A 554824-nucleotide genomic window follows, 5' to 3' on the forward strand; every position below is an offset into this window, starting at 1 on the left:
GCCATGTTGGCCAGGCTGGTCTTGAACTCCTGGCCTCAAGTGATCTTCCAGCCTTGGCCTCCCAAAATGCTGGAATTACAGGCGTGAGCCGCTGTGCCCAGACGAATTGATCCTTTTATCATGATAAAATGTTTCTTTTCATCTCTAGTAACTTTTTTGTTGTTGTTTTAAAGTCTATTTTATCCACTATGAATACAGCCTTTCTTTCTTATTAGTATTTATATGATAACTTTTCCATCCTTTTACTTTCAGGCGTGGGCTATGAGTATGCATTTTACCTGGACCCTGGCTACAGATGATTGGGCCAGAGACTGCCTAATGGAGTCATTCAGAGTCGAGTCCAAAAATTATTAGCCAGCCTAGTGAGATCCCCACTGCTTAGGTGGGTAATAGTGAGGGAGAGAAAAGGATGCCATGCAGGAGGCCATGTGGGCCATGAAAGATGGAAGAGACAGTGGCCAGTTCCCAGCCAACCTCAAATTGTGAGATTTTCAGTTCCAGCCCACCTATATCCTTACAGTATATCCAAGTCCCTTTTCTCCCTAAAATTTGCAGAGGTAGCCCTTGTTTCTTGCAAATGAAATACCAGACTACTCTAATAGACACAGAATTCTATTCCAGGAGTGGGGTTGTAAGCAACAGAATCTCCGAAGAGGCGTGGAATCTTCTTGGTAACACAGAGCAGTGGGAGTCTAAGATGATCTCCATGTCCCTGAATGGGAAGTTAGAAGTCCATGGATTGAAAAAACAGTTAATAAAGTCTTAGTGGCTAGGCGTGGTGGCTCATGCCTATAATCCCAACACTTTGGGAGGCCGAGGCAGGTGGATCTTCTGAGGTCAGGAGTTCAAGATCAGCCTGGCCAATGTGGTGAAACCCTGTCTCTACCAAAAAAAATGCAAAAATTAGTCTGGGCATGGTGGCTCACGCCTGCAATCCTAGCAATTTGGGAGGCCAATGTGGGTGGATCACCTGAGGTCAGGATTTCAAGATCAGTCTGGCCATCGTGGTGAAACCCCATCTTTTATAAATTTAATTTTTTAAAAAATACAAAAATCAGCTGGACTTGGTGGCAGGCACCTGTAATCCCAGCTACTCAGGAGGCTTAGGTAAGAGAATTGCTTAAACCTGGGAGGTGGAGGTTGCAGGGAGCTGCGATGGGGCCACTGCACTCCAGCCTGGGCGACAGAGCAACACTCTGTCTCTAAATAAATAAATAGGCCGGGTGCGGTGGCTCACGCCTATAATCCCAGCACTTTGGGAGGCCGAGGCGGGTGGATCACGAGGTCAAGAGATCGAGACCATTCTGGTCAACATGGTGAAACCCCATCTCTACTAAAAATACAAAAACTAGCTGGGCATGGTGGCGCACGCCTGTAGTCCCAGCTATTCGGGAGGCTGAGGCAGGAGAACTGCTTGAACCCAGGAGGCGGAGGTTGCGGTGAGCCGAGATCGCGCCATTACACTCCAGCCTGGGTAACAAGAGCAAAACTCCGTCTCAAAAATAAATAAATAAATAAATAAATAAATAAATAAATAAAGGCTCAGTACTCAGATACTATGTCCTATGAAGTAAAGCTTTGGTGGATTTTATTGCTGCTCCTTTAGAGCACATGAGAACAACGTGGAGAACTTTAAAAAGCATGGCTGTCTGGGTTGTATCCCCGGAGGCTGTGATTTAATTGTTCTGGGGCAGGGCCAGGGCAGCAGGATTTTTCAGATCTTCCTGGTTGACCCTAAACTACATCAAAGTTGAGAACCACTAACTGAAGAGGCATTCTAAAGAAATAAGGATAAAGATGGAGTTATATGGGCATTTTTCAAAACATGGGATTTGCCTCAAGACGGGATACATTTTTTTTTTTTTTTTTATGACGGTGAGCTAGAGTTCAAAAATAAGGAAAAAAGGACAGGTGTGATGCCTCAGGCCTGTAATCCCAGCACTTTGGGAGGCTGAGAGGGGAGCATTGCTTGAGGCCAGGAGCTTGAGATCAGGCTGGGCAACATAGTGAGACCCTATCACTACAATTTTTTAAAAATTAGATGGGCGTGGCGGCACACACCTGTGGTCCCAGTACTCAAGAGGCTAAGGTGGGAGGATCACATGAGCCTGGGAGGTCGAGGCGGCAGTAAGCCCTGATCATGCCACTGCACTTCAGCCTGGATGACAGAGTGAGACCTTGAAAGAAAAGAAAAAGGAAGAAAGGAAGGAAGGAGGGAAAGGAATGAAAAAAAAGAGGAACTAGGATGACTGGGTAGAATCAGAAAACAACATTCAGCCAGGAGACCCAGTGTTAAAAAAAAGAAAGAGGAGAAAGAGAGAAAGAAAGAGAAAAAAGGAATAAAAAAAGGAACAAAGATGACTGAACGACATTCAAGGCCACTCCGTACCAGCAACACCAGCAACAAGAAATACATTTTTGTTGTTGTTTTGCCCTTTAAAATTTTTTTTTTCAAGATAGATTCTAACTTGTCACCCAGGCTGGGGAGCAGTGGCTCGACCACAGTTCACTGCAGCCTCTTCCTCCTGGGCTCAAGGGATCCTCCCACCTCAGCTTCCAAAGTATTAGGGACTACAGGCACATGTTACCATGCCTGGCTAATTTTTTATTTCTTTGTAGAGTCAAGATCTTGTTATGTTGCCCAGGCTGGTCTTGAACTCCTGGCCTCTGGTGATCCTCCCGACCTTGGCATTCCAAAGTCCTGGGCTTACAGACATGAGCCACTGTACCTGACCAAAAAACACATTTTACTACTATCAGCTAGTGATTGGAAACTACTAAAAATTAGATCTCCATAGTGAATATTGATTACATTCTACTTCTTTTTTTTTTTTTTTTTTTTTGAGACAGAGTCTCGCACTGTTGCCTAGGCTGTAGTGCAGTGGCGCGATCTCAGCTCACTGCAATCTCCACCTCCTGGGTTCAAGTGATTCTCCTGCCTCAGCCTCCCAAGTAGCTGGGACTACAGGAGTGCACCACCACACCCAGCTAACTTTTTTGTATTTTTAGTAGCGATGGGGTTTCACCATGTTGACCAGGATGGTCTTGATCTCCTGGCCTTGTGATCTGCCCACATTGGCCTCTCAAAGTGCTGGGATTACAGGCATGAGCCACCGTGCCTGGCCTCCTTTCTACTTCTTAAATTGAGTGGTAGGTTTACCAGTGTTTATATTTTATTTATTTAGAGACAGAGTCTCCGTCTGTCACCCATGCTAGAGTGCAGTGGCTCAATCTCAGCTCACTGCAACCTCTGCCTCCCACGTTCAAGCGATTCTCCTGCCTCAGCCTCCTGAGTAGCTGGGATTACAGACTCCTGCCACCAAGCCCAGCTAATTTTTGTATTTTTTTTTTTTTTTAAGAGGCTTTCGCCTTGTTGGCCAGGCTGGTCTTGAACTCTTGAGGTCTCGAGCTCTCGTTCTGCCTGCCTTAGCCCCCAAAGTGCTGAGATTACTGGCATGAGTCACCACCTCAAGCCTTTCCTGGATCATTTTTATTTCCTTCTCTATTCTTTTCAATATTTTTACTTTTCTTTTTCTGAGAAAACTTGGGAACCATTTTTCAATATTTTTAAAGAAGGCATTTTATTTTATTTTATTTTATTTATTTTTTTTTGAAAGAGAAAAAGAATAATAAGAAAAAGAATAAAGAAGAGGAAGAAAGAGAAAGAGGAAGAGGGAGAGAGGATGGGGGTATTGCTTTGCTGCCCAGGCTAGAATGCAGTCTAAATATGGGTATGCCTATAATTGTCCTTAATAATGGAGACATGAAAGAAAATGAGGGAAGAGAGTAACAAACAAGGAGCCAACCAACATTTCGTTTAAACTTCTAAGTTGATATGATGTGGTACTGATAAGAGTGTATATTTTGTGTAAAGTGGAGAGTTCTATAAATGTTAATTACGTTTACTTGTTCCAGATCTGAGTTCAAGTCCTGGATATCGTTGTTAATTTTCTGTCTCATTGATCTGTCTAATATTAATGTTGAAGTCTCCCACTATTACTGTGTGGGAGTCTAAGTCTCTTTATAAGTCTTGTATGTCTGGGTATTCCTGTATTGGGTGCGTATATATTTAGGACCTTTAACTCTTCTTGTTGTTGGATTGATTCTTATATCATTATATAATGTCCTTCTTTGCTTCTTTTGATCTTTGTTGCTTTAAATACTATTTTATCAGAGGCAAAAATTTGTAACTTCTGCTTTTTATTTATTTATTTTTGCTCTCTGGTTGGTTGGTAAGTCTCTCTCCATCCCTTGTTTTGAGTCTTTGTGTATCCTTGAATGTGAGATGGGTCTGGATGCAGCATACAGTTTTAGTTTTTTGTCCAAATTGCCTGTCTGTCTTTGAATTGGGGAATTTAGTCCATTTAAATTTAGAATTAATAATGATATATGTGAGTTTAATACTGCCATTTAATATTAGCTGGCTATTTTGCCCATTAGTTGATGTAAATTCTTCATTATATTGATGTTCTTTACTTTTTGGTATTTTTAGAAAGGCTGATACTGTTTGTTCCTTTCTATGTTGAGTTTTGACCTGCCTTACTAGGTTAGGGAAGTTTTCCTGAATAATATCCTGAAGCATATTTTCCAGCTTGGATTCATTCTCTTCGTCACATTCAGGTACACCTATCAAGCGTAGATTAGGTCTTTTCACATAGTCCCATATTTCTTGGAGACTTTGCTCATTCCTTTTTATCCTTTTTTCTCTAATCTTGTCTTCTTGTTTTATTTCATTGAGTTGGTCTTCGACCTCTGATATCCTTTCTTCTGCTTGATCAATTCGGCTGTTAAAACTTGTGCATACTTCACGTAGTTCTCGTATTGTGTTTTTCAGTTCCATCAATTCACTTATTTTCCTCTCTAAATTTTGTATTCTTGTTGACATTTCGTCAAACCTTTTTTCAAAGTTCTTAGTTTCTTTAGATTGTATTAGAACAAGTTCTTTTAATTCACAGAAGTTTCTTATTATCCACGTTTTGAAGCCTGCTTCTGTAATTGGAACACACTCGTTCTCCATCAAGCCTTGTTTCGTTGCTGATGAGGAACTGGGATCCCCTGCTGAGGAAGAGGCGTTTTGATCTTGGGCATTCTCAGCCTTTTTTGACTGTTTTCTTCCCTTCGTTGTAGATTTATCCATCTGTGGTCTTTATAATTACCGTCTTTGTAATTGGGTTTCTGAGTGGACGTCCAACTTATTGATTCTCAGCGCCGAAATCTGAGCAACCCACTGCACTGACTAAATCAGCGGCGTTAAGATTGATGGTGCTTTTCTGACTCTGCACCAAGAACCGACGCTCTGAGGTGCCGACAAAACTGCCTCGCCGATCACAAGAGTCGCGCTGGTGACCCGTGGGGCTCCTCCGCTGGGAATCTCCTGGTGCGTGAGCAACAAGAATTCATGTGAAGGTGTGGCGTCCTCTCGTTCTTTGCGTTTTCAGTGGGAGCTACAATCCCGAGCTGCTAGTGATCAGCCATCTTGGATCTCTCTCCAATTTTTGTATTTTCAGTAGAGATAGGGTTTCACCATGCTGGACAGGCTGGTCTTGACTTCCTGACTTCAAGTGATCTGACCACTTCGGTCTCCCAAAGTGCTGGGATTATAGGCGTGAGCCACTGTGCCTGGCCAGTGTTCATTTATTTTTATGCATCATAATCAGCAGGCATAATATAGAGTATTTGTATATTTTAAAGTATATTATAAAATTTACCTGCCAAATATTCGATAATAAAAAAGTGTCACAGTAAATTGCCAAATCGCAGCATTTGCTAAGTTCACAACTGCGTTGGCGCTCTGTAGTTAACATTAAGATCCTGATGATCAAAGACTGAAATCCTGGAAGTTGGATGAGCAATATCTTGAGGGGATGGGGCTTCCCAGTCCCCTGGGCCCCTCCAAGTAATTTCTCTGGTATTCACGATGGCCAAGTGAATGTGATGAGTCACTTCCTAACGAGGAACATCTGGTCACAGGAGTTTGGAAATATCATGAAACCATGGATGGTGTGCAAAATCCAAGCAGGGAAAAGAGGAATAAGAGGCTAATTTTCTAGGGAGCTGTTGCAGGAGCAACTATGTGACTCGAGTCCTGTGGGGTTTTAATCAAGGAGGACAGCATAAATCAAGGATAGAACGTTCGTTTCCTTCCTCCCTCTTCCTTCCCTTCATTTCTCTCTCTGTCTCTCTCCCTCTTTCCACCCCCATCCCCTCAGTTCCCTTATCCTCCTGTACATGGCCTGGTTGATCATTCTTTTTTTTTTTTTTTGGAGATGGAATCTCACTCACTCTGTCACCCAGGTTGGAGTGCAGTGGCCCAACCTTGGCTCACTGCAACCTCTACCTCCTGGGGTCAAGCAATTCTCCTGCCTCAGCTTCCCAAATAGCTAGGATTACAGGCACTGGCCACCATGCCTGGCTAATTTTTGTATTTTTTAATAGAGATGGGGTTTCACCGTGTCGGCCAGGCTGGTCTCCAACTCCTGACTGACCTCAAGTGATCTGCCTGCCTGGGCCTCCCAAAGTGCTGTGATTACAGACATGAGCCATCATGCCCTGCCGATACTGATTGAAATACTCAAAAGCTTTCCTAGCAGTTGGTAAATTGCTGCTAAAACACTCCTGAGTTCTCCACACCCATCCACTTGCCTTTAGGCCCCCAGACTTCCCTCTCTTTATTTATTTATTTTTTTTGAGACAGAGTCCCGCTCTGCCATCTAGGCTGGAGTGTAGTGGCAAGGCCCACTGCAATCTCTGCTTCCTGAGTTCAAGCGATTCTCCTGCCTCAGCCTTCCAAGTAGCTGGGATTATAGGCACACCCCACTGTGCCTGGATAATTTTTGTATTTTTAGTAGAGATGTGGTTTCACCATGTTGGCCAGGCTGGTCTCGAACTCCTGACCTCAAGTGATCAGCCCCCCGTCTGCCTCTCAAAGTGCTGGGATTACAGGCAGGAGCCACTGTGCCTGGCCAGATCTCCCTCTCTTTCAGCAACTAAAGCGTTAACCACCAGCATAGCTGTTGATCTCCAGGAATTGGACTCAGTGCTAAAGTCAGTGTCTGTTCTAAGTGGCTGCCGGCCATGTGGTAACCAGCTGTGAAATATTTTGAATATCACCCCTGGCTGTGGCCACAAAAAGGCAAAAGCCAAGTAGGTGTGGTAAATTTGCTGCAAGAAATGGCCTAACACAGAGTTGAGGTTTTGGCTTCTGTTTGAAGTAGTGGCAGGAACAGAGCAGATGGGCGGGCCTGGGTTCAGCTTGGTTTGTAAAGCATGATAATTCCTTAGCTTAATGAACAAAGATCTAAGTCAAGCCAGCATACTACATAGTCACAGTCCCTCTAGCCTTAACCATCCCTGAGTAAGTTTCTTTCTTTCTTTCTTCTTTTTTTTTTTTTGTAGAGATGGGATCTCACTATGTTACCCAGGCTGGTCTCCTCCTGCCTTGACCTCCCAAAGTGTTGGGATTACGAGTGTGAGCCACTATGCCTGGCCCTGAATACATTTCTTGACCAAGGCCAGGTAGGGTGGCTCACACCTGTAATCCTAGCACTTTGGGAGGCTGAGCCAGGAGGATCATGAGGTCAGGAGTTCAAGACCAGGAGGCCTGACCAACATGGTGAAACCCCATCTCCACTAAAAATACAAAATTAGCTGGATGTGGTGGTGAATGCCTGTAATCCCAGCTACTTGGGAGGCTGAGGCAGAGAATCGCTTGAACCCGGGAGGCAGAGGTTTCAGTGAGCCAAGATTGCGCCACTGCACTACAGCCTGGGCGACAGAATGAGATTCTGTCTCAAAAAAAAAAAAAAAAAAAAAAGTTTCTTGACCCAGAGTTCCTGAAGAGGTAGATGGGAACCTTGTTCGCTGTTTCTCCAGACTGGTTAGTACCAAAATTGACAGAACTTGAAAAATAATGGAGGATTACCTTGAGCTTAATTGTGAGTACTTGATATACTGTCTTCGATTTAGAGAAGGGGTCTCACCCTGTTGGAGTGCAGTGGCACAACCGAAGCTCACCACAGCCTCAAACCTACAGGCACAACAGTCACAGTGGCTCATGCCTGTAATCCTAGGACTTTGGGAGGCCAAGGTGGGTGGATCACCTGAGGTCAAGAGTTCAAGACCTGCCTGAACAACATGGTGAAACCCGTCTCTACTAGAAACATACAAAAATTAGGGTGTGGTGGCGGGCACCTGTAATCCCAGCTACTTAGAAGGCTGAGGCAGGAGAATCACTTGAATGCAGGAGGCAGAGGTTGCAGTGAACAAAGACTGTGACACTGCACTCCAGCCTGGGCAATGGAGAGAGACCCCATCTCAAAACAAAACAAACAAACAAAAAACTACAGGCACATGCCACTGCACCTGGCTAATTTTTTTTAGTTTTTTTTTTTTTTTTTTTTTTAAAGAGATGGGGTCTCACTATGTGGCCCAGACTGGTCTTCAACTCCAGGCCCCGAGCAATTCTCCCTCCTTAGTTTCCCAAAGCGCTGGGATTATAGGCATCAGCCATTGCACCTGGCCTCGGTTTCTCTTTACCCATCCTAGCTATTATCTTCACCTGGAAGGGGTAACAGTATGCCTCCAGAGGGACCTAGTTCACTTTAACAACCATCTAGGTTTGCCTGGAACTGTTATTCAGGCACTGAAAGTTCTGCATCCTAAGAAACCCCAAGATCCCTGGCAAACTGAGATGGTTGATCACACTAACTGACTCCTCTGTAGGATGTCACCCTGATCTTCATTGACGATATCATGCTGATTTGCCTTGAACTTGAGGAAGTATCAAGGATCCTCCAGGTCTTCCTGAGACATAAATGTAATGGGGTTGCGAGAGAAAACTGGCAGAAATGCAAGGAACTGCCACATCAGTAGAGTTCTTAGAAAATCACTAGTAATGAATAATAACTTGTAATGAATATTCATTAGTCATGAATAATAATTAGCAATGAATATTCCTTAGTACTAGAAGATCTCCTTCAAAATGTGGGAGTAGGGGGACAGAGAATGAGGGTAAATGGCTACATTTTATTTATTTTATTTTTTGAGACCGGGTCTTGCTCTGTCATCCGAGCTGGAGTGCAGTGGCATGATCATGGCTTACTGCTCCCTCGACCTGCAGGGCTCAAGTGATCTCCCATCTCAGCCTCCAGAGTAGCTGGGACCACAGGTATGCACCTCCACACCCAGCTAATTTTTTTTTTTTTTTGAGATGGGTTTCGCTCTTGTTGCCCAGGCTGGAGTGCAATGGCACAATCTCAGCTCACCGTAACCTCCACCTCCCGGGTCCAAGCAATTCTCCTGCCTCAGCCTCCCAAGTAGCTGGGATTACAGGCATGCGCCACCACGCCTGGCTAATTTAATTATTTTAAGTAGAAACGGGGTTTCCCCATGTTGGTCAGGCTGGTATCAAACACCCGACCTCAGGTGATCTGCCCACCTCGGCCTCCCAAAGTGCTGGGATTACAGGTGTGAGCCACCTCACTTGGCCTGTCACAATCGCATTATTTTTTAATTATTTGTAGAGATGTGGGTGTCACTATGTTGCCCACACTGGTCTTGAACTCCTGAGCTCAAGTGATCCTGCCTCAGTAGTTCCAAGGGGCTGGAACTACAGGAATGAGCCACTGCACCAGGCCAACTTGCTACATTTTATATACCCTTTCGACTAATAAGGAAGTCTGGAAGCAGTATCTACCTCAATTTTAGCAGGGGCTTTTTTCCCTCCAAGAAGCAAAAGTTCACTCAACAAAGCTCAAGTAAGAAAAAGAGATAGATAAGAGAGACCAGCTTTCTTAGAACTAAGCCATAGCGGGATCAGAATTCATGTAGGTTGAAACCCAAGGAAGTTCTGAGTCCACAAAAACTCTAGGTGCTTCACAATAGGAATTGGTGAATGTTCTCCCTCCAAGTGTCAATGTGATTTAGCCACTACCTACCATGTGTTAGCGTTTGTCTCCTACCTAATTCCACATTTCTCACCTAAAAGGCCCAAGAAAGAAAATCTGATTAATATACCTTGTCACTTGTTTTTTGAGACGGAGTTTTGCTCTTGTTACCCAGGCTGGAGTGCAATGGCACGATCGCAGCTCACTGCAACCTCTACCTCCGGGTTCAAGTGATTTTCCTGCCTCCATCTCCTGAGTAGCTGAGATTACACGCATGCACCACCACACCTGGCTAATTTTGTGTTTTCAGTTGAGACGGGGTTTCTTTCTTTCTTTTTTTTTTTGTTTTTTTGAGATGGAGTCTCACTCTGTTGACAGGCTAGAGTGCAGTGGCGTGATCTTGGCTTACTGCAACCTCCGCCTCCCGGGTTCAAGGGATTCTTCTGCTTCAGCCTCCGAGTAGCTGGGATTACATGCGTGCACCACCAAGCTCAGCTAACTTTTGTATTTTTTTTTAACTTTTGTATTTTTAATAGAGATGGGGTTTCACCATGTTGGTCAGGCTGGTCTCGATCTCTTGACCTCATGGTCCACCCGCCTCAGCCTCCCAAAGTGCTGAGATTACAGGCGTGAGCTGCCGAGCTCTGGGCTTACTTAATGATTTTCTTGACTTTACAATGTTAATCAGGACACAGTCCCATTATAAGTCAGGGAGTTAGGATGGTTTGACTTAAGAATTTTCTTGGCTGGATTCAGTGGCTCATGCCCTTAATCCCAGCAATTTGAGAGGCCTGAGACAGGTGGATCATCAGGTCAGGAGTTCAAGACCAGCCTGGCCAAGATGGTGAAAACCTGTCTCTACTAAAAATACAAAAATTAGAGAGGTGTGGTAGCGGTCACCTGTAATCCCATCTACTTGGGAGGCTGAGACAAAGAATTGCTTGAACCTGGGAGGCGAAGGTTGCAGTGAGCTGAGATCACACCACTGCACTCCAGCCTGGGTGACAGAGCGAGACTATGTCTCAAAAAGAAAAAAAAAAAAAGAATTTTCTTGATTTTACAATGAATTAATCAGGACACAGTTCCATCATAAGTCAGGGGACATCTGCATTTGTTTGTCATTTTAGTTAGATAGACATTTAGGGTTATATTTTTGTAAGTATATACATGCTTAATTCATAATTGAGCCATTTGTTTCTCTTGGAGTTAATAATTGCCTTATCTTTTGGTTTGCCTACTTTTGTAGGTATTAATCCTAACTGAATCCCTGCTGTAAAATAAAAGTCTTCTCATTCGGTTCAAATGTATAGAGTAGATTGATGCAGGGCAGTGAAGGCATATTGCTGCACCAGCCAGGTGAAGGTAAATTATTATTATTATTATTATTTGAGAAGGAGTTTCACTCTTGTCACCCAGGCTGGAGTGCAATGGCGCCATCTCAGCTTACTGCAACCTCCACCTCCAGGGTTCAAGCAATTCCCCTGTTTCAGCCTCCCGGGTAGCTGGGATTACAGGCACCTGCCACCACACCTGACTAATTTATTAGGTCTTCAGTCAATTTCATCTTCATGAAGAAATCCCTCAAAGAACCTTATGATCTTTTATTTTTCTTTTTAAAAATTTTATTGCCTGGTCTCTGTGAATCTACCTTCTTATCTTCTCTACTTTGGACTAGCTGCTTTGTAGGCCAGCAACTCAGCTGTCATTTTGGAGTCTCCTCTCACTATCCCCTAAGGATTCCTTTCATCCTTTTTTTCCGGAGACAGAGTCTTGCTCTGTCACCCAGCTTGGAGTGCAGTGATGCGATCATGGCTCACTACAACCTCTGCCTCCCGGATTTAAGCAATTCTACTGCCTCAGCCTCGAGAGTAGCTGGGAATACAGACGTGCGCCACCACGCCCAGCTAATTTTTGCACTTTTAGTAGAGGTGGTGTTTCACCATGTTGGCCAGGCTGGTCTCAAACTCCTGACTTCATGATTTGCCCACCTTAGCCTCCCAAAGTGCTGGGATTACAGGCATGAGCCACCGTGCCCGGCCCCATCTTCCATTTGTTTTATTTTGTTTTTGTTTTTTGAAAGGGAGTCTTGCTCTGTCATTAGGCTGGAGTGCAGTGGCGGGATCTCGGCTCACTGCAACCTCCACCCCTCTCCGCTGGGTTCAAGCGATCCTCCTGCCTCAGCTTTCCGAGTAGTTAGGACTAGTGTGTGCCACCATGCCCAAATTTTTTTGTATGTGTGTGTGTGTGTTTTTTTTTTTTTTTTTTTTAGTAGAGACAGAGTTTCACCATGTTTACCAGGATGGTCTTGATCTCTTGATCTCATGATCTGCCTGCCTCAGTCTCCCAAAGTGCTAGGATTAGAGGCGTGAGAGCCACCACGCCCAGCCTTCTTTCTTGAATTGGATATCCTTACTCATGGATCCCAAGTCATCTTCTTTCTTGCTTTATTCCTTTATGTAGATGGTGTACTCTACCAATAGCTTCCTGAGAATGTTCAGGAAATGTTCAAGACTGTGTAGCAGAGAATGTTACTAATTCCATCAATATACTTCCATTCTTCCATAGTAACAGAGTTTTTACCTAGGCACAAAACCATCCGAAGGCCAGGCACTATGATGGGTCACACCTGTAATCCCAGCACTTTGGGAAGCCAAGGCGGTAGGATCACTTGATCCCCAGGAGTTCAAGACCAGCTTGGACAACATAGGGAGACCCCATCTCTAAAAAAAAAAAAAGGTTAGCTGGGCATGGTGGCATGTGCCTATAGTCTCAGCTACTCAAGAAGCTGATGTGAAAGGATCAGCTTGAACCCAGGAGGTTGAAGCTGCAGTAAATTATGATCAAGCCACTGTACTCCAGCCTGAGCAACACAGCGAGACCCTGTCTCAAAAAATAAAATCATTCAAAATGAAGTCCATATTTATGCATTTTCCAGCCTACTTTGTAGTTTGGTGTTGCCATGTGACCAAATTCTGACCAATGGGATGCAAGGAGAAGTAAAAATTCTCTGCAAGAACTTTCTGAAGAAATAGCTGGCACATACCCCTGGTGCCTTTTTCATCATCTCTTCTACCATCTGGTGTCTGGTACTCACATGCTGCCGTCCTAGACTGTGAAGCTGAGGGCCGCACCCTGGGTGTTGCTGAGCTGGAACTGGAATGAACTTGGATTGCTGAGTGTTTCATGGAACAGAGCCACTAGACTGACCTAGATTTTTTTTCTGAGATGGAGTCTTGCTCTGTCACCCAGGCTGGAGTGCAGTGGCACGATCTTGGCTCACTGCAACCTCAGCCTCCCGGGTTCAAGCAATTCTCCTGCCTCAGTCTCCCTAGTAGCTGGGACTACAGGTGCACGCCACCACGCCTGGCAATTTTTTTGTATTTTTATTAGAGATGGGGTTTTACTGGGTTAGGATGGTCTTAATCTCCTGATCTCATGATCCACCCGTCTCAGCCTCCCAAAGTGCTGGGATTACAGGTATGAGCCACCACGCCCGGCCACTGACCTAGATATTTATGTGAGAGAGAAAGAAAATTGTAACTATTGTTTTAGGTTTTCTGTACTTGCATCTGAACCTTGAATTACTGAAAATGTCCTTATTCTAGAATAATTCATAATTGTAGATTGGCTATGTATGGAATTACTGGTTGAAAATTATTTCCTTCAAATCTTTTTTTGTTTTTTAGAGAGAATCTCAAAATGTTGCCAAGGCTAGTCTTGAACTCCTACCTCAATCTCCAAAGTTCCAGGATTACAGGCATGGGCCACCATACCTGGCCTTTCCTGTAAGATTTAGAGTGCAACGCACCTTGTCCATCTACCTTCCAGGGTTGCTATTATAAATCCTAACATAGATCATTGGTTTGTACCCTTAGTAACTTGTAATAAGATTTTTTTATCTCCACCATTCTAAATTTTGTTGTTGTTGTTTTTGAGATGGAGTCTTACTCTGTTGCCAGGCTGGAGTGCCTTGGTGTGATCTTCGCTCACTGCACCCTCCAGCTCTTGGGTACAAGCCATTCTCCTGCCTCAGCCTCCTGAGTAGCTGGGGTTATAGGCACGTGCCACCACGCCCAGCTAATTTTTGTATTTTTAGTAGAGACGGGGTTTTACCGTATTGGCCAGGATGGTCTTGATCTCCTGACCTCATGATCCACCCACCTCAGCCTCCCAAAGTGTTGGAATTACAGGTATGAGCCATCACACACAGCTTGAATATTTATTTTAAAAGAGCGTCCTGTGGAATTGCTTGAATCCGGGAGGCGGAGGTTGCGGTAAGCTGAGATCGCACCATTGCACTCCAGCCTGGGCAACAAAAGCAAAATTTTGTCTCAAAAAAAATAATAATAGGCTGGGTACGGTGGTTCAAGCCTGTAATCCCAGCACTTTGGGAGGCCGAGGCGGGTGGATCACAAGGTCAAGAGATTGAGACCATCCTGGCCAACACGGTGAAACCCCGTCTCTACTAAAAATACAAAAATTAGCTGGGCGTGGTGGCGTGTGCCTGTAATCCCAGCTACTCAGGAGGCTGAAGCAGGAGAATTGCCTGAACCCAGGAGGCGGAGGTTGCGGTGAGCCGAGATCGCTCCATTGCACTCCAGCCTGGGTAACAAGAGCAAAACTCTGTCTCAAAAAAATAAATAGATAAATAAATAAATAAATAAAATAATAAAAGAGCATCCTGTCTATGTTTCAGGAATATGGTATCTTATCTCTCCAAGGATATTAATTATAGTGGTTTTTTGGGTAAACTTTTCTTTTTTTTACATAGTACTAGTTTCTTTCCAGTTGCTTTTCTTTGTTTTTGTTTATCTTTTTAATGCAGGCTCTTGCTTTATTGCCCAAGCCGGAGTGCAACCTCCACTTCCATGGTTCAAGCAATTCTCCTGCCTCAGCCTCCCGAGTAGCTGGGACTACAGGCGCACATCACCATGCCCAGCTAATTTTTTCTGTATTTTTAGTAGAGCTGGAGTTTCACCTTGCTAGCCAGACCGATCTTGAGCTCCTGACCTCAAGCAATCTGCCTGCCTTGGCCTCCCAAAGTTCTGGGATTACAAGTGTGAGCCAGTGCGCCCAGCCTCTATATTTAACTTTTTTTTTTTTCTCCTTTTTTGAGACAGGGTCTCACTGTATTGCCCAGGCTGGAGTACAATGGTGTGATCTCCGCTCACCAATACCTCTGCCTCCCAGGTTCAAGCGATTCTCCTGACTCAGCTTCCCGAGTTGCTGGGATTAGAAGCTTGTGCCACCACACCCGGCTAATTTTGTATTTTTAGTAGAGTCGGGGTTTCTCCTTGTTTGTCAGGCTGGTGTCAAACTCCCGACCTCAGGTGATCCTCCCACCTCGGCCTCCCAAAGTACTGGAATTATAGACATGAGCCACCGCACTCGGCCTCTATATTTAACTATTTGAAGAACTGGGAAACTTTTCCATGGCAGCTGCACCATTTTTCATTTCCAAAGGCAATGTATGAGGGTTCCAATTTCTCTACATCTTCACCAACAATTGTTAAGTTTCTCCTTTTTTGATTACAGCGATCCTAGTGAATGTGAAGTGCTGTCTCATCCATGGCCTTGATTGCATTTCCTAACGACTAATGATGCTGAGCATCTTTTCGTGTGCTTATTGGCCATTTGTATATCTTCTCTGAAGAAATATCTGTTCAAGTCGTTTGTCCCTAACTCCCGCTTTGTTCAGGGTCAACTGTAATTGCAAAATCCAGTGTCATAAAGCTCTTTCCCTATGGTTTATTCTAAAACTTTCTTAGTTTTAGGTCTGACATTTAGGTCATTTATCTATTTTGAGTTAAATTTTTGTATATGGTGTTAGGTAAGGGTTCAGCTTCATTCTTTTGCATGTAGACATGCAGTCATCCCAACACCATTTGTTGAAAAGACAGTTCTTTTTTTTTTTTTTTTTTGAGATGAAGTCTCGCTCTGTCACCCAGGCTGGAATGTACTGGTACAATCTAGGCTGACTGCAACCTCCCCCTCCCGGGTTCAAGTGATTCTTCTGCCTCAGCCTCCCAAGTAGCTGGGAAGACAGGCACATGCCACCACACATGGCTAACTTTTGTATATATGTTTTCTTTTAGTAGAGATGGGGTTTCATGGGGTTTCATCATGTTGGCCAGGCTGGTCTTGAACTCCTGACCTCAAATGATCCACCCACCTCGGCCTCCTAAAGTGCTGGGATTATAGGCATGAGCCGCTGCACCTTTCCAAAAAGATTGTTCTTTCCCTCATTGAATGGTCTTGGCATCCTTGTGAAAATAATTTGATCAAGCTGGACATAGTGACTCAGACCTGTAATCCCAGCATTGGTAGGCCCAGGCAGGAGGATCACTCGAGCCCAGGAGTTTGAGACCAGACTGGGCAACATAGTGAGACCCTGTCTCTACAAATAATTAAAAAATTAGCTGGGCATGGTGGGTATGCTCATAATCCCATCTACTAGGGAGGCTGAGGTAGGTGGATCTTCTCTTGAGCCCAGGAGTTCAAGGCTGCAGTGAGCTATGATCATGCCAGTTCACTCCAGCCTGGGCAACAGAGTGAGAACCTGTTTCCAAAAATAAATAAATAAATAAATGAAATAAAATAATTATACCTGTTGCCACCAATTCTGAGGGGGCCACTTGAAATTTTCTCACAGCTCACTGATGTTCTGTTCTTCCGTGGGTTTTGTTTTTTTATTAGTCTTTTTTCATTATTGTATTATTTTTTCTTTTTTATTCTTTGTAAGGTTTAGTTCAGGTATTCGTTTTTAAAAAAACACAGGCAGGGGCTGGGTGCAGTGGCTCACCCCTGTAATCCCCGCACTTTGGGAGGCCGAGGCGGGCGGATCACGAGGTCAAGATATCGAGATCATCCTGGCCAACATGGTGAAACCCCGTTTCTACTAAAAAATACAAAAAAATTATCTGGGTGTGGTGGCGTACGCCTGTAATCCCAGCTACTTGGGAGGCTGAGGCAGGAGAATTGCTTGAACCCAGGAGGCGGAGATTGAAGTCAGCCAAGATTGTGCTACTGCACTCCAGCCTGGCGCCAGAGCAAGACTCCGTCTCAAAAAAAAAAAAAAAAAAAAAAAAAAAAAAAAAAAAAAAAAATAGAGACAGGGTCTCGCTATGTTGCCTAGGCTGGTCTCATGCTCCTGAGCTCAATTGATCCTCCAGCCTCAGCCTCCCAAGTAGCTGGGATTATAGGTGCACACCACTGTGCCCAGCTCTATAAATCGTTTTTATACGTTCCATTGTTATGTTTTCAAGTTCAGCATACTGTCTTCTGTAGTATCTAACCTGCTGTTAGTCCCATCCACTGTCCTTTTCATCTCAGATATTCCAGATTTCATTTCTGGAGGTTAGACTTGGGTATTTTTATTTTTTATTTTATTTTATTTTATTTTGAGACAGAGTCTCTCTCTGTCACACAGGCTGGAGTGTAGTGGGGTGATCTTGGCTCACTGCAACCTCCACCTCACTGATTCAAGTGATTCTCGTGCCTCAACCTCCTGAGTAGCTAAGATTACAGGCGTGTGCCACCATGCTCGGAAAATTTTTGTATTTTTAGTAGAGAAGGGGTTTTTCCATGTTGACCCGGCTGGTCTTAAACTCCTGGCCTCAAGTGATTCTTCATTCTTGGCTTAGAATCCCAAAGTGTTGGGATTATGGCATGAGCCATCAGGGCTGGCTGGGCATTTTTAATATCCTGTTTATCTCCCCTCATCATGCTCCTACTTTCCTCTATCATCTTCAACATATGAAGCTTATTATTATTATTTTTTTGAGATATGGAGTCTCACTCAGTCGCACAGGTTGGAGTGCAGTGGCACGATCTAGGCTTACTGCAACCTCTGCCTCCCAAGTTCAAGTGGTTCTTCACCTTAGCCTTCTGAGTAGCTGGAATTGCAGGTGCACACCACCATGCCTGGCTAATTTTTGTATTTTTTTAGTAGAGACAGGGTTTCGCCAGGCGTGGTGGCTCACGCCTGTAATCTCGGTGCTTTGAGAGGCTGAGGCAGCAGGATCACGAGGTCAAGAGATTGAGACCATCCTCGCCAACATAGTGAAACTCCATCTCCACAAAAATACAAAAATTAGCCGGGCGTGTTGGTGCGTGCCTGTAGTCCCAGCTACTCGGGAGGCTGAGGCAGGAGAATTGCTTGAACCTGGGAGGCGGAGGTTGCAGTGAGCCGATATCACACCACTGCACTCCAGCCTGGCGCCTGGCGACAAAGTGAGACTCTGTCTCAAAAAAAAAAAAAAAAAAAAAAAAAAAAAGAAAAGAAAAGAAAAGAGACAGGGTTTCACCATGTTGGTCAGGCTGGTCTGGAATTCCTGACCTCATGATCTGTTGCCTCAGCCTCCCAAAGAGCTAGGATTACAGGTGTGAGCCGTCGCACCCAGCCTTGAAATCTTTTTTTTTTTTTTTTTTTTTTCAGTACAGTGGTTGACCTCAGCTTAGTGCAACCTCTGCCTCCCGAGTTCAAGAGATTCTCCTGCTTCAGCCTCCCAAGTAGCTGGGACTACAGGTGCGTGCCACCACACTCGGCTAATTTTTTATTTTTAGTAGAGATGGGGTTTCACCGTGTTGGCCTGGTTGGTCTTGAACTCCTGATCTTGGAAGTTGTGGTGAGCCAAGATCACACCATTTTACTCCAGCCTGGGAAACGAGTCAAACTCCATCTGAAAAAGAAAGAAAGAGAGAGAGAGAGAGAGAGAGAGAGAGAGAGAGAAAGAGAGAAAGAGAGAAAGAGAGAAAGAGAGAAAGAGAGAAAGAGAGAAAGAAAGAAAGAAAGAAAAAGAAAGAAAGAAAGGCAATGACTGAGACCACAAGTATTGCCAAGGAAGAAGGCTTTAATTGGCTGCTGCAGCCAAGGAGATGGGAGCTCAGTGTCAAATCCTTGTCCTTGTTGGACCAAAACTAGAGGTTTATTTAGCAGGGAAGAAATGTAACAATGTGTAAGAAAACAAGAACTAGGGAAGGACAAGGAAGAGATCATGATGAATGAGGGACCCAGCATCTCATTGTCTGGATACAGTGATCTGGTGAGTTTCAGTTCTTTGACAATTTTTTTTTTTTTTTAAAAGAGGTCTGAAGTTCCTTTCCTGAGGAAGAAACTCAAATAAAACAAATGTAAGGTTCAAGCCTTAAGACCAGAAATGTCAATTTCTATTTTTATTCAAAAAAGTACTGTCTATGGGACTATTGGGTCTGTTTCACTTTGAGTATTCTTGACCTCTATTTTGCAATGAAATTAGCTATTTGGAAAGTTTGTCTTTTCTTTCTCAAGGCTTGCTTTTAAGCCTTGCCAGGAGGGGCCAAGGCAGCCTTTAGTCTAGGGCTACATCTGTCTGTACTACTGAGGCATACTTTCAACGCCTTGTGTATTATGAGGTTTCACTCTTCTGACTCTTAGGAATGTGAACTATTTCCAGCCATGTGTGATCTCCAGAAATTGTTTTACCTGTTCATTTCTGATGGTTCCTTATCTGAACCTCCCTAGTTTCTTATCTGGACCTCAGTAGTACTTATCTGCAGATAAGTAGTCAGCTAAACACTCAAGAGCACTCTGAGGCCAGGCACAGTGGCTCACACCTGTAACCCCAGCACTTTGGGAGGGCAAGGTGGGCAGATTGCCTGAGTCCAGGAGTTTGAGACCAGCTTAGGCAATGATTCGGGAGTGCTAGAAAGGGAAGAGTGTGGTTCCTTTAAATAAATAATGCAGAAGTTGGGAAGGGAAGTGCTGGGTAGAGGAGGGCGTGGTCCTTGGCTAGGGTTCCACCCCCATGGACCTAGGTGAGAACAGGCATTTCCTGCCCAAATATTACATTTCTCAAGACCACCCTGGCCTGCCATGCCCCCTTTCCAGGCCTATAAAAACCCAAGTCCCTAGCAGGCAGACACACAGAAGCTGCTGGAATTTGAGAGACATGTGGGTGGAAGAAGACACAAGTGGCTGGTCATCAGGAGGCCACCAGTGGAAAGAGCATGACCAAAAGGTACCAGCAGGGCAGCAGGCTGTCAACCAGTGGGACAAGGCGGATTTTGGCTGGGGCAGTTGGAGAGCAGGGGTCACCCATCGGCCTGACTCCAGGGGAAAACCTTCTCCTCTCTGGCTCCCCATAGGCAGAGAGCTACTTCCACTCAGTGAAACTTTGCACTCATTCCTCATGCCCATGTGTGATCTGATTCTTCCGGTACACCAAAGCAAGAAACCCTTGGATACAGAAAGCCCTCTGCCTTTGCGACCAAGTAGAGGGTTTAATTGAGCTGGTTAACACAGCCGCCTACAGACAGCAAACTAAGAGCATCCTGTAACAAACGCCCACTGGGGCTTCAGGAGCTGTAAACATTCACCCCTAGACACTGTCTTGGGGTTGGAGCCCCACAGCCTGCCCATCTGAATTCTCCCCAGAGGTCTGGACAGTGCAGCACTGAAGAAGTGAGCCACACCCCCATTGCACACCCCTCGAGGGGGAAAAGGGAGCCTTTCCTGTTTCTGCAACAGGGCAAAACCCTATCTCTACAAAAAATACAAAAATTAGCCAGTCATGGCAGCTCATGCCTGTAGTCCCAGAAACTCTGGATGCTGAGGTGGGCGGATTGAGCCCAGTTCAAGACAACCAGCCTGGACAACATAGCAAGACCCCATTTCTACAAAAAATACTAAAGTTAGCTGAGCACGGTGGTGCATGGCTGCGGTGACAGCCACTCGAGGATCACTTGAGCCCAGGAATTTGAGGCTGCAGTGGGCTGTGATCACACCTCTACACTCCAGCCCAGGTGACAGGGCTTTTATCTCAACGAAAGCAAAAACAAAAGCAAAACAAAACAAATGAAAACAAGAAGAACCCTCTGAGATCTCAGGACTTCTCTCTCTCTCTCCAATACCTTGCCCTGTAAACTAAAGCTGTCTTAGCCTCGTTGAATTTCCAGCTCTATCTCCAACTCAGGGGACCCAGTGGGCCCTGTGTGGGTTTCCCTTTCTTGCACTGCACTCCCCCAGGCAGTAAGCTGGGCCAACAGTAGGGCCGACTTCACTCTTTTCCTTTTCTCAGGGCTCACTGTCCTGTGCTACCCATTGTCTAATGTCCAAGAACAATTGTTTTATATACTTTGTTCATGTTTTAGTTGTTTAACATGGGAGGGTGAATGTAGTCCCTGTTATTCCATCATGGGCAGACACTGATGTCTCCTTGCTTGTCTCTTCACATCAGACAACTTTTTTTTTTTGTTTTCAAGACAGGGACTCACTCTAGTGGGACAAGAGTGGGACTAGGGACTCCAGTGATTCTCTCCACTCAGTCTCCCAAGTCTGGTACTTAAGACTCGGACCACTAGGCCTGGCTAGTTTTTCTTTTCTTTTTTTTTTTTTTTGGCAGAGATGAGGTCTCCCTATGCTGCCCAGGCTTGTCTCAAATTCCTGTTTGAGGGCTCAAGAGATCCTCCTACCTTGGCCTCCCAAAGTGCTGGGATTGCAGGGGTGAGCCACCACACCTGGCCACATCAGACAACTTTAAAGGCCATGAGCCATCCTATGATTTATCTTTCTTATGATCATGTGTCTTCCCAGTGTTCAATCAGCTGTGGCCAGGGACACTCAGTACAAAATTCTGCTACTACAGTGGTGACATAGTTAGGCTTGTGTCCCCACCCAAATCTCATCTTAAATTGTAATCTCCATAATTCCCATAATCCCCATGTGTCAAGGGAGAAACCAGGTGAGGTAACTGAATTACGGAGGCAGTTTCTCCATGCTGTTCTCAAGATAGTGAGTGCTTTTGAGATCGGTTGGTTTTATAAGGCACTCTTGCCACTTCGCTCAGCACTTCCTCCTGCTGGCTTGTAAAGAAGGTGCCTTGTTTCCCCTTCACCTTCCATCATGATTGTGAGTTTCTTTTTTTTTTTTTTTTTTTTTTTTTGAGACGGAGTTTCGCTCTTGTTGCCCAGGCTGGAGTGCAATGGCGCGATCTCGGCTCACCGCAACCTCCGCCTCCTGGGTTCAGGCAATTCTCCTGCCTCAGCCTCCTGAGTAGCTGGGATTACAGGCACGCGCCACCATGCCCAGCTGATTTTTTGTATTTTTAGTAGAGACAGGGTTTCACCATGTTGACCAGGATGGTCTCGATCTCTTGACCTCGTGATCCACCCGCCTCGGCCTCCCAACGTGCTGGGATTACAGGCTTGAGCCACCGCGCCCGGCCTATGATTGTGAGTTTCTTAAGGCCTCCTCAGCCATGCAGAACTGTGAGTCAATTAAATCTCTTTCCTTTATAAATTACCCAGTCTCGGCTGGGTATAGTAGCTCATGCCCGTAATTCCAGCACTTTGGGAACCTGAGGCGGGTGGATCACAAGGTCAGGAGTTTGAGACCAGCCTGGCCAACATGGTGAAACCCTGTCTCTATTAAAAATACAAAAATTAGCTGGAGGTGGTGGCATGTTCCTGTAATCCCAGCTACTGAGGAGGTTTCCCTTATGAGGAGGACCATCACCCTTGAGGTTGAACTATCAGATACGATAGAAAATGTAAAGGCCAAGATCCAGGATAAGGAAGGAATCCCTCCTGATCAGCAAAGACTGATCTTTGCTGGCAAGCAACTGGAAGATGGACGTACTTTGTCTGACTACAACATTCAAAAGGAGTCTACTCTTTTTCTTGTGTTGAGGCTTCCCACAGTGACTGAGCTGGGCGTGGTGGTATGCACCTGTAATCCCAGCTACTTGGGAGGCGTAGGTGGGAGAATCACTTGAACCTGGGAGGCGGAAGTTGCATTAAGCTGACATCTCGTCATGGCACTCCAGCCTGGGCCTCAGAACAAGACTCCGTCTCAAAACAAAAACAAAACAAAACAAAACAAACAAACAAACAAACAAACAAACAAAAAGCCAGGAGTGGTGGTGCGGGCCTATGATCCCAGCTACTCAGGAGACTGAGGCATGAGAATTGCTTGAACCTGGGAGGCAGATGTTGCAGTGAGCCAAGATCGTTCCACTGCACTCCAGCCTGGGCAACAGACTGAGACTTCATCTCAAAAAAATAAAATAAAATTAAAAATAAAAATCATCCAAAAAAGTCATTCTCTTTTCTGAGACCTGATTTTAATTCTCTGCATAGGCTTTATCACTAACCAGTGATTCTTTAATTTGTGTGTTGTCTGCTTCCCCCTACTAGAATGTAAGCTCTACAAGGATATTTTGTTTGATTGCTTCGCTGCTGTATTCTAGTCTCAGTGTTTAGACCGTGCCAGAAACCTAACAGACACTCAGTGTTTGTTTAATGAACAATCGAATACTAGTCCGCCTAATAGGAGGGTTAAAAACAGGGTTTCTAAAGTTGGAAGACCCAGATTGGAATCCTGGGCCATGTACTCGTGTGATCTGCCGCAAGCTGTTGAACCTAAGGCTGAAAAACGGGGATTCCAGCTATGGGATAGGCAGAGTGAATGAAATGACATTTATAAAGCCCTCCTTTGGCTCCGTAGCTCAGGAATTAGAGCACTGATATTGTAAAGCACTCTTGCTCCCTCTCCCTCCCTCCCCTATGCGCTCTCTTCTTCCCCCTCCTGCTCAGCCCCTCGCATGGCCACTTCTCTCCGGCTTTGCGTAACACAAGTCTACAGAGTCTAGAATAAGCCTTTGAAATTTGCCGGGAATTAACGTCATCAATTGGGAGAACGACAGCTGCGCACGCGCGGGGCACCTCCTCTGTCTCGCGTGCTAACTTTGTAGCCCCGCCAGCCAATCAGAGTTAGCATCGGAGCTCAAGGGCCAAGGACTCACCAATCGGAACTAGGAGGAGGGCCGCGGTGGAGGCAGTGGCGAGAGTAGGCGGGGACAAGGAGACGGCACGCACAGTTCTCGCGGCCGGGGTCTCCGCCGGCCAATGGGAGAGGCCCGAGGCCTGACGGCAGTGGGGCGTGGCATTGGCGGCTCCAACAACCAGAGGCCGTCCCAGAGCAGACCAATCGGATTGAGGAGGTGGGAGAAATCTAGCCAATCAGCGCACAGGACGGGCAAGGAGCGTCGGGGGCGGTGTAGTCTCCCGCGGACGCCGCCCGCTCCCTAGCTTCAGTCAAAGGAGCTGGGCGTGCGGAGGTGGCTGAGGAGGCGGGAAGGCGGCAGTGGTTGAAGGGGGCGATTGCTAACTAGCGGGGAGGGAGTGGGCAGGGATGGTAATGGCGACGAAGAAGGGCCCGGGCCCGGGCGGCGGGGTCAGCGGGGGCAAGGCGGAGGCGGAGGCGGCCTCGGAGGTGTGGTGCCGTCGGGTGCGGGAGCTGGGCGGCTGCAGTCAGGCCGGGAACCGCCACTGCTTTGAGTGCGCCCAGCGCGGGGTCACCTACGTGGATATCACTGTGGGCAGCTTCGTGTGCACCACCTGCTCCGGCCTCCTGTGAGTGACCGGGAGGGGGTGGCGGAGGTTGGCGTTGGAGGGGGGAACCCCGAGAACCTGGGAACGGGGTGAGGAGGCTGGGGCTCCGGAGCGCGAGGGAGGGGGGCCGAGGTAAGGGGCAGCGGGGAGGCCAGGAGACGAGCCGGCTACAGAGACTGGGTCGTCTGCTGCAGCGGTGTCGTGGGGAGGGGAAAGGGCAGGGGAGAGGAAGCGAGGCCGGAGTCGCGCTGCGGAGGGACAGGTGGGGGTGCAGAAGGACGCCCGAAGAGGGACCAAGAAATTCCCTGAGCGGGCGAGGCGAGCTGCGCTCGTGGAGAGGGAGAAAGTGCGGAGGATGGAAGGGAACTCAGGGTGGGATGGGGTGTCAGGACTTAAATAACCAGAAAATGACATGCACCTTGAGAGGGAACTTCATGCAAGTGGAAAACAAAAAGGAAAAAGGTGGGGAAAGCCGGCCTGGAGATGGAAAAGCACCTTTCTTCCTTCGGGCTTGTGTCCCTGCTGGAGTGTGAGATGCAGAAGCCAGTTGAAACTTGGTTGAAACTCCTATGACTAGAGTACAAGATTTAAAAAAAAAAAAAAATTTTTTTTTTTTTTTTTTAAATAGGTGAATTAACCCAGATTGACAGCCTAGGGATAGTGGCTGGAAGAGAGCCATGGTCCAGAGTTCAGGTGTAGTTACGAATCTTAGCAGGGCTTTGGAATGCTACCCAGAGGATAAAACTCTTGTGAAATCTAAGAGATGAGAGCCAGTGGGTTACCTTGGTAGAGAGCTTAGATTTTTCAAACGTTTGCACATCTAGGTGAGCCATCCTGAAGGGTAATCATTTACCCCTTTAAGCTCCCTGTTGCCACGGCTGGATCCAGGAAACTCTTCCTAGATTTTGGGGGGCTTCTTTGCATTACCTAAATGCTACTCTTAGCATTGGTGCTGTTCGGTAACGCCAGTGAATTGACAGCCAGAGTTCTAGCCTAGATTTATGGTTATATAGTAACCATCCCTCCACACCCTTCTCCACTCCCCTACCCCCGAATTAAGATATTTTTTGATTAGATGTATGATTAACATCTGATATCAGGCCTGGATCTCTGTTTTTTATGTTTGTTAAGGGATTTGTTTTGACTATTTTTTAGCCTTATTTTAAGACATTTTGTTTTGTTTTGTTTTTTAAAAAGATATGCTTTCCGGTAGGGGCGCCGTGGCTCACGCTTGTAATCCCAGCACTTTGGGAGGCCGAGATGGCAGATCACAAGGTCAAGAAATCGAGACCATCCTGGCCAACATGGTGAAACCCCGTCTGTGCTAAAAATACAAAAATTAACTGGGTGTGGTGGCGCATGCCTGTAGTCCCAGCTACTTGGGAGGCTGAGGCAGGAGAATCACTTGAACCCTGGAGGCAGAGGTTGCAGTGAGCCAAGATTGTGCTACTGCACTCCTGCACTCCAGCCTGGCAACAGAGCAAGACTTCATCTCAAAAAAAACAAAAAAAAAAAAACCAAAAAAAAAACAAACAAAAAAACTGCTTTCCCTGGCTTGATACCTTTAGGAGCCAGGGAGTGAGCAGTATTGTTCTTGCAAGACAGATGGGAGAACAGAAGCAAAGAGAGGTTTTGTAACTTAATCCAATGCCATATGGGGGTTGCTGTTTCCAACATTTGTTGTTTGATATTAGTGATGATCATGGCAGACCAGAAATGAGAGTTTAGTTCTCCCAAGATTACAGTCTGGAATTACTTCGTTTTAACCTGCTTTGCTTATAAACTTCTCTCTGGGTTCTGATCAACCTCATTTGTGGGTTGTAAGGATGAACTCAACTTTGATCTAAGTAAAAGCCATCGTGGCTCTTGGGATAATGATTGAGAACCCAAACAGTAATGTGTCATAAACTGAGATAGACTCAAATGTAGCAAGAGGATAGAGACTTGAGAGCAGATAAAGTACCCTGGGGAGAGATGGAGCAACCTTTAGGATTATGTACAAGGGGCCAGGCTCGGTGGCTCACGCCTGTAATCCCAGTACTTTGGGAGGCAGAGGCGGGTAGATTGCTTGAGGTCAGGAGTTTGAGACCAGGCTGGCCAACATGGTGAAACCTCATCTCTACTAAAAATACAAAAATTAGCCCGGCTGGGCGCGGTGGCTCATGCCTATAATCCCAGCACTCTGGGAGGCTGAGGCGGGTGGATCACGAGGTCAAGAGATCGAGACCATCCTGGTCAACAAGGTGAAACCCCCGTCTCTACTAAAAATACAAAAATTAGCTGGGCATAGTGGCGTGCGCCTCTAGTCCCAGCTACTCGGGAGGCTGAGGCAGGAGAATTGCTTGAACCCAGGAGGCAGAGGTTGCAGTGAGCCGAGATTGTGCCATTGCACTCCAGTCTGGGTAACAACAGTGAAACTCCGTCTCAAAAAAAAAAAAAAAAAAAAAAAATTAGCCCTGCATGGTGGAAGGCACCTGTAATCCCAGCTACTCAGGAGGGTGAGGCAGGAGAATCACTTGAACCTGAGAGAGAGGCAGAGGTTGCAGTGAGCCGAGATTATGCCAGTACACTCTCCAGCCTGGGTGACAGAGCAAGACTGTCTCAAAAAAAAAAAAAAAAAATACGTATCAGGTAAAGTCGAAAGAGAAAGAGCTGATCCTGAAAATCCTACTATGAAAAGAGAAATCTCATTAAAGTCTGAAGAGAACTAAAGAGAAGCAGGATGAAACTGATGGATAAAACTGAATAACTGGGAAATGCTGATGTTGTTATCATTATTTTGTAGATATTTCTTAAAGTATACCACAGATAACATGTCCCTTTTATAATACTCCTGAATCAGGACACAAAGAAAGCTAACGTATCTGGGACACATTAAAAACCTGGTTTCTTCTTCTTCTTTTTTTTTTGAGATGGAGTCTCATTCTGTCACTTAGGCTGAAGTGCAATGGCGCGACCTTGGCTCACTGCAACTTCTGCCTCCTGGGTTTAAGCAATTTTGCCTCAGCCTCCTGAGTAGCCGGGACTACAGGCACCTGCCATGACATCTGGCTAATTTTTGTATTTTTAGTAGAGACAGGGTTTCACCATGTTGGCCAGGCTGGTCTTGAACTCCTGACCTCAGGTGATCCACCTGCCTCAGCCACCCAAAGCACTGGGATTACAGGTGTGAGCCACGGCACCCAGCCTGCTTAGGTTTTTGATAAAGCATTATGAGACTAAATAAGGGAGTGATTCTCAAGGTGGTGGATTTAGAGAGCATATTTTGGTGTTCGGGAAATAAGACGCTAGACCAACCCTTTGTTAGGAGGAAATGAGAGTGGAGTGAAAGATCAAGACGCTGGGCCAGTAAATGAAGCCGAGTGGAAGGCATGTTGAGATTCTAAGGAGAGAAATATCAGGAGAAACTGCAAGAAAGCTGGAGTTTCCCTGTAATTAGCATGACAAGGGCAAGGCATATAATCCTTGTAAAGGCTGCTAGTCTTAACACAGTATATTACCTATGTCCCTTTGATGTGCTGTAGGAAGGACTGGGAGCTGGCAGGTGGGCATAAGGCAGAATGTGAGGCAGAGGATGCTTATTTCTGGAGGCATGGCTCCATGGTGGCACAGAAACCAATTAGCATCTTAAATTAGGGTTTTGTGGTGGTGGAAAGTGAACATTGTGGTAGGCTGACAGCCTGTGTGTTCATTCATTTTATCAGTCAACACATACTCAGTGCCTATCAAGCCCCAGACAGTTTTAGGCATTGGAGATAGAGTAGTGATAAGGGTTCCCATCTTCACAGAGCTGACATCCTAGTGGAAACCATGGACTATAAAGAAATCATTCTGTATTGCTAAGAGCTATGAAGTAAAATAAAGTTCTGTGGGTTAGAGATGATACCAAACTGAGATATGATGCAGAGAGAATTATTATTATTTTGAGACGGAGTCTCGCTCTGTTACCAGGCTGGCGCGATCTTGGCTCACTGCAATCTCCACCTCCTAGGTTCAATGGATTCTTCTGTCTCAGTCTCCCAAATAGCTGGGACTACAGGTGTGTGCCACCATGCCCAGCTAATTTTTGTGTATTTTTAGTTGAGATGGGGTTTTATCATGTTGGCCAGGATGGTCTCGATCATTTGGTCTTGTGATCTGCCTGCCTTGGCCTCCCAAAGTGCTGATATTGTAGGGTTGAGCCACTGCACCCACCTATTAGTATTTTTTAGATTGAGTCTCTGTCGCCCAGGCTGGACTGCAGTAGTATTATATCGGCTCACTGCAACCTCCATCTCCTGGGTTCAAGTGATTCTCATGCCTCAGCTTCCTCAAGTAGCTGGGATGACAGGCACATACCACCATACCCAACTAATTTTTGTATTTTTAGTAGAGACGGGGTTTCATCATGTTGGCCAGGCTGGTTCTCAAACTAATGATCTCAGGTGATCCACCTGCCAAAATGCTGGGATTACAGGTGTGAGCTACCGTGCTTGGCCTCAGGGAGAAATATTCTTTGTTAAAAGAAGAGGATATTAAGGGGAGAAATAGAAGTACCACACTTAGCACCATAGCCAGAGAAATCCATAGCCAGAGAAAGCCATAGCAGGATGACATTTTAAAGGCCAGTTTTCTGTTCAGTGTGTTACAAATTTGTCGTCTTCTTAAAGGGACAGAGTTGTCTGGGGGCAGTGAGCAAAATTACTAGAATTCCCAGCTGGCTGGATTGGCCCATGGAACATGACTGTTTCAGCCAAAGTTGAATTTCCTAAGATCTGAAGAAAAACACACATTTTAATATTGGTGGGTGGGTATGACTCTGCCTGCATCCCTGTATTTATGAGCTCATTCTTGTTCTCTTTGTTAATGAGAGATATTTTCTCAGCTGTAGCAAAAACCTACAGCGTTGGTGTGAGGGCTTGAGAGAGAGGCTGCTAGTTTCTGCTGTTCCTAAATTTACATACATACTGCCACAATTGTAGGTCCCACACCTGACCTAGTTTTATTCATTTGGTTTTCTTCCAGTACCTAATTTCCTTAACCTAGATGTGGATCTGTTTAATTTCCCCAACATACACATATGCTTGTTTGTTTAGTTACATTTCTAACTCTTGGAGGATGAATCTGTCATTTGAAGCTTAAGATGGGGTAAAAATTGCTGCTAAAAAGCATCTATTTGCAAAGCAGTGCTTTAAATGTTCTTTCTTGTTCTGGTTTGCCTGAATGCTTCTGTGGATAAACCACTGTTGCTCAGAAAGAAAAGGATGTTGAGGCCTTAGTCGCATTGACATAAGAATGGACACTATCTTTGACACCCAATTTTTTTAGTAAAGTATAACATGTTTCCTTGATGCGGCTGTTTGGGTCCATCTTCAATCCATCCTTCTTCAGGCCTTGATAATAGATACTTATCTCTTCTACTTCTGCCCAACTTTACCGTGATAACAGGAGTCAGAATTAAGGTGGGCAGAGCTCTAGGCTGGGTGTCAAGAATGTACTTAACAGCTTTTTATTTGTGACAAGTTCCTACCCTCCTTGTGCCTTACTTTCCCTGTCTGGCTTGCTAGTGGTTCTTAGCTGGAGCATTTTAATCTCCATTTGAGGAAAGGTATAGTATGTTGTTCAATAATTCAGTACTTTTCCATCTGTCTGGGTTGGAGAGGTACATATGTGCCTTGCCCCTGTTTTAGTCCCATTCCTTTATCCCTTCTTCTGTCACCTTTCATGTTCACTTCTGCTGGGCAGAGGTGGGTGGACCACTTGAGGTCAGGAATTCGAGACCAGCCTGACCAACATGGAGAAACCCTGTCTCTACTAAAAATACAAAATTAGCCAGGTGTGGTAGCACATGCCTGTAATCCCAGCTACTCGGGAGGCTGAGGCAGGAGAATCGCTTGAACCCGGGAGGTGGAGTTTGTGGTGAGCCGAGATCATGCCATTGCACTCCAGCCTGGGCAACAAGAGTGAAACTCTGTCTCAAAAAAAAAAAAAAGAAAAAGAAAAGAAAAGAAAAAGAAAAGCCCCTAAGGAAGTAATAAATTACTAAAGGGATGAGAAGAAGCTTGAGGGCGGGTGGTGAGAGAGGTAAGGGCTGAAGGGAGAAATTGAAATGGAGCCTAAAGGGAAGGGCGGCTGGATGCTATTTGGAGTCTACCTGGCTCTAATCAACAGGGCAGCTGTTTGTCATTGCTGCTGAGGAGGAACAAAGGAAATGGGTTGAAGCGGAATTTAGTCAGAAGAGGTTTCCTAAAATTAGTGAAGCTGACCCTGGAGAAGGTAATGAGAGGGCCTTCCTTTTAGGGACTATTGAAAATTCCTAACAGGGACTCTTTTTTTTTAAAATAAAGATGGGGTTTCACCGTGATGGCCAGGCTCGTCTTGAACTCCTAACCTCAGGTGATCCACCCACCTCGGCCTCCCAAAGTGCTAGAATTACAGGCATGAGCCACTGCGCCTGGCCCTAACAGGGACTCTATGGTGTTGTTTGCATCCACCATAAGAGCTAAACAAGTTTAGTTGTACCCTGTTCAGAAGCAGAGGAGTAAAATCCCAGAGCAAAGAAACACGATCTGGAGTGTATGAATCTGAACACAAATGTTCAAAGGCAAGGATTTCCCAAGTCCAAATTTGGCACAAATAAAAAAGAACTTGGGTGCTGTGTGGAACTGGTTTTTTTCCATTGTTGACCTGGCAGAACCTTCTTAACCGAACAGCTGAGCAAGTTTGATGCTTTTATGAAGCAAGATAGAAGCAAAAATATGGGCCAGCATGAGGGTGATGATCACAGAAAAACAAAAGGCGTGGTACTTGCGGAAGTAGTACTCTGCTTAATGGAATCGGGAGAGGGGAGGGGGAAAGAGAGGACTGGGCGGACATTGGCATCTACACATACAAGTGGCTTCAGCTGCCAAGTAATTCAGAATACTTCAAATGCCCTTTAGGTGCCCTGTGAAAAAGAAACTGAAGTGGATAAAGACAACCTGACTGGCTGGAGGCTTGAGTCCTAGTAATAATGTACTTTCAATTGGAAAAACTTACTCTATTCTGAGAAGAAAAATTGATCTCCATTCCTCCCTAGCACTTCCTGGTTAGAAATAGAATGAATTTGCTGTGATTACTTCTTTTGGGAGGAACCTGAGAGTTATGTTGGGGAGCTGGGTGCAAGTAGGAGAGTTGGGCCTGTTTAATTCCAGGCCAGTGACTCGCATCTGGTCCGCTGCATGACCCTGGATGTACCCAGTGCAATGCAGCACACCTAGATCACGTGATTTTAGCTACCAGGAGGAGGGGGCTCTCGTTTCTAAATTGCTTCTCTCGGCCAGCAGTGGCCTCTCTGTGATTCAGAAAGAAAAACTCTGACTCATAGGCCCTGTAACTAGGCCCCCTTCCTGGGCTGCAGCGTTGCCTTGTAGAGAATTCTCCCTGCCCCCAGACTGTGGCTTCGGTTGTACAAAAGCCAGTCTACAGACATCAAGGTCAGAGCAATGCTTTTTGTACTGTGCTATGGAAACATCCTGTTCTATCAGATTCATTTAGCCCAAAGCACCTAAATCATTTCTTATTTTCTCTGCCTTCCCATCATCCTATCACCTCTGCTGCCTGCTCCCACTCAAAAATAAAACAAAACAAAACTCTTCCAGTCCAGGCTCAGCCATAAGAAGTTCTGTTGTTCCAAGCATCCCATCTTGATTGATGGCTAGGTTGAGTCACGCCTCCTCCCCCTAACAAGGAAGTGTACCTCCCTGTTTACAGTTAGCTAACAGTTCCTGGTTATTCATTCAGGAAATGTCAATGACCTTTTTGTGATAGGCTTAGAATCTGTTTTTCTTGGTGTAAACATAATAGGTTTTACCTTCCCCATGACCATTTCTCTTCCTTCCGCATCCTGGAGTCACATTCTCCCTGATCCATCAGTGCCTAACTGAATAGTATCCTACTGCAGTGAGAAGTATGTTTGTCCAGGCGTCCTGGATTCTTGTGAGCTCCTGGTGATAAGAGAGCGCCGTCCTATAATTTTTGTATCCCCCACAGTGCCTCCTATAATGCCTTGTGTTTTGGCAAAGTAAATTTTGTTTGTAGGAGGTGAAGGAGAAGACCTCTGAGATCACAGGGACAGTGAGGTCTGGCTAGACTTCAGAAAGTCCTGACATTCTGAAGGGGAAGGGCCTAGTGGTTAAGGTGAGAAAGAGTGTAAAAGCAGCCTGGCTAGAATTAAAAGCAAAACCGAACCAAACCAAACCATTAGGAAGAGAGGCCTTAGGAGAGAAAACGGGACTATGTCTGAAATGTGATACGAAGACAGTCTTCAGGGCAGATCAAGTTGAAGAGCTATTGTTTGATATGTAATAACAAAGCCTTGCTTTTGTTTTTCCCTGAGCTTAGCTTTCCTTGGGGGCATCAGTCCTCTTTGATATTGCTTGTCTTTTATGAGAGTATTTTTGAGACCCTTTTATACCTAAAGGTCTAGCAGCAGAATTGCTGCACACAGCCTCAACTGGAGCTTCCAGTGTCCTATCCTTTGTTAGAATCTCATAATGAGTAATTTATCATCTGCAGGGTGGCCGCCCTTCACTGTTCACTCTGTACTGAGTCCGCCCACTCCCTGCCCCCGCTTTTGCTTACATGTTCGCTGCCATTCTCTCATACTTGGCAGGAGCGCTTAGATTCTGTATGTGCACCTGTTAGTGTGAGTGTATGTTTTCCCCTCCTTCTTTATGAATTTTCAGGATTTTCAGCTGTTAAATATTTTTGTCTCTTTCTCCCTTTGCCTTCCTGAGGACGTCAGCTAGGACCCTATTCTAGATTTTTATTTGAACAACTTGATTTGCCCATCTTTTTTTTGAGATGGATTCTTGTTCTGTCTCCCAGGCTGGAGTGCAGTGGCATGATCTTGGCTCACTGCAACCTCTGCCTCCTGAGGCAAGGCGCACGCTGCCATGCCCAGCTAATTTTTTGTGTTTTTTTTTTTTTAGTAGATATGGGGTTTCACCGTTTTGCCCAGGCTGGTCTCGAACTCCTGAGCTCAGGCAGTCTGCCAGCTTTGGCCTCCCAAAGTGCATGCTTGGCCATGATTTGCCCATTTATTGTTCATAAGATTAGTAGTCTAAAAAGGCCTTATCTGCTGAGACTGCTTCCCTCTTGGTCCCAGAGTCCATCTTGTTTTGGTTTGGGCAGTTTTGTTTTAATCCAATGAGTAGTAGGCCGAGACCAGAATAAAATTTAAGGTGCAAGGACAGGGGAATCTATGAAGCCCGGCCTGGCTTAGCCCCAGGTTTCCTGTGTTAGCACACTGCAGAGACCAGTTGAGTGGGGATAAGGAAGGCTTCTCTTCTCTTATAATCTCCGCAGGTTTCTAGAGGCAGAACTGGATTCCCAGGGAGTTAACAGAACATACAGAGGAGGCACAAAAGCATTGCCACAGGATACATATTCCTCGCCCATGCCAGCCTCATAGCTCATGGTTGAACTTGACTTCTTCCTGCTTTATTAAAAGATCTAGAAATAAGAAAGTCAAATATTTATTTTCCCTGAGATGCTTCCGGAAAGAGAGGGACCCTATCCATCCCATTACCACTCCACCCTTCTGTGTAGATACAAGGAGGGCCAGCTGGGGCTAGAGACTCTTTTTTGTCACCAAATCCTGTTTTTGTTAGCATTATCAAGAATAGTCCTGGGCCTTCATTTTTGCCTTCCCTCATGCTTGAGGGATTTGTGTTTTTGTGGGCTCTGGGATGTTGGGGGTGGGCTGCAGGTCTAAATGATAATGCAGGAAATGGGAAGTGGTCACTCATCTGAGTTCACAGGAGTACCCCCCTTGGCCTACAGGTTGAACACTGAAACTGTTGGGATCTGAGTCAGGCTAGAGGATGCTTCTGGATGGGCAGGCTCTGCCTTTCCTCTCCAGAGCGACTAGGCTCACAGGATGTTCCTGACTCTCTTCCCTGTCTCTTTGGAGACTTCTTTTTTTTTTTTTTTATGGGGCGGGGGGTGGGGGGTTGGCAGGGACAGAGTCTTGCTCTGTCACCCAGGCTGGAGTGCAGTGGCATGATTTTGGCTCACTGCAGCCTCTGCCTCCTGGGTTCAAGCGATTCTCATGCCTCAGCCTCCTGAGTAGCTGGGATTACAGCCGTGCACCACTACCCCGGGGTAATTTTTGTATTTTTAGTAGAGACGGGGTTTCATCATGTTGGCCAGGCTGGTCTTGAACTCCTGGCCTCACGTGATCCACCTGCCTCGGCCTTCTAAAGTGCTGGGATTACAGGTGTGAGTCACTATGCCTGGCCTCTCTTTGGAGATTTGTCTCCAAATATTTCCTTTGTTTCCTGGAATTAAGCAGTAGTGTCAGGTGTGGGGGGTGTTCTATCTGAGCTTAGTTTATGTGCTATTGTTTCACCCTTTCTCCCTCCTCCTCCCATGAGCAGCCTGCCATGCTAACTTCATTATTATTCTCTCTCTTCCTGTTTTCTCTCCCGAAGGAGAGGGCTGAACCCCCCTCATCGTGTCAAGTCAATCTCCATGACAACTTTCACTGAGCCTGAAGTAGTTTTCCTACAATCCCGTGGAAATGAGGTGAGCTGCCACCAATGGAGTGGTGAGAAGGTCACCCTATCTGCAGGCGGGGCTTTGCCTCAAGACTGTAGGGAAACCTTACGGTTTCTCTTAATTTTTTCATATGTATGATTTCTTTTCTTAGGTGCATTTGTATATTTACGGAACCTTAGTTGTACAAATTGTGGTTTGTATAGGCCCCTTTTTCTGTAGTCAGGGGAAGTAGCAATTTCTTTGTAGGATGTGGTACCTGGGCAATGGAGGAGTAGAATGATCGGAGCTCTGGGGCTTGAGCACTCAGAGTTGACCAGGCCAGCCCTCTGAGGAAGCTCTCCTGGGGCCAGCTCTGCTGCCTTAAGCTTTGACAACCTGTATTTAAATGCATGTCTTTTACTTGAAAGTGACTTAAATCTCTTCCCCAGCTAAATTTACTGATCAGAAGTTGCCATCCTTGGCGTTAGCAGTACCCCCAGATTATGGGTGATTGGTTTACTTACAGGGTGTCATCAAGGGCTTCTGGAGGTGTCCTGGAAGCCAGGGCTCTGAAAATTGTCCCTGATCCTACCCTTGTCAAATTCAGTTCTCCATAATTCTCATGGCCCTCTGTTTTCCCTTTTTCAATACATGTCACAAAATGTGACTATAACTTTAGTTTTATTTATCTAAGACATGACCACCCCATTAGATTATAAACGCTGCAAGGATAGAAATCATGTCTGGTTTGTAGGTAAACCCAGATCCTAGCACTGTGTCCATGCTCTATCTATCTATCTATCTATCTGAGACAAGGTCTCGCTCTGTCACCCAGGCTGGAGTATAGTGTCACGATCTTGGCTCACTGCAACCTAAACCTCCTGGGCTCAAATGATCCTCCCACCTCTGCCTCCTGAGTAGCTGGAACTACAGGCATGTGCCACCATGCTCCACTAAGTTTTGTATTTTTTTGTAGAGAAGGGGTTTCGCTATGTTGCCCAGGCTGCTCTTGAACTCCCGTACTCAAGTGATCCATCCACTTCGGCCTCCCAAAGTACTGAGATTACAGGTGTCAGCCACCACACCTAGCCAATGTATAGTTACTGATGAATAAATAGAAGTGGTGGCCAGGTGTGGCGGCTCACGCCTGTAATCCCAGCATTTTGGGAGATGGTGGTGGGCGGATCATGAGGTCAAGAGATCAAGACCAGCCTGGTCAATATAATGACACCTCGTCTCTACCAACAATACAAAAAATTAGCCAGGCATGGTGGCAGGTGCCTATAATCCCAGCTACACGAGAGGCTGAGGCAGGAGAATTGCTTAAACCTGGGAGGTGGAGGCTTCAGTGAGCAGAGATCACATCATTGCACTCCAGCGAGACTCTGTCTCAAAAAAAAAAGAGATCAAGACCATCCTGGCCAACACAATGAAACCTGTGTGGTGGTGCACGCCTGTAGTCCTAGCTACTCGGAGGCTGAGGCAAGGGAATCACTTGAACCTGGGAGGCAGACGTTGGAGGGAGGCGGTATCCCACCACTGCACTCCAGCCTGGTGACAGAGCACGACTCCGTCTAAAAAAAAATAAAAAGGGAAGTGGTATCTTTTGTATTTCATGCTTTCTGCTCCAACTCCTCTGACACCTTCATTCTTTTAGGTTTGCCGGAAGATTTGGCTAGGTCTGTTTGATGCTCGGACATCTTTAGTACCAGATTCCAGGGATCCTCAGAAAGTAAAGGAGTTTCTCCAGGAAAAATATGAGAAGAAGAGATGGTAAGGAGTAGGAAAGAGGTTGCTACGGAAACGTGTGCAAGACATTCTTCATCTGACAGTCCAGTTTCTAGAGTTGTATTTGGCCTTCTCACAAAGGACAGACTTGGGTTGATTCTGTTCCGCTCACATTCATAGTTAAGGCTAAAATAAATCTACATGAAAGGACAACTTGTTCTCAGTCACTAACCCTGCAGATTTTGTGTTCTCTCTTTTGGAGAGATAGTAGACTGATTGGAGTCAGGAGGTAGGCCTGTGGGATTTCATTTTTATAGCTCAGCTGATCTTGTATATGGGGAGAGATGGCTGGAAGCACACACCTTATAGTTTTATTCCTTTAATCCATTGTTTCTTTCTTTCTTTTTTTTTTTTTTGAGACAAGGTCTCACTCTGTTGCCCAGGCTAGAGCACAGTGGGACAATCACAGCTTACTGTAGCCTCAGCTTCTCGGGCCCAGGTGATCCTTATACCTCATCCTCCCCAGTGGCTGGGACTACAGGTGTGTGCCACCATGCCTGGCTACTTTTTATATTTTTTGTAGAAATGGGATTTCACCATCTGACCCAGGCTGGTCTCAAACTCCTGGGCTCAAGTGATCTGCCCGCATTGGCCTCCCAACGTGCTGGGATTACAGGTGTAAGCCACGGAGCCCGTTTCATGATTTATATGTACAGCCAGCCCTCTGTAGCTTCTGTATGTATGAATCCAATCAACCTTACATCAAAACATTTGTGAAAACAGGCCAGGCGTGGTGGCTCACGGGTATAATTCCAGTACTTTGGGAGGCTGAGGTGGGGAGACAACTTGAGGTCAGGAGTTCGAGACCAGCCTGGCCAACATGGTGAAACCCCATCCCTACTAAAAATACAAAAGCATTAGCTGGGCATGGTGGTGGGCACCTGTAATTGCAGCTACTTGGGAGGCTAAGGCAGGAGAATTGCTTGAACCCAGGAGGCGGAAGTTGCAGGGAGCTGAGATTGTACCATTGCACTCCAGCCTGGGCACAGAGAGAGACACCATCTCAAAAAAAAAAAAAAAAAAAAAAATTGGGAAAACAAAAAATAACAATACAAAAATAATACAAATGAAAAGCAATACAGTATAGCAATGATTTGCATGGCATTTACATTGTATCAGGTATTATAAGTAATCTAGAGATGATTTAAAGTATATTAGAGGATGCACATATTTGATATGCAAATATTTCACCATTTTATTTAAGAGACTTGAGCATCCCGTTCTCTGATTATGGTGTCAGGGCATCCTGGAACCAGTTCCCTGAGGATACCATGGGACAACTGTATTTTGTCCTCCTGATGAAGAAAACAGCATCTCTATTCTTCCTTACCTGTCCTCTCCCCTGGTATCACTTCCTCTTGTGGGATCTCTGGGGTGTGTGCATGTTGGGAGGTAACTGTAGGTGGAGAAGAGAATGCAGAGAACAGAGATTGAGGTGGATGAGACTACACTGTGGAGCCCCTCCTAGGGATGTCCTCAGGATTAAGATGACACGTACAGAGTAGGGGCCACATACACTGCAGTGGATGGGAATTGTCTCAGCAGTAGCAGGAGCTGGCAGGATAGAAGTGTGGATTGTGAGTACCTAGAGGATGAGACGGCAGGCAGCTTTTCTGTGGAACTGAGAAGGACTCTGAAGAAACACCCAGGAAATAAAAGAGGGGGACCTTTGCCAGGGGCGGTGGCTCACATCTATGATCCCAGAACTTTGGAGGCTGAGGCAGGAGAATCACTTGAGGCCAAGAGGTTGAGACCAGCCTGGACAAAATAGCAAGACCTTGTCTCTACAAATAATTAAAATATTAGCCAGGCATAGTAGCATGTACTTGTAGTCCCAGCTACTTGGGAGGCTGAGGCAGGAGGTTCACTTGAGCCTGGGCAGTTGAGGCTGCAGTGAGCCAAGAGGGCCCCATTGCACTCCAGCCCGGGCGATAGTGAGACCCTGTCTCAAAAAAAAAAGATGGGCCGGGCCCTGTGACTCACGTCTGTTTTCCCAGCACTTTGGGAGGCTGAGGTGGGTGAATCACCAGGGAGTTCGAGACCAGCCTGGCCAAAAGGGTAAAACCCTGTCTCTATTAAAAATACAAAACATTAGCTGGGCATAGTGGTGAGCGGCTGTAATCCCAGCTACTCGGGAGGCTGAGGCAGGAGAATTGCTTGAACCTGGGTGGCAGAGGTTGCAGTGAGCCGAGATTGTGCCACTGCACTCCAGCCTGGGTGACAGAGTGAGACTCCGTCTCAAAAAAACAAGAAGATGTTTAAGGGGATGCTCAAGATAGGCAGAACTTTGCTGAGTTGTTCAGTTCCCTTCAAAAAAGGGAATCAGAGAAAAATGAAAATAGACTTTGACTCCTGTTACCTGTGTCTTCCCAAACACTTAAACTGAGCATGGTCCAGTTTTATCCCTCTCTTTACAGCCTAACTATTCTTTTTCAAAGGTATGTCCCCCCAGACCAAGTCAAGGGGCCCGCTTACACCAAAGGCAGTGCTTCCACCCCTGTGCAGGGCTCCATTCCAGAAGGGAAGCCCCTTCGGACACTTCTGGGTGATCCTGCACCATCTCTCTCAGCTGCTGCCTCCACCTCGAGCCAGGTAACTCTCAGATCTACTCTTCATGTTTCTGTTGATTTGGGAGACAAGAGCGTCCGTTTCCTGAATCAGATTCCCCAGACCTAGCACACAACAGTGCAGGAGCTGTGAGTTGGTTCTTGGTCCTGCTATTAACCTGTATCTTGTATTTATCACCTTCTGGACCTCATATCTTTTGGAAGTCAGAACCCAACAGGAAGTGGTATTTAGGGAAGTCAGAGTATCAGCTCCTATTCCATCAAAGAAACACAGAAGGAGCCAGGACACGGTGTCCAATACCTGGAAAAGTTGAGGAGTAACAGCCCCAGGGGCACTGTTGGGCAACATTCCTGTGTATCTCAGGGTTACCTTGGCTTATGTGCTATAAAATGCATGGTTCTTAGGCCAGGTGGGGTGGCTCACACCTGTAATCCCAGCACTGTGGGAGCCCAAGGTGGGTGGATCACCTGAGGTCAGGAGTTCAAGACCAGCCTGACCAACATGGAGAAACCTCATCTCCATTAAAAATACAAAATTAGCCAGGTGTGGTGGTGCATGCCTGTAATCCCAGCTACTCAGGAGGCTGAGGCAAGAGAATCACTTGAACCTGGGAGGCAGAGGTTGTGGTGAGCCAAGATCACACCTTTGCACTCCGGCCTGGGTAACAGAAGTGAAACTCCTAGCACATTGGTTAGGTGATGAAAGAGAAAATAAAAATGAAACTCCATCTAAAAAAACAAGTGTGGTTCTTGGAGCAGGTATACTGAGAAGATGAGGATGATATGAACTGTGAGAGGGGCTAAGGCAACTCTTGCCCAGGAAACTTCTAAGTTGAGGGCAGTTGCTTACTGTCTTCCCTCTGTACCTGCCTATCTGAGGGGAGCCAGGGGAAGGCCTGGGGTATGTCTGCGATTCTAAGGGGTATATGCAAATTCCTTTTCCTCCAAGTCTGTCACTCAGTCTCAGGCTCGGATATCCCAGGCCCGGAGCACTCAGCCACCTCCCCACTCCTCTGTCAAGAAAGCCAGTACTGATCTGCTGGCTGACATCGGTGGAGACCCCTTTGCTGCTCCCCACACGGCACCAGCTTTTGCTGCATTCCCTGCCTTTGGGGGTAAGTGGGACTTGGGATGGGACCCTCCCTATAGCATCTATACTTACAATACAAGAAATCCAGACCCTGGAGGAGACCATGGCTCTAGATCGCCTCATGCAAACAAATGTGAAGGTCACTCTGAAGCAGTGAGGCTGGGAGGATTGGGGTCAAGTGAATACAGCCGGGATTATGTTTGGGAGTTTGATCCTAAAACATTACAGTGAGGGCTCCTAGCACTTCGTTTTAGAACACTGGAGATAGCCTTTTTTATTTTCTCTATTAAAATGGGAGGAAGGGGATTATCATGTTCCATTTCCCCAAAGATTCTTCTTCACCAAAATCAGCAATAGCCAGTAGAGGGCTAAGCAGCGTAGAATGTGTTTTCCTTTTTTAAAAATTTTCAAGCTCTTTCCTCCATGAAAAAAAAATTTCATGCCCCCAACTAGGCCCTGACAAAAATATTAATGCCTCATGGAGTAAGGACAGAAGAGGGCAGGGAGTGAACCTGGAGGCCCTGAGTGCCCCTGCCTCCCTGTGTGGGTGTGGCTCTGGGCCCCAGGCCCCTCCCATTTCCCTCTGAAGAGGACCCTGTGGAAAGGCAGATGTCCCATAAGAGTGGCCTTTGGCCTTTAGAATTAGTAGATATATTACATAGATAAGCATATACATTTTCTTTTTTATATACATTTTCTTTTTTCTTTTCTTTTTTTTTTGAGACAGAGTCTTGTTTTGCCACCCAGGCTGGAGTAGAGTGGTGCAATCTTGGCTCACTGTACCTTCTACGTCCCAGGTTTCACCAATTCTTGTGCCTCAGACTCCCAGGTAGCTGGGATTACAGATGTCTACCACCACACCCAGCTAATTTTTGTATCTTTAGTAGAGATGGGGTTTCACCATGTTGGCCAGGCTAGTCTTGAACTCCTGACCTCAAGTGATCTGCCTGCCTCAGCCTCCCAAAGTGTTGGGATTACAGGTGTGAGCCACCACGCCTGACAATTTTCTATATAACCTTTATGTGTCTTTCACCTACAGGCCAGACACCTTCCCACGGGGGCTTTGCCAACTTTGATGCCTTCAGCAGTGGCCCCAGCTCTTCTGTGTTTGGAAGCCTCCCTCCGGCTGGTCAAGCTCCGTTCCAGGCCCAGCCAACTCCTGCAGGTAAACTCTGCCCCACTGGCTTCCTTTCTCTTCCAATCATGTCCAGTCGTTCACATCCATAAATCACCCTTCATTCACATCTTCACTATCCTAAAGAAGTGTGCAAAGCAGCAAAGCACAAAGCAGCAGCTCCAGGAGAGGATGAGAGTGTCCAACACGTGATTGTCAGGGAGAGGGGGTCTACTGTTCTGCTTTTTCATGCAAGGAAAATAACCAAGATTGCAGCAGGAATTGTGTGGGTTATACACTAGGAAGCTTCTCACTAGGAAGTATGGAAGACCTGAGTCCTAGAAAAACTGAAGATGGATGTGACTTTTTCTCTAAGATGCTCTTGTCTGCATAGTACACTGACCCAAAGGGTCAAGGGTCAAGATAGTCTCCAGAAGTCCTCATCCATCCCTCTAAGACCAAAGGCCGGTAAACTCTATGTTGCTGCAGCCACAATGGCTCACGCCTGTAATTCCAACACTTTGGGAGGCTGAGGTGGGAGGATTATTTGAGCCCAGGAGTTCGAGGCTGCAGTAAGTGATTATTGTGCCATTGCACTCCAGCCTGGGTGACAGAGCGAGACCCTGTCTCAAAACAGATGAACAGACAAACCCCAAAAATATGTTATTTAGCCATTGAAGAGACTGTGCAGGCCTTCTGAAAGCATTCTGCTCCTTCCTAAGCTCTAGACGTCGAGTCTTCATAGCATTTGTGCTGCCTTCTGCCTTTTGACATCCTGGACACATGGGAGGATGCTTCAGTGTTCCCTATCAGGCCCAGATGTCTGGGAAAATCCAGTGATGTACATTTTCTTTCTCCCTTCCTCTACCCATCCTTCTCTTCTCCACCCTCACTGTCAGCCAGTCAGATGCTAACTGAACGTTACAGCTTTGGTAAGTTATTCTCCCCACTCCAGAGCCTACCCAAGCACCTCTGATCATAGAGTTTTGAGGGCTGGAAGGAACCCTTACAAATTGGCCATCTGACAGATGAGGCTATTAAGCAGTTTCCCTAGTCATGCAGCCCACAGAGTGATTGAGCTGAGCCCAGAGCCCAGACTTCTTAACTCATGCTCTGCCCACAGCCTTCTCACTGTGCCACTATGAGCTGATTAGCTGCTTTTGTTTTTATCTTATTTTATTGTTTTGGAGGGGGGACAAGAAGAAACATTTTATGTTGATAAAAGTTGGCTGGGCATGGTGGCTCACACTTGTTATCCCAACACTTTGGGAGGCCCAGGCAGGCGGATCACCTGAGATCAGGAGTTCAAGACCAGCCTGGCCAATATGGTGAAACCCTATCCCTACTAAAAATACAAAAATTAGCCAGGTATGGTGGCGCACACATGTAATCCCGGCTACTCGGGAGGCTGAGGCAGGAACATCTCTTGAACCTGGGAGGCAGAGGCTGGAGTGAGCTGAGATCAAGCCACTGCACTCCAGCCTAAGAGACAGAGTGAGACTGTCTCAAAACAAACAAACAAACAAAAACCATATACTTAAAATAACTAATCATATACCTGTGAGATTCATGAAGCAAAAACTGTTAGACACAATCAGAATTTAATAAGCCAATGGAATAGGAGACTGTAATATGCTTTCCCACATGATTAACAGACAGATAAGAAACTATAGGAAGCAAAATCTCCATAAATTCTAACAAATAGAAATCACATAGGTCACATTCTGGTTTTTGTTGCTGTTTTTGTTTTTGTGTGTGTGTGTGTGTGGTTTTTTTTTGAGACGGAGTTTCACTCTTGTTACCTAGGCTGGAGTGCAATGGCGCGATCTCGGCTCACCGCAACCTCCGCCTCCTGGGTTCAAGCAATTCTCCTGCCTCAGCCTCCTGAGTAGCTGGGACTACAGGCATGCGCCACCATGCCCAGCTAACTTTTTGTATTTTTATAGGAGACGGGGTTTCACCATGTTGACCAGGATGGTCTCAATCTCTTGACCTTGTGATCCACCCGCCTTGGCCTCCCAAAGTGCTGGGATTACAGGCTTGAGCCACCGCGCCCGGCCTTTTGTGTGTGTTTTTTGAGACAGAGTTTTACTCTGTTGCCCAGGCTGGAGTGCAGTGGGATGAACAGTCTCAGCTCACTGCAATCTCTACCTTCCGGGTTCAAGCGATTCTCCTGCCTCAGCCTCCTGGTAGCTGGGATTACATGCACATACCCAACTAATTTTTTGTATTTTCAGTAGAGATGGGGTTTCACCATGTTGGCCAGGCTGGTCTCAAACTCCTGACCTCAAGTAATCCGCCTGCCTTGGCCTCCCAAAGTGCTGGGATTACAAGTGTAGGCCACTGTGCCTGGCCATAGGTCACATTCTGTATGATAAAAGATGACCTAAACAGAGCTTAAAGGCATGAAACAGATGGGAAAAGATACAACATGGAAAACAGAAGTTAGTATCCATAAAGTATTTTTAAAACTTCTGTGAATATGAAAATAGAATAATGGATAAGGGTAACACCCAGAAAAAAAATATGAAAATAGGCTGGGCTTGGTGGCTCACACCTGTAATCTCAGCACTTTGGGAGGCTGAGGCATGTGGATCACCTGAGGTCAGGAGTTCAAGACCATCCTTGCCAACAAACGTGGTGAAACCCTGTCTCTATTAAAAATACAAAATTAGCCAGGCGTGGTGGAAGGCACCTGTGATCCCAGCTACTTGTGAGGCTGAGGCAGGAGAATGGCTTGAACCCAAAACACGGAGATTACAGTGAGCCTAGATTGCACCATTGCACTCAAGCCTGAGTGATGAGAGTGAAATTCTGTCTTAAAAAAAAAAAAGGAAAAATATTCTCAACCTAACCAGAGAAATGCAAACTAGGATAAGATAGCTTTGCACATCATATTGGCAAAAGTTTTAAAGATTGATAATGGCCAGTATTATGTAGGGAAAAGGACCTTCTGTGGGCTGTTGGCAGAAGTGTAAATTGGTGCAAGAATATCCAGTTTAGTAAGAAAAGTGTGCTCCTAGGAATGGGAGCACTTGAGGAAACAGCCTGTGTAAAGTTGTCATAGATGGGTCCCTTCTGAAATGCCTTCCCAGCAAAACTGATTGCTCTAAAGACAGAGTTTTTGAGGCAGACTCAAGAGAAGGAAAGCCTCAGCCCCACAGATGTCCCAAGGATTAAACCTTTCGTCCACTATCTGGCTGTCTCAAAAAGCAGTTGCTGGACGCGGTGGCACATGCCTGTAATCCCAGCACTTTGGGAGGCTGAGACCGGTGTATCACTTGAGGTTAGAAGTTTGAAACCAGCCTGGCCGACGTGGCGAAACTCCCTCTCTGCCAAAATACAAAAATTAGCAGGGCATGGTGGTGCACACCTGTAATTCCAGCTACTGAGAGGCTAAGGTAGCAGTGAGCAGAGACTGTACCACTGCACTCTAACCTGGCTACAGAGCAAGACTGTCTCAAATAAAACAAAACAAAACAACAAAAACAGTCAATCTACAGCCAAACCCAGAGCCAACGAACATTTACGAGGATCCTGACATCACTGGGCACTTTCGTGCATTATGTCCATGAGAAAAGAAAGAGCCTCCCTTTGCAGGCAACTAGCTCAACTTGGCCCAGATCTAATGCTGTTAAGTGGCAGAACCCCTTCCCACCACACCATGATCATGCAGGTGTTCCTTGTGAGTGTGACTTAGCTATTGGGTGTGAACTGAGAGAGGAGATTTTGAGAGGTGGGTGTCTCTTCTGACAAGCTTTCTTTATTTTTATATTTCTGAGGGGGAGTATGGATAGAGGGGAGGTTTTCAAAACTGCTTCTTTCCCTCAAACTGCATTAAAGCATGGTAGAAATCTAGCTACGTGGTATAAGAAGTGCATGAGAGCCAGGTGTGGTGGCTCATGCCCGTAATCGCATTACTTTGGGAGGCTGAGGTAGGCAGATCACTTGAGCTCACAAGTTCGAGACAAGCCTGGGCAATATAGCAAAACCTCATCTCTACCCAAAATGCAAATAATTAGCTAGGCATGGTAGTGTGAGCCTGTAGTCCCAGCTACTCAGGAGGCTGAGGTGGGAGAATCAGCTGAGCCCTGAAGGTCAAGGCTACAGTGAGCCGAGATCGTGCTACTGCACTCCAGCCTCAGCAACCGGAATGAGACACTGTCTCAACAACAACAGAAAAGAAGTGCATGAAATGAAAAGCAAACAGGAGCGCAGGTGTCCCTTGGTCCACCGCCTCCTTTGTGAGAATGCAACCTCTGTGCGAAGGGCCAATGTCGCCTGGGCTAGGGACTGTTCTGCCCCCTAGTGTCCACAGAGAGAAACAGCATGGCTTGCAGCCTTGGAGAAGCAGCCTCTCTTCCCAGCCTGGTTCTCACTAGAGGAAACTCCTGGAACTTGAAGGACCACAGCAGTACGAAAAGTCAGCCATCCGAGGAGAGGGCGCCGTGCTCACATGGAAATTCCACACACCGTACTCAGAGGCAGGCAAGCAAGGAAAGGCCTTGGCGGGGAGAGTCAGTAGAAGATCCAGTACCACACGGCTGGCTTTTTTTCAGAGTCTTCCTCTGTTGCCCAGGCTGGAGTGCAGCGGCTCGATCTTGGCTTACTGCAATCTCCCTCTTCTAGGTTCAAGTGATTCTAGTGCCTCAGCCTCTCGATTGCCTGGGATTACAGGCATGTGCTGATTTTCATGCTTTTAAGTAGAGACAGGGTTTTGCCATGTTGGCCAGGCTGGTCTTGAACTCCTGACTTCAAGCGATCTGTTTGCCTCAGCCTCCCAAAGTGCCGGGACTGCAGGCGTGAGCCACTGGCCCCAGCCCCACCCATTTGGCTTTCTAGACTGACTTACATCCTGTGGATTAGAAAGGATTGGTGACCAAGTATACACAGTGGCATTGTATCCTTGCCCAGGAGGAAGCTGGCAGCCAGCACTTGTTCATCTAGAAAGCCCAGGCATTTAGGAAAGAGGTGGAAACACGAGCACTGTCTTACAAGCACTGACACTCAGAGGGAGTGGGGCTTTGGGACCTGGCAGCAGGTAGGCACTGGGCACTTCAGCTCCCCTGCTAGATTCTCAGCTACTCCAACTTAGGGCCTGGGTCACTGTTATTTATGCATAGTGCGTGGCACGTGGTAGATTCTCTCTCCCCCCACCCCCAACTTTTTTTGGGACGGAGTTTCACTCTTGTTGCCCACGGTGGAGTGCAATGGCACGACCTCAGCTCACTGCAACCTCTGCCTCCCAGGTTCAAGCAATTCTCCTGCCTTAGCCTCCCGAGTAGCTAGGATTACAGGCGCCCACTACCATGCTTGGCTAATTTTTGTATTTTTAGTAGAGATGGGGTTTCACCATGTTGACCAGGCTGGTCTTGAACTCCTGACCTCAGTCTACTCACCTCAGCCTCTGAAAGTGCTAGGATTCCAGGTGTGAGCCACCGTGTCTGACCAATAAAGCCTTTTTCCATCTGGGCTCTCCTTTTACATTCACAACAGCCCAGAATGGTCAACAGGGTCCCAAGATAGAGAGGAGACTTTGATGCCCAGAGAGGAGGCTTTCTTAAAATGACAGGGACTGGGTGTCTTCCCCTGAGACAAGATTGCCTGGAATTTTCCAGACTCTTGGCCCTCAGCTGTTTTGTAAGATTTCCACGTGGGCCTTGCCCTCTGTGCTTTTTCTTTTTGGCTGTGAAGAGGAGGGAAGGCTGGAGAACCCGGCAGCAGGGCTGGCCCTGAGCAGTGTGTCCAGGCTCAGGGCATTAGGGTGGCCTCCCGAGAGGAGGTGGCTGAATGGGGAAGGGACAGTGCTGAAGGCTGCACAGGCCAGGAACCTCCTGAGTGTGATGGGACTTGCTGTCCTCCATGGCACCTCTGCCTGCCCCTCCCTGCCACGTTCTGATAGATAGAAATTCGGGTTGAAGAAAGAACAGGCTTTTCCATCTCTTGAGGGAAAAGTGGGACATGAAAGGCAAACTGGAGCAGGAGGAGGACAGCCTGACCCGAGGATGAGCTGCTCTCCTCTCCGAAGTGCAGCTTTGAGCACAGGGGACATGGAGAAGGGCTGGGCTGTCACCTTGCCCAGAACTCTCTGTGGGAGACAAGACCTCCTGAACTGGGTGGTCCCTGGGAAAATGGGCTGGCTCAGAGAACCCAGCGGGTGCCTGTCATGCCGCGACTCCACTTCTCCACCACCACCTGCATCTCCTCTCCTGCCCCTCCCTCCCTGTCTCAGCCCTTCCTATTGTATTTCCTACGACTACCCAGGGACTCTGTTCGGTGCCACTCCCCTGGCACCCGCCAGTCAGCCAAACACCCTCGCGGATGTGGGCAGCTTCCTGGGACCCGGAATGCCAGCTGCAAGTGTTCCTAGCAGGTAGGTATGGACATCAGGCAGTCTTCCTTAGGGCAGGAGAGCTGCCTGAAGCCTGGCCTTGCCCCTCCCAGCCCCACTGGCATCTCCTGGCCACTCTCCCCTCTCCTCCCCTTCCTTGGTCAACCTGGAGAGCAGGGTGGGTTGGGGTCTCCTGGCTCCTTGCTCAGGTTTGATCGGCTCTGGCAGCTGGGCATGACTTCTCTCTCTGTGTTACAGCCTCTTTGGGATGGCTGGCCAGGTCACCCCGCTCCAGTCTGCCACGACGGGCGGCAGCGGCAGCACAGGGCTGGCCTTTGGAGGTGAGTCCTGCCTGTAGAGTTCCAGGGGAGGGAGCCTGAGACCAGGAGGAGCCTGGGGACTCTGGACTGCGTGGGAAAGGGAGAGATTAAGAGGAATGCTCAGGCATCACAGGATGAAGCACATGAGAAAAAAAAAATAACCATCTCTCTGTCCCGCCACTCCCCATTCCACTTGGGCAGCCTTCACCAACCCTTTCGCAGCCCCTACCACGCAGCCCCCGCTGGCTTCCACCAACCCGTTCCAGCCCAACGGCTTGACGCCAGGTAAGCCTCCAGCATGGTCCCTTGCCCTGACCATCTGAGACTCCCAGGGTGCACACTACCCTGCAGCCTCTCCCTTAACCCTTCGTCTTATGCTGTTAGGAGAAGCAGACAGCCTGGTCCTTCCCCTGCCCACACGGTGCCAGGCCCCTGAGCACCCAGGTCACAGAGCCAGATTTTAGAATTAGAAGCACACAGGCAGCTACTTACTGGAGATGGCATTGAAGACTGTTTTAAAGTTGCAGTGGCAATGAATCTCCTCTCTCCAGCCCTCAGCAGTGTCCCTTCAGGCACCCATCCTCAGTCCCTTTTGTGCCCTGAAGCTTAAGCCACCTAAAACATTCACGCTATTCCTGGCTTCCATCAGCTTCAGGCTCTTTCACCCTGGCCCTTCCCAGCCTCTGCTGCTCTCCCTGCAGCCTCGTGCTGGCTGAAACCTCACGGCCAGAGAGAGAGGAATAAGAGCGAGCACAGCAGAGCTGTGTGGTGGGCCCGCTGCTGAGGGCTTCATGGCCCTGATTTAATCTTCACAGCAGCCCTAGGAGATGGACTGTCCCCATTTTAGAGTTGAGAAAACTGAGGCATTGACAGCATTAGAAGTTTGCGCCATTTTTGCAGTTTAGCAGGTAGTGGGAGGCTGGCCCAGTCCTGTACCATGCCCGTTCCTGGAACCACTGTGCCCCACGTGCCCACAGAGCAGGGAGACGGCAGGGTCGTTTGGTGGTGTGAGAAGCAAAAGAGTTCTATGGCTGGTTAAGGGTATTTCCGCTGGGTACCTCCTGTCAGGGGAAAACTATATCCCACTTTCCCATCTTGGAGGGACTTAGGAAAAACAGTTCTCCAGCTCACCTTCCAGTAGTTTGCCTGAGCCGCCTGTCTCTCATTCCATAGGGCCTAGCTTTGGGATGAGCAGTGGTGGACCTGGCTTCCCCCAGGCGATGCCACCCACCGGGCCCTTTGCCAGCTCCTTCCCAGCACCGCTGTTCCCCCCACAGACCCCGCTGACTCAGCAGCAGAATGGTAAGAGTTGCAGAGGTACAGGCCCCTTTCACCCCATCCCCTCTCTGCATAGAGATCGGTGGTCCCTTGGACCTCATCAGAGCCCTTGCAGTGCTCCTTCTGACCAGCAGGGGGCGGGGACTAGAGAAACACCAGACTTTGACCGGGGAACTACCACTACTCCATTCCCTTACTCCTGAAATTTATTAGCAAGGTGCCCCCTTGCTGTCCGCCTGCAGGAAAGCGGGCTGGTGTCAGCTGTGTTACTGCTTTTGGACCCCCAGGCTCTTCCTTCGGGGGCTTAGGATCAGCCAAGTTGGGGCAGAGGCCACTGGGCCAGCCAGCTGGGATGTCCACCAACCCCTTCATGGTGAGTGCCTCAGCAGGGGTGCTGTGGTGTGGGTCGTGGGCTTTCCCTCTGGGACAGTACTTCCAAAAGAGGCTGATGTGAGGTGGCCCCCCCTGCTCCTTCCTCATGTAAGTCTGTGTTGTCCAAGCCAGGGCTGAGCTTAGGCCTCAGCTTTTTTTTTTTTTTTTTTTGAGACAGTCTTGCTCTGTCTCCCAGGCTACAGTTCAGTGGCCTGATTTTGGCTCATTGCAACCTCCCCCTCCTGGGTTCAGGCAGTTCTCCTGCCTCAGCCTCCTGAGTAGCAGGGACTACAGGTGTGCACCACCACACCCAGCTAATTTTTACATTTTTAGTAGAGATGGGATTTTCCCATGTTGGCCAGGCTGGTCTTGAAATCCTGACCTCAGGTGATCAGCCTGCCTCAGTCTCCCAAAGTGCTGGGATTACAGGTGTGAGCCACCACCCCGGCCTCTTCTCTCACACTTTCCCACTACCCTCAGCACAGCAATTTTTTAAGAGAAAAGACTCCTGGCTGCCTTTCTTCTTGGCTTCCAGCTCTACTCCCCTAACCGGAAAATGTGTTGTTCTTTCTTTCCAGACTGGACCCTCATCAAGCCCGTTCGCCTCCAAGCCTCCAACCACCAACCCCTTCTTGTAGCACTGTGTTTTTTAGGGGGCCTCTTCCCTGCCTTCTGGGGTCCCTCTGCTCCCTAGAGCTCTCATGACCATTTGCCTGTGGGCGTTTCTGTGGGCCTTGGGGATAATGGAGGTGCTAATGCTTTGCTTGGGGCCTGCAGGTGAAAGGTAGCTGTCCTCAGATTCCACAAGGCCTCTGCCCCTCCCTTCTCCCACCCCCACCCAAGCAGGAAGCCCAGGAGGAGTGGGGGCAGGGCCTGGCCGGGAGGAGTGATGGGGGGATTTTTTTCAAACGATCAGTTAGAGTAGCCCTCCTCCTCCCCTGCCATCGCAGCACTGTGCTCCCCTGCTCCCAGTCCTGTGGGCAGAAGATGTTGTGGACACAGACTGGCCAGCCTTCCCCTGTGGGAATAGCTCTTCCCTGGGCCCCTGTGCTCCTTGTGGATGGGAGCTCAGTGGGGAGGGTGGGGGAAAGACGAGACACTATTGATGGGGCAGTGACCAGACAGTACTGAGACCCAGAAGGCCTGGGTGGCCCAAGTGCTCTTGGTGGCCCAGCTTGGCCAGCACACCCTTTCCTCCTGTCCCCACCCCCTACTGAAGGGGTCCCCCATTGTTTTGCTTCCCCAGCGCCCCTCCCTCATCCTGGGCGTCCGGGATGAGCAGTTTACCTTCGAACTCACCCAGGCCCGGCAGTCCTGTCAAGCACTTTAGTTAGCCGTTGGTGTCATGTTTGGATACCAGTGTTTTATATTTATATAGAGAGAAGATTTTCTAATATAGCCTATTATATATAAATAGATCTATCTATATGCACATACATACATATATATATATACACACCCAGCCGATCTCCCTCTCCCAGACAGCTCTTGTATGTGGGAAATGGGATGAATCCCCATCTGTGCCTCGACCATCAAAGCCAGAGCTCCATGGCTGGAGGGGGGCAGCCATGTGTCTGGGCCCCCACCAGCCCCAGAGCCTGGGTTTTCCAGGGAAAGGCTTTGTGCAATTGCCTGGTCTTTTTTGTTTTTCTCCACGTGCCTCCCCTGTCCCCAGATCTCTGCACCAAAGCTCATTGCAGGTAATGCTGGAAAATAACTGCATTTGAACGAAAGAGAAAACGGCTCTCATGGTTTTGCTTCGGGCCAGTTTGAGGGGCTGCAGGTCAGTCAACATGACGGATCCTTGACCTGGCTCTGCTGGGTTGGACTGCCTGGGCCAGTGATGTCACTGCCATTGACCAGAGACAGGGCAGAGCCAGTCCCTGTCTGGACCAGAGTCCTGCATTAGCAATGGGAAGAAGCGTGGCAGGAGAGGGGCCGCCACTGCCGGGGACTGGAGTTTGATGTGAGTGGGCGTGCCCACTGGGGCCAGGGTGGGCAAAGGAGGTTGGTGCCAGTGTGGAGGTGGAAGTAGACCCCTCCTGGGCCTGGGACATTCTCTGCCCCGGGCTCTTTCCACCTGAGAATGTTGTGGCAACAGCCACGGTGCCTGGGCTATTTGTGTGGTGACAAGACAGATCTGGTCAGGGGTGGGTGGCAAATACCTCACCTGACTGGGCAGAGGCCACCTTGCTGTTTGGCCCAAGGCCAGGAGAGGCCCCTCCCTTTCCACCATTGCCCTGGCCCCGTGGCCGTTCATTCTTGAGGTTTGGGTCTTCTACGGAGAGAGAGCAGCAAGGAGATGTGGGAATTGGGTAATTGGAGTATTTACTTTGCAGATTTTTCGGGAAATACCTCTAGCTGCTGCTATTTGCAGGGCCGGCCATGGCCTCCATGTCTTTTCTGAGAATCAGCACCCGGCCTGTCTGTTCCTATTCTCCTAGCCTCTGCCCTCCTTCGGTCTCCTGGGTGGTCCCCTGGGTCCCCCAGCATACTTCGCTCTCCGGCCTTTGTGTGTTCCAGCTCTTCTCCTCCTCTGCCACCCTAGGTTAGTATCTCTGTGTACCTCGACCTCATCCTCTTACCAGTTCTTTCTGCTTAGAGCAGGAGGGAGGGAAGCTGTAATCTGTTGTGGTGTGTTAGGAGGAGCCTTTCTGTTCTTTCCCCCCAGCCTCCGTCAAGCTACCCTTAAGCCAGGAACACTGAGCTTTGGAACTGAGGCCGAACCAAAGGGCCTTCCCCTGTTTCCATCACCCATGCTGTCTCCCGGCGTCTCCTCGCTGTCTGGGTCCAGTCCCGGATCCTCCCTGCAGACTCCCTCCCCTCTGTCCCACAAAGATTCCAGCCTGCTCACTGGCCAGAGCCAGGTGACCAGTCGGAAGTTACACCAGGTTAGCCTGAGGCCCCGGTTTCCCTGGGCACAGGCTGACACTAGGAGCTGCCCTCCTTGGCCGCGGACAGCCCAGCACCTCAGGCTCCAGCCCTCCAATGAGCTGTCTCTCCTGGAGAGTAGCAAAGAATGGAGAAGCCCTGGCCTGATAGGAAAGGTAGAAATCATTGCCTGGCAGCTGCAAATTCAAGCCCAACGTACACACCACAGGGCTGGAGTGACTCGCCTGGGCTCACGCCAGACTTCTAGCCAACTCAGGTACCATGCTCTGCAGACAGCAGTCCTCTAGCATGGCCCCAGCATTCAGCCAGTCACCTGCGGGCCATCCCTCTGGGTGAGGAAGCAGGAGCCAGCCCCCAGGGGTCTCCACGTTGGAGCTTCCAGGTCAGACCTGCAGGCCAGGGGATGGAGCAGGGCTGAGGGTAGGGGCTGAATGTGTGGCTCTGTTCCTGCATCACCTTCCACAGAGGAGCAAGGGCTCCGACTGGGGAGGGAAAGGCACGCTGGAACAGCCTAGTTTCCCCCATGAATCCCCCCAACCCCATGACATTCCTCCACAGCAGCAGAGAACACAGTGACCTGTCCCTAACAGGGATGAAAGGTGGACCCCTCAGGTTGGGAGAGGCAGAGCCGAGGTTCTGCCACTTTCTGTCCCTGGGGAGTCACTCAAGTTACCAGGGCTACCGGCTGAAATAAATCTTGTTGGGGTAGGGCTGCAGAGGGCAGCATGTTGCCAGGGCAACTAATGTAGGCCAGTTGCGTCAGTCCAGGCTTGTCCTGGTACTCAGTGGGCCCAGTCACCAGGCACTGATCACCTGGCATTGATCAGCACCCACCCCTGAGGCTTACCCGGGCCCTCAGATCCCTGCCTTTCCTGCCTGTGCACACCCAGCACCCAAGGTTCAGTGACACAGTGGTTTGGAGCTGTTTGCTGTCACAGCAGCTGTGATTTTACAAGGAAGGGTGCTGCAGGCGGACTTGGTTGATGGGGATTGGGAAGGGCAAGCCATAAAGAGATCTTCCTTGGGTAGCTTCAAGCCTTGGGGAGTCAAAAAGTCTCCTGGGATGGGAGTGCAGCAGGGACAGGGGCCCTTTGGTGGCCTGCTCCTTGAGGCAGCAGCAAAACTGGGAGGGGGAGGGGTGTGCACGTGATATCATTTGTGTCCCTGCCCCTTTGTACATACATGGTGCCTGTATCAAGGCCCTTGGCCACATGGGGCTATGGCCTTGAACACAGCCTGGTTTTGGTGGCCACTTACAGAGCCATTGCCTCTCCCGGGCTAATACCCACCACTGGGCGGTAGCCAAGCCCTGTCCCATGCCCCCCACCACCCCGCACCACCTGAACTTTGAGGCTCTTCTGCACCCCAGTGGGGCTTTGGCTAACCAGGTTCACCTGGAGCAGACCCTGGGTCCCACCTACCTGCTGACTGGGTGCTGGCTGCTTCCCTGCATCTCTCTCTCAACGTGACCTTTGAAAAGGTGTGCCAGGACCCCAGCTCCATGCACAAGGCACTCGGCTCCTGTATTCCCACTCACACCGGGTCCCTTCCCCAGGAGGCAAGAAGCGTGGTGGGAAGCCCTGCCCACCCTGCTCAGCCTGCCCTGGCCCTTGGACTAGGTCTGGGTCCTTGCTTCTGTTCTCCTTATGTCTTTGTCGTATCTTGCCCCTTCCCTGGGGGAGCGCCTCCCTGAATGCCATCTTTACTGGGGCTGCATGTTGGTCTCGCCTCCCTGACTCTCAGCTTCCTCCTTTAGGCACCTTACTTACCTTGGGTGATATCCCAGGGTCCTCTAAGATACTACCAGGTCACCTGCTGGTTTGTCTTGTGCACTTTCACCCCCATTCCAGTGGGGGTCAGTGGTCCTTGGATCAGAACTGAGTGCAACAATGTTCAATCCCCAGCCCAGTCGCAATTTTTCCAAGAAGGAAAGGGCACCTCCACCAGGAAGTCCACGGTCAGAGCCTTCAGGTGGTCCCAGGGTGGCGTTTTTGGGCAGAGCATTTGGTGGTGAGGAGGGGCCCAGAGAAATGGGGTAGTCTGAGAGGGTCTTGCGAGATGGCCTCTTCCTCTGAGGTCTACTTCAGCGGCCATTTGACTGGGTTCCAGCGGGTATAGGCTGTGCACAGGGATTACCCCTTAAGCTTATTCCAAGACACCTATCACCCCAAACCTTCAAGAAACTGAATCTCCAGCTTAGAGATAATCACATGCAGTGCTTAGCCACGGTGGCTCCTAGGGTTACTTGGAAGGACACAAGACCACTCCTGGACGGGAAGGGGGTACATGAGGGAAGAATATCTATAGACCAAGGTGGGTGCAGCAAGAGCCAGCAGGGTGCACGGAGGCCCCTGCTGCATAGGGACCCTGCTACGCCACCCTCTAATAGCCCACGCCACCACTGCTGCCACAAATCCAATCACACTGGCCTCACACCAAGGCTTTCTCGGTTGCCCCGACGTCCCTGTTGCAGTCAGCTAATTTGTAGAGATGCCCCCACGCTCCCTAATCCTATAAAGGCTCAGTCTCGGGGTTGAAGCCGCCTCTCCTGGACCTCCCTACTCAAATTCCAGCGCCAGGGTACCTGAGGTTTAGCCTCGTGGAGTGGAGGTTACGGAGTGGTGGGTCCAGGCCACGGGCAGCAACCACCGGGACACCAGCTGTGTGCGGAGCCCTTGCCCCAAACTCAGTCGGGAGCCCGGGAGAGGCGCTGGGCATCAAGACGGGTGGCAGCCTGCCTAGCTGCTGCTCCCAGTCCACCGGGTTTGCCACTTCACCCCCACCCCTACTGGCCTCTCCCCGCGCCCAGGACGGGAAACACAGCCATCTCTACCCTTCCTGTGGCTACTTTACTGCCTTCGAGCCTGGATGAAGCCTGCAGGCGGTGGCCCCGGGGCAAGCCCGGAGTCCCAATAGGCGGCTGTGCCCCTCAGCCCGCCGCTGCCCTGGGCCTGCCTGGCCGATGTCCGGTTCTGCGGCCACTTGCGCACAGACCGGCCGCGTCCCGAGTATTCCGAGAGCGAGCAGAAGCTCAGAGTGTTCCGAGCGCGGCCTCAGCGCAGCCTGAGCCCGGCGGGCGCGTGCACTACCAGCAAGTGCGCAGATGCACGCCAGCGCCGCGTGATCGTCTACACCCGCGACAGCAGCCTGTGCGTAGCTGCAGCCAGCGAGGCGGAGGAGCAGGCGTGGTACAACGCCCTGCTCGAGGCACTAGGCGCCGCCAGTGAGGCCCGAGCCTGGGGCTGCCAGAGCCTCCGGGCGCTTGTGGCTGTGGTTTCTCTGAGGCTCGCCCCTCCCCCAGGTCACCGAAAGTTCAAACATTAAAGGATTTGCAGGTTTAGAGTTCTCCCGCATAGGCCAGGCGCCGCGACTCACGTCGGTAATCTCAGCACTTTGGGAGGCCGAGGCGGGCATATCGCCTGAAGTCAAGAGTTGAAGACTAGCCTGGCCAACATGGCGAATCCCAGTTTCTACTAAAAATACAAAAATTAACCGGGTGTGGTGGCGGGCGCCTGTAATCCCAGCTGCTCGGGAGGCTGAGGCGTAAGATTCGTTTGTAAAGGGCAAGCGGAGGTTGCAGTGAGCCAAGATGGCGCCACTAGACTCCTGGCTAACAGCTGGATCCTCGCTCCGTTCCAGGTGGTCTGGCTCCTGACGCTGCGGCCCAAGTTGCTGGGTGGCGGCTACCGCCTGTGCTTGGGCTCCACGGCAGAGGTTCCCTGGATGCCCGGCACCTGCCCCTGCTCAGTGAGCGGGGCTGCAACCACAGGGACTGTCTTCTTCCTGGAGCTCGGTTGCTCGGCCACTCCGGGGGAGCTGTGGCTGCAGAAGCCCGACACGTGGCTATGGCCCAAAGCATTCACGAGACCATCCTGGTGGCCATAAAGTGACTCGGGGTCGGTGGAGTCGCTGGCAGAGCTGAGTCACTGCCCAGAGACCATGCGATGAGCGCCTTCAGACTCCCTGTCCCCCATCCCTGAGACCTCGGCTTTTGCGGGCTAGTCAAGTGGCCTGAGCCATTGGGGGTGTCTGGGAGAGGGAACCCAGCAAGCAGTCCTGAAGATCTTGGCAAAGCTGTGAGGGGCAACCTTGTACCCCAAGGGGCGGGGTGGGGGCTACATAACCAAGGGAGTGGGTAGTGACTACAAGCCCACAGGAACTATCCCTACAAGTCCGAGTCGGGGAGTTTGGACCCAGGCCCAGGGGCGCCCATCGTGATGCAGGGGGTGGCTGGGGACGGGTGGGGGCTCAGCACTGCTCCTATCCCGCTTCGAGCTGGCTGGGGAGTTAAGTGTGCATCAAATTTGCAGCCCCGGAGAGCCTGGGAACATGTACCACCAGGCTGGAGCCCCTGACAGCTGCCTCAGTTACGTGGACCTGGACCTGGCCCCTTCTCTGGGGGCACTCTGCGAAGTCCCCGGGGCCCTGAACACTCTGCCTGCACAGCTACACGGCATTGCATTCTAAAGCTCCTGGGAGGCACCAGTGAGGAGACCTGAGACCTGGGTATCTCTCCCGCTGACTGATGTTGAGGGTTGACAGAAAGACGGGAGGGAAGGGCACTGTAATGTCCCCCCACAACTCCCCATCATGGGAGGGGCTCTAAGGCCCAGATGCCACCTAGGACATGTGACTGGCAGGGCAACAAGCTGGGGCCTGTGCCCCTTCTGTCCCTTCCAGCTGTGGCTCCTAAGTCTTGAGTAGGAGGTTCTCCAAGAAGTTGGGACTATTTTATGGGAGAAAATTCTAGAACCCATCCCTGCCCAAACCACTGAAACGACCCACTTCTGGGCTTTCTCAGCTGAAGCCCTGGTCCTCTCTGTTTCCCTGCAGAGTTGGTGCAAGAATCTTGGGTCTGAGGTCGGCTGTGGCAGGGCTGCTTTCCACCAGTGATGACATTCACGTGTACCGTCACCCTCCCCCACACACCTGCAGTGCATTCTTTGGCCTCCTCTGAGCCAAACAACCACCCCACCCAGCCAAGAACTGAACTCCCAGGGCCCCAGCACAAGAGGTGTGGGAGTGCCAGAGATCTTACTGCCAGTGTGCCCTAAAAGTGAGTTGCCCCTACTTCCCCGCCTGGCAGTTTAAGACTCCTTGCTTCCTATACAATCAGCCCTGCACTGCCATGCAGACCACCCACCCACTCATTAAAGGGGCTCTGCCCGGTTAGCCCAGAAACAACTTAGGTCATGGATACCCCTGCCCTCCACCTAACACAGCAGGGGGTGGCCTGCAGTGGGACAGAAAGAGACCCCACTCCTGCTTCTATGCCCTCCTCTGCTCCTGGCCACACAGAGCCTGTTTTGCAAACCAACACTTTTATTGTCAACACAACCAGCCCACCCTGCTCCAAGAAGGCTATGAACAGTGGGCGTCTGGGGTCTGTGGGAGAGAGGGGTCAGCACTGTGAGAACTGCTGGGGCCACCACAGGGACTGGTTGGGTCAGAGGCAGGGTCTGGGGGGCCAGCAGTGGGTGTGGCAGCCACAGAGGAGCTGGGCCTGGGCTCCCCCTGGCTCATCTGCAGCAGGCCAGTGAGAGCTATCAGCTCTGGCCCACTGAGCAAGGCGGTGGAGCGGCCTGGGGAGGGCGACAGGCTGGGGAAGACCCAGGGGGACATTATTGGGGGTGGCGGCAGCAGCTTCAGGGAGCCCATCACCTGAGGAGAGAGAATGGGATGTGTTTCTTGCCAGGCCTGCCTGGAGGCTGGGGTGAGGCCAGGGAGGGGAAAGGGCTCTCACCTGCTGGGGGGCCTCGGAAAGGTACAGGGGGACGCGCTGTCCCTGGGGCAGCAGAGGGTCTGAGAAGAAGACGTCTTCACGGCACATCACTGGGAACCCTGGGGAGGAGACACCACTAGGGTGGCGGGCTAGGGGCTCCCACCCCTGGACGCTGCTTCCCGGAGGAGTTGGGGCAGCCTTGCACCCTGGTGGACTGAGGGAGGTACCTGCATCTGGGTGCACCTGCTGTCCATTCTGATGCCCTGTGGCAAGGGCCGCGGGCTGGGGACCCCTGCCCGAGGCTGCCTCATACAGCGGCCAGAACGAGGGGTGACATAGAGTCCGGCCTGAGAAGGAGGCTCCTGAGCTACAGTTGGCCCCCTGGTGGGAGAACAAAGCACTAGAGCCTCAGGCCACCTCAAGGTGTCCCTGCGTGCCCCAGCTGGCCCCACAGGTTTGCCTCCAACTCACCCACACCAGCCGAGGCCCTGCTTTGGCTTCGTACTTGGGGTCCCAGGGTGCTAGAGGGGTCGTCCTCGAGGGGGCTTCCTCCCAGGCCATCTGGGGGTGAAGGGGAACTGGAAGGACACTTGGGGATTACAACAGGCTGAGAGTCAGTGAGAGAGGCTCTTAGGGGCAGTGGAGGCAGCAGGGCCAGTCCTACCTGGGGCTCCGAGGGGTTGCTCAGTGGCCGGACCTGGCGGATGTTGGGGCAGCAGCAGCTGCTCTCTCTGGGTCCAGGAATGTCTGCGGGGTGGGGGCTGTGGGCTGGAGGGGCAGGGACTGAAGCTGCAACCACCCTGCCCCCATGCACATTCCCCTGTAGCCCAAGGGTGCCTGGTGCAAAGGAGGCCAACAGACCCAATCTTCGGCAGGGACAATGGAGACGCCTCCGTAGAGCGCGGGCGAAGGCATGGAGGCCCCAGTCGCTGTCCCCCCCGCCCCGTGGCTCCGACCAAGCCCCTCACCTGTCCCGTGGGGGTGTCCCCAGTTCCCTGGGGGCGTCCGCTCCTGAGCGCCAGGCCTCACCCTGGTCCCTGCCCGCGGTGGGGCCTGGTCCCTCGGGCGTCTCTTCCGGGCCCGCGCCCCACCTCCGTGGCGACCAGGGCAACATGCCGTATCCCTGCCGGCCGTCCCACTCAGCCTCCCTCCGCGGCGTGGCGTGAACTGGCCCGCGTGGCGAGCTCACGCCTGAGACCTCGCGGCGACGCCGCGCCGTGTGCGTCTCCCGACCACGTGGCGCGTGCCCCCGCTGGGCTACCGCAGCGCCCCCTGGCGACGGGGCGGAGAATCCCCGACACAGAGGTTACCCCGCCCCCGAGACGCGCGTGCTCAGACACAGTCACACCTGAGGGCCACCCAGAGGACTTCTGGCTTGTTTATTGCAGTTGAAACGACACCTGCGACACCCGTGGGCCTTCCACCCCCAGCGACGGCCAAGCCTGAAGGCCGAGGGGCCCCATGTCTCAGAGCATGGAGCCCAGGTGCATCTTCTACTTCCCGGGTCCTAGGCGGGGTGGGCCCTGTGCCCCCACCTTCACCCCTAAGGCCGGTCTAGCAGGGCGTGGACGACAGCAGCGATGTAAGGGAGGCCCCTTCCCGAGGCCCCCTCCTCCTCCAGGATGTGGTGGGGCTGGCACAGGGACTCCTGGGGGAAGGGGCCAGGTTAGCTTCCCCACAGTGCCCCCGACGACTTCCCACCCATGGCAGGGGGTCGGGGGCAGGCCCGGGCATTCTGGGAGACACCGTGCACTCGGGGCTTGGTGACAAATGAGACCGAAGAAAGCTGTCAGCAGTAACAGAAAGGAGAATGACACAGGGGCTGAGGCTCTGGGAGCATGAGGCCGGCATCTCCAGAGGGAGGTGCTGGGAGACACAGAGCAACGGCCATGGCCACTGCCACCACCATGGAGAGCAGACGTGTTCGCACACATGCGCAGATGCGTTCGCGCGCACACACACGCAGACCAGACATGCTCATGAACACACACACACACACACAGGCAAGGCAGCCACGGTCTGTACAGTTTATACACAGAGATAGGAACCCGGACGGGGCCCCACACCCCTACAAATATAGATCCTTTCTACAAAATAAGAGATAATTTAGCCTCCCATAGCAGCTGGCGGGGGAGTAGGGCATAAAAAGAAGGGGGCGACTTCAGCTCCTGCCGCCCCCCAGGGGGCACAGAGGGCAGGGGCAGGGCCAGCGGGGGCATGAAGGCATCGTCAACACTGAGAGGTGGGGACTCATGGGGCTACCGGAGGGAGGCCAGAGGCTGGGGGCCCAGGGTCTGGGGGCACCAGAGTGGGGCCTCTGAGGTCAGTGTCTGTGAAGGGCTGCACTAGTGTCTTTGGTTGGGGCTGAAGGCACCGAAGGTGGGGTCAGGTGGAGCAGGGGCCTTATAAATAGAAGGGGGGAGGGAAAGGGGTGAAGGAGGGCTGATCTGGGGTCCTAGGAACCCAGGAGCCGAGTGTAGGCGACACAGAGCAGCAGCATGAGGACCACGTAGAAGACTATGAAGCCGCCCAGACCAGAGGGGGGCCAGAGGGGCGGCAGGGCCTTGCCCCCCACCCGCTTCACAGCCTCCAACACAGTCCGCAGCCCCCGGGTGGTGCCCTGGAGGAGATCCGAGGGCGAGCACAGGTCGGCCTGAGGGAAGAGGAGAGCAAGTGGACAAGGACAAGGGACAGACATCAGCAGCAGCAGCAGGACGGTCCCTCCCACCCCTGCCCTCACGTGCTGGGGCCAGAGCCACGCCCACATGCTGACGTGCAGGACAGGGAGTACAGGGCAGGGGTCGTGCTGGGCAGGTGACATGCAGAACAAGATGGGGCATGCAGGGCAGGGGACATATAGGACAGATGACATGCAGGGCAGGGGGCATGCCGGGCAGGGCAGGGGCCTCCGCTTGAGAGCAGACACCAGCTTCAATGGAAGCCCGCCATCCATACCACATGCTTGGCTGAGCCAGGGATGCCACCACTATTTAGAAAGCAGCCCCCATACCTCAGGCACCCCCATTTTTCGACAGGCTTCTAGGAAACTCTCCACGTTCTTCCGAGCCTTGAGGGCACTGAGTTTTGGCTAGGGTGGGTAAAAGAAGAAAATGTGGTAAGGGAAAGTCCACAGGTGCCCCTGGTCCATCCCCTGCCCCCTCCACTGACCCCAACTGACCACAGCAGGGGAGGGCACATGGATGAAGGGCACGGAGCGAGGCCGTAACTGGTTGGCCAGCTGGCACAGGATGACCCCGCTGGCCAGAGCCTCGGCCAGGTCCTCAGGCAGGGGCCGCTGCAGCCGGGACTCAAGGACCTGGGAGTGTAGATGACAGAGCAGGAGTGAGGGAAGGAGAGGCATCTGAGAGGCAGGCAGAGCGGGGAGCTCAGAGCCAGTAGGGAACTTGTGCCTGCCCCTTTCTATTCTCAGGGGAGGTGCCAGAGTGGGTACAGAGAGTATGGAGGGAAGCTGGGTCCCAAGGACAGCAACACAAGGAGGTGCCAGGCCTAGGCCCCTGCCCACACAGCCCCCGCCTCTGCTCACCTGGCGCAGCTGAGTCAGTAAGTCCTTCTCGTCTGGAACCTGGGGGGTCTGCCGAGGTCTCAGGACAGAGTCTGGTGAGGAAGGGCCTAGGAGAAAAAGGGGGGCATGGGGCTGCCTCCACTGCTCACCACTGACTCCGTAGCTGGGTCCCGGTGGCCTGGCACCCACACCTCCCACCTCTCTGCTTGTGGGATTTTCTTTTTCTTTTTCATGGAGATGGCATCTCACTATGTTGCCCAGGCTAGTCCTGAACTCCTGGGCTCAAGCAATCCTCCCATCCTGGCCTCCTAAAGTGCTGTGATTACAGTTGTGAGCCACTGTGCCCGGCCTGCTTGTGGGATTTTCAACACAAAGGGACAACAGACCCAGAGGGCTCCCAGGGCAGAGGGTGAGGTAGTGGCTGGTGCTGGTGAACACTGGGTCAGCACTGGGGAGGGTGGAGACACGAACCTGAGCCACTCTGAGAGGAGGAACGGAAGAGGAAGCTGTTTGGTCTCTGAATGGAGCCAAGCGGCCGAGGAACAGGTGCTGTCGCTGGGGCCAGAACCAGGGACACAGTGACAGGAGTGGGTGACATAGCCATCCCCTCTGTGTCCCACTCTCCCAACCAGCCCTCACCGACACAGGCCCCTGTCCTCCTCCCAAAGTCCCTGTCCCACCTGGTCCAGCTATGGGAAGGGGCTCCTGGGACACAGAGACAGGGCTGGGGGCTCCCTGTCCTGCTGCAGGCCCCAGCTGGGAGGCACTGGTCTTAGGTGGGCTGCTGAGGAGAGACAGAAGGGAGTTAGAGGGGTGGTCATGGGAAGAGTGGGGAGGGGACGCTGGCAGGAAACCTACTTGTGTGTGGCTTGAGTGGATGCAGCAGCGGCCCCTCCTGCAGCAGCCCTGAGCCCCAGCTTCAAGACGCTGGAACAAGGAGAGGTGGGGTCAGCCAGCCCCAAGGCAGAACCACTCAGGGGAGCTCGGCAGCCCCATTTCCAGGGCTCAGTGTCCAGCAACAGCCCGGAGCAGCCCTGGGTCCCACCTATCCTTCCTGGGGGCCCCCCATGCCCCGCTCTGCTGCTGCTGCTGCTGCTGCTGCCGACGCTCCCGCTCCTGCCACAGCTGCAAGGTATCCGGACGCCGCCGCTCCTCCCCTGCCGGTTCCTCCCGCCTGAGGGGCCAAGACAGGGCGAGAGGGGCCAACCCCAGGGTCAGGGGAGGAGGGGCTGTGGGATGGGAGGATCAGGCAGAGGTGTCGGCTCAGGGGCTCAGGGTACCTGCTGCTTGGTGCCCTTTCCCTGTCCCCTGCCCCGGAGCTTAATTCAGGTGGTTGCTGCTCCTGAGGAGAGAACAGGAGAGCAGCTGAGGGTGGGCCTGTGCCCACGCCTGCCCTGTCCCCTCCTCCAGCTCCCCTCCCTCGGGAGAGGCACGGCTGGGCCCTCACCTCCGCAGTGCCTCGCTCTTCATCCTCCCCAGGGACATGGCTGTCGATGAAGTCAATCTGCTCGGGGTCTCCGTCCGCTGGGGAGGCGAGCACGTCAGCAAGCAGGTGGGGACCCAGGCCCTGGTCCAGCCCAGCTCCCTGCCAGCCCTGCTACTCACCTGAGCCATCCTCCCTGCGTTCTCTAGGCCCCCGGGGCTCCCGGGCCAGCTCGGAGATCCGGAATGACAGCTCTGAAAATTCATCTGTTGACTGTAAAGGCAGAGGCAGAGGCAGAGGCAGAGATGGGAGATGGCCTCTCTACACATGGGGGCTTGGGGCCTCTGGGAGGCCTGTGAGGGACTGAGCCCAGGGTCTCTGCTAAGCCAGCCCTTTCTCAGGATGCTGGGGAGAGGGAAGGAAGATAGCTCCAGCCTCTGTCTGGCACCCTGCAATTTTGAGGTCCCCATTTCAATGGTGTTCTCTCAGGGCTGACACCCCCAATCTCCCATGGACAAGATGCCATTACCTCATTTCCAGACCACCTCTTGCTGCCGCTATCAACACTGTGGAAGCCTGAGTCCAGTCCACCATCGTACCGACGTCCCGGAAATAGATCCTCTGCAGGGCTGGGGCCAGCCAGGGAGATCTGGTCAGTCTGATGCTGGACAGCAGCCCCCCATCCTCCCGCCAGAAAGCAGGTGGTGCCTGGGGCCGGGAAGGGGGATGAAGTATCCCAGGGCTTCCTTCCTTCCCACGTAGGACTTACCAGGGACTGAAACTTGGGGGCCGGGAAGGGGCCAGGTCCCCCAGGGCCAACCCGCGTTGCCCGGCCTCTGTGGACAAGTACTTGAAGATGTGAAGTTTCCCCTTCAGGCAGACCTGTGTGCGGGCAGCACATGTTGGGGAGTTGGGAGAGAGGGTGGCTCCCCAGATCCTGCTCAGCTACCCAAGGGGACCTACCCCACTCCTGCCCAGCTGCACCCCTGTCCCCATAGCCCCCCGCCTCACCTGGGCAGGTGGGCTCTGCAGGGGGTTGCTGTCCAGCAGAATGACCTGCAGGTGCCTGAGTCGGCAGAAGGAGACTGGGATTCGGGAGATGCGGTTACAGGAGAAATCCAGGCGGACCAGAGGGAGGTCCCCCAGCTCTGGGCAAGGAAAAAGTCAGAAGCGTGCTTAGGGCTGGGGCCTCACGCTCCTTTCCTCACCCCTGGCTCTGGCTGGCCAGTCATCCTGGGCCCAGCACAGCCTCTCCCCTGGGTGGCTCAAGTCATTCCCCAGAAACAACCTCCTTGCCCCTCTCCCCATGAGTCTGGTCCACGGTCTAAGCGAGCCCCCTTGAGAGGGCCCATCCGGACATCAGTCAGCTCAGCCTCCCCAGGAAGGCCCATCCAGATGTCGGCTCCCACTCAGCCTTGTCTGTCCCTCCTCGTCTCCTTGCCTGCCCACCACGCACTTGAACCCACCTTTCATTCTCAAATGATCAGCACAAGACACAAACTCTGCTCAAACACCTCCTGTGACGTGCAGCCAGGGTTGCCAGTGTAGAGTGGGTTGTGCCCACCTGAGAGTCCCCTCTCCCCAGCATGGGCCCAGCCTTTACCAGGCTGGAGTGCAGTGCTGCAATCTCGGCTCACTGCAACCTCCGCCTCCGGGGTTCAAGCAGTTCTCTGCCACAGCCTCCCAAATAGCTGAGATTACAGGCGCCTGCCACCATGCCCAGCTAATTTTTGTATTTTTAGTAGAGACAAGGTTTTGCCATGTTAGCCAGGCTGCTTTTGAACTCCTGACCTCAGGTGATCCACCCACCTCGGCCTCCCAAAGTGCTGGGATTACAGGCGTGAGCAACCGCGCCTGGTCTTGCTCATTCTTAAAAAGGCATATTCTGGGCCGGGCGCGGTGGCTCACGCCTGTAATCCCAGCACTTTGAGAGGCCGAGGTGGGCGGACCACGAGGTCGAGAGATCGAGACCATCCTGGTCAACATGGTGAAACCCTGTCTCTACTAAAAATACAAAAAGATTGATGGTTGCCCTAGGCATAGAATAAAAACCACAGCTCCCTAACCCAGCATGAGCAAGGCTTCCATGACCTGGCTCCACGCACATTTCCCATCTCACTGTCTACCCCTCTGGGCCCTCAGCTTCTGAGCCTTCCCAGGTGCTGTTTGCCCCTGTCCAATTTCCTGTCCACGCATCTTTTGAGGTGCAGCTCAAGCGTCACCGCCTCAGTGGATCTTTCCAGACATCCCAGATTCATGGAATTCACTGCTCCTGCCTCTGTGTCCCCAGGGTATCTTGCTTGGATTTCTTTTTATGACCCAGAAAGAACCCTACTCCTTCTGACTGGGAAGGAAGAGGGCAGGTGCAGAAAGAATCAGGCAGTGGAGACAGTGAAAACGGATGACCACCTCACTCCCTTTTTGTTCTTCAAATCCAAGTTCACACTAGAGCAAAGCACAGGCCCTTCCTGCTAAGCCAAGCTTGCCTTCCTAGCCCCACGCTTTGCACATGCTGGGTCCTCTGCCTGGATGCAGAAGGCTGGGGAATTCTCCTTCAATGGCCAGCTCCCGCTGCTCCTGCCCCTGCGCTGAAGTCTTCCCCAGGCCCCACAAGCAGAGTCCCCACCGGCCCCCATCCAGGCATCCTGCCTGGGGGACTTCCCTATGACTATCTGTCTCTCCTCCTGAAGCCATTAAATCCCTAAAAGATGGCCTTAGATCTTAAGACACAAGACCTGCATCTACCTGGTCCCAACCTAAAACACAGGAAACACACATACACAGAGACACAACACACACACACGGAGACACAAACAACACACACACAAAACACATCACACACACACAAAACACAGACATAAACCCACACACACACAAACCCACACACAACACACACACATACAAACAACACACACACACACAACACACAGACACGAAAACACGCTGCCTGCTGAATCAAAGGCACGCCTGCTTTGAAGTGGAGGCAATGAGTGCATCACAATGAGCTCAGTAAAGGGCCGTGTGGGCCCCGGAATCTCTGGGAGGAATGGCAGAGCATCCCAACTCAGGTGTTTGAGAGTCCCTGCTGGGGTGAGCAGGGATGCTGGGTGACCTTGAAGGCCCCTTCCGACCTTGCCAGTCTACCCAGAGCTGATGCACTCACCAGCTCCCGTTCTGTGCCTGTGCCCACATTTCTAACAGAGCTGCTCATCCGCGCCCTGCCAGCCTCAGAGGGTTGCTAGGTCAAGATCAAATCAGATCATTTACAGTTTGTTTTATATACTGCAAAAGCCTAGGCAGTGAAGGCGTAATTCTTCTCTGAAGCTTCCTGGCCTGTAACTTCTCTAAAGTACATACACTGTTCTGGACTGAATGTGTCTCCCTTAAAAGTCCTATGCCGAAATCCTAACCCCAAAAGTGATGGGATTAGGAGGTAAAGCCTTAGGGAAGGAATTTAGGTCATGAGGGTGGAGCCCTCGTTAGATTTGTGCCCCTTTATCAAAGAGGCCCCAGAGGGCTGTCTCTGCTCTCCACTATCGGAGAGTACCACTAGGAGCCAGCACTGTGTAACCTGGAAGAGCGCCCTGCCAGAAGCTGACCGTGGAAGCACCCGGATCTTGAACTTCAGCTTCCAGAACTGTGAGAAATGAATGGCTGCTATGAATAAGCCACCAGGCCTTCAATGTTTCTGTTACCGCAGCCTGAGCTAACTGGGATGCACACACCATTACCTCCTCTGTGGTTCTTCATTCCTCTCACCTTCGGGCAGTGTGCTGAGCTGGTTCCTCCGGACATTGAGGTCCCGCAGGGAAGAGAGGCCACACAGCTCTGCAGGCAGGGACTGTAGCTCATTGCTGCTCACATCCTGGTATCAGGAAGGCAGTGGGAAGGGGCCATGAGACCAGGCTGAGCACAAATCCGCCCTCCGGACTCTGTCTTTGGTCCAAGCCTTCCCCAACCTCCCCGCAGAAGGTCCCTGTTGCCTAGCTCAGGGGTCCCTCTTCTGGCCCTGTCCCCATCCTCACAAGCTGTCGCAGGCTTCCCAGGGCACCAATATCAGGGGGCAGGGCTCCCAGCTTGTTGTTGCTGACAATGAGGACCCTCAGGGGCAGCTGGCAGATGTAGGGTGGCAGCGTCGACAGCTGGTTTCGGCTGTAGAAGGGAGAAAGGCAGTGGGCTGGCTCCCCAGGCATGGCATCCCAGCAGTGCCATCCTCTCAGGGTCACCGGGAGGGTCACCAAGTAGTACTTGAGGCTGAGAAGGACACACTCCCATGGATTCCTGGCTCAGGCTCCCTACCTGAGGTTGAGGTAGGTGAGGGCTGTGAGATTCCCCAAGGCTGGGTTCAGGCATCTCAGGCAATTGTGGTAGAGGCTCAGGCCCTCCAGGGACACTAGCTGGCATGCCGCCTCGGGCACCTCGGGAAACCGGTTCCGGGACAGGTCTAGGGAAAGCAGGTGTCAGGGGAGAGTTTCAGAAAGGCCAGCCCTGGACAAGACCTTGAATCTCCCCAGAGCCGGCTGCCCACTCCCTAACCTCCAGACCTAAAGATTCAAGGCCATAAATGTGGCCTCCCAGGAGAGATAACAAAGCCTTCTGCCAATAGGAGCACATTCCAGGCTTGAACAGAGTGGCATAGGGAAGGCAAAGGCCTTAGTGTCACTGGGCTGGAGAAGCCCAGACTGGGGGTATTGGGGAATGCTTCGATGTCAATGGCAAGCTATCCTGGAGAGCAGCTGGAGTCTCTAACTCCTGTGGTTCCTGTTCGGAGATGTCAGGTGAGGTGGAAGACAGAAGGGCAGAGGAGGGGTCAGTGCTCAAGGGAAAACAATGAGGTGAGGAGCTGGGGGGATTCCAGGAGGGAATATGGGAAGCCCCTGGGGAAAACTGCAGGGAGAGCCCATCACTCCTCGGGACCCTTCCTCCCTACTCCCGTGTTTTCAACGGGGGAGAAACCACAGGCCACTCTCTCTCAGCTCTAGAGATTAAGTCCCTGACACTGGATGAGTTTTCCGCCAGCCTTAACGAACAGCAAGCCAGGTCCAAAGGACTCTAAAGTTACCAGTTCCCAAGGGTTAGAAGGGAAGGGCAAGAAGACCTGGTTGGAGACGGGAGCATGGAGTTCCCAGACCCTTCCCATCTGCGCTCTCCTGGCCCAGGGCAGGCCTCCTTCCCACCCTCTGCCAGCTCCAGGAGCCTGGCTCTGCTTCCTCTCTTACTGACACAGACTTCAAGAGGTCAGGAACTGTGTGAGCATCTCGGGCATGGCAAGGGTGGAGAGTATGGGAAGGGCTGGGGTCTACTATCACCATCTTATCTGGAGCACTACCTTGCTATCCAGAGGCCAGCAGCCTCGGATTCCTTTAGCACAGAGCCACTAACCACTTAGACCTGGAGAAGCCTGCCTTTCTGTTTCCTCAGCCAGCCGGTCCTGGGAGGGGCCCAGGGCCTGTGAGGGGAAGTCCCAGGCCACAGACCTGGTGAGCGTCTTCAAGGGCCCTTTTTAGGCAGGGGCAGGCCAGCAAAAGCAAGCTGAGCGGAGGAGAAGCTGGGTATATCCCCCAAGGAAATGAGTCTTGTGACAGGAAATGAAGCAGAAACAATCTGTCAGGTTCTGTCTATGGTAGGCCCTGTGTTTACCAGGGTGGATGACAGCATGATGCCTTGGGACCCCTGTCTTCCTCTCTGCCCAGCCCTGGTACACAGAGGCCCTGGGCTGGGAGATAACTGTTCTGGAGAGGGCGAGGGGGACGGCATCTGCCCCTTCCAGCCACACCTCCACCTGCCTGCTTTCTCTGCATCTGCAAGTGTGTTTGTGTGAGTGCATGTGGATGAAGTGGGTAGAGACCGAGTTCTCAGAGATCTGATGGGGTAAGCAGTGGAGGGGACAAGAGCTAGGAGCGGAAGGGAGCTCAGGCAGGAGGCAGGGCACAGGGGGCACAGGATGTGGTCTGGGAGAGAATGAGCTGCACTTCTCCTTTGCAAGATGGCCCCTCCCGCCACCTCTGGATTCTTCTCACTATCGCCCCAGGGAGCCTAGTCCAAGGGAGATCAAAGTCCCCTGCCATAGGGAAGACGCAGGGAAGACACTCAAAAAGAGATGGGAAACAGGAGGGGAAGGCTAAAGCTAGTCCAGGCAGCAGAGCATTGATGCTTTTTGTCTGCTTGGAGGGTGAGGAGAGACGGAGGGCAGGGTGCAGGCAACTCTATGCTTTTGTCACTTCCTCTTTCTGCCCTAGCCTCCCTAGCACCCTGCTTGGGGAGAGGGGACAGAGGACAGAGTTCTGGACAAGAGGGACCCCACTTGGCCTAGAACCTGGGCCCTGGAAGGACTGAGGATTCCTGCATGGAGAGTGGGGCAGAGGGGGGTTCTCCGGAAGCTTGGATTTTCCCCGAAAGCTCATAGGAGCTTGGCTGCACCCTAAGCGGGAATGCTGGGGGAGGAGGGGGCAGGGGGCGGGAGCTGGGAGGGGCTGGGGAGCTTCGGGTAGTTTTCCCCAAGAGTCCACGCAGGGAGAGACAGCCTAAGGAAGTAAAGAATAACATTTGGTCTTTGTCAAAAAACAAGCAAGGGGGAGGGGAAGGGAACAGACTGCAAGTGTCACACAGCTGCTGAGGTCAATCTGGAGCGTGGGGTTAGGTGGGGGTGGGAGCGAACCGGGCTCTAAGGGGTGGGAATGGCTCCTGGGGCTCACTCATTCCCGATCTCATGATCTCACCCATGGCAGAGCAGGCGAGATCAGTGTGGATAACCACTGGTTCTCCCAAGAAGAGGAGAGAGAGCAAGTACCAGTGCCAGCCTGAGTGTTCCAAGGCGAGCAGGCACCTGCTTAGGGAGAAATACGCACTTTCCTCCAGCTCTGTACCCCACCCTGCAGATGAGAGGAGGAGGAGGCCTGAGCTGGGGTGAGGCTTCGGGAATGCAGTCCTCCTCCCGGCTCCTGATCCCCACCCGCAACTGCCAGCCCAAGGTCACAGGCTGCCTCCTAAGCAGCTGAGGCCTGACTCACCTGTCACAGTTAAGTCCCCCACCCCCTACCGTCCACAGACACCGGGGTGGAGGGTGGATGGTTGGGCAGATCCTGCGGGTGGAGGCGTGGAAGGATAGTCTCTAGTTGGCCAGCACTCCCAGCTAAGAGATAAGATTTCCTTCCCTCCAGCAATGGCCTCAAGTCCCTCCCCTGGGGGAAAGCAGAAACTGAAATGGGAATTATAGGGTCCCTATGAGGTCACAGGCTCCACAGTGACCTCACAGACTTAAAGGAGGAGGAGGAGTCTCAGATAAGGAGGTTGGGGATAATAGGCGGAAGCGCTCGGGGAGAGAAGAGTGAGGGAGGTAGAGATTTACTTCTTTCCCATAGGCTGGAGGGCTGCGTGGACAGTGGAGAGGGCCAGGACCTTGGGGGGCGGGGTTACAGCACAGAAAGCAGGAACGTTGGGAGTAGGGGCCAGTCCCTGGGAAGGGGGTGCCAGTCCCTGGGAAGGGGGTGCCTGGGACTGCTCCGATCTTGGCGGGACGGGGGTTAAGAGATGTAGATGAAGAGGAGGGAGAGAAAGTAGTGATTAGAGGAGCTCGTGGGAACTGCTTCATGGACTGATCGAAGCTGAGGTTAAGAGGTCAAGTAAATGATCCAACCAGGTGAGGGGCGGGACCATCCTACAGGTGCGCAGCTATGCAAATAAAGAGAAAGGAGGAATCACTCCCAACGCTCGGAGGCGCCGGGCGTTCTGTGCAAACCAGAAGCATTATCTAGGAATTCTCAAAGATGGGAGGTGGTGGCTGCAGGTTTATGGCAATCTGGAGTGGCAGCAACTCTGGCCGCCAGGTGAAGGGGCGGGCCCGACTCCCAGGCTGGGCGGGGATTCGGGGCGGGGCTATGCAAATGAGGGCCCCGGTCGGGCCTGGGTCCCGGGGCCCGGCTGCACTCACCAGCCTGGGTGATGTCTGACAGGTCGTAGCTGCGGGCCGCACCTCGGGGGAAGTGCTTCAAGCGCCGGTTAGATAGGTTCAGGGTCCCGGTGGCCACGGCCTCCTCTAGGGCCCGCTCTGCAGTGCGGCTCCCGGGCAGACCCGGAGACCCGGGTACGGAGGTCGCGGCCGCCGCCTCCTCACCCCCAGCGGCGAGTGGACCCACTACGGCCGCCGCCATCCGCTCCCGGCGGCTCCCGCTGCCTGACTGACGGGACTAGCCGTCCCTCCTTCTCCCACCCCCCTCCTTGGAGCCGCCGTAGTTGCCTCAAGAGGGAGGGAGTGCTGTCCGGGACCTGACGGACCAATCGTGGTCCCGAGACGCGTCAGGAGCGACCAATCAAAGCCCGCCAGTGGGGTGGAGCCTCCGGCGCTGGAGTCTGACGAGAGAAGGGAGGGGAAAGAGTATAGAGCGCCCGCCAACGGCCGACGCTCCAAGCCGTCCCGCCCAGCGCAGCCGCACCCAATCACAATGCTCAAATCTGGAGGTGGGGCCAATCAGGTTCAACCAAGAGGAGGGGACACCGGCGCTCAACTAGTAGTGAAACGGGCCGAGAGAGCGCAAGCAAGGGGCGCCTAGTCCTCGTCCCACAAGGGCCAATCGTAAGCCAGATACGAGCGAGTGACTGTCAAGAAGGCCAATTAGATCCTCCTTAGGGAATCTGGACCGGCCTCTTCTCTGAGGGACGGCTCTACCTGCCAATAGCATGGGCGAGAAGGCGGTCTCTTTGCTAAGGAGGAGGCGGGTGAGCTAGAACTTTTAAGTCTGAGGTTAAGAATGCGGAGCCCGGGGCCGCCTGAATGCAGTGCGCGGTTGCAGCGGCGAGTCTGAGCTGGACATGTTAGTGGGTAGCCGGCGTCAACGGCTGGAAGGGAGTTGGGCGACTGCTAGAGGCCAGTGCGCTGGCAGTTGTCGCAGCCGACGGGACGGCGTGGGGGACCTCCGGCTGTGGAGGCTCTGCAGGGGTCTCAGGACTCCTGGGCTGGGGCGGGCGGGGGCTTCCCAGAGCCTGGAGACGCCCAGCTGGAGGAGGGAGGGTGTAGGTGCATCGTTGCGTGGTCTGCCGTCTCTCCCGAGGAGTTCCCCTGGACAGGAATGGAGAAGGGACCAGACCTGGGGATTTTAGAGGCTTAGAAAGGACAACGCCTAGAACACACCCTTGGTGCTACGAATGCAGAAACTGAGGCAGAGGGAAGTTGATGCGTTAGCAAGAGCGAACAGCAAATCCTGACAGCTGGCCATAGAAACCGGGTCTCTGGAACCTCCATGCACAGCCCTTTCCCGCTCCCTCAGTTTTCACACAGGATTTTTTTTTTTTTTTTTTTTACCTCCCTCCCTTCCTCTCTCCCTTCCTCCCTTCCTTCCTTCTTCCTCCCTCCCTCTTCCTTTTTTCCTTTCTTCTCTTCCTTTTTTTCTTTCTCTCTTTTTTTAAATTAAAAAGGTCTGGTTCTGTTGCCCAGGGTGGAGTGCAGTCGTGCAATGATGGCTCACTGCAGCTTTGAATTCCTGGGCTCAAGGGATCCTCCCGTCTTAGCCTCCCAAGTAACTGGGACCACAGGCGGCACCACCGCGCCTGGCTAATTTATTTTTAATTTTTGTAGAGATGGGGTTTTGCTATGTTGCCCAAGCTGGTCTCAAACTCTTGGCCTCAAGTGATCGCCTGCCTCTGCCTCCCAAAGTACTGGGATCACAGGCGTGAGCCACCACTCCCGGCTGTCCGTGGACTTTTTCTTTCTTTCTTCCTTTTTTTTTTTTTTTTTTTTTGAGACGGAGTTTCGCTCTTGTTACCCAGGCTGGAGTGCGATGGCGCAATCTCGGCTCACCGCAACCTCCGCCTCTTGGGTTCAAGCAATTCTCCTGCCTCAGCCTCCTGAGTAGCTGGGATTACAGGCACGCGCCACCATGCCCAGCTAATTTTTTGTATTTTTAGTAGAGACGGGGTTTCACCATGTTGACCAGGGTGGTCTCGATCTCTCGACCTTGTGATCCACCCGCGTCGGTCTCCCAAAGTGCTGGGATTACAGGCTTGAGCCACCGCACCCGGCCGATGACTTTTTCTTTCTTTTGAGACAGAGTTGCTTTGTTGCCCAGGCTGGAGTGCATTGGCTCCATCATGGCTCACTGCAGTCTCAACCTCCCACCTCAGCCTCTGAGTAACTGGGACTACAGACATGCACCACCATGCTGGCTAATTTTTGTATTTTTTGTAGAGACAGGGTCCTACTATGTTGCCCAGGCTGGTCTCAAACTCCTGGGCTTAAGCAGCCCTCCCACCTCGGCCTCCCAAAGTGCTGGGATTATAGGTGTGAGCCACCACATCTGGCCCACAGTGGCCTTTTTCTGTTCACAACCTCTCGTTTGCCTCCTGGGGTGAAATGGAGTGGATAAAGGGGACCCAAACACAAGAGGAATGAAAAATACCTTTCTGTCTACTTGGAGATCTTAACTTCCTTTCAGGTGGCATAAGTTCCTAATGCAGTCGCCTTCCTATGTGGTGGGTTGCCCAGAAACAAGTCACTGAAGTTGCTTTCACCTACGTTTATATCTCAGAGGTTGATATTCCTGAATAGTTGTTGAGTTATTAAAATTCCATCTTAGGCATCCCAGCCTAGCTATGGCTAGGCACCATACATAAGGGAATTTGGGTGGTCAGTCTGGTGCAGTCAATGAATGGGCTGTGACGCTGTGCAGTGAGGGCTGGTGAGGTCCGGCAGGACAGGACTCCTTTGAGACCCTGCAAGAGCCAGCCACTCCTTGGATTTCTTGGTGTAGATCTGACCCAATCTGGACAGACACAATCCCAGCCCCTGCCATTTCTCCTCATAAATGTCACCTCACGTAAGACAAAGCTAGTATCAGAGACCCTGGGAGAAATCCCAAGCTTTCAGTGGAAATCCATCCCTTTCTCCCACGTTAATAGGTTGTTCTTTATACATGCAATGATGTTACTGTCCCCATGAAAGCAAAAGCAGTCTGCTTTTCTTTGTTTCTTTTCTTTTTTGAGACAGAGTTTTGTACTTGTTGGTTAAGCTGAAGTGCAATAGTGCGATCTTGGCCCACTGCAACCTCTGCCTCCTGGATTCAAGCAATTTTCCTGCCTCAGCCTCCCCAATACCTGGGATTACAGGCATGCACCACCATGCCCGGCTAATTTTATATTTTTAGTAGAGACAGGGTTTCTCCAAGTTGGTCAGGGTGGTCTAGAACTCCTGACCTCAGGTGATCCACCTGTCTCAGCCTCCCAAAGTGCTGGGATTACAGACGTTAGCCACTGTACTGGGCCTTTTTTTTTTTGTATTTTTGTTTTGAAACTGGGTCTCATTCTCACCCAGGCTAGAGCATGGTGCATGGTGGTCCTATCATAGCTCACTGCTGCCTTGAACTCCTGGGCTCAAGCAATCCTCCTGCCTCAGCCTCCTGAGTAGCTGGAACTACAGCGGTGCACCACCATGCCTGGCTAATTTTTAAGTTGTTTTTTTTAATAGAGATAGGGTCTCTCTATGTTGCCCAGATTGGTCTTGAACCCCTGGCCTCAAGCCATCCTCGCACTGTGGCCATCCAAAAGTGCTGGAATTTCAGGCATGAGCCACTGGCACCCAGCCGCGGTCTCCTTTTGAATATGTTTTTCACGAGGCTAAAAAGTCTGCTGAGGCCGGGCGCAGCGGCTCAAGTCTGTAATCCCAGCACTTTGGGAGGCCGAGGCGGGTGGATCACGAGGTCAAGAGATCGAGACCATCGTGGTCAACATGGTGAAACCCCGTCTCTACTAAAAATACAAAAAAATTAGCTGGGCATGGTGGCACGTGCCTGTAATCCCAGCTACTCAGGAGGCTGAGGCAGGAGAATTGCCCGAACCCAGGAGGTGGAGGTTGCAGTGAGCCGAGAGCGCACCATTGCACTCCAGCCTGGGTAACAAGAGCAAAACTCCATCTCAAAAAAAAAAAAATAAAAATAAAAATAAAAAGTCTGCTGAATCATTTGTGAGCTAAACAATTATTAGCAGAGTCTCCATCTCACCTGTCAAACTGGGTTTATAGTTTTTTGAGTTTATACTCTTGAGCTACCTACCAATCCCTGGAGGCCTTGGCCTGCTGAGATGTGAAGAATTCTCCAGTGTTCTCTACAGAGTTAGTACTAAAAGGGCCTCAAGTGGAAAAACCTCTTGCTCCCTGAAATAAAGATGCCATCTACCAATAATTCACAGTGTATTTCTCCAGTAAAATGCATTTCCCTTGAGCCATTGATGGCTAGAACTGAGCTAGAACCCAGGAGCTGTTAAGAAATGGGCCCTGGGCAAGATTAAGGGGAATAGGTCACAGTGGCTGAACAGTGAGGTCACAGAGAGGTTTGTTGGCCACAGACTCCATGGGGGAGGGGCCTAGGAGGCAGAGGGGCCCCAGAGGTCCCCTAAGCCTAGGCAGGGGACATGGTGTGGGAAAGCCAGCAGGAACAGGGGGCCAAGGGCCTAGGAGACAGGAGGGCAGGAGCAGGGAGAGGGCAGCCAGGATGATGAGGAGGAGCCAGAGACGGAGGCTGCAGAAATTCACCGGGCTATGCAGACGGGAGGAGGGGCTCTGGGTGAGGGGGGCTGGCCGCAGGAGATCGGGAGGTTTTATTTGAAGAAGTTAGGGATGGGTCTGGGGAGAGACTGAGGACATGACTGCACCAAGCTGGAGTGAGATGAGCCCCAAGATAGGAAGAGAGAAGGGAGAAAAAGATGTGGGACCTTCACGGGACCCTATGCACCCCTTCTCGGGTAGGTGAAAAGAAGCTGCCCTTCTTGTGGCCCGGAGCTTGGGGATGAAGAGAAGAAGGGGAGAGGAAACCCGATTTCTGTCCAGTTGTTCCCCCCAGAGCTGGTGAGTCCCTGGGGAGGCGGGTTGAGAATACTAGGATTGGAGACCAGACCACCAAGGGGCCACCGATGATCCTCCCTCACCGCTTCTTCTCTCCTCCTTCCCAGGTGGAACATATCATCTCATTCCTCCCAGTCAGAGACCTTGTCGCCCTTGGCCAGACCTGCCGTTACTTCCATGAAGTGTGCGATGCGGAGGGGGTGTGGAGACTCATCTGTCGCAGGCTGAGTCCGCGCCTCCGAGATCAGGGTTCTGGAGTCCGGCCCTGGAAGAGAGCTGCCATTCTGAACTGTACACCTTCCCCAGAACCTCCCATTCTCCTTGCCTCTGTCCTGCCTTAGCCCTCCTACTCTTAAAGTCCCCCGATGACCTCTACACTCCTAAAAGTGCTTCCAGGGCTAGTTTCTCCAGAAGAAACGGGTCCAGTTCAAACATTTTCCCTTGAGTACTTCCTCCAAGTCTTCAGAATCCACCCACAGTTCCCATTAGCAGCCTTCCTGCCAAGTCTCTCTGTACACAGACACTTCCCGCTCTTTCCCTAGAGGCATCCTCACTCCCCAAACCTGGAGTTTTCTCTTCTCTAACCCAAGGCTTCAGAACTCACTATTGATATTTTGGGCCAAATAATTCCTTGTGGGGGCTCTCCTCTGCATTGTAGGATGTTTAAGCAGGGACTCTGGCCTCCATCCATCAGATGGCCAGCAGCACCCCCCTTAATTGTGACAACCAATGTTCCTGAAGGACAGAATCGCCCCCAGCCTGAGAAGCATGCCCTAAACCCTCTTCCCCTTCAGGGATCCTCTATGCAGTTACTTCTTACATCCATTGGAAGATTAGGGGGACCCAGAAAGTTGATCCAAAGCTGGGGTGAGGGAGGGTGACCAGCCTTCGTCCATCATTCCTTTTCACTCCTTTTTCTGCCTCTTTTCTGTCTTTTTTTTCCTTCCTTCCTTTCTTGAGACAAGGTCTTGCTCTGTCACCCACGTTGGAGCACCCATGTGATCTTGGCTCACTGCAACCTCTGCCTCCTGGGTTCAAGTGATTCTCAAGCCTCAGCCTCCCAAGTACCCAAGTAGCTGGGATTATAGGCGCCCGCACCCACACCCAGCTTATTTTTGTATTTTTAGTAGAGCTGGGGTTTAGACATATTGCCCACGCTGGTCCCAAACTCCTGGGCTCAAGCGAACCACCTACCTCAGCCACCAAAGTGCTGGGATTACAGGCATGCAAAAATTCACAGGGCTGTGAGGGTGGGAAGAGGGGCTCAAGGTGAGGGGGATGCTGCACCCATCCTCTGTGTCTTTATTCTTATAGTTTTTCTTGACATCACTGATGCAAGGTTGTGCCAAAGAATTGCTCATTAAGAAGCACATGTTTGACCCTGGGCTGAGGTGGGGTGGAGACTGAAGTTCATATGTTTGGTATAATCTAAGCTTATTTTCCACATCTCCTTTATAAGGGGTCTGTTCCCCTATCCTGGGGATAGGGAGGAGCTACAAACCAGGGTGTCTGAGAAATCTACACAAGCTCTGACTCATCGCCCTGGTGTCATCCCATCCCTTGAATCTTCAATCTGCTTCCCTCCTCCAGACACGAAGGGCCTGTATTTTCAGGCATTTGGAGGCCGCCGCCGATGTCTCAGCAAGAGCGTAGCCCCCCTGCTAGCCCATGGCTACCGCCGCTTCTTGCCCACCAAGGACCACGTCTTCATTCTTGACTATGTGGGAACCCTCTTCTTCCTCAAAAATGCCCTAGTCTCCTCCACCCTCGGCCAGATGCAGTGGAAGCGGGCCTGTCGCTATGTTGTGTTGTGTCGTGGAGCCAAGGATGTGAGTAGCAGAACCCTGGTAGCTGAGGGCCCACCTGTATTCCATTTTCATGCTGCTATAAAGATGTACCTGAGGCCAGGTGCAGTGGCTCATGCCTGTAATCCCAGCACTTTGGGAGACGGAGGTGGGAGGATCACCTGAGTCCAGGAGTTTGAGACCTGCCTGGCCAACATTGGGAAAACCCGTCTCTACTAAAAATACAAAAAATTAGCTGGGTGTGGTGGCGGGTGCCTATAGTCCCAGGTACTTGGGAGGCTGAGGCGGGAGAATCACTTGAACCTGGGAGGCAGAGTCTGCAGTGAGCCGAGATCACTCCATTGCACTCCAGCCTGGGCAGGAAGAGCAAAACTCCGTTTCAAAAAAAAGACATACCTGAGACAGGGTAATTTATAAAGCAGAGGTTTAATCGACTCATAGTTCTGCATGACTGGGAGGTCTCAGGAAACTTACACTCATGGCTGAAGGAGAAGAGGCACGTCTTACATGACAGCAGGCAAGAGTGCACAAGCAAGAGCAGGGAAAACTGTCTTAAAAACCCATAAGACCTCATGAGAACTCACTATCACAAGAACAGCATGTGGGAAACCACCCCCATGATCCAATCACCTCCCACCTGGGGATTACAATGCCAGATGAGATTTGGGTGGGGACACAGAGCCTAACCATATCGCCACCCGTCTTTTGGGGGCCTAGGTCCCCATCAGTCCCTAGGTATCTTTCCTATGACCTCTGCCCTTCCACATAGGAACTTTAAAGCAAGGGCTTATTTCTCAACCCTGGATCCAAGCATCTCACCTTCCACTCTAGGATCCGGCTGCCCCAGCGTCATCCGGTTTTGAAATCCTAGATCCCAGACACCCTTCATCTTTTCCCCTAGTTTGCCTCAGACCCAAGGTGTGACACAGCTTACCGAAAATACCTCTACGTCTTGGCCACTCGGGAACAGCAGGGAGTGGTGGGTGTCACCAGCAGCCGGGCCTGTGACTGCGTGGAGGTCTACCTGCAGTCTAGTGGGCAGCGGGTCTTCAAGATGACATTCCACCACTCCATGAGCTTCAAGCAGATCGTGCTGGTTGGTCAGGAGACCCAGCGGGCTCTACTGCTCCTCACAGGTGTGGTCCAAAGCAGTGGCTTTTGCAAACTGTTTCCTGCAGACTCCCCAGGCCCTGCTGCAGGGGAGTGGGAGGGAGGCCCCTCAGAGCGGGTTCCATAAGCCACCTTATCCTCGTCTCCATCCAAACAGCTCTGCTTTTCTCTGTCTCACAGCCTAGGATTCTGCTTAATATTTTACATGAATAAAAGGCCCAGTCTGGGCACGGTGGCTCATGCCTGTAATCCCAGCACTTTGGGAGGCTGAGGCAGGCAAATCACCTGAGGTCTGGAGTTTGAGACCAGCCTGGCCAACATGGTGAAACCCCATCTCTACTAAAAATACAGAAATTAGGTTGGGTACAGTGGCTCGCACCTGTAATCCTAGCACTTTGGGATGCCAAGGTGGAGGGATGCTGAGTTCAAGAGATCGAGACCAACATGGTGAAACCCCATCTCTACTTTAAAAACAAAGATCAGGCTGGGTGTAGTGGCTCACGCCTGTAATCCTAGCACTTTGGGAGGCCGAGGCAGGTGGATCACCTGAGGTCAGAAGTTTGAGACCAGCCAGGCCAACATGGCGAAACCCCTAGTAAAAATATAACTATTACCCAGGTGTGGTGGTGTGCACCTGTAATCCCAGTTACTCAGAAGGCTGAGGCAAGAGAATCACTTGAACCCAGGAGGTGCGGAGGTTGCAGTGAGCTGAGACTGTGCCATTGCACTCCAGCCTGGGTGACAGAGTGAGACTCTGTCTCAAAAAAAAAAAATTAGCCGGGTGTGGTGGCACACGCCTGTAGTCCCAGCTACTTGGGAACCTGAGGCAGGAGAATCGATTGAACCCAGGAAGTGGAGGTTTCAGTGAGCCGAGACTGTGACAATGCCTTCCAGCCTGGGGGACAGAACAAGACTCTGTCTCCAAAAAATAGCAAGAAAAAGGCCCTGCTGCCAAAAACCAGTTTGCAAACCACTATTCTAGTGAACACCTGATTTTAAAAAGTTTGATCTTGGGCCGGGCGCAGTGGCTCATGCCTGTAATCCCAGCACTTTGGGAGGCTGAGGCGGGTGGAACATGAGGTTAGGAGGTTGAGACCATTCTGGCCGACATGGTGAAACCCCGTCTCTACTAAAAATACAGAAATTAGCTGGGTGTGGTGGTAGGTGCCTGTAATCCCAGCTATTTGGAGGCTGAGGCAGGAGAATGGCTTGAACCCAGGAGATGGAGATTGCAGTGAGGTGAGATCGTACCACTGCACTCCAGCCTAAAGAGAGAGTGGGACTCCATCTCAAACAAAACAAAACAAAAACAAAGAGTCTGATCTTGGCAGCACATGGTGGCTCACACCTGTAATCCCAGCAGTTTGGGAGGCCGAGACAGGCGGATCACTTGAGGTCAGGAGTTCAAGACCAGACTGGACATGATGGTGAAAACTCGCCACTACTAAAAATATACACACACACACACACACACACATATATATATATGTGTGTATATATATGTGTGTGTGTGTGTGTGTGTGTATATATATATATATATATATATATATATATATATTATCTGGGCATGGTGGCGGGCACCTATAGTCCCAGCTACCAGCTACTCAGGAGGCTAAGGACTGAGGGCTGAGACAGGAGAATCACTTGAACCTGGGAGGGAGAGGTTGCAGTGAACTGAGATTGTGCCACTGCACTCCGGCCATAGGTGATAGAGCCAGACTCCATCTCAAAAAACAAAAATAAGCAGGGCATGGTGGCCCACGCCTGTAATCCCAGCACTTTGGGAGGCCGAGGCGGGCAGATTATGAGGTCAAGAGATCGAGACCATCTGGCCAACATGGTAAGAACCCCATCTCTACTAAAAACACAAAAATTAGCTGGGCATAGTGGCACATGCCTTGTAGTCCCAGCTACTCAGAAGGCTGAGGCAGGAGAATTGCTTGAATGCAGGAGGTGGAGGTTGCAGTGAGCCAAGATTGTGCCACTTCACTCCAGTCTGGTGACGGAGTAAGACTCCCTCTCAAAAAAGAAAGAAAGAAAAATCCAATCTCTCCAGCTTCTATGCCAAGCACCTCATTCATTGTACTCCAAACAGCTCCCTACTTTCCCAGTGTCCTCTATAATTAGCCCTAGGCCTGAGATCCTCTAGACTTTTTCTTTTCTTTTTTTTCTCGGGATGGGACTGAACCTGACAAGGCTGCAGGGCTTCAAGGCCGTGCCCCACAAGACGTTTTCTTAAAAAAATTTTTTTGGAGGCCGGGCGCAGTGGCTCAAGCCTGTAATCTCAGCACTTTGGGAGGCCGAGGCGGGTGGATCACGAGGTCAAGAGATCGAGACCATCGTGGTCAACATGGTGAAACCCCGTCTCTACTAAAAATACAAAAAATTAGCTGGGCATGTTGGCACATGCCTGTAATCCCAGCTACTCAGGAGGCTGAGGCAGGAGAATTGCCTGAACCCAGGAGGCGGAGGTTGCGGTGAGCCGAGATCGCGCCATTGCACTCCAGCCCAGGTAACGAGAGAAACTCCGTCTCAAAAAAAAAAAAAAAAAAATTTTTGGAAGCGGGTAGAGATGGGGGTCTTGCTATCTTGCTGTGTGGCCCAGGCTGGTCTCGAACTCCCAGCTTTAAGTGATCCTCCTTGGCCTTCCACAGTGCTGGGATTACAGACGTGAGCCACCACACTTGACCACTTCTAAACTTCTGAATACCAGGCAGGGCCCTCAATCCCCAGACCTCTCACTCAAATTGGATTCTACCAAATCTGCTAGATTTTTCTCTCCACTTGTCTCTCATGCTGAAGTACTTCCCTGACTTATTGTGGAGGCTGGAGTCTGGGGGGCTTGGGGTCTCTCTTCCCTTATTTCTTTCTTGCCCTTTTTCTCCCAGCACCACTCTAGGGCAGTAAATGTGTCACCTGTATGGTTTAGGGCAGGCGTCCCCAAACTGCGGCCCCCTGAAGCCATTTATCTGGCCCCCCACCGCACTTCAGGAAGGGGCACCTCTTTCATTGGTGGTCAGTGAGAGGAGCACAGTATGTGGCGGCCCTCCAACGGTCTGAAGGACAGTGAACTGGCCCCCTGTGTAAAAAGTTTGGGGACACCTGGTTTAGGGAGTCTCTTGGGATGTTTATGCGGCTATTGGAGAATCCTCTCCCCAGCTAACTGTCTCCCTCCCCTACCCCCAGAGGAAGGAAAGATCTACTCTTTGGTAGTGAATGAGACCCAGCTGGACCAGCCACGCTCCTACACGGTTCAGCTGGCCCTGAGGAAGGTGTCCCACTGCCTGCCTCACCTGCGCGTGGCCTGCATGACTTCCAACCAAAGCAGCACGCTCTACATCACTGGTATGGATCCCCACCACACCGAAAGCCCCCAACCTTGGTTAGACCCTCCAAACACCAACACCCCTCACCCTTACTCCAGCTGGATGATGAACCCCTGAGGGCATCCTAGTGAAAAGATGTGTTTAGGGCTGGGTTCGGTGGCTCACACCTGTAATCTCAGCACTTTGCGAAGCTGAGGCAGGCAGATCATCTGAGGCCCAGAGTTCATAACCAGCCTGGCCAACATGGCGAAACCTCATCTCTACTAAAAGTACAAAAATTAGCTGGGTGTGGTGGCAGGTGCTTGTAATCCCAGCTACACCAGAGGCTGAGGCAGGAGAATCACTTGAACCGGGAGGTAGAGTTTGCAGTGACCTGAGATCATATCACTTCGCTCCAGCCTGGGCAACTGAGTGAGACTCGGTCTCAAGCCACTGCGCCCGGCCTCGGTCTCAAAAATAAAAGATGTTTTCAGTTCCCAGACATCATGGCTGATGCATTCCAAGTGGGTGTGAGGACTCCCAGGCTCCTGTAGCTTTCATCCAGGTGGGGCCTTATCCCTAGGAAATGGGTGCCCAAAGCTGCTGAGCTGAAGGCTCCTGACCCCCCAGAACAGGGGGGAGTGTATTTTGAGGTGCATACCCCAGGGGTGTATCGAGATCTCTTTGGGACCCTTCAAGCCTTTGACCCCCTGGACCAGCAGATGCCGCTTGCTCTCTCACTGCCTGCCAAGGTAGGCTCCTGGAGGGATGGGGCAAAGCAGAGGGGCGGGACCATAGGGCACGGAAGATCTGAAACATGAGCAGGAATCAAATGATTGATCCAAAGGGACAGGGGACCCCTGGGGAGAGGGCCATGCAAAAAGAGATCAGCTTGGGGCTGGGCACAGAGAGAGGCTGAGGAGGGAGGATCACTTGAGCCCAGGAGTTCTAGGCAGACTGGGCAACATAGTGAGACCCCATCTCTTAGATAGATAGATAGATAGATAGATAGATAGATAGATAGATAGATAAATAAATCAGCTGGGGATGCCAGGTTAGTGGTTGGGAGACTCTGGAGCTCAGAGTTCCTCTGCAGAGAAGAGAACGCCTATCTCCCCTTTCTGTCTTGCACTCTAGATCCTGTTCTGTGCTCTTGGCTACAATCACCTTGGCCTGGTGGATGAATTTGGCCGAATCTTTATGCAAGGAAATAACAGATATGGGCAGCTAGGAACAGGGGACAAAATGGACCGAGGGGAACCCACACAGGTGAGATTGTTTTCCAGCAATTCTTCCCAATCCACTTGCTCCAATCCCCTAACCCCCAGATCTGTCCACTTCTCCAGCTTCCATAGAATCAGTTTCTGCTCCTCTGAGAAATTAAGCCAATCAGTATGTAATGCCAGTGGTTACTGGCCCATGTCTTACCCAGGGTTGGCACTATGAGGTCTATTCTCTGCACTGTAAATGTAATAGAAATTTAGTGAAGGGGTAGAGTGGGTGACCTGAGTGAGCTAGAGTAACTTCTAGAAGAGGTATAAGCAGGGGTCGGGTGTTGTGGCTCATGCCTGTAATCCCAGCACTTAGGGAGGCTGAGGTGGATAGATTACTTGAGGTCAGGAGTTCGAGAACAGCCTGGACAACATGGTGAAACCCTGTCTCTACTAAAAATATAAAAAATTATCTGGGTGTCAAGGTTTGGTGGTGGCCAACACCTGTAACCCCAGCAGTTTGGGTGGCCAAGGTGGGTGGATCACTTGAGGTCAGGAATTCAAGACCAGCCTGGCCAAGATGGTGAAACCCTATCTCTACTAAAAATACAAAAATTAGCTGGGTGTGGTGGCAGGCACCTGTAATCCCAGTTACTCAGGAGGCTGAGGCAGAGAATTGCTTGAATCCAGGAAGCGGAGGTTGCAGTGAGCTGAGATCATACCACATCACTCCAGCCTGGGTGACAGAGCAAGATTCTGTCTAAAAAAAAAAAAAGAAAGAAAAAAAAATTAGCTGGCACGTGCCTGTAATCCCAGCTACTCGGGAGGCTGAGGCAGGAGAATTGCCTGAACCTGGGAGGCTGAGGTTGCAGTGAGCCAAAATCGTGCCACTGCACTCCAGCCTGAGTATCAGAACGAGACTCCGTCTCAAAAAAAAAAAAAAAAAGGCAGGGCCTCGTAAGTTACATAAGACTTAGGTATGGGTAGAAAAGGCATTCTGTGTGATGAGGAGGGGGATAGGCACACAACCTGCACATACCTGGGACAGTGACAAGATGAGTCACATTAAAGCACAGAAGGCATTGGGAATCACTGAGATATAAGGTGGTACAGGTGGGCACAAGTCTGGAGAGGTGTAGATTTGGGGAAGAGTCACTGCAGGTTCTGGAATGGGAAAAGGCAATCCGTAAGAGGTAAAAGAACATGTCAGCCAGCCTTGTGCAGAGGAGGCCAAGGTGGGGAGCCTGCCAGGAGGCTGTCGAGTGACAAAGGCCTGGCGCTGCAGCGAGAATGGGAAGGAATGGATATAGGAGATATTTGGGAAGAAAATGAATAGACCCTTGAAACTGTTTAGATGTAGAAGAGTGAGGTATAAGACAGAGGTGGCTCTGGAAGAAAGGTGATACCTCCCACCTGTAATTCCAGCACTTTGGGAGACTGATGCAGGCAAATCACTTGAGCCCAGGAGTACGAGATCAGCCAGGACAACATGGTGAAATCCTGTCTCTAGAAAAAATACAAAAATTAACCAGGCCTGGTGGCATGCACCTGTAGTCCAAGCTACTCGTAAGGCTATGGGGTGGGAGGATCACTTGAGTCCAGGAAGTAGAGATTGCAGGGAGCTGAGATTATGCCATGGCACTCCAGCCTGGGCAACAGAGAGATCCTATCTCAAAAAGAAAAAGACGAGAAAGGAAGATGGTATTACCAACAAAGTGAGAGTTAAAAAGGAATACTGGTTTAAGGAAGAAGACAGTGTGAACACGGACCTCTTGCAGTGAGAGTAGAACACTCAACTGGAGGCTGGGCAGGGAGGCTTATGCCTGGAATCCCAGCACTTTGGGAGGCCAAGGTGAGCTGATCGCTTGAGGTCAGGAGTTTGAGACCAGCCTGGTCAACATGGCAAATTCCTGTCTCTACTAAAAATACAAAAATTAGCCAGGTGTGGTGGCGTGCACCTGTAATCCCAGCTACTTGGGAGGCAGAGGCATAAGAATTGCTTGAACCTGGGAGGCGGAGGTTGTAGTGAGCCAAGATCGCACCACTGCACTCCAGCATGGGCAACAGAGCGAGACTCAGTCTCAAAACAAAACAAAAACCCACACTCAATTGGAAACGTCTAGCTGGCAATTACATTCTACCTGGGAACATGGTTGAACGGACAGAAGTAGAGACTGAGAAGCATCTCTGGGAAGCAGGCCCCGTGGTAGGCAGGGGTTGAAGAAGAGGTGCCTCTGAGACAGGCCATGCACCCCTCTAACAGCTGTCCCAGAAGCCACGGGAGAAGGAAGTTTCACATGGGATGGGTGGCAGGGTGGTTAATGGTGATGGTGTGACAATGTACTCACATTGTCAAAGATACATTTAGTACTGACATGGAAAAGATTTCATAAATTTTTTTTAAGTTAAAAAAATTTATGAAATAGTTTACATTGTACCATTTATTTTTATTTTTATTTTTATTTTCAAGACATAGTCTCTCTCCATCTCCCAGGCTGGAGTGTAGTGGCATGTCTTGGCCCACTGCAACCTCTGCCTATCAGGTTCCAGTGATTTTCCTGCCTCAGCCTCCTGAGTTGCTGGGACTACAGGTGTAGCCACCATGCCTAGTTAATTTTTGTATTTTTAGTAGAGACAGGGTTTCACCATGTTGGCCAGGCTGGTCTCAAACTCCTTACCTCAGGTAAGCCACCTGCCTTGGCCTCCCAAAGTGCTGGGATTACAGGCGTGAGCCACCGCACCTAGCCACTTTTTATTTTTATTATTATGTTTTTGAGACAGGGTCTCACTGCTTCCCAAGCTAAAGTGTAGTGGCATGATCATAGTTCACTGCAGCTTCCAACTCCCCCGCCTCAACCTCCCAAGTAGCTAGGACTACAGGAATATGCCACTATGCCTGGATAATTTTTTTTTTTTTTTTTTTTTTGAGGCAGAGTTTTGCTCTTGTTACCCAGGCTGGATTGCAATGGTGCGATCTCGGCTCACCGCAACCTCCGCCTCCTGGGTTCAGGCAATTCTCCTGCCTCAGCCTCCTGAGTAGCTGGGATTACAGGCACGCGCCACCATGCCCAGCTAATTTTTTGTATTTTTAGTAGAGACGGGATTTCACCATGTTGACCAGGATGGTCTTGATCTCTTGACCTCGTGATCCACCTGCCTCAGCCTCCCAAAGTGCTGGGATTACAGGCGTGAGCCACCGCGCCTGGCCGATAATTTTTTTTTTTTTAATAGACAATGTCTTGCTCTGTTGCCCAGGCTTATATTGAACTAATGGCTTTAAGCAGTCCTCCCACCTCAGACTCCCAGAGTGCTGGGATTACAGATGTGAGCCACCACACCTAGCACTATCTCATTTTTTGTTTAAAAATAAATAAATAAATACACAACTTGCCCATACTGGTGGCTAGCATCTGTAATCCCAGCTACTAAGGAGGCTGAGGCAAGGGGACTGCTTGAGGCCAGGAGTTAGAGGCCGCAGTGAGCTGTGGTCACACCACTGTACTACAGCCTGGGTGACACTGACACCCTCCCTCTAAAACAATATACAACTTATGTATATTTATTTGTTTAGCTAACAGTAAAGAATATCTAGCAAGATGTTAATAGTGGGTGATGGGATTTCCAGTGATTTTAAAACTAATTTTTGCTTGACAATGTTTCACAATTTTTCTAGGATGACCATAAATTACTTACCAGTGTCTTTAGAATTAAAGCACTAACAGGCTCAGGAGAAGGAGCAGGCAGAAGAGGCCCTGGGATTTAGCTGCTGAGAGGCCAAGTGCCTTTAGAGATAGCATGTCAGTAGTGTAACAGAGAAGCCAGATCCCTGGGAGTTACTGGAAGGACTCGCTGTGGGAAGGAACAACAATGTGGTCAAGCTCAGATTGGTCATGTAACCAACTCTGCTGCTTGAGAGAGAGAGAGAGAGGCAGGAAGTGGCAGGAAGCAAGTAGAAGCGTTTTTTTCAAAAACAGGGTGGCCATTTTGGAAAACTATGTGATAAGTTGAAAATACTAGGCTGGGTGTGGAGGCTCATGCCTGTAATCCTTCACTTTGGGAGGCCGTGAAGACCAGCCTGGCCAACATGGTGAAACCTTGTCTCTACTAAAAATACAAAAATTAGCTGAGCATGGTGGTGCATGCCTGTAATCCCAGCTACTTGGGAGGCTGAGGCAGGAGAATCACTTGAACCTGGGAGATGGAGGTTGCAGTGAGCTGAGATCGTGCCACTGCATTCCAGCCTGGGCATCAGAGTGAGACTCCATCTCAAAAAAAAGAAAATGAAAATGCTAGAGTGCTGGCTGGGCATGGTAGCCCACGCCCGTAACCCCAGCACTTTGGGAGGTTAAGGCAGGTGGATCACCTGAGGTCAGGAGTCTGAGACCAACATGGTGAAACCCTGTCTCCACTAAAAATACAAAAACTAGCTGGGCGTGGTGGCAGGGACCTGTAGCCCCAGCTACTTGGGAGGCTGAGGTGGGAGGATCATTTGAACCCAGGAGATCGTGCCATTGCACTCCAGCCTGAGCAACACAGTCAGACTTCATCTCAAAAAAAAGAAGAAAGAGAAAAAAGAAAATACTAGAGCAGAAGGGAGGGACAGTGGAAGGAAAGTCCTTCCTTGGGATGGCGTGGCAGGCTACCCTGGAATTGCACAAGGAGCAGGTCTCCCTGAGGCTGGACTGGCACAGACGTGTGGGCTGACAATGAGAGGTACATAGCAGGCCCAGGGCTCAGGCAAGGAGCTGGTTTTCTGGGGGGCATAGATGAGGTGCCAACAGAAGAACAAGACCCCATGTGACTAGTTAGAGTATGGGGGCTGCAGGGGTCAGTAGGGCAGATCTAGGGTGCAGGGCAGTGCTGGCTCCCATTTCGTCATCCCCATTTCACATTCTGCCAGAGCCTTCCAGTCAACCTTTTCCCACCCCAGCCCCCGAGTCCCCCGGTGCTCCCCGCTCAGGGCCCCTGGCCATGTGTCCCCAGGTTCGTTACCTGCAGCGGCCCATCGCACTGTGGTGTGGCCTCAACCACTCCCTAGTGCTGAGCCAGAGCTCGGACTTCAGCAAGGAGCTGCTGGGCTGCGGCTGCGGGGCTGGGGGCCGCCTCCCCGGCTGGCCCAAGGGGAGTGCCTCCTTTGTCAAGCTCCAAGTCAAGGTCAGATCGGGGTCAGGGGAGCGGGCACCCAGGGAGGACGAGAGCCCTGAGCCAGGAAGCCCACAAGACTGTAGCTGGAGCTTTTGCAGGGACACAGGGAGTCCCATTTCCCCAGCACCACCCCACCTACTTCCTCTGCCACATAACATGCACTCTGCTCTGTCCCTTAGCAGACTGTGCTGGCCACAACACCCCTGGGACTTAGCAGGCTCAGGGCTGGTGTGAGAGGGAAGAACACAATAGGCAGATCAGCCCGGGCTCCCTGGGAACCCCTGCAAGGAAAGCACCACTCAGCCCCGCCCCTGTCTTGCCTCCTCCAAGGTCCCTCTGTGTGCCTGTGCCCTCTGCGCCACCAGGGACTGTCTCTACATGCTATCCAGCCATGACATTGAGGAGCACACCTCCTATCGTGACTTGCCAGCCAGCAGGGTGGTGGGGACGCCCGAGCCCAGCCTAGGGGCCGGAGCACCCCAGGACCCTGGGGGGACGGCCCGGGCCTGCGAGGAGTACCTCAGCCAGATCCACAGTTGCCACACATTGCAGGACCGCATGGAGAAGATGAAGGAGATCATAGGGTGGATGCCCCTGATGGCCGCACAGAAGGACTTCTTCTGGGAGGCCCTGGACATGCTGCAGAGGGATGTGGGAGGCGGGGGTGGTGGCCCCCAGCCCCTGAGAGCTAATCCCCCTCATGCTAGCCCAACTCCTGGAGAGAGTCCGCCCCAGCCAGGGGCTAAGGAGCAATGACCACTCTGCGCATTCGTGTGGGATGGGGTTGCTACGGGCTGTGGACCACTAGCCAGGGTAGGGCAGGGAATTGTTTTGTAAAAATGTTCAGGGGGCTGTCCAGGAGGGGCCTCCAACCTGACTATCATGGACAAGAAATTTGATGGATAGAATAAAAGGCTGCAGCGAGGCCTGGCGTGGAAGCCTGGGGGGCTGGAGGGCCAGGGGCAGGGATGGAGGCCTGCTGCCCAGCTCAGTGGGTATGGGAGGGCAGGAGCCCAAGCAGGGGAAGGCAGCACAAGCAGCTCCAGGTCTCAGGTGCTGCAGAGCTGATGGCGTCCGAAGCCATCACGTTGCTGTCCACTCCCTACTCCCGAGAGCCTACCCAGTTGTTGGAACTGGGAAGTCCCAGCCCACCTTCTGGAACAGCTCTGCACAGATGCTCTTGGCTATCCTACTGAGATCCCCTGTCTACCAAACTTATCCCCATCGTGGGGCAGCAGGTTCCTCCTGACCCTCGAAAACTTCCCACCCATCTCCCTTTGACCTGAAGCCAGCCCTTCCTCTCTTCCTGCTGTTTACCTCCTGGGTCTGGGCTCATTCGTTCTTTTCCCCCTATTTTCTACTCTTTGCACCTCTTCCTCAGTAATAGAGACACTCCCTTTGTCCACACCCCACGCCTCCTGTCTCGCTTCCTGTACCTTCAAGTATTTGGAAGAGGTCATTTGGAAGAATTCCTCCTCCTTGGCCTAGCTTGGCCTAGGTCTGGAGAGAAGGCAGTAGAGAGTTGAAGTGAAGGCCTGGCTCAGTGGCTACACCTATAATCCCAGCACTTTGGGAGGCCAAGGCAGGTGGATCATGAGATCAGGAGTTCAAGACCAGCCTGACCAAGATGGTAAAACATCATTTCTACTAAAAACATAAAAATTAGCTGGGTGCCTGTAATCCCAGATACTTGGGAGGCTGAGGCTGGAGAATTGCTTGAACCCAGGAGGCAGAGGTTGCAGTGTGCCTAGATCTCACCACTACACTCTAGCCTGGGCACAGAGCAAGATTCTGTCTCAAAAAAAAAAAAAAAAAAAAAAAAAATTAGCCAGACGTGGTGGTATATTCCCCTGTAATCCCAGCTACTTGGGAGGCTGAGGCACAAGAACTGCTTGAACCTAGGAGGTGGAGGTTGCAGTGACCCAAGATCGCACCACTGCACTCTAGCCTGGGTCACAGAATGAGACTCTGTCTAAAAAAAGAAAAAAAAATTTGAGTGGAAAATGAGCTAGCAGGGGTGGTCAGGCAGGGGGTGAGCAATGAGGGCTCCTGAGCTGAGGAAGCAGGGGCTGGGGGTTGATGGGGGATAGAGACTCCTCAGAAGGTTCCCCAAGATGCCCCCTCACTGGATAGAGTGAGATTCCCGATGACATTACTTGAGGCCTGGGTGATGGCCTCTGCCCCTCACTACTGCTCCTCCTTCTTAGGTCAATATTTATGTGTCCTAGACCTAGAGAGGTCCCAGGACGCTCCACTGTCCCGCCTTCCCCACTGCCCGCCCCACTGGCCAGTCCCCACGCCCACACACCCGAGGCTGCCCCATCTGGCGCTGATCATCTTGCTGCTGCTGCTGCCGCCACTGCTGCTCTGCAAAATTCAGCTGCTGCTTCTGTCTCGAGGACCCCACCGCCTTTCCCCGGGGCGATGCTCCCTGCAGCCACAGCCTCCCTCCTGGGGCCCCTCCTCACTGCCTGTGCCCTGCTGCCTTTTGCCCAGGGCCAGACCCCCAACTACACCAGGTAGGTCTCTTGGCATCTTCCAGACAGCTCCAGTGAACTTCAGACTCCCCATTACTGGGGGTTATGCCTGGGGATATTTTGGGTTCTGTGGCTGACATACCACTCCCCAGATTCCCCACCACCTCACCCTTCTCTGGCCCCCAACTGCTCCACATCTGCTGCAAGACCTTGGTCTCCCACAGGCCATCACTGCTCCCATTCCCCCACTTTCGTCCTCTGGTCGCTTTAGTCTCCCCACCCATCCAGATCCTTGGCTCCCCACAGAACTCAAGAGAGAGCCCAGTTCCTGAACTTGTCTGGTAGCTGGATTCCAGGAAGGGATTAGAGACGTATTGTAGGGGGAGGAGAGGGCAGCGAGTGGAGATGTGGGAGTCAGATTCTGAAGTACTAGTTAGGAACAGGGGCAGGGCTAAGGTTACCAGCTCCGGGAGCCTGGCCTCCAGGCTCACTGTGAGGGCCATCGCCACTGCTGCTGCCTCCGTCTCCCCGCCCCCGCCATAGCCTCGTGGCTGTCTCCACATCTGGAAGTAGTTAGGCGGCTCCTGTCCCCGGACTGCCAGGCAGACTGAGGGGGGAGTCAGGAAGGGGGGCCGAGGAGGATTCCGGGAATTCCTGTTGGGGTGGGGGTGGGGTTGCAGGGATGGTCGAGTTACCAAACCCACTTTTCCCTTATCTTCTGTTGGAGTCTGGGACACCCCAGCCCTGTCCTGGCCGGTGGAAGCTGCCCAGGTCTCTCAAGTCTTTCCATTTCGTCCTCTGGCTTCCCTCCCTGGAGTTTCATCCTCATGACCCCATCCCCTCTCGTCCCTACCTTTCCCTGCTTTTTTTTTTTTTTTTTTTTTTTTTTTTTTTTTTGAGACGGAGTCTTGCTCTGTTGCCCAGGCAGGAGTGGTGAGTGGTGCAATCTCAGCTCACTGCACCTCCACCTCCCAGGTTCAAGCAATTCTTCCAATCTCAGCCTCCTGAGTAGCTGGGACTACAGGTGTGCACCACCACACTGGGCTAATTTTTGTATTTTTAGCCAGGCGCAGTGGTTCACGCCTGTAATCCCAGCACTTTGGGAGGCTGAGGTGGGTGGATCGCCTGAGGTCGGAGTTCGAGACCATCCTGACCAACATGGCAAAATCCCCTCTCTACTAAAAATACAAAAAATTAATCAGGCATGGTGGCAGGTGCCTGTAGTCTCAGCTACTCAGGAGGCTGAGGCAGAATTGCTCGAACCCAGGAGATGGAGGTTGCAGTGAGCCAATTGCACTCCAGCCTGGGTGACAGAGTGAGACTCTGTCTCCAAAAGCAAATTGTATTTTTAGCAAGACATGGGCTTTCATTATGTTGGCCAGGATGGACTTGAACTCCTGACCTCAGGTGATCTGCTCACCTCAGTCTTCCAAAGTGCTGAGATTATAGGCGTGATCCACTGTGACCCGCCCTGCTCCAGGTCTCTTAAGGCCTTTCCATTTAGTTCCCTGGCCTTCCTCCCTGGAGTTTCATCCTCATCACCCCATTCACATCTTGCCATTGCTCCCCCATCCCAACCGTCCCTGCTCTTTTCTGACCTCTCTTCTGTTCTCCAGACCTGTGTTCCTGTGCGGAGGGGATGTGAAGGGGGAATCAGGTTACGTGGCAAGTGAGGGGTTCCCCAATCTCTACCCACCCAATAAGGAGTGCATCTGGACCATAACGGTGAGAAGCCCCTCTGGGCACTATCCCTTGTCAAAGGGGCAAAGGTCTGACTGTGAAGGGACCCCCACCTTCCCCAGCACCACCTTCTCAACCTGGGGCAGCTCCCTTCCCTCTGTCACTGAAAGCATCATTCCCAAGCAACAAGCACTCTTTAACCATTCCCTCAAATTCTCATTCTCCAGCCCAACGCTCCCTCCTCTTCCAAAGCCTCAGCTCTTGTCCCCTGCACAGGCCACCAGCAGAGCTGTAGAGACCAGGCCCTCTGCCCTGCACTCACATGCATGTCCCTTCCTGTTCAGTCCGATTCCGCAAGAAACGCTTGGGCAGAGGAGCTGCCCTCTGGCTGGGTTGTGTGTGGCCTGACCCTGGGTCCCCACCTCTGTCCCCGCCATCAGGTCCCCGAGGGCCAGACTGTGTCCCTCTCATTCCGAGTCTTCGACTTGGAGCTACACCCTGCCTGCCGCTACGATGCTGTGGAGGTCTTCGCTGGGTCTGGGACTTCGGGCCAGCGGCTCGGACGCTTTTGCGGGACGTTCCGGCCTGCGCCCCTAGTCGCCCCCGGCAACCAGGTGACCCTGAGGATGACGGCAGACGAGGGCACAGGAGGACGAGGCTTCCTGCTCTGGTACAGCGGGCGGGCCACTTCGAGCACTGGTGAGACCTCCCTCACCTCCGCCTTCCCCCCTCCAGGCCCCGCCCCGGGCGCAGCCCTGCCCCCAGCCCTAACCTCCGCCCCGCCCACCCCGCGCCCCAGCGCCTAGGGCCCCTTACCTCCCTGACCCATTTTCCTCACTAACCGCCCCTTCAGTCCCTCCTCCCCGTCTTCTCTCCCTCCTCCCGCACCCACCCATCCCCTCTTCCAGGCCCCCCCCCAGGCGCGAGGCGGAAATGGGTCACCGACCCGCGGGTGGAATGGGCGGCCTGGGGTTACTGGGACGGTGAGTAACTGCCCGCCCCCGTCCGCAATCGGGCTCCCTCCGACGGGCGCGAGGGGGCACCCCAGGGCTGGGGGACTAGGTTCCTCCGACCCGAGGGGGGGCTCCCTCTACACCCAGCACTGGGCTCCCGATTGCGGTCCCATCACCCACTCCTGGCGGCAGAAGTTTCCCTTGCAATGTTTCAGGCGGGGACCTCCGCGAAGGGGGCCTCGGGGGCTGTGCTCCAAGTCGACGACACCCTCTTCAGCCTGAAAGGGGACTCTGCTGCCGGGCCGGGGAGATGGGATCTCCTAGGGGAAGAGGCGCGGTGCGGCCGCGGGTCGGGGAGGGACCAGAAGGGGGCGTCCAGCCAGTTCCTCCTACCGCTTCCACCGCTGGCCTGTGCGCCCTGCAGCCCCAAATTTCCCAGAGCCGCGCTCCTCCCGGCCACTCTCTGCTAACCTGCCCCCATCTTACCTCCCCTTCTTCTCGTCCCCTCATCCTTAGCCCCAGACATTCAAACTGCCTGCCGGGGCTCCCAGCCTGGAGCTCTCCTAGAGCTGACCGAGGGTCTCCACCGCCCCCCACCCCCGCTCCTCTCTCCCCTCCCCAGAGCACCAATTTTGCGGGGGGCGGCTGGAGAAGGCCCAGGGAACCCTGACCACGCCCAACTGGCCCGAGTCCGATTACCCCCCGGGCATCAGCTGTTCCTGGCACATCATCGCGCCCCGGGACCAGGTACCGACCCTCCTCCCCGGGCTGCCCTCGGGGACCCAAACGGCGCCCTCCGGCTTGCAGCCAGCAAAGATTTATTGAACTGCGCTTGCGCTGGTGGGATCCCCAAACTGCCCCAGCCCCTGCGTGCACGCAAACAAAAATATAAAAATTGCAACTGAGACAAGTCTCAGGAGAGGGAGGTACAGGGTGCTGGTATATAACACGCGGGTCTGTCCCTTGTGAGTGCGCCAGGACTTGACCTTGCCAACGACGACGACCGACGCCCCTGCAGGGTCCCATGGGTGTGTGGTCCTCCTTGCTGTGGTGTGAACGCCTTCAGGAGGGGGCCCAGGGGACGCAGGAGGTGGGAATGGGGGCTGCTGCAGGCACCCAGTAGGAGGTGAGGTGCCGGCGCCGAGGGGCGTCCAGCCTCACAGCCCCCGCCTCCGCCCGCCACCAGGTCATCGCGCTAACCTTCGAGAAGTTTGACCTGGAGCCGGACACCTACTGCCGCTACGACTCGGTCAGCGTGTTCAACGGAGCCGTGAGCGACGACGCCCGGAGGCTGGGGAAGTTCTGCGGCGATGCGGTCCCGGGGTGAGGGGCGGGACCAGGGTGGACGGCGAATCCGGGTGAGAGAGTGGGTGGGTGGCGGGAATCGCGCAAGCGGCTGTTTGGAGGGGGCGGGGCTCAGCTAACGGGATGGGATCTGAACCCCAGGGCTCCAAACCGGTGAGGGGAGCAGGTTCGAGGCCTGGCAAAGAGGAGGTTTGGCCCTGGAGCTGGGGTCTGCGGATAGAGAGGCAAGTCGGGCTCTGCGAAGTTGGGATGAAGTGAAAAGGCTACCGAGCCAGGCGTAGTGGCTTATGCCTGTAATCATAGCACTTTGGAAGGATGAAGCGGGAGGATCGACGGAACTCTGGAGTTCGAAACCAGCCTGGGCAACATAGCGCAACCCTGTCTCTACTAAAAATACAAAGTAATTAGTTGGGTGTGGTGGTGTGCCTGTAGTTCCAGCAACTTGGGGAGCTGAGGCAGAAGGATTGCTTAAGTCCAGGAGGTTGAGGCTGCAGTGAGCCTAGATCGAGCCACTGCACTCAAGCCTGGGGGACAAAGTGAGACCCTGTCTCAAACAAACAAGGTCACAGGGCTGGGTAGGGAGTGCGATGCACACCCCGTCCTGACATGCTTAGTGGCCACCTGCAGCTCCATCTCCTCCGAAGGGAATGAACTCCTCGTCCAGTTTGTCTCAGATCTCAGCGTCACCGCTGACGGCTTCTCAGCCTCCTACAAGACCCTGCCTCGGGGCGCTGCCAAAGAAGGGCCAGGCCCCAGCCCCAAACCGGGAACTGAGCCCAAAGTCAAGCCACCTCCCAAGCCCCAACCTCCAGAGAAAACTCCCATTGCCCCTGGTGAGTCTGGGATGGGGGAGAAGGGGAAAGAGACGAAAGGATCCAATTCAAAAAGTTCTGACCTGTGCTGGGGCTCACGCCTATAATCTCAGCATTTTGGGAGGCCCAGGCAGGAAGATTGATTAAGTCTAGGAGTTCAAAATAAAAAAGTAGGACGAGCTGGTGGCTCACACCTGTAATCCCAGCACTTTAGGAGGCCAAGGTGGGCGGATCACCTGAGGTCAGGAGTTTGAAACCAGCCTGGCCAACCCCATCTCTACTAAAAATACAAAACTCTTTGTTGCTGGGGCTGGAGTGCAATGGCACGATCTCAGCTCACTATAACCTCCATCTACCGGGTTCAAGTGATGCTCCTGCCTCAGCTTCCTGAGTGGCTGGGACTACAGGTGTCCCCCACCACGCCTGGCTAATTTTTTTGTATTTTTAATACAGATGGGATTTCACTATGTTGGCCAGGCTTGTCTCAAACTCCTGAGCTCGTGATCCACCCACCTCAGCCTCCCAAAGAGCTGGGATTATAGGCGTGGGCAAAAAATTAGCCAGGCATGGTGATGCACACCTGTAACCCCAACTACTTGGGAGGCTGAGGCAAGAGAATCAATTGAACCTGGGAGGCGGAGGTTGCAGTGAGCCGAGATTGCACCTGGGCAACTGAGTGAGACTGTCTAAAAAAAAAAAAAAAGAAAAAAGAAAAAAGAAAAAAAAAATTAGCCAGGTGTGTGGTCATAGCTACTTGTGAGGCTGAGGTGGGAGGATCACTTGAGCTGGGGAGGTTGAGGCTTCAGTGAGCCTTGACAGTGCCCCTGCATTCCAGCCTGGGCAACAAAGCAAGACTCAATCTTACACAAACAAACAACTTCTTCCTTGGTTACATTCACTTATTGATTCATCTGATACTCACTGGTGCCTCCTTCCTGCCAATGGCCCTTACTGGGTGCTGGGACCAGAAGCCGACAGAGCTCTGAACAGTTTAAGACAATGAGACTGTTATGGAGACAATGCTTCCTCCTACCTGCTGAACAGGTCACTCTCCCCCCTCCCTCCTAGATGCACCCACTGTCACCTGCCCGAAGCAGTGCCGCCGGACAGGCACGTTGCAGAGCAACTTTTGTGCCAGCAGCCTGGGTAAGAACACCCCCGCAACCCCGGTCCAGCTCCTCAAACCACCTTCTGGTTCCAGTCCTGCCATCTGGAACCTCCCATCTCCTCATCTCTCACTCCCATTCTCCCACAGTGGTGACTGCAACAGTGAAGTCCATGGTTCGGGGCCCAGGAGAGGGCCTCACCGTCACTGTTAGTCTTATTGGTGCTTACAAAACTGGAGGACTGGACCTACCTTCTCCACCCACTGGTGCCTCCCTGAAGTTTTACGTGCCTTGCAAGCAGTGCCCCCCCATGAAGAAAGGTAACAGAGATGTGGGGAAATGGGGATGGGGCGAGCTAAGCCACACTGAAATGATCAAGGTGTGGAATCTGAGTGAGAGGGCGTGCTGACAGGTGTCAAGAATATGAGATCTTAACCCCTCCTTCCCCTTCCTGTTCCAGGAGCCAGTTATCTGCTGATGGGCCAGGTGGAAGAGAACAGAGGTCCCGTCCTTCCTCCAGAGAGCTTCGTGGTTCTCCACCGGCCCAACCAGGACCAGATCCTCACCAACCTAAGCAAGAGGAAGTGCCTCTCCTAACCTGTGTAGGCTGCCTAGTCCCAGGCCTGAAACACACGCCAGCCCTGGCCCCCAGCCCTCAGGCCTTCTTTTTTATCCAAATAAATGTTTCTTAACTGAGGAAGGGGTCAGATCTTCATTTTTATGGTATTGAGTCCATCTGGAGGATTTCTTTTCATTCATTCATTTCGTTCATTCATTCAACATATATTTACTATACAGAATAATCTTTTAAGAAGTGTACCAGGTGTAGTGACTCACAACTGTAATCAGGACTTTGGGAGGCTGAGTCAGGAGGGCTGCAGAGCTCAGGAGTTCCAAGACCAGCCTGGGCAACATGGTAAAACCCCCCTCTACAAAAAGTACAAAAATTAGCCAGACATGGTGGTGCACACCTGTAGTCCCAGCTACTTAGGTTGAGATGGGAGGACTGCTTGATCCTGGGGAGGCAGAGACTGCAGTGAGCTGTGATCATGCCACTGTACTCCACCCGAGGAACAGAGTAAGACCCTGTCTAAAAAAAAAAAAAAAAAAAAAAAAATGATGTAAATCACGGGCCAGGCACAATGGCTGATACCTGTAATCCCAGCACTTATTTTTTTTTGAGACAGAGTCTTGCTCTGTCACCAGGTGCCAGGCTGCGCAGTTGCGTGATCTCGGCTCACTGCAACCTCCACCGCCTGGGTTCAAGCAATTCTCTTGCCTCAGTTTCCTGAGTAGCTGGGACTACAGGCACCTGCCACCATGCCTAGCTAATTTTTGTATTGTTTAGTAGAGGCAGGGTTTCACCATGTTGGCCAGGATGGTCTCGATCTCTTGAACTCATGATCTGCCCACCTCGGCCTCCCAAAGTGCTGGGATTACAGGTGTGAGCCACTGTGCCCAGCAGTCCCAGCACTTGAGGTCCGAAGTTTGAGACCAGCCTGGGCAACATGGCCAAATTCTGTCTTTACAGAAGATAATTAGCTGAGCATAGTGGTACTCACCTGTGGACCCAGCTACTCAGGAGGCTGATGTGGGAGGCTTGCCTGAGCCCAGGAGTCTGAGGCTGCAGTGAGCTATGATCACACCGTTGTAATCTAGCCTGGACAACAGAGTAAGACCCTGTCTCTAAAAAACTAAAAAGAAAAGAAAAGAAATTTAAAAAAAAAAAGTGAAAAGAAAATATGTCTTGGCTGGGCTTGGTGGCTCATGCCTGTAATCCCAGCACTTTGAGAGGCCAAGGCAGATCACTGGAGGTCAGGAGTTTGAGACCAGCCTGGCCAACACGGTGAAACCCTGTCTCTACTAAAAATACAAAAAAATTAGCTGGGTGTGGTGGTGGGTGCCTGTAATCCCAGCTACGTGGGAGGCTGAGGCAGGAGAATCTCTTGAACTCAAGAGGTGGAGATTGCAATGAGCCGAGATTGTGCCACTGCACTCCAACCTGGGTAACAGAGCAAGACTCTGTCTCAAAACATATAAAAAAGAAAAGAAAATATGTCACATCTTTGTTTTTTGAGATGGAGTTTTGCTCTTGTTGCCCAGGCTGCAGGGCAATGGCACAATCTTGGTTCGTGACAACCTCCATCTCCTGGGTTCAAGTGATTCTCCTGCCTCAGTCTCTTGAATAGCTGGGATTATAGGCATGTACCACCGCACCTGGCTAATTTTGTATTTTTAGTAGAGACCGGGTTTCTCCATGTTGGTCAGGCTGGTCTTAAACTCCCAACCTCAGGTGATCTGCCCACCTCTGCCTTCCAAAGTGCTGGGATTACAGGCCTTGAGCCGCCATGCCCAACTGATATGTCACATCTTGTCCTTTACTCAAAACTTTCCTGTAGTTTCCCAAGTCTTACCAAGGGTTCAAGACTGTACATCATCTGCATTCTCTCTCCTGCCTTGTAGCTTCATGTCTACCGTCTCCCATGTACCATCGGTTCCAGTCACATTGGCAGCTTGTTGCCCATTTCTAGTGCACTTCTGTTTTAGCCCTTTGCTGTTTCCTCTACCCAGAATTCTCTCCCACAGATATATCTCACAGCTCACTTCCTAAATCCAGTCAGATCTCTGCTCAAAGTTCATCCTAGTCACTCATTCATTTGTTCATTCCAAATGGCAGGCACTGTCATAAGTGCTAAAGATACAATAGAAAACTAAACAAAGTCCCTGCTCTTGTGGAAAAGAAAGAACATTCTACTGGAGGAGAGAGAAACAATAAAATAGGAGGCCAAGTATCACTATAAGTGCTATAAAAAAAACAAACGCAATTTGCTGGGTGTGGAGGTGCGTGCCTGTGGCACCAGCTACTCAGAAGGCTGAGGCAGGAGGATTGCTTGAGCCCAATCAAGCCGGTGGAGGCTGCAGTGAGTTATGATTGAACCACTGCCCTCCAGCCTGGGTGACAGAGCAAGACTGTCTCCATTAAAAAAAAAAAAAAAAAAAAAAAAAGCACAGGGGGATTCTATGTAAGATGTTCAGAGGAGACTTTCAGAAAAGATCGATTTTGTCTTTGCTCCATTGCTAACAGGGAGCCCTAAGATAAGATTCTTCACCTTATCCAGGCTATAAAAGGAGTTGAAGATTCAATGCATTTAAAGTGGCAGGGTTTAGCAAATCCTTTTTGAAAATATATAATTAGTCAAACAACGTGGGTTTGAAATTAGCAAATCTTAATTCCCTGTGCAAATGTGAGTGATTTCCCACGTCCCTTACAGGAAAGTAAGAAACAGAAGGCAAGACTCAGGCTGGAGTCCCAGATGGGTGGAACCTCCAACCAGTGCCATAGAAAACAGACTCTGAGCCTGGGGGAGGGACAGTGGCTCATGCACTTTCGGAGGCTTAAGTGGGAGGATCGCTTGAGCCCAGGAGTTCCAGACCAGCCTGCACAACATAGCGAGATCATCTCTACAAAAAGTTAAAAAACTTAGCCAGGCATGGTGGTGCACGCCTGTAATCCCAGCTACTCGGGAGGCTGAGGCAGGAAACTAGCTTGAACCCAGGAGTTGGAGGCTGCAGTGAGCAATGACCACACCATTGCACTCCAGCCTGGGCAACAGAGTGAGACTCTCTCTACAAAAGCAAAAAAGAGGCTGGACATGGTGGCTCACGCCTGTTATCTCAGCATTTTGGGAGGCTGAGGCGAGTACGGTCAGGAGTTCGAGACCAGCCTAACCAACCAAGGTGAAACCGTGTCTCTACTAATTCTACAAAGAATTAGCCGGGCGTGGTTGCGCACGCTTGTAATCCCAGCTGAGACGGGAGAATCGCTTGAACCCGGGAGGCGGAGGTTGCAGTGACTTAATATCCGTGCCATTGCACTCTAGCCTGGGCGACAGAGCGAGACTTAAGTCTCAAAAAAAAGCAGAGAAGAACACAGGCTTTGATTCCTGCAGAGGCTTCTAAGGTAGCCTGGAATTGAAGAGAAGGAAAACGACTTCCCGGTGGGAGATTGACTTGGACGGTTTGAGAATAGGGAGAAAAAACAAAGCCCAATTCGAAGCCACGCCCCCGTTTCTCTGAATTACTTCAGGGCTCGAGTTCGAGCCAGTAAAATTGTTACGTCACCGGAATTCAGCCAATCGCAGACGAAAGAAGGAGGGCGTTCTGTTTGGTCTTTCAGCGCACCAATCGGCGTATAGTTGTGGCGGAAACAAAGATGCTCTGGCCAATAACAGAAGCCGTACGGCGGAAGTGCAGAAAGGGACTCCCGAGAATATGGCATCCTTAGTCTGACCACAAGCTGACTGGCAGGTGCTTCGAACACAAGGCGGGCATCCTAGCGCGAGCGGCCGTTTCTAGGCAGAAGCCCGATCGGGCCCGCGTCCGATCTTAGGGAGGAGCCGGAGACGCAAACACAGGTCTCCCGGGAAGCAGGAGGCGTCAGAGGTTGCTCCGCTAGCGGCCGCTGCAGTGGGCGGAGTCTGGCCGAAGAGAGGAGGCAGGCGTCCGGAAACGCCCGGAAGGGGCGAGGCCAGCGGCGGGGCGGGGCTTATGGAGATCGCGAGCCGGGCCTGAGGATAAGGCCGGGTTGGGAACTGCGAGGGGCCGGGTTTAGCGGAGTGGGCGTGGCTGTCGAGGTGGGGCTTCGCGGGTCCAAAGGAACCTGGGGCAGAGCTGGAAGAGGGAAGGGCTTGGGGGCCCTGGGCCTGGATCTGCGGGAGCCCCATCTAGCGGGGTTTCGAGGCGGCAGCGGCGGCGTCAGTCCAGGCCCTGCCCCGGGAGCTCATCTTGTCCCCTTTTACCCCTCACGCCCCCCAGCTCTCGACTCCAGGCCCTGTCCCCTGAGCTCTGCCCTCGGATGTCCAACCGCCCAGAGCCTGCATGCGCCGTGGGGCGCCCCAGGACCAGGAGCTGGTGGGTCCGGGGCCCCCTGGGCGGGGGTCCCGGGGCGCCCCTCCTCCCTTGGGACCCGTTGTCCCGGTCCTGGTCTTTCCCCCGGATCTAGTATTCAGGGCGGACCAGCGGAGCGGACCCCGACAGCTGCTGACCCTCTATAACCCCACAGGAACAGCGCTTCGCTTCCGAGGTAAAGGGATCGGCGCCTCGTGCAAGGGGTCTGGGGGCTGGCGGCCGGACATTGGGGGGCTGTGTTGGTTGGAGGAGTCAGATGGGTAGGGTCGGACGTCCAGCTTTGGCGGATTGGGAAAGTCTTGTCCAGCCTCGGGGGCAGAAGGTAGAGGGGACCCAAATGACCCAGATGGCAAGGAATGTCTGTGTGTGTCTCTATCCCCCAGTCCTGTGCACAGCACCTGCCAAATACACGGTGTTTGACGCAGAGGGATATGTGAAGCCTCAGTCTTGCATTGACATGTGAGTGAGCTGGGAGGATGGGGATGCTGATGGAAGCCAGGGGTCGCTGCCACCTGTTGTCTTAGGTCTGAGACCTTGCCCTCTTTAACCTGTTTTCCCTACCCTATGTCTGTGCTCCTAAGGGAGAGACTTCTGGGGGGAGGCCCGGATTTCCTTGGATTACTGCCTCTTACTCACTTCACCCCAATGGGCTTCTGTCTTACCTTGGGACCAGTGTGATTCGCCACGTGGCACCCATTCCCAGCCACTATGATGTCCAGGACCGCTTCCGCATTGAGCTGTCTGAGGAAGGAGCTGAGGGCCGAGTGGTGGGACGAAAGGACATTACCTCGGTTCTGAGAGCCCCAGCGTACCCCCTTGAGCTTCAGGGACAGCCGGACCCACCGCCCCAGCCAGGGCCTCCTACTGGGACACCACCACCTATGGCCAGACACTTCCAGGAGCGTGAGTTGGGAGATAGGGATCTTGAGTTCTGTAGGGAGGGAGGAAGTAGCATTTCCCTAGAGATGAGCTAAATTGGATTTGAAGAAGCCTCCTGGTTTAGTCTTTTGCCTTTTGGTGGAAGCATTCCTAGAAGTTGAGATTTTATATCAGATGAGGGGGAAAAAAGACTTTACAAGTTTCCGGGTTTCTGACTTCTACTTAGAGGAAAAAGTTCTTCCTTGACTCTAACCACAGTACTTCCTATCATGTGGTAGCTCAGTTCAGTTCAATAAGAAACCTGTATTGAGCAATTAACCCTGTACCAAGTTTCGTGTTGGGTATGGAAGGAAGAGAGGGCCCTGCCTGTCAGATAGGTCCACAGAAGAGAGAAAATGAATGCTGAGGGACTGGAGAAGAGTTTCTTTCTTTCTTTTTTTTTTTTTTTTTTTGAGATAGAGTTTCATGCTTGTTGCCCAGGCTGAAGTGGAATGGCAGGATCTCAGCTCACCACAACCTCCTCCTCACAGGTTCAAGCAATTCTCCTGCCTCAGCCTCCTGAGAAGCTGGGATTATAGGAATGCACCACCACACCTGGCTAATTTTGTAGTTTTAGTAGAGACAGGGTTTCTCCGTGTTCATTAGGCTGGTCTCAAACTCCCAACCTCAGGTGATCCTCCTGTTTCAGCCTTCCAAAGTGTTGGGACTACAGGTGTGTGCCACCGTGCCTGGCCTGAGAGTTTCTTGTGCTGGTGGGGACAGAGGCTCTGGGAAGAATGCAGTGTAGCCCCGGAGGGCAATATAAAGTAGATACAGGGCACAGTGGCTCACACCTGTAATCCAAGTGCTTTGGGAGGCTGAGGTGGGCAGATCACCTGAGGCCAGGAGTTCAAGACCAGCCTGGCCAACATGGTGAAACCCCGTCTCTACTATACGTGGTGGCCCACACCTGTAATCCAAGCTACTTGGGAGGCTAAGACAGGAGAAATACTTGAATCCAGGAGGTGGAGGCTGCAGTGAGTCGGGATCATGTGGCTGCACTCCAGCCTGGGCAAAACAGAGCGAGACTCTTTCTCAAAAAAAAGTAGATGTAGATACAGGGTGTGGTGGCTCACGCCTATAATCCCAGTGCTTTGGGAGGCTGAGGTTGGGGGAGGATTGCTTGAGACCAAGAGTTCAGGATCAGCTTGGGTGGGCAACATAGTAAGACCCTCTACAAACAATTTAAAAATTAGCCAGGCATGGTAGCATGAACCCATAGTCCTAGCTACTTAGGAGGCTGAGGCAGGAGAATTACTTGAGGCCAGGAGTTCCAGACCAGCCTGGGCAACGTAGTGAGACTCCATGTCTACAAAAAATAAAAAATGGCCGGGCGCGGTGGCTCACACCTGTAATCCCAGCACTTTGGGAGGCCGAGCAGGGTGGATCACGAGGTCAGGAGTTCAAGACCAGCCTGGTGAAACCCCGTCTCTACTAAAAATACAAAAATTAGCTGAGCATGGTGGCTCATGCCTGTAATCCGAGCTACTCAGGGGGCTGAGGCAGGAGAATCGCTTAAACCCAGGAGGCGGAGGTTGCAGTGAGCCGAGATTGTGCCATTGCGCTCCAGCCTGGGCAACAAGAGCAAAAACTCTGTCTCAAGATAATAATAATAATAAATAATTAAAAAAAAAAAGTAGATACATCTCCCGTGTTTAGGCTTCTCCCTGGAGGACCCGGGCTGGGCAGGAGTTGGGGCTACAGCATCTGACAAGTCTTGTTTCTCAGACCCCCGCCAGCAACTGGCCACCAGCTCCTTTCTCCTCTTCTTGCTGACGGGGATTGTCTCTGTGGCCTTCCTGCTGCTCCCACTCCAGGACGAGCTTGGCAGCCAACTGCCTCAAGTCCTACACGTCTCCCTGGGACAAAAGTTGGTGGCCGCCTACGTCTTGGGTGAGGACACTAGTGGCCAGAGATCCAGGCCCCAGGAAAAAGGGAGAAGGGACGGGAGGAAGGCTAACAGAGCCCCAGGGCTGCTCATGCGACCCTGTTCTTTCTTTGTCCCCTCTCCAGGCCTGCTCACCATGGTGTTCCTCCGTACCTGAGCTCCCTGCTCAACCCCCAGCCTACCCTACCCTCCCTGGGCAGGGTCTTGAGGCAGCCACTGTGATGCTCATACCTTACCTTGCCTCCTACCCTCTTCTCTTTCCTGCCTACTCTCCCCTCCTCCCCCCCCCCCAAATACCCAGGGATTTGTACTCATTTTCCAAGTCAAATAAAATAAATTTTTAAAATGAAAATGAGAGATGTAGGGGACTTGCCCCTGTCTTCCCACTTCTTTCTTGGTACTCAAGACATCCTCCAGTTCCTCCTTCCCCTGTTCCCTTTTCTTGTTTGTTTGTTTGTTTGTTTGTTTTTTGTTGTTGTTGGAATAAGATCTTGTCTCTAAGCCAATGTACCCAACCTAAAAAGAAATGAACAAAAAGACCACCTAATCCTGCCTGCGGTAGAACTCCTGTCTCGTCATCTGGAGGCAACAAAGCCTCTTGCCAGGGTTGCCTGGGTGTTTACAACCCCTAGAATCCTTTTCTGCTTTTTGGACCCTCTGCTGTTTTCCTCTGTTTCTTCTTTAAGACTTCAACTCCTTTGGCCGGGTGTGGTGGCTCAGGCCTGTAATCACAGCACTTTGGGAGGCCAAGGCAGGTGGATCACTTAAGGCCAGGAGTTCGAGACCAGCCTGGCCAATATGGTGAAACTCTGTCTCTACTAAAAATACAAAAATTAGTTGGACATGGTAGTGGGCACCTGTAATCCCAGTTACTCGGGAGGCTGAGGTAAGAGAATTGTTTTAACCTGGGAGGCAGAGGCTGCAGTGAGCCAAGATTGTGCCACTGCACTCCAGCCTGGGAAACAGAGCAAGACTCCAGCAAAAAAAAAAAAAAAAAAGACTTTGCCTGACACAACCTCACCTTACCAGGCAAAAAGCTAGGGCACAGGCAAAGAATAACATTCACAAAACAGGGAGAGTGGTTCAGCTCAGTGGCTTGCATCTGTAATTCCAGTGCTTTGAGAGGCCAAGGTGGGAGGATCATGAGCTAAAGAGTTCAAGAACAGCCTGGACAACATAGCAAGACCCTTCTACAAAAAAATTAAAATTAAGAGTGAGAGCCAGTGACACTGGGCAGATGGTTGACTGGGAACAAAGATCGGTAAGATAATATTAAGACAGGCATGTAGTCTTCGGCCCCAATTTCTACATGCACCAGAAGACGGAGGTCCTGTTTCCTTGCCTAATGCAGCCATGGTTGGTGGTCCCGAGAAGCATCTGAAGTGGGCAGTAGCTCCAAAGCATTGGATTCTGGATAAATGGACCAGTGTGCTTGCTCCTTGTCCATCCGCCAGTCCTCACAAGTTGAGAGAGTGTCCCCATCATGAATTTCCTAAGGAATAGACTTAAGTATGCCCTGACAGGAGATGAAGTAAAGATTTGCATGTAGCGGTTCATTAAGATCAAAGGCAAGGTCCGAACTGATAGAACTTACCCTGCCAGATTCATGGATGTCATCCGCATTGACAAGACAGGAGAGAATTTCCGTCTTATCTGTGACACCAAGGGTCGCTTTGCAGTACATCTTATTACACCTGAGGAGGCCAAGTACAAGTTGTGCGAAGAGAAAAATCTTTGTGGCCACAAAAGGAATCCCGTATCTGGTGACTCATGATGCTCTCACCATCCGATACTCTGATCCCCTCATCAGGTGGGGATACCACTCAGATTGTTTTGGAAACTGGCAAGATTACTGATTTCATCAAGTTTGACACTGGTAACCTGTGTATGGTGACTGGAGGTGCTAATCTGGGAAGAACTGGTGTCATTACCAACAGGTAAGTCTCGTAGGATCCAGAGAGGAGCACCCTGGATCATTTGATGTGGTTCACAAGAAAGATGCTAATGGCAACAGCTTTGCCACTTGACTTTCCAACATTTTTGTTATTGGCAAAGGGCAGCAAACCATGGATTTCTCTTCCACTAGGAAAGGGTATTTGCCTCACCAATGCTGAAGACAGAGACTAAAGACTGGTGGCGAAACAGAGCAGTGGGTGAAATGGTCCCTGGGTGACATGTTAAATTTTTGTACATAATTTAAAATAAAGTGTCCAGGCGCAGTAGCTCACGCCTGTAATCCCAGTACTTTGGGAGGGCGAGGTGGGCAGATCACCTGAGGTCGAGGTTTCGAGACCAGCCTGACCTACATGGAGAAACCTCGTCTCTACTAAAAATACAAAATTAGCTGGGTGTGGCCATGCATGCCTGCAATCTCAGCTATTTTGGGAGGCTGAGACAGGCGAATTGCTTGAACCCGGGCAGAGGCAGAGATTGCGGTGAACCCAGATCATGCCATTCCACTCCAACCTGGACAACAAGAGTAAAACTCTGTCTCAAAAAAAAAAAAAAAAAAAAGTAGCATGATTAATAGCAACAACAACAACAACAAAAGACAGACCTGGCCTGTCGCAGCAGTGGAAGGTTATCAGTTTCAGCTTTACCTTGGGGGCATTTGGACCTGCTCCACTACCCTGGGGGTCTTCTCGCTCTCGTTCCCAGAGCTGGCCCCAGTGGGGTGTGGCCCTGATACTGCATGGAGAATGACTGTGTAGTTTGTGTCCAGGGACAGCTCTTGCCACAGCCCAGCAAACCGCTTTGCCAAATGACATAGGTATGAAGGATCACCATTCACACCTGGATGCACCCAGGTCCCCAAAAGGAATTTCAGATGCCACATAGGTTAATGGTCCTGTGAGTACTTGTGAAAAGACCTTGTTACTGGTGTGGTCAAGAAGGCTTTCTGAGGGGCTGAGTGCAGGGGCTCATGCCTGTAATCCCAGTACTTGGAGAGGCCAGAGCAGGAGAAGAGCTTGAGGCCAGAAGTTCAACACTAGCCTGGACAATATCGAAAGATCCTCTCTCAAAAACTTTTTTTCTTTTTCTTTTTTTGAGATGGAGTCTTGCTCTGTCGCCCAGGCTGGAGTGCAGTGGTGCAATCTCAGCTCACTGCAACTTCCACCTCCCGGGTTCAAGCGATTCTGCCTCAGCCTCCCTTGTAGTTGGGACTACAGATATGCACCACCATGCCTGGCTTATTTTTATATTATTAGTAGAGGCAGGGTTTCACCATGTTGGCCAGGCCGATCTCAAACTCCTGACCTCGGGCCTGCCTCGGCCTCCCAAAGTGCTGGGATTATAGGCATGAGCCACCACGCCCAGCAAAAAAATTTTTTTAATTAGCTGGGCATGGTGGCTCACATTTGCTGTCCCAGCTACTCAGGAGGCTGAGGTGGGAGGATCTCTCAAGCCCAGAAGTTCAAGCCTGAAATAAGCTATGATTGCAGCACTGTAGATGTGCCTGAGCCACATATCGAGACTCTGTCTCTACAAAACACAAACTTAGCTGGGCATGGTGGCTCCTGTCTGCAGTCCCAGCTACTCTGGAGGCTGAAGAAGAAGGATCTATCGCTTGAGCCCAGGAGTTGGAGGCTGCAGTGAGCCGTGATCACATTAGTGGGCCACAGAGCAAGACCCTGACTCAAAAAAAAAAAAGATTCTTTTTTTAAAAACTTAAATGCAAATTTAAAATTTCCCATAAGTAAGGAAACAAACAAAAAGATTCTTAATTTACCCATGTCAAGATCACATCTGCAATGTGTGTTTTGGGAGTCTTCTCAGGTTTCAGGGATTAGAATGTGGACATCTTTGTCCAGATCATTCTGTCTACCACAGGGAGCAACAGACAGAGCGAAAAAGAGAAGGTGTTTTGGGACACTTGTCTGGACTGTATGTCAGGGAAGCAAATGGCTCAGGAGGTTTCTGACTCTAATTCAGGGTTCTGAGAACCCAACAAGTCAAGCTTAGGGGGCTAAGGAGGGGACAGTTTCATTCTGAAACCCAGGGCCCTGTGGCATCCCAAGCCTTAGACCAAGAGGATTTTACTTCCCCGTGTCTTAAAGAGCTGTCAGGACCACAGCCTCCTGAGGCTGTGATTAAAGGTACATGGTGTCAGCAGCACTTAGAATTCCCCGCCTCGGGTAGCTTACACTTCAGTGTCTCTACCCTCACTGGACAAAGACCGGTAAAAGGGGATCCTGAAGAATGTTCCAGGCAGGGCCAATCTAATGTGTGTAACCATGGTTGCAGTCTTACAGGGCCCCAAGCTCAGGAAGGGGTTCTGTGCTTGGGTTTTAATGCTTTGAGGTTGTCATTTTGAAATTCTTTTTCTGTTTTTTTCTTTGAGACAGGATCCCACTCTCCCACTCTGTCTGTCACCCACGCTGGAGTGCAGTGGCACGATCTCGGCTTACTGTAACTTCCCAGGCTCAAGTGATTCTTCTACCTCAGCCCCCTGGGGTACTTGGCACTACAGGTGTGTGCCACCATACCCGGCTAATTTTTTAACTTTTTATAGAGGCAAGGTTTCCACATATTGCTCAGGCTGCTCTGGAACTCCTGTGCTCAAGCAATCTGCTTTCCTTGGCTTCCCAAAGTACTGGGATTACAGGTGTGAGCCACTGCGCTGGCCTTGAAATTCTTAATAATTTTTTTTTCCTCCAAGACAGAGTCTTGCTCTGTTGCCTAGGCTGGAGTGCAGTGGTGCAATCTCGGCTCACTGCAACCTCTGCCTCCGGAGTTCAAGCATGAATTTATGTTTTGAAAGTGTGTCCCCATGCCCAAGGGAGTGCAACATTAAATAGCAAATAAAAGAATACCACAACAGGTTGAGAAATTGTAGCAAACAAAAACAAAAAATGCTTTGTTCCTGCTTTTTTTTTTTTTTTACGAAGTCTCACTCTGTTGCCCAGGCTGGAGTGCAGTGGCATGATCTCTGCTTACTGTAACCTCTGCCTCCCAGGTTCAAGCGATTCTCTGCCTCAGCCTCCTCAGTAGCTGGGATTACAGGCACACGCCACCACACCTGGCTAATTTTTGTATTTTTAGTAGAGACGGGGTTTCACCATCTTGGCCAGGCTGGTCTTGAACTCCTGACCTCATGATCCACCTGCCTCAGCCTCCCAAAGTGCTGGGATTACAGGCGTGAGCCCCCACACCTGGCCCCCTGCCTCTTTTTTTTTTTTTTTTTTTGAGACAAGGTCTCATTCTGAAACTCCTGGGCTCAAACGATCCCTGCCTTGACTCAGCCTCCTGCGTAGCTGGGACTGCAGGTACACACTACCACACCCAGCTAAAGTTTTTCACTATTTGTAGAGACAGGGTCTCACTATGTTGTCCTGGCTGGTCTTGAACTCCTGGCTTTGAATGACTTTTCCACCTCAGCCTCCCAAAGCACTGTGATTATAGGCATGGGCCACCAAGCTCAGCTTGTTTTTGCTTTTGAACAAGGGCACTGCATTTTCATTTTGCAGCAGGACTTGCAAATTATGTAGTCATTCTTCATCCCAGGATAAGATATGGGTTGAGTGTGATGGCTCACACCTGTAATCCCAGCACTTTGGGAGGTCAAGGCGGGCAGATCACCTGAGCTCAGGAGTTTGAGACCACCCTGGGCAACATGATGAATTAAAATCTCTATTAAAATACAAAAAAATTTAGATGGGCGTGGTGGCATGCACCTGTAGTCCCAGCTACTCAGGAGGCTGAGGCAGGAGAATCTTTTGAGCCTGGGAGGTAGATGTTGCAGTGAGCTGAGATTATACCATTTTTTTTTTAAAGATGGGGTTTCACCATGATGGCCAGGCTGGTCTTGAACTCCTGGCCTCAGGTGATCCACCCACCTCGGCCTTCCAAAGTGCTAGGATTACAGGCGTGAGCCACGGCGCCCTGTCTGAGATTGCACCACTGCACTCCAACTTGAGTTACAGAGTGAGACTCATCTCAAAAAAAAAAAAAAAAAAACGAAAACAAAAAACAAAACAAACCCACCTGCTTTATGGTGGTCTTTGGAGAACGGTCTATGGCGGTTTCCTTAGGTGATAAAAACAGCCCAGTTTTCCCCGTGGAGAGAGCGTTCCTGTGAGCATCCTCTCTGATCCCTTCTGTCCAATCCTTCCCTAGGTCTCCAGGAAGGGATGATGGGATGGGATTGGGATGAGGAAGAAGCATGAAGGCGCTTATTGATAACAGATGTCACCAGGTGGTTTATTGACATCAGGTGGTTTATTGACATTGAAATTCTATGCTCCTTCCACCACAGACCACCTGTTGGCCATAAGGCTGTGGTGCCAGCGATCTTTCCCACTAAGAGAGCTGGCCAGGTCCCAGAGCCTAGCAAACCTCCCTGAGTGGTTTCTAGGTATACAGGGCCCCAGAAAGGGGAGGGGGCTGTGATTTACTGAAAGGATGCGGCTGTCTGATTAACTGACAGTATGGCCGTCACATTAGTGTCAGCTACACTGCAGGGTTGGGGTGTGCGGATATCTGTTCTAGGATCTGGGCCCCATGGAGAGATGTGTAGGGGTAGTGAGAAGTCGATCAGCAATAAGACGTGGACTCTGAGCCACCTCCCTGACCCTGAATCATTCAAGCGAGGAGCAGAGGCGTTCCCGACAAGGGGACGGGGCATGTGAGGGTCTCCAGGGCCTCAGAAGTTGTTATCAATGTTCCAAACGTCCCCACTGAGCGCATTGGCCGCCCCCTGTAGCGTCCAGGTGAGCAGGGCTAGCTGCCGCCGGAAGCGGCTCTCCTGGAAGCCGGCGGCGGAGGGGGCCCCGGGGGTCCGGGAGCTGTTGGAGCGCAGCAGCCGTAGGTGGTCCAGCAGGGCGCCCAGCGTGTGGTCTCCGCGGCCCAAGAAGATGTGGCGGAACGGGGAGTCGGCCGGCGACACGTACTGGGAAAGGAAGTAGAACTCCACCTGCTCAGAGAGGGGGATCAGGTCAGGGTGCGGCGGTGGGGGGGCTCTGGCTCGGGAGCAAATGCCTGGATCATCCTTGGCGCCCACCGGCCTTTTTCTTTCTTTTCTTTTCTTTCTTTCTTTTTTTTTTTTTTTTTTTTTTGATACAGAGTCTCGCTGTGTCACCCTGGCTGGAGTGCAGTGGCATAATCTCGGCTCACTGCAACCTCTGCCTCCCGGGTTCAGGCGATTCTCAGCTTCCCAAGTAGCTGGGACTACAGGCGCGTGCCACCACACCCGACTAATTTTTGCATTTTTAGTAGAGACCGTGTTTCACCATGTTGGCCAGAATGGTCTCGATCTGTTGGCCTCGTGATACGCCCGCCTACAGGCGATTTTCTAATCCACCTTGAGACCGACTGCCTACTCAATAAACACGAGTTGAAGCTCCCTGAAGTCCCACCTCCCTTTGGTTGCCCAATCAGGAATAGCTATCCTGTGACGTCATGAGTAGCTGGGTAGGATACGTTAACCAGCTGTGCTCTTTTGTTTTTCTTTTCGTGTTTGCTTTATTTGCATAATTACTAATCCGGTAACAAAACAGCACCAGCTATACTTCTTCTTCTTTTTTTCTTTTTTTTTTGAGACAGTGTCTCGCTCTGTCGCCCAGGCTGGAGAGCAGTGGTGTAATCATGGCTCACTGCAACCTCCACCTCCAGGGTGCAAGCGATTCTCTGCCTCAGCCTCCCAAGTAGCTGGTGCACAGACGTGCACCACCACGCTCAGCTAATTTTTGTATTTTTAGTAGAGACGGGATTTCACCATGTTGCCCAGGCTGGTCTCAAACTCCCAACCTCAGGTGATCCACCTGCCTCAGCCTCCCAACGTGCTGGGATTCCAGGCATGAGCCACCGCACCCGGCCTCCCCTTCTTTCTATGTCTAGAATCCGCAAGCCTGCATCTAGGTCTCCTGAGTCTTCCTTCCTCACCCATTCAGAGATGCCCAAAGCCTCAAAGAACAATCTACTGCCCTGCTATTCCTCTTCTTAACACCAGACCTCCCTACACCGAGTCATTCTCCTCCCCCTCTGCCAGTGTCCACAGCCCAGAGACAAAGGTCAGAGGACAGCCCGTCCTCATGAAGAGCCTGGTTCTCTTCCTTCTGACGCAGCTGCTGTTCCTTCTTTCCTGAGACAGCTTTGCTCCTGACCTAGTTTCCTCCCTCCTTTCTGCCAGCCTCTCTGATTTCTTCTGCATCCACCTGTGGGCAGTCTCAACGTTCCCCCTCCCTCTTCTCAGTACCTATTAAATTATCATTGCCTGGGCACCACCCCAGTAAAATCAAAATCTCTAGGGTTAGTCAGATGCTCACTTCTTTTTAGAGACAAGTTCTCACTGTCACCCAGGCTGGAGTGCAGTGGTGCAATAGCAGCTCACTGCAGCCCACACCCCTGAGGTCAAGTGATCCTCCTGCCTCAGCCTCCTGAGTAGCTAGGAGTGCAGGCACGTGCCACCATGCCCAGCTAATTTGCAGATGCTCACATCTTTTTAAGGCCTCCATCATTCACTCACAGAGCTCATCTGGGCTCCTGATGTCAACAGGACCTCTTCAGGGACAGATGCCAAATCTCCTTACCCAATGACCCACTGGATTCCTGTCCTCCAGCCATCTGGACCTCCCTGCTGGGTGTGGGAGCACCTGGACATGTCAGTACCAATCTCTTCCCAAGCCTAGGCTTTGGGCCCACACTCATGAGGCCCATGACCTTCCACAGGTGCCAAGCTCTCATCCTCAAAGGGCAGTGAGCATGGGGTGAGTAGAGGCTTTGAGGGCAGACTACCTGGCCTCTAATTTCGGCCCTTCCACTTATTAACTATATGATTTCAGGTAAATTACTTAGCCTTTCCTGGCCCCAGTTTCTGCAGATAATATAGCAACCTCACAGTGCTGGGGGGAGTCCTATCAGAGCAAATGAAGTAAGTTCCCTAGCACGTGGTAGCCTTCTATAATGGCAACTGTGGCTGGGCACAGTGGCTCATGCCTGTAATCCCAGCATTTTGGGAGGCTGAGGTGGGTGGATCACCTGAGGTTAGGAGTTCAAGACCAGCCTGGGCAACATGGTGAAAACCTGTCTCTACTAAAAATACAAAATATTTCGCCAAGGTGTGGTGGTGTGCCCCTGTAGTCCCAGCTACTCGGGAGGCTGAGGCACAAGAATTGCTTAAACTTGAGAGGCAGGGGTTGCAGTGAGTCAAGATGGTGCCACTGCACTCCTGCCTGGGCGACAGAGCGAGACTCCATCTCAAAAAAAAAAAAAAAAAAAAAGGCAACTGCCATTTTATTATTCTTCTATGACAACTATCATTATTATTCTCCTCCTCTTCCCTTAAACACACACACACACACACACACACACACACACACACACAAACACACACGGCAACTGTTATTTTATTCTTCTATTCTATGACAACTATCATTATTATTCGCCTCCTCTTCCCTCAACACCAAATCTGTCCATTTCTCTTCCAAATGCCTAACGTTGGTCCAGTCCCCACCTACGAGCCTCTGCTGCTACCTGCCACTCTCAAGACATTTGCAATCTGACTAAAATCACTCCTAAAATCTCCACTTTGTTATCGAGCACAGTAGCTCATTGCATGTAATCCCAGCACTTTGGGAGGCCAAAGGTAGGAGGGTCACTTGAGCTCAAGAGTTTGAGACCAGCTTGGGGAACATAGGGAGACCCTTGTCTCTACGAAAATAAAAATAAAAAATTAGTTGGGTGTGGTGCTGTGTGCCTATAGTCCCAGCTACTCAGGAGGCCAAGGTAGAAGGATCACTTGAGCCCAGGAGTTCAATACCATTCTGGGCAACACAGTGAGACCCCAGTTCAAAAACAGAAACTCCCAGCCAGGCACAGTGACTCATGCCTGTAATCCCAGCACTTTGAGAGGCTGAGGTGAGCAGATCAGTTGAAGTCAGGAGTTTGAGACCAGCCTGGCCAACATGATGAAACCTCTTCTCTACCAAAAAAAAAAAAAAAAAAAAAAAAAAAAAAAAAAAAAAAAAAAAATTAGCCAGGCATGGTTGTGGGCGCCTATAGTCTCAGCTACTCAGGAAGCTGAAATGGGAGAATCACTTGAACCCGACAGGCAGAGGTTGCAGTGAGCCTGAATCGCACCACTGTACTCCAGTCTGGGTGACAGTGAGACCCTGTCTCCAAAAATAAATAAATAAAAATAAAAACTCCCCTTTGCTTACATCACCTCTCTGCTCAAAAACCTCCCTAATTTCCTTGATGCCAAGACTCTCTTTTTTTAAAGACGGGGTTTCAACATATTGGTCAGGCTGGTCTCAAACTCCTGACCTCAGGTGATCCGCCTGCCTCAGCCTCCCAAAGAGTTGGGATTACAGGCGTGAGCCACCATGCCCGGATGCCAAGACTCTTAACATCCAAACTTCTAATGCTGGTGTTCAAGGCTCCCCCTGGCTGATTGATAACCCCCTTTGGTGCTCTCCTCCCCTCTGCCTCTCCATGGGGCCCCTATTCTGGCTCTACTGGTCCACACCCTGCTTCCAAGTAAAACCAGACTGATTTCACTACCACACCCGAATTCTGGGTCTCTCCACCCTGAAATGTCCTCTTTACTTTGCATTAACCCATGTCCTGCCTGTTCTTTAAGATCCAAGTCACAATCTAAAGCCGAGGTCAGCCAACTTTTTCTGTAAAATGCCAGTTAGTAAATATTTCAGGCTTTACCGGCCATGCTGCTTTTATTACTACTTAATGCTGCTATTACACAAAAGCAGCCATAGAGAGCATGAAAACCAATTAACATGGCTCTGTTCCAATAAAACTTAATTTACAAAAACAGGCAGCAGCCAAGTATGGTGGCTCAAGTCTGTAGTCCCAGCACTTTGGGAGGCCAAGACGGGCAGATCACGAAGTCAGGAGTTTGAGACCAGCCTGGCCAGCATGGTGAAACTGTGTCTTTACCAAAAATACAAAAAATTAGCTGGGTATGGTGGCACACACCTGTAGTCCCAGCTACTTAGGAGGCTGAGGCCAGAGAATTGCTTGAACCTGGCAGGTGAAGGTTGCATTGAGCTGAGCCACTGCACTCCAGTCTGGGCGACATAGCAAGACTCCGTCTCAACAAAACAAAACAAAACAAAACAAAACAACAGGCAGCAAAGCCTCATGCCTGTAATTCCAGCACTTTGGGAAGCTGAGGTGGGAAAGTCGCTTCAGCCCAGGATTTCAAGACCAGTCTGGACAATGTAATGAGATCCCATCTCTACAAAAAATTTAAAAATCAGCCAAGTGTGGTGGTGTGTCCTCATAGTCCCAGCTACTTGGGAGGCTGAGGTGAGGTGAGAGGATTGCTTGAGCTTGGGAAGTGGAGGTTGCAGTGAGCCCAGATTGTGCTACTGCACTCCAGCCTGGGCAACAGAGCGAGACCCTGTCCAAAAAAAAAAAAAAAAAAAAAAAAAGAAAAGAAAAGAAAAAAGAAAGAAAATAAAAGAAAAAACAAAAACAAACGAACAAGTTTGAATTTGGCCCATGGGCATTAGTTCACCTCTGCTCTACAGCCACAAAATTCACCGGGTCTGGCCCAACCCTGCATTGCAGGCTCTGAAGTCCCGAGTCTTTCCCTCTCCATCCCTGAGCCTGAGTCATGCGTCTTACACACAGGCCCCTTTTATCCCTGGTGGGGACAGGGGTATGGCAACTTTGAAAGTGTCTTTTTATATTCTGGACCCTGACTGACATAGCTGAGGTTAAACCAAGATCCGTGAATGAGAATGAACGGTGCCCAACCTATTGCCTCACCCCAGTCACCCGTGTCGCAGTAGAGAAGACAAAGGGAAAAGGAGAATGAAAGGGGAAAGTGAAACAAGAAGGAGCCGGGCACGGTGGCTCAAGCCTGTAATCCCAGCACTTTGGGAGGCCGAGGCGGGTGGATCACGAGGTCGAGAGATCGAGACCATCCTGGTCAACATGGTGAAACCCCATCTCTACCAAAAATACAAAAAAATCAGCTGGGCATGGTGGCGTGTGCCTGTAATCCCAGCTACTCAGGAGGCTGAGGCAGGAGAATTGCCTGAACCCAGGAGGCGGAGGTTGCGGTGAGCCGAGATCGCGCCATTGCACTCCAGCCTGGGTAACAAGAGCGAAACTCCATCTCAAAAAAAAAAAAAAAAAAAAAAAAAAAAAGAGAGAGAAACAAGAAGGACAGGAGAAGGCCGGGTGCAGTGGCTCACGCCTGTAATACCAGCAATTTGGGAGGCCAAGGCGAGAGGATCACTTGAGCCTAGGAGTTTTGAGACCAGCCTGGGCAACATGGAAAACACTGTCTCTACAAAAAATACAAAAATTAGCCAGGTGAGGTGGCACATGCCTGTACTCCCAGCTACTAGGGAGGTTGAGGTGGGAGGCTGGCTTGAGCCCAGGAGGTGGAAGCTGCAGTGAGCAGAGATGGAGCCACGGCACTCTAGGTGAGGGAGGAAAAGCAAGAGCAACAGGTTTGGAAACAGAAAGAAGGAATGGGTAATACCAAGGAGGATAGGCAGAGGGCGCAAGCAGGAAAATGAGAGGAGGAGGAAGAACAGGAGCCTCAGTCTAAGGGATAACCGTGCTCACTCTGAAAGCCATGAGTCTGTGTGCACACGTGGCTGTGTATACACTGCAGTTCCCAGCTCATCCCACACTCACTGAGGACGATCTTGTTTACTATTTTGCCCTGCAGACCTTTCCCCATGGCCACAGTCCCTACTCAACCATTTCCTGAGATCAAAGGGTTGAGGGGTAGAGTTCTTGGAGTGAGGAAATGGAAGGAAGAGGAGTTGGAACTGGAGGTGGGGTGCGGGCTACAGCTGCAAAGATTTCAAAGCTAAGCAGAAAGGATTGGTGAGGGAATAAGCTCCTGTTTTTCATGCGACACCCCTTCCAGGCAGCCTTTCTAGATTTCACCCATTTAATTACCAGAAGGAAATAACTTCTTTATACTCTGAATATCTTTAGCCTTTTGCACTTCCCAGGCTGTAACCTTGTATGGTGGACCAGTGTGGACATGCTTTTTCTTTCCAGAAGGGTTGGGGAGGCAGTGGGAGCTATAGGAGGGGAGCCAGCAGGGAGGGGTGGAGGAGGGTGGGTTGTCCCAGTTCTGCCAGGTGTAAGCCAGGTGACTATGGCCAAGGGGCTGGCCTTCCCTGTCCATTTCATCACTTTGATCACTCGGGTCCTCCAGCCTGACCAATCTATGAGCATCGTGTGTCCAGGACCGGGAAGAGAGCACCCAGAGGACTGGGACTGTGTAGGCGGGGAGAGAGAGGAGAGCGCAGGTGGGGCCAGGGCCGAGGAGCAGATCCCCAGGGTGAGGTGGGGTACCAGGGGCGGGGCCTCACCCGCATGATGCGCACGTTGTACATGCGTGTCAGTCGCTCGTCTCTTTCCTCTGAGCTGTAGATCTCCTGCCGCAGCTTCTCCGCCGCCCGGATGTAGTCCCCCCGTGCCGAGTACACCCACTGCAGGGTCAGCCCGCGGGCCTGGGGGCAAAGGCGCAGGCTGGGGCCAGTGGCAGGGGCCAGGACCCCCGCCTACTATGGGGACAAGGGCCCTGCCTAGAAGACCCTGCACCTGCCAGGTTGGGAGATGGCACGTGTTGGGGGCTTGGGAGGGTACCAGCTGGATCTTGGGGGCTTAGGAGACTGGAGGCAGGGGGGTCAAAGGGCTGGATTGCCAGAGAGGACCCAGATCTCAGGGATTTTGGAGAGAAGGGGCCGGACCCCCTGGCCTGGGCAGCAACCCCCCACTCCCAGAGGCCAAGAGCCGGGTGGGCCTCTTGAACCTTGAGTTCCCCAGAGAACTCGTTGAGGTTCCCGATGTGCCTGAGGACGACGTCCCCGTAGCGGCCAAAGTCAAGGGGCAGCAGGCGATCGTGGCTGAGCCGGATGAGGAGCTGTCCTGCGAGCTGGGCCACAGCCTGGGCCACTGCGGGCAGGCGGCCTTGCAGCACCTCGTGCAGTTTCTCGTAAGTGTCCTCCTTTGTGTGCAGGAATGGGTAGGCCTGGTCCTCCTGCCGGGACAGGGTTGGCGCTGGGGCGAGGACAGACAGGCTAAGGGACTAGCGCTGTGTCTGGGGCAGGAGGAGGACGTCTCACCTCCATGAAGGAGAACTCAACAGCAGGGACCCCGGCAAAGGCGGTAAAAGAATAGGCACTGCTGTCCATGGGTAGGGGCCGAATCCTGGGGGCAGACGGATTGGAGGGATCTGTGGGTTCAGGCTCACCCATATCCCTCCCCAACTCTCCTCATCCCCGCAACTTACACCTCAGCATCCCAGATGGGATTGGTGAACACCACCTGTTCATAGAGCGTCTGCCCGCTGTGGTTGGGTGAATCCACCTGGGGGCAGGGTGGGAGGCACTGGTCAGGCTCTGCTCCTCCCCCTACTCACTCCATTGCACCCCCGACTCCTGGAGTGCTCTTGCCTGCTTCAGGACACTCTCAATGAGGCTGGTCAGAAGGGGGCTGGTCTTGGCATGAAACTTGTCATCCCCTGGAAAAAGGGGAAGGGAGGAATGGCAGGCTCAGGGCTTAGCCCCAGAGGCAAGGGTGGACCCCAGGGGACCAGGTGGTGGCACTGCCCCGGCTCACCCAGCACTGCGTTGTCCAGGCTCACGTAGACTACAGCTTTGAGGTGCAGCACGCTGAGGTAGCCCTGCGGGTGGGTGACCAGGGTGGAGTAAGAACCCCCCGCCCTCACCTCTCCCCACTGCCTAACGACCTGCCCGGGACCCCACGTCACCTCTAGCCACTCCATGGAGCCCACACTCCCAAAGTCACCGCCATCCCAGCTGATGAAGAGGAGACTTCTGCGGGGCCGGAAGCCTGGGGACAGAGGGGAAGGAGGACAGGCTCAGCAGGGGCCAAGCAAAGACCCCCCGCCTTGTCTTCTTCTGCCCTGGTCCCCCAGAGTCTCTGCTCCTCTTTCTCTCTCCCTCTCTGAGACAGGGTCTGGCTCTCTCACCCAGGCTGGAATGCAGTGGTGCAATCACAGCTCAGTGCAGCCGTGACCTCTCAGGCTCAAGCAATCCTCCTGCCTCAGCCTCCCATGTAGTTGGGATTACAGGTACTCTCCACCAGGCCCAGCTAATTTTTGTATTTTTAGTAAAGACGGGGTTTCACCATGTTGGCCAGGCTGGTCTACAACTCCTGACCTCAGGTGATCCGCTGGCCTCGGCCTCCCAAAGCACTGGGATTACAGGCATGAGCCACTGCACACGGCATTACTTTCATTTTTAGGTGGGGAAATAGAGGTGAAGTGACTGGCCCAGGGCCACTCAGGTTCCATGTGGATGCCGAGTCCAAGTGACCACTCTTCAGTCTGTTCCTCACTGCCTCTCTGCCCTATCCTCCTCGGGCTACAGGGCCAACACTGCCTAGCCCAGGCCCAGGCCCTGACCTTACCGTTGTTCACCATGGAGGCAAAGGTCCGGACCAGCTCCAGGAGTATGGCTGTCCCCACAGCAGATTTAGCTGCTCCTGGGCCCCACGCATCCCTCTGGGCTCCGATGACAACGTAGTGATCTGGGGAGGGGATGTTTGGGGCCCACTTCTGACACTGGCAGTCCCCAGAGTCTCCCCCCTGCACCCTGGGGCAGCCTCCATCAGCCTCTATCTCTCAGCCCTTCACACTGGGGCAGCCCCACCCCTGCAGTCCCTCCTGTCCCTAAAGAGAGCTCCCCTCCCCATGTGGCTCTCCCTGGATGATGTGCTCCTTCAGCTAGGTGCCTGGGGTCATTCTGGACTTACAGGGTTTCTGACACTCCGGCTGGAGTGTGCAGCGGTGCGTTCATAGCTCACTGCAGCCTCAAACTCCCCGGCTCAAGCCATCCTTTTGCCTCAGCCTTCCAAGTAGCTGGGACCACAGATGTGTGGCACAATATTTGGCTAATTTCTTTGATTTTTAAATTTTTTGTAGAGACAGAGTCTTGCTATGTTGCACCATCTGTCAATTACCTACTTTGATTCCCCACTGCCATTCATGTCTAGCTATGCTTGAAAAAGGGCCGTTTATCCATCTATCTAAGCTGATCTCTCTCTCTCATGCTTGAGTTTCTTTCTCTTTTTTTTTTTTTTTTTTTTTTTTTTTTGAGACGGAGTTTCGCTCTTGTTACCCAGGCTGGAGTGCAATGGCACGATCTCGGCTCACCACAACCTCCGCCTCCTGGGTTCAGGCAATTCTCCTGCCTCAGCCTCCTGAGTAGCTGGGATTACAGGCACGCGCCACCATGCCCAGCTAATTTTTTGTATTTTGAGTAGAGACGGGGTTTCACCATGTTGACCAGGATGGTCTCGATCTCTCGACCTCGTGATCCACCTGCCTCGGCCTCCCAAAGTGCTGGGATTACAGGCTTGAGCCACCGCGCCCGGCCCTTTTTTTTTTTTTTTTTTTTTTTTTGAGACTAAGTCTTGCTCTGTTGCCCAGGCTGAAGTGCAATGGTATGATCTTGGCTCACTGCAACCTCCACCTCCCGGGTTGAAGCAAGTCTCCTGTCTATATCTCCCGAGTAGCTGGGATTACAGGCATGTGGCACTACACCCACTAATTTTTGTATTTTTAGTAGAGACGCAGTTTCTCATGTTGACCAAGCTGTTCTCAAACTCCTGACCTCAAATGATCTATCTGTCTCGGCCTCCCAAAGTGCTGGGATTACAGGTGTGAGCCACCACTCCAGGCCAATGCTTGAGTTTCTATTACAACACCATCCAATTTAGGCTTGCTTAGTTCCAGTGCTGGGGAACTCACTGCTGGGTAACAACCCCCTTGCGTCACTGGAAGGCTGGAAGATGAGGTCTCTTCACTGCTGCCACCATCAGACCCAGTTCAGCCTCAACTTGCCAGCCTCCCTCCTCTGGGCACCACTCCTGTCCCTTCTCTGGGGCCTCCTGCATGAGCCTTCTGTCTTCCCAGTGTATATGGGCAAAAATTCCTCCCCATCCACCACAAGCTGTGAGTGATACTGGACACACAGCCCACCTGGCTCTGAGCGGCCTTCAATGCAGCCAAAGATGTTGTTGATGGGGGTGGAGGTCCTGTGGTTGTTGACCTCTAGCCGCATGCCTGGCCCAGGGCCCAGGTGATAAGGGGCGCCTAGGAGGCGCCCCTGCCATTCCTGGGAGGCCACAGGGCCTTTGAGCTTCCTGGAGATAAGGCAGATAGAAAGAGTTAGAAGTTGCAGAGAGACCCAGAAGAGCCCAAATCACTCTCTTCCTTCTTTCTTTCCCTCCCACCATTTCTGGCTCCAGATCGCTGCCTCTGCACCCCCTGCCTAGGTGGGGCAGTGCAGTCAGAGCTGCCTTGGACGGCTGTGCTGGTTGTGTACTGCTCAAAGGTTCTCAGCTGAGGTAGGTGTGCAATCCGGTCACCAGGCAGTGGACCCTGGAGAGAGCCTGTGTCCACCCGGAAGAGTCACTTTTTTTTTTTTTTTTTTTTTTGAGATGGATTCTCACTCTGTCGCCCAGGCTGGAGTGCAGTGGCTGAATCTTAGCTCACTGCAACCTCTGCCTCCTGGGTTCAAGCAATTCTCCTGCCTCAGCCTCCCAAGTTGCTGGGACTACAAGCACCCGCCACCATGCACAGCTAATTTTTGTATTTTTAGTATAGACAGGGTTTCACCGTGTTAGCCAAGATGGTCTTGATCTCCTGACCTTGTGATCTACCCGTCTCGGCCTCCCAAAGTGTTGGGATTACAGGCGTGAGCCACTGTGCCGGCCTTTTTTTTTTTTTTTTTTTAAATACAGAGTCTTGTTCTGTTGCCAGGTGCCAGGCTGGAGTGCAGTGGCGGAATCCCTGCTCACTGCAACCTCCTCCTCCTGGGTTCAAGCAATTCTCCTGCCTCAGCCTCCCCAGTGGCCAGGACTACAGGAGCATGCCACCACACCCAGCTAATTTTTGTATTTTTTAGTAGAGACGGAGTTTCACCATGTTGGCCAGGATGGTCTTGATCTCTTGACCTCATGATCCACCTGCCTCGGTCTCCCAAAGTGTCAGGATTACAGGCGTTAGCCACGGTGCCCGACCCCCGCCTTTTTTTAAGACAGGGTCTCGGCCAGGCAGGTGGCTTCCACCTGCAATCCCAGCACTTTGGGAGGCTGAGATGGGCGGATCATGAAGTCAGAAATTCAAAACCAGTCTGACCAACATGGTGAAACCCCGTCTCTACCAAAAATACAAAAATTAGGCTGGGCGAAGTGACTCACCCCTGTAATCCCAGCACTTTGGAAGGCCAAAGCGGGCAGATCACGAAGTCAGGAGATTGACCCCATCCTGGCCAACATGGTGAAACCCTGTCTCTACTAAAATATAAAAAATTAGCCAGGTGTGGTGTCTTGCGCCTGTAGTCCCAGCTACTTGGGAGGCTGAGGCAGGGGAATTGCTTCAATTGGGAGGTGGAAGTTGCAGTGAGCCGAGATCACACCACTGTACTCCATCCCAGTGACAGAGCAAGACTCCATCTCAAAACAAAATAAAACAAAAATTAGCTGGCCGTGGTGGCACACACCTGTGGTCCTAGCTACTTGGGAGGCTGAGGCAGGAGAATCACTTGAACCTGGGAGGTGGAGGTTGCAGTAAGTTGAGATGGACCCACTGTACTCCAGCCTGGGTGAGAGAGCAAGACTCTGTCTCAAGGGAAAAAACAAACAAACAAACAAAAAAAAACGAGTCAGGGTCTCTCTCTGTCTCCCACGCTGGAGTGCAGTGGTGTGATCATGGCTCACTGCAGCCTTAAACAAGAGTCACCTTTTTCTAGTTCGCCCACAGGCACCCTGGGGCCTAGCTGCAGCCTCCCTCTCTCCGCCTCCTCTTCTCCTGGTCCCCAACACTCCCCTCACCTCAGCAGGCAGGACGCAATGTCTGCACTGATGGGCTGGGCTGGGATGCTGGGAAGGCCTGATGATGCGGCTGGAGGGAACTGGGTTTGATTGAAGGAAGGGAAGCCAGGCGTGTAGGGGTCTCCGGTTCCCAGGTGCACCTTTGGGGAAAGTGATGCCCATATGAAGCTGCAAGCTGGGCTTCCAGGAAAAACGTGCCAGCCCCAACTGAGCAAGATGGTGTGACCCTGGGACCTGGGAATGGCATGGCCAGCCTCCCCGGACTCACATGTCCATACACAGCCTGCTGGCTGGACAGGCTCGGCTTGTGTGGGTCCTGGGAGAAGTCCGCTGGCTCCGGGTATATGAGCACTCCTTGAGCCCCGAAATCCTGAGCATTGGTCACCTGGGGAGGAAAGTGACTAGAGGACTCCTCCCAGAAAAAAACCCGATTCATTAAGGGCAGGAGAAACCGGGAAAAGTGAAATGGCAAGTCCTTTGCTTGCAACTGTCCATCCCACAGAGAGGGTGTGGGGGCACCACCTGGCCTGTTTCTTCCCAACCTCAGCAGCTCCTGGGCAGCCCTCAAACCCCACAGGGCCCCATGGTACCCCATGTTTCTGTTCCCTTCCCCATCTGATTTCCCCCAACCTCCAATTTGTTCCCAGCCAACCTCTTCCTATCTTCCTTCCTTCCTTCCTTCTTCTCTCCCTCCCTTCCTCCCTGCTTGTCTCCCTTCTCTCTTTCTCTTCTTCTTCTTTTTTTTTCTTTTTGAGATAGATCTCTGTTTGTTGCCCAGGCTGGAGTGCAGTGGTTCGATCATAGCTCACTGCAGCCTGGAACTCCTGGGCTCAAGTAATCCTCCCACCTGAGCCTCTGGAGTAGCTGGGACCACAGGTGCATGCCATCTGCCCAACTAACTTAATTTTTTTTTTTTTTAAATTAGTAGAGGGGTGATCTCACCACGCTACCCTTTAACTCCTGGCCTCAGGCGATCCTCCTGTTTTGGACTCCAAGTTGGGGGATTGCGGGTGAGAGCCTTTGTGCTTAGCTTATATTTTCTTACCATCCACAGGGTTCTTTCCTGTCTTCCTCTCACAGCCCCCTGGACGATTCCCACTGGCAGTTCGACTCTCCGGTTCCCCAGCCCACGCCCTCCCTCTATCCAGGGGCACCTACCTTCTGGGCAAAGCTGATCAGCCCCACGCGCACCAGCAGCAGGCGGCCCGCCGGGTTCACGCCCCTGGCCCGCAGCTCCTGCAGGTCTTCAGGCCGCCCGTAGTGGGCGTACACCAGCTCTCCCTAGGGACACGAGGACGGTGGGGTGCACTCCTCGCGTCCGTCCTCCAAGACCCAGGAAAGGGCTCATGCCTCGCCTCACCCTAGGAGCAGGCAGGGGGCGCTCACCGTGACGTTGCCGATGGCGCTGTAGGGGCAGTAGACGTCGGGGTCCTCCAGCGGCAGCTGCTCTCCGACCTTCCCGGCCTCATCGACCCAGTGCAGGGTGTTGGGGTGAGCACTGAGGAGCGGGGCTGGTGAGCACCCCAAGCCGCGCCCCCCGTCCCGCGAGGCCCCCGCGCTGCCCGCCCGCGCGCGCACTCACGGGTCCGGGAACTGCAGCCCGACGTAGTGCGTGTCGGTCCACACGTGGTCCAGCTTCTGGCGGGAGAACGCCACGCGGATGTCCTGAGTCAGAGCGGCCATCCCGGCCGAGCCTGCCACCCGTTCCCGAAGGCTGGTTTGCCTGAGTGGGAAGAGGTGGAGATTTTTCTGGGTGCTCCCCCCAAAAAAGGATACCAAACACCTGGGGTCGCCCGCGGCAGGGGCAGCTTGCTCCCCATGGCCTTTTTTTTTTTTTTTTGAGACAGAGTCTCGCTTTGTCGCCCAGGCTGGAGTGCAGTGGCTCAATCTCAGCTCACTGCAACCTCTGCCTCCCAGGTTCAAGCGATTCTCCTTCGCCGGCCTCCCGCGTAGCTGGGATTACAGGCACGTGCCACCACGCCCGGCTAATTTTTGTATTTTTAATAGAGACAGGGTTTCACCATGACACCAGGCTGGTGTCAAACTCCTGACCTCAGGTGATCCACCCGTCTCGGCCTCCCAAAGTGCTAGAAATATGGGCCTGAGCCACCGTGCTCTGCCCTCTGTGGATTCATTTTCTCCCATCACCACCAGGGCGGTGCCCGAGGGTCTCAGGATCTCCCTCTGCTTAAAACCTGAGTTTGCAATGCTAGGGGTCCTTCCCATCATCCTGTAGGTTCTTCCTGGCTCAAACCAAACTCTCTCCCCCAACCCCATTCCCCCGACATCAACACACACACACATCAGGCACCCAAACACTTTTCTTCCAAAGAGCTAAGTGGGCAGGCAGCAGACCCTCCCCATCTCCCCCATCCTCCACGTGGGCCTCCTGGAGACACTTTACACCAAGGTACCCAGGGGAATCACTGGTTCCTGGGCTCAAGCCATCCTCCCGCCTCAGCCTCCTGGGCAGCTGGGGCTATAGGTGTATGCCACCAACTGGTGATGTTTTAAAATGTTTTTTTGTGGAGAGGAAGTCTCCATGTATTGCCCAAGCGGGTCTTGAACTCCTGGCCTGAAGCGATTCTCCTGCCTTGGCCTCTCAAAGTGCTGGCACTACAGGCATGAACCACAGTGACCTGCCCTACATATGTATTAAAGGCACATATCAAGAGCGTGAGATGAGGTGCTTATAGGGAGGGGAGTGGGGAGGATCACTCAGAGATGACAGGGAAATTAAATGGGAAAGGAAGGTACTTTCACTGTACTATAGTCTCAGGAGTATGATCAACTCCATTCTTTACACCCAACCTTAAAAAAAAAAAAAATCCCCCCAATCTAATAATGATTCTCTATTGTTCAAAACACTTCAGGCCTCTCTTTTTCCTCTTAGAATGAAATACAAGTGGCCAGGCACAGTGGGTGGCTCACGCCTGTAATCCCAGCACTTTGGGAAGCTGAGGCTGGCAGATCATGAGGTCAAGAGATCGAGACCATCCTGGCCAACCTGAGGAAACACCGTCTCTACTAAAAATACAAAAATTAGCAGAGTGTGGTGGCACGTGCCTGTAATCCTAGCTACTCAGGAGGCTGAGGCAGGAGAATCGCTTGAACCTGGGAGGCGGAGATTGCAGTGAGCCAAGATCACACCACTGCACTCCAGCGTGGCAACAGAGCAAGAGTCCATCCCCGCCCCCCTCCAAAAAAGAGAATGAAATTCAAAATAGTTTAAGTAGCCAGTAAGGCCCTGTAGAGCCTGAGCTATATCCACCTCACAGGCCACATGGACCATCTTTCCCTTCCTCCAAGAGACTACCATCTTCACATTTCAGACCCTTTGCAAGTGGTGACTCCTGGCCTGAATGCTTTTCCTCAGTCTCTTTGCCTGGCAGACTACTCATCCCGTCAGTCTTGACTTGTCAGTTCCTCAAGGAAGCCTTCCCTGAACTACAATCTAAAGCAGGCCCTCTGGTTATAGTCTTTCCATGTACCCTTTTTTTCTTTTCTTTTCTTCTCCCTTCCCTCCCCTCCCCTCCCTCTCTCCTTCCTTTCCTTCCTGTGTCTTTCTTTCTTTCTTTTCTTTCTCTCTCTTTTTGTTTTTGGACGGAGTCTTCCTCTGTTGCCCAGGCTGGAATGAAGTGCTGCAATCTCAGCTCACTGCAACCTCTTCCTCCTGGGTTCAAGTGATCAAGTGATTCTCCTGCCTCAGCCTCCCAAGTAGCTGGGACAACAGGTGTCCACCACCATCCTCAGCTAGTTTTTCTACTTTTTTTTTTGTTTTGTTTTGTTTTTTTTGTTGTTGTTTTTTTGTTTTTTTTTTGAGACGGAGTTTCGCTCTTGTTACCCAGGCTGGAGTGCAATGGCGCGATCTCGGCTCACCGCAACCTCCGCCTCCTGGGTTCAGGCAATTCTCCGGCCTCAGCCTCCTGAGTAGCTTGGATTACAGGCATATGCCACCATGCCCAGCTACTTTTTTTTGTATTTTTAGTAGAGACGGGGTTTCACCATGTTGACCAGGATGGTCTCGATCTCTTGACCTCATGATCCACCCGCCTCGGCCTCCCAAAGTGCTGGGATTACGGGCTTGAGCCACCACGCCCGGCATTTTTTTTTTTTTTTTTTTTTAAGTAGAGATGGTTTCACTGTGTTAACCAGGCTGATCTGCAACTCTGGGCCTCAGGCGATCTGCCCACCTCAGCTTCCCCAAATCCTGGGATTACAGGTGTGAGCCACGGTGCCTGGACCCTTTTTTCTTTTCTTTTTTTAGAGATAGGGACTTGCTCTGTCACCCAGCCTAGAGTGCAGTGGCATGACCATAGCTCGCTGCATGCAACCTTCAACTCCTGAGCTCAAGTCATCCTCCTGCCTCGGCCTCCTGGATAGCCAGGACTCTAGGCAATGCACCATCACACCAGGCTAATTTTTTATTTTTATTTTTTTAAATTATTATTATTATTATTTTTGACATGCAGTTTCAATCTTGTTGCCCAAGCTGGAGTGCAATGGCACAATCTCATCTCACTGCAACCTCCACCTCCCAGGTTCAAGTGATTCTCCTACCTCAGCCTGCTGAGTAGCTGGGATTATAGGCACCTGCCACCATGACCAGCTAATTTTTTTGGGATTTTTAGTAGAGACGGGGTTTCACCATGTTGACCAGGATGGTCTCGATCTCTTGACCTCGTGATCCACCCGCCTCGGCCTCCCAAAGTGCTGGGATTACAGGCTTGAGCCACCGCGCCCAGCCCAAAAAAATAATTTTCAAAAAAGAAAAAAGAAAAATTAGCTGGGAGTGGTGGCACCTGCCTGTAGTCCCAGCTACTTGGGAGGCTGAGATGGGAGAATCACCTGAGCCTGGGAAATCGAGGCTGCAATGAGCACAGATTGCCTTACTGCATTCTAGCCTGAATGACAGAGCAAGGCCCCGTCTCAAAAAATATTAATATAATTTAGTTTAAAAGCCCTGAACAGGCTGGGTGTGGTGCCTTATGCCTGTAATCCCAGCATTTTGGGAGGCTGAGGTGGGAGGATTGTTTGAGGCCAGGAGTCTGAGACCACCCTGGACAACATAGGGAGACCTCATTTCTACTAAAACATAAAAAAATTAGGCTGAACTCGGTGGCTTACACTGTAATCCCTGCACTTTAAGTGGGTGGATCACCTGAGGTCAGGAGTTTGAGACCAGCCTGACCAACATAGAGAAACCCTGTCTCTAACAGAAAATTAGCTGGGCGTGGTGGCGGGTGCCTGTAATCTCAACTACTTGTGAGACTGAGGCAGGAGAATCGCTTGAACCTGGGAAGTGGAGTCTGCGTTGAGCCGAGATTGCACCACTGCACTCCAGCCTGGCAACAAGAGTGAAACTCCGTCTCAAATAATAATAATAATAATAACAATTAGTTGGGCACAGTGGCGCACATCAGTAGTCACAGCTACTTAAAAGGCTAAGGCGGGAGGATCACTTGAGTCCAGGAGTTGGAGGCTGCAGTGAGGTACCATCTTGCCACTGTCTGAGTGACAGAGTGAAGCCCTATCTCAAAAAAATAAAGCGCTGGCTGGGAGAGGTGGCTCACATCTGTGATCCCAGCAGTTTGGGAGGCTGAGGCAGGTGAATCACGAGGTTGGGAGTTTGAGAGCCTGGCCAAAATAGTGAAACCCTGTCTCTACTAAAAATACAAACATTAGCTGGGCATGACGGCATATGCCTGTAATCTCAGCTACTTGGGAAGCTGAGGCAGAAGAATTGCTTGAACCCAGGAGGCAGAGGTTGCAGTGAGCTGAGATTGTGCCACTGCACTCCAGCCTGGGTGACAGAGTGAGACTTCATCTAAAATAATAATAGTAATAATAATAAAGCACTGCCGGGCGCGGTGACTCAAGCCTGTAATCCCAGCACTTTGGGAGGCCGAGGCGGGTGGATCACGAGGTCAAGAGATCGAGACCATCCTGGTCAACATAGTGAAACCCCGTCTCTACTAAAAATACAAAAAATTAGCTGGGCATGGTGGCACGTGCCTGTGATCTCAGCTACTCAGGAGGCTGAGGCAGGAGAATTGCCTGAGCCCAGGAGGCGGAGGTTGCGGTGAGCCGAGATCGCGCCATTGCACTCCAGCCTGGGTAACAAGAGCGAAACTCCGTCTCAAAAAAAAAAAAAATAATAATAATAATAATAAAGCACTAAACCTCGCTGATTCCACAGATTTAAGGTCTTTCAGCAGGTGAACCAGCAACATATCAAAAGAGTAATCCTACACCTTGATCAAGGTTGGCGTTGAGCTCATGAAGATAAGGAAATCTATGAACACAAATTACTATATAAACATTAAAGAAGAGGCCAGGCTCAGCGGCTCAGGCCTGTAATCCCAGCACTTTGGGAAGCAGAAGTGGGCAGATCGCTTGAGCTCAGGAGTTGGAGACCAGCCTGGGCAACATGGCGAAACCCTATGTCTACTAAAAATACAAAAATTAGCCAAGCATGACGGTGCACGCCTGTAATCCCAGCTACCTGGGTGGCTGAGGCATGAGAATTGCTTGAACCCAGGAGGCAGAGCCTGTAGTGAGCCAAGATTGCACCACTGCACTCCAGCCTGGGCGACAGAGCAAGACTCTATCTCAAAAAAAAAAAAAAAAAAATATATATATATATATATATATATATATATATATATATAAATTTTTAAAAGTCTCAGTAAGCTAGGAATAGAAGGAAACTTCCTTAAGTCAATTTGAAAAATCTGTTTGAAGCATAGCAAAGTTCGTTTAATCGCAAAGCATTATAAAAGAATTGCTATTAAAGTCAGGACATAGGCAAGGATACTGCTACTGTTAACCTTAAGTTCATGTGCTCTCAGATGCAATAAGAAAAAAAACTTAGAAGGTATAAGCATTGGAAAAGAGACTGTCCATCTCCTACTATCTGTAGCTTAGCTGATTACCTACTTAGAAAAGCCAGGCAAATCCACTGAAAAACTACTCCTGTCTAAAAAGAGCGCTATGGGTGGACCTAGCTTCTGGACAGGTCTGAGCAGCTTCTTCCTAGTAGAAGGCAACTTCAGCAGGATGACAGACACAAGCCTGTGTGTGTCTAGCTAGCATCCTCATGATGCAGATGTGTGTGTGTGTGGCGGGGGTGGGGATGGGGTGGGGGGGTGGTTCTGCACCCACAAAGCATTTGCTTGCTTGTTTTTCTTTTTCTTTTGTTTTTGAGACAGGGTCTTGCTTTCTCTCCCAGGCAGGAGTGCAGTGGTGCGATATTAGCTCACAGAAACCTCTGCCTCCCAAAGTAACTGGGTTATCCTCCCCTGTGAATCTACCAAATAACTGGGACTACAGGTGCTCGCCATCAGGCCCAGCTAATTTTTTTTTTTTTTTTGAGATGGCTTTGTCGCCAGGCTGGAGTACAGTGGCGCAATCTCGGCTCACTGCAACCTCCGTCTCCCAGGTTCAATGAATTCTCCTGCCTCAGCCTCCCGAGGAGCTGGGACTACAGGTGTGCGCCACCACGCCCAGCTACTTTTTACAGTTTTTAGTAGAGACGGGTTTTCATCATGTTGGCCAGGATGGTCTTGATCTCTTGACCTCGTGATCTGCCCGCCTCAGCCTCCCAAAGTGCTGGGATTACAGGTGTGATCCACTGCACCTGGCCTTGTATTTTCTTTAGTATAGACAGGGTTTTGCTGTGTTGCCCAGGCTTGCTTGCTTGTTTTTCTGATTCCCTAGAATGTGCCTTCTCAGAACCCCTCAGCGCGCTCCCTGCTGCTGCCCCAGGTCCAAATCTAGGCACCTGGGTGCAGCATTCAAGGCTTTTCTGGGTCTACTGTTGGATGCTGGACCCCTCTAATCTCGGTCAGTTCCCTCACGTCCCAAATATGCCACCCTCAGAGACCCAGTCTCCTGGAACCTCAGCTCCGAATGCTTGCCACCCTTCCCAGGACCGCTGAACAGGGGGTTCAGGAAGGCAGATGGGGGGACTCAGGAGGGGGACCGAACACCAGCAGCCAGGGCGAGGAGGCAGGGAGGCCCAGTCTGAGCAGATTAGGGGAGGGACACTTGAGGCCAGGATGGGGGCAGGGCCATCCCTACCTGATGGTGTCTTCCAGGCGCCCCTCCCCCAGGAACCGCAGGAACATGGCCCGGAGGTCATTCCAGTACAGTGTGCCCCCGTGGGAATCCAGGCCGGTCTCATAGTTGACATCCTCACTGACCACCAACACGGAGTCCCCGCACGTCTGGCAGGACCCTCGGAAGGCGACATAGCCCAGAAGGAAGGCTGGCGGGTGGCAAGATAGGGATTCTCTTTGTGCCCACCTCTGGACCCCAGAAATCTCCCCCAGCCCAGGCCCTTCACTTTGAGGGAGGGGGAAGTCTCTCACCCCCAGTGAAGATCAGTAGGGCCGTCAGGACCAGGTAGGGGGCAGCCCTCCGTGCTGCTGCCGCCCAGGGAATGAGGTTTGGCTGCCCAGGTCTAGAGCCCAGGGACTCAGGGCCCTTCAACTCCATGGGGCAGAAGTGGGCCAGTGTCTCCGCCCCCTCCTCCCCGTCTTCCTCTTCCTCCTCCAGGCGCCCCTTCCGGGGGCCTTCCACACGCTGGTAGACGGTCTGAGAGGATGTTGGGGACAGTTGTTGCTGTGTAGGCGGGGTGGGCATGAGATTAGGGCAAGAGGACTGGGGGGTGGGGAGGCATCTGGCAATAATGAGGTCAGTGACTTGGGGGTGGGGATGTGGGGGAGGGACTGGGGGGGCTGGTTGGTGGGGACAAGCAGGGGTGGGAAGAGGTGAGGTCAGGACATGGGCCAGGAGGGGCCAGCCTCAGGGGCTTGGGAGGGGGCTGAGGGACTTAGAGAGAAGGCCTAAGGGGTCCTCCCAATCCCACTGGTCTTACCGCTCTCTGGAGTAGACCCCAAAGCCGCTCCATGCTTGCGCCCCCTCCTGATGCCTGCAGGCTGTCCCCCAGCGATAAACCGTTTGTGGGAGCCCCAGAAGGGCCCCTTATCATCCCAGACAGGCAGCCTGAGCCCAGGCTGGTCCTCACCACCCCCAAGGGTCTGGGCACAGTCCTGGCCTGGCCTCAGTCCAGCCTTCCAGATGCGGCCCCCCCAGCCCAGGCCAGAGCACAAGGAGGTGCTCTTCCCTGCCAGTCCCTCCACAGCCCCTCACCTGCCTTCTCCCTGCAAAACAATCAGTTTTTTGACCTTGGGGCGGACTTTGGCCTCCTAGTTCCCATCAGGAGTGGGGGAAGGGGACTGATAGTGGGGGAGGGCAGAGACACTTGAAAGGTGGTTCTCAGACTGCCGATGGCTGCTGGAGAGGTAGGGGCACGGGTGGAAGCACCTGTTCAGATGAGGCCACTGAGTGCTTCCTGATAGGGGTCCTGGGATCAGGGATCTGTGTGGGTCAGGAATCTATGGGTCAGTGGAGAGGAGTGATCATAGTCCCTGCCAAGGTGTGGGCAGAGCTAGGTGACCTTGGACAAAGTTATGGTTCTCCCTGGGCACCGGCACCTGTCTGGTCACCAAAGGACTTGGATTATGTGGGTTTCTACTTCTTTGGGGTCTGAGGCCCTCTGAGAGTCTGATGAAAAGCCACATCACAGGCATAAACTGCTGAACAGGCAAGGGGCGCAGCTTCCCAAGCCCTTCCGAGGGGCCCAGGACAAGTAGCTCTGAAGAGGAGGGTCCAGGGTCCCACCAAGTTCCCCTTTGGGGGTTTCTCCTGGGAAACCTCAGCTCCTACTCAGGTCCAGAGAAGTTCTGAGCTGCTGGGATGCACCAGTGTCCTAGTCCCTGCCCCATGCCTGTCACCACCAAGAGCCCCAGGAAGGAAGGCACAGCGCAGCTCACCTGAGCGCAAGTCCTGGGGTGCTCAGGCGCGCTGCTCCTCTGAGACCCCAGGCCCACGCTGAGGCCCCGCCCACCAAGCCCCACCTCCTGCCCCGCTCAACCAGGCTCCACCCCCTACCCCGCCCAACTTCTGCCCCACTCACCCAAGGCCCCGCCCCTCCGCTGCACCCTGCAGCTCCTCCAGAGTCCCACCACAACTCTGTTTCCCCCTAGCAACTCCCCATCGCCCCCGGTCTTCGTCGCGTGGTCCTCCCTGGATCACAACCCCTCGAAAACCGGAGGAATCGATGGCCCCTGGGGCTGTGTCCCGTGGGATCGGCGTAAGTGTAGAAGTGACCCTCCCCTTCCCTCACCTCGCTCCAGCTGCCTGCGCCCACTCCCCACCCCACGGAGGCCAAACGCTTTTTTTCTTAAAACGTTTTTACTTCTTTCAACCCACAACATCACCATTTACGAGGACAAGAGGGAAGGAGGGGAGTGATGTGGCATGGGGGTTAAGGAGCTGAGCCTGGGGGCAGGTGTGTGGGGAGGGTTGCCATCAGGGGCACTTTCGCTCCACGCATTGCTTCCCGCCCTCCTCGTATTCCTGCTTGGAGATCCACATCTGCTGGAAAGTGCCCTGGGTGGAGGAGGCAACATGAGGATCAGGGTGGCCTTGGAGGGGGGTGTGGATGGGCAGGTGCAGCCCCTGGGAACCCTCCAACAGGCCGCAATGGCCCCTCGGGTCCACATCCCTCTGAAACCCCTCCCCACCTCAGGGGGAGTGTATCTTCTTCATACCATTCAATCATTCATTCATTCAAGTATTTATTGAACAGCAGTCTCTGCCTTGAGCTAAACCCTGTTCCTGAGCTGGGGGATGGCACACATAGCCCCCAGGCCAGCCAACGTGCACCCAGCACCCAACACCCACTACGCACACACAGCCCTCCCCCAAGGTGTCCTCTCCCCACTCCATCAGGGCTACCAAACACCAAAAGCATCCCTTCTTTTGAAGGAGGATATTCCCTCCACCTCACCATTCCGACACTGTGGCACCCCATCTGCAGCCTTCACCATTACAACATGCCTGTGAGTATTCCTGCAATGAGCATGTCAATGTTCCTTCTCTCTCTCTCTCTCTCTTTTTTTTTTTTTCTTTGAGATGGAGTCTCACTCTGTCACCCAGACTGGAGGGCTGGAGTGCAGTGGTGCGATCTTGGCTCACTGCAACCTCCACTTCCCAGGTTCAAGCAATTCTCCTGCCTCAGCCTCCCAAGTAGCTGGGACTACAGGTACCTGTAACCACATCTGGCTAATTTTTATTTTTTATTTTTAGTAGAGACAGGGTTTCAGTTTGTTGGCCAGGCTGGTTTTGAACTCTTGACCTCGTAATCCACCTGCCTCGGCCTCCCAAAGTGCTGGGATTACAGGTGTGAACCACAGCTCCCAGCCCTCTCTACTTTTTTAATCTTTATTTTTTGTAGAGATGAGGGTCTCGCTATGTTGCCCAGGCTGGTATCAAACTCCTGGGCTCAAGTGATCATTCCACCTTAGCCCCCCACAATGTTGGGATTACAGGCATGAGCCACCCCACCTGGCCAGGAATATTATTAATACTTAATTTTGAGCTGGGTGCGGTGGCTCATGCCTATAATCCCAGCACTTTGGGAGGCCAAGATAAGTGGGTCACTTGAGGTCAGGAGTTTGAGACCAGCCTGGCCAACATGGCAAAACCTCATCTCTACTAAAAATCCAAAAATTAGCCAGGCATGGTGGTGCACGTAGGTAATCCCAGCTAGTCAGGAGGCTGATGCAGAAGAATCACTTAAACCCAGCAGGTGGAGCCAAGATTGCTGCACTGCACTCTAGCCTGGGCAACAGAGTGAGACTCTCTAAAAAAAAAAAAAAAAGAACTGTGTGGCTGACAGGCTCCAGCCCTGAGATAAGTTCCAACTGCCAGCCTCTGTCCTTCTGACCCTGGTTTCTGTCTCCCCGGGCGACTTCCCTTCTTGTGAATGTCCTCCTTGTCTGTCATAGCCTCACTGTCCCCTCTGTGTGGCTAATACCCTCCAGAAGCAGTTTGCAACTCCAGCTCCCTGCTCAGTACCTTCCTTTGACCTCAGCAACAGATCCAGACTGAACTCACCACCTCCTTCCCCAGAGCCAATCTGTCTGCCTCTTTTGCTAGTTACCGCTTGCTATCCACCCAATTCCCACTGCTATCCATGCTATGACTCCAGGACAATCGAAACAGCCTCCTTGCAAGGTCCCCTTGACCCCAGCTCACACCTTGATCCCAAAGACTCATACCTGGCAGTATTCCCAATGCCTACATTGCCACATCACTCCCTTGCATCAAACCATCAGGGTCTCTCTGATGACTAAGCACAGTAGATGTCTCGCCAAAATCTCATCCTGACCTCGTATCTCCAGCTACCTGTCCCCCTACTCCCATTTTTTTTTTTTTTTTTTTTGAGACAAAGATTCTCGCTCTGTCACCCAGGCTAGAGTGTAGTGGAGTGATCTTGGCTCACTGCAATCTCTGTCTGCTGGGTTCAAGAGATTCTCATGCCTCAGCCTCCTGAGTAGCTGGGATTACAGGCATGTGCCACCATGCCTTGCTAATTTTTGTATTTTTAGTAGAGACAGGGTTTTACCATGTTGGCCAGGTGGGTCTCAAACTCCTGACCTCAAGTAATCTGCCCACCTAAGCCTCCCAAAGTGCAGGGATTACAAGTGTGAGCCACCATGACCAGCCTCTTCTCTCCAATTTGTAAAAGTAGAGATGGGTCTTGCTGTTTCCCTGCTGGGTCTTGAACTCCTGGCCTCAAGTTATCCTCCTACTTTAGTTTCCCAAAGTGGTGGGATGACAGGTATGGACCACTGTACTGGGCCCCTGCTCCCCAATTTGTGTCCTGTTCATCCTTCTGGGAACACTTATTGACCTTTCTCAAAAATAAATGTTGAATGAATGAATAAGTGAGTGAATGAATGAAGCAGACAAAGTGGTGGGCGCTGTCTGGGTCTCCCCTCTCCCCGACAGTCAGTGCTAGGCCAGGTCCCCTTCCTCTCACCAGTGAGGCAAGGATGGAACCCCCGATCCAGGGGCTGAACTTGCGCTCCATGGTGCTGTTGCTGGCGATGAGTTTCAGTCGCATGCTCTGGGGGTGAAAAGGGGCTGGGGGAAGCAGACACCTAGGTTCTGGGAAGGGGCAGGGCTTGGTGGGGACAGGGGAAGACTTGGGAAGCCACAGGGGCAGGGGTGCTGCTCTGGTGGCCAGAACAGGAGGATGTGGGAAGGATGAAGGGACCCAGTCCTGGGCAGCTGAGCCAGGATGGGCGTCCAGGGCCCTGGGTCAGGGGTGGTCTCCTACCGGTGGGGTCTTCTGGGAAAGCTCTCGATTGAGCCTGTCAGTGAAGCCCTGCAGCAGTGTGTTCCCGCCAGTGACAATGACACTTCCGTACAGGCCCTGAGAGCAGGGAGAAGGAGTGAGCCGTCGGGGGACAGCCCCCTCATCCTGCCTCCCCACTTTTCCTGGGCCCCTTTGCCCAGCCTCAGCCCCAGCCGGCCTCACCGGGCGAATGTCAATGTCACACATGCCGATGCTGGTGGTCACCACGTGGCCCACGCCCAACATGGTGTTTCCCGACAGGCCCTGCAGAGACAGGTGACTGGGCTGTGGGATCTCTGCCCCTTCCCCCTAGACCCTTGCAATCCTCCCCAGCCTACCCCATGCCCCAGGATCCAGGGACTCCATTCAGCGCCCGCCCCATTCCTTGCCACCTGGCCAAACCTTGACGTTTGAGGGATCAAACAGGCCCTCAGGGATGCGGAGTCGCTCGGCGCCGTAGTCTGTGTTGTAGCCATTGGGCATCTCGTAGTGCACTGTGGGCATTTGCGCAGCCACCCTGCCCAGAAGGGAACAGGCCTCTGCTTGGAGCGCTCAAGAAGGATCAGTGGGTGGCCAGCACCGGAGCCCCCCAGCCCACCCCCAGAGTCCTGGTTCTGCCCTCTCTCCCACCCCGCAGCCCCGAGCCACACTCACTGTTCATCGTAGGGGGAGTCTGAGACCTGGAGCACAGAGGCCTGGAAGTCCTGGATCACCTCCTAAAATTCCAGCGGGGGTGGTGAGGGCCTTGCTTCCTCCTGAGCAACACCTCCCCCACTCACTCTTCATATGCAGGGCCTCTGCCCGACCCCCATTCATGGCAGGGGAGAGTGGTTTCAGGGGGCCCTCTCCAGAGGCTCACGTTACACATGTAGTTATGCCAGGACTTGGAGACCTGGGGTAGCTTCTCCTTCTTCTTCCAGTTTGGGGGGGCTCCCTCCCGGACAGGCTCCTGTGGGGGGCACAGCATAGGAACACCCTTTCCCAGCCCACCCTGGCCACCCGCCCCCTCCCACCTTCCTGGCACTGTTCCCGGCTCTGTAGCTAACTGGAACTGGAGGCTGTGCTGTGCTGCCTGCAAGAGGGGTTTCTCACCCTTCCCTGATGGAGAGGAGAGAGAATGGGGCATGCCTCTCTCCCTGTGTGTCCTTCACATGGTGGGTGCAGCTGATCTGAAGACCACGGGGAATACGGTAGAGACAGAACCTCAAGTGAATGGCCTCCTAGGGGGCCATGCTCCATGTGAGGGCCCAGGACAGAGCTGAGCACGCGGTGTCACTTCATACTCACAGCACCCTGGCTACTGCCTACTGCCGTTCCACTCCACAGAAGAGGAAACGGAGGCCCACGGAGCTTTGACATCATGCTGTTGCTCACACAGCTCTTCTTTTTTTTCAGACATAGTCTCACTGTCGCCCAGGCTGGAGTGCAGTGGCACAATCTCGGCTCACTGCAACCTCTGCCTCCCGGGTTCAGGCGATTCTCCAGTCTCAGCCTCCCAAGTAGCTGGGATTACAGGCGTGCACCACCACACTCGGCTAGTTTTTGTATTTTTAGTAATGACATGATTTCACCATGTTGCCAAGGCTGATCTCAAAGTGAGCTCAAAGTGATCTGCCTGCTTCAGCCTCCTAAAGTGCTGGGATTACAGGCATGAGCCACCTGCCTCCTAAAGTGCTGGGATTACAGGCATGAGCCACCTGCCTACTACTGGTCGGTCCCACAGCTCTTGGGTGGCAGAGGCAGAACTTGAACCTGGGTCTGTATTGGACCTCAGAACCCACCACACTGGCCCTTACACATCCCACTGTCTGCCAGCTGGTTCCATGACCTCAGTGTTTCCCTCAGCCTGTCTGGATTTTGGCTGCCTCGATTATAAAAGGAGAAACTGAGGCCGGGCACGGTGGCTCCTGCATGTAATCCCAGGACTTTGGGGAGGCCAAGGTGGGCAGATCTCGAGCTCAGGAATTCGAGACCAGCCTGGCCAATATGGTGAAACCCCGTCCCTACCAAAAATACAAAAATTAGCCAGGCACCTGGTGGCGTGCACCTGTAATCACAGCTACTCAGGAGGCTGAGGCAGAAGAATCACTTGAACCTGGGAGATGGAGGTTGCAGTGAGCCAAGATCACATCACTGCACTCCAGTTTGGGTGACAGAGCGAGACTGTCTCAAAAAAAAAAAAAAAAAAAAAAAAAAAAGGAGAAACGGAAGCCAGGATCCACTGGGGAGTCTGCTGCTCTCTGCTCTGATATCTCATGTGTCAGTGGGTTGAAGGCCATGGGGCGAGTGGCCAGGACTCTAGTGGCAGCTCCATATCCCCAGAGACCCCACCTTGGCTGCGATCATGTAAGGTGGGATGATGTCGATGGCCATCTCCTGGAACAGCTCCCGGCACTGCATGGAGATGAAGTCCCCTGCCAGAGGGGACTTGACAATGCCTGGAAAGGGAGGCACTGTCAGGACCTGGTCCTCCTGGAGTGCCCCCGCCCCCTGCTGAGGCCCCACCTTGCTGCAGGACGTAGCCATCATGTACTGGAATGGCCGTGGTGTGGGTGGCCCCGCTATCCAGCACGAGGCCCGTGGAGCGCCCATTTGCAAAGCTGGCATCGGATGGGTAAGTCAAAGAGACAGCAGCGGCAAGTGAGGGGCCTGGGACTCCCTCTGCTCTGGCCACTCTCTGCTCTGCCATCTCCAGTCTGCAAATCTCTCCTCCTGGTGAGGACCCATGTCCTGAAGAAAGGCTCTGAGACCCCAGTTACTTCTTTGCTAATATACATTTTTTGAAACGGAGTATCGCGCTATCACCCAGGCTGAAGTGCAATCACGTGATCTCAGCTCACTGCAATCTCCACCTCCAGGTTCAAGGGATTCTCCTGCCTCAGCCTCTCAAATACTTGGGACTACAGGCACGCACCACCATGCCAGGCTAATTTTTGTATTTTTTTTTTGAGACAGAGTTTCTCTCTTGTTACCCAGGCTGGAGTGCAATGGCGCGATCTCGGCTCACCGCAACCTCCGCCTCCTGGGTTCAGGCAATTCTCCTGCCTCAGCCTCCCGAGTAGCTGGGATTATAGGCACACACCACCATGCCCAGCTAATTTTTTGTATTTTTAGTAGAGACGGGGTTTCACCATGTTGACCAGGTTGGTCTCGATCTCTCGACCTTGTGATCCACCCGCCTCGGCCTCCCAAAGTGCTGGGATTACAGGCTTGAGCCACTGTGCCCGGCCTAATTTTTGTATTTTTAGTAGAGATGGGGTTTTGCAGTGTTGGCCAGACTAGTCTCGAACTCCTGACTTCAAGTGATCTGCCCACCTTGGCCTCCCAAAGTGTTGGGATTACAGGTGTGAGCCACTGCACTTGGCCAGCCACAGTGCCCAGTCCCTGTATTTTTGGTTGTGTCTTACAGACTCCCTGAAATTAGGGGTTGCTATCACTCCACGGCGTAGCACAGGGTTCAATGTAAGGCAGATCCTTTAAAAATTCAATGTTTAAAGGGGTTCTTGGGAAGGGACTGCTGCAGCGTTCTACACGTCTCCCTCCTCTGTCCAGCTCCAGCCCCTGGCCCAGCTCACTGTCTGCTCAGCCTGATCCAGGGAATGGAAAGGGGCCACTGATCTGGCCACCCCAGGGTCGGAGGTGCTCAGCCCACTGGGCCTTCTGCACTAGTGGGGTGGAGGGAGGCGTCTGCCCATTCAGATACTGATCTTCAGAGAACCAGGCCTGGGCCCCCCAGCTGAGCTCAGCTGCGGCTCATCACAGGCCCCACCCGGGGCCCTCCACCCAGTCAGAGCAGCTCAGCCCAGAGGATACGCGGTGAGCACGGCCGTCTTGCATAAGAAGAAAGCAGGAATGTTGTACTGCTCGAACATCAGCTCTGTCAGCTTCTCCCGCTTGGCCCGTGTGTTCCACTGTGGAGAAAGTGCAGGAGGGGAGGATTCAGGGAGAGGCACAGACCCACACACTTGCAACACAAACACGCATACACTCACTGTTGCACACATGCATTCAAACACTTGCACACACACACACGCTCAAACACACATATACGCTCATACAGATACACACATAAACACACACTCATACATTCACACTACGCATATATTCAGTTACACACACATGCATTCAAACATACTTTGACACTCACAAATACACATACATACACACACAAACTCACTCTTGCACATACACATATATTCACCTGATAATCACACACACACATGCATTCAAAACACTTGCACGGGCCGGGCACCATTGCTCATGCCTAATCCCAGCACATTGGGAGGCCGAAGTGGGAGGATTGCTTGAGCCTAGGAGTTTGAAACTAGCCCGGACAGCATAGTGAGATGCTGTCTCATTAAAAAGAAAATGTTTTTAAGTAAAGAGCTTATGGGAATTAAAACTACATGAACAGAAATGAAAGACTCAGTAGGATTGGAACATAAAGTGGAGGGACTATCTTGGAAATGATATTTCCAAGTGTGAGACTCTGTCTCAAAGGAAAAAAAAATGTGAACACAGGTTTTTTGTTTTGTTTTGTTTTTTCTTTCCAGTTCTAGGAAAACAAAACGTTGCACAAGAAAGGAAAAGTAATAATAGTGTAGCTCCTGCATCAGGCCTGATTAGTGTACATAGTAATAAGAGTATAAATATTGGGCTGGGCACAGTGACTCATGCCTGTAATTCCAGCAATTTGTAAATTGAGGTAGAAGGATCGCTTAAGCACAGGAGTTTGAAGCCAGCCTGGGCAATACAACAAGATCCCATCTTTACAAACTATTCTCTTAAAATTCTTTCCAATTTAAAAAGAGTCTAAATACTGAATACTGATTTCTTTTAAAGTCTAAAATACAACCAGTCTGGGTGCGGTGGATCTCACCTATAATCTCAGCAATTTGGGAGGCTGAGGCAGGCAGGTTGCTTGAATTCAAGACCAGCCTGGACAACACGGTGAAACCCTGCCTCTACAAAAAAATTAAAAAATCAGCTGGGCTTGGTGGCTCATGCCTGTAGTTCCAGCTGCTCTGGAGGCTGAAATGAGAGGGTCACTTGAGCCCAGGAGGTCAAGGCTGCAGAATCGTGCTGCTGCACTCCAGCCTGGTTGACAAAGTGAGAGCCTGTCTCAAAAACAAACAACAGAACCCCAAACAACCACAACAGAACCCACTATGCTTAAAGGTGGGTGATGAGAAATATGTGTGGTATAGGCTGGGGAGGAAAAGAGAGCTAAGTGATCATTTTCTAAAGCGGAGAATTCATAGATAATACCTAAAACAAAAATCTCCACAGGCTGCAATTTAAGTGTGATATTAGAGATCTGGAAGAAAATACTCCAAAAATTAGCTAAAAAGGGAGAAAAAAGGTGGCTTTTATACAGGGGGAAATATAAGGAGGCAGGTAAGAACATTTTTAAAAATGCAGTTGTTTTTGTTGTTGTTTTGAGATGGAGTTTCGCTCTGTCTCCCAGGCTGGAGTGCAGTGGCACGATCTCAGCTCACCACAACCTCTGCCTCCTAGGTTCAAGTGAGTCTCCTGCCTCAGCCTCCTGAGTAGCTGGGATTACAGGTGGATGCCACCACATCCAACTATTTTTTGTATTTTTAATAGAGATGGGGTTTCACCACATTGGTTAGGCTGGTCTAGAATTCCTGACCTTGTGATCCGTCCACCTTGGCCTCCCAAAGTGCTGGGACTAAAGGCGTGAGCCACTGTGCCCGGCCTAAACTGCAGTTTTTAAAATTTATATTGTTTTAATAAAAGTGAAGGAGTCTTACCATATTGCCTAGGGTGGTCTCAAACTCCTGGGTTCAAATGATCCTCCCATCTTGGCATCCCAAAGTGCTAGGATTACAGGTGTGAGCCCACATCCCTAGCCTACCAATTTTGATCCAAATAATAAGTTAAAAGGTCAAAAAAGGACTTGGAGGCTGGGTGCAGTGGCTCATGCTTGCAATCCCAGCACTTCAGAAGGCCAAGGCAGATGGATCACCTGAGGTCAGAAGTTCCACACCAGCCTGGCCAACATGACGAAACCCCATCTCTACTGGCACCCACCTTCATGCCTGGCGAATTTTTTGTAAAAATACAAAAAATTAGGCATGGTGGCGGGTGCCGGTAATCCCAGCCACTTGGCAGGCTGAGGCAAGAGAATTCCTTGAACCCAGGAGACAGAGGCTGAGATCTCACGATTGCACTCCAGCCTGGGCAACAGAGCAAGATTCTGTCTCAAAAGATTAAAAATTTAGGCCGGGTGCGGTGGCTCAAGCCTGTAATCCCAGCACTTTGGGAGGCCGAGGCGGGTGGATCACGAGATCAAGAGATCAAGACCATTCTGGTCAACATGGTGAAACCCCATCTCTACTAAAAATACAAAAAATTAGCTGGGCATGGTGGCGCGTGCCTGTAATCCCAGCTACTCAGGAGGCTGAGACAGGAGAATTGCCTGAACCCAGGAGGCGGAGGTTGCGGTGAGCTGAGATCGCGTGATTGCACTCCAGCCTGGGTAACAAGAGTGAAACTCCGTCTCAAAAAAAAAATTAAAAATTAAAAATTAAAAATTTAAAAAGGACTTGGAGACAGAGAAGGGCAGCAAAGTAGATAGAGCAGGAAGAGAGCAGGAGGGCTGGAGATTTAGCCACGAAGGAAAGAAAGTGGTGAAGATGGATGAGGTGAGTCTGAAAAGGGAGGTTAAGTGGCCGAGAGTGGTCAAGGGAGGTCAAGTGGCTTGAGGGGAGAGGAGAAGTGGATGGTGGGAATGAGGTTCGGTGGAGATCAGGGCTGGACGTGGACGTATGGAGTAGGCATAGGCACTCACCGGAGCCTCGGACATGAGCACTGGGTGCAGGTTTGGCTCAGACTTGACGTGTTTGCTGTAGGTGTGATCCAGGATGGCTCGGAAGCACTCCCAGTCCTCAACTGGGGCCAGAAGAGCAGCACGGAGACGCAAGAGGGCAGGCAGGGGTCAGGGACAGGAGAAAAAGGAGGGAGGAAGGCCAAGCCCAAAGGAAGGTCAGTGAGTCCAGCTCCAGGGGAACACCCTCCTTCCCAGAAACCTGATGGGCCACTGGGATGGGAACCAGGCAGTTCGGGGAGGCAGTGAGAAGAATCCTGGGACTGCAAGGAAGAATCCGTGGGGAGTTGGGGCTGCTATGTCCCAGATCGTGGAGACTGAGCTCCCTGTCTCTGTCAGGAGGTGATGGGTGAGGGCCCCTTACTCATGCCATTCTTCAGGGGCGACATGACCTCCGCTCCATCCCGAGGCACGTGCAGGGCATTGGTGTCGATGTGAAAGATCTTCCCTTTCTTCTCTTTGTCCCCCTCCAGCTCCAGCCCGCCCCCCTCCTCCGCGGCCAGCAGCCCCACCGTGGTGGGGAAGTCAGCCTGGTGGGGAAGGGTTGGGGAGGATCGGCAGGAAGAGGGGTCACCTTCTTGCCCCTGTCCAGCCCCACAGCGGGGTCCTCATCCCGCCCCTGGGTTTATTCCCACATTCCCGCTCAGCAGAGCTTCTGGGCAATCTGGGAGAGCCCTGGGTCACTGGAAAGCCTGAATAAGGGTTCAGAGCCCCTAGGATTTGGGGAGGAGACTGAAAGGCTCACCTTGGGGCAGTCCTCCCCAGCGTACCCAGCTCGGACTGAGAAGGAGCCAATGTCAAAGACCAGCGCCCCCACCTCATCTGTGCAGGGAGACAGGCCTGTAAGGGGACTTCCCCCGAACTGTCTCCCGCTAGGTAGCTCCGAGAGGAAGTCAGGGCAGAGCCACAGTCTCACTACTTTCATCACCATTCTGGGGCAGGTGGGACTGGAGTCCGAGGTCCTGGGACTGGGGGCAGGGGCATCACACTGCCAGGGTCCCTGCTTGCCCAGTGGCCTTGCTCACGTAGCCCTCCCGACGGGAAAGGAAGGGGCCGGGGAACAGGTGAAGGTGGGTTGCAAGGTAGAGAGGTTGGTCCAGGTGCGCGCGAGGTGTGCAGGGAGGACCGAGCGCAGGAGTGGCGGGAGACCCAAGCCTGGGACCGGACCCATTCGTGCACGGAGGTGACAGGCCCCGGGGTGCCCAGAGCTCAGATCGATGGTGCGGGTTCGGAACGCAGGGCTGCGGGAGCCCAGGGCCCAAGGCTTGCTCACCTCCGCCGTAGACACCCCCGCTCATAGTGCCCTCTGCGCGGCTCGCGGCCCGTGGGCGGCGGCGGGATCAGCACCGAGGCGGCCGGACAGCTCCCGGGATCCCGGGCGGGGCGGGGCGCGAGGCGGCCAATCCGGAGGCCGGATCCCCCGCCCCCAACGGCGCCGCCGATTGGCTGCCAGGAGAGACAATGACCCGGACGGGGGCCGCTGCTTTAAAGGGAAAGACGTCCCCGGTTAGGCGGCCGGGAGGAGATGGGGCAGGGGGCGCCCAGGAGGGACTTAACGGTCCCTAAGGAACGCGTGGCAGAGAGGAGAGCAGGAAAGAGGAGGAGACCAAGACTCTGTAGGACGACTGATGAGGTCCTTACCCCCTTGCTTTTTAGTTTTATTATTTTAATTTTTTTGGTAGAGATGGAGGTCTTGTTATTTCGCCCAGGCTGGTTTCGATCTCCTGAGCTCAAGCGATCTTCCTCAGCCTCCCAAGTAGCTGGGATTATAGGCAGGTGCCAGCACGCCTGGCTAATTAAAAAATACATATATTTTTTGTAGAGATGGGATCTTGCTCTGTTGCCCAGGTTGAGCTCTAACTCCTGGCCTCAAGCGAGCCTCCCACCTCAACCTCCCAAGGTGCTGGAATTACAGGCATGAGCCACCTCGCCCCTCCTCTATCCCCTTACCTTTTAAAGCAGGGTTGGGAGAGAGCTCCAGTATCCAGAAGGGTCATCTATCTTCAGGCTGCTCTGAGCCCGGTTCTGACAAACCCAGGCCTAAATGGAATGACTGAGAGAGGGAGGGAAGGGAAGATTGAGAGAGGGACCAGAGGGGGTGTGTCTCCATCTCTCCCTGTTTTTCCCTCCTTTTTTTTTTTGAGATGGACTCTTACTGTGTCGCCCAGGATCACTGCAACCTCCGCCTCCTGGGTGTTCACATGACTCTCCTGTCACAGCCTCCTAAGTAGCTGGGACTACAGGCGCATGCCACCACGCCCGGCTGATTTTTTGTATTTTTAGTGGACACCAGGTTTCACCGTGTTAGCCAGGATGGTCTTGATCTCCTGACCTCGTGATTTGCCCACCTCAGCCTCCCAAAGTGCTGGGATTACAGGCGTGAGCCACCAAGCCTGGCCTCTCTTTTTTGTTTTTAGGAGATTGGGTCTTGCTACATTGCCCAGGCTGGTCTTGAACTCCTGGCCTCAACGTCTCAAAGTGCTGGGATTAAAAGCATTAGCCACCATGCCCAATTGCCCTCTTTTCTTTCTGCTGGCCCCTCTTGCTCCACACCCCCCGCCCCAGTACCTGGGTCTTATACATGTGTACTCATGCGTACACATGTGTACATACATTCACACAGCAGCATTCAGCTCACCTTGCTTCAGCTTCCTTTCTCCATCTCTCTCTCTCTTCAGCCCCTGTTCTCCTGAGGAGGCATTTATCAACAAGAGGGTTTTTGTTTCTTATATTTTTGAGTTGGGATCTTCTATGATTGTGCAGTGGCGTGACCATAGCTCACTGTAAACTCGAACTCCTGTAACCTGCAACATCCTGGGTTCAAGTGATCCTCTCGCCTCAGCCTCCTGAGTAGCTGGGACTTACAGGTGCACACCACCACACTTGGCTCTTTTTTTTTTTTTTTTTCTTTTTTCTTTTTTGAGCCAGAGTCTCACTCTGTCACCCAGGCTGGAGTGCAGTGGTATGATCTCAGCTCACTGCAACCTCCACCTGCTGGGTCCAGGTTCAAGGAATTCTCTTCCTGAATAGCTGGGACTGCAGGCACACGACACCACACCTGGCTAATATATATATTTGTATTTTTAGTAGAAATGGGATTTCACCGTATTGGCCAGGCTGGTCTCGATCTCCTGACTTCATGATCCGCTTGCCTTCGCCTCCCAAAGTGCTGAGATTACAGCCATAAGCCACTGCGCCCAGCCTTTTTTTTTTTTTTTCCCAAGACACGGGCCCTCACTGTGTTGCCCAATTTGGTCTCGAACTCCCGGCCTCAAGCGATCCTCCCGCCTTGGCTTCCTGAGTCATTGGGATTACAGGTGTCAGCCACAGTGCCAGACTAACAAATGATTTTCTACTGCTTGGATCCCAGGTTCTTCTGGGCTCCTGGCACCACAGTTTTGATGGCAAAGACGAAGAAGCAGCTCTGACACCTTGGGATAGCTGAGGGACCCTTCTGTGAGGGTGTGTGTGTCTGTCTGTATGTGTCTATGTGTGTTGGAGTGTGTGTGCATGTGTGTACATATGCACATCTGAATGCTTGTGTGTGCTGAGAATGTGCCCGTCTACTTGTTTGGGGGTGAAGGAGCTTTGAGACCAGAGATGGCACAGGAAGAGGGTACTTTGTGAGGTCAACATGCCCCTGAAGGTTCTCTGCTCACCACATGCCCACCCTGGAAGAGACTCCACCCCTCCCCGGCCAAAGGACAGACGGCTTGAGCTGGCTCATGGCTTACCTACTGATGACCATGACATTTCAATGCCTAGGGCTGGTTCTGAGTTCAGACTTAGCTTCTAAGACTGAAAGGGTCCAGGTTTCAGCGGGAGGGGTGAGCTGTAGGGGAGAGGGCTCACTCAGGAGGTGGGAGAGTGAGATTTTCCAGAGTGACCCTAGGTCAGTCCATTCGAGGCTGGAGGAATTGAGTGGATCTCTTAAAGTGCTTACGTTTCTTTTTCTTTTTTTCTTCTTTTTATTTATTTATTATATATTTTTTAAATTGCGTTTTCGGGTTTGGGGTACATGTGAAGAACATGTAAGATGGTTGCGTAGGTGCACACATGGCAGTGTGGTTTGCTGCCTTTCTCCCCATGCTATCCCTCCCCAACTCCCCACCCCCCGCTGTCCCTCCCCTATTTCCCCCTCAACAGACCCCAGTGTATGATACTCCCCTCCCTGTGTCCATGTGTCCATGTGTCCATGTGTTCTCATTGTTCAACACTTGCCTGTGAGTGAGAACATGCAGTGTTTGATTTTCTGTTCTTTTTTTTTTTTTTTTTGAGCTAGAGTTTCACTCTGTTGCCCAGGCTGGAGTACAATGGCACAATCTTGACTCACTGCAGCATCTGCCTCCAGGTTCAAGCAATTCTTCAATCTTGACTCACTGCAACATCCGCCTCCAGGTTCAAGCAATTATTCTGCCTCAGCCTCCTGAGTAGCTGGGGTTACGGGCACATGCCACCACTCCCAGCTAATTGAGTTATTTTATTATTATTTTTATTATTATTTTGGGACGGAATCTCACTCTGTCACTCAGGCTGGAGTGCAGTGGCACGATCGCGGCTCACTGCAACCTCCGCCTCCCAGGTTCGAGCAATTCACCTGCCTCTGCCTCCGGAGTAGCTGGGATTACAGGCACCTGCCACCAAGCCGGGCTAATCTTGGCTCAATCACTCTGCCTCCTGGGTTTGAGTGATTCTCCTGCCTCAGCCTCCTGAGTAGCGACTACAGGCACCTGGCACCACACCCAGCGAATGTTTTGTATTTCTAGTGGAGACAGGGTTTCATCATGTTAGCCAAGATGGTCTTGATCTCTTGCCCTTGTGATCTGCCTGCCTTGGCCTCCCAAAGTGCTGAGATTACAGACGTGAGCCACCATACCTGGCCTTGTATTATTTTTAGTAGAGACGGGGTTTCACCATGTTGGCTAGGCGGGTCTGGAACTTCTGACCTCAGGTGATCTGCCAACCTCAGCCTTCCAAAGTGTTGGTATCACAGGCACGAGCCATCATGCCCAGCCAAGTGCTTGCATTTATTATTGTTTAAAATGCTGAGGTGAGGATGAAAAGAATGCTGGGGTGGAAGGTGAGTCTATTCATGTTATCCCTCTCCTTTTGTTGACATTTAATAATGTTGCCTCACTCTGAAGTTCACCTTGCCAATTCCTACTACCGCTTCTTTCCTCTCCACCACCCCAACCATCTCAGATTTAGAAGACTTGCCCGGGCAGGGCATGCAGTGGCTCACACCTATAGTTGCAGCACTTAGGGAGGCCAAGGTGGGAGGATCGCTTGAGGCCAGGAGTTTGAGACCAGCCTGGGCAACACAGAGACCCCATCTCTCAGAAGAAGAAGAAGGACGGAAGAAGGAAGAAGACAAATAAGAAGGAAGAGGAGGAGGAATAAGAAGAAGAAAGAGGACTGGGTCTTGCTACATCACGTCAGGAGTTCAAGACCAGCCTGACCAATATGGTGAAACCCCATCTCTACTAAAAATACAAAAAATTAGCTGGATGTGGTGGCATGTGCCTATAATCCCAGCTACTCGGGAGGCTGAGGCAGGAGAATTGCTTGAACCTAGGAGGCGGTGAGCCAAGATCACGCCACTGCACTCCTGCCTGAGTGACAGAGTGAGACTCTGCCTCAAAAAAAAAAAAAAAAAAAAAAAAAAAAAATCCTGGAGGAGGGAGGGCCTACCCGTCTCTCAGAATCCAGGAAGGCTTTCAGAAGTGAAGTTGGAGTTTCACCACGTTGACCAGGATGGTCTCGATCTCTTGACCTCATGATCCACCCACCTCGGCCTCCCAAAGTGCTGGGATTAAAAAATACAAAAAATTAGCTGGGCGTGGTGGCGCACGCCTGTAATCCCAGCTACTCAGGAGACTGAGGCAAGAGAATTGCCTGAACCCAGGAGGCGGAGGTTGCAGTGAGCCGAGATTTCGCCATTGCACTTCAGCCTGGGTAACAAGAGTGAAACTCTTGTCTCAAAAATAAAAATAAAATAAAATAAAAAATGAAAAAGAAGTGAAGTTGGAGCTAAACTGTGAAGGATGAAGCCAGGCACTGTGGCTCACGCCTGTAATCACAGCACTTTGGGAGCCCAAGGCAGGTGGATCATCTGACATCAGAGTTCAAGACCAGCCTGGCCAACATGGCGAAACCCTATCTCTACTAAAAATACAAAAAGTTAGCTGGGTGTAACAGTGGGTGCCTGTAGTCCCAGCTACTTGGGAGGCTGAGGCAGGTAAATCACTTCAACCCGGGAGGCAGAGGTCGCAGTGAGCTGAGATCGCGCCACTGCACTCCAGCCTGGGCAACAAGAGTGGAACTCTGTCTCAAATACAAACGAACAAAAACTGTGAAGGCGGAATAAGAGCTTATAGGTGAAGAAGGTGGGAAAGATAGTTCACAAAGAGAACAGCATGGACAGAGGTCTAGGGATACAAAAACTGGAATATGTAAAAACAGGAGTTCAGTTTAGAAGGAGGGTTGGACATGAGCTGCTGACAGGGGTCGGTGTCAGCAGGAGCTGAGACTGGAAGTAATTAATGACCAACTGGAGGAGGCTGAGGCTGCGGTGAGCTATGATCACACCACTGCCGCCTGGGAGACAGACAGACACTGTCTCTTAAAAATAAAATAAGACCAATGGGTTCATGCCTATAACTGTTTTTGTTTGTTTTTCTTTTTCTTTTTAGAGAGAGTCTTGCTGTGTCACCCAAGCTGGAGTGCAGTGATGCACTACTGCAACCTCAAACTCCCGGGCTCAGATGACCCTCCCACTTGGGCTTCCTGAGTAGCTGGGACCACAGGCAAGAGCCACCATGACTGGCTAATTTCTTTTCTTTCGTTCCTTCTTTCTTTCCTTTTTTTTTTTTTTTTTTTTTGGTAGAAACCGGGTCTTGCGGTTGCTCAGACTGTATTTTTTTGAGACAGAGTCTTGCTTTGTCTCCCAGGCTGTAGGACAGTGGTGCAATCTCGGCTCACTGCAACCTCTGTCTCCTGGGTTCAAGTGATTCTCCTGCCTCAGTCTCCTGAGTAGCTGGGATTACAGGCATACACCACCGTGCCCAGCTAATTTTTTGTATTTTTAGTGGAGACGGGGTTTCACCATGTTGGCCATGCTGATCTTGAACTCCTGACCTCAAGTGATTTACCCACCTCGGCTTCCCAAAGTGCTGGGATTACAGGTATGAGCCACTGGGCCCAGCCTCAAACTGTCTTTTTTTTTTTTTTTTTTTTTTTTTTTGAGACAGAGTCTCACTCTGTTACCCAGGCTGGAGTGCAGTGGCATGATCTCAGCTCACTGCAACATCTACCTCCTGTATTTAAGCAATTCAACGTCCACCTCCTATATTCAAGTAAATCCCTGCCTCAGCCTCCTGAGTAGCTGGGATTACAGGTGCCCGCCACCACACCTGGCTAATTTTTGTATTTATAGTAGAGACGGGTTTCACTGTATTTGCCAAGCTGGTCTTGAACTCCTGACCTCAGGTGATCTGCCCACCTTGGCCTCCCAAAGTGCTGGGATTACAGGCATGAGCCACCGCACCTGGCCTCAAACTGTCTATTTTTATTTAACAGACCCAAAGTCTCTACTGTGTGCCAGGCACTGTTATGAATGCTTTACATACATCACCTCATTTAATCCTTCTAACAACCGGATTATTATCCCCATTTTGCAGGGGAAACAAAGGCATGGACAGATTGAGAAACTTGCCCAAAGTCACTCAGCTGATAAATGACAGAGCTGAGATTTGAACCAAAGTATGTGAAAAGTGCTGATCCCGGGTCAAATGTCAAGTTTTCATTCATTCTGAAAATGTTCTCTATGTGCCTGATAGACACTGGGAATAAAATGGCTCACGGAACTTGATGCGATTCTCACAGAATTTAATATCTATCTCAGAAGATGGATGATTAAACAATTCATTCAATAAAGTGATCTGGAGAGCCTCACATTGCATGGCCACGTTCAGGTTGGCCAAACTTGAGCCTGGTGGTGATGTCCGAGGCACCACAGTCCCCACATCTTGGAAATGAATTGGCATTTTGTGAGAGTCTGTTCCTTGGTCCTGTTCTCAGCCTTCTATTTTTTTTTTTTTTTTTTTTTTTTTGAGACAGAGTTTGCACTGTCACTGGGGGTTAATGCAATGGCGCGATCTCGGCTCACTGCATCCTCTGCCTTCTGAGTTCACGTGATTCTCCTGCCTCAGCCTCCCGAGTAGCTGGCATTACAGGTGCACACCATCACACCCGGCTAATATTTTGAATTTTTAGAAGAGACAGGCTTTCACTATGATGGCGAGACTGGTCTCAAACTCCTGACCTGGTGATCCGCCCACCTCGGTCTCCCAAAGTGCTGTGATTACAGGCATGAGCCATCTTACCTGGCCTCAGCCTTCTTTTAATTGTTTTCTTTTCTTTCGTCTTTTTTTTTGAGGCAGGATCTCACTCTGTCATGCTGGCTGGAATGCAGTGGCTTGAGCACAGCTCACTGCAGCCTCAACCTACCAAAGTCAAGCAATCCTTTTGCCTCAGTCTCCTGAGCAGCTGGTACCACAGGCACATGTCACAACACTCAACTGATATCTTTATCTTTTTCTTGAGACATAGTGTTGCTCTGTTGCCCAGGCTGGAATGAGGTGGCGTGATCTTGGCTCACTGCAGCCACTGCCTTCCAGGTTCAAGCGATTCTCCTGTCTCAGCCTCCTGAGTAGATGGGACTACAGGCAGGCACCACCACGCCCAGCTTATTTTTTATATTTTTAGTAGAGATGGGCTTCTGCCATGTTGGCCAGCCTGGTCTCCAACTCCTGACCTCAGGTGATCCACCTACCTTGGACTTCCAAAGTGAGCCGCCACGTCTGGCCCTTTTTTTTTTTTTTTTTTTTTGCATTCTTTGCAGAGTTGTGGCTTTGCCACATTGCCCAGGCTAGTCTTGAACTCCTGGCCTCAAGCAATCCTCCTGCCTCAGCCTCAAAAGGTGCTGGGATCGCAGGCCTAAGCCACTGTACCTGGCCTTCACCCAGTCTTCTGCCAGATAAACCAAGTGCCTTGGCTTCACAGGGAGCCCCGGGCCCAGGGCGGATGGCAAGTGCCCAGAAACAAACAGTCCAGTGAAGGCTTCAACAGGAATGGAGCCAGCATTGCAGTGGGGCACAAACAACACTGTGGTCAGGGAAGCAATATTTAAACTAAGCCCCAGGAAACGGCCTGGATTTTTCTGGCAGACAAGGAAGTAAAGCTGGAGGAGGGGTGAAAGGCATCCTGAGTTGAGGGGACAAGACCTGGCCTTTTCGTCATGCAAAGAAGTTGGCTCTTCTCCTGGAGTCCACTGGGAGCTACTGCAAGATTTTGAACAGGAGGGTTATTGATCCAATTGGTGTTTTAGAAAGATGTCTCTGGCAACTGTTTAGTAGACTGATTAAAAAGGAACTAAGCTAGAGGCCAGGAAATGAGCAGGAATCAAGGTAATGGTAACTGGCACACATAAAAGGGCTGGATTTAAGCAGTATTCAACAGATAGCATTGGGCTGGACATGGTGGCTCATGCCTGTAATCCCAGCACTTTGGGAGGCTGAGGCAGGATGATCACTTGAGGCCAGTGTTGGAGACCACTCTAGGCAATGTGTTGAGACCCTATATCTTAAAAAAGTATATATATGTATTTTTAATTAGCCAGTCGTGGTGGTGCATGCCTGTAGTTCCAGCTTCTGAGGAGGCTGAGGCAGGAGGATCACTTAAGCCCAGGAGATTGAGGCTGTCAAGAAAATTAAAAAAAAAAATAAGAGATGTTGACATGATGAATACACCAGGCATAGACTGCTACTGCTACTCTCATACCACTTCTCATTGCCCTGCATTATTATTATAATCATCAATTATTTTTTATTTTTCTGAGACAGGGTCTCACTGTCACCCAGGCTGGAATGTAGTGGTGCAATCATAGCTCACTGCTGCTTCAATTCCCTGGGCTCAGAGAATCATCCCACCTCAGCCTCCTGAGTTGCTGGGACTACAGTCACCAGCCACCACATATGACTATTTATTTCTTTTTACTTTAGTAAAGACTAAGCCTTACTATGTTGCCCAGGCTGGTTTTAAATTCCTGAGCTCAAGCAATCTTTCTCCCTCGGCCTCCCAAAGTGCTGAGATCACGGGTGTGAGTCACCATCCCCAGCCTATTTTATAATTTTTTTGTTTTTTATCGAAATAAGATCTCACTATGTTGCCCAGGTTGGTCTCGAACTCCTCCTGCCTCAGCCTCTTAAACTGCCTTCTTTGTTTATTAATAATGTTTTAGGCCGGCACTTTGAGAGGCTGAGGCAGGTAGATCACAAGGTGCGGAGATCAAGACCATCTTGGCTAACATGGTGAAACCCTGTCTCTACTAAAAATATACAGAATTGGGCCAGGCGCGGTGAGTCATGCCTGTAATCCCAGCACTTTGGGAGGCCGAGGTGGGTGGATCATGAGGTCAAGAGATCGAGACTATCCTGGTCAACATTGTGAAACCCCGTCTCTACTAAAAATACAAAAAATTAGCTGGGCGTGGTGGCGCGTGCCTGTAATCCCAGCTACTCAGGAGGCTGAGGCAGGAGAATTGCTTGGACCCGGGAGGCAGAGATTGCAGTGAGCCGAGGTCACACCACTGCACTCCAGCCTGGTGATAGAGCGAGACTTCATCTCAAAATAATAATAATAATAATAATAATAATAATAATAATAATAATAATGTTTTAGCTGGGTATATGGATAGAAACTACATTTCCCTGCCTTCCTTGCATCTGACCAAATTCTTGTTTTCATTTTAATTTATTTTTTGTAAGAAATTTAAATAATAGAGATGGGGGTCTCACTATGTTGACCAGGCTGGTCTTGAACTCCTGGCCTAAAGCAATCCTTCCATCCTGGCCTCCCAAAGTACTGGGATTACAGGTGTGAGCCACTGTTTCCAGCTACATCCAGACAACTTCTGAGCAGGTTAGTGGTGTCCTTAATCAGGAAAGGACCTGTGTTTCCCACTTTACCTCCCTTCCCACACTCAGATACAATGGTGATTTCTGCCTAGGCCCCATGGAACAGAGAGATGGAAGCCACATGTTTAAGATGGCAGAGACTGGCAGTGGCTCATGCCTGTAATCCCAGCACTTTGGGAGGCCAAGGTGGGCAGATCACCTGAGGTCAGGAATTCGAGACCAGCCTGGCCAACATGGTGAAACCCTGTCTCTACTAAAAATACAAAAATTAACCAGGTGGGCCGGGCACGGTGGCTCATGCCTGTAATCCTGGCACTTTAGGAGGCCAAGGTGGGTGGATCACCTGAGGTCAGGAGTTCAAGACCAGCCTGGGCATCATGGTGAAACCCCATCTTAAAAAAAAAAAAAAAAATTGCCGAGTGCGGTGGCTCAAGCCTGTAATCCCAGCACTCTGGGAGGCCGAGGCGGGTGGATCACGAGGTCGAGAGATCGAGACCATCTCGGTCAACATGGTGAAACCCCCGTCTCTACTAAAAATACAAAAAACTAGCTGGGCGTGGTGGCGCGTGCCTGTAATCCCAGCTACTCAGGAGGCTGAGGCAGGAGAATTGCCTGAGCCCAGGAGGCGGAGGTTGCGGTGAGCCGAGATCGCGCCATTGCACTCCAGCCTGGGTAACAAGAGCGAAACTCCGTCTTATAAAAAAAAAAAAAAATTAACCAGGTGTAGTGTCACACACCTGTAGTCCCAGCTACTCAGGGGGGTGAGACAGGAAAATCACTTGAACCTGGGAGGCCGAGGTTGCAGTGAGCCGAGATTGCACCACTGCACTCCAGCCTGTGTGATGAAGTGAGACTCTGTCTCAAAAAAGAAAAAAAAAAAAAAAATAGCGGCTGGGCACAGTGGCTCACTTTGGGAGGCCAAGGCAACCGAATCACCTGAGGTTAGGAGATCCAGACCAGCCTGGCCAACGTGGTGAAACACCATCTCTACTAAAAATACAAAAATTAGCCAGGCGTGGTGGCTCGTGCCTGTAATCCCAGCTACTTGAGGCCAAAGTGGGTGGATCACCTGAGGTCCGGAGTTCAAGACCAGCCTAGCCAACGTGGTGAAACCCTGTCTCTACTAAAAATAGCAAAATTAGTTGGGCGTGGTGGCGCATGCCTGTAATCTCAGCTACTTGGGAGACTGATGCAGGAGAATAGCTTGAACACAGGAAGTGGAAGTTACAGTCAGCTGAGATCATGGTGTGCCACTTTACTACAGCCCGGGTGACAGTGAAACTCTGTTTAAAAAGAAAAAAAAACATTATTTTTAAATTTTTCTGTAGAGACAGGGTCTCTACAATTTTTTTGTAGAGATGGGATCTTGCTATGTTGCCCAAGCTGGCCTCAAACTCCTGGCCTCAAGCGATTCTCTGGCCTCAGCCTCCTGAGTAGCTGGTATCACAGGCGTGCACCACCATGCCCGGCTAACTTTTTGTATTTTTAGTAGAGACAGGGTTTCACCATGTTAGCCAGGCTGGTCTCAAACTCCTGACTGCAAGCGATCCTCTGGCCTCAGCCTCCCAAAAATGCTGGGATGACAGGCATGAGCCACCACGCCCAGCCTAAAAAACTCCAACTATCTTGATTCCGCTTCCTCTTCTCATTGCTGTGCCAGCTTTCTACATGGCCCCCCGCCAAGGCGAGATACCCAAAGTCTGGTCCACGTTGTTTTTCTCCACTGCCTTATTCTCGCTCACCCATTGCAAACGCCCGAAGCAAAGCCAGCAGTGGCTTCTTCCCAGTCCTCTTGCTTCATTTCTCTGCAGCATTCAGCACAGTTTCCCATTCCTTTTTTGGAACACTCTTTTCTTTTGGTTCCAGAAATCCACATCCTCCTGACTTTCTTCTTAGTTCACCGGCTTCTTTGGCAACTTGTTCTCCACCTAACCTCTGAATGTCAGAGTTCCTCAGAGCTTGGTCTTCAGCCATCTTGTCTTTCCCCCCACACCTCTTTATGACGTCATCGGCTAGAATGTGCCACTCACTCTTGGGGCTCTATTCCAACCTAGATTTCTCTGCTGAACTCCAGAACTATGTCTACAGCTGCCTATTAAACGTTTCTCCTGGATTTCTCAAAGAACTAAAAATAGAACTATAATTTGACCCAGCAATCCCATTATTGGATATGTACCCCACAGAAAAATAATCATCCTACCAAAAAGAAATACACGCTCATATGTTCCTTGCAGCATTATTTGCAATAGCAAAGACATGGAATCAACTTAGGCACCCATCAGCAGTGGACTGGATAAAGAAAATGCGGTACATATATGTCATGGAATACTATGTAGCCATGAAAAGAAAGAAAATCATGTTATTTGCAGCAACATGGATGCAGCTGGAGTCCATTATCTTAAATGAATTAGAGCAGAAACAGAAAACCAAATACCAGATGTTCTCACTTGTAAATGGGAGCTAAACATTAGGTACTCATCGACATAAAGATGGCAACAATAGACACTGCGGACTACTGGGGGGAAGAGGAAAGAAGAGGGGCCAAGGTTGAAAAACTATGAATACCTATTGGGCCAGGCACGGTAGTTCATGCCTATAATCCCAGCACTTTGGGAGGCTGAGGCAGGCAGATCATTTGAGGCCAAGAGTTCAAGACCAGCCTGGCCAACATGACAAAACCCCGTCTCTACTAAAAATAGAAAAATTAGCCAGGCATGGTGGCATGCACCTGTAATCCTAGGTACTCAGGAGGCTGAGGCCGGAGAATCGCTTGAACTCAAGTGGCAGGTAGTGGCGCACGACTGTAATCCCAGCTACTTGGGAGGCTGAGGGAGAATCGCTTGAACCCAGGAGGCAGAGGTTGCAGTGAGCTGAGATCATTCAACTGCACTCTAGCCTGGGCAACAGAGTGAGACCCTGTCTCAGAGAAAAAAAAAAGACAAAAACAAAAAGAAAAGCTACCTATTGGGTACTATGCTCACTACATGAGTGATGGGATTAATTGTATTCAAACCCTGGTGTCACACAATTTACCCATGTGACAAACCTGCACATGGGTACATTTTAGATGTACCCTGTGAATCTAAAATAAAAGTTGGAAAAATAAAAGGGACAAATGTGGTGGCTTACACCCATAATTCCAGCACTTTGGGAGGCTGAGGCTGGAGGATCACTTGAGGCCAGTTTGAGACCAGCCTGGGCAACATGGCAAAACACTGTCTCTACAAAAAAAAAAAAAAAAAAAAAAAAAAATACAAAAAATTAGCGAGGCATGGTGGTGTGCACCATTAGTCCCAGCTACTGGGGAGGCTGAGGTGGGAGGATCATCTGAGCCCAGGAGGTTGAGGCTGCAGTGGGCTGTGATTGCACCACTGCACTCCAGCCTCAGTGACAGAGTGAGACCCTGTCTCAAAAAAACAAAAACAAAAACACCAAAAAAATGTTCTCCATAGGCACTTCAAACCTAAAACTTCCCAATCTTAAATTCTTGATCTTCCTCCCAAAATGTGTCCTATCGCAAATGTTCTGCTTGAAGTAAATGGTACCTCCAGGTCATCGGCACTAACTGTTATTTCTCGTTTCTTGTTTATTTATTTATTTTGTTTTATTATTATTTTTTTTTAGATGGAATCTCGCTCTGTAGCCCAGGCTGGAGTGCAGTGGCAAGATTTCAGCACACTGCAACCTTCGGGTCTGGTTCAAGCAATTCCCCGCTCTCAGCCTCCCAAGTAGCTGGGATTACAGGCATGAGCCACCATGCCCAGCTAATTTTTGTATATTTTACTAGAGACAGGGTTTCAACTTGTTGGCCAGTCTGATCTTTAACTCCTGACCTGGTGATCCTCCTGCCTTGGCCTTCCAAAGTGCTGGGATCACAGGCGTGAGCCACCGCACCTGGCCTATTTAATTTATTATGATTACTTTTTGAGATGGAAACTCGCTCTGTTTCCGGGCTGGAGTGCAGTGGCACTATCTCAGATCACTTCAACCTCTGCCTCCTGGGTTCAAACGATTCTCCGGCCTCAGCCTCCTGAGTAGCTGGGACTACAGGCTCGCACCACTATGCCCAGCTAATGTTTCTATTTTTAGTAGAGACGAGCTTTCACTATTTTGGCCAGGATGGTCTGAATCTCTTGAGCTCATGATCCGCCCACCGTGGCCTCCCAAAGTGCTGGGATTACAGGCATGAGCCACTGCGCCTCACCTGGCCTGTTTTTTGTTTTTGAGACAGGGTCTGGCTCCATTACCCAGGCTGGAGTGCAATGGTACAGACTCACTGTAATCTCCGCCTCAGGTGATCTCTTCACCTTAGCCTCCCAAGTAGCTGGCACTACAGGCGCATGCCATGTTTTTTTTTTGTTGTTTTTTTTTTTTGGTAGGTTTGACAAGGTCTTGCTATGTTGCCCAGGCTGATCTCAAACTCCTGGACTTAAGTGATCCACCCACCTCAGCCTCCCAAAATGCTGGGATTACAGGTATGAGCCACCACACCTGGCCCTAATCCTTATTTCAATGTCCATCTGCTTCCTCTGTAGACTGCAAGCTCCAGGAGGAGGATGCAACTGTCATTCATGGTTACATCCTCATTGCCTAGGGCAGTGCCATCATCCGGCTTCGTAAATATCAATGAGTTAAAACAGGAAAGCTTATTAGCACAGAAACCAAAGCAGAGGAAGCAGCACAGATGCTCTTTCGAGACTGACAAAATTGGGCTGTAATGGTCTAAGTGATTTTAGGGAAGTCACCGTGGCCATCTACAGATTGAGGAAATTGACATAATTATCGCTGAGGTCCCTCCCAAATTCTAATGTCTAGTTGACATCTATTATCTATTGCTTATATGTCACTGAATTGGTAGGTACTCATAAATAGAATTTGTGCCGGGCGCGGTGGCTCAAGCCTGTAATCCCAGCACTTTGGGAGGCCAAGGCGGGTGGATCACGAGGTCGAGAGATCGAGACCATCCTGGTCAACATGGTGAAACCCCGTCTCTACTAAAAGTGCAAAAAATTAGCTGGGCATGGTGGCGCGTGCCTGTAATCCCAGCTACTCAGGAGGCTGAGGCAGGAGAATTGCCTGAGCCCAGGAGGCGGAGGTTGCGGTGAGCCGAGATCGCGCCATTGCAATCCAGCCTGGGTAACAAGAGTGAAACTCCGTCTCAAAAAAAAAAAAAAAAAAAAAAAAAGAATTTGTGCCTAACTACAAATGTGATTGTTTATATTTTCTTTTTAAAAAAAAACTGTGCTTTTAGCTTTGCGTAGTGGTAATATTGTAGCCATTGAGGTTTATCCAAGGCGCGATTATTGCTAATTGAAAACTTTTCCCAATACCCCGCTGTGACAACTTGCAATACAGTCGGCACTGGCAATTTTTGAAAGTCTCTTCGGAGACTGATTGATTAAAAAAAAAAATTGTGCTTTCGTTTCTCATATTGAGAGCTCTGTCATGCCACTGTTGAATTTTTCCCAGGATTTTCCCCCAGCCCACCTTCAAACTCTGCTTCCTTGGACTGATTTGGCAATAGCTTTCTAAGTGATGTGGACATAATTGCCTACAATAATGAAAACCTACAGGATTCCTTTTTCATTTTCCTTTTGGCATGTTTAGCATTTCCCCTCCCCACCAGGCAGCTCACTCTGAGTGTGTGTACACATTACAAAGACAACAACCATGTTAATAACATACTCAATCTGAAAAAAAAAATTGCCTTTGAAAAACAATTTGTAATGCCTTTCACAGAGACTAAATGAAGAGTCTGTTTCCATACTTGAAAAAAATTTCATCTTTTTAGATTCAGATTCATGTGCACATGGGTATATCTCGTGATGCTGAAGTCTGGGATACAATTGATGCCGACACCCAGATAGTGGGTACAGTACTCCATAGGTAGTGTTTCAACCCTTTCGCCCTACCTTCCCCCTGTGCCTATTGTTCCTATCTTTTTGTTTATGAGTACCCAACGTTTAGCTCCTACTTATAAGTTAGAACATGCAGCATTTGGTTTTCTGTTCCCGCATTAATCCACTTAGGATAAAAGCCTCTAGGCGCTTCCATTTTGCTGCAAAGGATATGATTTCTCTCTCTTCTCTTCTTTTCTTACCTCCCTCCCTCCCTTCTTCTTTCTTTCTCCTTCCTTCCTTCTTTCTCCCTCCCCTCCCTTTTCCTTCCTTCTCTCTCTTCTTTCTTTCCTTTTTCTCTTTCTTTCTTCTCTATTTCTCTCTCTTTCTCTCTCTCTTTTTAATTTGAAATGGAGTCTTGCTTTGTCGCCCAGGGTGGAGTGCAGTGAGTGGTGCGATCTCAGCTCACTGCAACCTCTGCCTCCCGGATTCAAATGATTCTCCTGCCTCAGCCTGCATGCACCACCACGCCCAACTAATGTTTGTACTTTTAGTAGAGACAGGATTTCACCATGTCAGCCAGGCTGGTCTCAAACTCCTGACCACAAGTGATCCACCTGCCCCAGCCTCCCACAGTGCTGGGATTACAGGCATGAGCCCTGTTTCGTTCTTTCTTATGGCTGCATGTTTTAATACTTTTAATTTACAACAACTCAGTGAAGGCTATTTGTTGACTTGAACATTCCAACAAATTTCCACAATCAATGGGGTTCTCAGTAAGAATTCGAGACTTGGCTGGGCACCGTGGCTCACCCCTGTAACCCCAGCACTTTGGGAGGCCAAGCTGGGCGGATCACGAGTCAGGAGATCAAGACCATGGTGACCAACTTGGTGAAACGCAGTCTCTATCAAAATATAAAAAATTAGCCGGATGTGGTGGCGCAGGCCTGTAGTCTCAGCTGCTCGGGAGGCTGAGACAGGGGAATCGCTTGAACCCGGGAGGTGGAGGTTGCAGTGAGCTGAGATCGAGCCACTGCACTCCAGCCTGGTGAGAGAACAACACTCTGTCTCAAAAAACAAACAAACAAACAAAACCCACCAAAAAACCAAAAACCAAGCAAAAAAAACTAAGAATCTGAAACTGCAGGGTAGAAGGCTGTCAACACCCCCATTTAACAGATGTGGAAACTGAGGCCTATACCTACATTCTTGTCCCTTTCCCTTTACAGGAAAGGTCCCTGAAGGAGGGGGGTTCATCTAGAGGCTCCTACAGATATACTGGAATGCACAGTAAAGTTTTGGCTGCCTGGGTTCATATCTAAACTCTGCAGTCTCAGGTCTCTTTCCACTACTAGAAAATGGGGAGAAGGCTGGGTGCGGTGACTCACACCCGTAATCCTAGCACTTTGGGAAGCTGAGGCGGACGGATCACCTGAGGTCAGGAGTTCGAGACCAGCCTGGCTGACATGGCAAACCCCATCTTTACTAAAAATACACACACACACACACACACACACACACACACACACACACAAAAGGCCAGGCATGGTGGTGGGCGCCTGTAATCCCAGCTACTCTGGAGTCTGAGGCAGGAGAATCGCTTGAACCCAGGAGGTGGAGGTTGCAGTGAGCCGAGATCGTGGCCCTGCACTCCAGCCTGGGCGACAGAGTGAGACCCTGTCTCTCTCCACCACCAAAAAAAAGAAAATGGGGAGAATGGCTGAGTGCGGTGGCTCACGTTTATAATCCCAGCACTTTGGGAGGCCAATGCGGGCGGACCGTGAGGTCAGGAGTTTGAGACCAATCTGGCCAACACAGTGAAACCCTGTCTCTACGAAAAATACAAAAATTAGCTGGGCATGGTGGTGGGCGCCTGTAATCCCAGCTACTGGGGAGGCTGAGGCAGGAGAATCGGGAGAACCTGTGAGGTGGAGGTTACAGTGAGTCGAGATTGCGCCACTGCACTCCAGCCTGGGCGACAGAGCAAGACCCTGTCTCAAAAAAAAAAGAAAGAAAATGGGGAGAATGTTAGCACTTAACTTCCCAGTACTGTGAGACTTAACATATGTCAGTCTAGACAGCATAGCAAGACCCCATCTCTACTAAAAATCTGAAACTTAGCTGGGCATGGTGGCTGTAGCAAGCCTGTAGTCCCAGCTACTAGGGAGCCTGAGGTAGAAAGATTGCTTGAGCCCAGGAGGTTGAGGTGGCAGTGAGTTACAATCATATCACTGCACTCGAATTTAAAAATAAGTGTGGCTGGCCGCGGTGGCTCACGCCTGTAATCCTAGCACTTTGGGAGGCCGAGGTGGGTGGATCACCTGAGGTCAGGAGTTCAAGACCAGCCTGACCATCATGGAGAAACTCCATCTTTATAAAAAAAAAAATTTAAAAATAAGTGTGGAACTCAAAAAATATGAGTTGTTATTACAGTGGCAAGCCCTGAAAGGGGGACAACGGAAGCCTAGTGGGCGAGGCTGAGGAACTGCCTGGACATGACCCTTCTCATGGCATTGCCAAGGGCGCCCGCATCAGACCCTAACCACTCCCGCTCCAAGACTTTCTCGGAATCGCGCCCCTTCTTCCAGACGCCTCGGGCAGGCCCAGTCCAGGTCACTTTAGCTCCGCCCCCCAGTAGGGGCGTGGCCTCATCAGGGCCGGGGCGTGGCCCAACCGGGAACTGGGGCGTCGAACTCTCCTTCCCAGTCTGGAGCCACCCAATCCGGACGTGGCGGGAGGTCGATCACGTGACCAGCGAGCGCCTCGGCCTCCCAATGTGCCAGTACCATCTCCGCCAGTCCCAGAGGGGGAATATATTACTCCTTCCGGGAGGCAAACTTATATTTGAGTCCTGTTTGCATCCACATGCCGTGTGGTGAGATCCTGCGGGATACTGGGCCCGTCTTTGGCCCCTCGGTGGAGTTTTGTCCCCTTGCTTGCCCCCCGCGTGAGGCAGTTGGTCTCGCCCAGCTGGGTCTTGGGCGCGGCGGCACCAGCCGCGTCACTGGCGGGCGGGATCCCTCCGCTCTGGGGAGGCAGCGCTGGCGGCGGGGCTGGGGCCACTGAGGAAATCCATCCGCGCCGCCGCCGCCGCCTCCGCCGCGGAGGAAGACAGCGCCGCCCGCGCGCCGCCAGCGACCCCCGCCGCAGAGTCCCACCGCCACAGGTACCTCCGCTGGCAAAAGGAGTCCTCGCGCCCCCCCACCCCCAATTTCCCCTTGGGGAACCTCTCTTCCTTCTGTCTCCCCGGGCTGGCCTCCTGGGAGCGGACGTAACTCCCCAGACCTCCCCTCCCTTCCTCTCTGGCCCCGACGCTCCCAAACCCGGAAGGGAACTGCGGGGACCCTCGCCCCACGCCGTGCGTGCGGCACCATCAGCGAAGTTTTTGCCTGATTTCGGACCCCAGCCCAGCCCCGCCTGCCTCTTGCTCCCATGGAAGTTGGGGGTCTAAATTCCGGGCTTCCTCTAGGCCCCGCCCCGCCCCCTTTCCCCACCGCCACCCTCCCGCCTGCCCCCTGGGAGCACCCCTCGGGTCCTCCACTGTCGCACCCTTGCCGGCGCTCGCCTTGCAAAACTCCAAAATCAGGGAGAAGCAGGCAAGGCCGTGAGGCCACCCTTCCCTTCGTCTCCACCCTATCCCCTCATTTGGGTTCTGTCCGTGGTTTCTGGCCCCACTCCCCGAGACCGGAGCCCTCGGTACCCTATTCCCTTTACAAATCCTCACCCCAAGCCCAGCTCCCAGGCGCCCGCCCCCCGCCCAGCTTTCTTTTGGGCAAAATGAAGGTCGTGGGGGCTGGAGGGCCAGGCCCACAGCGCTTCGCAGCGCCGCACCAGCCCGCGCTGCACCAGCTGCCAGATCCGGGGACCCTCCCGTCACCTCTCCTGTGCCCCGCCAGACCTGCGGAGGCGGCGGCACCCCCATTTCTCTATGGAGCCTTGGCTGCTATATCCCCAGAATCTAGGGGCTGCCGAGGGCACTGGGGGGTGATGGGGACCGAGGGCTGAGAGCGTCTCCCCCGCCCCCAGTGGCTTCCTCCTCCTGCCCTGCTTCCTTCTGCCCCGGGCCTCCGGCGGTGCCTCCAGACCTGGGCTGCTGGTAGCTGGACCAGGCTTTGTGCGGGCCTGGGGGATGGGTGGAGTAAGGAGTTCTACCCGCGCCCCCCACTCCCGGATTTTGTGGAGCACCCCCTGGCACTGGCGTAGAAAGCTGAGGAGGGGAAATGTCAGTGGGAAAGAGGAACCTGGGGGAAGTGGGAGCTGGGTGGGGGACGCCTGGGCCGGCCCAGTGCAGTGTGCGTGGCCGTATCACACAGGTGTCCCGCGGGGATGGGGGGGTAACAGGACTCTGGCGCCTGGAGCGGAGCAAGCCAGGTCCCTGGGGCCCCGGCGCCGAGCCCGCGGGCTGGGCCCTTCGGGTGTCCAGGGCGCTGGGGCCCGGCCGCCTGGGGCCGCCTGCCCGCGCCTGGGAGAGAGCAGCTCCGCGCCTCGGGGCCGGGGACCTCGCTGCGGAGCCGTAATTACTCGAGAGCGGCCCCCACGGGCTTTCTGTGGGCGCGGCGGAGCGGGCGGCCTCGGCGCTGGAGGGAACAACCGCTCCGGGCTGCCTTCCCCGCCGCTGTCGCCCCCACCCGCGGCGGACGGCTAATGGGGCGCAGCCGGACCGGGGATTATCCGGGGTGAGCCGTCCAGAACCTATTAGCGCCCAATCGGCTTTTCCCAAATCCTGTAAACAGCCACCCGGGCCGGTTCTGGGGAGGGGCGGGAGGCTGGGTCGGGCGGGGGCGATGGGGCCGGGGGTGGGGTCACCCACCCTACAGGTCTCTGCCGTGGATGCGGTTGCCTTAGTAACGGGGCTAGGGTGGGGGCATTTCACCAATGAGGTGCTCTCGGTCCGGGTGACGGTTGCCTAGGCAACCCCACGAACAGCCCAGCTTTCCCCTCTGGTCTTCCCCCCCCCACCCGCCACTGTCGAAGCTGGGGGTGTGTGTGGAGGGTGTGCGGCGTGTGGGGGTGAATTTCAAGAGGCACCGCCCCTTTTAAAATTAGGTGCTTGGAGGGCGGTGCCTGTGCGGGCTGGGGCAGACGCCAGGTCTGTTTTCGAAGGGATACCCCCCCCCCCCAGTTCCTGCCGCGGGTGTCCCGCCAGGGCTGTGTCCGAGGGAGGGGTTTCCCCTGCGCTTCCTCTTGCACTTCCCGCTCCGTTTCCGGGGGGCGGGAGGAAGATTGGGGAAGTCGGCTCTTACTCTTCGACGTCTCCGGTGCCGGAGACCCTGGTTGTGCCCCTGGACCCGGCCGCGCCGCCCCTTCCCCCTCCCCGTGCTTACCCCTTCCGGGCCGCGCTGCAACCCCGCCTTTCCCCCCACTTCCCCGGCGGCCTCGGGCCTGACGTCAGCCCTGCATCCCCCAGGCCTCGGGCCAGCGGCCAGGAGCTGCCTCCCCCAGCCCCCGTCCCGCGGCCCCCAGCCGCCCCCAACCCCGCCCCACGGGCCCGGCGCCATGAGTGAGCTGGAGCAATTGAGACAGGAGGCCGAGCAGCTCCGGAACCAGATCCGGGTGAGGGCCTGGCGCAGGGGTGGGTGGTTTATGTGTATCCCACCGGGTGCCCTGGGCTGGGCTGGGTTTGGGTTTTTCTGGGGGTTGGTGGGGGGCAGGGGGAGGGAGGCTTTAATGGCTCAGCACCTGACCCTGCCCACTCCTGTCTTCTGTTCTCTTCCCTTCTTCCCTTTCCAACCTGCCTTCTCTCGCGTCTCTCTGGCTCTGCCACCTTCTACAGGATGCCCGAAAAGCATGTGGGGACTCAACACTGACCCAGGTGAGGGCACTCAGTTGGGGGGGGTGACTGGGGGTTGTAGGGGTGAGGATTGGAGGGCGCTGCTCTCTGCAGTCCTGCTGCCTGGGCCTCCCCGAGCCCATTTTGTCTCCACCTCCAGATCACAGCTGGGCTGGACCCAGTGGGGAGAATCCAGATGAGGACCCGGAGGACCCTCCGTGGGCATCTGGCAAAGATCTATGCCATGCACTGGGGGACCGACTCAAGGTGTGTGTGTGTAGGGGGGCGGTGGGATACGGGCTGGTGCTGTGAGCTGGCTTTGGTAGCAGGCTGTGGGGGCAGCCTCAGATCTGGTGGGGTGAGCAGGCTGCCAGAATAGCCAGAATGTGTCTGGAAAGATGGTGACTCCCAGACATGCCTGCCAGACCTGGATAGGCAGGATCATTTCAGAACTTGTGGGGTGCAGCCAGAGATTGTCTCTCAGGTGACTCACACCCGTAATCCCAGCAGTTTGGGAGGCCAGGGCAGGATTGCTTGAACCCAGGAGTTTGAGATCAGCCTTGTAGTCCCAGCTATGTTGCGGAGGCTGAGGTGGGGGGATTGTTTGAATTTAGGAGTTCCAGGTTGCAGTGAGCTCTGATGGCACCACTGTACTCTAGCCTGGGCAACAGAGAAAGACCCTACCTCCTCCCACCCAATGGGAGGGAGGTGTGTCTTGCTTTCAAGCCACAACCCTCTGCTTTCCCCGAACTGTTTCCCACCAGGCTGCTGGTCAGCGCCTCCCAGGATGGGAAGCTCATCATCTGGGACAGCTACACCACCAACAAAGTAGGGTGGCACGGGCTGCTGGGCGGGGTGGGGGCGCAGGGCCCTGGCTGGCTCTGACTTGGGCGCTGCTCCTGCTCCGCAGGTCCACGCCATCCCGCTACGCTCCTCCTGGGTCATGACCTGTGCCTACGCGCCCTCAGGGAACTTTGTGGCCTGTGGGGGTTTGGACAACATCTGCTCCATCTACAGCCTCAAGACCCGAGAGGGCAATGTCAGGGTCAGCCGGGAGCTGCCTGGCCACACTGGTGAGGGGCCTGACCTGGCTCGGGCCCTTTTTGGGGTCGGTGGGGGGTACACTGCCTTCCGTGTGGAGACCTGGCTGACTAGCTCCTTCCCCAGGGTACCTGTCGTGCTGCCGCTTCCTGGATGACAACCAAATCATCACCAGCTCTGGGGATACCACCTGGTGAGGCTCTGCCAGGGCTGGGCAGTCTGGGGGAACCCACACTTCCTGCCTCGGGGGCCACTGTCCCAGTGCTCAGCACACAGCTTGCACCGTAGCCTCCCTCTCCTGGTGGGCAATAAGGGGGTCAGGGAGGGATGCATCCCCCGCACCTAAGGCTCTGACAAGAGCCTCCTTGGATCCTTCCACAGGACTGGGCTCATGTGGTGGGGCGGGGAGAGCAGGGACTCTGTCCTTTGCTCTGTCTCTTATCTTTTCCTTCTTCCTATCACCTCTCCAGTGCCCTGTGGGACATTGAGACAGGCCAGCAGACAGTGGGTTTTGCTGGACACAGTGGGGATGTGATGTCCCTGTCCCTGGCCCCTGACGGCCGCACGTTTGTGTCAGGCGCCTGTGACGCCTCTATCAAGCTGTGGGACGTTCGGGATTCCATGTGCCGACAGACTTTCATCGGCCACGAATCTGACATCAACGCGGTGGCTGTGAGTTCCAGGGCGCGCTGGGCCAGGCCTTCCCCAGCAGGCTCCCAGCCCTGCTCCTTGCCCTCACCCCACCCTGGTCCTGTGTCCTGCAGTTCTTCCCCAACGGCTACGCCTTTACCACTGGCTCTGATGACGCCACGTGCCGCCTCTTCGACCTGCGGGCCGATCAGGAGCTCCTCATGTACTCCCACGACAACATCATCTGTGGCATCACCTCTGTTGCCTTCTCTCGCAGCGGCCGGCTGCTGCTCGCTGGCTACGATGACTTCAACTGCAACATCTGGGATGCCATGAAGGGCGACCGTGCAGGTGAGAGCTGGGGTCCCAGACTGATAGGCAGGGACCTGGAGCCTGTGCCAAATTGGTTCTGACATCTCCTTCCTCCCTCACAGGGGTCCTAGCTGGCCACGACAACCGTGTGAGCTGCCTCGGGGTCACCGATGACGGCATGGCTGTGGCCACGGGCTCCTGGGACTCCTTCCTCAAGATCTGGAACTAGTGGCCCCACCCCTGCTGGGCCCAGGCCAGGAGGGACCCTGCCCACGCCCACACTACACTCCGGGGCTGTGGGGCTGGGGGCACTCCCAGCCCCCTTCCCTGGGCCACGGGGCCTTGGGTCCCTGCCCTCCCACCCAAGTTTGGTTCCTCCCGGGGCCCCCACTATGGAGATAAGGGGATGGAATGGGAGAAGAGGAGGGGCAGGAGGCCCTCATCCTTCTGCTGCCCTGGGGTTAGGGCCTCACCCCTCTGGAGGGCCAGAGGCAGGAGGTAAAAACCCCAGGGGCTGGCTTTTTTAAAACTGGTTTTATTTTAATTTTTATTATATTTTCAGTTTTTCCATAAAGGAGCCAATTCCAACTCTGTACCTGGTCTCTGCCCTTGCCGTGTCCTCCTTGCTTCTGGTCTTTGCTGGTTGAGGGCTGCCAGGGGTGGGTAAACCAAGCAGCTTCGGGGAGGGGTTGGTCTGAGTCTCTCTCAGAGCAAAGCTAAATCCCCAGGCCAGAGACTCCCAGAGATAAGCAGCCCGTGTGGGCCCTGCTCGGAGCTCCTAGTTCCCCATTCCCCTCCCCATAGAAGGAGCAGTGGAGGCACAACGGGAGAACACACACCGAGTTTTATTGGGAGAAGGGAGTATTTACAGGAGCAGGTAAAAGACAGGGAAGTCACACAGGGTGGAGAGGGGGTGGGGAGACGGGGGTACAAGGCAGACAGGGAACACAGTGACCCCTGCACCCACCCCAACCCCAGGAAGGGCAGGGGAGCAGCGAGGGCCCAGGAAGACCAGGGCTGGGAAGGACAGCAACAGAGTCTGAGTCCCTGGGCAGGGGGGCTCAGGGGCTTGTAAACATTGACCACTCTCAGAAGGGGATGGGGGTGGGAGAGGGCTCCCCCTATTCTTCCTCACAGGGTTAAGGCCTCTCCAGGCTCATGGGCCCCCTAAGTCCAAAGTCTCTTTAGCTGGGGAGAAGGGGCAGGAAGAGACAGGAAGAGTGCCCCCGCTTCCCCTGCATTGGCTGTGGCAGGGGCGGGGGGCTTACATTCAGTCACAACAGGAGTCTCCCCCACACCTGGCAAGAGGGAAGGGGAGCTGGGGGCCAGCAGCAGCAGACACTCCCCCCGGCCCGTCACCCCTTATTGCTTTAGAGAATATTGTCTTTTCAGGGACGCTAACACTGTGGGAACCAGGGAGAGGCAGGTGGGGGCCCCCCACCCTGAGGCCAGCTTGATCCCCCAACACTGACCCAGTTGCCACTTTGGTGCAAAAAAAAAAAAAAAAAAAAAAAAAAAAAAGCAACAAAAAAACCAAACACCATCATCTTTCTGGGGCTAGATGGGGAAAGAAATGGGCCACTCCCCATGTCCCCAGGGCAGGAGGAAGAAATACATTCATGGAGGGAGGCAGCGGCGGAACCTTGCCCTAATACTGCACTCTGAGCAATGAGGTCAATGGGAGGAACTGGATGAGAAACCCAAAAGACAAAACTTAAAATCCAAAATGGGTGGAGACGAACCCAACTAGTGGACCAGGAATAAGAAGTCCGTGAGCAACAGAAGGGGCAGCCTCCCCTGACCCAGGAGCCGCACGCTTCTCTTCACCCCAACCTTAACCCAACGGTAAAAAGCGCATCGCATCAGACCAGGGAGACCGTCCATTCCTCTCCCATTTGGTCAGTAGAGGGATCAGATGCAGAACTGGGTGGTCCACACCCCATGAGCTGGCTACAGGTTGGAGCCCCGGGTGGCAGCCCCTCCACTGCAACCCTAAGCCCAAAGCCACCCACTCCTTGCCTTCGAGGCCCCTCCTGCCCCCTTCACTGGAGGAACAGCTCAGCCTTCTCTCGGCAGCCTCCGGAGCAATCATCCACCCCCGCCGCTCGCAGGGGTGAGGCAGAAGCCAGGCAGGGGTGAGGCGGGGGCTTGTGGCCCAAAGAATACATTCACGTGGCAAGGCAGAGAGCTGGGGCTTTCAGGTTCAAACACAGGGCATCCCCCAAAATGGCAGCGGTGGGGGACGCCCCTCACCAGGACCACAGTCAAGAATCCTGCAGCCCCACCCTGCCAGCCAGAGGTTGGCACGGCCTGTCCCCTCCTATCCCTCAGCCAGCACAGGATGGTAGCCTGGGGAACTGGGGCTGCTCTTCCAATTTGTGCAACTGTCCCCCAAAGCAGCAAAGCCAAGGGGCTACTTTGGCCCCACCCCGGACACCTCGGCCAGCCCCAGCTACGGAAGCTGCTCACAGCGGGTCTGGCAGGCAGAGCTCAGACAGGCCTCCTGTGCAAACTGCTGGCCCCGAGCTTCCAGTTACCCCATGGCCCGCCTTCTGGTGGGGGGTAAGTGTGGCCTTGGGGGCCAGGCAAGACAGGTCCACAGGGCCTGTATCCCCAACTGCCCCAAAATAACAGTGTGTTTTTTCTTTCAGCCTAATAATTTTTTTTTCATTTTTCCTTTTTTCTTAAAAAAAAAACAAAAAACAAAAAAAACAAAAACCCTCTGTGGACCTTCCATTGTCACACCCACTATCCCCGCAGCGGGAAGGGGTGTTTAGAGTCTAGTTAACAATATTTTTGCTTCTACATTTTCTTCAAAGTCGTTTAAAATTAAAAAAAAAAAAAATTAAAAAAAACCCCTCCCCCAGTCTGTAAAGTGCCTCGTGGTGGGTGAGTTAAGGTGCATCGTGTGTTTGTAACAAGTGCTGGGGACCCCGCCCCTGCCTCCTCCTCTGCTCCCTGCAGGAAGCCTGCAGGCTGCGACCCTCAGGTCCACGCCTCCGCTGCCGGCCCTGGCCTACAGCCCAGGGGCTGGGGGTCCGGGCTGGTCAGTAGTCATCCACGCTCTCGATCTCACCAGAAGATCCGTGCAGGGAGTACCCTGAAGCCGGGAAGAAGCTGGGTCTGAGCTCTCTCCTGGGCTCCTCCTGCCCTGGGCCAAGGAAGTCCCGCTCCTGCCCCAGCCCAGCTCACCCAGGATGCTGGGGTCTGAGTGCAGCATCAGCGCCCGCCTCTTGGCCTTGCTGCCCTCTCCAGGGCCGAGTTTGGTGCTGTGGTTGGCCTGGAAGGCCGTCTGCAGGGAGGCGCTGCTCAGCCACGCCTCCTAAGGCAGTGGAGAGGAGGGCGAAGGTCAGGAGGCGCCAGGCAAGCCCACCCCAGCAGCCAGCACCAGGGCCTCACCTGCTGCTGCTGCCGCTGCTGGCTGGCTTTCTGCTTGGCCCTCCGCTCCAGGAATTGTTTGGCAAATTCTTTGGCTTCCAGCGTGTCCCCCAGGCAGGAACGGATATAGTCGTGGACATCATAGGGCGATTCCACCTCCTTGAGGATCGCTACAGCCATGGGCACTGTGGGATGGGTGAAGGCTGTCAGGGCTCCCTGGCCGGGTTAGAAGCCCCAGGCCCCGCCCAACTCCTGGGAGCCTGGCTCGCACCGTCCAGGCTGCCCGTGGCGCTCAGCGTGTGCAGCATCTGCTCGCACCACTGGGTGAAGCCGTCCTGGGGCCTGGGGATGCCCTGCAGCAGCTTCAGCAGCTTCTCTTCTTCCTCTGTCTTTTTGCGAACGGGCCGACCCGACAGGTGACTGTACGAGTCGCTGAAGGGGGTGGGTTGAGTTAGGGTCGGAAATCAGCTGGGGGGAAAGGGGGCAGGGGGCGGAGATCTGCCACCTTCTGCCCCAGGCCCGCCGTGGAGCCTCCAGGTGCCATGCCCACCTGAGAGATGGGCTGCTCCGGCTGTTCTTCATGCCGAGGCCTCGGACCAGGCTCCCGCCACTCTTGGGGGTGTCCTCCCAGAGCCCCAGGCTGCTGCCGCCGCCCCCACTCTTGTCTGGTCCGCCCCACAGCGGCCCAGCCTCAGACACCCACTGGTTCAGGGGGGCAGTGCCCAGGCCCCCAAGCTGCTACAGATGGCAGAAAGTCAGACTAGTTCAAACAAAGGCACCCCAGAAAAGCAGATGGGGAGGCTTGTTTAGATGGCAAACGGAGAGGGGCGAGGCAGGGGCCACAAGAGCCGTCGCCATCACAGGAGGGGCTGGGGCTTGGGCTGCACAAGTCTGGGCTCAGCAATCCCCTCCCTGTGTCATGCTGGAAACCGCATGGGGGGGCCCAGGAGGTTCCTGGCCTGCTCACCACTCGGTGGTTGGGGGCCTGGGCCCGAGCTGGCTCCCGAGGCGGGGGCTGCTTGTGCAGCTGCCGCTCGCCCTCCAGCTGCAACTCCAGCAGCGTCTTCATGGACAGCCCCTGCTTGGCCAGGCCAGCCCAGAGCGGGGGCGGGGAGCTGGGCGCAGGGGGCACGGGGACTGACTGCTGCTGCTGTAACAATTTCAGCAGCAGCTCCTGCTGCCGCACCTAAGAGGGGGACATGGTCAGGGTACACAGTGAGGAGACCCGGCAAGGGCTCTCGCCCTAACCAGCCGAGGCTGGGCAGCACCCACCTGCTTGCGCCGAAACAGCTCTTCCTCCTCCTGCCGCCGCTTCTGCTCCTCCTGCTGCTGGCGGCGCTTCTCCTCCCGGCGCTTACGCTCCTCCTCCTCCCGCTTCGCCCTGAGCTCCACTTCTCTGCGCTCCTGGAACTGAGACCAGTGGCCGATCAAAGGGGAGAGCTGTGGGGACAGACTGGGGACCCTCCTTGGTCCGCCCTTCACTCCCAGGGCCTCAGCCCCAGGACACCTACTCACTTTATGTTGCAGCTGGAGTTGTTCTAGAATTGGACCCTGAGTCGAAGAGTTAATTGGTATGTCCCAAAGACTGGCCTCACCACCTGCAGGGGGCAGGGAGCAGAGGCAGCTGCAGGTGGGCACTGAGGCCCACTGATCCTATCCAGCCACAGCAGTGGCCTCCCCAGCCAGAATGGCGGCTAGGGCACATGCGAGGGTGGGGAGCAGACCCTGCGCCCCAGTTCACCCAAAGACTGCCTGGGCGTTGGGGGCCAGGAAGACCACACACCTGACTGTGATGAGGCTGAGGTATGTATGTCCCAGAGGCGGCCTGAATCCGGCACCGACAAGGACCGGCTTATCGTCGGGAGCAGGTTCTGGTCCCCGCCTCTGAGGAGCAAATCATGGATGCTTAGGACCCCACATGGATCTCTGGTCCGCCCCTGTCCCCCCGCCCTGTATCCTGAGAGTTTGCATGGCCACGCACCTGGGGGGTTTGAGCGCCTGCTGCAGGAACGCCGTGAGCTGCTGCTGCGGTGGCGTCAGGTCCCCCAGAGCTGCCTTTTCCCGGAGCGTGCACTGTGGGAGCTGGCGGCTGCCAACAGGACAGCAGGGGTGATGGGCCACAGAGCCAGTGCCTGGCCCTCCCCCAGCCCACCCCGGGCCCCCATACCTGCTGACCAGCTGGAGAAACTGCTGGTGCTGCAGCTGCTGGTACAAGGCCGCCGCAGCCAGCTCCTGCTGCTGCTTCTTCAGCCGCTCCTGGTCCATGTTGCCCTGCTCAGGCGATAGCTGAGCCAGTGCCTGAGGCACGGAGGAGGGGGCTCCGCTGGGCTCCTGCCCGCCCCCCCACCACAGCCCATCCCTTCATGCAGCGGAGAAACGGCTCACCAGCAGTGGGGGTGGCGAGGGCCCTGGGGCAAAGGGCACGCGGCCCCACATTTTGATCACCTCGCCCAGCGGCTGGAAGCCCTCATCACAGCCCCGCTTCACCAGCAGCGACATGGAGAAGTAGCCGGCCTGGAACCACTCTGCCATCTCCTGTGTTGTGAACGGGCCTGGACAGAGAGTGAGGGAGCGGGAGAATCACTGGGGTCACAGGGTACACCAGAGACACCCTGAACCAGAACGGCCCTAAGCAGTACTCCTGCCCCACACAGGTACCTTGGATCTCGCCCTGTGGATCCTTGTAGAACCACTTCCTGGCAGCTCCGTGGCTGAGCGGGAGGGCAGTGGCGGCTGCAGAGTGGCGCAGGCCCTGGGTCTGCATGGCAGCTGTGAACTGCTCCTCCTCCAAGGAGCTGTCCTGCAGGGAGGCCACCAGCTTCTCCGCCTCCTGGTAGCCCAGGAAGAGAAGCAAGGTTCAGCTGCCAATCTCAGCAAGATCAGGATGGGGATGGGGATGAGAAGGAGCCAGAGCCAGGCAGTTTGGAAGGTCAGGAGCAGTGGGAAGGGTCCCTCCAGCTTTCTCAGCCCCACACCTGCTGCAGGTGCTTCAAGCCTTCATCATCCTCCAGATCTCCGGGTGGGCCAGTGGGGGAGCCCACCCTGGGACTCAGCTGGATCCCCCGAATATCATCTGGAAGGCGTGAAAACAGGAGGTGGAAGGGAAGGCAGGGAGGAGACAAGACAGCCCCCACCCACCCTTACTCCAGAACACCATGCTCTTGCCATGGCTCCTCAATGTAAATGCCCTGTGTGCCCACCCCCATGGGAGGGGAGCGCCTTCTTGTGCAGCCCCAGGGTACCCGGGAGGTAAGCCATCCTCCCTTCCTACCATCGGCTGCTGTGGGGTCTTTCTCCACAACTTCGTCCCCATCCCCGTTTGTCCCCCAGAGTGGGCCCAAGGTGGGCAGCGGGGACGGGGAACCGGGCTTCTCCTCCCGAGGAGGCAGTGAGGTCAGCTCCTTCCCACCTAGAAGACCGAGATGACCAGAATTCAGAAACAAGGGCTGGGCCTGCCACACGAGTTAGCACAAGCCCTCGAGTGTGGCTGGAAGGGACTCACAGTCCCCTGGGCCAAGTCTGCCACTTCACTGGAGTCAACTAGTAGCGGAGCGGGAATGCGGTGCCCCGCCCCTCACCTCCATGCCGCCAGATATGGCAGAACACATCACAGCACTGCACAACACCACACAGCACTGCAGACTTCACCTCAAGTTCTACAGCTTTTTCTTTTTCAAGAGTCAGGGTTTCACCATGTTGGTCAGGCTGGTCTCGAACTCCTGACCTCAGGTGATCCGCCCGCCTCGGCCTCCCAAAGTGCTGGGATTACAGGCGTGAGCCACTGTGCCTGGCCTTCAAGGGATGTTCAAAGGTCATTTTGATTATGCCTGATTTTTATCTGGCACACTGCCTTGAAGACAGGGCTCTGCTGTCCCCTGCTCCTCTCCACCTCTCAGCACTATTATTCCGCTTCAAAGCAGCCTGGCCTGGTTCTACAGGTAAGGTAGGTGGGGAGCCAGCACCCAACCTAGCAAAGAACCCAGGTGCCCACCCGGCCCGGCCCAGCCCAGCCCCAGGCCCAACGGCCGCCCTGAAGGCTCACCCGCCTCAGACCCTTCCTCCTCTAGCCCTTCGGAAGGCTGCTCCTCCTCCTCCTCCTCCAGCCCCTGGAAGTCCAGCTCCTGCTCCTCAGGAATGGGCTCCTTGGGGCCTTTCTGCATGGGGCAGGGAGGGGTCAGAGAACAGCTGGGTGGGCAGGGAGGCAGAGGACCCGGAAGGGCCGGCTCCCACCCTCACCTCTTCACAGATACCTTGAGAGGCAAGAAGGCCCCAGAAGCATCAAAGGTGCCCATTTCTTCATCCTCATCGTCCAGGCACCACTCTGGGAGCCCATCCTTGTCCTCCTCAAAGCCGTCAGTCGCTCGGCACCGCCGCGGGTGAGAGCTGCCTCCCCCTCCCCGCCCCTCCTCTTCACCACACCCTCCTCGATCCCCTCGCAAATCAAATTCAAACTTGCGCCTCCGTTCCCCATGCTCCCGCCAGCCAGCAGAGCGGGGACCACCATCTGCGCAGGAAGAGTTGGAGAGGAGAGTGGGCACCCGAGTGAGGCCGGCGGCCCCTCCCGTGCAGCTCACCAGGTGCCCCAGGAACTACCCGCACCTCCAGGACTGCTCTCCTGGCCACTCCACACCAGCCAGCCTCTGCTCCCTATCTCCCTCCCCACAGGAGCCCACCCTCTCATGACAGTTCCTGGCCCCCACTGCCCCCACCGAAGCCACCAGGCCCCAAGCTTACCAGGGCTGGTGGAGCGCCAGCGGTCACCATCTCGCCGGGGCCCTGCCCCAAGCCTCCAGCTGCCCTCCTCCTCCTCCTCCTGCTCCTCCCGTAGGGAGCGCCAGTTCTCGCTGTCTGAGCGGGCATGCTCCTTCCTTGGGCCAGACCCTCCCTCCTCAAACCCACATCGTGCTGGGGACAGGGGAGAGAGAAGCAGTTATCAGAAAGACAGTGCAGCACCTGGAAGACCCTTAGGAAACATGGGGGGCCAGCTCCAGGCCCTCCTGCCCCAGCACCTCCCGAAATAAACACCTCCCGACTGGGCCCCCCATCTTGGTCATCCCTGCTGCCCTGGCCGCTGCCCTCAGCAGCCTCGTACCTCCATCCCTCCTTGCTGACTTCTCAAACCGCCTCTCGCCTCTGCAGCAGGGAAAGGTGTGGGTCAAAAACAGTACAGCCTCCCCCCAACCCTGCACAACCACTGTGCGCCTTGTCCATTGTGCCCTGAGGCAGCAGAGGGAGGGAGGGAGGGGGAAACTTAAGAAATCAGGGGTCCTCAGGAGCAGAGGGATCTTTGACAGGGCTTATCTGGTGGGCCTCTGTTAACCCTCCAGCGAAAGGACCCAGGCCTCCCTCCATGGCCTGCCCTGCTCTGCGCCGCGCCCCGTCCTGGCCCCACCTGTCATCCCAGCTCTGGCTGCGCTGTATCTCCCGGGGGCTTCGTCCAAAGGCCCCATCGCCTTCTTCGATGCTTCTTTGGTAAAAGCAGCTGTCGCCGCGGCCACGGCCTAGAGAAAGGGTGAGACGCACATTGAAACCTGCTGCACACCCTTGAAGCCGGGGACCCGGATCTCCCCACCCCCAGGACACGCCATCAGCCCTTTACCTCGGCTCCGAGTACTGCCCCTGCCTCGGGAGGTGCCAGCCAGGGGGGGCCCAGCCCCTTTCCCCATCAGCCTCAGCACAGCCACGCTGTTCACTGACAGGGAGAAGTTTCTCTGAGGAGGGAGCCGGGGCAGGAGTGAGGACCCAGACACCCCACCACGCCCTCTCCCACCCCACAGCACCCTCCTGGCCTACCTCCCCAGTGCTGGCCCCTCTCCTAGCCCCATCCATGACCTCCCCGCCTGGCCCGCATGGCCTCAGCTCCTGGCCCGGCCCCACCTGCTCCTCCTCAGTCAGCGGCTCCAGGGCCAGGGGCTGCAGCGGCTCATCCTGCAGCACTGCAGCAAACTCCTTGTCCTGCAGCTCTTCAGGGACCTGGCAGTGGGGTGGGATGGCCAAGACACCACATGCTGCTGGGTCCCCTCCATGGGCCACGGCCATCACAGCCAACCCCCTTCACCCGTGCACCCACCTTGTTCTCCTTGACATAGAGGGCCAGCATCTCCTCTCGCCCGTAGCGGTAGTCAGCCAACTTGTACTTGGGCATGGCAGGGGACGAGGGAGGGGAGGCCACACTGCCGCCCCCAGACAGGGCCCTGAGCCTGGACATGTCACAGAGGGAAAAGGACAGAGATCAGGGCAGCCTGACTGTGCTTCCCCGAGTCTCCATGGCAGCCGAGGCACACGTCACTCACCACTCAGGTCCAAAGTTGAGCGTCTCTGCTGCCATCGTGGGGCTGGGCGTGTTTCCGAGGCCGGGGGTGGGCAGGAGGGGGCCTGGCTTTCTCTCTCCAAACACCTGTCAGGAAACAGGGGCCAGGGAGAATCAAACACTCAGGAGACCTCTACGGCGCGGCGGTGACACCCTGGGGGATATGCTGGTGGGCATGGCAATGGGCCCCGGACAAGCCAGTGAGTTACCTGGGGTCTAAAAGAACTCACCTGAGCCAGCCACACGGCCACTCACACCATGAGTTACCCAGAGACGAGTCCGGACGAGGAAAGACCTGGGGAGGCGAGGAGACGGGCAGCTCGAGTCCTTCCAGCCTCCACGGGGTGACCTCCCTCGGCCGGGGGCTCACCTGGCAGCCTGGCCCGGGAAGCAGGAGGGCAGGCACTGGTGCTGGAGTAAACGAGGGTTCCCAAGCCACTGGGAATTGGTCTGGCCTCAGTAGAGCCCAGGAGGGACCTTCACATCTGGGAAAGACCCTTAAGGAGAGCAGGGGGAGAAGGTGGGGTTCAGGTCATGGCTCTGCCAGCAGTCCTGCCCTGCCCTGCATGACAGAGAGGTCTATGTGCCAAGGGTGGTTTCCGGGCATCAGCACCCTCTCTGGGAGGCTGAGACAGGAGGCCCGACACAGAACTTGGGGAGGGAGGTGGCCAAGGCCAGGATGGACATTCAGGGCAAAAATAAAGCAAAACCAAGCGAGCGGGCACAAACCACTGGGGCCACAGACAGCACAGAGAAAGGCCGGTTACGGAGAGAAAAATCAGAAATAAATTAGGGAGCAAAATTCTTTCTCATAAAAAAATCACAGTTGGCTGCTCAGAGACTCAAATCCAGGGGCTTGGTCTGGGGAAAAACCCGGTGAAAAGGAGCAGGATGTGACTCCAGGGCCATACACGCGTACACACCAAGGACTCCAGGCAGGCGAGCCTGGGCCAGGGCACCTCAGGCTGGTTTCCCCCACAGGAATCACACCCAGACCACCGCCCCCAATCCAGAATGGAGGCTCAAGTAACCAAGCCACCAAGGGAACAAGGATCTTAGGATACCGGCTGGGAAGCAGCCTCTGGCACCATCAGGTGGAAATAAGGTCAGGGTAACGGAGGCTGGTGGGAGCTCGGTGGCAGCCTGTTCCTCTAAGGGATGAAGGAGGGGACTCTCAGGAGGAGGCGCATTCCTGGGGCCCAGGGCAGAGGACACGGGCAGATGGGCTGGGTCCAGGTGCTGCAGAGGTGGAGTCACTGGCTGGGAGGGAGGCTGGCCTGGCACGGTGCTGCAGCTCCCATCAACTCCAGGACGCCGCAGTCTGGGAAAGAAGAGGAAGCGGGTTCCACTAGAGGCAAAAGACGTCACCTCGGCTGAAGCCGAAGCCCACGACAGGCTGAGGCCTGCTCAGAGTCCCAGCAGCCCTGGGGGAGTCACAGCGCTCAGAGGCACCCCAGGCCAAGCTGGCCTCCCCCAGGACCTCTCCCTCCTCAGCCTCCGCTGGACGCCGTGGTGGAGGTGTGCTTCATGCCAGGCAAAGCCACCAGCCTGACACTGACTGCAGGTGGCCTCCTTGAGCAATCTGGGGACTGGATAAGCCTTGCGGAAGTGACGCTAAGTGAAACAGGCCAGCCACAGAAGGAGAGCTACCCCTTACTTCTATTTTGTGAGGTCTCTAGAGCAGTCACACCCATTGCAGGTGGAAGGTAGAAGGGTGGCTGTCAGGGGCTGAGAGGACAGGGAGCGGCTGCTGAAGGGTCCAGAGCGTCAACTGAGGAGGGGAACCGGGGGCCACTGGGGGTCCTGGCTACACTACAGTGTGAGTGTGCTCAGTGCCACAGAGCAGCATCGTTAGAGATAAAATCTCCAAATTTTGTTGCGTATTTTACCACAATAATCACTTTTATAAAAGCTCTAAGGAATAAAAGGTATCTGGAGATAACCAGTGCATACTTAAATTTTCCCCACTCCAAGAAAAACACCCCACATTCCTTCACACCAGCCTCAGGAGAGGCCATTTTGAGCCTCCTCCAGTTCATTCCTTCTAGAAGGCCAGAGTCTGTCCTGGAGTCATGAAGGTGGAAGAGGGCAGAACAGAAAAAGGACTGCCTGGCCAGCACAATGGCTTATGCCTATAATACCAGCACTGTGGGAGGCTTGAAGAGAGGAGTTCGACACCAGCCTGAGTAACAGAGCAAGACCACCACTCTACAGAAACAATTCTAAACATTTCTTGAAAGAGAAAAAGTGGCTGGGCACGGTAGCTCAGGCTTGTAATCCCAGCACTTTGGGAGGCCGAGGCAGGCGATCACCTGAGGTCAGGCATTTGAGACCAGCCTGGCCAATGTGGCAAAACAAAATTTTGCTAAAATACAAAAATTAGTCGGGCATGGTAGCGGGTACCTGTAATCCCAGCTACTCAGAAAGCTGAGGCAGAATTGCTTTGACCTGGCAGGCGGAGGTCGCAGTGAGTCCCTGCACTCCAGCCTGGGCGACAGAGCAAGGCTCTGCCTCAAAAATATTTTTTTTTATTAAAGTGATGGCCTCACCCCCCAACCCACCACCAGGCGCAGCGAGGGCAGCTCTCCTGGGTGCCCTGGGCTTCTCAAGTCACCCATCTGTGTCTTGGCTGCAAGGGGCACACAAAGGGAGAGTGGATCATACAGCCTGAGTACGGCAACACCAAGACAAGGGAGAAGCAGGCAGGGAGAGCAGGCGGAGGGCAGGAAGAAGCCCACACCGCCCGCCTTCTCGGGAAGAAACAAGGAAAATGAGGGTAAGTTTCTGCCCCACTCCCACCCCCAACAGCAGGGCCTGGTGCCAGAAGCTGGTGGTGCCTGGGCCCTTCCTTGGACTAAAGGAAATAGGGATGTCGATATAGGCCACCATGGGGCTCCCACCCTCCAAAAGGTTCTGGACTTGGGGCCCTTCTGCTCCTCAGGGGGCTTCTGGCCAAGTCTGGAGACTTTCTGGGCTGTCACGACTAGCCGAGGTACACAGGGCAGCCCTACAGCCAAGAGCTATGTGACTCCAGACACCAAGTGCGCCAGTGCTGAGGTGCCCGCCTCTGCGCCACGAGCAGGGGCAGGGCCCACTGGGGTCAATGGGGCCAAGGGGAAGGTAAGGGAAGCCGTGTGTGTGTGTGTGTGTGTGTGTGTGTGTGTGTGTGTGTGTGTGTGTGTGCTGGGTCATTCTCCTCTCTGAACAGCAGGGACACCATTCCCTAATTACACTGTCCCACAAGGGGAATCTGAATCCTACTAAGAGTAAATCTTTGAGAAAATCATAGATTTCTTTGTTTCCAAGAAAACCTGCCAAAGTTTGTCTGTCACAAACTCTAAAAGCCAGGCATCTGATCCCTGTCTACGGCAAGAGCTGAAGGTGGTGGGGCTGGGGGACTGGCACCTGCCCGCCTCAGCTTTCCTCGATGGGCTTTCCCCGCTCCAGGCCTCCTCCTCACAGGCCCCTTCCAGCCCATCTCCTGCCCTGGCCCTGCCCAGAGTCTCGGCCTACCTTGGCTCCCCGTCCCCTCCCTACCTTCTCTTTCTCTGGCCTGTCTACCCTCACTCCCCAAGCATCTGAATCAATGCTTTTGAAAGACTGCCCCCTGCCGGAGACAAGGGACAAGGACACACTGGGCCCCAGTGCTCCAACAGGCGCCAGGGAGGCCAGGGAGCGGGAAGAGAGCCTGCTCTCCGGGGCTCAGAACTCAAGCGAGAAGGAAAAGACCGAGAACAGGCGGGCCCAGTGCACATTCAGCTAAGAACAGTATCTCCTCACTCCATCACCCCTAAAATTAGCTCCAGCACGGGGCACTGTGCCTTGGCACAGAAGAGCGCCACTTCTTCACAGAAGCAGAGTCCCCAATTCCCCAACACTGGAGTGACCGCCCAGCCCCAGGCCTGCTGGAGGGGACTTGGCCCTTTCTCAGGATGGAGAGTCTCCAAGCGTGGTAGGGTGAGGACGCTGAGGCTTAAAAAAGAGATGCAAGCCCGCATTCCTAGAGGCTGGTCAGTTATCCCAGCTCTCTCCTCTCTGAGCCATCTAAGCAAATCACACCACCACTTGGCAATTGTCTACAAGTTGACCGTTTTCAAAGAATTTTCACTCTTTACGTCCTGTGATTCCCTTTTGCCCACCTGCCCAGCCTTGGGCTCTAGCCAGGGAAAACAAGGAAGGGAAGCTGTTCCGACAGTGTGCCGCGACTTCCCTGACACTCTATTCAAGTCTGGAGAAGGTACACACGGTAGCAGTAATCACCCCAAACTCTCAAAGCATTATTTTCTAAGTCTGAAGCCATTTTACATTTGTTAGACTTTCAACATCCTTCACCTAGCCTCCTCTTCTCACCTTCTCTCCTCTAAAGTGGGGCTTTTTTTTTTTTTTTGTAAATTCCTTCTCCCTTGAGTTCTGAGCCCCAAACTCCAACCGCAGATATAAAAGTTAGGACTAACCCATCAGACCACATACAAGACCAATGGGTCCAACAGCTGAAAAACTCAGTCCAAGAAGTTTAAGCAGATGGTCCACTTGACTAACCACCACATGGGACCTTCAGGGCCCCTGGTCCCCAGGCAATGGCAGGGACACAAAGTCCAGGTCTACTCCCAAATCCTTCCCAATGGCATGACAGACTGCCAAGGGACCAAGACCTACAATCTAAGAAAAGCAGACTGGAGCTGGCTAGTCTGCTGGAGGGCGGCTAGCCTGGGTCTGCAAAGGGCACAGGAGAGACGGGAAGGAGACGGACCCCAAATCCTCCACGTAGGCAGCAAAGGAGAGACCCTTACTGGCACCACCGATGGTGTTTCCATGCCAGGAGTTGGCGGGGGTCTAAGTTGAAACTGCTATGTGGACCCGGAGGGCAGTGCAGAGAGGATGAGAAAGCTGATGATCTTCCAGAAGGACACTTTGAGAGGCAGGAGGGAAGGAAGGCTGGGTGGCTGGAAAAAAAAAAATCCAATCCAGCCAACAAGTCTTTATGGAGCATCGCCCAGTGCCGGGCCCTGGGATGCAACAGACCTGGAGGCTGACGGGGAATTCGAGTAATGACAGCACAGCGGAGGAGACGGCCGAGGGGCTTTTAAAAAGTTACTTGGAAATTGTTTTCTCTTTTAAAGGGAAAGCGTGAGCGCTGTGGCCAAGGAGCTGCTGCACGGAGGGGCACGAGCTGGAAAGGGCCTGGCCTGGGGACGGGGAGAGCAAGCAGCCCCTGCCAAGGAAGGTGTTTCCCGCGGCCCGGCAACTGCGAAGAGGGAGACCCCAATGACCCAGCACTAAGGTCGCCGGAGGGAAAGGAAACAGAGGCGAGGAGGACCCAGACGAGGTGCCTGGGTGGAGGGGAAGGCTTCCATGTTGGCCAAAGTCGTGGAACGCTTGGACTTGGGGACCCGCAAGGCCCAGCACGTTCCGAGGGGAACGCAGAGACGCGCTGGGGAGACCTCCAGCGCACGCCGGGCCCAGCCACCCCGGGCCGCTGGGGTCAGGGGCCCCCAGGCGGGCGGGAGCGGCCACGGGCAGAGCTTGGCAGGGGGCCGGGGGCGACCGTTAGGAGCGCGGGGGTGGAAGGCGGCGGGCCGGCCCCGGAGGACGGCGTGCCCTTCAGGAAGGGGCGCCAGGTGCGCGGGGGGCCGGCGGTTGCCCCCCAAGCCGGGCGCCGGCCTCCCGGGGCCTCCCCGAGGCTAGCCGGCTCTAAGGGAGGGTCCGGAGGCGGGGAGGGGCCGGAGCGGGCGGGAGGGCGGGCGGACGCACCAGGCGGCGGCGGCGGGCGGCCTCGGGGAGGAGACGGGGGAGGGTCCTCGCCAGCGGCCCGCGCGCTGGCTCAGGCGCTTCGCTCGCTCGCGGGCTCGGCGCGGCCGCCGCGGCGTCGGGGGCGGGCCTGCCCCGGGGCCGGCTGCGGGCCGGGGGCCGCGGGGCCGCCGGGCGCTTACCGCGGGCGGCGCGAGGGTCAGGTCCCGGGGCGTGGGCGGCGCGCGGCGGGCGGGGGCCGGGGGCAGCGGCGGCGGCGGCGGCGGGGGAGGGGGCGCTGGCGCTCCCGCGGCGGCCGCTCCTCTGTGTTTGTGTTTGTAGCAAGATGGCTGCCCGCCTCGCACCACGTGATGCGGACGCGGGGCCGCCCCCTCCGCCAACGCCGCCGCCGCTGCCGCTGTTGCCGCCGCCGCCGCCGCCGCCTCCCTCCGCCGCTCCGGCCCGCTCCGCCTCGCCTCGTGCGCTCCTCGCGTGCCCCGCTCGCCGCGGCCGGGACACCCGTCGCCCACGACAGCACCCCGCTTCCCGCCCGGGCACGTGACCCGGGCGCCCGGCTGGTCACGTGACGGGGGGGCCCCCAGATGCGGGCGGAGTCGGCCCGGTCGGCCCCGGAGCGGCCCCCTCTCCCCCACCTCCACCGGCCCCGCGACGCGCGACCCTCGGGACGGAGGCCGAGGCCTCCCTGGTGGTCGGCTTCCTCCAGGAAGCCCCCTTGGATGGCAGGAGACAATAAAATCCAGAACTCTTCATCAGGCTTCCTGGGATGTGTGAAATAAGTGGCTCAGGCGGATGAGTTGCCTCTCACGAGCCTCTTTAGTTTTATTATTTTTTAAATTATTGAGACAGAGTATCGCTCTGTCGCCCAGGCTGGAGTGGCGGTGGTGCGATCTCGGCTCACTGCCATCTCTGCCTCCCGGTTTCAAGTGACTCAAGTGATTCTCGTGAGTAGCTGGGTTACAGGCGCATACCACTACGTTCGGCTAATTGTATTATTAGTAGAGACGGGGTTTGCCATGTTGGCCAGACTGGTCTAGAACTCTTGACCTCAAGTGATCCGCCTGCCTCCCCCTCCCAAAGTGCTGGGATTATAGGCGTGAGCCAGCATGCCCAGCCCCTGTTTGTTTATTTTTTTGAAGCAGGATCTCACTCTTGCCCAGCTGCAGTGCACTAGCTCCATCTCGGCCCACAGCAGCCTCCAACTCCAGTGTTTCAAGCGATTCTCCCATCTCAGCCTCCCGAATTGATGGAACTATAGGTGTTCACCACCGTGCCCAGATAACTTTTTTATTCCACGTAAAGATGGTGGTGGAGGGGGGTGTCTCATGACATCGCCCAGGCTGGTTTTGAACTCCTGGCCTGAAGCGATCCTCCTGCCACAGCCTCCTGAGTAGCTGGGACTACAGCTGTGCACCAGCACACTCTAATTTTTAAAATTTACTGTATTTTTTGTTTGTTTTCCAAGACACAGTCTTAGTCGCCCAGGCTGGAGTGCAGTGGTGCCATCAGAGTTCACTGCATCCTCTATCTCCTGGGCTCAAGTAATCCTCCTGCCTCAAGCACCCTGAATAGCTACGACTATTGGGGCACACCACCACGCCCAGCTAATTTTTGTAATTGTTTTGTAGAGACAGAGTTTCCCCCATGTTGCCGAGGCTGGTCTTGAACTCCTGAACTCGAGGGATTCTCCTGTGTCAGCTTCCCAAAGTGCTGAGATTACAGGCGTGAGACACCACACCCGGCCCCATTTTTTTTCTTAATGGCAGATTCCTCTCCAGTGTTTTACTCGGATGAAATGCAAGGAGAGGGTCAGGTGCAGTGGCTTCAAGCACTTTGGGAGGCCAAAGAGGATGGATCACCTGAGAGACCACTCTGGCCAACATGGTGAAACCCCGTGTCTACTAAAAATATAAAAAATTAGCCGGGATTGGTGGAGGGCGCCTGTAATTCCAGCTACTCAGGAGGCTGCAGCAGAAAATTGCTTCAACTGGGAGGCAGAGGTTGCAGAGAGCTGAGATCGTGCCACTGCACTCCAGCCTAGGTGACAGAGCAAGCCTTCTTGTCAAAAAGAAAGAAATGCAAGGAGATAAGGACTGTCTTGTCAGATTGGTTTATTATGGAGCTTGTCTTCACCCACCTAAGTTTCGAGCCTTAATATTTATCTGGATATCAGAGTTTGCAAAACATATTTTAGGTACCACAAAAAGAGACACGACCTGAGTAATGAAGTGATAGCTCATAAACCGTGCTTATTGTTTGTTTTGTTTTGTTTTGTTTTGTTTTGTTTGAGACGGAGTTTTCGCTCGTTACCCAGGCTGGAGTGCAATGGCGCGATCTCGGCTCACCGCAACCTCCACCTCCTGGGTTCAGGCAATTCTCCTGCCTCAGCCTCCTGAGTAGCTGGGATTACAGGCACGCGCCACCATGCCCAGCTAATTTTTTGTATTTTGAGTAGAGACGGGGTTTCACCATGTTGACCAGGATGGTCTCGATCTCTTGACCTCGTGATCCACCCGCCTCGGCCTCCCAAAGTGCTGGGATTACAGGCTTGAGCCACCGCGCCCGGCAGTGCTTATTGTTAATTATCAGACATAATGGGCCTTAATTTATTGCATTCAGAATTTACTTTCGGCCCTGAGCTAAGTTCTTTGCTCAACCAAATATAACTGCGTTTTAAGTCACCAATGACCTCCACATTGTGAAATCTACTGGTCCATTATCTTATATGACCTGTCACCAGCCAGTGACACAGACGGTCGCTCCCTCCGGAAATGCCGTCTTCACCTGGCTCTCAGGACACTATACTCTGTTGGTTTTCTTCCCACCTCACTAGGTGCTATTTCTCAGACTGTGACTGATTCCTCCTCTTCTCCCCATCCTCCCAGAGCTCAGTCCTTCAACACCTCCCCATTGGGACAGGCTATGGGTTGGGTACAGTGGCTCACATCTGTAAACCCAGCACTTTGGGAGGCCAAAGCAGGAGGACTGCTTGAGTCCAGGAATTCAAGAGCAGCCTGCACAACATGGTGAAACCCCATTTCTACAAAAAATGCAAAATTAGTCAGGCGTGGTGGTGTGTGCATGTAGTCCCAGGTACTTGGGAGGCTGAGGTGGGAGGATTGCTTAAGCCAGGGAGGCGGAGGTTGCAGTAAGTGGAGATCAAGCCACTGCACTCTAGCCTGGGTGGCAGAGCCAGACCCTGTCTCAAAAAAAAAAAAAAAAAAAAAGGGAACAGCCTGGGTGCAGTGGCTCACACCTGTAATCCCAGCACTTTGGGAGTCTGAGGCAGGTGGATCACAAGGTCAGGAGTTCAAGACCAGCCTGACCAACAGGGTGAAACCTCATCTCTACTAAAATACAAAAATTAGCCAGGTGTGGTGACGGGCACCTGTAATCTCAGCTATTCAGGAGACAGGCCTGAACCCGAGAGTCGGAGGTTTCAGTGAACCGAGATCATACCACTGCACTCCAGCCTGGGTGACAGAGCAAGACTCCGTCTCAAAAAAAGGAAACAGGACATGAGACCCACTGCTAAACATTCCTGTCTCTACCCAACCATTACTTCCTCTGGGAAAACCTTGATCCCTCAAGATGATATTGGCTGTCTCTTCTTGGGGATCCATCCAATCCTATTCATGTCCCCTCCCTTGGCACAGCTCACGCGGTCATGCTCATCTTGTCGTGCACACTGTGAGCAGTTTAGCACAGTATTATGTAATCTAACTGGTATGCTAGCAGCCTAACATGTCACCTTGATCCATTCCTTATAGCTGTGTAATATTCCATGGGATGGATGTGCCATAGACCGTTTACCATGCACTGATTGAAAGTTATCTGGAGGCCAGTGGCTCAGGCCTGCAGTCCCAGCACTTTGGGAGGCTGAGGCGGGAGGAATAAGTACAGGAGTTTGAGACCAGCCTGGGCAACATAGGGAGATCCCTATCTCTACATAATAAATTAATATGAAAAGAAAGCCGTCTGAGTTGCTTCCAGTTTGAGCTATTACAAATAAAAACACTGCTGGGCGAGGTGGCTCACACCTGTAATCCCAGCACTTTGGGAGGCCAAGGCAGGCGGATCATGAGGTCAGAAGATAGAGACCATCCTGGCTGACATGGTGAAACCCCATCTCTACTAAAAATACAAAAAATTAGTCAGGCATGGTGGCGTGCACCTGTAGTCCCAGCTACTCAGGAGGCTGAGGCGGGAGAATCACTTGAGCCCTAGAGGCCGAGGTTGTAGTGAGCCAAGATCACACCACTGCACTCCAGCCTGGGGAACAGAGCAAGACTCTATCTTAAAAAAAATAAATGCTATGGACGTTTATGTACAGGTTTTTAAATGCCAAGAAATATTCTTGTTGGGTCATGTGGTAAGTGTACATTTAATTTTAGAAGGAACTGCCAAACTGTTTTCTAGGATGACTGTATGATTTTACACTTCCACAAGCAGCGGATGAGAGATCCAGTTTCCCTGCATTCTCATCCACACTTGGTATTGTCAGGATTTTGTATTTCAGCCATTTCAATACCTGTTATTTGTAGCTCCTCATGGTTTTCCTGTGTATTTCCTTAATAGCCAGTGATATTGAACATCTTATGATGACTTATTTACCATTCTTATACTCTCACTGAAATATCCGTTCAAGATTTGCCCATTTTTTCTTTCTTTCTTTTTTTCTTCTTTCTTCTTCTTTTTTTTTTTTTTTTACTTGAGACAGAGTTTTGCTCTGTTGCCTAGGCTGGAGTATAATCGTATGATCTCAGCTCACTGCAACCTCTGCCTTCTGAGTTCAAGTGATTTTCATGTCTCAGCTTCCCAAGGAGCTGGGATTACAGGCATCCACCACCACACCCAGCTAATTTTTGTATTTTTAGTTGAGACAGGGTTTCACCATGTTGGCCAGGCTGGTTTTGAATTCTTAGCCTCAAGTGATCTGCCCACCTCGGCCTCCCAAAGTGCTGGGATTACAGGTAAGAGCCACCGTGTCTTTCTTTTCCTTTTTTTCCTTTCCTTCCTCTCTCTCTCCCTTTCTTTCTTTCGCTCACCCTTTTTCTTTTCCCTACCTCCGTCCCTCTTTCCTTTCCTCTCCTTTTCTTTTCTTTTCTTTTTTTTTTTTTTTTGAGGCGGAGTTTCGCTCTTGTTACCCAGGCTGGAGTGCAATGGCGCGATCTCGGCTCACCGCAACCTCCGCCTCCTGGGTTCAGGCAATTCTCCTGCCTCAGCCTCCTGAGTAGCTGGGATTACAGGCACGCGCCACCATGCCCAGCTAATTTTTTGTATTTTTAGTAGAGACGGGGTTTCACCATGTTGACCAGGATGGTCTCGATCTCTCGACCTCGTGATCCACCTGCCTCGGCCTCCCAAAGTGCTGGGATTACAGGCGTGAGCCACCGCGCCCGGCCCTCTCTCTTCTTTTCTTTCCTTTCTGTCTTACTTTGTCACCCAGGCTGGAGTGCAGTGGTATGACCACAGCTCACTGCAGAGTCATCCTCCTGGGCTCAAGCAGTCCTCCTGCCCCAGCCTCCTGAGTAGCTGGGACTATAGGGACACACCACCATGCCTGGCTAATTTTTAAATTTTTCGTAGAGACAGGATCTCACTATACTGCCCAGGCTGGATTTGCTCATTTTCTAATTGGGTTGTTTGGTTTCTACCTCTTGAGCTTAGAGAATGCTTTTTACATGTTGGACACAAGTCCTTTGTTGGATATATGATTTGCAAATATTTTCTCCCAGTCTGTAGCTTCTCCTTTCATCTCACTAATGTGGCCTTTCACCCAGCAAATGCTTAAAATTGTGATGAAGTGCAGTTTATCAATTGTCTTTCTTTTATGGATTGTGCTTTTGAAGTCATGTCTAAGAACTCTTCGCCTGACCCTACATCATAGATGTTTCTTCCTAGATCTACTATCCATTTTGTATTAACTTTTTGCATAGGGCTGAGGCTCATTTATTTATGTGTTTGTCCAGTTGTTTCAGCACCACTTGAAAAGATCGTCCTTTCCCCATTGAATTTCTTTTGTACCTTTGTCAAAAGTGAGTTGGATGGCAGTGGCTCACACCTGTAATCTCAGCACTTTGAAGGGGCTGAGGCAGGAAGATTGCTCGAGTCCAGGAGTTCAAGACCACCTGGTCAACCTAGGGAGACCTTGTCTCTACAAAAAATAAACAGGGCCAGGCGCGGTAGCTCACGCCTGTAATCCCAGCACTTTGGGAGGCTGAGGCGGGTGGATCATGAGGTCATGAGATCAAGATCATCCTGGCCAACATGGTGAAACCCCGTCTCTACTAATAAATACAAAAATTAGCTGGGCATGGTGGTGCACGCCTGTAGTCCCAGGTACTCAGGAGGCTGAGGCAGGGGAATTGCTTGAACCCGGGAGGCGGAGGTTGCAGTGAAATGAGATCATGCCACTGCACTGCAGCCTGGCGCCTGGAGACAGAGCCAGACTCTGTCTAAATAAATAAACAAACAAACAAACAAACAAAATTAGCTGGGCATCTTGGCATGTGCTGACAGTCCCAGCTACTTGGGAGGCTGAGGTGGGAGGATGACTTGAGCCAGGGAGATTGAGGCTGCAGTGAGCCAAGATTGTGCCACTGCACTCCAGCCTGGGTGACAGAGTGAGACTCTGTCTTATAAACAACAACAAATTTCTTTTAAAAGAAAGAGAGAGTTGGCTGTACTTATGTACATAAGTCTATTTCTGAGCTCTCAATTCCATTCTGTTGACTTCTGTGTCTATCTCACTGGGGAGACCATACTTTCTTGATACCTGTATTTATATATTAAGTCTTAAAATTAGGTAGTGTGATTCCAGCAACTTTTTCAAAGTGGTTTTAACCATTCTACTTCTTTCCATATATATTTTAAAATAAACATCTATATTTAATACAAAAAATTATTGCTGGAATTTTTGTAGGAATTGCATTATGCCTATAGACCAATTTGGGTTTTTGTTGTTGTATGAGCTAGAGTTCTCTCTGTTGCCCAGGCTGGAGTGCAGTGGCATGATCTCAGCTCACTGCAACCTCTGCCTCCTGGGTTCCAGCTATTCTTCTGCCTCAGCCTCCTCAGTAGCTGGGATTACTACCAGGCCCCTGCCACCACACCCGGCTAATTCTGTATTTTTAGCAGACATGAGGTTTTACCATGTTGGCCAAGCTGATCTTGAACTCCTAACCTCAAGTGATCCACCCACATTGGCCTCCCAAAGTGCTGGGATTAAAGGTGTGAGCCACCTCACCCGGCCCCTATAGATTAATTTGAAGAGAACTGGTATCTTTACTGTATGTTGGACCTTCCAATTCAACCCCAATCTTGTGGTTAATGAAATAATCTGAAGTAAAGGAAAGAAACACAGGATTGAAATGGTGCTAGGAGCAAATTTCTCTGGAATCTGAACTCTCTTCAACCTTTGATCAAATGGGGTCAGACTCCATCCTAGGCAACTGAGAAGCACCTAGGAGACATAAATATGCCAACTCATCTGTGTAGGTTTACAGTTTACACGGTTACCTTGGGTTTCACAACTCAACTACAAGACAGGAATTAGCATCCCCTGCCCTTTTTTTTTTTTTTGACATGGAGTTTCCCTCTTGTTGCCCAGGCTGGAGTGCAATGGCTCGATCTCTGCTCACTGCAACCTCTGCCTCCCAGGTTCAAGTGATTCTCGTGCCTCAGCCTCCCCAGTAGCTGGGGTTACAGGCATGTACCACCATGCCTGGCTTATTTTTGTATTCGTAGAGATGGGGTTTCTCCATGTTGGTCAGGCTGGTCTCGAACTTCTGACATCAAGTGAACCGCCTCTTCCATCTTAGCCTCCCAGAGTGCTGGGATTATAGGTATGAACCACGGAGCCCAGCCTTTTTTTTTTTTTTTTTTTTTTTGAGATGTAGTTTTACTCTTGTTGCCCAGGCTGCAGCGCAATGGTGCTATCTCAGCTCATTAGCTCATTGCAACCTCTGCCTACCAGGTTCAAGCAATTCTCCTGCCTCAGCTTCCCAAGTAGCTGAGATTACAGACATGCGCCGCCATGCCCAGGTAATTTTTTGTATTTAATAGAGACAGGGTTTAACCATGTTGGTCAGACCAGTCTGAAACTCCTGACCTCAGGGGGTCCACCCACCTCAGCTTCCCAGAGTGCTGGGATTACAGGCATGCACCACCACGCCTGGCCAGTATCCCCATTTTTTTTTTAAACCAGTGTTTTGATATCCTTTATTCACAAGTTAGTATATTTGTCTTTTTTTTTTTAGTCTCTGTGGAGACTGTCAAAAATTGCCAATGCCGACTATATTGCAAGTCATCATGGCAGGGTATTGGGAAAAGTTTTCAATTAGCCATAATCGTGCCTCAGATAAACCTCACTGGCTATGATACTGCCACTGTGCAAAGCTATACTTGCCCATTTGAATGTTATGTGTATGATAAAACAGATTATGAAAAGTATACTTACAATGAGAACATGTTGTTTTATATAACTGATCATTGAATATGCCACCTCTTGCAACAACAACCTAATGAACTCAACTCTACCCTCCAAATGGACAAATTTTATGATTCTCCTAAAAAGTTTTGAGTTGGGTACAGTTTCTTGTTGCTTCTTCCTGTGATCCAAGGCTTAAAATGAGGCTGGGCACAATGGCTCACGCCTGTCATCCCAGCCCTTTGGGAGGCCAAGGCAGGCAGATCACTTGAGATCAGGAGTTTGAGACCAGCCTGGCCAACATGGTGAAACCCTGTCTCTACTAAAAATATAAAAATTAGCCAGGTGTGGTGGGTATATGCCTGTAGTCCCAGCTACTTGGTAGGATGAGGCAGGAGAATCGCTTTAATCTGAGAAGGGGAGGTTGCAGTGAGCTGAGATCGCACCTCTGCACTCCAGCCTGGGTGATGGAGTGAGACTCTGTCGCAAAAAAAAAAAAAAGAAAAGAATGAATCTCTGGGGCCGGGTGCAGTGGCTCATGCCTGTAATCCCAGCACTTTGGGAGGCCAAGGCGGGTGGATCACGAGGTCAAGAGATCGAGACCATCCTTGTCAACATGGTGAAACCCCATCTCTACTAAAAATACAAAAACATTAGCTGGGCACGGTGGCACGTGCCTGTAATCCCAGCTACTCAGGAGGCTGAGGCAGAAGAATTGCCTGAACCCAGGAGGTGGAGGTTGCAGTGAGCCGAGATCGCGCCATTGCACTCCAGCCTGGGTAACAAGAGCGAAACTCCGTCTCGGAAAAAAAAAAAAAAAAAAAAAAAAGAATGAATCTCTGGAAACCAGCAATTAGAGCCAGACCTCCCCAGGATCAAGGAGACAGGAATCAGGGGAAAGGACACTACAGATGATGCCCCCAGTCTCAAGCACTGGGCCATATGCTTGACTTGAGAGCATTCCAGCACCCAAGGTCAAGTGTGGAGCCATCTATATATCCTGTCATTGCAAATGCCCACGACTGCTATCATTAACAGGGTACGGGAGAAAGGAGGCACATCATGTGTGGAGGAATGAATCAGTCTCAACAATTATATGAGTATTTCGAAAATTTCAATACCAAGGATTAACTTCTAAAACACAACTTATTACATGCTGGTGCATGCCTACAGTCCTAGCTATTCAGGAGGCTGGGGTGGGAGGATCACTTGAGCCCAGGAGGTTGAGGCTGCAGTGGGCTGTGATCACACCACTGCATTCCAGACTGGGCAACAGACTGAGACTCTGCTTCAAAAAAAAAAAAAAAAAAAAAAACAACGACAAGTTTAGGCTGAGCACAGTGGCTCGCACCTGTAATCCCAGCACTTTGGGAGGCCAAGGTGAGAGGATTGCTTGAGCCCAGGAGTTTGTAACCAGCCTGGGCCACAAAGTGAGACTCCATCTCTACCCAAAAATATAAAAAATAAAATAAAATAAAATTAGCTGTGCATTATAGCACACACCTATGGTCTCAACTACACAGGAAGCTGACACAGGATGATGGCTTGAGCTCAGGATTTCAAGGCTGCAGTGAGCCGTGTTCGCGCCACTGCACTCCAGCCTGGGTGACAGAGTAAGACCCTGTCTCAAAAAAATGAAATAAACTGGCCAGGCGCAGTAGTGAGTAGCCTGTAATCCCAGCTACTCAGGAGACTGAGGCACAAGGATCGCTTGAACCTAGTAGGCAGAGGTTGCAGTGAGTTGTGATCATACCACTGCAATCCAGCCTGGGCAACAGATGGACAGACTGAGACCCTGTCTTAAAAAAAAAGTTTAGGCTGAGCACTGTGGTTTACACCTGTAATCTCAGCACTTTGGGAGGCTAAGGTGGGAGGAGCGCTCGAACCCAGGAGTTCTAAACGAGACTGAGCCACAAAGCGAGACTCCTCTACAAAAAAAATTTTTTTAAATCAGCCACGCATTGTGGCGCACACCTGTGGTCCCAGCTACACAGGAAGCTGACACAGGATGATCTCTTGATCCCAGGAGTTCAGGGCTTCGGTGAGCCGCATTCACGCCACTGCACTCCAGGCTGGGCAACAGAGTAAGACCGTGTCTCAAAAAAATGAAATAAATTGGCCTAGTGCAGTAGCATGCACCTGTAATCCCAGCTACTCAGGAGGCTGAGGCACAAGAATCGCTTGAACCTAGTAGGCAGAGGTTGCAGTGAGCAGAGATCATGCCACCGCAGTCCAGCCTGGGCGATCGAGTGAGACCCTGTCTCAAAAATAAATAAATTCTCAAGTTTATAGTCAGAGGCTATACAACTAGCTATTCAATAAAATGCATATGCAATACGGTGGAGGAGCTTGTGACCATCCCTATTTGAATGCTGGGGAAACAAACAGGGTCATTCAAGGTCCCCAGTGCAGCAGCATCTACTCATTTCAGAAGGGAACTCTGCCGAAACTGTGCCAGTCTGGGCAGAGCCCCCTCTCCACTGGTCTGGAGAGCCACGAATCCGGCGCGCGTCCTCCCCACCTTGCTCGCCAGGGGGCGCCAAACCTCTGCTCCCCGGTCGTGGGCTGCAGAGCTAGTGGGTGGTGGCTGAGGGGCATGGGAGCGTCAGCGTTCTTTGGCGACCCGTGAAGCCTGGGCTTAGAGCTCACAGCGTGGGTCACCAGCAGAGACAGAGGAGGCGAACAGCTTCCCGTGAACTGCAGGGGAGTCCTGGGACGCTGTCCTCAAGCGAGGTGGAAACCGGCCATGTCCCTCAGTTCCCCCTCCGGTCCTCGGGCCACGGGGACCTCAGACTGGGGGTTAGCTCTGCCAGCCCTGCCCAGGCCTCTTCTGACCAGAAGAGCTGCGACGGACGCGGAGTCCAAGCTGGGGTTCAGGCCCCTTGGCGACTGCGGCCTCCTGAGCTTGACCCCCTCCCTGCTCCCATGGGGAAGTCCCTCGCCCCTAGAACAGTCTCCCCTCCCAGTGTCTCCCCTTCGGGACCCCTCCGCGGGCCGGGGACTTCGCCAGGCCTAGGGAGACCGACCCTACCCCTTTTAGGTCCTCCCCTGCTCCGACCTGGTCCCCGCCCTCGGCCGCCCGCCAGTCCCCGAGGCGTACACGTGGTAGATCCCGTCACGCCCGGAAGTCTCGCGTTACTCAAACGCCTCGCGCAGTCGCACTTGCGCTCAGGGAAGGAGGGGGGGCGAACGGAAGCCGGGAAGGCGATTCGTGGTTCGCGGGGTACGGGCGCGCGTGCGCATTCCTCAGCCCGTTCAGGACCCCGGCGCCGCAGGGCGCCCACGAGCCAACGAACGGGTGGCGCCCTCTTTCCTTCTCTTCCCTTCCCCGGACCTGGAGTCGCGGTTACTTGGGCTGGCAGGCGAACCCTTGAGTGACGTGGCGTGGAGCGGGCCTGGTGCGCCTGGAGGGCCTTGTGGAGCGGAGAGTAGGCACGGGAGGGGCGCGAGGTTGGGGGCGACGCGAAGAATGAATTGGAACGCGGGGCGGGGAGACGCGGGAGCTGGGGGTGAGTGGGAGGGGACGAGGGGCCGGAAGGAAACATGTAAGTCCTCTCTCCGGTACGCCCTTTGGGCTTTTTGTTTTTTGTTTTTGTTTTTGAAACGGCGTGTTGCTCTGTCTCCGAGGCTAGATAAGAGTGCAGTGGCGCGATCACGGCTCACTGCAGTCTCGAACTCGCGGGCTCAAGCGATCCTCCGCCTTAGCCTCCCAACTAGCTGGGATTGCAGGCGGGCACCACCAGGCCCGCCTAGTTTTTAAAAAGTATCTTAAGACAGGGGCTCGCTAGGTTGCCCAGGCTGGTCTCAAACACCCGGGCTCCAGCGATCCTTCCGCCTCGGCCTCCCAAAGTGCTGAGGTTACAGGCTTGAGCCACTCCCCGGCTGGGTGTACCCTTTGTACAGGAAAAGGGTAGGAAAGGCTTCGAGGTCACTGTGATCCCTCTGATCGCATCCCTTTCCCACGCCAGGGCTTACAGCATGGCAGAAAACCGAGAGCTCCGCGGTACCGTGGAGGCTGAACTGGATCCGGTGGAGTACACCCTTAGGAAGAGGCTTCCCAACCGCTTGCCCCGGCGGCCCAATGACATTTATGTCAACATGAAGACTGACTTTAAGGCGCAACTGGCCCGCTGCCAGAAGCTGCTGGACGGAGGGGCCCGGGGTCAGAATGCGTGCTCTGAGATCTACATTCACGGCTTGGGCTTGGCCATCAACCGAGCCATCAACATCGCGCTGCAGCTGCAGGCGGGCAGCTTTGGGTCCTTGCAGGTGGCTGCCAATACCTCCACCGTGGAGCTTGCTGATGAGCTGGAGCCGGAGACGGATGCACGGGAGCCGCTGACTCGGATCCGAAACAACTCAGCCATCCACATCCGAGTCTTCAGAGTCACACCCAAGTAATTGAAACGGCACTCCCCCACTTAACACCTCCACGGTGTGGCTCTTCTCATACTGGACCTTGAACCAGAGCCATGGAAGAAAAGGCCTGTTCCCTTGAAACCCCAAGGACTCCGTATTGAGGTTGGGGATAATTGTCCCAGTGGGCCCAGTTAGTGGGTCTTCCTGAGAGAGTGTGTGTCTGTGGTAACTATTATCATGTAAATAAAAAATACTGTTGTACTAGTGTCCTGCCACCCCACTGCCACTGACTCTTCCCTGTGTAAATTCTGTATGTGCTTGAATAAGGAGGGTAGGAGACGCCACAAGTATCTAGGTGAAAGGGAACCCTAGTGTTCCTTGCCTCTGTCGAGACCTTAGATTATCTTGTGAACAGTGTAACAAAACAGTTAGTACGATGCAGAAGCCTGGTTATCCCAATGTTCGCTTTAGAGATTCTCATTTTCTAGTTGGGTGCGATGGCTGCAGCCTGTAGTCCCAGCTATTGGTGGAGGCTGAGGTGGAAGATCGCTTGAGCCCAGGGGTTTGAAAGTGCTCTCCAGTCTAAGTGATAACGCTGAGACCCTGTCTGTGCAAAAAAAAAAAAAAAAACATTTTTCTGAGATGGACTCTCCCTGTCACCCAGGCTGGAGTGCAGTGGTGCAATCTTGGCTCACTTCGATGTCTGTCTCCTGGGTTCAAGCGATTCTCCTGCCTCATCCTCCCCAGTAGCTGGGATTACAGGCGAGTGCCAACCACGCTAATTATTTTTGTGTTTTTAGTAGAGACCAGTTTCACCATGCTGGCTAGGTTGTTCTCGAACTCCTGACCCCAAGTGATCTGCCCTCCTCAACCTCCCAAGTGCAAAAAAATCTAGATGGGTGTAGTTGCTTGCACCTATAATCCCAGCTACCTCATTAGCTAAGGCAGGAGCCACAGAGTTCCAGGCTGCAGTTAGCTGTGATCACTGCAATACACTCCAGCCTGGGTGACAGAGCAAGATCATATCTCAAAAAATAAAAATAAAAAAAAGGGAAGCAAACCAAGACTTCAGGACCTTTTTAGTGTCAGGCTCTGTGGTAAAGACTGACAAGTGGCTTCATTTAATTCCTGGACCTGCAGGGCCTGCCTAATGACACCCCAGCTTTCAGGTACAGGGCTCTTCAGACCCTTTTTTTTTTTTTTTTTGAGAGTTTTACTTTGTCATCTTCATCCAGGCTAGAGGGGAGTGGTGCGATCTCAGCTACCTACAACCTCCACCACCTGGGTGAAGGGGTTCTGCCTCAGCCTCCCGAGTAGCTGGGACTGAGTCTCACACTGTTGCCCCGGCTGGAATGTAATGGTGTAATCTCAGCTCACTGCAACCTCCACCTCCCAGGTTCAAGAGATTCTCCTGCCTCAGCCTCTCGAGTAGCAGGGATTGCAGGTGCCTGCCACCACACCCGGATGATTTTTTTGTATTTTTAGTAGAGATGGGGTTTCACTATGTTGGCCAGACTGGTCTCGAACTCCTAACCTCGTGATTCACCTGCCTAGGACTCCTAAAGTGTTGGGATAACAAGTGTGAGCCACCACGTCCAGCCTGTTTTTTGTATTTTTAGTAGAGAAGGGGTTTCACTATGTCAGCCAGGCTGGGCTCAAACTTCTGACCCCAGGCATTCTGCCCTCCTCGGCCACCCACAGTGCTGGGATTACAGGTGTGAGCCGTAATCCCAGCACTGTGCCTGGCCTTCAGACCCTTCTGACTGGGCTGCTCCAGTGGCAAAGGGACTCCCCAAATAATTACTGGGCACACAGGTAATAATACTTTCTGGGTATTTGTGGGGTGACCTGATTTTTCATATTTATCAAACTAGAGTCAACTAAAGCAATGTTTATCAAAGCCGGTCGTGACCCATTTGTAGGCCTTTAGATCAATGTACTGGATCACAACTTCTTTAACAAAAAAAACAAGGCTGTGTGCAGTGGCTCACGCCTATAATCCCAGCACTTCGGAAGGCTGAGACAGGCTCATCTCTTGAGCCCAGGAGTTTGAGACCAGCCTAGGCAACATGGTGAAACCCCATCTCTACAAAAAATACTAAGAATTATCCAGGCATGGTGGCACAATCCTGTAGTCCCAGCTACTTGGGAAGCTGAGATGGGAAGATCACCTGAACCCAGGAGGCAGAGGTTGCAGTGAGCTGAGATCACACCACTGCACTCCAACCTGGACGACAGAGCAAGACCCTGTCAAAAAAACAGGAAAGAAAAAGGGAAAAAAAAACAAACCTGAGTCTTTTTTTTTTTTTTAAGTGCAACTTAAATGGTGCTTTATTGCAGTTTTTTTTTTGTTTTTTTTGAGGTGGAGTCTCTCTGTCACTAGGCTAGAATTGAGTAGGGCATTCTTGGCTCACTGCAACCTCCACCTCCCAGGTTCAAGCAGTTCTGCCTCAGCCTCCTGAGTAGCTGGTATTACAGGTGTGTGCCACCATGCCCAGCTAATTTTTGTATTTTAGTAGAGATGGGTTTTTGTCATTGTTGTCCAGGTTGGTCTCAGGCTCCTGACTTCAGATGATCAACCTGCCTCAGATTCCCAAAATGCTGGGATTACGAGCATGAGCCACCAGGCCTGGCCAGCAAATTTTTCAGTTAGATATGTGTATGTACACACGTGTATGTACATATGTGTACTGTTGTACTGGCCTGAGCATAGAAAGTTGACCAAGACAAAAGTATGTCAAATTCCAGGGTCTTTATTGCCGGCGGCCACAGAGGACTCGAGTCTCTCCAACCCGTGGCCCCGAAAGGAGGGTGTCAAGACCTTTTGTACCCGTAAAACCACCTCAGGAGTGAGGGTGGGGGCAGGGGTGGGGGTGAGGGGCTTCAGATGTTCTGAGGGCTAGTGGATTCTGTAAATCACCTCCTGGGCGGAGATGAGGGTGAGGGGCTCCAGACACTCCGAGGGCCAGGGGACTTTTGACATTCTGATTGTTACTTAAGTGGTTGACAAAAGTCAAGATTAGCATTTGTGCCAGGCGCGATGGCTCAAGCCTGTAATCCCAGCACTTTGGGAGGCCGAGGCGGGTGGATCACGAGGTCGAGAGATCGAGACCATCCTGGTCAACATGGTGAAACCCCGTCTCTACTAAAAGTGCAAAAAATTAGCTGGGCATGGTGGCACGTGCCTGTAATCCCAGCTACTCAGGAGGCTGAGGCAGGAGAACTGCCTGAGCCCAGGAGGCGGAGGTTGCGGTGAGCTGAGATCACGCCACTGCACTCCAGCCTGGGTAACAAGGGCGAAACTCCGTCTCAAAAAAAAAAAAAAAAAAAAAAAAAGATTAGCATTTGTTTACACATTGTCTGGGTAGGGTGGAAATTACAATCCTTAATTACTTATTACAAGTCGCAGGGGCCAAGGTGGCCTGGGTTTGGACGGCTTGCCTGTCACGTTTGGGTTACAGAGAGCAGTTTCAGTAGAAAGCTGAGGTATGGCTGAGGTGTGCAGGTTTACGGGGCTTTTACCATGTCACACACTATGATAGGATATAAACTGTTTTTACTGCTTGAGGTCTGTGCCATGTGGTTTGTTCTGGTAGTTCCTCTGATTGATGGGTTAAGAGCCTCTGATTTATGGGTTAGGAACAGAATTTCACTCTAATTCAAGTGAAGATGGTTTGGTTTGGAGGTCCAAAGATCAGGCTTCTAATTCACCAAAATCCGCGTCTCTGGCATCCACATATGAAATGGTCCCTACTTTGAAGGAGATCGCCATCTAATTGGGATGGTGGACACATCATTTTTTGTGAATGAGTAAGATATGTAAGACATAACAGTAGCAACGATAAGGAAATGTGGAGATGGAAAGGGCTCGTAGATTCCTGGTGGGAGACAAAATGGTTTCACTCACCTTGGATCTGGGTGTTGAAGGATGAATAGGAGTTTGCTAGGGAAGACTGCATATTTGGCAGAGAGATCACAGTAGGGTGGGGAGGTTGGTGGATTTGGCTGGGAATGGTGGCTAATGCCTGTAATCCCAGCACTTTGGAAGGCTGAAGAGAGAAAATTGCTTGAGCTCAGGGATTTGAGACCAGCCTGAGCAATAGAGTGAGACTTTGTCTCTATAAAAAATTTAAAAATGAGCTGGGCATTGTAGGAAGTAAAAGTTCCTTTTTAAAGTTTCCTTTCCTCTTAAAGAATAAATCACAAGTATGGTAATAACTCTTTGTTAAGCCCTATCCTAGGTAGCTATTAGACATGTTCACAGGCACATAGTACATTCTGTGTCCTCATACTTTAACTAAAATATCTGTGCTGGACGTGCTCACAGGCATGTTCCAGCTCACAGCCTATGCCCCTTCCTTATTTAAACTTCTCTATTACTGTTACCCGATTAGAAAAGTTTTAAGTTGTTAGCCAATTGAGTTTTAGTTTAGATTGTGAGGTCTGCCTACAGACAACAGAGATCAGACACAGCAGTAAGGACGACCCCAAATGCACAAGAGATAAATATGTCTGCTTTTCCTTTGTTCATTGTACTCTTGTGGCAAAATGGCTAGTGAGGGTATCCTTCCTGCAGGAAGTAAAAATTGCTTTGCTGAGAAATCCTTTGTCTCAGTGCTGATTTTTCTTTGCAGCACTGAACATCTGTTTCAACAGCGTGGTGGTATATGCCTATGATCCCAATACTCAGGAGGCTAAGGGGGAGGATTGCTTGAGGCCAGGAGGTTGAGGCTGCAGTGAGCCATGCCTGAGGGCTTGTGATGCAGCAAGACCCTGTCTCAAAAAATAATGGGCCAGGAGGGGATTAATGAATAGGTGCTGCATTCTGGGACTGGAGGGACTCGAGGTGGCTGGAAAGCAGGAGGTACTGGGACTCAAGGTTGTGGACATTTCTCTCTCTCTCTCTCTCTCTCTCTCTCTCTCTCTCTGTGTGTGTGTGTGTGTGTGTGTATGTGTGTGTGAGAGAGAGAGAGAGAGAGACAGAAAGAGAGAGAGAAAGAGAGAGAAAGAGAGAAAGAGAGAGAGAGAAAGAGAGAGAGAAAGAGAGAGAGAGAGAGAGACTCACTCTGTTGCCCAGGCTGGAGCACAATGGTGCAATCTTGATTCACAGCAACCTCTACCTCCCAGGTTCAAGCCATTGTCCTGCCTCAGCCTCCTAAGTAACTGAGATTACAGGCATCTACCACCATGCCCAGCTAATGTCTGTGTTTTCAGTAAAGACAAGGTTTCACCCTGTTGGCCACGTTGGTCTCGAACTCCTGACCTCAAATGATCTGCCTGCCTCGGCCTCTCCAAGTGCTGGGATTGCAGGCGTGAGTCACTATGCCCAGTGGCTGCAGACGTTTCTCTCGGGCCACATCCCTTCCATCAGCCTGACTGCAAGGCTCCCTTGCCTGGGAGCCCCCCGGTAGCTGAGCGGGAGCCGGCAGGAAGCTAGATGGAAGTGTGTCTCCCTGCACGTATGTGCTCCGGGCCTGAGCCCAGCAGAGGTGGTGGCAGGCAGCCTGTCCCATGTGGTTTGTTTTGGCTGTTCCCTCCTGCAGCCTATTTGTTTGTTGTTTCTACTCCATGTTTTCTCACTGCTTGCCAGCGAGGCTTCCCTCAGTGGTAGTTCTGCAGAAACAGACCTAGATGTTGCCACCGAAGCAAGAGCGGGGCCTGAGGCTCACCTTTTGTGTGTGGGGAGCCTGAGCCAGGCTCCTATATCTGCTAGAGTCCATGTACTGTAGGTAGGGCAGGGAACCCTGCCTGCAGGCCCCTCTGCAGGGAGGCTGGCTCCAGCCTCTGTTCTCCTCCCTCTACTGGCTTTCCAAAGTGACTTCCATCAAAGTTTGGGAGGCTAGGAACAGTGGCTCATGCCTGTAAGCCCAGCACTTTGGGAGGCTGAGGCAGGCGGATGACCTGAGGTTAGGAGTTCAAGACCACCAGCCTGGCCAACATGGTGAAGCCTGTCTCTACTAAAAATACAAAAATTAGCCGGGCATGGTGGCACGTGCCTGTAGTTCCCGCTACTCAGGAGGCTGAGGCAGGAGAATCACTTGAACCTGAGAGGCAGAGATTGCAGTGAGCCAAGATTGCACCACTGCACTCAGCCTGGGCAATGGAGTGAAACTGTGTTTCAAAAAAAAGACCGGCCAGGTGTGGTGGTGCACACCTGTAATCCCAGCACGCTGGGAGGCTGAGGTGGGTGGATCCCTTGAGGTCAGGAGTTTGAAAACAGCTTGGCCAACATGGTGAAACCCCATCTCAAAAAAAGAAAGAAAGAAAAGAACAGAAAAACCCCGGGAAACGGGGGAGAGGGGTGAGGAGATGGGGTTAGAAGATATGTGCAAATGCAGTGCCCCGCCCTCCTTCTTACATTTTATTATATTTATGTACTTATTTTAGAGAAGGGTCTTGCTTTGTAGCCTAGGCTGGAGTGCAATGGTGCAATCACAGCTCACTGCAACCTCAAACTTCTGGGCTCAATCCTCCTGCCTCAGCCTCCCAAGTTAGGACTACATGCTCAAAAAAAAACAAAAAAAAAACAAAAAAAAAACAAAAAAAAAACAAAAAAAAAACCTACTGTTTTCTATGTTTGTTTGCTTTGCCCAGGCTGGCGTGCAATGGTGCAATCTCAGCTCACTGCAACCTCCACCTCCTGGGTTCAAGCAAGTCTCCTGCCTCAGCCTCCAGAGTAGCTGGGACTACAGGCACCTGCCACCACACCCAGATAATTTTTGTATTTTTAGTAGAGACAGGGTTTCACCATGTTGGCCAGGCTGGTCTTGAACTCCTGACCTCAGGTGATCCTCCTGCTTCAGCCTCCCAAAGTTTTGGGATTACAGGCGTGAGCCACCACACCCAGCCAAGAGCTACTATTATTTAGTATGAAGCCATTTTGCTAAGAAATGGTTTTATGCTTCTTAATAGGAATGAGGAGATGTGAAGGAAGGCAATTTTGTGTGTGTTTAATTCACAAGTCTGAGTAATTAGTTCCTCCAGACTTTCAGCTGAGGTTCACATAGCAGGGAAAAGGACAGCCTTCGACATGTTAAGTGGTTTGGTTGGGTTGATGATCTTGATAGAGAGACCCAGCACTTTGTCCCAGGTGAGTTTCTGGTACTTGATCAGGAGTTGGGGGAAGAATGGTGTCTCACAAACCCTCAAACCACTAGAGAAGTTGGACAAGAACATGTCAATTGCAGTCCCGTAGGAAACAGATGTCCAGCTGCACAAGAGATTTGGGATGAGGCAAAAGTCATCCTACCAGAAAGAAGTCTGTGAAAATGGCCAGTTAAGGTCTCATCTTCCTAATGACATTATGGGCGTTTTTCAGCTTATGTGTTTGAGTTTAGCACTGTTTTCTTAAAAGTTCATTACAAAAGTTTTATAAAGCCTATTCCTGACCAATCTTTTGTTCTCTAGGTAAGGTGATCAGGAGTTAGTTATCAAACTGATAAGGGGCCAGGCGAAGTGGCTCACACCTATAATCCCAGCACTTCGGAAAGCTGAGATGGGAGGATCCTTTGAGGCCAGGAGTTCAAGACCAGCCTGGGCAACACAGTGAACCCTGTCTCTACAAAAAATAAAGACGTTAATCAGGCATAGTGGTGCATGCTTGTAGTCACAGCTACTTGGGAGGCTGAGGCAGGATGATCGTTTGAACCCAGGAGGCTGAGGTTGCAGTGAGCTATGATCATGCCACTGCACTCAAGCCTGGGCAATGGAGCAAGACCTCATCTCTAAATAAATAAAAATAAAACTGATAAGATACCTCAAGAAGTGATTTTATCGCTCAATCCAGTATCTAATAAATATCTGATGAATAAATGGGTCCACGCAAACATGAATGGTGCAGAGGAGAATGGCTTGCTGTCTCCTCTGTAACAAGCTCCTGCTCCCTTAAGAAACAGCAAACGTCTTGTTACTGGAAGTATGCAAACAGAGGGTGGACTTTCACCTTCACCGGACCTGCTACATTCCTTCCAACTCTATTAGTCTTGTTTGCTATAAGACAAATATACTTCCTGAAAAGGGAAAAATTATTTGCTGGTTGATGAACTAAGACTTGAGCAGAATTGCTAACTTAACCCAGGCGAAGCGGCTCATGCCTGTAATCCCAGCACTTTGGGAGGCCGAGGCAGGGGGATCGACTGAGGTCAGGAGTTCGAGACCAGCCTGACCAATATGGTGAAACCCCATCTATACTAAAAAAATACAAAATTAGCCAGATATGGTGGTGTACGCCTGTAATCCCAACTACTTAGGAGGCTGAGGCAGTAGAATCACTCGAACCTGGGAGGTGGAGGTTGCAGTGAGCCAAGATCTCGCCATTGCACTCCAGCCTGGGTGACAGGGTGAAACTCCAACTAAAAAAAAAAAAAAAAAAAAAAAAAAAAAAAAAGATTTAATTTAATTTAAAAAATATATAGACACCCAGAGACACCTCTCTCTGCCCCACTATTCTGAAAGCTCTTTTTCAGTGAGTTGCATGGTAGGGACAGCTATAATACAATACCCAGGGTAAAGTGCCACGATCTGTCCCTGCCTCCCCAGAGAAACAGGAGACGATGCTGGAGGAAGGCAAAGGAATACACTGGGCATTTGGTCTTCACGCCTCCCAAGAAACGACAATAGGATAAATAAAAAAGTGGGGAGTAGGGCAATAACAGCTAGCGTTTATCGATTACCATGTGCCAGGAGTTACATAATCCCACCACCGCTGTGGGAGGCCACCACGATCATTTCCACCTCCCCCACTCTGCAAAAAAGGCTCAGAGATAAAGTCACCTGCCCAAGTTAGGCACCTGGCAAATCAGTGGCAGAATTCATGCCACCAGGTCTGGCGTGGTGGCTCATGCCTGTAATCCCAGCACTTTGGGAGGCTGAGGTGAGTGGATCACGAGGTCAGGAGTTCAAGACCAGCCTAACCAAGATAGTTAAACCCTGTCTCTACCAAAAATACAAAAATTAGCTGGGTGTGGTGGCACGTGCCTGTAATCCCAGCTACTCAGGAGGCTGAGGCAGGAGAATCCCTTGAATCTGGGAGGTGGAGGTTGCAGTGAACCAAGATCGTGCCACGGCACTCCAGCCTGGGCAACAGAGCAAGACTCCATCTCCAAAAAACAACAACAACAAAAATTCAAGCCACCAATCTGAGCACTCCTGATTACCAGAAAAGCAACTCCTTGAAGCCACCAGGCCACAGATCTGTTTGCTAGAACTGAAACCCGGATGTCTGGTTCTATTGATGATTTTCTGGACAAGCAAGTAGCCCTTACCTCAAGGTCTCCGAATTGACTTTGGCGAAGGATTGTGCTTTGGTTCTCCAGCAGGAATCTCTTCTTCAGCATTTTTTTTTTTTTTTTTAAGAAAGAATGTTGTTCTATTGTCCCGACTGGAGTGTACTGGCATGATCATAGCTCACTGCAGCCTCCAACTCCTGGGCTCAAGCAATCCTCCCACCTCAGCCTCCCAAGTAGCCGGGACTTCAGGCATGTGCCAGCACACCTGACTAATTTTTTGTAGAGACAGGTCTCACTATGTTGCCCAGGTTGGTCTCAAACTCCCGGGCTCAAGGGATCCTCCCTCCTTGGCCTCCCAAAGTGCTGGGATTTTAGGCACAAGCCACCACTCCCAGTCTTCCAGCATTCTTGCTTCCTTCCCAGTTCCCCAGAGGCCACCCAGCAAGGTCCCCAGCCACCTCCCCTCCCAGCACGGAAGGTCTTCTGGGCCTCTGGCTGAACTCAGGCTGAGCTGAGAAGCCATTGCTTGGAAATGAAGAGCAAAAGAGAAGGCGGGAGGCCCCCCCCCTCCAAGTCTGACTCCGGGCAGCTGGGGCTTCGTGCTGCCGGGGGTCTGGTAAAGCTCAGGGGGGCTGTAAATTTGCTTCTTCTTGGAATTCCAATCTGAATCAGCTGCCAGGAGGAATCTGTGAAGCAGAGCCTGCCTCCACCCCCGCCATCCTCCTGTCACAAATGGACCTTTTCAAACCCTGCCTCAATGTCTGCCTGCTCAGGAAGTGCATGGAAGCTTCGAATGCCCCAGGATCCCAGGGAGCTGGATGGACCAGGGACGGCTTAGTGGCCCCTCTAGGCTGGCCCTTCTCCAAGCATGTAGTGGAGGGACCACCTAACGCAATCCACACATGGATAGTGACCACAGAAAAGCAATATGCTGGACACTTGGTAGACACAAAAGTGCATGAGACCTTCCATATGCAGCTCTCTTCACTGTCTTTGATGATCAGGGCACCTGCACTGCATGACTCCAGATGGCAGCATTTCCATCAGAGTCTCTGTGGACACCCCCGGGAGTTGTGCAGTGCTCAACTTTGACAGCTGTCCATGGTAGCCCTGCCAGTGAGATGCCTAAGACATATACATAAATGATGGCAGTGCTGGGAAAGGAGATGATTTCCTGCTGGGAGATCAGGAAAGGCTTTATGGAGAAGGTGATGCACAGATTTGGGCTTTGAAGAAAAGGGGGAGATGGTGTGGGAGGGTAATCCAGGATGAGCCGAGGGCAGGAAGGCACAAACCATCTCCTGTGGTGAACGGAGTGGGAGTGAGAAAAGTGGGAGAACAGGCTGGAATGTGAGGTGGATGGTGGACCTTGGAGGGTCTCAGTTCTGAGACAAAAGGGAGCCATGGCGGGGTCCTGCTCAGAGAATTGGCATCAATGGGGCTGTTCAATGGGAAAGTTAATTGAGCAGCAGGGTTAGGGATTAACTGGAGGTGTCAGTGAGGAGACTCTCTGCAGCGGTCCTGGGCCTGGGGGTCAGCATCATGCTAGAAGATGAAGAGCAGGCAGATGGTAGCGGTGGAGGACACTGGGCAGGGGCATGGTGGGCATTGGATGGGGAGCCCCAAAGAGCTTCTCGTTTTCTTCCTGTTCCTCAAGGACAGATGAATGGACCCTGCTGTGTGCAGCATCCAAGAGGCTTTGGGCTCCAAACCAGCCTCTTCCCTCTTAGCAGAGTTACTATGACTTCAGGCTAGGTGCAGTGGCTGATGCCTGTAATCCCAGTGCTATGGGAGGCCGAGGAGAGCAGATCACTTGAGATTGGGAGTTCGAGACCAACCTGACCAACATGGCGAAACCCCGTCTCTACTAAAAACTACAAAAATTACCCGGGCGTGTTGACAGGCGCCTGTAGTCCCAGCTACTCGGGAGGCTGAGGCAGTGGAATCACTTGAACCAGGGAGGTGGGGGTTGCAGTGAGCTGAGATCACAGCGTGCCTGCACTCCAGCCTGGGCAATAGAGTAAGACTTCATCTCAAAAAGAGAATTACTGTGGCTTCAGATTGGGTGCAAGGCGGACCAAGAATCTTTCCTCCCTCCCAAGCTGCAATGACAGCTCTTTCTCCAAAAGTCCCAGGGGACAAGGCAGTCACCACTCCTATCCAGCAGGTCCCAGCATTTAGAGGTTGGTGCCCCTGGCCATCTCCCTCTCCTCCTCTACTGCAGACAAGGATGTAGAGACCCCCGAGAAGCTGTGTGAGAGGAGGGGCATGTCCCTCAGCCCAAAAGGCTCCTCCTTCTCCAGCTGTGTTCATCCCACCCCCCAATCTGTCCCCTGTCCCCTCTCGATGGTTAGGTCAGGGCATTGACGCAGGAGTCAGGGGCCTGGGAGAGCAGAGGCTGGGGAAGGGGGCCAGCCAAGACAGAACGCACGTGTGGCTGTGTAAGGATGTGAGTGTGTATATGCACGTCCCAGGACTCTGGAAAGAAGCAGAATCAGGAGCTGAGTGGGGCCGTGGGAGCCTGGATAGCAGGTCTGGGAAGGCTCAAGGTGAGCTGCGGATACAGGTGAGATGAGTCTGAGGGAATCGGGCCAGCCAGAAGCATACCAGCCTCTGTCTTCTGACCCCCACCCATCCATCTTGCCACACCACTCTTATTTACTTATTTACTGACACAGGGTCTCCCTCTGTTGTCCAGTCTGAGAGCAGTGACATGATCATAGCTCACTGCAGCCTCGACCTCCTGGGCTCAAGGGATCCTCCTACCTCAGCCTCCTGAGTAGCTAGGACTACAGGTGTGCACCACCATGACCAGCTAGTTAAAAAAAAAATTATAGACGTGGGATCTCACTATGTTGCCCAGACTCCTGGCCTCAAGCAATCCTCTTGCTTCAGCCTCCCAAAATGTTGGGATTACAGGTGTGAGCCACCACACCCGACCCACCACACCCTCATGGTCCCTCACTCCTGACAGGTCTTTATTCAAGTCTGGTGTCTCTCACTATCTTGCCTCTGCCTTTTCTCCTTCGTTCTTCTGGCTGTTTGAAATCCTCTATCTTTTTTTTTTTTTTTTTTTTTTTTTTTTTTTTTTTAAGATAGGGTCTCACTCTTGTTGCCCAGACTGGAGTGCAGTGGCGCAACCCCAGCTCACTGCAGCCTCAACTTCCTGGGCTCAAGTGATCCTCCCATCTCAGCCTCCCAAGTAACTGGGGCCACAAGTACATGCTCTCAAGCCCAGCTAATTATTATTATTATTATTATTATTATTATTATTTTTGTAGAGATGGGGTTTCACTATGTTGCCCATGCTGGTTAAGCCAACTCCTGGGCTCAAGTGATCCTCATGCCTCAGTTTCCCAAAGTGCTGGGATTACAGGCATGAGCCACCTCACCTGGCCGAAATCCTCTGTCTCGTACTCATTTTTGTGTTCATCACCAGCAACCCCACTAGAATATCAGCTCCAGCAGGACAGGCATCCCTGGCTGAGTCATTCGCTGCTCTATCCCTAAGTCCTTGGCCAAGGGCAGATAGGAAGTCCACAAATACCTTTTGAATGAATGAGTGAATGTTTCCCATTCTTTCTAAACAAAATCCAATTTCTTTAGACTGGCATTCAAGGCCCTAGACATCCTGGCTCCTCCGTAACCAGCACCGTGGCCTCCTCGTCTACCTCTCTCTTCTCCACTCTCCCTCGGCACACCTGGCTCTCCATTTGCTTTGCCAAATTGACAATCCCCCAGCCAACTCACACCTCTTCGCATTGATGACCTACCCCTCCTTCAAGGCTGAAGTCATTATCACCTCCTCCATCAAATCCTTCTTGATTTCTCCCAGCTCGCAGTGAGCTCTCCCTCTTCCAAACTCTTACAGCTCAGATCTGCACATTCCAATCTTTTTTTATTTTTATTTTCTGAGACAGAGTTTCACTCTTGTTGCCCAAGCTGGAGTGCAATGGCACAATCTTGTCTCATGACAATCTCTGCCTCTTGGATTCAAGTAATTCTCCTGCCTCAGCCTCCCAAGTAGCTGAGATTACAGGCGCCTGCCACCATACCCGGCTAATTTTTGCATTTTTAGTAGAGATGGGGTTTCACCGTCTTGGCCAGCCTGGTCTCAAATTCCTGACCTCATGATCCACCTGCCTCGGCCTCCCAAAGTGCTGGGATTATAGGCTTGAGGCGCCATGCCAGGCCTCATTTTTTATTTTTGAGACACGGTCTCACTCTGTTGCCCAGGCTGCAGTGCAGCGGCGTGATCATGACTCATTGCAGCCTCGACCTCCTGGGTTCAGGTTGTCCTCCTGCCTTAGCCTTCTGCACATTTTGGACTACAGGTGTGAGCCACTACGCCTGGCTAATTTTTGTTTTTTGTTTTTGTTTTTTGGTAGAGATAAGGTCTGACCATGTTGTCCAGGCTGATCTTGAATTCCTGGGCTCAAAGGATCCTCCTGCCTTGGCCTCCCAAAGTGCTGGGATTATAGGTGTAAGCTGCCCTGCCTGGCCCTTTCCTGTTTTATGAAACCTTAGTGAGGTAGGCTGGTAGTTTCATCCCACCCATTTGACAGATGAGGACATTGAGGGCTCAAGGACAAGGTCACTTTCTAAGGTGCAAGAGGCCAGCTAGCCTTGGTCTCCTGCTCTGGGAATCTCACCCGTCTGTTGCAGGGCTTCTAGAAACCATAAAACCTTAGCTGTAAATCCCAGCCCCCATCACTCTTGGTGTTAGCTGTATTTCAGCGTTCTTAAGAACTCGGCCATGCAGCCTGGCTAACCTACACCACAGGTCAAATAAACAGATGTCAAGGTGCATGTGTGTCCTGCACAATGGACTGTGTGCTCTGTGCACTAAAAGGTAAGTGTCTGGGGTGGGGGCTGGGGGCGGTGGCTCACGCCTGTAATCCCAGCACTTTGGGAGGCTGAGGAGGGAGGATAATCTGAAATCAAGAGTTCAAGACCAGTCTGGCCAACATGGCAAAACCCTATCTCTAATAAACATGCAAAAAATAGCTGGGTGTAAAGGTGCATCTGTAGTCCCATCTACTTGGGAGTCTGAGGCAGAAGAATTGCTTGAACCCAGGAGGTGGAGGTTGTAGTCAGCTGAGATTCCACCATTGTATTTCAGCCTGGGTGACAGAGCGAGGCTATGTCTCAAAAAAAAAAAAAAAAAAAAAAAAAAAGTTAAGTGTTTGAGTTTGCAGAGTCCAAGACAGTGAGGAGTGGAGTGGGGAGGAAGAACTCTAAATGTCTTGCCCTATTTGCCCCCATCAAATTCCTCAATATGGTCAACGTCGTTTCTAAAACCTGTCCTGGGATTGTGGGAAGGGAGGCCACCCATATGTCCCTCCCTGAAGCTTCTGGGCCTCCAGACCCAGCTACTTCGTGGGAATCCGGCAACCCAGGTATCTCTGAGTCTCCGCCCAAGACCGGATGCCCGCCAGGAGAAGTGTCCGGGAGCCCAGTCTTGCCCAGATAACACACTCCGCCCGTCCCTCGGGTGCGCACTCCCCTCTCGGGCTCCGGGGCCCCAGGGCAGCCCCCATGACCCGCACGCGCGCCTACAGCAGTCCCGCTCCCTCCCCGACGAGCCTCGACCCAGGCGTCCTGCCCCCTGCTCTGACCCCGGGTGGCCCCTACCCTGGCGACCCCTCACGCACACAGCTTCTCCCCCACCCCCACCCGCGCACGCACACATGCAGATAACAGCCCCGACCCCCGGCCGGAGCCGCAGAGTCCCTGGGCCACCCCGGCCGCTCGCAGCGCTGCGCCGCGCTGAGCCGTCCTCCCGGAGCCGGACCGGGGCCACAGCTCCCGCTCCGCTCCAACCCCGCGCCCACTGGACAGCCGCCCTCTCTTCCAGGCCCGTAGGGCTGGCCCTGCCCCGCCGAGCTTCCCGGGATGAGGGCTCCCGGTGTGGTCATCGGGCGCACCTCAGGTTGCTGAGGGACCCCGGCCAGGCGCAGAAATGGGGGCGCGCGGTGAGTACTCGCTGGCTGTGCGCTCCCGCCCTCCCGGTCCCCGTTTGAGCGGGGATTTAGCGCCCGGGCTATTGGCCGGGAGGTGGCCGGGTTCAAGGACCAGCGACTTGTCGAGGACCCCGGAGGGGAGGGGGGTGGGACAGCCTCCACGTGCCAGTGAGGACTTGGGGGAGTCTCTGGGGATGGTAAAAACCTGACCTGTGACGGGGACAAAGTTTGGGGGTTGAGGGGAAGAAAGTTTGGGGGTTCTGCTGTGCTGGTGGGCTGGGAGGAAGCTGACAAGCTGATAACCTGGGCTCTGGAGCCACCACGGATCTGCCAGAGGGGAAGCCTCTGTCACACCAGGATTGAAGTTTGGCCGGAGAAGTGGATGCTGGTAGCTGGGGGGTGGGGTGTGCGCACGGCAGCAGGATTGACTGGAGGCCAGGCAGGCAGCACCTGAGTGCTTCCACGGCTGGGGATGGGAAAGATGAGCTTGGGCAGAGGTGGCGGGGGTGAAGGAAGCTGTCTTCCCACAGCCACCCTTCTCCTCCCTCCCCACCTGACTCTCAGCCTGACTCTGTCTTCTAGAATGTCCTGCCTGGCTGTGGCTTCTCCTGTCCCTGCTGTGGCTCCCTCTGGGCCTCCCAGTCCTGGGTGCCCCCCTACACCTCATCTGTGACAGTGGAGTCCTGGAGCGGTACGCCTTGGAGGGCAAGGAGGCCGAGAATGTCACGGTGAGACCCCTTCCCCAGCACACACCACAGAACTCATGCTCAAGGCCAAGGGGGCTCCTCCAAGATCCAGGAACCTGGCACTTGGTCTGGGGTAGAGGTGGGAAGCTTGACACTGCACCCCTACGTAAAAATAAGGCTGGTGGCCCCCAAACCATATCTGGAAACTAGGCAAGGAGCAAAGCCAGGGGGTCTTACTGCCTGTGGGCCAGGGGCAAAGCCCTCGGGGACCCTTGACTCCCCTGGTTGTGTGCATTTCAGATGGGCTGTGCCGAAAGCTGCAGCTTGAATGAGAATATCACCGTCCCAGACACCAAAGTTAACTTCTACGCCTGGAAGAAGATGGAGGTGATTTCCTTTCTTATTTTTCTTTTCTTTTGGGGAATCTCATTTTGGGAGCCTGATAGGATGGAAGCAAGAATGATCCAGGGAGAGGTAAATGGAGCAGCAGAGATGAGGCTGCCTGGGTGCGGAGTCTATGCCTGTAATCCCAGGACTTTGGGAGGCCAAGACAGGAGGATTGCTTAAGCCATGGAGTTCCAGACCAGCCTGGGCAGCATAGTGAGATCCCCCATCTCTGTACAGACATTTTAAAAAATTAGACAGTTGAGGTGGTACCTGGCGGTAGTTCCGGATACTAGGGAGGCTGAGGTGAGAGGATCACTTGAACCCAGGAATTCGAGGTTGCAGTGAGCTGTGATTGCACCACTGCACTCCAGCCTCAGTGACAGGGTGAGACCCTGTCTCGAAAAAAAGAAAGGTATGAGGACTGTATGGAATACATTTATTCATTCACTCATTCATTCATTCAACAAACCTTATTGCATATCTGCTGTTTGCTCAGCTTGGTGCTTGGGGCTGCTGAGGGGCAGGAGGGAGAGGGTGGCATGGGCCACTGATCCCAGAGTCCCTTCCCTCTAGTTTGGGCAGCAGGCTATCGACGTCTGGCAGGGTCTGACCCTGCTCTCAGAAGCTGTCCTTCGGGGCCAGGCCCTGTTGGCCAACTCCTCCCAGCCAAGGGAGCCCCTGCAGCTGCACTTCGATAGAGCTGTCCGTGGTCTTCGCAGCCTCACCACTCTGCTTCGGGCGCTGGGAGCCCAGGTGAGTAGGAGCGGACACTTCGCTTGCCCTTTCTGTAAGAAGGGGGAAAGGGTCTTGCTAAGGAGCACAGGAACTGCCCCATCCCTTCCCGTCTGTGCCACTGCAGTGACCTCCTGTTCTGTCCTTGGCAGAAGGAAGCCACCACCCCTCCAGATGCAGCCCTCTCGGCTGTTCCACTCCGAACCATCACTGCTGACACTTTCAGCAAACTCTTCCAAGTCTACTCCAATTTTATCCGGGGAAAGCTGAAGCTGTACGCAGGAGAGGCCTGCAGAACAGGGGACAGGTGACCAGGTGCATCCAGCCGGGCACATCCACCACCTCCCTCACCAACATCGCCCATGCCACACCCTCCCCCACCACTCCCAACCCCCATCAAGCGGCTCTCAGCTCAGCACCAGCCTGTCCCACGGACACTCCAGTGCCAGCGATGACATCTCAGAGGCCAAAGGAACTGTCCAGAGCACAACTCTGAGATCTAAGGATGTCACAGGGCCAGCTTGAGGGCCCAGAGCAGGAAGCATTTAGAGAGCAACTTTAAACTCAGGGACAGAGCCATGCTGGGGAGATGCCTGTGCTCACTGGGTGCCCTGCAAAATTTGATGCCAGGACACGCTTTGGAGGCAATTTACCTGTTTTTGCGCCTACCATCATTGATGGGATGACCTAGAGAATTTAGGTGGCAAGGGGTGACTTTTCCAGGTCTCACGGGCACTCCCTTGGCGACAAGAGCCCCCTGGACACTGGGGTGGTCGGAACCGTGAAGATGGGATGGGGGCTGCGCTCTGGCTATCATGGGGTCCAAGTTTTGTGTATTCTTCAATCTCATTAGCAAGAACTGAAACCATCGATATGTCTCTTGGCTTTTCTGTGTTCCTGGGACCCTCCAAATCCCCTGGCTCTGCCCCACTCTTGGCAGCAGTGTAGCAGGTCCGGGAAACGAGGGGTGGAGGGGGTTGGGCCCTACGTGCTGCCTCACACAGCCTGTCTGACCTCTTGACCCTCCCGGGCCTGAGGCCACAAGCTCTGCCCACGCTGGTCAATAAGGTGGCTCCATTCAAGGCCTCACCGAAGTACGGCAGCTGCCAACCCTGCCCAGGGCAAGCCTACAGTGTGCCGAGATTGCCATCAAGGAGAGGGAGCCCAGAGGACGGGCCTCACCGGGGGCTCTGGGAGCTGGTAGCAGCTGCCAACCCTGGTGACTGGGTCCTTGTTAATTTCTGCCTCTTCTTTGGTCTCTTCGGCTGATGCCACACTCCCAGCATCAGCCTCCCGCCTCAATACACATCGCCTCTAAGTCCAGCTGCCTCCTTTACTCACCTGGGTACTGTTACCATGAATGCTCTCCTCTGAAATTCACAAAAGGGGCAGTAGACACAGGTGAAGTTGGAGCCAGCTAATAGGCAGCATCTGCTCAGGGACAAGTGCCACTCTCGGTGGTTCACTTATATATTCATGGGTTTTTTTTTTTTTGGAGACGGAGTTTTGCTCTTGTTACCCAGGCTGGAGTGCAATGGCGCAATCTCGGCTCACCGCAACCTCCGCCTCCTGGGTTCAGGCAATTCTCCTGCCTCAGCCTCCTGAGTAGCTGGGATTACAGGCACGTGCCACCATGCCCAGCTAATTTTTTTGTATTTTAGTAGAGACGGGGTTTCACCATGTTGACCAGGATGGTCTCGATCCCTTGACCTCGTGATCCACCCGCCTCGGCCTCCCAAAGTGCTGGGATTACAGGCTTGAGCCACCGCGCCCGGCCGAAGTTTTTTGGTTTTTTTTGAGGCAGAGTCTTACTCTGTCTTCCAGGCTGCAGTGCAGTGGCGCAATCTCAGCTCACTGCAACCTCCACCTCCTGGGTTCAAGCAATTCTTCTGCCTCAGCCTCCCAAGTAGCTGCGACTACAGGTGCACGCCACCATGCCCGGATAATTTCTTGTATTTTAGTAGAGACAGGGTTTTGGGCTGGTCGCAAACTCCTGAGCTCAGGCAATCTGCCAGCCTTGGCCTCCCAAAGTGCTGGAATTATAGGTGTCACTCACCACGCCCGGCTGGATTCGTTTTGTTTTGTTTTTAGAGACAGTGTCTTGCTCTGTTGCCCAGATTGGAGTGCAGTGGTGCACTCATGGCTCAGTGCAGCCTCGAACTTTTGGGCTCAAGTGATCCTCCTGTCCCAGCCTCCCGAGTAGACATGACTATAGGCACACATCGCCATGCTCTGCTAATTTTTTAGTTATTTTGCTTTTTTTAGAGATGGGGTTTTTGCTATGTTGCCCAGGTTTATCTCAAACTCCGGGGCTCCAGTGATCCTCCTCAGCCTCCCCAAGTGCTGGGACTACAGGTGTGAGCCATTGCTCTTGGTTTATTCCTTCTACCTAATCCCTACCTGCCCCCTTGCTCCCTGGGGTGGGGGCCATGGAACAAATGAACTCTACTTCCACTCTTGATTTCTCCTTCTCATTTTCTGCTTTACTCTGACCACAACCTCAGATTCCTTCTCAGAAATAATGGTTCAGCTGGAAAGCACCACCCAGGACGGACCTGTGCAGACAGGAAAAGTTGTCATAAAACTGCATGGGAGGCCAGCCGTGGTGGCTCAAACTGGTAATCCCAGCACTTTGGGAGGCCGAGGCAGGTGGATCACCTGTGGTCAGGAGTTCGAGACCAGCCTGGCCAACGTGGTCAAACCCCACGTCTACTAAAAATACAAAAAAGATTAGCCTGATGTGGTGGTGGGCGCCTGTAATCCCAGCTATTCCAGAGGCTGAGGCAGGAGAATCACTGAACCTGGGACCCAGAGGTTGCAGCGAGCCGAGGTCGTGCCACTGCACTCCAGCCTGGGCGATAAGAGCAAAACTCCGTCTCAAACACACACACACACCCCAACAACTGTATGGGATCCCTATCCTGGTTATCCCATATGTGGGGGCGAGTCTTTGTGCTTGTATCATCAAATGTAAAGAAGTCAGCCTGTGTTCCCCTGCACATATGCAAACGGGAGAGAATGTTCTGAAATCTGCAGCAGGAAAAATGACGGCAGATATTGGAGGTTGGAGGGTACTTGACCGGTGTGTGGGGAGCCGGGAGGTAGGGGAGGAGCTGGGATGCAAGGCGTCGCCAAAGAGGAGGACACAAGAGAAATTTCCCTCTGTTCTAACCGGCTCCTGTGCTACAGTGCCCTCTTCAGGTCTTATTAGGAACTGCGATGGAGTCTCACTCTGTCACCTAGGCTGGAGTGCAGTGGCACGATCTTAGCTAAGGGCAACCTCTGCCTCCCGGGTTCAGGCGATTTTCCTGCCTCAGCTTCCTGGGTAGCTGGGACCACACATGCCTGCCACCACACTTGACTAAGTTTCTGTATTTTGGTAGAGATAGGAGTTTCACCATGTTGGCCAGGCTGGTCTCGAATTTCTGAGCTCAGATGATCTGCCTGCCTTGGCCTCCCAAAGTGCTGGGTTTATAGGTGTGAGCCTCTGAGCCTGGCCGTGACCTTGTACATTTCAATACACATTTGTATTGTGGTTTCCACAGGTGGCATTTGATTCTTGCACCACAAGTGCTGTGAGTCAGTAAAGGAGAAATATCCCTCTTAGGCTGCTGACATTGGTGCTAAGAGGCTTGTTCTTAAGCCTAAGGAATCTGGCTAATAAGAGACCGAGCTAGGACCTGAGCACAAGATTTAGGACTCGTAACCCCAAAGCCCGTCCACCTCTTAGCCTGATTTGTAGCCTAAGGCTCAGACAGCTCAGCAATGAGTAATTCGTGTTTTCCTCCCTCGTCCCGCTCTGCAGGAGTCAGGGCCACTCATCTTATTCCTCAACTCTCTTCAGACTTCTTACTGCTTTCGGTTTCTAAAAAATAAAAAGAAAAAAGTAGTAGTTATTAGCCACGTATGGTGGCTCATGCCTGTAATCTCAGCACTTTGGGAAAGCAAGGTGGGAGGATACCTTGAGCTCAGGAGTTTGAGACAACCCTGGGCAACATAGTGAGACCCCCATTTCTACAAAAAATTTAAAACAATTAGCTGGATGTAGTGGCATGCACCTGTAGTCCCAGCTACTCAGGACTCTGAGGTGGGAGAATCACTTGAGCCTGGGAGGTTGAGGCTGCAGTGAGCTGTGATCACACCACTGCACTCCAGCCTGGGACACAGAGCAGGATCCCATCTCCACCCCCACAAAAAGAGTGGTCATCAAACTGAACTGTCTGACCATTCCTGAGACAGATGTGAGAGGTGAGTATCTTGGGAATATTTAAAACATTATTGATTCCAAGTTTATCGGATGGCTACTGTGTACCAAGCCTTTGCTTTCAGTGCTGGGGGAAATGAAATGACACTCATGACCCCTGAGGGCAAAAAGACAGACACACATTAATTCATTTAATTTAATTAATTTATTTATATTTTTTAGACAAACAGCTTTATTTGAAAGATGGGAACAGCCGAATCCCCTTGACCTTGAAGTCCTGGCCACGTCAGTCTCAGGTGTGGGAGAACCGGTGTTCCTGGGTAGAGAGACTATTTTTTGAGACAGGGTCTTGCTTTGCCACCCAGGCTGGAGGGCAGTGGCACAATTTCGGCTCACAGCAAACTCCACCTCCTGGATTCAAACAATTCCTGTGCCTCTGCCTCCTGAGTAGCTTAGATTACAGGCACATGCCATCACACCAGGCTAACATTTTTGTGGGGTTTTTGTTTTGTTTTGTTTTTTGTTTTTGGTAGAGATGGGGTTTTGCCATGTTGACCAGGCTGGTTTGAACTCCTGACCTCAGGTGATCCGCCCGCCTTGGCCTCCCAAAGTGCTGGGATTACAGGCGTGAGTAACCGCACCTGGCCTTGACACATATTAATTCAGACAGTCATTTTGGTATGGGATGGAGTGCTAAGCTGTGCAGTGCCAAGCGTCTGGGGAAGGGAAGAACCGCAGCACTTAGAAGAACTAAATGAGGCCCAGAGTCTGTGCTGAGAAACAGATTCTTAAGGAGAGTGCTGCCAGATTTTGGAGGTTCTTTGAGTGCTGTCCAGGAATGGGAACTTTCCTCTGAGCTATGATTATGGTAATAATTAACAACACATTCAATCTCTGACATCTGGGATTCTCACCCAAACTCCACGAAGCAGGAGTACAATGAGTATCATCCCCATTTGTCAGACGGGGAACTAAGTTCTGCTGGGAAGTGACAGAGTCAACTCTTTGTTTTGAGACGGAGTCTTGCTCTGTCACCCAGGCTGGAGTATAGTAGCGTGCCACCTCGGCTCACTGCAACCTCTGCCTCCTGGGTTCAAGCGATTCTCCTGCTTCAGCTTCCCAAGTAGCTGGGACTACAGGCCCCCATTACCACGTCCCGCTAAATTTTTGTATTTTAGTAGAGATGGGGTTTCACCGTGTTAGCCAGAATGGTCTCAATCTCCTGACCTGGTGATCGACCCTCCTTGGCCTCCCAAAGTGCTGGGATGACAGGCCTGAGCCATCTGCACTGGCCAGAGCCAACTCTTTGGACTTTCTGTGGGGGGACAGAAACCAGCAAAGCCCAATTCTGAGTCAGGGGATTACATAATTGTTTAAAGATGATTGATGCCTTCTGCTTGTGGAGAGCTTGGCTATTGACATGAAAAGCATGTGATTTCCTGGGCATGCTTTTCATTTGCTCTCCTAACCCCAAGAGGAAGGCAGGGATGGTAGAGGGTTCCCATTTTGCAGAGGAGGAAACTGAGGCCCAGAGAGATTATGGGCCTTGCCCAGGTCATAAAACACAGATTATGGGCTGGACAAAGTGGCTCATACTGGTAATCCCAGCACTTTGGTAGGCTGAGGCAGGAGGATAGCTTGAGCACAAGAGTTCGAGACTGGCCCCAGAAACATAGGGAGACCCTGTCTCAAAAAAATTTTAAAGTAGTGAGGCGTGATAGTGTGCACCTGTAGTCCCAGCTACTGTAGAGGCAGAAGTGGAGGGATCACTTGAACCCAGGGATTTGAGACTGCAGTGAGCGATGACTGCAGCACTGCACTCCAGCCTGGGTGACAGAGCAAGACCCTGTCTCAAACGAAAAAACAAGAAGTCTAGGTGGGGTGGCTCAGGTCTGTCATCCCAGCACTTTGGGAGGCTGAGATGGGTAGATCATTTGAGGTCAAGAGTGTGAGACCAACCTGGCCAACTGGTGAAACCCCGTCTACACTAAAGATTAGCTGAGTTGGTGGTGGTACGCACCTGTAATCCCAGCTACTCAGGAGGCAGAGGCACGAGGATTGCTTAAACCTGGGAGGCAGAGGTTGCAATGAGCTGAGATGGAGTCACTGTACTCCATCCTGGGCAACAAGAGACGCCGTGTCCAAAAAAAAAAAAAAACAAAAATAAAAACAAAATAGGGTCCCTTTTCTTTTTTTTTTTTGAGACGGCGTTTCGCTCTTGTTACCCAGGCTGGAGTGCAATGGCGTGATCTTGGCTCACCGCAACCTCCGCCTCCTGGGTTTAGGCAATTCTCCTGTCTCAGCCTCCTGAGTAGCTGGGATTACAGGCACGCACCACCACGCCCAGCTAATTTTTTGCATCTTTAGTAGAGACAGGGTTTCACCATGTTGACCAGGTTGGTCTCGATCTCTTGACTTCATGATCCACCTGCCTCCGCCTCCCAAAGTGTTGGGATTACAGGCGTGAGCCACCGCGCCCGGCTATAGAGTCCCTTTTCTGACACAGGATCACCAGGGAGAGGAAAGAGGAGAGATGGAGTGGACAGGACAGCTGTGGTCAGCAAGGCCTGTCCATCTTCTGCTACCCGCTCCTTCCCACTCAATCCCTTGCAGCGTCAGGCTGAACACAGACCTGTCCCCACCTCACAGGTCACCTAGGATTCTACTGGAACTACTGAGCCTGGTGATCTCGCCACAGGAGGGCTTGCTGCTGGAGTTGCGTCAGCTAAACAGGGTCTTACAGACACTGGAATCTAAGCTGGATGCTAATTATATTATTTCAAGCTGGTCAACGCTAACTCTACTAAAATTCCATCATAATAAAACTGTGGCATTGTGAACGATGTTGGCAACAAAAAAATAGACAATAGCATAGTTTCCCAACTTATGGGAGTCATGCCCAAATGCCTCTTTTTTTTTTTTTTTTCCGAGACACAGTCTTGCTCTGTTGTCCAGGCTGGAGTGCAATGGAGCAATCTCAGCTCATTACAACCTCCACCTCCCAGGCTCAAGTAATTCCCCAGCCTCAGCCTCCTGAGTAGCTGGGAGTACAGGCACGCGCCACCAAGCCCGGGGAGTTTTTGTATTCTTGGTAGAGATGGGGTTTCACCACGTTGGTCCAGCTAGTCTCGAACTCCTGACCGCCCACCTTGGCCTCTGCCCACCTTCGCCTCCAAAGTGCTGGGATTAGAGACGTGAGCCACCGCGCCCGACCTAAAATCCCTTTTTATAAAAAAAAAAATTGATTATTAAAAATGGCCAGGCCGGGCACGGTGGCTCAAGCCTGTAATCCCAGCACTTTGGGAGGCGATGGTGGGCACACGCCAAGGTGGGCGTTCAGGAGTTCGAGACTGATTCTCCCCGGGGCCTGAAAGCTTGGGGGCATGAATAACTCCTCCCTTCCGCCAGCAGCGTGCGTCATCAAGACGGCAGAACCCGGAACAGACCTGGCCGGAGGACTCGTCCGCCCTGCAGATGGAGAGATAGGCCGGAAGACACGTGCCCCCTGAAGATCTAGAGAGAGGCCAGGAGACATGCACCCCCTGAAGGTGTAGAGGCTGGAAGACACGTACCCCGTGAAGGTCGACGTAGCCGTTACATCAGGCTGGGACGCTTCCTGTTTACAGGAGTGCAAAGCGCCTCGGCCTCCTGAGTCGCTGGGACTGCAGGTGCGCACCACCGGCTGATTTTATAGTTCTTTGCTATAAAACCCCTGCCCCGTCCTCACTTGGGGCTGACGCCGTTTTGGGCCCCAGCCCGTCTGTACCCAGGCGCTCATTAAAACAGCGAGTTGTTCCTTGGCGCGCTCTCAGGATTCGAACCGATAATAGAGCCTTGCAGAGACCAGGCTGACCAACGTGGGGAAACCCGGTCTCTACTGAAAATACAAAAACTAGCTGGGTGTGGTGGTGGGCACCTGTGATCTCAGCTAGTCGGGAGACTGAGGCAGGAGAATCGCTTGAACCCGGGAGGCGGGCGTTGCAGTGAGCCAAGATCACGCCATTGCACTCCAGCCTGGGCAGCAAGGGCAAAACAAGTACAACGACAAAAGTTCCGTGACCCGGCACGGTGGTGCCCCTGTAATCCCAGCACTGTGGGAGGCCAAGGTGGGAGGATCGCTTGAGGCTGGTAGTTCGAGACCAGCCTAGTCAACGTAGTGTGAGACCCTGTATCCATAAAAAATGTTTTTAAAACTTAGCTGAGCTACTAAAAAGTAGGCTGTCGTTCCAGCTACTTGGGAGGCTGAGGCTCTAGTGATCTAGGATCGCGCCACTGCACTCCAGCCTGGGTAATGGAGGCAGACACTGTCTCAAAAAAAAAAAAAAAAAAAAAAAAAAAGTGACTGCCACACATAGATTTCTATTTATTTCTTCTTTTATTATTATATTTTGAAACCACTCTGTTGCCCAGGCTGGAAGGCAGTGGTGTGATCTCAGCTCACTGCAGCCTCTACCTCCAGGATTCACGTGATTCTTCTGCCCCAGCCTCCTGAATAGCTGGGACTACACAGCAAATTTAGGACTGAGCTCCAGTTCTCGCCAGGGGTTTTCCACATCTCAAGGTGTCGCACACGTGTTCCTGGAGCTGCCAGTCTTGTCAGGTTGCCAGTGTCTGGGATCTTGCTGGTTCCTGGCTCCCTAAAATACGGGCCCTAATGGTCCTGCCCCACCTTCTTGTCCTGCCTTGAGCTCCCCACCCCCACCTGCAGATGGACTGGGAGCTGTGACCCCAGCTCTGTGGTCCCAAAGGGAGGTCAGCAAAAGCAGCCGTCAGGGGATTTATTGTCCAGCAGGAAGGGCTGTGACCAGTGTCTTCTGCTGCTCTTCCCTGGGTCAACCGTTGCCTGGCCCTGGCCCCTTTGTTGATTCCTCTGCTAACCTGGTGTGGAGGAGGGGTGGACAAGGGCCTGGGATGGAGCCCCTTGATGCCCCCAGCTCTGACATAAACAGGCAGAGGGGCTCTCTGACCTCAGATGTGACCCGTGCCTGGGCTCTGTTGGCATTCCATGGTGAGGCCCTTCAGCCTCATTTGGGCAGAAGGTGTCCTGGGGACTGCAAAGGGCTTTCTTTTTCTTTTCTTTTCTTTTCTTTTTTTTTTTGAGACAGAGTTTGGCACTGTTGCCCAGGCTGGAGTGTAATGGCGCAATCTCAGCTCACTGTAACCTCTGCCTCCTGGGTTCAAGCAATTCTCCTGCCCAGTCCTTCCAAGTAGCTGGGATTACAGGTGCACATCACCACACCCACCTAATTTTTTGTATTTTTAGGAGAGATGGGATTTCACTATGTTGACCAGATCGGTCTTGAACTCCTGACCTTGTCATCCACTTGCCTCGGCCTCACAAAGTGCTGGGATGACAGGCATGAGCCATCTGCACTGGCCAGAGCCAACTCTTTGGACTTTCTGTGGGGGGACAGAAACCAGCAAAGCCCAATTCTGAGTCAGGGGATTACATAATTGTTTAAAGATGATGCCTTCTGCTTGTGGAGAGCCTGGCTGTTTACATGAAAAGCATGTGATTTCCTGGGCATGCTTTTCATTTGCTCTCCTAACCCCAAGAGGAAGGCAGGGATGGTAGAGGGTTCCCATTTTGCAGAGGAGGAAACTGAGGCCCAGAGAGATTATGGGCCTTGCCCAGGTCATAAAACACAGATTATGGGCTGGACAAAGTGGCTCATACTGGTAATCCCAGCACTTTGGTAGGCTGAGGCAGGAGGATAGCTTGAGCACAAGAGTTCGAGACTGGCCCCAGAAACATAGGGAGACCCTGTCTCAAAAAAATTTTAAAGTAGTGAGGCGTGATGGTGTGCACCTGTAGTCCCAGCTACTGTAGAGGCAGAGGTGGAGGGATCACTTGAACCCAGGGATTTGAGACTGCAGTGAGTGATGACTGCAGCACTGCACTCCAGCCTGGGTGACAGAGCAAGACCCTGTCTCAAACGAAAAAACAAGAAGTCTAGGTGGGGTGGCTCAGGTCTGTCATCCCAGCACTTTGGGAGGCTGAGATGGGTAGATCATTTGAGGTCAAGAGTGTGAGACCAACCTGGCCAACTGGTGAAACCCCGTCTACACTAAAGATTAGCTGAGTCGGTGGTGGTACGCATCTGTAATCCCAGCTACTCAGGAGGCAGAGGCACAAGGATTGCTTAAACCTGGGAGGCAGAGGTTGCAATGAGCTGAGATGGAGTCACTGTACTCCATCCTGGGCAACAAGAGTGAGACGCCGTGTCCAAAAAAAACAAAAACAAAAACAAAATAGAGTCCCTTTTCTGACACAGGATCACCAGGGAGAGGAAAGAGGAGAGATGGAGTGGACGGGACAGCTGTGGTCAGCAAGGCCTGTCCATCTTCTGCTACCCGCTCCTTCCCACTCAATCCCCTGCAGCGTCAGGCTGAACACAGACCTGTCCCCACCTCACAGGTCACCTAGGATTCTACTGGAACTACTGAGCCTGGTGATCTCGCCACAGGAGGGCTTGCTGCTGGAGTTGCGTCAGCTAAACAGGGTCTTACAGACACTGGAATCTAAGCTGGATGCTAATTATATTATTTCAAGCTGATCAACGCTAGCTCTACTAAAATTCCATCATAATAAAACTGTGGCATTGTGAACGATGTTGGCAACAAAAAAAGGTAGACAGTAGTATAGTTTCCCAACTTACGGGAGTCATGCTCAAACGTCTCTCATTTTTTTGAGACAGTCTGCTTCCGTTGCCCAGGCTGGAGTGCTATGGCTCAATCTCAGCTTAGTGCAACCTCCGCTTTTCAGGTTCAAGCTATTGTCTTGCCTCAGCCTCTTGAGTAGCAGGGATTACAGGCAGGCACCACTACGCCAGGGTAGTTTTTGGATTTTCAGTAGAGATGGGGTTTCACCATTTTGGTCCGGCTAGTCTCGAACTTCTGACCTGGTGATCTGCCCACTTCGGCCTCCCAAAGTGCTGGGATTACAGACCTGAGCCACCATGCCCGGCCTAAACTCCCTTCTTTATTAAAAAATACTGATTATTAAAAATGGCAGAGCTGGGCGCGATGGCTCACGCCTGTTATCCCAGCTCTTTGGGAGGCGAATGTGGGTGGAGGCCAAGGTGGGCGGAAGCCAAGGTAGGCGTTCAGGAGTTCGAGACTGATTCTCCCCGGGGCCTGAAAGCTTGGGGGGATGAGTAACTCCTCCCTTCCGCCAGCAGCGTGCGTCATCAAGACGGCAGAACCCGGAACAGACCTGGCCAGAAGACTCGTCCGCCCTGCAGATGGAGAGATAGGCTGGAAGACACGTGCCCCCTGAAGATCTAGAGAGAGGCCAGGAGACATGCACCCCCTGAAGGTGTAGAGGCTGGAAGACACGTACCCCGTGAAGGTCGACGTAGCCGTTACATCAGGCTGGGACGCTTCCTGTTTACAGGAGTGCAAAGCGCCTCGGCCTCCTGAGTCGCTGGGACTGCAGGTGCGCACCACCGGCTGATTTTATAGTTCTTTGCTATAAAACCCCTGCCCCGTCCTCACTTGGGGCTGACGCCGTTTTGGGCCCCAGCCCGTCTGTACCCAGGCGCTCATTAAAACAGCGAGTTGTTGTGCCGGGCGCGGTGGCTCAAGCCTGTAATCCCAGCACTTTGGGAGGCCGAGGCGGGTGGATCACGAGGTCGAGAGATCGAGACCATCCTGGTCAACATGGTGAAACCCCGTCTCTACTAAAAATACAAAAACTAGCTGGGCGTGGTGGCACATGCCTGTAATCCCAGCTACTTAGGAGGCTGAGGCAGGAGAATTGCCTGAGCCCAGGAGGCGGAGGTTGCGGTGAGCCAAGATCGCGCCATTGCACTCTAGCCTGGGTAACAAGAGCGAAACTCCGTCTCAAAAAAAAAAAAAAAAAAAACAGCGAGTTGTTCAGGATTCGAACCGATAATAGAGCCTTGCAGAGACCAGGCTGACCAACGTGGGGAAACCCGGTCTCTACTGAAAATACAAAAACTAGCTGGGTGTGGTGGTGGGCACCTGTGATCTCAGCTAGTCGGGAGACTGAGGCAGGAGAATCGCTTGAACCCGGGAGGCGGGCGTTGCAGTGAGCCAAGATCACGCCATTGCACTCCAGCCTGGGCAGCAAGGGCAAAACAAGTACAACGACAAAAGTTCCGTGACCCGGCACGGTGGTGCCCCTGTAATCCCAGCACTGTGGGAGGCCAAGGTGGGAGGATCGCTTGAGGCTGGTAGTTCGAGACCAGCCTAGTCAACGTAGTGTGAGACCCTGTATCCATAAAAAATGTTTTTAAAACTTAGCTGAGCTACTAAAAAGTAGGCTGTCGTTCCAGCTACTTGGGAGGCTGAGGCTCTAGTGATCTAGGATCGCGCCACTGCACTCCAGCCTGGGTAATGGAGGCAGACACTGTCTCAAAAAAAAAAAAAAAAAAAAAAAAAAAAAGTGACTGCCACACATAGATTTCTATTTATTTCTTCTTTTATTATTATATTTTGAAACCACTCTGTTGCCCAGGCTGGAAGGCAGTGGTGTGATCTCAGCTCACTGCAGCCTCTACCTCCAGGATTCACGTGATTCTTCTGCCCCAGCCTCCTGAATAGCTGGGACTACACAGCAAATTTAGGACTGAGCTCCAGTTCTCGCCAGGGGTTTTCCACATCTCAAGGTGTCGCACACGTGTTCCTGGAGCTGCCAGTCTTGTCAGGTTGCCAGTGTCTGGGATCTTGCTGGTTCCTGGCTCCCTAAAATACGGGCCCCAATGGTCCTGCCCCACCTTCTTGTCCTGCCTTGAGCTCCCCACCCCCACCTGCAGATGGACTGGGAGCTGTGACCCCAGCTCTGTGGTCCCAAAGGGAGGTCAGCAAAAGCAGCCGTCAGGGGATTTATTGTCCAGCAGGAAGGGCTGTGACCAGTGTCTTCTGCTGCTCTTCCCTGGGTCAACCGTTGCCTGGCCCTGGCCCCTTTGTTGATTCCTCTGCTAACCTGGTGTGGAGGAGGGGTGGACAAGGGCCTGGGATGGAGCCCCTTGATGCCCCCAGCTCTGACATAAACAGGCAGAGGGGCTCTCTGACCTCAGATGTGACCCGTGCCTGGGCTCTGTTGGCATTCCATGGTGAGGCCCTTCAGCCTCATTTGGGCAGAAGGTGTCCTGGGGACTGCAAAGGGCTTTCTTTCTTTTTTTTTTTTTTTTTTTTTTTTTGATAGAGACAGGGTTTCACTATGTTGGCCAGGTTGGTCTTGGACTGCTGACCTCGGGTAATCACCCACCTCGGCCTCCCAAAGTGCTGGGATTACAAGCGTGAGCCACCGCGCCCAGCCTCTTTTCTTTTTTTTTTCTGAGACAGTCTTACACTGTTGCCCAGGCTGGCGTGTAATGGCACGATCTTGGCTCACTGCAACCTCTGCCTCCCCAGTTCATTAGATTCTCCTGCCTAGGTCTCCCAAATAGCTGGGATTACATGTGCTCACCACCGAACCTGGCAAATTTTTTTGTATTTTTAATAGAGATGGGGTTTCACTATGTTGGCCAGACTGGTCTCGAACTCATGACCTTGTTATCCACCTGCCTCGGCCTCCCTGAGTGCTGGGATTACAGGCATGAGTCACTGCGCTCTTCTTTTATTTATTTGTTTTTAGAAACAGGATCTCCTTGTGTCGCCCACGCTGGAGTGCAGTGGTGCAATCATAGCTCACTGCAGCCTTGAACTCCTGAGCTCAGGCGACCCTCCCACCTCAGCCTCCTGAGTAGCTGGAACTACAGGTGCACACCACCATGCTTAGATAATTTTTGTATTTTTAGTAGAGAAGGGGGGTTTCGCTATGTTGCCCAAGCTGGTTTTGAACTCCTGGGTTCAAGTAATCCTCCTGCCTTGGGCTTCCAAAGTACTGAGATTACAGGCGTGAGCCACCATGCCCAACCGTATGTCTTAATATGATCCAATCCCATGCCTACTGATAAATAGTTATCATGATAACTTTTCCTGTTGTAAACAATGTTGCAGTTAACATCTTTAGATAGGCACAATTTTGTGCAAAGTGCGCGTATTTCTGTAGCAAGATTCCTAGAAAGGAAGTGGTAGGTCAAAGATAGACACATTTGACAGTTCAATGGTCATTGTCAAATGCCTTCTAAGAAGTTTTCTGGGGGTGGGTGCAGTGGCTCACACCTGTAATCCCAGCACTTTGGGAGGCCGAGGCGGGTGGATCACCTGAAGTCAGGAGTTTGAGACCAGCCTGACCAACATGGAGAAACCCTGTCTCTACTAAAAATACAAAAATTATCTGGGTGTGGTGGCACATGCCTGTGATCTCAGCTACTCAGGGGTCTGAGGCAGAATTGCTTGAACCCAGGAGGCAGAGGTTGCAGTGAGCTGAGATCGCGCCATTGCACTCCAGCCTGGGCAACAAGAGTGAAACTCCATCTCAACCACAACAACAACAACCACAACAAAGAAGAAGAAGACGTCAAGTTTTCTGGCCAGGCACGGTGGCTCATGCCTGTAATCCTGACACTTTGGGAGGCCAAGGCAGGTGGATCACCTGGCATCAGAAGTTTGAGACCAACCTGACCAACACGATGAAACCCTGTCTCTACTAAAAATACAAAATTAGCCAGGTGTGCCAGGCGCGGTGGCTCAAGCCTGTAATCCCAGCACTTTGGGAGGCCGAGGCGGGTGGATCACGAGGTCAAGAGAGCGAGACCATCCTGGCCAACATGGTGAAACCCCGTCTCTACTAAAAATACAAAAAATTAGATGGGCGTGGTGGCACGTGCCTGTAATCCCAGCTACTCAGGAGGCTGAGGCAGGAGAATTGCCTGAGCCCAGGAGGCGGAGGTTGCGGTGAGCGGAGATCACGTCATTGCACTCCAGCCTGGGTAACAAGAGTGAAACTCCGTCTCAAAAAAAAAAAAAAAAAAAAAATTAGCCAGGTGGGGTGGTACATGCCTTTAAATCCCAGCTACTCGGGAGGCTGAGGCAAGAGAATCGCTTGAACCCGGGAGGCAGAGATTGCAGTGAGCCCAGATTGTGCCATTGCTGTCCAGCCTGGGTGACAGAGCAAGAGTCCTCCTCAAACAAACAAAACAAAAAAGCAGAAAACAAATGCCTTTTAAGAAGTTTTCACTGGCAGGGCACAGTGGCTCATGTTTGTAATCTCAGCACTTTGGGAGGCTGAGGCAAGTGGATTACTGTAGCCCATGAGTTTGAGACCAGCCTGGGCAACATAGTAAGACCCTGTCTCTAAAAAAAAAAAATAGAAAAATTAGCTAGCCTGGTGGCTTATCCTTGTAATCCCAGCTGCCCCAGGAGGCTGAGGTGGGAGGATTGCTTGAGCCCGGGAGGTTGAGACTGCAGAAAGCTGTGACGGTGCCACTGCACTCCAGCCTGTGAACGGAGTGAGACTGTCTGAAAAAAAAAAAAAAAAAAGGTTTTCACCAACATTCTTTTTTTGTTTTGTTTTGAGACAGGGTCTCGCTCTGTTGCTCAGGCCGGGGTGCAGTGGCTTGATCATATCTCACTGCAGCCTCAAACGCCTGGGTCTTTCCGCCCCAACCTCCCAACTAGCTGGGACCTATGGGCGCATACTGCCATGCTTGGTTAATTTTTTTTTTTTTTTTTGCCAGGCACAGTAGCCTGTGCCTGTAGTCTCAGCTGTTTGGGTTGCTGAGGCAGGACAATCCCTTGAGCGAAGAAGTTGCAGGTTGCAATAAGCTATGAAGGCACCACTGCACTTTAGCCTAGATGACAGATTGAGACCCGGTCTCAAACACACACAAAACAAAAAGATAAGAGAGACAGAACACATGCACGTGAGCAAATAATGTAGACAAGTGCTTCGCAGAGTCTGTCGTGAAGGACCACTTTTTTCCCCCGATAATTTGTAAGCGACACTTGTGAAATAAAAAATGTGCTTGACTCTAGTGGCAATATCAAATTATTTTAAATATTTCTAAATGTGTTTGGTGGTGGTTGCTGTTACTTTTTTGGGGGGTGGGGGAGGGAGGCGTGGGGTGGGGCGGGGGAGGGCCACAAAGAGAAAAAGGCGGAGAGAGAACAGGAGTCTTGCTCAATTGCCCAGGCTGGAATGCCATCTAAAAATAGGTATTAAAAACCTCTTTTATGCCGATAATTGTACTTAACAGTTGAGACAGGAAGGAATAAGGGAAGAAAGTAACAAACAAACAGCCAACCAATATTTCATTTAAATCCGCGAAATGCTATGCAAATGCTATGCAAATGCTGAAGAGTGATTTACTTTCATTTATGTGGTCACTTTCAAAAATAGGTATAATCAAGAGCGGAAAATCAAACACTGCATGTTCTCACTCATAGGCGGGTGTTGAACAAGGAGAACACATGGACACAGGGAGGGGAGCACTACACACTGGGGTCTGTTGGGGGGGAATGGGGGAGGGACGGGGGGTGGGGAGGTGGGAAGAGGTAGCATGGGGAGAAATGACAGATACAGGTGAGGGGAAGGAAGGCAGCAAACCACACTGCCAAGTGTGTACCTATGCAACAATCTTGCATGTCCTTCACATGTACCCCCAAACCTAAAATGCAATAAAAAAAAAATTGTGTACTGAAAAACAAAAAAAACAAAAATAGGTGTAATGTGATACTGAAAAAAATGTATGTTCTGTGGACCTGGGGTGAATAATTCTATAAATCTTCACTGAGTTTACTTGTTCCAGGTCTGAGTTCAAATAATAAATGTCCCTGTTAATTTTCTATTTCGTTGATCCGTCAAATATTAACAACGTGGTGTCAGAGTCTCCCGCTATTACTGTGCGGGAGTTCAAGTCTCTTTATAAGTCATTAAGAACTTGTCTTACTTACCTGGGTGCTCCTATATTGGGTGCATATATATTTATGATCATTGACTCCTGCTGTTGCATTGATCCTTTTACCATTATGGAATGTCCTCCTTTGTTTCTTTTAGTCTTTGTTACTATTAAAGCTTATTTTGTCAGAGATGAAAGTTTTTTTTTTTTTTTTTTTTTTTTTTTTTTTGAGACAGAGTTTCGCCCTTGTTACCCAGGCTGGAGTGCAATGGCGCATTCTCGGCTCACCGCAACCTCCGCCTCCTGGGTTCAGGCAATTCTCCTGCCTCAGCCTCCTGAGTAGCTGGGATTACAGGCACGCACCACCATGCCCAGCTAATTTTTTGCACTTTTAGTAGAGACGGGGTTTCACCATGTTGACCAGGATGGTCTCGATCTCTCGACCTCGTGATCCACCCGCCTCGGCCTCCCAAAGTGCTGGGATTACAGGCTTGAGCCACCGCGCCCGGCGTTTTTTTTTTTTTTTGCTCTCCATTTGGTTGGTGAGTCTTCCTCCAACCATTTGTTTTGAGGGTTTGTGTGTCCTTGCTTATGAGACGGATCTGGATACATCGTGCCCGACGGGTTTTGACTTTTTATTCAATTTGCGTGTCTGTGTCTTTGATTGGGGCGTTTAATCCATTTAAATTTAGGATTAATAGTGATATTTGTGAGTTTAATATTGTCATTTAATGCTAGCTGGCTATTTTGCACATTAGTTGATACAGATTGTTCATTATGAAGATACTCTTTACCTTTTGGTAAGTTTTTGGGATGACTGATACTGGTTGTTCCTTTCTGTGTGTAGTGGTTCTTTCAGAAGCTCTTGTAAAGCAGGCCTGGTGGTGATGAAATCTCTGAGTGCTTGCTTGTTCGCGAAAAATTTTACTTTTCCTTCATTTATGAAGCTTGGTTTGGCTGGATGTGAGATTCTGGGTTGAAAATTCTTTTCTTTGAGGATATTGAATATTAACCCCCACTCTCTTCTAGTTTGTAGGGTTTCTGCTGAGAGATCTGCTGTGAGTCTGATAGGCTTCCCTTTATGGGTAACCTGACCTTTCTCTCTAGCTGCCCTTAGAATTTTCTCCTTTATTTCAACCCTGGTGAATCTAACGATTATGTGTCTTGGGGTTGCTCTTCTTGAGGAATATCTTTGTGGTGTTCTCTGTATTACTGGAGTTGAGTTTTGACCTGCCTTACTAGGTTAGGGAAGTTTTCCTGAATAATATCCTGAAGAATATTTTCCAGCTTGGATTCATTCTCTTCATGACATTCAGGTACACCTATCAAACGCAAATTAGGTCTTTTCACATAGTCCCATATTTCTTGGAGACTTTGCTCATTCCTTTTTTCTTTTTCTTCTCAAATCTTGTCTTCTCGTTTCATTTCATTAAGTTGGTCTTCGACCTCTGATATCCTTTCTTCTGCTTGATCAATCTGAGTGTTAAAACCTGTGCATACTTCACGGAGTTCTCGTATTGTATTCTTCAGTTCCATTAATTCACTTATATTCATCTCTAAATTGTCTATTCTTGTTAGGATTTCGTCAAACCTTTTTTCAAGGTTGTTAGTTTCTTTACATAGGGCTAGAACATGTTCTTTTAACTCACAGAAGTTTCTTATTATCCACCTTCTGAAGCCTAATTCTGTTGTTGGAACGCACTTGTTCTCCATCAGGCCTTGTTCCCTTGTTGATGAGGAACTGTGATCCCCTGTAGAGGGAGAGGCATTCTGATTTTGAGTATTCTCAGCCTTTTTAGCTGGTTTCTTCCCATCATTGTAAATTTTATCCACCTGTCATCTTTGTAATTACCAACTTTCAAATTAGGTCTCTGAGTGGACGTCCAACTTGTTGATTCCCAGCGCCGAAATCTGAGCAACCCACTGTGCCGGCTAAAACAGCGGCATTAAGATTCTTGGTGCTTTTGTGCCCAGGAATCTCTGGTCTGGCTTCCCTCTTGAGTGCCTTTTTCAATCAGCTGAATGGGCGACTCTGCCTTCCCGGAGCTCCAAACATCGACCGAAAGGGGACCCAGTCCCGTTTACTCCGCACCGAGAACTGCTGTGCCGGCCACAAGAGTCGCGCTGGCGACCCGTGGGGCTCCTCCACCGGGAATCTCCTGATCCGTAAGCAACAAAAATTCATCTGAAAGCGTGGCGTCCTCTCTTTCTCTGTGCTTTCACTGCGAGCTACAATCCTGAGCTGCTAGTAATCAGCCATCTTGGATCTCTCCTCCAATTTTTAAATTTTTTTGTAGAGACAGGGTCTCACTGTTTTGCCCAGGCTGGTCTCTAGTCTCAAGCAGTCCTACCATCTTGGCCTCCAAAAAGCACTTGGGATTACCAGCCACTGCACCTGGCCACCAACCTGCAGTCTTATCATCACTGAGTTCGTGTCTACCTGCATCCTGGCCAATACTCCGTACCACCAATCTTTCACATTTTTCTTGGGTGGGCACAGTGGCTCACACCTATAATTCCAGCACATTGGAAGGCCAAGGCAGGCAGATCACTTGAGCCCAGGAGTTTGAGACCAGCCTGGGCAAACGTTATATAAACACTATACAAAAATTAGCTGGGCTTGGTGGCACGTACCGGTAGTCCCAGCTACTCCAGAGGCAAAGGTGGGAAGGTCACCTGAGCCCGGGAGGTTGAGGCTGCAGTGAGCCAAAATTGTGCAGCTGCGTTCCAGCCTGGCTGACAGAATGAGACCCTGTCTCAAAACAATTCTTTTTTTTTTTTTTTGGTCAATATTTGAGTCATAGTTTTGGTTAGCATTTCCCTTATTACTAGTGAAGCAGAACATGTTTTGAAATGTTTGCTGGCTGTTTGTGTCTCTTCCTCTGTGACCTGTCTTTCTCAGTGATTTGCCAATAGGCATTTGCAGTTCATTTGTTCGTTCTTTCGTTCTTTTTTTTTTTTTTTTTTTTTTTTTTTGAGACGGAGTTTCGCTCTTGTTACCCAGGCTGGAGTGCAATGGAGCGATCTCGGCTCACCGCAACCTCCGCCTCCTGGGTTCAGGCAATTCTCCTGCCTCAGCCTCCTGAGTAGCTGGGATTACAGGCACGTGCCACCATGCCCAGCTAATTTTTTGCACTTTTAGTAGAGACGGGGTTTCACCATGTTGACCAGGATGGTCTTGATCTCTCGACCTCGTGATCCACCCGCCTCGGCCTCCCAAAGTGCTGGGATTACAGGCTTGAGCCACCGCGCCCGGCTCTTTCGTTCTTTCTTTCCTTCTTTTTCTTTCTTTTTTAAATTTTCTTTCCTTTTTTTTTTTTTTTTTTTTCATGGAGTCTCTGACACCCAGACTGGTGTGCAGAGGCACGATCTCGGTTCACTGCAACCTCCTCCTACCAGGTTCAAGCCATTCTCGTGCCTCCGCCTCCTGAGTAGCTGAGATTATGAGTACGTGCCACCACACCTGCCTAATTTTTTGTATTTTTAGTAGAGATGGGGTTTCACCATGTTGGCCAGGCCCGTCTCAAACTCCTGACTTAAAGTGATTACAGGTGTGAGCCACCACATCCAGCCATTTGCAGTCCATTTGCAGCCATTTGCAGTCCTTCACCTAACTCTCCAGTTGCCATTGTTGCCAGTTATAGAATTTTAGGTTTGAAATGGTTTTCTGTTGGAATTCTGTAGACAATGTTCCACTGCCTCTGAGACTCCATGGTTGCTAGTGAAAAGCCAGGTGCCATCTTGATTTCTGATCCTTAGTATATGACCTGTTATTTTCTTTCTGAAATTGTGTCAGATCTTCTCTTCGCCCCTGATATTCTGAAATCCAGTCATTCCATGGGTCTCTGTGCATTGACCATCCTAGATACCTTTTTAATCTAGAGACTCATATATTTCAGTTCTGGATGTTTTCTTGTTTTTCTTTTTAAAATAATAATTTCTTCCCCTTTGTTCTCTGTTTTTGAACTTTTGTTTGAGGTTAGACTCCCTAGATTGATCCTCCAAACGTGTTTGTTTTTCTTTCTTTCTCTCTTTTCTTTCCTTTGCTCTAGTTTATTTCCCTTGATTTCAATCTAAGACGCTTCTACTGGAAGGTAAATTTCAGCTGTTATAGTTTTAATTTCCCAGAGCTTTCTGTGTTTCTCTGGAAGGATGCCAAGCTAGGGAGGTCAGGGGCATATAAAAGTGGTCTGGACTCCTGATCGTCTCCTTCCTTTTTCTCTGAGAGCTACCGCTGAGGTTCCTCATGGTTCCTCCAGTCTGGACTCTGGTGCTATTGGTGGGGGCTGCCTGGGGCCAGGGCCACATGCCTGCCCCTCTCAGGTAAGCTGGGCCTAGGGGGTAATGATAAACCGGGGTAAGTTGAGAGTGGCTCTAAAGAATATGGAAGGGCAGAACTGGAGGGGCGAGCAGACTAACTACAAAAGACCTGGAGAGTGGCCGGGCGCGGTGGCTCATGCCCGCAGTCCCAGCACCTTGGGAGGCCAAGGCAGGCAGATCATGAGGTCAAGAGATTGAGACCGTCCTGGCCAACATGGTGAAAACCCGTCTCTATGAAAAATACAAAAATTAGCCAGGCATGGTGGCTTACACCTGTAATCCCAGCACTTTGGGAGGCCAAGGCAGATGGATCATGAGGTCAGGAGTTTGAGACCAGCCACGAGCTCAGGAGTTTGAGACCAGCCTGGCCAACATGGTGAAAGCCTGCCTCTACTAAAAATACAAAAATTAGCTGGGCGTGGTGGTGCACACCTGTAATCCCAGCTACTGGGGAGGCTGAGGCAGGAGAATCGCTTGAACTCAGGAGGCAGAGGTTGTAGTGAGCTGAGATCATGCCATGGCACTCCAGCCTGGGTGACAGAGCAAGACTCTGACTCAAAAAAATACAAAAATTAGCTGGGCGTGGTGGTGCATGCTGTAGTCCCAGCTACTCGGGAGGCTGAGGCAGGAAAATCACTTGAACCTGGAGATGGAGGTTGCACGGAGCTGAGATCGTGCCACTACACTCCAGCCTGGCCTGGAGACACAGCAAGGCTCCATCTCAAAAAAAAAAAAAAAAAGACCTGGAGAGGAAGGTGGGAGCCTAGTGGGATGGAAAGAGGTTGATCTTGACCGATGAACAGGAATGGGGAGAACTGCACAGCCCCAGAGCCTGGAATTAAGGAATGGGTTCTGGGAGCAGGATAGGGCTACAATGTGAGGAGGGACAAGGGAGGTGTAGAACTGGAAGACAGATCTAAGGCTGGGAGAGAAGGATACGAGGGTCAGGCCCTCAGGAAATGGGCAAGACCCAGGGTAGACCCAGCTGATGAGAGAGACTTCAAGTACAAGGCAGCAAAGAAATAATGATGTCAGGCCAGGCATGGTGGCTCAGGCCAGGCACAGTGGCTCATGCCAGTAATCCCAGCACTTTGGGAGGCCTAGATGGGCAGATTACCTGAGGTCGGGAGTTCAAGACCAGCCTGACCAACATGGTGAAACCCCATCTCTACTAAAAATACAAAAGTAGCTGGGCATGGTAGCTCATGCCTGTAATCCCAGCTATTTGGGAGGCTGAGGCAGGAGAATCACTTGAACCTGGAAGGCGGAGGTTGCAGTGAGCTGAGACCACATCATTGCACTCCAGCCTGGTCAACCAGAGCAAAACTTGGTCTCAAAAGAAAAAACTGATGGATGCCTTGGTGTCCTGTACTGTGTTTGGAAGGATTTAAACAAGTAGAACTTCAACAACAAAAATAGAAAGGCTGTGCGCGGTGGCTCTCACCTGTAATCCCAGCCGTCTGGGAGGAGGATCGCATGAGGCCAGGCATTCAAGATTAGTCTGCACAACATAGAAAGACCCCGTCTCTACAAAAACTAAAACTAAATTAGCTGGGCGTGGTGGCATGCTCCTGTAGCCCCAGCTACTTGGGAGGTGGGAGGGTTGTTGGAGTTCAGAGGTTTGAGGCTGCAGTGAGCTGTGATTGCACTACTGCACTCCGGTCTGGGTGCTGGGGGAAGAAAAAAAGAGAAAAAGTCAAGTTACATACATTCACTGCATAAACACTGGCCATCCTTATGTGACCACTCAGAAAACTTAAAATCATTGAGTCTTATAATTTTTGATAATGACAAAGGTTGCATGTTTGCTTTCTCCCAACCACCCCTAAGGAGAGAGAAGCCTCCGGACCAGCAGCTGGTCATTCACAGCTCTAGGGACAAGGGTGAGTTGGAAACCAGGAGTGCTAAGATTTCTTCTCCCTCCTCAGAACCCACGTTCTGCCACCAGAACGCCAGTCCCTGAGTTCCTAGCCCAGGAGCGGCCATTTCCAGTCTCCTGCGAGCATCAGCCAGAACTACAGAACGGGTCCTGCCAGGCCAAGTCCAATCCTCCTCCAACCCCTGACCTTATTTCATCCATTCTCCCAGTCCCGAATTTCTCCTAAAAGATTCTTTCAAATTTCTGCCTGGACCGGGCACTGTGGCTCATACCTGTAATCCCAACACTTAGGGAGGCCGAGGTGGGAGGATGGCTTGAGGCCAGGAGTTTGAGAGCAGCCTGGGCAACACAGTGAGACCTCGTCTCTACAAAAAACGAACCGTCTCTGTTCTGGACTCCAAGTCCAGAGACAGCGTTTTCTTTTGTTTTCTTTTTTTTGAAACGGAGTCTCCCTCTTTCACCCAGGCTGAAGTGCAGTGGCATGATCTCGGCTCACTGCAATCTTCGCCTCCTGGATTCAAGCAATTCTCCTGCCTCAGCCTCCTGGGTAGCTGGGATTATGCGTGTACATCACCACACTGGGCTAATTTTTGTATTTTTTATATGTATTTAAAAAAAACATGGAATGCTTCACGAATTTGCATGTCATCCTTGCACAGGGGCCATGCTACTCTTCTCTGTATTGTTCTAATTTTACTATATGTGCTGCCGAAGTGAGCACTAATTTTTGTATTTTTAGTAGACATGGCATTTCACTGTGTTGGTCAGGCTGATCTCAAACTCCTGACCTCGTGATCCACCTGCCTTGGCCTCCCAAAGTTCGGGGATTACAGGTGTGAGCCACCGCACCCGGCCTTTTCTCTCTCTCTCTCTCTTTTTTTTTTGAGATGGAGTCTCAATCTGTTGCCCAGGTTGGAGGTCAGTGGCTCGATCTTGGCTCACTGCAACCTCTGCCTTCCAGGTTCAAGTGATTCTCCTGCCTCAGCCTCCCGAGTAGCTGAGATTATAGGTGTGCGCCACCACACCCAGCTAATTTTGTGGTAGCTTTCTCTAAGCTTAGCAATCTTGCTACTTCCATCTCCCCATGTGACTCTGGGCCCTGCCCCTGCCCTCTCTGAAACCTCAGTGACCCATTCTTCCTAGACATCCTTACCCAGTGTGATTTTGAAGATGACACCAAACCCCTCTGTGACTGGTCCCAAGTGTCTGCAGATGATGGAGACTGGGTTCGAGCCAGTGGGCCCTCTCCTGCCGGCACCACTGGGCCCCCCGGGGGGTACCCCAATGGAGGTGAGGTGCTCGGGTCAGTGAGCAGGGAGGTGGCTGGGAGGTAGGGGTGGCAAGAGAAGTGGATAGGTGGGGGCAGCCCTCGGGGGCGGCTGGGCCTTAGGGTCATGGGCTCTGCCTCCCACAGAGGGCAGCTATCTGCATATGGAATCGAACAACTTTCACCGGGGTGGAGTGGCCCGCCTGCGCAGCCCTGACCTGTGGGAGCAAGGACCTCTCTGCGTGAGCTTCGCCTACCGCATGTTCGGGCTGTCTTGGGGTGCCCAGCTCAGGCTGCTGCAGCTCTTGAGTGAACAGGGCCACCGCCCCCACGTGCTTTGGAAACACAGGAACACCGAGAGACCCTCCTGGATGCCCACTAGTGTCACTGTGCCTGCAGGGTTCACCCTGCCCACCCGGGTAAGGCCAGGGGCAAATCATGGGATCTTGGCGGGAATCTGGGTGTTGGGGAGTCTGGGGCTGGGGATGTGGCAGAAGGGGATTGTGGGGGCCAGGCCATCTGAATTCAGGAAGGAAACTAGGGGCCAGGGTCCCCTTACCCTCCTCTTACAGCTGATGTTTGAAGGAACACGGGGTAACACTGCCTACCTGGACATCGCCCTGGACAGCCTCTCTATCCGCCGGGGCTCCTGCAACCGCGGTGAGTCCCTGTCCCTCCTCCTCCCACCTGCCCTTGGACCCTTTTCTCTCCACCCTTGCACAACCCAGAGTGGCAGGAGCCGCTCATGGGCCAGGATTCTGGTTGCTTCCTCTGCCTCCGCCCTCCACAACTTTAACTCTGGAAACAGCCACGCCTAAAGAGAAAGAGATCTCGGCCCAGCACAGTGGCTCAGGCCTGGAATCCCAGCACCTTAGGGGGCCTGGGTGGGAGCATGGCCTGAGGCCAGGAGTTTGAGATCATCAGTCTAGGCAACAGTGAGACTCCCCATCTCTACAAAATACATACATACATACATACATATATATATATATATATATATATATATGTGTGTGTGTGTGTGTGTGTGTGTGTGTGTGTAATTTTTTTTTTTTTTTTTTTGAGATGGAGTTTTGCTCTCGTCAGCCAGGCTGGAGCGGAACGCGGTGGCGCGATCTCGGCTCACTGCAACCTTCGCTTCTCGGGTTCAAGTGGTTCTCTTGCCTCAGCCTCCCAAGTAGCTGGGATTATAGGCACCTGCAACCACGCCCAGCTAATTTTTGTATATTTAGTAGAGGTGGGGTCTCGCTGTGTTGGCAAGGCTGGTCTAGAACTCCTGACTTTACGTGATCCGCCCACCTCAGCCTCCCAAAGTGCTGAGATTACAGGCATGAGTCACTGTGCCTGGCCGAAAAATTTTAAAATTACCTGGGCATGGTGGTGCACACCTGTAGTCCCAGCTACTTGGGAGACTGAAGTGGAGGGATTACTTGAGCCCAAGAATTCGAGCTGCAGTGAGCTATGATCACACTACTGCACTCTAGCCTGGGTGACAGAGACCCTGTCTCTAAAAAAGAAAAAAATACATATCTTCCCTTCTTTCTTTCCTCTCAGTCTGTATGATGCAAACATGCAGCTTTGACATTCTAAATGACCTCTGTGGCTGGACCTGGATCCCAACTGCCTCCGGGGCCAAGTGGACTCAGAAGAAGGGGCCGTCGGGAAAGCCAGGAGTGGGGCCTGATGGCGACTTCTCTAGCCCTGGCAGTGAGTAGCAGCCATGCTTCTGTCCCTTGACTTTCTGAGTGCCACACGCCCTGCCATAATTGCCCTGGGACAGTCTGGCATGAACTCCTACAGCTTCAAGCCTCTTACCAGCTCATGTTTCACTCAGGAAGCTGATTCCAGGCACCCAGCCAACCTCCCCAGTCACCATCCTGCAAGCTCTACCTAGCAGACCCAACACAGCCAGTCGCTCATCTCCTTTCCCTGGTGCCTTTCCTCCTCCTCCTCTTCCTCCTCCTCGTCCTCCTCTTCCTCCTCCTCGTCCTCCTCCTCGTCCTCCTCCTCGTCCTCCTCTTCCAACTCCTCCTCCTTTTTCTGAGGCAGAGTCTTACTCTGTCGTTCAAGCTGGAGTGGAGTGGCACGATCTTGGCTCACTGCAACCTCTGCCTCCGGGGTTTAAGCACTCCTACTGCCTCAGCCTCCTGAGTAGCTGGGACTGCACGTGTATACCGCCACACCTGGCTAATTTGTATAGTTTTGGGAGAGACTGGGTTTCATCACGTTGGCCAGGCTGGTCTGAAACTCCTGACCTCAAGTGATCCACCTTCCTCAGCCTCCCAAAGGGCTGGGATTACAGGCATGAGCCACCACCTCCGGCCCCTTTCATTCTTCATTCATTCAAGAAATACTGAGTGCCCGCAGTGTGCCAGGTGCTGTCCTAGGCACCTGACATACACCAGCGTACAAAACAGACGAGGAGTAGGGCAGGGTAGCGGGGGACAGTTACCAAAACAAATAAGTAAATATGGTGATAAGGTGAGCGGTGCTCTTGGGAAAATAGAAAGTTGAACAAAGTTGGAGCCCAGTGCAGTGGCTCACACCTGTAATCGCAGTCCGTTGGGAAGCTGAGTCGGGAGGATCACCTCAAGTGATCTGCCCACTTTGGCCTCCCAAAGTGCTGGGATTACAGGCATGAGCCACTGCCCCCAGCCGCGAGTTATCAATTATTATTTTTTTTTTTTGAGACAGAGTCTTGCTTTGTCACCCAGGCTGGAGTACAGTGGCTCAGTCTTGGCTAACTGAGACCTCCACTGCCCAGGTACAATTGATTCTCCTACCTCAGCCTCCTGAGTAACTGGGACTACAGGTGTGTGCCACCACGCCCAGCTAATTTTTTTTATTTTAAGTAGAGACGGGGTTTCACCATGTTGGCAAGGCTGGTCCAGAACTTCCGACCTCAGGTGATCTGCCCACCTCAGCCTCCCCAAGTGCTGGGATTACAAGTGTTGAGTCACTGTACCTGGGCAAGTTATCAATTTTAAATAGGCTGGTCAGAGTAGGTCACATTCAGGACACATTTGAGCAGGAACTTCGAGGAGGTGAGGGAGTGAGGCCTGAAAATTATTGGGGGTAGCGGAGGACATTCCAGGGCAAGGAGTCAGCTGTGCAAAGGCCCTGAGGTAGCAGTGGGGCTGTTGAGGAAGGATGGGATTGAGGCACAGCAAAGAGTCACGTGGCCGGGATGAAGAGGATGAGCTGAGACCCACATGAGAGGCAGATCACACAGAGCCTTGAAGTCCCTTGTCAGGACTGTGGCTTTTCTATTCTGTGTAAGTGGGGAGCCTTTACAGGATTTTGAGCAGTGACTTGATCTGACTTTTTTTTTTTTTTTTTTTTTGAGACGGAATCTTGCTCTGTCTCCCAGGCTGGAGTGCAGTGGTGTAATCTCGGCTCGTTGCAACCTCCACCTCCTGGGTTCAAGCAATTCTCCTGCCTTAGCCTCTCGAGTAGCAGGGATTACAGTCACCCACCACCACACCGAGCTAATTTTTATATTTTTAGTAGAGATAGAGTTTCACCATGTTGGCCAGGCTGCTCTTGAACTCCTGACCTCAGGTGATCCACCCACCCCGGCCTTCCAAAGTGTAGGATTACAGGTGTGAGCTACCATGCCCAGCGGATCTGACTTATTTTAAAAGGATTTTTTGTGTGTGTTGAGGATCCAATCAGGAGAACAGGCAAGGGTCAGTGCAGAGAGGCTGTTGCAAAAATCCAGGCGACATTCTTTCCTTCCTTCCCTCCTTCCCTCCCTCCCGCTTTCATTTTCTTTTCTTTTCTTTTTTCTTCCTTTCTTCCTTCCTTCCTTCCTTCCCTCCTCCCTCCCTTCCCTGCCCTTCCTTCCCTTCTTTTTCTTTCTTTCTTTTTGATGGAATCTCTCTCTGTGGCCAGGCTGGAGTGCAGTGACGCGATCTCGGCTCACTGCAACCTCCACCTCCTGGGTTCAGGCAATTCTCCTGCCTCAGCCTCCTGAGTAGCTGGGATTACGGGCATGCACCACCAAGCCTGGCTAATTTTTATTTATTTTTCTAATTTTTAGTAGAGATGGGGTTTCACCATGTTGGCCACGCTGGTCTCGATCTTCTGACCTTGTGATCTACCCACTTTGGCCTCCCAAAGTGCTGGGATTACAGGCGTGAGCCACTCCACCCGGCTGATGCTCTTTCTTTCTGTGCACTAAAATCTGTCTCCAGCTGCTTCCCACCACCTCCCTGTGCTCTCAGCTGAGCTTCTCTTTCTGCTGTTGACTTCTTCCTTTTGCCTCTCACGCGGCATTCACATTCTCTCTCAATCTTCTCCACACACCCCACATTTCCAGCCCTCACTGAGCCAAGCATTGTAGGTCAAGCATAGAGGGTCCTGCTCCCTAATTTCCTTTCTGAGTTTATACTTCTTATTTTTGAATTTAAAAAAAAATGTTTTAAAAATTAGGCCAGGTGCGGTGGCTCATGCCTGTAATCCCAGCACTTTGAGAGGCCGAGGTGGGTAGATCACTTGAAGCCAGGAATTCAAGACCAGCCTGGGACATACAGTGAGCTCTCGTCTCTACAAAAATTGCAAAATTAGCCCGGTGTGGTGGTGCACACCTGTAGTCCCAGCTACTCAATAGGCTGAGGCGGGAGGATCAACTGAGCCTGGGGAGGTTGAGGCTGCAATGAGCCATGATTGCGCCGCTGCACTCCAGCCTGGGCGACGGAGTGAGACTCCCCAAAACAAAAACAACAACAACGAGTTAGCACCCAAAGGACAGAGTTCTAGTTGCTGCTTTGGAGAGGGTGCCCGGCGCTTTCCATGGCAGTGCCGAGTCCTTACCCAGCCCAGGCATTTCTGGGAAAGTTGAAGACCTCAATCTGTTTGGACAGGACCACCTCGGTGCTGCCTGATTGTAGGCTGCTGTTTGGGCTCCCCGGGGACAGGTCCCCAGCCTCCTCAGGGCCCTATCTCTGCTGCCATCTTCCCTTAGTTCCCTCCACCCCAGTTCTCCGGCCTTTTCCCTCACAGGTGGCTACTATATGCTCCTGGACCCAAGGAATGCAAGAGCTGGGCAGAAAGCCATCCTCCTGAGTCCCGTGAGCCCGTCCTCTGGCTGTCTGAGCCTTTCCTTCCACTACGTCCTCCGGGGCCAGTCTCCTGGCGCAGCACTCCACGTTTACGCTTCAGTCTTAGGTTAGAGCAGATAATTGGTGGGATTTACACTGAGCTGCCTACATCTCCCAGGGTTGGCTTGTTGCGAAAACATGGGGCATCCCTCAGGGTCTAGGGAGGTCTGGAATATGTGCGAGATTATTCCATGATTTATTCCATGAAGTGGAAATCATGACTGGGAGGGTGCAGAATTCTAGAAAAATAGATACGTAGGTTGTGCTGGCCCGGCACGGTGGCTCACGCCTGTAATCCCAGCACTTTGGGAGGTTGAGGCGGGTAGATCACCTGAGGTCAGGAGTTCGAGACCAGCCTGGCCAACATGGAGAAACCCTGTCTCTGCTAAAAATACAAAAATTAGCCGGGCATGGTGGCACACACTTGTCATCTCAACTACTCAGGAGGCTGAGGCAGGACAATCACTTGAACCTGGGAGATGGAAGTTGCAGTGAGCCGAGATTGCACCACTGCACTTCAGCCTGGGCAACAAAGCAAGACTCCATCTGAAAAAAATAAATAAGTAAAATAAAAAGGAAGGTTGTGCTTTCAGTTGGTTTTACTATTCCCCAACTATACCTTCTCATCCTCATCCTCCTGGGTGTAGTTCGAAGCCACTTCCCGGTCCTGTTCAGCTCACTTCTCTCCGATTCTTTCACTGCAGGGAGCATCCGGAAACACACTCTCTTCTCAGGACATCCTGGACCCAACTGGCAAGCTGTTTCTGTCAATTACACAACTGTGGGACGGATACAGGTATGGAGAAGCAAGGGGTCGGGTCCTTGCACATGGTAGGCACCCCACTGTTGAAATAAATTGAGGGGTCCAGCGCTGTGGCTCATGCCTGTACTCCCAATGCTTTTGGAGGCTGAGGAGGGAGGATTGCTTCACGGCAGGAGTTCAAGATCAGCCTGGGCGACATAGCAAGACCCCATCTCTTAAAAAAAAATATATGAAAATTGGGCAGGCTTATGATGTGCACCTGTAGTCCGAGCTACTCAGAAGGCTGAGGTGGGAGGATCACTTGAGATCTGGAGGTCAAGGGTGCAGTGAGCTATGATCGTACCACTGCACTCCAGCCTGGGCAACAGAGCAAGACCCTGTCTCGAAAAAAGAAAGAAAGAAAGAAATGAATTGAGGCTCTGGGCACAGGGAGTAGGGGTTCTGGGACCTGAAATGGATTCGAGTCACGTCAGGGGTTTGGGGGTGTGGGGTGTATGTTCACTCCTGGCCTACTCTCCGTTTCTCTCCAGTTCATCGTGGTGGGCATTTTTGGAAAGATCCCAGAGCCAGCTGTGGCAGTCGATGCAGTCAGCATCACTCCGTGTGGGGGTGAGAGTGGGCCCTGAGAGGCCCGGATCTCAGAATCTGGGGTGGGCTCGGGGAGGGCTGGAGAGCATCAGTCAACTTGCTCAAATCTCCTATTTTGATCCCCCAGAGGGCTTTCCTCAGTGTGACTTTGAAGATAGCGCCCATCCCTTCTGTGACTGGGTCCAGACTTCCAAGGATGGTGGACATTGGGTCCTTGGACATAAAAACATATCCATCCACGGCATGGGCCCCTCGGGAGATTTCCCTAGTACAGGTAAGGAGATTGAGGAGCACTCACGCCAAGGAATTCACTGAATCTGCTCCCAGGGAGGGGGCTGGCTGCTGTGATTGATGGGAGAAGTTGTTTCAGTTGGTGGGATGATTAGTCCACAGGTGTTTATTCGGAAGCTGCCATGAGTGGGGACTATGGAGATAGCAGAGTAACTTAAGGATTCTCAAGGCTGTGAGGTCACTGAAATTCCTGAGAAAACCCAGGCATTTCGCTTCATGGAGCCCCAGGCTTCAAAACCCACCACCTCAGTTTCAGTCTAGACATTTATGAGGGGCCTATGCCTGCAATTCCAGCAATTTGGGAGGCTGAGGCAGGAGGACTGCTTGAGCCCAGGAGTTTGAGCCCACCCTGGGCAACAGTGAGAACTGCATCTCTACAAAAAAAAGTTTTTTGAAAAAATTGTTATTTATTTATTTCTTTTGAGACAGAGTCTCACTTCATCGCCAGGCGCCAGGCTAGACTGCAGTGGCGTGATCTCGGTTCACTGCAACCTCTGCCTCCGGGGTTCAAGCAATTCTCTTACCTCAGCCTCCTGAGTAGCTGGGACTACGGGCACGCGCCACCATGCCAAGCTAATTTTTTAAAAAAAGTTTTAAAAAAATTAGCCAGATGTGGCTGGGTGCAGTGGCTCACGCCTATAATCCCAGCACTTTGAGAGTCCTGGGCGGGCAGATCACGGTATCAAGAGATTGGGACCATTCTGGCCAACATGGTGAAATCCCATTTCTACTAAAAAATAAAAAAAATTGGCCAGGCGCGGTGGCTCACACCTGTAATCCTAGCACTTTGGGAGGCCAAGGCAGGCAGATCATGCAGTCAGGAGTTCCAGAACAGTCTGACCAACATAGTGAAACCCCATCTCTACTAAAAATAGAAAAAATTAGCCGCGTGTGGTGGTATGCACATGTAATCCCAGCTACTTGGGCGGCTGAGGCAGGAGAATTGTGTGAACCCAGGAGGCAGAGGGTGCAGTGACTGAGAGCACACCATTGCACTCCAGCCCAGGCAAGAGTGTGAGACTCTGTCTCAAAAGAAAAAGAAAATTACAAAAATTAGCCGGGCGTGTTGGCATGTACTTGTCATCCCAGCTACTCAGGAGGCTGAGGCAAGAGAATCACTTGAACCCTGGAGGTGGAGGTTGCAGTGAGCCGAAATCATGCTGCTGCACTCCAGCCTGGTGACAGACCAAAACTCCGTCTGAAAAAAAAAAAAAAAAAAATTAACCAGATGTGGTGGCATGTGTTTGCGGTCCCAGCTACTTGTGAGGCTGATGTGGGAGGATTGCTTGAGCTCAGGACACGGAGGCTGCAGTGAGCTGTGACTGAACCAATGCACTCCAGCCTGGGCAATAGAGTGAGACATTGTCTCTTAAAAAAAAATAGGCCAGGCATGGTGGCTTATGCCTTTAATCTTAGCATTTTGGGAAGCCAAGGCAGGTGGATCACTTGAGGTCAGGAGTTTGTGACTACCCTGGCCAACATGGGAAAACCTTGACTCAACTGAAAAAAAAATACACAAATTAGCTGGGAGTGGTGGTACGCATGTGTAGTCTCAGCTACTTGGGTGGCTGAGGCAGGAGAATCTCTTGAACCTGAGAGGCAGAGACTGCAGTGAGCTCAGATCACACCACTGTACTCTAGCCTGGGCAACAGAATGAGATTCTGTCTTAAAAATATATAAAATAAAAAGCTAAATAATTTTTTTTTAACGACAATAATGGGGGCAGGGTGAAGTGGCTCACGCCTGTAATCTTAGTGCTTTGGGAGGCTGAGGTGGGTGGATCACTTGAGGCCAGGAGTTCAAGACTAGCCTGGCTAACATGGTGGGACCCTCTCTCTACTAAAAACATGAAAATTAGCTGGGCGTGGTGGCACACGCCCGTAATCCCAGCTACTTGGGAGGCTGAGGCAGGAGAATTGGTTGAACCTGAGAGGCGGAGGTTGCAGTGAACCGAGATCACAGCACTGCACTCCAGCCTGGGCAACAGAGCGAGACTGCATCTCAAACACACACACACACACACACACACACACACACACGATATTAACAAATGCAGTCGGCAGTGGAGTCTAGGTTGCTGGTTTGTGTTTCCCTTTCTCACCTCACCTTCTTTAGCTAGATGTCTAAAATGAGCAGAAGAAATAATGCTACGACCTGGAGAATTTGAGTGTTTGCTCAGACCCCCGCTTGGAAAGCAAAGCATTGCTAAAGCAGCCGCTGGTGTGTCCTGTGCAGGCTTCTCATCTTGCACATTCGCTTCCTTTTCCCAGGTGGTCACTATATCTACCTTGAGACTGACAAATTCTCCCGGGCGGGGCAGTCAGTCAGACTGGTGAGCCGGCCCTTCTGCGCTCCGGGTGACATCTGTGTGGATTTCGCATACCACATGTATGGCCTTGGGGAGGGTACTACGCTCAAGCTCCTCCTGGGAAGTCCTGCAGGGAGCCGCCCGATTCCTCTCTGGAAATGCGTGGGGTCCCAGAGCCCTTATTGGCAGAATACCTCTGTCACCATCCCTTCAGGACATCAACAGCCCATGCAGGTGAGAGATGGAGACGGGGGCCCTGACTGTGTGGGGTAAGGGGCACTGGCTGGGGTCTGGGGGGACCACCAGGGCTGAAGGGGTAGAAAGCTGGAAAGAGAGCTGAGAAAAGGGCAACTTTCTGTTACGGAAAACGAGAGAAGGGGTTGGAACGGGGCTGGACCGTTGAGGCTGGAGAGGGCAGACTCTACGCCCAGCAGTCAGAGAGTTGCTGGAGATTCATTTTTGTTTCTCTCTCCGTCTCTCTCCCTTGTCGCCTTCAGCTGATTTTTAAGGCCATCCGGGGCAGCAACACAGCCTTTGTGGTTGCTCTGGGTTTCATCTTGATCAATCCTGGGACTTGTCCAGGTAAGCCCAAAGCCAAGGCTTCAGGAAGGAGGCCACGCCCTGAGATCACCATCCCCCGGGGTTCTCTCTATGCACTGCTGAAAATGCAAATCCTCCCTGGAGCCTGAAAGCCTGAATTCTCAGCCAGCTGGCCTTGTTTTCCATCTTCTTTTTTTATTATTATTATTATTATTATTATTTTTATTTTGAGATGGAGTCTCACTCTGTCGCCAGGCTAGAGGGTGCAGTGGCTGAATCTCAGCTCACTGCAACCTCTGCCTCCTGGGTTCAAGCGATTTCTCCTGCCTCAGCCTCCCGAGTAGCTGGGACTACAGACATGTGCCACCACGCCCAGCTAATTTTTATATTTTTAGTAGAGGGGTGTTTCACCATGTTGGCCAGGATGGTCTTAAACTCCTGACCTCAAGTGATCCGCCCTCCTCGGCCTCCCAAGGTGCTGGGATGACAGGTGTGAGCCACTGCATCTGGCCTGCTTTCTGTCTTCTACCTACCTGTCCCTTCTCTATACTTTGGGATGTTTGCCTGGGTGAATGTGGCTTGGATACCATGGATTTTGGGGGCTCATCCAGAACCCCTTTCCCTGTAATCTCAAAGGCAGGACCCATACCCTTTTCATTTCTGGGTTTCTCTTACCTGGTACAATATCTGACATGTAGTAGTGTCTGTTGAATGAATAAAGGTTGGGGGTTGGAAGTAGAAAGAGAGGTGTGAATAAGTCGCCCCTTGGAGCCAATTAGATGGTAGGGAAGACGATGGCGGATGGTTTCGGCTAAACTCCAGGGATTCTTTTTCCTTTGCAGTGAAAGTGCTACCAGTGCTTCCTCCCGCATCTCCAGCTTCTTCCGCCGTCCCTGCCAAAACCACTGGCCTCACAGAAAACCCTGCAATCTCCACACAAAACCCCACAGTTTCCACAGAAAAGCCCACAGTCCCCAAAGAAAACCCCACCATTCCCACGGAAAAACCCAGCATCCCTACTGAAAAGCCCTCTATCCCCACTGAAAAACCCACCATTGCCACAGAAAAGCCCACTGTCCCCACAGAAGAGCCCAGCACCCCCACTGAGGAGACCACCATCTCCACACAAGAGCCTGCCATCCCCACAGAGAAACCCAGTGTTCCCACGGAAAAACCCACCCTCCCCACTGAAGAAGCCACCACTTCCATTGAAGAGACCACCGTCTCCACCGAAGAGCCCACCATCCCCACAGAAAAACCCACCATCCCTACGGAAAAGCCCATCATCTCCACGGAAAAACCCATCTCCACAGAAAAACCCATCATCTCCACTGAAGAAACCACCATCCCCACTGAAGAGACCACTGTCCCCACTGAAAAACCAACTGTCTCCACGGAAATACCTACCATTCCCACTGAGATAACTGCCGTCCCCACAGAAAATCTGACTTTTCCCACTGTAGAGCCCACCACTCCCACTGGAGAGACCACCACCTCCACAGAAGAGTCCACCATCCCCACTGAAGAGACCACCGTCCCCACTGAAAAACCCACCATCCCCACTGAAGAGACCACCGTCCCCACTGAAGAGACCACCGTGTCCACTGAAGAGACCACCGTGTTCACTGAAGAGACCACTGTCCCCACTGAAGAGACCACTGTCCCCACTGAAAAACCCACTGTCCCCACTGAAAAACCCACTGTCCCCACTGAAGAGACCACTGTCCCCACTGAAGAGACCACTGTCCCCACTGAAAAACCCACTGTCCCCACTGAAAAACCCACTGTCCCCACTGAAGAGACCACTGTCCCCACTGAAAAACCCACTGTCCTCACTGAAGAGACCACTGTCCCCACTGAAAAACCCACTGTCCCCACTGAAAAACCCACCGTCCCCACTGAAGAGACCACTGTCGCCACTGAAAAACCCACCGTCCCTGCTGAAAAACCCACTGTCCCCACTGAAGAGACCACTGTCGCCACTGAAAAACCCACCGTCCCCACTGAAGAGACCACCGTGTCCACTGAAGAGACCACTGTCCCCACTGAAAAACCCACCATCCCCACTGAAGAGACCACTATCACCCCTGAAAAACCCACTGTCCCCACTGAAGAGACCACCATCCCCACTGAAGATACCACCGTCCCCACTGAAGAGACTACTGTCCCCACAGAAAAGCTCACAGCCCCGATGCCACAGCATCCCAGTCCCACAGCCATTGGACTGGCAGCCTCATTGATGTCTCCACAAGTTCCACGCGCCTCTGTGGCCAGTGTGATCCTGGGCACTACCACAAGCCCCAGACCCACTCCAGGTATGAGGCGGATGGAGCATGGGCCGAGGCTGGTGGAGACTGATTAGGAGAGAGTGGGAAAGGGATGCTTCCGGTTATCTCAGGGGACAGCTGAAGCAGTCCATAGTGACTTTGGAGGAAATGGGAGGACTGCCCAGAGCGAGCGGGATGGCAGGCTTGGAGTGGGTGGGGGTGTTGGGACCCAACTATGAGGCTTGCTTCACCTTGTTCGTTATTGAGATATAATCCGTATTTCATAAAATTCATGCTTTTTTTAAAGTGTATGCAATTCTAGGTTGGGCACGGTGGCTCATGCCTGGAATCCCAGCACTTTGGGAGGCCAAGGCAGGAGGGTTGCTTGAGCTTGGGAGTTTGAGACCAGCCTGGGGAACATAGCAAGACCTCCGTCTCTATTTTAAAGCACACACACACACACACACACACACACACACACACACACACAAATTAGCTGTGGGTGTGGTGGTGCACGCCTGTAGTCTCAGCTACTCGGAGGGCTGAGGTGGGAGGATCACTTGAGCCTGGGAGATTGAGGCTGTATTGAGCCATGATTGCATTGCTGTACTTCAGCCTGGGTGACAGAGTGAGACCCTGTCTCAAAAAAAAAAAAGCAATTCTGTGGTTTTTAGTATATTCCCAAGGTTGTACAACCATCATCTCTTTCTAATCCAAACATTTTCATCACTCCAAAAAGAAACCCTGTACCTATTAGCAGCCACTCCCCTCTGCCTTCCCCCACCCCCTGGCAACCACAAATTTCTTTCCTATATCCATGGATTTGCCAGCTCTGGAGAGTTCATACAAATGGAATCACACAATATGTGGGCCTTTGTGTCTGACTTCTTTCACAGAGTGTAATGTTTTCCAGGCCTTTCAAACTGTGCATGCATCAGGATGTCATTCCTTTAAAAAAATCATTTCTTATATTTTTGAGACCACACTGGAGTGCAGTGGCACGATCTTGGCTCACTGCAACCTCCGCCTCCCTGGGTCAAGCGACTATCCTGCCTCAGCCTCCTGAGTAGCTGGGGCTACAGGCCTGAGCCACCATGCCCAGCTAATTTTTGTATTTTTAGTAGACGCGGGGTTTTGCCCTGTTGGCCAGACTGCTTTTGAACTCCTGGCCTCAAGTGATCCACCCGCCCACCTCGGCTTCCCAAAGTGCTGGGATTACAGGCATGAGCCACCGCACGCGGCCTGACATTTTTTTAATTTTCAAATTGTTTTGTAGTGATGGGATCTCACTGTGTTGCCCAGGTCAGTCTCAAACTCCTGGCATCAAACTGCCCTCCCGCCTCAGCCTCCCAAAGTGCTAGGACAGGCGTCCCCAAACTACGGCCCGCAGGCCGCATGCGGCCCCCGGAGGCCATTTATCCGCCCCCCCCGCCCCGCACTTCAGGAAGGGGCACCTCTTTCATTGGTGGTCAGTGAGAGGAGCACAGTATGTGGCGGCCCTCCAACGGTCTGAGGGACAGTGAACTGCCCCCTGTGTAAAAAGTTTGGGGTCACCTGTGCTGGGATTACAGATGTGAGCCACCGTGCCCAGCCTTCAGGCCATTTTCTTCCCCCTTGCCATATTTAAGCTAATTCAGACCATTTTGTGGCTGAAAAATATGGTCCTGTTTCCTCGAGAAGAACTTGAGTTTGGGGGTAGAGGAGAGACGGGGAGGCCCCCCGTGAAAGTGTGACAAAGGCCGTTTTCCCCTTAGAGCGCTGCCCCCCAAATGCTCACTACGAATCCTGTGCTTGTCCCGCTTCGTGCGGGAGCCCAAGGCCTCGCTGCGGGTCCCTCTGTCGCGGGGGCTGTGTCTGCGACCCAGGCTTTTTGTTTACTGACAACCTCTGCATCCAGGCCTCTTCCTGCAATTGCTTCTACAACAATAATTACTATGAGGTAAGCCCCCTGGGGTGCCGGGGTCCCGCGAGCGGGATTCATGACAACACCCGGGTTCCAGCTCCATCTGCTCCCCAGGTGAAGCAAACTGAGATCACTGGATAGGCCCAGTGGGTCAGCTGAGACGCAGCGGTTACACAGTGTCTAAGTGACTCATTCAATCTTCTGTTTGTTTGTTTTTGAGATGGAGTCTTGCTCTGCTGCCCAGGCTAGAGTGCAGTGGTGTGATCTCAGCTCACTGCAACCTCCGCCTCCCGGGTTCAAGTGATTCTCCTGCCTCAGCCTCCCAAGTAGCTGGGATTACAGGTGCCCCCCACCACACCTGGCTAATTTTTTGTATTTTTAGTAGAGGCGGGGTTTCACCATGTTACCAGGACGGTCTCCATCTCCTGACCTCAGGTGATCCATCCGCCTTGGCTTCCCAAAGTGCTGGGATTATAGGCGTGAGCCACCGTGCCTAGCCACTCTCCCAGTCGCTCAGGCTGGAGTGCAGTGGTGCAGTAGCGGCTCACTGCAGCCTCCACTTCCTGGACTCTGGTGATGCTCCCACTTCAGCCTCTCTAGCAGCTGGGACTACAGGTACCTGCTACCATGCCCAGCTAATTTTTGTATTTGTGGTATGTTTCCCGGGCTGGTCTCCATATCCAGAGTTCAAGCGATCCTCCTGCCTCAGCCTCCCAAAGTGCTGGGTAGGCGTAAGACACCGTGCCTGGCTGGGTACATTCCTTTGCCTCTTTAAATCTTTTTTCCATATTTATAAAGTATACACAATAAGATTTTCTACCTCATATCAGATTATCGTAAGGATGAAATTAGGTCCTGACACATATAAGTACTTAATGCGTATTATTATCATTAGCATCTTATGATAAATATATGCGACCTACTAATTACAAGTGCATTAAAAAGCCTGGCGTGGTGACTCATACCTCTAATCCCAACACTTTAGGGGCCGAAGTGGAAGGATTGCTTGAGCCCAGGAATTTGAGGCTACAATGAGCTAGGATTGTACCACTGCACTCCAGCCTGGGCAATGGAGTGAGACCCCGTCTAAAAAACAAAGTGCATGAAGCTATTCATTAATGTCCAGTGCCTCTTAGCTTCAGGCGTTCTTCTCACTGACATCAGAGCTTCTGTGTGTCTCTTTTGGGGCTATTATTTCTTTCTCCAGCCCCCTTTAACCAGTCTCCTGGGTCTCCCTGAGTTGCTACTGAGATTAGCTTCAGCCACACCCTGAGCAGAAAGATCTGTCAAAGGCACCAAGAATCTCTTCCCCCTGCTCTGAAAGGCATGTATTCACTTCTGATAGATTCATTTATGCATTCAACAAATGTTTATTTAGTACGTTTCACAGTAAAAAGATTTTTGTTTTGTTTTGTGGAGACGAGGTTTTGCCATGTTGGTAGATTGGTCTTGAGCTCCTGGGCTCAACCCATTCTCCCACCTCGGCCTCCCAAAGTGCCAGGATTACAGTTGTGAGCCGCCACACCCAGCCTTTTTTGTACTTTCTACTCTCCTGGCATTGGGGTCACCATGAATAGGTCATGCTTCTTGCCTTCATAATGCTCTCAGATTCAGAGAGACACATGGGCTCTTGGTTTATTCCTTCATTCAGCAAGTATTTATTGAATGAGAGTGCTCATGGGAGGGCTAAGATATTGGGTAAAGACAGACATTGGCTGGGCGATGTCTCATGGTGGCTCATGGTTGTAATCCCAGTACTTTGGGAAGTTGAGTTGGGCAGATCACCTGAGGTCAGGAATTCGAGACCAACCTGGCCAACATGGCAAAACCCCATCTCTACCAAAAATACAAAAATTAGTCAGGCATGATGGTGGGCACCTGTAATTCCAGCTACTTGGCAGGCTGAGGCATGAGAATGACTTGAACCCGGGAGGCGGAGGTTGCAGTGAGCTGATATTGTACCACTTCACTCCAGCTTGGAAAACAGATTGAGATTCCGTAAAAAACAAACAAACAAACAAACAAACAAACAAACAGACATAAGGCTGTATGCGGTGGCTCACACCCGTAATCTCAGCACTTTGGGAGGCCAAGGTGGGAGGATCACTTGAGCTCAGGAGTTCAACGACAGACAGCCTAGACAACATAGCAAGACTCCGTCTCTAAAACACATTTTAAAAAAATAGGCATGGTGGAGTGCACCTGTAGTCCCAGATACTTGGGAGTTGAGGTGGGAGGATGGTTTTAGCCCAAGTATCAAGGCTATAGCGAGCTATGACTGTGCCACTGCACTCCAGCCTGGGCAACGGAGACCCTGTCTCTTAAAAAAAAAAAGTGGGAGGAGAGAAGAGCACCTGCAAATGTGAATATCAGGTAGGTGGCGGGGAGAGGCGTCCCACGAAGGAGGTCAGGTCTGCATGGGAGAGCAGCCTCTTTCCCGGGCACGGCAGAGGGAAAGGGAGAACAGCCAGGCACAGTGGCTCACGCCTGTAATCCCAGCACTTTAGGAGTCCAAGGTGGGCAGATCACCTGAGGTCAGGAGTTCGAGACCAGCCTGGCCAATATGGTGAAACCCCATCTCCATTAAAAATACAAAAAAATTAGCTGGGTGTGATGGCGGGTGCCTATAATCCCAGCTACTTGGGAGGCTGAGGCACGAGAATCACTTGAATCTGGGAGGCAGAGACTGTAGCAAGCTGAGACCACACCATTGCCCTTCAGCCTGGGTGACAAAGTGAGACTCCATCTCAAAAAAAAAAAAAAAGAAAGTAAGTAAGAAAAGGCCAGGCATGGTGGCTCACGCCTATAATCCAAGACTTAGGGAAGCTGAGGCAGGCGGATCACCTGAGGTCAGGAGTTTGAGACCAGCCTGGACAACATGGAGAAACCCTATCTCTACAAAAAATACAAAAAATTAGCCGGGGATGGTACCATGCACCTGTAGTCCCAGCTGCTTGGGAGGCTGAGGCAGGAGACTCGCTGGAGCTTGGGAGGTGGAAGTTGCAGTGAGCCGAGATCGTGCTACTGCACTCCAGCCTGGGCGACAGAACTAGACTCCATCTCAAAAAAAGAAATGAAAAGGGAAAAGGGAGGACTCTTAAGAGCTATGTGATCGTGTGACCTCAGATTCCTTTCTCCCAGCCTGGCTCAGAGTGGTTCAGCCCCAACTGCACAGAACGTTGCCGATGCTGGCCAGGCAGTCGGGTCGAGTGCCAGATCTCTCAGTGTGGGACACACACCGTGTGCCAGCTTAAGAATGGCCAGTACGGATGCCACCCCTACGGTGAGGGCTTCTCCCCATGCTGTCCCTGACTGCCATTCTGTCGGAGTGGATGTGACGCCAGAATCCCAGTCTCTCACTTGAGCAGAGGAATAGGGACCTGCCACTGGGCAACGGGTGGGCCGCTGTCCGGGGTCCCTGGAAGGGCCACAGAGCAGCTTTTCCTGTTCTTTTCCTCTCCCAGCAGGCACTGCCACCTGCTTGGTCTACGGAGACCCTCATTATGTCACCTTTGACGGGAGGCACTTTGGCTTCATGGGCAGGTGCGCTTACATCTTGGCCCAGCCCTGTGGCAACTCGACAGGTAGGCCCTGGAGATGCCACCACAGCCTGCGGGAAGGGTCTGTGGGCAGCACTGCTGGGCGTGGGGGAACCATGGGTGGGAGGAAGGGGCAGGGTGCAGATGGGGGAAGAGGCAGAGTAGGAACAAGTTCTTCTGTAAGGTGAGGTTTGAAGGCCAGGCCCAGTGGCTCACACTGGTACCTCTACACTTTGGGAGGCTGAGGCAGGAGGATCGCTTGAGCCCAGAAGTTTGAGAGCAGTTTGGGCAACATAGCAAGACCTCATCTCCATGAAAAAAAGAAAATTAAAAATCAGGCTGGGCGCAGTGGCCCAAGCCTGTAATCCCAGCACTTTGGGAGGCTGAGGTGGGTGGATCAACTGAGAAAAGGAGTTCAAGACCAGTTTGGTCAACATGGTGAAACCCCGTCTCTACTAAAAGTATAAAAAATTAGCCGGCCATGGTGACGGGTGCCTGGAATCCCAGCTACTCAGGAGGCTGAGGCAGAATTGCTTGAACCCGGGAGGTAGAGGTTGCAGTGAGCCAGGATCGAGTCACTGCATTCCAGCCTGGGCAACAAGAGTGAAACTCCATCTCAAGAAATAAATAAGTAAATAAATAATCAGCCAGGTGTGGTGGAACACACCTATAGTCCCAGCTACTTGGGAGGCTGAGGTGGGAGGATCACTGGAGCACGAGAGTTGGAGGCGGCAGTGAGCTATGATCACACCATTGCACTCCAGCCAGGTAAAGCGAGACACTGTGTAAAAAAATATGTACGTACATACATACATACATACATACATACATAAAGTTTTAAAAAAAAAGAAGGCAGTGGTTAGGGAGCACGAATGCCTGGAATATGTTCGGTCACTCAACAGAGACAGACATGCGGCAGTCGCAGGCTCTTCTGGAAGAGGCAGTCTTGGTCTGCTCCAGTGTGGGTCTGGCCTCCCTTACTGGACTTTGGGGCTGGTGTGTCTTGGCCCTCATCTATTCCTGCGATGCTGAGCTCAGGGCACTGCTCACGGCGGATGTTCAGAAATGAGCCACTGGGCTCTCTTCATTCCTCTCCCCACCCAGACCCATTCTTCAGGGTGACAGCCAAGAATAAGGAGCAGGGACTAGAAGGTGTGTCCTGCCTGAGCAAAGTCTACGTGACCCTGCCCGAGACCACCGTCACCCTGCTCAAGGGCAGACGCACGCTGGTGAGCCCCATTCTACCTCCACCACCCTCGCAGAGTCTGACTGTGTGTCCTGGCCGGCCCCTCCAGGCCCAGAACCCTTCCACGGACGGGATTGAACAAGACAGTGGCCTGCAATCCCAATTCTTCAGGAACCTAAAGTGGGAGGATTGTGTGAGGCCAGGAGTTTGAGGCCAGCCTGGGCAATAGAGCAAGACGCTGTCTTTTAACAAATAGAAAAAATTAGCCTGGTGTGGTGGCACTTGCCTGTGGTCCCCTCTACTCCAGAGGCTGAGGTGGGAGGATTGCCAGAGCCTGGGAGGCCGAGGGTGCAGTGAGCTGCAATTGCACCATTGCACTCCAGACAGGGCAACAGATTAAGACCCTGTCTCTTACAGGAACAGAAACAACGAAACAGTGGTGGGGAGGCTCCAGTCCACTCCTGGTGGATGAGATTGTTAGGCCGCTGTGGATGGTGTCCTGCCTTCCAGCCCTGGAAATGGAAGTCTACTGGGGTCCTCCTTGACCCCCAGATCTGTCTCTCTGTGTCTTGCCTCTGCCCTGCCTTCCAGGTTGGGGGTCAGCGAGTTACCCTCCCAGCCATACCCTCCAAAGGCGTCTTCCTAGGTGCAAGTGGGCGATTTGTGGAGCTGCAGACGGATTTCGGTTTGCGGGTGAGATGGGATGGTGACCAGCAGCTGTATGTGACTGTGCCCAGGTAAGGTGGTGTCCCGGCCAGGCAGCTGCCACTTCTTCCTGCTCTCTGCCCCGCCCACTCCCCTTCCATCCCTGGCACCACTACTTGATCACTGATGGGTGGGAAGCACCCTGCTTAGGTGGTAGGGCTTCCTTTGGACCAGGAGAAGGAGAAAATGGTTTTGGGGCACATGATAGTAGGATGGATGTACATGCTTTGGGAATGTGCTAGAAGGAGGCACTAGTGAGCTCTGGAGGCTTTCAAAAGGGCAGTCACTTGGTCCCATTCTTGAAGGAAGAGTGGCTCCCCAGATGGACAAAACAAGGGAAAGAAAGCCTTTTTTTTTTTTTTTTTTTTTTTTTGAGACAGAGTCTCGCTCTGTTGCCCTGGCTGGAGTGCAGTGGCATGATCTTAGCTCACTGCAACCTCCACCTCCTGAGTTCAAGTGATTTTCCTGCCTCAGCCTCCCAAGTAGGTGGGATTACAGGCATGTGCCACCACACCCAGCTAATGTTTGTATTTATATTTGTATTTATTTATTTATTTTTTGAGATAGAGTCTTGCTCTGTCACCCAGGCTGGAGTGCGGTGGCACGATCTCAGCTCACTGCAGCCTCTACCCCCTGGATTCTAGTGATTCTCTTGCTGCAGCCTCCTGGGTAGCTGGGATTATAGGTGCATGCCACGACACCTGGCTAATTTTTGTATTTTTAGTAGAGACAGGGTTTTGCCATGTTGGCCAGGATGATCTTGAACTCCTGACCTCAGGTGATCCACCCGCCTTGGCCTCCCAAAGGGCGGTGATTACAGGCATGAGCCACCGTGCCTGGCCTAATTTTTGTATTTTTAGTAGAGATGAGGTTGCACCATGTTGGCCAGGCGGGTCTCAAACTCCTGACCTCAGGTGATCCTCCTGCTTCGGTCTCCCAAGTTTTGGGATTACAGGTGTGAGCCACTATGCCTGGTAAAAGAAAGACTTTATAGAAATACTTTATAGAGAGTGGGTGCAGGGGGTCCTGCCTATAGCCCTGAACTCTGAGAGGCCCAGGCAGGAGAATCCCTTGGGGGCAGGCATTCCACACCAGCCTGGGTAACACAGTGAGACCCTATCTCTACCAAAAAGTTTAAACATTAGCCAGGCATAGAGGCCTGCACCTATAATCTCAGCACGTTGGAAGGCTGAGGCAACAGGATCGCTTGAACCCAGGACTTCTGGACCTGCCTGGACAATGTAGTGAGATCCTATCTCTTTTTTTTTTTTTTTTTTTTTTGAGACGGAGTTTCGCTCTTGTTACCCAGGCTGGAGTGCAATGGCGCGATCTCGGCTCACCGCAACCTCCGCCTCCTGGGTTCAGGCAATTCTCCTGCCTCAGCCTCCTGAGTAGCTGGGATTACAGGCACGTGCCACCATGCCCAGCTAATGTTTTTTGTATTTTTAGTAGAGACGGGGTTTCACCATGTTGACCAGGATGGTCTCGACCTCTCTACCTCGTGATCCACCTGCCTCGGCCTCCCAGAGTGCTGGGATTACAGGCGTGAGCCACCGCGCCCGGCCGAGATCCTATCTCTTAAAAAAAAATTTGCCAGGTGGTACGCACCTGTAGTCTCAGCTACTCAGGAGGCTGAGGGAAGGATCATTTGAGCTCAGAAGTTGGAGGCTGCAGTGAGCTGATCACATCACTGCACTTCAGCCTGAGCCACAGAGGGTGACCCTATCTCTAAAATAAATAAATAATTTAAAAATTTGGCCAGGCAAGATGGCTAACACCTGTGATCCTAGCACTTTGGGAGGCCGAGGCAGGCAGACTATCTGAGATCAGGAGTTCGAGACCAGCCTGGCAAACACAGTGAAACCCCGTCTATACTAAAAATATAAAAAATTAGCTGCACGTGGTGGTGCATGCATGTAATCCCAGCTACTCAGGAGTCTGAGGCAGGAGAATTGCCTGAACCCAGGAGGCAGAGGTTGCAGTGAGCCAAGATCGTGCAACTGCCCTCTAGCCTGGGTAACAGAGACTCCATCTCAAAAAAAAAAAAAAAATATATATATATATATATATATATATATATATAAAGCAGGAGTGTTTTAGGGCCAGCAAGGGGTTTGCTGTGGCTGGACAATGAACAGAGGGGAAGGAGGCTCGGGGGAGGGCCGTGGGGTGCTCTTGTCCAGTCCGCACCTCTTCATCTTCCTCATGCCCTTTGCTTTGGGACGCCAGCTCCTTGCCTTCTCTGCCACTGCCCCTCAAGGACCGAGGCTCCTTCTTTCCATTAATGCCAGCTTCTCTCCCATTCCCCCAGCATCTACTCTGGTAAACTCTGTGGTTTGTGTGGAAACTATGATGGCAGCAGTGACAATGACAACCTGAAGTCGGATGGCAGCCCGACAGCAGACCAGGAGGAGCTGGGGAAGAGCTGGGAGACGGATGAGGACGAGGACCAGGAGTGAGCAAGGAGCCCTCCCACTGGGGCTCCGGGAGGGTCCTGTCCCCTTCCTGGCGCTCTCTCTTTTTTTTTCCGAAAGGGAGTTTTGCTCTTGTTGCCCAGGCTAGAGCGCAATGGTGTGATCTCAGCTCGCCGCAAGCTCTGCCTCCCAAGTTCAAGCGATTCTCCAGCTTCAGTCTCCCAAGTAGCTGAGATTACAGGCATACGCCACTATGCCCAGCAACTTTTGTATTTTTAGTAGAGACAGTGTTTCTCCATGTTGGTCAGGCTGGTCTTGAACTCCCAACCTCAGGTGATCCACCCACTTTGGCCTCCCAAAGTGCTAGGATTACAGGCGTGAGCCACCACACCAGTCTGGGCCCTCCCTTTAAAAAATGATTGGTATTGCCCCTTTCTCGTCTCTATCCTGGAGACTTCAAGTTGTTCTTTCAATTGCTCAATGTCCTTTTTTTTGTTTATTTGTTTTTAGAGACAGGGTCTTGCTCTGTCACCCAGGTTGGAGTGCAGTGGTGCAATCACAACTCACTGCAGCCTCCAACTCCTGGGCTCAAGTGATCCTCCCACCTCAGCCTCCTGAGTAGCTGGGACTATGGATGTACACCACCAAACCCAGCTAATTTCATATTTTTTTCTGAAGAAATGGGATCTCACTGAGTTGCCGCTGGGCTGGGACTCCTGAGCTCAAGCCATTCTCCCAGCCTCAGCCTTCCACAGTGCTTGGCCAGGGATCAGTGTTCAAGCATCCTCTGGGAGGGGTTTCACGGCCTGCCAGCCTTGCTGCCTGCTGGGCGAGGGCTGAGCTGGATTCAAGCCTTTGTCCTTAGGGCATTTGGGGTGGGTCTCTTGCAGGTGTCAGAAGAACCAGGTGGTGAATCCCCCGTCTTGTGATTCATCCCTGCAGAGCAGCATGTCGGGGCCAAGGTTCTGTGGACGGCTGGTTGACACCCGTGGCCCGTTTGAGTATGAAGGAGGGCAGGCAGGGTCACATGCACGGGGCGCTGCTTGGTACCTGGGGTCCCCCAAGGCTCTGTCCCCACTCGGCCATTCCCCCTGACCTGGTCTCTCCCCTCAGGACATGCCTGCTGCACATGAAGGCCACCTCCTTCTTCAACAGCTGCATGTTTGATATGTGCAACTTCCAGGGACTGCAGCACGTGCTGTGCACACACATGTCCACCATGACCACCGCCTGCCAGGATGCGGGCTACGCCGTGAAGCCCTGGAGGGAACTCCAATTCTGCCGTGAGTTGCAGGGGAGAGGCTGGACATGGTGGCTCAGGCCTGTAATCCCAGCACTTTGGGAGGCTGAGACAGGTGGATCAACTTGAGGTCAGGCATTCAAGACCAGCCTGGCCAACATGGCAAAACCTCGTCTCAACTAAAAATACAAAAATTAGCCGGGCATGGTGGCAGCATACACCTGTAATCCTAGCTACTCTGGAGGCTGAGGCAGGAGAATCACTTGAACCCAGGAGGTGGAGGTTGCAGTGAGCCAAGATCACGCCACTACGCTCCAGCCTGGGTGACAGAGTGAGACTTCATCTCAAATAATAATAAATAAATAAATAGAAGAAATAAATAAAAATAGAAAAATTAGCTGGGCATGGAGGTTGGCTCCTGTAATCCCAGCTACTCAGGAGGCCAAGGCAGGAGAATCGCTTGAACCCGGGAGGTGGAGGTCACAGTAAGCTGAGATCATGCCACTACACTAGCCTGGGCCAGAGTGAGACTCCTTTTTTTTTTTTTTTTTTTTTTTTAAGTGTTTCTGTGCAGCCCAGGTCATCACATGTGGGCACATGGTACAGGCCCTAGGCAGGGGAGGCGACAAGTTTGCCTCCCAGCTCCTGGTGTGGCCCAGCTGTTTGGGGAAGCTGTTTAGGGTAGGTCTATACCCTGAATCAGACCTCACAGGTGGCCCCAGTCCCCTGCGGGCCAACAGCTCACCTGGGGCATGTCTACACAGCAGTGCTGCCAGTGGTGAGTGATGGATCCATCTGCTCCTGCCAGCCAGGCTCCTTGGGGAAGCTTTTCGCAGTCACTCTCTCTTCTGGAGATTGGCCAGAAGCCTGGAGCTGGGGCCTGTCCTTCCTGTTTCTCACCCAGCCCTGTGGCTTGTTGATTTCCTTCTCACCCAAGCTTCTCCCTCCACCAGCAATGGCCTGCCCGCCCAACAGCAGGTACTCCCTGTGTGCCAAGCCGTGCCCTGACACCTGCCATTCAGGATTCTCCGGCATGTTCTGCTCAGACCGGTGCGTGGAGGCCTGTGAATGCAATCCGGGCTTCGTCCTCAGCGGCCTCGAGTGCGTGCCTCGCTCCCAGTGTGGGTGCCTCCATCCTGTAGGCAGCTACTTCCAGGTGAGTGGCTGCGTGAACCTCTCAGCCCTGCAGCCAGAAAGGGCCTGCCCTCTGCTGTCACATCCCCTGCAGGCTCTATCTTTTCTTTTTCTTTTTTGTTTGAAATGGAGTGTTGCTCTGTTGCCAGGCTAGAGTGCAGTGGCATGGTCTTGGCTCACTGCAAACTCTGCCTCCCAGGTTCAAGTGATTCTCCTGCCTCAGTCTCCCGAGTAGCTGGGACTACAGGCGCATGCCACCATGCCCAGCTAAATTTTGTATTTTTAGTAGAGATGGAGGGGTTTCACCATGTTGGCCAGGATGGTCTTGATCTCTTGACCTCATGATCTACCTGCCTTGGCCTCCTAAAGTTCTGGGATTATAGGTGTGAGCTACTGCACCCAGCCTCTTTCTTTTTTTTTTTTCTATCTTTCTCTTTTTTGGGGGGTGTGCATCTGGCACCCAGGCTGGAGTGTAGTGGCGCGATCTCGGCTCACTGCAACCTCTGCCTCCCAGGTTCAGGTGATTCTCCTACCTCAGCCCCTGAGTAGCTGGGATTACAGGCATGCACCACCATACCAGGCTTATTTTTGTATTTTTAGTACAGATGGGGTTTCTCCATGTTGGCCAGGTTGGTCTCAAACTCCTGACCTCAAGTGATCTGCCTGTCTTGGCCTCCCAAAATGCTGGGATTACAGGCGTGAGCCACCACACCTGGCCTCAGACAGATCAGTTTTGGCTGAAGCGATGAACAGACGCAGAAGTGATGGAGTGACTGAAGCAGTGAATGGATGCTGAGCTTTTGCAGTGAATCTTGGAGCTGCTGGAAGAGAGGCTGTCTCCCCACAATTTGCCAGTGATCTGAACAGCTCTGGTGGGCTCTGGTGTCAGATCTGGGAAAAAAAAAAAAAAAGCCAAACACTTGTCGTGTGCAGTGGCTCACACCTGTAATCCCAGCACTTCAGGAGGCCGAGGTTGGAGAATCACCTGAGGTCTGGAGCTTGAGACCAGCCTAGGCAACATGATGAAACCCCATCTCTACTAAAAACACAAAAATTAGCTGGACATGGTGGTGGGTACCTGTAATCCCAGCTACTTGGGAGGCTGAAGCAGGAGAATTGCTTGAACCTGGGAGGCAGAAGTTGCAGTGAGCCAAAATTGTGCCATTGCACTCCAGCCTGGTCAACAGAGCAAGACTCCGTCTCAAAAAGAAAAAAAAACAAAAACACTTTCTCTTCCTTTCCTGCTGTCTTCCCCCAGGCAGGGGAGCAGTGGTATAAGCCAGGTTGCAGAGAGCTGTGCGTCTGTGAAAGCAACAACAGAATTCGCTGTCAGCCCTGGAGGTGTAAGGCCCAGGAGTTCTGTGGTCAACAGGATGGCGTCTATGGCTGCCATGCCCAAGGTGAGCTGTCAGGGTGGAAGGTGAGCCGGGAGCTGCCCAGGGAACCCCAGGCAAGGTGATGGGTCATGCCCAAAGCAGCTTCCCCAGACAGCTGAGTCTCCACCAGGGCCTGGGAGTGGGCGGCATTTTCAAGGACCCAGGGCGTGAGGTTGGGGACAGCAGTGCTTCTCTTCGGCACCTCCAAGCCAGGCCAACCACACTTTCTAGGGAAACACCACGTCTGTGGGTGGGCCGTGGGGACCAGGCCAATGTGGCCTAACCAGGATGGCAGCTCTGGGTCAGAGCTTCCAGGGCATGGAGCAGTGAGACTGTGAACTCCGTCTTCTCCTCGAAGGTGCCGCCACCTGCGCGGCCTCAGGTGACCCCCACTACCTGACCTTCGACGGGGCCCTGCACCACTTCATGGGCACCTGCACGTATGTCCTGACCCGGCCTTGCTGGTCCAGGTCCCAAGACAAATATTTTGTTGTGAGCGCCACCAACGAGAACCGCGGGGGGAACGTGGAGGTCTCCTACATCAAAGCCGTCCACGTGGCGGTGTTTGACCTCAGCATCTCACTGCTCAGAGGCCGCAAGGTCTTGGTATGTGTCTTCCTCCTGCCTCCTGGACCCTGAACACCTAGCCTGTCTGCTTCTTTCCTGGGCCCCACCTTGCCTACATACCCACCTCTCTGGCTCCTTGGAATACCCGGGAGGCACCTGCAGCTGACCCGGACCCTTTTCCTTGCACCCCTCCTCCCTCTGAAATACTGACCAGCACCAGCCCCTCCAGCTCTCAGCTTTTTGCCCTCGTCCCTTTTTTAATTAATTAATTTATTTATTTTTTATTTTGAGACAAGGTCTTGCTCTGTCACCCAGGCTGGAGTACAGTGGTGCAGTCATAGCTCACTGCAGCCTTGACCCCTTAGGCTCAAGGGATCCTCCTGACTCGGCCTCCCAGATAGCTGGAACTACAGACGTGTACCACCACGCGCGGCTAATTTCTTTTAATTTTTGTAGAGACAGGGTTTCTCTATGTTGCCCAGGCTGATCTTGAAATCCTGGCCTCAAGTGATCCTCCCACCTTGGCCTCTCAAAGTGCTGGGATTGCAGGAGCGAGCCCCTGTTCTTGTCTCTGTCCCGAGTTCCTTCTTGACTCTCCTTTCTACGTCCTCCCTGCCTCTGCAGCTGAATGGCCATCGGGTGGCCCTACCTGCGTGGCCTGCAAGAGGCCAGGTGACCATAAGACTCAGCAGCTCCTTTGTTCTCCTCTACACGAACTTTGGGCTCCAGGTTCGCTACGACGGGAGCCACTTGGTTGAAGTGACAGTCCCCTCCTCCTATGGCGGCCAGCTCTGTGGGCTGTGTGGTGAGCTTCCTGGGCACCTGCTGGAAAACCTGGGACAATGAGTAGGAGTATGACCTGGTCCCAGTTCCCCCCACATCTCTGTGAGGTGTTCTAAATGCTTGTTTTTTTCTTTTTTCTTTTCTTTTCTTTTTTTTTTGAGGCGGAGTTTCGCTCTTGTTGCCCAGGCTAGAGTGCAATGGCACGATCTCGGCTCACTGCAACCTCCGTCTCCTGGGTTCAAGCAATTCTCCTGCCTCAGCCTCCCAAGTAACTGGGATTATAGGCATGTGCCACCATGCCCAGCTAATTTTTTGTATTTTTAGTAGAGACGGGATTTCTTCGTGTTGGTCAGGCTGGTCTCGAACTCCCAATCTCAGGTGATTCCACCCACCTCGGCCTGCCAAAGTGCTGGGATTACCGGTGTGAGCCACCGTGCCTGGCCTTCTAAGTGCTTGTTAACTGACTAATTGATTGAGGACATTAGGCATGAAGGTAGGTGTTAAGGGAAGATGGAGATGAAGAGACAGAAAGGGGTGGGGGGCGGTGGCTCAAGCCTGTAAATGCAGCCCTTTGAGAGCCCAAGGAGGGTAGCTCACCTGATGTCAGGAGTTCGAGACCAGCCTGGCCGACATGATGAAACCTCATATACTAAAAAATACAAAATTTAGCCAGGTGTGGTGGTACATGCCTATAATCCTAGCTACTCAGGAGGCTGAGGCAGGACAATTGTTTGAACCCAGGAGGCAGAGGTTGCAGTGAGCTGAGATTGTGCCACTGCACTCCAGCCTGGGCTACAGAGCAAGACGCCTATCTCAAAAAAGAAGAAAAGAGGCCAGGAACAGTGGCCCAGGCTTGTAATCCCAGCACTTTGGGAGGCTGAGGCGGGTGGATCATGAGATCAGGAGTTCGGGACCAGTCTGGCCAACATAATGATATCCCATCTTTACCAAAAACAGAAAAATGAGCTGGGTCTGGTAGCACACGCTAGTAGTCCCAGCTACTTGGGAGGCTGAGGCAGGAGAATCGCTTGAACCCAGGAGGCAGAGGTTGCAGTGAGCTGAGACCATGCCATGGCACTCCAGCCTTGGTGACAGAGTGAGACTCGGTCTCAAAAATAAATAAATAGAAAGAGTTGACCTTGCTATGTAGAGTGAAGAGTGGGGATGCCTCTTCTGGTTAGGAGGATGGTGGCCCTGGGGCCTGGCCTGCTGGAGGGCCCCTTGTTGCCTGGCTGAACGATTCCCTCCTCCAGGAAACTACAACAACAACAGCTTGGATGACATCCTGCTCCCCGACGGAAAGCTCGCAGGCGATTCTGTGCAGCTGGGGGCGGCCTGGAAGTTACCCGAATCCTCTGAACCTGGGTGAGCTGGGGGTGGGGGAGCCAGGCGGGAGGAGCTGGGCCTGTGAGGGCAGCTTGGAGGTGTCCTCCGTGTGTCCCCTCTTCCCCTTGCTGTACCTCCCTACTGGCAGAAACCGGCCAATCTCTCCCATTTAGTCTCTCCGAGATAGGAGTTGGTAAGAAGTTGTTCTGACATCCCACACCCACGCCTGCTGATTTCTCTCATGTTTAGTGATCCCTTTGGAGGGCCCATTTGGGAAGTCCATCCTGAGGTCTAGCCTTTTTCCTTCCTGCTGCATCTCCTGGCCTTCCTACTTGGGGGCACCATTTTGTCCTCTGCCCCGGCATCCCTCTCTGTACCTGTCCACTTTTTGTTTTTGTTCTGTTGTGTTTGAGGCCGTCTTGCTCTGTCACCCAGGTGGCGGTGCAGCGGTATGATCTCAGCTGACCAGGTTCAAGTGATTCTCCTGCCTCAGCCTCCTGAGGAGCTGGGATTAATGGGCGCCTGCCACCACGCCCAGCTAATTTTTGTATTTTTAGTAGAGATGAGAGTCACCGTATTGGCCAGGCTGGTCTCAAACTCCTGACCTCAGGTGATCTGCCCGCCGTGGCCTCCCAAAATGCTGGAATTACAGGTGAGAGCCACTGTGCCAGGCCCCTGTCCGCTTTTGTTTTGGTTTGGGAGACAGTTCCTCAGGCCCTCAGTCTTTTCTTTGAGACAGAGTCTTGCTCTGTTGCCCAGACTGGAGGGCAGTGGTGCAGTCATAGCTCACCGGAGCCTCCCAACTGCTGGGCTCAAGCCATCCTCCCACCACAGCCTCCCAAGTAGCTGGGACTACAGGCACATGCCACCATGCCTGGCTAATTTTTTTTCTTTTTTCTTTTTTTTTTTTTTTGAGACGGAGTTTCGCTCTTGTTACCCAGGCTGGAGTGCAATGGCGCGATCTCGGCTCACCGCAACCTCCGCCTCCCGGGTTCAGGCAATTCTCCTGCCTCAGCCTCCTGAGTAGCTGGGATTACAGGCACGTGCCACCATGCCCAGCTAATTTTTTGTATTTTTAGTAGAGACGGGGTTTCACCATATTAACCAGGATGGTCTTGATCTCTCAACCTCGTGATCCACCCGCCTCAGCCTCCCAAAGTGCTGGGATTACAAGCTTGAGCCACCGCGCCCGGCCAATTTTTTTTTCTTTGAGGCAGAGTCTTTCTCTGTTGCCCAGACTGGAGTGCAGTGGTGAGATCTTGGCTTACCACAACCTCTGCCTCCTGGGTTCAAGCGATTCTCCTGCCTCATTCTCCTGAATAGCCGAAATTATAGGCATGTGCCACCATGCCCAGCTAATTTTTGAATTTTTAGTAGAGATAGGGGTTTCACCATGTTGGTCAGGCTGGTCTCAAACTTGTGACCTCACGATTCACTCACCTTGGCCTCCCAAAGTGCTGGGATTACGGGCATGAGTCACCATGCCCAGCTGTAGTTTGGCTAATTTTTAAAAATTGGCCGGGCGCGGTGGCTCAAGCCTGTAATCCCAGCACTTTGGGAGGCCGAGGCGGGTGGATCACAAGGTCAAGAGATTGAGACCATCCTGGTCAACAAGGTGAAACCCCGTCTCTACTAAAAATACAAAAAATTAGCTGGGCATGGTGGTGCGTGCCTGTAATCTCAGCTACTCAGGAGGCTGAGGCAGGAAAATTGCCTGAACCAGGAGGCAGAGGTTGCGGTGAGCCGAGATCGCGCCATTGCACTCCAGCCTGGATAACAAGAGCGAAAGTCCATCTCAAAAAAAAAAAAAAAAAAAAAAAAAAAAATTTGTATAGAGTCCTTCAGCGCTGCCTTGAAAAAAAAAATTGTGTAGAGATGGGATCCGGGGTTGGGGGACTAGGGTGGGGATAGCATTAGGAGAAATACCTAATGTAGATGATGGGGTGATGGATGCAGCCAACCACCATGGCACGTGTATACCTATGTAACAAACTTGGAGGTTCTGCACATGTACCCCAGAACTTAAAGTACAATAAAACATTTTTTTGTGTAGAAATGGGATCTCACTATGTTGCCCAGGCTGGTGTTGAACTCCTGGTCTCAAGCAGTTCTCCTGCCTTGGCCTCCTGAAGTGCTGGGATTACAAGCGTGAGCCACTGCGCCCAGCCTGTGGCCCTCAGTTTGTATCCTCTCCACATTCAGCTGTTTCCCTGTGGGTGGCAAGCCCTCCAGCTGCCAGGAGAACAGCATGGCAGACGCCTGGAGCAAGAACTGTGCGATCTTAATAAACCCTCAGGGTAAGACATGTCCCCGTTGGTCCTTTTTCCTCCCTGAGGGATGGGAGGCCAGGGAGGGAGTCTGGTCAGGGAGGGAGAAACAGGACCAGAAAGAGAGAGGAAGGCAAATGGGAACACAGGGCCAGCCAGCGGTCACCTTCTTGGAACCTACGACTGACTGGTCTTTGTGTCTCAGGCAGTAGATAAATCTGGGATTTTTTTTTTTTTTTTTTTTTTTTAACATGGAGTCTCGCTCTGTCACCCAGGCTGGAGTGCAGTGGCGCAATCTTGGCTCACTGCGATCTTGGCTTCCGGGGTTCAAGCCATTCTCCTGCCTCAGACTCCTGAGTAGCTGGGACTACAGGTGTGCACTACCATGCCCAGCTAATTTTTATATTTTTAGTAGAGATGGGGTTTCAGCATATTGGCCAGGCTGGTCTTGAACTCCTGACCTCGTCATCTTCCACTTTGGCCTCCCAAAGTGCTGGGATTACAGGTGCAAGTCACCACACTCTGCGGTTTTTTTTTGTATTTAAAATGTTTTAATAGAGATGGAGGAGTCTCACTATGTAGCCCAGGCTGGTCTGGAACTACGGACCTCAAGGGATCCTCTCACCTCAGCCTCCCAGGTAGTTGGGATGACAGGCATCATGTGCCACCATGCCTGGCTGTTTTTTCTTTTTTCTTGTTTTTTTAGAGACAAGGTCTCACTCTGTCGCCCAGGCTGGAATGTAGTCGTATGATCACAGCTCACTGCAGGCTTGAAATCCTGGGTCAAGTAGTCCTCCTGCCTCAGCCTTTGGAGTAGCTGGGAACACAGGCATGCACCACCATGCCCAACTAATGTTTTTTTTTTTTTTTTTTTTTTTTTTTTTGAGACAGGAGTCTAGCTCTGTTACCCAGGCTGGAGTGCAATGGCATGATCTTGGCTCACTGCAACCTCTGGCTCTTGGGTTCAAGCTATTCTCCCACCTCAGGTTCCTGAGTAGCTGGGACTACAGGCACATGCCACCATGCCCAGCTAATTTTTATATTTTTAGTAGAGACGGGGTTTCACCATGTTGGCCAGTGTGGTCTTGAGCACCTGACCTCAAATGATCTGCCTGCCTTGGCCTCCCAAAGTGCTGGGATTACAGGCGTGAGCCACTGTGCCTGGCCTAATTTTTTTTTTTTTTTTTTTTTTTTTTTGAGACGGAGTTTAGCTCTTGTTACCCAGGCAGGAGTGCAATGGCGCGATCTCGGCTCACCGCAACCTCCGCCTCCTGGGTTCAGGCAATTCTCCTGCCTCAGCCTCCTGAGTAGCTGGGATTACAGGCACACGCCACCATGCCCAGCTAATTTTTTGTATTTTTAGTAGAGATGGGGTTTCACCATGTTGACCAGGATGGTCTCGATCTCTTGACCTCGTGATCCACCCGTCTCAGCCTCCCAAAGTGCTGGGATTACAGGCTTGAGCCACCGCGCCCGGCCTCTTTTTTTTTTTTTTCTTCAAAGTGCATGAAGTGAACTAAGTTTTTAATATTTTGTACAGATGAGGACATGCTGTGCTGCCCTGGCTGGTCTCGAACTCCTGGGCGCAAGTGATTCTCCTGTTTTGCTCTCTTAAAGTGCTGAGGTTACAGGCGGGAGCCACCACACAAATCTGGGCTTTGTTTGTTTGTTTTGTTTTTATTCAGAAGGGTCGTACTCTGTCGCCTAGGTTGGAGTGCAGTGGCACAATGATAGCTCATTCTACTGCCTCGGCCTTCTGAGTAGGGGGCTACAGGTGTGCACCACCATCCTTGGCTAATTTTCATATTTTTTGTAGAGACAGAGTTTCACCGTGTTGCCCAGGCTGGAAAATCCAGGGTTTTTTTGTTTGTTTGTTTTGAGACGGAGTCTCGCTCTGTGGCCCAGGCTGGAGTGCGGTGGCGCAATCGCAGCTCACTGCCACCTTTGCCTCCCAGATTCAAGAACTTCTCCTGTCTCAACCTCCCGAGTAGCCTGGACTACAGGTGCGGGCCACCATGCCCCCCTAATTTTTATATTTTTAGTAGAGATTGGGTTTTGATATGTTGGTCGGGTGAGTCTCGACCTCCTGACCTCAAGTGATCTACCCACCGTGGCCTCCCAGAGTGCTGGCGTTGCAGCTGTGAGCCACTGCGCCTGGCGGGAAAATTCAGGTTTTGAGTGAAGTGGATGTCCAGTCAGCCCCGGGGAAGCCACATGGCCCCGCTCCTTCCCGGCCCCTCCCCTGGCTCACCTGCCTTCTCTTCTCCTGCAGGACCCTTCTCTCAGTGTCATCAGGCGGTGCCCCCTCAGTCCATCTTCGCCAGTTGCGTGCAAGGCCAGTGTGGGACCAATGGTGACACCACGGCCCTGTGCCATTCCCTGCAGGCCTACGCGTCCCTGTGTGCCCGGGCTGGCCAGGCCCCTGCCTGGCGGAACAGAACCTTCTGCCGTGAGTGAGCTGGCCGCCTGTCCCCACAGCCCAGAGGAACCCTCCAGAACCCTGCACTCCCTTTCTTCCTCCAAATTCTTTTTCTTTTTGAGACGGAGTCTCTCTCTGTTGCCCAGGCTAGAGTGCAGTGGCGTAATCTCGGCTCACTGCAACCTCCACCTCCTGTGTTTAAGCAGTTCTCCCACCTCAGCCTCCCGAGTAGCTCGGATTACAGGCATCCCCCACCACACCCGGCTAATTTTGGTATTTTTAGGGGACACAGGATTTCACTATGTCGTCCAGGCTGGTCTCAAACTCCTGACCTCGTGATCCGCCACCTTGGCCTCCCAAGGTGCTGAGATTATAGGCGTGAGTCAGTGCGCCCAGCTTCTTCCTCTGAATTCTGCACCTCTGCCCTTCTCTGCACAGCCTGGCTCTCAGTGGACACATTTTGCTTCCTCCGTCCCCCATTCCAGCCTTTCTGCAAGCCCAACGCCATCTTCTCTGGCTATCCCAGGGCCCTCCATTGCATTCTCACCTTCCCCAAAGTTCTGCCTTTATTTGGTTAATGTCTCCTTCTGCTTTTACCTGGGCTGGCCTTGTTCCCTTCCTTTCTTAACCAGGAACTCCTTTTTTTTTTCTTCAAAGTTGTGGTAAATTTGGGAGGCTGAGGCAGGAGGATCACTTGAGTCTAGGAGTTCAAGACCAGCCTGAGAAACACAACAACATCCTCATCTCTACAAAAAAATTAAGGAATTTGGCCAGGCTCAGTGGTTCATGCCTATAATCCTAGCACTTTGGGAGGTCAAGGTGGGCGGATCACTTGAGGTCAGGAGTTGGAGATCATCCTGGCTAACATGATGAAACCATGTCTCCACTAAAAATACAAAAAATTAGCTGGGCATGGTGGTGGGTGCCTGTAATCCCAGTTAAGCAGGAGACTGAGGCAGGGAAATTGCTTAAACAGGAGGCAGAGGTTGTGGTGAGGCAAGGTCAGATCAGTGTACTCCAGCCAGGGTGACAAGAGTGAAAAACCAAACCAAACCAAAAGCTGTGAATGGATGATGGTAATAGCTGCCCAGCAACGTGAACGTACTTAGTGCTGTTGAAGTGTACATGTAAAAATAGTTGGCCAGGTGTGGTGGCTGGCTCACGCCTGTTCATCCCAGCACTTTGGGAGGCCGAGGCGGGCGGACCACCTAAGGTCAGGAGTTCAAAACAAGCCTGACCAACATGGAGAAACCCTATCTCTACTAAAAAAAATACAAAATTAGGGCATGGTGGTGCATGTCTGTAGTCCCAGCTACTCAGGTGGCTGAGGCAAGAGAATCACTTGAACCCAGGAGGTGGAGGTTGTGGTAAGCCAAGATCCTGCCATTGCACTCCAACCTGGGCAACAAGAGCGAGACTCCATCTCAAAAAATAAAAAAATAAAAAAAAAAGAAGAAATAAATAAAAATGGTTAAAATGGTAAATTTTACGTCTGTTTGTTTGTGAGAGTCTTGCTGTCCCCAAGGCTGGAGTGGAGTGGTCTGACCTCACTCGCCTCACTGTAACTTCTGCCTCCCAGGTTCAAGTGATTCTCATGCCTCAGCCACCTGAGTAGCTGGGACTACAGGCATGTGCACCACACCCAGCTAAGTTCTGTATTTTTAGTAGAGATGGTTTTTTACCATATTGGCCAGCCTGGTCTCAAACTCCCAACCTCAGGTGATCCGCCTGCCTTGACCTCCCAAAGTGCTGGGATTACAGGCATGAGCCACGTGCCCAGCCACTACTAAGAGCTTTTGATGCCCTAAGGTTTGGGGGCTGAAGATGTCCCCCCCACTCTTCCTAATGCTCTTATTTTCCTTAGCTATGAGGTGCCCACCTGGCAGCAGCTACAGCCCCTGTGCCAGCCCCTGCCCAGCCACCTGCAACAGCATAAACACCCCTAGGGACTGCCCCAAAGCACTGCCCTGTGCTGAGGGCTGCGAATGTCAGAGAGACCACATCTTGAGCGGAACTTCATGCGTGCCCCTCGGCCAGTGTGGCTGCACCGACCCAGCGGGCTCCTACCACCCGGTGAGAGGCCAGCTAGCAGGGGCCCTGCCCTTTCCAGATCCACACGTTTAGGGTCAGGACAAGCTCAGGAGAGGCAGGAGGAAGGCTCAGACCCTGGGAGGGGCAGGGCTGGCCAATGCCTGGGGGCAAGGAGGAAGGTCAGATGCTGCAGTCAGCTTTGACCTGGGCATCAGCCCATCTCCTGATTCCAAGTTTCTGTTGGCTCTGCCAATCCCTGTGGCCCACAGGTCGGGGAGCGCTGGTACACAGAGAACACCTGCACCAGGCTCTGCACCTGCTCCATCCACAACAACATCACCTGCGTCCAAAGCACCTGCAAACCCAACCAGATATGCTGGGCCCTGGATGGGCTGCTCCGTTGTCGGGCCTCAGGTAAGAGAACCATGGTGATGGGGGGACCCCAGTGATCGGGGGACCCCACAGCCCTGAGGCCAGCTCTCTCAACTCCCCAACAGACTCCCTGCTGCCTGTGGCACTCAGATTCAGGTTTTGGCTGGTAACTCTGCTGTAGTGAAGAGCTTCGGGTGGGAAAGGTGACCTCCAACTGCTGAGAAGGGGGCCTCAGGGTTCACCCAACCTTCCCCTGTAGCTGCCACCAACTTAGACAGGGTATTACAAATCCTTTCTGGGCCAGACGCGGTGGTTCACACTTGTAATCGCAGCACTTTGGAAGGACAAGCCAGGTGGGTCGATTGAGACTGGGAGTTTGAGGCCAGCCTGGCCAACATGGCCAACATGGCTAAACCCCATCTCTACTAAAAATACAAAAATTAGCCAAGCACTGTGGCGGGTGCCTGTAATCCCAGCTACTCGAGAGGCTGAGGCAGGAGAATCCTTGAAACCAGGAGGCGGAGATTGTAGTGAGTGGAGATCGCACCATTGAACTCCAGCCTGGGCGACAAAACTCCATCTCTAAATAAATAAATGAATAAATAAATCCTTCCCTGGAGGCTGGGCATGGTGCTTACGCCTTTAATCCCAGTGCTTTGGGAAGCTGATGTGGGATCACTTGAGGCCAAGAGTTCAAGACCAACCTGGGCAACACAGCAAGACCCCATCTCTACAAAAAATAAAAACTAAAAAATTAAAAATAAAAAAGACATCACACCTGTAGTCTCAGCTCCTTGGGAGGCTGAGGTAGGAGGATCTCTTGAGCTCAGGAATTAGAGTTTGCAGTGCACTATGATCTTGCCACTGCACTCCAGCCTGGGTAACAGAAGACCTGTCTCTTAAAAAAAAGGTTTTTTAAAAATTAGTTGAACAGGGTACTTCATGCCTGTAGTCCCAGCTACTCTGGAGACTGAGGTAGGAAGGTTGCTTGAGCCCAGGAGTTTGAGGCTACAGTGAGCTATGATCATGCCACTGCATTCCACCCCGGGTGACAGAGAGAGACAGTGTCTCAAAAAAAATAATAATCATTCCTCCGAAGAATCGTGCTCCCCTCCACCCATAAACTTCATGCCTCTCAGCCCTGGCCCCAGGGTTTTTTTTTTTTTTTTTTTTGAGACAGAGTCTCTGGTGCTCAGGCTGGATGCAGTGGCACAATCTTGGCTCACTGCAACCTCCATCTCCCTGGTTCAAGTGATTCTCCTGCCTCAGCCTCCCAAGTAGCTGGGATTACAGGTGCACTTCACCACACCCTAGTTTTTCTGCATTTTTAAAGTAGAGATGGGGTTTCACCATGTTGGTCAGACTGGTCTCAGACCAGCCCTCCTGGGCCTCCCAAAGTGCTGGGATTACAGGCATGAGCCACTGGGCATGGCCAGACCTGGGGTCTTGACACTTTTCTGGAAGGCAGGGGAACCCAGGTCTGGTTTCCCAGGGACCCTGTACCTGCCAGAGGGAGGGCCATAGCCCAGCTGTCTCTCTGTCCTCCCAGGTATGGGAGCGTGTCAGCTCCCAGGGGAGTCCCACTATGTGAGCTTTGATGGTAGTAACCATTCCATCCCCGATGCCTGCACTCACATCCTGGTGAAAGTCTGCCACCCCGCCATGGACTTGCCCTTCTTCAAGATCAGTGCAAAGCATGAGAAGGAGGAAGGTGGGACTGAGTCTTTCCGCCTTCACGAGGTCTACATTGACATCTACGATGCCCGGGTCACCCTAAAGAAGGGCCACCATGTGCTGGTGAGCAGGGTGTGGTGGCCGGGGTTGGGAGGGAGTGTTGGGGAGAGGACTCCAGTCCCTCCTCCTACTCACTGTCACTGCCCTTCTGTTTAGATCAACAGCAAACAGGTCACCCTTCCCGTGATCTCCCAGATCCCCGGGGTCAGCATCAAGTCCAGCAGCATCTACACGATAGTTAACTTCAAGATTGGCGTGCAGGTCAAGTTTGATGGGAATCATCTCTTAGAGATTGAAATCCCCACAACCTACTATGGAAAGGTGAGGAAAACATCTGGCTCTGTTCACAGGGTAGGCAGCACCAGGAAGACTGATGGGTGGCAGGGGTGGGAGGCAGTGTTCACATCCTGCCTGCCCAAAGAGGACACTCTTAAGGATGGAGCAGGGCAGCAGAGGAGTGTGCCTTTCTGTGTAGGATGGATGAGGATGTTCCCAGGAAAAACCACTCTCAGCTGGGTGCAGTGGCTCATGCCTGTAATCTCAGTACTTTGGGAGGCTGAGGCAGGTGGATCATCTGAGGTCAGGAGTTCAAGACCAGCCTGGCCAACATGGTGAAACGCTGTCTCTACTAGAAATAATAATTTTTAAAAATTAGCCAGGCACAGTGGTGTATGCTTGCAATCCCAGCTACTTGGGAGGCTGAGGTAGGAGAATCACTTGAACCCCAGAGGTGGACGTTGAAGTGATCCAAGATTGTGCCACTGCCCTCCAGCCTGGGCAACAAGAGCAAAACTCCATCTCAAAAAAAAAAAAAAAAAAAAAAAAAAAAAAAAAAAAAAAAAAAAAAAAGAAAAGAAAGGAAAAGAAGAAAGAAAAACAGCTCTCATGCTTCCCCAGCACTGAAAAAGCACTCTGCCCACCCAGGTCTGCGGCGTGTGTGGGAACTTCAATGATGAGGAAGAGGATGAACTAATGATGCCCAGCGACGAACTAGCCCAGAGTGACAGTGAATTCGTGAACAGTTGGAAAGATAAGGACATTGACCCAAGGTAGTGGTCCCCTGAGACCCTCTAGCTTTTCTCTTTTCCATCCCTTCTCCCTTCCCCCTGCCTTCTTTCACTGAGATGGTTTCACTCTGTCACCCAGGCTGGAATGCAGTGGCATGATCTTGGCTCACTGCAACCTCTACCTCCGGGTTCAAGCGATTCTCCTACCTCAGCCTCCTGAGTAGCTGGGATTGCAGGCACCTGCCACCATGCCTGGCTAATTTTTGTATTTCACAGTAGAGACGGGGTTTCACAATTGTTAGCCAGGCTGGTCTCAAACTCCTGATCTAAGGCAATGTGCCCGCCTCAGCCTCCCGAAGTGCTGGGATTATAGACGTGAGCCAACCCTTCTAGCTTTTCTTTTTCATTTTTTTCTTTTCTTTTCTTCTTCTTTTTTATTTTTGAGATGGAGTCTTGCTCTATAAGCCAGGCCGGAGTGCAGTGCCACAATCTCGGCTCACTGCAACCTCCACTTCCTGGGTTCAAGCAATTCTTGTAGCTCTACCTCCCGAGTAGCTGGGATTACAGGTGCATACCACTATGCCCCATGCTCGGCTAGGCTAATTTTTGTATTTTAGGTAGAGAAGGGGTTTCACTACGTCCAGGCTGGTCTCAAACTCCTGAGCTCCAGTGATCTGCCCACCTCAGCCTCCCAAAGTGCTAGGATTACAGGCTAGAGCCACCTCGCCTGGTGACTCCTCTAGCCTTTCATAGCGACATGACATGGGAAGCTAGACTGTAGGGTGCAGCTGGGGCAGGAAGACCAGAATGTTTATTTTTTCTTCATCTTCAATTTTTTTTTTGTTTGTGTGTTTTGAGACAGAGTCTTGCTCTGCCACCCAGGCTACAGTGCAATGGCATGATCTCAGCTTACTGCAACCTCTGCCTCTTGGGTTCAAGCGATTCTCCTGCCTTAACCTCCCGAGTAGCTGGGATTACAGGCATGAGCCACCACGTCTGGCTAATTTTTTAATTTTTAGTAGAGATGGAGTTTCACCATATTAGCCAGGCTGGTCTCGAATTCCTTGACCTCAAGTGATCCACCCACAATGGCCTCCCAAAGTGCTGGGATTACAGGCCAGAATGTTGCTTTGTGTGTCTGATTTGAGGGTGATGGCTTCTGGACATTTTGGGGTGATGTGTGTAATTGATCCACCTCAAGGCTGCTAGAACCCAGTTAGAGAAATATGAAAGTCTTCCTTTCCTTACTTAGAAACCTTGGAGGTGGGGGCAGGAGCAGTGACTTATGCCTGTAATTCCAGCACTTTGGGAGGCCGAGACTGGAGGACCACTTGAGGCCAGGAGTTTGAGACTAGCCTAGGCAACATAGCAAGACCCCCATCTCTACAAAAAAAAATTAAAAACAAAAATTAGCCAGGCAAGGTGGCACATGCCTGTAGTCTCAGCTATTCAGGAGGCTTTAGGAGGAAGAATGCTTGAGTCCAAGATTTGAAGGCTGCAGTGAGCTATGATTGCATCACTGCACTCCAGCCTGGATGACAGAGCAAGACTCTGTCTTAAAGAGTTTAAAAACGGGCCAGGTGCCGTGGCTCACGCCTGTAATCCCAGCACTTTGGGAGGCCGAGGCAGGCAGATCACAAGGTCAGGAGTTTGAGACCAGCCTGACCAACAAGGTGAAACCCATCTCCACTAAAAGTCCAAAAAGTAGCCTGGTATGGTGGCAGGCACCTGTAATCCCAGCTACTCAGGAGGCTGAGGCAGGAGACTTGTTTGAACCCAGGAGGCAGAGGTTTCAGTGAGCTGAGATCTCACCATTGCACTCCAGCCTGGGCAACAGAGCGACACTCTGCCTTAAAAAAAGAAAAGAAAAAGTTTAAAAATGGCTGGGTGCAGAGGTTCATGCCTGTACTCCTGATACTTTATGAGGCTGATGTGGGAGGATTGCTTGAGCCTGAGAGTTTGAGACCAGCCTGGGCAACGTAGCAAGACCCCATCGCTACAGAAAAAAAGAAAGGAAAAGAAAAATAGCCAGGTGTGGTTAGTCCTAGCTACTCACGAGGCTGATGCAGGAGGTTCCTCTGGGCCTGGGAGATTGAAACTGCAGTGAGCCTTGGTCACGACGCTGCACTCCAGCCTGGGCAACAGAGCGGGAAGGAGAAAAGAAAAGGGAACGTAGAAGGAGCCAAGGCCAATGGCAGGTTGGCCAAAGCTCAGAGCAGCCTCCCTGTGAACACAGAGGGATTGGGAGGCCGAGGAGGCCCTGAGAGCTCTCTCTGGGTCATTTGGGAGCACCAGATCATTATCATGGGGCCAGGCATGGCAGCTCAGGCCTATAATTTCAGCACTTTGGGAGGCTGAGGCGGGTAGATCACTTGAGGTCAGGAGTTCAAGACCAGCCTGGCCAATACAGTGAAACCCCATCTCTATTAAAAATACAAAAATTACCTTGGCTTGGTGGTGGGCGCCTGTAATCCCAGCTGCTCGGGAAGCTAAGGCATGAGAATCACCTTAACCTGAGATGTAGAGGTTGCAGTGAGCCAAGATTGCACCACTGTACTCCAGCCTGGGCCACAGAGTGAGTTTCTGTCTCCAAGAAAAACCAAAAACAAAAACATGGGCCAGGTGTGGTGGCGGGTGCCTGTAGTCCCAGCTACTCAGGAGGCTGAGGCAGAATAGCTTGAACCTGGGAGGGGAGATGGAGGTTGCAGTGAGCCGAGATCACACCGCTGCACTCCAGTTAGCCTGGGCGACAGAGCAAGACTCCCTCTCAAAAAAGAAAAAAAAAAAAAAAAATCATGTTGTAGCAGGGGGACAGCTGTCCCTAGGCTGATTCCTTTCTTTTTCCTTCCCAGTTGTCAGACACTCCTGGTGGATGAGCAGCAGATCCTAGCGGAGCAGCTGGAGAACCGGAGTGGAAACTGCAGAGCAGCAGACCTCCGCAGGGCTCGGGAAAAGTGTGAGGCAGTGCTGCGGGCTCCCGCGTGGGCGCAGTGCGCCTCCCGCATAGACCTCACAGCCTTCCTGGTGGGCTGTACGAACACCCTCTGTGAGTTTGGAGGTCTCCACCACGCCCTCTGCGACGCTCTGCAAGCCTTCGGGGCCGCCTGCCAGAGCCAGGGGCTCAAGCCCCCACTCTGGAGAAACAGCAGCTTCTGCCGTGAGTGTGCCCTGCTGTAACCCCCAAACCACTCCCAAACCCCATTTCCCTCTCTGTTTCCCTGAGAACTCCCTCACCCTCCTTCCCATTTCCTCCTGATTCAGCCCTCATTGACTCTCTGATGAGAACTGTTTTTTAATTTATTATTTATTGATTGATGTAAATTTTTTTTGCTGGATGTGGTGGCTCACACTGGTAATCCCAGCACTTTGGGAAGCCGAGGCAGGTGGATCACAAGATCAGGAGATCGAGACCATCCTGGCTAATATGGTGAATCCCTATTTGTACCACAAGCACAAGAGAAACAGCTGGGTGTGGTGGAGAGCGTCTGTAGTCCCAGCTACTCGGGAGGCTGAGGCAGAGAATCTCTTGAACCCGGGAGGCTGAGGTTGCAGTGAGCTGAGATCATGCCGCTGCACTCCAGCCTGGCAACAGAGGGAGACTGTCTCTCAAAAAAAAGAAAATTTGCTGGGCGAAGTGGTTCATGCCTGTAATCTTAGCACTTTGGGGGCCAAAGTGGGTGGATCACCTGAGATCAGGAGTTCAAGACTAACCTTGCCAACATAGTAAAACCCTGTCTCTATAAAAACACAAAATTGGCTGGGCGGGGTGGTTCACACCTGTAATCCCAGCACTTTGTGAGGCTGAGGCAGGCGGATCACGAGGTCAAGAGATCGAGACCATCCTGGCCAACACGGTGAAACCCCGTCTCTACGAAAAACACACAAAAATTAGCCGGGCGTGGTGGCGCGTGCCTCTGGTCCCAGCTACTCGGGAGGCTGAGGTGGAAGAATCGCTTGAACCCAGGAGGCAGAGGTTGCAGTGAGCCGAGATTGTGCCAATGTGCTTCAGTCTGGGTGACAGAGCAAGACTCCGTCTCAAAACACAAACACACATACACACACACACACACACACACACAAACACACACACACACACACAATTAGGCTGGGCGAGGTGGCTTATGCCTGTAATACCAGCACTTTGGGAGGCCGAGGCAGGCAGATTATGAGGTCAATAAACCAAGACCACCCTGGCCAACATGGTGAAACCCTCGTCTCTACTAAAATACAAAAATTAGCTGGGCATGGTGGCACGTGCCTGTAGTCCCAGCTACTTGGAGGCTGAAGCAGGAGAATTGCTTGAACCCAGGAGGCAGAGGCTGCAGTGAGCCAAGATCCCACCACTGCACTCCAGCCTAGTGCCTGGCGACAGAGCGAGGCTCTGTCTCAAAAAAAACCACACACACACACACACACACACACACACACACACGAAATTAGCTGGGTGTGGTGGCCCATGCCTGTAGTCCCGGTTACTTGGGAGGCTGAGGCATGAGAATGGCTTGAACCTGGCAGGTGAAGGTTGCAGTGAGTCTTGGCCCTCCAAAGTGCTGGGACTACAGGCATAAACCACCTCACCTGGCTTTTGAGATGGAATCTCCCTCTGTCACCAGGCTCAAGTGCCGTGGCAAGATCTCAGCACTGCAACCTCCACCTCCTGGGTTCAAGCCATTCTCGTGTCTCAGCCTCCCAAGTAGCTAGAACTACAGGCATAGGCCACCACACCCGGGTAATTTTTGTGTTTTTTATGGAGATGGGGTTTCACCATGTTGGCCAGGGTGGTCGGAAAGCTTTCTTCTTTCCTCCTGGCAGACAACTGGGCAAACTTCTGTAGCATTTTACTTTAAAAAAAAAATTACTGAGATTATTCCCATAGCATACTATTCACTCTTTTAAAAGTGTCTTTTAGCTGGGTGCAGTGGCTCACGCCTGTAATCCCAGTACTTTGGGAGGCCGAGATGGGTGTTGAAAACTACCCTGGCCAACATGGCGAAACCCCATCTCTACTGAAAATACAAAATGTTAGCTGGGAATGGTGGAGGGCGCCTGTAATTCCAACTACTCAGGAGGCTGAGGCAGGAGAATCACTTGGACTTGGGAGGCAGAGGTTGCAGTCAGCTGAGGTCACACCACTGCACTCCAGCCTGGGCAGCAAGAGTGAAACTCCATCTCAAAAAATACATAAATAGTCTTCTAGTATCTTCATAAAGTTGTGCAACTATCACTACTATATAATTCCAGATCCTTTTACAATTTAAAACAGGAATTTTGTAGAGATTTTTAAATATGTAACACATTCACAGGATTCAAAAACTTATAAAGGATTAAAAAAAAAATTTAATAGTTTTAAAGTATTAAAAAACAGCCAGTTGGTCGGGTGCGGTGGCTCATGCCTGTAATTCCAGCAATTTGGGAGACTGGGGTAGGTGGGTAGATTGCTTGAACCCAACAGTTTGAGACCAGCCTGGGTAACATAGTGATAACCCATGTCTACAAAAAATTACCAAACTAGCCAAGTATGGTGGTTCATGCCTGCGGTCCCAGCTACTTGGAGGGCTGAGGTGGGAGGATCACTTGAGCCCGGGAGGTCGAGGCTTCAGTGAACCATGATTACACCACTGCACTCAAGTCTGGGTGACAGAGTAAGACCCTATGTCAGAAAAAAAAAAAAAAATCTCCCCGCAAAAAACAAAAAAAAAGATAACCAGTGTATGGTCTCCCTCCCACCCTCACCCCATGGGCCTGATTCACATTTCAGTATTTTTCTCCAAGACCATTTATTTATGCATATACAAACAAATTCAAATTTATATTTTTGACTCACACCATAATCCAAGTACTTTGGGAGGCCAAGAGGCTTGAGGCCAGGAGTTTGAGATCAACCTGGGCAGTATAGTGAGACCCCTGCCTCTCTATTAAAAAAAAAAAAATTAGGCCAGGCACTGTGGCTCAAGCCTGTAATCCCAGCACTTTGGGAGGCCGAGGTGGGTGGATCACGAGGTCGAGAGATCGAGACCATCCTGGTCAACATGGTGAAACCCCGTCTCTACTAAAAATACAAAAAATTAGCTGGGCATGGTGGCTCGTGCCTGTAATCCCAGCTGCTCAGGAGGCTGAGGCAGGAGAATTGCCTGAACCCAGGAGGCGGAGGTTGCAGTGAGCCGAGATCGCATCATTGCACTCCAGCCTGGGTAACAAGAGCGAAACTCCGTCTCAAAAAAAAAAAAAAAAAAAAAAATTAAAAAACAAAAGACAAGAAAGCTGTATGCTTTGTGCTTTTGGAGTTTTGCCAATCTGAGAAGTGAAGAACAAGTCTTTTTTTTTTTTTTCTTTTTGAGATAGAGTCTTACTCTGTCGTCCAGGCTGGAGTGCAGTGGCATGATCTTAGCTCATTGCAACCTCTGCCTCCCAGGTTCCAGTGGTTTTCCTGCCTCAGTCTCCGACTAGCTGGGATTACAGGCATGTGCCACCATGCCTGGCTAATTTTTGTATTTTCAGTAGAGACAGGGGTTTACCATATTGGCTAGGCTGGTCTTGAACTCCTGACCTCAGGTGATCCACCTGCCTCAACCCTCCCAAAGTGCTGGGATTACAGGCGTGAGCCACCTCGCCCAGTCATGGAAAGTAACAAGTCTTAATTTGAGTTATTATTATAAATGAAGTTGGACATTTTCCATGTGCTTAGGAACGCTTTGAATTTCCCTTTCTGTAAACTATCTGCTTATATCCGGTTGCCGTTTTTCCATTGAGTCGTTGGTCTTTATTGAACTATTTAATGAAAGCCCTTTATCTATTATGGAAAATAGACCTTTATTAGCGATCCAGGTTACACGAATTTTTCCAGTCCTTTTGTTTCTGTCTTTTGACTTTTTTTGTCATGCAGGAAAAAACATGTTATGGGGTCAAATATGTTAATCTTGTTCTGCGTCTTCTCCATCTTGAGCAATAGCTATAAATGCTAGCCCCACAGAAGCTACAAAAAAGTTTGCTGATTCTTTGCTCTAGAAATGTTGTTTGTTTGTTTGTTTGAGACAGTCTCACTCTGTGACCCAGGCTCCAGTGGCTCGATCTCAGCTTGCTGCAACCTCTGCCTCCTGGGTTCAAGCAATTCTCCTGCCTTAGCTTCCTGAGTAGGTGGGATTACAGGCACGCACCACCACCCCTGGCTAATTTTTTTGTATTTTTAGTAGAGACGGGGTTTCACTATGTTGACCAGGATGGTCTCGATCTCTTGACCTCGTGATCCACCCGCCTCAGCCTCCCAAAGTGCTGGGATTATAGGTGTGAGCCACCGCGCCCGGCCTATTCCAACATTATTAAATGACAAATCTGTCTTTGCCCAGGGACTGAGATGCCACAATTTATCATATACTAAATTCCTGTATATATTTGGATCCATATCTGACTTTCTCCTCTGTTCTGTCTGTCCATCTGTATCTGCACATAGCAGTAATACAAAGTTGTAATCATTGAGAGGTTAAAATGAGCTTTGGGCCCAGCGCAGTGGCTCACACCTATAATCTCAGCACCTGGGGAGGCTGAGGCGGATCTCAAGACCAGCCTGGCCAACATGGTGAAACCCCATCTCTACTAAAACTACAAAAATTATCTGGCATGGTGATGTGCACCTGTAATCCCAGGTATTCAGGAGGCTGAGGCAGGAGAATCACATGAACCCAGGAGGTGGAGGTTGCAGTGAACCGAGATCATGCCATCGCACTCCAGCCTGAGCAACAAGAGCAAAACTCTCTCTAAATAAAATAAAATAAGTGTTGACTTATGGTCGGGACATTCACTACTCATGGCTCTTGTTTTTAAGGGATTTCCTGGCTTTTTTGGTTTGCTTATATCTTCAGCTCAACTTTGAAATCATCTTGTCCTGTTAAAAGCACACACTCATAGAAAATACTTTTGTGGCTGGGTGCGGTGGCTCATGCCTGTAATCCTAGCACTTTGGGAGGCCTAGGTGGGAGGATCCCTGAGGTCGGGAGTTTGAGACTGGCCTGGCCAACATGGTGAAATACTGTCGCTATTAAAAATATAAAAATTAGCCAGGCATGGTAGCATGTGCCTATAATCCCAGCTACCTAGGAGGCTGAGGCAGGAGAATCACTGGAACCCGGGAGGAGGCGGCTGCAGTGAGCCAAGATCACTCCTGGGCATCAGAGAGAGGCTCCATCCTCCCCACCAAAAAAAATACTTTTGGTATATTTTATTGAGATCACATTAAATGTGTACATTGACTAAGGGAGAAATAGTATCACTGTGTTGCTGAACCTTCCTATCTGGGAACATGGTATGCATTTCCATTTGTTCACACTACTTTTGCTTAAGGGCCTTTCTTTAACTCCCCCAACAGAATTAATACCTCCCTGCTCTGTGCCTCCATCACACCTTGTATACTCTTACCTGTGAACCCACCTACTGATCATGCACATCAAGGTCATGCTGCAGCTGTTGTGTGACCTCTGTCCCCCATGCTTACTTGGGAGAGTCATTCTTGTTCCTTTCTTTATTTTTTAATTTATTATTATTTTTTATTTTTTTTAAAGATGGGGTTTCACCATGATGGCCATGCTGGTCTTGAACTCCTGATCTCAGGTGATCCACCCACCTCAGCCTCCCAAAGTGCTAGGATTACAGGCGTGAGCTACCGTGCCCCACCATTCTTGTTCCTTTCTTTACCCAAAGCCTGGCCACAATCCACACTCAGTAAATGTTTGCTAAATGAATAACAAAAGAAAAAAAAATCTCCCCAAGCCTTGCTGGTCATCCATCCATAGCCTGGTTTCTACAGCCCCTGCCTACAAGATCCAGCCCTATAGGGTTCTGTGAGCCCCTCCCTGTTGGTGCGGAGACAAGAACTAGAAATAAAAGACATAGACACAGAGATAGAGAATAGAGAATTTGGGCCCGGGGGGTCCACTGCCAACCAAAGCACAGAGACCTGCAGCGGCACTGAGTGCCTGGACACTCTGAGTTTTATTGAGTACAAAGCAGTGGGCAGGGAAGGTAGGGTGAGGTAATGGTGGTCAGCGTTAGGATCAGGTAAATCACGTGTCTTGAAGATAGGGGGCCCAATACTTTAAAGTAGCCGAGGCGAGGAGAAAACCTAATGCATCAGCGCTCTTCGCATATTTGTCAGAAATGTCAAGGACACCAAGATTATGTTACTATTACTAATTCTTATTTTTTAAGAAAAAGAGAAACCAGGTACAGATGCAGGCCATGAGAGTAGACATGGACGTGACCACTGAAGCGCAGCATCACGTAGGGACAGTCAAACCCCCGACGTCTGCAGGGTTTCCTGACAGCTGTCAGGCCTACCGCAAGAGCTTGGAGAAGCGGAGTTTTCTCCTAACTTCCCCAGGAAGGAGATGTCTCGGTCATTTTGGACGTCTCTTTCCCTAGCTGGCTGAACGGTGGGCGCTTTCCCGGTGCTGGTGCTGCCGCACAGCCGAGGCGCCCTCCAGCAGCCCTTATGTGGGCGGGACAGAGGGCTTAGAGCATCTTGCCTTAGGATCACTTTGTTCACAATGTCACCTCAGTTCCATGCTTCATAACTCGATAATCATTAGGAAAATAAAGGTTATATTGAGTATACATTTTTATGATTATAAGTAACTGTAAGATTATATATGATTATATAAAGGAATAACTATGTGCCTACATTTCTAATTCTTTTCTAAATCGGTATTTATATGGGAACAGACTGAAGCTTCAGACCCTTGCCCCGGCACTTGCGGGGTTTCCCCCCTACACCTGCCCACCGTGGCCCCCTCTGACCCTCTCCACTGACCCACTGTCTCCTTCACCCACAGCTCTGGAATGCCCTGCCTACAGCAGCTACACCAGCTGCCTTCCCTCCTGCTCACCTTCCTGCTGGGACCTGGATGGCCAGTGTGAGGGCGCCAGAGTCCCCTCTGCCTGTGCGGAGGGGTGCATTTGTCAGCCTGGCTATGTCCTGAATGAGGACAAGTGTGTCCCCAGAAGTCAGTGCAGCTGCAAGGATGCCCATGGTGGCTCGATCCCTGTGAGTAGGGATGGGAAATGGGAGGACTAGAGGCAACGCACCTGGAAGGTGGTGCTCTGTCCTTTTCCCCGCCTCTCTCACCCTGGGACACCCATGACTTGACAGCTGGCCTTGGGGTGCGAAGGCTGCTGTGGGTGGCACATTGATCTCCTGCCGGGTCTGGGCTGATGGCGCATGGCTTGGGTGGATCTGAGGAATCCAAACAAGCAGCACATGGCATGGTATAGTGGAAGGACTATGGCCTCATTTTAGGCTGACCTAAGATCGAATCCTGATGGTGCCACTGATGAGTCAGATGACCTCTATTATCTCAGTGTCCTCACCTGTAAAATGGGTTTGTAGTGTCTCTTTCACAACATATGTAAGACACCAAGCATAGTGGGTTTTTGTTTTTGTTTGTTTGAGGCAGAGTCTCCCTCTGTGACCCAGGCTGGAGTGCAGTGGCATGATCTCTGCTCACTGCAACCTCTCTCTCCCAGGTTCAAGCGATTCTTCTGCCTCAGTCTCCTGTGTAGCTGAGATGACAGGCAAGCACCACCAAGCCTGGCTAATTTTTGTATTTTTAGTAGAGACAGGGTTTCCCCATGTTGGCCAGGCTGGTCTTGAACTCCTGACCTCAAGTGATCTGCCCGATTTGGCCTCCCAAAGTCCTGGGATTATAGGCGTGAGCCACCACACTTGCCCCGCACAGTGTCTTTTGGGTGTCCACTTGGCATTGTGCCTGCCTCTGGCCAGCATCAGTTAAGCCATTCATATGGTGGACTAGGCTGCTGGGGTAAGAGGAAGGAGAACCAGCCCTTCTCTCCTCACTTGCTCTTTTTGTTGAGACAGAGTCTTGCTCTGTCACCCAGTCTGGAGTGCAGTGGCGTCATCTTGGCTCACTGCAACCTCCACCTCCTGGGTTCAAGCAGTGCTCCTGCCTCAGCCTCCTGAGTAGCTGGAATTATAGGCATGTGCCACCACGCCCAGCTAATTTTTGTATTTTTAGTAGAGACAGGGTTCACCATGTTGTCCAAGCTGGTTTCGAACTTCTGACCTCAGGTGATCCATCCATCTTGGCTTCCCAAAGTGCTGGGATTACAGGCGTGAGCCACCACACCTGGCCCCTTTCTTACGCTCTTTCTCTTCTGGTGACTTCTACAGCCGAACAAGAGCTGGGTCTCCAGTGGTTGCACAGAGAAGTGTGTTTGCACAGGAGGAGCCATGCAGTGCAGGGACTTCCGATGCCCCTCTGGATCCCACTGCCAGCTCAGTTCTGACAACATCAACAGCAACTGTGTCTCAGACAGTAAGGGGAGCGACCAGGGCGGGTGGAGAGGGGAGCACCTGGGGCTAGGGCAGAGCTGGGGGAAGAGGCAGGGCGGGAAGGGGCTTAGCCGGAACCCGCGCACACGCAGGGGTTGGGGCAGGCGACTGAATCAGGAGGTCTGGTCTCCAATCTGGCTTTTGCCAACTCTGTGGCCATGTGCCAGGTCCTGATCCCCTCTAGGACCCTGCACCTGTAGGGCAAAAAGAGGGGACTGGTCATGGAGATCCTCCAAGGTTTTTGTTTACTTGTTTGGTTGGGTTTTTTTGGTTTTTTGTTTGTTTGTTTGTTTGAGCGAAGTCTCACTCTGTCGCCAGGCTGGAGTGCAGTGGCATGATCTTGACTCACTGCAAATTTCGACCCTCTGGTTCAAGCAATTCCCCTGCCTCAGACTCCCAAGTAGCTGGGATTACAGGCACTCACCCCCATGCCCAGCTAATTTTTTATTTTTAGTAGACATGGGGTTTCACCATGTTGGCCAGGATGGTCTCGATCTCTTGACCACTGAGCTGGGGGAAGAGGCAGGGCGGGAAGGGGTTTAGCCGGAACCCGCGCACAGGCAGGGGTTGGGGCGGGCAACTGAATCAGGAGCTCTGGTCTCCAATCTGGCTTTTGTCAACTCTGTGGCCATGTGCCAGGTCCTGATCCCCTCTGGGACCCTGCCGGCCTTGACCTCCCAAAGTGCTGGGATTCCAGGCGTGAGCCACTGTGCCTGGCTGCTTGTTTGTTTTTTGAGACTGGGTAGGTCTTGCTCTGCTGTCCATGCTGGAGTGCACTGGCACCATCATATAGCTCGCTGTAACCTCAAATCCCTTGAATCAAGTGACCCTCACATCTCAGCCTCCCAAGTAGCTGGAACTGCAGGCATGCACCACCACACCCAGCCAATTTTTCTATTTTTTTTTTTTTAGAGATGGGGTCTTGCTATGTTGCCCAGGATGGACTTGAACCCATCTCAAGTGTTCCTCCTGCCTCAGCCTCCCAAAGTGTTGGGATTACAGGCATGAGCCACTGTGCCCGGCCTCTCTAAGGTTTTTAATCAGGCCAGGAGAGGGAGCAAGTTGAAGATCAAGGATCCGGGGAGGCTGGGCATGGTGGTTCATGCCTGTAATCCCAGTACTTGGAAGGGCGAGGTGGAAGGGTCACCTCAGTGCAGGAGTTCAGCGCCAGCCTGGCCAACATAGAAAGACCCTGTCTCTACAAAACATTTTAAAATATTAAAAAATTAGCCAGGTGTAGTGGCTGGTGACTATAGTCCCAGCTACTCAGGAGACTGAAGCAGGAGAATTGCCTGAGCTCAGGAGTTTGAGGCTGCAGTGAGCTATGATTGTACCACTGCACTCCGGCCTGGGAGACAGAGTAAGACCCTGTCCGGGAAAAAAAAAAAAAAAATCGGCTTTTAATTGAGTGTCACTAGGTATTGGGGGGGGGGAAGAAAAAAAAGCTCAGGCACCAGGCACGGTAGTTTATGCCTGTAATCCCAGCACTTTGGAGGCCAAGCTGGGAGGATTTCTTGAGGCCAGGAGTTCAAGACCAGCCTGGGCAACATAGTGTGACTCCCATCTCTAAAAAAAAGGAAAATTAGCTAGGGGTGGTGGTGTTCTCCTGAAGTTCCAGTTATTCAGGAGGCTGAGGCAGGAGGATTGCTTGAGCCCAGGAGTTAGAGGCTGCAGTGAGCTGTGATTATGCCACTGCACTTCAGTCTGAGTGACAGAAAGAGACCCTGTCTCAAAAAAAGAAAAAAGCAAATAAAAAAGAGAAAAGAAAGGATCCAGGGAGCCTAAGAGGATGGCCACAGGGGACGTCACCATGGGGGAGTGACTTTGGGGACCATTACACCTGGGCAGGGTTCCTTCTCACTGTTTTGTTTGTTTTTTTTGGGTTTTTTTTGAGATGAAGGCTCCCTCTATCACCCAGGCTGAAGGGCAGTAGCGTGATCTTGGCACTCACTGCAACCTCTGCCTCCTAGGTTCAAGCAATTCTCCTGTCTCAGCCTCCCAAGTAGCTGGAATTACAGGCACACACCACCATACCTGGTTAGTTTTTGTATTTTTAGTAGAGATGAGATTTCTCCACGTTGGCCAGGCTGTTCTCGAACTCCTGACCTCAGGTGATCCACCCATCTCTGCCTCCCAAAGTCCCGGGCTTACAGGCCTGAGCCACCACACCCAGCCCCTTCTCACTGTTTGACTTCTTTCTTGGCAGAGTCTGAACAATGCTCAATCTACGGGGACCCCCGTTACTTCACGTTTGACGGCTTCAACTACCACTTCCGGGGCCGCATGACCTATGTCCTGATCAAGACTGTGGACATGCTGCCTGACGGGGTGGAGGCCCTGCTTGTGGAGGGACGCAACAAGATGTCTCCACCCGGGAGCTCCATCTTCTTGCACGAGGTGATTACCACCGTCTATGGCTATAAAGTGCAGTTCCAAGCTGGTCTGGAGCTTGTGGTAAGTGCTGGGCCTGGGCCTGGTGGGTGTGGGGAGGCAGCTGGACCAGGTAGGCCGCCTGGAGAAGGAGAAGTCAGGGGTCCCTGTTCCCTGGGACATTGGTGGCAGGGGCAGGTGGGTTGTAAAATGGGAGTCAGCAGGACGCAGTGGTCACGCCTGTAATCTCAGCCGCTCAGGAGGCTAACACAGGAGGATCACTTGAGCCCAGAAGTTGAAGACCAGCCTGGGCAACATGGCAAGATCCTACATCTCTGCAAAAAATTTAAAATGAGCTGGGTATGGGGGTACACCCCTGTAGTCCCAGCTATTGGACAGTCTGAGGCTGGAGGATTGCTTAAGCCCAGGAGTTTGAGGCTGCAGTGAGCCAAGATCTTGCTACTGCACTTTAGCCTGGGTGACAGAGAGAAACGGTCTCAAAACCAAAAACAAATCCAACAGCAAGCTCGCTGCATGTGGGGAGGCAGTCGAGGCTGGCAAGAGACAAGAGGAAGAGAGGAGGTGGAGGAGGGCAGAGCGTGAGGTGTGAAGGTCAATCCCAGGCTGAAGGATCAATGGCATTCCCCACACCAATGTGGTTTTATTTTGTTTTGTTTGGTTTTGTTTTGTTGAGACAGAGTCTTACTCTGTGACCCAGGCTGGAGTGCAGTGGCAGGCACCATCTCAGCTCACTGCAACCTCCACCCCCTAGATTCAAATGATTCTCCTGCCTCAGCCTCTCGAGTAGCTGGGATTACAGGCGCGCGCCATCACACCTGGTTAATTTTTGTATTTTTAGTAGAGACCAGGTTTCCCCATGTTGGTCAGGCCGATCTCGAACTCCTGGCCTCAAGTGATCCACTCGTCTCGGCCTCCCAAAGTGTTGGGATTACAGGTGTGAGCCACTGTGCGCAGCCTCACTGCACCAATTTTTTGCAAGGAAGGACTTGGGCTGGGAAGAGGGCGGACCTCACAGAGGCTTCTGCCACGTGGAATAGCAAAGCCCCCACTTGGGTATCTCATTCCCCTGTCGTCACGGAGATGGAGACGTATGGACGTGCCTGGGAAAAGCAAAGCCCAGGCAGGAAAGGTGCCAGGTCAGGCAGATTCAGCCCTCCCTGCAGCTGCTGTCTTCCCTCTTTAGGTCAACAACCAGAAGATGGCCGTCCCCTACAGGCCGGATGAGCACCTGCATGTCACCCTGCGGGGCCAACGACTCTACCTGGTCACCGACTTTGAGCTGGTCGTCAGCTTCGGTGGAAGGAAAAATGCAGGTAGCGGAAACAGGGAAAAGAAGAGCAGGAAGGGCCATTTCTGAGAAGGGGTAGGGAAAATCCTGTCTAAGACAGACAAATCCTGGGGAGAGGACTTCCGCCCGGATGTGGTCCTGGCTCCAGAGGAGGACCAGGAGGAGGCGGAGTGAGGCCGGTTGGAGAGCAGAGGGCAGAGCCTCGGTTGGGTGCTGTGGCACCAGCCTGTAATCCCAGCACTCTGGGAAACTGAGACACGAGGATCGCTTAAGGCCAGAAGCTCGAGACCAGCCTGGAGAACATAGTGAGACCCCCGTCTCAACAAAAAAAATTTTTTAAGGCCGGGTGTATGGCTCACACCTGCAATCCCAGCATTTTGGGAGGCCTAGGCAGGCAGATCACCTAAGGTCAGGAGTTCGAGACCAGCCTAACCAACATGGGGAAACCCCATCTCTACTAAAAATACAAAAATTAGCTGGCTGTGGTGGCGAGCGCCTCTAATCCCAGCTACTTGGGAGACTGAGGCAGAAGACTCAATTGAACCCAGGAGGTGGAAGTTGCAGTGAGCTGAGATGGTACTATTGCACTCCAGCCTGGCAACAGGAGCAACTCTGTCTCAAAAAAAAAAAAAAAAAAAAAAATTAAAATTAGCCAGGTGTGATGGTGTGTGCCTGTAATCCCAGCATCTGGAACTGGAGAGGCAGAGACGGGCGGATCGCGTGAGCCAGGCATTCGGGACCAGTCTGGCAACATAGGAAGACCCTGTCTCTACAAAAAATAAAACTAAAAAATTAGCTGGGTGTGGTGGTGCATACCTGTAGTCCCAGCTTCTGGAGAGGCCAAGGAGAAAGGATTACTTGAGCCCAAGATTTGGAGGCTGCAGTGAGCCATGATCGTGTCACTGTACTCCAGCCTGGGCACCAGAGCAAGACCCCGCTTTAAAAAAAAACAAAAAAAAGTGAGGGCCGGGCTTGGTGGCTCATGTCTGTAATCCCTGAACTTTGGGAGCCCAAGGTAGGCGGATCACTTCAGGTCAGGAGTTCTAGACCAGTCTGGGCAACAGGGTGAAACACTATCTCTACTAAAAATACAAAATTAGCCGGGCATGGTGGCATGTGCCTGTAGTCCCAGTGACTCAGAGGCTGAGGCACGAGAATCACTTGAATCTGGGAGGTGGAGGTTGCAGTGAGCTAAGATTGTGCCACTGCACTCCAGCCTGGGCCACAGAGTGCGACTGTGTCTCAAAAAAAAAAAAAAAAAAAAAAAGAGTGAGGAGTCTCACTTCTGGGGGCCCCTTCCTCCCACAGTGATCTCCCTACCCAGCATCTACAGGGGACTCGTGCGTGGCCTATGTGGAAACTACGATGGAAACCGCAGGAATGAGATGCTGCTGCCCAGCGGCGCCCTGACCCAGAACCTCAACACCTTCGGCAACAGCTGGGAGGTGAAGACGGAGGACGCCCTCCTCCGGTTCCCCAGGTGCGTGGCCTGGAAGGGACGAGGCCGGGGATGAACAACCCTGCGCCCAGTGGCTGCTGGCCCTCCTGTCCTCTGCAGAGGATGAAACTCCAGGGAGAGGGTACAGAGAGACCTGGGTCCTCCCGATTCTGTCATTCCCTCTCACCCGACTGTGGGGGCACCACTCAGTGGAAATCCCAGTCTGTGCCCCGACCCTACCCTCAGCCTGCCTTCCCAGTTCTTCTTTTTCTAAAAATCTTTTTTCGAGCCAGGGTCTTGCTCTGTCACCTAGGCTGGAGTGCAGTGGTGTGATCCCAGCTCACGGCAACCTCTGCCTCCCAGTTTCAAGTGATTCTGCTGCCTCAGCCTCCCGAGTATCTGGGACTACAGGTGCCCACCACCATGCCCGGCTAATTTTTAGATTTTTAGTAGAGATGGGGTTTCACCATGTTGGGCAGACTGGTCTCCAACTCCTGACCTCAAGGGATCCACCCACCTCAGCTTTGGCCTCCCAAAGTGCTGAGATGCCAGGTTTGAGCCCCAGTTGTTCTTCTTTCTTTTTTAGAAAAAATCTTTTTTAGAGACAAGGTCTTCCTCTCTTGCCCAAGCTGGAGTGCAGTGGCGTGACCTCGGCTCGCTGCAGCCTCTGTCTCCCGGGCCAAAGTCATCCTGCTGCCTCAGCCTCCCGAGTAGCTGGGATTACAGGCAGACACCACCACGCCCAGCTAAGCGGTTCCTCTTCCCTCACGTCACCGTCATTGTGGCCTCACCTGACCCCGTGGCTGTCTCTGCTGCAGGGCTGTACCATCGGAGGAGGAGGGTCGAGGGGCGGAACTGGGCCTCCATGTGTCTGAATGTAGCCCGGAGCAGCTGGCGAGCAACGGCACCCAGGCCTGTAGGGTGCTGGCGGACCCCCAAGGCCCCTTTGCTGCCTGTCACCAGACGGTGGCCCCAGAGCCCTTCCAGGAGTGAGTCATGGGCCCAGGACTTGCGGGAAGGGTCCAGGTGCCTGCTCTGATCTTTCCCTCGGGCCTCCTGCCAGCTTCCTGACCCAAGCTCTGTCTGGTCCACTCCTCCGCTCTCCCTGTGGCCTCGTTTCCTTGTGACTCTCCCTGGACACTGACTGATGTCTTTCTGTTTGGGGTTCCAGGCTCTCTTTTGCAGGGGTGGGTCTCCTAGCCTCCCCAAACCTGACTGTGCCCTTTCTGTCCCCTCTCCACCCCAGGCACTGCGTGCTGGATCTGTGCTCTGCCCAGGACCCCAGAGAGCAAGAGGAGCTGCGTTGCCAGGTCCTCAGCGGGTACGCCATCCTCTGCCAGGAGGCGGGCGCTGCCCTGGCCAGCTGGCGGGACCACACCCTCTGCGGTGAGGCACTGCCCCTCCCCTCTGCCATCCACCTCTGCTGAACTCTCTTCCCACCATTGCCTCATCTCCAGCTCTTAGTACCATGTCCAAGTCAGTACAACCTGCAGCCTGACTCCTTCTCTGACCCCACCTGGGAGCCTCCCGACCCCATCCCCCATCCCGCTGTTTCCTGCCAGGGTCCACCTTTGCTTAGCCAGTTCCTTCAAATGCTCTAATGTTGCAGACAAAAAGGCCCTGGATAGGCTGGGCATGGTGGCTCATACCTGTAATCCCAGTGCTTTGGGAGGCCGAGGCTTGAGGATGGCCTGAGCCCAGGAGTTCGAGGCTACAGTTCGAGGCCATGACTGCACCACTGCACTCCTGGGCAGCAGAGCAACTGATCCTGTCTCAAAAAAAAAAAAAAAAAAAAAAAAAAAAGGCCAGGCACGGTGGCTCACACCTGTAATCCCAGCACTTAGGGAGGCTGAGATGGGCAAACCACGAGGTCAGGAGTTTGAGACCAGCCTTGCCAACATAGTGAAACCCACTCTCTACTAAAAATACAAAAAATTAGCTGGACATAGTGGCGAATGCCTGTAGTCCCAGCTACTCGAGGGACTGAGGCAGGAGAATTGCTTCAACCCAGGAGGTGGAGGTTGCAATGAGCCAAGATTGCACCACTGCAGTCCAGTCTGGGTGACAGAGTGAGACTCCGTTAAAAAAAAAAAAAAAAAAGAGAGAGAGGCCGGGCGCGGTGGCTCAAGCCTGTAATCCCAGCACTTTGGGAGGCCGAGGCGGGTGGATCACGAGGTCAAGAGATCGAGACCATCCTGGTCAACATGGTGAAACCCCGTCTCTACTAAAAATACAAAAAATTAGCTGGGCATGGTGGCACGTGCCTGTAATCCCAGCTACTCAGGAGGCTGAGGCAGGAGAATTGCCTGAACCCAGGAGGCGGAGGTTGCAGTGAGCCGAGATCGCGCCATTGCACTCCAGCCTGGGTAACAAGAGCGAAACTCCATCTCAAAAAAAAAAAAAGAGAGAGAGAAAGGAAAGAAAGAGAAAGAAAGAACAAGAAAAGGAAAGAAAGAGAAAGAAAAGAAGAAAAGACGAGACAGGCTGGGTGTGGTAGCTCACACCTGTAGTCCCACCACTTAGGGAAAGTGAGGCAGGAGCATGAGTTGAAGCCAAGGGTTTGAGACCAGGCTGGGCAACATAGTGAGACCCCATCTCTATAAAAATTTCAAACAAATTAGCTGGGTGTGGTGGTGCATGCCTGTAGCTCTAGTCACTGGGGAGGCTGAGGTAGGAGGATCACTGGAACTCAGGAGCTGGAGGCTGCAGTAAGCTGTGATCACACCACTGCACTCCAGCCTGGGCAACAGAGTGAGACTCCATCTCTAAACAAAAAAAAAAAAAAAAAAGGAAAAAAAAGACCCTAGATGAAGCCGTGACGTGTTCTGGCTTCCCGCCTGTAAGCAGCTCTGAGTTTTATTGGGTGATCTTGCCCCTGTTTGGCCTGCCCAGCCCCAGCTAGCTTCTGACCGTGACTCTCCCCCCAGCCATGGAGTGCCCAGCAGGTACCATGTATCAGAGCTGTATGACACCCTGCCCAGCATCCTGTGCCCACCTAATGGACTCTGGGGACTGCGAGGGCCCCTGCGTGGAAGGCTGCGCCAGCATCCCAGGCTACGCCTACAGCGGCACCCAGAGCCTCCCGCTGGCTGACTGTGGCTGCACCAGCAATGGCATCTACTACCAGGTCCGGGCTGGCAGCGGGAGGCCCCGGGGAGCAGAGGTGCCAAGGGGAGCCAGACCAGGGATGGATCCGGAGCATCTCCTCCTGGCCCTTCCCTTTTCTAGCTGGGCGACATCTTCGTGACTGAGGACTGCTCTCAGCGCTGCACCTGCACCAGCTCTCGGATCCTGCTTTGCGAACCCTTCAGCTGCAGAGAGGGGGAGATCTGCACTCTGGGGAACCACACCCGAGGCTGCTTCCCAGGTGAACCTGCACCCATGCTCGCTTCCAAGCTGCCCCACGCCCTGGGGTGTCCATGCACCAAGGATTGTCCCCTCTCTGTCCTTGGGACTCTTCCACATTGATTTCAGGATGTCTGTCCCTGCCTTTGTGGAGAGGGACAAAGGACAAAGATCTCCCGTTTCCTGAGTATCCATGAGCTACTGGATCTTTTCCTAGCCTTCCTTCCTGTTCCTTCTTCAGTCCTCACTTCAGTCCTGGTGGTTAGCACAGCACTCCTATTTTATATGTAACAAACATGGAGTGCAGCGAGGTTCAGCCGTGTCCTGCCGGGTGTAGGGGACTCATACCTGTAATCCTGGCATTTTGGGAGGTGAGGTGGGAGAATTGCTTTGAGCTCAGGAGTTCAAGATCAGCCCGGGCAACAGAGGGAAACATTGTCTCTACTAAAAATTAAAGAAAAAAAAAGCTGGGTGTGATGGTGCATACCTGTAGTCTCAACTACTTGGGAGGCTGAGGTGGGAAAATCGCCTGAGCCCAAGAGATTGAGGCTACAGTGAGCCATAATTGTGCCACTGCACTCCAGCCTGACGACAGAGTGAGATCCTGTCTCAAAAAAAAAAAGGAGAAGATGCCGGGCAAGGTGGCTTACACCTGTAATCCCAGTACTTTGGGAAGCTGAGGCAGGTGGATCACAAGGTCAGGAGTTCGAGACCAGCCTGACCAACATGGTGAACCCTGTCTCTACTAAAAATACAAAATTAGCCCGGCATGGTGGCACATGCCTGTAATTCCAGCTACTCAGCTACTTGAGAGGCTGAGACAGGAGAATTGTTTGAACCTGGGAGGTGGAGGTTGTGGTGAGCCAAGATCCCGCCATGGCACTCCAGCCTGGGCAACAAGAGTGAAACTGAAACTCCCTCACAAAAAAAAAAAAAGAAAGAGAATGAAGAGAAGGGAGAGGGGAGGAGAGGGAAGGAAGGAAGGGAAGGGAAGGGAGAGGAAAGGAGAGGAGGGGAGAAGGCCAGAGGAAGGGAGGGAGGGAGGGAGGGAGGGAGGGAGGAGTTTTGAAGGAAAGAAGTTTCCCCAAAACCCAGGGGTAGTGAGGCAGGGTTGGGAGCCAGGCTGGCTGGCTCCTGGCCAGTCTCTGGCAGCTGCTGCTTTCTCCCCTGGCGTCCGAGCCCCCAGTCAGTCCTCCCCTGAGCTGGGAGTGTCCTGTCGGGGCCCCTCCCACAACCCTCTCTGTCCTGCAGAAAGCCCTTGTCTGCAGAACCCCTGTCGGAATGACGGGAAATGTCGGGAGCAGGGAGCCACCTTCACCTGCAAGTGTGAAGTTGGTTACGGAGGAGACCTCTGTACAGAGCCTCGAGATGTGCCACCTCCCAGAAAACCAGGTGAGGGCATCATCCAACGCCCTGTACCCTCACAGCCTGTCAACCTGTCAGCCAGGCCGTCAGCCACCACAGAACGATTCTATGTGTATTATATTCACATATAGAATGATATCTATTATATGTTATAGATACTATATATTATTAAGTAGCTATATTAATATGTTATATATTATGTATCATAATTATATATTATATATTTTATAGATATAAATATGGATATATGTTATAAATATATCAATTTATAGATATAAGGGACAATATATTATTAATATATTGTTATATATTAATATATGTTTATATATTATATTATTATAGTAGAAATCATGTTATAATATAATCCCTAGAAATTAGCAGAACAAACATCCTCAAAAAACCAGTCCGGGCCAGGTGCAGTGGCCCTCGCCTGTAATCTCAGCATTCTGGGAGGCCAAGGTGGGCGGATCACCTGAGGTCAGGAGTTCAACAGAGCCTGATCAATATGGTAAAACCCCGTCTCTACTAAAAATACAAAATTTAGCTGGCTGTGGTGGTGCACACCTGTAATCCCAGCTACTCTGCAGGCTGAGACAGAAGAATCGCTTGAACCTGAGAGATGGAGATTGCAGTGAGCCGAGATTGTGCCACTGCGCTCCAGCCTAGGCGACCTAGTGAGACTCCATCTCCCCTCACCAAAAAAAAATCACAAAAATTAACTGGGTTCACACCCAGTCCCTATAGTCCCAACAACCTGGAAGGGAGGCTGAGGCGGGAGGATCGCTTGAGCCCAGGAGTTCAAGGCTGCAGAGGGTTATGATCACACCACTGCACTCCAGCCTGGGCAGCAGAGCCAGACCCTGTCTAAAAAGGCTTATGGGAAACAAAACATTGCAAGAGGTGGGGGTGGCACTAAGGCCTTGGAGTCCTTGGAGGTGAGAGCCTCCTGGAGGGAGAAGCGGACACACCTCTCTATTTAGAGAGAAGAGGTCCCTTTGGGTAGCAAGCGATGTCCAAAAGGGAGTGTCCTGAGTCCCTGCCCTTCCTGTCTCACATCCCCGAGTCTCTTCCCTGCACCCAGAAGCATCTAACCTGGTGGCCATCCTGTTGACGCTGCTGGTGCCTGTGGTGGTTGTAGTACCAGCCGTGACCAGAGAGTGCATTTCCAGAAGGAGGAGGAAGAGGTGAGATCTGGGAAGGGAAGAGGAAGGGCAGGTAGGACGTGCAAACGGGGGAGCAGCTGGGCCCTAAAGGGCTACTCGGGGACCCGTGTCTCTTCCCCAACTCCTTCTAGAGAGAAAACGCAGAGCCAGGAGGGAGACGGACTGGCCAGGCCGGTGGACGCAGGTGAGAACCAACCCCACAGCCTGGAACGCTGGGGCCTGGCGTCTCCTCTCCTCTCATACATGGTTGTCTTGCTTTCTCCTCAGATATTGCTCCAGACTGTATCTTTTAAATTGCTCAGTTTTGAATTGTCTTCAAACAAGAAGATTAAATAAATGTATGTATTTGTTTATTTGAGACAGGGTCTTGCTCTGTTGCTCAGGCTGGAGTGAAATGGTGCGATCAAAGGTCACTGCAGCCTCGACCTTCTGAACCTCCTGCCCCAGCATCCCGGCTAGCTGGGACTACAGATATACGTCACCATGAGAGCTAAACTTGATTTTTTTGTTTTTGTAGAGATGAATGGGGGTCTCACTGTGTTGCCCAGGCTGATCTCAAACTCTTGGCCTCCAGCAATCATCCCGCCTTGGCCTCCCAGAGTGCTGGGGTTTACAGGCATGAGCCACAGCATCTGGCCAAAATTATTTATTTTTGTTTTGATTTTTTGTTGAGATGGAGTTTGCTCTGCCACCCAGACTGGAATACAGTGGTGTGATCTCTGCTCACTGCAATCTCCGCCACCTGGGTTCAAGCAATTCTCCTGCCTCAGCCTCCCGAGTAGATGGGATTAGCCTCACCTAGCTAATTTTTGTATTTTTAGTAGAGACAGTGTTTTGCCATGTTGGCCAAACTGGCCTCAAACTCCTGACCTCAAGTGATCCGCCTGCCTTGGCCTCCCAAAGTGCTGGGATTATAGGCATGAGGCACCGTGCCCAGCCCAGAATTATTTATTTTTGAGATGTGAATGTCTACATGATCATGGTGGAGGAGGTTGGGTCTTGGAGGGAGGAAAACGAGGGAGAAAGTCACGTGGAGGGCTAGATGGGCTGGGTTCTGTGCAAAATGAGGGGAGAGGAGCCTAGGTTTGAGGTGAGGGTGTTGTCCTTAAGAGAAAGCCACATGGGGGTGGCCTGTTCAGTCCTGCTGACATCACTAGAGGAGACAGGAGGAGCAGGGAAGCAGAGGAATGGAGGGTGGGAAGCAGCCCCAGACCCTTGGCTTCTGATTTAGGAGAAGACTTCACCCCAGGAATCCGAGTTCTTAGAGAACGTGCCCTCTGGCTTTCCACCAAGGTGATCCTGAGAACTCGTACGTGTCAAGCGGAGGCTGAGGCTGGGGAATGTGGCTTTCTCCTTCTTTGCTTTTCCTTTCGTTTCTCTTTCTTTCTTCCATTCTTTCCTCCCTTCCTTCCTTAGTGTCTCCTCCTTTCTTTTTTCTTTCTCTCTTTTCTTTTCCTTCTTTTCTTTCCTTCTTCTTTTCAGGGTCTTGCTCCGTTGCCCAGGCTGGAGTGCAGTGGTACACTCATCGCCTGCGGCAGCCTTGACCCCCGGGCCTCCAGTGATCCTCGCACCTCAGCCTCCTGACTAGCTGGGACTACAGGCATGCACCACTACACCTGGCTAATTTTCAGATCTTTTTGGAAGAGAGGGGGTCTCTAGTACTATGTTGCCCAGGCTGGTCTTAAACTCCTGGGCTCAAAGAAATCATCCTGCTTCCACCTCCCAAAGCACTGGGAATGCACGGGAGCCACCCCGCCCAGCCCGATGCGGCCCTTCCTTCCTTCCTTTTCCCCTCTCTGCCTTCCTCCCTCCTTACCTCCCTCCCTTCCTTCCTTCCTTCCTTTTTTAGAGACAGGTGCTTCCTCTGTTACCCAGGCTGGAGTGCAGTGGTGCAATCATAGCTCACCCCCCAAGTCCCTCCCACACCTCCTCGTGGGCACAATATATGGGTGATGTATCGCCAGGGGAAGAGGGGACAGAGGACTCAAGAGCCCGAGGGACTCCAGAAGTGGGCTGTAGAGGTGGGAAACTGAGGATGAGACTCCCTGGGCCCAAGCTGTGATTTGGGATCCAGCACTGACCCAAACATGACAACAGGGGGCGTCTGAGGTGCAGGAAGCAGGTTGGGCGCAGTGATTCAAGCCTGAAATCCTGGCGCCTTGGGAGACTGAGACAGGAGGATTGCTTGCGGCCAGGACTTTGAGATCAGCCTGGGGAACATTATGAGACCCCTGTCTCTACAAAAAATAAAAAATCAGTGGGCATGGTGGTATGCGCTTGGAGGATTCCCAGGTTCTCAGGAGGCTGAGACAGGAGCTCGAACTCCTGGCCTCAAGCCTCAGCCTCTCAAGTAGCCAGGACTACAGGTGCACGTCACCCTTTGGCTGGGCACAGTGGCTCATGTCTATAATCCTAGCACTTTGGGAGGCCGAGTCAGGCAGATAACTTGAGGTCAGGAGTTTGAGACCAGCCTGACCAACATGGTGAAACCCCGTCTCTATAAAAATACAAAAATTAGCCAGTGTCACGGTGGCGACCTGTAATCCCAGCTGCTTGGGAGGCTGAGGCAGGAGAATCACTTGAACCCAGGAGGCAGAGGTTGTAGTCAGCTGAGATTGCACCACTGCACTCTAGCCTGGGTGACAGATTGAGACCCTATCTCAAAAAAAAAAAAAAAAAGCAAACAAACAAACAAAATGTGGCATTTTCCAAAAAAGCTAATCAACCTGTGACCCTCTGGGGAGGCCCCCACCCTCGGCATTCTTCCATTTCCCAAAAGGGGATAAGGGTTGCCATGGGAACTGAGGAGGTGAGGGGAGAGGGAGTCTGTGGTCTGGGTTGCTGAAGAATTCTTACCTCCATCGTAGTAGGAGTGACCCACTCACCCCAGCCTGAGGCCAAGGTGCAAATATCCTGCCCTCTCCCTCAGGGCTCCTGCCTCCCATGAGGCAGGTCCTTGCTTGGAAGATAGGGCTGGGACATCCAGCTTGGGCTCTAAGAAGGAAAGGACGGCCGAGTGCGGTGGCTCAAGCCTGTAATCCCAGCACTTTGGGAGGCCGAGGTGGGTGGATCACAAGGTCGAGAGATCGAGACCATCCTGGTCAACATGGTGAAACCCCGTCTCTACTAAAAATACAAAAAATCAGCTGGGCATGGTGGCGCGTGCCTGTAATCCCAGCTACTCAGGAGGCTGAGGCAGGAGAACTGCCTGAACCCAGGAGGCGGAGGTTGCGGTGAGCCGAGATCGCGCCATTGCACTCCAGCCTGGGTAACAAGAGTGAAACTCCGTCTCAAAAAAAAAAAAAAAAAAAAGAAGGAAAGGGCAGCTTGCTGGGCTCAGTGGTTCACACCTGTAATCCCAGCACTTTGGGAAGCCAAGGCAGACAGATCATTTGGGGGCAAGTTCGAGCCCAGCTTGGCCAACATGGTGAAACCCCGTCTCTACTAAAAATACAAAAATTAGCCGGGCATGGTGGTGCATGCCTGTAGTCTCAGCTACTCAGGAGGCTGAAGTGGGATCGTTTGAACCCGGGAGGCCAAGGTTGCATTGAGCAAAGATTGCGCCACTGCACTCCAGTCTGGGTGACAGAGCAAGACTTTTTTTTTTTTTTTTTTTTGAGACAGAGTTTCGCTCTTGTTACCCAGGCTGGAGTGCAATGGCGCGATCTCGGCTCACCACAACCTCCGCCTCCTGGGTTCAGGCAATTCTCCTGCCTCAGCCTCCTGAGTAGCTGGGATTACAGGCACACGCCACCATGCCCAGCTAATTTTTTGTATTTTTAGTAGAGACGGGGTTTCACCATGTTGACCAGGATGGTCTTGATCTCTCGACCTCGTGATTCACCCGCCTCGGCCTCCCAAAGTGCTGGGATTACAGGCTTGAGCCACCGCGCCCGGCAGAGCAAGACTTTTTTAAAAAAAAAGAAGAAAGAAAGGCAGGCTGCCAGCTGGACGCCAGGAGGATCGGTATGTAGGACCCCAAAGGGGATTTGGGTTTGAGGATGTCCAAACAGGGAGGATAGGCTGGGTGTGGTGGCTTATGCCTATAATCCCAGTGCTTTGGGAGGCTGAGGAGGGAGAATTGCTTGAGGTCAGGAGCTGGAGACCAGCCTGAGCAACATAGTGAGTCCCTTCTGTCTCTACAAAAATATAAAACATTCTTGGGTGCTTGAGGCAGGAGGATTGCTTAAGCTCAGGAGTTTTTTTTGTTTTTTTTTTTTTTTTTTGAGACAGAGTTTCACTCTCGTTACCCAGGCTGGAGTGCAATGGCACGATCTTGGCTCACTGCAACCTCTGCCTCCTGGGTTCAAGCAATTCTCCTGCCTCAGACTCCTGAGTAGCTGGGACTACAGGTGTGCGCCACCATGCCCAGCTAATTTTTGTATTTTTAGTAGAAACAGGGTTTCACCATGTTGACTAGGATGGTCTTGATCTCTTGACCTGGTGATCCACCTGCGTTGGCCTCCCAAAGTGCTGGGATTATAGGCGTGAGCCACTGCGCCCAGCCCCAGCCCAGGAGTTCTAAGCTGCAGTGAGCTATGATCGCACCACTGCACTCCAGCCTGGGCAAGAGAACAAGACCCTGTCTCTAAAAAAAAACAAACCAACCAACCAGGGAGAATTCTGAGTTCTAGAAATATGGTGTTTTTATTTTTTTATTTTTATTTTTGAAACAGAGTCTGGCTCTGTTGCCCAGGCTAGAGTGCAGTGGTGCAATCTCAGCTCACTGCAACCTCCGCCTCCTGGGTTCAAGTGATTCTCCTGCCTCAGCCTCCTGACTAGCTGGGATTTCAGGTGTGCGCCACCATGCCCGGCTAATTTTTTTTCTTTGCATTTTTAGTAGAGACAGGGTTTTACCATCTTGGTCAGGCTGGTCTCAAACCAGGTGATTCCCTCTGCCTTGGCCTCCCAAAGTGCTGGGATTACAGGCGTGAGCCACCAAGCCCGGCTTAGAAATGTATTATACTCTATGATCATCCTCTGGGATGACCAGCCCTTAGGGTCCCGCCTTCCTGGAAGGAAGCAAGACCCAGCCTGGGTAAGGAAAGGGCCCCAAGAAGGGAGAGTCCTGCCCAGCGAGACTCTCCCTTGCCCTAGCAGGGTGAGCACTCGCACTGGAGGGCTGGATGTGACAGGAAAGCTCAGGGCAGCCTGGAGCTGGGCTGGATCTCAGGGGGTTCCCGCAGCCCCCTGCCGTGACCTCTGCTCCCTGCACTGGGTCTTCACTCTTGGCCTCTCTGCAGTGCTCCTTAAGTTCTTCCAGCTGTCAGCTCTCTAAGACATGCTATCCAGCCCGGATGTCTGGTTGGGAGGGGAAGAGGGTGGGTCTGGGCAGCATCCTCTGGATGGACCCCCAAATCCCTCCCACCCTCCTTGAGGGTACGAAACATGGGTGATGTGTCACCAGGGGAAGTGGGGACAGAGGACTCAAGAGCTGGAGGAACTCCAGAAGAGGGTTGTAGAGGTGGGAAATTGAGGACAAGCCTCCCTGGGCCGGGAAGGGTCCAAGCTGATTTGGGATCCAGCACTGACCCATACATGTCAACAGGGGGCGACTGAAGTGCAGAAATGGCAAAGGCAGATTGGGCCTGTAATCCCAGCGCCTGGGAGGCTGAGGTGGGACGATCCCTCGCCCCAGGAGTTCAAGTCATTCCACTGCATTCCAGCCGGAGACAAAGGGAGACCCTGTCTAAAAAAAAAAAAAGAAATGGACCAGGCTAAACCAGCCTGATCCTTGTCAAGACCAGCCACTGCAGGTCTCGGCGGGGGAGGCCAGGAAGATCCCCAGAGGAAAGGACACAAAAAATAGCGAGAAAGAAAAGAAATCGGGGTCTTTAGAGCGGGGACTGACCCTGTCCTCTTCCTGTTGGGAAGAAGTTGGGGAAAAACACGAGGTTCCCCCTCCCCTTCCCAAGAGGCTGGGAGAACCTGCCTGGGCAGCATCTTGAATGGGAGAATTGTCCTCAGTCCAGCCGCGTGTGTGCGCCCGCGCGAATGCATGCGCCTGTGTGCACAAGTGGGGGGGGGGTCCCTTCTTCCCTTGCCCCACAGCCAATGCAGACACTCTCCCCAAACTGCCTCTAAATCTATGTCAGCTGTCAACATCTGGCCCCCATCTGTCTCCTTCAGCCAACCAGACCCCCTGCTCCAGCTCCTGCCGCTTCCTCCCTCTCCAGGGGCTGCGGGGCAGGCTGTGGGCTCAAGGCTTCCCTCCCTCCCACCGCCGCCCCCGGCCAGGTTGAGGAACCAGGACAGGGAAGGGAGGGGACAGCCCCACCCCGGAGGTGCCCCAGGCTCTTGGCAGAGCCAGCTGGAGCCGTTGGAAGCAGCTGCGAATGACTCATCTTGCTCAGCCCCCACCCCACCACCTCAAACACATCCTGGAGCTGAGAACCAAGCTCCAGCCCCCCAATAGTCCTGCAGCCTCCAGACCTCTGACCCCACTCAGCCAACCACAAAGCCCTCCCTACCCAGCCCCACTCTCCTGAGAAATCTAGTCCATCACCTCCCATCACCCCCGGAGCTGGGACTCATCCCGTTTTCTTTTATTTATACAAAAAGTTATTTTTTTAAATATAATTTAAGAACCCCCTCCAAGCACCAGCGTCAGCTTCTGGATTCCACCACCACCTACCACCCCCGTTCACTGCCTCAGCCCGCACCCCCTCATGGACACAGCCTGGGGGTCCCGGGGAGGTGGCATGATCGAGGCACTCTTTCGGAAACAGACAAGATGGGTCCCTGTTTCAACGTGGGCAAAGGAGGCGACGGTGAAACAGGTGCCCTGCGACACAGAGTTACGACAAGGACCGTAGAAAAATGCAACGAGAAAACAAAAAGGGACAGGAAGAAAAATGAAGACCAAAAACAAAACTCGAAAAACCTTCAATATGAAGGCGGCAGCTGGGGGAGCGGCATTTACAAGGGAGAAAAAATGATTGTTTGGTGGTGACAGCAGCAAGCGGGGACTAGAAACCCCAATGATTTTGTCACTGGGGCCTGACCCCCCTTCTTGCCCCTGGGACAGCCCCCAACTCTGGAGCTGGCGAGGGAGTCACGCTCTTTGGTCTGTGGGAACACACCCGTCAAGGTGAGTGGGGGGGCACCTGGGGAGGCCGGGAGATGATGGGTGTTCCTTTTCCCTCCGGTCACACCCAGTCCCGAGGGAAAGGCGCCCTCACCCTTGGTCTGGAGCTCCCCAAGGGATATGAGGGGTGATGTTCCATTCCAGTATGGCAGAACCCCCAAATCCTGTCTCTCCAAATTGCCAACTCCCCACCCCCACGGGTTCAAAGTGCAATCCAGCGGGGCGCAGGGCTGGGGCCTCTAGGAGTCCCCATTGTGCCCCAGAAAGATGGGGAGGCTGCGTCCTTGGGGTGGGGAGTTCCTGCAGGTCAGTACTGCGGGGCTGGTCCTCCTGTCCCACCCGGGGCTCCCGGCTTGGCCTGGGACTTCATGTGCTGGACACTGGCCAGTATTTTCTTCTGGTGGCCTGCCAGAGTGACTCCGATTCGGAGCAGGTCCCTGTGGAAGGAAAGGAGAGCTTGGTGAGACCCTGGGGGTCCCCGTGGACACTCTCCGCGCTTGGCTCCTGAGCGGGTCCCAGCCTCAGGATTGTCAGCCCACCAGAAAAGCCAGCGCAGGAGGGAGAGCCGATGCCAACCATCGCCTGGCAGTTTTAGGCGCCAGGCAGCTGTCCTTTGCGCAGCCGCAGTAAAGGGTGAGGCTGGAGGCCAGCGGTGGGGGCTTTGGCTTGCGTGCCCGGGAAGGAAGGGAAAAGGGAGAAAAGCCTGAAAAATAAGACTGGGGGAAGAGGCCACATAGATCGCCGTAGAGGGGAATAGAGACGTAGAGGGGAATGGAGGCGTGAGAAAGGCCAAACTGGGAGAGGAAGAGCTGGGTGGAGAGGAAGAGGAGATTGCTGTGGCTGGAGGCTGAGATAGGAGAAAAAAAGGGAGGCGGCCCCCTGGGTCAGAGAGAGGCTGGAAAGACTTAGGGAGGGATGTGCCCAGGCCCCACGTGGCAGGGGCAGACTGGCCCGGGACCCTCTGGCTCTAGCCTCCCGAGTAGCTGGAACCACAGGCATGCAAGACATGCCCAGCTAATTTTTTTTTTTTTTTTTTTTTTGGTAGATAGGAAGTTTGGCTGTGTTGCCCAGGCTGCTCTCAAACTCCTGGGCTTCAGCCAGGGAAGCCAGGCCCACCTTGGCCTCTTTAAGTACTGGGATGACAGGCATGAGCCACCGCCCAGCCTTCAGATTTCTTTTTTTTTTTTTTTTTTTTTTTTTTGAGATAGAGTTTCACTCTGTCGTCCAGGCTGGAGTGCAGTGGCTCAATCTCGGCTCACTGCAACCTCCACCTCCCAGGTTCAGGTGATCCTCCTGCCTCAGCTTCCTGAGTAGCTGGTATCACAGGCAAGCACTATCATACCCAGCTCATTTTTGTATTTTTAGTAGAGATGAGGTTTCACCAAGTTGCCCATAACGGTCTCGAACCCCTGACCTCAAGTGATCCGCCCGCTTTGGCCTCCTGAAGTGCTGGGATTACAGGCATGAGCCACCGTGCCTAGTCTTTATTTCTATTCCTTCTATTTCTGTTATTCAGCCTGGGGTGAGAGGAGACCTTGGGAGAGAAACGGGAAGGCAGGAAGGGGGAGTAACAGACAGGCCAAGTGGGGATACGCTGCCTTTGGGAGGCAAGCAGTCATAAAACCATTTCACATAAAAGCTGGAGAGGAGCTCCAAAACCTAGCCCAATCTTCTCCTTTTATGGGTGGAAACAGAGAACCCGAGTTGACACGTTGTTACTGCGAGAGCCGGGCCTGGAATGCAGATAGATGTACAGATAGACAGGGAATGAGAGGCGGAAGCGCGACGGCCCAGGGCCGTGATGGCAGGAGATGAGACGGGCAGGCTGGCCCCAGAGAGCCCTTGGGTCCTCGGCTCCAGGGCCTGTTACTACTCCTCTGGGACCCTTCTACGCACGGCATGAACATAGTGCGAGAAGACAGCGCCGGCACCCAAAGCTGACCCCCAAAGCCCCTGCAGACCCTGTGGGCCTGACGCCAGCCACCAGCTGCCCTGCCCTCCCTGCCCTACCTGCCCCACTCCAGTTCCTGCTGCCACTTACTCGGCAGAGATCTGGCTAACCAGCTCGAAGGAGCCAAAGCCAGCGGCTGCGAAACTTTCTTCGTATCTTCCCATCTTGATGGCCCGAAGCCACTCGCCCACAGAACCAAAAGCTGAGTAGTGAGGCTGCCGCTGGTCCAGGAGAGGGTGTGAGGCCCTGGGGGGGGGCAAGGATGGGGAGGAATGCTGAGTACCAGGCCCGGGTCAGGGTGAGGGGATGAAGCCTACCCTTGAAGAGGTCGACAGAGACCCTCCCACCCAACACCAAGGGATGGACCCTTCTGAGCAAGGAGTGGGAGCAGAGAGCAGGAAGAAGGGCCCATTCCCTCCCATCCTCACCCGCCGTTCTCCCGGGCCACGATTTTGAGGCTGGCAGGGTTCCGGATCATCTTGTCCAGGGCACTGACCACCTGGGGGAAGCGGGGCCGGGCATTCCGATCTTTCTGCCAACAGTCCAGCATGAGCTGGTGGAGGGAGGTGGGACAGTCTGGGGGTGGGGGCAGCCGGTAGTCCTGTTCGATAGCATTGATCACCTGGAAAGAGAGGAGGAAGCTCTAGTGAGGCTGTCCAGGGAGAGCAGAGACACTAACAGGCCCAGGAAATGGTGACTTGGCAGATGGCAGGATAGGAGCCACAGACCCCCCGCCAAAAAAAAATCACAGATCCAGGAGTCTTACTAGCCAGAGCTGAGGCTGTCTGTGGCTAGAGGTCCCAGTAGCTCTGGGGCTATGATATAGGCATGTTACCTTCCAACCATGCCCTCCATCTCTGCAACCTTCTGCAACCCAAATATGCTGTATCCAACTCTTTAAAATTTATTTGTAGAATAGTAGGAGCTGGCCATGTTGCCCAGGCTGGTCTCAACTCCTGAGTTCAACTGATCCCCCCTCCTCAGTCCCCCAAAGTGCTGGGATTACAGGCATGAGCCACCGGGCCTGGCCCTGTATCCCAGGCTCTTTGATACAAAGATCGCTTCTTCTCTTTGTCATCTCCATGGTCTCAAGGACCCAGCAGTGATGACTCTCTGTGAACCCACCCTTCACCCCAAATTCCAGGTGAGAGAACGTTCCAGGAAAGCCTGGTACCACCATGGGGCACTCACGTCCTGATTGCTCATGTCCCAGTACGGCCTCTCCCCAAATGACATCACCTCCCACATCACAATGCCATAACTCCAGGCATCACTGGCGGAAGTGAACTTCCGGAATGCTATGGCTTCCGGGGCTGTCCATCGGATGGGAATCTTTCCTCCCTGCAGAAGGAGAAAGGTGAGCTGAGGGACTCACTGAGGAACTCACCAGACCCAGCACACTGGCCCCCCAACCTCTCACCCACCTCTGCTTTTTCCCCCCTAGCTCAGGCCCCAAGCTTCCTACTCTCCAACTCTGTTTTTTATTTTATTTTTATTTATTTTAAGATGGGGTTTTTATTTATTTATTTTTTTTGAGATGGAATTTTGCTCGTTACCCAGGCTGGAGTGCAATGACGCGATCTCGGCTCACCGCAACCTCCGCCTCCCGGGTTCAGGCAATTCTCCTGCCTCAGCCTCCTGAGTAGCTGGGATTACAGGCACGTGCCACCATGCCCAGCTCGTTTTTTGTATTTTTAGTAGAGACGGGGTTTCACCATGTTGACCAGGATGGTCTCGATCACTCGACCTCGTGATCCACCCGCCTCGGCCTCCCAAAGTGCTGGGATTACAGGCTTGAGCCACCGCGCCCGGCCCTAAGATGGGGTTTTACCTTGATGGCCAGACTGGTCTTGAACTCCTGACCTCAGGTGATCCACCCACCTCGGCCTCCCAAAGTGCTAGGATTACAGGCGTGAGCCACCGAGCCTGGCCTTTTTTTTTTAAGTTGGAGTTTCACTCTTTTTACCCAGGCTGGAAGGAGTACAGTAGCGAGATCTTGGCTCACTGAAACCTCCACCTCCTGGGTTCAAGCGAATCTCCTGCCTCAGCCTCCTGAGTAGCTGAAATTACAGGCTTGTGACACCATGCCTGGCTAATTTTTTATTTTTAGTAGAGACAGGGTTTTATCAGTTTGCCAGGCTGATCTCGAACTCCCGACCTCAGGTGATCCATCCACCTCAGCTCCAACTGTTATTTTCCTAGACACCCGGAAGTCAGCTTTCTGGAGCTGACTGTCCCCCGCCCACAGCCTGCTCCTGTATCCTCTCCCTGGAGCAGGGCTGCCAATTGCTCAGCCTCCCACCTTTCCAACCTGCCCTCCCCACGTGGCCCTAAGAGACTCACACCCCTAGTCCCCAGTGTTACCAGAGAGCTCGTGTAGGTGGGGTCGGAAGAGTTCTCCTCCAAGAATCGGGAAAGGCCAAAGTCAGATACTTTGCAGACGAGGTTGCTGTTGACTAGGATGTTGCGGGCAGCCAGGTCTCGGTGCACGTAGCTCATCTCGGCAAGGTACCGCATGCCCGAGGCGATGCCCCGCAGCATGCCCACGAGCTGGATGACTGTGAACTGTCCGTCGTTTAGCTACAGAGCAGAAGGAGTGGGGGCTTGGCGAGAACAGCCCACCCACCGTTCCCCCTCCCGTCCACTTCTTGTTTTAGAGACAAGGTCTTGTTCTGTAGCCCAGGCTGGAGTGCAGTGGTGCTGTGATAGCTCACTGTAGCCTCAACCTCCTGGGCTCAAGCGATCCTCTTGCCTCAGCCTCCTGAGTAGCTGGGACAATAGGCACATGCCACTATACCTGAGGTTTTTTTTTTTTTTTTTGGGATGAGTTTTGCTCATTGCCCAGGCTGGAGTGCAATGGCACTATCTCGGCTCACTGCAACCTCTGACTCCCAGGTTCAAGCGATTCTCCTGCCTCAGCCTTCTGAGGAGCTGGGATTACAGGCACGCGCCACCACACTGGCTAATTTTTAGTAGAGACAGGGTTTCTCCATGTTGGTCAGACTGGTCTCGAACTCCTGACCTCAGGTGATCCACCCACCTTGGCCTCCCAAAGTGCTGGAATTACAGGCATGAGCCACTGAGCCCAGACTAATTTTTAAATTTTTAGTAGAGATTAGGTTCTCACCATGATGCCCAGACTGGTCTTAAACTCCCGGCCTGAAACCATCCTTCTGCTTGGGTCTCCCAAAGCTCTGGGATTGCAGGTGTGAGCCACCGCACCCAGCCTGCCATCCGCTTCCTAAACTGTATCTGGTCACTTCCAGACCCACCTCACAGCTCACCTGCAGGGCAAGCCGCCCAACTCTCCCAGGTGAGCCCTCCTTCTTTTCCTTTTTCCAAGTTTTGTCAGCTCTTGCTACAGTATCATAACACACTGCTTACAGTGGTTCCTGTTTCAATGATAAGCATTCAATCTCTCCCAATTAGATTACCATTTGAAAACCTATTTCAACTTTTCCTTCTGTTTAACCTGGTATACTGCTTTACACCCAGTAAATACTCAACAAATGCTTTTCTGCTTTTTAGTTTTTTAGACACAGGGTATCTTTCTTTCCCCTAGGTTGGAGTGTAGTGGCATGATCATAGTTCACTGCAGCCTTAAACTCCTGGGCTCAAAATGATCCTTCTGCCTCAGTCTCCTTAAGTAGCTGGGATTACAGGTACACACCACTGCACCTGGCTACTTAAAAAAAAATTTGGCCAGGCATGGTGGCTAACACCTGTAATTCCAGCACTTTGGGAGTTCGAGGTGGGCAGATCATGAGGTCAGGAGTTCGAGACCAGCCTGACCAACATGGAGAAACCGTGTCTCTACTAAAAATACAAAAATTAGCCCAGCATGGTGTAATCCCAGCTACTTGGGAGGCTCAGGGAGAATTGCTTGAACCTGGGAAGCGCAGGTTGCAGTGATCTGAGACTACACCATTGCACTCCACACTGGGTCATGGAGCAAGACTCTCACAAAAAAAAAAAAAATTTCATGTACAGATGGGGTCTCGCTGTGTTTCTCAGGCTGGTCTTGAACTCCTGGCCTCACATGATCTTCCCAACTTGGCTCCCAAGGTGCTGGGATTAGAGGAAACGGTTACCTGAGCGACCTATCTGTCTGCAGGTGGAGATGCATTGGTGCTGTTCCAACCACAAAATGGTTCAGCCCTCTTGGATTAGCTGTGTGTGGATTTTGCAAGAGACCAGTGAGGAACTGGAGTATGACCAATGATCAGTGCAAAATCCAAGGTCTGAAGCCCAACCTTGGCCTTTAAAGAGTTTGCTCTCACCAGGGAAACCAACAAGTCACAGACAGTAAACAAATCCCATCTTCTGGGTTCAGCTAAGTTTTGGGAGACTGTCTGCAGTCCTGCACAGTCAGGAACAGACAGTCCAAAAACTGAATTTGGAATCCATTGCCCAGATCTGCAGCTGCCCTGGAAATCCCCCCAGTTCATGGCAACACCACTACTTGCCAGATAGTCAGCATACAGACCTCAGAGTCTCCTGTGACCCCCTTTTCTCCCTCACCAGCCACTTATAATCCATCAGCAAATTCTGCTGGTGATGCTTCCAAGGTATGTCCCAAATCCAAACCCTTCCCTTCACCCCACGACCTAGATGCTGGCAACAGGCTTCTGCTGCAGGCTTTTCCAAGCTCCTGCTCTCGTTCCCCAGCACCCAGCAAAGAGGTTTGTTTTTTTTTATTGAAACAAGTCTCGCTCTGTTGCCCAGGCTGGAGTGCAGTGGTGTGATCTTGACTCACTGCAACCTCTGCCTCCCAGGTTCAAGTGATTCTCCTTAGTCTCCTGAGTAGCTGGGATTATAGGTGTGCACCACCATGCCTAATTTTTGTGTTTTTAGTAGGGGTTTCACCATGTTGGCCAGGCTGGTCTCGAACTCCTGAGCTCAAGTGATCCAGCCTGCCTCGGCCTCCCCAAAGTGCTGGGATTATAGGTGTGTGCCACCGTGCCCCACCGGGACCCTCTTAAACCACTCTCCTGCCCAAGCCGTCCAGTGGGTTCCCATCACATTACCCAGTGCAGGGTCTACCATCTCTCCTCTGTTCACCAGGTTCACCGGCGCTGGCCTTTCCGTCTCTCTTTTTTTTTTTTTTTTTGAGATGGAGTTTCGCTCTTGCCCAGGCTGTAGTACAGTGCCACGATCTTGGCTCACTGCAAACTCCACCTCCAGAGTTCAAGCGATTCTCTTGCTTCAGCCTCCCAAGTAGCTGGGATTAGAGGCATGCCCCACCATGCCCAGCTAATTTTGCATTTTCATTAGAGATGGGGTTTCGCCATGTTGGCCATGCTGGTCTCGAACTCCTGACCTCAGGTGACCCACCGCTTTGGCCTCCCAAAGTGCCGGGATTACAAGCGTAAGCCACTGCACTCGGCCCCTTCTCTCTCTTCTTTAAGAGATGGGGTCACCTAGGCTGGAGTGCAGTGGTGCATGATGTTTCACTGCAGCCCTGATCTCCCAGGCTTAAGTAATCCTCCCACCTCAGCCTCTTGAGTAGCTGGGACTACAGATGTGCACCATCACGTTCTGCTCATTTTTGTACTTTTTTTGGCCTAAGATTTCACCATGTTGCCCAGGTTGATCTCGAACAACTGACCTCAAGCGATCTGCCAGCCTCGGCCTCCCAAAGTGCTGGGATCACAGGTATGAATCAGGGCACCCTTTTTTTTTTTTTTTTTTTTGAGATGGGAGTCTCGATATGAGTCCAGGATGGAGTGTAGTGTTGTGATCTCAGCTCACTGCAGCCTCCGCCTCCCGGGCCCTGGTTCAAGCAATTCTGCCTCAGCCTCCCAAATAGCTGGGATTACAGGCACGAGCCACCATGCCCGCTAATTTTTGTATTTTATAGTGGAGGTGGGGGTTCACCATGTTGGCCACTCTGGTCTTGAACACAATCCGCCCACCTTGGCCTCCCAAAGTGCTGGGATTACAGGCGTGAGCCACTGCGCCCGACCAAGCTAGGGCACCTTTAAGACCCTTTCTGTCTCTTTGGCCGGGCATGGTGGCTCATGCCTTTAATCCCAGCACTTTAGAGGCCAAGACAGGTGGATCTCTTGAGGCCAGGGTTTTGAGATCAGCCTGGCCAACATGGCGAAACCCCGTCTCTACTAAAAATACAAAAATTAGCCTGGCATGGTGGCGGGCACCTGTAATCCCAGCTACTTGGGAGGCTGACGCAGGAGAATCATGAACCTGGGAGGTGGAAGTTGCAGTGAGCTGAGAGCATGCCACTGCACTCCATTCTGGGCAACAGAGACTCCATCTCAAAAAAAAAAAAGAGAAGAAAAAAGAAAAACGCTTTCTGTCTCTTAAACATGCTGAGTTCCTGCCCACTCTGGGTCTCTACTTTGCTCCAAACATACTGTCTTCTCATAAAGGGCTCTTTCTCATCTACCCAAATGTCATCGCTTCTCCCCACTCCCTGCAACTGGACCTCTGTGCAGACTCCTGCGTCCGCAAGGCTATCCCCATGTAACTCCGGGGTCCGCGTCAGCACCACTCACGGCGGCAGACCGACAGTGTGTGTCTACAGATGGCATCTGCCTGAGGAACGTAGCACCTGCCATGTAGTCTAGTGACAAACGCTGAATTTTGGATTCAACAAAATACCAAATAGTTTCAGGTGATGGTTACCCTAAAGCCCTGACCCGACCACTGTGCTATCTACGCATGTAACAAAATTGCACTCATACCCCATCATTGTTCTGGGTCAGAGTCTTGCTCTGTCTCCCAGGGTGGAGTGCAGTGGTGAGATATTGGCTCAGTGCAAACCTCCACCTCCTGGGTACAAGTGATTCTCCCGCTGCAACCTCCTGAGTAGCTGGGATTACAGGTGCCCCCCCACCACCACACCCACCGAATTTTTTTTTTTTTTTTTTTTTTTGAGACGGAGTTTCGCTCTTGTTACCCAGGCTGGAGTGCAATGGCACAATCTCGGCTCACCGCAACCTCCGCCTCCTGGGTTCAGGCAATTCTCCTGCCTCAGACTCCTGAGTAGCTGGCATTACAGGCACACGCCACCATGCCCAGCTAATTTGTTGTATTTTAGTAGAGACGGAGTTTCACCATGTTGACCAGGATGGTCTTGATCTCTTGACCTCGTGATCCAACCGCCTCGGCCTCCCAAAGTGCTGGGATTACAGGCTTGAGCCACCGCGCCCGGCCTAATTTTTATATTTATAGTAGAGATGGGGTTTCACCATGTTGGCCAGGTTGGTCTCGAGCTCCTGACCTGGTCATACCCCGTAAATTTATACCCAATAAGTGATTTAAAACAAACACATCAGGCTGGGAGTGGTGGCTCATGCCTGTAACCCTAGCATTTTGGGAGGCCAAGGCAGGCAGATCACTTGAAGTCAGGAGTTTGAAACCAGCCTGGCCATTGTGATCCCACAAGAAGAATCTCATAAATCCAGAAAACAAGCCATTCAGGGGAACAAGGGACCCAACCCCTCAGCATGTCAGTGTCATAAGGAACTTCACAGGATTTAGAGAAGCTTGAAAATATAATAACCAGCAGGCCGGGGTGGCTCATGCCTGTAATCCCAGTACTTTCGGAGGTTGAGGAGGGAGGATTGCTTGAATCCAGAAGTTTGAGACCAGCCTGGCAACATAGCAAGACCCCATCTCCACAAAAAATTTTAAAATTAGCCAGGTGTTAGCTGAGTGTGGTGGCTCATGCCTGTAATCCCAGCACTTTGAGAGGCCGAGGCAGGCGGATCATCTTACGTCAGGAGTTCAAGACCAGACTGGCCAACATGGTGAAACCCCATCTCTACAAAAGTACAAATACAAAAAATTTAGCCCGGCATGACGATGGGTGCCTGTAATCCCAGCTTCTTGGGAGGCTGAGGCAGGAGAATCGCTTGAACTTGGGAATCAGAGGTTGTAGTGAGCTAAGATCACGCCACTGCACTCCAGCCTGGACAACAGAGCAAGACTCTGTCTCAAAAAAAAAAAAAAAAAAAAGAAAAAAAAAAAAAGCCAGGTGTGGTGGTGTGCACCTGAAATTCCAGCTACCCAGGAAGCTGAGGCAGGAGGATCACCTGAGCCAAGGAGTTTGGAGGCTGCAGTGAGCTATGATCGCATCACTGCACTCCAAATCAGGCAACTGGGTGAGACCCTGTTTCTAAAATAAATAAATAAAATATATAATAACTAGGTACAATGCCTGGTCCTGAACTGGATCCTGGTTGGAATAACGCAGCAGAAAAGGACATTTTTGGAACAACTAAAGAAACGTGAAAATCAACTGGGTATTCAGTGACGCTAGGGAATCACTGTAGTTCTGTTCAATGCAATGTTATTTAGTTACATAGGAAAATGTTTTGATTTTTTTAAAAACATGCCTAGGCTGGACGCGGTGGCTCACCCAACACTTTGGCAGGCTGAGGTGGGTGGATCACTTGAGCCTAGGAGTTCAAAACCAGCCTGGGCAACATGGTGAAACCCTGTCTCTACTAAAAATACAAAAATTAGTAGGGCATGGTGGTTCGTGCCTATAGTACCAGCTACTTGGGAGACTAAGGCAGGAGAATTGCTTGAACCCTGGAGGCAGAGATGGCAATGAGGTGAGACTGCACCATTCCAGCCTGGGCAACAGAGCGAGACTCCATCCCCCCAAAAATAAAAAAAAATTTAAAAAAGGCAGAGGAGTAGGGCTTAGCCCGAGAGGAAAAGGACGGAGGAGATGACATGGGACCCACTGTCTGCCCTGGCTTCTTAGCCCAAGTGGCCTCTGGGTATAGGTGGCGGCAGAAACCAGGGTGGGCACTCACCCGCAGGAAGGAGTCCAGGGCACCATTCTCCATGAACTCCGTGAGAATCATGACGGGCATGCTGTTGGTGACCACACCCTCCAGGCGGATGATATTGGGGTGCTCAAACTGGCCCATGATGGAGGCCTCACTCAGGAACTCCCGCCGCTGCCGCTCCGTGTAGCCGCCCTTCAGGGTCTTGATGGCCACACAGCTCTCCTTCTTCCCCGGGGCCTTGAGCCGCCCCCGGCACACCTCACCAAACTCACCTTCAAACAAGGAGACGGAGGTCATCAGCCCTCCTGCCTGCCCACCCCCACTTCATTCCCAGGTGCCTGGGCAGCCTTGTGCTCTCACCTGCGCCAATCACCTCTTCAATCTTAACGTAGGAGACGTCGATCTCTTTTGCAAATTCCCTCACAGCCTCATTAGGGTCTTCGTAAGTGAAGGGGTCGATGTAGACCTTAGTACCTGAGAATCAGGCAGGGCCTCATTAGCCGGGAATTAACTCTCAGGTGACTCGGAGGCTACGCTCACAGGTCTTGCCTCGCAGCTCCTAATTCTTTCTTTTTTCTTTGAGATGGAGTCTTGCTCTGTCACTCAGGCTGGAGTGCAGTGGCATGATCTTGGCTCACTGCAACCTCCACCTCCCGGGTTCAAGCGATTCTCCTGCCTCATCCTCCCCAGTAGCTGGGATTACAGGTGCCCACCACGCCTGGCTAATTTTTGTATTCTTAGTAGAGAAAGGGTTTCACCATGTTAGCCAAGCTGGTCTCAAACCCCTAACTTCAAGTGATCTGCCCACCGACACCTCCCAGGTTCAAGCGATTCTCCTGCCTCAGCCTCCTGAGTAGCTGGGATTGCAGGTGCCCAGCACCATGTCCGGCTAATTATATTTTTGGTAGACAAGGGTTTCACCATGTTGGCCAGGCTGATCTCACACTCCTGACCTCAGGTGATCTGCCCACCTCTGCCTCCCAAAGTGTTGGGTTTATAGGCGTGAGCCACCGCACCCAGCCCCAATCCCCTATTTCCATCAACTTAGGGCAACCCACCGTGCCCGATGAGATACTGTCCGTGTTTGTCCGAATATTCTGCTTCTCTCCCGCTGCTCTGCTTCCTGTAGCCAAGGGGAAAGGAGCAAAAGGTAAACTGAGTCACATACCTCTATGAGGCACACAGTGAAGGGAGGAGCAGGAATTGGAGAAGATTCCAAGTAAAAAGAGGCTGGGGGCACCTAGAAAGGCTTGCCCTGTAGCAACCAGGCAACTGGTCATCAGCTCAGGCTTTCTGAGGCCTCTGGGTGTCAGAGTCCTTACCTGAGGCAGAGAACAGCGACCACAATAACCACCAGGACCAGCACCACACCCACGACCGCCGTGCCCGCGATCAGGGCCAGCTGTTCCCGCCAGCCCTCGCTCTCTGCGGGAGGAAACGTTGCTGATCAGGAGAAACTGACAGCCGTGTACGAGGCCCCAGACCCGGCTTTGAGCAGTGAGCTGTGATCTCCTGAGAACAGGTCCCCAGTACAGGGGACAGGTGGAGGGAGAGGACACAGGCAGGCAAGGTCAGGGAACAAACAGTGGGTTTCAAACTGTCCTCCAGGGGCCAGCAGGCTCCTCTGAAGTCCCTCAGGGCAAGGAAGGAAGTTTCTCAATCTTTTTACTGCTGACGTAGTTTTTTGTTTGTTTGTTGAGACAGAGTCCCTGTCACCCAGGCTGGAATGCAGTGGCACAATCTCAGCTCACTGCAACCTCCACCTCCCTGGTTTGAACAATTCTCCTGCCTCCACCTCCTGAGTAGCTGGGATTACAGGTGTGCACCACCGTGCTCAACTAATTTGTATATATTTAGTAGAGATGGGGTTCCACTGTGTTGGCCAGGCTGGTCTTGAACTCCTGGCCTCAGGTGATCTACTCATCTCAGCCCCGCAAAGTGCTGGGATTATGGGCATGAGCCACCGTGCCCAGCCGCCAGAGTGGTTTTGATTTGGTTCTAGCATAAATACAAGAGTCCACAAAAAAATCTCCTTTGAATGAAGTGTTCTAAAGATAAAAACACTTTCAGGTTTTTATCCAAAAAGTAGAAACAACTGAAATGTTTACCAATAAATAAAAGAATGTACAAAATCAGCTACTTCCACACAGCTGATTATTACGTTTACAGAAAAGGAAATGAAATAATGGCCAGGTGCAGTGGCTCAAAATGCCTGTAATCCCAGCACTTTGAGAGGCTGAAGTGGGAGGATTGTTTGAGGCCAGGTGTTCAAGACCAGCTTGGGCAAAATAGCAAGACCCCATCTCTACAAAATAATAATAATAATTAGCCAGGCATGGTGGTGAGCACATGTGGTCCCAGCTACTCAGGAGGCTGCGGTGAGAGAACTGCTTGAACCCAGGAGTTTGAGGCTGCAATGTCCTGTGATCACATCACTATACTCCAGCCTGGGTGACAGAGCAAACCCTTATCTAAAATAATAATAATAACTTAAAAAAACAGCAGGCTGGCTGCAGTGGCTCATGCCTGTAATGGCAGCACTTCGGGAGGCTGAAGTAGGCAGACTGCCTGAGCTCAGGAGTTTAAGACCAGCCTGGGCAACATGGTGAAAACCTGTCTTTACAAAAAATACAAAAAAAAAATTTTAAAAAGAAAAATAAGCCAGGTATGGTGGCTCACACCTGCAGTCTCAGCTACTGGGGAGGCTGAGGTGTGAGGATCACCTGAGCCCTGGAGGCTGAGGCTGCAGTGAGCTGTAATTGAACCATTACACTCAAACCTGGGTGACAGAGCAAGATCCTGCTTCCAAAACAAACAAAAAACAAAACACAACCAAAAACCCCACAGATATATACCACAACATGCATAAACCTTGATAACATTCTGCTTGGTGAACAGTCACAAAAGACCACAATGGAGGATTTCATTTCTATGAAATACCCAGAACGGGCAAATCTGTAAAGACAGGAATTGGACTAGTGCTTGCCAGGGGCTGAGGCCACAGAAGGACCTGTGTCAGGGTGATGGCTAAGGGCTATAGGGTCGCCTTTGAGGGAGCTGAAATTTCCCAGAATTACTTGTGGTGGTGACTGCACAATTCTGTGAATGTATAAAAGCCATCGATAGTATACTTTGAACGGGTGAACTGTATGGCAGCAACTCTATCTCAGTAAAGCTATTACAGAAAATTACAAGGTTTAGAAAGCCGCTGGTACAAAGCTGGGTGCGGTAGCTCATGCCTGTAATTCCAGCACTTTGGGAGGCTGATGTGGGAGGATTGCTTCAGGCCAGGAATTCGAGACCAGCCTGAGCAATATAGGGAACCATAGAGCTCAACAAAAATTTTTAAAAATTAGCTGAGCACGGTGGCACACGGCTATAGTCCCAGTTACTTGGGAGGCTGAGATGGAAGGATTGCTTGAGCTCGGGAGTTGGGAGGCTGCAGTGAGCCATGATGGTGCCATTGCACTCCAGCCTGGGCAATAGAGGGAGACAGTCTCTTAAAAAACAAAGTTAAAAAAAAAAAAAAAAGCAGCAACCCACTGGCCCAGCATTTTAAAAATAATCTGTTACCTCGAATCCTCAAAGTCCTGCAGGAAGGTTCATGATATTCCCATTTCACTGGATGAGGAAATGGGGGCGCAGGGGTCAGGTTGTTGCTAAATGTTGAGCCTGCAGTGAGCTGTTTTGTTTTGTTTTTTGAGACAGAGCCTTGCTCTGTCACCCAGGCTGGAGTGCAGTAACACAGTCTCAGTTCACTGCAACCTCCACCTCCCAGGTTCAACCAATTCTCCTGCCTCAGCCTCCTGAGTAGCTGGGATTACAGGCATGTGCCACCACACACAGCTAACTTTTGTATTTTTAGTAGAGATGAGATTTCACCATGCTGGCCAGGGTGATCTTCAACTCTTTTATTTATTTGTATTTCTTTCTTTCTTTCTTTATAATAGAGACGGGGTTTCACCTTGCTGGTCAGGGTGGTTTCGAACTCCTGACTCAGGTGATCCACCCACCTCAGCCTCCCAAAGTGCTGGGATTTCAGGCATGAGCCACCACGCCCAGCCAGATCTTGAACACTTAACCTCAAATGATCCTCCTGAGTGGGCCTCCCAAAGTGCTGGGATTACAGGGTGAGCCACTGCACCCGGCCATGCAGTGAGCTTTGATCACGCCGCTACTCCAGCCTGAGGGGGACAGAGTGAACCAGGCCAGACTTCACACTCAGCTGTTGGTTTTAGCGTCGACATCCTACGTTCCCTCCTCTTTAGGGTGTGCCATGTGATTGACAGAAAGGAGGACATGAAGATGGGACTTTGGCCGGGCACGGTGGCTCATGCCTGTAATCCCAGCACTTTGGGAGGCCAAGGCGGGCTAATCATGAGGTGAAACCTGGTCTCTACTAAAAATACAAAAAATTAGCTGGGCGTGGTGGCGCACACCTGTAATCCGAGCTACTCGGGAGGCTGAGTCAGGAGAATCGCTTGAACCCAGAAGGCAGAGGTTGCAGTGAGCCGAGATCGCGCCACTATACTCCAGCCCGTGCAAGACTCCGTCTCAAAAAAAAAAAAAAAGATGGCACTTTGGGGTCTTTCCAGCAACTTTGGGGGTCTTTCCAACCCCCCACCCTCACCCCCTTCCCCAGGCTCACCATCCACTTGGGTCTGGCTGTGATGCTCCTGGCTGAAGGGCCCGTAGCCGGCCTCAGAGCGTGCCCGCACCTGCACCAGGTAGCTGGCTCCCTGCTTCAGGCCCTGCAGCTCTGCCCGGTTTTCTGATGTCTTCAGGAACCGCACGCTGCTGGGACCCTCGGCGCCCTGTCCAGGAGGAGGGGACTGGCTGTCACCCGAGGCCCAAGTTCCTGCTGCTCTTCTCGCCTCCTCCCCTCACCCTGCGCTCGCATCACTAGCCTGCCTGGCAGCTGGCGAGGCCTTTGGGAGAACTTACGTGTGCAAGCCATGTGCTGTGCATTCATATCTTTTTTTTTTTAAGACAAGTCCCACTCTGTCACTGCGGCTGGAGTGCAGTGACCCAAACACAGCTCACGGCAGCCTCAACCTCCTGGGCTCAAGTGATATTCCCACCTCAGCCTCCTGAGTAGCTGGGACCACAGGCACATGCCACCATGCCTGGCTAATTTTTTTTTGGGACAGAGCCTCACTCTGTTGCCCAGGCTGGAGTGCAATGGTGCAACCTTGGCTCACTGAAACCTCTGCCTCTTTTGTTCAAGTGATTCTCCTGCCTCAGCTTCCTAAGTAGCTGGGATTACAGGGACCCACCAGTGTACCTGGCTAATTTCGGTATTTTTTGTAGAGATGGGATTTCACCCCCGTCTCTACTAAAAATACAAAAAATTAGCTGGGCATGGTGGCACGTGCCTGTAATCCCAGCTACTCAGGAGGCTGAGGCAGGAGAATTGCCTGAACCCAGGAGGCGGAGGTTGCGGTGAGCCGAGATCGTGCCATTGCACTCAAGCCTGGGTAACGAGAGCGAAACTCTGTCTCAAAAAAAAAAAAAAAAAAGAGATGGGGTTTCACCATGTTTGCCAGGCTGGTCTCAAACTCCTGACCCCAGGTGTTCTACCTGCCTCGGCCTCCCAAAGTGCTGGGATTACAGGTGTGAGTCACTGTGCCCAGTCTAATTTTTTTTTCATTTTAAATTTTTTATAGACACGAGGTTTCACCATGTTGCCCAGGCTGGCCTCAAACTCCTAGGCTCAAGCAGTTTGCCTGTCTTGGCCTCTCAAAGTGCTGGGTATTACAGGTGTGGCTACCACACATGACCTGAGCCACTGTGCTGGCCATGTGTGCCTGGTACTGTTACAGTAACTATTATGTAGATGAGGTGTCTGAGGCTCAGATAGGCCAAGGGGCTTACTCAAGGCAGCCCAGAGAATCCATAGCAGAGCTGGAATTCAAATGTCTGCCAGGTATCTGCAACACAGATATCCCAGCCGGGAGAGCACAGCCCACTGCCCACCCACTGCCAGGGGCATGGGTTGGCCTCACCTTCTCATGGTACTTGACCTCGTAGTCCAGCACAGCTCCACTGGGGGCTCGGGGAACAGCCCACGCCAAGCTCAAGCTGGTGGGTGAGGACCGCGTCACCCGGATGTCAGACACTGCAGGGGGTACTGTGAGAGGCAGAGACACAGGGAACCCTTATGCATGCACGTCTGTCCTTTATCTTTTTAAATTTTCGTTTTCTTTTTTTTTCGAGACAGGGTCTTGCTCTGCCACCCAGGCTGGAATGCAGTGGCACAATCTTGGCTCACTGCAACCTCCACCTCCCAGGTTCAAGCAGTTCTTCTGCTTCAGCCTCCCAAGTGGATTACAGGCATCCACAACCACACCTGGCTAATTTTATTTTTAGAAGAAATAGGGTTTCACCGTGTTGGCTAGGTTGGTCTTGAATTCCTGACCTCAGGTGATCCACCCACCTTGGCCTCCCAAAGTGCTGGGATTACAAGCGTGAGCCACTACGCCCAGCCCTCATTTTTTTATTTTTAGTAGAGACAGGGTTTCACCATGTTGGCCAGGCTGGTCTTGAACTGCTGACCTCCTGATCAACCTGGCCATGTCCTTTATCTTTTCCAGCACTTGCTCTGCTGGATATGCTTGTCTGTTTCCCCCTGGCTGTTTCAAGAATTTCTTTTGATTCTCTCTGCCCCCAGTCCCATTTGCAGAACTCTCCTGCCCACCCTTCCGTCCTCCTACCCTCTCTTTTCTTATTCGTTTATTTTGAGAGAGGGTCTCACTCTGCACCAGGCTGGAGTGCAGTGGTGGGATCATAGCTCACTGCAGCCTCCAACTCCCGGGACTCAAGTGACCCTCTCTCATCTCAACCTCTTGAGTAGCTGGGACCACAGGTATGGGTTGCCTCACCTGGGTCATATTTTTATTTTTTGTAGAGACAAGATTTTCCTATGTTGCCCAGGCTAATCTTGAACTCCAGGACTCAAGTGATCCAGAGCCGGGATTACAGGAGTGAGTCACTATGCCCACCCCTTGCCCTCTTTCTGCCTCTTGCCCCCAAAGCCTTGACTGCTCACATTTCCTTGGGAACCCCACTTCACAGCTCCTGCCTTTCCCTTTCAGGCTTTCAGTGACATCCCTCCCGCCGGACCACCAGCTGCCCCAGCCCCCAAGTCTCACCTTCTCGGTCCGTGGTGACGTTGACAGGCTCAAATGGGACGGGCCCTGTGGCTAAGGAGGACACCCCGTTCAACGCAGTGACCTCAAAGGCATAGGTGAAGTCAGGACGCAGGCCTCGAACCATCACCCAGGGCTCCACCAGGTCCCGGGGACTGGGATCGAAGGTCAGATCTCCCCCACAGGGTGCGCAGGAGCCTCCGGGTCGGCACTCCCGACAGCGGAGGGTGTAGGTGAGGTCTTCTCGGCCGCCTGACTCGAGGGGCGCGCTCCACTCCAGGTGCAGGGAGGAGCCGTTCAGGTGGGAAACCACGCTCCGTGGAGCCGAGGGAGGGGCTGCGGGAGAGCGGGGGGTCAGGCCGAGGCTGACCTGCTCCATGGCAGTGGGGAGAGCGCAGTGGAGGGGCCAGCACCCATGCTGGCCTCTTGCCTTGGAGACAGCGGGCTTCACCTTGGAGCTAGGGAGCAGCATGCCAGGGGCAAAGGGAGGAAGTCCAGGGAGGATGGGGGCCATGTCGGGGGCTGCCTCAGGGGTCTCTGATCCCTCCCCACTGAATTGCACCTGGGTGCTGGTCACTTACTGGTGCAGGGCGCACCCCGGGCGTCTGTGCGTGCCCGGAAGTACCCAATGCGGCACTGGCAGACAGCTGATCCGATGGTGTTAGAATGGCTGTTGGCTGGGCATGGCTGGCAGGACCCTTCTCCGGACAGGGGCTTGAAGGTGCCCTGGGCACAGGCTGAGAGAGAGAGAGAGAGAAAGAGAGAGAGAGAGAGAGAGAGAGAAAGCATTCATCAACAGTATGCACAAAAACATCCATCTGCACGGTGGGCCTGGTGGCACAAGCCTGTAATGCCAGCATTTTGGGAGGCCAAGGCTGGAGGATCACTTGAGCCAAGGGGTTCAAGACCAGCCTGGGCAAGGGTCAGGCGCAGTGGCTCACACCTGTAATCTCAGCACTTTGGGAGGCCAAGGTGGGTGGATCATGAGGTCAGGAGATCAAGACCATCCTGGCTAACACGGTGAAACCCCATCTCTACTAATACAAAAAATTGGGTGTGGTGGTGGGTGCTGGTAGTACCAGCTACTTGGGAGGCTGAGACAGGAAAATTGTTTGAACCAGGAAGCGGAGTTGCAGTGAGCAGAGATGGCGCCACTGCACTTCAGCCTGGGTGACAGAGTGAGATTCCATCTCTTAAAAAAAAGAAAAATCCAGCTACTTTTAAGGCTGATGAAGTGCTAAGGTGGGAAAATGGAAGAAAGATCTCAAAACCTCACCTCTTAAGAGGAGAAAGGAGACTCTCTCCCCAGAGAAGCGGTCCTAACCTTTTTTGACCCTGATCTTGGCAGTCTGGTGAAGCTCACAGAAAGACCTCTACTCCAAATTATGACTTCAAACGTACACCACAAAATACATAGCAATACCAGGGAAACCAATTAAGCCGAAATGCAATGATTGAAACATGAAGAAAAAAGTGTGGGCTACAACAACATTTGTGTTTCTTTATTAAGATGTAGCAGCAGGTCTCCTACCTCTGTAGTACTGAAGTCATCATGAACAAAAACAATGTTTTGAGATTCTCGAGGCACTTGGAATGGGCTGTAAATACCTGTGATTTTTTTTTTTTTTTTTCCTAAGGAGGAGGCTGAGGTGGGCAGATCACTTGAGGTCAGGAGTTCAAGATCTACCTGGCCAACATGGTGAAACCCTATCTCTACTAAAAATACAAAATTAGCTGGGCATCGTAATGCACTCCTGTAATCCCAGCTATTCGGGAGATTGAGGCAGGACAATCACTTGAACCTGGGAGGCAGAGGCTGCAGTGAGCTGAGATTGTGCCACTCACTGCACACTAGCCTGGGCGACAGGGCAAGACTCTGTCTCAAAAAAAAAGAAGTCATTTTTTTTTTGTTGTTGTTCTACCAAAACTCACAGATTCCCTAGAAAACCAGAGTAAGAAGCCCTTGTCTAGAGGGAAGGCTATGTGAGAATTCAGTATCAGCAAATTAGAGGAGACTCACAATGAACAAGTGGGGAGAACCTGATGGCTTTGTCCGGACACCAAGGTCCCCCGCCAGGACAGTCCTGCCGCCCAGACCAGCCTCCCATGGTCGGCAAGCAGGGAAGTTGGCCAGGCTTCCAGAGAAGTCTGGAAATGAGAAAGAGCCCAGAAAACAGATCCACCCTCTAGTAATCTCAGGAGAGGGAAGAGCATTTAAAACGGAAACTTGGCGAGGTGTCGGCTCACGCCTGTAATCTCACTGGGAGGCCGAGGCGGGCAGATCCCAAGGTCAGGAGTTCGAGACTAGCCTGCTTAACATGGTGAACCCAGTCTCTACTAAAAATACAAAATTAGCCGGGCGTGGTGGTGTGGACCTGTAATCCCAGCTGCTCTGGAGGCTGAGGCAGGAGAATCGCCTGAACCTGGTTGCAGTGAGCCAAGGTCGCTCCACTGTACTCCAGCCTAGGTGACAGAGGGAAACTATCTCAAAAACTAACTAAACTAACGAAATAAATAAAATGGAAACTTAAGAAATGGGTCTGGGCTAGGCATGGTGGCTCATGCCTGTAATCCCAGCACTTCAGGAGGCCGAGGTGGGTGGATCACGAGGTCAGGGGTTTGAGACCAGCCTGGCCAACCTGGTGAAACCCTGTCTCTACTAAAAATACAAAATTAGCCGGGCATGGTGGTGGGTGCCTGTAATCCCAGCTGCTCGGGAGGCTGAGGCAGGAGAATTGCTTGAACCGGGGAGGCAGATGATGCAGTGAGCCTAAACTATGCCACTGCATTTCAGCCTGGGCGACAGAGCAAGACACGGTCTCCAAAAAACAAACAAACATGGGTCCAAGAGTGGAGTTCATGGCGTTCGTTCAGGACCCTCCCCCTGGATGAGCAGCACGCTCAGGGGAAGCTCCAGCTCTCACCTCGGCACTTGGTGTTCCCCTCAGCCGCCTCGAACCCCGGAGCACAGCTGCAGCCCGTGACCGGCTGCTCGGCCCACTGGCCGTCCTCACGGCAGTAGAGGCTGGGACTGGGGCCAGGGGCAGGGACGGCGTCCACCACGCAGCTCCCTGCCACGGGCACGACCAGCTCCCGAGGCACGGTCTCTGGGAAGCGGGTCAGGTTCACAGTCAGCTGGGCACACTTCTTGTAGAAGAGGTGCAGGGACAGCAGGGCCATGCAGGCGCCCTGGTCCTGGAAGGCCAGGTAGAAGCCGGCCTTGCTGAGCGGTCCCAGGCGCAGCGTCTTCACGTTCACCTTCCCGGTGGCCTCGGCCCCAGGGCGCTTCCGGGTGAGATGCTCGGCGGCCACCGTGTCCACCTGCCAGGATAGGGGAGACACACTGCTGCTGTCCCACTCCCTGAGGACCCAGTGGACTGTCATGCGCTTCCCACCTCACCCTCCCAGACCTCTTCCATTCCTGTTCCAGAACCTTCCCCCACCTACCCCAGGACACACTTTCTGCAGATCCCCACACTGTCCTTTCATCCTTGCAAAGCTCCCGCAATGTGCCCAACCTCCAGCCTGCCCCCTGCCCTTTTCAGTCACTTGTTCTACAAACATTTACTGACACTGACGCCATGCCAGGCTTTGACCTCAGAGTCAAGGAGACGGAAATAAATGAATCCTAGGGAAGTTATAAAGTATCCTGAGGCCGGGCGTGGTGCCTCAGGCCTGTAATCCTTTGGGAGGCCGAGGCAGGAGAATCGCTTGAGCCCAGGAGTTCGATACCAGCCTGGGCAACATAACAAGATCTCATTTTAAAAATATAGATATAGCCGGGCACGGTGGCTCAAGCCTGTAATCCCAGCACTTTGGGAGGCCGAGGCGGGTGGATCACGAGGTCGAGAGATCGAGACCATCCTGGTCAACATGGTGAAACCCTGTCTCTACTAAAAATACAAAAAATTAGCTGGGCATGGTGGCTCGTGCCTGTAATCCCAGCTACTCAGGAGGCTGAGACAGGAGAATTGCCTGAACCCAGGAGGCGGAGGTTGCGGTGAGCCGAGATCGCGCCATTGCGCTCCAGCCTGGGTAACAAGAGCGAAACCCCATCTCAAAAATAAATAAATAAATAAATAATAAAAATAAAAATAAAAATATAGATATAAAATAAAAATAAACAGGTGGGGCACGGTGGCTCATGTCTGTAATCCCAGCACTTTGGGAGGCCGAGGCGGGTGGATCATCTGAGGTCAGGAGTTCAAGACCAATCTGGCCAAGACAGTGAAACCCCATTTCTAATAAAAATACAAAAAAGAATTAGTGGGGTGTGGTGGTGTGCACCTGTAATCTCAGTGGGGCTGAGGCAGAGAACTGCTTGAAAGGAGAAGGGAGGTGGAGGTTGCAGTGAGCCAACACTGAGACACTGCACTCCAGCCTGGGTAACAGTGAGACTCCGTCTCAAAAATTAAAAATGAAGTTAATAAAGTGAAGAGTGCCGAGACCGACAGGTGGGCAGAGCTCTGCAGGACCGCAGGGAAGAATCTGCCAAGGCGGCACAGGCAAGATCGCGGAGCTGGAACCTGGAGGACAAGCAGGGGTGTGAGAGGTAGAGAAGAGGCCCCTAGGCGGAGGCTGCTGCAAAGTCCGGAGCTGGAAACCAGCCAGGTGCAGTCAGGGAACGAGCAGCTCAGCGTGGCTGGAGCATCGTGGGGTAGGGTGGCCGAGGTGACCGGAGGCCTCAGGACTGGGTCTCCCTGGGGGCCTGGCCAGGCAGCCCCCAGATATTCTGCTGCTCCACCCACAAGACCACCTGCTTCCCTCCCCATAGCTCAGCCTCCTGCTTCCAGTCCCCAGCGCCCTGACCAGAGGCCTGGGAACCGCATTGGCTGCCCTCTAGGCCATGGGCCTGCTCGCTAGGAATCCCGCCTTGGTTGTGGCTGAGCTCCAGGGGCACCCGGGTACCTTGATGTAGGGGTTCTCCATCCAGGCGGGCGTGAGGGCCGTGGCCGTGTCCGCGTCGCTCTCATAGTAGAAGACAGTGAAAGTCTCTTTGCAAGATCGCCCGGCCCGAGGCAGGGAGAGACACTCCAGCATGGTGAAGCGCAGTGTGGCATACACGTGGACGGCGCCCCGCCGCGGGACCCAGCCCGTGCGGAGCCAGTGGGCCTGGCCCGGGGGCCGTTGCACGTCACACACCTCATAGGTGCGCACGCTGTGCTGCTCCTCATCCAGGCCGCTGAGCTCCTCCCACTGCAGAGAAGGGGGTCAGGTCGGGGGCCCGCCAGGGAGAAGGCTGCATGGAGTGAACCCCATAAAGTGAGAGGGACTGAGAAAGGGGCCACTGGTACTGTTCAGAGGGCGCCTCTGAGGGCAAGGGCTCAGATGACACTGCTTGGGCCTCTGTCATCTGGGGGACAGGGGTGAGGAGTGGCACACAGAAAGCAGGCGGCAAGGGCACCCCCTCTTCCCTTAGTTTCCTCCAGCGCTCCAGCTCCTGGGCCCAGCTCTCACCTGCCCATCCACCTGAGGGAACGTCACCCACTTCAGATCAGCAGTTTCCAATTTTGTATTCAGCAGGGTCTCTGAGACAGAGAGAGAGAGGCAAAGTCAGTGCTTGGGTGGGGGAGGGAGGTCAGGAACACCAGATCCCTGGAAACCGAGGCAGGTGGATCCTCTTAGCTCTGAGCTGGGGTTACGGGTGGGGAGAGGGGAGCAAGCCCTGCCCTCTACACTGGACTCTGATTTCTGGCCTCTTTTGCTAAGTGCCAACCCCAACCCCGACATCTGGCACACATGGGGGTCCCTTGGGATACCCCAGATCTAAGCTTCCCTGGAAGAGGAAGGGAGAACAAAATGCACTGGGAGAAGGGGCGGCAGCTCAGAAAAGGTTAAAATGGGAGCCCTGCCCAGGTCCTGACCCCCACGAGCAGAGGCTGCTGGCGCTGGCGTGGGAGGCCCCGAAACTTCACTCCCTGTCCAAGACCCCTCCCTGCTCTCAGACCAAACACCTCATCCTTCTCTCCTGGAAGGGGGTGCTCCTGCCTGGGGCATAGCCCTGACCCCCACCCCAGCACCTCCTTCCCTGCCAGTGCCAAGGGCAGGAGGCGCTGGAGGGAGGGAAGCTAGGTTCCCACTGCGGCTCCCGCAGAGGCCTCACATCTGGATTTGGTTATGGGAAAGCAAAGGGGAGGAGATTCTGGGGGGGGGGCGGTGTGAAGGGGAGGGATGAACACACCTGGCTTGGCTCAAATCATCAGGGGAGGGGACAGGCACTGGAGGAAGGGAGGAGGATTAGGAAAAACTGCACAGCCCCTGGCAGTGGAGAGAGGAGGAGGGAGGGCAGGGGAATCCCCTTGGGGGCCGCCAATGTGGGGGGCAGCGGGCGCTGCGAAGGGCGGAGAGGGGAGCCAGGAGAACACCTGGAACCGCCTCCCACCCCACGGGGGATGCAGGACAGAAGGGAAAGAGGGTGGGTGAGGCAGCCTCTTCCCGGGAACCAAATGATGTCCTCCTGCCAGGGGTCAGATGGGAACCCAGCCAGCTTGAGGTGAGAGGTGCAGGGTCCCCACGGATGGCAAGAGACAGCCCTGCTCACTGGGGACAGGATGCCCGGGTTCTGGGAAGGGGGTGGATAGAGGCTGCCGTCTCCACCCTCCATTGTTCCAGCCAGGATAGTGTTTTCCTGTCTCCAATTTACACACTGTCTCTGCCTCGGGTAGTCCACAGCCCGGAGCAAGCGCCGGCTCCCTCCGAATCCCAGCGCGGCCCAGCGCGGCCGCAGCACGCTTTGATCTGTCAGTTCTCGGTCTCTCACCTCTCTCTCCCTCACTCTCTGTCCACCTCCATTTCTCTTTCTGACAGTCACTGTCTCTCCTTCTCTTTCTGCCTCCACTGCTCGGCGTTCCTCGGGGCACAGGGTCTTGGATAAACTAACCTTAACTAAGCCCCAGCCTCCTCCTCTGAAAACTGGGGCCAATGACAGCGCCCCCACTCAGTGTTGCTGGAGAGGTGAAATTAACCTTTGTAAGGTGCTCAGCATAGGCAGGAGGCTTGCCAGCGCTCGGGTAATAGGTGTCACAATCACCATTTTCTCTTTGCCTGTGTCTTTTCTTCTCACCACACCTTGTCCTCGTGGTTTTCCCACCTCTTCCTCTTCGCCTCTTCCTTCACGTTTCCCCCCCTCCCCTTCTCCTTTCTCTGAGCTGGCAAGCCTCCCCTCACTCCCACCCCACACCCAGCCTTTGATCCTCAGCCCAGAGCAGTCCTCCCCAGCCTGGGGGAGAGGGTTTTTCCAACACCGCTGAATCCTTCCTTTCAGGAGCCCCCCCATAGCCTATCCCCCGCCAGAGACCCCTTTCATACCAGATAGCGAAAGGAGGTGTTGGCAGCTTACTTAAGGGAGATTAGGGACATAGAAGGAGGGTTTCCAGGGCTCTTGGCTCCCCTCTAGGAGCCAGGAGGGACAGCGACCCATGGCCGAGGAAACACTTGGAGACCAGGAGGCTGGAGTTAGGCTGGGTTAGGGCGACGTGGGGGCCGTGTGGGTCAGTTTCTACTGGCTCCTAGGTCTCCAGGGAAGCCCGGGGCTCACCTGAGGCGGGGGTCTAGACGGCATTTAAAGGGATGGGGTGCAGCCTGTAGAAACCAAGGGGCCATCTAGCAGGGGCGGGGCACTGGGCTGCAGAGCAGTTTGGGTGTTTGGGGTGTGAATGCAAAGGAGGCCATCCTGTTGCAGGAGTGTGGAACTGTAGGACCAAAGTGTGATCGCTAAGGAATTAGCGGCGGGGGTCATTTTAGGGCCCAGCACCAAGTTCTGCCTTGTCTGCTGTTGCTCCTCCAGAAACGTTCCGTCACGTAGGGCGGGAGGTGGGAGTGGGTCAGAAACTTTGCAGTAGTTTTGAACAGTGGGGTAGGGAAGAAAGAAAAGGCTGCCAGGGGCGTCTGGAGTCAGCAGTGAGAGTTTGGGGAGCCCGGGTAGGGGAATGTCCCGGGTCGCAGCCAGACTCCATCTCTTTCCCAAACAAAAGAAAACTCCACTCCCCGCCGGGCGCCTCTTCCCCGCCCCCCTCCCGTTCCAGCACTATTGGTTCGAAGTGCTTGGGATTGGGGTGCCGGGGTAGAGGTAGACAGAGGATGGCCCCTCCACTCCGAGGCCCAGATGTGGGGGAGAGGTCCCAGGAGTGACGGGGTGCCCCCCAAGGAAACTCACCTTCCAAAGCAGCGGCCAGAGAAGCCCAACAGAGCAGGACCCGGAGTTCCATGGCGCCACCTCACTCGTTTAGGGTCCGATCCGAGTTTGGGGGGCCCTCGCCCCCCCAGCTCTGATTCTCCCTGGGCGGGTGGATGCAGATTCTCTGCTCGGGACTTTCCGTCGGGGCCCTCAGCGCGGGCCCATGCGAGCGCGCGGGGCACCGGGCGAGGCGCCCAAGTGTGGCCCCGCGGCTGCGCCGCGCACACCGGCGGCGGGCCCGGGGCGTGCTGGCAGTGGCCACGCCGGGCCGGCGCGCAGCGAGACGTGGCTGGAGTTGGGGTCCCTCCGGGGCCTCAGGGTCCCGCCCCGGCTGGCGGGGGCTGAGCCGGCCGCTCGCGGTCTCCCCCCCTCCCAGCAGTGGCGCTGTTCGCGCCGCCGGGCCGAGTGCTCTCCTCGCGCGCGGGGAGGGTGGGAGCCCGAGCGGGGACAGAGCGGGAGGGAGGGAGACTGCGGCGCGGGGCCGGGCGGGCCGGGCCGGGGCTGAGCAGCGCGGGGACTGGGCCGGGCGGCGCCGGGCATGGGAGGGAGGGAACCGCGGGGGGCGGGGGCAGCTCCCCCTACGCCGGGGCTCGGCGAGGGGGCCCGGGGCGCGCTGATTGGAGCTCACGCTGCTGAATAATTCATGAGGGAAGCGGAGAGGGGCGCCGAGCGGAGCAGGTCGGGAAGTTGGGAGAAAGTTTGCAGAAGGGGGAGGGGCGGCGGGCGTGGAACCCCGAGACCGCCCAGATGTGCGCCGAGGCCGTGCGCCCTGTCCCGGACGCAGCCTGTTCAGGCTGGGGCCTAGGGACCCCCGGGACAGGCCCGAACCCGGCTGGCACCAGAGAGCAGAGAAAATACACACCCAGCAGCAACACAGGGGGCCGCCCAGGCGTGCGGGTAGATGGTCACCGCGCTCACAAAGCCCGCTCTGACCTTGCTGCGGACTCCAGATGCCGCTCTTGGATGCGCCCACCACCCTCTAGTGGGCGCAGGGACTGCGTTTGGGGGGGAAAGGGAAGGAAAAGGGGGCCGAAGCTTTGGAGAATGGAGGGGCTGCCCAGGGGGTCCGAAGGAGGAATCCAAGTTTGGAAAACCTTGCAGTGAACGTTCACACAGTCACCCCGTAAACATTAAGTGTTGGGGACCTACTGCGCGCGCAACGGAGCCCTTAAAACTGTCCAGAGGGGGCGCGCATTGAGCTGACCTGGGGATAAATAGAGAAAAATCGAGGAAACAACGGTAAAGAAAAGGTAGGTGTGGCCTGGGGGCGATGGCGCACACCTGTAATCCCAGCACTTTGGGAGGCCAAGGCAGGCGGATCACGAGGTCAGGAGTTCAAGACTAGCCTGGCCAAGATGGTGAAACCTGGACTCTACTAAAAATACAAAAATTAGCTGGACATGGTTGCGCGCGCCTGTAATCCAATTTACTGGGGAGGCTGAGGCAGGAGAATCGCTTGAACCCGGGAGGCGGAGGTTGCAGTGAGTCGCCCCCACTGCATTCCATCCTTGGCTACAGAGCGAGACTCCCTCTCAAAAACAAAACAACAATAAAAAGAAAAAGAAAGAAAGTGGGTGTGTCCGAGAGGGTGAGGGGTCCCGGTAGATCTCCAAATAGCCCTTCTCACTCTCACTCTCGTGTTTTGGGGGGGCTTCCCCCGCCGCCTGCAGCCACGACCCCTGAGGCTGGGGCTGCGGCGGCTGCTGCTGTCTTTCCTGAGCTGTTTCCTGTCTGGCTCCTGGGGGCCCTCGGGATGGCTGGGAGGGGCCCTTCCTCTCATTGCCAGCTCCCCCCACCCTCCCATCAGTTAGCGGGGAGGGTCCAGCACAGCAGTGCTCCTCCCACCAACCCCCCCCACCTCCCCACCCCACCCCACTCCCCCACCCTACCCCCGCCGTCTAAGGGTTACTGGGTGGATGGATTGGAGGAGGTGCTGCTCCAGGAGTCAACCCCTGCAAGGAGCAGAAGAAAAGGGCTCCAAAAGGAATTAACGAGACAAAATCGATCTCTATCTCGCTTTTTTTTTTTTTTTTGAGATGGAGTTTCTGTTGCCCAGGCTGGGGTGCAGTGGCACGATCTCAGCTCACTGCAATCTCCTCCTCCCGGGTTCAAGCCATTCCCCTGCCTCAGCCTCCCAACTAGCTGGCATTACAGACGGCTGCCACCACGCCTGGCTAGTTTTTCTATTTTTAATAGAGACAGGGTTTTGCCATGTTGGCCAAGCTGGTCTTGAACTCCTGACCTCAAGTGATCCACCCACCTTGGCCTCCCACAGTACTGGAATTACAGACGTGAGCCACCACCCTCCGCTGGGAGACAGAATCTTGAAGAGCCCAGCAAGAGAGACGCCGGAGTCCAGGATGTCTAGGGGGCTGCCAGGGCCCTTACGTCCCAGAGGGGACAGCGGGCCTGTGATAACCTCTTGTCCCAGCTTACTTATCTTCCTGCTGCAAGAGGTGTTCCCCACACCACTGCCCTTCCTCGCCGTTCTGCCTGGGTCCTTGGCCAGGGTTGGGGTGGGTCACTGAGGGCAGGAAACAGCCGGCTTCGCTGGAGCCAGGCAGATCAGGCTGGAGCTGGGAATTCCCTCCTCCCTCCCCATGCAGGCCTAGTCTCCCCTCCTCTTATTCAGCTTTTCCCTTGGGGTTCTCTGCAACCCGCTCCCAAACTGCCCTGCCTTTTGCTGCTGTCACTTCCGTACCCAGATCCTGAAGCCTCTAAAAGTTATGTCTTCTAGCTGGATGCAGTAGCTCAGGTCCAAAATCTCAGCACTTTGGGAGGCCAAGGTGGGCAGATCACCTGAGGTCAGAAGTTCAAGACCAGCCTGGCCAACATGTTGAATCAAACCCCTTCTCTACTGAAACACAAAAATCAGCTGGGCGTGGTGGTGCACACCTGTAGTCCCAGCTTCTAGGAAGCTGAGGCCCAAGAATTGCTTGAACCCAGGAGGTGGAGGTTGCAGTGAGCAGAGACTGTACCACTGTGCTCTAACTTGGGAGACAGAGCAAGACTCTCTCAAAAAGATATATAAAGTAAATAAGCATTCCCTGGGGAGTACAAAGAAAAATAAAGAAAAAAAAGTAAATAAATAAATAGCCTGGGCGCGGTGGCTCATGCCTGTAATCCCAACACTTTTTTTTTTAACCTTTGGTCTTTGAAATCCCAACACTTTGGGAGGCCGAGGCAAACAGATCACCTAAGGTCAGGAGTTTGAGACAGTGAAACCCTGTCTCTAATGAAAATACAAAAATTAGCCAGGCGTGGTTTTGCAGGCCTGTAGTTTCAGCTATTCGGGAGGCTGAGGCAGAAGAATTTCTTGAACCCCGGGAGGCGGAGGTTACAGTGAACCAATATCATGTCATTGCACTCCAGCCTGGGCAACAGTGAGACTCTGTCTCAAAATAAATAAATTAATTAATTTTTTAAAAAAATAGAAAACACTCATCTCAGTGGGCACAGTGACTTACACCTGTAATGCCAGTATTTTGGTAGGACTGTCTGAGCCCAGGAGTTTGAGACCAGCCTGGACAACATAGCAAGACCCTGTCTGGCTGGGTGCGGTGGCTCAAGCCTGTAATCCCAGCACTTTGGGAGGCTGAGGCGGGTGGATCACGAGGTCAAGAGATCGAGACCATCCTGGTCAACATGGGGAAACCCCGTCTCTACTAAAAATATAAAAATTAGCTGGGCATGGTGGCGCGTGCCTGTAATCCCAGCTACTAAGGAGGCTGAGGCAGGAGAATTGCCTGAACCCAGGAGGCGGAGGTTGCGGTGAGCCGAGATCGCGCCATTGCACTCCAGCCTGGGTAACAAGAGTGAAACTCCGTCCCAAAAAAAAAAAAAAAAAAAAAGAAATAACAAGGAACAAATCATCCCGTTCTCTGTAAATTGTTGAACTTCTCATACTTTTCCACGTCCCAGTCTCCCCTCTTCTGGGCCACCTAACTATGTCAGGTCCAAAGTTCACGAAGTTTAAACCTCAGCACCTCTCACCTGCCTGGCTTCTTCCACAGCCCTGGTTAATAAGTGCCATCCATTTAAACAGTTTTGAAAGTGAGAACACTTGAAATGACCTGACATCTTACAGCTCTGTTATGAAAGGAATTTGATAGAGCTTTCAACAATACCAACAGAGTTGTGAAGCTCAAATAAATGTGTATAAACAATAATGAAATTTTAAAAACTTACCCAGGCTACTTGGGAGGCTGAGGCAGAAGAATCACTTGAACCCAAGAGGCAGAGGTGTAGTGAGCCAGGATTGAGCCACTGCATTCCAGCCTGGTGACAGAGCGAGACTCCGCCCCCCTCCCCAAACAAACAAACAAAAGAATTTAGCCAGGCACTGCGGCTCACACCTGTAATTCCAGCACTTTGGGAAGCCAAGTCGGGAGGATTGCTTGAGTCCTGGAGTTTGAGACCAGCCTGGGCAACAAAGTGAGACCCCTGTCTCTATCAAAAAATTGGCTGGGCGTGGTGGCACGTAGCTGTTGTCTCAGCCACTGGGGAGGCTGAGGTGCAAGGACCACTTGAGCCTGGGAGGTCCAGGCTGCACAGAGCCTTGATTGCACCACTGCATTCCAACCTGGGCAACAGAGTGAGACTCCATCTCAAAGAAACAAATTAACTAGCCATCCTAGAGGAAAGACTGAGGAAGAATAGAAAATAACATTACAAAATCATCATATGAAGAAATGGTCAAAGAGTAACATATACATATAAGAAAAAAAGTAGGAAATGCAAGTATTCCAGCACTACATCAGCCGTATTTACTATAAATATTGTGATTTTTCTAGACTGTGTAATATTTATAATATTTGTCATATTTTAAACATTTGAGGTCAGCTGCAGTGTCTTTTCTTTGTTTTTTGAGATGGAGTCTCCCTCTATTGCCTAGGCTGGAGTGCAGCGGTGAAATCTCGGCTCACTGCAACCTCCACCTCCTGGGTTCAAGTAATTCTTCTGTCTCAGCCTCCTGAGTAGCTGGGACTACAGGCTTGAGCCACCATGCCTGGCTAGCTTTTTTGTATTTTTAGTAGAGATGGCGTTTCACCATATTGGCCAGGCTGGTCTCGAACTCCTGACCTCGTGATTCACCTGCCTCGACTTCCCAGAGTGCTGGGATTAAAGGTGTGAGCTACTGCGCCTGGCCATCAGTTGTTTCTTTTTCCAATACAAGACATTAATTTTTACACCTAATTTTTTTTTTTTTTTAAGAGACAAGATCTCCCTTTATCACCCATGCTGAAGTTCAGTGGCATGATTGTGGCTCACTGCAGCCTCGAACTCCCAGACTCAGAGATCTTCCTGCTTCATTCAGCCTCCCAAGTAGCTGAGACTACAGGCAAACGCCACCATCCCTAGCTAATGTTGTTAAAGTTTGTAGAGATGGAGTCTCACTATGTTGCCCAGGCTAGTCTTGAACTCCCGACCTCAAGTGGTCTAGCCTCAACCTCCCAAGGTCCTATGATTATAGGCGTGAGCCACTGCACCTGGCCTGGCTAATTTATTTTATTTTAATTTTTTGTAGAGATAAGGTCTTAGGTCTTTCTGTGTTGTCCAGGTTGGTCTCAAATTCTTACCTAATTCCAGCACTTTGTGAGGCCAAAAAAAAAAAAAAGTTAAAACATGGGCGTGGTGCCTCATGCCTGTAATCCCAGCACTTTGGGAGGGCAAGGCAGGAGGGTTGCCCGAGGTCGGGAGTTCCAGACCAGCCTGGCCAGCATGGTGAAACCCCGTCTCTATTTAAAAAAATACAAGGCCGGGCGCGGTGGCTCAAGCCTGTAATCCCAGCACTTTGGGAGGCCGAGGCGGGTGGATCACGAGGTCGAGAGATCGAGACCATCCTGGTCAACATGGTGAAACCCCGTCTCTACTAAAATTACAAAAAACTAGCTGGGCATGGTGGCGCGTGCCTGTAATCCCAGCTACTTAGGAGGCTGAGGCAGGAGAATTGCCTGAGCCCAGGAGGCGGAGGTTGCGGTGAGCCGAGATCGCGCCATTGCACTCCAGCCTGGGTAACAAGAGCGAAACTCTGTCTCAAAAAAAAAAAAAAAAAAAAAAAATACAAAACTTAGTTGGGTATTGTCGCAGGCACCTGCAATCCCAGCTACTCAAGAAGCTGAGGCAGGAGAATTGCTTGAAATCGGAGACGGAGGTTGCAGTGAGCCAAGATCACGCCATTGCACTCCAGCCTGGGCAATAGAGCGAGACTCCATCTCAAAAAAAAAAGTTTTTTCCAGCTAATTTTTTGTATTTTTAGTAGAGACGGGGTTTTACCATGTTGACCAGGATGGTCTCGATCTCTCGACCTCGTGATCCACCCGCCTCGGCCTCCCAAAGTGCTGGGATTACAGGCTTAAGCCACCGCGCCCGGCCAAAAAAAAAGTTTTAAAAAGGCTAGGTGTGGTGGCTTACGTGAGCCTGTAATCCCAGCACTCTGGGAGGCCAAGGCACGCATATTACCTGAAGTTGGGAGTTCATGACCAGCCTGGCCAACGTGATGAAACCCTATCTCTACTAAAAATACAAAAAATTAGCTGGGTGCAGTGGCACGTGCCTGGAGTCCCAGCTACTCAGAAGGCTGAGGCACAAAAATAACTTGAACCTGGGAGGTGAGGGTTGTAGTGAGCCAAGATCGAGGCACTGCACTACAGGCTGGGCAACAGAACGAGACTCCATCTCAAAAACAAAACAAAAGAAAAAACAGGCAAGGTATAGTGGCGCTTGCCTGTAATCATAGCACTTTGGGAGGCCAAGGTGGGAAGATTGCTTGAGCTCAGGAGTTCCAGGCCAGCCTGGGCAACATAGTGAGACCCCCATCTCTAAAAACAAAAAATAAAATTAAATTAAAATTGAAAACGGAGGGCACCAAGTCATTCTCTACCTTCCAGGATTAGACAGGTCAGGGGCAGAAACAGCCACGGACCTTACCAGCATCCAGGTGGCTCAGCGCCGAGCATACGTGGTGGTATACAGAAGACCCTACAGGACCACGCAGGAAGCACAGCTGATGCAGGTTTCAGGTGAGCTTTCTGCAGCAGGTCACGCTGCCTGAGTGAGTCCTAGAAGAGATGCGCAGGAAAGGAGTTTCAAGGCAGAGTTGTGGCTGGGCATGGTTGCTCATGCCTGTAATCCCAGCATTTTGGGAGGCTGAGGTGGGAGGATCATGAGGTCAGGGGATCGAGACCATCTTGGCTAACACAGAGAAACCCTGTCTCTACTAAAAATACAAAAAAATTATCCAGGTGTGGTGGCAACTGCCTGTAATCCCAACTACTTGGGAGGTTGACGCAGGAGAATCACTTGAACCTGGGAGATGGAGGTTGCAGCGAGCCGAGATCGTGCCACTGCACTCCAACCGGGGCAACAGAGTGAGACTCCATCTCAAAACAAACAAACAAACAAACAAAGAAAAAGAGGCAGAGTTGCCGACATGATGAGACTGCCCCATTTGGAGAGCTGTCAGAGTTCACAACGCCAGGTCAGAGAAGGCACGGACAGCGACCATGGGTGAGCTGGAGAGGTGCCTTAGGACCAGCCTCAGGTCATTAGGGGTGTTTGTAGGACTGTCCTGAGGAGCTGGTGAAGGGTTTTAGGCCAAGAAGCAACACTGTATGGATTGTAGAGAAAGATCCCAAGTGCATAGCTCTGGGGAATGGACTGAAAGGAATCAAGACTGAAGGCGAGTAAACCAGTGCAGTAACCAAGTGAATACGTGGGCTTGACCCCAAATAGACGTGTGTGTGTATGTGTGTGTCTGTGTGTGTGTGTGTGTGTGTGTGTGTGTGAGAGAGAGAGAGAGAGAGAGAGAGAGAGAAAGACAGAGACACTGTTGTGGGGATGGAGCCAGGGGAGGATTCAGGAGATGTTAAGGGTTGGGCACTTGGGAGGCTGAGGCTGGTGGATCACTTGAGACCAGGAGTACAAGACCAGCCTGGGCAACACGGTGAATCCCTGTCTGTACAAAAATTAGCCAGGCGTGGTGGCATGCACCTGTGGTCTCAGTTATTCGGAGGTGCTGAGGTAAGAGGATCACCTGAGCCCAGGAGGCAGAGATTGTAGTGAAGATCGCACCACTGCACTCCAGCTTGGGCGACAGAGCAAGACTCTGTCTCAAAAATAAAAATAATAGGCTGGGTGCAGTGGCCCATGCCTGTAATCCCAACTATACAGGAGGCTGAGATGGGAGGATCACTTGATCCCAGGAGGTGGAGGCTGCAGTGAGCCGAGATTTTGCCACTGCACTCCAGCCTGGGCAACAGAGTAAGACCCTGTCTCAAAAAAAAAAAAAAAATTAAACAAACAAAAGGGTATGATTGGCTGGGTGCAATGGCTCAAGTCTGTAATCCCAGCACTTTGGGAGGCTGAGGCGGGAGGATCACCTGAGGTCAGGAGTTGGAGACCAGCCTGACCAACACAGAGAAACCCCGTCTCTACTAAAAATAAAAAAATTAGCCAGGTGTGGTGGCGCATGCCTGTAATCCCAGCTACTCAGGAGGCTGAGGCAGGAGAATCGCTTGAACCCAGGAGGCGGAGGTTGCAGTGAGCTGAGATTGCGCCGTGGCACTCCAGCCTTGCAGAAAAGAGCAGAAACTCCGTCTCAAAAAACAACAAAAAAATTTCAAACACCAGTCTGGAAAAAAAAAAAAAGGAAAAAAAAAAAAAGTGTGATTGTATGGTTGACCCTTTCACATTTCATGCAGACTTTCCCATCCTGCTCCCTGCCTTAGTGCTGGGGTTAGAGGCAGGGCTGTTGAGTGCTGTTGGAAGAGCTGGAGGCTCAGAGAAATAGCAAGAAATGGCAGTGAGCCTCAGTGAGCTGATAGAAATGAGAGGAGAAGGGCAGTTTGCAGCCGAGGCCAGGGATGCCAGAGGGCATGGAGGTGGAGGAGAGAGGGGCTAAGGGGCTGGGGCCGGAGCTAAGAAGGCCGGTTGCGGGGGTTGGAAAGCTAGTGGGGAGTGGGAGGATTGGGGAGAGGTAGTGGGAGGGTCATTGTCCCAGCAGGGGGAAGTCTTTTGTTTCCTCCTTCCCCTGACAGCCTGGCAGGATATGAAGCCAGGTCCCCCATGCCAGCATCCCCGCACCCACCAGACGGCACTGTGGCCCTCCCCTGACTATTGTGTCCTGGCCGGGAATGGGGGCAAGGGAAAGCGGGAGGCTGGCTCCACGACTATTTGTGGCACGAGGTTAGGATACCGGGGTCGGGAAGGGACCAGTAGCCCTTGGGCTGGTTAGGGGAGCTTGGCACAGAAAGATGTGTGGGGAGGAGCAGGAAGCCAGGCCGGGTGGGGCCAGCACGGAGGGTAGCAGGTCGAGCCAGGGGAAGGTAGGCTGAGCCCCAGAGGAGATGACGCAGGGCCTCAGGCCTCTCCCAACCCCCTCTTCCAGCCTGGGGACCAGAGCACTCACCTGAACCCCAGAGAACCCACCACCCCCTCCATTCCCTAAGGCTGACATCACCCCATGCGGCACAGCCCAGCAACCTATCTGGCCAGAGCCTTTCACATCCAGCTGCTGCCTGGGTACCCTCCCTCCCCAGGACCCAGGAGTCCAGCCTTGCACTGCTGCCCTCCTGGAACGCTGGAAATTCATCCCTCCCCTTGGCTCACTCCTGGGCCGTTTTGCCCCATCAGCTGTTCTTGCAGGAAGGGCGCCCTGCTCGGCTCGCCTCTCTTCCCGAGAGCCTTTTGTTTGCTGGGTCTGCAGGAAATTGGAGGGGCGGTGGCCAAGGGCTCATCTGCCCCAGGGACTTGGGGGAGGGGGGCCCAGATTCACCAGACTTAATCCTGGGGAGTTCACAGCAGGAATGGGGTGGGGTGGGGTGGGCGGATCTCCAGGAAATTAGCATTTAAGGCCAACTCTGAGAGTGCCATTGGATCTGCTTGTCCCGAAGGGGCGGACGGGGCGTGTGTGTTCCAGGGTCCGGGATCCCTGGAAGTGAGGGCTGGGAGGACACGCTGTGGTCACCTAATAGGTTGACAGGGTCATTGACAGCACGGGAGAAAATCCCAGATTCGGAATCCCATCATTTTCTTTCTTACTTTTGTTTTGTTTGTTTGTTTTTTTTTGTTTTGAGACGGAGTCTTGCTCTGCCACCCAGGCTGGAGTGCGATGGTGCGATCTCGGCTCACGGCAACCTCCGCCTCCCGGTTCAAGCGATTCTCGTGCCGCAGCCTCCGCAGTAGCTAGGACTACAGGTGCGCGCCATCACACGTGGCTCACTTTTTAATCTATACGCCATTTTAAAACTAGAGATGGGGGCTCGCTATGTTGCCCAGGCTGGTCTCGAAGTCCTGGGCTCAACGATCCTCTCGCCTTGGCCCCGCAAAGCGCTGGGATTACAGGCATGAGCCACCGCGCCTAGCCCCATAATCCCGTCTTTTACACGCCTTGGATCCTGGGGATGCCAAGAGGTGGGGAGGCAGGTCAGACTAAACCGTCTTTGAGAATTATTTTTTCCATCAAAAAAAATGGTGGAGAGGAGGACCCGCACGTAGCCCCAGAATTCGCGCCTTCCCAGGACGCAATCGCAGAAAAGGCGGCGGCGTGGACGCTCTGGCGAGCCGGCGTCCTCTCGTTGGTTGCCCTCTCTCTGAAGCCATCACGCGCGCCGCCATCTTTCCTTCCTGGGCGGCAGTCACGTGAACAGCAAGTCGCAGGTCTCCAACCGCTGGCGGGTTGGTGGGGCTGGATCCCGGACGGTTCCTGCAGCTACCGTGAATGTTTGGTTGTTCCAGGCTCAGGAGAGCAGCGAAGAAAACAGAAGCTCCTGTTTCGTGGAGCTTAACGTTCTTACTTTTTTGAGACAGGATGTCGCTCTGTTGCCTAGGCTGAGTGCATGGGCGCGATCATAGCTCATCGCGGTCTCCAGCTCCTGACCGCCAGTGATCCTCCACCCTCGGCCTCCCCAAAGTGTTGGGCTGTGAGAGGCCTGAGCCACCGAGCCTGTCCTGAGCTTAACTTTCTATTGGGAGTAGGCGGTCAACGAACAAGATACATACGCAATATATATCAGTTAGATGATGCTAAGTGCTATGGAGAGAAAAATAGGAAAAGGGGAGGAGGTATGGTTTAATTTTATTTATTTATTTTTGAGACGGAGTCTCACACTGTTGCCCAGGCTGGAGTGCAGTGGCGCGATCGCGGCTCACTGCAACCTTCACCTCCCGAGTTCAATCGATTCTCCTGCCTCAGCCTCCAAAGTAGATGGGATTACAGACGCACGCCACCACGCCCGGCTAATTTTCATATTTTTAGTAAAGATGAGGTTTCACCATGTTGGCCAGGCTGGTTTCAAACTCCTGACCTCAGGTGATTCGCCTGCCGTGGCCTCCCAAAGTGCTGGGATTACAGGCGTGAGCCACCATGCTTGGCCAATTTTATTTCATTTATTTATCTAAAATGTATTTCTATTTTTAAAATTTTTTGTGGAGACAGCATCTTGCTATGTTGCCCAGGCTGATCTAACACTCCTGGGCTCAAGTGATTCTCCTGCCTTTGCCTCCCAAAGCATTGGTTCAATTTTAAATGGGATTGGCAAGGAAAATTTCACTAAGAAGATAATATTTGAGCCGGGCACGGTGGCTCAAGCCTGTAATCCCAGCACTTTGGGAGGCCGAGGCGGGTGGATCACGAGGTCAAGAGATCGAGACCATCCTGGTCAACATGGTGAAACCCCGTCTCTACTAAAAATACAAAAAGTTAGCTGGGCATGGTGGCGCGTGCCTGTAATCCCAGCTACTCAGGAGGCTGAGGCAGGAGAATTGCCTGAACCCAGGAGGCGGAGGTTGCGGTGAGCCGAGATCACGCCATTGCACTCCAGCCTGGGTAACAAGAGCGAAACTCCGTCTCAAACAACAACAACAACAACAAAAACAAACAAACAAAAAAAGAGTATTACAGTATAATCCCAGGTTTCCGGGCTGAGTGGCGGGAGAGAGGAGAGGACCACAAGAGGAGCAGGTGGCAGGAGTTTGAGTATTTGGTTTTGGAAATACCAAGTTTGAGTTGCCCATTTGATGTCCAAGCAGAGATTGTGGGGAGGGGGGGGGGTACTGTGGTTCACGCCTGTAATCTCAACACTTTAGAAAACGGAGTTGGGGCTGGGCGCGGTGGCTCAAGCCTGTAATCCCAGCACTTTGGGAGGCCGAGGTGGGTGGATCACGAGGTCAAGAGATCGAGACCATCCTGGTCAACATGGTGAAACCCCGTCTCTACTAAAAATACAAAAAATTAGCTGGGCATGGTGGCGCGTGTCTGTAATCCCAGCTACTCAGGAAGCTGAGGCAGGAGAATTGCCTGAGCCCAGGAGGCGGAGGTTGCAGAGAGCCGAGATTGCGCCATTGCACTCCAGCCTGGGTAACAAGAGTGAAACTCCGTCTCAAAAAAAAAAGAAAGCGGAGTTGGGTGGATCACATGAGGTTGGGAGTTCAAGACCAGCCTGGTCAACATGGTGAAACCCTATCTCTACTAAAAATACAAAAATTAGCTGGGTGTGGTGGCAGGCTCCTGTAATCCCAGCTGCTGGAGTGGCTGAGGCAGAATTCCTTGAACTGGGGAGGCAGAGGTTGCAGTGAGCTGAGATCACACCACTGTACTCCAGCCTGGGCGACAGTGTGATTCCCTCTCAAGACAACAACAACAACAGAAGATGGTATTAGAGTGTTGGCTATCCAGTCTGAAGTTCAGGGTAGAGGTCTGGGCTGGAGGTATATCCTTGGGGGCACTATTATATAGATGGTATTAAAACTGAGATTGGGGGCCGGGCGCGGTGGCTCAAGCCTGTAATCCCAGCACTTTGGGAGGCCGAGGCGGGTGGATCACGAGGTCAAGAGATCGAGACCATCCTGGTCAACACGGTGAAACCCCGTCTCTACTAAAAATACAAAAAATTAGCTGGGCGTGGTGGCACGTGCTTGTAATCCCAGCTACTCGGGAGGCTGAGGCAGGAGAATTGCCTGAACCCAGGAGGCGGAGGTTGCGGTGAGCCGAGATCGCGCCATTGCACTCCAGCCTGGGTAACAAGAGTGAAACTCTGTCTCAAAAAAAAAAAAAAAAAAAAAAAAAAAAAAAAAAAAAAACTGAGATTGGGCCGGGTGCTGTGGTTTACGCCTGTAATCCCAACATTTTGGTAGGGCAAGGTGGGAGGATTACTTGAGCCCAGGAATTCAACACCAGCCTGGGCAACATAGTGAGAACCTGTCTCTACAAAAAATAAAAAATTAGCTGGACATGGGTGCATGTGCCTGCAGCTACTCAGGAGGCTGAGGCAGGAGGATTGCTTGAGCTCAGGAGATAGAGGTTGTTGTGAGCTATGATGGTGCCACTATATTTCTAGGCGACAGAGTGAGACGCAGTCTCAAATATAAATAATAAATAAAAACAGAAAAAAATAGAACTATGAGACTGAAGAGGTCGTGAAGGGAGAGTGGATATAAGCGGTTTTTTTTTTTCAATGATTATGCCATGGGTGTTTTTTTTTAAAGGCAATCTTGCTCTGTCACCCCGGCTGGAGTGTAGTGGCGGATCTTGGCTCACTACAACCTCTGGCTCCCTGGTTTAAGCGATTCTTCCACCCCAGCCTCTCGAGTAGCTGGGACAGGTGCGTGCCACCACACCCAGCCAATTTTTGTATTTTTCATAGAGGCAGGGTTACACCATGTTGGCCAGGATGGTCTTGATCTATTGACTGTGTGATCTTCCCGCCTTGACCTCCTTAATTGCTGGGATTACAGGTGTGAGCCACTGCGCCCAGCCAAGGGAGTGGGTACAAGTGTTGAAAAGAGTCTGAAGACCAAGCTTCACGCCTCAACAGAGCTTCCATCCCACCATGGCCTCTTGGCTGTTCCTACAACACCCACAGGTGCTCCAAGGTTAACACGAGATATGAGGAAGAACCATCAGAGCCGACGGAGCAAGAGGAGTTTTGGATCTGAGAGGCCAAATGAGGAAAGTGTTCTAAGGGGAAGGCAGTCGGTCAAATAACGCTGGTAGGTTAGTAAAATGAAGACTGGCGCAGAGGCCATTGCATTGACCAAGCGGACGGCACGGGTGACTTGGTGAGTACTTTCCATTTTGCAGAAGGGCAAAAGCCCAAAGTGCAGTGAGTTTAAGAAAAAGTGAGAGTTAGCCGGGCGCGGTGGCTCACGCCTGTAATCCCAGCACTTTGGGAGGCCGAGGCGGGCGGATCACGAGGGCAAGAGATCGAGACCATCCTGGTCAACATGGTGAAACCCCGTCTCTACTAAAAATACAAAAAATTAGCTGGGCATGGTGGCGTGTGCCTGTAATCCCAGCTACTCAGGAGGCTGAGGCAGGAGAATTGCCTGAGCCCAGGAGGCGGAGGTTGCGGTGAGCCGAGATCGCGCCATTGCACTCCAGCCTGGGTAACAAGAGCGAAACTCCGTCTCAAAAAAAAAAAAAAAAAAAAAAAAGAATAGTATAGTGGTACCTACCTCTGAGAGTGGCTAATTTAATGCAGTGCTATTTGGAAGGGATGATTTATTGAGCCTTTAGGTGTTGTTCTAAAGTGCTTAGGCCGGGCGCCGTGGCACACGCCTGTAATCCCAGCAGATCACCTGAGGTCGGGAGTTTAAGACCAGCCTGACCAACATGGAGAAACCCTGTTTTTACTAAAAGTACAAAATTAGGCGTGGTGGCGCATGCCTACAATCCCAGCTACTCGGGAGGCTTTGGCAGAAGAATCACTTGAACCCAGGAGGCGGAGGTTACGGTGAGCCGAGATGGCAGCATTTCACTCCAGCCTGGGCCACAAGGGCAAACTCTTATCTCAAAAATAAATAAATAAATAAAATAAGATAAAGTCTATTAGCCCACTGGACTCACAGGAGGGAGGTTCGAGTCTATGCCCATTTTACACCTGAGGACGCGTTGACAGGCGGTACTGCTGTTGATGGGATCTGTAAAGAGTGAAGAAGGAGTCTCAGCTCTCAGTAGGGTTCACAGGCTCTAGCAGGCGTCCCCAAGCTACGGCCCGCGGGCTCCATGCGGCCCCCTGAGGCCATTTATCCGGCCCCCCGGCCGCACTTCAGGAAGGGGCACCTCTTTCATTGGTGGTGAGAGGAGCACAGTATGTGGCGACCCTCCAACGGTCTGAGGGACAGTGAACTGGCCCCCTGTGTAAAAAGTTTGGGGACGCCTGGTAGGATTTCTGCTGGAGGTGAGAACACTACAGCGGGGCACGAAAGCGGGCATCAGACGGAGCAAAGCGACCCTGGACCCACATCGGTGGCCAATGGCTCCCTCCGGTGGCCGAAGCGAAGAGCGCAGCTGGATCGGGCGCAAGAAAGGATCCCCGCAGGGGTGAGGGGCGAGGCTGGGACCCCGCGGAGGTTCCAGGGCTTTGAGAGGTTGGAGGACTAGGACTCCAGAAATCCCGAACGAAGGGGGCCGGAGTCCCCGAGACGCACCTGGCCCAGGTGTGGCAGCCCCGCCCACCTCCCGGCCGCCTTCGGCCGTCCTCACACGCCCACTTGAGCGGGGTAGCAGCTCCCGGCACCAAGGAGCTCGGACTGGGGTCCCGCCCCCGCGGCGGCGATTGTGTGCACCAAAATGCTGGGGGCTCCGACACCCGCGGCCCATATCCTGTCGGAGACGCCAGTCTTCAGGGAGACCAGGGCTGCAGGGCAATCCTCGGGTGCACGTGGAGCTGGAACTGAAACCTGGCAGGCCGGGGAACGCAGAGGGGGCGGAGCTTCCCCGGGCACGCCCGCGAGGCGGGGCCGGGGACCGGGACCAATGGCGCGCGCGTGCTCGTGGGGGTGGGGACAGGCTCCGGGCCTGGCATCCCGGTAGCCGCGGCTGTCTTTTCCGGCCCGCGTCCGCTCTCCGCCCGAGGCGGAGCCCCCAGGCTCGCGGGGATTGCCCCCGAGCGCTGCGTCCTGCGGGTGGGTGAGCGAGTGCCCTGCGGCCCACCGAGCTGTGGGGGTGCAGCTGGCCGGGAGGGAGATCCTGGCCCCCTTGCACCCTAGCAGGCGCAAAGGAGCAGGAGCCCGGGTGCGGGGGGGAGGACCCGGGGACCTTGAGTTGTTCGGTGGGAGCTGGCCTGTGTTTCCATTTTCCTGGTCGAGGGGTGTGTTTGGGTTGGTAGAGTTTGGAGTGGGGATGGGAGGAATCTGGGGAGGCTCGTTTGGATGGGACGAATCTGAGGAAGCTAAGGGGAGGAGGAGGGGCTTTGAGATGGATTGAGGGAGAGGATTGACGGAGGGTGTGGCTTTGGAAGAGTTGGAAGTTTCTTGCTGCCTGTGGGTGCAGTGATTGCATGGGGGACTTGGTAGGGACAGCTCGGGACACCGAAGGAGGAGATGGGGAAGGCTCTTCTGCACGCAACTTACTTCCCTTTTGGGAGATTTGCTTCCTCTTGCAATGCTGGTTAAAGGAAGGAGAGGCTGGAGAAGCCTGTGCTGTCAGAGAAACTTTGCCTTTTTCCAGACCCGGTGCCATCCCTAGTGTCAGGAACATAAGGGAAGGAGTGGCCCCCAGCAGCCGGGAGGGGCCCTGAAACCCCTGCTGACGGGTTTGGGGTACCACTTCTTTGTGGAGGAGTGGCTGGTACCATTTGCAGCCTCACCGGCTCTTTTGAGTTGCTGGTAAGCAGGGTGTGGGGGCATTCCTGTTTCCTTGAGGTTGTCTTTTTTTGTTTCTTGAGACAGGGTCTCACTCTGTCAGCCAGGCTGGAGTGCAGTGGCTCAATCTGGGCTCACTGCAGCCCTATGCCTCCAGGGCTCAAGCAATTCTTGTGCCTCAGCCTCCCGAGTAGTTGCAATGACAGGTGTGCACCGTCACGCCTGGCTTTTTTTTTTTTTTTTTTTTGAGACAGAGCCTCACTCTGTTGCCCAGACTGGAGCGCAGTGGTACAGTGTCGGCTTACTGCAACCTGTGCCTCCTGGGTTCAAGTGATTCTCATGTCTCAGTCTCCCAAGTAGCCAAGACTACAGGCGTAAGCCACCGCACCCGGCTAATTTTTGTATTTTTAGTAGAGATGAGGGTTTCACCATTTGACCAGGCTGGTCTCGAACTCCTGACCTCAGGTGGTCCACCCGCCTCCTCCTCCCAAAGTGCTGAGATTACAGGTGTGAACAACTGAGCCCAGCCACTTTTTGTGTTTTTAGTAGTGAGCAGCTTTCTCTTTTGGGGAGGCTTCTGGGTGTTTGGTTAGTGGTGTTTGGGGGTGGGTGGGCTCTGTAGCGCTGCCTCTGATGCAACATAATCTCCTTTGCAGGTCACCTAACCCGTTTGTGGTTTCCCCTGCCTGTGCGCAGCCATGGCCAGCGAGAGCTCACCTCTGCTGGCCTACCGGCTCCTGGGGGAGGAGGGGGCTGCCCTCCCTGCTAATGGGGCTGGGAGTCCTGGAGGGGCGTCTGCCCGGAAGCTGTCCACCTTCCTGGGTGTGGTGGTGCCTACTGTCCTGTCCATGTTTAGCATAGTTGTTTTTCTGAGGATTGGTGAGTGGGCCCTGGACGGGAAGGGCTGAGGGGACATGATGGGGAGGGGTGGGAGTGGGATGACATTAGGAAGCGGCCCTGGGGGAAGTGGGTGGCTGAAGGGCTTGGGGAGGGCTCCCTGTGAGCTCGCATTTAGCTCCACCCTGGACCGCTGCAGACCCAGTGGGTAGGGGATTTGGGGTGTGAGTCCCCATGACCTGACTTGCTGCTCCTGCCTCAGGGTTCGTGGTGGGTCACGCTGGGCTGCTGCAGGCCCTGGCCATGCTCCTTGTTGCCTACTTCATCCTGGCACTCACCGTCCTCTCTGTCTGTGCCATCGCCACCAATGGAGCCGTGCAGGGGGGCGGAGCCTACTGTATCCTCCAACATCAATGGACTGGGGTCTGGGCTGGGGTCTAGGCTGCTCAGCCTGCTAGGGAGGGTGGGGAAGGGGCCATTACCTTTGTTGGCTCAGGGGCAAGACAAGTGGGTTATTTTTTTTTTTTTTCATTCTTAAAATTTTTTTAGGCTGGGTGCAGTGGTTCACGCCTATCCCAGCACTTTGGGAGGCCCAGGTGGGAGGATCACTTGAGGCCAGGAGTTTGAGACCATCCTGGCCAACATGGTGAAACCCCATCTCCACTAAAAATACAAAAATTAGCTGGTCATGGTGGCATCTGCCTGTGATTGCAGCTACTTGGGAGGCTAAGGCAGGAGAATCGCTTGAATCAGCTACTTGGGAGGCAGAGGTTGCAGTGTATCAAGATCGAATCACTGCACTCCGACCTGGGCAACAGAGCAAGACTCTGACTCCCAGGCTGGAGTGCTGTGGCGCCATCATAGCTCACTGCAGTCTCGACTTCCTGGGCTCAAGTGATCCTCCTGCCTCAGCCTCCTGAGTAGCTGGGACTATAGGCAGGTACCACCACCCCTGTTTAATTTTTAAATTTTTATTATTTTTTGAGACAGAGTCTCACTCTTGTCGCCAGACTGGAGTGCAATGGCGCGATCCCAGCTCACTGCAACCTCTGGCCTCCCAGGTTCAAGTGATTCTTCTGCCTCAGCCTCCTCCCAAGTAGCTGGGACTACAGGTGAGTGCCACTACGCCCAGCTGATTTTTGTATTTTTAGTAGAGACAAGGTTCCACCATGTTGGCCAGGATGGTCTTGATCTCTTGACCTGGTGATCTGCCTGCCTCGGCCTCCCAAAGTGCTGGGATTATAGGCGTGAGCCACCACGCCAGGCCAATTTTAAAATTTTTTTGTAGAGAGGGAGTCTTGCTATGTTTCCCAGGCTGGTTTTGAATTCCTGGCCTCAAGTGATCTTCCTGCCTCAGCCTCCCAAAATGCTGGGATTACAGGCATCAGCCACTGTGCCTGGCAGGGCAAGTTTTAATGAATGTGCAGCAGGCAGGCTGGTATAGTGAAGAAGATCAATATTGCCCTACACGTTAATGCCAGTTTCTAGTCTAACAATCTTGTCTGTTAGGCAGTGATTTTTTTTTTTTTTTTTTTTTTTTTGAGACGGAGTCTCGCTCTGTCGCCAGGCTGGAATGCGGTGGGGTTTCACCATGTTGGTTGGGATGGTCTCAACTTCATCTCGTGATCCGCCCGCCTCAGCCTCCCAAAGTGCTGGGATTACAGGCGTGAGCCACCGAGCCTGGCCTAAGCAGTGATTGTTTTACAGATGCAGAAACTGGCACTCAGAGGTTATGAGCGACTTGTGCAAAGCCACATGGCTGGGACTGGCTGCCCTTGGGTGAAGTGCTTCGAGCTGTGGCGCCTTCCTCACGCCCATTTCAGTTTTTTTTCCCTTAATGCTCACCCCTGCTTCCACTTTCAGTCATGATCAGCCGGACACTGGGGCCCGAAGTCGGTGGCAGCATTGGCCTCATGTTCTACCTGGCTAACGTCTGTGGCTGTGCCGTCTCCCTGCTGGGGCTGGTGGAGTCTGTGCTTGACGTCTTCGGGGCCGGTCTGTGCTTTGTCGGCTCTGGGCATTTCTGCGGGTTTGCAGGGTCTGGGAGTGTGCGATCATGAAGGAGAAGGTCCTTTCTAGGCGAGGGACAGAGTGAGCCACTACCTTGACTTTCTGGAGCTCCTGCTGTGTGGCCAGCATCATGCAAGAGATGTGACATCCCGATATTGTCCTTGCCTGTCAGGAGCTAACCAGTCAGAGAGACTGGGCTGAGATTCTTGAAATTGACGAGACCACCAGGGAGAGCTAAGATGCTGGGTTAGAGCTAAGAGGGAAGTGGGGAAAGTGGTCTCTCTGACAGCAGGTGGGCAGAGGGGGGCTTGTCTTGCTTTGGGTCATGGTTGGGACTGGGTCCTTTCTTTTTTTTTTTTTTTGAAATGGAGTGCTTTGTTGCCCAGGCTCGAGTGCAGTAGTGTGATCTCCACTCACTGCAACTTCTGCCTCCCAGGTTCAAGTGATTCTCCTGCCTTAACCTCCTGAGTGGCAGAGATTATAGGCACCCACCACCACGCCTGGCCAATTTTTATAATTTTTAGTAGAGACAGGGTTTCGCCATGTTGGCCAGGCTGGTCTTGAACTCCTGATCTCAAGTGACCTACCTGCCTCGGCCTCTCAAAGTGTTGAGATTACAGGCGTGAGCCATGGTGCTTGGTTCCCCCCTCCCACCTTTTTTTTTCTTGAGACAAGGTCTCACTCTGTCATCCAGGCTGGAGTGCAGTGGTACGATCTTGGCGCAGTTCAACTTCTGCCTTCCAGGCTCAAGCGATTGTCCCGCCTCAGCCTCCCAGTAGCTGGGTCTACAGGCGCACATCACCATGCCTGGCTAATTTTTGCAGTTTTTGTGGAGTTGGGGTTTCGCTGTGTTGCCCAGGCCGGTCTTAAACCTGAACTCAAGCAATCCTCCCACCTTGGCCTCCCAAAATGCTGGAATTGCAGGCATGAGCCACCCACCTTACCCAGCCGGAGGAGCGCATTAGGATCAGGCCTTCTAACTCTGTCCCTACCTCTCTCCAGATGCCACAGGGCCCAGTGGCCTCCACGTCCTGCCCCAGGGCTACGGCTGGAATCTGCTGTACGGCTCCCTGCTGCTGGGCCTTGTGGGCGGGGTCTGCACCCTGGGAGCCGACCTCTACGCCCGGGCCTCCTTCCTCACATTCCTGCTGGTTTCTGGCTCCCTGACCTCTGTGCTCATCAGCTTTGTGGCTGTGGGGCCAAGGGCCATCCCCTTGACTCCTCGGCCTGGCCGCAATGGCTCCTCCCTGCTGCCTCGATTTGGCCACTTCACCGGCTTCAACAGCAGTACCCTGAAGGACAACTTAGGTGGTGAGCGAGGCCCTGTGGTGGCCGGGATCTCGGGGTGAGGAGTGGGCAGGCATTGGGGCCGGACCCTTAGAATCCCTGGATGAGTAGAGGTGTCAGAGGGAATGTAGGGCAGGAGGTCTGGAGCGCAGAACAGTGCAGCTTCATTCAGGCCTGTCCAGTGTGTGTTTGGCCTTTGGGGCAGGAGGGAGCCTACAAGACAGTCCCTGCTTTAAAGGAACTTGCGTTCTAGCTGGGGAAAGATGGGTATTCAGGAATCAGTTCCATAGCACAGTAAGGCCCAGCATGACTTACACAGATCAGGATCGCCCAGGAGTGGAGAGAAGGGAGGCCTGACTATGGGCTGGGAAGGGCAGGAGCCGTGGAGCTGGAGGTGGCCTGAGATAGACGGGTGGAGCTGAGAGCAGGGAGGGAACGCATCTCAGGAAAGAGCTTGAGACCTGGTGTGGTGGCTCAGGCCTGTAATCCTCAGCATGCTGAGGCAGGAGGATCACCTGAGGTCACGAGTTTGAGACCAGTCTGGCCAACCCTGTCTCTACTAAAAATACAAAAATGATCTCAGTCAGCATTCTTGGGAAGAAAAAGAAAAAAAGATACAGAAATTAGCTGGGTACAGTGGCAGGCACCTGTAGTCCTAGATACTCGGGAGGCTGAGGCAGAATTGCTTGAACCCGGGAGGCAGAGTTTGCAGTGAGCCAAGAATTCGCCACTGCACTGCAGCCTGGGTGACAAGAGGGAGACTTTGTCTCCAAAAAATAATAATAATAATAATAAAAAGATACAAAAATTATCCAGGCATAGTGGTACATGCCTGTAGTCCCAGCTATTCAGGAGGCTGAGGCATGAGAATCACTTGAACTCGGGAGGGGGAGGCTGCAGTGAGCTAAGATCTCCACCTCTGCACTCCAGCCTGGGCTTCAGAACAAGACTCTGTATGAAAAAGTAAATAGGCCAGGTACAGTGGCTCATGTCACCCCAATCCCAGCACTTTGGGAGGCCAAGGAGGGTGGATCACCTGATGCCAGGAGTTTGAGACCAGCCTGACCAACATGGTGAAACCTCATCTGTACTGAAAATACAAAAATTAGCCAGGTGTGCTGGTGGGCACCTGTAATCCCAGCTACTTGGGAGGCTGAGGAAGGAGAATCACTTGAACTGGGGAGGTGGAGGTTGCAATGAGCTGAGATCACACCATTGCACTCCAACCTGGGTGATAGAGCAAGACTCCTCTCAAAATAAATAAATAAAAATTAAAAAGTTAGTTGGGCATGGTGGTGCATACCTGTAGTCCCAGCTACTTGACAGGCTTGAGCCCAGGAGGTAGAGGTTGCAGTGAGCTATGAGGGTGCCACCGCAGTCCAACCTGGGTGACAGAGCAAGATCATGTCTCTAAAAAATAAAAAAATAAAAAAATAATAAAGAGTGTGAGGCCGGGCGCGGTGGCTCAAGCCTGTAATCCCAGCACTTTGGGAGGCCGAGGCGGGTGGATCACAAGGTCGAGAGATCGAGACCAACCTGGTCAACATGGTGAAACCCCGTCTCTACTAAAAATACAAAACATTAGCTGGGCATGGTGGCGCGTGCCTATAATCCCAGCTACTCAGGAGGCTGAGGCAGGAGAATTGCCTGAACCCAGGAGGCGGAGGTTGTGGTGAGCCGAGATCGCGCCATTGCACTCCAGCCTGGGTAACAAGAGCGAAACTCCGTCTCAAAAAAAAAAAAAAAAAGAGTGTGGATTAGGGCCTGGAGGGAGGAATATCAGAGCATTTCGGGGATGTGGCAGTGTGTCTGACTGACCCAAGGCCAGTGCAGGGGCAGGCTGGGGTCTTGGTGAAGGCAGTCAGGGGAGGTGGCGGGGTGGGGGGGGCTGTGGAATGTGTGGAAAGGGTGGCTGAGAGGCCTGGATCCCTGAGGGGGATGCTGACGTCCTCTCCCTCCTGGGAGCATCCTCCTAGCTGGCTATGCTGAGGACTATACCACAGGAGCCATGATGAATTTTGCCAGCGTCTTTGCTGTCCTCTTCAATGGCTGTACAGGCATCATGGCTGGGGCCAACATGTCGGGTGAGAGTTCCTGCCTGCCGCCTCCTGGGGGTGTGGGGCTGCCACCATGAGGGACGCAGGGGGACGGCGGGAGGGCTGACCTCGCCCCTCCTGCTCCCCTCCCCGCAGGGGAGCTGAAGGACCCCAGCCGGGCCATCCCTCTGGGCACCATCATCGCCGTCGCCTACACCCTGTTCGTCTATGTCCTGCTTTTCTTCCTCTCCAGCTTCACCTGTGACAGGTACCTAGGGAGGGATGGGGGTGGAGTGTCAGTATCAAACAAGGTTGCTGCACCTGGGTCACCAAGGGAAATACAGGCTGAGGGACTGGGGAGCAGAAACCCAGCTTGTTGGGGTGGAGGGAAAATAGGGGAAGGCTAGCTGCTGGGGATTGATAGCCCATGGCCAGCGGCTGCCATGGACCTGGTACTGTTGCAGGCACTTAGCTTGGGAGCGAGGGTGGGCAGTGGCTTTCTACTAAGTTTGCATTTCGATAAATATTTGGCCTCTTGTGCATATACCATTAGGTGTGACAGCCGGGTGTGGCGGCTCACACCTGTAATCCCAGCACTTTGGGAGGCTGAGGCAGGAGGATCGATAAAGCCTAGGAGTTCCAGACTAGCCTGGACAACATAGCAAGACCTTCCTCTCAAATACAAAAATTAGTGAGGCGTGATGGCACCTGCTTGTAGTCCTAGCTACTTGGGAGGCTGCGATGGGAGAACTGCTTGAGCCCAAGAGGTCGAGGCTGCAGTGAGCTATGATTGCAGCACTGCACTGCAGCCTGGGGATTGGAGTGAGACCTTGTCTCTTAAAAAAAAAGAAAGGAGTGCGCTCGGTGGCTCATGTCTGCAATGCCAGCACTTTGGGAGGCTGAGGTGGGTGAATCACTTGAGGTCAGGAGTTCGAGACCAGCCTGGCCAACGTGGTGAAACCCTCTCTCTACTACAAATACAAAAAATTAGCCGGGTGTGTTGGTGGGCACCTGTAATCCCAGCTACTCAGGAGGCTGAGGCAGGAGAATCACTTGAACCCCGGAGGCGGAGGTTGCAGCGAGTGGAAATCGAGCTACTACACTCCAGCCTGGGCCACAAAAGTGCAACTCAGTCTCAAAAAAAAAAAAAAAAAAAAGAGAAAGGAATGACCCCTGAGTGATTAAATCCAAGGCTGCCCAGTGAATACCAGGCGTATCCCTTTAGCACATTTGATATCTGAGTCTGATCCTTAAGATCAGGGCTGGGGGTTTTCCCAACCTATGATGCATGATCCATGTCCTCCTTTGCCCGCCTCCTAGGACCCTGCTGCAGGAGGACTATGGGTTCTTCCGCGCCATCAGCCTGTGGCCCCCGCTGGTGTTGATCGGAATCTATGCCACCGCACTCTCAGCGTCCATGAGCTCACTCATCGGTGCCTCCCGCATTCTCCATGCCCTGGCCCGGGATGACCTCTTTGGTGGGTTCTCTGGCTGCTTGCTGGCTCAGAGCATGCCCTCCCTTGTCTCTTCTGTGTACCCCTTAGGCCCCGGCTGATGTGTCTGCTGTGGATTCTGTTTTTCTAGGAGTGATCTTGGCGCCGGCCAAGATTGTGTCCCGAGGGGGAAACCCCTGGGGAGCTGTACTGTATTCTTGGGGTCTGGTGCAGGTGAGACTTCTTCAGCGGGCCCTTTCCTCACCCCACCAGCTGGCAGGATGGGGGTGCAGTTAGATGCGGGCTGGGAGACAAATCAAAGGCAAATGCATTTGCACTTGGGGTGCACTGGGACTCTGTAGGGTTCACTGGCACTTTGTGCGGTTCACCAGCGCTTTGCAGGGTTCACTGGCACCCTGGGGGGGTTTGCTAGCACTTTCTGGCGTGCGCTGGCATTTTGAAGGGTTCACTGACACTTTATGGGGTACACTAGTATTTTTCAGGGTTCACTGGTACTTTGTGGAGTACCTCAGCACTTTGAGGGGTTTGCTGGCACTCTGGGATGTACCAACACTTTGTGGGGGTTTGCTGATACTTTGGAGGTTCAGTGGCTCTCGGGGGGGGTACACTGGTATTCTCTGGGGTTCATTGACACTTTAGGGGGTGGATTGGCACTTTGGAGGGCTCACTGGCACTTTTCAGCATTCATTGACACTTTGGGGTGCACTGGCACTTTCCGGGGTTTGGGGGTACACTGGCACTTTCTGGGGCTCACTGAAACTTTGGGGGTACACTGGCACTTTTGGGGGTTGACACTTTTGGGGCATACTGGCACTTTACAGGGTTCACTGGCACTTTCTGGGGCTCATTGACACCTTGGGGGTGCAATGGCAGTCTTTGGGACGTACTGGCACTTTCGGGGTACACCGTAACTTTGGATCAACGGCATACCTCTTGGCCCCTGCCCAGCTGGTGCTTCTGGCCGGGAAGCTGAACACGATAGCCGCTGTAGTCACCGTCTTCTACCTGGTGGCCTATGCTGCTGTGGACCTGTCCTGCCTGAGCCTGGAGTGGGCCTCGGCCCCCAACTTCCGGTGAGAGACTCAGAGGCCCGTGTCCCCCGAGAGGGAGAGCAGAAGGGAGGAATGGGAAAATGCGGAGGACTCTGGCCCAGGCGTGGAGCTGGGGACCGCAGCCTGGCACGCGGCCGACCCTGAGTTTCCGTCCCTCCTCCCCTCCGTGTTCCCACAGCCCCACCTTCAGCCTGTTCTCCTGGCATACCTGCCTGCTGGGGGTGGCCTCCTGCCTGCTTATGATGTTCCTCATCAGCCCCGGCGCGGCCGGGGGCTCCCTGCTCCTCATGGGCCTGCTGGCTGCGCTGCTCACTGCGCGAGGAGGCCCCAGCAGTTGGGGCTATGTCAGTCAGGCCTTGCTTTTCCACCAGGTACGGGGAGCTGGGGGCGGTGGGGAGGGGAGAGGGAGGCGGTCAGGGAACCCCTTCTCCCTCCCTTTAGCTGGAGTTGGTGTTTCCATCCAAGAGGTTCCAAACGGGGCTGTGTGTTTGATCATGCCACTTCCCCACCACCTCCCGCTGTACCCAGGTGCGTAAGTATCTGCTCCGGCTGGACGTCCGGAAGGACCACGTGAAGTTCTGGCGGCCCCAGCTGTTGCTGCTGGTGGGGAACCCCAGGGGCGCCCTGCCTCTGCTGCGACTGGCCAACCAGCTTAAGAAGGGGGGGCTTTACGTGCTGGGCCACGTCACCCTGGGAGACCTCGGTGAGCTGCCCTCCCACTCATTCACTCACTTACATCCTTCTCTTACCTTACCGTTTTTTGTTTGTTTTTTTGGAGACAGAGTCTCGCTTTGTTGCCCAAGCTGGAGTGCAGTGGGACGATCTCAGCTCACTGCAGCCTCCACCTCCCGGGTTCAATTGATCCTCCTGCCTTAGCCTCCTGAGCTGGGATTACAGGCGCACACCACCATGCCGGGCTAGTTTTTGTATTTTTAGTAGAGATGGGGTTTCACCATGTTGGCCAAGTTGGTCTCAAACTCCTGACCTCAAGTGATCTGCCCACCTTGGCCTCCCAAAGTGCTGAGATTGTAGGTGTGAGCCACCATGGCCAGTCACCCACCCCCCCTTTTTTTTTTTGAGACAAGGTGTTGCTCTGTCACCCAGGCTGGAGGGCAGGGGTGCCATCATAGCTCACTGCAGCTTCAACTTCTTGGGCTCAAGCGATCCTCCTGCCTCAGCCTCCTGCGTAGCTGGGACTACAAGTGTGTGCCACCAGGCCTGGCTACTTTGTAGAGATGAGGTCTCTTTATGTTTCCCAGGCTGGTCCACAACTCCTGGCTCAAGCAACCCTTGCACCGTGGCCTCCCAGAGTGCAGGGATTACAGGCATGAGCCATGACACCTGCCCCTTTCCCCCTTTTATCTCCTTCCTAGTAAATTCTCCAACCAGCCATAGCCCTGCCCGGGCCCATCTGTGATTTGGACTCTAGGAGTAGACGTTGAACTTGGCCGACACTGGCTGCCTTCCTTTCCTTATCTTCTCTGTAGACTCCCTGCCCTCGGACCCAGTACAGCCTCAGTATGGGGCATGGCTGAGCCTGGTAGACCGGGCCCAGGTGAAGGCTTTTGTGGATCTAACCCTCTCGCCCTCCGTGCGCCAGGGGGCTCAGCATCTGCTGCGAATCTCGGGCCTCGGTGAGATGCTCCTCCCTGGATCCCCTCAGCCTTCCCCTGTGGCTACTTCAAATCTCTGCTCCCCTCCCCTAGAGTCAGCCACATATTGCAAACTGCAAGCTATAGTCAGGAGCAGATAAGACAGTGCTCAAAGATAATAGCCGCAGACAGTGTGCGATAGGAGACGCTGGGGACTAGCAATGGGGCGGGCGATGCTGTTGCAGTTTTTTCCTTCTCCTTTTTTTAAAGACAGAGTTTTGCTCTGTCTTGCCCAGGCTGGAGTGGTGCGGTGGTGCGATCTCGCCTCACTGCAGCCTCCGCCTCCCGGGTTCTAGTGATTCTCCTGTCTTAGTCTCCCGAGTAGGGAGTGTGCTACACTTGTGTGCTACCATGCCCGGCTAATTTTTGTATTTTTAGTAGAGATGAGGTTTCACCATGTTGCCCAGGCTGGTCTTGAGCTCCTGACCTCAGGTGATCCACCCGCCTCGGCCTCCCAAAGTGCTGGGATTACAGGTGTCTGCCACTGTGTCTGGCCGGCCTTTCTTTTTTTTTCTGACCCAAAAATTGGAGCATAGGCACTGAAGAGTGCATTTTGAGGGACAGTGGAGCATTATTTGAATCTCCAGCTGCCTCATCAGATCAGATGGTTATTTTGTTTATTCGTCTTTGAGTTGGAGTTTTGATCTTGTTGCCCAGGCTGGAGTGCAATGGCGCGATCTCGGCTAACCGCAACCTCCGCCTTCTGGGTTCAAGCAAGTCTCCTGCCTCAGCCTCCTGAGTAGCTGGGATTACAGGCACGTGCCACCATGCCCAGCTAATTTTTTGTATTTTAGTAGAGACGGGGTTTCACCATGTTGACCAGGATAGTCTCGATCTCTCGACCTCGTGATCCACCCGCCTCGGCCTCCCAAAGTGCTGGGATTACAGGCTTGAGCCACTGCGCCCGGCCAATTTCATATTTTTAGTAGAGGTGGGGTTTCTCCATGTTGGTCAGGCTGGTCTTGAACTTCCGACCTCAGGTGATCTGTCCTCCTTGGCCTCCCAAAGTGCTGGGATTACAGGTGTGAACCACTGCACCCAACCCCGAGATGGTTTTTAGCCACCAGCGTTCAGAGGAAGGAAGGCCAGCCAGTATATAGCCAGCAAAGGTTTTGTGGAGAGATGGTAATTCAGCCAGGCTTTGAAAGGGGTTGGGAAGTAGGAGATGTAACATGCCCCACCCTCGACCCCCAAGCCACAAAGGATGCCGGAGGCTGTGTGGGGCTGAGCGGGGCTGACGCTTGTGGATGGAGCAGTGAATTCTCAGCTTTTTTTTTTTTGAGAAGGAGTTTCGCTCTTGTTACCCAGGCTGGAGTGCAATGGCACGATCACAGCTCACCACAACCTCCGCCTCCTGGGTTCAGGCAATTCTCCTGCCTCAGCCTCCTGAGTAGCTGGGATTACAGGCACACGCCACCATGCCCAGCTAATTTTTTGTATTTTTAGTAGAGACGGGGTTTCACCATGTTGACCAGGATGGTCTCGATCTCTTGACCTCGTGATCCACCCGCCTCAGCCTCCCAAAGTGCTGGGATTACAGGCGTGAGCCACCGCGCCCGGCGAATTCTCAGCTTTTAGCGCTGAGGCCACCAGGGTCATCCATGCTCAGTCACTGCCTTCTCCTTTAATCCTGGACCAGCGCCTGTCACCAAAGCGCATGCTTCCTTCTCTATTCAGAGTCTGGCTGAAGTTCAACTGTGTTGGACATTGCCCCGTTCAGTGCAAATCAGACCCTGGGATATACTCAGGAGGGGGCGTGACTAGTTTATTTTGTAAGATCAGCTGGAGTTCACACCTGCCCAGATGTTTTAGGGTGTTGGCAAGCATCACTGACCCACAGAGCATCTGAGAGCCTGGTCTTCACCTTTTGTGCAGAGACTACTGTGCTCATGAAATGTATCCTGTGGAAATATTAGGTTGGTGCAAAAGCAGTTGTGGTTTTTGCTCTTATTTTTGGACAGGATCTCACTTTGTCGCCCAGGCTGGAGTGCAGTGGCGTGATCTCAGCTCACTGCAACCTCTGCTTCCTGGGTTCAAGTGATTCTCCCATCTCAGTCTCCTGAGTAGCTGGGACTGCAGGTGCCTGCCAGCACGCTGGCTAATTTTTGTATATTTTTGGTAGAGACGGGGTTTTGCCACGTTGCCCAGGCTGGTCTCAAACTTCCGACCTCAGGTGATCCGCCCGCCTAAGCCTCCCAAAGTGCTGGAATTACAGGCGTGAACCACCGCACTGGCCTGTTTTTGCCATTTTAATGGGGAAAAAACGCAATGACTTTTGCATCAACCTACTCCAATAAAAGGAAAAGTATTTCCTTTAAATGGTGGATTCTCCTGTCATGGAGAATTTGATGTATGGGTTGAGCAGTGTTTGTTTCATGAGAAGGGGTCTTAGAGAGGTCTCTGAGTCTCGCTGTAAACTCAGCCTGGTTCAAGGGGGGGAATTACCCGATTCCACGTGGGTCGTTCAAAAATTAAGAACCAGGAGCTTGTAGGCAGGGACTTGGGGTTTTGTGGTTGGCACGTGCCCAGCTTGGTGTCTCAGAGTGTGGCCTCTCATGCTGGGTGGAGGCAGCGTGTGTTGACCTACCTGCTCCAGTACCTGCCAGCCGTGAGCCTGTGGGTGAATGACTTCATCGCTTGGTGCTTCGGGTTCCTTATCAGTAAAAAGAGGAGACTAAATAGTACCTACCTCATAGTGTTGCTTCAAGGTTCAAATGAGTTAAAATACAAAGTGTTTTCTATAGGACACAGCCCCTGGTAAGCGAATACCATGCTATACCACCACAATTAGGGTTTTGCAGTCATAGAAACATACTGACATACTGGGTAGCCCTGTGCCTTCCACAATGCCCTGTTAATTTTTTTTTTTTTTTTTTTTTTTTTTTGAGACGGAGTTTCGCTCTTGTTACCCAGGCTGGAGTGCAATGGCGCGATCTCGGCTCACCGCAACCTCTGCCTCCTGGGTTCAGGCAATTCTCCTGCCTCAGCCTCCTGAGTAGCTGGGATTACAGGCACGCGCCACCACGCCCAGCTAATTTTTTGTATTTTTAGCAGAGACGGGGTTTCACCATGTTGACCAGGATGGTCTCGATCTCGACCTCGTGATCCACCCGCCTTGGCCTCCCAAAGTGCTGGGATTACAGGCTTGAGCCACCGCGCCCGGCCGCCCTGTTAATTTTTGTATTTTAATTTTTTTTGAGACGGAGTTTCACTTTAGTTGCCCAGGCTGGAGTGCAATGGCGGGGTCTCGGCTCACCACAACCTCCACCTCCTGGGTTCAAGTGATTCTCCTGCCTCAGCCTCCTGAGTAGCTGGGATTACAGGCATGCGCCACCATGCCCAGTTAATTTTATATTTTTAGTAGAGACGGGGTTTCTCCATGTTGGTTAGGCTGGTCTCAAACTGCTGACCTCAGGTGATCTGCCCGTCTCAACCCCCAAAAGTGCTGGGATTACAGGGGTGAGCCACCGTGCCCAGCCCAGTCCATTTTCTCATCTTCCCCTAGCAGGGTCTGGGGTGCTGTTCCCCTGGGGATTCAGGCCATGAGCTTGGCTGATCAGGGTGTCTGGTTTGAATGACGGAGTTCAACTCACATCTCCTACCATGAACCAGATGCCCTGCTAGAAGCTGGGAGCAGACAGTGTCCTACTCTCGCGATAGAATTGGAGTGCTCATTCGTGGCAAGCATCCTAATGCGAACTTTGTCTGTTTAAGTGGAGGAGATTAGTCACTGAGATAATAAAATAAGTGCATGTGAAAGTGTTTAGGAAAAATGAAAAGTCATTATGCAAATGCGCAGAATGTTGCTGTAAGAGCCTGTACACAGTGGGAATGTCATAGCTTATGGCTGACACATATTGCTGTCAGCGCGTGGGAGCGTGATGTAAACTTAGCCTGTGAGCCTGACTCCTGTCTGTTCCTGCCTCCCCCTCTCTGCCCTCAGGTGGCATGAAGCCCAACACGCTGGTCCTGGGTTTCTACGATGACGCCCCACCACAGGACCATTTCCTGACGGACCCGGCTTTCTCCGAGCCTGTGGACAGCACCAGAGGGGGTGGTTCCCCGGCTCTCAGCACCCTGTTCCCTCCTCCCCGGGCTCCTGGGAGCCCTCGGGCTCTCAGTCCCCAGGACTATGTGGCCACGGTGGCCGATGCCCTCAAGATGAACAAGAACGTGGTGCTAGCCCGGGCCAGTGGGGCCTTGCCCCCAGAGCGGCTGAGCCGGGGGTCCGGGGGCACCTCTCAGCTGCACCACGTGGATGTGTGGCCCCTCAACCTGCTGCGGCCCCGGGGTGGGCCCGGCTACGTGGATGTCTGTGGCCTTTTCCTGCTGCAGATGGCAACCATCTTGGGCATGGTGCCCGCTTGGCACAGTGCCCGGCTCCGGATCTTCCTGTGCCTGGGGCCTCGGGAGGCGCCTGGGGCGGCCGAGGGGCGGCTGCGGGTGCTGCTGAGCCAACTGAGGATCCGGGCTGAGGTGCAGGAGGTGGTGTGGGGCGAGGGGGCTGAGGCTGGGGAACCTGAGGCGGAGGAGGAAGGGGACTTCGTGAACAGTAGGCAGGGAGACGCGGAGGCAGAGGCCCTGGCACGCAGCGCCAACGCCCTGGTTCGGGCCCAGCAGGGGCGTGGCACGGGAGGAGGGCCGGGTGGGCCGGAGGGTGGGGATGCCGAGGGCGCCACCACAGCCCTCACCTTCCTGTACTTGCCTCGGCCGCCCGCCGACCCCGCCCGCTACCACCGCTACCTGGCGCTATTGGAGACTCTAAGCCGAGACCTGGGCCCCACGCTGCTGGTTCACGGCGTCACCCCGGTCACCTGCACTGATCTCTGATGCCCCTGCCTCCAGGGCTGGGTAGAGAGGGCCCAGGCAGGCGGCCCATCCTGATCCTTGGAGGAGGAGGGAAGCGCTGTCCTGTGGTCCTGCCCCTGGGACCTGGAGCCCAGGGGAGGTTTTAAGGGGGTTCCGGGCTTGGGTGTCACACCCACCTCCTTTGGCAGAGGGACCCCAGCACAGTAACTCCGGGTGGCCGTCCCCACCGTTCAGGGGACGGAGTCCACAGCCTCCCTTCACTGGTGCCTTGATGCTAGGGGCTGGCCCTCCTCCTAACTCTGGGCTACCTCAGTTTCCTCATCCTGGCCAGACTCACTGGCCCACTGGGGTGGTGATGTTTTCATTCTGTTTTATTTTTCTAACTCTGCTGACCGTGAATAAAAGACCGAAACACTACAGGCTGGCTGAGCCGCGCTGGTGGGGAGGTGAGAGGGAGGGGATGGGAAAGGAGAGCTCTGCAGAGGGGTGGAGATCGGAGCTTCAGCCTCCGGCAGCGAGGCTGCCACGTGCAGGGCTGGGGCGCGGGGCCCAGCGGGTATCGGTGGACTTGGAGGCTGGCCCGGACCCCCACCTCCCATCCCCAGCTGCCCACAGCCCCCAGTGACTCGGGCTCCCCCGGAGAGCCCTTCCCTCTCGGCGGGAGGGGGCCGACTCAGAGAAATGGCAGTTTAGGGCCTAGGGGGCCACGTGACCCTCCCCCAGGAATGTGGTGACGTCATCGGGGGCGTGGCCATCCCCAAAATTAGGGAGGAAGAGGAAAAAAAAGCCAGAAAAAGTTTTTTTCTGGAGTCCCGAACGCGGCAGGACGGAAGAGGGGGTAAAGGCCCGAGGCTCCGGGCTTCAAGACCGCTGTCCAGAGTTCCCCATTCTAGACCATGTCGGGGCCTACCTGGCTGCCCCCGAAGCAGCCGGAGCCCACCAGAGCCCCTCAGGGGAGGGCGATCCCCCGAGGCGTCCCGGGGCCACCACCAGCCCACGGAGCAGGTAAGGCAGCCTTCCTGAGACAGAGGAGCCACCCCGCTCTGGCGCTCACCTCTGTCCTCCAGCTCCAGCCTCCCGCCCTGCCGGCTTCCTCCTGCCCCTTCCCCAAGCCGGTGGGAACAGCTGCCCGAGATCTCTTGGGACCTTAGATTCGGGGGAGAGGTAAGAGGGGCGGAGAGGGCAGCTCCCCAAATGCACACCCCTCCGGTCCTCAGCCACCCTACCTTTGATCTCTCTTCCCTCAACCCAGCACTCCAGCCCCACCCCAGGGGCAATTTTTGCCCCCTCCCATCAGAGCAGTGTTACCAGGCCCCAGGGGCACCGGAGGATCGGGGGCCGGCCTGGGTGGGGTCCCATGGAGTGCCCCAGCGCACGCAGGTGAGAACTGGGATTGCTGGGTGGGACGTGCGGGGTCCCCTAGAACCCACTGTCAGAGAACCAGGGCAGAAGAGGGCCATGGCGATCTGCATTCTCTCTGCTCCGGCTCCATCCTCAGGGGCTCCCTGCAGACAGAAGTGCCCTGCGCCCCGGCAGCCTGGACGCTGAGATAGACTTGCTGAGCAGCACGCTGGCCGAGCTGAATGGGGGTCGGGGTCACGCGCCACGACGACCAGAGCGACAGGTGACTCCCCGGTCCTGCCTCTCCTCCCCGTCTGCAGCCTCCTGCTTCTCTGGACTCACAGCCCCAGTCCACCCCATCATGTGTGTGCTGTGCACCCCAGCATGGAGGAAGTGTGGCTGCAAGTACCAACATGTCAGCCACCTGAGGACGGGACCTTGTCAAATGCAAACACCCGTGCTGCCCCACACCCGGGGTCATTTCCACAAATGTGGGTCCCAGAGTGGGGGCTTCGCTTAGGCTTCTGGTCTGCGTTTCTCCTTAGGCATATGAGCCCCCGCCACCTCCTGCCTACCGCACTGGCTCCCTAAAGCTGAACACAGCCTCACCGCTCCCAGCGTCTCCCTATGGGGGCCCCACTCCAGCCTCTTATGCTACTGCCAGCACCCCAGCTGGCCCTGCCTTCCCTGTGCAAGTGAAGGTGGCACAGCCAGTGAGGGGCTGTGGCCCGCCCCGACGGGGGGCCTCTCAGGCCTCTGGGCCCCTCCCAGGCCCCCACTTTCCTCTCCCAGGCCGAGGTGAAGTCTGGGGTCCTGGCTATAGGAGCCAGAGAGAGCCGGGGCCGGGGGCCAAAGAGGAGGCTGCTGGGGTCTCTGGCCCTGTAGGAGGAGGAAGAGGAGGCGAGCACGGGCCCCAGGTAAGCCCTGGGAAACTGGGATGCCAGGTCTTAGAGGCAATGGGACACTGAGTAGTGGGGAGGCTGGTGTTCTAGGGCCCTGGTTTTTTTTTTTTTTTTTTTTTTTTCTTTTGAGAGGGAGTTTTGCTCTTCTTTCCCAGGCTGGGGTGCAATGGCGTGATCTCGGCTCACTGCAACCTCCACCTCCTAGGTTCAAGTGAGTCTCCGGCTTCAGCCTTCCGAGTAGCTGGGATTACAGGCACATGCCACTATGCCCAGATAATTTTTGTATTTTTAGTAGGGATGGAGTTTCACCATGTTGGCCAGGCTGGTCTCGAACTCCTGACCTCAGGTGATCCACTGCCTCAGCCTCCCAAAGTGCTGGGACTGCAGGCGTGAGACACTGTGCCTGGCCAGGGGGTTGGTTTTGGAACAGTCAGAGGTCTGGGATGTGGAGCCAGTCAGGAAATACAGGGCGGGCGGTGCAGGGGACCCGGCACAGTGGCTCAGGCCTGTAATTCCAGCACTTTGGGAGGCCAAGACGGGTGGATCGCCTGAGGTCGGGAGTTCGAGACCAGCCTGAGCAACATGGAGAAACCCTGTCTTTACTAAAAATACAAAATTAGCTGGGCATGGTGGCTCATGCCTGTAATCCCAGCTACTAGGGCGGCTGAGGCAGGATAATTGCTTGAACCCGGGAGGCAGAGGTTTTGGTGAGCCGAGATTGTGCCATTGCCCTCCAGCCTGAGTGACAAGACGAAACTGCGTCTCAAACAAAAAACAAAAAATAACTGGCCCCTGGGCTGAGGTGTTCTCAAATGAGCTTTCCAGCTGGAACTGCCTGGCCATCTTCAGGGACATACAGCAGTCCCCAACCTTTTTGGCACCAGGGACCAGTTTCATGGAGGACAATTTTTCCATGGACTGGGGCAGGGGATGGTTTTGGGATGATTCAAGCGCATTACGTACATTCATTGTGCACTTTATTTCTATGATAACACTAATAGAATATGTATAACATGTATAATTGTTTCATTATAATATATAATGATAATATATAGTGAAATGATAGAATTATAATATATAATGAAGCAATTCTACAACTCACCATCATGTAGAATTAGTGTGAGCCCTGAGCTCGTTTTCCTGCCACTAGATGGTCCCATCTGGTGGTGATGGGAGACAGTGACAGATCATCAGGCCTTAGATTCTCATAAGAAACACGCAACCTAGATCCCTCGAATGCACATGTGATTCCGTGAAGGCTTTCTATGAGAGTCTAATGCTGCTGCTGATCTGACAGGAGACAGTGCTGGGGCGGTCATGCGGGTGACTGGGAGCGGCTGTAGATACAGATGAGCTTTGCTTGCCCATTGCTCACCTCCTGCTGTGTGGCCCCAGCCTGGGGGTTGAGGACCCCTGTATCACAGCATCAGGAGCTAGAGTAGGACTGAACCCCTGATTCCCACCTTCCAGGTGTCCCTGAGCCAGCCTCCGGAGGATGAGCTGGACAGGCTGACCAAGAAGCTGGTGCACGACATGAACCACCCGCCCAGTGGGGAATACTTTGGTGAGCTGAGGCTGTGGGGCAGGTAGAAAGCGGGAGGGGAGGCTGGGAGACAGAAGGGACAGTGGCTTTCTGGGTTCGTGCAGACTGGTGTTGTTTCTGCCTGTCCTCAGGCCGGTGTGGTGGCTGTGGAGAAGATGTGGTCGGGGATGGGGCCGGGGTTGTGGCCCTCGATCGCGTCTTTCACGTGGGCTGCTTTGTGTGTTCTACGTGCCGGGCCCAGCTTCGGGGCCAGCATTTCTACGCCGTGGAGAGGAGGGCGTATTGCGAGGGCTGCTATGTGGTGAGTGGCTGGGGCTGGGGGGCCTCCATCCAAGGTGGGAGCTAGGACGTCCAAGCCCAGAGGAGGAACGGTGCTAGAAGCCGGGCCACTGGAAGTGGTGTACAAACAGGAAGGAATTCTGCAAATATCAAGCAAGTAGCTCAGCACTGGTGGCTGGAGGGAAGGACGCAGCTCTTAACAAGCGTGGGGCGTCTTACAGTTAAAGAGAATGTGTTAGATTCCCACGACACCCATGAGGCAGGTATTACTACTGACTCCTGTTTTTCTTTTTTGAAACAGAGTCTTGTTCTGTCGCCCAGGCTGGAGTGCAGTGGTGCAATCTCGGCTCATTGCAACCTCTGCCTCCCCTGGTTCAAGTGATTCTCGTGCCTCAGCCTCCCGAGTAGCTGGGATTGCAGGCGCCCGCCAGCACACCTGGCTTATTTTTGTATTGTTAGTAGAGACAGGGTTTCGCCCTGTTGGCCAGGCTGTTCTCGAACTCCTGGCCTCAAGCAATCTGCCCACTCCGGCCTCCCGACGTGCTGGCATTATAGGCGTGAGCCACTCCGGCCCGATTGCTGCTTTTCTCAGAGTGGTTAAATACCTTGTATAGTGCTGGGATCTGAATTCAGATCTGCTCAAGTCAGTTTTTTCACCGAATCACATGCAGGAGGCTGCAGAAACAGATGCCTAGCCTGTTGGGGTGCCTGGTGGGCTGCCATGGCTCCCACTGGCTGCCAGATTTCCCTGCTTTCTTTCCCAACAGGCCACCCTGGAGAAATGCGCCACGTGCTCCCAGCCCATCCTGGACCGGATCCTGCGGGCTATGGGAAAGGCCTACCACCCTGGCTGCTTCACCTGCGTGGTGTGTCACCGCGGCCTCGATGGCATCCCTTTCACAGTGGATGCTACCAGCCAGATCCACTGCATCGAGGACTTTCACAGGTCAGGCCCGGCCTCCACCTCGTCTCACAAGGTCTGACCTTTCCTGTCTCTCTCATCTCCCTTTCATGCCCCAGGACTGTCTCTTCCTGTTTCCAGCCCCTGGCCCTCCTTCATTCTTTGCTATTACTATTTTTTAGAGACAGAGTCTTACTCTGTTGCTCAGGCTGGAGTGCAATGGTGTGATGATAGCTCACTGCAGCCTCCAACTCCGGGGCTCAAGTGATCCTCCTGCCCCAGCCTCCCATGTAGCTGGGGCTACAGGTACGCATGCCACCATGCCTGGCTAGTTTTCTTCGTTTTTTCTTTTGACATGGAGTCTCACTCTGTCACCCAGGCTGGAGTGTAGTGGCACGATCTCAGCTCACTGCAACCTCTGTCTCCAGGGTTCAAGTGATTCTCCTGCCTCAGCCTCCCAAGTAGCTGGGATTACAGGCACGTGCCACCATGCCCAGCCAGGTTTTTTTTTTTTTGTATTTTTAGTAGAGACAGGGTTTCATCATGCTGGCCAGGCTAGTCTCAAACTCCTGGGCTCAAGCGCTCTACCTACCTCAGCCTTCCAAAGTGCAGGGATTGCAGGCATGAGCCACTGCACCTGGCCTTCTTTGTTTTTTAATAAAGATAGGGTCTTCCTCTGTTGCCCAGGGTGGTCTTGAAAACCTGGCCTCAAGTGATCCTCCTGCCTTGGCCTCCCAAAGTGCTGGGATTACAGGCCAGAGCCACTGCACCCAGCCTCTCTCATTCTCTTTGACATCATCCCTTCCCCAGACCTAAGGCCACACCTCTGGCCTCTGATTCCCTCCAGTGCCCCACCTTCTCTGGGTCCCATTGTTGGTGCCCTGCAACCCCAGGGCTTGATGGCCTTCTTGGTTCTCTGCCCCTCCAGGAAGTTTGCCCCAAGATGCTCAGTGTGTGGTGGGGCCATCATGCCTGAGCCAGGTCAGGAGGAGACAGTGAGAATTGTTGCTCTGGATCGAAGTTTTCACATTGGCTGTTACAAGTGCGAGGTCAGGGGGCCCCAGCATGTGCAAGGGGTTGGCAGCGTCTGGGGTGCTGGGTAGAGCACGAGGGAGGGGGAACACAGAGGTCTCCAGTAGACAGAAATCTGTTTTTTTTTTTTTTTTTGAGTTGAAGTCTTGCTCTGTTGCCCAGGCTGGAATGCAATGGCGTGATCTCGGCTCACTGCAACCTCCGCTTCCTGGGTTCAAGCGATTCTCCTGCCTCCCGGGTAGCTGGGATTACAGGCACCCGCCACCATGCCCAGCTAATTGTTGCTTCTTTTTCAACAGGAGTGTGGGCTGCTGCTCTCCTCTGAGGGCGAGTGTCAGGGTTGCTACCCGCTGGATGGGCACATCTTGTGCAAGGCCTGCAGTGCCTGGCGCATCCAGGAGCTCTCAGCCACTGTCACCACTGACTGCTGAGTCTTCCTAAAAGTACCTGCTGGGTTCTCAGTTCCAGTTCCCATCCAATGATTGATCACCCTCCCTGACATCTACCTGTATGACTTTGTCACCAAATGCTGGCTCCTCTTTCTCCAATCACGAAATAATAATCCCTCCAGTTTACAAAGCACTTTCAAGTCTGTCATCTCGTCTGATTCTCCCAGTAGCTCATTACAAGCCCAGTCGCTGTTACTGTCTGTATTTTTACATGTGAGGATGCCAGAGCTGAGAGGTGACTCCCCCAGATTGCATTTTTTTTTTTTTTTTTTGTTGTTGTTGTTGTTGTTGGAGTCTTGCTCTTGTTGCCCAGGCTGGAGTGCAATGGTGTGATTTTGGCTTGCTGCAACCTCTGCCTCGTGGGTTCAAGTGATTCTCCTGCCTCAGCCTCCCAAGTAGCCAGAATTATAAGCACCCGCCACCATGTCCAGCTAATTTTTGTATTTTTAGTAAAGACAGGGTTTCACTGTGTTGGCCAGGCTGGTCTCGAACTCCTGACCTCAGGTGATCCACCCGCCTTGGCTTCCCAAAGTGCTAGGATTATGGGCATGAGCCACTGCACCTGGACTGCATGGTTCTTAAATGGTAGAACCTGGGTCTTTTTGGCTCATTCGTTTGGTTTTTGGCAACTCTTGTAATGTATCCCTACCCTCCTCTCAGTGCTATGAGCAAGCGTGCCTCAGGGAGGAGGCACCTTTTCTATATATATTTATATTTTGAGACAGGGTCTCACTCTATTCCCCAGGTTAGAGTGCAGTGGTGCAGTCAAGGCTCACTGCAGCCTTGAACTCTTGGGCTCAAACATTCCTCCTGGCTTAGCCTCCCCAGTAGCTAGGACCACAGGGAGATCCCACCAAGTTCAGTTATTTTTTGTGTGGAGATGGGGTCTTGCTTTGTTGCCCAGGTTAGTCCTGAACTCCTGGGCTCAAGTCTTCCCTCATCAACATTCCCACGTTCTGGGATTGCAGGTATGAGCCACTGTGCCTGGCCCTAACTATTCTGTAAAAATGGGGGACTTGCCATGTTGCCCAAGCAGGTCTCCCGACTCAAGCGATCCTCCCACCTCGGCCTCCCAAAGTGCTGGGTTTGCAGGCGTGAGGCACCTCAGCTGGGCTTCCTAGGAAGTCTTACACTCAATTCACTGAGAGGGGACTTGAATCTGGGCGGTCCATACTCTGTTGTTTAGGGCGTTAACTTACAGCCTATCTCATCCAACTACTGAGTGGGGTTAAAACTTATTATCTGCCACTTTTACTTAAACATGGGGCGTGTTTGTGGAGGAAGAGCAGAAACGACGGACTTTGCAGATAGTGCCCACTGTGGCATCCAATTTTGGCTGGATCTTTGGAGCAGAAAATGGTGGGAAACAATGCTTTAAAATGGTCGCTTCCATCTTTCGTCCCCTAAACGCCCGCGCTTCCCAAGCCCACGGCTTGCCCAAGGAGGGGACGAAACTACCCCCGGCGAGGTCAGGAGGCCCGTCAGGGCACCACGGCTGGATAAGAAATGGCTTAGACCCCCGACACATCAGGGGTCGCGCGATCGTCCACTTCGGCCCTCGGAAGCCCTCCCTCCGCGCAGGGAGAGCCCCTCCTCTCCCCGCCGAGGCCGCGCTTGGTCCAGCCGGCTTCCCGTAGTTCCTCACGCTCAAGCCGTTCTCGTCTCGAAAAGCCGCGCGAGACTTGTAAGAGTCCGCCCCTTTCCCATCACGCCCTGCTCTCCCCGCCAGTCGCGCTCCGTTCGTTAGTTCCAGTTCGGGCCGCGAGAGGGGGAGCTTTGTGCCGGGGAGGCGCGAGTGACGCAGGCGCAGCGCGGGTGGCGCGCGCGACCGTCCATCCTCGGTTGTTCCACTTTTGTTCTCCTTTCTTTGGCCCTCTCGCCAAGAGCTCCGCGTCTCCCTCTTGCCCTCTTCGCCGTCCTCGTCGCGCGCCCGCGGCCCGGGTCGCCCTGAAATCTAGCCGGTCAGAGCGCGAGTCCAACAGCCGCGGCAGCTCCCAGGTGGGGGAGGGGAGGAGCCTGGGGGGCCCCGCTGGGCCGGTAGAGGAACCGGGGGCGAGCGGGGAGACCCTCCGGGCGCGTAGAAGCGTTAGAGCCGCGTCCTCCGGCTCAGGATGGTGGGGGCCGCGGAGGGCTGGCCTTGGCGCGAGGGAGGCGGCCGAGGTGCCTGCGAGGGACGGTCCCTCCGTCCGCTCCTCCTTGTGCACCATCCCGACCGCCCCTCCTCGGTCCCCACGCCCCCTCAGGCTGTGCCATGGGTGACAGTGATGACGAGTACGATCGAAGGCGCAGGGACAAGTTCAGAAGAGAGCGGAGCGACTACGACCGTTCCCGCGAGAGAGATGAAAGACGTCGAGGGGACGATTGGAATGACAGGTGAGCCGTTTTTAACTCGTCTTGTCCTCGCTTCATCCGCGTCGCTTTTCTTTTTCCTCCTTGCAATTTGTATGAGGGCGAACCCTGTGAAATGGCTCATTGGACTGTTAGCTGTGGTGCAGCCTCTTCGCTGTTGGCCAGAGAACTAGCTGTGGCTTGGTTTTTGAAATGCTCTGCAGATCAGAGCAGTAGAGTTGAGTTTGAGCATAAAAAGCAGTCTTTACACATTCGCGAAAAGCGTGCTTTTTTCGTTGTTGTTATTGAGATGGGGTCTTGTTCTGTTGCCCTGGCTGCAATCATAGCAGCCTCTACCTTCCTGGCTTAATTGATCCTCCCGCCTCAGCCTCCTGAGTAGTTGGGACTACAGGGGGAGGCCACCACACCCGGCTAACTTTTAAAAACTGTTAATATTATTATTATTATTTCGAGACGGAGTCTCGCTCTGTCGCCAGCTGGAGTGCAGTGGCGCAACCTTGGTTCACTGCAACCTCCACCTCGGGTTCAAGCGATCCTCCTGCCTCAGCTTCTCGAGTAGCTGGAATTACAGGCGCCCATGACCACAGCTGGCTAATTTTTGTATTTCTGGTAGAGACGGGGTTTCACCGTCTTGGCCAGGCTGGTTTGGAACTCCCGACTTTAGGTGATCCACCTGCCTCGGCTTCCCAGAGTGCTGGGATTACAGGCATGAGCCACCGCGCCCGGCCTGTAGGTGTTTTTTTGACATAGAGTCTCACTCTGTTGCCCAGGCTGGAGTGCAGTGGGGTGATCTCAGCTCACTGTAACCTGCATCTCCTGGGTTCAAGCGATTCTCCTGCCTCAGCCTCCCAAGTAGCTGGGATGACAAGTGCTCATGCCACCACGCCCAGTTAACTTTTGTATTGTTAGTAGAGATGGGATTTTCACTATGTTGGCAAGGCTAGTCTTGAACTCCTGACCTCAAGTGATCCACCTGCCTCGATTCTCAAGGTGCCGGGATTAGAGGCTTGCACTGGTTGAGCAAAAGTACGAATGTGATTGATTGAACTGAACGAACAGCTTTTTTCCATGGCGTGTTATTTTTACTTGAATGAATGACAAACAGTGATTGTTCATACTTGGGTATTTGGCAGACGTCTTCTTGAAAATGAACTGAGAACCTTTTACTTCAGTGTAAGCTGTCAGTATTTGTTGCCAGTGATGAAGTGGAACTTTCCAGTGAAAATTAGAATTTTGGGCTGGCGAAGGGGCTCATACCTGTAATCCCAACACTTTGGGAGGCGAAGGTGGGTGCATTGGTTGAGCCCAGGAGTTTGAGACCAGCCTGGGCAACGAGATGAAACCTGTGTGTACAAAAAACTTAGGAAAATTAGCTGAGGGTGGTCGCACACGTCTGTAATACTGGCTACTCAGGAGGCTGGGGTGACCCTGGGAGGTCAAGGCTGCATTGAGCCTTGATCGTACCACTGTACTCCAGCCTGGGCAACAGAGAGAAATCCTGTCTTAAAAAAAAAAGAAAAAATTAAAATTTTGTAAAACTTTTTTTTTTGGAGACGGAGTTCCACTTCTGTCCCCCAGGCTGGAGTGCAGTGGCGCGATCTCAGCGCACTGCGGCCCGTCTCCTGGGTTCACGCGCTTCTCCTGCTTCAGCCTCCTGAGTAGCTGGAATTACAGGCACGCACCACCACGCCCAGCTAATTTTTGTATTTTTAGTAGAAATGGGGTTTCTCCATGTTGGTCAGGCTGGGCTGGTCTCTAACTGCTGACCTCAGGTGATCCACTGGCCTTGGCCTCCTAAAGTGCTGGGAGTGCAGGCATGAGCCACCACACCCAACCAGTTTTGGATAACTTATATCGACTAATGTGAGCTTGACAGCTTCCCATTAAGTAAAGACTTTTCTGGTGAGATAGGCAGTGATGCTAATAATGTATTTTGATGCTCTGTGAGACATAACAAGGTCCATTCAAAGGGTAAGGTAGAACAGTAGATTTTAAGTTGGCGGAGAATGAAATGTTCTTCACTGATGCTGTTTCAGATTGAAGGTTCTAACTAGCCTGTGAGAAACTACCTCCTGGCCGGGCGTGGTGGCTCAAGCCTGTAATCCCAGCACTTTGGGAGGCCGAGGTGGGTGGATCACAAAGTCAAGAGATCGAGACCATCCTGGTCAACATGGTGAAACCCCGTCTCTACTAAAAATACAAAAAATTAGCTGGGCATGGTGCCGCGTGCCTGTGATCCCAGCTACTCAGGAGGCTGAGGCAGGAGAATTGCCTGAACCCAGGAGGCGGAGGTTGCGGTGAGCCGAGATCGCGCCATTGCACTCCAGCCTGGGTAACAAGAGCGAAACTCTGTCTCAAAAAAAAAAAAAAAGACGACCTCCTTCTTGAACAAGGTAGCATAAAGAAAAAAAAAGAGAACGTATTTCTTGTTGAGTTTTGGGTAGTATCCAAAAAGAATATCTATAGTTATCTGTAAAGGCTTTTCGAACTGCTTATCAGTGTAAGGCCAGATTTTCTGTTTACCGTTTTTTTTTTTTTTTTTTTTTTTGAGACAGGTGCTTGCTCTGTTGCTCAGGCTGGAGTGCAGTGGCATTCATGGCTCACTGCAGCCTTGACTTCCCCAGGTTCAGATGATCCTCTCACCTCAGCCTCCTGATTAGCTGGGACTACAGGTGTATGCCACCACACTCAGCTAGTTTTTTTTTCTTTTTCTTTTTTTTTTTTTTTGAGATGGAGGTTCGCTCTTCACTCAGGCTGGAGTACCGTGGTGTGATCTGGGCTCACTGCAGCCTCTGCCTCCTGGGTTCAAGTGATTCTCCCGCCTCAGCCTACTGAGTAGCTAGAATTGCAGACGCCTGCCACCATGCCCTGGTAGTATTTGTGTATTTAGAAGAGACAGGGTTTTGCCATGTTGACCAGGCCGGTCTCAAACTCCTGACCTCAAGTGATTTGCTAGCCTTGGCCTCCCAAAGTGCTGGGATTACAAGCATGAGCCACCACTTCCGGCCGGCCAGCTGATTTTTGTATTTTAAGTAGAACTGTGGTTTCACTATGTTACCCTAGCCTGGTCTTGAACTCCTGAGCTCAAGCAATCCACCTGCCTCGGCCTCCCAAAGTGCTAAGATTCATTACAGATGTGAGCCACCATTCCTGGCCTGTCTCATATTTTTCAACCAGGACAAAATATCTCAACAGATTCAGTGTAGAAGCTATCCTCTACAAGGCTATAACTTGGAGAGATTTGTAAAAATGTAAAAACAATGCCAGTTTTTCTCACCAAAATTTTTTGGGAAAAGAATCACTTTTCTTTTCTTTTTTTTTTTTTGAGACGGAGTTTCGCTCTTGTTACCCAGGCTGGAGTGCAATGGCGCGATCTCGGCTCACCGCAGCCTCCGCCTCCTGGGTTCAGGCAATTCTCCTGCCTCAGCCTCCTGAGTAGCTGGGATTACAGGCACGTGCCACCATGCCTAGCTAATTTTTGTATTTTTAGTAGAGACGGGGTTTCACTATGTTGACCAGGGCGGTCTCGATCTCTTGACCTTGTGATCCACCCGCCTCGGCCTCCCAAAGTGCTGGGATTACAGGCTTGAGCCACCGCGCCCGGCTAAGAATCACTTTTCATAAAAACATGTAATCTATTTCATCTTACTGTGTAACTTAAAAATGAAGGTTTTGGAATGTTTTATTTTAATTTTGAATATAGTAAGCATTGGTAGATAAGCAGAAACTCTTTGTCCTCGGTCATTTTTAGCAGGGGCTGAGGCTGGAGAAGTGCTTGAGTCCAGGAGGCTGAGGCTGCAGTGAGCTGAGATTGAGATTGCACTGCTGCACTCCAGCTGGAGCGACAGAGTGAGACTCACACTGTCTCAAAAAAAAAAAAAAAAAAGGGAAGGAAAAGATGGTGGGGGAGGGGAGGTTGGTGACTGGTGGGGAGGCTGGAGGGACAGCCAGGAGCCAAAGTTAAAACACCAGTGTTGCTTCCTGGCATTGAAGCAGGGGCGTGATGTGATGAGATTTGTATTTGAGGAAGGTCCCCTTGACGGTGGGGAGACAGAAGCGAGAGACCAGAAGCAGGTAGGCAGCCAGGGCTGTAGGAGCCACACTGGACAAGGACAAGGACTAGGACAGCGTGTGGGGATGGCAGAGAGTGGGACAGCTTTGATAGGCTTCCAGGCAGAGGATTAGCAGAAGGCATTAGTGGCGAGGTTGGTGAATGAAAGCTGGGGAGAGATGCTGCTCCGTTGATAAAACAGAGTGGGGAGTGGAGGGTTGGGGAAGACATTTGAGCCCATGGTGGTAGCATGAATAGGCTCGATTCTGACAATTTGAGGGGGTGATGGACTAGTAGGGGATGATTTTAAAAAACATTTTTGTGTTATTTTTAGAGACAGAGTCCTCCTCTGTCACCCAGGCTGAGTGAGCTGGTGCAGTCGTAGCTTGCTGCAGCCTCGACCTCCTGCCTGTACGTGGGCCTTTAGCAGGGGTGATGCATGTGGGTCTGGAGCTCAGGCAGAAGGCCAGGCTGGAAGGAGAGTTGGAGAACCATCAGTTCTTGGGTATTGGCTGAAATCGTGGAGTTAGACAAGAATCTTTGTTTTGTTTTGAGACAGGGTCTCACTCTTGCTAAGGTTGGAGTGCAGTGGCTTGCCCCGACGAGACAAAAATCTTTTTCTGTTAAGAGTGAAGTTTTATAATTTTAGGCTTTTAGTCTGCTATCTCAGGGTAAGAAGGGCCTGTTTAGGAGTGTGGCCGTGGCATATCGAGGCTGTGTTTTTAATTATTGTTACCTTTTTTTAAAGGAAAAATTATATTTTTATCTTGAGACAGTTTTGCTCTGTTGCCCAGGCTGGAGTGCAGTGGTGTGATCTTGGCCCACCAAAACCTCCGCCTCCTGGGTTCAAGTGATAATCCTGCCTCAGCCTGTTGAGTAGCTGGGATTACAGGCGAATGCCACCACAGCTGGCTAATTTTTGTCTTTTTAGTAGAGACGGGGTTTTGCCATGTTGGCCAGATTGGTCTCAAACTCCTGACCTCAGGTGATCTGCTTGCCTTGGCCTCCCAAAGTGCTGGGATTACAGGCGTGAGCCACTGTGCCCGGCCATCAAAATAAAAAATTTTTTATTGAGATGGAGGTCTAACTATTGCTCACCTAGTTTTGAATTCATGGCATCAAGTGATGATCCTCCTGCGTCGGCCTCTCAGAGTGCTCGGATTATAGGTGTGAACCACTGCACCCAGCCTTTAATCATTGTTTCTTGTTCTTAAACCGCCAGAGAGTGGGACCGTGGCCGTGAGCGCCGCAGTCGGGGTGAATATCGGGACTATGACCGGAATCGGCGTGAGCGCTTCTCGCCACCCCGCCATGAACTCAGCCCGCCACAGAAGCGCATGAGGCGAGACTGGTGAGATGGAGTGGTTTCCCTCTCCTCCCCTGCGCCTCATTTCCCCCTGGGCCTTCCCTTTTGCCCCTCACCTGGGCCTAAATCTTTGTTATTGCCTTTTCTCAACTCCCCATCACCCATCGTTTCTTTGTCCCTTAAAACTCTTATCTGGGAGACCATGCTGTGTATGCCCCCGTCTGTCCTCCTTCATGACCTGGGAAGATGGCTTCCTTCTCTGCCTTACTTTTGTGTCCCCCACCCTCAGGGATGAGCACAGCTCTGACCCATACCACAGTGGCTATGAGATGCCCTATGCTGGGGGGGGTGGGGGCCCAACTTATGGCCCCCCTCAGCCCTGGGGCCACCCCGATGTCCACATCATGCAGCACCATGTCCTGCCGATCCAGGCTAGGTAAGGACCAGGCTTCTGGGCTTCTGGGGGATGGTTGGGGTTGCTGAAGCGAGGGATCGGGTGAAGCACACAGAGGCATGCCCCTTGGGTGGGGGTGGCAGCCGTTGGGGTTTGGGGTGATGTCCATGGTGGGCAAAGGAAGGGGGCACCTGGCTACCTTGGCCCCCCTAGTCTCCCTCCCTTCCCCGACAACCAAGCCTTCCTGACTGGACTCCTCTCCAGGCTGGGCAGCATCGCAGAGATAGACCTGGGTGTGCCGCCGCCAGTGATGAAGACTTTCAAGGAGTTTCTCCTCTCCCTGGATGATTCGGTGGATGAAACGGAGGCCGTCAAGCGCTATAATGACTACAAGCTGGATTTCCGGAGGCAGCAGATGCAGGATTTCTTCTTGGCGCACAAAGATGAGGAGTGGTGAGTGCCCCTGCTTCCCCGGACCTTTTCCCTGGCATGTCCCCCTTGCCCCACCGGTGGAGCTGCGGCCCCGTCCTCTTCCCAGTTTCCCCAGTCCGGAACTTTCTGGGGGCGGGGGTCGGGAAGTATGACAGCATTGGCTGATGGGGTCTCCCCTCACTTCAGCGACTGCCACGGCCCCCGCCCCACCCCATCTCATGTCCTGCTGTCCTCAGAGTGGGACACCTCCAGACAGCAGGCCAGAGCCATCTGGCCCCTTGGGGCAGCAGACAGACTGCTTCCCACTTGCCGGTGTTGGGTCACTGTCATCCCTGATCACCAGGACCCCATGTGGCTGTGGCATCTTCCCAAAGCGACGAGTGAATCCAGAGAAGAAAAGCAAAGCTCTCAGGGTCGTTTGACAGAAAAAGAATTTTAATTTTTTTTTCCTTTTGTGGATGTTTTAATTTTAATCAACCATCTTTTCCCCCCTTCCTGCTCCTCCTCCTCCTCATCCTCTTTCTGCTCCTCCTCCTTGAAAAGAGCCAGAACTGGGAACTACACCCGCTCATCGACGGAGCTCGGAGCAAACCCACCTCCACCCCCACCATACCCAGCCCATACATGAGCCCCTGGGCTGAGCCGCGCGGCCCCGGCCAGGCAGACAGGCAGGGCACTGCTGTGCACAATGCAGCGGTTTAGCTGAATGTGATTGCTTAGGCAGTTAGTCAGTCAGGGCCCCCACTGCGGAGTCCCGCGGGGCAGGGCATCTCGGCCGGGCGCCCAGCCAGGAGCCAGCCGGTGGCCCGCCAGCCAGAATGGGCCCTGGGCGCCGCTAGTTAAATCTTGAGCTCTGTTTGACCAAGCGGCCAAGGTAAAGATCCTGGAGGTGATGCCTGCGGCTTTCCTCTCCTCTTCCGCCCCACTTGTGGTTCTGTTCTGTCTTCGCTGTCCCCTCTCTCAAATTGCTCTGTGTGTCTTTGTCCTAATCTCTCGCGCACCTTCATTCTTTCTCTGTCCCTGTTCTTGCTCCTTAACACCGCCTTCCTCCCTGTTGGTTTTCTCAGTTTCTCTCTCTGATCTTTAGTTTTTCTTTGTTTTTGGTTTCTGGGACTTTCTCACACCCTCCCCTTTCCTCCCTTTCTCCTTTTTCTCATACTCCTCATTTCTTTTGTTTGCCCCCTGAGGTCCTATTTGAAATGTTTCATTTTTCTTGTTCCTCCCTAGCCTTCCCTCTCCTCTCTCTCCCCCTGTGGGCAGGACCTGAGGCTCTAAAGGGCGCTCCAGTCTCTCCCTTTGGTCTTTCCTGTCCCTTCACCATCTTGCTTATTTTCCCATGGGTGGAGAAAGATGCTCTGCCTCTGGGTTTTGCTGTCTGGCCCTCTGTCTTCCACCTTGGGGTGGAGGGAGTTGGCGGGAGCAGGTTTTTAATGACTGCAGTTTGGGGTTGGTGAGGAGAGAGAGGTTCTTCAGGGCCTACTATTTCCTGAGCCTTCCTCTCTGAAGCTTTGGGAAATGACACCTTTTTACTATGTTAGTGTTTCCCAGAGACTTAGAGTGGTAGATCTGTCTCTCCAACCCTGGCGTACCCCTGTAGTCATTGGTCTTCCCAAACCCAGAGCTCTTAGTTGCTGGTTCTCCCCCCACATCTTCTCAGAGCACAACTTCTGGTTCCTTTTGGGGTGTTGGGTGGTTTTAGCACACCCCTATCCCCTAATCTCTCTGCTTTGATGACCCTTTGTGGGTGTGAGGATGGGGGCTATGCCGTCTTTCCTGGGCCCCTCCCCACATGCTGGCCTTGGCCTCCAGTAACTGTTTTGTTTTTCCCTCCCCCACTTCGTTCCCAGGTTTCGGTCTAAGTACCACCCAGATGAAGTGGGGAAACGTCGGCAGGAGGCCCGGGGAGCCCTGCAAAACCGACTGAGGGTCTTCCTGTCCCTCATGGAGACTGGCTGGTTTGATAACCTTCTCTTGGACATAGACAAAGCTGATGCCATTGTCAAGATGCTGGATGCAGGTGTGTGGAGTTGGAGGGGTGGCGGGCATCTGGGCCCCATGGGGGCAGGCGTGTCTGGGGACCAGGTAGAAGTGGGTCGACAGGAGCTAGGGCCCTGGGGTTGTGACCTCTGTTCCCTTTGTTGGTAGCCGTGATTAAGATGGAAGGAGGCACAGAGAATGATCTCCGCATCCTGGAGCAGGAGGAGGAGGAGGAGCAGGCAGGAAAGCCCGGGGATCCCGGCAAGAAAGAGGAAGGCCGGGCTGGAGCAGGCCTAGGGGACGGGGAACGCAAAGCCAATGACAAGGATGAGAAGAAGGAAGACGGCAAGCAGGTCCGAGTCCCGGGCCTCCTAGCACTGCCCCTGGCAGCCTGCGGGAAGGAGAGTCCGGGGCAGGGCCCCAAAGGAGCTAGAACTGGGGGGCTGTGTTCTGGGAGGGGTGGGCAGAATGAACCTGTGGGCTCAGCTGTGGGGTGGGGAGCCCTCTGATGAAAGGGGGAGGGGAGATTTGACATCCCCAGTGGCTGTCTCTTCCCATAGGCCGAGAATGACAGTTGTAATGATGACAAAACCAAGTCTGAGGGTGACGGAGACAAGGAAGAGAAGAAAGAAGATTCTGAGAAGGAAGCCAAAAAGGTGAGGCGTCTGTGACCCGGGGTCAGAGCGGCGGGGCTGCGTTCCTGGTGCGTTAACTTGTCCCCTCTTCCGTGGCTCGCACAGAGTAGCAAGAAGCGGAACCGGAAGCACAGTGGGGACGACAGCTTTGACGAGGGCAGTGTGTCGGAGTCCGAGTCGGAGTCTGAGAGCGGCCAGGCTGAGGAGGAGAAGGAGGAGGCCGGTAGGGTTTCTTTTCTGCTTCTGAAGTGTATCCTAGTGCTGGTGGGGAGGTGAGAGGTTGGCAGCGTTGACGGGGGAAGGGTGGCTTTTAGGGGAAGGCTTCTGTCCTCCCCTCCACAATCGGTAATGAAAACACAACTCCTACCGCACCAACTTCCTGCCTAGAAGCAGCGCTCAAGGAGAAAGAGAAGCCCAAGGAGGAAGAATGGGAGAAGCCCAAGGATGCTGCGGGGCTGGAGTGCAAGCCTCGGCCGTTGCACAAGACCTGCTCCCTCTTCATGCGGAACATTGCGCCCAATATCTCCCGGGCTGAGATCATCTCCGTGAGTGGGGAGAAGTGGAGGGCAGAGGGAAGGCAGTGGGGCCCCCGTTTCACCTAATAGGGAGGCCCCATTCCCCAGGAGCCCAAGCCCTCCGAGGGCTGATCTTGATCGCGCCATTGGCTTTCGGGTGCTGGTGTTCTGAAGGCCTTCAGTGGTTCTACCCTGCCCAAGGATGGGAAGAGTGACCATGCAGTTAGTCTCTAGGGTTCTGAGGACAGTGGATTGGAGGAAGAAGTGAATGAATCCTTGAGTCACTAAGTAGGGCTGGTTTTCTGCTGCTTGCAGCTTTGTAAAAGGTACCCAGGCTTTATGCGGGTGGCGCTCTCGGAGCCGCAGCCAGAGAGGAGGTGAGTAACTGGGTGTGTTGGAGGGAAAAGCGCAGGGGAACCTTAATGGCCACCACCACCTCCCTCGCTTGACTGCCCTAACATTTTCTTCTCTAGGTTTTTCCGTCGTGGCTGGGTGACCTTTGACCGCAGTGTTAACATTAAAGAAATCTGTTGGAACCTGCAGAACATCCGCGTGAGTGCTTCGGGTGGGACTGTCTGGGGAAGAGAGTGGGAAGCCAACCTATCTGTCCCGGTGACTTCCCTAGAGCCTTGCCCAGAGGCAACGCAGGCAGACGACGTAGGCAGACAAAGACAGGCCCTGTCAGGTCCCCTTCCTGAGGGAGCTCACAGTTTGATCTATCGCTGGTGCTCAAGGGGGGAGGGTCTTAGAGCTACTACTTCTCCCTGGCAAGTGGGGTTAGTGGAGTAAACTTCTGACGTCTGCCCTCCAGCTCCGGGAGTGCGAGCTGAGCCCTGGTGTGAACAGGGACCTGACCCGACGTGTCCGCAACATCAACGGCATCACCCAGCACAAGCAGATCGTGCGCAACGACATCAAGCTGGCGGCCAAGCTGATCCACACACTGGACGACAGGACCCAGCTGTGGGCCTCAGAGCCAGGGACGCCTCCCCTGCCAACGGTCAGTGACTCCCACAGGACTGTCAGGAGCAGCTGATAGCGCCTCCTCTGCTTGTGGGCACCTCTGACCTCACCTGTCTGCAGCACCTCCTCCAGCTTCCAGCAGAACTGGGGCATGCTAGTGGTCATTTGTGGGCTGGGGTGGAACAAAAGCAAAAATGAAGACAAATCCCAAGGGGGCAAAAGGCGCCAGTTCTGTCTGGTGAGCTTCTGTCCCCTCACCACTCTTCACATGCGGAAGGTCTTGGGTTACCTGCCCTGAGGGTTTTTCTCTGCCTAACTTGCCCCTTTTCCTTCCACCAGAGCCTGCCCTCGCAAAACCCGATCTTGAAGAATATCACAGACTACCTGATCGAGGAAGTCAGTGCTGAGGAGGAGGAGCTGCTGGGGAGCAGCGGGGGTGCCCCGCCTGAGGAGCCTCCTAAGGAAGGGAACCCGGCAGAGATCAATGTGGAGCGGGATGAGAAGCTGATCAAGGTGCCAGCAGTGGCAGCGCAGGGACGTGGGGGTCGGGTGGTAAGGGCAGGAAAAGGAGCCGAGCACCCATACTCCACGTCCTCAGGTCTTGGACAAGCTGCTTCTCTACCTGCGCATCGTGCATTCCTTGGATTATTACAACACCTGTGAGTACCCCAACGAGGACGAGATGCCCAATCGTTGTGGCATCATTCACGTTCGGGGGCCCATGCCGCCCAATCGCATCAGTCATGGGGAAGGTGAGCTCCAGGTTCCCCTTCCTCCCCGGCCCCTCCCACCACGCTTCCTTCCACCTCCCTTCCCAACCCTCCTCCCTCTGTTCCCAAACCATAGTGCTGGAGTGGCAGAAGACGTTTGAAGAGAAGCTCACGCCGTTGCTCAGTGTGCGGGAGTCGCTTTCAGAGGAAGAGGCCCAGAAGATGGGCCGCAAAGACCCAGAGCAGGAAGTGGAGAAATTCGTTACCTCCAACACGCAGGAACTGGGCAAGGATAAGTGGCTGTGTCCTCTCAGTGGCAAGAAATTCAAGGTCTGGATGTTGGAGAATGGTCGTGCCAGGGTGGTGGGAGGTGGGGCTGAGACAGGAAGCCCCTAAAGGCCTGGGCCTGGGGTGGGAGAACTGCTCACTGGACTGGCAGGCGGGAGCTGGGAATCCTTTCAGGTCGGGCCTGGGAGTGAGGCGAGCGTTACATGGCTTTTGTGACCCCGCTCCTCTCTCCACCCAGGGTCCTGAGTTTGTGCGCAAGCATATCTTCAACAAGCATGCTGAGAAGATTGAGGAAGTGAAAAAGGAGGTGGCGTTTTTTAACAACTTCCTCACTGATGCCAAGCGCCCAGCTCTGCCTGAGATCAAGCCAGCCCAGCCACCTGGCCCTGCCCAGAGTAAGATACGATCCATGAGGGTCACATGTCTCCTCTCCCTTGTCTGTCCAGGGACTCCTGTTTCTCTTTTACCAACTGAGAAGTTTCTGCCCCATCCTCAGGTCATAGCCCTAAAAGTCAGTTGTTCTGCCCCACCCTCCCTCCCGCAGTAATTCATGTCCCTAAAAGTCAGTTGTTCTGCCCCACCCTCCCTCCCGCAGTAATTCATGTCCCTGTCCGTGTTGTACTCCCCCCAGGTTTGACCCCGGGACTCCCCTACCCACACCAGACTCCCCAGGGCCTGATGCCCTATGGTCAGCCCCGGCCCCCGATCTTGGGCTATGGAGGTAAGTACAGGAGGGCGATGAAGGGGCTTGGTGAGTGACATCGGGCGAAAGGGAGAAACAGGATGGAGTTGAGGACATAGTTTTGCAACTCAATGCTGATCTCTTGTCATAGCTGGTGCTGTCCGCCCTGCAGTCCCCACAGGAGGCCCTCCATACCCCCACGCCCCGTATGGTGCTGGCCGAGGGAACTACGATGCCTTCCGAGGCCAGGGAGGTTATCCTGGGAAACCTCGCAACAGGTGAGGAGGAGCACACACGCCCAAGCTTTGTTGCCTCCTGCAAACTCCCTTTTGGGAACCCTCAGCTCTCATACTTTACCTCTCATCTCACAGGATGGTTCGTGGAGACCCAAGAGCCATTGTGGAATATCGGGACCTGGATGCCCCCGACGATGTTGATTTCTTTTGAACCGTCACCGTTCCTCGCTTCCTCACTCCTGTATCATCCTTTACTTGTGACTACCTGGTCCCATCCAACTCTGATTTTTTGTACGATCAGCCTTACTGCCAATAAAAGCACTTCCACAGGGCTTCTGACTCATACACATCTCCCCCATCCTTCCAAAGGAATTCCCGAGGTGCTGCTCAGCCCTGTCACTTTTATTACTGATGTCAAAAGGCCCCGGCTCTGCGGGGACACCAGCCTCAGGTACACAGATGCATGTCTGGGACTGGAGAGTCTCAGTTCTGGAACTTCGCTGTCAGTCTCGGGGGTGCTGCTGCTATTCTGAGCTATGGCTGGTCAAGCACAGGTTGTAGAAAGAGTTGGGGTCAAAGGCCTCCTTTATCTCTCGCCAGCCCACCCACCCAGCAGCCTGTAGTTCACTGGGGCTTTTTGGAGCGCCCCAGCAGTGAGGGTCCAATACCAGGACGTAGGCTTCCGTGCCTGACCCGATGCAGACTCCCAGCAAGGCCTTGGACCTGGCATCCGCGTCCCCTCCAACCATGACTGGGCCCCCGCCCCCTGCGAAGTGGGAGTAAAGCCTCTCCAGCTCCCCGTGCAGCCCCGCTCCCCGAGGCACGTGGCAGAGGCGCCCCTGGGTCCCTCCGAAGTGAGCGAGGCACAGGCTGGCCTCCACGCAGCCGATCCAGTCGCGCGAACCCCGGAAGCCGGGGGGCTTGTCACCCATGTCCTCCAGGGCCGCCTGCACGGCGGCCAGTCCAGGTACGCCCGCGGGCTGGCCCTCCGGCCACGAGCACAGCGTCTGCAGAGTGCGGTAGCCACAGCCCCAGCCGCGGTCATCCAGACCGTCGCAGCCGTAGTGGTAGTAGAGGTAGTGGCCCGAGAGCAGCGCCAGGCGGGCAGGGCCGCGGCTCGGCGACGCCAGGCCCACGTGGACGTCCCTCAGCAGCTCCAGGGCGGTGAGCGGGAGGGGCAGCCCCAGGCCGGGTACAGCGTCCACCCGGCGGCGCGGAACGACCCCAGACTCCAGCACTTGCCCTCAGCTCCGGGTCTTGGGCCAGGTGCCGCAGAACCGGCGCGCAGGCGGAGGACACGCTCCCCGGGCCTCGGCGATCAGCGCAGGCAGCAAGCGGCCGCCACGGGCAAGGACTCCCACAATGCCCCGCAGCGCCTCGCCCTCCCCTCCGCCGTGCCCGCCTGCCCGCCCGCGAGCCGCACTTCGCAGGCGCGAGATCCGCCCCACGGGGCGGGGCCAGGGACTAGCCTTGGCCGGAGTGCGCAGGCGCTTTGCGCCCGCCTCAGAGCTCGCCTGTCCCTCGCCCTCCGGCCCCGCGCCTGCATGGACTCGGACCCCGGGACTCCGGCGTTCTGCCCACTACTCCCGGCTCCCTAGTCGCGCACACTCCCGTGGCTGTAACAGTTTATTGGCAGCCCGAAGGGGCGAAGGCACCGCGGGGGTGGGAGCTCAGCCCGAGACATGCAGAGGACGGGGAGCCCCGGGGGACGTCGGGGGTGGGGTGGGGATGGGCAGGGTCTGGGGCTCGTCTGTGTTGTAGCCCAGCCCTGAAATAAATAGTATATACAGCTAGGGGGCCTGGCGGAGCGGGGGACGTGAGGGTCCCGCCGGGGTCACAGGTCTGAGCAGCGATCCTGCTTGCTGTAGTGGTCGAACTGGTTCTTCCAGTGCACCATGTAGGAGCTCCAGCGGTGGAACTCGGCCTTCCACTGGCGCTCCGCTTCGTCGAGCGTGTCTGCGGCCAGGGCGCCCGGCGAGGCGGTGGTGGGGAGGACGGCACGAAGAAGATCGGGGATCGCACGTGGGAGGGGGAGCATGAGTGCAGGGAGGACGCACGGAGAAATGCAGGCGACCACGTGGGATGGTGACAAGAGGATCAGGAGAATGCGAAAGACGAGAGGGAGGATAAGGGCAGAGGCGGGGCCGGAGAAGGACAGCAGGAAGGAGAGAGGAGGAGAAAAGGATGAGGCAGGGGGACAGAGGGAACCAGGAGGGGGAGGTTGGGGGAAAAAGAAGAGACAGAAATGGTTGACTGTTATAACCCCAATGGGGGAGATACTATTCAGCCTGGGGGCCCCCTCTGTCCCCCAGTGTCAGGCTCAAGCTCCAAAAGATAATTTTATAAAAGAATATTGACTTTTTCATTTCCATTCAAACAACAAAGGTCCCTGAGACGGGTGGGAGGCGCGGCCCCCTCCTCCTGCCCTATCTTGGCTTGAGGAGGGAGGGGGCGCTGGGTCTGAGATCCCTGAGTGGGGCCTTTCCCCATGGTTCGACCACTCATTAGAGGAGGGACCCCTGTGGCCGGAGGGGAAGAGGCCGTGGTCACAGCCGCAGAAGCTGGGAGAGCAAGAGGAGGAGGAGGTGGTGGAGGAGGAGGGGCAGGGGGAGGCCGGGCCTCGGAGCAGCCTCCCCATGGGTGAAGCCTGAGCAGGTGCTGGGAGCCTCCGAGGCTAGGGGGAGAAGAGAGGGGTTACACCTGGCCGGTTCCCACTCCCCTTCTCCCAGCCGCTGCCCGCCGGCCCCTGCGTACCGGTGGCGCTGAGCAATTTGGGGAGGAAGCGGTTCCAGAAGGCACAGGCCTGGGCGCGCAGCCCCTGCCGCACCTCCAGTGGCCGCAGGTCCAGGCTCACATACTGCTGCGCCCCCGCCGTGTACAGGGGCCACTGCGGGGCCTTGGGGTCTCGGGGCTCATTGGGGTCCCTGCGGAAAAAAGGGAAGGCTCAGCCCAGATGGGCAGTGGGAGGAGGCAGCCCCCATCCCCACGGGACCCTGGACTCCAGCTCTGCAGAGAGCGCCAGAGAGCCCGTCTCCTCCCCCCACCACCAAGTCACTCCTTTCCCTTCTCCAATGTCCCCAGGGTCATCCGGGTCTTCCCTTCCTCCTGTGCTCCCTGTCTCCTCTCCATTTCCCTCAGCTTTTCTGTTTCATCTTTGTTTCTCCCACTAAAAAAATGGCTAGGGGGTCTTGAGCTCTTCCTAAGCAACCAGGACCAGGACAGGTCGTAGGTCTACAAACATCACATTTTAACACCACCTGATGCTAGATTTCATTGTCCTCTTCTTGATCCAGGTAAATTTGTGTGTGTGTGTGAGAATGTGTCGCTGGTGGTGAATCATCACTGGTTTGACTCAATCCAGCTCGAACTCCTTTGTCTTGGGTCTCCTGATTTTTTTTTTTTTTTTTTTCCAGAGACAGGGTTTTACCCTGTTGCTCGGGCTGGAGTGCAGTGGCACCATCACAGCTCACTGCAGCCTCAACCTCCCAGGCTCAAGCAATCCTCCTGCCTCAGCTTCCCGAGTAGCTGGGACTACAGGCACCAGCCACCAGCCACCATTCCTGGCTAAGTTTTCTAAGTTTTGTGTATATGTGTGTGTGTATATATATATATGTTTTTTTTTTTTTTTTAAAGACAAGGTCTTGTTATGTTGTCCAGGCTGTTCTTAAACTCCTGGCCGAAAGAGAGGCTCCCACCTTGGCCTCCCAATGGGCTGGGATGACAGGGTGAGCCACCATGCCCGGCCTCCCTGTGTCTACATCTTCTCACTTTCCTTTCTGTCTTTCCCCTTTTGTCTCTCTTGTGAGCATGTCCACCTCCGGCTCTCCTGTCCTGCCCTGTCCCACGGTCCTTGCATCTCTGTGTGTCTGCCTCTCTCTGTGTCCACCCCCCCCCCACCGCATTCCTGTCCTCCCCAGCCTCCTCCCCATCTCCACTGCTGACCCTGTGCGGGCGAAGTTGGCCCAGTATTGCATCAGTCGCTTGGCAAAGATTTTCTCCTCTGCGGTGTAGTTTCGAGAGGGGTCCAGGGGGATCCCAAAGATGAACTCGATCTCGTAGCCGTGGGGCACCCCCATCCACAAGGGCCAGGAGAGCGTAGAGGCACGGTGTTCAAAGACGTAGGCGTAGACCCGGGCACCCTGGGTGGCCAGTCGCCCAGCCAGCTGGGCCACGGGGCACACGACATTGTGGTCGCCCACTACATCACTCAGGGCCTCCCTCAGGCGCGCCGGGTCCTCGGGATGCAGCCAGTCTGTGTAATGCAGGACCACAGCCTCGGCCGCCAGGTCACTTACCTGGGGGACCCCGACCCGCACCCCTTCCAGGAACTGGGCCCGGCTGATGAGAGACTCGTTGTCTTTGCTGAAGCCTGGGGCCCCGTAAACCAGAAAATACGAGCCCTCATCCTTCACCACACCCACCAGCACCTGGGGGTGAGGGAGAGGAGGATGGGATGGAGGGACGGGCATAGACAGACAGGTAGACAGAAACAGATGGACAGACAAAGAACCAGAGAGATGAACAATTACAGACCCGGAACCACGGATGGAGAGAGGCTGAGATCAGGGGAGGGGTGCAGAGAAAGAGAAAATAGACCCATGGTGCCTTTCCTGTCGGCCCCGCTGACCACCCTGGGATCTGAGCCCTCAGGGAGAACTTCTGGGAATGGGTCTGGAGAAGCCCTGATGCCTGGGTCCCTGTGGGGAGGGGAGGGGCTGTTGGGGCCCAGAGGAGCCAGCTGCATCCCTGCCAGACACTAGTTACCTGCAGGCCATGAAAGTCGCCGGCGTTGATGAGGGCCTCTGGGGTGTCACTGAGGAAGTCTCCGTCCACCACAGGCACGAAGGAGAATCGAAAGACGCTTTCTTGAGGCAGCACATGCCATTCGTGTTTCACCAGGTCCTGCGCTGGTCGTGCCCGAAGGCAGGCTACTAGCTCTGTGTCATTCCCACCTGTGCCGCCGGGTGGACAGCCCACATAGTGGGCCAGCAGCGTGGCCCTGCGGCGGGCCTCTCCCACACCCACTGTGGCCCAGGGCCCATTGGGGGTACCACTCTGCAGCACTGCCCTGTGGAACAGGCCCCGACTGGGCGGGGACAGCAGGTGCATGCCCACCGAGGCGGCACCTGCGCTCTCCCCAAACAGTGTCACTGATGTCGGGTCCCCCCCGAAGGCTGCCACGTTCTCCTGCACCCACTGCAGGGCCAGCCTCTGATCCAGGAGACCCACATTGCCCGGGGCCTCTCGGCTCCCCGGCAGGGCCAGGAAGCCAAAGGCTCCCACCCGGTAGTTCATGGACACCAGCACAGTCCTCTCAGCCTGCACCAAGAAGCGGCCATCGTATACGTCCAGGGAGGAGGCCCCACTGTAGAAGCCACCCCCGTAGATCCAGACGAGGACAGGGGCAGGGGATGCAGGCCGGGGGTGTGGCGTCCACACGTTGAGGTAGAGGCAGTCCTCGCTCAGCTCACGGTTGGGGTTCCACATCTCGGTGCCCTCAAAACCCGGGTACAGGGTATCCACATATTGGTAGCAGACACTCTGGAAGGTTGTAGCGTCCAGCACCCCTGGCCAGGGCTGCTTGGGCTCCGGTGGCAGAAAGCGACGGGGTCCCACAGGTGGCTCCGCAAAGGGGATGCCCAGGAAAGCAGAGACAGGGCCCCCAGGGGCCTTCAGGCGAATGCCCCGCAGCCGGCCCCCACGTACCGTCACCAGCAGCTCTGCGTCCTCCCGGCCCTCAGCCCCCATCCGTCCTCCCAGGAGCCAGAGGAGGAGGAGAAGGAGTGGGGAAGCCAGGGAAGGCATGTGCAGGGGACACCGCGGGGGCCTCATGGCTGCAGGGCAGGTGGCGTCTGCTGGGAAAAAGAAAGGGAGAAGGTTGAAGAGCCGAGAAGCCAGGAGGGAGGAGATTAGGGCACAGTCGGCCCAAGGGTTATCACTCAGCTGCAGAGGAGGTGGGGCAGGTTGGCAAAGATGAGGGTAGAGAGGGAGGGAGGAAAGGAGACGGGCAGAGACAAGGACACAGGCCAGCGGGCAGGAGGGGACAGAGATCAGGCAGACACCCCCATCCAGACAAATGCAGGGAACAGAGAGGAGCACCCCGCAGGGGGCCGACCGCCCTCACCTCCTTCCCAGCTCTGGGAACTGGGCCCGGCCCAGCTCCTGCAGTGTGGGCACCAGAGGCCGCAGTCCACGTACAGGCCACCCGACAGGGGCGCGGCCTCAGGGATGGGCGGCGCCACTCGGGGAGCGTGCGGTGGCCTGAAGGCGCAGCCCCTCTCCTGGGTTGGCCAGGCCCGGGCCTTTGGGGGGTGGTGGGCTGGGCATTCAGGGTGTGGAAGCCTCAGGTTCCCGGGTCCCCCAAATTCTGCCTAGTCCACTCCCCATCCCACTTTGCCCTGTCTCATCCAGTGTCTGGCACCGAGCGCTGATGCCTGCGGGTTCTCATCAGCTGCGCACGCCCCCAGGCCAGCCCCAACAAACAGGCTTTCCAGCCCGCGCCCCCCTGTACTCGAGAGCACCCCCAACCGTCTGAAGCTGCCGTACACACCGCCGCCGGCTGAGGGCAGTATAGACCGAGAAAAGGTCGGCGCTCCCCGCCCCGAGACGGGAGTCGGGAACTTGGGGTGGGGGCCTGGGGGTTCGAGGGCCTTGCAGAGCCGCCTGAAGGGCGAGCCGGGACGCCTGTGTTCCCGGGGCTCCGGAGATCCCCGGCTGCAGGGGCGGGGGCGCTATTTTGGGGGCAGCAGCTGCTACGGTTCCGGCATCTCCAGCCAAAGGATCAAAATTCCCCGGGTGGGAACTCCCCCCTCTCCCGCCGGTCACCCCTCGCCCAGCCTCCGCCGCCCTGAGCTAGGGGTGGTGATGGTGCTGCTGGAGATTAACCAGGAAACCCGAGTGGCGCTAATTATAACTGGGGCTTCCGCTGAGCCTCCCCTTCCCAAAAAATAGAGATGGAGTCTCCGCGGGAGGGGGCGTCCTGGGCCTCGCAGGGGGCCTTTGCGGGGCGCTGCGCAGGGGCGCTGGGCTCGTGGCCCTGGGGATGGGGGTTCCCAGTTGGGCGCCGAGAACCTGCGCAGCTTGGGTACCGCCCCAATCAGGGGGTGGCCCCGGACTAGGGAGCGATCGGGGAAGGGGCGCTCGGGGGTCCCCGCGGGAATCGGAGCGCAGAGGCGGCGGCCGTCCCCGCAAGCTCGGGCTCCTGCGTGGGCGTCGGTGAGTGTGCGGCGGCCAGGGAAGAGTTCCGGACGAGTGCCGGGTGGAGGGGGGCGGCGCGGGGCAGGCCCTGGGACGCTGGAGCCGTCCCGTTAGGGAGGCCTGGACCCCTCGGGGAGCGCACGGTGCCCCGGATGCGGGCCGAGAGGAGAGTCCCAGGCAGGGAGGGAGACTCACCTGAGGCGGCCGAGCCGGGCCGGGCCGGGCCGCGCCGGGAGCTGGAGACGGCCGATGTTCCCCCGCGCAGGCTGAGCCGACTCTGACAGCCGCCGCCTCCGGCCCCCCACACACACCCCCTCCGGGCCACACGGCGCCCCCGCCCGCCCCCGCCCGCCCCCGCCCACTGTCTCCGCCCCCGCCCCTCCCCGCTCCCCCGGGCGGCCACCTCCCCTCCCTCTCCCTCCCTCGGAGTCGAGACCCGGAGACCCGGGGGCCCAGACGCACTCCAGTGCCAGACGCCGACCGACGACAGACGCGCAGTGACAGACGCGACCCAAAGACCTGCAGCGGCGGAGCAGACACCCACGTGACAGACAGACGGACAGAAGCCCGCGGAGACAGACACGCGCAGACGGACGACCTCATGCAGTGACAGGCACAGACAAACGCAGGGACCGACTTTCACAGACGGACGGACACACTTGGACACCCTGACGGCCTCGAGGTTGGCTCAAGGCCAAGGGTTCATGCATCCCCGGCCACGACACAAACAGCGGTGGCATGGGAGGAGAGCCGTGTGGGAGTGTGGCCGAGGACGGTCCCCTTAGGGGTCCAGGTGGCACTGGTGCAGAAAAGGTGGCGTGGGACACTCCTAGGGATGAAGGGACACCTGTGGGAATGGAGATGTAAACATGGGATCGCTAGTGGAAATGAGGTGGGGGAGCATGGAGACAGGAGACCCCCGGGGGCGGAAGGGGTGACTCGGGGACACCTGAGAAGGCAGGCCAGCGTGGTGGCACGCGCAAGGCTGCGGGGTGAGGCCGCACTCCGCGGCGGCAGTGGAAACTTCTGGAACCCCCGCGGGTGGGTCTGCGCTGGTTCTGACAGGTGACCTCGGACATTCGTCATCAGGGTCCGGTCGGGGCATGACATCACCAGGCCTAGCATTCATTGGCCGCGCGGCTGGCAGGTGGGAGCGGCCTGGCCCGGGCGCCCCCAGCCTGCTCCAAGGGGCCTGACCCGCGCAGATTCCCCCCGGCCCCGCCCTCCAGGAGGTCATTTGTGGGGACCGGGCTGCTGGTGCCGGGTCCCCACGCCGGAGGTGCAGGCGGCAACAGCGCGCGGCCCCTGCTTCCTGGAGGCGGCCGGCTCGGGAGCCCCCAGGCCCCCGCGTGGGAGAGCGGCCGGCGCGGGCGAGCGTCGGGGCGTGCGTGCGCGCGCGCGGCGGTGCGGGGCGCGGCGTGGGGCGGGCGGGTGCGCGCACGCTCGCTCCGGCTGCCACGCGCTCTGCAGTGCCCCGGGCACGCGTGCGCCGCCGCGGACCCCCGGCGTCGGGTCTCGGGGCCTCACAGGGGGTGAATCCAGAGTCTTGCCGGCCCTGGGCCGCGCGGTTCCGGGCTCTCCAAGCTGGGCGCGCTCCGTGCCCGCTCGCCCCGCGGGAATCGGGTCCCGCAGGCACGGAGACCCGCGCTCCGCTCACTAGAGACGGCCGCCAGGTGGCGCAAAAAGCAGCCGCTCGGGCCTCGGAGACTCGGCTGGGTTGGGGGCGCTGGGGAGGTGAACCCCTTGCCATCCGTGCCCACTGTCTCCGGCTTCCCTGCCCCACTCTCACGCACCCTCAAATCCCCTGTCCGGACACCGAGGCTCCCTGCATCCGACCTTCAGCGTCCTGGCCGCACTGGTTGAAGGCTCCCCCACTGGCCAGACCACGTACCCTAGTTGAGCTCCCTGAAGAGCAGATGTAAGGGCTGTGGGTGGGGGCAGGGGACAGGGGACAGAAGGATGGACAGTCGATGTGGCTGCGGGGGGAATGGGTCTGAGGCAGGTTTCTAAGCGTGGTAATTATGAATTATTAAAATGATGGGGCCGGGTGTGGCCTCTGATGCAGTGCCTGTAATCCCAGGACTCTCTAGGAGGCCAAGGCAGGAGGATCGCTTGAGTCCAGGAGGTGGAGATCAGCCTGGGCAACAAAGCGAGACCCCTGTCTCCGCAAAAAAATAAAATGAGGGAAACAAACTATGATCGAGTGCTCCGAGACCTGACCCAGTCCTGAGGCTTAAGGGATTTTTGGCCCTGTTGCTGATGAAAGCTTGCCCCTCTCACCCTCCAGATGAACTGTGCCATGCAGGTGTGTCACCTAACCTCTGTCGTCACGAGTTTCTAGGCCTGTACAATGAAGATAGGGAGGACAGGGACAGTTTATCACCAGGGTTATCATTTCCTGAACTATCGCTCTTTTCACCTTGAGCTCTCAGCAACCTTTGTCAACACTCGAGCCAGGAGGGCTTTCCCTACATAGTCTAGCATAGTAGCCTCCCCAGCGTCCTCTGGGACCCCACCCTCCACCGCTGTCACTGCAGCGATGTCCTTGATTTTTCCCATTTCTTCTCTCACCATTTCTGTTAATCCAGGAATCAGCCTTTCTTCTACTACCAGTGTTGCCAATTCAGAGGACTCCCCTGCTCCTCTCTTATCTCTGTGTCCCACCTTGACAGGAAGCCGACATTTTTTTTTTTTTTTTTTTTTTTTGAGATGGAGTCTTGCTTTGTTGCCCAGGCTAGAGTGCAATGGCTCGATCTCCGCTTGCTGCAGCCTCCGCCTCCTGGGTTCAAGAATTTTCCTGTCCTCAGCCTTCCGAGTAGCTGGGACTACAGTAGCCTACCACCATGCCAGGTTAATTTTTGTACTTTTAGCAGAGATGGGGTTTCACCATGTTGGCTAGGCTGGTCTCGAATTCCTGACCTCAGATGATCCTCCTGCCTTGGCCTCCCAAAGTGCTGGGATTACAGGCATGAGCCACTGCACCCAGAAGGGAGCCCTAGTTCTAGAACAGCCTTTGACCCAACTCAGCTAACAAAAAAGATTCTTACTTCCTCTGCTGATTGGTTAAGATTCAGTTCAGCTGTATGAGACTGAAAACCAAATAATGGCTTTAAGAAAATATAATAGAAATGTATTTCCTGGTTCAGGTGCAGTGGCTGTCATCTCAGCCCTTTGGGAGGCCAAAGAGAGAGATCACTTGGGGCCAGAAGTTTGAGACCAGCATTGGCCAATGTAGTGAGGCCCTGTCTCTACAAAAAAATAAAAATAATTAACTGGGTTTGGTGGCCCATAGTTATAGTTCTAGCCACTTGGGAGGCTGAGGCAGGAGGATTGCTTGAGCCCAGGTGTTGGGCTGTGGATCACGTGATTGCACACCAGCCTGGGTGACAGAGCAAGATCCTGTTTCAAAAAAGAAAGGAAGGAAGATGAAAGAAAGAAATATATTTATTTCTTATGTAAAAGAGACACAGAGAAGGAAGGAAGTAAAGAAAGAAAGAGGCCAGGCATGGTGGCTCATGCCTGTAATCCCAGCACTGTGGGAGGCCGAGGTGGGTGGGTCACCTGAGGTTGGGAGTTTGAGACCAGCCTGACCAACATGGAGAAACCCCATTTCTATGAAAAATACAAAATTAGCCGGCATGGTGTGGCATGCCTTTAATCCCAGCTACTTGAGAGGCTGAGGCAGGAGAATTGCTTGAACCCAGGAGGTGGAGGTTGCAATGAGCCAAGATCACGACATCGCACTCCAGACTGGGCAACAAGAGCAAAATTCCGTCTTACATTAAAGAGACCCAAGCCCAGCTCGGTAGCTCAGGCCTCTAATCCCGGCACTTTGGGAGGCTAAGGCAAGAGGATTATTTGAAGCCAAGAGTTCAAGATCAGCCCGGCCAACATGGTGAAACCCTGTCTTTATTAAATATACAAAAATTAGCCAGGCATGGTGGCATGTGCCTGTAGTCCCAGCTACTGAGGAGGCCGAGGCATGAGAATTGCTTGAGCCCAGGAGGCAGAGGTTGTAGTGGGCCAAGAATGTGCCACTGCACTCCAGCTTGGGTGACACAGAGAGGCTCTGTTTCAGAAAAAAGAAAAACAAGGGTCATGTAGGGTTGGCATGGTGCCCTCAATGTCAGGGTCCAGGGTTTTTTACACAGAACTTGGTGCTTCTTACACAGTATCTTGTTACTGCACCATCTTCAGCTTGTGATTTCCACTGCCTGGTGTAGAATGGCTGCTGGAGCATCAGCCATCACATCTACATTCCAGCTAGCAGGAAGGAGGAGGGGTTGAAGAAAAACATCTTCTATTAATTTATGAGACACAGTCTCACTCTGTCGCCCTAGGCTGGAGTTCAGTGTCGCGATCTCAGCTGACTGAAACCTCCACCTTCCAGGTTCAAGTGATTCTCCTGCCTCAGCCTTCCGAGCAGCTGGGACTACAGGTGTGTGCCACCATGCCTGGTTAATTTTTTTTTTATTTTTAGGAGAGGTGGGGTTTCACCATGTTGGCCAGGCTGGTCTCAAACTCCTGGCCTCAAGTGATCCACTTGCCTTGGCCTCCCAAAGTGCTGGGATTACAGGTGAGAGCCACATACCTGGCCAAACTTTTCCTTTAATGATGAGCCTTTGCCCACCTCCTCATTAAGTGAGATTGTAACCTGGCAGAGTTGGGAGCCTGAGGCCACACGAGGGACCTTCCTCCCTCTGCCCACCCCTTCCTATGTCCCCTACTTAAGGCTGGGCCAGTCTTCCTGCTGGATCCAAGCTACGTCTTGCGGGATGGGGGTCCTGTGCTTCCCGGGAGATGGCTCCCCTCTGCCTCCCATTCTCCCCCAACGTCTGCCTCCTTTTTTTTTTTTTTTTTTTTTTTTTTTTTCCCTGAGTTGGAGTCTCACTCTGTTGCCCAGACTGGAGTTCAGTGGTGTGATTTCGGCTCACTATAACCTCCATCTCCCCGGTTCAAGCAGGAAAGGATGATTTCTCTTTGCGGCTTATCTATCCCTTTTACGTTTTTCTCTCTTGCTAGTTTTGAGCATTTCACACATTTTTTATAGCTTGTCTCTGCAAAGTCCTACTTTATTTTCACAATTTTTAAAAATATGTAGCCAGTGTGTAGTATTTCCCATGCAATTCACCAAACATCCTTTTGCTTAGTTGAGCCTCTTTTCCGGCCAGGGGTAGAGCGGAGCGGGCAGGAGTGGCATACTCTTGTGCTCAGGTTTTTTTTTTTGGTCTCATTCTGTCACCCGGGGTTGTAGTGCCACGGTGCCATCATAGCTCATTGCAGCCTTGATATCCCAGGCTCAAGCAGTACTCCTGCTTCAGCCTTCTGAGTAGCTGGGACCACAGGTGGCACCACCATGCCTAGCTAATTTTTAAATATTTTATTAATTTGTAGAGATGGGGTCTTGCTGTGTTGCCCAGGTTGGTCTTAAACTCCTGGGCTCAAGCAATCCTCCTGCCTCCGCCTCCCAAAGTGCTGGGATTACAGGCGTGAGCCATTGGAACTGATCAGCAGTTTTCTCAGCATTCTTTTCTGCCCATGAACTTGGGTGCTTCTGAAAGGAGTGAAATAAGCAACTTAATTCACCAGCAGTGCGTTGAACTCCACGTTACACTTATCTTCCCTGGTATGACCCAACCAGCACCCATCTGACATGGCCCCTGGCATGTTGGTCCAACTGGCTGCTCAGATCTTGGTCTTACAGGTTCCAGCCAACCCTGACTTGGGTCTCAGTTTAAATGTTAGCAGTGTATTTTGAATGGCTTCTCGGGAACTGCTGGTGAGGTTACACCAGGTGCTATAGATATTTGACACCCAGAGACCTCCTGGTCACTCCCGGCTGCCCTGCAGGTATCCAGCAGCCAAGTGAGAGCCATGCCGGAAACACAGGTTCCTTAGATGACCCTGGCTGGGGTTCCAGGGACACGGAGTATTTAATACAAGATCGGTGCAGAAGTGAGGAGGACTGGTTTGGGATTCTGCCACCTGGCCTGGGGACAGGGCAGGCTGGCTATGAGGTTGGCCCTGTGGCCAGCTGGATCCCTTAAATGTCCACAACATTGGGGACTACAGGGTGGAGTGGAAGGGTAGCCCAGATCCAGCATTGCTTTCACAGTAGCACGTACGGGGGAGAAGGGCTGGCTTGCAAGCTGCTTCCTGAATGCTTTTCTTTTCTTTCTTTTTTTTTTTTTTTTGAGACGGAGTTTTGCTCTTGTTACCCAGGCTAGAGTGCAATGGCATGATCTCGGCTCACCGCAACCTCCGCCTCCTGGGTTCAGGCAATTCTCCTGCCTCAGCCTCCTGAGTAGCTGGGATTACAAGCACGTGCCACCATGCCCAGCTAATGTTTTTTTTGTATTTTTTAGTAGAGACGGGGTTTCACCATGTTGACCAGGATGGTCTTGATCTGTCGACCTCGTGATCCACCCGCCTCGGCCTCCCAAAGTGCTGGGATTACAGGCTTGAGCCACCGCGCCCGGCCTCCTGAATGCTTTTCTAAACATCATCTCATTTAATTCTCACTTGCAGCGTTCTAATGGGGTAGGCTGTATTCTCATTACATTTTTTTTTTTTTTTTGAGACAGAGTCTCGCTCTGTTGCCCAGGCTGGAGTACAGTGGTGTGATATCGACTCACTGCTTCCTGAGTAGCTGGGATTACAGGCACACACCATCACGCCCGGCTAATTTTTGTACTTTAAGCAGTAACGGGATTTCACCATGTTGGCTAGTCTGGTCTCCAACTCCTGATCTCAGGTGATCTACCTGCCTCGGCTTCGCAAAGTGCTGGGATTACGGAGGTGAGCCACCACACCCAGGCTATTCTTAGTACAGTTTAACAGCCGGGAAACTGAAACTGATGCCCAGAGGCATTAAATACAGAGGTTGTTTGGTTTCATCAGCTGGTAAATTGCAGGTTTTGGACTTTGGGTGAGAACTCTGACCTGGATGGGCTGGGCTGCTTTGCAGCAACTCACTCCCTCTGTGACTTCCAGAAAATCAACTCCTAGAGTCTCTCAGGCCCTCCTGGCCCCCCACTTCCGAAGAGAAGGGTGTGGGGTGTGTGCGTGGTTGCGGGGTGGGGGTCCCTGCCGAGTTCCTGTGCTTCCCGAGATGATGATTCCCCTCTGCCTCCCATTCTCCCCCAATGGCTTCCTCCTTTTTTTTTTTTTTTCTTTTGTGACGGAGTCTCACTCCGTTGCCCAGGCTAGAGTTCAGTGGTACGATTTCGGCTCACTGCAACCTCTGCCTCCTGGGTTCAAGAAATTCTCCTGCCTCAGCCTCCTGAGTAGCTGGAATTACAGGCACTCGCCACCACGTCCAGCTAATTTTTTGTATTTTTAGTACAGACAGCATTTTGCCATGTTGGCCAGGCTGGTCTTGAACTCCTGACCTCATGTGATTTGCCCACCTTGGCCTCCCAAAGTGCTGGGATTACAGGCATGAGCCGCCACACCTGGCCTACTTTCTGTTATGAGGGAATCTGAGTATTTTTTCATGTGTTTAAGGACCTTCATTTTTCTGTTTTCCAGTTTATTAAGTTCTGCTCTTATCTTTAATAACTTATATGTGTTTTCTTAGGTTTATTTTATTGTTTGTTTTACAACTTCTGGAATTGGACATCTAATTAATTTTATTGATTTATTTTTTAGAGACAGGCTCTCGATGTTGCCCAGGCTGGAGTTCAGTGGCTACTCACAGGCACAATCCTACTACTGATCTGCAGGGAGTTTGACCTACTCTGTTTCTGACCTGGGCAGCTTCACCCCTCCTTAGACAATCTGGTGGTCCCCTGCTCCCGGGAGATCGCCACATTGATGCCACACTTAGTGCAGACATTGAATTGGCATTGTACCCTACAGCTCAGTATTCCTGGGCTCAAGTGATCCTCCCACCTCAGCCATCCTAGTAGCTGGGTCTGTAGGTGCGCCACCATACCTCGCTGTTTATTTATTTTCTTTTTTCTTTTTCTTTTTCTTTTTTTGAAATGGAGTCTTGCTCCTGTTGAGCAGGCTGGAGTGTAGTGGCACGATCTTGGCTCACTGCAATCTCTACCTCCCGGGTTCAAGCGATTCTCCTTCCCCTGCCTCCAGAGCAGTTGATATAACAGGCGTGCACCACACGCCCAGCTAATTTTTGTATTTTTAGTAGAGACAGGGTTTCGCCATGTTGGCCAGGCTGGTCTCCAACTCCTGACCTCAAGTAGTGATCCACCCACCTCAGCCTCCCAAAGTGCTAGGATTACAGGCATGAGCCACTATGCCCAGCCTATTTATTTCCATTCTTTCTTATTTATTGACATAGTTACTTTAATACTAGCTATACATTGTCCTCTGAGCATTGCTTTAACTATATGCCAAAGCCCTTATCTGTATTCTTTTCATTATTTCTTTTTTTTTCTCTCTCTTTTTTTTTTTTTGAAAAAGAATAAAGAAGAGGAAGAAAGAGAAAGAGGAAGAGGGAGAGAGGATGGGGGTATTGCTTTATTGCCCGGGCTAGAATGCAATCTAAATATGGGTATGCCTATAATTGTCCTTAATAATGAAGATATAAAAGAAAATGAGGGAAAAGAATAACAAACAAGGAGCCAACCAAGATTTCGTTTAAACTTCTAAGTTGATATGATGTGGTACTGATAAGAGTATATATTTTGTATATTTAAAGTGGAGAGTTCTATAAATGTTAATTACATTTACTTGTTCCAGATCTGAGTTCAAGTCCTGGATATAGTTGTTAATTTTCTGTCTCACTGATTTGTCTAATATTAATGTTGAAGTCCTATTATTATGTGGGAGTCTAAGTCTCTTTATAAGTCTTTTTTTTTTTTTTTTTTTTTTTTTTGAGACGGAGTTTCGCTCTTGTTACCCAGGCTGGAGTGCAATGGCACGATCTCGGCTCACCGCAACCTCCGTCTCCTGGGCTCAGGCAATTCTCCTGCCTCAGCCTCCTGAGTAGCTGGGATTACAGGCACGTGCCACCATGCCCAGGTAATTTTTTGTATTTTTAGTACAGACGGGGTTTCATGATGTTGACCAGGATGGTCTCGATCTCTCGACCTCGTGATCCACCCGCCTTGGCCTCCCAAAGTGCTGGGATTACAGGCTTGAGCCACCGCGCCCGGCCTCTTTATAAGTCTTGTATGTCTGCGTATTCCTGTATTGGGTGCATATATATTTAGGATCTTCAGCTCTTCTTGTTGTTGCATTGATCCTTTTATCATTATATAATGTCCTTCTTTGCTTCTTTTAATCTTTGTTGCTTAATTGTAACTTCTGCTTTTTATTTATTTATTTTAGCTCTCTGTTTGATTGGTAAATCCTTCTCCATCCCTTGTTTTGAGTCTTTGTTTATCCTTGAATGTGAGATGGGTCTGGATGCAACATACTGATGGGTTTTAGTTTTTTATTCAAATTGCCTGTCTGTCTTTGGATTGGGGTATTTAGTCAATTTAAATTTAGAATTAATAATAATATATGTGAGTATAATACTGCCATTTACTATTAGCTGGCTATTTTGCCCATTAGTTGATGTAAATTCTTCATTATATTGATGCTCTTTTTGGTATTTTTTAGAAAGGCCGATACTGTTTGTTCCTTTCTATGTGTAGTGGTTCTTTCAGAAGCTCTTGTAAAGCAGGCCTGGTGGTGATGAAATCTCTGAGTGCTTGCTTGTTCACAAAAAACTTTATTTTTCCTTCACTTGTGAAGCTTAGTTTGGCTGGATGTGAAATTCTGGGTTGAAAGTTCTTTTCTTTAAGGATGTTGAATATTGGCCCCCACTCTCTTCTGGCTTGTAGGGTTTCTGCTGAGAGATCTGCTGTAAGTCTGATAGGCTTCCCTTTGTGGGTAACCTGACCTTTCTCTCTGGCTGCCCTGAGGATTTTCTCCTTCATTTCAACCCTGGTGAATCTGAGATTATGTGCCTTGGAGTTGCTCTTCTTGAGGAATATCTCTGTGGTGTTCTCTGTATTACCTGGAGCTGAATATTATCCTGCCTTACTAGGTTGGGAAAATTTTCCTGAATAATGTCCTGAAGCATATTTTCCAGCTTGGATTCATTCTCTTCGTCACATTCAGGTACACCTATCAAGCACAGATTAGGTCTTTTCACATAGTCCCATATTTCTTGGAGACTTTGCTCATTCCTTTTTATCCTTTTTTCTCTAATCTTGTCTTCTTGTTTTATTTCATTGAGTTGGTCTTCGACCTCTGATATCCTTTCTTCTGCTTGATCAATTTGGCTGTTAAAACTTGTGCATACTTCACGAAGTTCTCATATTGTGTTTTTCAGCTCCATCAATTCACTTATATTCCTCTCTAAATTGTGTGTTCTTGTTAACATTTCGTCAAATCTTTTTTCAAAGTTCTTAGTTACTTTAGATTGGGTTAAAACAAGTTCTTTTAATTCACAGAAGTTTCTCATTATCCACATTTTGAAGCCTGCTTCTGTAATTGGAACACACTCGTTCTCCATCAAGCCTTGTTCCGTTGCTGATGAGGAACTGGGATCCCCTGCTGAGGGAGAGGCGTTCTGATCTTGGGCATTCTCAGCCTTTTTTGGCTGTTTTCTTCCCTTCGTTATAAATTTATCCATCTGTGGTCTCTGTATATTATTGTCCTTGTAATTGGGTTTCTGAGTGGACGTCCAACTTAGTGATTCTCAGCGCCGAAATCTGAGCAACCCACTGCACCGACTAAATCAGCGGCGTTAAAATCGATGGTGCTTTTCTGACTCTGCACCAAGAACCATCGCTCCAAGGCGCCGGCAAAACCGCCTCGCCGGTCACAAGAGTCGCGCTGGTGACCCGTGGGGCTCCTCCGCTGGGAATCTCCTGGTGCGTGAGCAACAAGAATTCATGGGAAGGTGTGGCGTCCTCTCGTTCTTTGCGCTTTTACTGGGAGCTACAATCCCGAGCTGCTAGTGATCAGCCATCTTGGATCTCTCTCCTCTCTTCATTATTTCTATATTTTTTTTTTTTTTTTTGAGACGAGGTCTTGCTATGTTGCCCAGGCTGGAGTGCAGTGGCTATTCACAGGTGCGATTCCACTACTGATCAGCATGAGAGTTTTGACCTGCTCCGTTTCTGACCTGGGCACCTGGTGGTCCTCCGCTCCTGGGAGGTCACCATATTGATGCTGAACTTAGTGCGGACACCCGACCGGCATAGCGCACTACAGCCCAGAACTCCTGGGCTCAAGGGATCCTCCAGCCTCAGCCTCCCGAGTAGCTGGAACTACAGGTAATTCTTGGATTTCTCCAGCATTCATTTGTTGATATGGTTGGGATGTTTGTCCTCTCCAAATTGCATGTCGAGATGTAATTCCCAGAGTTGGAGATGGGCCTGGTTGGAGGTGTTTGGTTCATGGGGGCGGATCCTTTCTGAATGGTTCAGTGCTAACCCCTTGGTGCTGCTCTTATAACAGTGAGTGGAGTAGGATCTGTTTTTTTTTTTTTTGAGATGGAGTCTTGCTCTGTTGCCCTGGCTGGAGTTCAACGGCGCGGTCTCCGCTCACTGTAACCTCTGCCTCCTGGTTTCAACCTTCACCTCCTGCCTCAGCCTCCCGAGTAGCTGGGATTACAGGTGTGTGCCATCATGCCTGGCTAATTTTTCGTATTTCTAGTAGGGAGGGGATTTCACCATGTTGGTCAGGCTGGTCTCAAACTCCTGACTTTGTGATCCACCTGCCCCGGCCTCCCAAAGTGCTGGGATTACAGGCATGAGCCACCATGCCCAGCTGGATCTGGTTGTTTAAAAGAGTGTGGCAGCTCCCTCCCCAACTCTCTCTTGCCCTGTGATATGCCAGCTCCCCTTCAACTTCCCTATAAGTGGAAGATTCCTGAGGTCCTCACCAGAAGCAAATGCTGGCATCATGCTTCCTATACAGCCTGCAGAATCGTGAGCCAAATAAATATCTTTTTTTTTTTTTGAGAAGGAGTTTTGCTTTTTTTTTTTTTTTTTTTGAGACAGAGTCTTGCTCTGTCACCAGACTGGAGTGCAGTGGTGCGATCTCAGCTCACTGCAACCTCTGCCTCCCGGGTTGAAGTGATTCCCCTGCCTCAGCCTCCCCAGTAGGTGGGATTACAGGTGTGTGCCACCACACCTGGCTAATTTTTGTAATTTTAGTGGAGACGGGGCTTCACCATGTTGGCCAGGCTGGTTTCAAACTCCTGACCTCAGGAAATCTGCCCGCCTCAGCCTCCCAAAGTGCTGAGATTACAGGAGTGAGCCACCACACCTGGCCTAAACCTCTTTCTTTATAAATCACCCAGTCTTAGGCATTTATAGCAATGCAAGAACGGCCAAACATGTTTGTTTTGCAACTATGCATGTGAATCAACATACTGGGTCTTTTCGAAGCTCAAAACATTGTGCTGTGATTGTGAGGTGCAGAAGGCTGGCATATGGGTTGCCAAAATTATGATTCTTGAATGTCCTGGCAGATATTCCGAAGTAAAATAATGAACAATTATAATAAATGAATTGAGGGCCAGGCGCGGTGGCTCAAGACTGTAATCCTAGCACTTTGGGAGGCCGAGGCGGGTGGATCATGAGGTCGAGAGATCGAGACCATCCTGGTCAACAGGGTGAAATCCCGTCTCTACTAAAATACAAAAAATTAGCTGGGCATGGTGGCGCGTGCCTGTAATCCCAGCTACTCAGGAGGCTGAGGCAGGAGAATTGCCTGAACCCAGGAGGCGGAGGTTGCGGTGAGCCAAGATCGCGCCATTGCACTCCAGCCTGGGTAACAAGAGCGAAACTCCGTCTCAAAAAAAAAAAAAAAAAAAAAAAAAAAAAAAGAAACAAATTGAGGAATAAAATAATTAAAAAAGAATAGGCCAGGTGTGGTGACTCAAGTTTGTAATCCTAGCATTTTGGGAGGCCAAGGCAGGTGGATTACCTGAGGTCAGGAGTATGAGACCAGCCTGGCCAACATGGTGAAACTAAAAATACAAAAATTTGCCGGGCGTGGTGGTGGGCACCTGTAATCCCAGTTGCTCAGGAGGCTGAGGCAAGAGAATCGCTTGAACCTGGGAGGCAGAAGTTGCAGTGAGCCGAGATCACATCACTTCATTCCAGCCTGGGCAACAGAGCAAGACTACATCTCAATTAAAAAAAAAAAAAAAAAAAGTTGGCTCTATAAAGATCTACTTTTCTCCAAATCAATTTTTTTCCTTTTTTCATGGATCATGGGGTGGATCCATTCATGAGGGATCCACCCCATGACAGGGGAGGATCGCTTGAGCCCAGGAGTTTGAGGCTGCAGTGAGCTATGCAGCCTCCAACTCAGGCGTCCCCAAACTTTTTACACAGGGGCCCAGTTCACTGTCCCTCAGACCGTTGGAGGGCCGCCACATACTGTGCTCCTTTCACTGACCACCAATGAAAGAGGTGCCCCTTCCTGAAGTGCGGCAGGGGGCCGGATAAATGGCCTCAAGGGGCCGCATGCGGCCCACGGGCCGGGCCGTAGTTTGGGGACGCCTGCTCCAACTTCTGGGTTTAATTGATCCTCCCCACTCAACCTCTCCAGTAGCTGGGACTACAGGTGTGCACCACCCCACCTGGCTAAGTTTTGCATTTTTTGTAGAGAAGGAGGCTTGCTATGTTGCCCAGGCTGGTCTCGAACTCATGAGCTCCAGCGATCCATCTGCCTCAGCCTCCCAAAGTGCTAGGATGACAGAACTGAACCACTGAGCCTGGGCTACATTTTCTTTCTTTCTTTCTTTTTGAGACAGAATCTCGCTGTTGCCAGGCGCCAGGCTGGAGTGCAGTGGCGTGATCTCGGCTCACTGCATCCTCCACTTCCTGGGTTCAAGCAATTCTCCTGCCTCAGCCTCCCGAGTAGCTGGGACTACAGACTCACGTCACCACACCCAGCTAATGTTTATATTTTAGTAGAGATGGTGCTTCACTGTGTTGGCCTGGATTGTCTTGATCTCTTGACCTCGTGATCCGCCCACCTTGGCCTCCCAAAGTGTTGGGATTACAGGCATGAGCCACTGAGCCCGGCTTGGACTACACTTTCATTTTGAATTGAGCATTAGGGAATGCAGTCTTTTAATCAGAACTCCGCCACTGCTTTTTATCTAGAAGCCTGTTGCCATTTTTGACTGCTGTGAAATTTTTGTCTCAAGAAAATCAGGATTACATTTTTTTCCTTAACAGATTGAGTTGGTGGTGTGTATTCTTGGTTACCAAAATGCTTTAGGGTTTTGAATGGGTAAATATTCATGATGCGTGAAAAAGTATAATACATACCATGTGATCTCAATTACGTAAGATTGGATGTTGTGTCTACACCCAGGACCTAGAAGGACACATCAAGCTGTAAACTGCTTGTGATTGTGGATGACTTTCTTTTGTTTTGTTGAGACAGAGTCTTGCTCTGTCGCCCAGGTCTGGAGTGCAGTGGTGCGATCTTGGCTCATTGCCTCCTCTGCCTCCCGGGTTCAGGCGATTCTCCTGCCTCAGCCCCCGAGTAGCTGGGACTGCAGGCATGTGCCACCACGCCCAGCTAATTTTTAGTAGAGACAGGGTTTCACCATGTTGGTCAGGCTGGTCTCAAACTCCTGACCTTGTGATCTGCCTGCCTTGGCCTCCCAGAGTGCTGGGATTACAGGCGAGAGCCACTGCGCCCGGCCTGACTTTGTTTTTTACTTCCTGTGTTTTTCAGTTTCCTACCTTTTCAGTTTTCACATGTTAACTTTAAAAAAATAAAGGTTATTATTGTTTTTAGTATTTTTTGTAAACATAGGTTGCTTCTGTAAAAGTGGCATGTAATTTTTTTTTTTTTTCAGACGGAGTCTCACTCTGTTACCTAGGCTGGAGGTTGGAGTGCAATGATACAATCTTCGCTCACTGCAACCTCTGCCTCCCAGGCTCAAGCGATTCTGCCTCAGCCTCCTGAGTAGCTGGGATTACAGGCGTGTGCCATGACACCCGGCTAATTTTTGTAATTTTAGAAGAGACAAGGTTTTACCACGTGGGCCAGGCTGGTCTCAAATTCCTGGCCTCGGGTGATCCGCCCACCTTGGCCTCCCAAAGATTTGGGATTACAGGCATGAGTGACCGCCCTGTTTTTTTAAATTAATTAATTAATTAATTAATTAATTAAGGTAGAGTCTTGCTCTGTCACCCAGGCTGGAGTGCAGTGTCGAGATCTCGGCGCACTATGACCTCCACCTCCTTGAATTGCTTGAAGCAGGTTCAAGCAATTCTTCTGCTTCAGCCTCCCCAGTAACTGGGACTACAGGTGCCCTCCACCCTGTCCAGCTGTAGTTTTTAGTAGAGACGGGGTTTCACTGTATTGGCCAGGCTGGTCTTGAACTCCCGACTTTGTGATCCACCACCTCAACCTCTCAAAGTGCTGGATTAGAAGCGTGAGCCACCGTGCCTGGTCTTTTTAAAAAAATTTAATTTCACTTTTATTTTTATTTTATTTTTTGAGACCCTGTCACCCAGGCTGGAGTGCAGTGGCACGATCTCGGCTCACTTCAACTTCTGCCTCTCCATGGTATTTATGTGCCACATTTTCTTTATCCAGTTTAGCACTGATGGACACTTAGGTTGATTCCATGTCTTTGCTATTGTGAATAGTGCTGCAATGAACGCATGTGAGCATGTGTCTTTATGACAGAACGCTTTATATTGCTTTGAGTATATATACCCAATAGAGTGACAAGAGGGAAAGCAGGAGGAGGAAAGGGGGCTGGGTGTCCCCAGGCAGGAGCCTCTCTGGGGTCGTCCCCGACCTCAAGATATTCTTTTTTTTTTTTTTGAGACGGAGTTTTGCTCTTGTTGCCCAGGCTGGAATGCAATGGCGGGATCTCGGCTCACTGCAGCCTCCACCTCCCGGGTTCAAGTGATTCTCTTGCCTCAGCTTCCCAAGTGGATGGAATTACAGGAGCCTGTCACCACACCCGGCTCACGCCTGTCATCCCAGCACTCCGGGAGGCCAAGGGTGGCTTCCTAAAGTGCTGGGATGACAGGTGTGAGCAACCTTGACCGGCCAAAAAATTTATTTTCTTTTGGGTACATACCCAGTAGTGGGATTGCTGGGTTGGATGGTACTTCAACTCTTAGTTCTTTGAGAAATATCCGAACTGCTCTTCACAATGGCTAAACAATTTACATTCTGACCAACAGTGGATGAGTGTTCCCTTTTCTCCACAGCTGTCATCTGGTATTTTTTTTTTTTTTTAATATATAGGCAAAGTCTTGCTCTGCCACCCAGGCTGGATTGCAGTGGCAATGGCTCACTGCAGCCTCAGCCTTCTGGTCTCAAGCAATCCTCCTGCTTCAGTCTCCTTAGTAGCTAAGACTACAGGCACACACCACACCAACACACACACATAATTTTTAAGTTTTTTTTATTTTTATTTTTTTATTTAAGAGATGAGGTCTCACTCTGTTGCCCAGGCTGGTCTCCAACTTCTGGCCTCAAGTGATCCTCCAGCCTCTACCTCCCAAAATGCTGAGATTTCAGGCATGAGCCACTGCAACCTGGCCTTTTTCTTTTTTGAGGCGGAGTCACACTCTGTTGCCCAGGCTGGAGTGCAGTGGGGTGATCTCAGCTCACTGCAACCTGCGCCTCCCGGGTTCAAGCCATTCTCTTGCCTCAGCCTCTCTGGTAGCCAGGATTACAGGCGCATGCCACCATACCTGGCTAACTTTTTTGTATTTTTAATAGAGATGGGGGTCGGGCTGGTCTCAAACCCCTGACCTCAAGTGACCTGCCCGCCTCAGCCTTCCAAAGTGCTGGGATTACAGGTGTGAGCCACCGCGCCCGATCTTTCTTGACCTTTTAACAAAAGCCCTGATAAATGTAGTTATACCCTGAGTTTGCCTCATTATAGGCCCCTGTGCCCACAGATTTCCTATGGTCACTTTCCTGAAATCTAAGTGCAAAATTGAGATCAATATCCTCACCACCTTGCAGAATCCCCACACTGACTTCCTGACCTATAGAATAAGAAACGTTAGGATGAAGCAATTGAATGGCTCTTGCCCTGTCAGAATAGGAAATCAAAAGCAATTCTTCACTTCTGTGTTTAATCACAGTGATTTTTTTTTTTAAAGAAAGGGCCTCACTGTGTACCCAGGCTGGTCTTGAACTCTTGGGCTCAGGAGGTCCTCCTGTCTTCTGAAGTGTTAGGATTACAGGTGTGAGCCACTGTGCCCGGCTGAAAGATTAGTCTTAACATAACAAAGGATTGCTCTCAATAACCTATTAATAGGCCTGGCACCGTGGCTCACGCTTGTAATCCAGTACTTTGGGAGGCCGAGGCAGGAGGATCACAAGATCAGGAATTCGAGATCAGCCTGGGCAATACAGTGAAACCCCATCTCTACTAAAAATACAAAAATTAGTTGGACATGGTGGCACGCACCTGTAATCCCAGCTACTCGAGAGGCTTAGGCAGGAAAATCACTTGAACCCAGGAGTCGGAGGTTGCAGTAAGCCAAGATCCTATCACTGCACTCCAGCCTAGGCAACAAAGCTAGACTCTGTTTCAAAAACAAACAAACAAACAAACAAACAACACCTATTAATGACCTTACCTTTGCAGATGAACTTAGTGCCACGTTTCTGAATGTGTCTCTCCCAAATCCATATATGTTGCTATCTTAGCTCCCAAGGTGATGGTATCAGGAGGTGGGTCCTTTGGGAGGTATATTAGTCTATTTTCGCATTGTTATAAAGAAATAACTGACATTTTGGGAGTCTGAGGTGAGTGAATCATTTGAGGCCAGGAGTTCAAGACCAGCCTGGCAAAGACGGTGAAAACTGTCTCTACTAAAACTACAAAAATTAGCTGGGGTGGTGACCTACAATTGTAATCCCAGCTACTCAGGAGGCTGAGGCAGGAGAATCACTTGAACCCAGGAGGCGGACGTTGCAGTGAGCCGAGATTCTGCCACTGAACTCTAGCTGGGGCGAAAGAGCAAGACTCTGTCTCAAAAAAAAAAAAAAAAAAGAACTGAGACTGAGTCATTTATATATGTAATATATAAATATATATATATGTGGAGAGAGAGAGAGAGAGAGAGAGAGAGAGAGAGAGAGAGAGAGAGATGTTTAATTGGCTTATGGTTCTGCAGGCCATGTAGGGAGCATGGCCGGGGAGCCTCAGGAGCTTTGACTCATGGCAGAAGGCAAAGCCTGAGCAGGTGTCTTTCCCATGGCTTGAGCAGGAGGAATAGAGAGGGGGAAGGTGCCACACACTTTTAAACAACCAGAACTCATGAGAACTCTACCACAAGAATGGCACCAAGGGGGTGGTGTTAAACCATTTATGAAGGATCGACCTCCATGTTCCAGTCACCTCCCACCCGGCCTCACCTCCAGCACTGGGGATTACATTTCAACATAAGATTTGGGTGCCGACACAGATCCAAACCATATCAGGAGGTGATTAGGCCATGGCGGTGGGGCCCTCATGAATGAGATTAGTGCCCTTATGAAAGAGACCCAGAGCTCAGGCAAGATCACACCCATAATCCCAGCACTTTGGGAGGCTGAGGCAGGTGGATCACTTGAAGTCAGGAGTTCGAGACCAGCCTGGTCAACATGGTGAAACCCTGTCTCTACTAAAAATACAAAAATTAGCTAGGCATGGTGGCACATGCCTGTAGTCCCAACTACTTGGGAAGCTGAGGCAGAAGAATCCCTTGAACTCGGGCGGCAGAGGTCGCAGTGAGTCCTGAGCCTGCCTGGGTGACAGAGTGAGACTCTGTCTCAAAAAAAAAAAAAAAAAAAAAGAGACCCAGAAAGACGCTTGCCCTTTTACCATGTGAAGACACAGCAAGCAGGAACTGTCTATAAGCTGGAAAGCAGGAACTCACTAGACACAACATCTGTCTTGATCTTGGACTTCCCAGCCTCTGGAACTATGAGAATAAATTTCTGTTGTTTATAAACTACCCGGTTTATGGTATTTTGTCCCAGCAGCCTGAACAGACTAAGATACTTTGCTGAATTGTTTTCTTTTTTGTAGCTGTCCTTTAACATGTTGAGGAAGTTCCTTCTACTTACTAGTTTTCAGAGACCTTTGATCAGTAATGGACATCAGATTTTGTCAAATGCTTTTCCTGCATCTACAGAGATGATCATGTGGTTTCTCATCTTTAGTCTGTTGACATAAGAAATTAACATTGATTCATTTTCAAATGTTTAACCAGCTTTGTATCCCTGGGATTAACCCCACTTGGTCATGACATATTGTTTTTATGTATTGCTATGTTTTATTTCATAACATTTCCTTGAGGATTTTTCCGTTTATATTCATTAGGGACGCTGGTCTAATTTTCTTGTCATGTATTAATTTGGGTTTGGTATCAGATTAGTGCTAGGCTCATAAACAAAGCTGGGAAGTGTTCCTTCTATTTTCTGGAAGAGTTTGTGTATAGTTGTACAATTTCTTCCTTAAATGTTTGCTAGAATTTACCAGTGAAGCAATTCAGTCATATTAGCGAGCTTAGGTCATTCTATAGGAAATACTGTGGTACGATTAACAGAGGTTCTGTGGCTCAGCCTGGAGTGCCAGTGGTATGATTATATCTCATTGCAGCCTCAACCTCCTGGGCTCAAGTGATCCTGTAGCCTTAGCCTCCCAGGTAGTTGGGACTACAGGTGTGCACCAGCATGCCTAGCTAATATTTGTATTTTTTTGTAGAGACTGGGGTTTTGCCATGTTGCCCAGGTTGGTTTTGAACTCCTAGGCTCAAGAGATTCACCTGCCTCAGCCTCACAAAGTGCTGGGATTACAGGCATGAGCCACTGTGCTCAGGGGAGATTCTTACATATAGGATTTTTTAGTGATTTGCTTTTAATAATCTAATCAACAATGTTTTATTATTTATATTTATTTTATTATTATTATGATTTTTTGAGATGGAGTCTCGCTCTTTTTGCCCAGGTTGGAATGCAATGGCACCATCTCGGCTCACTGCAACCTCCTCCTCCCCGGCTCAACCAATTCTCCTGCCTCAGCCTCCTTAGTAGCTGGGATTACAGGTACCCACCACCATACCCGGCTAATTTTTGCATTTTTAGTAGAGATAGGGTTTCACCACGTTGGTCAGGCTGGTTTCGAACTCCTGACCTCAGGTGATCTACCTGCTTCGGCCTCTCAAAGTGTAGAGATTACAGGCGTGAGCCACTGTGCCTGGCTCAACAATGTTTTATTTTAAGTTTATTAAACTAAATTCCCTGTAGTATAAAACATAAAAATTGTACAGAACCTGGTAATATTTTTTAAAAATATGGCATTGATTCATGTCATGAAAGTAGAACTAAATTGTAAAAGCAATATCCAGGAATGAAAAATGTTACACGAATGCTACCTATAACAATTATTTGGTAATCCAGCACTATATCGCAAGCCAGGCTTTCTAGATATCTAGGTGTATAGTATATAATTCGTCTTCAATTTTATTTTTAAATAAAATGTATACCTCAATAAATTCACTAAGACCAATCATGGTATAGATATCTGGGCTTGTGATTCAAGAATAGTATCATTCAAATAAAAGTTCTAACCACAAACTTTGAGATCACCAATGGTGGCTGGGCACCGTGGCTCATACCTGTAATCCGAGCACTTTGGGAGGCTGAGGTGGGTGGATCACGAGGTCAGGAGATGGAGACCATCCTGGCCAACATGGGTCTCTACTAAAAATACAAAAATTAGCTAGGCGTGGTGGCAGGCACCTGTAGTCCCAACTACTCGGGAGAGTGAGGCAGAATTCTTGAACCTAGGAGGCGGAGGTTGCAGTGAGCTGAGATTGCATTCTAGCCTAGCAAAAGAGCAAGACTAAGTCTCCAAAAAAAAAAAAAAAAAAAAAAAAAAAAGGATCAAAACCAGTTTTAACAATAATATATTTATTTGACACAGAGTCTCCCTCTGTTGCCCGGGCTGGAGTGCAGTGGCATGGTCTTGGCTCACTGCAACCTCCACCTCCTGGGTCCAAGTGATTTTCTTGCCTCAGCCTCTTGAGTAGCTGGGATTACAGGTTTGTACCACCATGCCCAGCTTTTTTTTTTTTTTTTTTTTTTTTGTATTTTTAATAGAGATGGGGTTTTGCCATGTTGGCCAGGCTGGTCTCAAACTCCTGACCTCAGGTGATCCACTTGCCTTGGCCTCCCAAAGTGCTGGGATTACAGGCATGAGTCACTGCACTTGGCCTCAAAACAATGCATTTATTATTATTTTATTTTATATGTGCTTATTTATTTATTTTTGAGACAGAGTTTCACTCTTGTTGCCCAGGCTGTAGGGCAATGGTAGGATCTTGGCTCACCGAAACCACCACCTTCCAGGTTCAAGCAATTCTCCTGTTTCAGCCTCCCAAGTAGCTGGAATTACAAGCACACACCACAATGCCTGGCTAATTTTGTATTTTTAGTAGAGATGGGGTTTCTCCATGTTGGTCAGGCTGGTCTCAAACTCCTGACCTCAGGTGATCCACCCACCTCGGCCTCCCAAAGTGCTGGGATTACAGGTGTGAGCCACTGCACCTGGCTATTATTTTATTTTTTAAAACATAGAGATGGCCAGGCATGGTGGCTCACTCCTGTAATCCCAGCACTTTGGGAGGCTGAGGCGGGAGGATCACCTGAGGTCAAGAGTTCGAGATCAGCCTGACCAGCGTGGTGAAACTGTCTCTACTAAAAATACAAAAATTAGCCGGGCATGGTGGTGGGCGCCTGTAATCCTAGCTACTCGGGAGCCTGAGGCAGGAGAATCACTCGAACCTGGGAGGTGGAGGCTGCAGTGAGCTGAGATTGTGCCACTGCACTCCAGCCTGGGTGACAGAGTGAGACTTCGTCTCTAAATAAATAAGTAAATAAACTAAGAGTAGCAGTTTACGGTCTCTACTACTCAGCAAGTTTATCTTTCGGTGTCATTGTTTTGTCCCAAAGCTTCAATCACGCTTTTGGTGACTGTTTACTGTGTGGTGTAAGGAGCAAGCCAGTGGCACTCTTGGTGTTTATAGGAGGGCAATAGTTGCCCCCAGATCCACTGTATGGGGTAGGCAAGTGTTCACAGAACTTTCAGATGCACCAGATTCTAGTAAGAAGACAAGAGGAGAGAGAAGAAATTAACACCAGAGAAAGGTACGATCCCGTTTCTCTGATTCCATATGACTTTGCTGAACCTCTAGAAAAATCCTCAGGCTGACTTGGGCTTCCATTTACGCAATCCTCGGAAAACAATGATCGTATGAGTAATGTTTGCACAAGCTTTGAGGTTTTTTTTTTTAAGCCCCATAAATCCATAAATGTTGATGTTGATTACTCGTAACTCTATGTGAGCATTCTAAGAGGATAAGTTCCATACTTAAATTTATGAACTTATTTTTCCTCCTTAGAATCAGAAACGGTAGCGTATTGCAAACAGAAACTCTCAGACTCTTGGCCTCTCCCACGCTTGCTTCTTTTCTGAAGCTGGGCTGTTTGCATTCAATCATAAAGCGTGTGACGAATTCATAGGAACTGCATTGAAACAGCGGTCATAAATGAAACTGCCAATAAGAACGTGATAAACAGAACTGGCTGCCGCTCGAAATGCCCCCGTGTGATGTTGGGTTTCTGGAGATTTTGTGCAAGTGTAAAATAAGCATTTGATTTTATCGTAGGAATCATGATGTTTGGATGAAACTAGCGAGAAAGGACAGAAAGAGAAGGAAAGAGATAAACTGATGGAGGAAAAAGAAACTTCACAGGGAACAAACTTCACAGGAAAACAGAAGGTTTTTTCTTTTTTGGGGACGGAGTCTTGCTCTGTCGCCGAGGCTAAAGTGGCATGATCTGGGCTCACTGCAACTTCTGCCTCCAGGATTCAAGAAAGTCTTTTGTCTCAGCCTCCCAAGTAGCTGGGATTACATGCGTGCTCCCCCAAACCTGGCTAATTTTTGTATTTTTAGTAGAGGTGGGGTTTCACCATATTGGCCAGGCTGATCTCAAACGCCTGACCCTGACCTCAAGTGATCCAACCCACCTCAGCCTCCCAAAGTGCTGGGATTACAGGTGTGAGCCACCCTGCCCAGCCGAAAACAGAAGTCTGAAAAAATTTATTGAAAAACATTTTACCTATGATTCCAATGTCATAAACATACTATAGGACTCAAAAAACCAGCAAAATTATACTGTGATCCTGAAACTATCTTAAGATGAATTAAATATATAATGTCCAGGAAGATCAGGTTGAACGGTGTGTTTTTTAAATATAAATTTGTAAATGCTCTTTGTAGAGCACAGATATTAACCCTTTGTCTGCCATTCAGATTGCAAACAATTCTGCCACTACTTTGTATTGTTTTGGTAAACTTCCCCCACAAAATGTTACTTTTTAATGTAATAGAGTATGTGTAATTTTATTTTCACAGCTTTTGGGCTTCTTGTGTTGATTAAAATAGTCTGCTCAGCTCCCAAATTATACATATAGTTTCCTAAATTTTCCTCTGGAATTTTTAGGTGTTTTGTTTTTATTACTTATTTATTCATTTATTTTTGAGATGGAGTCTCACTCTGTTGCCCAAGCTGGAGTACAATGCCACCATCTTGGCTCATATCAACTCCACCCTCCTGGGTACATGAGAGTCTCCTGTCTCAGCCTCCCAAGTAGCTGGGATTACAGGCATGCGCCACCACACCTGGCTAATTTTTTATTTTTAGTAGAGATGGGGTTTCACCATGTTGGCCAGGTTGGTCTCAAACTCCTGACCTCAAGTGATCAGCCCGCTTCAGTCTCCCAAAGTGCTGGGATTACAGGTGTTAGCCAACACGCCCAGCCTATTTTTTTATTTTTTGAGATGGAGTCTCACTCTGTCGCCCACCCAGGCTGGAGTGCAGCGTCTGATCCTGCTTGACGGGATCTTGATTTGCGTAAACCATTCCGTGCTTGGATCCCAGCTGTGGTAGATTGTGTTATTGTTGGAAATATTTGCTTTCCCTGTCTCGCTGATACCACGCTTGATGTCTGACTGGCAATGCCTCTCCCTGATAGTATTTTATATCCAGGGTGACCATGTGACTTGCTTTGGCCAACAAAATTTGAGTAGAAGGGACCTACAGCATCTCTGGAAAGAAGCTTCAAGAGCCAGCTGGTGGTTTTTGCCCCCTGTCACCTTCCACTGCCATGAGCCTGGCAATGTCCCAGATGGGGGTGGTTTGGTCAGCCCAGGTCCCAGAGTGAAGACAGAATGGATGAGAGCATAGACATCAAAATGGGCAAGTGGCATGAGTAAGAAAGAAACCTTTGCTGTTGTAAGCCATGGGGCCTTCAGGACTATTTGTTATTGCAGCATAACCTGACACTTCCTGACTGCTGCACCAACCCTCACTGGCTTTGAGAGACTTTACTCTTTTTTTGAGATGTTTCGCTCTTGTTGCCCAGGCTAGAGTGCAATGCCATGATCTCGGCTCACTGCAACCTCTGTCTCCTGGGTTCCAGTGATTCTCCTACCTCAGCCTCCTGAGTAGCTAGAATTACAGGTGTGCGCCACCGTGCCTGGCTAATTTTAAAAATATTTTTAGTAGAGATGGGGTTTCACCATGTTGGCCAGGCTGGCCTGAACCTCCTAATCTCAGGTGATCTACCCACCTACGCCTCCCAAAGTCCTGGGATTATAGAAGTGAGCCACCGCATCTGGCCCCCAGCCCTTGTTTCAACACGTCCCTCCCTTATCCTTGACATTTGGGGGCCGGTCCCAGCCTGTACGTTTCTGATTCATGTCTTCTCCCAGGTATCTGTGACAAAAGTGACCTTGGAGGGAGGCCAGTGACCCCCACTTCCCATGGGTCCCATTTCAGTGTCACTAGGAAGGGGCTGATGGTGAGCGTCACTGACAATTGGACCGACAGCTCCATTGTCAGCATAGTCTTTGCCCAGCTCTGCTCCTTCCTTCTCCCCAGCTGTCCTTTTGCCTGTCTGGAGCTCCGGCTGGAAACTTATTAAGTTCTGGAGCCAGCTCTGGATCTCAGTGTGTGTGGGCAGCCTACGGTCAGCTGTGTCTGACATTAGACACGTTGCCCAGCCCCGGTACAACACTCTCTTTTCCCTTCTGTCTTCTCCAGCTTCCCCATGAAGGCTGGACCCCAACGTGGGCTTGGAGCATTCTCGAACAGCGGATGGAGGACTCCCACAGTCTTAGCTCATCTATCGCCTCTCTGAGTGGGGTGGGGCTCCTTCCCAGGCTCTTTCCCAGGCAAAGTGGCCACTGCCCTAGTTCAGAATGCAAAGATGTCACCTTTCCCTCTCCCTTCTGGGCAGGTGTTCAAATGACCGTGCTCCCAGCTAGGAAATGATAAGTACGCATCATGGGAGAGATATCTATCATGAGCACTGTTAATTTCAGGAGTGGGCCAGGTGTGGTGGCTCACACATGTAATCCTAGCACTTTGAGAGGTCAAGGTGGGAGGATCACTGGAGGTCAGGAGTTTGAGATCAGCCTGGCCAACATAGTGAAACCCCATCTCTACTAAAAATAGAAAAAAAAAAACAACAACAAAAAAATTAGCCTGGCATGGTGGCACACATCTGTAATCCCAGCTACTTGGGCTGAGGCAAAAGAATCTCTTAAACCCGGAAGCAGAGGTTGCAGTGAGTCAAGATTGCTCCACTGCACTTCAGCCTGGACGACAGAGCAAGACTCCATCTTAAAAAAAAACCCAAAAAACAAAAAACAAAAAATTTCAGGAGTGGAAGAGGTCACCTCCTGATTGCACATGACTTCCTGGAGGAGGTGAAGAAGGTGTAGAACTGTAAAGGACAGGTGGGATTTTCACAGCGTGAGAGAAAGAGGAAGACGAGGAGGGCACTGCAGGTGTAGAAATGGCTCAGGCAATTTCTGAGCCATTGGAGCAGGGCAGAGGCTGAGGTTAGGGGGTTGAGGGGCTGGATCGGAAGAGGGTGTGGGCAGAAGAGAGGTGGGCGGAAGGGGCAGTGGCTGGGGAGGGATCTGGGATCCATCTCCCCAGGAGCCTGGTGATCTTTACTTACAACAAGGATCCATTCTCCATTTGTATCTGTGTCTCCAGCCCAGTGAAGGGAATTTTATGGTGTTTGATTCTTAAAAAACAAAAGGACTGGAAACCCCCGGAACCTCAAGCCTGGTGTGCAGCGTCTTGCCTGGCTGTGGTGCTTGATCACCCGGCTTCAGCTGTTTCCACGGAGAGTGCTCTGAAAACAACAAGAAAACTTTTTGCAAACGTGTATCTTCATGCTGGGTAAATTGGCCAAATGTATTAAGAAATCGAAGTGGAAGACCCCAAGAGTAGCCCTCCTCCCTGTTGGTCCTTCACCTGAGCTGCCACCAATGGTGTCGTTGTCTGGCTCGGAGCTCCACCTTATTTGGACGTTTTAGCTTTTCGTTTCTTTGCTCACTTCCTCAACCGGACCACACACGCCTGAGGCCAGGGCTGTATAATGTCTCCACTGGATTTGGGTGCAGCGAGCTGCGTGAACAGTGGGCTGTCTGCTTGGTGGGTATTCACGTTGCCTCTTATTTAGGGTCCCTTTAGTGACTCTGGATAAAGAGACATGAGAGGCACAGCCCCTGGCCTTGGTGAGTTCGCTGGCTGCCTTTGCAATCCTGCGCCTTGGGCCTGCTGGGAAGAGGAAGAGCTGCACTTTCTATCTGCAAAGCTTCTTCCTTTAGGGATGGTCAGACCTATTTTTCTTTTGATCTTTCTTTCTTTTTTTTTTTTTGGGTACAGATGGGTCTCACTATATTGCCCAGGCTGGTCTTGAACTGCTGGCCTCAAGTGATCCTCCTGCCTCGACCTCCCAAAGTGTTGGAATTATAGGTGTGAGCTACCGTGTGTGGTCTGACCTAATTTTATTTTATTTTATTATTTTCTTTTGAGATGGAGTCCTGCTGTGTCACCCAGACTGGAGTACAGTGGTGAGATCTTGGCTGATTGCAACCTTCGCCCCCTGGGTTCAAGCAATTCTCCTGCGTGAGCCTTCCAAGTAGCTGGGATTACAGGTGTGCACTACGACACCTGGCTAGTTTTTGTATTTTCGGTGGAGATGGGGTTTTGCCATATTGGCCAGGCTGGTCTCAAACTCCTGAACTCAAGTGATTCTCTCGCCTTGGACTCCCAAAGTGCTGGGATTATAGGTATGAGGCACCGTACCAGGCCCTGACCTAATTTTATATTCATAATTGTTTTTGAGATGGGGTTTCACTTTGTTGCCCAGGCTGGAGTGCAGTGGTTCTATTAGGGCTCATTGTATTCTTGACATGTTGGGCTCAGGTGATCCTCCCACCTCAGCCTGCCAAATAGCTGAGGCCACAGGTGCACACCACAACACTTGGCGAATCTTTGTGTATTCTTTTGTAGAGGTGGGGTCTTGCCATGTTGCCCAGGCTGGCCTGGAACATCTCGGCTCAAGAGATCCTTCGCCTTGGCCTTGCAGAGTGCTGGGATTACAGGTGTGAGCTGCTACATCCGGCCTGAGCGTCGTATTCTGTAGTGGGACGATTCCATCTTCTTTCTGGATGGAAAGAATTCAGTCTGGGTTGTTTCCACTTGCCATCAAAATTGCCATAATCTAGAGTCGATATACATCCTCATGAATGCTTCCTTGAAGGGCTTCTTGGAGGGTGAAATTATTGGGTCCTAGGGCACACATTTAAAATGTTAATAGATGCCACCAAATTACCCTTTTATTTTATTTTATTTTATTTTTAGCTTTACCCCTTTTCTTATTGCATTTTAGGTTTGGGGGTACATGTGAAGAACATGTAAGATCGTTGCATAGGTACACACATGGCAGTGTGGTTTGCTGCCTTCCTCCCCATCACCTATATCTGGCATTTCTCCCCATGTTATCCCTCCCCAACTCCCCACCTCCTGCTGTCTGTCTCCTATTTCCCCCCGACAGACCCCAAAATGTGATGCTCCCCTCCCTGGGTCCATGTGTTCCCGTTGTTCAACACCGACCTATGAGTGAGAACATGTGGTGTTTCATTTCCTGTTCTTGTGTCAGTTTGCTGAGAATGATGGTTTCCAGGTTCATCCATGTCCCTACAAAGGACGCAAACTCATCATTTTTTATGGCTGCATAGTATTCCATGGTGTCAAATTACCCTTTTAAAGCAACCCAACCCACTACACACCCACCAGCTGGATAAGAATATTTTTTAAAAAATCTCATTTTTGGGATGGAGTCTCGCTGTGTCGCCCAGGCTGGAGTGCAGTGGCATGATCTCGGCTCACTGCAACCTCTGCCTCCTGGGTTCAAGCAGTTCTCCTGCCTCAGCCTCCCGAGTAGGTGGGATTACAGGCACCTACCCCATGGCAGGCTAATTTTTGTATTTTTAGCATAGACTGGGTTTCACCATCTTGGCTAGGCTGGTCTTGAACTCCTGACCTCAAGTGATCCTCAAATTACCCTTCTAAAGCAACCCAACACACCTACACACCCACCAGCTGGGTAAGAACATTTATTCTTCACACCTTTGCCCACACTGGATAGATTCAACCTTCCTACTAGTTGCTACCTAGGAAAGGCAGTGTTCTAGGTCCAAACTAGTTTGTTTGTTTGTTTGTTTGTTTGTTTGTTTTGAGATGGAGTCTTGCTCTGTTGCCCAGGCTGGAGGGCAGTGGGGACCCAGCTCCCTCACTCCTTCCCAACCTGGGTTTTAAAACTAAGGAGAGGCTGCGGGAGGCGGCCCAGACTGCAGAGTCCAAGCCCTCGGTCAAGGGTGCCCTCCAGGTGTGTGGGGGAGGGAGGGCAGCTTCCAGGAAGCTCCATGTGGGCTCCATGCTGTGGGGCTGGGCCACCAGCAGCTCTCCCTGCCTGACACCTCCCGGACTTGTCCTTTCTTTTTCCTCATGTCCCTGCTTCCCACAGCGCTGACGTCGGTCTGTCCGGATGCAGGGAGAAGGGGGGAAGAGGGGTGAGGCGGGGCGGTACAAAGGTGAGGCTGTGACTCTCAGGCTCAGCAGAACAGATAACCAGCACCTTCATTTCGTGCACACCTCGGGCCACGTCCCTGCCGCTGTCCCGGCCCTGGAGCCTGCTCTGCCCCAGCCCCCTGCCCGCTGGGCCCATGCAGCTGCTGTGTTTCCTCGGCTTCCTCTGGATGCTCAAGGCCTCCCCAGGGGCCACAGGTGAGGGGGAGAGGCGGGAGGGGCCGGAGAGAAGCTCCTGATGTGATTGATGTTCCAGGGGAGGGGACGGGCAGGTGGCTCTGAGGCCTGGGGAGGCGGGATAAGGAGGGGCTGCTTGGTGTTCTGTGTGCAGGGAGAACCCAGGCCTGGCCTGGGGGCCGGGGGCATGAGGAGGGGTTTCTCAGAGCTCCAGGTGTAGGGAAAAGCCAGGTTGGGAAGGAGCGAGGGAGCCAGGTCCCCGCTGCCACTCTCCGCCATGCATTGGGCAGGTTGCAGGGGCTGCGACCCGACCTGTATGGCAGATGCAGGGCGGAAGGTGGGGGTTACGTCTTCCCGGAGCAGTGCCCTTCCTGCCTTGACTCCTTGTCACCCGCCTCACGCCCCCAGCCCCAGCGCCCCCTCCACACTGGCCTCCCCTCCTTGATAGACTTCTGTGTCAGGGGACAGCTGTTGGCACCAGAGCTGGGGTGGGCAGCTTCTAAAGTCCACTTCACTTCCAAGGGTGCATCTGAGCTGACCCGGCGTGGGGTCCCCGGCTTCTCTCTTCCACCCTGCGGGGACACCCCCCACTCCTCTGTGCTTCCCTTCTCTCTCCCTCCAGTGTCTCTTCTGATCCCAGATCCCAGGCTGTCCACCCTAGAGGCCCATGAGTCCCCTTCTCAGTCACCTCCAGGGCCACGTCCAGAGTCAATGACTGTAGCCTGGGGGTTCTCATACCCCTGACCTCACTTTCCTGACACCCGAGAGCTAGGCTGGGACGTGACACCCCAGCTCTCAGCCACAAGATGTGCTGTGCCTGAGGTGAGGGGCAGGAGGTCGGTACTTCCCACTTCCCATCTGCTGGGGCTGCCTGTCTTGCTTGTCCCCGACATCCCCGACAGGCAGATCTCTGATCTGAAGTCTCACCATTGTGAAATAGGTTGAAATCCACAGGCCGGGGTTCATGCTTGTAAACTAATGAATCCTATGGCCGAAACAGAATTGGTGTAGAAAAATACATCTTTTCTCTTGGACACAGAATCTTGCTCTGTCACCCAGGCTGGAGTGCAGTGGCACAATCTCAGCTCACTGCAACCTCCGCCTTTCGGGTTCCAGCGAGTCTTCTGCCTCAGCCTCCTGAGTAGCTGGGATTACAGGCGCCCGTCACCACACCTGGCTATTTTTGTATTTTTAGTAGAGGTGAGATTTCACCATCTTAGTCAGGCTGGTCTCCAACTCCTGATCTCGTGATCTGCCCGCCTCGGTCTCTGAAAGTGCTGGGATTACAGGCGTGAGCCACCGCGCCTGGCCCAAGATTATGTCTATTTTTGAGGTGAACACTCACCGCTAAGCCTTAAGGTCTCTGGAACTCACTCCTCACTACCAACGTGGCTCTTTCTGGAAGTTTCCTTCTCCATCCTGTCTCTCCGCCTCTCCGTGTGGTCCCCACTCCATGCCCTTTGGTGTCATTAGCACGTGAGCTGAGCCTCTTTTTCTCCTTGGTGTTCTCTGTGCAGGTTTGTTTCGTTTTTGAGATGGAGTCTTGCTCTGTGGCCTGGGTTGGAGTGCAGTGGTGCAATCATGGCTCCCTGCAGCCTCTGCCTCCGGGTTCAAGTAATTCTCCTGCCTCAGGAGGTGCACGCCAACACATCTGGCTTGTTAGTATTATTATTATTATTGTTTTAGTAGAGATGGGGTTTCACCATGTTGGCCAGACTGGTCTTGAACTCCTGACCTCAAGTGATCACCTGTCTCAGCCTCAGAAAGTGCTGGGATGACAGGCATGAGCCACCTGGGTGGTCTTTGTGCAGTGTTCTGTCTCCTGGTTTCTGTGATGCGCCTGCTCCCAGGAAATAGTGTGTTTTCTCTTTTTCTCTTTGAAAGCGAGAGTCACCCCAGAGAGCAGCAGGGTGTGGGGAGAAGCAGAGGTGTGAGCAGAGGCTAATGGGAGGACAGGAGGACTCCAGGCAGTGGCAGGGGGAGGAGAGAAAGGGGCAGAGGGAGGAGGGTCTCAGGTGTGTCCAGTAAAGGGAAGGGAGGGAGGGAGGCTCTGCCAAGCTCCGCTATCCCAGGACAGGAGGACTGGTCCTGACGAGGCCAAGGCCAGGTGAGGGATGAGGGTTCTCACGCCCCATTGTCCCCCTGGGAGCAGACAGGCAGGGAGCTCCAGCACCCCACAGCGCCCAGCTCCAAGCTGCCTCCCATGCAGGAGTGAGCTGTGGCATGTCCTGCCCTCTGTGATGCTGGCTGGAAAATGGGTGAGTGGGAGCTTACTTGGTGGGATGTGACAGCATGACCCACCGGCTTACCCGTGGATTCCTCTGCTCTGCCGCCAATGCAGGACCTGTATCCACGGCCACATCTATCTCTCCCGTGCCTTTCCCCACCGCGGAAGCAGCCCATGCCGCGCTCAGCAATTCTCCACACTCCAAAGGCGCGGCTGGGCGGCCACTCGGTGTCCCCCAGATCGCCTCTCCCGCTCCAGGCCACAGGGAAAATGCACGTATGACTCGCACTACCTCCCCCCATGACACACCCATCCCCGAAACATTGCTCAGTTCTCCAGTCAGTTCCAACACCTCCACCACCCCGGCCTCCAAGTTTGCCTTCAAGGTTGAAACCAGTCCACCCACTGTCTTGGTCTATGCGGCCACCACTGAGTGCGCGTATCCAACGAGCTTTATAATCACCGTCTCCCACCCCACCTCCATCTGTGTGACCACGACGCAGGTGGCCTTCACCAGCTCTTACACCCCCACTCCCGAGACGCAGACGCCAGTGGCCACCGTCACCAGCACTTACCCTATTACCACTACCGAGGAAGGAACGTCAGCGGTGACCTCTTCTCCCTCTATCACCACGGCAAGGGAAACTCCCACAGTGATGGTGCCACCCTCCTCCTCTGTCTCAGCCACACACACGGCCTTCCACACTACGATCTCCTCTACAACTAGAACCACAGAAAGGACGACCCTGCCCACTGGAAGCGTCCATACGACCCTGTCCCCAACTCCCGTGTTTACGCCCCTCACAACAGCAGTGACTTCTACCACCCCCATCACTTCCTCAACCACTTCCACAAAGACAGTGACTTCCATGACAACTATGGCCTCTCAGCCCACAGCCACTAATATGTTATCAACACTCACCAGCAGCATTTTATCTTCCACACCTGTCCCGAGCACAGAAACGATCACCAGTCATACCACAAACACCACCCCTCCATCTACCTTGGTGACCACACTCCCCACTACCATCACCAGGTCTACACCTACACCTGAGATCACCCACCCTACTTTTCCCACTAGCACTGTCCCAGACTCCACGACCAAAATCACCTTTTCCACAAGTACAACAGGTATATTGTCCACCACTATTACTCTCCCACCCACCTCTTCTGTGCTCCGGACCACAGAAACAGCCACGACTCCTACAACAAACTTGTTCACCACCATCACTGAGATCACATCCCACAGTACCTCTAGCTTCACTTCTTCAATCACCAGCACTGAGACCACCTCACACAGTACTCCCAGCTTCACCTCTTCAATCACCAGCACCAAGACAACCTCACACAGTACTCCCAATGTCACCTCTTCAGTCCTCACCACCGAGACCACCTCACACAGTACTCCCAATTTCACCTCTTCAATCACCAGCACCGAGACCACCTCACACAGTACTCCCAGCTTCACTTCTTCAATCACCAGCACTGAGACCACCTCACCCAGTACTCCCAATTTCACCTCTTCAATCACCAGCACCAAGACCACCTCACACAGTACTCCCAGCTTCACTTCTTCAATTACCAGCACCGAGACAACCTCACACAGTACTCCCAATGTCACCTCTTCAGTCCTCACCACCGAGACCACCTCACACAGTACTCCCAATTTCACCTCTTCAATCACCAGCACCGAGACCACCTCACACAGTACTCCCAGCTTCACTTCTTCAATCACCAGCACTGAGACCACCTCACCCAGTACTCCCAATTTCACCTCTTCAATCACCAGCACCAAGACCACCTCACACAGTACTCCCAGCTTCACTTCTTCAATTACCAGCACCGAGACAACCTCACACAGTACTCCCAATGTCACCTCTTCAGTCCTCACCACCGAGACCACCTCACACAGTACTCCCAATTTCACCTCTTCAATCACCAGCACCGAGACCACCTCACACAGTACTCCCAGCTTCACTTCTTCAATCACCAGCACTGAGACCACCTCACCCAGTACTCCCAATTTCACCTCTTCAATCACCAGCACCAAGACCACCTCACACAGTACTCCCAGCTTCACTTCTTCAATTACCAGCACCGAGACAACCTCACACAGTACTCCCAATGTCACCTCTTCAGTCCTCACCACCGAGACCACCTCACACAGTACTCCCAATTTCACCTCTTCAATCACCAGCACCGAGACCACCTCACACAGTACTCCCAGCTTCACTTCTTCAATCACCAGCACTGAGACCACCTCACCCAGTACTCCCAATTTCACCTCTTCAATCACCAGCACCAAGACCACCTCACACAGTACTCCCAGCTTCACTTCTTCAATTACCAGCACCGAGACAACTTCACACAGTACTCCCAATGTCACCTCTTCAGTCCTCACCCTTGAGACCACCTCACACAGTACTCCCAATTTCACCTCTTCAATCACCAGCACTGAGACCACCTCACACAGTACTCCCAGCTTCACTTCTTCAATCACCAGCACTGAGACCACCTCACCCAGTACTCCCAATTTCACCTCTTCAATCACCAGCACCAAGACCACCTCACACAGTACTCCCAGCTTCACTTCTTCAATTACCAGCACCGAGACAACCTCACACAGTACTCCCAATGTCACCTCTTCAGTCCTCACCACCGAGACCACCTCACACAGTACTCCCAATTTCACCTCTTCAATCACCAGCACCGAGACCACCTCACACAGTACTCCCAGCTTCACTTCTTCAATCACCAGCACTGAGACCACCTCACCCAGTACTCCCAATTTCACCTCTTCAATCACCAGCACCAAGACCACCTCACACAGTACTCCCAGCTTCACTTCTTCAATTACCAGCACCGAGACAACCTCACACAGTACTCCCAATGTCACCTCTTCAGTCCTCACCCTTGAGACCACCTCACACAGTACTCCCAATTTCACCTCTTCAATCACCAGCACTGAGACCACCTCACACAGTACTCCCAGCTTCACTTCTTCAATCACCAGCACTGAGACCACCTCACCCAGTACTCCCAATTTCACCTCTTCAATCCCCACCACCGAGACCACCTCACACAGTACTCCCAGCTTCACTTCTTCAATCATCAGCACTGAGACAACCTCATACAGTACTCCCAGTGTCACCTCTTCAATCCCCACCACCGAGACCACCTCACACAGTACTCCCAATTTCACCTATTCAATCACCAGCACTGAGACCACCTCACACAGTACTCCCAGCTTCACTTCTTCAATCACCAGCACTGAGACCACCTCACCCAGTACTCCCAATTTCACCTCTTCAATCACCAGCACCGAGACCACCTCACAGAGCACTCCCAGCTTCACTTCTTCAATCACCAGCACTGAGACAACCTCACACAGTACTTCCAGTTTTACTTCTTCAATCCCCAACTCCAAAATCACCTCACACAGTACTCCCAGCTTCACCTCTTCAATCACCAGCACCATGACCACCTCACACAGTACTCCCAGTGTCACCTCTTCAATCCCCACCACCAAGACCACCTCATGCAGTACTCCCAATTTTACCTCTTCAATCACCAGCACTGAGACCACCTCACCCAGTACTCCCAATTTCACCTCTTCAATCCCCACCACCGAGACCACCTCACACAGTAATCCCAGCTTCACTTCTTCAATTACCAGCACTGAGACCACCTCACATAGTACTCCCAGTGTCACCTCTTCAATCCCCACTACCGAGACCACCTCACACAGTACTCTGAGCATCACCTCTTCAATCTCTACCACTGAGACCACCTCACACAGTACTCCCAGCTTCACCTCTTCAATCTTCACCACAGAGACCACCTCACACGGTACTCCCAGGTTCACCTCTTCAATCCCCACTACTGAGACCAGAGAGACCACAGAGACCACCTCACACAGTACTCCCAGCTTCACCTCTTCAATCACCAGCACCGACACGATCTCACACAGTACTCCCATATTCCCCTCTTCAATCCCCACCACTGAGACCACCTCACACAGTACTCCCAGATTCACTTCTTCAATCACCAGCACCGAGACCACCTCAGCCAGTACTCCCAGCATCACCTCTTCAATCTCCACCACTGAGACCACCTCACACAGTACTCCCAGCTTCACCTCTTCAATCTTCACCACAGAGACCACCTCACACAGTACTCCCAGGTTCACCTCTTCAATCCCCACCACTGAGACCACAGAGACCACAGAGATTGCCTCACACAGTACCCCCAGCTTCACCTCTTCACTCACCAGCACCGAGATGATCTCACACAGTACTCCCATATTCACCTCTTCAATCCCCAGCACTGAGATCACCTCACACAGTACTTCCAGCTTCATCTCTTCAATCTTCACCACAGAGACTACCTCACACAGTACTCCCAATTTCACCTCTTCAATCACCAGCACTGAGGCCACCTCACACAGTACTCCCGGCTTCACTTCTTCAATCACCAGCACTGAGACCACCTCACACAGTACTCCCAGCTTCACCTCTTCAATCTTCACCACAGAGACCACCTCACACAGTACTCCCAGGTTCATTTCTTCAATCCCCACCACTGAGACCACAGAGGCCACAAAAACCACCTCACACAGTACTCCCAGCTTCACCTCTTCAATCACTAGCACCAAGATGATCTCAGACAGTACTCCCATATTCACCTCTTTAATCCCCACCACTGAGACCACCTCACACAGTACTCCCAGCTTCACCTCTTCAATCACCAGCACTGAGACCACAGCACACAGTACTCCCAGCTTGACTTCTTCAATCACCAGCACTGAGACCACCTCACCCAGTACTCCCAATTTCACCTCTTCAATCACGAGCACTGAGACCTCACACAGTACTCCCAGCTTCACTTCTTCAATCACCAGCACCGAGACCACCTCACATAGTACTCCCAGTATCACCTCTTCAATCCCCACCACCGAGACCACATCACACACTACTCCCAGCTTCACCTCTTCAATCCCCAGCACTGAAACCACCTCACCCAGTACTCTGAATTTCACCTCTTCAATCACAAGCACTGAGACCACCTCACACAGTACTCCCAGCTTCACCTCTTCAATATTCACCACAGAGACCACCTCAAACAGCAGTCCCAGCTTCACCTCTTCAATACCCAACACTGACTTCACCTCACACAGCACTCCCATCTTCACCTCTTCAATGCCTACCACTGAAGCCACCTCACACAGTACTTCCAGCTTTACCTCTTCAATACCCAACACTGAGAGCACCACACACAGCACTCCCAGCTTCACCTCTTCAATCCAAACCACCAAGACCACCTTACACACTACTACAAGCTTCACCTCTTCAATATTCACCACCAAGACCACCTCACACAATACACCCAGCGTCACCTATTCAATCTTCTCCACTGAGACCACTTCAAACAGTACTCCCAGCTTCACTTCTTCAATCCCCACCACTAGGACCACCTCAGGCAGTACTCTCAGCTTTACCTCTTCAATCTCCACCACAGAGACCACCTCACACAGTACTACCAGCTTCACCTCTTCAATCCCCACCACACAGACCACCTCACACAGCACTCCCAGCTTCACCTCTTCAATCCCCACCATAGAGACTACCTCACACACTACTCCCAGTTTCACCTCTTCAATCTTCACCATTGTGACCACCTCACACAGTCCTCCCAGCTCTACTTCTTCAATAGCCACCACTGAGACCACCTCACACAGTACTCCCAGCTTCACCTCTTCAATCTTCACCACAGAGACAACCTCAAACAGTACTCGCAACTTCACTTCTTCAATCCTCACCACCGAGACCACCTTACTGAGTACTCCCAGCTTCACGTCTACAATCTTTACCACCGAGAACACTTTACACACTACTTCCAGCTTCACCCCATCAATAGCTGCCACCGAGACCCCCTCACACTGTACTCCCAGCGTTACCTCTTCAATCCCAACCACCAAGACCACCTCACACAGTACTCCCACTTTCACCTCTTCAATTCCTACCACCGAGACAACCTCACATAGTATTCCCCGCTTCACCTCTTCAATCTTCACTACCCAGACCACATCACACAGTACTCCAAGCTTTACCTCTTCAATCCTTACCACAAAGACCACCTCACACAGTACTCCAAGCTTCACCTCTTCCATCCCCACCACTGTGACCACCTCACACAGAACTCCCAGCTCCACCTCTTCCATCCCTACCAGTGAGACCACCTCACGTAGTATTCCTAGCTTCACCTCTTCAATCCCCACCTCTGAGATCACCTCAAATACTACTCCCACCTTCACCTCTTCAATACCCACTGCCAAGATCACCTCACGCAGTACTCCCAACTTCATGTCTTCAAACCCCACCACTGAGACCACCTCATATAGTACTCCTAGCTTCACCTCTTCAATCCAAACAACCGAGACCACCCCACACAGTTCTCCCATCTTCACCTCTTTAATCCCCACAACTGAGACTGCATCACAAAGTACTCCCAGGTTCACCTCTTCAATCCCTACCACCGAGACAACCTCACACACTACTCCCGGCTTCACCTCTTCAATCTCCACCACTGAGACCACCTCACACAGTACTCCCAGCTTCACCTCGTCAGTCACCAAAACCAAGACCACTTTACACACTACATACAGCTTTACCTCTCCAACAACCACCGAGTCTACCTCACACAGTACTCCGAGCTTCACCTCTTCAATCCCCACCACTGAGACCACCTCACACAGTACTCCCAGCATCACCTCTTCAATCCCCACTACCGAGACCACCTCGGGCAGTACTCCCAGCTTCACTTCTTCAATCCCCACCTCCAAGACCACATCCCACATCACTGCCAGTTTCACCTCTTTGATCCCCACCACCTACACCACATCACACAGTACTTACAGCTTCACCTCTTCAGTCCCCATCACTGAGACCACTTCACATAGTACTCCCAGTTTCACCTCTTCAATCCCCATGACTGAGACCATGTCACACAGCATTCCCAGCTTCACCTGTTCAGTCGGCACCACAGACACCACCTCACACAGTACTCCCAGTTTCACCTCTTCAATCCCCACCACTGCAACCATCTCACACAGTATTCCCAGCTTCACCTGTTCAATCTTCACCACTGACACCACCTCACAAACTACTCCCAGCTTCACTTCTTCAGTCCCCACCACTGAGACCATCTCACACACTACTACCAGCGACACCTCTTCAATCCCCATCACTGACACCACCTCACACAGTACTAGCTTCACCTCTTCAATCTTCACTACAGAGACCACCTCACACAGCACTCCCAACTTCATCTCTTCAATCGCCACCACTGAGACAACCACCCACACTACTCCCAGTTTCACCTCTTCAATATTCACAACTGGAAGCACCTTACACACTACTTCCATATTTACCACGTCAATAGCCACCACCAAGACCAGCTCACACACTACTCCCAGCTTCACCTCTTCAATCACCACAGCCAGAACCCCTGCACACACTATACCCACCTTTACCACTTCAACAACCACCTTCGAGACCACCTCACAAAGTACTCCCAACTTCACAACATTCCCCACCACCGAAACCACCACACACAATACTCCCAGCTTCACCTCTTCAATACCCACCACCGAGACGACCTCACACAGTACTTGGAGCTTCACCTCTTTAATTCCCACCGCGATGACCACCTCACACCGCACTCCCAGCTTCACCTCTTCAATATCCACCACTGAGACCACCTCACACAGTACTCCCAGCTTCATCTCTTCAATTTTCACCACAGAGACTACCTCAAACACTACTCCTAGCTTCACCTTTCCAATCTTCACCTCCCAGAGAACCTCACACAGTAGTCCCAGCTTTACCTTTTCAATCCACACCACCAGGACCACCTCACACAGTACTCTCAACTTCACTTCTTCAATTCCTACCACCGAGACCACCTCAGGCAGTACTCTCAGCTTTACCTCTTCAATCCCAACCACAGAGACCACCTTTCACACTACTTCCAGCTTCACTTCTTCAATACCAACCACCAAGACCACCTCACACAGTACTCCAACCGTCACCTCTTCAATCCCCACGACTATGACCACCTCACACAGTACTCCCAGCTTCACCTCTTCTATAGTCACCACCAAGACCAACTTACACAGTACTCCCAGTTTCACCTCCTCAATTTTCACAGCAGAAACCACATTACATACTACTTCCAGCCTCAGCTCTTCAATCCCCACCACCAAGACAACCTCACACAGCACTTCCAGCTTCACCTCTTCAAAACCCACCACAGAGACCACCCCACACACCACTCCCAGCATCACCACTCCAATCCTCACCACCAAGACAACCTTTCACACGACTTCTAGCTTCACCTCTCCAATCCCCACCACAGAGACCACCTCACACACTAGTCCTAGCTTCACCTCTTCAATCTTCACCACCGAGACAATTTCACACAGTACTCCCAGGTTCACCTTTTCAATCCCCACCACCGGGACCACGTCACACAGTACTCCCAGCTTCACTTCTTCAATCCTCACCACCGAGACCACCTCAGGCAGTACTCCCACCTTTACTTCTACAATCCCCACTGCAAAGACCACCTCTCACACTACTCCCAGCTTCACCTCTTCAATACGCACCAGCAAGACCACCTCACACAGTACTCCCAGTTTCACTTCTGCAATTCTTACCACCGAGACCACCTTACACACTACTTCCAGCTTCAGTTCTTCAATCCCCACAACCGAGACGACTTCACAAAGTACTCCCAGCTTCACCTCTTTGAAATCCACCACGGAGAACACCCCACACACTACTCCAAGTGTCAGCTGTTCAATCCCCACGACCAAGACAACCTCACACACTACTTCCAGCTTCACCTCTCCAATCCCCACCATAGAGGCCACCTCAAACACTACTCCTAGCTTCACCTCTTCAATACCCACCACCGAGAGCACCTCACTCAGTACTCCAAGTGTCTCCTCCTCATTCCCCACCACTATGACCACCTCACACAGTACTCTAAGCTTCACCTCTTCAATACCCACTACTGAGACCACCTCACAGAGTACTCCCAGTTTCACTTCTTCAATCCCCACCACCGAGACCACCTCAGGCAGTACTCCCAGCTTTACCTCTTCAATCCTCACCACAGAGGCCACCTCACACAGAACACCCAGCTTCACCTCTTCAATCCCGACCACTGAGACCACCTCACGCAGTACTCCCAGATTCACCTCTTCAAAACCCACCACAGAGACCACCCCACAAACTACTTCCAGCGTCACCTCTCCAATCCTCACCACCAAGACAACCTCACACACGACTTCTAGCTTCACCTCTCCAATCCCCACCACAGAGACCACCTCACACACTAGTCCTAGCTTCACCTCTTCAATCTTCACCAGTGAGACAATCTCACACAGTACTCCCAGGTTCACCTTTTCAATCCCCACCACCGGAACCACGTCACACAGTACTCCCAGCTTCACTTCTTCAAACCTCACCACCGAGACCACCTCAGGCAGTACTCCCACCTTTACCTCTACAATCCCTACCACAGAGACCACCTCTCACACTACTCCCAGCTTCACCTCTTCAATATCCACCACTGAGACAACCTCATACACTACTTCCAACTTCACCTCTTCAATACCCACCACCAAGACCATCTCACACAGTACTCCCAGTTTCACTTCTTCAATACCCACCACAGAGACCACCTCTAACACTACTCCTAGTTTCACCTCTTCAATACCCACCACCGAGACCACCTCACACAGTACTCCAACCGTCACCTCTTCAATCCCCACGACTATGACCACCTCACACAGTACTCCCAGCTTCACCTCTTCAAAACCCACCACAGAGACCACCCCACACACTACTCCCAGCGTCACCTCTCCAATCCTCACTACCGAGACAACATTTCACACGACTTCTAGCTTCACCTCTCCAATCCCCACCACAGAGACCACCTCACACACTAGTCCTAGCTTCACCTCTTCAATCTTCACCACTGAGACAATCTCACACAGTACTCCCAGGTTCACCTTTTCAATCCCCACCACCGGGACCACGTCACACAGTACTCCCAGCTTCACTTCTTCAATCTTCACCACCGAGACCACCTCAGGCAGTACTCCCAGCTTTACTTCTACAATCCCCACCGCAAAGACCAACTCTCACGCTACTCCCAGCTTCACCTCTTCAATACCCACCACCAAGACAACCTCACACACTACTTCCAGCTTCACCTCTTCAATACCCACCAGCAAGACCACCTCAAACAGTACTCCCAGTTTCACTACTTCAATCCCCACCACCGAGACCACCTCAGGCAGTACTCCCAGCTTTACCTCTTCAATCCCCACGACCGAGACCACAGTACACAGTACTCCCAGCTTCACCTCTTCAATAGCCACCACTGAGACCACCTCACACAGTACTACTGGCCTTACCTCTTCAATCTTCACAACCGAGACCACCTTACACACTACTTCCAGCTTCAGTTCTTCAATCCCCACAACGGAGACGATCTCACAAAGTACTCCCAGCTTCACCTCTTTGAAACCCACCACGGAGACCACCCCACACACTACTCCAAGTGTCAGCTGTTCAATCCCCACGACCAAGACAACCTCACACACTACTTCCAGCTTCACCTCTCCAATCCCCACCACAGAGGCCACCTCAAACACTACTCCTAGCTTCACCTCTTCAATACCCACCACCGAGAGCACCTCACTCAGTACTCCAAGTGTCTCCTCCTCATTCCCCACCACTATGACCACCTCACAGAGTACTCCCAGTTTCACCTCTTCAATACCCACTACCGAGACCACCTCACAGAGTACTCCCAGTTTCACTTCTTCAATCCCCACCACCGAGACCACCTCAGGCAGTATTCCCAGCTTTACCTCTTCAATCCTCACCACAGAGGCCACCTCACACAGAACACCCAGCTTCACCTCTTCAATCCCGACCACTGAGACCACCTCACACAGTACTCCCAGCTTCACCTCTTCAAAACGCACCATAGAGACCACCCCACAAACTACTCCCAGTGTCACCTCTCCAATCCTCACCACCAAGACAACCTCACACACGACTTCTAGTTTCACCTCTCCAATCCCCACCACAGAGACCCCCTCACACACTCGTCCTAGCTTTACTTCTTCAATCTTCACCACCGAGACAATCTCACACAGTACTCCCAGGTTCACCTTTTCAATCCCCACCACCGGAACCACGTCACACAGTACTCCCAGCTTCACTTCTTCAAACTTCACCACCGAGACCACCTCAGGCAGTACTCCCACCTTTACCTCTACAATCCCTACCACAGAGACCACCTCTCACACTACTCCCAGCTTCACCTCTTCAATATCCACCACTGAGACAACCTCATACACTACTTCCAACTTCACCTCTTCAATACCCACCACCAAGACTATCTCACACAGTACTCCCAGTTTCACTTCTTCAATACCCACCACAGAGACCACCTCTAACACTACTCCTAGTTTCACCTCTTCAATACCCACCACCGAGACCACCTCACACAGTACTCCAACCGTCACCTCTTCAATCCCCACGACTATGACCACCTCACACAGTACTCCCAGCTTCACCTCTTCAAAACCCACCACAGAGACCACCCCACACACTACTCCTAGCGTCACCTCTCCAATCCTCACCACCAAGACAACCTTTCACACGACTTCTAGCTTCACCTCTCCAATCCCCACCACAGAGACCACCTCACACACTAGTCCTAGCTTCACCTCTTCAATCTTCACCACTGAGACAATTTCACACAGTACTCCCAGGTTCACCATTTCAATCCCCACCACCGGGACCACGTCACACAGTACTCCCAGCTTCACTTCTTCAATCCTCACCACCGAGACCACCTCAGGCAGTACTCCCAGCTTTACTTCTACAATCCCCACCGCAAAGACCACCTCTCACGCTACTCCCAGCTTCACCTCTTCAATACCCACCACCAAGACAACCTCACACACTACTTCCAGCTTCACCTCTTCAATACCCACCAGCAAGACCACCTCACACAGTACTCCCAGTTTCACTCCTTCAATCCCCACCACCGAGACCTCCTCAGGCAGTACTCCCAGCTTTACCTCTTCAATCCCCACGACCGAGACCACAGTACACAGTACTCCCAGCTTTACTTCTTCAATAGCCACCACTGAGACCACCTCACACAGTACTACCGGCCTTACCTCTTCAATCTTCACAACCGAGACCACCTTACACACTACTTCCAGCTTCAGTTCTTCAATCCCCACAACCGAGACGATCTCACAAAGTACTCCCAGCTTCACCTCTTTGAAATCTACCACGGAGACCACCCCACACACTACTCCAAGTGTCAGCTGTTCAATCCCCACGACCAAGACAACCTCACACACTACTTCCAGCTTCACCTCTCCAATCCCCACCATAGAGGCCACCTCAAACACTACTCCTAGCTTCACCTCTTCAATACCCACCACCGAGAGCACCTCACTCAGTACTCCAAGTGTCTCCTCCTCATTCCCCACCACTATGACCACCTCACACAGTACTCTAAGCTTCACCTCTTCAATACCCACTACTGAGACCACCTCACAGAGTACTCCCAGTTTCACTTCTTCAATCCCCATCACCAAGACCACCTCAGGCAGTACTTCCAGCTTTACCTCTTCAATCCTCACCACAGAGACCACCTCACACAGTACACTCAGCTTCACCTCTTCAATCCCGACCACTGAGACCACCTCACACAGTACTCCTAGCTTCACTTCCTCAATCCCGACCACTGAGACCACCTCACACAGTACTCCCAGCTTCACCTCTTCAACAGTCACTACCCAGACCACCTCACACAGTACTCCCAGCTTCACCTCTTCAATACCCACCACCAAGATCACATCACACAGCACTCTCAGCTTCACCTCTTCAATACTCACCACCGAGGCCACCTCACAGAGTACTCCCAGCTTCACTTCCTCAATCTCGACCACTAAGACTACCTCATACAGTACTCCCAGCTTCACTTCTTCAATAGCCACCACCAAGGCCACCTCACAGAGTACTCCGAGCCTCACCTCTTCAATATCTACCACTGAGACCACCTCACAGAGTACTCCCAGCTTCACTTCTTTAATTCCCACCACTGAGACCACCTTTCATGGTACTTCCGGCTTCACCTCTTCAATCCCCACCACCAAGACCACCTCACGCACTACTTTCAACTTCACTTCTTCAATCCGCACCACAGAGACCACCTCTCACACTACTCCCAGCTTCACCTTCTCAATACCCACCATAGAGACCACCTCATGGAGCACTCGCAGCTTCACTTCCTCAATCCCCACCACTGAGACCACCTCACACAGTACTCCCAGCTTCACCTCTTCAATAGTCACCACCAAGACCACCTCACGCAGTACTCCCAGCTTCACTTCTTCAATCCCCACCACTGAGACCACCTCACACAGTACTCCCAGTATCACCTCTTCAATCCCCACCACCGAGATGACCTCACACACTACACCCAGCTTCACCTCTTCAATCCCCACCACTGAGACCACCTCCCACAGTACTCCCAGCATCACCTCTTCAATCCCCACCACCAAGACAACCTCACACACTACTTCCAGCTTCACCTCTTCAATCATCACCACAGAGACCACCCCTCACGGTCCTACCAGTTTTACCTCTTCAATTCCCACCGCCGATACGACCACATACAGTACTCCCAGCTTCACCTCATCAATCATCACAACCGAGACCACTTCACACACTACACCCAGTGTTACCTCTTTAACAACCACCATCAACACCACCTCACACAATACTCCCAGTTTCACATCTTCAATCCCCACCACCACGACCAACTCATACACTACTCCCAGCTTCACCTCTTCAATTCCGACCACCAATATCACCTCACACAGTATTCCCAGCTTCACTTCTTCAATTCCTACCACAGACACAACCTCATACAGTATTCCCCTCTTCACCTCTTCAATCTTCACTACCAAGACCACATCACAACGTACTCCCAGCTTCACCTCTTCAATCATCACAACCAAGGCCACTTCACACACTACACCCAGCTCTACCTCTTCAACAATCACCATCAAGACCACCTCACAAAATACCCCCAGCTTCACATCTTCAATCTCCACCATGGAGAGCACCTCTTATACTACTCCCAGCTTCACCTCTTCAATCCTCACCACCATGACCAGCTCACACAGCACTCCCAGCTTCACCTATTCAATACCCACCACCGAGAACACATCACAGAGTACTCCTAGCTTCACTTCTTCAATCCGCACCACCGAAACCACCTCACACACTACACCCAGCTTCACCTCTTCAATCTTAACCACCATGACCAACTCACACAGCACTCCCAGCTTTACCTCTTCATTACTCACCACCAAGAACACCTCACAGAGTACTCCCATCTTTACCTCTTCATTGCCCACCACCAAGAACACCTCACAGAGTACTCCCATCTTTACCTCTTCATTAACCACCACCAAGAACACCTCACAGGGTACTCCCATCTTTACCTCTTCATTACCCACCACCAAGAACACCTCACAGAGTACTCCCAGCTTCACTTCCTCAATCCCGACCATTGAGACCACCTCACACATTACTCCCAGCTTCACCTCTTCAATAGTCACCACCAAGACCACCTCACAGAGTACTCCCAGCTTTACCTCTTCAATCCGCACCACCGAGACCACCTCACACAGCATTCCCAGCTTCACCTCTTTAATACCCACCACCAAGACCACCTCACACAGCACTCTCAGCTTCACATCTTCAATACCCACCACTGAGACCACCTCACAAAGTACTCCCAGCTTCACTTCCTCAATCCTGACCACTGAGACCACCTCACATAGTACTCCCAGCTTCAACTCTTCAATACCCACCACTGATACCACCATAGACAGTACTCCCAGCTTCATCTCTTCAATAGCCACCACTGAGGCCACCTTACAGAGTACTCCTAGTTTCACCTCTTCAGTCTTTACAACCGAGACCACTGTATACACCACTACCAGCTTCAGTTCTTCAATCCCCACCACTGAGACAACCTCACACAGTACTCCCAGCTTTACCTATCCAATCCCCACCACAGAGACCACCTCTCACACTACTCCCAGCTTCACCTCTTCAGTACCCACCACAGAGACTACATCACACAGTACTCCCAGCTTCACCTCTGCAATCTTCACCACAGAGACCACCTCACTTAGTACTCCCCACTTTACCTCTTCAATTCCTACAACTGAGACAACCTCACACAGTACTCTCAGCTTCACCTCTTCAATCATCACAACTAAGACCACTCCACCCACTACACCCAGCTTTTCCTCTTCAACATCCACCATCAAAACCACCTCCCACAGTACTCCCAGCTTCACCTCTTCAACCCCCACCACTGAGACCACCTCACACAGTACTCCCAGCATCACCTCTTCAATCCCCACCACGGAGATGACCTCACACGGTACTCCCAGCTTCACCTCTTCAATCCCCACCACTGACACCACCTCACACAGTACTCCCAGGTTCACCTCTTCAAGCCCCACCACCGAGACGACCTCACACAGTACTCCCAGCTTCACTTCTTCAATCCTCACCACCGAGACCACCTCAGGCAGTACTCCCACCTTTACTTCTACAATCCCCACCACAGATACCACCTCTCACACTACTCCCAGCTTCACCTCTTCAATACCCACCACTGAGACAACCTCATACACTACTTCCAACTTCACCCCTTCAATACCCACCACCAAGACCACCTCACACAGTACTCCCAGCTTCACTTCCTCAATCCCGACCACTGAGACCACCTCACACAGTACTCCCAGCTTCACCTCTTCAATAGTCTCTACTCAGACCACCTCATACAGTACTCCCAGCTTCACCTCTTCAATTCCCACCACCAAGACCACCTCACACAGCACTCCCAGCTTCACCTCTTCAATCCCCACCACCAAGATCACAACACACAGCACTCTCAGTTTCACCTCTTCAATCCCCACCACTGAGACGACCTCCCACAGTACTCCCAGCATCACCTCTTCAATCCCCACCACCGAGATGACCTCACACAGTACTCCCAGCTTCACTTCCTCAATCCCAACCACTGAGACCACCTCACACAGTACTCCCAGCTTCACCTCTTCAATAGTCACCACCAAGACCACCTCATGCAATACTACCAGCTTCACTTCAATCCCCGCCACCAAGACCACCTCACACAGTACTCCCAGCTTCACTTCTTCAATCCCCACCATCGAGATCACCTCACACAGCACTCTCAGCTTCACCTCTTCAATCCCCACCACCGAGATGACCTCACATGGTACTCCCAGCTTCACTTCTTCAGTCCCCACCACTGAGACCACCTCACACAGTACTCCCAGCATCACCTCTTCAATCCCCACCACCAAGATGACCTCACATGGTACTCCCAGCTTCACCTCTTCAATCCCCACCACTGAGACCACCTCACACAGTACTCCCAGCTTCAGTTCTTCAACCGCAACCTCCAAGACTACCTCACACAGTACTCTCAGCTTCACCTCTTCAATACCCACCACTAAGACCACCTCACACAGTACTCCCAGCTTCACCTCTTCAATCTCGACCACGAAGAGCCACCCACACAGTACTTATGGTTTCACTTCCTCAATCCCCACCACCGGTACCACCTCACACAGTAGTCCCAGCTTTACCTCTTCAAACCCCACCACTGAGACTACCTCACACACTAAGTCCAGCTTCACCTCTCCAATCATCACCATCGAGACCACCACACACACTACTGCTGGTTTTACCTCTTCAATCTTTACCACCGAGACCACCTTACTCTGTACTCCCAGCGTCACATCTTCAATCACCACAACTGAGACCATTTCACACACTACACCCAGCTTCACCTCTTCAATCACCACCACTGAGACCAGCACACAGAGTACTCCCTGCTACCCCTCTTCAATTCCTGCCACCGACACAACATTTCACATTACTCCCAGCTTCACCTCTTCAATGTCCACCACCGCGAGCACCTCACACAGAACTCCAAACTTCACCTTTTCAATCCCCATGACAGAGACCACCTCACGCACTACTCCCAGGTTTACCTCTTCAATCCCCACCATCGAGACCACCTCATACACTACTCCCAGCTTCACCTCGTTCATCCCTACCACTGACACCATCTCACACAGTACTTCCACTATCACATCTTCAATCCCCACCACTGAGACCACCGCATACAGTACTCTCAGTTTCACCTCTTCAGTCCCTACCAGCGAGACCACCTCACACAGTACTCCAATCTTCACTTCTTTAATCCCCACCACTGAGACCACCTCACGCAGTACTCCCAGCTTTACCTCTTCAATCCCAACCACAGAGACCACCTCACACACTAGTCCCAGGTTCACTTCTTCAATACCAATCACCAAGACCACCTCCCACAGTAGTTCCAGCTTCACGTCTTCAATCTTCACAACCAAGACCACCTCACACAGTACTCCCAGCTTCACTCCTTCAACCCCCACCATCGAAACCACTTCACACAGTACTTTCAGCTTTACCTCTTCCATTCCCAACACTGAGCCCACCTCACACACTACTCTCAGCTTTACCTCTTCAACAACCACCACCGAGCTCACCTCAAACAGTACTACCAGCTACACCTCTTCAATCCCCACCACCAAGACCACCTCACGCAGTACCCCCATCTATACCTCTTCAATCTTCACCACCAAGTCCACCTCACACAGTACTCCCAGCTTCACCTCTTCAATCACCATATCCAAGAGCACCTCACACACTACTCCCAGCTTTATCCCTTCAACAATCACCACGGAGACCATCTCAAACAGTACTACAAGCTACACCTCTTCAATCCCCACCACCAAGACCACCTCACACAGTACCCCCATCTATACCTCTTCAATCTTCACCACTGAGCCCACCTCACACAGTTCTCCCAGCTTCACCTCTTCAATCACCATATCCAAGACCACCTCATACACTACTCCCAGCTTTACCTCTTCAACAACCACCACCGAGACCACCTCAAACAGTACTACTAGGTACACCTCTTTAATTCCCACTACCAATATGACGTTACACAGTACTCACATCTACACCTCTTCAACCTTCACTTCTGAGACCACGTCAGACAGTACTTCCAGCTTCACCTCTTTAAATGCCACCACTGAGACCACCTCACACCCTACTCCCAGCTTTACCTCTTCAACAATCACCAGCAAGACCACCTCACACAGTACTCCCAGCTTTACCTCTTCAATCCTCACCACCAACACCACCTCACATGGTACTTCCAGCTTCACATCTTCAATCGCCACCAATAAGATGACCTCACACAGTACTTTTAGCTTCACCTCTTCAATCCCCACCACTGAGATAACCTCCCACAGTACTCCCAGCTTCACCTCTTCAATCCTCACCACTGAGACCACCTCACTCAGTACGCCCAGGTTGACCTCTTCAATTCCCACCACCAAGATCACCTCACTCAGTACTCCCAGCTTCACTTCTTTAATCCCCACCACTGAGACAACTTCACACAGCACTTTCAGCTTCACCTCTCCCATTTCCACCACCGAGACCACCTCACGCACTACTCCCAGCTTCACCTCTTCAATCCCGACCACTGAGACCACCTCACACAGTACTCCCAGCTTCACCCCTTCCATCCCCACCACTGAGATCACCTTACAAACTACTCCCAGCCTCACCTCTTCAATCCCCATCACTGAGACAACCTCACACAGTACTCCCAGCTTCACATCTTCAATCACAAACACTGAGACCACCGTACACACTACTCCCAGCTTCACCTATTCAATCCCCATCACCAAGACTACCTTACACAGTAGTCCCAGTTTCACCTCTTCAATACCCACCACTGAGACCACATCACAGAGTACTGCCAGCTTCACTTCCTCAATCCCGACCACTGAGACCACCTCATACAGTACTCCCAGCTTCACCTCTTCAATAGTCACCACCAAAACCACCTCACAGACTACTCCCAGCTTCACCTCTTCAATATCCACCACTGAGACCCCCTCACATAGTACTCCCAGCTTCACTTCTTCAATCCCCATCATCGAGCCCACCTCACACAGTACTTCCAGCTTCATTTATTCGACTATGTACTCCACAGCCAGCACATCCACAACTGCCATCACCTCAACTCCTACTTCCTTGGAGACTGGGGTGACCTCCACAGCTGTAACTCCATCTTCTTTGAGTACAGACATCCCGACCACAATATTAATAACTGTTACATCCTCATCTTTGGGCACCAGCACTTCCTTGACTACAGCTACACACCTTCCAACTACACCCACCAATGTCAGTACCTCACCATCCCCAACACACATAATTTCATCTTCTCCCTCCATCTCAAATACAGAAACCTCATCCCTTGTGAGCACACCCTCTCCCACCATTTCCACTGTGAGAACGACCCTCAGAATTACTGAAAACACCCCAATCAGTTCCCCTAGTACAAGCATTCTGGTTACACCTGAAACCCCAACACATACCCCTCCTGTACTGACCTCTGCCACCGGGACACAAACATCTCCTGTACCTACTACTCTCACCTTTGGAAGCACGGATTTCTCCAGGTCCACTCTTCGTACTCTTACCCCATCAACAACCTTGAGCACGATCATGTCAACATCAGAGGTGCCTGTTACTAGCACACATTCATCCACTCTTAAAACAACTCTTTCAACCCTCTCAGTGCAAACTTCACACATGTCTCCAAGTGAGTCTACTACAGAATCTTTCACTAGGGGAAGTACATCTACAAATGCAATCTTGACTCCTTTTAGTACCATCATCTGGTCCTCAACACCTACTACCATAATGTCATTTTCTCCGTCTTCCGCCAGCATAACTCCAGCGTTCTCCACTACCACTCATTCTGCCCCTTCTTCACCACACATTTTCAGCACAGAAAATGTCAGTTCCTCTTCTGTCACAGCCTTTCCTACTCTCTCTTCCGCTGCAACTACCAGCACTTCTCCAACCAGCTCCTCTCCGACCACAACTCTCACCGAAATAACCCCCTTTTCTTACATTTCTCTTCCCTCCACCACAACCTGTCCAGAAACTATAACAATTACAATAGTCCCCGCCTCTCCCACTGATCCGTGTGTTGAAATAGATCCCAGCACTCAAGCTACTTCCACCACCACCCCATTAGCCGTCTTTCCCTTTACTACCGAAATGGTCACCAGTCCCAGCTCCATCAGTCTGCGAACTGCCCTTCCTACACATATGGACACTTCTTCCGTGACTCCAGAAAGTTTGCCCAGCATCACAACCAATGCTTCCAGTTCCACTGGCACTGGGACTATAGCCACGAACACAGTTTTCACAAGTACTCAAATGCCCACCAGTGAGACCTGGCTGAGCACCAGCTCCGTGATCCCCCCACCTCTTCCTGGAGTCTCTACCATCCCACTCACCACGAAACCAAGCACTAGCCTTCCGACTGTCCTGAGGACTTCAAGCAAGTCAACTCGCTCCTCCCCACACACCACCAGGACTTCAGAGACACCAGTGGCCACCACCCAGACTCCTACCACCCTTACGTCACGCAGGACAACTCCCGTCACTTCCCAGATGACCACACAGTCAAGGTTGACCACCACTGCAGGTTGGACCTTCTACCTCCCTCTTCTCCCTCCTCCCTCCCCTGCAAAATTCCTGTGCCACTGAGGTCAGGCTGTATCCTGACCTTCCCTTTCTTCCCGTGTTTCCCAGGCACCTGTGACAATGGTGGAACCTGGGAACAGGGCCAGTGTGTTTGCCGTCCAGGGTTCTCTGGGGACCGCTGTCAGCTCCAGAGCACATGCCAGAATGGGGGTCGTTGGGATGGCCTCAAGTGCCAGTGTCCCAGCACCTTCTATGGCTCCCGTTGTGAGTTTGCTGTGGAACAGGTGGATGTAGGTGAGTCGCCAGAGCTATGCCTTCTACACTTCCCCAGCCTTATCCATGAGTATGACCTGGAGGCACCCATGCCGTTTTGCCCAATCCTTCCCTTTCTGCCATCTCTCCCATGCCCTCTGCTGCCCTGTGTTGTGCTCCTCTCTCCTCACCCTTAAGAGATGGCTAGGAACCACATTCCTTCCTAAGCCCAATTCTTGACTTGGGCTGCTTGGATATATATCCGTTTCCAACTGTGGCTGTACCAACACACACAAACCTGGCTGCTGAAACAACACGACATTACCATGTTACAATTCTGTAGATCAGAAGTCCGATGCGGGTGTTACTGGGCTGAAATCCAGGCATCACCGGGGCTGTGTTCTCTTCCAGAGGCTCCAGGGAAGCATCCATTTCCTTGCCCTTTGCAGCCTCTGGATCCTCCCATGTTGCGTGTGCCGGGGTCCCCGGCTCCATCTTCCAAGCCAGCAAGGCTGCATCCCTCTGAGGCTTTCTCCCATAGTGTCATCTCACTCTGATGGACTCTGGGCTCCACTATTGCTTCTTCCACTGTTAAGGACTCTGTAAGGACTTTGGATCCTCCTGAATTGTCCATGTTAATTTTTACAAGATCAGCTGATTAGGCCAGGTGTGTGGCTCACGCCTGTAATCCCAGCACTTTGGGAGACAGAGGCGGGCGAATCACCTGAGGTCAGGAGTTTGAGACCAGCCCGGCCAACATGGTGAAACTCTATCTCTATTATAAACACAAACATTAGTCAGGTATGGTAGTAGGTACCTGTAATCCTAGCTACTCAGGAGGCTGAGGCAGGAAAATCGCTTGAACCCAGAACCTCCGAGAAGGTGGAGGTTGCAGTCAGCTGAGATTTCACCACTGCACTCCAGGCTGGATGACAGAGTGAGAGCAAGACTGTCTCAAAAAACAAACAAACAAACAAACAAATAAACAAACAAACAAACAAAAAAAACCCAGCTGATTGTCTTGTAATCTCTGCACTTTGGAAGTCCATGGGGGGAGGACTGCTTAAGGCCAGGAGTTCAAGACCAGGCTGCGCAACACAGTGAGACCCCATCTCTACAAAAAAAATTTTAAAAATTACCTGGGCATGGTGGCATGTCTCTATGGTTCTAGCTACTCAGGAGGCTGAGGTGGGAGGATCAGTTGAGGCTTGGAGGTCAAGGCTGCAGTGAGCGATGATTCAATCACACTGTTGTGCTCCGGCCTGAATGACAGAATGAGACCCTATCTCAACAATAAAAAAGAGTTAGGCTGATTAGCAATCGAATTCCATCTGCACCTTGGGTTCCCTTGTCATGTAGTATAGCATACTCACAGTTCTGGGGATAAGGACACAGACACCCACCCACCACGGGGATAGCTGGGAGGGACCACAGGAACATCGCTGTGTTCCTGCCTGCTTCCTCTCATCTCCACACAATCTCTCTCTCTCTCTTTCTCTCTCTCTCTCTCTCTCTCTCTCTTTCCTTTTTTTGACAGAGTCTTGCTCTGTCACCGAGGTCTGAGTGCAGTGGTGCAATCTTAGCTCACTGCAATTTCTGCCTCCTGGGTTCAAGTGATTCTCTTGCCTCAGCCTCCCGAGGCACAATGCATCCTTGAATTCCTACCTCTGTTTCTGCCTCTGTGCATGAGTCCTCAGGGATCTTGGAGAGGAGCAGCAGGAGGAGCCTGTGGGTTGGGGGGAGGTGGTGGTGGTGGTGGTGGCATCAGACAAAACCAGACAGAGTAGTGACTACGGACATGCATGCTGTGTGCAGACTCAGTGGAGACCGAGGTGACCATGGAAGTGTCTGTCGACCAGGAGTTCTCCTCCGACCTCAACGACAACACTTCCCAGGCCTACAGGGATTTCAACAACACCTTCTGGAATCAGGTAAGGGGTAGGGGGAGGGGAATTTAAGGTTCTCCCCTGGGTGTGAGGTTGGGCATGTGGGTGCCCTCAGGCCTTCAGGTTCAAGACGTGAGCCCTGGGGTCTTTGGCGTTCCAGATGCAGAAGATTTACGCAGATGTGCAGGGCTTCACCTTCAAGGGTGTGGAGATCCTGTCCCTGAGGTAGGAGACCCATCTGGGGATGTGGAGGCGGCATTGGGTGGGGGAAATGTGTGCACAGAAAGAACCCATTCCTTGCTTTTGTAATCATCAGATTTTATAAAGAGAGGGGTGTAGGGAGTTGGAGGGGGTACACAAAGAATCACTCCTTGGGGTATTTTTTTGAGATCGTTTTCTGGGGCTATTTCTCTGGAGGAGGGGTGGTGCCTCTCTTCTTTAGCACGCTGGAAGGAGAGAAGTTACAGGGACATGTGGGAAGGTGGTGTTTGGATTGGTGACTTCGTCTTCCTCTGCTTTGCCCCCTGCTCTACTGGGTGGGTCAGCATTAGAGAGAGAAAGAAAGAAAGAAGAAGACAGAGAGGAAGAGAGAGTGCATCCAGGGGCACCTGGTGGACGATGGCGTGATACAACACAAAGAGAACGTCAGGCTGGATGTCAGGGCTCACACTTGCAATCCTAGCGCTTTGGGAGGGCTAGGTCAGTGGATCGCCTGAGAGCAGTTCAAGAGCAGCCTAGACAACATGGTGAGAACCCACCTCTACAATAATAACAATAGTAATAATGATAACAAAATGATTAGCCAGGCTTGGTAGTGCATATCTGTAATTTCAGATACTTGGGAGGCTGAGGTGGGAGGATCACTTGAGCCCAGGAGTTAGAGGCTGCAGTCAGCTATAATTATAACACTGCACTCCAGCTTGGATGACAGAGCAAGACTTTGTCTCTAAAAAACACAGAGAGAGAGAGAGAGAGAGAGAGAGAGAAAGGGGGAGGGGGGAGAGAGAGAGAGAGAGAGGGAGAGGGAGAGAGAGAGAGGAAGTCTATCATGTCAATCATTCCTTGTCCTGCCTTCCTGGGCTGACCAAGTCAGGAATGCTGGCAGCCCCTTCTGAAAATGTTGCATGTGGCATCCTTACTCATGACCTCTGCCCCCTTTCCCCTTCCTGGTGCACTTCGGGTTGGTTCTCGAGGTGCCCTTCCAAAATCCATGTGCCCTGGCTGTGGCACTTTCTAAGGCTGCGGACCCCTCAGGAATGGCAGCATCGTGGTGGACTACCTGGTTCTGCTGGAGATGCCCTTCAGCCCGCAACTGGAGAATGAGTACGAGAAGGTGAAGACTGCGTTGAAGGAGGGGCTGCAGAACGCCAGCCAGGATGTGGACAGCTGCCAGGACTCCCAGAGTGAGCCCGGGCTGGAGGGAGGGGCCAGGGCCAGAGCTGCTACCCCAGCCCACTCCAGCTCAGCCAGGGGGCCTCTGGGCTCAGAGACCAGCCCTGTGGCACCTCTGGCAGGTTGGAAGAAGGGGCACGAGTCCACACACTACAGCATCAAGGGTGGGGCTAGGGAGGGTCTCCCCAGGACCTGGGTGCTGGGGAAGAGACCCCCCCTGCACATGATGCTCGGCGTTTCCCGGATGGTTGAAGACCTCTGATTATTCAGGGGAGATGAGGGAGGGAACAGGAGTCTTCCCTTGTGTCCACTCCACACTCTCCAGAGGGAGAGAGCCCTTGCTGCCCTCCCTGTGCCTGTCCTGATTTCTGGCCCTAACCCCTTGATCTTAACCCCTTGACCTGCCCCTCCCATTCCATCTGTGCCTGTGATCCCGCAGCCCTGTGCTTTAAGCCTGACTCCATCAAGGTGAACAACGACAGCAGGACAGAGCTGACTCCGAAAGGTGAGGGTGGGGTGAAGGGCTGAGTGGTCTTCCGTGGCCATGACCCCTGGCACCAGGGACATTTGCCCGTTGAAGCTGGGGGGCAGGGAGAGGCCTTCGACGGAGGCAAGTGATGTGACCCAGGGCAGCCCTTCCTGCGCTGCTTACTGGCTTCCACCTGAGGACAGCAGGGGTCACGAGGAGAGGGTGAGGGTGCTGGGGCTGGCCTCCCGTCACCTAATCCCAGGGTCTACCCCACGGCACCCCACCAGGAAATGGAGTCCTGGTCGCCCATTTTCAGAGGCACCATAATCAGGACCCTGGATAGAATGGATGAGGTCCTTGACTCTCTGCAACCCCCTCCCCAACTCCCTAGCCATCTGCCGCCGCGCGGCTCCCGAGGGCTATGAGGAGTTCTACTTTCCCTTGGTGGAGGCGACCCGGCTCCGCTGCGTCACCAAATGTACGTCGGGCGTGGACGACGCCATCGACTGTCACCAGGGCCAGTGCATTCTGGAGAGGAGCGGTCCCGCTTGTCGGTGAGGCCCCGCCCACCATCAGCTTCGCCTGAGCCCCACCCACTCATTCCAGGATGAAACCCCGCCCCATGCCCCGCTCCGGCTCCGCCCCCAGGCCCTAGGGTGGAGCCTGATCCCCAGAGTCCTGCTCCAAGCCCATCCCTCTTACCCTAAGGTGGAGCCCTGTCTCAGAGCTCTGCTCCGTAGCCCGAAAGTGGGGCCCCGCCTCCTTGCCTAGGATGGAGTCCCACCCCTCTCCCTAGGGTAGAACCCTGCTTCCTTGTTCCAGCGTGGAGCCCCGCCTCCTCCTTCTAGGGTGGATCCCACGCCCTGGTTCCAGGATAGAGCCCCACTCCCTGGTTCTAAGGGTAGAGCCCGGCTCCGTTGCCTAGGGTGCAACCCACACCCCTTGCCCTAGGCAGGAACCCACCCTGCCGGCCTAAGGTGGAGCCCCGCCCCTCTCCCGCCCCCGCGGGGCCCAGGGGCACAGGTAGATCCCGAGCCGGGAGGTGAAGAGGGTCTCACCTTGCGCCCTTCCGCAGCTGCTTCTCCACGGACACGCACTGGTTCTCTGGCCCACGCTGCGAGGTGGCCGTCCACTGGAGGGCGCTGGTCGGGGGCCTGGCGGCGGGCGCCGCTCTGCTGCTGCTGCTGCTGCTGGCGCTGGGCGCCCGGGCGGTGCGCTCCCGAGGAGGCGGCGGCCAGGGCCGAGGCCGGTGAGCGCGCCGGGTGGGGGTGGACCCGGGGGGCGAGGGTGGCCGAGGGGCCCAGGCAGGCCGGCCCTGCCTGACCCCTCGCCGGCCCCACCTAGGTCCTGGGACCAGGACAGGAAATGGTTCGAGATCTGGGATGAGGAAGTCGTGGGCACTTTTTCAAACTTGGGCTTCGAGGAAGACGACAGAACAGGTGAGTCCTGCCTCCCGGGGGAAGCGGCCAGGGGCTTTCCTGGGCACCACTGGGGGACAGATGCCCTCCCTGCCTTCCTCCAATCTCCTCCTTCCCCTTCTCTCTTCCTTCCTCTCCCCTTCTCTCTCTCTCTAGACAAGGATAAAAATTTCTATGTGGACTTGGAGAACGTGGACACCACCATGAAGGTGAGGGGCTAAGGTGGTGGGCCCGAGGAACTCTCCCCGCCGCCATTCCAGATTCCCTCCCCAAGCCCCACCAGCGCAGGGAGGGGGCTGGGCTGGCAGCAGCAGTGACCTCCCACACAAGTGGCTCCCTGTTCCAGTCCCGCACTGTCACTCTGCGACAGGTGCACATCAAGAGACCAGAGATGACCTCGTCCTCAGTGTGAGCCCTGCAGCGGCCCCTCACCACCCACTCCACCCTGCCCGGGACACAGGGTCCGCACTGCGTCCATTTCAAGAGGTGGCCCCAGGATGCGTGCAGCCCAGGCTCCTGCTGTTCTTGGGCACAATGAGACTGTTCCCACAAATCACATCTCTTTCCAACTTGGCTGAAATACACCTGGAAACCCAGTTCACCTCTAGGCTCTTCCACTGTGGAAACTTGGGCAAGTCAGTAACGAGCCTGTTTCCTCACCTGAAAAATGGGTACAACATTCCTGTACATAGTCCTCACCGGGTTGTGAAAACCACATGTGCTTGGACTTGGTCAATTCTCAGCCTTACTCTGCCCTCCCGTCTCTGCCCTCATGTTTCCATTGCCTCTCTAGGATCCTCCAATCCTCTTGTCCTTCACCTGGTTCCTATTTTCCCTTTCAATTCCCTACTGCCTGTTTCTTACCTTGAACGTGGAGGCAGCCTGCAGCCCATCCCCTCTCCTGCCCTCTCCAGATCGGACTCCCTGCTGCGTCCTTGTTATATTGTCCCCTTCTGAGCCTGTTCCTTCATCTGTCCTGTCCCCCTGTCCCCAGCCCTAAATCCTCCCTCCTCTCCCACACCCCAGTCCCTGGCAATGTCTAGATAGCCTCTGTGTCTTAGGATACCCCAGCTGCTGTTCCGCCCATCACCCCACCACCCTATTCTCCATTCTCCATCTCTCTCTCTCACCCTGGGGCCCCGTGGGTGGGGGCAGGGCATAAGTTCCCCAGTCCCCAAGGAAAGGCAGCCCCCTCATCCCCCTCCTCCTCATTCCCCTAGACCTCCCGCCCCTCCCGCCCAGACCTCTCTCCCCTCCTCCCTGGATACTGCCTTTTCCCATCCCCTCCCTTTCCCTCCTCCCCCTTTTCTCCCCGGTGTCACCTCAACTCCTGCGGTAACTCTGAGCCCTGAAATCTTCAATCTCCTTGGCCAGGAAGATCTGCTTTGGGGACAGGAGGTCGGCACATCTCCAGGTCTCCATGTGAACACAATACAGAGTTGATTGGAAAAGAAGCTGCTCTCGGTCTCTCTTCCTTTCACCTGGAAGTTGTCTCCACTTGATTGGAGAACAGGGATTTCCAGAGATGGCGCTGCAGGAGGATGCTGGGAGCACCCGAGTCTCCCAGGGAGGAAGGAGGGGGTCTGTGGGTCCCCTTGGGGGCCATGACATTCCTCATGAAAACACAGGTTGGGGGGAACCCATTTTGTTGGGGAGTGGCTTGGGGCCCCCTGGGTTTTGTCATCTGTGCTCCCCCCACCCCCCGCGAGACCCCTGGTGCTGGGTCAGGGAGGGGGGTGGCCCTGGGGCTAGGGCCAGCTGGTTCAGCTAGCTTTTGCAAGGACGGGTAAAGCTGGGCCTCCCCAACGATCTCTCGAGCCACATCCCAGAAGACCCCAAACCCTGATAGTCAATGCACACAGCAGAGCCTGTCCATGCTGGCATGGGGCCCTTCTGTTCCTGCTGTCTCGGGCAGTCAGGAGCCTGAGGAGCTGAGGGTGATCAGGACTACCCTGTCCCCTTGGCTGTTTGGGTTTGGGCCTGGGAGAGGCCCCTGTGATCTTTGCCCTGGGCAGCGGCCCATCATGGCCTTTCATCACCTCTGTCTCTGGGCAGGGTGGAGTCCAAGGCCATAAAGGAGAAGGGCCGGAAGCGGGACATTTGGAAAGGACCATGTTGAGGCGGGGGATGGGGCGGGATGGCTGGAAGAGAGAAGGGCTTCTCAGGGTGGGAGTAGAGGGTCCTTCACTTGGTCTGGGCTGTTGCCAGCTGCCCCTTCTGTGGTTTTGAACTTCTCCCTCCATGCTGATCTGCTCCCTGGGGCTTCTTGCCCCCACCTCCTGGCACCCACTGTGTGCTCTCACCTCTAGCCTGCACCCCTCCCTCCTGCGTGGCTCTACTCGCAGTGACTTTGACTTCCGCTGAGAGACGGACCCTGGCTCAGGGCGGTCACTGCCCCAGGACTTATAAGGGAGGAGGGTGGACAGGCTGCCCTTTTGGTTAACTCACCGTGGTCACCACCCGCCATTCATCTAACATCACCTCACCCCTACCCTGAGACAGGCACAGGCACTCCCCTTTTTGAAGGCAAAGGCCTCTGGGGTCCTTTTTATAGCTGATCTCTTCCCGGGAGGCTCTCATTTCTTGGTCCCTCCTGATGAGGGAAGACCAGCAGGCAGGGGGGAGTTGCTGGTGATCTGGATTGTGCCGCTGGCTCTCAGGCTCTGCACATCGTCCGACAGAGGGTGAGTGCTCCTGGGCTGATGCTCCAGGTCCAGAGTTTCTGGGTGGTCCTAGTGCATGCCCCCATGTGGGGGGTGGCTTCCCCACCTTTGCATGGGAGGGGCCTGCCAAGGGGCTGGAGACCCATGCTGTGACCTCATCTTGCCTTTGGGGGTGTTGAAGGGCTCACTGTGGAGACTTGTGGGTGCCTGTGGTTGTGCAAGGGGTGGTCTACACACAGCCCCTGGCCAAGGGGTGAGTGAAATCCACAGCTTCTGCTCTCCAGGCTTCCCCTGGGAGGACAAGGGGGCTTTTATCACAGAGTGGTCTCTGCCCACCTTCATCCTGGGGGCTTTATCTGCTGGAGGGCTGAGCCTTTCCAAACCTCACAGAGGCACTGCACAGGCTGCCAGCCCTGGTCCAGAGAGGAGTCCAGAGGGGCGTCTGACAGCATCCTCCCTTGACTTAAGGTGCCTCAGGTGCGCCTTGGAAGTCCCTTCCAGTTAGAAATGGCTGAGAGGGTCGAGCGTGGTGGCTCACGCTTGTAATCCCAGCACTTTGAGAGGCCAAGGTGGGTGGATCACCTGAGATCAGGTGTTTGAGACCAGCCTGACCAACATGGTGAAACACCATCTCTACTAAAAATACAAAAATTAGCTGGGCATGGTGGTACATGCTTCTGTAACCCCAGCTACTCGGGAGGCTGAGGCAGGAGAGTCACTGGAACGTGGTAGGCAAAGGTTGCCATGAGGCGAGATCGTGTCACTGTACTCCAGCCTAGGTGATGAGAATAAAACACCACCTAACAAAAATGGCTGAGGGGCTGTGGCAGGAGACAGAGGCCCGGGGGTCCTCGCTCAGCCTGAGGCCCGGGGGTCCTCGCTCAGCCTGGTCATGGCTGTGTCTGAGAGATGAATGGTCACCCGCTGATTTCCCTCATGCAGAACAGACTTTCTGATTCCTTCCTGGCAGGGGTGGACAGGGGTGAAGAGAGGCAGGAGAGGGAGACTTTGAGTTCAAGGCTGTGGGGTGGGCAGCAGGGGTGGTGAGGGGGCAGGGGACCTGGAGTGGGGGTCTCTGAAGCCCTGAAGGACACCTTTGAGGTAACCCACCAGGGAAGTTCCACCATCCTCCCAGCCAGGGACTCAAGCCCTCCGAGTCTGCTTCTGCCTGCCCAGCCTTGACAGGGGAGACCTGCTTTACCCCGCCCGCACCTGTTGGGAGAGGGGTACAGGCTGGGAGGAGCTGATGAGAGAGTTTCAAGGGCTGGAGTGACCAACTCTGTGGATTTGGGGACATTATGAGAGTTTATTAATGACACATAGATCACCTTTAAGGTAATAACAGGAGTGGGAAGCCATGGGCCAGGATGGGTCTTAGGAGGGGTCCTCCCGTCCCTGCTCCCCAGGCCTGGCCCGGCAGATCTCTCTGGTTAGATTATCCAAGGAGAGGGTAGTGGAGGTGATGACAGTGAGGATGAAGGCCCCAGGAGTCAGCAGGTGGCATTGCCTCTGTGTACCCAGGCGAGTGTTAGAGACGGCCCCCAAGTAACCCAAAGCTCCCGTCCCTCAGGTGCTTATAATTTCATGGCAAAGGTAATACAGGCCAATCCCTTCGTGTGCAAAAGTCAGAAAACATTATCTACAGCAAGGGCAGAGAGCAGGAGGGAGAGGCCAGGTAAGTAGGGCCACTGTGGAAGGCTCTGGAAGGTCTGATTAGACCCAGAGTCCCCTGCTCTCCTCTCACAGAGGGCTCTGCCGTTCACAAAGCCACTTCCCAGCAGGCAGCTCATATGATTCTCACAAGGAGGACTGTGTAAGGAAGTCAGGGCAGATGAGGAAATGGAGGCTCAGAGAGGATGACAGATTTACCTGGGGCCACACAGCAAAAAATTAACACAACCAGCACTTGACAGCGGATTTGTGCCCTGCGCCTATCCTCCCCCTCTAGAGGACCTCAGTTCTCTGCAAACATCCCCTGCTCCAGGAATGTATTGTGGGTCCTTGGGAGCAGTTCAGATGTCAGATCGGAGACTGCCAGTGGCATCTGTAGCTTTCTTTCTTTTTTTTTTTTGAGATGGAGTCTTGTTTTGTCACCCAGCAGGTTGGCATGCAGTGGCAGCATCCAGCTCACTGCAACCTCCACATCCTGGGTTTAAGCAGTCCTCCTGCCTGAGCCTCCTGAGTAGCAGGGATTACAGGGGCTTGCCGCCACATCCAGATACTTTTTTGTATTTTTAGTAAAGACTGGGTTTCACCATGTTGGCCAGGCTGGTCTTGAACTCTTGACCTCATGATCTGCCCACCTCAGCCTCCCAAAGTGCTAAGATTACAGGAGTGAGCCACTGAGCATGGCCCTAATATGCCTGACCCATTTTTAATATTGATATGATACTTAGACTCTCGGGTCCCTGTTGGCTTCTCCAACTGGGGTGTGGGAGTCCCTGGGCCTTCTCATACCCCAATGAACTGTGTGTGACCCCAGCTCATCCCAGTGCCACCCCAAGATTTGATCTTCCCTAGGGAATCTGATTACCAACAACCCAGTTCTCTCCCTGGCTGCGTGTGGCTTTGTCAGTTGTGAATTTGTCTAAGGCCTTTGAGCATCTGTTAATACAATACTTCCTTCCTGTAGTACTTCTCAACCACCACCAAACTCAAACTCTATCTCTCCCGGTACCCTCATGGACCCCCGCTGTGCCCCTCCAGCCCCGGGCCCCCTCTTGTGGCTCCAGCAGCACAATGGGCTGTGGCCGTTTCTGCCCCAATCCCATCTAACTCTGCTATAAACTGTTTATTCACCCTGCCTCATCAGAACACCTGCCCACCAGACTTTGGTGTTTGCTGAACGAGTAAGTTTATGACTCTCTGTGTAAAACAGCACTCCTCGTACTTGCTTTAACTTTCACATCACTTGGGTCTCAAATGTTGCCCCTTTGTCTATTGTGAACAAATCTGTTCTCACCTCCACCACACGCTTCCCAATTTTATAGATGTTAATCATTTCCACCTCCAGCTTCACCTTTCTAGGCTAAAGAGCGCTGACCCCTTCAGACCCCTGCCCCTGCCCCTACCTCTCCAGGGCAGACACTTGGTCCCTCTCCCCTGCGCCATCCCCTCCCCGGCCCTTACTAGGAACACTTTGGAACTTCATGTACCCAAAACAGGACACCGCTTCCAGTCCTCATGTGGATCCCTGGCATTTTTCTGGCATTTTCTGGTCTTTGCGCCCTCTGCAGCACTTGGAGAAGGCAGAGTTCTAGACTGTGTCCCTATTCCTGAAGTCAGGCCACCTGGAAAGCACCTCCCAGAAACCCCACGGTCACTCCAAACTCAACAGGCCCAACTGGAGACCCCTGTCATCCGCCAAAGGGAGGTTCCTGTCCTCCCACTCAATACAGCTTCCTGGGCTGTCCATCTGCTCTTCCAGGGTGGCTCTCGGTGCCTCTCAAGAGGCCTCTCTCAAATGAAGATGGTAGAAATAAAAACCATAATATCAGAGATGAAGAGTTCTTTTCTAACTTTTTAAGATTATTATTATTATTATCATCACTTGAGACAAGGTCCCTCTCTGTTGCCCAGGCTGGAATGCAGTGGCACAATCACAGCTCCCTGTAGCTTTGACCTCCTGACCCCAAGCAGTCCTCCTATCTCAGCCTCCCAAGTAGCTGGGACTACAGGTGCACACCACCACACCCAGCTAATTTTTTTCTGGTATTTTTTTGTAGAGACGGGGTCTTGCTATGTTGCCCAGGCTGGCCTGAAACTCCTGAGCTCAAGCTATCCTCCCACTTCAGCCTCCCAAAGTGCTGGGATTACAAGTGTGAGCCATTGCACCTGGCCAAAGACTTCCTTTCAACAGGAGGATTAGCAGATAAGACACAGTAGAGGAAAGAATTAGTGAAGACAAGTCAATAAAAGCTGAAGATAAGTCCGTTTTTATCTTCAGTCAATTGATAAGTCAATAAAAATTACCCAAACTAAAACACAGAAAGGGGTGGTGGGGATGTGTGCAGAACAGAGTATCCAAGAGCTGTAGTCCTATATGGAATGGCTTCATATATGTCTCATTGGAGTCTCAGAAGGAGAAGAGAGAGAGAATAGGGCAGGAGAAATATTTGAAGACAATAATTACTAAGAATTTCCCCAAAATAAATGAAGGGCCACAAACCACAGGCATTATAGTCAGAGTCAAATTGCTGAAAATCAAAGATAAAGAGAGAAAAACTTTTTTGAGACAGGGCTTCACTCTGTCACCCAGGCTGGGGTGCAATGGTGCAATCTCAGCTCACTGCAGCTTCAAATTCTTGGACTCAAGAGATCCTCTCCCCTCATTCTCCCAAGTAGCTAAGACTATAGGCATGCACCACTATGACCAGCTAATATTTATTTAAGACACAAGGTTGCCCTATGTTGCCTGAGCTGGTCTCGAACTCCTGGGCTCAAGGAATCCTACTGCCTCAGCCTCTCAAAGTGTTGGGATTACAGGCATGAGCCATCTCACTCCGTTGCCCAGGCTGGGGCCTCCCAAAGCACTGGGATTGCAGTCATGAATCACTGCACCCAACTGATGAAGAGAAAATTTTTCTTTTTTGTTTTTTTGAGACGAAGTCTTGCTCTGTCACCAGGCTATAGTGCAGTGGTGCGATCTCTGCTCACTGAAACCTCCGTCTCCCAGGTTCAAGTGATTCCCCTGCCTCAGCCTCCCGAGTAGCTGGGACTACAGGCACACACCATCATGACTGGCTATTTTTTTTTTTTTTTTTTTTTTTTGCATTTTAGTAGAGACGGGGTTTCACCATGTTGGCCAGGATGGTCTCGATATCCTGACCTCGTGATCCGCCTGCCTCGGCCTCCCAAAGTGCTGGGACTTAGAGACATGAACCATCGCGCCTGGCCAAGAAAATCTTGAAGGCAGCCTGTCTTATTCGGCTTGGGCAGCCATAGCAAATACCATAGACTGGTGGCTTAAACAATAGAGGTTGGCTGGGCACAGTGGCTCATACCTGTCATCCCAGCACTTTGGGAGGTGGAGATGGGAGGATAGCTTGAGCCCAGGAGTTAGACAAGTCTCGGCAACAAAACAAGACCTCCATCTCTTAAAAGAAAAAAATAGAGATTTATTTCTCACAGTTCTAGAGGCTGCAAAGTTTAAGACTAAGGTGCCGGCCGACTGAGTGCGTGGTGAGCACCCACATTTTCACACTCCAGCCTGTAGTAGGGGCTGCAGCCATGGCAGTGGATCCATCCCAGAAGCCCTCCCCTGCAACCCAGGCCTCCAGGACAGCTACACCCAGAAACTTCACCATCACCCCAAACTCAACAGGCCCAACTGGAGACCCTCATCATCCAGCAAAAGAGGCTCCTCTCCTCCCCGTCAACACAGCCTCCGGGACCATCCATCTCGGTATCCCACAGCCAACCATCAGGTGGAGCCCCCATTTCCAGGGGAACCAGGTTCCCAGTGGGGCCTTCGTGTCCTTCTCCCAGGATGGCTTTGAGAGCCTCTCAATAGCCTGTCTGATGCTGGTCTGCCTTACAGGGGCATCCCCAGCCCTACTCTGCCCACAGAGGTTCCTTTGATGTCTAAACACCTCAGCTTGGTCTTACTGCTCGTGTCAGCCACAATGCACCAGCACCACCGCACCCTCCCCAGCAAACATCATGCTCAACCCAGCACGTGCCTCCTCGTCCTTCAAGGCATTCGTACGCCTTAGCTCCCGTGCACAGCCGTGGAAATGGTGTCTGTACCCACTCAGCGTGGTCTTCCCTTGCTCTACTGTCTGCTTGGCCAAAACCTCACCAGTCCTCAGTGTGCGCTGGAGTACCCAGAAGAGACTGCAGAGTGTAGGAAGGAAATCAAGCCACAGATGGTGGGCCAGGCGCGGTGGCTCACACCTGTCATCCCAGCACTTTGGGAGGCCAAGACGGATGGATCACTTGAGACCAGGGGCTTGAGACCAGCCTGGCCAACATGGCGAAACCTCATCTCTACCAAAAATACACACACACACACACACACACACAAATAGCTGGGCATGGTGGTGCACACCTGCAGTCCTAGCTACTTAGGAAGCAGAGGCAGGAGAATCGTTTGGACCTGGAAGACAGGTTGCACTGAGCTGAGATTGTGCCACTGCACTGCAGCCTGGATGACAGACCAAGACTCTCTCAAAACAGCAATTCTCTTCCCTCAGCCTCCTGAGTAGCTGGGATTACAGATGCCTGCCACCAATCTTGGCTAATTTTTGTATTTTTGGTAGAGACAGCGTTTCACCCTTTTGTCCAGGCTGGTTTCGAACTCCTGACCTCGAGTGATCCTCCCACCTCGGCATCCCAAAGTGCTAAGATTATAGGTGTGAGCCACCGTGCCGGGCCTACACTAGCCTTTTGGAGTGTTTCCTCTGGTTGTCCGTGTTTCCTTTTCTGGGACCTAACCCCAACTCTTCAGAGAATAAAATTACTTCAGATGAAATTCTGTGTTAATTACTCCCATGGTTTGGTCTGACCTGTGGGGTCCTGGGGGCAGGATGGAGCAGGGGCAGACTGAGGGACAGAGGCTGGTGAAGGAGAGGGAGGTGCCACTTTCTCCCCAGCAGGAGGAATTGAAAGAGGCTGCGGGAGGCGGCCCAGACTGCAGAGTCCGAGCCCTCGGTCAAGGGTGCCCTCCAGGTGTGTGGGGGAGGGAGGGCAGCTTCCAGGAAGCTCCATGTGGGCTCCATGCTGTGGGGCTGGGCCACCAGCAGCTCTCCCTGCCTGACACCTCCCGGACTTGTCCTTTCTTTTTCCTCATGTCCCTGCTTCCCACAGCGCTGACGTCGGTCTGTCCGGATGCAGGGAGAAGTGGGGAAGAGGGGTGAGGCGGGGCGGTACAAAGGTGAGGCTGTGACTCTCAGGCTCAGCAGAACAGATAACCAGCACCTTCATTTCGTGCACACCTCGGGCCACGTCCCTGCTGTCCCGGCCCTGGAGCCTGCTCTGCCCCAGCCCCCTGCCCGCTGGGCCCATGCAGCTGCTGTGTTTCCTCGGCCTCCTCTGGATGCTCAAGGCCTCCCCAGGGGCCACAGGTGAGGGGGAGAGGCGGGAGGGGCCGGAGAGAAGCTCCTGATGTGATTGATGTTCCAGGGGAGGGGACGGGCAGGTGGCTCTGAGGCCTGGGGAGGCGGGATAAGGAGGGGCTGCTTGGAGTTCTGTGTGCAGGCAGAACCGAGGCCTGGCCTGGGGGCCGGGGGCATGAGGAGGGGTTTCTCAGAGCGCCAGGTGTAGGGAAAAGCCAGGTTGGGAAGAAGCGAGGGAGCCAGGTCCCCGCTGCCACTCTCCGCCACGCACTGGGCAGGTTGCAGGGGCTGCGACCCGACCTGTATGGCAGATGCAGGGCGGAAGGTGGGGGTTACGTCTTCCCAGAGCAGTGCCCTTCCTGCCTTGACTCCTTGTCACCTGCCTCACGCCCCCAGCCCCAGCGCCGCCTCCACACTGGCCTCCCCTCCCTGACAGCCCTCTGACTTCTGCCCCTGGTCTCCCTCCTCTGGTTTCAGCCTCTGCCTTTTGTCCCCCAGCGGCTCCTCCCAAGCTGGGCCATCATTCTCTCACCCTTGGCCAGGGCCCAGGTGTCAGGGGACAGCTGTTGGCACCAGAGCTGGGGTGGGCAGCTCCTAAAGTCCACTTCACTTCCAAGGGTGTATCCGAGATGCCCCGGCGTGGGGTCCCCGGCTTCTCTCTTCCGCCCTGCGGGGACACCCCCCACCCCTCTCTGCTTCCCTTCTCTCTCCCTCCAGTGTCTCTTCTGATCCCCGATCCCAGGCTGTCCACCCTAGAGGCCCATGAGTCCCCTTCTCAGTCACCTCCAGGGCCACGTCCAGGGCCAAGGACTGTAGCCTGGGGGTTCTCATACCCCTGACCCCACCTCCCTGGCACCCGTGAGCTAGGCTGGGCCATGAGGCCCCAGGGCCTCTTTCTTTATCTGTCTGCTGGTTTCTGTGATGCGCCCCTTGCCAGAAAATAGCTGTGTTCTCTCCTTTTCTCTTTGAAAGGAGGAGTCAGGGGAGAAGCAGAGGTGGGAGCGGAAGGTTGTGGGGGAGGGACGGGAGGACTCCAGGCAGCGACAGGGGGAGGAGAGAAAGGGGCAGAGGGAGGAGGGGACTGGGGGTGTCCAGAAGCGGGAAGGGAGGGGAGGCGGCTGCTGAGCTTGGCTATCCCAGGACAGGAGGACTGGTCCTGACAAGGCCAAGGACGGGTGAGGGATGAGGGCTCACACACCCTACTGGGAGCAGACAGGCAGGGAGCTCCAGCACCCCACAGCACCCAGCTCCATGCTGCCTCCCATGCAGGAGTGAGCTGTGGCATGTCCTGCTCTCTGTGATGCTGGCTGGAAAATGGGTGAGTGGGAGCTTACTTGGTGGGATGTGACAGCATGACCCACCGGCTTACCCGTGGATTCCTCTGCTCTGCCGCCAATGCAGGACCTGTATCCACGGCCACATCTATCTCTCCCGTGCCTTTCCCCACCGCGGAAGCAGCCCATGCCGCGCTCAGCAATTCTCCACACTCCAAAGGCGCGGCTGGGCGGCCACTCGGTGTCCCCCAGATCGCCTCTCCCGCTCCAGGCCACAGGGAAAATGCACGTATGACTCGCACTACCTCCCCCCATGACACACCCATCCCCGAAACATTGCTCAGTTCTCCAGTCAGTTCCAACACCTCCACCACCCCGGCCTCCAAGTTTGCCTTCAAGGTTGAAACCAGTCCACCCACTGTCTTGGTCTATGCGGCCACCACTGAGTGCGCGTATCCAACGAGCTTTATAATCACCGTCTCCCACCCCACCTCCATCTGTGTGACCACGACGCAGGTGGCCTTCACCAGCTCTTACACCCCCACTCCCGAGACACAGATGCCAGTGGCCACCGTCACCAGCACTTACCCTATTACCACTACCGAGGAAGGAACGTCAGCGGTGACCTCTTCTCCCTCTATCACCACGGCAAGGGAAACTCCCACAGTGATGGTGCCACCCTCCTCCTCTGTCTCAGCCACACACACGGCCTTCCACACTACGATCTCCTCTACAACTAGAACCACAGAAAGGACGACCCTGCCCACTGGAAGCGTCCATACGACCCTGTCCCCAACTCCCGTGTTTACGCCCCTCACAACAGCAGTGACTTCTACCACCCCCATCACTTCCTCAACCACTTCCACAAAGACAGTGACTTCCATGACAACTATGGCCTCTCAGCCCACAGCCACTAATATGTTATCAACACTCACCAGCAGCATTTTATCTTCCACACCTGTCCCGAGCACAGAAACGATCACCAGTCATACCACAAACACCACCCCTCCATCTACTTTGGTGACCACACTCCCCACTCCAAATGCCTCGTCCATACCCACATCTGACATCACCTATCCTAATTCTTCGACTGGTCCTGGTACAAACTCCACGACCGAAATCACATATCCCACCACTGTGACAGAGACATCGACTACGGCCACCTCTCTGCCACTGACCTCGCCCTCTGTCTCAACCACAGAAACAGCCAAAACTATCACAAACTTGGTAACAACTGCCCCCAAGACCACCTCACATAGTACCATCAGCTTCACTTCTTCAACCGCCTACTCCACAGCCAGCACAGACACACCTGCCATCACTTCAGTTCCCACTACCTTGGGTACCATGGTGACCGCTACATCCATGATCCCATCTACTCTGAGTACAGGTATCCCTACCACACCAACAACCATCACTCTCTCATCTGTGGGCATCACTGGTTCATTACCTACGATGACAGAACTCACCTCAGTGTACACAGTCTCCAGTATGTCTGCAGTGCCCACAACCACCATTCTGTCATCTCCCACCGTCCAGAATACAGAAACCTCATCCTTTGTCAGCATGACCTCTGCCACCACTCCCAGTGAAAGAATAGCTTTCGCAAGTACTGAGAACACTCCAACAGCGTCCCTCCTGACAAGCTTTCCAACAATACATTCCTTCTCTTCTTCTATGTCGGCCAGCAGTGCTGGGACCACTCACACAGAGAATATCCCCTCACCTCCAGCCATCACCAGTACAATCCACACAACAGGTGAATCCACCCCATCACCCACTACCACTACCCCATTCACAACATCCACAAGGATGGAACCACCTTCATCCACTCTAGCAGCTACAGGCACCGGTCAGATCAGCTTCACCAGCCCTATAGCCACATCCCCTGAGACCACCACAGTGACTTCTGCCACTGACATGTCCACAGAATCTCTAACGACACCAATGTCTTCTACCACCCCCATCACTTCTTCAATCACTTCCACCAATACAGTGACTTCTATGAATACTGCTGCCTCCCATCCCACAGCCACTAATACATTGTCTTCACTCACCAGTAGCATTTCATCTTCCACACCTGTCCCAAGCACACAAGTGATCACCAGTTATACCACCAACACTACCCTTCCATCTGCCTCGGTGACCACACTCCCCACTACTATCACCAGGTTGACACCTACATCTGAGACCACACACCCTACTTCTCCCACTAGAGCTGTCCCAGACTCCACGGCTGAAATCACATATTCCACAACTGTGACAGGTACGTTGTCCACCACCACTACTCTCCCACCCACTTCATTCTCACTGCCAACCATAGAAACAGCCATGACTCCTACCACAAACTTGGTAACCATGACCACTGAGACCACCTCCCACGGTACTCCCAGGGTCACCTCTTCAATCCCCACCACTGACACCATCTCACACAGCACTCCCAGCTTCACCCCTTCAATCACCAGTACTGAGATCACCTCACAGAGCACTCCCAGCTTCACCTCTTCAATCACCAGCACTGAGATCACCTCACACAGCACTCCCAGCTTCACCCCTTCAATCACCAGCACTGAGATCACCTCACACAGCACTCCCAGCTTCACCTCTTCAATCACCAGCACTGAGATCACCTCACACAGCACTCCCAGCTTCACCTCTTCAATCACTAGCACTGAGATCACCTCACACAGCACTCCCAGCTTCACCTCTTCAATCACCAGCACTGAGATCACCTCACACAGTACTCCCAGTGTCACCCCTTCAATCACCAGTCCTGAGACCATCTCACACAGTACTCCCAGTTTTACCTCTTCAATCAACAGCGTGGTGACCACCTCACACAGTACTCCTAGGGTCATTTCTTTAACCATCACCACCAAGACCACCTCATACAGTACTCCCAGCTTCACCTCTTCAATCAACAGCACCAAGACCACCTCACACAGTACTCTCAGCTTCACCTCTTCAATCATGAGCACCAAGACCACCTCACACAGTACTCCTAGCTTCACACCTCCAATCACTAGCACCGAGACCACCTCACGCAGTATTTCCAGCTTCAGCTCTTCAATCAACAGCACTAAGACCACCTCACATACTACAATCAGCTTCATGCCTCCAATCACCAGCACCGAGTACACCTCACCCAGTACTCTGAGCTTCACCTCTTCAATCACCAACCCTGAGACCACTTCACACAGTACTCCCAGATTCATCTCTTCAATCACCAGCACTGAGACCATCTCCCATAGTACTCCGAGCTTCACCTCTTCAATCATGAGCACTGAGACCACCTCACCCAGTACTCCTAGCTTCACCTCTTCAATCATGAGCACTGAGACCACCTCACCCAGTACTCCCAATTTCACCTCTTCAATCACCAGCATCAAGACCATCTCACACAGTACTCACAGCTTCACTTCTTCAAACATCTACTCCCCAGTCAGCACATCCACAACTGCCACCTCCTCAGCTCCTTTTACTTCAGGTATCATGGTGACTTCCACAACCATGACCCCATCTTCCCTGACTACAGACGTCCCTATAGCAACACCAATAACTATCACCAAACCTTCTGTGGGCTCTACTGAATCATTGACCACAACAACAGACCTCCCCTCAACATTTGCTGTGTCCAGTACCTCAGCAATGTCCACAGGTGTCATCCCATCTTCCCCCAGCATCCAGAATACAGAAACCTCATCCTTTGTCAGCATGACCTCTGCCACCACTCCCAGTGGGAGATCAACTGTTGAAAGTACACACAGCACCCCGACTAGTTCCCTTCTGATGAGCTTTCCAGAGACACATTCATTTTCCACTTCTATGACTGCCAGCAGTGCTGGGACCACTCACACAGAGAATATCCCCTCACCTCCAGCCATCACCAGTACAATCCACACAACAGATGAATCCACCCCATCACCCACTACCACTACCCCATTCACAACATCCACAAGGATGGAACCACCTTCATCCACTCTAGCAGCTACAGGCACAGTCCTGACCACCTTCACCAGCCCTACAGCCACCTCTACTGAGACCACGATACTGACTTCTACCACTGACATGTCCACACAATCTCTCACGACAGCAATGACTTTTACTACCCCCATCACTTCTGAAGTCACTCCCACAAATAAAGTCACTTCTATGAGAACTACTGGCTCCTGGCCTATAGCCACTAACACGTTGTCATCACTCACCAGTAGCATTTCATCTTCCACACCTGTCCAGAGCACAGAAGGGATCACCGGTCATACCACCAACACGACCCCTCCATCTGCCTTGGTGACCACACTCCCCACTACCATCACCAAATCTACCTCCATATCTGAGATCACCCACCCTACTTCTTCCACTAGCATTGTCCCAGACTCCACGACTGAAATCACCTATTCCACAGGAATAACAGGTATATTGTCCACCACCACTGCTTTCCCACTCATGTCTTCCTCTCTCCGAACCACAGAGACAGCCACGACTCCCACCACAAACTTGGTAACCACCACCACTGAGGCCACCTCACACAGTACTCCCAGTGTCACCTCTTCAATCACCAGCACCAAGACCACCTCACACAGTACTCCCAGCGTCACCTCTTCAATTACCAGCATCGAGACCACCTCACACACTACTCCCAGTTTCACCTCTTCAATCACCAGTAACAAGAACATCTCACACAGTACTCCCAACTTCACTTCTTCAAACACCACCACCAACACCACCTTATACAGTACTAAGAGCTTCACCACTTCAATCACCAGCATCAAGACCACCTCACCCAGTACTCCCAGCTTCACCTCTTCAATCACCAACACCGAGACCACCTCATACAGTACTCCCAGTTTCACCTCTTCAATCGCCAGCAACGAGATCATCTCACACAGTACTCCCAGGATCACTTCTTCAACCACCGGCACTGAGACCACCTCACACAGTACTCCCAGCTTCACCTCTTCAATCAGCAGCACCAAGACCACCTCACACAGTACTCCCAGCTTCACCTCTTCAATCACAAGCACAGAGACCATCTCACACAGTACTCCCAGGTTCATTTCTTCCACCACCACCATGAAGACCACCTCACACAGTACTCCTAGCTTCACCTCTTCAATCACCAGCATTGAGACTACCTCACACAGTACTCCCAGCTTCACCTCTTTAACCACCACCACCACCATCACCACCTCACCCAGTACTCCCAGCTTCACTTCTTCAAATATCTACTCCCCAGTCAGCACATCCACAACTGCCTCCTCCTCAGGTCCTTTTACTTCAGGTATCATGGTGACTTCCACAAGCATGACTCCATATTCCCTGACTACAGACATCCCTATAGCAACACCAACAACTATCATCAAGCCTTCTGTGGGCTCTACTGAATCATTGACCACAACAACAGACCTCCCCTCAACATTTGCTGTGTCCAGTACCTCAGCAATGTCCACAAGTGTCATCCCATCTTCCCCCAGCATCCAGAATACAGAAACCTCATCCTTTGTCAGCATGACCTCCGCCACCACTCCTAGTGGGAGATCAAATATCACAAGCGCACACAGCAGTCTGACAAGTTCCTTTCTGTCGAGCTTTCCAGGGACATATTCATTTTCCACTTCCATGTCAGCCAGCAGTGCCGGGACCACTCACACAGGGAGTATCTCCTCACTTCCATCCATCATTAGTACACTTCGCACAACAGCTGAATTCACCTTATCACCTACTACCACCAACTCATTCACAACATCCACAACACTGGAGACACCTTCATCCACTGTAGAAATTATACGCACAGTCCCCAATACCTACACCAGCCCTACAGCCACATTCCCTGAAACCACAATACAGACTTCTACCCCTGATATTTCTACAGAATCTCTCACAACAGCAGTGAGTTCTACTCCCCCCATCACTTCTTCAATTACTTCCACATATAAAGCCACAGTTACCACCACAAACTTGATAACTGCCACCACAGAGACCACTTCACGCAGTACTCCCAGCTTCACTTATTCAATCACCACCACTGAGACCACCTCACACAGTACTCCAAGGTTCACCTCTTCAACCACCAGCACCCAGACTACCTTACACAGTACTCCTAGCCTCACCTCTTCAATCACAACAACCAACACGACCGCACACAGTACTACCAGCTTTACTTCTCCAAACACCACCACAAAAACTCCCTCACACAGTACTCTCAGCTTGACTTCAACCACTGCCACCAAGACCACATCACACAGTACTCCCAGCATCACCTCTTCAACCACCACCACCAACACCACCTCACACAATACTCCCAGCTTCACTTCTTCAACCACCACAACCAAGACCATCTCACACAGTACTCCCAGCTTTGCTTCTTCAATCACCACCAATGAGACCACCTCCCATAGTGCTCCCAACTTTACTTCTTCAATCAGCACCACGGAGACCTCACACAGTACTCCCAGCTTCTCTTCCTCAACTACCTCCACCACCAAGATCACCTCACACAGTAACCCCAGCTTGACTTCTTTAACCACCACTACCCCGACTACCTCACACAGTACTTCCAGCTTCACCTTTTCAATGACCACCACTGAGAACACCTTCCACAGTATGCCTAGTTTTACTTATTCTACTACCTCCACTGAGACATCACACAGTACTTCCAGCTTCAGCTCTTCAACCACCAGCACCCAGACTACTTCACACAGTACTTCCAGCCTCACTTCTTCAATCACAGCCACCAACACGACCTCACACAGTACTCCCAGCTTTACTTTTTTCACCACCATAACTGAGACCACATCACAGAGTACTCCCAGCTTCACCTCTTCAATCACTACCACTGAAACCAGCTCACATGGTACTCCCAGCTTCAACTCTTCAACCACGACTACGAAGACGACTTCACACAGTACAACCAGCTTCACTTCTTCAACCACTACTCCCGAGAGTACCTCACACAGTGCTCCCAGTGTCATCTCTTCAATAATCACCACTACCACCTCACAGAGTATTCCCAGCTTCTCTCTTTTAACCACAAACACAGAGACCACCTCACACAGTACTGCCAGCTTCACCTCTTCAACCACCACCGCCAAGACCACCTCACACAGTACTCCCAGCTTTGCTTCTTCAATCACCACCACTGACACCACCTCCCACAGTACTCCCAGCTTCTCTTCTTCAAGCACCACCACCAATATCACCTCACACAGTACACCTAGCATCACTTCTTCAATCACCCCTACGGAGACTACCTCACACAGTACTCCCAGCTTCACCTCTTCAATCACCACCACCGAGACCACCTCCTACAGTAATCCTAGTTTTACTTCTTCAACCACCACTACAGAGATCACATCACACAGTACTCCCAGCTACACCTCTTCAATCACCACCACGGAAACCACCTCACACGGTACTCCCATCTTCACTTCTTTATATACCACCACAAAGACCACCTCACACAGTACTCCCAGTTTCACTTCTTCAATTACCACCACCGAGAACACCTCCCACAGTACTCCTAGCTTCACTGCTTCAATTACCACCACAAACAAAACCTCACACAGTACTCCTGGCTTCTCTTATTCAACCACAACCACAGAGACCACCTCACAGAGTACGGTCGGCTTCACTTCTTCAACCACCACCACCGAGACCCCCTCACACAGTACTTTCAGCTTCACACCAACAACCAAGACCACTTCACGCAGTACACCCAGCTTCACTTCTGCAACCACCACTACCGAGACCACCTCACCCAGTGCTCCAAGCTTCATCTCTTCAATCTCCACCCCCAAAAACACCTCACACAGTACTCCCAGCTTTACTTCTTCATCCACCACCACCGAGACCACATCACACAGTACTCCAAGCTTCACCTCTTCAATCACCACCACTGAAACCAACTCACATAGTACTCCCAGCTTCACTTCTTCAATCACCACCAAGACCACCTCACACAGTATTCACAACTTCACTTCTTCAACCACAACCATCAAGACCACCTCAGAAAGTACTACCAGGTTAACTACTTCAATCACCACCACCAACACCACCTCACACAGTACTCCCAGCTTCGGTTCATCAACCACAACCACAGAGACCACCTCACACAGAACTTCCACTTTAACCTCTTCAACCACAACCACCGAGACTACCTCACACAGTGCATCCAGCTTAACCTCTTCAACCACCACTGCCAAAACCACCTCAAACAGTACCGCCAGCTTCAGTTCTTCAACCACCACCAATGAGGCCACCTCACATAGTACTCCCAACTTCACCTCTTTAATCAACACAACTGAGACCACCTCCCACAGTACTCCCAGGTTTACTTCTTCAACCACCACAACCAATACCATATCACAGACTACTCCCAGCTACACTTCTTCAATCACTACCACTGAAACTACCACACATCGTATTCCCAGCTTCATCTCTTCAACCACGACCACCAAGACCACCTCATACAGTACACCCAGCTTCATTTCTTCAACCACCACTATCGAGACTACCTCACACAGTACTCCCAGTGTCACCACTTCAATAATCACCACCGAGACCACCTCACACAGTACACCCAGCTTTCCTTCTTTAACCACAACCACAGAGACCACCTCGCACAGTACTTCAAGCCTCACTTCCTCAACCACCACCACTGAGATCACCTCACACAGTACTCCCAACATCACCTCACACAGTACTCCCAGCATCACCTCTTTAATCACAACCACCAAAACCACCTCACATGGTACACCCACCTTCACTTTTTCAACCACCACTACTGAAGCCACCTCACAGAGTACTCCCCACTTCACACCTTCAATAACCACCACTGAGACTACATCACACAGTACTCTTAGTTTGACTTCTTTATCCAGTACCACTAAGACCACCCCACAGAGTATTCCCAGCTTTATTTCTTCAACCACCGCTGCCGAGACCACATCACACAGTACTACCAGCTTCACCTCTCCAATCACCAACACCAAAACTACCTCACTCAGTACTCCCAACTTCAATTCTTCATCCACCACCACAAGTACCACCTTACACAGTACTTCCATCTTCACTTCTTCAATCACCACCACCAAGACCATGACACACAGTATTCCCGGCTTCAATTCATTAATCACCACTACAAACAGCACCTCACAAATTACTCCTTGGTTCAGTTCTCCAACCACCACCACCACGACCAAGACCTCCTCATTCAGTACTCTCAGCTTCACTTCCTTAACCACCACCACCAAGCCCACCTCACACAGTACTCCCAGCTTCACTTCTTCAGTCGCCACTACTAAGACCACCTCACATAGTACTCCCAGCTTCACTTCTTCAACCACCACCGCCAATACCAACTCACACAGTACTCCCAGCTTCACCTCTTTAACCACCACCACCAAGACCACCTCGCACAGTACTCCTAGCTTTCCTTCTTCAACCACCACCACCACCGCCACCACCACCACCACCACCACCACCACCAAGACCACCTCACACAGTACTCCAAGCTTCATTTCTTTAACAACCACCATTAAGACTACCTCAGACAGTACTCCCAGCTTCACTTCTTCAATCACCACCAAGACCACCTTGCACAGTACTCACAGCTTCATTTCTTCAACCACCAGCACCAAGACCACATCAGACAGTACTCCCAGGTTCACTACTTCAGTCACCAACACCAACACCACCTCACACAGTACTCCCAGCTTCTCTTCATCAACCACAACCACAGAGACCACCTCACACAGTACTCCCAGCTTAACCTCTTCAACCACAACCACCGAGACCACCTCACACAGTACACCCAGCTTCACTTCTTCAACCACCACTACCAAAACCACCTCACGCAGTATTGCCAGCTTCAGTTCTTCAACCACCACTAATGAGGCCATCTCACATAGTATACCCAGCTTCACTTCTTCAATCGCCACTACCAAGACCACCTCACACAGTACTCCCAGCTACACCTCTTTAACTGCCACCACGAAGACCACCTTACACAGCACTTCCAGCTTCACTTCTTCAAGCACCACCATGAAGACTACCTCAGAGAGTACTCCAAGCTTCACTTCTTCAAGGAGCACCACCAAGACCACCTCACACAGTACTCCCAGCTTCCCTTCTTTAACCACAACCACAGAGACCACCACACACAGTACTTCAAGCTTCACTTCTTCAACCACCACTACCAAAACCACCTCACGCAGTACTGCCAGCTTCAGTTCTTCAACCACCACTAATGAGGCCACCTCACATAGTACACCCAGCTTCACTTCTTCAATCGCCATTACCAAGACCACCTCATACAGTACTCCCAGCTACACCTCTTTAACAGCCACCACGAAGACCACCTTACACAGTACTTCCAGCTTCACTTCTTCAAGCACCACCATGAAGACTACCTCAGACAGTACTCCAAGCTTCACTTCTTCAAGGAGCACCACCAAGACCACCTCACTCAGTACTCCCAGCTTCCCTTCTTTAACCACAACCACAGAGACCACCACACACAGTACTTCAAGCTTCACTACTTCAACCACCACCTCTGAGACCACCTCACACAGTACTGCCAGGTTCAGCTCTTCAACCACAACCACCAAGACCACCTCACACAGTACATCCAGCTTCACTTTTTCAACCAACACATCCAAGACCACCTCACAGAGTACTCCCAGCTTCACACCTTCAATAACCTCCAATGAGGCCACCTCACACAGTACTCTCAGCTTCACTTCTTTAACCACCACAGCCAAGACCACTTCACACAGTACTTCTAGCTTCACTTCTGCAATCACCGCCACTAAGACCACCTCACATAGTACTCCCAACTTCACTTCTTCAACTGCCACCACCAAGACTACCTCACACAGTACTACCAGCTTCACTTCTTCAATCACCACCAAGACCACCCCACGCAATACTCATAGCTTCTCTTCATCACCCACAACCACAGAGACCATCTCACACAGTACTCCCAGCTTAACCTCTTCAACCACAACCACCGAGACCACCTCACACAGTACTCCCAGCTTCACTTCTTCAACAGCCGCCACTGAGACCACGTCTCACAGTACTGCCAGCTTCAGTTCTTCAACCACCCCCAGTGAGACTACCGCACATAGTATTGCCAGCTTAACTTCTTCAACCACCACCACCACCTCACACAGTACTCCCAGCTTCACCTCTTTAACTACCATCATCAAGACTACCTTACACAGTACTTCCAGCTTCACTTCTTCAACCACCACCATGAAGACCAACTCAGACAATACCCCCAGCTTCACTTCTTCAGTCACCACCAAGACCACCTCACGCAGTACTACTCACAGCTCCGTTTCTTCTACTACCAGCATCAAGACCACCTCAGACAGTACTCCTAGCTTCATGCCTTCAGCCATGACCACCAAGACCACGTCACACAGTACACCCAGCTACACATTTTCAACCACCAACAGTGAGGCTACCTCACACAACACTTCCAGCTTCACCTTTTCAATCACCACCAGTGAGACCACCTCCCACCGTACTCCCAGTTTTACTTCTTCCACCACAACCACTGAGATCACATCACAGAGTACTCCCAGCTTCACCTCCTCAATCACCACCACTGAAACCACCTCACATAGTACTCCCAACTTTATCTCTTCAACCACGACTACCAAGATGACCTCACATAGTACACCCAGCTTCACTTCTTCAACCACCACTCCCGGGAGTACCTCACACAGTATTCCCAGCATCACCTCTTCAATCACCACCACCCACACCACCTCAAACAGTACTCCTAGCTTCTCTTCTTTAGCCACAGAGACCACCTCACAGAGTACTGCCAGCTTCACTTCTTCAACCACCAGCACTGAGACCACCACACACAGTACTCCCAGCATCACCTCTTCAACTACAACCACCAAGGTTACCTCACACAGTACACCCAGCTTCAGTTCTTTAACGAACACTACTGAGACCAGCAAAAACAGTACTCCCAGCTTCAACTCTTCAACAACCACCACCGAGACCACCTCACACAGTACTCCCAGCTTCACTTCTTCAATCACCACCAAGACCACCTCACACAGTATTCACAACTTCACTTCTTCAACCACCACCACCACCAAGGCCACCTCAGACAGTACTACGAGGTTCACTACTTCAATCACCGCCACCAACACCACCTCACACAGTACTCTCAGCTTTGGTTCATCAACCACAATCACAGAGACCACCTCACACAGTACTCCCAGCTTAACCTCTTCAACCACAACCACCGAGACCACCTCACACAGTACACCTAGCTTCACTTCTTCATCCACCGTTACCAAAACCACCTCATACAATACTGCCAGCTTCAGTTCTTCAACCACCAGTAATGAGGCCACCTCACATGGTACACTCAGCTTCACTTCTTCAATCGTCACCACCAAGACCACCTCACACAGTACTCCTAGATTCACTTCTTCAACTGCCACCACCAAGACTACCGCACACAACACTCCCAGCTTCACTTCTTCGATCACCACCACTAAGACCACCTCACATAGTACTCCTAGCTTCACCTCTTTAACCACCACCACCACCAAGACCACCTCACACAGTATTCCAGGCTTTTCTTCTTCAACCACCACCACCACCACCACCACCAAGATCACCTCAGACAGTACTCCAAGCTTCATTTCTTTAACAACCACCATCAAGACTACCTCACACAGTACTTCCAGCTTCACTTCTTCAGTCACCACCAAGACCACCTCACACAGTAGTCACAGCCTCACTTCTTCCACCACCATTACCAAAACCACCTCACACAGTACTGCCAGCTTCAGTTCTTCAACCACCACCAATGAGGCCACCTCACATAGTATACCCAGCTTCACTTCTTCAATCGCCACTACCAAGACCACCTCACACAGTACTCCCAGTTTCCCCTCTTTAACCACCACCATGAAGACCACCTTACACAGTACTTCCAGCTTCACTTCCTCAAGCACCACCATGAAGACCACCTCCCACAGTACTCCCAGTATTACTTCTTCCACCACCACCACTGAGACCACCTCCCACAGTACTCCCAGTTTTACTTCTTCCACCACCACCACTGAGACCACCTCCCACAGTACTCCCAGTTTTACTTCTTCCACCACCGCCACTGAGACCACCTCCCACAGTACTCCCAGTTTTACTTCTTCCACCACTACCACTGAGACCACATCACACAGTACTCCCAGCTTCACCTCTTCAATCACCACCACTGAGACCACCTCCTACAGTAATCCTAGTTTTACTTCTTCAACCACCACTACAGAGATCACATCACACAGTACTCCCAGCTACACCTCTTCAATCACCACCACGGAAACCACCTCACACGGTACTCCCATCTTCACTTCTTTATATACCACCACAAAGACCACCTCACACAGTACTCCCAGTTTCACTTCTTCAATTACCACCACCGAGAACACCTCCCACAGTACTCCTAGCTTCACTGCTTCAATTACCACCACAAACAAAACCTCACGCAGTACTCCTGGCTTCTCTTATTCAACCACAACCACAGAGACCACCTCACAGAGTACGGTCGGCTTCACTTCTTCAACCACCACCACCGAGACCCCCTCACACAGTACTTTCAGCTTCACACCAACAACCAAGACCACTTCACGCAGTACACCCAGCTTCACTTCTGCAACCACCACTACCGAGACCACCTCACCCAGTGCTCCAAGCTTCATCTCTTCAATCTCCACCCCCAAAAACACCTCACACAGTACTCCCAGCTTTACTTCTTCATCCACCACCACCGAGACCACATCACACAGTACTCCAAGCTTCACCTCTTCAATCACCACCACTGAAACCAACTCACATAGTACTCCCAGCTTCACTTCTTCAATCACCACCAAGACCACCTCACACAGTATTCACAACTTCACTTCTTCAACCACAACCATCAAGACCACCTCAGAAAGTACTACCAGGTTAACTACTTCAATCACCACCACCAACACCACCTCACACAGTACTCCCAGCTTCGGTTCATCAACCACAACCACAGAGACCACCTCACACAGAACTTCCACTTTAACCTCTTCAACCACAACCACCGAGACTACCTCACACAGTGCATCCAGCTTAACCTCTTCAACCACCACTGCCAAAACCACCTCAAACAGTACCGCCAGCTTCAGTTCTTCAACCACCACCAATGAGGCCACCTCACATAGTACTCCCAACTTCACCTCTTTAATCAACACAACTGAGACCACCTCCCACAGTACTCCCAGGTTTACTTCTTCAACCACCACAACCAATACCATATCACAGACTACTCCCAGCTACACTTCTTCAATCACTACCACTGAAACTACCACACATCGTATTCCCAGCTTCATCTCTTCAACCACGACCACCAAGACCACCTCATACAGTACACCCAGCTTCATTTCTTCAACCACCACTATCGAGACTACCTCACACAGTACTCCCAGTGTCACCACTTCAATAATCACCACCGAGACCACCTCACACAGTACACCCAGCTTTCCTTCTTTAACCACAACCACAGAGACCACCTCGCACAGTACTTCAAGCCTCACTTCCTCAACCACCACCACTGAGATCACCTCACACAGTACTCCCAACATCACCTCACACAGTACTCCCAGCATCACCTCTTTAATCACAACCACCAAAACCACCTCACATGGTACACCCACCTTCACTTTTTCAACCACCACTACTGAAGCCACCTCACAGAGTACTCCCCACTTCACACCTTCAATAACCACCACTGAGACTACATCACACAGTACTCTTAGTTTGACTTCTTTATCCAGTACCACTAAGACCACCCCACAGAGTATTCCCAGCTTTATTTCTTCAACCACCGCTGCCGAGACCACATCACACAGTACTACCAGCTTCACCTCTCCAATCACCAACACCAAAACTACCTCACTCAGTACTCCCAACTTCAATTCTTCATCCACCACCACAAGTACCACCTTACACAGTACTTCCATCTTCACTTCTTCAATCACCACCACCAAGACCATGACACACAGTATTCCCGGCTTCAATTCATTAATCACCACTACAAACAGCACCTCACAAATTACTCCTTGGTTCAGTTCTCCAACCACCACCACCACGACCAAGACCTCCTCATTCAGTACTCTCAGCTTCACTTCCTTAACCACCACCACCAAGCCCACCTCACACAGTACTCCCAGCTTCACTTCTTCAGTCGCCACTACTAAGACCACCTCACATAGTACTCCCAGCTTCACTTCTTCAACCACCACCGCCAATACCAACTCACACAGTACTCCCAGCTTCACCTCTTTAACCACCACCACCAAGACCACCTCGCACAGTACTCCTAGCTTTCCTTCTTCAACCACCACCACCACCGCCACCACCACCACCACCACCACCACCACCAAGACCACCTCACACAGTACTCCAAGCTTCATTTCTTTAACAACCACCATTAAGACTACCTCAGACAGTACTCCCAGCTTCACTTCTTCAATCACCACCAAGACCACCTTGCACAGTACTCACAGCTTCATTTCTTCAACCACCAGCACCAAGACCACATCAGACAGTACTCCCAGGTTCACTACTTCAGTCACCAACACCAACACCACCTCACACAGTACTCCCAGCTTCTCTTCATCAACCACAACCACAGAGACCACCTCACACAGTACTCCCAGCTTAACCTCTTCAACCACAACCACCGAGACCACCTCACACAGTACACCCAGCTTCACTTCTTCAACCACCACTACCAAAACCACCTCACGCAGTATTGCCAGCTTCAGTTCTTCAACCACCACTAATGAGGCCATCTCACATAGTATACCCAGCTTCACTTCTTCAATCGCCACTACCAAGACCACCTCACACAGTACTCCCAGCTACACCTCTTTAACTGCCACCACGAAGACCACCTTACACAGCACTTCCAGCTTCACTTCTTCAAGCACCACCATGAAGACTACCTCAGAGAGTACTCCAAGCTTCACTTCTTCAAGGAGCACCACCAAGACCACCTCACACAGTACTCCCAGCTTCCCTTCTTTAACCACAACCACAGAGACCACCACACACAGTACTTCAAGCTTCACTTCTTCAACCACCACTACCAAAACCACCTCACGCAGTACTGCCAGCTTCAGTTCTTCAACCACCACTAATGAGGCCACCTCACATAGTACACCCAGCTTCACTTCTTCAATCGCCATTACCAAGACCACCTCATACAGTACTCCCAGCTACACCTCTTTAACAGCCACCACGAAGACCACCTTACACAGTACTTCCAGCTTCACTTCTTCAAGCACCACCATGAAGACTACCTCAGACAGTACTCCAAGCTTCACTTCTTCAAGGAGCACCACCAAGACCACCTCACACAGTACTCCCAGCTTCCCTTCTTTAACCACAACCACAGAGACCACCACACACAGTACTTCAAGCTTCACTACTTCAACCACCACCTCTGAGACCACCTCACACAGTACTGCCAGGTTCAGCTCTTCAACCACAACCACCAAGACCACCTCACACAGTACACCCAGCTTCACTTTTTCAACCAACACATCCAAGACCACCTCACAGAGTACTCCCAGCTTCACACCTTCAATAACCTCCAATGAGGCCACCTCACACAGTACTCTCAGCTTCACTTCTTTAACCACCACAGCCAAGACCACTTCACACAGTACTTCTAGCTTCACTTCTGCAATCACCGCCACTAAGACCACCTCACATAGTACTCCCAACTTCACTTCTTCAACTGCCACCACCAAGACTACCTCACACAGTACTACCAGCTTCACTTCTTCAATCACCACCAAGACCACCCCACGCAATACTCATAGCTTCTCTTCATCACCCACAACCACAGAGACCATCTCACACAGTACTCCCAGCTTAACCTCTTCAACCACAACCACCGAGACCACCTCACACAGTACTCCCAGCTTCACTTCTTCAACAGCCGCCACTGAGACCACGTCTCACAGTACTGCCAGCTTCAGTTCTTCAACCACCCCCAGTGAGACTACCGCACATAGTATTGCCAGCTTAACTTCTTCAACCACCACCACCACCTCACACAGTACTCCCAGCTTCACCTCTTTAACTACCATCATCAAGACCACCTTACACAGTACTTCCAGCTTCACTTCTTCAACCACCACCATGAAGACCAACTCAGACAATACCCCCAGCTTCACTTCTTCAGTCACCACCAAGACCACCTCACGCAGTACTACTCACAGCTCCGTTTCTTCTACTACCAGCATCAAGACCACCTCAGACAGTACTCCTAGCTTCATGCCTTCAGCCATGACCACCAAGACCACGTCACACAGTACACCCAGCTACACATTTTCAACCACCAACAGTGAGGCTACCTCACACAACACTTCCAGCTTCACCTTTTCAATCACCACCAGTGAGACCACCTCCCACCGTACTCCCAGTTTTACTTCTTCCACCACAACCACTGAGATCACATCACAGAGTACTCCCAGCTTCACCTCCTCAATCACCACCACTGAAACCACCTCACATAGTACTCCCAACTTTATCTCTTCAACCACGACTACCAAGATGACCTCACATAGTACACCCAGCTTCACTTCTTCAACCGCCACTCCCGGGAGTACCTCACACAGTATTCCCAGCATCACCTCTTCAATCACCACTACCCAAACCACCTCAAACAGTATTCCTACCTTCTCTTCTTTAGCCACAAACACAGAGATCACCTCACAGAGTACTGCCAGCTTCACTTCTTCAACCACCAGCACTGACACCACCGCACACAGTACTCCCAGCTTCACCTCTTCAACCACAACCACCAAGGTTACATCACACAGTACACCCAGCTTCAGTTCTTTAACCAACACTACTGAAACCAGCAAAAGCAGTACTCCTAGCTTCACCTTTTCAACAACCACTACCGAGACCACCTCACACAGTACTCACAACTTCACTTCTTTAACCACCACCACCACCAAGAACACCTCACACAGTACTCCCAGGTTCTCTTCAGCCACAACCACAGAGACTACTTCACACAATACTTCCAGCTTCGCCTTATCAACCACAACCACCAAGACCATCTTACATGGTACACCCAGCTTCACTTCTTCAACCACCACTACTGACACTACCTCACACACTGCCAGTTTCAGTTCTTCAACCCCCACCGATGACAGCACCTCACATAGCACTCCCAGCTTTACCTCTTCAACCACAACCACCAAGACCACCTCACACAGTACACCCAGCTTCACTTCTTCAAACACTACTACCGAGACCACCTCACACGGTACTCTCAGTTTCACTTCTTCAACTCTCTACTCCAAAGTCAGCACATCCAGAAGTGCCATCACTTCACCTCCCACTGCCTTTGAGACTGGGGTGACTTCCACAGCTGTAAACAAACCTATGCAGAGATCAGATTACCTGATCAGAATGCTAATACCTCTCACTCCCTCATCTTTGGACACCAGCACTTCATTGACTACACAGTACTCCCAGCTTCCCTTTACACCCACTGATGTCACTACTTCACCATCCCCAACACACATTATTTGGTCTTCTCCCTCCATCCATAATAGAGAAACCTCATCCCTTGTGGGCACAATCTCTCCCACCATTTCCACTGTGAGAATGACCCTCAGAATTACTGAAAACACCCCAATCAGTTCCCTTAGTACAAGCATTCTGGTTACACCTGAAACCCCAACACATACCCCTCCTGTACTGACCTCTGCCACCGGGACACAAACATCTCCTGTACCTACTACTCTCACCTTTGGAAGCACGGATTTCTCCAGGTCCACTCTTCGTACTCTTACCCCATCAACAACCTTGAGCACGATCATGTCAACATCAGAGGTGCCTGTTACTAGCACACATTCATCCACTCTTAAAACAACTCTTTCAACCCTCTCAGTGCAAACTTCACACATGTCTCCAAGTGAGTCTACTACAGAATCTTTCACTAGGGGAAGTACATCTACAAATGCAATCTTGACTCCTTTTAGTACCATCATCTGGTCCTCAACACCTACTACCATAATGTCATTTACTCCGTCTTCCGCCAGCATAACTCCAGCGTTCTCCACTACCACTCATTCTGCCCCTTCTTCACCACACATTTTCAGCACAGAAAATGTCAGTTCCTCTTCTGTCACAGCCTTTCCTACTCTCTCTTCCTCTGCAACTACCAGCACTTCTCCAACCAGCTCCTCTCCGACCACAACTCTCACCGAAATAACCCCCTTTTCTTACATTTCTCTTCCCTCCACCACAACCTGTCCAGAAACTATAACAATTACAATAGTCCCCGCCTCTCCCACTGATCCGTGTGTTGAAATAGATCCCAGCACTCAAGCTACTTCCACCACCACCCCATTAGCCGTCTTTCCCTTTACTACCGAAATGGTCACCAGTCCCAGCTCCATCAGTCTGCGAACTGCCCTTCCTACACATATGGACACTTCTTCCGTGACTCCAGAAAGTTTGCCCAGCATCACAACCAATGCTTCCAGTTCCACTGGCACTGGGACTATAGCCACGAACACAGTTTTCACAAGTACTCAAATGCCCACCAGTGAGACCTGGCTGAGCACCAGCTCCGTGATCCCCCCACCTCTTCCTGGAGTCTCTACCATCCCACTCACCACGAAACCAAGCACTAGCCTTCCGACTGTCCTGAGGACTTCAAGCAAGTCAACTCGCTCCTCCGCACACACCACCAGGACTTCAGAGACACCAGTGGCCACCACCCAGACTCCTACCACCCTTACGTCACGCAGGACAACTCCCGTCACTTCCCAGATGACCACACAGTCAAGGTTGACCACCACTGCAGGTTGGACCTTCTACCTCCCTCTTCTCCCTCCTCCCTCCCCTGCAAAATTCCTGTGCCACTGAGGTCAGGCTGTATCCTGACCTTCCCTTTCTTCCCGTGTTTCCCAGGCACCTGTGACAATGGTGGAACCTGGGAACAGGGCCAGTGTGTTTGCCGTCCAGGGTTCTCTGGGGACCGCTGTCAGCTCCAGAGCACATGCCAGAATGGGGGTCGTTGGGATGGCCTCAAGTGCCAGTGTCCCAGCACCTTCTATGGCTCCCGTTGTGAGTCTGCTGTGGAACAGGTGGATGTAGGTGAGTCGCCAGAGCTATGCCTTCTACACTTCCCCAGCCTTATCCATGAGTATGACCTGGAGGCACCCATGCCGTTTTGCCCAATCCTTCCCTTCCTGCCATCTCTCCCATGCCCTCTGCTGCCCTGTGTTGTGCTCCTCTCTCCTCACCCTTAAGAGATGGCTAGGAACCACATTCCTTCCTAAGTCCATTTCTTGACTTGGGTTGCTTGGATATATATCCGTTTCCAACTGTGGCTGTACCAACACACACAAACCTGGCTGCTGAAACGACACGACATTACCATGTTACAATTCTGTAGATCAGAAGTCCGATGCGTGTGTCACTGGGCTGAAATCCAGGCATCACCGGGGCTGTGTTCTCTTCCAGAGGCTCCAGGGACGCATCCATTTCCTTGCCCTTTGCAGCCTCTGGATCCTCCCATGTTGCGTGTGCCGGGGTCCCCGGCTCCATCTTCCAAGCCAGCAAGGCTGCATCCCTCTAGGGCTTTCTCCCATAGCGTCATCTCACTCTGATGGACTCTGGGCTCCGCTATTGCTTCTTCCACTGTTAAGGACTCTGTAAGGACTTCGGCTCCTCCCCAAATAGTTCATGTTAATTTTTACAAGATCAACTGATTAGGCCAGGTGTGTGGCTCACGCTTCTAATCCCAGCACTTTGGGAGGTTGAGGTGGGCAGATTGCCTGAGGTCAGGAGTTCGAGACTAGCCTGGCCAACATGGTGAAGCTCTATCTCTTCCATAAATTCTAAAATTAGTTAGGCATGATGGTAGGTTCCTGTAATCCTCACTACTCAGGTGGCTGAGGCAGGAGAATCACTTGAACCCAGGAGGCAGGGGTTGCAGTAAGCTGAGATTTCACTGCTGCACTCCAGCCTGGACCACTGAGTGAGAGTGAGACTCTGTCTCAAAAGAAAAAGAATCACGGCTGGGCGCGGTGGCTCAAGCCTGTAATCCCAGCACTTTGGGAGGCCGAGGCGGGTGGATCACGAGGTCAAGAGATCGAGACCATCCTGGTCAACATGGTGAAACCCCGTCTCTACTAAAAATACAAAAAATTAGCTGGGCATGGTGGCGCGTGCCTGTAATCCCAGCTACTCAGGAGGCTGAGGCAGGAGAATTGCCTGAACCCAGGAGGCGGAGGTTGCAGTGAGCCGAGATCGCGCCATTGCACTCCGGCCTGGGTAACAAGAGCGAAACTCCGTCTCAAAAAAAAAAAAAAAAAAAAAAGAATCAGCTAATTGTGTTGTAATCCCTGCACTTTGGAAGGACTAGGAGGGAGGATCTTTTGAGGCCAGGACATCAAGACCTCATGCAACACTCTGAGACCCCATCTCTATAAAAAATAATAATAATAAAAAATTAGCTGGGCATGATGTCATGTGCCTGTGGTCCCAGCAACTTGGGATGCTGAGGTGGGAGGATCACTTGAGCCTGGAAATTCAAGACTGCAGTGAGCTATGATCCCACTGTTGTACTCCAGCCTGGATGACAAAATGAGACCCTATCTCACCAATAAAAAAGAGTTAGGCTGATTAGCAATCGAATTCCATCTGCACCTTGATCCTCCTTGTCATGTAGTATAGCATACTCACAGTTCTGGGGATTAGGACACAGACACCCGCCCACCGCGGGGGTAGCTGGGAGGGACCACAGGAGCATCACTGTGTTCCTCTCATCTCCTCACAATCCTTCTTTCCTTCCTTCCTTCCTGTTTTCCTTCCCTCCTTCCTTCCTTTTCCTTCCTTCCTTCCTTCTCTCTTCCTTTCTTCCTTTCCTTCTTTCTGACAGAGTCTTGCTCTGTCACCAGGCTTGAGTGTAGTGGTGCCATCTCGGCTCACTGCAACCTCCACCTTCCAGTTTCAAGCGATTCTCCTGCCTCAGCCTCCCGAGGCACAATGCATCCTTGAATTCCTACCTCTGTTTCTGCCTCTGTGCATGAGTCCTCAGGGATCTTGGAGAGGAGCAGCAGGAGGAGCCTGTGGGTTGGGGGGAGGTGGTGGTGGTGGTGGTGGCATCAGACAAAACCAGACAGAGTAGTGACTACGGACATGCATGCTGTGTGCAGACTCAGTGGAGACCGAGGTGACCATGGAAGTGTCTGTCGACCAGGAGTTCTCCTCCGACCTCAATGACAACACTTCCCAGGCCTACAGGGATTTCAACAACACCTTCTGGAATCAGGTAAGGGGTAGGGGGAGGGGAATTTAAGGTTCTCCCCTGGGTGTGAGGTTGGGCATATGGGTGCCCTCAGGCCCTCAAGTTCAAGACATGAGCCCTGGGGTCTTTGGCGTTCCAGATGCAGAAGATTTACGCAGATGTGCAGGGCTTCACCTTCAAGGGTGTGGAGATCCTGTCCCTGAGGTAGGAGACCCATCTGGGGATGTGGAGGCGGCATTGGGTGGGGGAAATGTGTGCACAGAAAGAACCCATTCCTTGCTTTTGTAATCATCAGATTTTATAAAGAGAGTGGTGGAGGGGGCTGGAGGGGGTACACAAGGAATCACTCCTTGGGGTATTTTTTCAGATCGTTTTCTGGGGCTATTTCTCTGGAGGCGCCTCTCTTCTTTAGCACGCTGGAAGGAGAGAAGTTACAGGGACATGTGGGAAGGTGGTGTTTGGATTGGTGACTTCGTCTCTCTCTGCCTTGCCCCCTGCTCTGCTGGGTGGGTCAGCATTAGAGAGAGAGAGAAAGAAAGAAGAAGACAGAGAGGAAGAGAGAGTGCATCCAGGGGCACCTGGTGGACGATGGCGTGATACAACACAAAGAGAACGTCAGGCTGGATGTCAGGGCTCACACTTGCAATCCTAGCACTTTGGGAGGGCTAGGTGGGTGGATCGCCTGAGAGCAGTTCAAGAGCAGCCTAGACAACATGGTGAGAACCCATCTGTACAATAATAACAATAGTAATAATGATAACAAAATGATTAGCCAGGCTTGGTAGTGCATATCTGTAATTTCAGATACTTGGGAGGCTGAGGTGGGAGGATCACTTGAGCCCAGGAGTTAGAGGCTGCAGTCAGCTATAATTTTAACACTGCACTCCAGCTTGGACGACAGAGCAAGACTTTGTCTCTAAAACACACACACACACACACACACACACACACACAGAGAGAGAGAGAGAGAGAGAGAGAGAAGGGGAGGGGGAGAGAGAGAGAGAGAGAGAGAGGGAGAAGGAGAGGGAGAGAGGAAGTCTATCATGTCAAACATTCCTTGTCCTGCTTTCCTGGGCTGACCAAGTCAGGAATGCTGGCAGCCCCTTCTGAAAATGTTGCATGTGGCATCCTTACTCATGACCTCTGCCCCCTTTCCCCTTCCTGGTGCACTTCGGGTTGGTTCTCGAGGTGCCCTTCCAAAATCCATGTGCCCTGGCTGTGGCACTTTCTAAGGCTGCGGACCCCTCAGGAATGGCAGCATCGTGGTGGACTACCTGGTTCTGCTGGAGATGCCCTTCAGCCCGCAACTGGAGAATGAGTACGAGAAGGTGAAGACTGCGTTGAAGGAGGGGCTGCAGAACGCCAGCCAGGATGTGGACAGCTGCCAGGACTCCCAGAGTGAGCCCGGGCTGGAGGGAGGGGCCAGGGCCAGAGCTGCTATCCCAGCCCACTCCAGCTCAGCCAGGGGGCCTCTGGGCTCAGACACCAGCCCTGTGGCACCTCTGGCAGGTTGGAAGAAGGGGCACGAGTCCACACACTACAGCATCAAGGGTGGGGCTAGGGAGGGTCTCCCCAGGACCTGGGTGCTGGGGAAGAGACCCCCCCTGCACATGATGCTCAGCGTTTCCCGGATGGTTGAAGACCTCTGATTATTCAGGGGAGATGAGGGAGGGAACAGGAGTCTTCCCTTGTGTCCACTCCACACTCCTCCAGAGGGAGAGAGCCCTTGCTGCCCTCCCTGTGCCTGTCCTGATTTCTGGCCCTAACCCCTTGATCTTAACCCCTTGACCTGCCCCTCCCATTCCATCTGTGCCTGTGATCCCGCAGCCCTGTGCTTTAAGCCTGACTCCATCAAGGTGAACAACGACAGCAGGACAGAGCTGACTCCGAAAGGTGAGGGTGGGGTGAAGGGCTGAGTGGTCTTCCGTGGCCATGACCCCTGGCACCAGGGACATTTGCCCGTTGAAGCTGGGGGGCAGGGAGAGGCCTTCGACGGAGGTAAGTGATGTGACCCAGGGCAGCCCTTCCTGCGCTGCTTACTGGCTTCCACCTGAGGACAGCAGGGGTCACGAGGAGAGGGTGAGGGTGCTGGGGCTGGCCTCCCCTCACCTAATCCCAGGGTCTACCCCACGGCACCCCACCCGGAAATGGAGTCCTGGTCGCCCATTTTCAGAGGCACCATAATCAGGACCCTGGATAGAATGGATGAGGTCCTTGACTCTCTGCAACCCCCTCCCCAACCCCCTAGCCATCTGCCGCCGCACCGCTCCCGAAGGCTATGAGGAATTCTACTTTCCCTTGGTGGAGGCGACCCGGCTCCGCTGCGTCACCAAATGTACGTCGGGCGTAGACGACGCCATCGACTGTCACCAGGGCCAGTGCATTCTGGAGAGGAGCGGTCCCACTTGTCGGTGAGGCCCCGCCCACCATCAGCTTCGCCTGAGCCCCGCCCACTCATTCCAGGATGAAACCCCGCCCCATGCCCCGCTCCGGCTCCGCCCCCAGGCCCTAGGGTGGAGCCCTGTCTTCAGAGTCCCGCCCAAGCCCCGCCCTCTTCCTCCGAGGGTGGAGCCCTGCCCCCAAGCCCCGCCCGAAAGCCGCAGGGTGGGACTCTGCCCCCTTGTTTTAGGGTGGAACCGGTGTCACCCGCTCACAGTAAGGTGCAGCCCCACGTCCTTGTTCTAGAATGGAGGCGCGCCCCTCACCTCACGGTGGTCCCCCGCCCCCCTGCCCTAGGGTGGAGCCCAGCCCACTCTCAACCGTAGTGGGGTGAAACCCCGCCCCTTGTTCTGGGTTGAAGGCCCGCCCCCTTGCTCCAGTGTGGAACTTCGCCCCCTCGTTCCAGGGTAGAGCCCCGCCCTTTGTCTAGGGTGGATTCCCCCCTTTTTCCTAGGCTGGAACCTCTCCTGCCCTAGGGTGGAGCCCCGCCCCTCTCCCGCCCCCGCGGGGCCCAGGGGCACAGGTAGATCCCGAGCCCGGAGGTGAAGAGGGTCTCACCTTGCGCCCTTCCGCAGCTGCTTCTCCACGGACACGCACTGGTTCTCTGGCCCACGCTGCGAGGTGGCCGTCCACTGGAGGGCGCTGGTCGGGGGCCTGGCGGCGGGCGCCGCTCTGCTGCTGCTGCTGCTGCTGGCGCTGGGCGCCCGGGCGGTGCGCTCCCGAGGAGGGGGCGGCCAGGGCCGAGGCCGGTGAGCGCGCCGGGTGGGGGTGGACCCGGGGGGCGAGGGTGGCCGAGGGGCCCAGGCAGGCCGGCCCTGCCTGACCCCTCGCCGGCCCCAACTAGGTCCTGGGACCAGGACAGGAAATGGTTCGAGATCTGGGATGAGGAAGTCGTGGGCACTTTTTCAAACTTGGGCTTCGAGGAAGACGACAGAACAGGTGAGTCCTGCCTCCCGGGGGAAGCGGCCAGGGGCTTTCCTGGGCACCACTGGGGGACAGATGCCCTCCCTGCCTTCCTCCAATCTCCTCCTTCCCCTTCTCTCTTCCTTCCTCTCCCCTTCTCTCTCTCTCTAGACAAGGATAAAAATTTCTATGTGGACTTGGAGAACGTGGACACCACCATGAAGGTGAGGGGCTAAGGTGGTGGGCCCGAGGAACTCTCCCCGCCGCCATTCCAGATTCCCTCCCCAAGCCCCACCAGCGCAGGGAGGGGGCTGGGCTGGCAGCAGCAGTGACCTCCCACACAAGTGGCTCCCTGTTCCAGTCCCGCACTGTCACTCTGCGACAGGTGCACATCAAGAAACCAGAGATGACCTCGTCCTCAGTGTGAGCCCTGCAGCGGCCCCTCACCACCCACTCCACCCTGCCCGGGACACAGGGTCCGCACTGCGTCCATTTCAAGAGGTGGCCCCAGGATGCGTGCAGCCCAGGCTCCTGCTGTTCTTGGGCACAATGAGACTATTCCCACAAATCACATCTCTTTCCAACTTGGCTGAAATACACCTGGAAACCCAGTTCACCTCTAGGCTCTTCCACTGTGGAAACTTGGGCAAGTCAGTAAGGAGCCTGTTTCCTCACCTGAAAAATGGGTACAACATTCCTGTACATAGTCCTCACCGGGTTGTGAAAACCACATGTGCTTGGACTTGGTCAATTCTCAGCCTTACTCTGCCCTCCCGTCTCTGCCCTCATGTTTCCATTGCTTCTCTAGGATCCTCCAATCCTCTTGTCCTTCACCTGGTTCCTATTTTCCCTTTCAATTCCCTACTGCCTGTTTCTTACCTTGAACCTGGAGGCAGCCTGCAGCCCATCCCCTCTCCTGCCCTCTCCAGATCGGACTCCCTGCTGCGTCCTTGTTATATTGTCCCCTTCTGAGCCTGTTCCTTCATCTGTCCTGTCCCCCTGTCCCCAGCCCTAAATCCTCCCTCCTCTCCCACACCCCAGTCCCTGGCAATGTCTAGATAGCCTCTGTGTCTTAGGATACCCCAGCTGCTGTTCCGCCCATCACCCCACCACCCTATTCTCCATTCTCCATCTCTCTCTCTCACCCTGGGGCCCCGTGGGTGGGGGCAGGGCATAAGTTCCCCAGTCCCCAAGGAAAGGCAGCCCCCTCATCCCCTCCTCCTCATTCCCCTAGACCTCCCGCCCCTCCCGCCCAGACCTCTCTCCCCTCCTCCCTGGATACTGCCTTTTCCCATCCCCTCCCTTTCCCTCCTCCCCCTTTTCTCCCCGGTGTCACCTCAACTCCTGCGGTAACTCTGAGCCCTGAAATCTTCAATCTCCTTGGCCAGGAAGATCTGCTTTGGGGACAGGAGGTCGGCACATCTCCAGGTCTCCATGTGAACACAATATAGAGTTGATTGGAAAAGAAGCTGCTCTCGGTCTCTCTTCCTTTCACCTGGAAGTTGTCTCCACTTGATTGGAGAACAGGGATTTCCAGAGATGGCGCTGCAGGAGGATGCTGGGAGCACCCGAGTCTCCCAGGGAGGAAGGAGGGGGTCTGTGGGTCCCCTTGGGGGCCATGACATTCCTCATGAAAACAGGTTGGTGGGAACCCATTTTGTTGGGGAGTGGCTTGGGGCCCCCTGGGTTTTGTCATCTGTGCTCCCCCCACCCCCCTCGAGACCCCTGGTGCTGGGTCAGGGAGGGGGGTGGCCCTGGGGCTAGGGCCAGCTGGTTCAGCTAGCTTTTGCAAGGACGGGTAAAGCTGGGCCTCCCCAACGATCTCTCGAGCCACCTCCCACAAGACCCCAAACCCTGATAGTCAATGCACACAGCAGAGCCTGTCCATGCTGGCATGGGGCCCTTCTGTTCCTGCTGTCTCGGGCAGTCAGGAGCCTGAGGAGCTGAGGGTGATCAGGACTACCCTGTCCCCTTGGCTGTTTGGGTGTGGGCCTGGGAGAGGCCCCTGTGATCTTTGCCCTGGGCAGTGGCCCATCATGACCTTTCATCACCTCTGTCTCTGGGCAGGGTGGAGTCCAAGGCCATAAAGTCTCAGGAATGAACGGGCATGCCGACCAGGAGAAGGGCCGGAATCGGGACATTTGGAAAGGACCATGTTGAGGCGGGGGATGGGGCGGGATGGCTGGAAGAGAGAGGGGCTTCTCAGGGTGGGAGTGGAGGGTCCTTCACTTGGTCTAGGCTGTTGCCAGCTGCCCCTTCTGCGGTTTTGAACTTCTCCCTCCATGCTGACCTGCTCCCCGGGGCTTCTTGCCCCCACCCCCTGGCACCCGTGGTGTACTCTCACCTCTAGCCTGCACCCCTCCCTCCTGCGGGGCTCCACCCGCAGTGACTCTGACTTCCGCTGAGAGACGGACCCCGGCTCAGGGCGGTCACTGCCCCAGGACTTATAAGGGAGGAGGGTGGACAGGCTGCCCTTTGTTTAACTCCTTGTGGTCACCACCCGTCATTCACCTAAAGTCATCACCTCACCTCTACCCTGGGACAGGCACTGCCCTTCTTTAAGGCAAAAGTCTCTGGGGCCTTTTTATATACAGCTGATCCCTTCCTGGGAGGCTCTCATTTCTTGGCCTTCTTTTTTTTTTAATTGCATTTTAGGTTTTGGGGTACATTTGAAGAACATGCAAGATAGTTGCATAGGTACACACGTGGCAGTGTGATTTACTGCCTTCCTTCCCTTCACCTATATCTGGCATTTCTCCCCATGCTGTCTCTCCCCACCTCCCCACCCCCCACTGTCCCTCCCCTATTTCCCCCCAACAGACCCCAGTGTGTAGTGCTCCCTTTCCTGTGTCCATGTGTTTTTATTGTTCAACACCCGCCTATGAGTGAGAACATGTTTGATTTTCTGCTTTTGTGTCGGTTTGCTGAGAATGATGGTTTCCAGGTTCATCCATGTCCCTACAAAGGACATGAACTCATCATTTTTGATGGCTGCATAATATTCCATGGTGTTTATGTGCCACATTTTCCCTGTCCAGTCTATCATCGATGGGCATTTGGGTTGGTTCCAGGTCTTTGCTATTGTAAACAGTGCTGCAATGAACATTCGTGTCCTTATAGTAGAACCATTTATAATCCTTTGGGTATATACCCAATAATGGGATTGCTGGGTCAAATGGAATTTCTATTTCTGGGTCCTTAAGGAATCGCCACACTGTCTTCCACAATGGTTGAACTAATTTACACTCCCACCAACAGTGTAAGAGTGTTCCTATTTCTCCACATCCTCTCCAGCATCTGTTGTCTCCAGATTTTTTAATGATCGCCATTCTAACTGGTGTGAGATGGTATCTCAATGTGGTTTTGATTTGCATTTCTCTAATGACCAGTGATGATGAGCATTTTTTCATATGTTTGTTGGCTTCATGTATATCTTCTTTTGTAAAATGTCTGTTCATATCCTTCGTCCACTTTTGAATGGGCTTGTTTGTTTTTTCTTGTAGATCTGTTTTAGTTCTTTGTAAATTCTGGATATCAGCCCTTTGTCAGATGGGTAGACTGCAAAAGTTTTTTCCCATTCTGTTGGTTGTTGATTCACTCTAATGACTGTTTCTTTTGCTGTGCAGAAGCTGTGGAGTTTGATTAGGTCCCATTTGTCTATTTTGGCTTTTGTTGCCAATGCCCTTGGTGTTTTGGTCATGAAGTCCTTGCCTACGCCTATGTCCTGAATGGTTTTACCTAGATTTTCTTCTAGGGCTTTTATGGTGTTAAGTCTTATGTTTAAGTCTTTAATCCTTCTGGAGTTAATTTTAGTGTAAGGTATCAGGAAGGAATCCAGTTTCTGCTTCCTGCACATGGCTAGCCAGTTTTCCCAACATATTTATTAAACAGGGAATCCTTTCCCCATTGCTTGTTTTTGTCAGGTTTGTCAAAGATCGGATGGTTGTAGATATATTGTTTTGACTCTGAGGCCTCTGTTCTGTTCCATTGGTCTCTATCTCTGTTTTGGTACCAGTACCATGCTGTTTTGATTACTGTAGCCTTGTAGTATAATTTGAAGTCCAGTAGTGCGATGCCTCCTGCTTTGTTCTTTTTGCTTAGAATTGACTTGGCTATGCAGGCTCTCTTTTGGTTCCATATGAAGTTTAAGATGTTTTTTTCCAGTTCTTTGAAGAAGATCATTGGTAGCTTGATGGGGATAGCGCTGAATCTGTAAATTACTTTGGGCAGTATGGCCATTTTCACGATATTGATTATTCCTAACCATGAACATGGAAAGTTTCTCCATCTGTTTGTGTCCTCTCTTATTTTGCTGAGCAGTGGCTTGTAGTTCTCCTTGAAGAGGTCCTTTACGTTCCTTGTTAGTTGTATTCCTAGGTATTTTATTCTCTTTGTAGCAATCGTGAATGGCAGTTCATTCTTGATGTAGCTCTCTTTAAGTCTGTTATTGGTGTATAGGAATGCTTGTGATTTTTGCATATTGATTTTGTATCCTGAGACTTTGCTGAAGTTGCTTATCAGTTTCAGGAGATTTTGGGCTGAGACAATGGGGTCTTCTAGATATACAATCATGTCATCTGCAAATAGAAACAGTTTGACTTCCTCCTTTCCTATTTGAATACCCTTTATTTCATTTTCTTGCCTGATTGCTCTGGCTAGAACTTCCAATACTGTATTGAATAGGAGTGGTGAGAGGGCATCCTTGTCTAGTGCCAGATTTCAAAGGGAATGCTTCCAGTTTTTGCCCCTTCAGTATGATATTGGCTGTTGGTTTGTCATAAATAGCTTTTATTATTTTGAGATACGTTCCTTCAATACCTAGTTTATTGAGAGTTTTTAGCATAAAAGGCTGTTGAATTTTGTCAAAGCCCTTCTCTGCATCAATTGAGATAGCTGGTGATCTGGATTCTCACACTGGCTCTCAGGCTCTGCATCTCCCTTACAGCTACAGCGACAGAGGGTGAGTGCTCCTGGGCTGATGCTCCAGGTCCAGAGTTCCTGGGTGGTCCTAGTGCATGCCCCACCCTGGGCAGCAGGGCTGCAGGTGGCTTCCCCACCTTTGCATGGGAGAGGCTTGCTACAGGGCTGGAGACCCATGCTGTGACCTCATCTTGCCTTTGGGGGTGTTGAAGGGCTCACTGTGGAGACCTGTGGGTGCCTGTGGTTGTGCAGAGGGTGGTCTGCACACAGCCCCTGGCCAAGGGGTGAGTGAAATCCACAGCTTCTGCTCTCCAGGCTTCCCCTGAGAGGACAAAGGGGCTTTTTGCCACAGAGTGGTCTCTGCCTGCCCTCATCCTGGAGGCTTTATCTGCTGGAGGGATGGGTCTTTCCAAACCTCACAGAGGCACTGCACAGGCTGCCAGCCCTAGTGGGGAGAGAAGGAGTTCAGGGGGGCATCTCACAGCATCCTTCCTTGACTTGGGGGAGCCTCAGGTGTGCCTGGGAAATCCCTTCAGTTAGAAAAGGCTGAGGGGGCCAGGCGTAGTGGCTCATGCCTGTAATCTCAGCACTTTGGGAGGCCAAGGTGGGCGGATTACCTGAGGTCGGAAGTTCGAGACCAGACTGGCCAACATGGTGAAATCCCATCTCTACTAAAAACAAAAATTTAGCCAGGCATGGTGGTGTGCATCTATAATCCCAGCTACTGGGGAGGCTGAGGCAGAAGAACCACTGGAACCTGAGAGTTGGAGGCTGCAGTGAGGAAAGATTGCATCATTGTACCCCAGCCTGGGCAAGGTCAAAACAGCATCTTAAAAAAAAAAAATGACTGCCAGTTGTGGTGGCTGGCACCTGTAATCCCAGCACTGGGGGAGGACGAGGCGAATGGATCACGAGTTCAGGAGATCAAGACCATCCTGGCCAACATGGTGAAACGCTGTTTCTAGTAAAAACACAAAAATTAGCTGGGCATGGTGGTGCACGCCTGTAATCCCAGCTACTCGGGAGGCTGAGGCAGGAGAATTGCTTGAATCCAGGAGGTGGAGGTTGCAGTGAGCCAAGATCAATCCACTGCACTCCAGCCTGGCTGACAGAGCGAGACTCCGCCTCAAAAACAAAACAAACGAACAAAAATAGGTCTGAGGGGCTGTGGGAGGAGACATCACAAGAGGGTCCTCGCTCAGCCTGGTCATGGCTGTGGCTGAGAGATGAATGGTCACCCGCTGATTTCCCTCATGCAGAGCAGATTCTCTGATTCCTTCCTGGCAGAGGTGGACAGGGGTGAAGAGAGGCAAGAGAGGGAGACTTTGAGTTCAAGGCTGTGGGGTGGGCAGCAGGGGTGGTGAGGGGGCAGGGGACCTGGAGTGGGGGTCTCTGGAGCCCTGAAGGACACCTTTAAGGTAACCCACCAGGGAAGTTCCACCATCCTCCCAGCCAGGGACTCAAGCCCTCCGAGTCTGCTTCTGCCTGCCCAGCCTTGACAGGGGAGACCTGCTTTACCCCGCCCGCACCTGTTGGGAGAGGGGTACAGGCTGGGAGGAGCTGATGAGAGAGTTTCAAGGGCTGGAGTGACCAACTCTGTGGATTTGGGGACATTATGAGAGTTTATTAATGACACATAGATTACCTTTAAGGTAATAACAGGAGTGGGAAGCCATGGGCCAGGATGGGTCTTAGGAGGGGTCCTCCCATCCCTGCTCCCCAGGCCTGGCCCGGCAGATCTCTCTGGTTAGATTACCCAAGGAGAGGGTAGTGGAGGTGATGACAGTGAGGATGAAGGCCCCAGGAGTCAGCAGGTGGCATTGCCTCTGTGTACCCAGGCGAGTGTAGAGACGGCCCCCAAGTAACCCAAAGCTCCCGTCCCTCAGATGCTTATAATTTCATGGCAAAGGTAATACAGGCCAATCCCTTCGTGTGCAAAAGTCAGAAAAACATCTATCTACAGCAAGTGCAGAGAGCAGGAGGGAGAGGCCAGGCAAGTAGGGCCACTGTGGAAGGCTCTGGAAGGTCTGATTAGACCCAGAGTCCCCTGCTCTCCTCTTGCAGAGGGCTGTGCCGTTCACAAAGCCACTTCCCAGCAGGCAGCTCATATGATTCTCACAAGGAGGACTGTGTAAGGAAGTCAGGGCAGATGAGGAAATGGAGGCTCAGAGAGGATGAGAGATTTACCTGGGGCCACACAGCAAATAATTAACACAACCAGCACTTGACAGCGGATTTGTGCCCTGTGCCTATTCTCCCCCTCTAGAGGACCTCAGTTCTCTGCAAACATCCCCTGCTCCAGGAATGTATTGTGGGTCCTTGGGAGCAGTTCAGATGTCAGATCAGAGACTGCCAGTGGCGTCTGTAGCCTTTTTGTTTTTTAGACAGTCTCTTCTGCTTCCCAGGTTGGAGTGCAGCCACATACTCTTGGCTTATTGCAACCTTTGTCTCCAGGGTTCAAGTGATTCTCCTGAGCCTCCCAAGTACCTGGGACTACAGGTGTGTGGCACCACGCCCAGCTAATTTTTTTTGTGTGTGTATTTTTGGTAGAGACAGGGTTTTACCATGTTGGCCAGGCTCGTCTTGAACTCTTGGCCTCAAGTGATCCACCCGCCTTGGCCTCCCAAAGTGCTGGGATGACAGGTGTGAGCCACCGCGCCTGGCCCACCATCTGTGGCTTGATTTCCTTCCTACACTCTGCAGTCTCTTCTGGGTACTCCAGCGCACACTGAGGATTGGTGAGGTTTTGGCCAAGCAGACAGTAGAGCAAGGGAAGACCACGCTGAGTGGGTACAGACACCATTTCCACGGCTGTGCACGGGAGCTAAGGCGTACGAATGCCTTGAAGGACGAGGAGACACGTGCTGGGTTGAGCATGATGTTTGCTGGGGAGGGTGCGGTGGTGCTGGTGCATTGTGGGTGACACGAGCAGTAAGACCAAGCTGAGGTGTTTAGACATCAAAGGAACCTCTGTGGGCAGAGTAGGGCTGGGGATGCCCCTGTAAGGCAGACCAGCATCAGACAGGCTGTTGAGAGGCTCCCAAATCCTCCTGGGAGGAGGACACGAAGGCCCCACTGGGAACCTGGTTCCCCTGGAAATGGGGGCTCCACCTGATGGTTGGCTGTGGGATACCGAGATGGATGGTCCCGGAGGCTGTGTTGACGGGGAGGAGAGGAGCCTCTTTTGCTGGATGATGAGGGTCTCCAGTTGGGCCTGTTGAGTCTGGGGTGATGGTGAAGTTTCTGGGTGTAGCTGTCCTGGAGGCCTGGGTTGCAGGGGAGGGCTTCTGGGATGGATCCACTGCCATGGCTGCAGCCCCTTCTACAGGCTGGAGTGTGAAAATGTGGGTGCTCACCACGCACTCAGTTGGCCGGCACCTTGGTCTTGAACTCTGCAGCCTCTAGAACTGTGAGAAATAAATCTCTATTTTTTTCTCTTAAGAGATGGAGGTCTTGCTTTTGTTGCCCAGGCTGGTCTTGAGTTCCTGGGCTCAAGCTATCCTCCCATCTCAGCCTCCTGAAGTGCAGGAATTACAGGCATGAGTCACTGCCCCTGGCCAATTTCTATTGTTTAAGCCACCCAGTCTATGATATTTGCTATGGCTGCCCAAGCTGACTAACACAGGCTGCCTTCAAGATTTTCTCTTGATTGGCTGGGTGCAGTGGTTCGTGCCTGTAATCCCAGTGCTTTGGGAGACCCCAGCCTGGGCAACATAGTGAGACCCCATCTTAAAAAAAAAAAAAAAAAGCTGGGTGTGGTGGCTCATGCCTGTAATCCCAGAACTTTGGGAGGCTGAGACAGAAGGGTCCCTTGAGCCCAGGGGTTTGAGACCAGCCCAGACAACATAGGGAGATCCCATATCTTGCAAAAAATTAGCCAGTCATAGTGGTGCATGCCTACAGTCTTCGTTACTTGGGAGGCTGAGGGGAGAAGATCTCTTGAGTCTGGTAATTTGAGGCTGCAGTGAGCTATGATGGCACCATTGTACCCCAGCCTGGGTGACAGAGTGAGGTCCTGTCTCAAAAAAAGTTTTTCTCTCTTTATCTTTGGTTTTCAGCAATTTGACTCTGACTATAATGCCTGTGGTTTGTGGCCCTTCATTTATTTTGGGAAATTCTTAGTGATTATTGTCTTCATATATTTCTTCTGCCCTATTCTCTCTCTCTTCTCCTTCTGAGAGTCCAATGAGACATATATGAAGCCATTCCATATAGGACTACAGCTCTTGGATACTCTGTTCTGCACACATCCCTACCACCCCTTTCTGTGTTTTAGTTTGGGTAATTTTTATTGACTTATCAATTGACTGAAGATAAAAACGGACTTATCTTCAGCTTTTATTGACTTGTCTTCACTAATTCTTTCCTCTCCTGTGTCTTATCTGCTAATCCTCCTGCTGAAAGGAAGTCTTTGGCCAGGTGCAATGGCTCACACTTGTAATCCCAGCACTTTGGGAGGCTGAGGTGGGAGGATAGCTTGAGCTCAGGCGTTTCAGGCCAGCCTAGGCAACATAGCAAGACCCCGTCTCTACAAAAAAATACCAGAAAAAAATTAGCTGGGTGTGGTGGTGTGCACCTGTAGTCCCAGCTACTTGGGAGGCTGAGATAGGAGGACTGCTTGGGCTCAGGAGGTCAAAGCTGCAGGGAGCTGTGATTGTGCCACTGCATTCCAGCCTGGGCAACAGAGAGGGACCTTGTCTCAAGAGATGATAATAATAATAATAATCTTAAAAAGTTAGAAAAGAACTCTTCATCTCTGATATTATGGTTTTTATTTCTACCATCTTCATTTGAGAGAGGCCTCTTGAGAGGCGCCGAGAGCCACTCTGGAAGAGCAGATGGACAGCCCAGGAAGCTGTATTGAGTGGAAGGACAGGAACCTCCCTTTGGCGGATGACAGGGGTCTCCAGTTGGGCCTGTTGAGTTTGGAGTGACCGTGGGGTTTCTGGGAGGGGCTGTCCCGGTGGCCTGACTTCAGGAATAGGGACACAGTCTAGAACTCTACCTTCTCCAAGTGCTGCCGAGGGCGCAAAGACCAGAAAATGCCAGAAAAATGCCAGGGATCCACATGAGGACTGGAAGCGGTGTCCTGTTTTGGGTACATGAAGTTCCAAAGTGTTCCTAGTAAGGGCCGGGGAGGGGATGGCGCAGGGGAGAGGGACCAAGTGTCTGCCCTGGAGAGGTAGGGTCAGGGGCAGGGATCTGAAGGGGTCAGCGCTCTTTAGCCTAGAAAGGTGAAGCTGGAGGTGGAAATGATTAACATCTATAAAATTGGGAAGCGTGTGGTGGAGGTGAGAACAGATTTGTTCACAATAGACAAAGGGGCAACCTTTGAGACTCGAGTGATGTGAAAGTTAAAGCAAGTACGAGGAGTGCTGTTTTACACAGAAAGTCATAAACTTACTCATTCAGCAAACACCAAAGTCTGGTGGGCAGGTGTTCTGATGAGGCAGGGTGAATAAACAGTTTATAGCAGAGTTAGATGGGATTGGGGCAGAAACGGCCACAGCCCATTGTGCTGCTGGAGCCACAAGAGGGGGCCCGGGGCTGGAGGGGCACAGCGGGGGTCCATGAGGGTACCGGGAGAGATAGAGTTTGAGTTTGGTGGTGGTTGAGAAGTAGTACAGGAAGGAAGTATTGTATTAACAGATGCTCAAAGGCCTTAGACGAATTCACAACTGACAAAGCCACAAGCAGCCAGAGAGAGAATTAGGCTATTGGTAATCAGATTTCCTGGGTAAGATCAAATCTTGGGGTGGCACTGGGATGAGCTGGGGTCACACACAGCTCATTGGGGTGTGAGAAGGCCCAGGGACTCCCACACCCCAGTTGGAGAAGCCAACAGGGACCCGATAGTCTGGGTATTATATTAACATTAAAAATGGGCCAGGCATGGTGGCTTACTCATGCCTGTAATCCCAGCACTTTGGGGGACTGAGGTTCGAGGATTGCCTGAGGCCAGGAATTCAAGACTAACGTAGGCAAAAATATTTTTTAAATAAAAAATTAGCTGGGCGTGGTGGTGTGTCCCTATAGTCCCCGCTACTCAGGAGTCTGAGGGGAGACGGTCTCGTGAATCTAGCAGTTTCAGGTTGCAGTGAGCTAGGATCACACCACTGCACTCCAGCCTGGGTAACAAGAGTGAAACTCCGTCTCAAAATAAATAAATAAATAAAAGATAAATAAATAAAAAGAAAAAAATATATGTATGAAAAACGGCAAATATTCCTTGAAGGCTTGCTGTGTGCTAGACACTTATCTATTTATTTATTTTCGTGGGATGTTAATGACTATGTGCTGGACACTTTTCTAAATATTATCTCATTTAACCTTCAAAACATTCCAACACTCCTAAGAAGGTTGTGTTACTTTTTTTTGTTTAATTTCCTTCTGCTTTTAATTTCAACGTGGATGCAGCTGGATTTTGTTTTGTTTTGTTTTTTGAGACAGTCTTGCTGTTTTGCCAGGCACCAGGCTGGAGTGCGGTGGCGCAATCTTGGCTCACTGCGACCTCTGCCTCCTGGCTTCAAGCAATTCTCCTGCCTTGGTCTCCCAAGTAGCTCGGACTACAGGCGAGCATCACCACGCCCAGCTAACTTTTGTATTTTAGTAGAGACGGGGTTTCACTATGTTGGCCAGGATAGTCTCAATCTCTAGACCTCGTGATTCGCCTGCCTCTGCCTCCCAAAGTGCTGGGATTACAGGCATGAGCCATCACGCCCGGCCTGATTTTGGGTTTTTATACATGGGGAAACAGAAGCACAGACATGATAACTGATTTGCTTGGCGGACAGTGTCTCATGCCTGTAATCCCAACACTTTGGGAGGCCAAGGTGGGCAGATCACGTGAGGCTAGGAGTTCAAGACCAGCCTGGCCAACATGGTGAAACCTCAGCTCTATTTAAAACACAAAAATTCCAGAAATGGTGGCAGGTTCAAAAGGCTGAGGCAGGAGAATTGCTTGAGCCCGGGAGGTGGAGGTTGCAGTGAGCCAAGATTGCATCACTGCACTCAAGCTTGGGCGACAGAGTGAGATTTCATCTCAAAAAAAAAAAAAAAAAAAAAAAAAAATTGCTCAAGGCCACCCATTCATCAGTTGGAGCAGCTGGGATTTGAACCTAAGCCTTCCAGCTCCAGGGTCCCCATTCTTTACCCCTTGCTGTAATCGGGATGCCTCTGTGTATGCATTCCCTAAATCTGCCACAAGAAATTAACATTTTGTGGCTTCAAGCAACAGAAATTTATTTTCTTACCGTTGTGGAGGCCAGAAATTTGAAGTCAAGGTTATCATGAGTACCACACTCCTTTCAACAGCTCTAGGGGAAGGTCTCTCCTTGCCTTTCTAGCTTCTTCCTTTCTTAAAACATATTTCTTTCTTTATTTAGAGGCCAGGTTATGAGACTGGCTAATTTGTGTATCTTTTTCGTCTTGTAGAGATGGGTCTTGCTATGTTGTCCACGCTGATGTCGAACTCCTGGGCTCAAGTGATCCACCCATGGTGAGACAGGGTTTCACCATGTTGGCCAGGCTGCTCTTGAACTCCTGACTCAGGTGATCCACCCATCTTGGCCTCCCAAAGTGCTGGGATTACAAGTGTGAGCCACCATGCCTGGCCAGTCTTTTCTAGCTCCTGGTAGCTCCTGGTGTTCTTGGCTTCTTATATCATCACTCTGATCTCAGACTCATTAAAAATTAGCTAATTTTTGTATTTTATTAGACACAGGGTTTCACCACGTTTCCCAGGCTTGAAATCCTGACCTCAGGTGATCCACCCACCTCCACCTCCCAAAGTGCTGGGATTATAGGTGTGAGCCACGCACCCAGCCTAAAAAAATCCCCCTTCATCTTAACATTCAGATAAACATTGTTAACATTTTATTTCTGACTATGTATTTAGACTTATTCTATGGATGGTTTATATTTTAATGGCTGATTACTATTCTAGTCTGTGAATACCACCGTCATATAACCAGCCCCCTATTTGTCTATTCTTGAACATGTATACCTCAGTTTTTTACTATAATAAGTAACAAGGCAATAAACATTCTTGTATAGATTTTATTTTATATCTGCATCAGATTATTTCAGGATGAGTAACTAGAAATGGCATTGTTAAAATGATATCACCAGCTGGGTGTGGTGGCTCAGGCCTGTAATTCCAGTGCTTTGGGAGGCTGAGGTGGGACAATCACTGGAGGCTGGGAGTTTGAGACTAGCCTGGGCAATATAGGGAGACCCCATCTCTACAAAACATAGTAAATCAGCTGGGCATGGTGGGGCCTATGGTCTGAGGTACTCTGGAGGCTGAGGTGGGAGGACCACCTGAGCCCAGGAGTTTGAGGCTGCAGTGAGCTCAGGTTGTGCCACTGCACTCCAGCCTGGGTGACTGAGTGGGACCCTCAACTCCTAAAAAAAAAAAAACCGGTATGACTGGCCGGGCACAGTAGCTCATGCCTGTAATCCCCGCACTTTGGGAGGCTGAGGTGGGCAGATCACCTGACGTCGGGAGTTCGAGACTACCCTGACCAACGTGTAGAAACCCCGTCTCTACTAAAAATACAAAATTAGCTGGGCCTGGTGGTGCATGCCTGTAATCCCAGCTACTTGGGAGGCTGAGGCAGGAGAATTGCTTGAACCCGGGAGGTGGAGGTTGTAGCGAGCCGAGGTTGCACCATTGCACTCCAGCCTGGGCAACAAGAGCAAAACTCTGTCTCAAAAAACAAAAATAAAAACAAAAACAAACAAACAAAAAGGCATGACTCTTCCTATGGTCCCTGGTGCATATTTTCAAATTATCCCTTGGAACTATGATGCCAAGTCAACATCACATGGAAGATCCCCAACCAACGCCCGCTATTGTAGTCATCTGTCATCATAATGGGTGCAATTTGATAGATGAAGAAGAAATAGTCTCTTGCTATGTTTTGGGTTTCTTTGCTTCCTGGTGACATTTATTTCCTTTTTCCTTCTCCTGAGCTTGTCGGCCATTTGAGCCTCTTGGGAGAAGGGGCTCAGTTTTCCTTTGCCCTATTTCCTTGTGGAGCACCCTGACCCTGTAGGTTGACTTGGGGAAGGACCGCCCTACCTGCTCTGTGACATCTTTTGGGGACACCATTGCCACCAGAATCCCAGGCTGCGAAGGGTCTGAATCTCTTCACGCAGAGCATGGTTCCCTTGTCCCTCCTGCAGTGGGTAAGGAGCCTTGGCTTGGTGGAGTTTGCTAGCCCGGGGGATGATGGGGTGGCAGAGCCAAAGCCTTTAACCTCGGGGTCCCAGTTAGTGAGCAGGCAAGGGCTGTGGGAAGTGGGGAGAAGGAGCGTCAGGAGGTGACGGTGTCCTCGGAACTGAATGTGAGATTTCAGAAAGAGGAAGGGCAGCGGGATGAGATGGATCGGGAGTCAGTCACTGGGAGCTCAAGTGTGGTGTGACCTGCGAGGGTAACTGTTGTGGAGATGTGAGTGGTTAAGGACAAATTGAAAGGTAACACACCGGAGAAAATAGTATGAATCCAGGAGCAAAGGCACATGAGAGCAGGTCATGTTGGAAATGGTCCCCTGCATTCCACAGAGTGTCCGTGCCTTCTTTGTGTCTCTCGGTGGCCCACCATGTCACTGCCTGGGCCTCATCAGCCTCTGTCCCTCCATGCCCCTTCTTGAAGCCTCCGGGCACAGCTGCTGCTGCTGCTTCTCCTTCACCTTCTTCTTCTTCCTCTTCTTTTTTCTTTCTGAGATGGAATCTCACTCTATTGCCCAGACTGGAGTGCAGTGGCGCGATCTTGGCTCACTGCAACCTCTGCCTCCCCAGTTCAAGTGATTCTGCTGCCTCAGCCTCCCGAGTAGCTGAGACTACAGGTGTCCACCACCACATCTGGCTAATTTTTGTAATTTTAGTAGAGATGAGGGTTCACCATGTTGGCCAGGCTGGTCTCGAACTCCTGACCTGAGGTGATCTGCCCACCGCAGCCTCCCAAAGTGCTGGAGTTACAGGCGTGAGCCATCGTGCCCAGCCTCCAGGGCTCAGCTTCGAAGTCACGGTTGGGATCATGGACTGAACCAAGTGGATTCATACCCATTTTCCCAGCTGCCCTCTATCTTAGTGTCTTCCCTCAGCCCAAACACACAATCAGCACTTTTACTCACCTCTGGGCCCCCACACATGCTGTTCCCCCACCCTCAAAACTTCCCCTTCTTCCTCTTTATTCCTCTAACCGTTTTTTTGGGGCTAAAAGTCCTCTCTCTCTCTCTCTCTCTCTCTCTCTCTCTCTCTCTCTCTCTCTTCTTTCTTGCTCTGTTGCCCAGGCTGGAGTGCAGTGGCCCAGTCATAGCTCACTACAGCCTTGAATTTCTGGGCTCCAGTGATCCTCCTGCCTCAGCCTCCAAGTAGCTGAGACTACAGGGGCACAGCACCATGCCTGGCTAATTTTTTCTTGATATGCGGTCTCGTTATATTGCCCAGGATGATCTCAAACTCCTGGGTTCAAGCAATCCTTCCACCTTGGCCCCCCAAAGTGTTGGAATTACAGGCACGAGCTACTGTACCTGGCCTTTTCTGTTTTGTTTGAGATAGGATCTTTCTCTGTTGCCCAAGCTGGAATGCAGTGACGGACTCATAGCTTACTGCAGCCTTGAACTCCTGGGCTCGGTGATTGTCTGCCTCAGCCTCCTGAGTAGCTGGACTCAGTACGTGTCTGAGAACATGACTACAGATGCAGGTACCATACCTGGCTAATATTGAAATTTTTTTGAACCCCTGGCCTCAACTAATCTTCCCACCTTGGCCTCCCAAAATGCTGGGATTACAGGTATGAGCCATCATCCCTGGCCAAAAGCCATCTTTAGAATGTGCTTGAATTCTATGTTATAATCTGAGTGACCTTGGAAATTATTTATCCTTAGAACCTTGATTCCTATGTAAAATAGAAATAGTGACTGGGCGTGGTGGCTCACGCCTGTAATCCCAGCAATTTGGGAGGCTGAGGTGGGTGGATCACCTGAGGTCAGGAGTTCAAGACCAGCCTGGCCAACATGGCAAAACCCTGTCTCTACTAAAAATATAAAAATTAGTCTGGTATGGTGGCAGGCACCTGTAATCCCAGCTACTTGGGAGGCTGAGGCAGGAGAAACCCCATCTCTACTAAAAGTACAAAAAAACTAGCCGGGCGTGGTGGTACACATTTGTAATCCCAGCTACCTGGGAGGGTAGGGCACCAGAATTGCTTGAACTCAGGAGGTGGAGGTTGCAGTGAGCTGAGATCGTGCTGCTGCACTCCAGCCTGGGCAACAGAGTGAGACTCCTAAAAAAAATAGCCATATCCACCTTGCAGGTTGTTTGTGATGTTTATATTCGGGGACTAAGCATCCTTTTGACTTTCCGGCATTCACTGACTCAGTCACTGAGGAAAGTCTCATTGAGCCTCTACGGGGCCAGCTGAACAGGCCAGAAATGTTCTCTACCCTCACGGACTTCACAGCCTACAAGGGCAAAGGCATTCCCAGGTAGTTCCTGAATCACTGAGTTCCATTTAAGTGATAGATGAGTACAGGAACTGATTCGTACCCAATAAATGCGAGCTCTCCCCACCCTGTTCATATTTTGTGAGTCAGTTATGGAGATGACCATAAACTACCTTTATATGTCTTTTCATTGTTTGGTGACAACAGTCACATTCACTTTTATAACTTAAAAATTCCAGTAAAATTTATGAGTAAACCCAAGAGACTCCTTTCTTTAAAAGAAGAAGGAAAAAAATGACAGGTCAAGTATCACCTCCTCCTGGAAGCCTTCCTTGACGAGAGGCAGGAGAGTCTGCCCAGCTGCATTGAGCCCTGTCCTGCCCTCGTAGGGGCCTCTGCTGTCTCCTCATTGTACTGAGGGTCTAGGAGCCCCCATGAGGGGCAGGGGGCACATTTGCCTTTGATCTCAGTGTTACCAGATGGTGCCAAGCTCTAGGTGCCCCAAACAAAGAATTGGGTGTGACATATACAAACAGCAAAGTAAGCAGCAGAAGTTTGTTATGCACAGTATTCGCTCGCAAAAGGGGAGAGCGGGCTGATCTCTGTGAGGCAATGTCGGCCTCAGTTTGGTGTACTTTGTGTCTTTTGTTTTTTTGAGATAGAGTCTCGCTCTTTCACTCAGGCTAGAGTGAAGTGGCATGATCTTGGCTCCCTGCAACTTCTGCCTCCCAGATTCAATTGATTCTCCTGCCTCAGCCTCCTGAGTAGCTGGAATTACAGGAGTGCTCCACCACAGCGCCTAATTTTTGAATTTTTAGTAGAGATGGGGTTTCACCGTGTTGGCCAGGCTGTCCTCAAACTCCTGACCTCAGGTGATCCTCCTGCCTCGGCATCCCAAAGTGCTGGGATTACAGGTGTGTGCGACCATGCCTGGCCACTTTACCTTTTTTTATGGTTTTTTTTTTCCTTCTTCTTTTCTTTCCAAGGCCCCTAATCTTGAGCCAGCATCTGTCTTTTGATTGATAGGTGTGTCAGTTACTTGGATCTTTGCGTGCTTGTGCATCGCCTCCATCCCATAATCTGAAGTACAGGCCTGATATGCAGTCCTCATGTGTGAGCTGTCATAAGCTGATTATCATACAGGGTTGTGTTAAAGATACTTTTTCTCTGGCCAGGCATGGTGGCTCATGCCACCACGCCTGGCTAGCTTTTTTGTATTTTTAGTAGAGACAGGGTTTCACCATGTTGGCCAGGCTGGTCTCAAACTCTGACCTCTAGTGATCTGCCTGCTTCAGCCTCCCAAAGTGCTGGGATTACAGGTGTGAGCCACTGCACCTGGCCCTAATGATTTACGTTACAAATCACAGTCAAGATTTAGAAAATTATGTATCGACACCTTGCCCACTAGCCAAACGGTTATATACCATAGAAGACACAAGGGTCTACATCAGGGGTCCCCAATCCAAGAACTGGTTCATGGCCTGTTAGGAAAAGGGCCGCACAGCAAGAAGTGAGCTGCTGGCCAGCGAAACTGAGCTCCGCCTCCTGTTCAATCAGTGGTGGTATTCTAATTCTTCTAGGAGCATGAACCCTACTGTGAACGGGGCATGTGACGGCAGTAGGCTGTGCCCTCCTTATGAGAATCTATTGGTAAATGCAACGTGCTTGAATCATCCCGAAACCATCCCCACAACACCCTCCAGCCCCAGTCCTCGGAAAAATTGTCTTCCCGGAAATCAGTGGGGCGCAGTGGCTCATGTCTGTAATCCCAGCACTTTGGGAGGCCAAGGCGGGCAGATCACTTGAAGTCAGGAGTTTAAGACCAGTCTGGCCAACATGGTAAAACCCTGACTCTACTAAAAATATAAAATTTAGCCAAGTGTGGTGACATGACATCAGCTACTTTCAATATACTACTTCAGTTCTTTTGTGTATATACCCAGAAGTAGAATTGCTGGATGATGTGTTAATTCTATTTTAAATTTTTTGAGGAACCGCTGTTGTTTCCCACAGCAGCTGCACTGATTTACTTTGGCATCAACAGGACACAGGGATTCAGATTTCTCCACCTGCTTGCCCCAGAGCCTCTGTTTTGCAAGAGATGAATTTCACTCATTGGCATTTGTCTCGATCACTGATATTCGAGACCTTGGATCATTTTCCTCTCCTCCCTCTGTCTGGGTGGTTAGTTGCTGGAGGGAAGACTCTATGCTTTCCCACCTCTGGGTCCCATTACCCCTCTGGCTGCTTGGGTTCCACTTGCTGGGTGGGTGGTGACATGGGTCACTGATGAAACAATTCCCACTTCCAGCAATGGTAGCGTCGTGGTCAAGAATGATGTCATCCTGGAGGCGGACTACGCTTTGGAGTATGAGGAACTGTTTGAAAGGCTGGCTGAGATTGTAAAGGCCAAGATTATGAATGAAACCAAAACAATTATTGATCCTGATTTGTGCAGAGGGAGGCTCACCTAAAACCCCGACACTGACAAGATCAAGGAGATCTTGACCTTGACCTCTCCCTCACCTATCTCTTCTTCCTTCTGGGACTCCCAAGACTTCTGCCATAGGGACCCCGAAGCCAGGCCCAGGGTACCTTCCCCAGATCCCAGAGCTGCTGCTCCCAACAGCCCCTCTTGGTCCCAGGCTGAGGTTTTCACCAGCTTTCATATCCCTCTTTGAGCCTACTCACCAGCCCAGGTGCGTGACTAGGGTGGGCTAAGACGACAATGGGGAGGGCATGGTATAGAAGAAGAGAGAGGCCTGAATACCCCCAGGGAGGCAGAGGAAGCGTTTCTGTTTCATCTTCCTTCCAACCCCATCTTGGCCGACTCCACACTGTGCTATAACGAAAACGGCACTTTCGTGGATGCATCGGTGACGCTGGGCTTTGACTTCCAGGTGAGCAGCTGTGTGGAGTGTGAGCACTAAGCATGGGGGCTGGTGAGCTTTGCCAGGCTCATTCATGCTGCCTGTCCCTTTCCCCCAGAGCAATGCACCCGGAAGGCTGCCAAAGAATATGCCCAGTTGTACTACGTGGATGTCCTAGATGGGAAGCTGGCCTGTGTGACCAAATGCACCACAGGGACGAAGTTGCAAGTGAACTGTAACCAGGGCAGGTGTCAGCTGCAACACGGTGGCCCCTGCTGCCTGTGAGTGCCCCCCCAAGCCCAGCGCCCACCCTGTCCTGGTGCATGACCCTCCCCCTTCCCAGCAGTCACCCACAGGGTCGGTGGAATTGGGTAGAGAGCGTGGCAGGTGCCTCCTCCCCACTCCTGGAGATCCCTCTCCCCTGTATCATCATCCCCATCCCCCTGCACCAGTAAGAATGAGGAGTAGGGCTGGTCTCGGGGGCTCATGCCTGTAATCCTAGTACTTTGGGAGGTCGAGGCAGGCAGATCACGAGGCCAGGAGTTTGAGAGTAGCCTGGACAATATAGTAAAACCCCCATCTCTACTAAAATACTGGAGGGAGGGATGGAGAAAAAAAGAAAAAGAATGAGGAGTAGGTGCAGATTATAGACACGGAGACACAGACATCCCAGAGCTGGGCAATCCTTTCCTGAGAAAGTTTGTGCTATCAATTTCCAAATCTATCTCTATCTCTGTGTCTATCTTTATGTCTATGTCTATCTCTAGCTCTATCTTCATTGTTAATTTCCCTTACGTCATCCCAGCCTTGCTGTCACTCACAATCACTTCTAGCTGCAGTCACAACACTACGTCCACAGACCGTAAAGTGCAAAATATAAAACATGATATCACAGGCCCATTTAGGTGGCAGCTGCTTCAAGATCGGATGGGTGAATGGCCTGTGTCTGGAACAAGACACCAAACACTCTTGGGTCCCCCTGAGCCCTAGTCATTTGAATTCCTCATCTGCAGTCTCCAGGTACCCCCCCCACCCACTACCTCAGTGCCCATCAGCCTGAGGAAGTCAGGGACCCAGGCTCTCTGGGTGCTAAGCTCCAGCCCTAGGAGTAAGGGAGAGCTGGCTTCCTGTGCTTAGGAGAGTGGGTTAGCCCCTGGGACATTGGATGTGAGGGATCCTGGGGACCAGCCTGAACTTGTCTGTGTCCCCAGGTGCCTGAGTATGGACACACACTGGTACTGGGGAGAGACCTGTGAACGGAACGTCTCCCAGAGCCTGGTGTATGGGATCGTGGGGGCTGTGATGGCGGTGCTGCTGCTCGCATTGATCATTCTGGTCATCTTCCTCAGCCTATCCCAGATAAAACAGTACAGATGAGCTTGTGGGGCCAGCCCCGCAGGCCCAGAGAGAGGGGACAGACCCAGGGGCAGCCACTGCCTGAATGTTCTAAGGCTCTGCTCCTTCTAGACCAGAGAGGTCCACGGAAGCCAGACAGGGTGCCCAGACCCTCCCAGCCCTGGGTACAGCAAAGGGCAGTCTTCCGACAGGATACCTCAGTTGGGCAGAGTGTTTTAGTCCATTTTGTGCTATTATAACAGAATACCACTACTGGGTAACTGATAAACAATACAAGTTTATTTGGCTCACAGTTCTGGAGGCTGAGAAGTCCAAGTTCAAGGGGTGCATCTGCTGAGGACCTTCTGCTGCATCACACATGACAACATGGCAGTCGGCATCACATGGACAGAGGAAGAGAGGGCTGAACTCACTTTTCTTTTTTTTTTTTTCTGTAAGAGAGAGGGTCTTGCTCTGTCACCCAGGCTGACGTGCGCTGGTGCAATCATAGCTCACCGCAGCCTCAAACTCCTTCAAACTCCTGATCGCTCCTCAAGTGATCTTGCTTCAACCTCCTGAGTAGCTGAGATTATAGGCCTGTGCCACCACACTGGGCTATTCTTTAAAGAAATACATATTTTTGAGACCGAGTCTCACTCTGTCACCCAGCCTGTAGTGCAATGGTGCGATCTTGGCTCACTGCAACCTCTGCTTCCCAGGGTCAAGCGATTCTCAGGCCTCAGCCTGCTGAGTAGCTGGGATTACAAGCACCTGCCACCACACCTGGCTAATTTTTGTATTTTCAGTAGAGATGAGGTTTTGCTGTGTTGGCCAGCTGGTCTTGAATTCCTGATCTCAACTGATCCACCTGCCTTGGCCTCTCAAAGTGTTGGGATTACGGGCGTGAGCCGCTGCCCTCAGCTATCTGAAATGGATTTTTATGACACACCCACTTCTTGACTTGATGACGTTAATCCGTTCATGAGGGCAGCACCCTCGTGACCTAATCATGTCTTCAAGGTCTTACCTCTCAGCACTGCTGCACTGGGGATTAAGTTTCCAACACATGAACTTTAAGGGATACATTCAAACCATAACACTGAGAGCGGAAACAGAAACTTATGTGTGGAAGTTAGATTATGTAGCGACATTCCCTGTGGTTAGTTATCATTCACCTGGGCTGCCACTGAGCACAGTACCGCACCGGGAAGCTGGGACGGAGCCGTCTGGGTCTCGCTTCTCCCGGCTGTAAAATGGGATAAGCTGCCCCTGTAAAGTTTGCTGTGACACCTGGCGCTGTCCCTGGCCTGAAGTTGGCAGGGATATCACGGATATGGAAACTGAGGCCCACGAAAGGGAGTGAGGGGCAGCCAGGAAGCCTGCCTTGGAAGAGGGGAAGCCATAGTGATGCTACTTTTTGTTCTCTGCCATCATTGCTGCCCTGTCTGACTCGAGGCGTGGCTGCGACTGTCCCCTCGAGGGAAGCTGAAGGTCAGGGTCCACTGAGTCCCTCCTCAGCCTCCTTGCCTCCACACTGCTCGCAGTACTTCTCTCTGCAGGCGAGGGTACGATGTGTTTCAAGCTTGGCAAAAGGAAGGCAACCCTGGCAACTGCCAGAAGACGGCCGCCTGGGAAGGTACCTCTCGTTAAGGGCAAGGGGATGAGCAGAGCTGGAGGGTGAAGAGAGGGAGGGTGGGGCCTGTGCCTGTGGGGGTGACATGGTGTCCTGCCTCCCTTCGAGGTGGCTGCAGCTGACAGCCCATTCCCCATCTGCTGCTGCAGCCCCAGCCCCAGACACCATCACTGTTGTGTGCAAGGGTGCTGGGGTGGCTGAGAAGCAGATTCTGCCCCTAGAGACCAACCCGGTGAGGGCGTCCGATGCACACCCAGCTGAGCCGGATGATAGGGCCACTCCTAGGGCAGAGGGAGCAGAGGGGTGAACCTGACCCAGCCTGGGTGGGGAGAGGGGGTCAGATAAGGCCCGACGTGAGTCTGATTCCTGAGCCGGTGAGTAAGCAGGTGTGCTCTCCACAGAGGGAGAGCCCAGTGAGCGGGGAGGCCTTATCCCAGTGAGGACAAGGGAAAGGACGTCCCGGGCAGGGGGCATTGCATGAGAAACTGGAGGGCAGTGGTGCCATCTCAGCTCACTGCAACCTCTGCCTCCCAGGTTCCAGCGATTCTCCTGCCTCAGTCTCCCTAGTAGCTGGTAATATAGGCACCCGCCACCACGCCTGGCTAATTTTTGTATTTTTAGCTGAGACAGGGTTTCACCATGTTGGCCAGGCTGGTTTCAAACTCCTGACCTCAGGTGATCTACCTGCCTTGGCCTCCCTAAGTTCTGGGATTATAGGCATGAACCACCACGCCCAGCCACATTTTGAATTTTTCTTTTTTCTTTTTTTACTCAAAAGGCCATTCAGGTGGGTTTTAGGGAGGCACTAAAGCAGGGAGACCAGGTGGAGGAGGTAAGGCTGAGGGGATGGGGGAGGGACAGGGAGTGAGGGAGGATTTCCGGTGTTGTCTTAGCTGACCCTTGGGCCCCGGTGGATGGGTGATGGGCCGCCGGTGGGGCACGCTGAGTTGGGGGGTTGGGAGTGCTGAGTGGAGGCTGCAAGGCTCGTGCCTGTCTGAAGCTCTGGGAGGGTCTGCAGCCTGAACCACGGACTGGGTAAGAGTCCTGGGAGGATGCAGAGTGAGAAGAAGGAGGGTTAAAGGGGAACCCCCTGGGGAACCACTGTGGACGGACAGGTAGGGCGTGAGGATCCTGACCTCGAAGGAGGCAGGAAAGGAGAAGTCAGAGGTGCAGGGAGAGCCCAGTCTAGAGAGTCGGTGGTTTTGCGGGCCCAGGAAGTGATGCTGGGCTCTGGGACGATGCTGGAAGATTCCGGGCTCAGCTCTTCGGCCTGCTGTGGTTACTGTTGCTATGAGGGAGCCTGGCCCTGCTGACCAAGAGCCAGCCCTGCCTCCCACCCACCCTGACCTCACCGCTGCGCCCGTGGCTGCACCTCAGCTCCTCCGTGGCCCTGGCTTCCACCCCGTACATGTGGGGGGCTTCTGCTCCGCCCCCTCCTGTTCTGGGGTCCAGCGGGCCAGGCTCTGCACTTCCCGCAGCCCAGCGATGCGGGGGCGGAAGGGTGGTCGGCAGTGGGAAAGGGTGGAGGGCAGATGCCCGGCTGACTCTTCCTATGCGCTGCTTTTGCTGTAAGAAATGCCCTTTGCCCCCGAGTTCCGCCCCCACCCCTCCGCAAGGCTCCCACCACTCAGCACCGCCTCTCCCTGCAGAACAGAATCTGAGGGAGCACAGATTCGGCCTTGAGAACGCCTGCAACGACTTCAGGCCCACCCCAACGCAGAGGTGACTCGGCTTCGAGCTGCCCCCACGCCCTGAGGCTGCCCCACTTCCTCTGGGGTTCCCTCTTCCCCCTTTCAGAGACTTCCTCCCTTTCCCTGATAGTCCCTCCCTCCCCCAGCACAGCCCCCCTCCCCCTCGGACTCCCTCCCTCCTCCTGGACTTCCTCTTCCCCCCACCCGCGGGTTCCCTCCTCCTTCTCCTGGGGCTCCCTCCTCCCCCCTGGGGCTCCCCTTTTCCCTGGGTCTGCGTCTTGGCCTCACCTCTTCTCTCCTGCCCGCCAGCTCCACATCCAGAGGCCAAAGGTGGTGGCTTCCACTCTGTGAGCCAGTGGGGGCCTCCCACCCTCATCTGTCTCTGGACAGGAGAGCAGCAGAGCCCAGCAGAGACCGCCAAAGTCAGGCCCTGAAGCTGGTCCTGCTCTGAGCTGACAGACTTGGCCGGTCCCTTGCCTGTGCGCCTGCTGGGGAAATGGAGGGCTGTGAGCCCCTCCATCCAGAAACGTCCGCACCCTGTCTGCTCCTGGGTGGCTCCCCACTCTGGAATTTCCCTACCAATAAAAGCAGATCTTAAAGCTCAGAATGTGAACTGAGAGGTTCCCTTTCCCTCTTTCTGCAGTTCAGGGTTGTGGGTAGAGTCCTCCTGGGAAGGGCATTCCTTCCAGGGCTGGCTGCTGAATCCGGGCATGGATTCAGCCCCTTCCCATGTCCGGGCAGGGAGCCCCCTCCCCTGCTCCAGCCAGGACAGAGGCCAGGCCCGCCTCTGCCGAGGCCCCTGTGGCAGAAACACCTAGGGTCAGGTTCTGAGGACAGGAGAGGATCTCAGGCTCAACCCCCGCCGGCCAGGGAGTGAGCACTCGGCTCTGCTGAGCTTGCCCAGGGCGGGGTCGCTCCAGAACGGTCCTGGGAGCTGCGCTGACCTCGGGACCCCCAGACTAGATCCAAGAACTCCCCGGCCCAGCCATGACCATTTCTTCATGGCATACTCATAGGACACTACGAAGGGCTATTTATTTATTATTTTTTTCTGAGACAGAGTCTTGCTCTGTCGCCTAGGCTGGAGTACAGTGGCATGCATTTGGCTCGCTGCAACTCCCACCTCCCAGGTTCAAGCGATTCTCCTGCCTCAGCCTCCCAAGTAAACGGGATTACAGGTATACACCACCACGCCTGGCTGATTTTTGTATTTTTAGTAGAGATGGGGTTTCATCATGTTGGCCAGACTGGTCTCAAACTCCTGACCTCAAGTGATCCACCCGTGTCAGCTTCCCAGAGTGCTGGGATTCCAGGTGTGAGCCACCATACCTGGCCAATAGTAAGGGTGAGAGAAGAGACAAAGGGAGTCTGGGCGCGGTGGCTCACGCCTGTAATCCCAGCACTTTGGGAGGCTGAGGCAGGCGGATCATGAGGTCAAGAGATGGAGACCATCTTGGCCAACATCGTGAAACCCCGTCTCCACTTAAAAATACAAGTTAGCCAGGTGTGGTGGCACGCACCTGTAGTCCCAGCTACTTGGGAGGCTGAGGCAGGAGGCAGGAGAATTGCTTGAACCCGGAGGCAGAGGTTGTGGTGAGCCGAGATCACGTCACTGCACTCCAGCCTGGCAACAGAGCAAGACTCCATCTCAAAAAAAAAAAAAAAAAGAGAGAGAGACAAAGGGGGTGTCCCTGCTAGGGCCTCCCTTGGTTTCGGGGGGTCTTGTTAGCTCCTCCTGGCTCCTGCAGGTCCCCCAGGCTGCCCCTCTGTTGGGGTGATAAAGCTGGTTACCCTCTTGCCTATGGGCTGCCTGGCCAGGGAGAGGCACCCCCTCCCTCTGCCCTTTGGCCTGAAACAGGCCCCGCACCCCGAGTCATGAGGGAAGCTTCCAGACTGACTCAGGCTCAGGCTGGTCCCAGGTCTCCAGTGTCTCAGGGATCAAAGGTCTCCGGGGCCCATTTATTTCTGAGTTTCCTTGGCTGACGCTCATTTCGCCAGCTCCTCCCGCAGTGACGGGCAGGTGAGACGCGCTCCGATGCCGAGGCCGGGGACCGTGGCGCTGTGTCTGCTCACCTTGGTCCTCCCCCTCCTGCCCCGACAAGCTGCTGCCACAGAGCAGGGTGAGTGACCCCCATGCCCTGCTGCCCTCAACAGCCTGCTCTGGCTGCCCATCCGTGAGGGAGGGCTGCCTCCAGGGCACCAATAGGGGGATGGATGCCCACTGCCTGGAGCTCAGTCAGCCCTGTGCCCACGTCTTGGTCTCCTCTCCGCAGCGAGCTTTGGGGGAAGAGCTGGGTCATCAGAGCCTCCTCCAGTTGAGTGTCTCTGAGCCTTAGTGTCCCTTTCTGAGCCTCAGTTTCCCCTCTGGAAAGCAAGAATAATAACACCTGCTTTTCAGGGCTACTGCTAGGATTAAAAAGAGCCCCCCGCCCACCGTGTGATTTCTGGCACAAGACTGATGCTCAACCCGTATTAGGGTCTGTTCTTACCTACTGAATGTTCGCACCAATTCTCTGGTCACCTCCCATACCAGCACGTCCTGCTGTGTGCTTCGGGATATAGCCAAATGGATATGGCACAAAACGGGACGGTCTTGCTCTGTCGCCCAGGCTGGAGTACAGTGGCACGATCCTCAGGAGCCCCAGATTCTAATCCTGCCATGAACCAGCTGTGCACCCTGGGGCCGGTCAGTTCATCTCCTGCCTCAGTTTCTCCCCAAAAGACAAGGCATCAGGACCTCTAGGGATCGTTCCAGCTCAGCTGCTTTGGGCTTCACGGCCGTGGGGACCCAGGGGCTCAGGGCAGGAGGGATGGCTGTGGGCACCTGTTGCACCCTCCGGGAGCTCCCTCTGCGCCTCACCTGCCCCCAGAGAAGGGTGGAGGGGAACCAAGGCAGAAACTGGACTTGATTTCCTGCCCCTCCAGATGTCACCCTGTGGTGATGTCACGCAGACCCGCAGCCCATTCATCGTAATGAAAACACTCCCTTCCTTGCTCTTTCTGTGCCTCCCAGACCCTTGTTGATGTATCTCTAGTGACGGCGTCTTAGACACTGATCTTTTGTTTTCCTCCCAACCTCCTTCCCCCGTCTCTCCTCCTTTTTTCTGAGACAGAGCCTCACCCTGACACTCAGGCTGGAGTGCAGTGGCGAGATCTCCGCTTACTGCAACCTCCACCTCCCAGGTTCAAGCGATTCTCCTGCCTCAGGTTCTTGAATAGCTGGGATTACAGGCGCGCACCACCGTGCCCAGTGAATTTTTGTATATTTTTAGTAGAGACAGGGTTTTACCATGTTAACCAGGCTGGTCTCGAACTTCTGACCTCAGGTGATCCTCCCACTTTGGCCTCCCAAAGTGCTGAGATTACGGGGGTGAGCCACTGCACCTGGCTCCCTCCTCTCTCACTGCTCCTCCCTTCCCTGTTCCCGGGTTCTTCTAGCCTCTTCCCTTCCCTTCCCTTCTCTTCTCTTCTCACCACCTCTCCTCGGCCCCCTCCTGCTCTCCCCACATCCTGCGTGTTACTGCTTATTTCATCCCTAGTCGCAGTCTCTGCCTCTGTAGAATGGGATCTTTCAGACCCTGTTTCTGCTCTCTAGGATTCTGTGGCTCCTCTGTCTCTGCACCTGGCATCAGCTGTCACCTGGGGCCCCGGCCAGCCTCTGACCCTTTCCGTGTCCCCTCTCTGGGGACCCAGAGCCTCACCCCCCCACCACCCCCTGCTCAGATCAGGGGGATGGGGATGCCAGGGAAGGGTGTGGTCCTAGAGAGAGAGCTGTAGTGGCCTCAGCCTGGCCCTTACTGGCAGACACACCCTCTTGTCTTGCAGCTCACCTGGTTATATTGTGTCAACAAAACACAATGTCCTGTCTGTTGGTCCAGCCCTTTTCTGACATCACAGCTGCCCTCTGACCCCCACACCCAGCACGAGGGTCACCAAGGCTTGGACACTCAGTCACCTGTCCACGGCAGGGGTCCCTCTACCCTCCCCATCCCTGTCTAGGGCTCTGTCCCCATCCATCATTTCCATCACCATCCCACTCTTGTCCTCCTCTCGAGAGATTCTTTTTTTTTTTTTTTTTTTGAGACCGAGTCTCGCTCTGTTGCCCAAGCTGGAGAGCAGTGGTGCAATCTCGGCTCACTGCAACCTCCACCTCTCTGGTTCAAGCAATTCTCTTGCCTCAGCCTTCCGAGTAGCTGGGATCATAGGTGCGTGCTACCACAACCAGTTAATTTTTGTATCTTTATTAGAGACGGGATTTCACCATGTTGGCCAGGCTGGTCTTGAACTTGGGACCTCAGGTGATCCACCTGCCTCAGCCACCCAAAGTGCTGGGATTATAGGCGTGAGCCACCACATCTAGCCTATTGTTTATTATGTGTGTGTGTGTGTGTGTGTGTGTGTGTGTGTATATACATGTATATTTCAATAGCTTTGGAGGTACAAGTTGTTTTCGGTTACATGGATGCATTGTACAGTGGTGAAGTCTGAGATTTCAGTGTACCATTCACCCCAGTAGTGTATATTGTACCCAATATGTGTTTTTTGGGGGGAAGACAGAATCTTGCTCTGTTTTGCTCTTATGTGGTGTGACACATTCTTATGTGGTGTGACACATTCTTATGCCTTTATATCCTCATAGCTTGGCTCCCACTTATGAGGGAGAACATACGATGTTTGTTTTTCCATTCCGGAGTTACTTCACTTAGAATAATTCCAGCCCAGGCTGGAATGCAGTGGCAAGATCTCAGCTCACTGCAACTTCTGCCTCCTGGGTTCAAGTGATTCGCCTGCCCCAGCCTCTCAAGTAGCTGGAATTACAGGCGCCCACCACCATGCCTGGCTAATTTTTGTATTTTTAGTCGAGACGGGGTTTCACCATGCTGGCCAGGCTGGTCTTGAACTTGGGACCTCAAGTGATCCACCTGCCTCGACCTCCCAAAGTGCTGAGATTACAGGCATGAGCCACTGTGCCCGGCCGACATGGTGACTTGTTTTCTTTTGATAGATACCTCATAGTGGGATTGCGGGATCAAATGGCAGGTCTACTTTGAGTTCTTTGAGCGATCTCCATACTGTTTTCCATAGAGGTTGTACTGATTTATGATGTTTCCTGCCGGCAATGTATAAACGTTTCCTTTTCACCACATTCATGCCAACATCTGTTTGTTTCTTTGGCTTTTAATAATGGTCATTCAGACTGGGATACATTCTGTATCTCATTGTGGTTTTAGTTTGCATTTCCCTGATTATTAGTGATGTTGAGCACTTTTTCATTTGCTTAGTGGCCATTTGTAGATCTTCTTTTGAGGAGTATCTATTCATGTCCTTCACCCACTTTTTGATGGGAGGAAGCAGGCTTAAAAAAAAAAAAAAAAAAAAAAGAAAAGAAATTGCTGACCAGAAGCTGTGATTCATGCTTGTAATCCCAGCTCTTTGGGAGGTGGAGGCAGGCGGATCACTTGAGGTCAGGAATTCAAGATCACCTTGGCCACCGTGGCAAAATCTCATCTCTATTAAAAATAGAAACATTAGCTGGGTGTGGTGTGACACATCCATAATCTCAGCTCCTCAGGAGGCTGATATACAGCAATGGCTTGAACCTGGGGGTGCAGAGGTTGTAGTGAGCTGAGATGGGGTCACTGCACTCCAGCCTGTGCAACAGATGAGACTGTCTCTATCTCAGACAAACAAACAAAACAAAAGAAAGAAAGAAAAGAAGAAATTGCTATTAGCTGTAAAAAAAAAAAAAAAAAAAAAAAAAAAAAAAAAAAAAAAAACAGCAAGGAAGGAAATTAGTGGGGAGAAGAGGGGGTGACTCAGCTACTCCTGGCTCCTTCTCTTCCACTTTATCGACCACCCCCACCCTCCCAAACTACCGCCCATGGCCCTCCAGTGGGGAGGTAGCTGCCTGGTCTGTGGGGCCTCAATCCAACCCATTGCCCTAACCTTCTGAGATCAGATGAACTCTCTTGGCTTCAACATGAATGATCTATTTCTCTGAAATTGGTCAAAATTAATGGAGAATAGCAGCGCTGCACTCCAGCCTGGGTGACGAATGGAGACCACATCTCCAAAAAAAGAAAAAAAGAAAAAAATTAAGGGGGTTGAGGAGAACAGAGTCAACATGAAAACAGTCAGAGGACCAGGAATGAGTGGCTCATGCCTGGGATCCCAGCACTTTGGGAGGCTGAGGTGGGAGGAAGACATGAGTTCAGAAGTTTGAGACCAGCCTGGGCAACACAGGGAGACCCCGTCTCTACAAAAAATTAAAAAATTAGCTAGGCATTGTGGTGTGTGCCTGTGGTCCCAGCTACTTGGGAGGCTGAAGTAGGAGGGTCACTTGAGGCCAGTAGGTTGAGGCTGCAGTGAGCCATGTTTGTACCACTGTACTCCAGCCTGGTCAACAGAGGGAGACTCTGTCTCAAGAAAGAAAAAAGGATGGGCGTGGTGGCTCACGCCTATAATCCCAGTGCTTTGGAAGGCCAAGGTGGGCAGATCACTGGATACCAGGAGTTCAAGACCAGACTGGCCAACATGGTAAAACCTCATCTCTACAAAAAATACTGACCAGGTGTGGGTGGCTTATGCCTGAATCCCAGCACTTTGGGAGGCTGAGGCAGGCAGATCACCTGAGGTCAGGAGTTTGAGGCCAGCCTGGCCAACATGGTGAAACCCTGTCTCTACTAAAAATATAAAAAAATTAGCCAGGTGTGGTGGTGCGCACCTGTGATCCCAGCTACTCGGGAGGCTGAGGCAGGAGAATTGCTTGAACCTGGGAAGTGGAGGTTGCAGTGAGCCAAGAGAATACTGCTGAGCTCCAGCCTGGGTGACAAAGTGAGACTCTGTCTCAAAAAAAAAAAAAAAAAAAAAAAAAGGCGTATGGTGATGCATGCCTGTAGTCACAGCTACTTGGGAGACTGAGGTTGCAGGATTGCTTGAACCCAGGAGGCAGAGATTGCAGTGAACCAAGGTCATGCCACTGCACTCCAGCCTGAGTGACAGTGAGACCCTGTCTCAAAAAATAAAGAAAGAAAAAATAAAAAGAAAGAGAAAAGCAAGCAGTTATGGAGGGGCCCACACAGTGGATGCTGTGGAACTGAGTGCTCGCTGCGCATGGCGGCCTCACCCCAGTGCCACTGCCCAAGGCCCGGTCCCTTCTCTCTTCTTACCCCCTCTACTCACCCCCTGCAAAGCCTTCTTACTTCCTTCTCACATCACCCTCTTCCCACCTCTTGGGGGTCAGCGGGACACAGCGGAGTGAAGATATCTGCCTTGATTTACCTGCAGGGGCCATGCCCAGGCAGGGACAGGGATGTGCTGTTTCCAGGATTTCCTGCTGTGGGCCTGGGCCTGTAGCCTGGCTTTGTCATAGGAGGGCTGGTTATGGGAACCACGAGGCTGCGCTGGCCTTGGTCACTCAGCCTTGCCACTCCATCCCTGGCATACTCTGTCTTAGGTGGCCAACCCCGGCCGCCAGCACCCCACAGACTGAGCGACTTCACGCAATTCATAGTGTTAAGGTGATGGGGCTGAGACCTCTCATCTGGTTCTAGACTAAACCGGTTCCATAATTTTAGGGCCCAGGGCAAAATGGACACATAAGGCCCTGTGTTGGAAGATTTCTTTCATTTGTTAAGAGTTATGGACTCTGTGTACCTATGCAACAATCTTGCATGTTCTTCACATGTACCCCAAAACCTAAAATGCAATAAAAAAAAAAGAGCTATGGACTCGCTCTATTATCCAGGCTGGAGTGCAGTGGCGCCGTCATAGCTCACTGCAGCCTCGAACTCCTGGGTTCAAGAGGTCTTCCTGCCTCAGCCTCCCGATTAGCTGGGACTAGAGGTATGCCCCACCACGCCCGGGGAATTTTTTATTTTTTGTAGAGGTTAGAGATGCCATCTCACCATGTTGCCTAGGCTGATCTCAAACTGTGGCCTCGAGTGACCCACCTACCTCCGCCTCTTGAGTAGCTGGGACTACAGGCACGCACCACCACACCAGCTAATTTTTTGGATTTTTAGTAGAGATGAGGTCTTGCTCTGTTTCCGAGGCTGGATTCAAACTTCTGGCCTCAAGCAACCCTCCCCGCTTGGCCTCCTAAAGTGCTGGGATTACAGGTGTGAGCCACCGTGCCCAGCCTATCTTATTTTTTCATTATTGAAAGATAATATGGCAGACACAGTGGCTCACGTCTGTAATCCCAGCACTTTGGGAGGCTGAGGCAGGAGGATCACTTTGGACCCAGAGCTTGAGACCATCTGGGCAATGTAACAAGACTCCATCTTTATGTCTATTAAAAGTAATACAAATGTTACATAATATTAAATTATATTAATTTACATGACTCCAGTGTGTATAAAAGATAGTGAGTGAGGTTGGGGGTGGGGCAGCTAGGGCACAAGCCTGGCCCTAATTTTTTTTTTTTTTTTTTTTTGAGGCAGAGTCTCGCTCTGTCACCAGGCTGGAGTGCAGTGGTGCAATCTTGGCTCACTACAACCTCCACCTCCTGGGTTCAAGGGATTCTCCTGCCTCAGCCTCCCGAGTAGCTGGGATTACAGGTGCATGACACCATGCCCAGATAATTTTTGTATTTTTAGTAGAGATGGGGTTTCACCATGGTGACCAGGATAGTCTTGACCGCCTGACCTTGTGATCCACCCACCTCAACCTCCCAAACTGCTGGAGTTACAGGCATGTACCACCACGCCTGGCTCTAATTTTTATACTTGGTATTTTTTGTAGAGATGAGGTTTCATTATCGCTATATTGCTCAGGCTGGTCTCAAACTCCTGATCTCAAGTGATCTACCACCGAGTCTCATCTCCTAAAGGGCTGGGGTTACAAGTGTGAGCCACCATGCCTGGCCAATTTATCTCTTCTTAGTGAGCTTTTGTAGTTTGTGTCTTCCAGAGAATTTGTTCATCTCATCTAAGTTGTCAAATGTATTGGCATAAAGTTGTTTACAGATCTCCATTTTAATATCTGTAGAATCTGAGCACCCTGGTAGTTTTCTTTACGTTTCTTGTGTTTGGAGTTGTTGAACTTTGTGGGCTTATAGTTTTTATCAAGTTTGAAAATTTGGAGCTATTGATTCTTCACATATGTGTTAGTTACCCCTTTTGCGCCTTGCCTTTTGGGACTCCTGTATATTAGCTGCTTAAAGTATTATCCTGATGCTCACTGATAATCTTAAAAAAATTTTTTTTTTTTTGAGACAGGGTGTCATTCCATTGCCCAGGCTGGAGTGCAGTGGCACAGTCTCAGCTCACTGCAACCTCCACCTCTCAGGCTCAAGCAGTTCTCCTGCCTCAGCCTCTCAAGTAACTGGGACTGTAGGTGCATGCCACCATGCCCAGCAAATTTTTGTATTTTTTATAGAGATGGGGGTTTCATCATGTTGCCCAGGCTGCACTCGAACTCCTGAGCTCAAGTGATCTGCCTGTCTGGGTTTCTCAAAGTGCTAGGATGACAGGCACTTTTCCCAAAGTGCTGGGATGAGCCACCACACTTCACCCTTAAATTTTTTTTAATTAATTTTTTCTTTTATTTTTTGAGATGGAGTCTCGTTCTGTCGCCCAGGCTGGAGTGCAATGGCACGATCTCAGTTCACTGCAACCCCCATCTCCGGGGTTAAAGCAATTCTCCTGCCTCAGCCTCCTGAGTAGCTGGGATTACAGATTCGTGCCACCACACCCAGCTAATTTTTAGTAGGGACAAGGTTTCACTATATTGGCCAAGCTGGTCTTGAACTTCTGACCTCATGATCCACCCACCTTGGCCTTCCAAAGTGCTGGGATTACAGGCTTGAGCCACTGAGGCCAGCTCATTTTTTCCTGATGTGTGGATAGTTTCTATTGCCATGCCTTCACATTATTATTTTTTTCTTCGTTAATGTCTAATCTGTCCTTAATCCCAACTGGTGTATTTTTTATCTCTATAAATTCTATTTGTTTATATACACATTTTTCCACGTTTCTATTTAATTATTGAGCATATGGAACACAGTTATAGAAACTATTTTGGACTGGGTGTGGTGGCTCAGGTCTGTAATCCCAGCACTTTGGGAGCCTGCGGCAGGAGGATCCCTTGAGGCCCAGAGTTCGAGACCAGCCTGGGCAGCATAGTGAGACCCCTATCTCTATAAAACAAACAAACAAACAAACAAAAACTTTTTAAAAACTTTAAAAAAATTGGTTAGGCATGGTGGCTCATGCCTGTAGTCCCAGCTACTCAGGAGGTTGAAGTAGAAGAATTTCTTAAGTCCAGGAGTTTGAGGTTGCAGTAAGCTATGATTGCCCCACTGCACTCCAGCCTGGGTGATAGAAGCCCTGTCTCTTAAAAACTAAATAAATGAGTCCAGATGTGGTGGCTCACATCTATAATCCCAACACTTTGGGAGGCCAAGTCGGGTGAATCACCTGAGGCCAGAAGTTCGAGACCAGCCTTACCAATATTGTGAAACCCCATCTCTATTAAAAATACAAAAATTAGCTGCATGTGGTGGCAGACACCTGTAATCCCAGCTACTGGGGAGACTGAGGCAGGAGGATTACTTGAACCCCAGAGGTGGAGGTTGCAGTGAGCAGAGATCACGCCACTGCACTCCAGCCTGTGTGACAGAACAAAGCTCTGTACCAAAGTAAATAAATAAATAAATACAACGTAAATGCCTTTCTCTGACTATTCTTACATCTGTGCCCATTCTGGGTAGGCTTCCATGGGCTGATTATCTTCCTGTCCATGGGTGATGTTTTTTGACTGTTCATGCTCGGTAATGATTCATGCCAGACATTGTGAATTTTACCTTGTTGGGTGCTAGGAATTTTTGCATTCTGTTTTTCTTTTTCTTTTTTAATAATAATTTTTCTAGCTAAGAACATGTGACTGTACATTGTATTTTCTATTTAAGCACTTCAGTTGTCTGATTAATAAATTAAGCCTTTCCAAGTACTTAAGAAATTCCATAAATCTAACAAATTAATGTGTATTTTTTAAAACTTCCCCATATGTAGATAGTTCTACGAATCCAATAGAGTAAATATTTATGTGTGGTGAATCATAAGTTCTCCTAAATGTTTCAACAGTTTACAACCTTAGCAAGATTCTAATGGAAAATCACAAATCTAAATCAATCACTCACTTATATATTTCAAATTGTAATTACAGTGTTGGTTTTCTTTTTTTTTTTTCTTTTTTAAACAGAGTCCTGCCCTGTCATCCAGGCTGGAGTGCAGTGGTGCAATCTCAGCTCACTACAACCTCTGACTCGCAGATTCAAGCGATTCTCATGCCTCAGCCTCACAAGTAGCTGGGATTACAGGCACACACATCACCCTGCCTGGCTAATTTTTGTATTTTTAGAAGAGACAGGGTTTTGCCATGTTGGCCAGGCTGGTCTCGAACTCCTGACCTCGTGATATGCCTGCCTTGGCCTCCCAAAGTGCTGGGATTACAGGCGTGAGCCACCGTGCCCAGCCATTTGGCATGTTATTTGAATAGGCCATATTCTCTCTTTTAAAAATATTTATTTATTTAAGAGAAAAGGTTTCACTCTGTCACCCAGGCTGGAGGGCAGTGGTGCCATCATAGCTCATTATGAACATGATCTCCTGGGCTCAAGTGATCCTCCTGCCTCAGCCTCCGGAGTAGTTGAGACTACAGGCGTGTGCCACCATCCCCAGCTAATTTTTTAAATTTTATAGAGATAGAGTTTCACTCTGTCGCCTAGGCTGGAGTGCAGTGGTGCAACCATAGCTCATTGTAGCCTTGACTGCCTGGGCTCAAGCGACCCTCTCGCCCCAGCCTCCCAAAGTACTGGGACTACAAGCACCTGTTACCTGCATGATTTGGCATTCCTGGGCCTCCCCCAGGATAGGGAGCAAACACACTGCCCCATCTTCTTCCTTTACTTCTAAGGGCAGGGTCCTGACATGGCTGATTTCTAACCGAAATCAGCACGCTGGTCCAGGGGCCAGGGACTTTCCAGGGCAGGGAGTAGAGACTCAGAAGCTTCAAGAGAGTGAAAGAGGATAGTGGTTCTGCAGACTAACTCCCTTTTGTCTCTTTCAGACCTCGGCATGAACAGCACTGTGTGGGATGGAGGGGGGTGTGTCTCCCAAGGGGGCCCCCAGAACCCTCAGTGCCGGCAGCTGCCTTGGAGCCATCAGACAGGTAAGGAGACAGACTGCAAGATCAGGGAAGATGGCCCACCTGCGAAAGGACTAGAGTGACCCCTGCCAGGCTGGTGAAACCCCCAGATTGTACAGTGTGTGACAGCTTGAGATCTGGGGCCAGGAAAGACAGGCAGGTGTGGAAGTGACGCAGGCAGGGGCTGTGCAAGGAAGAGGGTTTGGGTGGAGTTCAATTCCTAACAGTGTAGAACTGTGGGCAGGGGAGACTAAGGCACTGGAGAAACGGACTCCACTTCATCCTGAAAAGGGATAATGACATCACTCATCTGAACACATGTTCAGGAAAAAGCCCGTTACAACAATCTCTCCTGACATAGAGAACCCTAAGAAACTCCTACAGAAAATGTCACTGTATCTTAAACAGGTTCTGTGGTGAACACCGCCATAGGTAAAAGACTTACAAACCTCGCGATGACAGGACTTGGTTGGAGAAAGGGGCAGATGGCTGAGATGACCTCTGATGAGACCAGCATGCATTCAGACACGTCTGGTGTCTCCAGTACTGGGTTGACATCAGTGGACCCAGGCACAACCTCAAAATCTAACAATGACAGCACCACACCTCTCCAAGACTCTGCTGAAGACGCTTCATCTCCTACAACTTCTGAAGTCACCACCGTACCCATATCAAAACAGAGTAAAGGTAGCAATACATCGAAAGAGCGATCTGACACAAATGAAACTACGAACATGTCTGTAAGCAGGACGTCTTTAACATCTGAGGATCGTACAACCACACCGGTGACCATGTTCACTCAGGGCAGTTCCTCCCCTACCGCTCCTGGAGGCATCACCACATCTTCAACAGCTCCTGGTGAAGAAAGCATGCCATCAAACACGGGGCCTGCCATCACCACACATGGAGCCACTGCAGAGTCCAGCACCTTTTCAATCACTGCTGCACGCACCAGCTCACCGGTGACCACGTTCACTCAGGGCAGTTCCTCCCCTACCGCTCCTGGAGGAATCACCATGTCGTCAACTGCTCTTGATGAAGAAAGCATGCTATCAACCACGGGGCCTGCCACCACCACACCTGGTGCCACTGCAGAGTCGGCCACCTTTTCAACAGCTACTGCGGGCACCAGCACATCAGTGACCATGTTCACTCAGGGCAGTTCCTCCCCTGCCGCTCCTGGAGGCATCACCACGTCTTCCAATGCTCCCGGTGAAGAAAGCATGCCATCAACCACGGGGCCTGCCACCACCACACCTGGGGCCACTGCAGAGTCCACCACCTTTCCAACAGCTGCTGCGGGCACCAGCTCACCAGTGACCACATTCACTCAGGGCAGTTCCTCCCCTGCCGCTCCTGGAGGCATCGCCACGTCTTCCTATGCTCCCAGTGAAGAAAGCATGCCATCAACCACAGGACCTTCCATTACCACACCTGGGGTCACTGCAGAGTCCACCACCTTTTCAACAACTGCTGTGGGCACAAGCTCACCGGTGACCACGTTCACTCAGGGCAGTTCCTCCCCTGCTGCTCCTGGAGGCATCACCACGTCTACCAATGCTCCCAGTGAAGAAAGCATGCCATCAACCACGGGGCCTGCCACCACCACACCTGGGGCCACTGCAACGTCTGGCACCTTTCCAACCACTGCTCTGGGCACCAGTTCACTGGTGACCACATTCACTCGCAGCAGTTCCTCCGCTACCGCTCCTGGAGACATCACCACATCTTCAACTGCTCCTGGTGAACAAAGCATGCCATCAACCACGGGGCCTGCCACCACCACACCTGGGGACACTGCAGAGTCCACCACTTTTTCAACAGCTGCTGTGGGCACCAGCTCACCAGTGACCACGTTCACTCAGGGAAGTTCCTCCCCTGCTGCTCCTGGAGACATCATCACGTCTTCCAATGCTCCCAGTGAAGAAAGCATGCCATCCACCACGGGGCCTGCCACCACCACACGTGGGGCCACTGCAGAGTACAGAACCTTTTCAACAGCTGCTGTGGGCACCAGCTCACTGGTGACCACGTTCACCCAGGGCAGTTCCTCCCCTACTGCTCCTGGAGGCATCACCACGTCTTCCAATGCTCCCAGTGAAGAAAGCATGACATCAACCACGGGACCTGCCACCACCACACCTGGGGCCACTGCAGAGTCGGCCACCTTTTCAACAGCTACTGCGGGCACCATCTCATCAGTGACCACATTTTTTCAGGGCAGTTCCTCCCCTGCTGCTTCTGGAGGCATCACCACGTCTTCCAATGCTCCCAGTGAAGAAAACATGCCATCAACCACGAGGCCTGCCACCACCACACCTGGGGCCACTGCAGAGTCCACCACCTTTCCAACCACTGCTGCGGGCACCAGTTCACCGGTGACCACGTTCACTCAGGGCAGTTCCTCCCCTACGGCTCCCGGAGGCATCACCATGTCGTCAACTGCTCTTGATGAAGAAAGCATGCCATCAACCACGGGGCTTGCCACCACCACACCTGGGGACACTGCAGAGTCCAGCACCTTTTCAACAGCTGCTGCGGGCACCAGCTCACCAGTGACCACGTTCACTCAGGGCAGTTCCTCCCCTGCTGCTCCTGGAGGCATCACCACATCTTCCAATGCTCCCAGTGAAGAAAGCATGACATCAACCACAGGGCCTGCCACCACCACACCAGGGGCCAATGCAGAGTCCGCCACCTTTTCAACAGCTACTGTGGGCACCAGCACATCAGTGACCACGTTCACTCAGGGCACTTCCTCCCCTGCTACTCCTGGAGGCATCACCATGTCTTCCAATGCTCCCAGTGAAGAAAGCATGCCATCAACCACAGGGCCTGCCACCACCACACCTGGGGCCACTGCAGAGTCCACCACCTTTTCAACAGCTGCTGTGGGCACCAGCTCACCAGTGACCACATTCACTCAGGGCAGTTCCTCCCCTGCCGCTCCTGGAGGCATCACTACATCTTCCAATGCTCCCAGTGAAGAAAGCATGCCATCCACCATGGGGCCTGCCACCACCACACGTGGGGCCACTGCAGAGTACAGCACCTTTTCAACAACTGCTGCGGGCACAAGTTCACCAGTGACCACGTTCACTCAGGGCAGTTCCTCCCCTACGGCTCCTGGAGGCATCACCATGTCTTCAACTGCTCCCAATGAAGAAAGCATGCCATCCACCACGGGGCCAGCCACCACCACACCTGGGGCCACTGCAGAGTCCAACACCTTTTCAACAACTGCTGCGGGCACAAGTTCACCAGTGACCACATTCACTCAGGGCCGTTCCTCCCCTGCTGCTCCTGGAGGCATCACCACGTCTTCCAATGCTCCCAGTGAAGAAAGTGTGCCATCAACCATAGGGCCTTCCAATACCACACCTGGGGCCACTGCAGAACCCACCACCTTTTCAACAACTGCTGCGGGCACAAGCTCACCGGTGACCACGTTCACTCAGGGCAGTTCCTCCCCTTCGGCTCCTGGAGGCATCACCACGTCTTCCAATGCTCCCAGTGAAGAAAGCATGACATCAACCACGGGGCCTGCCACCACCACACCTGGGGACACTGCAACGTCCATCACCTTTCCAACCACTGCTGTGGGCACCAGTTCACCAGTGACCACGTTCACTCAGGGCAGTTCCTCCCCTACCGCTCCTGGAGACATCACCACATCTTCAACTGCTCCTGGTGAACAAAGCATGCCAACAACCATGGGGCCTACCACCACCACACCTGGGGACACTGCAGAGTCCACCACTTTTTCAACAGCTGCTGCGGGCACCAGCTCACCAGTGACCACGTTCACTCAGGGAAGTTCCTCCCCTGCTGCTCCTGGAGACATCATCACGTCTTCCAATGCTCCCAGTGAAGAAAGCATGCCATCCACCACGGGGCCTGCCACCACCACACCTGGGGACACTGCAACGTCCATCACCTTTCCAACCACTGCTGTGGGCACCAGTTCACCAGTGACCACGTTCACTCAGGGCAGTTCCTCCCCTACCGCTCCTGGAGACATCACCACATCTTCAACTGCTCCTGGTGAACAAAGCATGCCATCAACCATGGGGCCTACCACCACCACACCTGGGGACACTGCAGAGTCCAACACCTTTTCAACAGCTGCTGCGGGCACCAGCTCACCAGTGACCACGTTCACTCAGGGAAGTTCCTCCCCTGCTGCTCCTGGAGACATCATCACGTCTTCCAATGCTCCCAGTGAAGAAAGCATGCCATCCACCACGGGGCCTGCCACCACCACACGTGGGGCCACTGCAGAGTACAGCACCTTTTCAACCGCTGCTGTGGGCACCAGTTCACTGGTGACCATGTTCACTCAGGGCAGTTCCTCCCCTACTGCTCCTGGAGGCATCACCACGTCTTCCAATGCTCCCAGTGAAGAAAGCATGACATCAACCACGGGGCCTGCCACCACCACACCTGGGGCCACTGCAGAGTCGGCCACCTTTTCAACAGCTACTGTGGGCACCAGCTCATCAGTGACCACGTTAACTCAGGGCAGTTCCTCCCCTGCTGCTTCTGGAGGCATCACCATGTCTTCCAATGCTCCCAGTGAAGAAAACATGTCATCAACCACGAGGCCTGCCACCACCACACCTGGGGCCACTGCAGAGTCCACCACCTTTCCAACTACTGCTGCGGGCACCAGTTCACCCGTGACCAGGTTCACTCAGGGCAGTTCCTCCCCTACCGCTCCTGGAGACATCACCACATTTTCAACTGCTCCTGGTGAACAAAGCGTGCCATCAACCATGAGGCCTGCCACCACCACACCTAGAGCCACTGTGGAGTCCAGCACCTTTTCAACAGCTGCTGTGGGCACCAGCTCACCAGTGACCACATTCACTCAGGGCACTTCCTCCCCTACGGCTCCTGGAGGCATCACCATGTCTTCCAATGCTCCCAGTGAAGAAAGCATGCCATCAACCACAGGGCCTGCCACCACCACACCTGGGGCCACTGCAGAGTCCACCACCTTTTCAACAGCTGCTGTGGGCACCAGCTCACCAGTGACCACATTCACTCAGGGCAGTTCCTCCCCTGCCGCTCCTGGAGGCATCACTACATCTTCCAATGCTCCCAGTGAAGAAAGCATGCCATCCACCATGGGGCCTGCCACCACCACACGTGGGGCCACTGCAGAGTACAGCACCTTTTCAACAACTGCTGCGGGCACAAGTTCACCAGTGACCACGTTCACTCAGGGCAGTTCCTCCCCTACGGCTCCTGGAGGCATCACCATGTCTTCAACTGCTCCCAATGAAGAAAGCATGCCATCCACCACGGGGCCTGCCACCACCACACCTGGGGCCACTGCAGAGTCTAACACCTTTTCAACAACTGCTGCAGACACAAGTTCACCAGTGACCACATTCACTCAGGGCCGTTCCTCCCCTGCTGCTCCTGGAGGCATCACCACGTCTTCCAATGCTCCCAGTGAAGAAAGTGTGCCATCAACCATAGGGCCTTCCAATACCACACCTGGGGCCACTGCAGAACCCACCACCTTTTCAACAACTGCTGCGGGCACAAGCTCACCGGTGACCATGTTCACTCAGGGCAGTTCCTCCCCTTCGGCTCCTGGAGGCATCACCACGTCTTCCAATGCTCCCAGTGAAGAAAGCATGACATCAACCACGGGGCCTGCCACCACCACACCTGGGGACACTGCAACGTCCATCACCTTTCCAACCACTGCTGTGGGCACCAGTTCACCAGTGACCACGTTCACTCAGGGCAGTTCCTCCCCTACCACTCCTGGAGACATCACCACATCTTCAACTGCTCCTGGTGAACAAAGCATGCCATCAACCATGGGGCCTACCACCACCACACCTGGGGACACTGCAGAGTCCACCACTTTTTCAACAGCTGCTGCGGGCACCAGCTCACCAGTGACCACGTTCACCCAGGGAAGTTCCTCCCCTGCTGCTCCTGGAGACATCATCACGTCTTCCAATGCTCCCAGTGAAGAAAGCATGCCATCCACCACGGGGCCTGCCACCACCACACCTGGGGACACTGCAACGTCCATCACCTTTCCAACCACTGCTGTGGGCACCAGTTCACCAGTGACCACATTCACTCAGGGCAGTTCCTCCCCTACTGCTCCTGGAGGCATCACCACGTCTTCCAATGCTCCCAGTGAAGAAAGCATGACATCAACCACGGGGCCTGCCACCACCACACCTGGGGCCACTGCAGAGTCGGCCACCTTTTCAACAGCTACTGTGGGCACCAGCTCATCAGTGACCACGTTAACTCAGGGCACTTCCTCCCCTGCTGCTTCTGGAGGCATCACCATGTCTTCCAATGCTCCCAGTGAAGAAAACATGTCATCAACCACGAGGCCTGCCACCACCACACCTGGGGCCACTGCAGAGTCCACCACCTTTCCAACTACTGCTGTGGGCACCAGTTCACCCGTGACCACGTTCACTCAGGGCAGTTCCTCCCCTACCGCTCCTGGAGACATCACCACATTTTCAACTGCTCCTGGTGAACAAAGCGTGCCATCAACCATGAGGCCTGCCACCACCACACCTAGAGCCACTGTGGAGTCCAGCACCTTTTCAACAACTGCTGTGGGCACAAGCTCACCGGTGACCATGTTCACTCAGGGCATTTCCTCCCCTACCGCTCCTGGAGGCATCACCATGTCGTCAACTGCTCTTGATGAAGAAACCATGCTATCAACCACGGGACCTGCCACCACCACACCTGGGGACACTGCAGAGTCCGCCACCTTTTCAACAGCTACTGCGGGCACCAGCACATCAGTGATCACGTTCACTCAGGGCACTTCCTCCCCTGCTGCTCCTGGAGGCATCACCACGTCTTCCAATGCTCCCGGTGAAGAAAGCATGCCATCAACCACGAGGCCTGCCACCACCACACCTGGGGCCACTGCAGAGTCCACCACCTTTCCAACTACTGCTGCGGGCACCAGTTCACCGGTGACCACGTTCACTCAGGGCAGTTCCTCCCCTACCGCTCCTGGAGACATCACCACATTTTCAACTGCTCCTGGTGAACAAAGCATGCCATCAACCATGAGGCCTGCCACCACCACACCTAGAGCCACTGTGGAGTCCAGCACCTTTTCAACAACTGCTGTGGGCACAAGCTCACCGGTGACCATGTTCACTCAGGGCAGTTCCTCCCCTACCGCTCCTGGAGGCATCACCATGTCGTCAACTGCTCTTGATGAAGAAACCATGCTATCAACCACGGGGCCTGCCACCACCACACCTGGGGACACTGCAGAGTCCGCCACCTTTTCAACAGTTACTGTGGGCACCAGCACATCAGTGATCACGTTCACTCAGGGCACTTCCTCCCCTGCTGCTCCTGGAGGCATCACCACGTCTTCCAATGCTCCTGGTGAAGAAAGCATGCCATCAACCACGGGGCCTGCCACCACCACACCTGGGGCCACTGCAGAGTCCACCACCTTTTCAACAGCTGCTGCGGGCACCAGCTCACCAGTGACCACGTTCACTCAGGGCAGTTCCTCCCCTGCCACTCCTGGAGGCATCACCACGTCTTCCTATGCTCCCAGTGAAGAAAGCATGCCATCAACCACAGGGCCTTCCATTACCACACCTGGGGCCACTGCAGAATCCACCACCTTTTCAACAACTGCTGCGGGCACAAGCTCACCGGTGACCACGTTCACTCAGGGCAGTTCCTCCCCTGCTGCTCCTGGAGGCATCACCACATCTTCCAATGCTCCCAGTGAAGAAAGCATGACATCAACCACGGGGCCTGCCACCACCACACCTGGGGCCACTGCAACATCCAGGACCTTTCCAACCACTGCCTCAGGCACCAGTTCACCAGTGACCACGTTCACTCAGGGCAGTTCCTCCCCTACCGCTCCTGGAGACATCACCACATCTTCAACTGCTCCTGGTGAACAAAGCATGCCATCAACCATGGGGCCTGCCACCACCACACCTAGAGCCACTGTGGAGTCCAGCACCTTTTCAACTGCTGCTGTGGGCACCAGCTCACTGGTGACTACGTTCACTCAAGGCAATTCCTCCCCTACGGCTCCTGGAGGCATCACCATGTCGTCAACTGCTCTTGATCAAGAAAGCATGCTATCAACCACGGGTCCTGCCACCACCACACCTGGGGCCACTGCAGAGTCCACCACCTTTTCAACAGCTTCTGCGGGCACCAGCTCATCAGTAACCACATTCACTCAGGGCCCTTCCTCCCCTGCTGCTCCTGGAGGCATCACCACGTCTTCCAATGCTCCCAGTGAAGAAAGCATGCCATCCACCATGGGGCCTGCCACCACCACACGTGGGGCCACTGCAGAGTACAGCACCTTTTCAACAACTGCTGCTGGCTCAAGTTCATCAGTGACCACGTTCACTCAGGGCAGTTCCTCCCCTGCCGCTCCTGGAGGCATCACCACATCTTCCAGTGCTCCCATTGAAGAAAGCATGTCATCAACCACGGGGCTTGCCACCACTGCACCTGGGGCCACTGCAGAGTCCACCACCTTTTCAAGAACTGCTGTGGGCACAAGTTCACCAGTGACCACGTTCACTAGCGGCAGTTCCTCCCCTTCGGCTCCTGGAGGCATCACCATGTCTTCCAATGCTCCCAGTGAAGAAAGCATGCCATCAACCATGGGGCCTGCCACCACCACACCTGGGGCCACTGCAGAGTCCAGCACCTTTTCAACAGCTGCTGCAGGCACCAACTCACCAGTGACCACGTTCACTCAGGGCAGTTCCTCCCCTGCCGCTCCTGGAGGCATCACCACATCTTCCTATGCTCCCAGTGAAGAAAGCATGCCATCAACCACAGGGCCTTCCAATACCACACCTGGGGCCACTGCAGAGTCCACCACCTTTTCAACAACTGCTGCGGGCAGAAGCTCACTGGTGACCACGTTCACTCAGGGCAGTTCCTCCCCTGCTGCTCCTGGAGGCATCACCACATCTTCCAATGCTCCCATTGAAGAAAGCATGCCATCCACCACGGGGCCTGCCACCACCACACCTGGGGCCACTGCAGAGTCCACCACCTTTTCAACAACTGCTGTGGGCACAAGTTCACCAATGACCACATTCACTCGCAGCAGTTCCTCCCCTACGGCTCCTGGAGGCATCACCACATCTTCCAATGCTCCCAGTGAAGAAAGCATGCCATCAACCACGGAGCCTGCCACCACCACACCTGGGGCCACTGCAGAGTCCACCACCTTTTCAACAGCTGCTGTGGGCACCAGCTCACCAGTGACCACGTTCAATCAGGGCAGTTCCTCCACTGCCGCTTCTGGAGGCATCACCATGTCTTCCAATGCTCCCAGTAAAGAAAGCATGCCATCAACCACGGGGCTTGCCATCACAACACCTGGGGCCACTGCGGAGTCCAGCACCTTTTCAACAGCTGCTGCGGGCACCAGCTCAACGGTGACCATGTTCACTCAGGGCAGTTCCTCCCCTACTGCTCCTGGAGACATCACCACGTCTTCAAATGCTCTTGATAAAGAAAGCGTGCCATCAACCATGGGGCCTGCCACCACCACACCTGGGGCCACTGAGGAGTTCAGCACCTTTCCAACTGCTGCTGTGGGCACCAGCTCACCGGTGACCATGTTCACTCAGGGCAGTTCCTCCCCTACCGCTCCTGGAGGCATCACCACCTCTTCCAATGCTCCCGGTGAAGAAAGCATGCCATCAACCACAGGGCCTGCCACCACGACACCTAGGGCCACTGCAGAGTCCAGCACGTTTTCAACAACTGCTGCGGGCACAAGTTCACCAGTGACAATGTTCACTCCAGGCAGTTCCTCCCCTATAGCTCCTGGAGGCATCACCTTGTCTTCAACTGCTCCCACTGAAGAAAGCATGCCATCAAGTACGGGGCCTGCCACCACCACACCTGAGGCCACTGCGGAGTCCACCACCTTTTCTACAACTGCTGCGGGCACAAGCTCACTGCTGAACACATTCACTCAGGGCACCTCCCTCCCTACCTCTCCTGGAGGCATCACCATGTCTTCAACTGCTGCCAGTGAAGAAAGCATGCCATCAACCACAGGGCCTGCCACCACCACATCTGGAGCCACTGTGGAGTCTAGCACATTTTCCACCACTGATGCGGGCACCAGCTCACCGGTGACCATGTTCACTCAGGGCAGTTCCTCCCCTACCGCTCCTGGAGGCATCACCACGTCTTCAAATGCTCCTGGTGAAGAAAGCATAACATCAAACACGGGGCCTGCTACCACCACACCTGGAGCCACTGCGGAGTCCAGCACCTTTTCAACTGCTGCTGCGGGCACCAGCTCACGGGTAACCACGTTCACTCAGGGCAGTTCCTCTTCTACCACTCCGGGAGGCATCACCACGTCTTCAGCTGCTCCTGGTGAAGAAAGCATGCCATCAACCACAGGGCCTGCCACCACCACACCTGGGGACACTGTGGAATTCACCACCTTTTCAACAACTGCTGCAGGTACAAGCTCACCCGTGACCACATTCACTCAGGGCAGTTCCTCCCCTACTGCTCCTGGAGGCATCACCATATCCTCAATTGCTCCCAGTGAAGAAAGCATGGCATCAACCACCGAACCTGCCACCACCACACCTGGGGCCACTGCGGAGTCCAGCACCTTTTCAACTGCTGCTGCGGGCACCAGCTCACCGGTAACCACGTTCACTCAGGGCAGTTTCTCCCCTACCGCTCCTGGAGGCATCACCACGTCTTCAACTGTTCCCGGTGAAGAAAGCACGCCATCAACCATGGAGCCTGCCACCACCACACCTGGGGCCACTGCGGAGAACAGCACTTTTTCAACCACTGCTGCAGCCACCAGCTCACTGGTAACCACTTTCACTCAGGGCAGTTCTTCCCCTACCACTCCTGGAGGCATCAACACATCTTCAACTGCTCCTGGTGAAGAAAGCATGCCATCAACCACGGGGCTTGCCACCACCACACCTGGGTCCATTGTGGAGTCCAGCACCCTTTCAATCACTGCTACAGGCACCAGCTCACCAGTGACCACGTTCACTCAGGGCAGTTCCTCCCCTACCGCTCCTGGAGGCATTACTACATCTTCAACTGTTTCTAGTGAGGAAAGCATGCCATCAACCATGGGGCCTGTCACCACCACACCTGGGGCCACTGCGGAGTCCAGCACCTTTTCAACTGCTGCTGCAGGCACCAGCTCACCGGTAACCACGTTCACTCAGGGCAGTTCCTCCCCTATTGCTCCTGGAGGCATCACCACGTCTTCAGCTGCTCCCAGTGAAGAAAGCATGGCATCAACCACAGGGCCTGCCACCACCACACCTGGGCCCACTGCGGAGTCCAGCACCTTTTCAACCACTGCTGTGGGCACCAGCTCACCGGTGACCACGTTCACTCAGGGCAGTTTCTCCCCTACCGCTCCTGGAGTCATCATCACATCTTCAACTGCTTCTGTTGAAGAAAGCATGCCATCAACCACAGGGCCTGCCACCACCACACCTGGGGCCACTGTGGAGTCCAGCACCCTTTCAACTGCTGCTGCAGGAACCAGCTCACCCGTGACCATGTACCCTCAGGGCAGTTCCTCCCCTACCGCTCCTGGAGGCATCACAACATCTTCAACTACTCCCAGTGAAGAAAGCATGCCATCAACCACGGGGCCTGCCACCACCACACCTGGGGCCACTGCAGAGTCCAACACCTTTTCAACCACTGCTGCAGGCACCAGCTCACCAGTGACCACATTCCCTCAGGGCAGTTCCTTTCCTACTGCTCCAGGAGGAATCACTACATCTTCAACTGCTCCTGGTGAAGAAAGTATGCCATCAACCACGGGGCCTGCCACCACCACAGCTGAGGCCACTGTGGAGTCCAGCACCTTTTCAACTTCTACTGCGGGCACCAGCTCACTAGTAGTCATGTCGACTCAGGTCACTTCTTTTCCTATCACTCCTGGAGGTGCCACCACACTTTCAACCTCTGCTGTTGGAGGAAGCACACCATCATTCACGGAGCCTGTCACTGCCGCACCTGGGGCCACTACTGGAGCCAGCACTTTGTCAACCTCTCCTGCGGCCACCAGTTTACCAGTGACCACGTCTATTCACGGCATTTCCTCCCCTACTGCTCCTGTTGGAACCACCACATCCTCAACTGCTCCTGGTGGAGGAAGCACACCATCAATCACTGGGCCTGCCAGCAGCATACCTGGGGCCACGACCCAGGCCAGCATGCCAACAACCACTCCTGCAGGCACCAGCTCACTGGTGACCATGTCTACTCAGGCCAGTTTCTCCCCTCCCATTTCTGGAGGTGCCACCATGCCTTCAACCGCACCTGTTGAAGAAAGTATGCCATCAACCTCCGAGCCTGCGACTGCCACACATGGGGCCGCTACCGAGGCCAGCACCCCGTCAACTACTCCTGTAGGCACCAGCTCACCAGTGACCATGTCTACTCAGGGCAGATCCTCCCCTACCACTCCTGTAGGTGCCACCACGTTTTCAACCGCTCCCGGTAGAGAGAGCATGCCATCAACCACTGAACCTGCCACCACCACACCTGGGGCCACTATGGAGGCCAGCACCTTGTCAACTGCTGCTGGAGGCAGCAGCTCACTGGTAACCACGTCTATTCAGTCCAGTTCCTCCTCTACCATTCTTGGAGGTGCAACAAGGCCTTCAACCACTCCCAGTGGAGAAAGCACACCATCAACCACTGAGCCTGCCACCCCCACACCTGGGGCCACTACTGAGGCCAGCACCCCATCAATTCCTCTGGTGGGTACCAGCTCACTAATAACCATGTCTAGTCAGGGAGGCTTCTTCCCTACCACTCCTGGAGGCACCACCACACCTTCAACTGCTCCTGCTGGAGGAAGCACGCCATCAACCACCGGGCCTGAAACCCCCACACCTGGGACCACTATTGAGGCCAGCACCTTTTCAACCCCTGCTGCGGGCACCAGCTTACCAATGACCATGTCTGCTCCTGCCAGTTCCTCTTCCAACCCTCCTGGAGGTGCCACCATGCCTTCAACCTCTCCTGATGCGGGAAGCATGCCATCAACCACAAGCCTTGCCACTACCACTCCTGGGGCCACTGTGGAGGCCAGCACCCCATCAACTGCTCCTGTTGGCACCAGCTTACCAGTGACCATGTCTACTCAGATCAGTTCCTTCCCTACCACTCCTGGAGGGGCCACCACGGTTTCAACTGCTCCCATTGGAGGAAGCACACCATCAACCACTGAGTCTGCCACCACCACACCTGGGGTCACTACTGAGGCCAGCACCTTGTCAATCCCTCCTGTGGACACCAGTTCACCAGTGACCACATCTATTCAGGGCATTTCCTCCCCTACTGCTACTGGAGGCACGACCACATCCTCAACTGCTCCTGATGGAGGAAGCACACCATCAACCACTGAGCCTGCCATGAGCACACCTGGGGCCACTCCTGAGGCCAGCATGCCAACAACCGCTCCTGCAGGTACCAGCTCACCGGTGACCACGTCTACTCAGGTCAGTTCCTCCCCTATCACTCCTGGAGGCGCCACCATGCATTCAACCTCTCCTGTTGGAGGAAGTACACCATCAACCACCGAGCCTGCCACTGCCACACCTGGGGCCACTGCTGAGGCCAGCACCTTGTTAACCCCTCCTGCAGGCACCAGTTCACCGGTGACCATGTCTATTCATGGCATTTCCTCCCCTACTGCCACTGGAGGCGCCACCACATCCTCAACTGCTCCTGGTGGTGGAAGCACACCATCAACCACTGAGCCTGCCAGCAGCAAGCCTGGGGCCACAACCCAGGCCAGCACACCAACAACTGCACCTGTGGGCACCAGTTCACTGGTGACCATGTCTACTCAGGCCAGTTTCTCCCCTCCCATTCCTGGAGGTGCCACCACGCCTTCAACCGCACCCGGTGGAGAAAGCATGCCCTCAACTTCCGAGCCTGTGACCGCCACACATGGGGCCACTATCGAGGCCAGCACACTGTCAACTGCTCCTGTGGGCACCAGCTCACCAGTGACCACGTCTACTCAGGGCAGATCCTCCCCTACCGATCCTGTAGGCGCCATCACGTTTTCAACCACTCCCGGTGGAGAGAGCATGCCATCAACCACGGAACCTGCCACCACCACACCTGGGGCCACTACGGAGGCCAGCACCTTGTCAACTGCCGATGCGGGCAGCAGCTCACTGGTAACCACGTCTATTCAGTCCAGTTCCTCCTCTACCATTCCTGGAGGTGCAACCAGGCCTTCAACCACTCCTGGTGGAGAAAGCATGCCATCAACCACTGAGCCTGCCACCCCCACACCTGGGGCGACTACTGAGGCCAGCACCCCGCCAATTTCTCCAGCGGGCACCAGCTCACTAATAACCATGTCTGCTCAGGCCACTTCCTCCCCTACCTCTCCTGGAGGTGTCACGTTGCCTTCAACCTCTCCTGGTGCAGGAAGCACGCCATCAACCACCAGGCTTGGCACTACCATACCTGGCGCCACTACTGAGGCCAGCACCCTGTCAACCGCTCCTGAGGGCACCAGCTCACCAGTGACCATGTCTACTCAGGCCAGTTCTTCCCCTACCATTCCTGGTGGTGCCACCACACCTTCAAGTGCTCCAGGTGGAGGAAGCATGCCATCAACGACCGGGCCTGCCACCACCACAGCTGGGGCCACTCTGAAGTCCAGCACCCTGTCAGCCCCTCCTGAAGGCACCAGCTCCCAGGTGACCACGGATACCCAGGCCAGTTCATCTTCCATAACTCTAGAGGGCACCACCATGCCTCTGTCTACTCTGAGTGAAGGAAGCACTCTCAGCACCGCCCATGTGACCAGTTCTGAGGCTCGCACACATTCAAGCCCTCCTGTTGACACCCGCACACCTGTGACCACTTCTACCGAAGCCACTTCATCTCCTACCACTCTGGAGGGCACCACCATTCCTACTACGAAGGAATTTACAACAACTGCAGTGACTACTGCCACTACCCTCACATATGTGACCGTGTCTACTGCCCCCAGCACACCCAGCACAACCAGCAGAGGCTCCACTGCCTCTGCATCAACTCTTTCTGCAGCCAGTACACCTCACACCTCTACTTCCGTCATCACCCGTTCTGTGACCCCTCTGTCAGAATCCAGCATGTCGTCAACAATATCTTCTCACACCGTCCCACCCGTGTTTCCTCCTGGTCACTCCAGTACACCTTCAACCACGTCTGCCTCCCCGACGCCTGTGACCACTGACACTGTCACTACCATGACCACAAGGACAAATCCCAGTACACGGATCACTTCCTCCCCCACGGTGACCACCACCACTGTCCCCAGGACTACTTCCACAATTAAGAGCACCACCACCTCCACTCCTGCTGTGCCAACAACCACACCACGTAAGTCATTTCTTGAATTTTCCTTTTTGAAACCGACATTATCTCTCAATCTCCACTCCCTACATTTTGTGGTTTTCTTCTTAAACATCTTACTAAACTCCTTTTGCTCTGACTTAACTTGTTTTCCGTTTAATAAAGCCTGCATCGAGGTTCTCCGTCTCAGCACTCTCTTGCTTCTCCGATCTTGCCTTGCTGTTTCCTGCACAAGTTCCACTATTTTGAACAAAGCGTTACCACTCCCTGTCTGGGCATCTCAGTCTGCGGTATTCTGTCCACAAGTCCTGTTTTCTCTCTTTTGTATTCTGCAGATCCCTGTTCCATTGCACTTTGTATGCCCTGATATTATTAACTCTGAGTGGTTTATTTATGTTTTCTTTTAAACTTTTTAGTTTACTTTGTAAACTTTCTAGTGGATTTTCTCATTGATTTTGTTCATACTAAAGTATGAACATTTTTTTTTTTTTTGCAGAAGGTTGTTGCCATTTCATTCATGTGTAACTGTGACAACTGTCTCTGCCACCATTCGCTTTTATTTTGATTTCTCTTATCCCCTGAGCACCAACTATAGAAGCGAAAAAAAGGTCCTTCACTTCTATCAGCTCTGAGCTCCACCTCCAATGCCTATGAGTGTTTTGCTGTCCTTATATATCCCTCTCCTTTCTCTGACTCTAAAACTTTCACTCAGCTTTCTTTTCTCTTGTTAGTTTGAGATTTGCTCCATTTCTTACTTGCTATTATAATATCCTGTATATTGTGTTACATGAATCACACAATATATGAATAGACCTGTGAGTATGACTCCCAGATTAAGAATACTTTGCCTGCATTTTTTTTTCGAGACTGAGTGTTGCTCAGTTGCCCAGGCTGCAGTGCAGTGGCGTGATCTCAGCTCACTGCAACCTCCACCTCCTGGGTTCAAGAGATTCTCCTACCTCAGCCTTCTGTGTAGCTGGGACTACAGGCGCCTGCAACTATGCCTGGCTAAGTTTTTGTATTTTTAGTAGAGACGGGGTATCACCATATTGGTCAGGATGGTCTTGATCTCCTAACCTTGTGATCCACCTGCCTTGGCCTCCCAAAGTTCTGGGACTACAGGCGTGAGGCATCGTGCCTGGCCCACATGCATTTTTTAAAGCATGCTAATTAAAATACTTGGAAACACTGATTTATTTAGATGAATAGGCTCACAGATATATGATGTGTCTGCCCACAGAACTGCCCAATCCCATCTTGAATTGATGACAATGAAGGATGGTTCTTCAGTTTTTGGCTGCTACAATTTCTCTGGACTTTGTGATTTCTTCCTCTGCTGAATTCCACTTTGCCTGGACTTTCTTTTCTTTTCTTCTTCTTCTTTTTTTTTTTTTTTGAGAAGGAGTTTTACTCTTGTTGCCCCGGCTGGAGTGCAGTGGCATGATCTCGGCTAACTGCAACCTCTGCTTCCCAGGTTCAAGCGATTCTCTTGCCTCAGCCTCCTGAGTAGCTGAGATTACAGATGCCTGCTACCATGTCCAGCTAATTTTTGTATTTTTAATAGAGATGGTGTTTCGCCATGTTGGCCAGGCTGGTCTCCAACTCCTGAACTCAGGTGATCCACCTACGTTGGTTTCCCAAAGTCTGGGATTACAGGCGTGAGCCACCATGCCCGGCTGGACTTCGTATCACATGACTTTTCTCTCTGGATGCTCTCCAATCTATCTTTGTCTTCTTGAGCTCTCTGATTCTCCAATGAGCGGTCTGAGCATTTTCAGGTGGGAGATCTGGACCTTGTATTTCCGGAAAGCCTCGTAGGTGTCTCGGCAAAGGACAGGCGGCTGCAAAGCCACTGGACCCACTATCTGGTGTCGGTTGCATCTTTGAAGGCAGACTGTCCTCCTTCTGGCTTCCTCCTCTTCCCCAGAGATTGGCCTTCCCTTTACACTGTTGAGCAATGTGTGAACACACGCCAGCATCTGCTTCTATTGCTTCTCACTAGCCTGTGTTTTGGCACTTAGCTCAGGTCTGGGCATCTTTAGTAATGAAAGAGGGAGAGAGACGGAGGGAGAAGGAGACTGATGAAGGATGTCCGGTCTGCCCAGGACTCTTGACTTCTCTCTTCTGTTCTTTCCAAACATCTTGGAGCAAAAGCCCATAAACAGAGGCTGCATGATGTGATTTCCATGAGTGTGGGTCCTGCTCTGAGTCTGTTTATGGTAAGCCAGAAGACAGAGATGAGACACGTGTTTGCAGAGTCTGTACATACCTCCTGCACTTCCCCAGACAAAACATAACTTGAATACTGATCTACCGAGGCACAGCAATTTTCAAGGAAAGCCAAACAGAACAGTTTTAGATTTTCCAGGTTGGGCCAGGTGTCATGGCTCACGCCTGTAATCCCAGCACTTTGGGAGGCTGAGGTGGGCAGATCATGTGGTTAAGACATCGAGACCAGCCTGGCCAACATGGTGAAACCCTGTCTCTACTAAAAATACAAAACTTAGCTGGGTATGGTGGTGCTTGCCTGTAATCCCAGCTACTTGGGAGGCTGAGGCAGGAGAATCACTTGAACCTGGGAAGCAGAGGCTGCAGTCAGCTGAGATCGTGCCACTGCACTCCAGCCTCGAGACAGAGCAAGACTCCATCTTAAAAAAAAAAAAAAAAAAAAAAAAGCCGGGTATGTTAGCGCACCTGTAATCCCAGCTACTGAGGAGGCTGAGGCAGGAGACTCACTGGAACCTGGGAGGCGGAGGTTGCAGTGAGCCAAGATCGTGCTATTGCGCTCCAGCCTGGGCAGCAAGAGTGAAACTTGGTCTCAAAAAAACAAAAACAAATAAGGTGGTGTCTGTGCAAACGCATCGTAAGCTGTAAAGTGCAGTGCTCAACATGTAACCACAGTAGATCCCTGTTCCTTTCAGCGTGGTGCTTCAATGGAGGACAGTGGAAAGGAGAGTCCTGTGAGTGCCCTCCTGAATATAACGGAGATCGGTGCCAGTACGCGGCCGCTGTCTGCAAGAACGGAGGCTTCTGGGATGGGCTCAAGTGCCAGTGTCCCTCCCCCTACATTGGGGAGCTCTGTGAGGAGGTGTCCAACGCCCTTGACATAAGTAAGTACAATCCCAGGCCCTCCCCCTGCCCCCTCCCTGTGCCCTGGGACCCAGCCTCCACGTAGGCACCAGTTCCTGCCCCACCTTAATGTGAGGCCAGGAATAGGGCCTCTTCTGAGCTGTGGGTTTTTTGTTTTTTGTTTATTACCCAGTGCTAAGAATGCTAAAGCATCACGAAATGAATAAAATAGGCCAGGCATGGTGCCTCTCGCCTGTAATCTCAGTGCTTTGGGAGTCTGAGGCAGGATTGCTTGAAGCCAGGAGTTCAAGACTGGCCTGGGCAACATTGTGAGATACCATTTCTTAAAAAAAATAAAATAAAATTGGCCAAGTGCGGTGGCTCACGCCTGTAATCCCAGCAACTAGGACTACAGGTGTGCACCACCACACCCTGCTCATTTTTTTGTTTGTTTGTTTCTTTGAGATGGAGTCTCACCCTGTCACTCAGGCTGGAGTTCAATGGTGTGGTGGAGATCGGTGCCAGTATGCGGCCGTTGTAATGGGAGGCCGAGGCAGGTGGATCACAAGGTCAAGAGTTCAAGACCAGCCTGGCCAAAATAGTGAACCCCTGTCTCTACTAAAAATACAAAAATTAGCCAGGTGTGGTGGCACATGTCTGCAGTCCCAGCTACTCGGGAGGCTGAGGCAGGAGAATCGCTTGAACCAGGGAGGCAGAGGTTGCAGTGAGCTGAGACCACACCATTGCACTCCAGCCTGAGTGACAGGGCGAGACTCCATCTCAAAAAAACAAACAAAAAAATGAGCTGGGTGTGGTGGTGCACACCTGCAGTCCTAGCTGCTTGGGAGGCTGATGTGGGAGGGTAGCTTGAGCCCAGGAGGTTGAGCTGCACTGAGCTATGATCTCACCACTGTACTCCAGCCTGTGCAACAGAGCAACACCCTGGAAGGAAGGAAGGGAGGGAGGGAGGGAGGGAAGGAAGGAAGGAAGGGAGGAAGGAGGGAAGGAGGGAAGGAGGGAGGGAGGGAAGGAGGGAGGGAGGGGAAGAAGGAAGGAAGGGAGGAAGGAGGGAGGGAGGGAAGGAGGGAAGAAAACAAAGAAGGGAGGAAGGAAGGAAGGGGAAATGAATAAAACAAGAAGGTGTATTTCTGACACAAATTTGGCACAGAATTTTACCATAAAATACAACGGAGGCCACTCCCTCCACCCAGGCTGGGGGCAGATCTTCTGAGTAGGAAACTCAGGGATGCTCAGCTCAGTAAGTCTACCCTCCTCAGAGCCACCACCGGAGACAGTCTTCGCCCAAATGGAAATGACTGTGACAGTGACCAGTGTGAAGTTCACCGATGAGCTGAATGACCACTCTTCCGAGGAATTCAAGAATTTCAACAAGACATTCACGGAAGAGGTAAGTCTGGGAGAGCAAGGCCCCATGGCCACTCAGTTCCCCCAGAGCAGAGTCTGTAGGGTTAAGGAGGCAGCTGGGGGCTATTCCCTTGTTAGATGCGCAGGAGCTTTCTCCGGCTCCCGTGTCCTCAGGGTTTGCCAGTGGAGGAAGGAAAAGATGAAGCCAGGTTTTACCTGGGGGCTGCAGGAGGCCCTGGGCAGAGCAGGTCTCTGCAAAGGGACCACTGCACGTGACAAGTCTGCTACGATGCCCTGGGACAGGTCCTGTGCCCTGACGTCCCATGGAAAGGCCCCGTGGGGCCTCTGGAATGACACAGTGGCCCCTTGCCTTTCAGATGAACCGTGTGTACGCCAATATCTCTGAGTATGTCGGGGTGAACATCACAAAGCTACGGTGAGTGTCTGGGCCGTGGGCAGAGGCTCTGCGGCACGGAAGCAGCAGGCATAATTATAAAGGCAATTGGAACGGCGCCCCCCCCACGTTACTGTGCTTGGGCAGCTCCCACAGAAGACCACCGACGGGGTGGCTTAAACAGCAGAAATCTGTTTCTCCCAGTTCTGGAGGCTGGAGGTCCAAGATGAAGGTGTGGGTGGGTGGTTTCTCCGGAGACCTCTCTCCTGGGCCCGTGGATGGCCACTTTCTTGCCATGTCTTTGCATGGTCCTTCCCTGTGCACACCTCCCTGCTGCCTCTGCATATCCAAATTTCCCCTTCTTATAAGGGCACCAGTCAGACTGGATGGGACCTGCACTGACGGCCTCATTTTAACTTAATCGCCTCTGTAAAGGCCCTGTCTCCAAATATAGTCACCTTCTGAGCTTCTGGGGGTTACGGCTTCAATATATCAGTGTAGGTGGCGCCAGGTACAGTAGCTCACATCTGTAATCCCAGCACTTTGGGAGGCTGAGGCGGAAGGATCATTTGAGGCCAGGAGTTCGAGAGCAGCCTGAGCAACATAGCAAGACCTTGTCTCTACAAAAAATACCAAAATTAGCAGGGCATGGTGGTGTGCACCTGTACACGTAGCTACTCAGGAGGCTGAGGTGGGAGGATCACTTGAACCTGGGAGGTGGAGGTTACAGTGAGCTGAGATTGCGTCACTGCACTCCAGCCTGGGTGACAAAGCAAGACTCTGTCTCAAAAACAAAGAGAGAGAGAGAGAGAGAGAGGGTGAAGGCTGCCTGGAACATGATTTGAGAGATAAGCACCGATTCTTACCTGAGGACGTCTTCCCCTCCCTCCTCAGGCTTGGCAGTGTGGTGGTGGAGCATGAGGTCCTCCTAAGAACCAAGTACACACCAGAATTCAAGACAGTGTTGAACAATGCCAGCATGGCCGTGAAAGAAAAAATCACCAAAGTGACTGAGGAGCAAATAATGATTAATGATAATTGCACAAGTAAACTGGGCTTCCAGGGAGGGAGGGCAGGGAGGGGGCATCAGGGCTGGGGCGTGACTTTCTCAGTAGAGGGGAGGGCTCAGAGTGAGGATGGCTAACGGGCAGGTGCAAGAGTCACTGTGGGGTCCTAGAGTCCCTGGGGGTGCAGCTCAAGGAAACCCCAGGATTGGGCCAAGAGAGCCTTTCACCTTTGTCATCCTCTGGCCCATTTTGTCCCTGGGGTAGGGGAAGGGACAAAGGCCGATGGAGAGAGTAGAATGTGGAGCCATCTAGGAATTCATCCTAGAACCTGCAAGGGCAGACATATAAACAGGCCAGATCATCCAGGGCACCAGGACTAAGCGGTACAGGGCAGGAGAGTCTGCTGGAAATGGGGACCAATGGGCCCGGTTACACAGGGGTTCATCTAAGTGTGTGGATCATGGCAGAAGAGGGGAGAAGGTGGCATTGGGCAGCTGTGGTGGCTTCCGCCTATAATCCCAGCTCTGTGGGAGGCCAAGGCAGGCAGATCACTTGAGGCCAGTAGTTTGAAACCAGCTTGGTCAACATGGTGCAACCTTGTCTCTACTAAAAATACAAAATTAGCTGGACAAGATGGTGGGTGCCTGTAGTCTCAGCTACTTAGGAGGCTGAGGCAGGAGAATTCCTTGAATCCAGGAAGCAGAGGTTGCAGTGAGCTGAGATTGCACCACTGCACTCTAGCCTGGGTGACAGAGCAAGACTCAGTTTAAAAAAAAAAAAAAAAAAAAAAAAAAGGCCAAAAGGCTAGGCATGGTGTCTCACGCCTGTAATCCCAGCACTTTGGGAGGCCAAGGCAGGTGGATCACAAGGCCAGGAATTTGAGACCAGCCTGACCAACATGGTGAAACCCCGTCTATACTAAAAATACAAAAATTAGCTGGGTGTGATGGCATGCGCCCGTAATCCCAGCTACTCAGGAGGCTGAGGAAGGAGAATTGTTTGAACCAGGAGGTGGAGCTTGCCGTGAGCCGAGATCACACCACTGCACTCCAGCCTGGGCGACAGAGACGTCATCTCGAAAAAAACAAAAAAACAAAAAACAAAAAACTAGCTGGGCAAAGTGGTGCATGCCTGTAGTCCCAGCTCTTTGGGAGGCTGAGGCAGGAGAATCACTTGAACCTGGAAGGCGGAGGTTGCAGTGAGCTGAGATTGCATCACTGCACTCCAACCTGGTGACAGAGCGAGACTCCGTCTCAAAAAGAAAGAAAGAGAGAGAAAAGAAAGAAAGAAAAAAGAAAGGAAGGAAGGAATGAAAGGGAGGAAGGAAGGAAAGAAAGAAAGAAAATGGAGGTTTGGGACCAAAAGGGCACAGGGGGACTCAGGACACTTGGAGGGTCACCAGATGTGAGGCTGATGCTGGCCTCTGCAGGGGTGAGGTTCCCACCTCCCCATAGCCACCCACCCTCTACACACACACGCACACACACACACCCACACACACCCACACACCCCTCAGCTCCCCGAGGATGCAAAACAAGCATGTGTGTGTCATGCGGGGTTTTTGTGTGTCTCCTTCACAGGCTTGCTGTGTTACAACACCAGCGGTACCCAGGTGCAGAACATCACGATGACCTCGTACAACGCTGAAGGTAGGTGACAACACAAGGGGTCTGGGGGAAGGCTGGAGAGGGGGAACCCAGGAGGAGCAGGGCAGTGCCCCCAAGCCCCCTGGTCACGCTGCTCCCTGTCCCCGCACCCCCACCAGCGGAATGCCGGCAGGCGGCTGGGCCGGACTACGCAGACTACTTCCTCGTGGAGTACCAGGACCAGCAACCAAAATGCATCAACCCCTGCGAGTCCGGCTACAAGGCCTCCAAGAACTGTAACTTCGGCAAGTGCCAGTTGCTTCGAAGCGGCCCCCAGTGCTAGTGAGTGCTTCCCCATCTCTTCTAGACCAACCCAGACGTCCTGGTCCTCCCCATCCCCTGCAGCGCTTCTCCCCAGGCACTGCCTAGAGGCCAAGGTCATGGGACTAGGTCCCAGCCTCTCCTGAATGTGTCCAGCTGCAGAGGAATTGGGGTGGGGAAAGACATGAGTAGCTGAGCTCCAAGCCTGCGTCCATAACAGCCCCAGCCCTCCCTGGCGTCCTCTCTGTGCTGAGGAGGGCTGAGGACGGTGACAACCTCCTGGAAAAGTTGTCCAATGGGGGAACAGAGAGAGAGAGACTTGCTTCCAGAGGGAGAGTAAGATTCTCTGCTAGTGGCATAGAAACAGAAGGCCACACACCCATACGGGGAGTGGGGAGACGTGCTAAAGCCCAGTCACAGAGGTAGGAAAGTTCAGAAAAACACTGCCACTTGAAACAGAACCAAAGAGAGAGACCAGCTAGAGCGTCCGGTGCAGGAAGAAGACGCATGTATGCAAAGACCTGAGTCGTCAGTTTGGGAAGGCTTCCTGGAAAAGGCGGTCACAAGCTGGAAAGGGGAAGAAAGGAATAGGGCTTAGAGAAGCATCTCCAGGCAGCCGGGAGGAAGAGCTTCAGGGGTATAATAGAAGCTTTGGATCAGTCGGCAGCCTGGCTTTCTTGACAGAGAGGAGAGCTGAAAGCGAGGATGGTTAATGGGTGGGTGCAAGAGTCACTGTGGGGTCCTGGAGTCGCTGGGGGTGCAGCCCAGGGAAGACCCAGATTGAGCCAACTGTCCTAGGTCCTGGGTTGCAACTGGAAGCCAAACCTAAAAGCCTGGAGTGGGAATTTAGCTCATCTGAGGACCAGCTCCAGGGTTGCTAGTCTTCATCTACGTTCATCCCTGCAGGGTGCCTTGCTTTAGACCCCCTGCCAATCTCTTCTCACCTCCTCCCCATTAAACACCCAAGGGGCAGGGCCCAGGTCTGAAGCTGGTGCTGACTCTGTTCTCTCTCCCACACTGTTCTTTCTCTCCATCTCAGCTGCGTGACCACGGAAACTCACTGGTACAGAGGGGAAGCCTGTGACCAGGGCATCCAGAAGAGTCTGGTGTACGGGCTTGTGGGAGCAGGGTGTGTGCTGGTGCTGATCATCCTGATAGCTCTCCTGATACTCGCTTTCCGCTCCAAGAGAGAGGTGAAACGGTGAGTGAGCCCCTACCGCCTCCTCTTCCAGCTCCCTCCGGCTCCTCCTCCTCCTCTGATCCCTCTGTCTCTAATCACTTTATCCTCGAGGTAGACAGTGGGGGAGCTAAAAACAGGGATACAGCTTGTCCCTGGTCCTTGTTCTTGTTCCCCAATGCTAACAGGGTCTCTCTGGTGTTTCCATCCATAGGCAAAAGTCCAAATTGTCTCAGTTGTACAAGTGGCAAGAAGAGAAAGGTGGATCAGCTCCTGGGACATTCCAAAACATTGGCTTTGACATCTCCCAAGGTATTGGCCTTCCTCTCTGAACTCAATGGCTCAAAATGTGGAAACAGGCTGAGTGCAGTGGGCTCACGCTTGTAATCCCAGCACTTTGAGAGGCCAAGGCAGGAGGATTGCTTGAGGCCAGGAGCTTGAGGTCAGCCTGGGCAACAACACAGCAAAACCCTATCTCTTAAAAAAAAAAAAAAATTGAGGTCAGGATGAGACCAGCCTGGACCACATGGCGAAACCCTGTCTCTATTAAAAATACAAAAAATTAGCTGGGTCCAGTGCTAGGCACCTGCAATCCCAGCTACTCAGGAAGCTGAGGCAGGAGAATTGCTGGAACCCAGGAGGTGGAGGCTGCAGTGAGCTGAAACTCCAGCCTGGGTGATAGAGCAAGATTCCATCTCAAAAGAAGAAGGAGAAGGAGAAAAGATAGGACAGATAGAAAACACAAAATAAAATGATAGGAAGGAATTCAAATATATCATGAATCATACATAATATGTATAAGTAGATTAAACTTTAGTTAAAAAAGGAATTTTTTTAAAAAAAATCTAGGTATCTGCTGTGGATGAGAGGCACATGTGAAACAGAAACACAAAGCTTGGAAACAAAAGTGTGGAAGATACAAAACAGGATAATAGTAAACAAGTATCTGCTGTTTTATGTATAGCTGTACTCATTGCAGGCACATGATCTTTAAAGCAAAGAGAATTACTAGAGACAACAATGTTCAGTATTAGGAAATGGCTCACTCTGTTAGACACAAGTCTAATTTTTATGCTCAATTAGTACAATCTCCCATATCTTTGGAAATTTTTTTAAGTTTCTAAATAATGTATGAATCAGATAAGAGATTATAGTTAAAGTGAGAAAATACTTAGTATCAAGACTTGCGGGATGCAGTTATAGCTGTACTCAGAAGAAAATTCATAGCCTTAATATGCCTGTATTAGAAAGCTGCTGAGTCAGGTAATGTTGATAGTTTGTCACATTTTCAATGGTTTTCAGTTTCCTAAGGGTGGGGACAAACTCCCTTATCCTCCATTGAATGGGATTAAAGGGAAAGAGGAAAGTTTGTCCTTCTAACCTCCTGTTTCCATGGGGTTTTTCATCTCTCTAGAAGAAAATGATTCCATCCACCTGGACTCCATCTACAGTAATTTCCAGCCCTCCCTGGGCCACATAGACCCTGAAACAAAGGTAAGAAGGGCCTGGATGGGATGCTGGCCTCTCCCAAACTTATGACTTTCTTCTCCTTTCCTACATGGTAGGACCTTCAAGGAAACAAAGCTGTGTTGACAGTTTATTGGTCCAGGTAATCCTTCCAGGTCCATTCTGCCAGGAAACAAGCCTAACTAACGGGGAGAATAAGAGCCAAGTAGGAAGGTGGAATCAACTTCCTTTGACTTCTGAGGCTTCAGGTTCTGAGGTTTCCTTCCCTTCTCTAAGTATATTCTTGATGGCCAACTAATTTAGTTATTTCAATTTGTAAACACACATAAAAGTCAAAATAGTAGTGCAGTAAATACTTACATATTCCATCTAGCTCCACAAGACTTAACATGTCATACTAATTTTTGCTGAGTAATTTGGAAGTCAGCTGCCAACATTATGACACTTGATCCCTAACCATTTCAGCACACACTTCCTAATACCATGATTATATCCAATACATTGATAATAACTCCACAATGTCATCTGATAGCCAGTTTTCCCAATTAGCCCAAGGACATCTTTTATTACTAGTTTTTATTTTTCTCAGAAGTGGATACAACAGATTTCACACACTGGCTTCTGTTATGTCTCTTTGGTATTTTGGATTTAGAATGGGCTCCTATGTTTTTAAATAGATTGATTTGTTAAGAGTCTAGGATAGTTGTCTTGAAAAATGTCTCAGCTGGGCTCTGTGGCTCATGATTGTAATGCCAGCACTTTGGGAGGCCGAGGTGAGCAGATCACAAGGTCAGGAGTTTGAGACCAGCCTGGCCAACAAAGTGAAAGCCTGTATCTACTAAAAATACAAAAATTAGCTGGACATGATGGCACGTGCCTGTAGTCCCAGCTACTCAGGAGGCTAATGCAGGAGAATCGCTTGAACCCAGGAGGCAGAGGTTGTGGTGAGCAGAGATGGTGCCACTGCACTCCAGCCTGGGCAACAGAGGGAGATTCTGTCTCCAAAAAAAAAAAAAAAAGTCTCACACTCCTGGTTTGTTTCATGGTGTCATCTAACTTGTCCCCCATCCTTAATATCAGAGGTATCAGAGGTATTAGCAGTATTCTAGTTTTGGAAATACTGGAGGTTGGGTCTAGAGGCTTAACTGAAATCAGATTAAACATTTTTGTTATGTCATAGATAATGCTATTGCCTCACTTCAACAAGCATGTAACATCAGTTTGTCCCTGCATGATTAAGGCCAAGATTGGTCACGTGGGCAAAAGGACCACTCCTTGATGATCACTGCCTTAATATTATTTAAACTGAATGGATATTTGAGGGGAGGAGAAATACTATGTGTGAACGGCTTTGGGTGCCATGCTCCCTTGACACATCCCTTTGGGGCAAAGATGAAATCTCCAGCCAGGATACCTGCAAACCTACCTGGCAGGGAGGGGAAGACAAAATTGGTTTGTGCTAGAATCCAGGTCATAGGATGAGTTCTAAACCAACCACTTAAGTCAGATGAAGTGGCTCATGCCTGTAATCCCAGCACTTGGGGAGGCCAGGGCAGGAAGATCACTTGAAGTCAGGAGTTTGGGACCAGCCTGAACAACAAAGTGAGACTCTGTCTCTCTATAAAGAATAATAATAATAGCCAGGCACAGTAGCTCTGAGCACTTTGGGTGGTCAAGGTCGATGGATCACTTGAGCCCAGGAGTTTGAGACCATCCTGGGTAACATGGTGAAACTCTCCACAAAAACTTTAAAAATTATCCAGGTGTGGTGGTGTGCACATGTAGTCCCAGCTACTGGGGAGGCTGAGTTGGGAGGATCATTTGAGCCCAGAAGTTAAAGGTTGCAGTGAGCCATGATTGTGCCACTGCTCTCCAGCCTGGATGGCAGAGTAAGACCATGTCTCAAAAAAATTAAAAAAAAATAAGAATAATTAAACTGAACACTTCCCATCCCAAGCCTTTTTATACTTCCAAAATCCCAAATTCCTCATGGGCCAAGCCCTCACCTGGTTTTATCTGTCTTTTCAGATCCAAATTCAGAGGCCTCAGGTGACGGTGACATCACTTTAAGGCATGAAGCTGAGAAGTCCTGGAGTGAGGATATCACAGTCTGGCTAAGCTTGGTGGAACATTTGCCCATAAAGGGACTTCCATGGGAACTCAATTGAAACAAGCCCTGTACTTATCAAGGAGAAAGAGGAGAGAGACAGCAGTGGTGGGAGATTCTTAAATGGAAAACCATGGAAGCTCCAACGGGCTTGTCATGATATCAGGCTAGGCTTTCATGTTCATTTTTCAAGGAGGTTCCAGATTTGAGGGTGATACGGCTGTAACATAGGTCCCCCCATTGATCGCCAGGATTGATTTGGCTGATCTGGCTGGATAGATAGGTGTCCCCTTTCTTCCTCGCTGCTCCATTTGTGTCCCTCCTAAAGCTTCAGGCTCAGTTGAAGAGGATGAGAGGACGACCCTCTCTGATAGAGGAGGACCATTCTTCTGTCAAAGGCATACAGGTATCTGGACTTCCCTGCTAGAACTTCCGAACAAGCTCAGAGAAGTTTCTTCTCGCGTCTGCACGGGTTCAGCACCACGGACAGCGCCCTCGTCGCGCTGTTCACAACCCTTTGACACTGGACTGCATTTTACATTTCAAAAAATACTCTCGTAAGAATTTCTGCATATCGTCTCATGGAAAAAAAAAAAAAAACTATGTTTAAATACATAGCATTTGCCTTTAGTATATAAGAGTATAGGTATTTTTTTAAGTTCTTATTTTTATGAATTCTGATTTTTTCCTTAGTAAATGTTATACTATATATTTGTAGAAGCTAAAAATAATAAATCAGCTTTATTATAATTTTCATGGTTTCCAGAATCTTTTCCTCCTGTTTCCCATAGCTTCTGTTTCTATCCTCACAGACTCTCCTCCTCTCCTCCAGAACATTAAGTTTGATGTGCTTGGGCTTCCAGATAGCAAGAGGGAGAATTGCAGTGGAATGAAGACTATTTCCTGAACTCCACTGGCACCATGTGCTGGTGTCCAAGAGGCAAAGCAGGCAGACAGACAGACAGACAGACAGACACACACACACACACACACACACACAAACGAGAGGGAGGGACTCACTTCCTACCAACTAAAACCACATTTTCCAGCCGGGTGCGGTGGCTCACATCTGTAATCCCAGCACTTTGGGAGGCTCAGGTGGGCGGATCACCTGAGGTCAGGAGTTTGAGACCAGTCTGGCCAACATGGAAAAACCTTGTCTCTACTAAAAATACAAAATTAGCTGGGTGTGGTGGCACATGCCTGTAATCTCAGCTACTCAGGAGGTTGAGGCAGGAGAATTGCTTGAACACAGGAGGCGGAGGTTGCAGTGAGCCAAGATTGTGCCACTGCACTCCAGCCTGGGCAACAAGAGTGAAACTCCGTCTCAAAAAAACAAAAAGAAAAAGAAAACAAAATTTTCCGAGCTGTCCTTCTGAAACCCGGTTATTTCTTTCCATGCATCTAAAGAGACCTATGTTCCATTTCCAGCTTTCTCATGAACTCCTTAGGTTAAATATGGGAAAAATCTATTTGGACTCAGTCTTGCCTTCTGCCGAATAAGGACTAGGTTGTTTCTAAAGCCTCTTTCGTCGCTGTCCTTCTTAATAGTCCTAGGATGCTTTTAAAAAATTATTATTATTTCAGCCATGCCGCTCAGGATTCACTGTATTCTTGAAGGTCCCTCCCATAGGCCACCCGCTTCAACAGAGCCTGGACTCTGCTGCCCTCTACTGGACACTCTGAGCACCTGCAGGCACCATGCCGCTTCTCAGCCATCCCCTCCTGGCCTGTCCTGTGAGAAAAATCCGTTACACTTGACACTTGATTATGTCCATATTTGCCATCAAAATCCTGTTTCTTTTCTTTTGAGACAAAGTATAACTCTTTCACCAAGGCTAGAGCACAGTGGTGTAGCCATTGCTCACTGCAGCCTTGAGATCTTGGGCTCAAGAATTCCTCTTGCCTCAGTCTCCCAAGCAGCTGGGTCTTCAGGGACCCACCACCACACCCAGCTAATTTTTAAACTTTCTGTAGAGACTGGGTTTCACTGTGTTGTCCAGGCTGGTCTTGAATTCCTAGGCTCAAACGATCCATCCACTTCTGCCTCCTAAAATGCTGAATTCCAGGCGTGAGCCACTATGCCCAAGCCTTTTTTTTCTTTTGAAAATTTGCAAATCTACAGGGAAGTTAAAAACAATAAGGTTTAAAAAGTGAACTCTAGCTGGGTGTGGTGGCTCATGTCTGTAATCCCAGCACTTTGGGAGGCTGAGGCAGGTGGATCACCCAAGGTCAGGAATTCAGGACCAGCCTGGCCAACATGGTAAAACCCTAACTCTATTAAAAATACAAAAATTAGCTGGGCGTGGTGGCACATGCTTGTAATCCCAGCTACTCAGGAGGCTGAGGCAGGAGAATCGCTTGAATCCTGGAGGCAGAGGTTGCAGTGAGCCCAGATCGCACCACTGCACTCCAGCCTGGGTGACAGAGAGAGATTCCATATTTTAAAAAATTGCACACATATATTTATATATAACAGTGAACCCCCTATAACTCTCACCTGGAGTTATCATTGTTAACATTGTGTCTTATTTGCTCTAAAGTGGTATGTACTTTTGAATTTAGCAAAATTGAAAATTAAAAATTAGAAAAGTTACAAATGAAAAATTACCACTAACCTGACTTTAAAAAAAAATTTAGATTCAAGGGGTACAATATACAAAGGTATACAATATACACAGGTATATTGTATAGTGTTGAGGCTTGGAGTATGAATAAAACCATCACACAGGAAGCAAGCATAGTAACCAATAGGTAGTTTTTTTGTTTTTGTTTTTGTTTTGAGGCGGAGTCTCGCTGTCACCCAGGCTGGAGTGCAGTGGCACAATCTCGGCTGACTGCACCCTCCACCTCCTGGGCTCAAGCAATTCTCCTGCCTCAGCCTCCTTAGTAGCTGGGAATACAGGTGTGCACCACCACACCTAGTTAATTTTTATATTTTTAGTAGAGACGGGGTTTTGCCATGTTAGCTAGGCTGGTCTCCAACTCCTGACCTCAAGTGATCCTCCTGCTTTGGCTTCCCAAAGTGCTGGGATTACAGGCGTGAGCCACCGTGCCGGGCCCCAGTAAGTATTTTTCCAACCCTTGCCCCCTCCCTCTTTGCTTTTGGAATCCCCAGTATCAACTGTTCCATATTTATGTTCATGTGCACTCAATGTTCAGCTCCCACTTGCAAGTGAGAACATGTGGTATTTGGTTTTCTGTCTTTGTGTTAATTCATTTGGGATAATGGCCTCTAGCTGCATCCACATGGCTGCAAAGAACATGATTTCTATTTTTTTTTTCTTTTTTGAGATGGAGTCTTGCTCTGTCACCCAGGCTGTGGAGTGCAGTGGTGCAATCTCGGCTCACTGTAACCTCTGCCTCCCAGATTCAAGCGATTCTCCTGCCTCAGCCTCCAAGTAGCTGGGACTACAGGTATGTACCACCATGCCTAGCTAATTTTTTTATTTTTAGTAGAGACGGAGTTTCACTATATAGGCCAGGATGATCTTGATCTCGACCTCATGATCCCCTTGTCTCGGCCTCCCAAAGTGCTGGGATTCCAGGCCTGAGCCACTGCACCTGGCGGACTTCATTCTTTTTTATGGCTGCATGGTATTCCACGGTGTACGTGTTCCACATTTTCTTCATCCAGCCCACCACTGATGGATGCCTAGGTTGATTCCATGTCTTTGTTATTGTGAATAGTGCTGCAATAAACATACAGGTGCAGGTGGCTTGGGGGTAGAATAATTTATTTTTCCTTTGAGTCCATACCCAGTAATGAACAATCCTCAGTTTCCATACACCTTCACTTTCAGACCTGCCACCTGCCCCCATAGGTCTGGTCATCTGTGGCCATGGAAGGGGGCATTTAACAAGGCTTTGGACCCACATCCCTCCTGGAACTGAAATCTCAGCACCTTCCCATTCTCCATCCCATCTCTGCAACAGAGAGGCAGGACAGAGCAGCCAGACCAATAGGCTGTCCAGGTCCACTCTTGGTGAGCCATTGACTACCTGCGTGAGCTTGGGCAGTAGCTTCTCTCCGAACCTCTGCTCTCTCAGCTGTAAAAAAAACTGAGTGTCCACCTACCATGTGCAAAACACCTTTCATCATTACCTGTCTACCAACGAGGGCAACTGAGGCAGACATCCTAGCAACTTGCTTAAGATCATGCAACCAATGGTACAGCCTGGCCAACATGGTGAAACCCCATTTCTACTAAAAAATACAAAAATTAGCTGGGCTTGGTGGTTGGTGGTTGGTACCTTTAATCCCAACTACTCAGGAGGCTGAGGAAGCCTCTGGTTTTTGTTGTTGTTGTTGTTGTTGTTTGTTTTTTTGTTTGTTTTTTGACACTGAGTTTCGCTCTTGTTACCCAGGCTGGAGTGCAATGGCGCGATCTCGGCTCACCGCAACCTCCGCCTCCTGGGTTCAGGCAATTCTCCTGCCTCAGCCTCCTGAGTAGCTGGGATTACAGGCACGCGCCACCATGCCCAGCTGATTTTTTGTATTTTTAGTAGAGACGGGGTTTCACCACGTTGACCAGGATGGTCTCGATCTCTTGACCTCGTGATCCACCCGCCCCAGCCTCCCAAAGTGCTGGGATTACAGGCTTGAGCCACTGCACCTGGCCTGTTTTGGTTTTGTTTTTTTGAAACAGGGCTTGCTCCATTGCCCAGGCTGGCGTGCAGTGGTGTGAGCACAGCTCACTGCTGCCTCAGACTTCTGGACTCAAGCAATCCTCTTGCCTCAGCCTCCTAAGTAGCTGCAAGTATTTTTTTGACCCTTGCTCCCTCCCTCCCTCTCTGATTTTGGAGTCCCCAGTGTCAACTGTTCCCATATTTATGTCCACGTGCACTCAATGTTCGACTCCCACTTACAAGTGAGAACATGCGGTATTTGGGCACTGCCATGCTCAGCTAATTTTTAACATTTTAAAAATAGAGGCAGCGGTCTTGCTATGTTGCCCAGGCTGGTCTCGAACTCCTGACTTCAGACAATCCTACCACCTCGGCCTCCCAAAAGTTCTGGGATTACAGGTGTGAGCCACAGTGCCCAGCTCGAGTCTGTGTTCTTAGCCATCACTCACTTGCCGTCCCTGTGGGATCACTCTTGGGATAAACCGGGCTAACACATGTTAAATGCTTGGAACCGATTCTGGTATATAAAAAGTTTTAAAAGAGAGAAAGGAGAGAGAAAACATGAGCTATTGCCACATCAGCTTCTCCTTCGCAATTCTCTCTGCAGCTTTTCCCTCTTAAGTTCTTCTCTCTCTTCCTCCAACCATAGAAGGGTGATGGCTGGACTTGAAGCAAGACAGAAGGTTGGTCTTGTCACTTTGCAGAAACCAAGAAACCCAAATGCATAGAGATGTAAAGAGATGGTTGGAGGCAGATACACCAAGTCACAGAGAGAGGGGTCTGGTGGGAGTTTGATATGGCTTTGATGTGTATCCCTTCCAAATCTTTTTTTTTTTTTTTTTTTTTTAAGTAGAGACGATGTTTCTCCATATTGGTCAGGCTGGTCTTTTTTTTAAAGTAGAGACGGTGTTTCTCCATATTGGTCAGGCTGGTCTTGAACTCCCGACCTCAGATGATCTGCCCACCTCGGCCTCCCAAAGTGCTGTGATTACAGGCGTGAGTCACTGTGCCGGCTAATGTTGAAATGTTATCCCCAGTGTTGGTAGTGGGAGCTAGTGGTATTGGGTCATGGGGGCAAATCCCTCAAGAATGGCTCAGCACCATCCCCTT

At 52.3% G+C, this 554824-nt stretch overlaps 29 protein-coding genes, 1 long non-coding RNA gene, 3 other non-coding genes and 1 pseudogene across 93 annotated transcripts; 23 read left to right on the forward strand and 11 right to left on the reverse strand.

Annotated features, from left to right (window-relative positions):
- The first annotated feature begins 23913 nt into the window (after nt 1–23913).
- AGFG2 (ArfGAP with FG repeats 2) lies at nt 23914–51354 on the forward strand. Of its 2 annotated transcripts, none has more exons than XM_010344723.3 (12): nt 23914–24275; nt 34709–34802; nt 36412–36527; nt 38981–39134; nt 40059–40224; nt 41239–41364; nt 47578–47686; nt 47903–47985; nt 48166–48249; nt 49138–49266; nt 49485–49615; nt 50193–51354. In XM_010344723.3, the coding sequence occupies exons 1-12, from the start codon at nt 24055–24057 to the stop codon at nt 50250–50252; spliced, it is 1473 nt and encodes a 490-aa protein (XP_010343025.1). In that variant the 5' UTR covers nt 23914–24054; the 3' UTR covers nt 50253–51354. The 2 variants fall into 2 exon arrangements, with proteins under 2 accessions (XP_010343025.1, XP_010343027.1); XM_010344725.3 differs by having other exon boundaries at nt 49530–49615.
- A 6456-nt stretch (nt 51355–57810) lies between these two features.
- On the reverse strand, nt 57811–59503 carry SAP25 (Sin3A associated protein 25). The gene is made up of 6 exons (XM_039460403.2): nt 59197–59503; nt 58893–58996; nt 58700–58806; nt 58456–58609; nt 58250–58347; nt 57811–58167 (listed from the first exon to the last, which is right to left on the reverse strand). Exons 1-6 carry the CDS (start codon nt 59340–59342, stop codon nt 57868–57870), a joined length of 909 nt encoding a protein of 302 aa, XP_039316337.2. The 5' UTR covers nt 59343–59503; the 3' UTR covers nt 57811–57867.
- Nucleotides 59504–59581: 78 nt separating this feature from the next.
- LRCH4 (leucine rich repeats and calponin homology domain containing 4) lies at nt 59582–71416 on the reverse strand. Of its 3 annotated transcripts, none has more exons than XM_074390694.1 (18): nt 71105–71416; nt 67474–67618; nt 67200–67326; nt 66934–67039; nt 64186–64322; nt 63944–64056; nt 63704–63803; nt 63357–63447; nt 63199–63275; nt 63032–63093; nt 62797–62925; nt 62610–62678; nt 62432–62535; nt 62223–62306; nt 61773–61858; nt 61407–61544; nt 61239–61316; nt 59582–59876 (listed from the first exon to the last, which is right to left on the reverse strand). In XM_074390694.1, exons 1-18 carry the CDS (start codon nt 71322–71324, stop codon nt 59772–59774), a joined length of 1971 nt encoding a protein of 656 aa, XP_074246795.1. In that variant the 5' UTR covers nt 71325–71416; the 3' UTR covers nt 59582–59771. The 3 variants fall into 3 exon arrangements, with proteins under 3 accessions (XP_074246795.1, XP_039316335.2, XP_010343024.3); XM_039460401.2 differs by lacking the exon at nt 59582–59876 and adding an exon at nt 60242–60881 and having other exon boundaries at nt 62432–62532; XM_010344722.3 differs by lacking the exon at nt 59582–59876 and adding an exon at nt 60242–60881.
- Nucleotides 71417–75519: 4103 nt separating this feature from the next.
- FBXO24 (F-box protein 24) lies at nt 75520–89495 on the forward strand. The gene is given in 12 exon segments (XM_074390322.1): nt 75520–75592; nt 75595–75722; nt 75905–76003; nt 76108–76291; nt 77591–77829; nt 78707–78941; nt 82102–82260; nt 82851–82972; nt 83358–83489; nt 88415–88585; nt 88907–89243; nt 89246–89495. Coding segments are annotated over 12 exon segments (1851 nt in total). The 5' UTR covers nt 75520–75570; the 3' UTR covers nt 89269–89495.
- Nucleotides 89496–90888: 1393 nt separating this feature from the next.
- On the forward strand, nt 90889–97605 carry PCOLCE (procollagen C-endopeptidase enhancer). Its single transcript, XM_003934181.4, has 9 exons — nt 90889–91095; nt 92670–92778; nt 93174–93432; nt 94309–94433; nt 94873–95009; nt 95619–95824; nt 96872–96949; nt 97059–97229; nt 97370–97605. Exons 1-9 carry the CDS (start codon nt 91001–91003, stop codon nt 97504–97506), a joined length of 1317 nt encoding a protein of 438 aa, XP_003934230.2. The 5' UTR covers nt 90889–91000; the 3' UTR covers nt 97507–97605.
- A 3594-nt stretch (nt 97606–101199) lies between these two features.
- Nucleotides 101200–104975, forward strand: MOSPD3 (motile sperm domain containing 3). Of its 4 annotated transcripts, none has more exons than XM_010344721.3 (6): nt 101200–101217; nt 101725–101992; nt 102201–102276; nt 102491–102720; nt 104464–104628; nt 104749–104975. In XM_010344721.3, the coding sequence occupies exons 2-6, from the start codon at nt 101788–101790 to the stop codon at nt 104778–104780; spliced, it is 708 nt and encodes a 235-aa protein (XP_010343023.1). In that variant the 5' UTR covers nt 101200–101217; nt 101725–101787; the 3' UTR covers nt 104781–104975. The 4 variants fall into 4 exon arrangements, with proteins under 4 accessions (XP_010343023.1, XP_010343021.1, XP_010343022.1 ...); XM_010344719.3 differs by lacking the exon at nt 101200–101217 and adding an exon at nt 101224–101324; XM_010344720.3 differs by lacking the exon at nt 101200–101217 and adding an exon at nt 101351–101543.
- Nucleotides 104976–105740: 765 nt separating this feature from the next.
- LOC141582415 (small ribosomal subunit protein eS4, X isoform-like) lies at nt 105741–109778 on the forward strand (annotated as a pseudogene).
- A 1045-nt stretch (nt 109779–110823) lies between these two features.
- TFR2 (transferrin receptor 2) lies at nt 110824–133319 on the reverse strand. 4 transcript variants are annotated; one of them, XM_074390253.1, is made up of 19 exons: nt 133261–133319; nt 132303–132363; nt 131794–132019; nt 131504–131690; nt 125004–125144; nt 124808–124919; nt 124580–124702; nt 123690–123806; nt 123422–123561; nt 121566–121729; nt 119993–120112; nt 119331–119413; nt 119180–119243; nt 119014–119081; nt 118851–118927; nt 118684–118768; nt 118371–118598; nt 117928–118068; nt 110824–111536 (listed from the first exon to the last, which is right to left on the reverse strand). In XM_074390253.1, the coding sequence occupies exons 2-19, from the start codon at nt 132333–132335 to the stop codon at nt 111267–111269; spliced, it is 2379 nt and encodes a 792-aa protein (XP_074246354.1). In that variant the 5' UTR covers nt 132336–132363; nt 133261–133319; the 3' UTR covers nt 110824–111266. The 4 variants fall into 4 exon arrangements, with proteins under 4 accessions (XP_074246354.1, XP_010343019.1, XP_010343018.1 ...); XM_010344717.3 differs by having other exon boundaries at nt 131794–132046; XM_010344716.3 differs by lacking the exon at nt 133261–133319 and having other exon boundaries at nt 132303–132604.
- Nucleotides 133320–133662: 343 nt separating this feature from the next.
- ACTL6B (actin like 6B) lies at nt 133663–144890 on the reverse strand. 4 transcript variants are annotated; one of them, XR_012515270.1, is made up of 14 exons: nt 144758–144890; nt 144230–144306; nt 143849–144014; nt 143449–143549; nt 140448–140545; nt 139140–139234; nt 138966–139072; nt 137494–137583; nt 137289–137350; nt 137037–137151; nt 136818–136898; nt 136617–136712; nt 136317–136420; nt 133663–133879 (listed from the first exon to the last, which is right to left on the reverse strand). XR_012515270.1 is itself a non-coding variant. In XM_003934176.4 (14 exons), exons 1-14 carry the CDS (start codon nt 144780–144782, stop codon nt 133799–133801), a joined length of 1281 nt encoding a protein of 426 aa, XP_003934225.1. In that variant the 5' UTR covers nt 144783–144889; the 3' UTR covers nt 133663–133798. The 4 variants fall into 4 exon arrangements, 3 of the variants coding, with proteins under 3 accessions (XP_003934225.1, XP_074246427.1, XP_074246428.1); XM_003934176.4 differs by having other exon boundaries at nt 136317–136403; nt 144758–144889; XM_074390326.1 differs by lacking the exon at nt 136317–136420.
- Nucleotides 144891–159709: 14819 nt separating this feature from the next.
- On the forward strand, nt 159710–159850 carry LOC120360462 (U4 spliceosomal RNA). Its single transcript, XR_005576953.1, has one exon. It is a non-coding gene; the product is annotated as a U4 spliceosomal RNA (small nuclear RNA).
- Nucleotides 159851–163299: 3449 nt separating this feature from the next.
- Nucleotides 163300–168645, forward strand: GNB2 (G protein subunit beta 2). The gene is made up of 10 exons (XM_003934174.4): nt 163300–163463; nt 165705–165850; nt 166071–166109; nt 166228–166334; nt 166832–166895; nt 166978–167140; nt 167235–167301; nt 167579–167780; nt 167873–168089; nt 168173–168645. The coding sequence occupies exons 2-10, from the start codon at nt 165794–165796 to the stop codon at nt 168277–168279; spliced, it is 1023 nt and encodes a 340-aa protein (XP_003934223.1). The 5' UTR covers nt 163300–163463; nt 165705–165793; the 3' UTR covers nt 168280–168645.
- A 230-nt stretch (nt 168646–168875) lies between these two features.
- GIGYF1 (GRB10 interacting GYF protein 1) lies at nt 168876–184008 on the reverse strand. 16 transcript variants are annotated; one of them, XM_039460299.2, is made up of 28 exons: nt 183669–183913; nt 178803–179059; nt 178109–178235; nt 177969–178033; nt 177722–177825; nt 177499–177628; nt 177306–177401; nt 177028–177139; nt 176821–176929; nt 176521–176561; nt 176163–176333; nt 175679–175932; nt 175471–175582; nt 174700–174837; nt 174404–174501; nt 174087–174258; nt 173814–173980; nt 173596–173699; nt 173410–173517; nt 173212–173312; nt 172944–173026; nt 172701–172838; nt 172396–172614; nt 171979–172166; nt 171700–171860; nt 171450–171613; nt 171243–171372; nt 168876–171150 (listed from the first exon to the last, which is right to left on the reverse strand). In XM_039460299.2, the coding sequence occupies exons 5-28, from the start codon at nt 177754–177756 to the stop codon at nt 171098–171100; spliced, it is 3084 nt and encodes a 1027-aa protein (XP_039316233.1). In that variant the 5' UTR covers nt 177757–177825; nt 177969–178033; nt 178109–178235; nt 178803–179059; nt 183669–183913; the 3' UTR covers nt 168876–171097. The 16 variants fall into 16 exon arrangements, with proteins under 16 accessions (XP_039316233.1, XP_039316227.1, XP_039316236.1 ...); XM_039460293.2 differs by having other exon boundaries at nt 168876–171372; nt 183669–184008; XM_039460302.2 differs by having other exon boundaries at nt 171979–172163; nt 178109–179059.
- A 7736-nt stretch (nt 184009–191744) lies between these two features.
- Nucleotides 191745–191885, reverse strand: LOC120360463 (U4 spliceosomal RNA). Its single transcript, XR_005576954.1, has one exon. It is a non-coding gene; the product is annotated as a U4 spliceosomal RNA (small nuclear RNA).
- Nucleotides 191886–195082: 3197 nt separating this feature from the next.
- Nucleotides 195083–196539, forward strand: POP7 (POP7 homolog, ribonuclease P/MRP subunit). 3 transcript variants are annotated; one of them, XM_010344705.3, is made up of 2 exons: nt 195083–195346; nt 195883–196539. In XM_010344705.3, exon 2 carries the CDS (start codon nt 195893–195895, stop codon nt 196313–196315), a length of 423 nt encoding a protein of 140 aa, XP_010343007.1. In that variant the 5' UTR covers nt 195083–195346; nt 195883–195892; the 3' UTR covers nt 196316–196539. The 3 variants fall into 3 exon arrangements, with proteins under 3 accessions (XP_010343007.1, XP_010343008.1, XP_010343006.1); XM_010344706.3 differs by having other exon boundaries at nt 195083–195312; XM_010344704.3 differs by having other exon boundaries at nt 195084–195342.
- A 14421-nt stretch (nt 196540–210960) lies between these two features.
- On the forward strand, nt 210961–214136 carry EPO (erythropoietin). The gene is made up of 5 exons (XM_003934171.4): nt 210961–211475; nt 212046–212191; nt 212450–212536; nt 213110–213289; nt 213421–214136. Exons 1-5 carry the CDS (start codon nt 211463–211465, stop codon nt 213577–213579), a joined length of 585 nt encoding a protein of 194 aa, XP_003934220.2. The 5' UTR covers nt 210961–211462; the 3' UTR covers nt 213580–214136.
- Nucleotides 214137–234470: 20334 nt separating this feature from the next.
- Nucleotides 234471–298199, forward strand: ZAN (zonadhesin). The gene is given in 48 exon segments (XM_074390282.1): nt 234471–234547; nt 236375–236427; nt 237567–237713; nt 237838–238109; nt 238263–238350; nt 239242–239394; nt 242692–242856; nt 243494–243585; nt 244083–244161; nt 244268–244414; nt 246703–246974; nt 247238–247322; nt 248123–249595; nt 251302–251486; nt 254592–254733; nt 254915–255034; nt 256094–256218; nt 256767–256912; nt 259192–259335; nt 260185–260295; nt 260408–260577; nt 261488–261690; nt 262927–263068; nt 263403–263650; nt 264236–264416; nt 265648–265759; nt 267923–268017; nt 270260–270436; nt 272271–272479; nt 272707–272851; nt 274359–274606; nt 274700–274864; nt 275468–275592; nt 278403–278707; nt 285372–285583; nt 286727–286871; nt 289095–289342; nt 290463–290592; nt 291876–292047; nt 292824–292994; nt 293252–293326; nt 294933–295086; nt 295088–295132; nt 295234–295372; nt 296602–296742; nt 297800–297899; nt 298010–298062; nt 298146–298199. Coding segments are annotated over 48 exon segments (8412 nt in total). The 3' UTR covers nt 298172–298199.
- LOC120360478 (U6 spliceosomal RNA) lies at nt 237038–237144 on the reverse strand. Its single transcript, XR_005576966.2, has one exon. It is a non-coding gene; the product is annotated as a U6 spliceosomal RNA (small nuclear RNA).
- A 6209-nt stretch (nt 298200–304408) lies between the features above and the next one.
- EPHB4 (EPH receptor B4) lies at nt 304409–335281 on the reverse strand. 3 transcript variants are annotated; one of them, XM_074390634.1, is made up of 19 exons: nt 335194–335281; nt 330985–331106; nt 328287–328357; nt 327738–328025; nt 325754–326150; nt 323411–323566; nt 322833–323165; nt 321687–321811; nt 320330–320495; nt 320121–320234; nt 317004–317106; nt 316740–316804; nt 316042–316155; nt 315706–315953; nt 309281–309496; nt 308108–308257; nt 307345–307538; nt 307007–307162; nt 304409–305402 (listed from the first exon to the last, which is right to left on the reverse strand). In XM_074390634.1, the coding sequence occupies exons 2-19, from the start codon at nt 331034–331036 to the stop codon at nt 305273–305275; spliced, it is 3078 nt and encodes a 1025-aa protein (XP_074246735.1). In that variant the 5' UTR covers nt 331037–331106; nt 335194–335281; the 3' UTR covers nt 304409–305272. The 3 variants fall into 3 exon arrangements, with proteins under 3 accessions (XP_074246735.1, XP_074246734.1, XP_003934218.2); XM_074390633.1 differs by lacking the exon at nt 335194–335281 and having other exon boundaries at nt 330985–331829; XM_003934169.3 differs by lacking the exons at nt 320121–320234; nt 335194–335281 and having other exon boundaries at nt 330985–331828.
- Nucleotides 335282–344738: 9457 nt separating this feature from the next.
- On the forward strand, nt 344739–363143 carry SLC12A9 (solute carrier family 12 member 9). 9 transcript variants are annotated; one of them, XM_010344698.3, is made up of 15 exons: nt 346772–346911; nt 347456–347613; nt 348246–348468; nt 348689–348823; nt 350290–350421; nt 351439–351747; nt 353700–353807; nt 353916–354027; nt 355080–355237; nt 355344–355426; nt 356162–356286; nt 356444–356636; nt 356794–356968; nt 357753–357899; nt 361861–363143. In XM_010344698.3, exons 3-15 carry the CDS (start codon nt 348288–348290, stop codon nt 362745–362747), a joined length of 2745 nt encoding a protein of 914 aa, XP_010343000.1. In that variant the 5' UTR covers nt 346772–346911; nt 347456–347613; nt 348246–348287; the 3' UTR covers nt 362748–363143. The 9 variants fall into 9 exon arrangements, with proteins under 9 accessions (XP_074246546.1, XP_010343000.1, XP_010342999.1 ...); XM_074390445.1 differs by lacking the exons at nt 346772–346911; nt 347456–347613 and adding an exon at nt 344739–345063; XM_010344697.3 differs by having other exon boundaries at nt 346772–347613.
- A 92-nt stretch (nt 363144–363235) lies between these two features.
- On the forward strand, nt 363236–369306 carry TRIP6 (thyroid hormone receptor interactor 6). Its single transcript, XM_003934168.4, has 9 exons — nt 363236–363731; nt 363979–364106; nt 364225–364350; nt 364613–364984; nt 366440–366533; nt 366644–366813; nt 367559–367737; nt 368621–368741; nt 369024–369306. Exons 1-9 carry the CDS (start codon nt 363623–363625, stop codon nt 369153–369155), a joined length of 1431 nt encoding a protein of 476 aa, XP_003934217.2. The 5' UTR covers nt 363236–363622; the 3' UTR covers nt 369156–369306.
- A 90-nt stretch (nt 369307–369396) lies between these two features.
- Nucleotides 369397–384043, forward strand: SRRT (serrate, RNA effector molecule). 3 transcript variants are annotated; one of them, XM_010344692.3, is made up of 20 exons: nt 369397–371171; nt 371417–371546; nt 376796–376924; nt 377169–377315; nt 377538–377726; nt 379553–379722; nt 379851–380035; nt 380243–380338; nt 380423–380540; nt 380705–380862; nt 381148–381209; nt 381306–381384; nt 381644–381832; nt 382135–382308; nt 382394–382547; nt 382642–382835; nt 383032–383188; nt 383413–383514; nt 383627–383753; nt 383847–384043. In XM_010344692.3, the coding sequence occupies exons 2-20, from the start codon at nt 371425–371427 to the stop codon at nt 383920–383922; spliced, it is 2628 nt and encodes an 875-aa protein (XP_010342994.1). In that variant the 5' UTR covers nt 369397–371171; nt 371417–371424; the 3' UTR covers nt 383923–384043. The 3 variants fall into 3 exon arrangements, with proteins under 3 accessions (XP_010342994.1, XP_003934212.1, XP_010342998.1); XM_003934163.4 differs by having other exon boundaries at nt 383425–383514; XM_010344696.3 differs by having other exon boundaries at nt 380708–380862; nt 383425–383514.
- A 52-nt stretch (nt 384044–384095) lies between these two features.
- Nucleotides 384096–385113, reverse strand: UFSP1 (UFM1 specific peptidase 1). Its single transcript, XM_010344691.3, has one exon. It carries the CDS (start codon nt 384641–384643, stop codon nt 384236–384238), a length of 408 nt encoding a protein of 135 aa, XP_010342993.1. The 5' UTR covers nt 384644–385113; the 3' UTR covers nt 384096–384235.
- A 211-nt stretch (nt 385114–385324) lies between these two features.
- ACHE (acetylcholinesterase (Yt blood group)) lies at nt 385325–392298 on the reverse strand. Of its 11 annotated transcripts, none has more exons than XM_039460663.1 (5): nt 391858–392298; nt 388476–389566; nt 387654–388138; nt 386466–386635; nt 385325–385667 (listed from the first exon to the last, which is right to left on the reverse strand). In XM_039460663.1, the coding sequence occupies exons 1-5, from the start codon at nt 391985–391987 to the stop codon at nt 385546–385548; spliced, it is 1998 nt and encodes a 665-aa protein (XP_039316597.1). In that variant the 5' UTR covers nt 391988–392298; the 3' UTR covers nt 385325–385545. The 11 variants fall into 11 exon arrangements, with proteins under 11 accessions (XP_039316597.1, XP_039316603.1, XP_039316599.1 ...); XM_039460669.2 differs by lacking the exon at nt 391858–392298 and adding an exon at nt 391371–391504 and having other exon boundaries at nt 388476–389563; XM_039460665.2 differs by lacking the exon at nt 391858–392298 and adding an exon at nt 391104–391260 and having other exon boundaries at nt 385325–386385.
- Nucleotides 392299–412517: 20219 nt separating this feature from the next.
- Nucleotides 412518–419536, reverse strand: LOC141582474 (uncharacterized). The gene is made up of 3 exons (XR_012515325.1): nt 418860–419536; nt 417213–418535; nt 412518–417090 (listed from the first exon to the last, which is right to left on the reverse strand). It is a non-coding gene; the product is annotated as an uncharacterized LOC141582474 (long non-coding RNA).
- Nucleotides 419537–419971: 435 nt separating this feature from the next.
- On the forward strand, nt 419972–431188 carry LOC120360365 (uncharacterized). Its single transcript, XM_074390359.1, has 10 exons — nt 419972–420032; nt 422353–424619; nt 424793–424965; nt 425426–426421; nt 426593–426796; nt 426968–427311; nt 427717–427851; nt 428158–429297; nt 429679–430729; nt 430819–431188. Exons 1-10 carry the CDS (start codon nt 419972–419974, stop codon nt 431186–431188), a joined length of 6741 nt encoding a protein of 2246 aa, XP_074246460.1.
- Nucleotides 431189–431264: 76 nt separating this feature from the next.
- Nucleotides 431265–433993, forward strand: LOC141582442 (uncharacterized). Its single transcript, XM_074390360.1, has 4 exons — nt 431265–432402; nt 432492–432650; nt 432949–433881; nt 433971–433993. Exons 1-4 carry the CDS (start codon nt 431265–431267, stop codon nt 433991–433993), a joined length of 2253 nt encoding a protein of 750 aa, XP_074246461.1.
- Nucleotides 433994–435101: 1108 nt separating this feature from the next.
- LOC141582443 (uncharacterized) lies at nt 435102–439219 on the forward strand (the record flags this gene model as incomplete). Its single annotated transcript, XM_074390361.1, has 5 exons — nt 435102–435462; nt 435601–436141; nt 436907–437145; nt 437998–439014; nt 439170–439219. Coding segments are annotated over 5 exons (2208 nt in total), but the record flags the coding sequence as incomplete, so codon positions are not given.
- Nucleotides 439220–439415: 196 nt separating this feature from the next.
- LOC104652377 (mucin-3A-like) lies at nt 439416–449735 on the forward strand. The gene is made up of 14 exons (XM_074390362.1): nt 439416–439753; nt 440009–440416; nt 440570–440824; nt 441284–443025; nt 443133–443318; nt 445092–445207; nt 445323–445387; nt 446417–446565; nt 446994–447059; nt 447415–447577; nt 448099–448272; nt 448368–448462; nt 448598–448650; nt 448812–449735. The coding sequence occupies exons 1-14, from the start codon at nt 439416–439418 to the stop codon at nt 448851–448853; spliced, it is 3852 nt and encodes a 1283-aa protein (XP_074246463.1). The 3' UTR covers nt 448854–449735.
- A 13025-nt stretch (nt 449736–462760) lies between these two features.
- On the forward strand, nt 462761–469323 carry LOC141582444 (uncharacterized). Its single transcript, XM_074390364.1, has 2 exons — nt 462761–467903; nt 469022–469323. The coding sequence occupies exons 1-2, from the start codon at nt 462761–462763 to the stop codon at nt 469321–469323; spliced, it is 5445 nt and encodes a 1814-aa protein (XP_074246465.1).
- A 1366-nt stretch (nt 469324–470689) lies between these two features.
- LOC141582445 (uncharacterized) lies at nt 470690–471963 on the forward strand. The gene is made up of 3 exons (XM_074390365.1): nt 470690–470894; nt 471243–471824; nt 471914–471963. The coding sequence occupies exons 1-3, from the start codon at nt 470690–470692 to the stop codon at nt 471961–471963; spliced, it is 837 nt and encodes a 278-aa protein (XP_074246466.1).
- A 415-nt stretch (nt 471964–472378) lies between these two features.
- On the forward strand, nt 472379–473646 carry LOC104650452 (uncharacterized). The gene is made up of 2 exons (XM_074390366.1): nt 472379–473415; nt 473493–473646. Exons 1-2 carry the CDS (start codon nt 472379–472381, stop codon nt 473644–473646), a joined length of 1191 nt encoding a protein of 396 aa, XP_074246467.1.
- Nucleotides 473647–474490: 844 nt separating this feature from the next.
- Nucleotides 474491–486668, forward strand: LOC101043547 (mucin-3A-like). Its single transcript, XM_074390367.1, has 13 exons — nt 474491–475974; nt 476884–477064; nt 477674–479339; nt 479447–479632; nt 481699–481814; nt 481930–481994; nt 483040–483188; nt 483618–483683; nt 484039–484201; nt 484805–484978; nt 485074–485168; nt 485304–485356; nt 485518–486668. The coding sequence occupies exons 1-13, from the start codon at nt 474491–474493 to the stop codon at nt 485557–485559; spliced, it is 4440 nt and encodes a 1479-aa protein (XP_074246468.1). The 3' UTR covers nt 485560–486668.
- Nucleotides 486669–486691: 23 nt separating this feature from the next.
- On the forward strand, nt 486692–510691 carry LOC141582473 (mucin-12-like). The gene is made up of 6 exons (XM_074390517.1): nt 486692–486772; nt 504494–504656; nt 507270–507346; nt 508122–508175; nt 508993–509065; nt 509344–510691. The coding sequence occupies exons 1-4, from the start codon at nt 486751–486753 to the stop codon at nt 508139–508141; spliced, it is 282 nt and encodes a 93-aa protein (XP_074246618.1). The 5' UTR covers nt 486692–486750; the 3' UTR covers nt 508142–508175; nt 508993–509065; nt 509344–510691.
- A 281-nt stretch (nt 510692–510972) lies between these two features.
- On the forward strand, nt 510973–549696 carry MUC17 (mucin 17, cell surface associated). Of its 10 annotated transcripts, none has more exons than XM_074390509.1 (14): nt 510973–511154; nt 521107–521208; nt 521593–532176; nt 532354–536619; nt 539514–539702; nt 540939–541069; nt 541404–541462; nt 542315–542466; nt 544008–544076; nt 544193–544355; nt 545374–545535; nt 545726–545823; nt 546926–547005; nt 549007–549696. In XM_074390509.1, the coding sequence occupies exons 1-14, from the start codon at nt 511070–511072 to the stop codon at nt 549046–549048; spliced, it is 16182 nt and encodes a 5393-aa protein (XP_074246610.1). In that variant the 5' UTR covers nt 510973–511069; the 3' UTR covers nt 549049–549696. The 10 variants fall into 10 exon arrangements, with proteins under 10 accessions (XP_074246610.1, XP_074246614.1, XP_074246612.1 ...); XM_074390513.1 differs by having other exon boundaries at nt 521593–531999; XM_074390511.1 differs by having other exon boundaries at nt 521593–531630; nt 531808–536619.
- The last annotated feature ends 5128 nt before the right edge of the window (nt 549697–554824 follow it).

This window comes from Saimiri boliviensis, chromosome 20 (assembly GCF_048565385.1).
Source record: "Saimiri boliviensis isolate mSaiBol1 chromosome 20, mSaiBol1.pri, whole genome shotgun sequence".
Lineage (NCBI taxonomy): Eukaryota > Metazoa > Chordata > Mammalia > Primates > Cebidae > Saimiri > Saimiri boliviensis.

What these genes read in the sequence shown, in the direction of transcription:
- AGFG2 (XM_010344723.3), top strand. Translation starts at nt 24,055, where the DNA reads ATGGTAATGGCGACGAAGAAGGGCCCGGGCCCGGGCGGCGGGGTCAGC. An exon ending in TACAATCCCGTGGAAATGAG is followed by an intron (nt 34,803 to 36,411) that starts GTGAGCTGCCAC and finishes TCATTCTTTTAG; the next exon opens with GTTTGCCGGAAGATTTGGCT. An exon ending in TGTCCACCAACCCCTTCATG is followed by an intron (nt 49,616 to 50,192) that starts GTGAGTGCCTCA and finishes CTTTCTTTCCAG; the next exon opens with ACTGGACCCTCATCAAGCCC.
- SAP25 (XM_039460403.2), bottom strand. Translation starts at nt 59,342, where the DNA reads ATGTTGCCCTGGTCGCCACGGAGGTGGGGCGCGGGCCCGGAAGAGACG. An exon ending in GCAGGTGCACCCAGATGCAG is followed by an intron (nt 58,348 to 58,455) that starts GTACCTCCCTCA and finishes TCTCCTCCCCAG; the next exon opens with GGTTCCCAGTGATGTGCCGT. An exon ending in TTTCCGAGGCCCCCCAGCAG is followed by an intron (nt 58,168 to 58,249) that starts GTGAGAGCCCTT and finishes CTCTCTCCTCAG; the next exon opens with GTGATGGGCTCCCTGAAGCT.
- LRCH4 (XM_010344722.3), bottom strand. Translation starts at nt 71,324, where the DNA reads ATGGCGGCGGCCGTAGTGGGTCCACTCGCCGCTGGGGGTGAGGAGGCG. An exon ending in CCCCCAAGTTTCAGTCCCTG is followed by an intron (nt 63,804 to 63,943) that starts GTAAGTCCTACG and finishes GGCTGGCCCCAG; the next exon opens with CCCTGCAGAGGATCTATTTC. An exon ending in TCCACTCAAGCCACACACAA is followed by an intron (nt 62,536 to 62,609) that starts GTAGGTTTCCTG and finishes GTCTCTCCTCAG; the next exon opens with CAGCCCACCTAAGACCAGTG.
- PCOLCE (XM_003934181.4), top strand. Translation starts at nt 91,001, where the DNA reads ATGCTCCCTGCAGCCACAGCCTCCCTCCTGGGGCCCCTCCTCACTGCC. An exon ending in CAGACCCCCAACTACACCAG is followed by an intron (nt 91,096 to 92,669) that starts GTAGGTCTCTTG and finishes TCTGTTCTCCAG; the next exon opens with ACCTGTGTTCCTGTGCGGAG. An exon ending in TCATCGCGCCCCGGGACCAG is followed by an intron (nt 94,434 to 94,872) that starts GTACCGACCCTC and finishes GCCCGCCACCAG; the next exon opens with GTCATCGCGCTAACCTTCGA.
- MOSPD3 (XM_010344721.3), top strand. Translation starts at nt 101,788, where the DNA reads ATGCGCCGTGGGGCGCCCCAGGACCAGGAGCTGGTGGGTCCGGGGCCC. An exon ending in AACAGCGCTTCGCTTCCGAG is followed by an intron (nt 101,993 to 102,200) that starts GTAAAGGGATCG and finishes TCTATCCCCCAG; the next exon opens with TCCTGTGCACAGCACCTGCC. An exon ending in GGCCAGACACTTCCAGGAGC is followed by an intron (nt 102,721 to 104,463) that starts GTGAGTTGGGAG and finishes CTTGTTTCTCAG; the next exon opens with ACCCCCGCCAGCAACTGGCC.
- TFR2 (XM_039460503.2), bottom strand. Translation starts at nt 132,416, where the DNA reads ATGATAAGGGGCCCTTCTGGGGCTCCCACAAACGGTTTATCGCTGGGG. An exon ending in ATTGCGTCCTGCCTGCTGAG is followed by an intron (nt 121,730 to 123,421) that starts GTGAGGGGAGTG and finishes CCTTATCTCCAG; the next exon opens with GAAGCTCAAAGGCCCTGTGG. An exon ending in TGCCTCCATGGTGAACAACG is followed by an intron (nt 119,414 to 119,992) that starts GTAAGGTCAGGG and finishes CTCTGTCCCCAG; the next exon opens with GCTTCCGGCCCCGCAGAAGT.
- ACTL6B (XM_003934176.4), bottom strand. Translation starts at nt 144,782, where the DNA reads ATGAGCGGGGGTGTCTACGGCGGAG. An exon ending in CTTACATGATCGCAGCCAAG is followed by an intron (nt 137,584 to 138,965) that starts GTGGGGTCTCTG and finishes TGCCCCCCACAG; the next exon opens with GAGCCTGTCCGGGAGGGAGC. An exon ending in GTTCCATCCTTGCCTCACTG is followed by an intron (nt 133,880 to 136,316) that starts GTGAGAGGAAGG and finishes TCCTCCACCCAG; the next exon opens with GGCACTTTCCAGCAGATGTG.
- GNB2 (XM_003934174.4), top strand. Translation starts at nt 165,794, where the DNA reads ATGAGTGAGCTGGAGCAATTGAGACAGGAGGCCGAGCAGCTCCGGAAC. An exon ending in ACAGCTACACCACCAACAAA is followed by an intron (nt 166,896 to 166,977) that starts GTAGGGTGGCAC and finishes CCTGCTCCGCAG; the next exon opens with GTCCACGCCATCCCGCTACG. An exon ending in GGAGCTGCCTGGCCACACTG is followed by an intron (nt 167,141 to 167,234) that starts GTGAGGGGCCTG and finishes CTCCTTCCCCAG; the next exon opens with GGTACCTGTCGTGCTGCCGC.
- GIGYF1 (XM_074390558.1), bottom strand. Translation starts at nt 177,756, where the DNA reads ATGGCAGCAGAGACGCTCAACTTTGGACCTGAGTG. An exon ending in AACTCCAGCTGCAACATAAA is followed by an intron (nt 172,839 to 172,943) that starts GTGAGTAGGTGT and finishes CACTGGTCTCAG; the next exon opens with TTCCAGGAGCGCAGAGAAGT. An exon ending in AGCTGTTTCGGCGCAAGCAG is followed by an intron (nt 172,615 to 172,700) that starts GTGGGTGCTGCC and finishes TCCCCCTCTTAG; the next exon opens with GTGCGGCAGCAGGAGCTGCT.
- POP7 (XM_010344705.3), top strand. Translation starts at nt 195,893, where the DNA reads ATGGCAGAAAACCGAGAGCTCCGCGGTACCGTGGAGGCTGAACTGGAT.
- EPO (XM_003934171.4), top strand. An exon ending in ACGCCTGGAAGAAGATGGAG is followed by an intron (nt 212,537 to 213,109) that starts GTGATTTCCTTT and finishes CCTTCCCTCTAG; the next exon opens with TTTGGGCAGCAGGCTATCGA. An exon ending in TTCGGGCGCTGGGAGCCCAG is followed by an intron (nt 213,290 to 213,420) that starts GTGAGTAGGAGC and finishes TGTCCTTGGCAG; the next exon opens with AAGGAAGCCACCACCCCTCC.
- EPHB4 (XM_074390634.1), bottom strand. Translation starts at nt 331,036, where the DNA reads ATGGAACTCCGGGTCCTGCTCTGTTGGGCTTCTCTGGCCGCTGCTTTG. An exon ending in CGTCACCACGGACCGAGAAG is followed by an intron (nt 321,812 to 322,832) that starts GTGAGACTTGGG and finishes TGCCTCTCACAG; the next exon opens with TACCCCCTGCAGTGTCTGAC. An exon ending in CCGAGTAGCTCGGATTACAG is followed by an intron (nt 317,107 to 320,120) that starts GTGTGCGCCACC and finishes TTCCTCCCGCAG; the next exon opens with AGAGCGAGGGCTGGCGGGAA.
- SLC12A9 (XM_074390445.1), top strand. Translation starts at nt 348,288, where the DNA reads ATGGCCAGCGAGAGCTCACCTCTGCTGGCCTACCGGCTCCTGGGGGAG. An exon ending in GCAGGGGGGCGGAGCCTACT is followed by an intron (nt 348,824 to 350,289) that starts GTATCCTCCAAC and finishes TTCCACTTTCAG; the next exon opens with TCATGATCAGCCGGACACTG. An exon ending in CGTCACCCTGGGAGACCTCG is followed by an intron (nt 356,969 to 357,752) that starts GTGAGCTGCCCT and finishes TCTTCTCTGTAG; the next exon opens with ACTCCCTGCCCTCGGACCCA.
- TRIP6 (XM_003934168.4), top strand. Translation starts at nt 363,623, where the DNA reads ATGTCGGGGCCTACCTGGCTGCCCCCGAAGCAGCCGGAGCCCACCAGA. An exon ending in GAGTGCCCCAGCGCACGCAG is followed by an intron (nt 364,107 to 364,224) that starts GTGAGAACTGGG and finishes CTCCATCCTCAG; the next exon opens with GGGCTCCCTGCAGACAGAAG. An exon ending in GAGGCGAGCACGGGCCCCAG is followed by an intron (nt 364,985 to 366,439) that starts GTAAGCCCTGGG and finishes CCCACCTTCCAG; the next exon opens with GTGTCCCTGAGCCAGCCTCC.
- SRRT (XM_010344692.3), top strand. Translation starts at nt 371,425, where the DNA reads ATGGGTGACAGTGATGACGAGTACGATCGAAGGCGCAGGGACAAGTTC. An exon ending in GGAGGAGAAGGAGGAGGCCG is followed by an intron (nt 380,541 to 380,704) that starts GTAGGGTTTCTT and finishes CTTCCTGCCTAG; the next exon opens with AAGCAGCGCTCAAGGAGAAA. An exon ending in GGAACCTGCAGAACATCCGC is followed by an intron (nt 381,385 to 381,643) that starts GTGAGTGCTTCG and finishes TCTGCCCTCCAG; the next exon opens with CTCCGGGAGTGCGAGCTGAG.
- UFSP1 (XM_010344691.3), bottom strand. Translation starts at nt 384,643, where the DNA reads ATGGGTGACAAGCCCCCCGGCTTCCGGGGTTCGCGCGACTGGATCGGC.
- ACHE (XM_074390450.1), bottom strand. Translation starts at nt 391,987, where the DNA reads ATGTCCGAGGTCACCTGTCAGAACCAGCGCAGACCCACCCGCGGGGGT. An exon ending in GCGACTTTCATGGCCTGCAG is followed by an intron (nt 388,268 to 388,475) that starts GTAACTAGTGTC and finishes CCCTGATCTCAG; the next exon opens with CCTCTCTCCATCCGTGGTTC. An exon ending in CAAATTGCTCAGCGCCACCG is followed by an intron (nt 386,386 to 386,465) that starts GTACGCAGGGGC and finishes TTCTCCCCCTAG; the next exon opens with CCTCGGAGGCTCCCAGCACC.
- LOC120360365 (XM_074390359.1), top strand. Translation starts at nt 419,972, where the DNA reads ATGCAGCTGCTGTGTTTCCTCGGCTTCCTCTGGATGCTCAAGGCCTCC. An exon ending in GGCCTCCCCAGGGGCCACAG is followed by an intron (nt 420,033 to 422,352) that starts GTGAGGGGGAGA and finishes CCGCCAATGCAG; the next exon opens with GACCTGTATCCACGGCCACA. An exon ending in ACCTCACACAGTACTCCCAG is followed by an intron (nt 426,422 to 426,592) that starts GTTCACCTCTTC and finishes CAGTACTTCCAG; the next exon opens with CTTCATCTCTTCAATCTTCA.
- LOC141582442 (XM_074390360.1), top strand. Translation starts at nt 431,265, where the DNA reads ATGACCACCTCACACAGTACTCTAAGCTTCACCTCTTCAATACCCACT. An exon ending in CACCGAGACCACCTCAGGCA is followed by an intron (nt 432,403 to 432,491) that starts GTACTCCCAGCT and finishes CCCACCACCAAG; the next exon opens with ACAACCTCACACACTACTTC. An exon ending in TCCCCACGACCGAGACCACA is followed by an intron (nt 432,651 to 432,948) that starts GTACACAGTACT and finishes TCCCCACCACAG; the next exon opens with AGGCCACCTCAAACACTACT.
- LOC104652377 (XM_074390362.1), top strand. Translation starts at nt 439,416, where the DNA reads ATGACAGAGACCACCTCACGCACTACTCCCAGGTTTACCTCTTCAATC. An exon ending in ACCTCAAACAGTACTACTAG is followed by an intron (nt 440,417 to 440,569) that starts GTACACCTCTTT and finishes CCCTACTCCCAG; the next exon opens with CTTTACCTCTTCAACAATCA. An exon ending in GACAGAGCTGACTCCGAAAG is followed by an intron (nt 447,060 to 447,414) that starts GTGAGGGTGGGG and finishes CCAACTCCCTAG; the next exon opens with CCATCTGCCGCCGCGCGGCT.
- LOC141582444 (XM_074390364.1), top strand. Translation starts at nt 462,761, where the DNA reads ATGAGCACTGAGACCACCTCACCCAGTACTCCCAATTTCACCTCTTCA. An exon ending in CACCAAGACCACCTCATACA is followed by an intron (nt 467,904 to 469,021) that starts GTACACCCAGCT and finishes ATCACCACCAAG; the next exon opens with ACCACCTTGCACAGTACTCA.
- LOC141582445 (XM_074390365.1), top strand. Translation starts at nt 470,690, where the DNA reads ATGAAGACCAACTCAGACAATACCCCCAGCTTCACTTCTTCAGTCACC. An exon ending in CACATTTTCAACCACCAACA is followed by an intron (nt 470,895 to 471,242) that starts GTGAGGCTACCT and finishes TCTCTTCTTTAG; the next exon opens with CCACAGAGACCACCTCACAG. An exon ending in TAATGAGGCCACCTCACATG is followed by an intron (nt 471,825 to 471,913) that starts GTACACTCAGCT and finishes GCCACCACCAAG; the next exon opens with ACTACCGCACACAACACTCC.
- LOC104650452 (XM_074390366.1), top strand. Translation starts at nt 472,379, where the DNA reads ATGAAGACCACCTTACACAGTACTTCCAGCTTCACTTCCTCAAGCACC. An exon ending in ACCTCAGAAAGTACTACCAG is followed by an intron (nt 473,416 to 473,492) that starts GTTAACTACTTC and finishes CCACAACCACAG; the next exon opens with AGACCACCTCACACAGAACT.
- LOC101043547 (XM_074390367.1), top strand. Translation starts at nt 474,491, where the DNA reads ATGACACACAGTATTCCCGGCTTCAATTCATTAATCACCACTACAAAC. An exon ending in ACAACACCTTCTGGAATCAG is followed by an intron (nt 481,815 to 481,929) that starts GTAAGGGGTAGG and finishes TTGGCGTTCCAG; the next exon opens with ATGCAGAAGATTTACGCAGA. An exon ending in GGCGGCCAGGGCCGAGGCCG is followed by an intron (nt 484,979 to 485,073) that starts GTGAGCGCGCCG and finishes GGCCCCAACTAG; the next exon opens with GTCCTGGGACCAGGACAGGA.
- LOC141582473 (XM_074390517.1), top strand. Translation starts at nt 486,751, where the DNA reads ATGACATTCCTCATGAAAACAG. An exon ending in CACGGTGGCCCCTGCTGCCT is followed by an intron (nt 504,657 to 507,269) that starts GTGAGTGCCCCC and finishes TTCTCTCTGCAG; the next exon opens with GCGAGGGTACGATGTGTTTC. An exon ending in GAAGACGGCCGCCTGGGAAG is followed by an intron (nt 507,347 to 508,121) that starts GTACCTCTCGTT and finishes TTTACTCAAAAG; the next exon opens with GCCATTCAGGTGGGTTTTAG.
- MUC17 (XM_074390507.1), top strand. Translation starts at nt 511,070, where the DNA reads ATGCCGAGGCCGGGGACCGTGGCGCTGTGTCTGCTCACCTTGGTCCTC. An exon ending in GCCTTGGAGCCATCAGACAG is followed by an intron (nt 521,209 to 521,592) that starts GTAAGGAGACAG and finishes TATCTTAAACAG; the next exon opens with GTTCTGTGGTGAACACCGCC. An exon ending in TGTGCCAACAACCACACCAC is followed by an intron (nt 536,620 to 539,513) that starts GTAAGTCATTTC and finishes TGTTCCTTTCAG; the next exon opens with CGTGGTGCTTCAATGGAGGA.